We start from the raw sequence: 552,144 nt of genomic DNA on the forward strand, positions 1-552,144 counted from the left end.
GGGGTGTATTATAATATCTTAATTCATAAAATCCATTATTATACCTACATTTTTATGAAATAGGCAGCAAACGAGCAGACGAGCCGCCTGATGGGAAGCAGTCATCGTCGCCCATGGACATAAGCAACATCAGGGGAGCCACTTATGCGTTCCCGACCTTTGAGAACCCTATCTTCTTTAAGAACCCCATGTCGTAAAGCAAGGGGAACACCTCCGAAGGTGGCTCATTTTAAACACTACTTTTAAACATTACTAAAAGCTACATCAACATAAAATAAAGTAGGTTTTAAAAATAAGGTACCTACCTAAGTATTTAAAGATGTAAATATTTTTCTAACATTACATAATAAGCATGTTACTATTGTGTGCTCGACCAATTCCAGTAGGTAAGCAATAGAGAATATAAATTAACAACACTATCTAAGTATTTAAATAAACTTGTAAAAAGAGAACTTCACATATTTACCTACATTTTCATGTGTTGTCAGCGTGAACAGTAGCCTTACCATGACTTTTTTAAGTGAAAAAATACGTTACGTTTTCAGTGAGAGTTACGGAAAATGTATGGAAAAACTGAACAGCGCTCCAAGCGGAAACGCTCACGTACTAAAATTTTCATCGGTACCATAAGTTATTAACGTGTTTACTCCGAGTTTTTAATATGTTCCTAACTTTACAGCTAAGGCGCTCTCTTTCTGATTGTATGAAGTCAATAGAACCAGAACTATTTGACAGTCTCTAGTGAAAACTCAATACTTTACGTGAGTAATCATGACAGTCACTAACGTAAAAGTAAACCACCAATTCACTCTGATGTGTCATTACTGTCAAATTATATAACAATCCCACAACATTTTCACGATTATATTTGCAATTTTAAATGCGATTATGACTACCTATAATATGTATTAATTTATAATATTACGTGAAATTAAAGAACAGCTTAAATGTAGCAGTTAGTCAGTAGTTCGATAAAAAGATAAACCAGTGATGAAACCAGCACGGGAAGCATGGTCGCGCGATAGACGATAAAATAGCAGGCCGTCCCTATCGCACTATTTGTAAGTGCGATAGGGACGGCCTGATATTTTATCGTCTATCGCGCGACCATGCTTCCCGTGCAGGGCTTGATACTTTTACAAAGAGAGAGTTAGGTATATTTATTCATCATTTTGTACTGTTTAGCTACAGTTGAGATGATTATATTGGTTGCTTTCAGAAAAAGAAGATATTATTGAAAACAATATTTTCATGCCAGCCGTATGGTATTCAGCAAACCCAACGTAGAAGATTGTTCAAATTGATAATGAATGAGGAAGTTAAGAATCAACTGATTACCTACAGCAGCAGGCAGTACCAATTCATGGGCATGTTAGTTCCTCAATGCCCAATACTTGTACCTATAGTCACCTGCATAACACCATATCTCGTGGGTATATATTAAAAGTGAACCAAAGGAAAAAACTTCAAAAAAATTATCCTATTACTGAAATAAAGTATCTCATTCTGTGACTTTGTTTATTTTGTAATATTCTTGAGTAACAGGCTAAGTATTTAATAAATTGACGTGAAACGAAAACTAAAAACCTAATATTCAGCGTTTACGATTACGTACATATCAAACATCAATTACAACGACATCGACATAGGGAGGACATAGGTATTAACGACAAAGTCTAATGTAAGGTATAGAACTTTTGAAGGCGATTAGGCCATTGTGGGGTGTATATGAAGATTATAATTTGATACAAAAGTGAGTAGAAAAAGCATTTTGAAACAAGTAAAAATTGTATCTAATTTTTTGGCAGGGCACGTAGCCAAATGCACAAACGATTATGATAACATCGTTATCGTAGCTTAGCTATCTCTATCACTTTTCCGTATTGACATGACAGAGCTAGACTGAATTTCGATCGGCGTTTAGCGCATAGATTTAAATTCCATGGTTTAGCGTCAACGATTGACATTTCAGCTAAGTCCTTGTGTCAAAATTGACAAAGCTAATTTTTTTTTAAATTTATTGGGAGCATTGGCAACTTGGCCATCAGCGCAAACATACAATATTTTAATACAACATACAGCAGAAGAAACAATTACAGGAATAACAATTACTTTGTTAATCATAAAAGTAATATTGCACATATTGAAATGCTAAACTTATGACTATTTAGTAACTATACAATATACAATGTTTTATGAATGAAAAGAAGTATTTTTGAACAATTACAAATTATTTACAAAGCGCCAATAGTGTGCATAATAAATTCATAAATTATAGGGTTTAAAACAGCCTTCAAGTTCATTTCCCGGTTCTTTGCTTGGCTGAAAATCCCGGGAATTCCCGGTACTTTCGGTACCGGTATTTCCCGGGAGCAAACCCTAATAGGGATAGGGATAGGGGTAGGGTTAGGGATAGGGGTAATCGGTCGGCAATCGGTAATTGTAAGCGATAATGCGAGAAAGTACTTTTTACCCACCGACAATAGTGCCGAGATACGGAGCTATGTGAGTTCTGTTGTACAATATGTAGTTTCCTCAGTGTATATAGAATACATACCTACTCGTACCTACTATACTTACGCTGTGGTCGCTGTGTAACATTTGTACAACCACTGCAAGCATTTCTTTTTTAAAAACAATAGTAATATGAGTAATCGAAAAAAACGCAGACAAACGTCTGCATATAAACCTACGGATCCAAATGAAAATTTTATTATTTGTATATGTTTGAATAAGAATTATTTTAGTACGCGAGCGAAACCGCGGGCAAAAGCTAATTCTATATAAGATCCTATGTACCCTTTTTCTCTAAAAAATATTTCTATTTCTTTACTACTCGAGAACATCACAAATAAACAAAGTCAATTAATGAAATACTTTATTTTAGTAACAGGATTATTTTTTGGAGTTGAGGTTTTTTCCTTTATTGGAGCACTTCTATACATATACCTGTGATGATCATGGCCAATAATACCATTAAGTGCATCGCGGAACAAAAACACCTATAAATTGGTACTGCTCCCCTCTGCTGCCCTAAGGTTTTGAGTAGCGTAACTGCCACAGTGCCACAGTATTCATATCAATTGAACCATCTTCCATGTTGACTGAATACCATACGGGTTTGTTCGGAAATATTGATTTCAATCATAGCTTCCGTCATCTTTCTGAAACCAAAAACTGCTTTGAGCAATATAATCATCTCAACTGTAAATAGTACAAAATGATGGCCAAAAATAACTCATTACCTACCACATTTGATTTGTTCACTGGTTTATCTTTTTATTCAATTTTAGCTAATCTTGAATTTCACGTAATATTATAAATTAATGCAATATGTTAGTCATAATTTTATTTAAAACTGCAAATATAATCCTGAAAATTCCGTGTGATTTTTGTATAACTTGACAGAAATGTCACGTTAGAATGACTTGGCCTATGGTTTGAGGCCTACTACCGAATACCGAAGTTATCGAAATGTGGACATGCGTCTCTTTTACTCTTATCAGTATAAAGTGAAAGAGGAAGAATCCCTCAGCACGTATGTTTCGAAATTTGCAGTAGACCCTACATTGACAGATTTCGATAGGTAAATTACATTTACTTATGATTTTAGTTCCATCGCGTAAACACCAGAGGCGTAGCATTCGCCTATAGTTCTTTCTCCGTTTATTGATAAACTTAGAAAGGGATAGAAGCAGCTTCTTTGGCGTGAAGTTAGGCACAATATATTGTAAACAAACGTAAACTCACTTACTTTCTGAGTAAAGTAATACGGCTCTCACTTGGGCAGCCCATGGTAACGGTACAGAGTGCGTCATAGCCAACTATGTATACATATATCCAAAATTAGCACAAGCAGTGCGGAAATGTCACCAAACATTTAATTCATATTAATCAAGAACAATATGCAAATATGACAAAGCCCATACAAAAAACCGGCCAAGAGCGTGTCGGGCCACGCTCAGTGTAGGGTTCCGTAGTTTTCCGTACTTTTCTTAAAAAACTACTGAACCTATCAAGTTCAAAACAATTTTTCTAGAAAGTCTTTATAAAGTTCTACTTTTGTGATTTTTTTAATATTTTTTAAACATATGGTTCAAAAGTTAGAGGGGGGGGGGACGCACTTTTTTTTCCTTTAGGAGCGATTATTTCCGAAAATATTAATATTATCAAAAAGCGATCTTAGTAAACCCTTGTTAATTTTTCAATACCTATCCAACAATATATCACACGTTGGGGTTGGAATGAAAAAAAATATCAGCCCCCACTTTACATGTAGAGGAGGTACCCTAATAAAACAATTTTTTCCATTTTTTATTTTTGCACTTTGTTGGCGTGATTGATATACATATTGGTATTAAATTTCAGCTTACCAGTGCTTACGGTTACTGAGATTATCCGCGGACGGACGGACGGACGGACAGACAGACATGGCGAAACTATAAGGGTTCCTAGTTGACTACGGAACCCTAAAAAGCGTACCCCTGAAATGTATGGGCTGGGGTTTTAGGCTTAAAACTAGATGGCGCTGTTTTGCAGCCTGGAAGAGGCCAAAATCATATTTTCCCTAAGTATTTTTGCGTGTTTTCATTTTTTACAAATAATTGACATAAGCATTTCATTATTTTAATATCGTGATATAACGTCAATACATATTTTGAATAATAGTACATTACGATACAAGTGCGAAAAAAAGGAAGCTTGCAACGAGTGGCGATAAATTAAAACACGACCAAATCGACACGAGTTACGAATTTCCTTTTCGCACGTGTATCGTAGGACGTTTTTCAGTACAGAACTACAGATGGCCATCCGAAGTTTCGACCACGTACTTACAATTAACCACTTCTCGCACTAGTGGAAAAGCACCATACGGAAATAGTACATTACGATACAAGTGCGTAAAAAAGGAAGTTTGAAACTAGTGGCGATAAATTAAAACACGACCGAAGGGAGTGTTTTAAATCAACACACTTCGTGACAACAAAACTACCTTAAGTTCGTATCTGTTCAAATCATTCTTCCCTGTTCCAAGTTCAGATCCCGTTGATGTCTTCTATTCCCGGAAATTCTTCTAGAGCGTCTTAAACTACCGTATTCGAATACTTCTTCTGTGACTACGATCTCGCTGCGATGTGTCGTTCGTATTCAAACAAAAAAGTCTTAGATGGTGGCACATCCGATCCATATCGAATCTAGATATAAAACTGGATGTAAATCAGGGTTTGAATCGGGCTGAGAGATGCCACCGTCCAAAATTGATTCCGTTTGAATTAATTGTCATTTATTTTATGACCAACATTAGTGTAATTATACTCAATGATAAATTGCGAATTATAATTAGTTGTAGATTGCAGATAACAAGGAAATACTCGTAGCATAGATAGTTTATTTGATAAGCTTTGCTTTTATAACAATCCATGTCATGTTATATTATAAAACTTGGAGCTAAATACGGAAAAGATGCAGTTTTAATAAAAACACGATAAATTTATGAATGCGAGCCATTTTCCTTATTTGCACACGATCAGAAAATACCAATAAGTACCTACTATTTATACATCTCATATAACTTAAAATGCAGACATGACTGTATGTATTTGTGAACATTCATCTATACTAATATTATAAATGGGAAAGTGTGTGTGTCTGTTTGTTTGTCCGTCCTTCACGGCAAAACGGAGTGATGAATTGTCGTGATTTTGAAGGGATGGAGCGTGACATAGGCTACTTTTTGTCTCTTTCTAACGCGAGCGAAGCCGCGAGCAGAAGCTAGTAATTCATAATTCTACATAATCTATAGCTATCGCAAATAAAAAATGATGAATTATAACAATACTTATTTTTAATTGTGGACAGAGTAGGTAGGTTCAATTTCTAGTGGTTTTGTATAAGTATGTAAACCTCTTAGTTAATAAGTGTTTTGTCCCTTTCTCACAAATACAAAAGTCAACATGACAGATAATGACAAGCGATTGTTATCTAATTCATCTTTATAAAAGCGTTTATGAATAACGCCATAAGAATAGGCTAGTTTCCTATACTTAAAATGAAATATTTTATGTAGTGCACGAAATAAAGCACCACAAAATTAGAAGAAATATATGGACAGTAGTTATGTTTAAACATAATTTCTATTTAATAAGTCAAAGAGAAAGATATAAAGTAAATGAATTAACCGTGACGTCACTCCTCAGTATTTCATAGTAATTAATTCCATGTTAGCAAATCGTTTTGACAGTTCTTAAAAAGAAGCTGATTTGACTAGTAGGAAACTAGCCTATTGTTGGTAGGTACTTTTTTTTATAGTTTCTGGCGAAATAGAATACAATTTCGAATGATTCTGTATAAGAAGATGAAGGTTTGTGGCTATTGTCACAATTGTGGGCATTGTCGGAACGGCAGGAAAACCGCAAGGACGGTCCGCTGTCATTATCGTGTCCAATCACTATTGTAGTCTATCAGTCAGTCTGTGTGGATTTGGTTTTACAGTTTTTGACAGAAAAATCGAACTCTGAAAACAATATTGTCATTTTCTCTTTAGTCATTCATGAAAATACATTCGTTTTTGAAACTAGTTAGCTTTATAAGACATGCGATGCGATTGCGCTTTATTATTTTTTTTAATTAGAAACAGGTAAAATATTTGACTTTTGACTACATAATACATAACAGGGAAACTTTGTGTATTTATACAACAAATATGTTATCGAGATTTGAGGAAAACGTATCAAAAAATATCCTCTAAATATACCTAGTTAAGTCAGTACCTGCCTATTTATAATGGTTGTATAAAAAAGTTGCAAACGCATAATGGAGCGTATTCAGAAATCTTGATATCATACTGATGATTTGCGTCAGCACTTTAGCATTTATTAAATTGTTATCAAACTTATCAAAGGGTAACAAACATTGCTGATTCGCCCACGATTTTGGTGGATTATTCGTTTTTTAGGGAGGCGATGTCACGGCCTTTACCTGTTCGTGCAGAATCGGCCCCGGCTCGGGTCAAATCGGGTCTCTTGCGCAACAGCGCGCAATCAGTGACCGACGATTATCTACCTGTTTGATTAATTCACGTTATCGCAACATTTCTACATCGTATCGCTTTCACTTTACCCAATATACAGTGAAACACACACATACTTCACAACTGTTATATTTATTCATCCTTCAACAATAAATTGCACTTAAATAAATTACATTAACTACACATTTAGGTAATCAAGTCAATCCAATGCTCCGTGCAAGTGCAACAGGCACGGGAATTATACTAGAGGCTATATACAACCTTATCAAGACCATGGCAATTTGTGGCGAGCTGGCAACGGCGCGCGCTCACAGCTTTTTCACGAGGTCGAATTTGTCCTTTAAGTCCATTGGCACTTTTTTGGGGTCGAACTTTTTTTTGTTGGCGAGATGGGCGCGCATCTCCGCGGCCGTCATATGCAGGTTTAACGGCGCGGGGTTGTTATCAGCGGGGGGTGGAGAGGGGGTTTTCACGGGGGCTGTAGGGGGTGCGTCCAAGTCCGGTAGACTATCCCCCGGGGCGGGGGCAGATACTAGCAGCTCAGCGTCGTCTGGTCGTTCTTTGATGCGTTGGACGACTTGTTTGTGGCTCTCGCCGGCGATGCTATTGCCGTTGACTTCAAGGATTCTGTCGCCGCGCTTGAGGCCGGCGACTTCTGCAGGTGATCCTTCATCGACTTTGCCTATGTACTGTCCTGGTTTTCCTTTTTCTGCGTGTAGATTGAACCCGTAGCCGTCGAAGTCGGGGACCTTCCTCACGTGGCAGAGCCGGGGCGCGGGGGGCGCGGAGCCGTTGGCGGCCATGATGCGTGCTGCTGGCGCGCGCGCTGCGGGCGACTGGCGCGCCCCGCACGGGTGTTGCCATACCGGATGACTAAAAGTACGAGACAGGAAAACGGTAAGAATTTGTTGAAAAAGTAGATATAACTTTTTGGTCCAAAAAATGATTTTTACGACATAGTTTTTTGAAAACTGTAGATCGTAATATAGCAAACAAATACTATAGCTATTTTGCGTATATATTGGAATTGCTATAGGTATTGGCACAAAAATGTCAAAACAAAAAAGGAAAAAATTGACCTAACTCAATATATTTTACAATATTTATACTTCCCATACGAAAAGTACGTAAAATCGTATTCAAATGTATGGTTTTGCCCAGAAATACAGTTTTAGAGCAATTCTGTACGGGGAATATTTTAAGTACCTACTTACCTACAACGTGACAGCAAATTCTTCCCCCGATAAAATTAAAAATGTTGCAACAGTGTATCGTATTTTGCAAATTGTATTATAAAAATTACTAATTTAGAACAACGGAATCAACACTACAATACCTACTAAAAAAGAGCAGAAATAGAAATATTGTTTTTTTTTTTATTGTCGTACTTTTCACATTCAAAAGTGAATCAATAGTTGCCACATACAAAAGTGTTTAAGGGGCGGCCCTATTATTTTCTACTCTTTGCCAGGCTGTACTTACACGGCGTCCAAAATATACTTAAAATTCCGCTAAAATCTGTCTCTGGCAACACCGTCAAAACCTCCTCCGGCGCGGGGGCGCGGGGCGCGGGCGGCGCGGGCGCGCCTCAGTCCAGTCCACTCGCGTCTCATCCCCGCGCCGCCCGCGAGTGTATTACTGTGACTGTGACTCGTGGCATACCCTTCTGGAAACCCCTTTACCACGTAAGTACACCTCCTCATTACTGCTAACACACTGGTACTTGAGCTACGAGTGTTTAATGACGCGCATACCGGTGAGGTCATTGCCCTGGGTCACAGGTATATCAATGGAACGTTATTCGCACGGTACACCTGACCTGTCTAATAAGAGCTTATCAAAGTTAAATACTAACGTGGCAATGGAAACAAGCAGTTACTTACTGTAATCGTCATTCATAATTGTTACGGTTAGTTATCGACAGAAAACATGATATACATCTAGATATCAATCAAAAACTCTCCATTAAAGCTACCTAATAAATACTATCTATTAAAAACCAATAGAATAACGAAACCAACACTTTAGTGGCTACATTCCACAGTACATTGGGAGTCCGGAAGCCTACCCACAGTCTGACAGATAACAGTCCTTATTATCAAACTCGTAAGGTCTACGACCGGTCAGTGGTGACAGCACATCAACATGCGCGGCGCGGCGCAGGCGCACGCCCCTCCCTCCTCTTGTACTCCTCCCCCCTTACACTTCCACATGGGAAAACATTACCTGTGCTGTGAACTGTGCTTGCAACTTTACAGAGATGTATGATCTGCTAGAGTTAGTTGGAAATAGTACATTACGATACAAGTGCGTAAAAAAGGAAGTTCGAAACGAGTGGCGATAAATTAAAACACGACCGAAGGGAGTGTTTTAAATCGACACGAGATACGAATTTCCTTTTCGCACGTGTATCGGATGACGTTTTTCAGTACAGAAACAATCTGTACTGAAAAGAATTTTAGATGTAGATAACGGGCCTCTATTGCTTCGTTTGTCTACATTTTCGTTAGTCATAATTTGGTTTTTCATAAAACAAACAAGATTGTCATAAAACAAACCTAACCTAACCTATCTATAGATGATTTTAATGAAAAAGTTAACCGTTTCAGGATTTACTAATGATAATCTGGCAATCATTTCAGTATGACTTTCAATCATTATGTCAAACAAAGGGATCCCTTTGTTGGACAATAATTGAAAGGGTAGAATAACTGCGAGTCTGCTGCTTTGCCAGACTCATTTGTGGTATCAGGGATCATATTATGGAGACAATTTTGAAGTAACTTTATGAAACATTGGTCTTACACTTAAGACGATACGGTAGGGGTCAATTCTCCATACAAACGCTCTCGACTATTTCCTCCCTGGTTTTTGAAGATAGAGCAATGATTTTTTCAACACAGATTGTTATTATTTTTATCTGTGTCGGACCGTTTTGATTTTTTTGATATTCTGCTTTTTAAAGACTAGAGCCAATCAAAAATTTCCAAAAACGGCCTTTTTCATTGTGGCGCAAAAAAAGGTGTGATACTCAAGATTGGTAACAATTAACCAAAAAAGCTAAACTGTCCGACATAGATTATTTCATTGTTCTTCAGATTCTCAAATTTCGTTCCGATTGATTAAGTTTTGAAGGAGGAAAGAGTCGAGAGCGGAACCTCGATTTTAAAGATTTTTTTGAAATATCTTTTGACTGAATTGTTCTTAATGGTCAATTTTTTTTCGATAAATCTAGTTAATAACACTTGTATATTTAACTAAAATTCCCAAGTTGAAAGGGGGGCTCCTTTCCATTTTAGCATTTTCGCTACCGTATCCTCTTAATTACCGACATCACATAACGTGGGATAAGGGATGGGATAAGGGTAGGAAGGAGAAGACTAACTGGCCCTGATTTTGAAGCACCATCAAGTAGCTTTCCAATTTTTGAGCATGATTTCTGTTAAAGTTTTGAAGTAGAAAGGACCTTATTATTATGTACCTATGTTAAGAGTTTTGAATGATTCACGGTTATTACAAAAATCAAAAAGGTAATCACGGTCTATATCCCGGTCAATATAAGTCTGTACCTATGTTACTTGAATTTAAGCATCAGTTGATACTGATTCAAACAATTAACAACGTTTCAACGCCAAAAGGTACAAAATGGTATTCTTTTTTCCAAGGCTGTATTTCGGAGGAAGAAGAGGAGAGAAAGCTATGCAACTCCAAAATATTAACTCAAATGAATTTAAAGAGAACAGTATTACTGTTACTCCATTAAAAAAGCGATAGCAAAAAAGAAATACATTAAAATGATCTGTCAAACCATCCACATAAACCATAGACAATGTTAATAACGTAACAGTTAAACGTGTCAGGAAGCTTATAGCGGAGGACAGTTAACTTATGGTATGGCTCAGGTATCGATTTACTGTTAATTTAAGTCTAGGAGTGGCTAACTCAAGAGAAAAGGAGTCAAGATTATTTGAAAACTATATTTATTTATTCAAGGAGTATCAAGTACCAACAGCTATCACATAAACAATACGCGTTAAACATAAAAACAAAGATCCAATTCAAGTAAAATATAAAAACAAAAGTCAGACGACCAGTCTAGCAGGCCAGACTGGCTGTATAGGCCTATACGGTTCGGTACTGTCGATGTCGGTCGCTAGTGACACTGCCTCCTAAGCCTATGGTCCTGGGTTCGAATCCCAGTAACTGCATTTATGATAAGTATCCACCCGTTGCCCAATTTTGCTGTTAGCGTACCGATGGACGTTATTACTTGCTATTTGTCCCCCGAACGTTTTTTTTCTATGTCAGAAGAGTATCCTCAATTTCCCCAATATGGCAAGAAATTCGATGGGGATTTCACATAACTAAGCAAAAGAATATCTACTCTAAAAAAAACAGTAAGTCGCTGTCAATATAAATTTGCGAACAAATTTTGTATTCAAAATGCCTAATAAACCTTGTATTCAAAATGCCTTTAATTTCCATTCTGAATAACCAAATACTGGTTTATTCGTAAAAGACAATGTTATTCGAGAGTCAATTATATCACGAAATACTATGATCCTGACTTCCTTGATTTAATGTCCTATGTCCCCTAGGTGGGGCAGAGGGCGTCCACAGTGCGCCGCCACCTCGATCGGTCTTGAGCTTCGTGCTTCAATTCGCTCCAAGTCTTTCCAATAGCCTTAATAACCTCTGCAATAATAGTCCGTCGCCAGGTTTGCTTCGGACGGCAACTTTTTCTTTTTCCTTGGGGGTTACAGTCTAAGGCTTGCCTCGGTATATTATTATTTATTTATTTAAGCGTATGGCGTATATTTGCAGACAATTAGTATTATAAGTCGACATCCAGGTTACGTTCGATTATGTGCTGGGTAGTTTGATCCTCAAGGCCGCAGTCACATAACGGACTCGGTATATGGTACACCAAGATCCTATACCATTAAAACAATATAAAAGAGTGTTGGAATATGGATATTTCAACCATTCAGTTTGTTTAAGTACATTGATCGCAATTTCTATTCACGGCGACTTTTACTACCTACTCTATGTCTATTTTGGGTGCCCTCAGCTGCCCTCCCAAAGTGTTCTTCATTATTAATTTCTGTGATAGAGTTGTGCCTGTTCGTTCACATTATTAATTTCTGAGATTCAGGCGAAAGTTCGGTCGGTCGGATCATCACTCCTCGGCTCTTCGCTCCTTTCGCTCCAATTCTGTTGCGCAGATGTACTAGAGAGCAGAATCAACGATCAGAGAAATGTGAGCCATTAAACAGATACATATCTGAATTTTTTGTCATGAATCATGTATTCAAATGGGATGAAATTCGGTTGCTATTCTGTGCCATTGCCACACTTTTGTTACCTACACACGAACATGCAACATGCATGGCTGCATCAGATGCAATCATAACTATGATAAGAATGCAGCGATGCGTGGTGGGGGGTTGGGGGCTTGCGCAAGAGTCACGTCATGCGCGACATTTCACTACTCTCGTAATAATATAGAATAATAGTCATTACTTATTACTATTATCCTTTTCGGTGAAGGAAAATATCGTGAGCAAACCGGACCAATTCCAATGAGGCCTAGTTACCCTTCGGGTTGGAAGATCAGATGGCAGTCGCTGTTGTAAAACTAAGTGCATATCTGGGATTAGTTGTCAAAACGGACCCCAGGCTCCCATGAGCCGTGATAAATGCCGGGATAACTGAAGGAGATGACTGATGATGACTTAGTTAGTTTTGCAAAGGGTCAAAGTTGTTTAACCGACCAAGCGAAAGATTCCAATGAAATGAAAAAATGAAAATGAAAAATATCTTTATTTAAATAATAACATATGCTTATACAATTTGCTGGGACTTCTCTTTAGGCTTACAGCGCCTGTGTTGAGACGACCCGCTCATCCAACGCCTGATTACGAAAGTAGTACAGCATGTATTTAATATATATCTAAGGTACACGTATATATTTAGAACCCTTACCTACAGAATAGGAGAATACAGAAGATGTCAGATTTCAGATTACAGTTAAAGGTGTAAGATACCATATACAAGTGTGCGTATCTTCTTCGCACGCGGTGTGTGTGTGTGTGTGTGTGTGTGTGTGTGTGTGTGTGTGTGTGTGTGTGTGTGTGTGTGTGTGTGTGTGTGTGTGTGTGTTTGTGTGTGTATGGATCAAAGATTTAAGAGTTGTTCAGTCTCATTATAGGTTTTTTCTTGTAGCCATTTAGGAATTTCTTTTTTGCAGTGATGGTAATTATTTTCGTATATATTTAAGTGCCTGTTAACAACATTATAAAGGTGACTAGACAGTTTAGAGTATTGTTTTCTTGCAAATTGTGTTCCAGGTTTCGAGATTGTTATAACATTATTTCTTTTTCTTTTGTTTTGTATACTAGGATCATATGGCAAAGACTTATGCACTTTCAAAACCGTGTTTTTAATATAAAGTTGTCTAACAGTAAGGAGTTTAGATAAATCATACAATTTTTTTGTGGAGAAAGTACGTTTTTTGAAGTACATAACCTTAATTATTCCTCTTTGAGAGCGCTCTAACTGAAGATATTTCGTTTTAGCCGCCCCTCCCCAAACGGGTATACAATATGTTAGCACTGACTGAACCAAAGATACATATCTCTTTCAAAATATCTCTACGGGTCAGATTAGATTCTGTATCCATTTTTGGTACAACTTCTCTTAAAGTTTTGAAAATATATGTCAGTTTACGTAGTCTTCCAGAAACATGTTCAAGGTGTGGATACCAGGACAAGCGTTGATCTATAAATATACCTAGATATTTCGTTTGTTCTACTTTTTTGATAGCAGGACAGCTACAGTTACCGGTGATATTGTTACAACTGTGAATTTTAATGGTGTAGTCATTAGTTGGTTGAGACTCATTGCTGATGCCAAAGCAAATATAATTGGTTTTTTCAGTATTAAGCGTCAGTACGTTGTTTTTTAGGTATTTTCCTATTTGTTTTAGACCTTTCTCTGCGGTAAACTTCACTTCATCCCACGTATTACCAATAAAAGTAACAGCTGTATCATCGGCATAAGAGTAGGTTTTTGCATTTTCTATTTCCATGTTACACAAATCGTTGATGTATACAAGAAATAGCGTAGGACCGAGTACACTACCTTGAGGAACGCCGCATGTAACTTCTTTTGCTTCACTAATGAAATTTCCTAATTTAGTTTTTTGAGTTCTACTTTTAAGGTAGTCTTTGAAGAGAGACAATGGAGTTCCTCTTACTCCTACTTTTTCCAATTTTTGTATAAGAATGGGAAGAGAGACAGTGTCGAAGGCCTTTTTTAAATCTAAGAAGACCGTTAAGCACTTCTCTCGCTTGTCAAGTTGTTCAACTATTAGAGAGCAGAGTCCAGTGACAGCATCCTCAGTCGAAGTCCCTTGTCTGAAGCCATATTGGGAAGAAGAAATAATGTTAAATTTGTTTAAATAGTTAAGCAGCCTGACATTTATAAGTTTTTCCATAATTTTAGATATCGCCGGGAGCACTGAGATTGGCCTGTAATTATTGATGCTGTCTCTCTCCCCGTCCTTATGGACAGGAGTTATAATTGCCTGTTTCAAAGGGGCTGGAAAGGTCCCTAAGTCAAAACAAGTGTTAACGAGGTGCTTTATGATGGGTACAACCTCAGACCTTGCCATTTTTAAAAAGACAGTCGGTATGTTGTCCCACCCCGTGGCACTTTCCGATTTTAAATTCATCAATATGCTATCTACTTCAGAGTCATCAGTTTGTGAGAGAACGAAGGAATTACTTTGAGTTGGTATGCTTTGTAGGTAGTCATTAAGCTCTTTCGGTGTAGGTTGTATACGCTGAGCTAATTGGTTACCAATATCAACAAAATACTCATTAATAAAATTTGCAGATTCCAACGGAGAAGTCTTAAGATTTGATAATGCAATATTTGTGTTGTTTGTTTTACTAGTGTATGTAATATTTTTAATGTTTTTCCAGAGCATTTTATTGTTTTTAGTAGAGTTAGCCAGTAATTGATTTTCATAATCTCTTTTCAAATTTTTGATTAGCTTGTTACAGTAATTCCTATATCTAATGTAAATTATTTTATTTATTGTATCGAAAGGGTTATCTCGCACTTGCTTTTGCAGCTTGTTACGATTCCTTATACATCGGAGGATCCCCGATGTGATCCAAGGCTTTAAGATACGGTGTTTATTTGGTACATAAGTGACTTTAGTATTGTTTATTAATGTCTCTCCAATACTACCTATGTATACAAATAGTGTGTTGATAGCTTTAGTATTTCACCCGGCCCTTTCCTACCCCTTTTGGGAATACATGCGTATACAAGTGTGTGAAATTTGTATGTTTCTATACCATCGGTCTCAGAGCGTTTTCACATTATCCGATATTGGATTTAGGAAGGATGTCAAAAGTAGATGTTAAAGATGTCGCCTTTATATATATGGTAGTAGCTTAACATACATACATACATACATACAATCACGCCTGTATCCCATAAAGGGGTATAAAGATACATGAAACTCGCCTTAAGCTTCAGTGCCACTCTTGGCAAATAAGGGGTTGAAAGAAAACGAAACTGTGACATAGCTTAAATCTGCTAGTACTAGCTTAAATCGCATTAAATTCGAGAATTGCGGAATGTTCAAACAAACTGCCTCCCCCCCCTCCATTTTAGGGGTGTAGGGGGTTAGAGACAAAAAGTAACCTATGCCACTCTCCATCCCTTCAACTATATCCACTTAAAAAATCACGTCAATTAGTCACTCCGTTTCGCTGTGAAAGACGGACAAACAAACAGACACACACACTTTCCCATTTATAATATTAGTAAGTAATTTTTTTTTCTATATTTTTCAATAAATATTTTCCACTTTCTTTGCCCTGAAAACTAATTCAAACAGAACAAAAGGCTGTTAAACTACCTTGGTAGCGATGATTCACGCACGTGGGTTTCTAAGCATTGTTAGTTATTGTTAATAAGCTACCTCCGTAGTAGATAATATATGAGCAATAAGTCAGCAAACCACCTACTTACAAGTCAAAGTCAATCAAGCGTCGGTTATACGCCAAGGCAGAAGATGTAGAAAATATCGCAAGAAAATCCATGACCTGGTTCCTCCTTCCCCGTTCCATCACCGGACAACCAGGCGCGGGGAGCGGTTTCACCCTTACGTTGTCGAACTACCTTTCATTCGCACGAAGAGGTTTCCTAATGCGAACTGCTAAGGAATGGAACATGCTCCCCTCATCTGTATTCCCGGGCGAATACAATCTGGGTGTATTCAAGTCAAGAGTGAATGGCTATTACTGAACCAGTGAGCTACAACATCGGCCTTGTCACTTTCCATCAGGTGTGACTAAGGTCAATCACTGGCCAGTTTATAATAAAAAAAAATATATATAAAAAATCCCTGACTATCATCTTCTTTTTTACTACGTTAGTGGACAACGGTCTGGCTCAGTCGGTAGTGACCCTGCCTGCTAAGCCGCGGTCCTGGGTTCGAAGCCCGTAAGGGCATTTATTTGTGTGATGAGCACAGATATTTGTTCCTGAGTCATGGATGTTTTCTATGTATATAATACACATATATATTTAAGTAAGTATGTATATCTTCTTTTAGCACCCATAGTACAAGCTTTGCTTAGTTTGGGGCTAAATTGATCTGTGTAAGGTGTCCCCAATATTTATTTATTATTTATTTTATTTTTATATATGTAGAAACTAGAAACACATAGTCAATCCCTGGAACCCAGTCAAAAACCACATTTTCCATTCTCATTTATTTGTATAATAACATGTTTTTTCTACGCATTACCTTTTTTCTTCTTATTGGCTCTGCTGAGGTTTTCGTTTCGAACCGTGTACGTACATGTACCGGACCTACTGATAACATTCCGCAGCTGATAATCGACGCACTGATAACAGCTAGGTCCCATCACTCCTGTATATTATGATTATGACATGTGTATACATTGGCTGTTCAAATACTCTAAAATAGGTCTAATGAGGTATTTTTAGACGAACATTATTTAAATTTAAAAGTGGAAATGTCTGCCTTGGGTGAGACCCAAGGCAGACTTTTCCACTTTTAAATTTATTCTAAGCCTAGTGGCATCGATTGCAGACGTTTCTGCTAATCAGAAGTTAGAACATTATTTAGTCATAATCATAACGACCCGAAAAATCTGTAATAAGTAGCTAAGTATAAAGATGATCGTAATCCATATTAATATTATAAATGGGAAAGTGTGTGTGTCTGTTTGTTTGTCCGTCTTTCACGGCAAAACGGAGTGACGAATTGACGTGATTTTTAAGTGGAGATAATTGAAGGGATGAAGAGTGACATAGGTTACTTTTTGTCTCTTTCTAACGCGAGCGAAGCCGCGGGTAAAAGCTAGTAATTTATAATTCTATGGTCCGTGCTTTATGTAGGCACCTAATTTAAATGATAGGATTCTAAATATACCTACGTGACATATCTGTTTATATTATATTTTTATCTTTGCTATGAAATGTCATATTAGCCTAATAGGTAACATATTATAAGGTACTCATACATATATCCGATAAATACTTATTTGTTTAGGAAACTGTTTATTTTTAAATCACGCTAACTCTATATTTTCTAAATTTTCATTACAAACGAACTAATAATGATTACACAGGGTTTATCGCGTATCTTTAATTATGCTGATTAAAAACCAGTAGCTAAATACTTTAAGCATCACGTCATAGGCTATTTCATTAAATATATGACGATAGAAATAAATAAATGACATTCTTACACAGATTGACTAAGTCCCACGGTAAGCTCAAGAAGGCTTGTGTTGTGGGCTCAGACAACGATAGAAAACATTCATGACTCAGGAACAAATATCTCTGCGTTCATCACACAAATAAATGCCCTTACCGAGATTCGAATCCGGGACCGCGGCGTAGCAGGCTGGGTCACTACTCGCTAGGCCAGACCGGTCGTCAAGTAGATAGATATTGTAGATAAATTATTAAATTGTTTCACAAGTCATGCTCACGTTAAAAAGTCGTGATGAACGAATGATCAGAGGCTGCAGCAAAATTTTTTGTAATTTTAGAACACGTCACATGACATGTTACAGTACGATTAACAGTCAACGTCAAGTCAGTCAACATCAGTTAACGATTGGGGTTTTATATCTATCTTGCTCGCACTTGTACGATCCCGATAAGAGCTGAAGCTAGCCGAATCGTCAACTGATTTTAATCTCACTGTAGTTATTTTTGGTTCTAGGGTCATTTTTTTCAAAGTTGTCCACCCCACTTTTTTTGTAACATGGTTATTTTTTACGCGATTCATACTCAGAATCGCGAGGTCTTTCGATCCTGATAGTAGAAAAAAAATGTCCCAAGATCTATACAATTTTTAGACCTTCCATTCCGTTACCGCCATACAAAATGTATAAAAAATTGGTAACGGAATGGGAAACAAACCTTGGGAGACTTTTTTCTCCTATTAGGATTGAAAGAGCTCGCGATTCTGAGTGGAAACCACATAAAAATTTCCAAATCCAAAAAAAATAGGGTGGACAACTTTGAAAAAAAAATGGCCCAAGTAACTCTTTGATGGGAGGGAGGGGGATTTATGTATTCAGATTATCCCAATAAAAAATAAATAATAATCCAAAGAACGTAACAATATCGGTACTTTATAATAATAGCAAGCTTCGAGCCTCATAATTTATTATATAATAAAATTGTCTCATACCTAACGTTTGCATACATATGTAAGTACTAAACTTTTCCTAAGTGAATCAATTAAATCCTACCATAATCATAATATCATTTTATACAATACATTAAAAATAAAAACAATAGTACATTACGATACAAGTGCGTAAAAAAGGAAGTTCGAAATAAACGAATTTCCTTTTCACACGTGTATCGTACGACGGTTTTCAGTACAAATGAGCCTCCGAAGTTTCGACCTGGCATATAATGAACCACTTCTCGCACTAGTGCGTAAAAAAAACACCATCTATACTGAAAAGTAAGTTTATGCATGAAGAATAACCGGTTCGAAACCAAGGAACTTTGAAAATAGAATTCCCTCAGGAGCACACCTAGTATAGACATCAACGCGTTCAACAGTATTCTAATCAAAACTAACTGCTCAATAAAATGCTAATTAAACACTTATCTGTGTGTGTGTACGTTCATTAGTGTGTGTGAAGGCGGGCCGCATTCCATTACTTCAAAGCCAGTTATCAGAAGTCTTTGGTTATTTGTAATTCTTGTGCGTTTGGAGGGCATGTTATATTGGAAATGATTTGCCAGTCAAAAGTCTCTGATTATTTATAGTATTCCATGGCTAAAAGGTTCTTATACTTCATCTGAGTTAAGGAGGAAACTGAAATAGTTGGAATTTCTGACGAAATAGTTCGTAATTCACTGAGTTATATCCTCCTGAGTCCTTCTGTAAGTATATACAACATTTTGTACATATTCCAAAATTTGTTAACCCCCGACGCAAAAACGACGGGGTGTTATAAGTTTGACGTGTCTGTCTGTCTGTCTGTGTGTGTGTCTGTGTGTGGCATCGTAGCTCCCGAACGGACGAACCGATTTCGATTTAGTTTTTTCGTTTGAAAGCTGAGTTAGTCGGGAATGTTCTTAGCCATGTTTCATAAAAATCGATCCACTATGTCACGGTCGGGGATTTTAAAAAAAAAAAAAAATTGTGGTTATTTTGAACTTTTATTGAGTAACAGAAGATTCCAAATTCAAGAACAAAACAAATGCTTCCAAGACTCAAGAGGTTGCGGTACGGCACTATAGTATTTGTAAGTTATTTTGAGGTTATGTTTTTAAAAACTTTAGTTTATATATATAGTATGCCTATAATAAATACTAGAGATGGGCCGAAAACGGATTTTGCCGAATACGAATATTCGGCCGAACATTCGGTTCAGCTGTTACCGAACCGAACATTCGGCCGAATATTCGGTTCCGCCATATTTTAAATCCTGGCTTAGATTTAAAAACTTTTGAATGATTGGTAATGGGTACATGTTCCTTTAATTTAGTGCATATGGAAATTTTGGTTTTGTTTCTTAGCTATGTTAGTTTTACTTTTTTACAAAATTATTGTATTTATATTTTAACACATCTTTAACTCCCTTTAGTAGTCCCTTAGAATGCTGAAATAAGAGTTTGTAGGAAGTCATTATCCGATGAATTACGAAACAACGTACTCTATTTATTTACTTCATTGTTTATTCGGTAAATGATCGGCAATGTAACCGAACTGTTCGGCCGAATACGAACATTGAAAAACTTGCCTAATATGCTGAATACCGAATATTTACCGAATATTCGGCCCATCTCTAATAAATACCTAATGCAAATATATTATAAGAATACGTAGTATGCTCAATATGTTTATTACTTTGTGCTAATGTTAAGAAATGTAATAATTCATTTGAATTTAGTCAAGTAGACTCTGTAAATATTGTTAAAACATTCAAGTCACTCAATTTAAAGAAAACGGAAGACTTATGGGGAACATCAGTTAAAGTAATTAGTCATGTCATAGATATAATAGCACCTTACTTGGCCGTAATATATAATATTTCAATTTCACAAGGCACCTTTCCAGATCTTATGAAATGTAGCAAAGTCATACCGCTTTTTAAATCGGGTGATTCGAGTGATATAACCAATTTCCGTCCCATATCAATACTTCCTGTACTAAGTAAAGTCTTTGAGAAGCTAATGTTAAATGATCTACTGGGACACTTCAACAGACATAGATTACTTACAAGCAAACAGTTCGGTTTCACAAGGGGCCGTTCCACGACCGATGCTGCTTCGGTACTCATTAAACATATATATAATTTTTGGGAAAATTCTTGTGATGCAATTGGCATATTTTGTGATCTTTCAAAAGCCTTTGATTGTGTGGATCATGGAACGCTCATTTTGAAATTAGAACATTATGGTTTGTCTATAAATGCCCTAAACTTTATGTCTTCTTACCTTAGCAATAGAACACAAACAGTAGTTGTTAACAAAACTCGCTCTAGCGGGACTGTAGTCCAATTAGGAGTGCCACAAGGCTCAATTTTAGGTCCATTCCTGTTTTTGGTTTATATAAATGATTTGCCATGTATAGTGAAAAACTTTTGTGAAATAGTACTTTTTGCTGATGATACATCACTGCTTTTTAATGTTGACCGAAAATCTACGGATTACAATGTAATTAATAGCACGTTAGCTGATGTACTGCAGTGGTTTACTGTCAACAATTTACTTCTTAATTCTAAGAAAACCAAATGTATTCGATTTTCTCTGCCGAATGTTAAACCAATCGATACAAAAATACTTTTGAATGATGAATGCTTAGAGATGGTAGATACAACACTGTTTCTTGGTTTAACATTGGACAAAAATCTACAATGGAGTCCTCATATAAAGAAACTAGCAAGCAAATTAAGTTCAGCCGCATACGCCGTTAGGAGAATCAGGCAACTGACTAATGTTGAGACAGCTCGCCTAGTGTATCATAGTTATTTTCACAGTGTAATGTCATACGGTATTCTGGTTTGGGGCAAAGCAGCTGACATACAGACTATCTTTGTATTACAAAAGAGAGCCATTCGTTCTATTTACAACTTAGGAACACGTGAATCAGTAAGAGAACTCTTCAAAGAAATTAATATCTTAACTGTAGCTTCCCAATACATTTATGATAGTATAATTTATGTTGTTAAGAATTTAGACTGTTTCACTAAGAATTCTGATATCCATAATTATAACACTAGAAACAAAAATAAGCTTGCCATAAAGAAGTTTCGTGTCCGTAAAGTACAGAAGTCATTTGTTGGGCAATGCATTCATTTTTATAATAAGTTACCTGACACTGCTTTGAGATTACCCCTCCCAGCTCTTAAGAACTACTTAAAAAAATCATTGATGTTAAAGGCTTATTACAGAGTCGAGGACTATTTGACAGACAAACATGCATGGCCCGAACCAGAAACTACAAAAAACGAATAGCAATTAAAATAATTGTATTATGTATAGAGGACACAGTTCAGATAAGAAAGCACATCAAATATTTTATATTTTATGTTGTGTAGGTAAATTACATATTTAATGATATTGAGATTCATATTATCTTTTTCTTCTATGACAATTTGATATGTTTTCTCTGAAGAAGAACGACGTATTATTAAGCAATAATATAATTTATTGAAATTGATTTCCATAGAGTACCTAGTCTGTTCATATTCTTTGATGAATACTTTTGCATGTTAAATTGTATGTTGTTATTTAATGCATGTTAATTATAAGATGTAATGTTTTGAAAAGAAGTTGCCCGCCGAGTTTCTTGCCGGTCCCATAGTGGATACCCCCCTCCCAACTGAGGGGGGACTGAAATCTTCTCGAGGCTGAGGCGTAGGGTTAGAGCCGGCGTAGCTTTATTTGACGTTCATATGCGCATTGTAATATGCCTACTTGAAAAATAAATATTTCATTTTCATTTTCATTTCATTTCATTTTCATTTTCATATGCTGAATACCGAATATTTACCGAATATTCGGCCCATCTCTAATAAATACCTAATGCAAATATATTATAAGAATACGTAGTATGCTCAATATGCTGAATACCGAATATTTACCGAATATTCGGCCCATCTCTAATAAATACCTAATGCAAATATATTATAAGAATACGTAGTATGCCTAATATGCTGAATACCGAATATTTACCGAATATTCGGCCCATCTCTAATAAATACCTAATGCAAATATATTATAAGAATACGTAGTATGCCTAATATGCTGAATACCGAATATTCGGCCCATCTCTAATAAATACCTAATGCAAATATATTATAAGAATACGTAGTATGCCTAATATGCTGAATACCGAATATTCGGCCTATCTCTAATAAATACCTAATGCAAATATATTATATGAATACGTAGTATTTGCGTCAGTTAGGTATTTTATTAAAGGCGTTAATAAATGCGTATTTTATGTATTAGTAGTGGAACTGTTGAATGAAGTTTATTTTAGGTATTACTCATACCGTGTAGTATGAAGCTGTGTATCCGCATTAATTACATTTTAGATATTAACGTAAATGAGTCACAATCAAGTTATATGATTCACTGTGATACATAATGACTATATGTATTATAATTATACTCGTAAATATAGTAAATTCTAATCTAAATGATAACGATGATAAAATTATTATCTTTTAATTCGTAATTGTACTTATTTGCAAAATTTCGAAACGTTTTCAAAAATATGGAGAATAATTTAGTTTTTTTTACTGTGTTTAGAAACTCTTATATGAATGAATTAACGAAAAAGCAGTAGAGATACATACTGCACACAAAAAAAGCAACATTTTCAATGTGGACGACAAAATGATAGTTTTTTCATTCCCATCATGGATTGTTCCAAATCTGTAATATTGAGTCTCGTATAAAACTCTTTGTATATGAAGTTTACATTTATTCTCATATCATATGAATTCAACTTTTTCTGCCTGTTATTGCCATGGTTACGGTCCCCTAAGTCACGCTGGTTTTATGCAAAATTATGCTACTGAAATGGCAAATTCAGGAAAGGGCTTGTTAACACCAGAGAAATGCATGTTTGCATAGTTTAAGTAGCATAATTTTGCATAAAACCAGCGTGACTCTGGGGACCGTAACCATGGCAATAACAGGCAAGAAAATGTTCATTTACCCATTTAGACAAAGAAAAAAAATGAAGTTAGTTTATTTTATGATGTCCACAGAAAATAATAAACCTCACCTAACTCATATGACGAAAGTGTTTACCCACATCGCACCGCTAATACTTTAAACGAATACAATATTTTGTAATCTGTAAACGTGACAAAAGTGATAATTGTAAAGTATGAAACCTCCTTGAGTCTAGCAGCACAACTGACTCTATAATAGCTCTTATGGCTTTCAAATGAGGTATATAAACGAATAACAATGTGGACAATGGTATTTGAACAGTTGACAGTGTGTGCGTGAACCACGACATATGTGGAGATAGATATAGCTAGAGACGTGATAACTAGCTGCAATGACCATTATATTATCGTAATCGTTTGTGCATTTGGCTCCGTACCCTGTTGCCTTTTCTGGATCATTTCATTGCCCTCGCTACGAGGCTACGCTAGATTCTTGCCACGCGATTAAAGTGATGACAATACTCCTTATCAGTGGAATGCAGAGTATTCGCGATGTGTCACCATACCAACTCCAAACTATATTCAATCTTATGACTTATCTCAGTCTAATAAGGCCTGATATCGTTCAATGCCAGCTGGTCTAGCCGAAGTCCCATTCATTGACGCTAGGTGACGACCGAAACGCAGTCTGCATCTGTCTCTGTCGCACCACTGCAGACGAGCGAAGAGAGCTAGCTAGGCGTTTTCCAAAATAAATCTCGAAAATCGATTTTATTTTACCATATCTGAACGTGTTTGGGCTCATTCTTCTCAGACTCACGAGCTGATTCGATCCTGACGATAAAAAAATGTGTCCTATTTTTTTCCCTTTTACGTCACGATTTTAGTATGAACTTACCACGTGCGTGACGTATTGGAAACTCGAATTTTGTATGGAAAATTTGGGACACATTTTTTTATCGTCGGGATCGAATCAGCTCGTGATTCAGAATAATCAGCCCAAACACGTCCAGATCTGGTGAAATTCGATATTTGAGATTTAATTTGGAAAACGCCCAGCAACAATAAGCTTACAAAGCGTAAGCTATTGTGACGTTGGCTAGGTTGTACTCACACAGTCTGACCATGCAATTCTGTACCTTTGCGTACATATAATAAGGTAGTATATTCATAATTAAGCTTATCATGTTTAATCTGTGTGTGTCATAGTGTACACTTTGATGAACACATTGTATGTTCGCCTTAAACCTTGGATTTATAGTTTTATTTTTTATTTGATTTGGTTACGAAGTTTAACTGATAGATTAATGATAACAAACATGTATGTAGGATAAGGTACAAGGGGACAATTCCAACTGACAGGTCATATCAACTAATCGAAATATGTACATGTTGCTAATGAGGAAACGAAATAATTTTAACTGCGTATTCCCGATCTCATTTCAAGAGTAAATGTTCCCTAGTGTTTTCATGTATTTCTATTTCCACATTAAAACGTAATCTCAGAACATCACTTTACCTTATGGTACTGGCTGTTAATAATTTCTATATAAAATTGTGTGACAGGGAACAGCGCAATGTCAGAGTCATAGCCCAGTCTCTGTCATAAAATGTTATATAACATTTTTTTTTTTTTTTAATTGTCCAACTTAGGTAATATATAGGTACATAAGTACCGGTCTCATGATACATTTATAACGGTTTTTATACGGCCAGTGTGGGAGCAGACCACCATAAAGCCTCCGCCACACATGCGCGTTTTGACAGCGTGGCGTGAGCGGGGCGCGATGAGAGTGTACCGCCAGCGCGCCCGCGTGCCGCTTATGCCCACGCTCTCTAAACGGTTATGTGTGACGGAGGCTTTATTCCCACGCAGCGCTCTCTAGTCTAGACTCAGGTGCGCGTGCGTCGAATCTGCGAGAAAATGCACATCGGATTGTTTTTTGCCTTAAAAAGTGACACCTAATGGATTCTACGTATGTCACAATGCGTTATTGGAGAAACTATGCTTGCTATGACTTATCGGTTTCTAACACATGATACGGTATTGTGAACTGTTTTTATACACATACATACATAGATGTACATAAACTCACGCTTTTATTCCTAAAAGGGATATGCAACTGCTCTGATGCCGTAGCCGAATAGCATGTCTACGACGCGAAATATAACCTAACCACAAAATTAAAATTTTGAAAAAACCCCCGACCGCGACATAGTGGACCGATTTTCATGAAACATGGCTAAGAACACTCCCGACTAACTCAGCTTTCAGACAAAAAAAACTAAATCTAAATCGGTTCATCCGTTCGGCAGCTACGATGCCACAGACAGACACACACACAGACAGACAAACAGACAGACAGACAGACAGACAGACGGACAGACAGACAGACAGACACGTCAAACTTATAACACCCCTTCGTCTTTGCGTCGGGGGTTAAAAAACGAAACGCCGCGAAAGTTAGTCTGGCTCTGTCACGCCAATACGCAAGAGCGATAGAGACAGATATCTACGAGCGTTTAGTTTCGTGAGCGTTTTTGCCATTCGGCTACGTACCCAGGTCTTACAGGTCTACAATTCATGAACCTCGCATACGATATAAAGCATTAACAGATGATTTCCCTCTTTCCAGACTAAACGAGAAGGTTGACGACGAATCCTGTGATGTCCCTCTCATAAGGCTGAAGATAGAGAGGGATGGCGTCTCGCGCGGGCACGCGCGGGTCGCGGGGAGAGGCGCAGCGCGCGCTTGACGAGTTCGATGAGCTGGCAGGTGGGTGACTACCTTTATTTAAAAAAAACTTTCAAGCTCAATGAGTCAATACTGAGATTTGTGTCTGTGCCATACGGAGGGGTGTGTCTCTTAGGCCCATTTGCACCAACCACTTAACTCAGGGTTAGGGGGCTGTCAACTGTCAAATTCCATATAAAATGGTGGGTTAACCTCGGGTTAAGGTGCTTCTGACCTGGTCTTTTATCAGGATATTCAGGATTTCCCTGACTTTTTCAGAGAAAGTCCTCTGAAATTTTTTACTTTTCTCTCATATACAATCTCTTTGTAAGTCTTCCACTTAAGCTTGCCGAGGTATTCCCGATGAACTACAGTATGGGGTAAAGTAACAAGTGTACAAGTCTAATGGGTCGGCAACGCGCATGTGACACCCCTTGAGTTGCAGGCGTCCATAATTAGGTTGCGGTGGCCGCTTTCAATCAGGTGGGCCGTATACCTGTTTGCCACCGATGTGGTATTAAAAAAAAACATTTCAAGTGTCCAATTTCAAACACACCTTAATACAATATCAACCATTTCCAGGTCTACGAGGCGCTGGGGCAGCCTCCCAAGGGGGTGGGGGGGCGTATACCCTGGAACACCTCGCCACCTTCACCGTCACGAGAGAGACGGGGATAGTCTACCCTGCTGATGGAATGAGACGGCTGCTACAGCTGGAGAAAACCAACGGTTCGTATCATCTGTAGTGTGCTCTGTACACACACATCTTGACGTCTGTATATACACCGTGTTTTTTTTGTTTTCCTTTAAATTCGACACGCAGTTAGGATCATCATCAGGAACCACCCTGTATGTAGCTTTTTGTTAAATTCGAAAAATTGTTTTTTTCTTTTGCATACATAATAAATGGATTAATTAGTGTGAGAGGACCTTAATCATAACATTAAAGTCATTGTCAAGTGTTTGACGGCACATGTCAAAACAAATAACATTAGGAAGTGGTAAGGGATGCCACACACGTGTTCACGTTCAGAAATTTTTTTTTTTTAATAATTCGATAACCGTAAGAGGTAAGAGTTTCTTAGAGAAGTTGATTGTATTTGAACTAAATAATCTTCCCTTAAAATTAACGGAATTCAATAAAATCAGGGTGTATATTCCGTAGCTTAACGGCCTGGCCACGACAATGTTCTAAGCGCGACAGCGGTGAGCGGCAGCCCTACGTGCGAATGAAAAGTCCCATCGCTGTGTCTCGCTCCAATGTATGGCCGCCGCTCACCGCTTAGCCCAATTTCGTGGCTGAGCCGTAAGGATCATATTTTAGTAAAGCCTGACCAGAAATACAGGGTGTAACATTAATGCTGGTGATCCATTTAAGAGCATAACCGGTATCGAATAGCGGTTACGAATACCACTTCCTTTTTTTTAAATAAACACCATGAAAATTAAAGGTACTATAGAAGGTAATGTATAAGCCGTAGGATTTATCTTCGGCAATTATGTTACACAGTGTATACGACTATTATCAAGAGGGCGCTGTCATTCTGATGTATGCGGTGACAGTTCAGTTTAGTATGAAGAAAATAGTTCCAATGATTTTCCGCAAGATGGCGCGTAGTATTAAAAAAAAAATATTTTAAGCGGGTTACTCACGTATTAAGTCGATATAGCGTTCGAACACTCACTCGCGTGCTGGGTATGCGTCGCGCTCTCGACACGTAAAGGCGGGGTCGCTACTCTTGAGAAAGATCCTCGAAAATTGGATCGAAACATGTCGAACGCTATATCGACTTAATACGTGAGTAACCTGCTTAAAATATTTTTTAAATATGTATGAGTCTCACGGGAGTTTTATAGTTAAAAATGGCGCGTAGTCATATATTTCTGGTCAGGCTATAAACCACACGTTCAGCTAACAAGTAGCTTTCTTCAACGCTCCTCCTTACATGGCGACCCTGCCAGTGTGGCCTCGTGCTGTTCCGGCAGCGCGCTGCGCTTGCTAGTCAAGGTTGTGATCCAACTCCTTACACACTATCAACTAAGTGTACCTACCGATATACTGACTTACAAGTACTTAAAAGACAATTAGAGAAATAATTACATTACTCATTAATCTTCATCTAAGTACCTATAATCTAGATATTATATACGAATGCAATTTTCCGTGAATGATTCACTAATTATATTGTAACACTATCGTAAAGTGTACTTCGGTACTTTACCTTGTCTTGAGTAATTCCTTTTGTAATCATGTTTAACTAATGCGTAGATATGCTGATAATGATATGGACAGCACAAATACATTAAAGCCTCCGCCTCACATAAAGCGTTTTGATAGCGTAGCGTCAGCGGAGCGTTAGCTGAGCGCAATGATAGCGGCGCGCCGGCGGAACGCTGGCGTTCCGCTCGCAATCCGCGCGCATTCCGCTCGCAATCCGCGCTCGTTAGTTCCCGCCGGCGTCCGCTGGGCGCACCGCTATCGTTGCGCTCCGCTAACGCTCCGCTACCGCTCCGCCTACGCTATCAAAACGCGCATGTGTGGCCGAGCTACACATGTGTGTACTGTGTACCTATTACACAATTTAATAAAGTAAAGTAAGTACGTTTTCAAATTATCCGATCCGATATCGGATGTAGGACCGATATCCCAAACATTTTAGCCGCCATATTTGATTTTTGACTTTGAAATCCTTCCGATGTCCGATATCGGATCGGATAATGTGAAAACGCACTTAATAGGCACCATCATAGTAAGAAAAAGGTGGATTAACTTCTCCAGTTGGACCTCGCTAAAGCATCATAGTTGCGTTATCCCGGCATTTTCCACGGCTCATGGGAGCCTGAGGTCCGCTGTGACAACTAATCCCAGGATTTGGCGTAGGCACTAGTTTTACGAAAGCGACTGCCATGTGACCTTCCAACCCAAATGGTAACTAGGCCTTATTGGAATTAGTCCGGTTTCCTCACGATGTTTTCCTTCACCGAAAAGCGACTGGCAAATATCAAATGACATTTCGCACATAAGTTTCGAAAAACTCATTGGTACGAGCCGGGGTTCGAACCCGCGACCTCCGGATTGAAAGTCGCACGCTCTTACCGCTATGGTACCTAAATGGTAGCATAACATGCTGTTTTCACATGCCGTTGGATTTTTATGATAAACTTCTCAAACTAACCATAATTTTTGTGTGTGTTACAGGAATATGGAGCCAAAAGATGCAGTTATGTTTAGACGGACAGTGGGTGCTTGTTATGGACTACGAAACAGGGGTAAGAGGCCATGCTATATTTATACGGTAAGAGCGTGTGACTTGTGCGAAAACATCGTGAGGAAACCTGACTAATCCCAATAAGGCCTTATTAGTTACCCTTTGGGTTGGATAGAAGGTCAGATGGTAGTCGCTTTCGTAAAACTAGTGTATACTTACGCTAAACCCCCTATTCGTAAACGTAGTCTAAAGTTATCAAGCCGATAAAGTTCGTTTGTCCCTTCCGACGTATTGGTGTGATAGAAAAGGACAAACGAACTTTATCGGCTTATTAATAACATTAGAGTACGTTTATGAATAAGGGGTAAATATACAGTTTATCAACACTAAAGGGAGGCGTCCACAAACCCGCATTTAGTATTATTTTCTTTGTATAGAAAGTCACACATGTGCGTCCACTGATCCGCGCCGTACGTACCGAAATAACCGGACCACAAAATTGAAATTTTGAAAAAATTCCCAACCGCGACATAGTGGACCGATTTTCATGAAACATGGCTAAGAACACTCCCGACTAATTCAGCTTTCAAACAAAAAAAAACGAAATCTAAATCGGTTCATCGGTTCGGGAGCTACGATGCCACAGACAGACAGACAGAAACGTCAAACTTATAACACCCCGTCGTTTTTGCGTCGGGGGTTAAAAATGCGATGCGATGCGTCCAATACGTATGTGGACTTGGTGGCTTAAACACCCAGTTATAACTTTTTTGGTGTTGTTTCAGTCCGTGATGGAGCGCTTCCCCGCGGCCTGGGTCCACTCCCCTACCGCCTTCACCTCCCCTGAGCCCGCGGAGCTGTACAACAACGTACTCGCCTTCGTTGTGGGCCCCCCCTCCTCCCCCTCACCGGCTAACTCCCCCGCACCTGGAGAAGCGCCGAGGAAGGAGCTACACATCTTCCAGTGTCATGATGTTGGGGCACAGGCGCTAGTTGAAGAGCTAAATGCGCTAAAGTAAGTAATGTGTTGTTTTTTGACTATAACTCTTAGACCGTTATAGATACGACGAAATGATCTAATACAGTTGTGAAGAACGTAAAATAAACTATAATTCCTCTATACATTGTAGAACTGTAGCTCTTACGGTTAAAAAGATATAGGGCAAAGATTGTGTACTTTTTCTAAAATCGCCGCGGAGCTCCGTCTCTCGTCGCCCTCGTGGTCATTTTATTTCATTTAAATACATCATTTAAATCTTTTACACATAATCCATAAGCTGCGTTCATATGTCTAGTCAGTAATGGCAATTACGAACATGTTTATGTCTATATGTCTATGATAATTTCTACTTAGCTTAGTTTTAAGTTATATGTATGTAATATGTATAAGTTTAGTCAGTTGCTCTTCCACAATGTACCTAGTATATATGATGTGTAATATGATGTACCTAGTATAGCCCCTCCCTAGCGCATATTGTTTACTTAAATTAAATACTATCTGTGCACACATGTTTAGAGTTATAGGCCAGCTCAGTACTTTAGTAAAATTGTAATGTATTTTTCTATTAATGTCTGTAACTTGTTTTGTGAGCCAAATAAATAAATTAAAATTAATTAAATTAAATATGAAATCTACATTTCTTCCATACACTGTAAAGCTAAATCTTTTACAGTTAAGGGGCTGACAACACTCATTTGCACAAAAATTGATGTTACTTGCGCAGTTTTTTAAGACGAACTATTCGTTTTAGCAAGGCAAGAAAATTATATGTATTATTTATTCATTATATTTCAACGAACATAGCTTGGTGCGTAGCCGAATGGCACAAACGCTGACGAAACGAAACGCTAGTAGAACTATTCGTTGTATTGGCGCGACAGAGCCAGACTAACAGGCGCGGCGTTTCGTTTTAGATTTAGCGTCGGAGAAATGCCATTCGGCTACGCACGCTGGATACACGATTTAACGAAATCGGCTCGATAGAAAAAAATTTCAAAGATTGGTCTCGAGTTCGTCATTAAACGGTTCTATGTCGTTCAGTTATTTACTTAGTTGTCTTTAATTAAAATTACAACTACAAAAATATACATACCTAAAACACTAACGAAACATATTGCACAAATAATGCATTTTTCTATTTTTATTTTAATATTTTTCCGTACTTTCCGTACCTCGTACGCTTTGCAATTCAAGGTGACAAATATTTGAGTAGGTATGTTTATTTATCCACCGATATCAAAACACAAGTATTTACGGTCACAAAGCCAGTCAGGTATCTAATCCGATAAGATATATCGAGATGAAGTGAAGTGCAGAGCGAGGTCAGTGAGATGTACAACCAACAACCTGTGCGCACGCGCCGCGCGAAATACCGGTACGGGATTTAGTATTCATTTTCCAATATTTCTGTTAATTTTTGGAGTTGTAGTATACAGAGAGAGGGTTACTGTGTTTAAAGAGAAAAAAAAAAAACAAAAATGGGAACGTGCAGTGTGTGAGTTTTCAAAATGACATTCGTATTTTTAACCTCCGACGCAAAAATGACGGGGTGTTATAATTTTGACATGTCTGTCTGTCTGTCCGTCTGTCTGTCTGTCTGTCTATCTGTCTGTATGTTTGTCTGTCTGTGTGTGTGTGTCTGTCTGTGGCATCGTAGCTCCCGAACGGATAAACCGATTTAGATTTAGTTTTTTTGTCTGAAAGCTGAGTTAGTCGGGAGTGTTCTTAGCCATGTTTCATGAAAATCGGTCTACTATGTCGCAGTCGGGGGTTTTTTCAAATTAGCGATACGAGAATAAGAGAAGTCAGTGTCAAACAATGTCGTCCGATGTCACCCGAAACCGAGGGCCTTTATGAAATTTCACGGACTGTATGGCACTGCTCCCAGCGCGAGCTAGTAAGTAAACTATGAGCTATTGGTTATAAAAACGAACAAAAGATAATCCCTCCCGTGTAAAGAATAAAAGAGACACGGCGATGTTTATAGTTACTCGCCCAGCGGTGAACTATCAATATCGCCGTGTCTTTTATTTGCACGGGAGTGCTTATCTTTTGTTCGTTTTTATAGACGATAGCTCATAGTTTAGTAGCTCGCGGTGGGACTAGTGCCTAAATCTACTGCTGCCGTCTTCGATACTTTAGATACGCGGAGCTCGGCCTTTGGTCTTCGCATAATTTAGATACTTGTGATATTGTCAGACAACAAGACAAAAAGAGAGTTTAAGACGCTGACAGCACCCAATGGCCTTGACGCTAGCATACACTGTCTGTCGCGATGCCACTAAAAGAGGGCGGATAGGTACGAAAAGTGCGGAAAATATTAAAATAAAATAGAAAGATGCATTATTTGTGCAAAATGTTTTGTTAGTGTTTTAGATATGTATATATTTGTTATTATAATAATACTAACTATAAAGACAACTAAGTGAATAATTGAACGACATACAACCGTTTAATGACGAACTCGAGACCAATCTCTGCAATTTTTTTCTATCGAGCCGATTTCATTAAATCGTGTATCGAGTACGGCTATGTTCTTTGAAATATAATGAATAATAACATATAATTTACTTGCCTTACTAAGACTAATAGTTTGTCTTAAAAAACTGCGCAAGTAACATCAATTTTACGCAATTGGGTGTTGTCAGCCCCTTAAAAAATTATGATTTTGAATCATACAAGATTGGATATTTTACAGTTAGAATCTATGTATTTTTTCTCGTGGCGGCGTGGTGAAAATTTTTGTGTTTCACTCGGTGGTAAAATTTGTTTAATATTCGGACCGTATAGATACTATAAATTAGAATATTTTCTTGCTTATCACTACCGGCTAAACATCAACTTTGCCCCTTATAATCTTACAAATTTTCATTGTTGTATTGTTGTTACAAATTGAATAAAATTTTGCATAACAATGACGCCAAACTAATAATAAAATCTGTAAACATCAAAACCACCCAAGACGATTTTGACCAGCATTTGCAAAACGCTAAGCAGCCCTCACAACCCGTAACCCCACGCATTAAAGTGCAATTTTGCTCAATTCAACCGCAATAAAACTTGCAGTTCTACATCGCGCTATCGAAATTTTTATTTCTTCTGCATAGATACCATTTTGAATGTAGAATGAACGGGTCAACCGCTTTCGAAGGAAGCCAGTGCTGTCAAGCTGGTATAACTTGACAGACGTTCAGATGCACTCTTGGAGTGACAACAGTCAAATACACATGTCAAATGGAAATGGTCTTCGGACTCTGTGACTTCGAGGCGGTCTCATACCCTCAGTGGTTGGTGCGACCCACTTTTTGAGGTGTTTTATTAACCCGTGGAGCGTCCTATAGGCACACGGTGTCTAAAAAAAAAAACATTCAGTCGAATTGAGAACCTCCTCCTTTTTTGAAGTCGGTTAATAATTCGTATGTAATTTAGGGGAGCGGGCGCTCCAGGGGAATGAACTGGGTAAGGTTGTTTAAAAAATGTTTTTGAACAACGTATATGCACTTTAAAATGCGCGTAATCGTTTTCGTCCTACCTTCATTCTTATTTTGTCAACAATCTAAAAAAAATAATGACGCTGCAACGTACAGTACAGTAACTACACGGTAGGTTTACATCCTCTAGTTCTCATTTTTTTATACCACGTCGGTGGCAAACAGGTATACGGTCCGCCTGATGGAAAGCGGTCACCGCAACCTACGGACGCCTGCAACTCAAGGGATGTCACATGCGCGTTGCCGACCCATTAGAAACTTGTGTACTCGTGTATATATTTTCGTACATATTCCAAAATTTATTCTGAAGTGTTATTGAGTAACACTAACAAACGATTCCTAATTCAATGACCACAAAATTACAATTTTGAAAAAACCCCCGACCGCGACATAGTAGACCGATTTGAAACATGGCTAAGAACACTCCCGACTAACTCAGCTTTCAGACAAAAAAAATTAAATACATATACATCGGTTCATCCGTTCGGGAGCTACGATGCCACAGACAGACACACACACAGACAGACAGACACGTCAAACTTATAACACCCCGTCGTTTTTTGCGTGGGGGGTTCAAAATAAAACAAATGCTTTCTGAATCTTGAAAGTATTTAGGTATATTTTGGAAGGGTAGGTTTGAAAAATGTAATCACTCCACGTGTATTTTTGTTTTGCGCTCTTAATAGAATTATGTAGAATGCCAACTTGCCAATTGACTTGGTTTAGTTTGAAGATTATTTTGTGTCATAAAAGAGTGTTAACAGTGTGTGTTGTTCCAGGGGTGGCGGAGGGGGCGGAACAGACGCGGGGAGGGAGCGAGACTTCGTGATTGAGAGAGAGAGGGAGAGAGATGACATCGAGCGACCTCGGCGGCAGGTGAGATAGACAATATAATACCCCTGACACCCAGAGATTTTCACGTTTAAGAATATAGGTTATAATTGGCAATTATTACGATACGAGTTCACAGTCACATTTAGAATTAGGAAGATTGAAATTATTCATGTTATTATTACTACTCATTAACTTACTTGATGGCTGGCGCGATAACCCAAAATGAGTTTTGGCCTCCAACACAGCACGCCATTTTGCTCGGCGTTGAGCGGTATCGCGCCAGCTTTCGCCGACGCCGAGCTAACGGAGGTCTACCTCCACTCTATCCGCCCAACGATATTTCGGGTTAGGCTTGTGTCGTTCACGAACTATGAACTGTTAGGAATAAAATCCCATCAATGACCGAAATGAACTGAATCTTTCCGTGGTCTGTGAATCGGTCTTTGCTCATTTAGTTCAGTATAGGATCGGCGAGCGCGAGCGGTTTGGATCGAGAGAACGAATGTGACTGCGCCGACCGAGAGCGAGAGCTACTTAGCAGAGCAACAAAAAAAGTCAAGTTTTCATATTAAACTTCGGTTACTTACAACCTTTCGGCCCGGAAAGTTTCTATCTGTAGACTATTCGTATCATTTTGACACTATTCGGTCCCATTCGTTCTGATCTTTCTGACCGCAGTGGTCGCTGGTCTGGCTGAACTAAATGAGCAAAAGACCTAAAAGAGCGAACTAGTTCGTGGGAGCGATTGAACGAGATCGGAGCGCTCCGATCAACGAACGAAACGGTACAAGCCTATTTCGGGTGTCCAGCAGGACGGCGTCCAATCGGTCGCCCCAAGTAGGCCCTTTTGACTGCTCGATCTTCTCCCTTCTCTCAAGGTGACTACCTAGTACATAATCTTAATTTCAAGTAGATTTGCAACTATGCATCGGCTGGGCAATTTTGCAAATTAACACAATACTTTCTGCACTTGGCACGAAATTTTACAGCCCGTATCACGTAATCTTTTGAGCTTATACCGCGAGTTTTTAACGTTTTAGAATACGTTGCTCGATATCATAATATAGCATAGCATAAATATTACGAGTCAATGTCACGGAAAATGTATGTAATTTTATAGCAGTAGGTAAGTGACTGTAAGAGGTAGGGCGCTGACCGCTGCTCACTGTCACCATACAATGAAATGCCATTTTCCGTGATGTCCTACAATTTCAAAAATTCATGATAGATGCACTGAAGGTAAATCATTTCCGTCTTGACACCACTTCAAAAGGCTACCGACGCTACCGTGACCAAAGATCCTATCACAATCATTATTTTATTAATATCAAATATCAAATATGAATATCAAAGCGGTAGCGATCTCGATAATAATGCAAATTGACCGAGATCCGTCGATAATTTCCATTATTTGCACGGCTTCTCGAAACGATCGATAGTATCGCCAGCGATAAGCTATCGATGAATAATCTATCGATAGCAACGCTTAGTCGATGCCGAGAAGAGCGGTGGAAAACACTGTACCTACAATTTAAATTCCACCTTCTTTGTGCAAACAAGTCAATATAAATATTATGTCTTGGTAAATGTGGGGATTTTAGTGTGAATATGGCGCGTATGTACCATACGTTGACGCGTCAGCAATGGGAAGCGGTCTTGGTGGTAAGTGCTTCAGGACTCCATCAGAATGCATAGGAATATAACACATTAAGTTCTTGCGTTTTGTATACATTTTTCGGTCTTACTCGATAAAATAACATTTTTACTCGTAATCATTTTATCCAACGTTTCGGACAGGTTGCACGTTGCACTAGCCGTCCTTCCGCTCTGACGTCATCGTCAGTCTTCCGCGTTCGACTCGTGTGTGTCTTAAAAATGTACTTATAGGAATATGTTGAACACAGCATGTTATCTATCTAATGTCAATATATCATTTTCTGGGCTTAAATAATGCTCTGATACGGTCGTATGTATTTCAGCATATTATTTATGCATCACAAGGCCTCACTATTAGCTTACTCACTTGAAGACAAACCTATAGGTTCCTCAACGACTCCATTATTTTCCAGCAAATGTCCGCGCAGCTGGGCCGCGAGCGTGAACGCGACGACGCCTCCTCAACGGGCTCCGAGCGCCTCTACGAGCAAGACATCGCCATCCTCAACCGCTGCTTCGACGACATCGAGAAGTTCATCGCCCGCCTCCAACACGCCGCCGCCGCCGGCAGAGAACTGGAAAGAAGACGACGCGCGACGAGGCAAAAGACAAGCCGGAGCCGGCGATGGAATGCTGGCTTTAAGAACGCGTCCGCCGCATGAAAGAGATTTCGTCGACGTCCTACAAAAATTCAAACTATCCTTCAACTTGTTGGCGCGTCTCCGCGCACATATACACGATCCTAATGCTCCAGAACTAGTACATTTCCTATTCACGCCACTGGCTTTGATAGTGGATGCGGCGCAAGATGCGGAGGGCGGGGCGGCCGGGCCCCTGCCGGCGAGGGTCGTGCAGCCGCTGCTGACGAGAGATGCGTTAAATCTGCGCAAGATGCGGAGCTGTGGGCTGGGAGATGCTTGGCTTATACCTAGGTGAGTTCCTTACATAAGTTACCAATAGTTTTAATTTGGCAAGTGACCATTGGTTGTTCAGCTACTGCTGACGAAAGAAGCGACGGGACCATTTGCAGTTCTACTGTTGACTGACGAGAGATGCGTTAAATCTGTTGGCGAACTGTGTGACCAGTAAAGAGACGGAGCTGTGGCACTCGCTGGGCGATGCTTGGCTTATACCTAGGTGAGTTCTTTACATACTTAAATTACAATAGTAGATTCGAGATAAAGTGACTAATAGACCGTTGGTAGTTCAGCTATATTCTGGCTAGAGATGGGTTGAATCTGTTGGCGAACTGTGTGACCAGTAAAGAGACGGAATTGTGGCACTCGCTGGGCGATGCTTGGCTTATACCTAGGTGAGTTCTTTCTCTATAAGTTACAGTAGTTAGGAGTTACATTAGTTAGGTCCCCTGAAACATGCTCGTCACATAATGAACTTCCTATAATAAATAATGTCATTTCAGAAGTGACCGTAAACTGATAATGTATGCGTCATCAAGTATTTTTGTGGCGCGATTATTTATATAAATTAATCCGCAGATAATAGGTACACATGTAGCATTAACAAACATATCTGAATGAGATAAACTCGAAGATAAGTGCGGGATATTCCGCGGATTATCTTTGACAACACGGATTCGCTTTTAGACCAGAAATGATTAAATTTATATTGGAAAGTATTTTCTTTTGGCGAAACAATATCGCTGGTGCGAGGAAGCCCAGGCCCGGTAGCCGAATGGCATTAATTTCTGCGATGCGAAATCCCGCAGATACGCAAGAGCGATAGAGATAGATAGCTACGGAAGAGATATATATATATATATTTTTTTTAATACTACGACGGTGGCAAACAAGCATACGGCCCGCCTGATGTAAAGCGGTCACCGTAACCTATGGACGCATGCAACTCAAACAGTGTCACATACGCGTTGCCACCCCATAGAAACTTGTGCATTCTCTCTTGCTGTGTTAAGTACACAAGTTCTAAGGAGGGTTCGGGTTGCCGACGGACGACGGACAATAGACGGAACAAGTTAGTTCCGTAAGTCCTCCCGTCATCAGCACCCGATATTTGTGCATTCGGCTACGCACATTGAAAGAGCTGTCCGTACTCGGTCTACCCAACTGGCGTGAAGTGGCGCAGGATAGGGCAGAGTGGCGATTTCTTGTGTCGGAGGCCAAGATCCTTTTTGGGTCGCTGAGTCCGTGAATTAAGTAAGTAAGCCTTCACCAAAAGCAATTGGATCGGTGTTCCATTGGTCACCGATTCGAGTCCTGTCGGAGGCGTTACTTGTCGTCCCTTTAGAAACCTGTACACTTCTTTTTTGAAGAACCCCCTGCAGCCCTGTAGACCTCTGTTTTTGCGACGTTCCTGGGCGCTTTTCAAAATAAATCTCGAATATTGAATTTCACCATATCTGGACGTGTTTGGGCTCATTCTTCTCAGAATCACGAGCTGATTCGATCCTGACGATAAAAAAATATGTCCTCTACGTCACGATTTTAGTTTTCGAGCGTGACGTATTGGAAACTCGAATTTTGTATGCAAAATTTGGGACACATATTTTTATCGTCGGGATCGAATTAGCTCGTGATTCTTTGAAGAATGAGCCCAAACACGTCCAGATCTGGTGAAATTCGATATTCGAGATTTATTTTGAAAAACACCCTTCTACCAGGCTTGGGTGACTCTTCCTAATGTGGTGAACATGTTGTGTTACAGAGAGCAATGGAAGACCAGCATCCCACCGTACCAGCCAGTCTTCATGGACGGATGGTCGCCAGACTACCAGGTGGACGATCAACCACTACGCAGGTAATTAACTTATTTATTAAACAATAAAATGATATTAAAGTTAGGATCCCCAAATTAGACTAAGATACATACATACAATCACGCCTGTATCCCATAAAGGGGTAGGCAGAGCACATGAAACTACTAAAGCTTCAGTGCCACTCTTGGCAAAAAAGGGGTCGAAAGGAAACGAAACTGTGACATTGCAGTGACAGGTTGCCAGCCTCTCGCCTACGCCACAATTTAACCCATATCCCATAGTCGTCTTCTACAACACCCACGGGAAGAAAAGGGGTGGTGAAATTCTTAACCCGTCACCACACAGGCAACTAACTAGACTAAGATAAGATATAAGATAAGATATAAGTGGAAATCCAAAAAAATGAGACCTGTATACCTCCTCTAGTCTTGACAGAGTTACAAAATCAAATCCAAGTAAGCAAGGGTCCTTTAGCTTTTTATTACTTGTCCAAAATTGTGTATCCTGATTATTTATGTCTGTGTGTTATTGTTGTGATCGCCCCTATAATCTTTGTTGTAAATGTATTCGTATAACATTTGTACCAACTTGTTAATTGTTAGCTTATTTGTGACGTTTTCAAAAGGTACGACATTGTCGCTTAAGCATTAGGACGCTCATGTTCATTCGGATAAACGAGCACTCCTTACGATAAGTGACAATATGGTACAGTGAGCTGTAAAAGTGCAAGGCGAATTTATCAATGAATTCATTCCTAATTTCTCCATGCAATTTTGCAGCTGACTGTACATTCTTGAAACCTGTCGCTTGTATATTCTTGTTCACAATTTAATGTGCCATCATCTCACCTGTCACCAATGTGTGACTGACCATTGTGTCGTCTTACGTGTTTGTGTGTGCTGTGTGTTAGATCATCCCCCCGTCGCGTGTCAGCGGCAGGGGAGCCCCCCGCGGAGCCCTACTACGAACGGGAGGAGCCCTCACTGTACGGAGAACAACAGTACCCCCCATACGACAGGTAAAGCTTATGTGATGTCCAAAATATTTTCACTAATGCTAATGCCAAAGACATTTAACTCCGTATAGCCAGATAAAGTCTAAGAAAAAAACGTACCTCAAAACCATACAGAAAAAAGTACGGTGACCTAGATGGCGATACACTTTTGGGGGATACTCGGCTAGATGGCGCTAATATTAATATTTGACATTTTAACACATATCAAGCTAAGAATATGGGCCAAATTGTCAAAACTGAGGTTCAAAAGTTTTAAGCCCGTGTCGAAAGGTGGCATATCAGTCTATGCACTGTGATTACACAATTACACATTTTACTTTGACAGTAACTCTCTATAATACTCGATCCTCTTTGCTAATACATTACCCTCAATAGGTAAAGTTTCCGTGACGGTCAAAACATATTCTTTAATAAGTCTTATACGACAGTTAAAGCTTCTATGTGATGTCCAAAACATTTTGACTAATAAAGTACCCTCCATGACACAGGTTAAGCTTCTGTGATGTCCAAAACATTTTCAATATAAAGATTAAATTCGGGGAGGAAAATGAAGGACTAAACCGCCACGCACGCCGATCAAAACCTTTGGCACGCTCAATATCCGCATACTTAAAGTATCGGGCAAAGCCTGATGTACCGGTTAGGCCGGGCGCCTTTGTCACCGAAAGTGTCGAGTGAAGCCCGACGTACGCGGTACAAAGCCAGGCGCCTTATGGTACCTGGTTCTTAAAGTGCCTTCGCTTTTTGAAGGGGTTTCGGGTGAAATCGGAAGTGATCGTAAAATAGACGACTTGTTTTAAAGCTCGGCCACACATGCGCGTTTTGAGAGCGTAGGCGGAGCGTTAGCGGAGCGCAATGATAGCGGTGCGCCGGACAACGCTGGCGTTGCGCCCAGCGGACGCCGGCAGGGAACTAACGAGCGCGGATTGCGAGCGGAACGCCAGCGTTCGTTCGACGCACCGCTATCATTGCGCTCCGCTAACGCTCCGCCTACGTTCTCAAAACGCTTTTTGTGTGGCGGAGGCTTTATTCCCGTATTAAGTATCGCCCTACATGTAATTTATGACACTATCAGTCATTTTAATGTGTGTCACAGGTCTCCCGCGCCGCGTGCGCACGATTCCGGCTCAGCAGCATCGTCGCCAGAACGGGAGCCGTACCGGCAAGAGGACGAAGGTCAGTAACACTATGAGATACTCTACAGCATCTCACGCGTCACCCAAGCTACTAGCGTCTAGTAGACTCTGTGCGCGGGCGCAACTGTATAACGACATCATTCTCCGGAGCTGACGCTAGTAGCCACACTTATGACAGTGCGACAAGCGTTTATGAGATAACGCAGCGGTCCACATCATCTAATTAGCGTCACTCAAGCATCGTCTAGTAGACTCCGTGCCTGCTTTGCGTAAAACGCCATTCTCCAGAAAGACTCTGAAAGACGCTATAGTGTTGCCATACTTATGATCGAGCGCCCAGCGTTTATGTCCCAGAGGTTCACATTAGTGTCTCCCGCACCGCTAATGCACCACTCTAATTCAGTGGTGTTGTCGCCAGAACGAAAGCCATATCGAGGCCGAAGCTTAGTAACACTTTCTTTAGTTAACTAAACCAAATCAAACTGCAGAACCTGCTAACGATAGACACCACGAAAAAATTAAAAACGTACTTTTGGATATCAACCCGGCATCGCTGGAACACGTCTATTCCTTTTTATCTTCTGCAATTTTAACTCAAAAATTCAAAAAGCGTGTCGTATGAATTATCAGTTCCTTCTTTTATCATCATGGCACTTCGTTCGCTAAATAACATTGCATTTTTTTTCTCACAGATGACCTTGGCGAAGCGTGGGCTCGTGGCGTGGCGGCCCGCGGCGGTCGTGTCGTGCGCGTCACATACCCGCGCACCGCCAACAACGACAAGGAGCTAAGTGTTGTCAGAGGAGAATACTTAGAGGTGCGTCACATGCTTGTTTTATACAGATGACCTTAGCGAAGCGTGTCGTGTCGTGCGCGTCACGTACCCGCGTACAGCCAACAACGACAAGGATTTTAAGTGTTGTTAGAGGAGGTGCGTCACATGCTTGTTTTATACTGATGACCTTGGCGAACCGTGTCGTGTCGTGCGCGTCACGCACCTGCGCACCGCCAAAAACGACAAGGAGCTAAGTGTTGTTAGAGGAGAATACTTAGAGGTGGTACGTACAGATGACGGGCTTGTTCACGCACCCGCGTACCGATGACAAGGAGCTAAGTGTTGTTGGCGAGGTACGCGTGTTCATAGATGATGACGTGCGCGTCACGTACCCGAGTACAGCCAACAACGACAAGGAGCTCAGAGGAGAATACTTAGAGGTGCGTCACATGCTTGTTTTATACAGATGACCTTGGCGAGGCGTGTCGTGTCGTACGCCTGGGTTATGTATCAACCCAGTCTCAAATTCGATGTCACTGTCATAGTCTATCTATTATTGAGTTTTGTTTTATGACTTTTATGGTATTTCACTTTTAAGCCTCCGCCACACATAAAGCGTTTTGATAGCGTAGCGTCAGCGGAGTGCAATGATAGCGGTGCGCCGGACGAACGCTGGCGTTCCACTCGCAATCCGCGCGCACTCCGGTTGCAATCCGCCTCGTTAGTTCCCGCCGGCGTCCGCTGGGCGCAACGCCAGCATTCGTCCGCTATCATTGCGCTCCGCTAACGCTCTCAAAACGCGCATGTGTGGCCGAGCTTTTAGCCTTTTGGCTACTGTAGGCAACTTTACAATCGGATAGGCTTATTATTTTAAGCTAATTGAAACTTAATTCTTTCTGCGCAGGTGCTAGACGACTCGCGCAAATGGTGGCGCGCGCGCAACCGGCGCGGCGTCACTGCGCACGTCCCGCACACCATCGTGGCGCCGGCCGCGGAGCCCGACCCCAACCTCTACCCCAACCCCATCTACACGCACTACCAGGTAACTGACGATATTGCAGCCTCAACTAGCTTTCGTAGCACGAAAAGATAACTTAGGTACTTACTATAATTTTTGAAGTAAAGACAAAACACCGGTCTACTATTAATTATATATTCATTATATTATTCATTTGCTCTCGTGCCTCTCGTCCTTTTTGACATTTGTATGCCAACCGGCAAAACATAGTTTGTTCAGACCATTCATAGACCTAAGACCTAAATTATGTACCTATGTTTTACAAATAAAGCATTCTGATTCTGATTCTGATTCTGATACTACTTCTTCTTCTGTTATGGCATAGTATAGTTTAGTTCGACGCTAAGGTATGGTATTATATTCTGGGCAAACTCAGTTGACAGAGAAGTCGCATTTACTTAAAGCACAAAAAATATGTATTATGTGGTATCCAGCAACTAGGTTCATGTAAAATTGTAAATCATATTTTAAAAAGTCAGGAATATTAACTCTTCCTTGTCTGTACATTTTCGAAATGGTAGTTTTTGTTAAGAGCAATCCGCAGTTGTTCCATTTTAAAAGTGTACGTCTTAGAAATAAAATTAATTCGTTGCCTTCTACCTCTAATACAGCTTTATTTAGTAAAAGTATATTTGGAATGGCTCCAAGGCTGGGCTGTGAAGTAGCTCCGTGATAGATGGCACTGTAGCGGCTCCCAGTAGTACCTTCATGGCCGCTAGGTGGCTTTTTCAGCGTTTGCTGCCATGGTTGCCAACATATTTTAGGGGACGATTTGAGGTATCAATCTTTCGCCCTCTTTTCAATGTTAATTTGACATAGGGTTATGCGACTCTAACTGCTTCGTTATTTTGTAAGAAATCGTCAAATCTCAGATCACTAGCGATTTAGAGCAGCCTTGAGTTTTTCGTTCTCTTGAAGACTAGGTCCCTCCATCGGCATCTGTTTCTATGGCGACGTGTTAACCGTAGTTCCCTTTTGCAGGAGAGCGGCGGCCGCGGGTCGGGCGGCAGCAGCCCCGTGGCGGCGTCGGGCGCGGGTAGGCGCGGCGCGGGGGGCGCGGGCGGTGCGGGGGGCGCGGCGGACGCCAACGCGGACTGGGTGCGCCGCGAGCGCCTCGGCAAGAAGGGCGAGTTTCGATACTTCTAGCCCACCTTTCTTATCATGATTGCCAAAGTCGGGCCACACGGGGTCAATGACCTGCCAGCGTATTAGGGACCGTCCACACTCAAGAGACGCATGTCCGCCGACGCGGAACGGACGTCAGCGCCACGCCGCCTGAATATAATTTAAAAAACGTCTCCTCGGTACATTTTGTATAGGAAGGACGCGCAAGGGACGTCGCTTGGCGCGCCCCAGGCGACGCGTCGCTTGGCGCGCGCCTAGCGCGCTTGGGGGTGCATCTTACGTCTTTCCTATACAAAATGTATTGAGGAGACGTTTTTTAAATTACATTCAGGCGGCGTGGCGCTGACGTCCGTTCCGCGTCGGCGGACATGCGTCTCTTGAGTGTGGACGGTCCCTTATGCTTCCGATTGTATCACTCATCTATGTGGATAAAGCATCCGTCACACTTTGGCAAGTAGATATGTCAGTGTGAGAGAGACAGGTGTCTTATCCACGTAGAGATGTGATAAAATTGGAAGCACCATAAGCCTGCTGATTGTGTTCTCGCGTTTTCAACTATGGACTCGCGCGCGAGTACGCAAATTGTGCTAAACCGCCTGCAGGGTTAGCACATGATTGGCCGCGTATGTTGCCGCGAGATAAGATAGAGTACCCGTCATTAATACGATTAGAAAAAGACGTGTGATCTATCGCGGCGACATACTCTCGTGACAATCATGCTTACCCTGCTGGTGAGATGTATTTCACCGCAGTGCCATTGACACTTGACAGTGACAATTCTGTGCCTATTTCTGTGTTGATAACATTGTTACTCAGCGTCAATATTTCCTTGTTGGACAGGCAATGAACGGCCAAATGTCACTGTCGGGCGACAGTTGTCACTATTGTGGAATAAGCCACTGGTGACATGGTATGGCACCGACTTTGCTCTATACGAGTACTTACTCGTATCTCAAAGCATTCACCTATGCCTGAATATTTGAAAACGCTGAGAGTTTCAAAAAAATGTACCTCGGAACTATCAAGAGACATATACGCTCGCCTAGATACCACTACACCTTTGTTTGACTCTCGGCTAGATGGCGCTAATATTAATATTTGACAATTCTATAACATATAGGTACATATAATCAGGCCAGTATCCGATAAAGGGGTAGGCAGAGCACATGAATTACTAAATTTCAGTGCCACTCTTGGCAAAAAAGGGTTGAAAGAAAACCAAATTGTGACATTGCAGTGACAGGTTGCCAGCCTCTCGCCTACGCCACAATTTAACCCATATCCCACAGTCGACTTCTACGACACCCACGGGAAGAAAGGGGGTGGTGAAATTCTTAACCCGTCACCACACGGGGGAACATCAAGTTATGATTACTTATGGCCGAAATTGTCAAAAACTGAGGTTCAAAAGTTTTAAGTGTGTGTCGAGAGATGAGAGTTTTTTCACTGTGACTATACATTTTACTTTGACAGTAACTCTCTATGTATACTTACTCAATCCTCTTTGCTATTTATTACTTTGCAACAGGCATAGGTTTTGGCTAAAAAACTTCCGAACCAAAGTGGTCCGCGCTCAGACTTAAGCATAATCATTATAAATAATAAAATAATATAACATATCAGTAGTTTACGTCGGCTAGTATCGGAGCTCGCGTGTGTGCTTCTGTCCGTGTGTGTGCTTGTATGTCCTTACCCTCGGGCCTATGATGCTTGCAATCTTATCTATACATATAGTATATCACTATCCGTCACGTTCTGGCAAATATGTCTGTGTAGAGTGTCAGATGTGTTGACGTTGATAAGTGACAAGATTGGAAGCATAATAACCTGCTGAGGTGCAGGTGAGACCAAGACAAAATTGTGATTTTATGAGAAGTGAACTTTGCACATTATGTAAGCGTGAAGTCGAGAATATCGGATGAAATCACAGTTTTGTCCTTAAGGGTCCATCTGCCTGTCTATTTTAACTCTTCACTGTAAACTTGTGTTGGTTTTAAGGCACTGGATATTTCACAAAATAATCTGCAAGATAGTGTTTTACAAAGATTAAAGATAATTGGATTTCGTAATAAGATACGGATTTCTTATTATTAACATTACCGCAAAACCGTTCATTTTCATATTACCTATTGCATTTACTTGCATCCAGTGCTGAGAATCATATATTGTCCCAATTTTTGCAGAACAACCTTCAAATAGTTAACAGAAAAGAACAGAGAAAGCACTTAAGTAATTAGCATTTGAGTTTTATTGTCTGCAAGACATCAGTCGCGTCGACTCATGACACGATTTACAGTTGATTTCTTAATTTTGTCATGAAATAATCATTCATATACTTATCTTCTAAAATAAAAGAAAAAAATGCATTTTCAGTCAATATTTAGGTATCATATTTTTTTGAACCCGACATAAAATTTCTGACTTTTTTAAATACTTGTATCAATACAAGCCGGTGCGACTTTCATTCCTATCGTAAAGGTGCATATTTCTACAAATTAGTATACGTATCGTTAGACTTTTGTTTTTATATTTCAGTCAGATTCTATAAGCAGCTATATTTATTGTACAGTCAACCAATTGGAACCCTAGGCCACTGTAGAACTATGTCATAGTGACGTTATAAATCAGATTTGTAAGAAATCTCTTACTGCTTGTCATTCTGCCATGGTTGTAGAGTGGCCTAGGGTTCCAATTGGTTGACGATTATAAGGCTATAGATGTTAACTAATATATTGGAGCGGTTCACTCAAGGTTGACTGCTCGGTCCTTGTTTGTATACATTTTTTACATTAAATTTTTATTGAAACTTGTGTGTGTCTATTTGTGCTTCGCTCCCCCTGCCTTCCCTCCCGGAGGAAACTCGCGTAAAGGTATTAAACTTTTTTTTTTCGTATTTGTATGTTGACAAATAAGTTGTACCTTTACGTGAGTGTCCTTAGCTTGATGCTAAATAACAGGCATATACTTACCAAAATTACGGTTTTAAAATATGTAGTTATTATTTACATTTTCGTATCCTCCTAAACTTGAAAAACTGGCATTGATACTTTCGACTCATGATGTTCGTATTATAAAGTTTTAAAATATTCTCAATAACTTAATTTTTGCGTGCTGTTACCCTAAGTGCGTTTTCACATTATCCGATCCGATATTGGATGTCGGACCGATATCCCATACATTACAGGCGCCATCTTGGATTTTTTCTATTGAAATCCTTCCGACATCCGATATCGCGCGGGTCGGATAATGTGAAAACGGCCTAAGCCAAAAGTAACAGTTAAGTTATAGAAGAGCCCCGTAACTCACATAAGAGATAAATTAATACTAACTTTGATTTTAATTGAATAAGTACCTTTTTAAAATGTTTAATAAGTAAGTACAGTTTGCTGCCTTAGGAACAAGTGTTAAAACAAAATAAAAGATAACTTCGCATTGCATTAAATGCATGCAAGATTTTAATTTTTAACAAAAAACCTGTTGTGATTCGTGCAAATCCCAGCTACTCATGTGTGTCGTTGCAAACTCGTGCTGTCGGTGTGCGTAAACGCGGTGAGTGTGTTTGTCTTCGTTGTGTTCAATACTGTTGTTTACCTCGTAGCAATGAGTACAAAAGCATGTGATTGCAGACAAGGCGCCGCCGCCACCGCCGCCGCCTCCGCCACCGCCACCGCCCCCGCCTGTGCCTGTGGCCACGGACACCATCAAATGTGAGTCTTTATACTTACTTTCTGTGACCTCCTAAGAAAATTTCTTATACAAATTCTCTATAAGCTGGCAAAAATGAAATGAACAAACTTTGATTGTATGAGTGACATCGAGCTGTAACGCTATTACTTGTTGAAATAAATGTTTACGATAAGATACAATATAATTATTATGATTAGTTAGGTAATTTGTTGATATCGCTTTAAAGAGATAATATGTGGATAAGTGCCTACGTAATGCTGTTTAAGTTTCTAGAAAACCTGCATGTAACTAAGGATATACCAAACCTTAGCATTGTTTTTACTTTTATGTTTATTGCAACGCCCATGGCGTCTAAACGGTTATGTCGCAATTGATCTTTTTTCTTACCACGTCGACAGCAAACAAGGATACGGGCCACCTGTAGGCCTTGCACATGGTTGCCGCGGGAGTATGTCGCCGCGAGATAGACCACACGTCTTCTTCTAACTGTATTAATGACATCAGGACGGGTAGTCTATCTCGCGGCGTCATACTCTCGCGGCGATCATGTGCTAGGCCAACAGATGGCAGTTGACGTAGCCTAAGCTTGTAACTTCATCAGAGATGTCATTTGCGCTTTGACGACCCTATTTAAGTTCTCTCTGATCACCTTATGCATCTTGATTGCAGCTACGAAATCGGTGGTGAGCACAGCGACCAACGGTGGCGACCTGGCGGATGAACTGCGGGAGGTTCTACCACAGATCCAGCAGCGGAGGAAACTGCTGGAGTTCAAGAAGACTCCTGAAGTGTTCATCCACCAGGTAACACTGTCAACAGTTTACTATTGGTTATAGAAGTCTTCAGTAAGCAGTGAGTATTTATAGCGACCTGCGGACGAACTGAGGTTCTACCACAGATTCAGCGGAGGAAGCTGCTAAAGTTCAAAAAGACACCTGAAGTGTTCATCCACTAGGTACTTAACACTATCTACAATGTAACAAACTGATTAATTGATGCGTCACTGCCAAAGCCGGCACTAAACACGGCCAGCGCTAGAAACTTCATGAATGATCTGCAAGAATAAAATTACTGCCCCAGTGTGCGTAGCCGAATGGCATTTCTGCGATGCGAAACGCCGCAGAAATGTAGTCAGGCTCTGTCGCTGTCGCACCAATACGTAAGAGCGATGGAGATACTTAGATAGCTACGAAAGAGATATTATCGTGAGCGTTTCGTGAACGTTTGTGCATTCGGCAAGCACCCTGATTCGCCATCTACTTTGCTAATGTAGCCGAAGCTGGGCACCTGAGTTCGCTCGGATAAGGGATAAGAACCATGCCACTGGCTCCCAATTCTTTGCGGGATCCTGCCGCCTCATCTACGAAGGAAAGGCTTATTAGGGGTATTCTCTCACAGGACACGATTGCCATTTAAAAAATGAAAGAATGAAGAGTAAAGCTAAAGAGTAAAGAATGAAGCTCATTCAAATCCTTTTATTTCAGAAATCGAACCCCGAAGAAGTCGCCGAATGGTTGGAAGCCAAAGGTTTCTCTGCCACCGCGGTGCGCGCGCTGCGCGTGCCTGGCCACGCTCTCTTCAGCACTCCGCGCTCGCAGCTGGAACAGCTCCTGGGACCTGACGAGGGCAAGCGCCTGTACAGCCAGGTGCTGGTTCAGCGGAACGTGTCCGGGGTACGACTAGCTTTACCTCTGCACTCGCACTGCTGATGTAATCTTTCTTCTATACTCTTCTTCTTTTAGTCCCAGTCAATTTTCTCCCTTCCCAGACTAATCTCCTGAAATGGAATTCCCATATAGCATCAGAGGAGTTGTCATAAAACAGCTCCTAGATCCTGAATTCCTGATCTCTTGTTCTCATATTCTATAGACTTGGAGCTGCAAGTTACTATCGTAGAAGCATTTTGACACTATTCTCAAATCTAGGTTTGGTCTGTTTTCTTGAAATCCCTGCTTAGGCACGGAAACAAGCGGGCTCTTGATCTCTTGTTGTTTCATGCTTTAGTGTTGGAGCTGCGACTTATTATCCAAAAGGCATTCCCACACTATTCCCTTCAAACTTGGTTTCCTGTCTTCCTTCCCTGTGCGTTTTCACATTATCCGATCCGATATCGGATGTGGGAAGGATTTCTATGGCAAAAATCAAAGATGGCGACGTAAATATATGGGATATCGGTCCTCCGTCCGATATCGGATCGGATAATGAGAAACCGTACAGTCTGAATACTACGACGAGTGGGGCTTCCTATTAATACAGCGACGGTGCCACCCTCTAGGTACTCTTTGTTGTCAACTTATCATAGGGTCTCAACTCTGACGTTCCCTCGCTTCACATTGGAATTGGATTATATGATTAACTATCTTTTGTCCGCGGATTCGCTCGCGTTAGAAAGAGACAAAAAGTAGCCTATGTCACTCTCCATCCCTTCAACTATCTCCACTTAAAAAATTACGTCAATTCGTAGCTCTGTTTTGCCGTGAAAGACGGACAAACAAACAGACACAATAATTTTAGAACAAAACGGGACTAAATCGCGTAAACACTTACATTTAATATTTGGTCCGACGTTTCGAACATCACATTATGTTCGCGGTCACGGGTAGACTGGCGAGGAATTGCATCAACATCATCTAGCCGCGCGAGTTTTTCAAACTACCCGCACTTGTTCTTGATGTAAGTGTTTACGCGATTAAGTCCCGTTTTGTTCTAAAATTATGAGACACACACTTTCCCATTTATAATATTAGTATGCTACAACTGCGTTCGTGCTGACAACATTTATGCTGAGGCGGGATAAACCCGACATCCTTTTTTTTTCTTACTTTAAACTTTCACAATACAATACAATACAATACAAATCCACTTTATTGCACAACCTCAGAAATTTACATAGGAACACACACATTACAATAAATTTTATTACAGAGGTAAACAACAGGCGGCCTTTCACGATTATTACCCATAATTATTTTTAAAATCGGGACTTAATCGCGTATGACTACATATTTGACTGACCTCCGACGTTTCAGGGACGGCGTTGTCCCCGTGGCCTCCGAGACCACGCGCGAGATACGCGATTAAGTCCCGATTTTAAAAATAATTATAGATACTGTGGAGACAAGACAAAACAAATGATTATAAATAGAGGCAAACAGGCGGTCTTATCGCTAATACTACCAGACAACCTTTGGGTAACGGAAATAAAAAAACGTAATCAAAAAGAGTAGGTGCTTCGAAATAAAAAATCATAATTAAAAATATTTTAAGTTTTTAATTTTTAATATTTCACCTTACAGTACAAGACGACATCAGCATCAGAATTGCAGAGCATCCTTCGCAAGGTTCGCGAGAAGGTGGAGGTCTCGTGAGACCCCCCCCCCCCTTCCACCAGCCCACTCGGGAAAACTTCGTCATGAGATCCCTTCATCACGGGTCCTGTGAGCTCAGCCAAACCAAGGACGATATATACCGGGACTGGCAAACCCATACACAAAAAATTGTACCTAAATGCTAATAAAACTAGATGGGCTAGATGGCGCTGTTTCACAGCCTGGAAGTGGCAAAAATCATATTTTCACCATATTTTAAGAACAAATGACGTATTTCTTTATTTTATATTACTTCAATACCTACATAATATTTAATAAAAGAAATGTATAGGCCTCATCAGTGTAGTTATGATACTATGTAATAGGTGGCGCTAAAAAAATGGAGGTACGACGCGTAGAAGATTGTCAATCCTTTATATATCACCCTTGGCCAAACTGGCAATAAATTATCGGCAAAATGCTGAAATTGCAATGTGAAGGCTCTAAGAGCTGTACCAAGCTAACAATGATTTTGATAGCCCTACCAACATTTCGCAGGACGTTTATAATAATATTTTCATCACACCCGCACTTTAAATGTGCTATTGCATGTGAGTTATAGAAAAATCGTTCTCCCAAGGGAATAATGAAATTTCTTGTACCGTATTTAACTTTTTTACATCTATTTACATATTTTTTACATTGCGAGTGTGATGAAAAACATTGTGTGTAACTCGGGGAGTATGAATAATTGAATATTACTAACTCGAGTCTTTAAATCGCTCCGGCAAGCTGTCGCGATTTAACTTACTCTCGTTAGTAATATTCAACTTCCTCCCCTTGTTGCACAATGTACAATACTATTGTATCGGTGGAGCTGTCAAAATCGATGCTAACTTAGACTCGAACCCTAGCCTGTTTGTATATAGATATGGTCTTAGAAACCCGCTTATCGCTATTTATAGCAGTTATTGTATATTACTTTCATTACTAAGGCAATAAATTGTGTAATTTTATATTAAAAATGTTGTTTTTTTGTCCCCACGAAACTGATACGAACGACGCTAGATTCTCCGTATTAAGATAAAACTCAAACATAGTTCAGATGGCGCCACTTCGTTGATATCGACATATTATAGAGGATATATGCGGTTTTTGAAGATATACTTCCCCAGATATCCACCAAAGGCAAATATTTTGTGTCTTATTTCACAATTGAAAACCGGCCAAGAGCGTGTCGGGCCACGCGTGTAGCGCTATTTCGAGCGATTATTTCCAAAAATATTAGTATTATCAAAAAACGATTTTAGTAAACCCTTATTCATTTTTAAATACCTACCAAAAAAAATATCACACGTTGATGTTCGAATGAAAAAAAAATCAGTCCCCACTTAGTAGGTACCCAAACAAAACATTTTATTTTACCACTTTGTCGGCGTGATTGATATACATATTGGTACCAAATTTCAGCTTTCTAGTGCTAACGGTCACTGAGATTATCCGCGGACGGACGGACGGACGGACAGACAGACATGGCGAAACTATAGGGTTCCTATGGCGAAACTATAGGGTTCCTAGTTGACTACGGAACCCTAAAAAATAGGCACATAATTGTCAGCGTCAAGTGTCAATGTCACTGTGGTGGAGTAGCCCACTGCTTGACCTCACGTTATTCTCAAACTGCAATGAATTTAAAAACGGGTAGAGAAGTAATAAACAGAAAAAGATTGTATAAAATTGTATATTCATTTAAAATCAAATAAAACAACAATAGTCATCATTTACGCGCATCGCGCAGCTGCACTATTCTAAATATATTAAAACAAATATCTAACAAAATATTCTCTGTAACATAAGTAATATTATATTACATTGAGGTTTAACATACGAACTAAATATAAGTAATAACAATTTTATCAAGAGAGAATTCTCACTTGCATATTAAATTATTTAACAATATATTAGCCCGTCCCTAATTATCCCAAAAGAAGAAATTTTGTCATAGACAAAGGAACAATATGAGACCCGTAAAGTAGTACATTAAATAGTACGTTAAAACAGTTCACAGATGGCGCTAGTACAGTCATTTCTGTACCTTGTTGCTTTTAATCGTTTGACAATTTCGTATAACATTTCAAACACGACGTTGAAGTGACAAGGTACAGAAATCATCACTTATGTATACCTATGACTGAACTGTTTGCCGATAGGGAATATTACTGAAAATAAATATGATTTTCTGCACCGCTTTGTAGGTCTAATTTATTCTTGTCTACATTAATAGCTTGGTGCAAATTGTCATTTATAATGAAATTCTGCGTTTTAGTTACAAATTGTAATGACATCCGTCTAAAGCACCAATATAAAATTAAAAAAAAAACTAACATAGCTTCTTACACTTCAGTATTTTAAGTAGTCAGCACTAAATATTTTTTTAGGGCATTTTCGCGAGAAGAATCACCAAAAAAAATTTTTTTAAGGTAGGTAAATTTTATGTTTTTCCCACTCAGAATCTCGATCTAGGATAAAAAACGAGAGACAAAAAATGGTCCCAATATTTTCTATTATTTTGCATACTTTCCACTTTGTAACCGCTTTTTCCGCCTAGTAGGATAGAAAGGGCTCGTGATTCTGAGTAGGAAAAACATTAAATTTAACTATTTTGGAAAAAAAGTTTTTGTATCTTTTTTCGTGAAAATGCCCTTTAGAATTTTGAAATAAATTGAAAATACAAATAAATATAAAATTTACCCCATTGTAGGTTTTTTGGTGCTAACTATAACAACATTTTATAGCCGTTAACAATTATTTTACATATAATTTAAACTGTTGTATGATTTTGTATCAATATATTAAGTTATATTTGTTTATTTAAAACTATAACTTATAAAGAAATGGAGTAAACCATCATCACTTCTAGCAAGACATGAAATTGCGACGCGTACAACTAAGCTACCGAGGCATAGGTTCCAGAAGTGCGAACAATTCTACAAATCTGTGTTCCAGTCGCAAGTTCAAGTCTTAGTAAAATCAATTTCTCTATTAAGATAAAAATTATATTATCAGCTTCATAAAAACACGCTGTAAATATTTTTGTAGAAAAATCAGCAATTGAGCTATCAGAATGTATCAGATACCTAAAATAAATCTAATGAGTATGGCACAACGCTATAACTATACATAATATGAGTCACACTCTCACTCTATACTAAAAGTCTCCACCGCGGATCAACACTATGGAAACGTATGAAACGTGCCACACACACACTCGACCCGCGAGCGATCACACTATATCACAATCATATTGTTACTAAAATTAAATTTCAGAGTAATTTATAATTGGTAGAAACCTGTATGAAATGCATGAACCCTGTTTTTCTATGAATAACTACCCCGCCATTACAACTGTAGACAAGTGACATTTGATAAATCAAGGAATGAGACACACTGAAAAGTTACGATAGATGTCGCTACCAACCATTGCAGGTATAAATGGTTAAATCTCATCGATCTAAACTACCTAGATGCACCATCATGGCTTAGAATGTGTCCGCAGCAAATTGTGCTTGAAAATGTTCTAAGCACAATTGGGCGGTCGTAGCGCTTCATCCTTGACGTTGGCAACATGCCAAAATGTCCGTAAAAAAGTGCAAAAATAACACCTTATATACGTTAAAAAAGGATGACGTATCGTATTTCCGGTAAGTAATTAATAATTTTATAATGTTATGCATTTGTGGCCAAAATGGCTTCCTAACTTACTAAAAACATTTATTTTCTAGAATAATTAAAAAATTCTTGATTTGGTCTTACGCACTCGGCGCTATACTAGTAATGAGCGGACGGCGACAAAAGATGGATGAAGTGGAACATAGTTAAAAATGGAATGATGGAGTCGCTAATTTATATTTTTTGTAAAAGAAGCCTATTTCATATTATTAGTGTATGTATTTATTTATTATTATGGACCAATAAGTCTGAAATAAATGATTTCAATTCAATAATATTAATACATATCTTATAAATTACTTTAATTATAAAAAGAAACAACCCGGGAATAGCAAATTCGTTTTTAAGTAATAAAAAAGGTTTTTATTCCAGATTCCCAAAACAAGACGTTGAAAGGGAAAAATGGCGCAAGATTATAGCTGAGGAGCGGAGAGAAGATTTACCCACACAAAGCTTTGAAAGAAATTACGTAGAATAATAAATTAATGTCATCATTCAATTCTTCTTTGTTTTAATAGCTACTTAATTCATATTCTCCAAGTGCACCATCCCTCACACACACCACATACAATCCCTCAACTGTTTACCTTCACATAATCGCTACACATACACTCACTACACGCACACACACACATATGTTATATATATTAGACGACCGGTCTGGCTCAGTCGGTAGTGACCCTGCCTGCTAAGCCGCGGTCCTGGGTTCGAATCCCGGTAAGGGCATTTATTTGTGTGATGAGCACAGATATTTGTTCCTGAGTCATGGATGTATCCTATGTATATAAGTATGTATTTATCTATTTAAGTATGTATATCGTCGTTTAGTACCCATAGTACAAGCTTTGCTTAGTTTGGGGCTAAGTTGATCTGTGTAAGGTGTCCCCAATATCTATTTTTTTATTTATAAACATACATACACACACACACACACACACACACACACACACACACACACACACACACACACACACACACACACACACACACACATATATATATATATATATATATATATAAATTTTTTTAAACAGTTTTTCGCAAAAATACCGCAAATTTCCTCATTCTCGCCTTTCATCTCATAACGCGACTCCCATGATGCCTCTGTCCATCCTCGTTCCCAATTTAAAAATGGCGTTTAGATTGCTGCAGCGCGAACGAAATTAAACTTATGTTGGTTGCAATAAGACGTAGATTTGTTTAAAAATATGCACACCTGCGATCTGCGGTCATAAAATTTTATGGCTTTCGCGATGATCACATTCATTAATGTCATAACCGCCAATTGCTTGCATTTGAAATTGAACTCTAAGTACTAAGAAATAACGTTGTTTTTGTAAAAAAATTAAAGTAGTTTTTACTACATTGCGAAGTTTTCGTTTGTCAACTCGACGCACACATTTGCAATAAGCGTTCGGACACTTTTGAGTGTCGAATTTGTAGGCGATAGTGTATCTAGGGAAGTTTAAATCGATGTTAAATCTTGATACTAAAGAAAAGGCGGCAAATCTGAAAAACATAGGGTTCACCGGCCTATTGTCTTTATAAAACACGTTTGACGTTTGGTGGAATCATGGACGAGCCATAACATTTAAAAATCGTTTGAAAATGTATGGACGGAGGTTTAGTTGCCACTGAACATTTGAATTTCGCGCCATTTTTAGTGCCGAGATTAGGATGACCGTCGTTGATATATACGCACGGATGTATTGCGGAAAGATTTGCCTTCGTATTGTTATGGAAACGTACGAACGTGTCATGCTATTTCAGAGGCCTTATTCCTAAAGACGAGCGTTTTTTGCAAAATAGAACCTTTTTCATTCAAAATTATAAAGAAACTATAAATGATTATTAAAAAAATGATAATGTTCCTAAAAGTACATATCTTAAGCTAGAAAGTCAATTGGTACTACTTTAAAATATGTCTTTTTATACTTCCGAAAAATCAGTTTTTTTGGAAGACGTTTTCAATTTTCATAGTGGGATAGCTCGTTTAGAATCGTGATTGTGCTGTTAAAAATGTTATTTGGGGTAATAAATTCACAATCCTATTTGTTATATCCTGTACGAGTTAGCTAATACTTTGACATTTTAAGATTTACTTGAAATGGTGGATAAATAACCTTCCGTATCCTCCCCATTTTTTCGATAAAAAGAGGTTTACATTATGTATTTTTCCTGCGATTCCTGCATTTTTTGTAACTCTTAAATAATATTATCCTAAACTAGAACTTCTTATTGACCTATAAGAAAAAAATCATACATATAAGACATACCTTTCTGTCGATAGATATGTTTTTAAAACACCTAAAATTCGAATAAAAGACACTGTGCTAACGCGAGCCCGCTCAGTCTGCGCCGAGCGCTCGAAGACAACGGACCTGCGTTTGATCGTCCGGCGCACCTAGCTTTCGTAAGCAGCTCGATAGTTCCGAGAAGTGCCGTAAACTGCGACTAAACAAATCTTGATCCTTTTTACACCTTATGCAATTTTAGCATTCGACATGCTTTTCATATGATTTTGGATTTTAAGTTATACGTGAAGTTTGTTGAGAGTTTGAATTATTATTATATTTTGGGACCAGGATGAGGTTCTGGTTCTCATGATGATGGAGTCAGGCAGGAGATGTTCAACAGAACTGCTATTCTACTTATCATAACTCCACCATGTTTGGGCTCATTAGATTTGGGCTGATGAGCACCATCGATCTAGATGAGGTCCAAGGTCTCATGATGGAGTCAGGAGGTGGTCAACAGAACTGCTATTCTCCTCATCATAACCCCATCATGTTTGGGCTCATTAGATTTGGGCTGACGAGCACCATCGAACTAGATGAGGTCCAAGGTCTCATGACGGGGTCAGGAGGTGGCCAACAGAACTGCTATTCTCCTCATCATAACCCCATCATGTTCGGGCTCATTAGATTTGGGCTGACGAGCACCATCGAACTAGATGAGGTCCAAGGTCTCATGATGGAGTCAGGAGGTGGTCAACAGAACTGCTATTCTCCTCATCATAACCCCATCATGTTTGGGCTCATTAGATTTGGGCTGACGAGCACCATCGAACTAGATGAGGTCCAGGGTCTCATGATGGAGTCAGGAGGTGGTCAACGGAAAACGGAACTGCTATTCTCCTCATCATAACCCCATCATGTTTGGGCTCATTAGATTTGGGCTGACGAGTACCACCGAACTAGATGAGGTCCAAGGTCTTTTGACGGGGTCAGGAGGTGGCCAACAGAACTGCTATTCTCCTCATCATAACCCCATCATGTTCGGGCTCATTAGATTTGGGCTGACGAGCACCATCGAACTAGATGAGGTCCAAGGTCTCATGATGGAGTCAGGAGGTGGTCAACAGAACTGCTATTCTCCTCATCATAACCCCATCATGTTTGGGCTCATTAGATTTGGGCTGACGAGCACCATCGAACTAGATTAGGTCCAGGGTCTCATGATGGAGTCAGGAGGTGGCCAACAGAACTGCTATTCTCCTCATCATAATCCCATCATGTTCGGGCTCATTAAATTTGGGCTGACGAGCACCATCGAACTAGACGAGGTCCAAGTTCTCATGATGGAGTCAGGAGGTGGTCAACAGAACTGCTATTCTCCTCATCATAACCCCATCATGTTTGGGCTCATTATAAATATGTGGAAGGTCGTTAATAATAATAAATGTTTTATTAGGGTACCCCTACATGTAAAGAGGGGGCAGATATTTTTTTTCATTTCAACCCCAACGTGTGATATATTGTTAGATAGGTATTTAAAAATGAATTAGGTTTTACTAAGATCGATTTTTGATAATTTTCATATTTTCGGAAATAATCGCTATAACTTTTGAACCATATGTTTAAAAATATGAAAAAAATCACAAAAGTAGAACTTTACAAAGACTTTCTTTGAAAATTTGTTTTGAACTTTATAGGTTAGTTTTTGAGAAAAATACGGAAAACTACGGAACCCTACACTGAGCGTGGCCCGACACGCTTTTGGCCGGTTTTTATTTTATTTTAATACTTTTCTGTGCTATTCATACATAGCCACCCTAGGGGATTCAGTATTGACAGCTTCTTTTTTTCTTTCTGCATATATTTGTTTCCGCTTTTAAGTTTATTGTAAATAAGACTGCTTGCACTTACATTGAGATTATAATTACATAATGCTATTAAATTAAATCTAATGAAGCGTTGTTTTATTTCCTAAATCTCAAAACCCTTTAAATCGAATATGTATAGTAATGAGCAAAAATTTTACCGCAGGCTTTCCAAACCGACGATGCTTGATCAGCTACTTTTAGAACGAACATGTACACCGTGTCCAATAAGTCCGAATACTCACATTTTACCTCAGTTCTAAAGATATAGGGATCACAGGCCATCAAATTCTAATTTAAACTGAAAAGTATATTCCTTTTAATAAAATACAAGCACAAAGTTCATGAAATTTCCGAAGTGTCTAAGAAAAACAAAGAGGTAAAGTGCCAACAAAATACTTGCTCGGCACGCAGGTGACGAGTTATTTTTTATAAGCAGAATCTGTATGTCATAAAACAGACGCCACGTGTCCAAAATAAACTATTATGGGTACCGAGGATAGATAAAGTTCCGGGCAACTAGAAAAATGTGCCTAGGTTCCAGAGCTCACCATCGGCACAGGTGTGGGATGCAGTATGTAAGCGAGGTAAACTACCTTCAGTACTTACAGATAAAAGCGTTAAAATCAACGTTTTTTTCTTTAAAACCAAGGTTTTGGAGAAAAAAATGCCTTAAAGTTAAAAAGGATGCTTGGGAATGAGTATCATGTGTCCCAACAAGACGCACCTCCAGCACATTCGGCAAATGGTATTCTAGCGTAGTTTCAGACTAATTTGGCAGTTTTTTATCCGAAACATGAGTGGCCACCCAGGCCTCCAGGTTTAGGCGTATTAGACTACTTTGTATGGTCATACATGCTTTGAAGACTAAATTTTTATAAAATCATAAACCTAGATCATTTCAAAAAGATTATTGAGAGTATTTGGGATGAAATGTGAAGAAAACGGTGCGTGCCGCGTGTGATCCGTTTGAGAAGCGTTTGAGGCTGGTAAACAAGTTAATGCTGGAGTTATTCCAAAACATTTGTTGTGAATGTAGTAAATAAGAGTGCCATTCATAAAATATAATAATAATGTAGTAACTATTTGTTCATTTTGTTTTATTGGCTATTTGTGCTGTATTCAAACTTATTGGACACGGTGTACATATTTTGATTTTCACCCTTTAAAATGTTTCTAAGACGCAACGTTTTGCAAATTTGGTCACGTCATGCACAGTTAAACTGTGGAATGAATTGTCGCCAGCGGTATTTCCGGACCAATGCGACCATCAAACCTTCAAGAAAAGAGCGTACATCCATCTTAAAGGCCGGCAACGCACCTCCAACACTTCTGGTGCTTCTGGTGTCCATGGGCGGCAGTGATCGCTTACCATCAGGCAGCCTATCTGCTCGTTTGCCTCCTATCCCATAAAAAAACGTTTAATATTTTTTAAGAAAAAAAAAACCGCCGCCTTTCGGGTTGTGGTGAAAGCTACTTGCGAATGTTGGATTATGTAGAAATGTGTAGGTATTTTTTAAAACTGCTTTTAATGCTTTAATTATTTGATGGCAACACAAATCAATATACGTATAACGCTAAGGTTTGAGAGTTTCTCAATTCCTCATGAATCCGATTATAAGAAATCGAAGCTTGACAAACTTTGACTTGAAAACTCAATAATTATGCTTAACAAACATAACTAAATAAATGTCACTGTTCTGAACTTAAATGCATGCTTTTCTTACAAAAATACCAAAGTCACTATGAGTGTGCCGTTCAGATTTGAGGAGTTCGGTTCTGACCATCATCAGCAGTTCCACTGCACCAAATGTCACTGTTCCGGACGTAAGTGCATGCTGTTCTTATAAAAATACCAAAGTCACTATAAGCGTGCCGTTCAGATTTGAAGAGTTTGGTTCTGAGTGTTCTGACCATCATCAGCAGTTCCACTGCACCAAATATCACTGTTCTGGACTGGACGTAAGTGCATGATGTTCTTATAAGAATACCAAAGTCACTATAAGTGTTCCGTTCAGATTTGAGAAGATCGGTTCTGATCTGACCATCATCAGCAGTTCCACTGCACCAAATGTCACTGTTCTGGACGAAAGTGCATGCTGTTCTTATAAAAATACCAAAGTCACTATAAGCGTGCCGTTCAGATTTGAGAAGTTCCGTTCTGGCCATCATCAGCAGTTCCACTGCACCAAATGTCACTGTTCCGTACCTAAATGCATGCTGTTCCTTTAAAAACACAAAAATCACCATACGTATGCCTTTCAGATTCGAGGAGTTCCCTCGATTACTCCAGGATCCCATCATCAGAACTGGGTTCTGAGAAAAATGGGACCAATCTGTATTCATATACATTCAATTTTTTTTTTTAATCGGTCCAGTAACAACGGAGATATCGAGGAACAAACATAAAAAATGAAAAAAAATAAATAAACATACAGACGAATTGAGAACCTCGCCTCAAATCTCTCAGATTTGAGGCGACGGTTAAAAAGTGACACATCATGAGCAGTTCCAATGCACCAAATGTCACTGTTCTGGACGTAAGTGCATGCTGTTCTTATAAAAATATGAAAGTCAGTATAACTGTGATAATTTCCGAAAATATTAATATTATCAAAAAACGATCTTAGTAAACCCTTATTCATTTTTAAATACCTATCCAAAAATATATCACACGTTGGGGTTGGAATGAAAAAAAAATCAGCCCCCACTTTACACTTTACACTAATAAAACATTTTTTTCCATTTTTCATTTTTGCACTTTGTTGACGTGATTGATATACATATTGTTACTAAATTTCAGCTTTCTAGTGCTTACGGTTACTGAGATTATCCGCGGACGGACGGACGGACGGACGGACGGACGGACGGACGGACGGACGGATGGACAGACAGACATGGCGAAACTATAAGAGTTCCTAGTTGACTACGGAACCCTAAAAAACAGAAATCACTATTAAACTATTCTCTAATTTCAAGTTCCTAACTAAAATTTTCCTAATAAAAAAAAACAAATTGATCCCGCTACAAACTTTCACCCCTTTTTCCCTCTACTAGGGGTGTAAATTTTTATAATCGATTCTTATCTCTTCGAAATTTTGTTAATGCAATCTATACAAATTTCGACTTTCTAGCTTTCGTAGTTTCGGCTCAGCGGTGTTGGTTGTTGAATCAATCAATTAGGAAACCTGAATTTATATATGTACATGTAGACTAATACTATACTTTTACTACATTCATATACCTTATTTACTACTACCATACCATGAATATGAAATTAAATAAAGAGTCCCCATATAAAATTGAAAATTATGTTATTAGAAATTTAATTCAAAACTATCAAGATTATTCGTGTCTGCGTTGCAACGCGCGTTGAGTTGCCGGTGCTCGCGTACCGAGCGCCAACGCCATCTATCGATGGCCGTTTCGTGAAATTGATGAGCGCTCTAAGGAGTAAGGGGTCTTCAGTCAGTGTCAGTACAAAATGTACTGAATCAATTCTAATGAACACAAGTTAAATTATAATCTATTGAAAATATTTCAACTTGTGCTGTCTTAAAGTAGTCACACTACTATGTATATAAATTAAAACCGAAATAAATTACACATATGAAAGAAAAAGTCCTTGAAGAAGAGTCCTTGTATAGATTACTCATATGAGAGATAATTTCGACCTCGACAGCTGTGACCTGCATGGGTGGCCGAGCGGATAAAGAGGCATTTCCCGCGTTTGGAAAGTACGCTGATTCGATTCCAGCCTCAGGCACCAGAGGACTTGGTCACTTTTTCTTTCATATGTGTAATTTATTTCGGTTTTAAAATGTACTGACATTGACTGAACTAGCATGACAAATACGAACGTTTCCGGAAAAATACTTAGGAAGCCCTTTTCGCACTACATCTACTACAACGTATGTTACTATAGAAAAATCTGTAAAAATATAAATGATTTGACAATGACAGCAGATCTATTGGCGCCATCTAGCGTAATTAAAAGTCAGTCGGCCTCGTCATTATGCAGATATATACGGTTGTCATGGTAATAGGGTAGTATAGAGTGGCTACAGTACAGTCGACGTTAAAATATGTTTGTACACTTTTGATGCTTTTGTCCTTTGGCATTTGGATAAAAAGTATCTCTAGAACCGGTTATTAGATTCTCTTTCTTGACGAGCAAACAATACAAAATCCTATTATATTTTATAGCACAAAGTCAAACTTTGAAGGTTTCTGAAAAATAATAGTAATAACCCCTAAAATTCAGTCTCGCGTGCATATGATCTCTCCGTCCTCTGTTATAGGTTAAATCCTGACCACAAATATACTATGTAGGTATAACTACATCCGTCCCTTGCGGAATTTCATTAGGACTATTTGTCATACTTTACTGAATTGTCACCCCATATCATCAGAATAACAGCGCCCTCTAGACAATAATCTGTGTGACTGTGTGGTGACGGGTTAAGAATTTCACCACCCCCTTTCTTCCCGTGGGTGTCGTAGAAGGCGACTATGGGATATGGGTTAAATTGTGGCGTAGGCGAGAGGCTGGCAACCTGTCACTGCAATGTCACAGTTTCGTTTTCTTTCAACCCCTTATTTGCCAAGAGTGGCACTGAAGCTTTAGTAGTTTCATGTGTTCTGCCTACCCCTTTATGGGATACAGGCGTGATTGTATGTATGTATGTTATATACATTTCTGGTCAGGATTTACATACAAATTCAAACGAACACTGACATCGGAACGTTATCTACGGGCAAGCAGGAGCAAAACGCACGATAGGTATTAGAATGTCTTTTAGATGTCGAATGACGTCACTGTAGGTTCGATAGCCTGTGTGAGTGAGACAGCGGTATACCGCCATCCCGCTCGCACTGTAGGTTCGATAGCCTGTGTAAATGAGACAGATGTATACCGCCGTCCCGCTAGCACCGTAGCCTAGTTGTCTTGCGCAGAGATGCGTGCAGCAATGGCCGCGGTCAGCGCGGACCCTTTCCCGCTACCGTCCTCGGCGCCCATTAGAGAGAACTGCAACAATTATAGACACCATTTTACCTAAAGAAATTAAATTATATCCTCCTAAAGGGTCTCCCCAAACATATCGACGTTGAATCGGCTTTCGTTGACCAAAAATCGTTCGTATTACGGCCACACCTCGGACACTAATAGCGATGAAATATATGAAAGAGGCCCCTTTCAACAAACACTTATTTACCGTGGGTGTTACAGACAGCCCCCTCTGCAGAGCGTGCCCGGAGGCAGAAGAAACAGCCGCTCACGTCATTCTCGAATGCCCAGGGGTGGCAGACTACCGGGCACAACACCTCGGGTCGCCGGGGTGTCTCCCAGAAGTCGTCGGCAACATAAAGGGTCTGCTAGGCTTTCTGGTGGAGCTGGGTTGGCAGGATTAGTGCGGCAACCCATCACGCAAAATAGGCGCAAATTATAACGTCGAGTTGCGGAAACCGAGCCCGCGTTTACCTATAACCTATACATATGTGAAAGAGGCGCGTTCCTAGCACACATTCTAAGCTCGTGTAGGTGAACGCGTACTATGCTTATATGAGTGAAAGAAATATGACAGGTCAACTATTCGCGTTTTTGACAGATGGTAACTGTGAGGTAACCGAGAGGGGGTGCACGGCACTTTCAGCGGGGAGCGGCAGTGGCCATACTGTACGATAGTACTCTTTATTATACTGTGGTACAACGCCTAGCCATTAAATAACGAGCGATGTTTGTTCGACTACAGCCGATTTTGCGTCGATTTTGCCAAGAGTGGTATGTACTATAATTTCATCAGTTTGATGTGCTCTGCCTACCTCATAAGGCTGCAGCAACGCGATGTATTTCTCCATGAGCCCGCGGATCCGCGGATGTCTCTTGAACACGGACCCGTCTACCGCCACCACCACGTGGGGCCGCGCCATACGCTGCACCAGAACTGCTACACCTGCAAATTATAAATATACATTAAATAAACAAATTAAATCAAGTATAAACTGAAATAAATGTCATATACAAAGAAAAAATGACCAAGGCCTCCAAGTGTCCAAAGCTGGATTCGAACCAGCGTCCTCCGTTATCGCGACGGATGCCTAAACCACTCGGCCATTCGGTCACGGTGGCTTTTACTTCTTTTAATTCGATAATTTTTTCTTTGTATATGACATTTATTTCAGTTTATAGTTAAAATAGTAGTGTGGCTACTAAAAATACAAATTAAATAATTTTCTATGATGATAATTTAATTTGTTCTAAGAATAAATCAAGTATTATTACATTTATTACTGTACTGTTAATTGATTGAAAAAAATCTAACAGTGCGAATAGTAGGCATTCTGTACGTACTGCAAAGTATGACTACGCCGACTTCGACATAAAGCTAACGCCGTATTAGTTCAACTAGTTACAAGTATAAATACTACTCACAGGCAGACTGCGCGGCTGTTAGAACACTCTAGTGATCACAACACGTCGCCACCGTCCTGTGACTAAAGCCGGTTAGGTTCAATAGTTATAGTAACATATCGTAAGTACTCACAGACAGGCAAGCCGTTGCCGTAACGCCGTCGCCGCGTTCAATTAGTTAAACTACTCACAAACAGACACAAGTAGTGCAGCACGGTTAGAGCACATCCTAACGATGTGTTCGACTACAAGGTCCACGCCGACGCTAATTCAGATTTACCGCCGTCGCCGTTCAATTAGTTAAACTACTCACAAACTGAGACCAGTTGTGCAGCCCGGTTAGAGCACATCCTAGCGGCGTGTTGGGCTACAAGAGCGTCGGCATCCGTCCACGCCGCCGCCGTTTCAGATCTAACGCCGTCGCCGTTCAATTAGTTAAACTACTCACAAACTGAGACCAGTTGTGCAGCTCGGTTAGAGCACATCCTAGCGGCGTGTTGGGCTACAAGAGCGTCGGCGTCCGTCCACGCCGCCGCCGTTTCGGGGCACGCCGATCGTAACGCCGCCAGCGTCCGAGTTGTGGAACCGTTCTCGTTTTCCCTGTGGAAATAAAAGTTTCGATGAGTTAGTACAAAAATAAAACTTCAACAGACAAAACGATAGGATGGCGCTTTCTTTTTTTAATATTTTTACAAATACATGGAGGTCGAATTCCGTGTAGGGTTAAATGCCAGTGCTCTAACACAGAATAAAAGTACAAGTGTCTGAATGTGAAAGCAGAAAGTTGAGATCCGTGTAGGGTCGCAGTTCTTCTAAACCTGCACCATGCTGTTCCAGCTAGGAGGGGATAGTGTGAAAACGCTGTTAGTTGGTACTGCAGTATGCTGGTGGTACTCACTCCTCGAACAGGCTGACGTGGAGCGAGGAGATGGAGCCGGGCGGGGGGGCGGCGGGGAGCAGCCCCGCGCCCGCCAGCCGCGCCAGCGCCGCGCGCAGCAGGTCGCCCAGGTATTTACCGCCGATGTACTTCTCGAACCTGGAACGACGACAGATGACTCATTAATACTCTAATACTGCAAATTAACGATATCAATTTTATCATAATTTATAACTTAACGATTACTGGATTGGAATTACTCCAAGACCCATAGGATCCAGTTTTTATTGCAGAAATCACGAAGAGTCTGACATAACTGTTGACCGTTGAAGCGTTCGTTAAATTTTATTGTATGGGAAGTTCCATAGTCGTCTGCTGCGTGACGATGATGTGTCTGTCAAATGTGGTTGATGCAACTAGCCCTATGCAACGCACACAGTTTGTATTTTCTTTTTCTTTTCTCTTTTTTGTTATTGTTGTTTTTTTTTTACTGTCTCAATTGTATTTTACTGTTCTGTCTCTTTTTTATGTTGCGCCTAATTTGTGTGTTTTAAATTGTGTATTGTATTGTGTGTGTTTGCAGTCTGCCAAATAAATGACTTATCTATCTATCTATCTATCTACCCTAATACATATATACTCACGTAAAAGATCGCACCAGCAGCAAACGCGCATCCACTTCTCTGTCTAAGTTTGTTCTTAAGAAATCGAGACAGTCGTTCTCTCTAAACGCGCCCCACTCTATATTTATCCACGCACCATGTAACACCAATTAAAGAATACTCACATAAAAGATCCCACCAGCAGCGAACGCACATCCACCTCTCTGTCCAAGTCTGTCCTGAAGAAATTGAGACACCCGTTGTCTCCAAACGCCCCCCACTCGATATCCACGCAGACGGCGCACCCTAACCCAATACACACCGCCATTCCAAAGATATACTCACGTGAAAGATCCGACCAGCAGCGACCTCGCATCCACTCTCTATCCAAGTCCGTCCTCAAGAAGTCCAAACAGCCGTTGTCTCCAAACGCCCCCCACTCGATATCGACGCAGACGGCGCAGCCGCGCCCGCGCCGCGCCGCCTCCCAGTGCGTCACCGCCGACGCCGACTCCATGTAGCAGCCATTTGACCCCGTGCCCATTATCACGCCGATCTGGACAAAAACACATTTTGACATGATTTCATTTCATAATATGGAGAAGTGTATCATCTTGGGGCGAATGAATGGTAAACGCGCTTGGGGTGGGGCTCGTAAGAGATGGTCAAACTGTGTGAAGAAGTCGACTGGCGGCAGCCTATATCGTGCAGTCCACATGGCTTATGACCGCGTTCAATGGAGACACGCTACTTGTGGTCACGATCCTCAGCATTGAGGGAACGAGGAATAAGAAGATTTCATGCAATTTCGCTGGAGAGGAATTAAAAAACACAATTTAAGATAAATAAAATGAAAGTAGGAATGAAAGGATAATAGGGTCGTCCACTGATAGAACTTGATCAAACCTGGAGCTTAATACAGCAAAAATTCCAAATACGAACTAGTGAAGTAGGTAGCTATGTAAAGTTGTTCAAATAAAAATATTTTGGAACAGAAGTGCTCAAATACCCAAAAAAATGCATTTTTTTTTAACTCCAAAAATATTTGGGAACTATTCTGCATACCTGGGTATCAAAAGACATCTGTTACTATTTCTGACTTCCACTCGCGGCGTGTGACAGTATGCTGTAGTGAGGGTTGAACATTTGAAGCTTGAGCTACTGACCTCCACTCTTCTATCCTGCTGAGCTCCAGCTACCAGTGTCCCAGTGGTATCATTCAGCAGCACCCTCACTGTGACCTTGAGCTTCCTATCATGGAGGCAGCGCTGCAGCAAAGCCGCCACGTCGACGCCCCCATGCCGCCGCACTTGAAGCTCTTCGTCCAGGTGATCAGCTCGCCCGACGAGATGGAGTGCTGCTTCATTGGGAATGAGAAGGTGAAACCTGGAACGGTGTATAAACATGACGCATTATCATTTGTATCAGGGTACCCAAGAAACCCAGTTTTTCTTACGCGAAGAGGTTAAGTTTTAACTGGTTTTAAGGTTTGAACTGTGATCACTGATCACTCAGAGAGTATATCTGAACGTCATCGTCAATTACACCCGCTTTACAGAACTGACTTCCTTCGAAAGCGGTTAACCCAAGGTAGGCATTAAAGTGAGAGCTGTAACATTAAAATGTAGCTTTCCATTTCTAAGGGTAAGTATTTCTGATTCATCAACAGTCGAAAGACAATTTTTTGTTAGATCAGATGAAAACATCCTCATTACATTTGATGGAAAGCCACATGTTAAAAGATAAGTAGCACAGCAAAATCTTTAAAAATGGTCCTTAGAACCGTATTCGTCGAGACCCAACTAGCAGTCTTTTGAAACAGTTTTCGTCTGGTTGAAAGACTGCCAGGGCACAGGCTAACCTGCAGTTACTCCGTACAGCATAAAGTTAATAGTTGCTATAGTTTGTTTAATTTTTCCTATTTTTTCGATAATTTCTTTTTTAAAGGTTAAATCACGAACGGAAATGAGGGTGAAACGCCGGAGTGGGTTTAGTGGGTAGGGCCATTCCCCCTTCTCGCCAGGAGAAGGGAAAGCATACACAGCGAGCGCAACTGCATTCCCACTCCGTAAAAAAAAAAAGGTTAAATATTTATGTAGATGCTCAGGATAGAGTGAACCACGAACCTAGTGACATCTCCTGGTCCTCCATGCCCTCAGACCGCACGAAGTCCTGGACGCAGTCAGCGAGGAAGTTGAACAAGTCTTCGCCGGGGCCCAGCCGGAGCTCGTCACTGGAACACAAATTGTAATAGTTTAGATATAATATTGAATAGATAATATTTTGATTTATTTTTATGTCCAATTATGTATAATCCTTACGTTACGGTAAATAAATACGAGTATACCTACGTGTAATAAGGAAGGTTTCATTTGAAATTTCAACAACAGTTATTTGTTTTACAAGTTGTTGTTTAACCGCACGTGCCAAAATTGATACCCGAGCAAGCGAAAGATGTAAGTGGAATCTTGAGCGTTGCGAGGGTTTCAAGGCACGAAGGTTAAACAAACTTTGCCACCGAGTGAAACACAAAATTTTTCACCACACCAACACGAACAAAATACTAACTGTAAAACATCAAACTAAATCAAATTCAACAATTTATCCAATAATTATGATATATATATAGGTAAATTCTACCAGTCAAATTAAGACATCAAGTTAAAATGTATATGAAATTACTTTGCACTCTTGGGGATAAAATGCAATTTTGCTATCTGTTTTCGAATAGCAAAGTAAGCCTTTAACAGTTGGTGTGGTGAAAACATATTATCGGGTCTGTGTTTATGAATTGCAAATCTCAATTTCTGAGAAACTTTACAAGTCATTAAAGGAATTTTATCTGGATAATTTCTTTCTCCATCCAAACAAATCCACATCCAAAGGTTAACTGGAAGAGATCCATCAAAGGGATAAGTTTGCCTTTGTACTTCACATCTCAATGTATGCTTTTTTTAATGTGTTTTGTACAATAAAGAGTTACTACTACTACTACTACTACAAACATAATTTTATTCTTTTTTGACTAGCTAGTGATGATGAAGTAGGCCAATTTAATGAAGAATAATAATTCAGATGTGACTCGTTCTAATTAGCACAGACCAAATCAGACTTCTCTCATTTAACCTCCAGCAGCGGATTAATTATACCAATTAAAGCAACATTCCACATGCGAGGGCCAATTTACGATACTGTTACTTTGAAAATGGTGTATCATATTGCACATCAGTAAGGCAAAAGTATCAGTCCTCGACAGTAGACCACCATCTAATCATAAAATAAGTAGACTGCCACCTTCCAATCTCAGGGTTACCATGACGTGCTAAAGCCGTTCAGTTTAGGTTGAGAGAGGGACGGAGCTATGTAACTGCTATAGCTGTACCCCTTTCTTAGTAACCCCCCTGGTCATTGTTGAGCATTTCTTTTTTTTTTGCCACTTTTATGAAGTGTGATATTTAAAAAAAAATGCTATTTCTACTCAGAATTACTAGCTTTTTCAATCCTAGTAGTTAAAAAAATTGTCCCATACGATTTTTTCTTATTTTGTTACCATTTTCCGTACACGTTGTATGGGGTAACAAAAGAGGATAGTAACAAAAATGTATGGAAATTCTGGGACACTTTTTGTCTCCCAGTGAGATTGAAAGTACTCGTGATTCTGAGTACAATTGACCTAAAATTCCCTAAAACAATCAAAATTTTATTAAAGGCAAAAAAAAAGAAATGTTCTGTTAATAAATATGACAGAAGGGTGTCTTCTTTTGGGCATTACCGTGTTGAGCACTGGTACAGTAAGCTGCAAAAGTACATGGCGAATTTATCATTGAATTCATTCATAATTTCTCCGTGCAACGTACATTTACCAGCAAAATGTACAAACGCTTTACAAAACTCAAGTCCAATCCTGTATGGAGTATTGCAGCCACCTGTGGGACGGCTCAGCTAAATACCAACCCGCTGTTTTGGATACAGTGGAGCGCAGAGCCAAGGATGATTGGTGACAAGAAACTAACGGCTAAGCCTAGGCTAGTCTTTAGCCCATCGCCGGAAAGTCGCGTCAGTCTTTGGCCCATCGCCGGTCACCAGCCTGTCGGTATTTTCTGTGGCCTATCGACGGTAAGTCACCAGTCTGTCGCTATTTTGTTTGGCCCATCCTCGGTAAGTCGAAAGTCTGTTGGTGTTTTACAAGTTGTACTTCGAGGAGTGTGAAAAAAGCCAAAGGTTTGCTCACCTGATGTGGTATTGTTTAACGTCCTCTCGCACCATCAGACCCTTCCGCAGTTCCACCAGCAGGATCCTGAAGTTAGTGCCGCCGAGGTCCAGCGCAAGGAACACGCCTTCCTCTGAAACACCATACTCAATGGTTAGTATTCATCCTCTTTATTACTCCTTCCTATACAAAATGTACTGAAGGGAAGTTTTTTAAATTAGTTCAGTGTCTAACGACTCAGGTCGCTTCTGTGTGGGTCACGGCTCAGGTGGATGAAATAGAGAAGACTGCGGGTAGTGCAGGTTATGCAACACACATACCTGTGCCATCAGGGAGTTCAGGAACATATGTGTTCTCCATCTGTAGTGAAGAGGGCTGTTGCCTAAGCCCCCTGGTGAGTTCTCGCTCGAACACGTTGGCTACGCGCCGCAAGGTGGCGCCACACAGGTTCAACTCTGACAGGCATGACTCCACCTGCAAATAAACAAACACACATTAATTCTTGTTCATATTTACACACCTACATACATACAATCACGCCTGTATCCCATAAAGGAGTAGGCAGAGGACGTGAAACTAGGTACTCAAGTTTCAGTGCCACTCTTGGCAAATAAGGGGTTGAAAGTAAACGAAACTGTGACATTGCAGTGTCAGGTTGCCAGCCTCTCGCCTATGCCATAATTTATACCATTTCCTGTTTATCATCAAAGTTACGAAATGAAATAATCCAAAATAAAAACTGGGGCGCCGCTTACGGGAAAGTGGCCTTGACCCGCGCTCAGAATCATTCTTTTTGCAAAGGCTGTCCATTGCTATTCAACGCGGCTAACGCGGCGAGTGTAATGGGCACCTTTGCACCAGAAGTTGCGCAGGGAGGCCTCTTCCAGTAGGTTTTTATTTATTTATTTATTTATACAAGGAATTCCAACAGCTATGAATGATACAATATACATTTAGAATAGCAATACAGAGCCAATTATAGGAACTCACAAATAGATAAATAGATTTTTTTAATACTAGATGTAATTTTTTTAGTTTAAGAATTATTTAGGTTTTTAATTTAGTTTTATTTGTATGCTAAGTTGTACCCATTTTATACGTAAAATTAAATAAATAAGTTTTACCTATAAATAAATATCAAACACAGACGTCCGGAACACTTATTAACTCAGTCTTTCTCCACACTGGTATCGTATTCGTATTTAATAAACGCACAATGAAACAACTCAGTAGTATGTACATACTGAAAAAAATTGTTTGAATCATTAATTTTGATAACTATCTCTTACAATTGGGTCACCGTTGGAACCTACTAATGTAATGAATTAACACCTGTGTAACACGGTTGAACAATAAAGAATAGAATAGAATAGAATAGAATAAACATTTATTCGTGTACACAGACAAGACAAAGAACACATAATAACAACAAGACAGAAAGTAATGAAGTGCCACGAAATGGCCTCATCTCAGCGTGTTGCTGGTGACTTCCAGCGCTGATCTTCCGATGAGACCATCAAGTGAGAAAGATTCACGGAGGGTAACAGACAGAAGAAATGCAAAACATATGTGATACAAGAAAAATGGACTACAGTTAAAAAGAATAAAATTGAAAACATTACAAGAAAAATAACAACAGGCTGTGATATAAGAAAGATCTAAGTATACAAAAGAATAATAACAAACAGAACAGGACAGAACACATTAAATTAATAAAAAGAAAAAAGGAAAGATCTATCTATCTATCTATCTATCTATTGTTTTATTATATAATATGTTTTTGGCGCCGAAAATACGCGTGCTAGTAGTACTTGATATACTCATTAAATATGGTAAGTATGGATGATCATCGATCACAGATAATCAAACGCGCAATAGGGTGGGAATTCTGTACAGACCTCTTTTTTATCGATTGATAAGTTTACTCGATTAAAAGATAAATGTTATCCACGAGGCGGTGATGGATGATCATCGATCACAGATAATCGAGTTGGTCTTACAAACTAATTATGAACAATTAAAGGCTATTGCCAACTGCGGGTATCGATAACTTTAAAGGAAGTTTAGAACGAGACAGTGACATTATTTTTACCACATCTACTGATAAAAGGCCTTAAGAACTTAAAAATGCTGATGCTTTAAAAACGGATGAAAAAAGGGTGCATAGTTTTAATAATTTCATACTTTTAACTTGATGTTCTAAGCTGGCATAAATCATAGATGTTTTGAAAATGTTTGTGATTCACTTGGTGGCAAAGTTTATTTAACCTAACATGCCTTGACACACTCGCAACGCTCAAGATTCCATTTCTAGTCATCACTAATCACTTCGCTCGTGGTTCACTATTGGAATCTCTCGCTTGCTCTTGTATCAATATTGTCAAAATTATAAGTTAAACAGCGACTTTTTGGAACAAATAACTATTATAAATAAATACTTCATAAGCAAGATGAAGCATTTTTTAATAGTGTAAATGAACAAGTTTTATCCGTGAAGGAAAATCTATTTCTATTCGAAAACAGATAGCAGAATTGCATTTTATCCACAAGAGCGCAAAGTAATTTCATACAAAATTAACTTGATATCTTGAGCTGGCTGGTACAATTTACCTATAAATGATGATTTTTGAATCATTATATTGAGTAAATTGATAGATTTGATTTCGTTTGATGTTTTATGGTCAGTATTTTGTTCGTGTTGGTGGGGTAAAAAAATTGTGTTTCACTCGGCGGCAAAATTTGTTTAACATTCGTAAGTCCGTTTTCACATTATCCGATCCGATATCGGATGTCGGAAGGACTTCAATGGAAAAAATCCAAGATGGCGCCTGTAATGTACGGGATATCGGTCCTAAATCCGATATCGGATCGGATAATGTGAAAACGCACTAACGCTCGAGATCTTTTTGAACCACTCGCTACAGTCGCTACGCTCGCGGTTTAATAATGGAATCATTCGCTTGCTCGGATATCAACCCCCTTGTAAAACAAAAACTATTCTTACCTATCCGGGAAACATAAAATAATGTCACCCGTATGCCTACAAGTGTTTGTCAAAATAGTTATTTGTTATACAAGGGGGCAAAGTTGTATTTTAACGCCGAGTGTGGAATTGAAAAACGAGCAAGTGAAAGGATTCTATAGTTGAACCACGAGCGAAGCGAGTGGTTCGAGAATAGAATCCTGAACTTGCGAGTTTTTTAACACACGAGAAGTAAAATACATTTGTACCCGAGTGTAACACAAAACTTTTCCCCTCACTATAGCGAGGAAACTAAAACGCAAATAAAACCGGCCAAGAGCGTGTCGGGCCACGCTCAGTGTAGGGTTCCGTAGTTTTTCGTATTTTTCTCAAAAACTACTGAACCTATCAAGTTCAAAACAATTTTCCTAGAAAGTATTTATAAAGTTCTACTTTTGTGATTTTTTTCATATTTTTTAAACATATGGTTCAAAAGTTAGAGGGGGGGGGACGCACTTTTTTTTCCTTTAGGAGCGATTATTTCCGAAAATATTAATATTATCAAAAAACGGTCTTAGTAAACCCTTATTCATTTTTAAATAACTATCCAACAATATATCACACGTTGGGGTTGGAATGAAACAAAATATCAGCCCCCACTTTACATGTAGGGGGGGTACCCTAATAAAACATTTTTTTTCCATTTTTTATTTTTGCACTTTGTTGGCGTGATTGATATACGTATTGGTACCAAATTTCAGCTTTCTAGTGCTTACGGTTACTGAGATTATCCGCGGACGGACGGACGGACGGACGGACGGACGGACGGACAGACAGACATGGCGAAACTATAAGGGTTCCTAGTTGACTACGGAACCCTAAAAATGCGTTTATCACTGCTTCCACTAGTTCCACAGGTGGTAAATCATCTTCATTACTAGATTCACCTACTTCTATCAATTTTAAACCAGTTAATTTGACTTTATTCAAGGTCAAATTACTTTACCTACTAGTGGATAAAATGCGTTTTTACCCGCTGGTATTAAAGGACAAAACACGTATTTCCGAGCTAGTGAGGGGAAAACAATCATATTTATTCGTTATATTTTAACCACCTCCACGTTCACGGTTCAAGGGTAACACCATATATTAGAGGTACAGCTGTGTTTACTATGTGTGCGCGTGTGTCTGCGTACTCATGTGTACGCAACACGCGTGTATGTTTGTATGTGTGCGTGCGATAGCATCTGCGAAAGCCTCCAACTGCTAACAAGCGAACAGACGTAATGAGGAACACACGCCAATTCCAACTCGCACTGACCTCAGAATAGTCTGAATTATTTCGTCTCCAGTGCCTATGCATTCTATGGTAGAAAAATCAAAACAGCAAGATGAGACTTAGCCTCCGATAGATGTCGCTATACGCCGCCCTAGGGCGTTTAGGAATTGACGGAAGGCATGGAAAAATTCACACGCATCCATCAGGCCTCCGTGGTTAAGTAGGCCATTCTCATTTTGTCAATAAGCAAACATTATTCAAATATCATTCTGACTTCCACATGCGTTCGAATCGACCTGCTTGTCTGCTCCAATTTGCTTCCAATCAAGTCTGAATTTGATCGAACACTAATATATTCGTATAATAACTAACGTACAGCGGATTTGCGTTCATTGACGGTCGGTAGCCAATGTTTAGGGATGTTTACATTTTGGGACACTTAATACACTTATACATGTAATATTTTACAATCGTAGATATTTATATCTTGTAATTGTCGAGTTTACAATCGCGACTGCCTGCAATTAATAATCGTTCTCATTGATTTCAAACGATAAACAAGAGTTTCAACAAACGATTACTTTTTCTATTGTATTCATTTCTCTGTTTTGGAACCCAACGGTAGCTGTAGATAAGACGTCTTTGCTTTTAGAGTGTGTATGCCGAAAATTGGCATACGTCTGACGAATTTTCTCTTTAACTAATAAACCTGATAAATGAGGATTTTCTGAATCGTTTTTCCGCAAAGCGGCGATACTGAGGCGCCCAGCCTTTCTGACAGCAAACTTCAAAATCCACCAATCAAATGTCGATTTAATATGATTGGTGGATTTTGATGTTTCCTGTCAGAAAGACCTGGCGCCAAAGTATCGCCAAAAAAAGCTTTTCAGAAAAACGTCATTGTTTTGTTTTGTATTCTACTATCGTATTCATACGTTCTACTAGGTTCTACTGAGGTATATTCTCTCGCGCCTATTCTTCAACTTTTCCTCCTTTCTCCACTGAAATGTGTTGTCATATAATTTTTAATTGCCTTTGAACTCTGAGGCCCCCTCTATCTTTACTAGCAAGGCCCCGATAACCCGAGACTGCGAGTGTTTTGATACAAACTGCCACTTATTAGCGACGTGGAGATAAAATACTAATTTATCACTTGTACACTTTCCTCATCACGCATTTTTGTGACCTCTCGTCTCGAAAGTCGAGATTATGCCAGCTTATACTCCATTACAAATACGAAAGGCCCGATAGTACTTGAAACATAACAAAAGGGCTTATACACCGTGTTTTTTTTGTTTTCCGTTAAATGCGACATGTCGTTAGGTTCGTTATCAGGAAGCAGCCTGTATATCACTTTTAGTTATGTTTGCAAAAATAGTTTTTTCATCGTTTTCATATGTACATAATAAATGAATAGTGTGAGAGACCCTTAAGAATAATATTCAAGTTAGTGTCAAGTGATTGACGGCACATGTCAAAACAAATAACATTGGGATTGGAAAGTGGTAAAGGCTGTCACACACGTGTTCAGTAATTATTTTTATTTTTTAATAACTCGATAACCGTAAGAGTTAAGACGCTAGTTTCTTAGAGAAATTAATTGTATTTGATCTAAAGAATCATCCCTTAAAGTTAACGAAATTCAATACCAACAGGGTGTATTTTTTTCTTTTGTTACCTAATTTGGAGTACTTCAAATTAGCAGGCGTCGTTGCAAACTGCATACCATTAAAGTGACAGTGCGTGTGCAAGTTTCTAATGGGGTGGCAACGCGCATGTGACACTCTTTGAGTTGCAGGCATTCATAGGTTACGGTGACCGCTTTCCATCAGGCGGACCGTACGCTTGTTTGCCACCGACGTAGTTTAAAAAAATCCGGAAAAGTAGCCGAATGGCATTTCTGCAACGCGAAACGAAAACGAAACGCCGCGAAAGGTAGCCTGGCTCTGTCACACCAATAAGCAAGAGCGATAGAGATAGATATCTACGAGTTTCGTTTCGTGAGCGTTTGTGTATTCGGTTACGTACGAGGTATCTTTTGTTTTCATTGTTATTAATCCTATTGTTACCGCCTAATGACTGTCTCAAATGCTATGCCATGATTTTGCTTCAAAAAAAAAACGTCAAAAGAATGTAAAATTGATAGTTTTAGTCGGTGAAATACTACACTTTCCGTTATCCAATAGATTTATTTAATTCAAGTTCCAGTTAGAGCATCTTATTATCTTGATTTTTATAAGACTGGATTTTTGAAAACTAACTCACTAAATTAATTATGAATTTTTCTCTAATGCACGTTTAGAAAAACGCACGTATAGAGCTGAATCAGTCGATCTTATTTGTAAAATTTGGACAATTTTGAATATTAAAACGGGTAAATTTATAATTCGTATATCCTGTTCCACAATCATTTCAGACTAGATTTTTATTTTAAGTTTTTGAAAAAGAGTAAACTAGCCTAAGGCGAATTCAATTTTTTTCAGAAATTACCTAAAATTAAGTGACAATTTCTTTGAAAATCTACATCACATCGAAGTAAGTTTTGTACTAAATTAATCTGCAACGTTTACTTAAATTGCTGTTATGCCTTAGTGATTATAAATTGCTATTATTGATTTTTGCCAATTTTTTGAAAACGAGCCTTCACCGGTACAATTATTACCACTTTTGGACATTTTCTCATATTTTGTTAGATCAAGTAGAAAAAGTCCTATAATGTGATATATTTTTATAAACTACTCGCAAAGCCCTTTAATTTGATACCACACATGGTATGATCAAGCGCTCGGTTGCGATTTCACTATTTTTAACACGAAAGCCCTCTTAAGTAATCGATACTTTTTGTTGAAACTAAGGAATTCTGATATTAAATAATCCACGCATTCGCAGGAGATAATTTATGCTCCAGAGTCCAGACACGCGATAATATATCGATAGATAGTTAATCGGTTTGTTTGTGGGCTTGATACAACGATAAAGCAAGAACGTAACATACCTAAAGTTGTGACCATACTAAGTTAACAGCGATTTGGATGCCCCCGCCTGTACAAGGGTTAAGTACAGTCGACGTCATCTAATATTGTACCTTGTCCGCTCTGACGAATCTGATGATGGCGACTGTACCTAAATGTGTACTGTACCAAGGTGCTAGACGTGGGTTTCGTCATTACCAAACTAAAATGGAGTTGGGCGGGACATGTTGCTAGGCAGAGTGATGGCAGATGAACTAAAATGTAAACGGAATGGTGGCCGCTCACAGATATAAGAAGCGCTTGGCATCCGTTAGCTCGTTGGGTGGACGAACATCCAGAAAATTGCGGGTCACAACTGGATGAGACTAGCTCAGGACCGGGACAAGTGGCGTACTAGAAGAGAGGCCTTAAAGGGCTGATATGATGATGATGATGATGATGATGATATACCTAAATGTCATAATTGCATACATGTTTGAAGTTTTAAATAACATTTAAAACGGCGGGCTCTCAAAATCGCAACGAATTTAGTTTGGAATGACTATAGTCTACTTTCGATATCCGATTGACGTTATTACATTTTAAATCGGTCCGAACGTCAATGAAGCCTATTCTGCCGGCGTAGCAGAAATGACAATCATGTCATGCGCGGATCCAGGGTCATGGGGGCCATACCAATAGACCACGTGACCCCCCCCCCCCCCATGGCCTTTACCACCTGGATCCGCGATTGAATCATTGACGCTAGACGACGAAACGCAGTCTGTCTCTGTCTCGCCAATATGGAAGAGCGATAAAGGTAGCTTAGCTACGACAACGATATTATCGTGTGCGTGCATTTGGCTACGTAGCCAGAACAGTTTTACGCTATATATCGATTACTTTCATGATTTTCACACGTTTGTGCGTAAGTTCTGGGGTCGGAAAACGGTTTATACTACAGTATATAGGTACCATAAAGAAATAGTACATTACGATACAAGTGCGTTTAAGGAAGTTCGAAACGAGTGGCGATAAATTAAAACACGACCGGAGGAGTGGGTGTTACGGAGGGAGTGTTATAAATCGACACGAGTTACGAATTTCCTTTTCGCACGTGTATCGTACGACGTTTTTCAGTACAGATGGCCCTCCGAAGTTGCGACCTGACAAATAATGAACCACTTCTCGCACTAGTGCGTAAAAAAAACACCATCTGTACTGAAAATTATGTTATGATACAAACACATATTTTAAAAAACAAGCTTTAAGCATAAAGTTAAAATTTGCATGATTGCACTTATACATTTTTGAATGAACAAAAGAGCCATTACCAGTTGGTGTGGTAAAAAATAAGTAGTTAATTATCTATAGAGTCTTATCGTCTATCGCCCGTCTAGTTTAATAATTAAAAGATAAAGAGACCAATTTAAATACTTTCCAGAACTTGCTAGCAATGTCCAAGCAAGCACAATTATCATAAATCATTTTAATTAGTGATGGGTCATTACCGGTAATATTACTAAAACGAGTATTTTACCAGTAATGTTACTAGTAATATTACCACTTAGCGGTAATTTAGAGAAATATAGACATAAAAATAGATAAAAAATATTTCTTTTGTGTTTATTTATACAAAGGAGACATGTTGCACTGTATTATAACAAAAAATAATACCTACCTAACGTCATTTAGTAAACTACCAATATTACCAGTAATATTCCCAATACTACCGAGTATTTTACCAATCTTACTGGTAATATTTCTATAGTAGTATGATATGAAAGTTGCAATTAATCATAATTTTAAGGAATAATATGGCGAAAATATAACAAAAAATTGTTAAATCAGTTTTAATTTGTTGTATTAGGGTTCCGTACCTCAAAATGGAAAAACAGAACCCTTATAGGATCACCGTCCGTCTGTCACAGACACAGCCAATTTTCTCCGAAACTACGGATTCGAATAACTTGAAATTTGATAGACGTATGTAACCTTATGACCCAAAAACGGACATGTAAATTACATTAATACATTTCTATCATAAGGGGTCACTTTAGGTAATGTAAAAATTAAATGACACATATGTCACAGTTACTTTGATCAAACATATAAATTACCATCTTCGAAAAATCAACTTTATGTAAGATTATCTCAATATTTATCACAAAAAGAGATCAAATTATCAGCCTCAATAAGTACCTTGACATAATACACAATATTCAACTTTGTGTAAGCATGGTCAATATTACCCCATGCAGGCAAAGACACCCCACAAATTAAATAATTAGTAATAAAATGCCCAGTTTGAATTTTAACACGAAACTCAATACAATGATATACCTAAAATATTTCTAGCAAGCTAATATTCACTGTGAACCTTTTACATTAATACACACTAAGTTAGTTTAGAACTTATTTGAACATGATAAATAGCGATAAACTATACTTATATTTTGACACGTGATTTGCACTGCCCACGTCTATACATTTTCGCTGCGTTATCTAGAGCAACTAATGGAAGTAACTATCGATAGTGCCAACGCCGTTAAAAAAATGGACAGATGCGTTGGGACATGTAGAATTTTGCATTAAAAAACGAAGTTTTTATCAATGTAACCCCAAGTATCATAGTAACCCCAGTTTACGGTAATTAGCTAATTACGTTTATATCGTCGAGTAAGTACATAACCAATTTCCGTCCCATATCAATACTTCCTGTACTAAGTAAAGTCTTTGAGAAGCTAATGTTAAATGATCTACTGGGACACTTCAACAGACATAGATTACTTACAAGCAAACAGTTCGGTTTCACAAGGGGCCGTTCCACGACCGATGCTGCTTCGGTACTCATTAAACATATATATAATTTTTGGGAAAATTCTTGTGATGCAATTGGCATATTTTGTGATCTTTCAAAAGCCTTTGATTGTGTGGATCATGGAACGCTCATTTTGAAATTAGAACACTATGGTTTGTCTATAAATGCCCTAAACTTTATGTCTTCTTACCTTAGCAATAGAACACAAACAGTAGTTGTTAACAAAACTCGCTCTAGCGGGACTGTAGTCCAATTAGGAGTGCCACAAGGCTCAATTTTAGGTCCATTCCTGTTTTTGGTTTATATAAATGATTTGCCATGTATAGTGAAAAACTTTTGTGAAATAGTACTTTTTGCTGATGATACATCACTGCTTTTTAATGTTGACCGAAAATCTACGGATTACAATGTAATTAATAGCACGTTAGCTGATGTACTGCAGTGGTTTACTGTCAACAATTTACTTCTTAATTCTAAGAAAACCAAATGTATTCGATTTTCTCTGCCGAATGTTAAACCAATCGATACAAAAATACTTTTGAATGATGAATGCTTAGAGATGGTAGATACAACACTGTTTCTTGGTTTAACATTGGACAAAAATCTACAATGGAGTCCTCATATAAAGAAACTAGCAAGCAAATTAAGTTCAGCCGCATACGCCGTTAGGAGAATCAGGCAACTGACTAATGTTGAGACAGCTCGCCTAGTGTATCATAGTTATTTTCACAGTGTAATGTCATACGGTATTCTGGTTTGGGGCAAAGCAGCTGACATACAGACTATCTTTGTATTACAAAAGAGAGCCATTCGTTCTATTTACAACTTAGGAACACGTGAATCAGTAAGAGAACTCTTCAAAGAAATTAATATCTTAACTGTAACTTCCCAATACATTTATGATAGTATAATTTATGTTGTTAAGAATTTAGACTGTTTCACTAAGAATTCTGATATCCATAATTATAACACTAGAAACAAAAATAAGCTTGCCATAAAGAAGTTTCGTGTCCGTAAAGTACAGAAGTCATTTGTTGGGCAATGCATTCATTTTTATAATAAGTTACCTGACACTGCTTTGAGATTACCCCTCCCAGCTCTTAAGAACTACTTAAAAAAATCATTGATGTTAAAGGCTTATTACAGAGTCGAGGACTATTTGACAGACAAACATGCATGGCCCGAACCAGAAACTACAAAAAACGAATAGCAATTAAAATAATTGTATTATGTATAGAGGACACAGTTCAGATAAGAAAGCACATCAAATATTTTATATTTTATGTTGTGTAGGTAAATTACATATTTAATGATATTGAGATTCATATTATCTTTTTCTTCTATGACAATTTGATATGTTTTCTCTGAAGAAGAACGACGTATTATTAAGCAATAATATAATTTATTGAAATTGATTTCCATAGAGTACCTAGTCTGTTCATATTCTTTGATGAATACTTTTGCATGTTAAATTGTATGTTGTTATTTAATGCATGTTAATTATAAGATGTAATGTTTTGAAAAGAAGTTGCCCGCCGAGTTTCTTGCCGGTCCCATAGTGGATACCCCCCTCCCAACTGAGGGGGGACTGAAATCTTCTCGAGGCTGAGGCGTAGGGTTAGAGCCGGCGTAGCTTTATTTGACGTTCATATGCGCATTGTAATATGCCTACTTGAAAAATAAATATTTCATTTTCATTCATTTTCATTTTCATTTTCATTTTCATTTTCATTTCATTTTCATTTCATTTCATTCATTTTCATTTTCATTACAATTTTTGTCAAAATAAAAAAATTTGGGTAGGTTCCACTCTAACCAAAGCTGTCAATTTCCTACTATTTAGCCTGATGTGTGCAAAGTTAAAAGTTTAATAAAATAGTTTTTATATTTTATGGAACAGGGACAAAATATTCAAATATTAGATATATCTGCTACATGATACCACAAAATTATACGAAGTATATTTGCAGTTGGTGACAATGTAGGAAAGGAATGTTTCCAGTAAGACTGGTAATTTACTCTGTATTTTTGGGAATATTACTAGTAAGATTGGTAATTTACTCCCCGAGGCACTCTACGGGTTTTTTTAAGTTTTATGGTGGCGACTTAGTAATACATAATTAAAAAAATAACCATCGCGTCTCATAAAAATCGCAAATTTTGTATATTACCGGGTTTTGGTAATATTACCGGTAAGATTGGTATTTTACTGGTAATATTCCCAAATGGAAAAATACTGATAACGAGTATTTTACCGACGACTCATCACTAATTTTAATATTGTGACTATTAAAATAAAATCCTTCCCCTTTCCCTTTTTTCTCAACAAAATTTCTAGTTATTTTCTTTGATAATAGGGATTTGATTTCCGGGCATTTTTAATTAATGCATTTTTGGCAATATCTAAAAATAATCCCGACTGAATTTGTTACTTTAAATCTTACGTTATTAGAGAACAACATAAACACATTACAGTAATACATTAAAAAAACATGTCGTATTATGTCAATTTATACCATTACCACTACCTACTTAGGTACTTAAAATGTTAGTTACATGGGCCTGAACAAGGACACCCTATGTTTCAGAATGCGAGAGTGAGCGCCTTGTGTACGCGCCTGGGGTCACAGGTCAGTTGTGGGTCAGTGTCGCCACTATCGTGGGTCACTTGCGCACGCGGCGCACCACGAGTTGAAGCTATTAAAGCTACCATGAGTGCAGAATACGTTACTCGATAGCGTGGCAAATGTCATTTTAGCCGTAGGGTGCTGTTTACTTTCTCCGTACTTAAAGCCTAACCAGAAATATATGACTACTAGCTTTTGCCCGCGGCTTCGCTCGCGTTAGAAAGAGACAAAAAGTACCCTATGTCACTCTCCATCCTTTCAACTATCTCCACCTAAAAAGTCACGTCAATTCGTCGCTCCGTTTTGCCGTGAAAGACGGACAAACAAACAGACAAACACACTTTTCCATTTATAATATTAGTATGGATTGTCAAGAGGGCGAGGGCGAGTAGAGTTCATAAATATGAATACATTTCTTTGCCTTAACTGAGCATTTCTTTTTTTTGCCAATATTTTTTTTTTATTGTTTTAGGGAATTTTAGGTCAATTGTAGAATCACGAGTACTTTCAATCTCACTGGGAGACAAAAAGTGTCCCAGAATTTCCATACTTTTTGTTACTTTCCTCTTTTGTTACCCCATACAACATGAACAGAAAATGGTAACAAAATAAGAAAAAATCGTAAGGGACAATTTTTTTAACTACTAGGATTGAAAAGGCTAGTAATTCTGAGTAGAAATAGTATATTTTTTTTCAAAAATATCACACTTCATAAAAATGGCAAAAAAAAAAGAAATGCTCAACTCTATGCAATAAGGTGAAAAAATGTACACATATTTATGAACTCGACTGTATGAAGAAAATAGTTGTAATGAAATTCCGCAAAATGACGCGTAGTCATATATTTCTAGTTAGGCTTTAGGCCGTTTTCACATTATCCGATCCGATATCGGATCGGGTAATGTGAAAACGGCCTACAGTTAATGGCGACATTGTCGACCTATCGTCTTAGCTATCGAAAGATTCGAAAGTGAAACGAAAGGGAATCAATGTTATCTCATCAGCTCATCACATACAATTGATACAACATACTTATACATTTTCCGTGACGCTACGAGTAACGTACCTACTAAAACGTATGCAAATAAAGACCTATGTTTCTTTTAATTTGATTTCCGCAATGGGTTCATGCGGTGTATCATTCAAATTGCACTCAATCACTCAATCCTGTATCATTAGGAATCGCAACATTCGCGACACGGCCATCCCAACAGGTAACTTGTCCTCGCGCCCGCATTTTTCAACTTTTCCTTTTTAAACTTGCAAATACATTCAATTACCAGCTTGTTTGTGTACACTATCACCGCCATAAAATCGACAAGAGTCACGGAAACTGCCACCACGACTATTTCACCATTTCAAATCGTAAAAGGACGTAAGTGCCTATAAACGCTTGTATAAATCCCGACGTTTTAGTTTAAATCTATGGAGTCCCATATCTTTATAGTTGAGATTAGCAACACTTGTTTAGCGTCATATCTCCGGATTATTAATATTAAACGGTTGTTAAACGATACGATTGCTGCATGTGAGGGCTTTATTTAATTGCAGTTTCTTGTGTAAATAGTGCATTATATGGAACCATAAAAGGTTATCTGAAGATGAATAGAAATGCATAAGGATGTGCAGCAAATCGTTTTATGAGTATAAACTATTATTCCAATCTCTTCTAATCTAATCTTCATACATTACCCATTTTATAGTCAAAGATTTTTTTTATTAAATTGAGAATGATTGAAATCTAATGTGGTGTAATGGCTCAGGCACCTGCCGCGAGAGCAGAGCATTCCAAACTTAAGTTTTCACATTATCCGATCCGATATCGGAAGGATTTAAGAGGCAAAAATCAAAGTAGACGGCTTAGATGTACGGGTTATCGGTCCTACATCAGATATCGGATCGGATAATGTGAATACGCAGGCAACAGGAGATCATGGCATGGTTACTTACCTGCTTCTAATCTTGAAAAAATCTGGCCAATTGTTTGATATCGTATCGATGTTGGTTGATTTTTAAGAATGCGACGAGTTTGCGGCGGGCTGTCCATAACACTACCACATACTCGTATAGATCTCAATCGCAGATGACAGCTGACCGCAATCGCTCATCAGAGTAATTAAACCAATCTCCAACGGCCAAATATGTACAGTCTATGCCGGTAGAAAATTTATAAGTAATCGGATGCATCTTAGTGCGTTTTTACATTATCCGATCCGATATCGGATGTAGGACCGATATCCCATAAATTTAAGCCGCCATCTTTGATTTTTACTATTGAAATCCTTCCGACATCCGATATCGGATCGGATAATGTGAAAACGCACTAGGGTCACCCCTTAATAGAGTGGTACTATTCAGATCGACTCCTTTTTCGAACTGTCAAAACGATTTGTTGCTATGGAATTAAGAAATACAATGCAATAGCGTCTCTGCAGTAACTGTCGAGTTACTCTTTACAGCTCTTCACAATTTATAAAATAGAAATTGTACCTGTCCAAAACGAAGCTGTCCACATTTTTCTATTAATCTTCTGTAGCTTTATTTCATGCTTTCCGTGAAATAGTTTATTTTAAATGCAGACAAAAACATGCTCATGTTTTACTTCCCCTCATGAAAAGACGCGGAAGGTTCGGGGTCAGACTTTGATAGCCACACGACCTCGCGACTTGTCATTACAACATCTACACATCTATACATCCATGAATTTACGATATATCAAGTAAAGTAATTCCAAAATTGATAAAATATTACGTTTACTTATGTCGGATATCTTGGGACCATTTTTTTCAAAGTTGTCCACCCCACATTTTTTGGATTGGTAATTTTTAATTACTTTCCACTCAGAATTACGAGTTCTTTCAATCCTAATAGGAGAAAAAAAGTGTCCTAAGGTTTTGTATCCATTCCGTTACCATTCTTCATACATTTTGTATTGCGGTAACGGAATGGAAGGTTTGAAAAATGTATGGAAATTTTGGCACTTTTTTTTCTCCTATCAGGATCGAAACACCTCGCGATTCTGAGTATGAATCGCGTAAAAAATACCCATGTTACAAAAAAAGTAGGGTGGACAACTTAAAAATTACCCCTTTACAGTGTAACAAAAAATCACAAATTTTACCTACCTACGTAGATTACGTTCATGTTGTTTAAAGTTAATACATATTGCAAAAAAAATGCATGAAGTCAACGGCGCCACTGATAACTCTCCCCATTAATTAAGAGTTTCGCTCAGGTATCGTGATAGTCACTAGATAGCGCCACTTGTGTAGCCACACTGTTGCCTGACCTCTGGCCGTTACGCATTCGTTAAATAAAATAGTTGTTTGTTAGAGTTTTGAATGATTCACGGTTATTTTCATTAGACTTATATTTCAACAAAAATCAAAAAGGTAATCACGGTCTATATCCCGGTCAATATAAGTCTAGTTGTTTGTTGCCTAATTACGTCGGATGATAACAAATTGGAGACATTCAGTCTAGTATTTCAATAAATTTGTATTTCAATAAGTCTAGTATTCGCTAGGCGCACGACGGTGCATCCCTAATTTTGATAACTATGTAAGTAACTATTTTGGCTCAGTGATCCAAAGTGAATCTAGGCCTCGGAAACGAGAGATCGCCACCTGTCCCGATCCTGCGCCTCTTGCCAGTCAGTGACTTGAAGCCGACGCAGATCCGCCACCACACTGTCCTCCCAGTGATACCTGGGTCGACCCGCCGGTCGAGTAATTTTAATTTTGTTAGCTTTTCTATTATAAGTAGAAGCCTTATAGAATCAATTTAAAAGTGGAAATGTCCGCCTTGGGTGAGACTTGAACTCACGTTCTCTGGACCGATAGGTACTCCAGCGTTCTGCCAACTGATCAACCAAGCCACCGAAATTTTCCACCACTTAGGTCCAATGGGACCCATAGTGACATCTACCGTAAGAGTATTCTTAAACGGCAACCGGAGATCCAAGTCACATTGTAAATTCACCGGTTACTCCAGCGTTCTACCAACTAAGCCACCAAGACTTCAGCCAAGCCTTTAACGTGAACCACTTTACAATAAGAATCGATACACGTGTTTTTTTGACAAAAAAGGCAGAAAAAAACAGTAAAACACCATTTTGACAGCCAAAACAAAATAAAACACCTACTTTTAAAGCCCTCGCCCCATCACCCAGCCTCAGTGGTGGCGGCAGGAACTGTCTGGCCCACTCAGCATCTTCAGCGTGACCGTTGGTCCCATTTGTCCCGTTGGTCCCGTTGGTCCTGTGGTCCCCGTTCATCTTGGCGTGTCCGTTGACGCGCCCGTTCAACGCCGTTGACATACCGGGATCAACTCTGGAAATTAAATAAGAAAAGGTTATAAACATATGTAGTTGCGAGAAATGGGCTACCAAAGCGACATTATTATTATAGTGGATACCCCCCTCCCAACTGAGAGGGGGACTGAAATCTTCTCGAGGCTGAGGCGTAGGGTTAGAGCCGGCGTAGCTTTCGTCAAATAAAGCTACGCCGGCTCTAACCCTACGCCTCAGCCTCGAATATCGAATATCGATATGAATGCGCATTGTAATATGCCTACTTGGAAAATAAATATTTCATTTTCATTTTTTTTTTCATTTTCATTTTCTTTAAATATCAACGTGCCATCGTATCTACATAGATAAGTATCACAATTTCGTTTACTTTCAACTCCTTAACCATGCAATCAATTACTGATTGGGTGGCACTGATACCCTGAACAGTTTCATGTGCTTTGCCTATCCCTTTTAGGAATCAAATCCCATATGGTGCAAAGTTAGATAAGACTGACTCCGTTTTTTTTCTCAATATTTTTCTTTATTAAGTGCGTTTTCACATTATCCGATCCGATATCGGCTTTCGGAAGGATTTGAAAGGAAAAAATCAAAGATGGCGGCTTCAATGTATGGGATATCGGTCCTACATCCGATATCAGATCGGATAATGCGACCCGTCACCGACGACCGTCACGAGAACGACCAACGCAAACATTAACGTTTTAACCGCTCAGATTTGTTCATAAACTTGCTCGTATTGGAAATCTTTCGAAAAGGAGAATGGGCACTTTTGCATGCGCACTTGCGCAGTGTCCCATGGGTGTATACTGATGAGACATAACCTATCTTGTTTTAATCTTCTCTTAATTGTAGCATTAATTCGTTGTAGATCAACCTTAGATAACTTGATATAAAAAATAAAGTAGGGTGCATTGGGGTAATTTCGAAGTAGAGAAATGCTCGGGTAATTTCAAAAGGGGAATCTTGTTGATATTAATAGATTTTGATATGGTGATTTTTTGTAACTTTCGAAATTACCCCAACCCAATGATCCCCTAGATCACTTTTAAGTAGTTAAGTCTTATAAATTGAAATAGATATCATACACGAAAGAAAAAACGACAAGGCCCACTAGTTAAGTCTTATTTAATCGGACTTCGGTGAAAATCGCTAAATATTTGTATAATTTTATTATATTGGAAATTGGAACACGTTAGTTAAATTAAAGGGTAAATTATTATTTCTCCCAACTTAAAAAGATTAAAAGTCGGTTATGTGTTTACTGACCTCCGTTAATTAAACTCTGCCCTTGACCTTTTATCACTGTCCCGAAATAATTCCGAATACATTAACTTCCTTATCAAATACAGTAATAATGGAATTCTTCGCGGGTTGTTTTTATAATTACAATTCATCGGTTGGATATAGTTGTATAGGCATTTTTATCCAAGGTGCGATATTATAATGGCCAAGTCATGAACTCATGACGCAGAGGCGTCAAGAACCGATTTTTGAATTTTGAAAATCGCCCTTCGAAAGTCTGTGGATAACGACGAAATGCTATTTTTTGGAAAAGGAGGGCTAGTAATTTTAAATCTAGTGGCAATGACCAGTCGCTTTCGATTTGGTTAGTAGAATTTTATTTAAATCGCAAGAAATTCACGAAATCAAATGGTCGACATTCAAAGCTCGGCCCCCTGGTGTCATGTCATACAAGTGCTGAATTAATGATACAAGTGCGAAAAAGAGGAAATTTGAAACGACTGGCGATAAATCAATCGATAAATTTTGAATCGACACGAGTTATGAATTCCCTGAATTTTTCAGTACATTTCGACCTTTGAAGTTTTGACCTGGCAAGAAATGAACCGTTTTATCCACTAGTGCGGGCAAAAAGCACCATATATGTACAGAGTGTAACAAAGATCCGTTTAAGGGCGTACTCAGTATCGTATTCTTATCAGGAAAAAGTAGAAAATTTTTTTTTCGCTAAAAAAATTTTCACTTTTGTATGAGCCGGGCCGCGCGAATCGGTCGAATCTCCATACAAAGATAAAAAAATTTTTTGCGAAAAAAAATTTTTATCCTACTTTTTCCTGATGAGAATACGATACTGAATACGCCCTTAAACGGATCACCACCATTTTTGTTACAGCCTGTATATTGAAACAATATTTTTGGATTAATAATGATAAATAGTTTGAAAGTTTATTAACCGATAAGGATGTCTCATTGCCGAATAGCGAGATACCTAAAGCCTCGTGGACGAACTGATATCACTGATAGCGATTTTTATAATTTTTGCACTTGGTCAATGACAGCAAAACTGGCTGTTATCCATAAATGGGAATGTGTGCGTGTCTGTTTGTTTGTCCGTCTTTCGCGGCAAAACGGAGAGATGAATTGAAGTGATTTTTTTAAGTGGAGATAGTTGAAGGGATGGAGAGTGACATAGGCTACTTTTTGTCTCTTTCTGACCCCCCACTTCCCTAAAATGGGAGGTGGAAGTTTATATGGAGCATTCCGCAATTTTCGAATGTAACGCGAGCGAAGCCGCGGTAGTTTAGTAGTTTACTTCTACAATATTTTTAACATTTGTAATATGTATTAGAATTAACATTTTGCATGTAAACGACTTGGTGATCATGCGCGGATCGAGGGGGGGGTGGACATGGGGGTCATTTTTGGGTTTGTTTTTACAGAATAAAAAATGGTTTTCCGAGGGTGTGCTTATTTACATAAATCTCAAACTAAGGATGGAATTCCATAATCAAATCCTGAGCGTATCAAAAAAAAATTCTAAATTTTAAAAATTCGTTTATTTATCAAACAAGGTTTCTTAGGGTGTCGAATCCTCCTTTTAAGTTTGACACTTGTGTTAGGAGGAATTCGCTCCTTCATACAAGGTGTTATATAAACATTTAGGTAACAAAGTTGTTTACAAAATCAAATCTTAAGTTATAAAAGCATTATTGCTAAGTACATTAAGGTTGAAGTTTCAGATGAACAGTAGGTAAAAAAATAAATAAATGTGTTTTACAAAAAGAAATAATTTTAACTCTTAGATTATAGTTCAGCATTATTGCCGAGTACATAAAAAGTGGTAGAAGAGATGGGCAATATACCCAGTTGCCGTGGTTGACATATTAAGTAAGATGTTTAATAAAAAGAAATTGTGACTTGTTATACGCTATTACCAAGAAAATATGACAATATATATATATATATATATATATATATAACTGGCAATAAAATATATTTAATTAATGAATATTAAAGGTATAAATTAATAATTATTCTAAATACAAAAATTCCTATACATAGAAAGAATAAAAAACTAAACCTAAACTAAATCTAAAAAAGGTCCCCGTGGCAAGGTGCCGCAGATGCTGGCTGCGTTACCTCGCTGGTCCGTCGCCAAACTGATTCGTTGAGCGAGGTAACTGCCAGCTCTGCGGTCGCCAGTTGTATCCCTGAGTCTCTTTGAAAGTTCTCCAAAGAGACTCAGGGCGCCCGAACCCCAAGGACCCAGGGTCTCGACGCCGAATGGAACGAAACTGTATTCGGCGCCGAGGCCGCGGTATTTGCCGATTTTTACATTTTCGGCCGCCTCTGCAGCAGCTGCCGCCTTCGCAGAAGTTCCGTGGAGATGTGAAGGGGCTAGCGTGTCAACGCAGGTTGCGTCCCACACCAGCACCCGACCCATACTCCACGGAACCAAAGACATCCCGTCGGGTCTCTTGCCGTCACTTCGTGAAATGCCGGATGGCTCTAAAATAGCGGGCACATTGACCGATGCAAGAGTCCGACGGATGATGTCGTTAAGGGCGGCATGCCTGGAGAAGCGGCCCGCGCTTTTCTGGCAAGAGAGACCGTGGTGCCCTAACTGGTCTACTTGCGCACCGCAGGGGCAGCGATGGGGAACACAAACTGGCATACCCAAACGAAGGCAAATCGACAACCGAAGCGTGTTGGGCTCTAAGAAGGTTCCGAGTTTAGAGGAAGGATGTGCGTGAAGCCAGTGCCCAGCCTCTCTGGTTGCGACAGCAAGGAGTCTAGCTTTTTCGGCGGCGTTGTTATGGTTTAGAAGAGAGATCAGAGTCAGTTTGCACTTTGGGTCGTCCCAATTCATCTGTGACTCCGGATGTTCAGGGATGCTTTGTCCGGGGCAAGCTTGCAGCCATTCATTTTTCGCGTCTTCCAAGCCCGAGATCTCATAGTTTGTGCGAAGTATTTTACCTACGAGACCCAAGGAACTATGTGCAGACGATAAAAAAGCAGGCAGAGCTACCCCGGACATGCTACGGATGCCCAAACCTCCGTGTCTAATGGGAAGCGCCCCTTGACACCATGAGCGGTCACTGAACTGAACGTTAAGAATTTTCTCCAAATTGTATTTAATTAAATTATCTACTCGTGTTAACAGATCATGATGTTCCACAAAGGGCAGCAACGAAGTACGTACGTTAATTTTGGAATGAAAAGACAAAACTTAATAATGGTTAGTGCATAATGCGGACTTAATTCAAATAAACGGTGAGAGTGATCCTGGAATTTTGATATCGAATTTTGAATATACTTGGGAAAACTTTCCTCAAATATTGGGGATCCTAAAAGGCTAAGTATTTGTCTATTTAGAGTTTTAATATTTGGTGCCAAGTGGTTGAACTTTTGCAACAGACTGTTAACATCAACACAGGAATTTGGAATGTAAAGTTCGCATTTGTCGAAATTCAAAGTAAGCCCGATAGATTTGAATTTGTCAATTATAAGCGAGAGGTCGGCTAGTACTGAATCCACGTCACCACCGAGAGTCCCGTCGTCCAAATACCACACGTTGAATTTTGATGATAAATTTTTAATTATCTGATTTATACCTAAACTAAAAATAGCCGGCCCCAAAGGGTCTCCCTGCTGGCACCCAACTTCAGATGATAGTTCGTTTGAATGATACACCAGCTTCGATGGATCCCCATAGCAATGGAGTAAGTAATTATATATTTCAGGGATGTGAGATTTCACCTCAGACAGGAAAACGTCCCTGTTTAAAGAGTTAAAGGCATTTTTCACATCAATTTTCAGCAAAACCTCACATTGCTCGGTATCCAAGTAAGACCTTAGAGCATGCACAGCGGCTTCACACCCTCCTCTAACCCCGAAACCTAATTGAACAGGTTCAAAAGTTTTTTGTAATTTTGCCAAAATGTACCGAACTGCAATTTTAGACGCCAAACGGCGAAAAGTAGAGCCCACGGCGATTGGACGCACGCCTCCGTCTTTTTTAGTGAGCGCAATTAAATTGGCTCCGTATATAATAGGTACAATGTCTGGGTGGACGCCGCCTGTGTACATAAAATTTATCAATTTAGTAATACATGCAGTGAGTTTTACGCCTGCGTCTCCGACACATGGGGCCGTCAGATCTTTTAGGTGCTGTGGAGCCAGGCCATCCAAGCCAGCCGCCGAACCATTTTTAAAGGAAATGATAGCGTTGTAGACATCGACGTCTTCGATGTGCAGACATGCTTCGGTCGGTAAAGGAGGATCAAAGAAAAAGGGGTTGTGGGAGCAGAAGGGTGCTTTGCTTGTAGCGCCAGTAGGGTGTCATGGTTGTTGGGAGACAACTCATCACTGGAGAAAAGTAGGCGAGCGGCACCTTTAAGATCTCCATCAATGATCTTGTTTTCAATTATTTTAATTTTATTTATGGTTTTCGGACGCTCTTCTTGTACAACCGGCGGGACAGAATGGGGTAAACAATTATTTTTAATTTTCTGTGTCAGTGATGTATGTTTATCATCGTCTTTGGCATGTAATATCGCAAATGGGAAAACAAGCAGGTTGTGCCAGTCTTGAGATAAGTTTGACTCATAACAGTTTTGTACCAGTTGTGTGAGGTGAGTTGCCACGGCGATTCTGGCCCCGCGGGGAATTCGCTTAACGACTTTAACGTTGTTCTTGAGTTGACTTAGCTCTAGATGTAAAGAATGAGGAGTAGGATGAGCTGATTGCGAGTGATTCAAGTTAAGTGGGGCATCATCTTGGCTAACACAGGTGCGATGGCACTTCGTTTTGTGAATGTTTAAACCCTTAGGGGTTTGAAACGACTTCGGGCATAAATGACATGAATATGTCGTGGTTGGTTGAGATGCGGCTTGCATACTAACAAAATGTACAAATATGTATACAAGATTACACCACTTGATTTCACTTTAAAAGTAAACACCAGTAGGAATTCTGCATGCAAACAGAAACGTACGAAACACCAAAATAGGGCACAGCAATGAAAACAACATAAATAAATTCCAAAAAGCAACAAAAAATTAATTTGCACTATGTAGATAAATTGCACCAAATTCACAGCAAAACTTTCTTCCATAGTGGCTTATGATTTGCTTTCATTTCATTTCGTATACTATTAAGCATCACTGAGTTGATTTATCATTATATTTTAATAATATTTGCGAAGTAAACAAATATACGTTTTTTCACTTGACATTGACATTGACATTGATGGACAATATATATATATATATATATATATATATATATATATATATATATATATATATATATATATATATATATATATATATATATTGTCCTCCTATATATATATATATATAATTATATTTATATGTGTATTAAGAATCGAGGGTATCTAACGTTAAAATATGCCCATTCCTTGTTTACCAACGGGCATTTTCAGAATTTGGGACCCCCCAATTAGCGTAAGTCGTTAACAAAAATTAACTCACGGCCAGTTTAACACCTTACGCTAATTGGGGGGACCCAAATTCTGAAAACGCCCCAACATGCTTGGACGTGTTTACCAAAAGGCATATAGAATTAACGATAATATTCAATAAGTAAGTAAGTACATATTGTAGACTTGTTTACTTGACAATGACATGTCGACGTCACAGCGGTGGCTTATCTCAAACATATGTCAGTCACGCTCGGCAAACTAACGAATCAATATATTTGTACGTAAATTATTCCAATGTCGCCAGCGGTTCACTTTTCTACACGTTCCATGGAATTTGACTTTTGAGAATAGGTAAACTCTATTTCAAATACGAAGGCCCGATAGTACTTTCATTAATTAAAGGGCTTATAATGTTTGCCTTTTTGCTATTTATTAGGACGGCAATTTTTTTCAAAGTTGTCTACCCCACGTTTTTTGTAACATGGGATTATATTCATACTCAGAATCGCAAGGTCTCTCGATCCTGATAGGAGAAAAAAATGTCCCAAGATTTCCATACATTTTTCAGAACTTCCATTCCGTTACCGCCATACAAAATGTATGAAAAAATGGTTACGGAATGGGAAAAAACCTTGGACACTTTTTTTCTCCTATCAGGATTGAAAGAGCTCGCGATTCTGAGTAGAAAGCACATAAAAATTTCCAAATCCAAAAAAAAGTGGGGTGGACAAGGTATGCTTGGTTTTAATAAATAAGTACCCTTTGAGGGCGCTATTCACTTTCAAAAATATGTGTCCAAAATGTCCAAAATCTTTTCTCAAATTGGTACAGATAGAAAGCTTCTAATTTCCCTACAAAGTATTCTGTAAATATATTAATTATTAATTTATAATCATATCATTTAAAGCGGGTGTTCGGTAGCGCCGCAGATTATGATAAGATAGGAGTATTAATAGTATCAATATTCTTACATCACTGTTCACTAACTCTACAATGAAAATGCAAATTTAATGAAGAAGTTTCAATAGGCATTTTATTGCACAGATATACATTACGAGGTGGCATTCCTACCGGTCTGTCCAAAGTGACAATCTCTACGGGCCCATCGAAACGCAGCCTGGCTCTGTCACGCCAATACAAGAGCAATAAGGAGAGCTAGCTGAGCATTTTTTTTTTGCCACTTTTATGAAGTGTGATATTTTTGAAAAAAAAATGCTATTTCTACTCAGAATTACTAGCCTTTTCAATCCTAGTAGGACAATTAATTTATATACTTAAAAAAAATTCCGTACATGTTGTATGGGGTAACACAAGAGGAAAGTAACAAAAATGTAGGTATGGAAATTCTGGGACACTTTTTGTCTCCCAGTGAGATTGAAAGTACTCGTGATTCTGAGTACAATTGACCTAAAAAACAATTAAAAAAAAATATTGGCAAAAAAAAAGAAATGCTCAGCTACGATAAGCTTACGAAAAGCGGTTGACTAAGTAGGTACCAGTGGCGGCTGGTGAAAATCCTCAGCTAGGTAACACTGAGCAAAAAGAAACAATTTTAGGCAAGCCGGTGAGAATCGGCTTGTATGGACCAGCCGCTGCTGGTAGGTACAGTCAACCAATTGGAACCCTAGGCCACTGTAGAACCATGTCATAGTGACGTTATAAATCAGATTGTAAAAATCTCTTACTGCTTATCATTTTGACATGGTTTTAGAATGGCCTAGGGTTCCAATTGGTTGACTGTACCCTAGCAGGGATAAACAGTAAGACTGAGTTATGTTGCTATGGAATGCGGGGAAACTGCACCACAAGCGCATACACAACACGGTACAGTAAAACCGGACCCAGAAGCCAAGACGGGCGATAGATACACCGTCCCGGCCAAACGGCTTGATTCCGACTTAAAATACTTCAAACAGTAGCTCTAGTTATACGACGTGGATGGATTACATTGACAAGATTACGGGCCAATTAAGGCAGCGTTCCCACTTAAGCGTCGCGTGTCTCGGGGCGCGCAACGGACGTCTCCGCCACGCCGCCTGAATGTAATTCAAAAAACGTCTCCTCAGTACATTTTGTATAGGAAAGACGTAAGACGCGCCCCAGGCGGCGGCGTGGCGCGCCGCGCCGCCTGGTGGCGCGTCTTACGTCCTTCCTATACAAAATGTACTGAGGAGACATTTTTTGAATTACATTCAGGCGGCGTGGCGCGGACGTCCATTCCGCACCTCAGGACATGCGTCTCTTAGATGTGGCCGGTCCCTAAAGGTGGTAATCCCTAGTTCAAGACTGGGACATAATGATGTTGAAAGATGCCTGAGTTTTGGGGAACTTATGTGCAAAATGCATTGTAGTCGCTCTCGTAAAACTAGTGCCTACGAATCTTTTAAGTAGTTGTCAAAAGCGGACCGCAGGCTCCCAACTCATGCCAGGATAAGATAACGCAAGGAGGATTATAATGGTTATAAAAGATGTCTGTGAACAGAAGCGTGCCAATGCGCGTGAGTTCCATATACTCCATATAGTTATGAGCTGTATTTATTTGCGCGTGTACTGTGATTGCGAACGCTGCGCAGGCGCGGTTCTGACGCGCAGGCGCGCCCCCCGCCTCTCATGCTAGTGCATTTATTAGTTAGTACTGACCATTGTATATTGGTATCTTGTTCTTCATACTTACTCCCGAGTTATGGTCTAATTTATACTGGGTATTAAACTAATGATATAGGTACACGAGTATCCTGTTCTACTATGATTTTTTTTTTTTTTCAAAATCTAAATTTTATGTGACGTAATATGTGGACGGCCCCTAAGCGACTAGGGTAGTGCCAATTCCGCGTCGATATGTTTTGGAAAACCCTTAAACGATAAAAAATGTTGCTCTAATCCATACTTTAATATTATAAATGGGAAAGTGTGTGTATCTGTTTGTTTGTGCGTCTTTCACGGCAAAACGGAGCGACGAATTGACGTGATTTTTTAGGTGGAGATAGTTGAAGGGATGGAGAGTGGCATAGGCTACTTTTTGTCTCTTTCTACGGGCGAAGCCGCAGGCAAAAGCTAGTCACTCGTGTTTACTACCGAGCTAAGGCACAATTTATGCTAGCTGCTCAACTTATTGATTAATTTATTTATTGATAAAAATTTTTTATGCCAATGATATAGTACAACTACACGCGTAACTTGATACAACATTAGTAGCTATACATAGCTATACAAGTATAATATATACATATTATGATAGAGTGATCAATTTACATAATGAGTAGGTATCATTCAGTCAAGAATAGATATGCAAATTAAATTTAATACCTAATGTAAGTACACTAGACAAGCGTCGCAATGTTTTTAGGATTTTTTCGGGATTTGACATCAATTGTGGTGAAATTGGACAAAAAATTGTGTTACTAAAAGTTAAATAATTATACCTATCTAATCAATTGGTGCAATGTGCAAATTTTTTTGAAATTTTAAGATTTGATAAAATCATTAAGTAAGTGTTAAGAGTTAGATCCATACTATACTAATATTATAAATGGGAAAAAAGTGTGTGTGTCTGTTTGTTTGTCCGTCTTTCACGGAAAAATGGACCGACGAATTGGCATGATTTTTTAAGTGAAGATAGTTGAAGGATTGGAGAGTGACATCTTAGGCTACTTTTAGTCTCTTCCTAACCAGCCACTTCCCTGAAATGAGTGGTGGAAGTTTGTACGGAGCGTTCCGCAATTTTCTAATGTAACGCGAGCGATGCCGCGGGCAAACGCTAGTACTTAATACTTTTTAATCCGGAGATAAAAAATAACTAGAACAATGCAGTATTTTCTCTTCAGTTCAAACTGGGTCCAAAAAATGTTGCAAATTCAGACGATTTATGTATAAAAGAAACCGCGGGCCGTTTTGTGAGTTTCACGCGTTCGAATTCAGAAAATTGTCACTGAAAATAATAGACAAGTCACCGTTTTCAACCGGTATTTTAGTGACAAAATCCCGTATGCGAGATTCAAAAATCGCCCTCCTGTTGTGTACACAAGTGAAATTAATAAAGAAGTGCACAGTTCCTCCTATATACATTTCTGTAGTCATGTAAATAACGATTTCGCCTTGCAAACGCAGGTGTGATCATCTGAAAGAGTTTTTAATAAAATGTTTGATTAATCAGAAAGTTTTTATCTTAGTTCACCAGTAAAATTGGATAATTTATATAATGTTCTAATTTAATTTATTATGTAATTTTAAATGCATTTTGTTATATTTTGTTTTTAACTAGTTATAAGTATGTTGTGTGCCCTAGCAGGGCGTCATGGACTGACATTTATAATATTATAACATCTTGATTTAATGTACATGACCTTTACAACGAAATAAATGAAAAAAAAAAACTTAATCTTCTTTTACATGTGTTTTTTTAACTTCGGCGTTGCCGACCTTTGAGAACTCTAAATACCTACTTTTTGAGAACCCCATGATAGGGCAAGGGAACCATAAACACCTCAGAAGGCAGCTCATTGCACAAGTTACACGTTCTGGTTGAATTATTGTATAATCTGTGGTTCTAGGTAAATAGTTTACGCTATAGAGTAACGTATAAACTCATGGTAGCCACCCAGAGTAGTAAAATCGCGTTTTACGGCGCTGCGATGCGCGGGAGTGGATTCTGTAAAAATAACCGCGCGGCGGGCTCGGCCGCCGTGGCCATGGGTTACTGGGGGAAATGCTTGACATGAACGTGACGTGACCTAAATTGATAGTATTTGACGCAAATATTAACAAGTAAATAAATAGACGATAAACGTGATGACATTGTCTGCAGACAATCACATTTTTAATTGAACTCTCAGCCGAACCCTATACCTAGGTATTTATTTCGGCATACATAATAAATAGGTTATTATAACGGTTTTATAGAAAGTAAATTAATGTTTTATAGAACTACTGACTATACTTCTTGACTCGTGAGTAAGTAGCTAGTTTATTAACGACTTCCAATGTGTTTCATGACTTTCATTGATCTTTATTTAATTGCTAGAGATCACTTTACGCGGCGTCTAGTCAACTCTCCGTTGTTATTCAACGCAGACCAAAGAGGATCAAGTATTATAGAGAGTTATAGAGAGTGCATAGACTGCCATCTCTTGACACAGGCTTAAAACTAGATAGGTATTGTGTTAAAATGTCAAATATTAATATTAGCGCCATCCAACTGAGCGTACCCCAACGTACGTTTTTTTCTTAGACTTTATATGTCTATACGGAGTTATATATGTCTTTGGTACGACACAAACGCTTATTTTTCGCCACGGAGCTTGAACAATACGGGTTAACAAAAGACTAAGGTCTCTTTAGTCTCCGACGAAATGACGTTAGGAAGTATAACGCAGTTAGCCCGGCGCCACTGTCATTCGCGTTTTTGACAGGCGGTAACTGTGAGGTAACCGAGAGGGGGCGGGCGGCACTTTCAGCGGGGAGCGGGAGTGGCCATACTGTACGATAGTACTCTTTATTATACTGTGCCACTGTCAACATACACATATTATATTTATCGTTATATCAACGTGGACGTGACACTGCCGGCAGATAACAAGCCTGAGTGACCCGCGATAAAAACTGCCGATATCGGGTCGAGCTTTATTGTTTGTCCCAAATGACCGATGGTCGTCTGCAATGTTAGGCAGCGTCCACACTCATGAGACGCATGTCTTGCGGCGCGGAACGAACGTCTCCGCTACGCCGGCTGAATGTAATTAAAAAAACGTCTCCTCAGTACATTTTGTATAAGAAGGACGTAAGACGCGCCTCCAGGCGTCGCATCGTCCGTTCCGCGCCGCAAGACATGCGTCTCAAGAGTGTGGACGCTGCCTTAATAGCTTCGTTAAAAGTTCAAAAACATTAAAGTCCATCGAGGAACGAGTAAATGAACCAAACTTCAGATTCAGATTCAGATTCAGATTCAATAGTTTTATTCATGGTAACCACAATTATTTACATAAGTAATTTCATCATTACAAAAGAGAAGAAAAAAAAAAAAAAAGTATTTCTGGTTTACCACGAAACTTGTATTAAATTTACAGAAATCACTATACTCAAATAGTACCACATATTTTTTTTTAAAAACCCCCGCGACATAGTGGACCGATTTTTATGAAACAAGGCTAAGAACACTCCCGACTAACTCAGCTTTCAAACAAAAAAAAAACTAAATCGAAATCGGTTCATCCGTTCGGGAGCTACGATGCCACAGACAGACACACCCACACAGACAGACAGACAGACAGACAGACAGACAGACAGGCAGACAGATACGTGAAACTTATAACACCCCGTCGTTTTTGCGTCGGGGGTTAAAAACAGAGTCCCCTGCCGCGTCTGTCTGTGTGTTCGCGATAAACCCAAAAACTATTGAACGGATTTTCACCTATGAATAGAGTGCCTTGAGGAAGGTTCAGGCATATAATTTGTTTAGGTTTTATTTTAATTTTTTTAATACTATATCGGTGGCAAACAAGCGTACGGCCCGCCTGATGGAAACCGGTCACCGTAACCTATGGACGCCTGCAACTCAAAAAGTGTCACACGCGCGTTGCCACCCCATTAGAAACTTGTACATTCCCAAAAGGAGTGCACAAGTTCCAAGGAGGGTTCGGGTTGATGACGACTCAAAGGACAATAGTCGGAAATTGATTGTAATAATATGACGATACTTGCTAATCAAGTCTGTAAAAATAACGCTTTCTAGCTTTAATCGAAAACGCTTTAACAAAACAATGCATGGTAGAATTGTACAAATAAAATGTCGATTATATGATTAATATGATTGGTGGATTTTGAAGTTTGCTCCAACTCAGGGAAAAGACCATCAGCGCATCAGTACATCTACAGTATCGCCGCCTGGCGGAAAAACAAAAACGATTCAGAAGACCTCATTAAAATCATTTGAAGACGGGTCATCTAAAATAAAATTTTCCTGTATCCTCTACTCTCTTTTTTAGTCAGTCAGAATTCGTAAATGTAAACAAACAAGCTGGCCATATAAAAGTTTGAGTGACTTTAATGGTCCAATTCAGCTCGTGATCTGCAATTTGAGTCAGTGGGTCAAAAACGTCCCGGAAAACAGTCTTTCCTGTTGACAATACAATACTATTTGGGAAAACGAAGGATAGTTTTTAAAAAAAACAGAACAGAGAACAGCAGAGAGTAAGAAAGGACAGAGGTACCTACTGGACCGCAAAATGGTTGAAGCGAGTGTGTGAGTGAGCAATGAAAAGATGTGGACAATAAATGCTATAGGATGGCTATGCCTACTAAGTATATTAGGTAAACATACATATAAGAATGCTCGTATTTTTTTTTATTTTAAATGGCAAAACTGGTCTTGTAGATGTGGGTGTTAAGTCTGCAAGGCTCAAGTGGGATTGGTTAGACATGCATACGTAACTGTCAAATTTCGCATTATTTAAAAATAAACAGATGAGATTAACACGATAATATGTTGTTAAATACGTCAGTTTTCGTATGTCGATTAAGGCCCAGGCTGTACAATGTACTTTTGCGTTCAAAAATACCTGGACAGATTAATATTATGAGCGTAAAAGCCTGTTCAGATACTTTCGATCGCGTAAATGTGTACATATAAACGGCGACTATAGGCACAGCTGACACCGAGTCTTTGTTTATTTTGGTACAATTTAGCAGTGCATTGATCGCGTGTATCATGTTTGATTGGTCCTGATTGCCAATTGAGGACCGTCCTCGATTGCAGTGCCGATGGTTGCGCTTTATAGTTTGTCGTTCCTCACTTCTGTCGTAGAATAAATAATACATAACATAACCGAAGTTTGACAGCGTTTAAAGGTCGAATCGTTGTAAATTGAAGAATTGTCAACAATCAAATAAGCCTACAGTACCTACACGTAACTGGTAAAGGTGACTTTATACTTTTAAAACGGAAAGAAAGCATCATTTTATCCACGCGTGAGCAAAGTAATTTAATAAGTACAACTCTGTAATGTAAAGCGAAAGATTTTCGCTTGTTCAAATATCAATGACTCAAATTTTAGCACGAATGATATGATAAAACAACGTTTTTCCCTTAAGAATAAATAAATACCTAACTATTTGTTCTGTTCTGTGGAAGCGCAGGCCAAGGGTTGTCAAAGTTGTATCAAGTCCAAACAAATAATAAAATTGCTTTATTTAATTTACTATCAACTGTTTTTCTCAAGTCAATTAGTAGTTATCATTTCAAACTATGGAATAAAACTATAAACTTAAAGTATGTGCGGAAGTCGCAAATTATATTGTCCATCGTCACATTATTATTGTTATTTAAGTGAGCTGGCGTTCCATTGGATGCTCCAAATAAGTGTCGGCTACATTACTGAATAGCATGTTATTCTATTCAGCATTTTCTACATCAACTTGTGCCTACTCTGCGCCGGACACCCATGCGCCCAGCAGACGCCGCCGGGGGGAACTAACGAGCGCGGATTGCGAGCGGAACGCCAGCGTTCGTCCGGCGTACCGCTATCATTGCGCTCCGCTAGCGCTCTGCTAACGCTACGCTATCAAAACGCTTTATGTGTGGCGGAGGCTTTAAGGATCTATATAAACTGAAATAGATACCATACACTAAAGAAAAAGCGATCAAGCCCACTGGTGGCGAAGTCGGGAATCGAACCCGCATCTCCAGTTATCGCGGCTGACGTGCTAAACTCTACACCACCTCGACCGCCAGGAGAATAATCAAGTAGGTAGAAGCACCCAAATATTGCTCTGGTTTCTTTCTTAAGTTCTAAAGTTCTTAGTTTGCAGTCCTTCGAGGAAAACAAACGAAATTCGAGAATATTATCTCCATATCTAAGTACTTATTCTGTGATTTATTGTAGCACAATCAGAGTACCTAATAAAGAAATGAACCCTCAGGGCAGTAGGGCGATCCTGCAGACATGTTTACTTTGAGATATCGTTGAAGGTCCAAGTAAGATAATAAATTTATCATTTTATAACTTAATAAGGACCTGCCCCCAACCACAGTACATTTATAACCAGTGTGCTGACTCTTGGCGTCAATTTATACCTAATGACACAAACGGCCATCCTATTGCTATCCCAACGCGCCATATTTAAGCCATCCGACGCCACTATTGGCTATTACTACTACCGCTATTACTACACGCTACCCAATTTGATGTTCCCAACGCTGGGCCATCGTGTAGAAGAGTCACAAAAAGGTTTTGAAATGTCATGACTGAACTAGTTCGCGCGTTGGAATGTCAAACAGTGAATTTTCAGCTGTTCTCTCCACGGATAATCTCAAGATTTTTCAACCTGAAGGGTGTAAGTATGCACCCGTGTACTTTAGGGACCATCCCCACTCAGGCGACGCATGTCCTGAGACGCGGAACGGACGTCAGCGCCACGCCGCCCGAATGTAATTTAAAAAACGTCTCCTCAGTACAGTACAGTAGTAGTTGTATAGGAAGGACGCGCAAGGGACATCGCTTAGCGCGCCCCAGGCGGCGCGGTGCGCGCCAAGCGACGCGTCGCCTGGGGGCGCGTCTTACGTCCTTCCTAAGATACAAAATGTACTAAGACGTTTTTTTAAATTACATTCGGGCGGCGTGGTGCTGACGTCCGTTCCGCGTCTCAGGACATGCGTCGCCTGAGTGGGGATGGTCCCTTAGGGCAAACACTTCAGGACCTTAGTCAAGGGTGCAATTATTGATGCTCTCTTTAGCGTACGACGCCAAATTTTATTTTATTTTATTTTATTTTATAATTTTCAAGGGATAACAAACAACTATACAAATACATTTTATAAATGGAATTACATAATAAGTATTGTTTTATGCACAGTCAACAACGTTATCCACAAATTAATACATTTTAACATACAGTTGATGAGGGTAGGACAGGTATACGATTTTGCTATTCTATGAATAGTTTAAATGTATCTCTGGCTTAACACAATAATTTACAAAATTAAGTTGGAACACAATAATTTACAAAATTAAGTTGGAAACACAATAATTTACAAAATTAAGTTGGAAACACAATAATTTACAAAATTAAGTTGGAAACACAATAATTTACAAAATTAAGTTGGAATGCGCAAACATTTACGATAATATCGTATTTTTAAACCCCGACGCAAAAACGACGGAATATTATAAGTTTGACGTGTCTGTCTGTCTGTTTCTCTCTCTGTCTGTCTGTCTGTTTTTGTGTATGTCTGTCTGTGACATCGTAGCTCTCGAACGGATGGAACTATTTTGATTTGTTTTTTGTTTGAAAGCTGTGTTAGTCGGGAGTGTTCTTAGCCATGTTTCATGAAAATTGGTCCACTATGTCGGGTTTTTTTTTTCAAAATTTTAATTTTGTGGTTATTTAGCTTCTATCTCTATCATTTTCGGTTAGGCCGACAGAGCTATCTCTCTCTATCGCTCTTCCGTATACTCATACTCATACTCATAATTTATTGATAATATATAATTACATGTCATCTTACGTATCTACTATACAAGTAATTGTTATTACAATTGGCTTATATATAATTAATTTTTAATTTATTTATTAAATTCAGACAGCAAATGGTCCAAGAAATGTGTTATTAGTTAAGTCGCTTATTATCTATGTTAGTAACAAAATTAAACAAGTAATATTTAATAATTAATAATTAAAAGTGACTTCGTCCCCTGACTCATTGCCCATAACAGCGGACAATCTAGCTTATTTGCTATCATGTTTAGAATGCTGTTGCTACTGCCGCGCACTCTGTCAAGCAGTGAGGCAGTTTTCTTGCGCCACACAGCATCGAAGCCATGTGTGCGCGCCTCTGCAAACATGGTCGACGCGCTGCAGAAACGCGGCAGTCTCAACAACATCCTAATCGCATTATTGTATTGGATGCGCAGGGCATTGTAAGCCCGCTGAGTATATCTAACCCACAGACTTGACGTGTACAGTGATGTACAGTAAGCCTTGAAGAGAGTAATTTTGACCTCATCTGTACACCGAGCAAATCTGCGGACCAGCATGTTCGCTCTGACTGACAACGCACTGCGCTCCCTCTCCATGTCTACGTCATCCTTTAGGTCGTCGGTTAGCAAATGTCCCAGATATTTAAACTGTGTCACTCTTTCGAGTGGAACACCTTTGAGGGCTATAGGTGGAATAAAGAAAGGGCATTTACTTCCCGCCTTAAATACCATAATTTTGGTTTTACTTACATTGTAAGCCAAACCATGTGCCGTCGCGTATACGTCACATACATCAATTAGCTGACGCAATGCGCTAACTGAGGGGGCCAGCAGTACCATATCATCTGCGTAACTGAGGTTATTGACGCAGACACCGTCAACGTAACACCCTGTATGAGTACTACTGAGCCCCTCAATCAGTGCATTCATATATAAACTAAAGAGCAACGGCGAGCTCAAACCCCCCTGCCTCACTCCGCAGTTCAGCCCACATGGGTCCGAGAGCTCTCCTGCCCACCTTACTCGATTTTCCTGGTGTAGATACCAGTATTTAAAAATTGATATTAACTCCGGTGGTAACCCTACTTCTTTCAGTTTACGCCAAAGTATATCATATGAAATCGTGTCGAAAGCTTTCGAGAGGTCCATAAAACAGGCATAAATTGGCGTATCCCGGTCTGTATAATACCGGACAGTATGCTTTAAACTAAGAATGGCAGCTTCCGTAGATAGCCCAGGTACAAAACCAAACTGAGCATCATGGGGTTTCACATACTTTTTTAAATGCAAGTTAAGCACACTGTCTAGTATTTTTGCTATTATCGTGGCCAAGGAGATTGGTCTGTAATTAGACTTATCGGATATATCTCCCGTCTTGCTCTTGATAATTGGTACCACCAGAGTTTTAATCATGTCGGGAGGCAGGTAAGAATGACCGATACAACAAAAGTTGTACAACATGGCAAGTACGCGTGTTAAATGACAACCGGCATTACGCATTAATATTTAATATTTACTAGTCAGGAATTCATCAAGGCTATAGAACGACTGCTCGACAAGCCAAATTTTGAGTTTGTTTGTATAGTTGAGACACTTGAGACAGAGTAAGTTGCGTATCAGTCGCTACTATGTCACCACGGAGCGTTGACTTGACTCTTGGGCCTCTTGGCTAAAGGCCTGTGTTGACAGATAGCCACGCCCGCTGTGGCGTCACACAACATAAACAGTACATATACACACTGCGTACGCTTATCTTATTTACTGTTCTGGAACAGCGCACAATTAAGAACGTTTGTCTCAATTGACTGATTATATAATCAGTCTACAGTGAGTTACAATTACAGCACGACAGGAACAGCAACCGGAAAAAAAAACAAGAAAAAACGTACCTCAACGCCCTAGAGAAAAAGGTGCGGTGGCCTAGATGGCGTTACACCTTTGGGAACGCTCGACTAGATGGCGCTAATATTAATATTTGACATTTGAACACATATCAAGCATATGGGCCAAATTGTCAAAACTGAGGTTCAAAAGTTTTAAGCTTATGTCGAGAGATGGCAGTCTATGCACTGTGATTACACATTTTACTTTGACAGTAACTCTCTATAATACTCGATCCTCTTTGACGGTACTAATATTGTCGCTGCGGTCAATTAAGATTCACCTCTAAAAAGTTTACGCAAATTTAAGTTTACTCATCTTAAAATAGAACCTTTCTCTATAATTATTTCAGTTCAGAAATAATCTTAACAGAACCTTAATAATTGATATTTTTGCTAGTCAATGACGTATCGAAACCGGTTGAAAACCATAACAAACTGTTAGAATAGAATCGATTTTCCGTCGTAATTTCTGCAATTCAAAATAAAATATTGCAAATGAAATACTTGTTTACATTTTCTGTAAGGTAGACGTCCGACTGCCCGACAGTCGACACATCTCTTACAAATTATAAACATAAATAGTACAGAAACGCAGACAAAACAAAAACGTTGCATCCAAACAAGTTGCTAGTGAATGAAATAACAGGTCATAACCATAAATCTGTGCCGCGCCCACCATCTGCCTCTCATGTATAAATGTATACAATGTAGGTAAGTATATAGCTCTGCCTCTCATGTATACAATGTAGGTAAGTATATAGCTCGAGAGCGGTACGATACTCGTATTTCTGCAAATATATTTATAGTGATTTCTTGATGTCGGAAACATACCGGGTGCCCGGTAATTAATGGACAATCTTTTAACCACCAAGAGGGCACCTTATACTGGTCCAGAAAATCGATTTTAAGGTTTAGTAAAAGCCGCCTGGTTTTCGAGATTTTCATTTTTTAAAATTTTAGGTAGTATTAAAATTTTAAAAAGTGTGAAAATCTCGAAAACCAGGCGACAAAGGTCCTAGACCCAGAGGGAAGCCCTAGCATTGTCTGGACGCTGTGAGAGAACGATACACCAGAAGATGGTGAAGACCAGGCAAAGTGGAAAACATGGGGTCGGAAAGCGGACCCTGGCACTAGGCTGACGCTACGTCAAGGAAGAATACTATCAAATTTTGTTAAGGCTGCTTTCAAAAAAAACGTCAAAAGAATGTAAAATTGATAGTTTTAGTCGGTGAAATACTACACTTTCCGTTATCCAATAGATTTATTTAATTCAAGTTCCAGTTAGAGCATCTTATTATCTTGATTTTTATAAGACTGGATTTTTGAAAACTAACTCACTAAATTAATTATGAATTTTTCTCTAATGCATGTTTAGAAAAACGCACGTATAGAGCTGAATCAGTCGATCTTATTTGTAAAATTTGGACAATTTTGAATATTAAAACGGGTAAATTTATAATTCGTATATCCTGTACCACAATCATTTCAGACTAGATTTTTATTTTAAGTTTTTGAAAAAGAGTAAACTAGCCTAAGGCGAATTCAATTTTTTTCAGAAATTACCTAAAATTAAGTGACAATTTCTTTGAAAATCTACATCACATCGAAGTAAGTTTTGTACTAAATTAATCTGCAACGTTTACTTAAATTGCTGTTATGCCTTAGTGATTATAAATTGCTATTATTGATTATTGCCAATTTTTTGAAAACGAGCCTTCACCGGTACAATTATTACCACTTTTGGACATTTTCTCATATTTTGTTAGACCAAGTAGAAAAAGTCCTATAATGTGATATATATTTATAAACTACTCGCAAAGCCCTTTAATTTGATACCACACACGGTATGATCGAGCGCTCGGCAGCGATTTCACTATTTTTAACACGAAAGCCCTCTTAACCTGGCGCGATAACAGGTTTACGAAAATAGGGTTACCTACCTACCTTTTATTTTTATTTTCTACTTTTTTGCCAGACTGTACACAGATTGACAGATTCCCGCGGTGATCTCAAGAAGACTTGTGCTGTGAGTACCTACTCGTACGACGATAGATATAAAATACATAAACACATAGAAAACATCTAATACTCAGGAACAAATATCTGAGCTCATCACACAAATAAACAAAAGTCCTAGGTTATTAGAACCCAGTAACGTCCTGTTCTCGTGTTAGCAGGCGTGTTTGTGAAAATCAGTATTTTGACTTAAAAGTTTGTTTTATACCTACATAAAGTATAGATAATTATATCTATACCTGTATTTAAAAGTAACGATCGCAATTTGTAAACACTGCGAGTAGCCGAGTAGAAACCACGTGTTGAGTGAAGGTCTCTATGATTCATGGCTATTTATCGTTTCAAACACAAGTAAACATAGTCATATGACAAGATTGCTTACATATAATTACATCTATCACAATATTAAAAATAACTGGATTTGGAAAGTACAAATTCCTGGATCCAGAGGCCGTGAGTTCAAGTCTCACCCAAGGCAGACATTTTCCACTTTTAAATTTATTCTAAGCCTAGTGGCATCGATTGCAGACGTTTCTGCTAATCAGAAGTTAAAATTTGGAAAGTACAATCAAATTTGGCCTACGTCACTCTATAATTAACCCCGGGCCCAGTTTGACTCGAGGAAATGTCAAATGTGACATGGCTGGTATATCGGGACAGTTTAATTTAAGTACCTAATGTTTATGTACAACGAAAAATTTATATGTTTTCCAAAAGGACAACCCGGATACAGCGAGAGATTTTAACATTGACCAGTGAGCGAGGGCTTCAATGCACAAATATTAAACTTTAACACCGAGTGAAACTCAACGTTTTTAGGGTTCCGTATTTGCCTCACCAACCGACCCAACGGAATCTGGCCAAATTATCAAATCCAAAAATGTAATTATTTAAATGATATTATTACATTTACATTTTAAATTGTGATTCAAAATCATAATTAAAAAGTTTGATAGAATCGATAGTTTAATTCTAGCGTAGCCGTAAGTATTTACGCATGTTTGGGTTTATTGTTATTTTATTTTGCATGATTTGCACTTTATACATTAATTATACTTAATCATTATTATAATGGCATTTTAAGCTGTTGCGATGTTGGTTTTTGTAGATAAATGATGACTATTTAAAGACCGGACTTGCAAATTATTTGCTGATTGATGACCAAATATTTTAATTTACAGTTCAATTTGGAAACAATGAGGCAATTCATATAATTTCGACTGAAAATTCTCATTTGATGGGCCGTGACGGAATGCTACAATGTGATTGGCTGAGGAGTTCTCGTCACGCGCGCGATTGGTCGCATAGATTTGACAGCGGTGTTTTTGACAGCGCCATGCTAACACCATTTTTCGTACTTATCGTCACGTCCTTACGAAGTAGTGTAAGTCAATGACGATATTCAAAAATGTGGCCTGTCTTGTACATTATTTAGACATTTGCAATAAACCATCCTGAGTTGTTGTCAAGAGATAGCTTATCGCTTTTTTTACGCAAAAACGCAAATTGTTTACGTAACTCTGAGATAACACAATGAATAAACATTTGCCTGAGTTGACAAGTGTGTAACTGTGTAGTGTACAGTAGTACGCATATGTTAAGAGGCAGACAGCTCCCGATGACCTTGATTTGATATTGGTTAAATGGTTTTTGGGTATTTTTTAGTCAGTATAAACGAACTCCATTTAAAATTTGATGAAATATGCTTGATAAAAAATATTCGCAAGGTCTACCACATGTCTAAAATTAAAATCCTAGTCTCAAAATATTAGTACCTGCAGAGAGCTGCGAAATCGCATGGAAAAATAATAAATGAATTCATTGATAAATTCGTCTGGCACTTATGGAACTCATCGTGGCTAAAATGTCAACGAGTTATATTTCACAAATAATCCTATTTTTTTGTTTCCGTAGTTTTCTTACTATTTTCTTGCTCAGTCCCAGTGAATAGTGATAATTGTAATAGAGAAAATCTTATTTAAGAAAAACAATTAGAAACATTAGCGAAAATCTTATTAGAATACTGTAAAGTTTTCGAAACGTCGGGATGAATTGTAAATTCATTATACGCGATATAATCCGTTTCCATAGTTGTATTTCACGAGTAACTATTGCGGTAACCGAAGACAATATTATTTAAGTACCTACTTCGATACTAATAGATATTCTGCACGATTGATTTTTATTATTGTGCGCGATTTATATAAATAGTCAGCCTCTTAACTATGGAACCGGTTTAGCTCAGACGAAGCCTACAACATATTTATACATAATTACATATACAGACTAGCGGAAACCGTGCTTACAAGGAAAACTTGCTTGTGAAAGCCACAAAATCAGGGTTACTGGTGCACTGTTTTTTTATTATTTTGTAATTTTTGAATGAATGGGCAAGCTATCGTTGTATTTCAGAGTCAAAATTGTAAGTAATATTTGTGATAAAATTAAATAGATAGAAAAATTCACAGATAGCAGGTTCCTGTGGAAAAATTATACATTGTTTTAGGGGCATTTTCAAAAACTGGGACTCAAAATTAGCGTAAAGTTAATTGTTAACAAAAAGTTGACTCGCTGTCAGTTTTGTAACGACAATTATTTATTTATTTAAAACTTTATTGCTCAAAAGACAAACTTGTAGAAAAGACGAACTTAATGCCATGAGGCATTTTCTACCAGTCAACCTTAAAAGAAAATCAAAACATTTCAACACAACCAACTAATAATATCTAGAATGTCACGGACTGAAAATCCATACTAATATTATTAAATGAGAAAGTGTGTGTGTCTGTTTGTTTGTCCGTCCTTCACGGCAAAACGGAGCGACGAATTGTCGTGATTTTTTAAGTGGAGATAGTTGAAGGGATGGAGAGTGACATAGGCTACTTTTTGTCTCTTTCTAACGCGAGCGAAGCCGCGGGCAAAAGCTAGTAGACAATAATGAAAAACTTTGTAAATAAATACCTACTGCGCGCGGAGGATGCAAGTATCAAGATTGTTGATAATAAATAGCAATGCTTGAGTCCTCATACGACATGGTCGTTATTTATAGAACGATTCTTTAATTCCTCTGCATCGGACCGCATCCGCGGTCTAACGAATATTTATGGGTGTAGCCATTTACTTGTAAATCACTTCGTAAGGACAGGTCATAGGGAATTTCTAGGAGGCAGGGCATAGCGAATGACATTCGCTTTGCGTGGTAGGGAACTGTATATCGGATATCATCTCGCTCGAATCTAGAGCAGAGCCCAACTGGGGAAATACCGCCGCCTTACAAAATACCGCAGCCAAATAGCACTAGCCTCGTAGCGCCCAGGCGCCCACCATACAACATTTTTGCTAGGGAATTTTGATTTGAAATTTTGGATTCTTATTGTACTGTAGGGGGTAGGGCATAGCGAATGATATTCCGCTTTGTGTGGTAGGGCACAGCACAGCGGATATCGTCTCGCTCGAATCTAGAGCAGAGCCCAACTGGGGTAGTACCTCCGCCTTACTGAAGACCGCAGCCAAATAGCACTAGACCCTACTCATAGTCACTTGTGTACCTGAATAAGGCTGCCAGAGCTCAACGAGGGTGCGGTGTGCTGGTGACGTAATGGTAAGCGATCACTGCTTCCCATGGATACCAGAAACACCAGATGGGTTGGAGGTGCGTTGCCGGTGTTTAAGATGGGTGTACGCTCTGTTCTTCAAGAAAGGATAATGACCCCAGTTCCTCTAAAAAGCCAAGTAGTATTTTCAGGTTGCTAAAAGCGTGCAAACTTGTCCAATCGCATCGTAGTATGTTTAGGCGAAATTATACTCTGTCAAGTTATTGGGTGCTGTCAAACCTTTTCCATCGCTAAAAGGCTTTTAGCCCCAAAGCGTTAAAAATTAAATTCGCGAATATTTATATTGTTTATCGTCCCATACAACATTTTATATTTCCCCGTGTGGTGACGGGTTAAGAATTTCACGACCCCCTTTCTTCCCGTGGGTGTTGTAGAAGTCAACTGTGGGATATGGGTTAAATTGTGGCGTAGGCGAGAGGCTGGCAACCTGTCACTGCAATGGCACAATTTCGATTTCTATCAACCCCTTTTTGCCAAGAGTGGCACTGAAACTTTAGTAGTTCATGTGCTCTGCCTATCTATGGGACACAGGCGTGATTGTATGTATGTATGTACAACATTTTAATTTTCTGCTGAAAAACTTGTAAGACCGGCTATAAATGTACCCTTAGTTTCAAAATCATTGAACATAGTATGACGTTGGTAAGAGAGACCGGCCCCCTAGTAAATTAAGGTCGCGGTATAAAAACAAGGTTTTCCTAGCCGATTAGACATTACACGCGATTTATAAACTAACTAGATTTTCCTGACAATGCAATAATTAAAAACAAGCAAAAAGCATTACTTTTACTGTGTTATTTTTAAATCTACTGAAACTTACAGATAGTCGGTCAACCAAATTTTGGCACTAAAAGAAGGCGGCAACTTTGAAAAATCGTATCTAGGACTCACCGGAAAAATGGCTTCATAAAACGCGTAAGGTGCATTGGGGTAATTCCGAAAGTTGGCTAATTTCGAAAGCCCATCATAATTATCATATCATATTTCCATCATATCAAGATTCCCGTTTCGAAATTACCCGAGCATTTCTGTCACTCGGAATTACCCTAATGCACCTTATCTTCCTTGACCACATCTCGGACACTGGCGATCAAATATATGAAAGAGGCGCGTTCCTAGCACACATTCTAAGCTCGTGTAGGTGAACGCGTACCATGCTTGTATGAGTGAGATATGACAGGTCGACTGTTTTCATTCATTTTTTCGTGCCAAGATTTGTTTACCGTCTATAATAAATTAGCCAGCTTTTAGCTGACAGTGCAAAAATTAAAAACAAAAAAAAAGCATAATCCTTATTTTACAAACTGCCCAGCAAGACCGGAGTAAATGGAGAAATATGATTCGAGCCCTACACCCCAGCAGAGGGTAACAGGGTGCAAAGAAAGAAGATCCTTATTTTACTGTATTATTTTTAAGTCTATTCAAACGTATCTATGATTTATTTGAGAAAAACTGAGGCTGGTCGTCGGCGCGCGCGCACAAATAGATTCTATTTTCTGTTTACGCCACACACCCATCCCATGAATTAAATGATAAAGATATCTCGCGTATCTGCGTATGAAAGCGGTTATCAGAATTGGAGCTTAGCTATTTTGACGGGCGAATTTACCAAAATTTCCGGAATGATAGCGGTTATACTTGAATAAAATTATATTTCTTGAGTGTTTTTACACGTACAAACATCTCCGAACAATGCTAGCTTATAATAAATGTAAAAACTTTAGATAGTTGTGACTTGGATTCAAAGGCCGTGAGTTCTGTCTCACACAAAACAGTATTTTTTCCGTTTTAATTTATTTTAACGTTACGATTAAAAATCACTGCTCACCTAACTCTGATTAATAAGCAAGATCATAATAAATACGTAATTTTTTACACAATTGTTTTTGCAATCAACATTACAATTTGCTATTTGCCAGCATTCTAAATTCCCGTATTTTCATTAAACCTCATCAATATTTAATACCAATCAACGGACCGGATTACCATCAATGACATCATTAAAAAAATAATCGACACCAGTTGAACGTAAAACATAAACAAAAATTTCGCGTAACATTCGACATTTTTGCAAACTTAAATCTACATTCATCTTTTGCGCACTGTTTTGTCATCCAAATCACTTCTCGAATCTATAGTCTATATTTTCATAGTACTCACATGTGTTGTTATTATTGTGAAGTGTCACACCGGATTGGACGCTACCGTGCGTACGGTTTGATGTCGCGGCGCGCACTGACGCCTCCGGCGTTTGACACTGACCTCAAGTCTTCGCGAATCGCGTCTTATCAGATAGCTTGTCAAACTTGACCTGAGATAGTTGAGGAGTGTAAGGGTTCTGGGGGTCAAGTAATAATGGTTTAGTAAGTAGGTGAGGTTATGAATAACATACCATAGCATTCGCGGAGATACGTAGTATCTCTATGGAGTTTGTGTGGGAAAGTCTGTAAGGTGAGGTGCATTAGGGTAATGAATGACAGAAATGCTCGGGTAATTTCGAAAGGGGAATCTTGATATGATGGAAATAATGGTGATTTTAATGCGACTTTCGAAATTAGACGACTTTCGGAACTACCCTAATGCACCAATACCAATGCACCTTAATTAATTAAATCAAAAGGATGTCTTGAAGAAAGCCTTTTAGCGATAAGAACGCCTGCTTTTCTTAGTATTGGTTTATTTTAAGTTTCATTGAAAATTCGCATAGAAAACACTTATGCAGGAAAACTCAGAAGAAACCATTATTATTATGAAAATACGTTATAACCATAACCAGTGAAAGTGAAACAAACTTTTGAAGATACATAATAAACAGTAGGTATGCTGTGTGTGGTGGTAAAAAATAGTGGGTCCAAACTACTCCAAACCTTGGTTATGGTAGCCCTGAGCATTGAGGTAGAAAAATATAGCCCTGAGAGATGAAAAATATAGGAGAAAAAATCCAGATTAAAAATATATACTGGGCCACCTAGGTGTAAAATAGCAGAATATTGCCTGTTAATCCTTTAATTTTTTTAACGGAGAAAAGTACCTACCTATTCTTTTAATCTTAATTCTAGGCGAGTACCTACATAATTTTTTATTTGCGTTGCAGTCGTTAAGACGATACAGGAGGGGTCAATTCTCCATACAAACGCTCTCGACTATTTCCTCCCTGGTTTTTGAAGATAGAGCACTGATTTTTTCAACACAGATTATTTTTATTTTTATCTGTTACGGACCGTTTATGATTTGTTTGATATCCTTATTTTTAAAGACGCTTAGAGCCAATCAAAAATTTCCAAAAACGGCCTTAATCACGGAAGTTCAGCGTTGTAGCATTATATGCTGAAGCATATGCTGAGTGGAGTCCTTTTGTGGCCTCTATCTGCAGCATCAGCATCTATGAAAACAAAGATTACAGTTATACAGTTTCTAGTTTTTTCGCAAACTTACGTTTAACGGCGAAATGCACTCATTTTCAAAGTTAGTACCTTAAATTATATTAAAAGACTTATTCTAGTGTTAATAGATAATAATATCTTATGAATTACTAATGGCGCTTTTCATTAACGCTTTAAAAAACCTGAATTAGCCAAAAAATCGCTGTCCCTATCTGTCATGTTGACTTATGTATATGTGAGAAAGGGACCAAGCACCCCTTTAATTAATCAGTTCAGTAACTATTTTAAAAATGCGAGGGTAATTTTTCATTCAGGCTTTGTACCTAATAGCAACTTCTTAATATTTGATTTAAAGATGTTTTTACTTCGACATTCGTCTTCTAATGTACCTAATGTGTTAAATAATCGCGGTGTGATGTAGCGGCGGGTCCGTTTGCCATAATAGTTGCTGGCGGTAGGTTCCACATATCGACGACGCTTTGTCCCTCTAGGCGCTCGGGTATATATTCGCGGGGTTTTAAAATCGGGATTGTTAAATTGTTCCGTTGCTATCAAGTACTTAACTTTATCATGCACTGGCAGGATGTTTAAATTCTTAAATAGGATCGTGTAATCGTTTCTACAATTTGTTTTGGTTTTTTTATCTATTATGTTTTTTAATAGACGCAATTGTAAGTTTAATATGTTATCCAAAATAAGCAATATAGTTTTAAGTATTTAGTTCATAAGATCTCTCTTTTCCCTCTTTTTTTTAAATGTATGTGATGCTGTATGATGGTTTCTGCAATAAACGTTTTTCTATTCTATTCTATTCTAATGATTATGGTGCAAATAAAGGTCTGGTATTCAAAATTGGTAACAATTAGCCAAAAAAATCAAACGGTCCGACATAGATAATTTCATTGTTATTCAGATTCTCAAATTTCGTTACGATTGATTAAGTTTTGAAGGAGGAAACAATCGAGAGCGGAACCTCGAGTTTAAAGATTTTTTCGCAATATCTTTTAGCCGAGTTTTTGTGAATGGACAATTTTTTTTTTTCGATAAATCTGGTTAATAACACTAGTATATTAAACTATTAAAATTCCCAAATTGAAAGGGCTCCTTTCCATTTTAGCATTTTCGCTCCTGTAGCGTCTTAAATACTTAAGAATATTTCGCCAGTTTCATTACATAAATGTAAATTGTTATTAATAATTACCAATTATCTGTATTTGCTTAATTACTTACATCGTAATATAACATAATCGCCTACAAAATCTATACTAGCAGTTTCGCAGCAGAAATAAGTGTTGACCTCTGACTAGATATCTCTTGTTTTGTACATAACAGAGCAATAATGTTGATAATGTTGGCGCTGAGACGCTCCGAGTTCTGATATGTAGTTTATAATTAACAGATTAACGAAAGTATACATATATAAACTCGCGCCTGTATTCCTAAAAGGGGTAGGCAGGGCCCATAGTCATGGACTTCCTGTCTTGCTGCTTTTATTATTTCATAAAATAATCTATCGCTAGGATGCAGTTTCCGAGGTATACGTGAAAAACCTGAAACTGGGAAAAGTACCTACCACAATTTCATTTTCACCACCCCAACGGGTAGAGGCTCTCGCTACGCTCGCCGTTTAATTTTAGAATTTTTCAATTCGGGTATCAATATTGGCACGTATAGTTAAACAACAACTTTGCCCCCTTGTGAAACAAATAACTATTTCTTTTCAGAATCAGAATAGTTTATTTGTTAGAATACTTAATATTAACATATGGTACATGATGTTGAGTTACATTAGGTGACAGTATTCAGTCGGTGAACGACATGCAAAAATTATAAAAACATGAAAACATTATCAACACGATAGCATTTCCATAGCATACCTTAGTACAATTGCGCTGGCGGCCTAGCGGAAGCGCTGGTGGCCTAGCGGTAAGAGCGTGCGACTTTCGATCAGGAGGTCGCGGGTTCGAACCCCGGCTCGTATAAAAGTGACACGGAAACTTGAGTAGTTTCATGAGCTCTGCGTAACCTTTTTGGGAATACAGGCGTAACTTTATGTATGCGTATGTATCATGTATGTATACGTTATAAAGTAGTTTTAATTAGTACCTTGTTTTGGTAATTACAATTAGATCACAGTATAATAATAGTTATTTGTTATACAAGGGGGCAAAGTTGTATTTTAACGCCGAGTGTGGAATTGAAAAACGAGCAAGTGAAAGGATTCTATAGTTGAACCACGAGCGAAGCGAGTGGTTCGAGAATAGAATCCTGAACTTGCGAGTTTTTTAACACACGAGAAGTAAAATACATTTGCACCCGAGTGTAATACAAAACTTTTCCCCTCACTATAGCGAGGAAACTACAACGCAAAAAATGCGTTTATCACTGCTTCCAGTAGTTCCACAGGTGGTAAATCATCTTTATTACTAGATTCACCTACTTTTATCAATTTTAAAGCAGTTAATTTGAATTTATTCAAGGTCAAATTACTTTACCCACTAGTGGATAAAGTGCGTTTTTACCCGCTGGTATTAAATGACAAAACACGTGTTTCCGAGCTAGTGAGGGGAAAAGAGTATTATCATACAGTATGGTATCATACAGGTGCTAAAAAGCCTGTATGACGCCGCAACTATGTCCGTCCAAGTACAGAACAGTCAAACAAGATCGATTCCATTACATCGAGGAGTAAGGCAAGGGGATGTTATATCCCCGAAACTGTTTACGAATGTATTGGAAGACATCTTTAAGACTTTAAACTGGAACAGACGGGGCATAAATATAAATGGTGAATACATCTCGCACTTGAGGTTTGCAGATGATATCGTGATCATGGCAGAATCGCTGCAGGAAGTCCAAGAAATGCTGCACAGCCTAAATGTAGCCTCCCAACGAATTGGTCTCCGGATGAACCTGGACAAGACGAAGGTCATGTTTAATGATCTCGTCATTCCGGAGCCAGTAATCATCGACGGCACGCCTCTCGAAGTTGTTAAGGAATATGTATACCTTGGGCAGTTAATGCAGTTGGGTAGATACAACTTCGAAAAGGAAGCCGATAGGAGGGTCCAGTTGGGTTGGGCAGCGTTTCGGAAGTTACACCACATATTTTCGTCAGATATACCACAGAGCCTAAAGACGAAAGTTTTCGACCAGTGCGTCCTTCCTGTTATGACGTACGGATGCGAGACGTGGACTCTGACTGTGGGGCTAATCCACAAGCTTAAAGTCGCTCAACGTGCTATGGAAAGAGCTATGCTTGGAGTGTCTCTGAGGGACAAAATTCGGAACGAAGTGATCCGCCAGAGAACCAAGGTGACCGACATAGCTCTGAAAGTTAGTAGGTTGAAGTGGCAATGGGCTGGCCACATATGTCGCAGAACCGATAACCGCTGGAGCAAGCGTGTTCTGGAGTGGAGACCGCGTCTTGGTAAACGTAGTGTGGGACACCCTCTGGCTAGATGGCGGGATGATTTGCATAGGGGGGCCGGCGGAAACTGGATGCATAAAGCAGCAGACCGGGCTCTGTGGCGTACCTTGGGGGAGGCCTATGTCCAGCAGTGGACTGCAGCGGGCTGATGATGATACAGTATGGCCACTCCCGCTCCCCGCTGAAAGTGCCTCCCACCCCCTCTCGGTTACCTTACAGTTACCGCCTGTCAAAAACGCGAACAGTCGACCTGTCATATGTCACTCATACAAGCATAGTACGCGTTCACCTACACGAGCTTACACTGTGTGCTAGGAACGCGCCTCTTTCATATATTTAATCGCCAGTGTCCGAGGTGTGATTAGATTCTCTTAAATTTATTTTTCAATTTTCATGAAGATACACAAAGTTTTCTACCGAGAATTAAATAAAACACACATGTGTCAGTGAAAGTTATATTTAAGTGATAAGACATATCACAACATGAGGCACTTCACGGTATTCACACAATACAATATTTACAAAATAAGATCAATTGGGATAATTGCGTGTCGCGGGATAAATGCGTTTATTAAAAACATCGTCTAAACGGAAATTTCAGGACTATTGCAACCCTTTATGCACTGGTCTACCAAAAGCGATTAAGTAAGTTAGTTACTCGCATAGATTTACAAATCGCGTGTGGATTCCATACGGGCGAATAATTTATCCAGTTATAGTACCTATCTGATCAAACGAATCGTATAGGATAATTATTTTCTTAAAAAGTGTTATTAATTAAGAGTAATTATTTTTTTAAATCTGACCAAGCGGCAATGTACGCCGTCCAACTTAATTTCACGTGACATAAACGACATGTCGTAATGACAATTAGGTAGGTACGCTAATTAATGTGGACGTAATACATTGCGTGCTGCATTATTATGTATGAAAAAAATAAATCTCGTCTGTTCAAAAAGAAAACATGTAGTTAGGCTCCTTGGGTCCGATAGTAATCGTTATTAAGATATTCGCCCGTATGGAATACACACGCTGTATATTAAGCTAGATTGAGTTGTTAGGCCAAAAAGTGTGTCCACATGAGAGGGTAAAGTTGGGGCTGGTGTCCCTTTAACACTTATTGCCACTATCAAAATCATTTGGATGACGTCATCACTGTCACAATTTGGGGATACCGGTCAATATTCAAAGTTACTACCAAATCTACTAATACCCAGTTAAAGGTTTTTTTAATTGCGCAAATCTTTGGTTTTATGGCTTCATAATAATGACTTACCAATTCGTTACAAGGTATTAATACCCTTGCCTCGATATAATACAAAAATAATTTAAGAAGTTTGTAAACTTAGTTATCATACAGGTAAAAATACTACCACTATAGTAATCTCTTTAACACTGGTCACACGTGCGAGAGGGACACCAGCCCCAACTTTGACCCTCTCATGTGGACACACTTTTGCTAGTCTGACAAGAACGCCTTTCTGCACCAGTGATAAAGTTCAATTTAGTATGGCAAAAAAAGTGTGAGCTCAGTCCCTATTGAAAGTCGCTGGTTACTCGTAGGCCTCCAATTTTTTTTGTGCATGTATATGTTGTATAGCCATATCCGATACGTTCAGTTTAGAAAATATCTTGAAAGACGTATATATCCCGGTTGACCTTAAACCACAAGACAGTTTTTAAGTCTCTAATTCTTAAATAAATAAGACATATAAGAACTTACAATTGACTTCAAATAAATGAAAATGAGCAATGTTTTCGTGATGTTGACATAGTCCACGATAATAACTAATAACATATCAAAATGCATTTTATTACCAATAAAATAATAGTTTGAACCTAAGGTTTTTTTGAATAAAACTACTGAAGATCTAATGAATATCGAACCAGCTAAAAACACGAAAATATGTTAAGAATTAGTAAAAATAGAAACTTTGAGAGGATATTTATAATTGTTCAATTGACAACATTTCATATTTGTGTCGCTTTACTTCAAACTTGGGTTAATCCATTTTGCTTTAAGGTTGAATACATTAAAAATGTAATATGATCTGAATGATAATCAACCTTATAGCAGAATGGATTTAAGCTTCTTCTTCTTCGTGTAAAGGGATCAAGTAAAACTAAATTTTTGTTTGCCAATTCTTAGCCACTTCAAGCCCTAAAAAAAATGCCACAAATGCTATCGAAAAAAAGGCCCTTCTCAGGGCCAAGCATGACAATAATATCCATCAACATTGAAGGAATATCAGCCCAGAAAGAATTTATCATTTCCAAAATGTTAAGCGACACATTTTTGAGTACTACTAACTATTTTTATTGTTTGGTTACATTTACATTTTTTTTTATAGGATAAGAGGCAAACGAGCAGTCAGGTCGCCTGATGGTAAGCGATCACTGCCGTCCACGGACACCCGAAACACCAGAAGTATCGGAGGTGCGTTGCCGGCCTTTAAGATGGGTGTACGCTCTTTTCTACATATGTATTTTTATAGAGACACGTTAATATCGCTTCCATTCTTTCTAATTCTAAAATAGTACATTACGATACAAGTGCGTAAAAAAGGAAGTTCGAAGCGAGTGGCGATAAATTAAAACACGACCACAGAACTTTATTTATATAGAAGAAACAAGTTCATCTATTTGTATAGGGGCCGAGCGTGTCAAATTTTGCACTGAAGTTGTTTCTTGCCTGTAATTTTAAATATGTCTCAGGCTCTTGATTGTTCATAATTTTTGTGTTATTGCAATTGAATATCACGTAACGAGGCATTTTTTATGTTTTGATTGAATTCAACTTACAAAAATTGACGCCCGAAAGCTGCAAGCTGCGAGTAAAGACGGACAACTCAGTGGATTTCACTGAGTTCATTTGACACGCTAAGTAGATACGTTTGCTTGATCTATGGTATATATGACATCTGTGAACACGACCGAAGGGAGTGTTTTAAATCGACACGAGTTACGAATTTCCTTTTCGCACGTGTATCGTACGACGTTTTTCAGTACAGATGAGCCTTCAAAGTTTCGACCTGGCATATAATGAACCACTTCTCGCACTAGTGCGTAAAAAAAACACCATCTGTACTGAAAACGAAGTATAGTTGTAATTATAGCCCTTATCCCGGCTCAGTAGAATATTCACACATATATTATATCTGTATTTACACTGCGTTGATTATTATATGATAACGACACACACGCTATTGTAGGCATTGTATGTTTGTGATACGGCCGTGTTCTCAGTGGCGTGCGGTAAAACGGTTTACGCATATAATGTTATTATATACTCGTGTATGTCACGCGATAACTTACATAACTTGAAGTTAGTGCGTTTCTGTCTATAAAACGAACATAATAGCATTTACAGTACAGCGGGCCGATTTTGAGGCTCACGCGTTCGAATTCAGAAAATTGTCACTGAAAATAATAAGCAAGTCACCGTTTTCAACCGGTATATTAGTGACAAAATCCAGTATGCGAAATTCGAAAATCGCCCTCCAGATGGTGTTTTTTTAGTGCGAGAAGGGGTTCATTATATGCCAGGTAGAAACTTCGGAGGGCCACCTGTGCTGAAAAACGTCGTACGATACACGTGCGAAAAGGAAATTCGTAATTCGTGTCGATTTAAAACACTCCCTTTGGTCGTGTTTTAATTTATCTCCATTCGTTTCGGACTTCCTTTTTTACGCACTTGTATTGTAATGTACTATTTAATTAAAGGAAAATTGGAAAACTTACATTGACAGGACTCGAATCTGCGGTCTTTTGGAACACCGGTCCAACCGCTCTGACCAACTGAGCTACGGAGGTGCAACAGATGTGTGCGAATAGACACTTAGGATACTCGAAAATTATGGCATTTTCGTATAGGAGCTAAATCTCACTCATCAAAGTTCAAAGAAAGTAAGTTAATAATAGGCTAGTTTCCTATACTTAAAATATTTTATGCAGTGCACGAAATAAAGCACCACATAATTAGAAGAAATATATGGACAGTAGTTATGTTTAATAGTTATTTGTTATACAAGGGAGCAAAGTTGTATTTTAACGCCGAGTGTGGAATTGAAAAACGAGCAAGTGAAAGGGTTCTACAGTTGAACCACGAGCGAAGCGAGTGGTTCGAGAATAGAATCCTGAACTTGCGAGTTTTTTAACACACGAGAAGTAAAATACATTTGCACCCGAGTGTAACACAAAACTTTTCCCCTCACTATAGCGAGGAAACTACAACGCAAAAAATGCGTTTATCACTGCTTCCCAGTAGTTCCACAGGTGGTAAATCATCTTTATTAATAGATTCACCTACTTTTATCAATTTTAAAGCAGTTAATTTGACTTTATTCAAGGTCAAATTACTTTACCCACTAGTGGATAAAATGCGTTTTTACCCGTTGGTATTAAAGGACAAAACACGTGTTTCCGAGTTAGTGAGGGGAAAACATAATTCCTATTCAATAAGTCAAAGAGTAAGATATAAAATGAATTGACCGTGACGTCACTCCTCAGTATTTCATAGTAATTCCATATTAGCAATTCGTTTTGACAGTTCTTAAAAAGAACCTGATTTGACTAGTAGGAAACCAGCCTATTAAAGTATTCATGAAGTCAAGTTGACATGAAAACCAAATCATATATTCTTACAATGGATCAGATTTCTAAATAAAATTCATCTGCGTGGAACAATAATACAATCACATTACATTTAAAATGGTAGTATATCGTAAAATCATAATTCATAAAATAAACAGTTACATGTTACAATAAAATGGTGACATAACGTAAAATCATATGGGTGAATCAACTTTTTCTTGCCTGTTATGGCCATGGGTACGGTCCCCTGAGTCACGCTGGTTTTATGCAAAATTATGCTACTTAAACTATGCAAACGCATTTTTTCTCGTGTTAACAAGCGCTTTCCTTGATTTGGCACCTACAAACTTGGACTACATGCATGCTTGCATAATTTCAGTAGCATAATTTTGCATAAAACCAGCGTGACTCAGGGGACCGTAACCATGGCAATAACAGGCAAGAAAAAGTTGAATCACCCATATTCATAATTCATTGATCAAAAATAAAATTGCTGATTGAAATATAAACATTACCTCTAATATTAAACAAATTAATTCGACATTTCCTGTCTTTATTTTCTTATCGTCAAGTCAAGATATATTTTAACCCTGCGACTGCACAAGTCGGGTGTAGCGTACAAAGGGTTAAATCTACCCACTTAAATATAAAATTCTTAAGCCTCCGCCACACATAAAGCGTTTTGATAGCGTAGCGTTAGCGGAGCGTCAGCGGAGCGCAATGATAGCGGTGCGCCGGACGAACGCTGGTGTTCCGCTCGCAATCCGCGCTCGTTAGTTCCCGCCTTCGTCCGCTGGGCGCAACGCCAGCGTTCGTCCGGCGCATCGCTACCATTGCGCTCCGCTAACGCTCCGCCTACGCTCTCAAAACGCGCATGTGTGGCCGAGCTTTTAAAGTAACTTAAATGAAATTATATTTGTAGTTAGCTGCTCTTCAAATGAGCTATGTGTGGTATCACACATAAATCGTATCACATTTTTTTACAATATATACAAAATCATATTTCAATTTAGCTTCAATCAAGCAATCGCAAATGAAATGCGACATTTTCAAGTAAAAGGTATCATTGTTGCATATGATTAAGCACCAATGTACCTTTTGCTGAGAACGACACAGACATGTGATCACACATAGACATGTGATACATTTGGACCTTTATTTTACCACTTATCTAAAAATACAGTGTGCAACGAAGGGGTACGTAAGATATTACAATTTATTCTTACCTCCAGAGTTTCACACAACACAATTTGAAACAAAATAATTCAAAACACATTGATATGTCAGACATTCGTCCGCCATATTGTAATATTCGACAGGTCAGGCATCAAAGACCCAACCGGCATTCAGCCACGATCTAAAATTGTGTAAAAATAAACGGCTTAACGGCCACACATGCGCGTTTTGAGAGCGTACGGCAATGATAGCGGTGCGCCGGTCCAACGCTGGCGTGGCGTTGCGCCCAGCGGACGCCAGCGGGAACTAACGAGCGCGGATTGCGAGCGAAATGCGCGCGCGTTCAGCTCCGCTAACGCTACGCTTTCAAAACGCTGTATGTGTGGCGGAGGCTTTATTGTAAAAGCAAAACTCATATAAAAAAAATGTGATGTTAACATACTTATATTTAAAGGAAAAGTAATAGTACTATATTGTGTCAAACAAGTCTATCAGTAAATAAGAACTAAGAAAACTATAGGTATCCTTTTCTCTAGCACCCTAAAGAAAAGGATGCATATAGTTTTCTTTGTTCTTATTTACTGACAGACTTGTTTGACAGAGTTTACTAAGTACGGACAGGAACATTCAATATAGTGCCAACACATATCCGAACACTTATTTTCTTAAAACTGTGTTTACACATGTATTGAAAATAAGGTATAAGAAGTAAGGACTCTGTTAAGCTGGAAAGCTACATTTGACTTCACTTTGTCAAAATAATAGTACATTACGATACAAGTGCGAAAAAAAGAAAGTTCGAAACGAGTGACTTGTACGACGTTTTTCAGTACAGATGGCCCTCCGAAGTTTCGACCTGGCAAGAAATGGACCACTTGTCGCACTAATGAGTAAAAAAAAACACCATCTGTACTGAAAAATACAGTTTTCAGTACATGGTGGTTTTTGCCCGCATTACTGATTTATTGCGAAAAGTGATTAATCTATGTCAAGTCGAAACTTCGGAGGGCCATCTGTACTGAAAAACGATGTACAAATTACAACACACGTACGAAAAGAAATTCTTAACTCGTGTCTATTTAAAACAATCCCTTCAGTCATGATTTAATTTATCACCACTCGTTGCGAACTTTCTCTTTCCGCACTTGTATCGTAGTGTATTATTTTCGTCATTTTAATACAAGATTGATGTGTTGACACGCTTACACACTAAATTACTGTATGATTGGCTAGATACAAGTAGTCTTGAGATGCATGGAGAGGAGTCCTTTGGCTACAAAACCGCGTCCACACAGCGCGCACACGTAAGGCCGCGCGCCGCTGGAAATAAATAAATAAAGTTTAGAACCAATGAGGAGGCACACAGACATTTATTTATTTATATAAGGTGCTAACAAATTAGTCACTGATATTTTTACGGCTGATAGTACTCCGCTCCTGGAGTATATTTATGTATGAAACATCATAGGTTTTGTTATGTTTTTTTAGAGAAAACTAGGAAACAAATATGCTATGTTAAAACACCCCGTTTATAAAATTATTAAATGAGACCTCTCTAGACACTGTTAACGTGACATGAGAGACACTGTTAAACATCCTGACAGGCAATTACATTACAGAGGATGGTTATTTAGAAAATAAATTAAAATATTTTTTTTTGTTAAGGGTATGAAAACAGTGAAAGTTCATTGTTTTGATGTTAATTAACGTCCCTTAAAATATCCGTGACTAATTTGTTAGCACCTTATATACATATAATTATATATTTTTGTTTAACGATTATTTTTATATGAAACTGATAATCTGATAATTAGGCTAGATTAAGATCATAATATATATGTAATGAACTATTCATAAGAGCTTGTAATTAGACCTACATGAATAAAGATATTTTTGAGTTTGAGTTTTTATCCCGCCAGGCGGCGCCTGTGCAAGTGCGTAGGTTTGTCACTGTCATTCACAACCTGTCACTAGGTGTAACCAAAGATAATATAATTTCTATGATATGTCCATGGGTGTAACATATTACCGGTAATAGTTATTTGTTATGCAAGGGGGCAAAGTTGTATTTTAACGCCGAGTGTGGAATTGAAAAACGAGCAAGTGAAAGGATTCTATAGTTGAACAACGAGCGAAGCGAGTGGTTCGAGAATAGAATCCTGAACTTGCGAGTTTTTTAACACACGAGAAGTAAAATACATTTGCACCCGAGTGTAACACAAAACTTTTCCCCTCACTATAGCGAGGAAACTACAACGCAAAAAAATGCGTTTATCACTGCTTCCAGTAGTTCCACAGGTGGTAAATATTTATTACTAAACTAAAATCTATAATCCTACGGACCAAATTGACAAGTAAGTGTGAACAAATGTTGCCACAGTTTGGCTAGTGTCGTTCTTATCGATATTAAAATTATTATTACACCGCAAATTTAAGGTGCACCCAGACGGTACAATCAAATTGGCAATTTGATCTTTTAATCAATATACCAACTTTTTCTGTGATTTCGACAGATCAAAAGGTCTGTAGACCCCTAATTAGATATAAAATGTTAATTTCAAACCAGCAATAATGTAAATGAAATTTATATATTTATTATGATAGATATTGCGAGAGGCTGGCAACCTGTCACTGCAATGTCACACTTTCGTTTTCTATCGACCCCTTATTTGCCAAGAGTGGCACTGAAACTTGAGTAGTTTCATGTGCTCTGTCTACCCCTTCATGGGATACAGGCGTGATTGTATGTATGTATGTTTATGATAGTTTATTGAATCTTTACAAATGAATTATTACAATTATTGTGTTACAGCCGAAAGATGGAAAGATTGTGTAAATCACATAATAAAAACCGAGGACAAAATGTTACAACTCGACCATTTAATTTAGTGGACAATGTCTCGGATCGTTTTATTATAAATGCAACTGATGATGATGATGATGATGATGAAGATGACGAAATAACGGAGCCTGGGAATGAATAATATTTTATAATAAAGACTAGTTCTGTTATCGTCGGACAACATATTTTTTTTTACCTACTGGTTCGGATACCTTTTTATGCTATAAAAACGCATTTTATCCATCCACTACCTCGAAAACCGAACAAACCAAAATGTTTACCTTTTATTTAAAAATAACATACGTATTTTTGATTTAAACTAGTCTGTTATTTGTACTTTACAACTTGTCGATATATTGTTATCGACATATACCCTTCACTATTTTTATTTCACTGTTCCTGGTAACATTTCATCTGTCAGTCGTTTGTCAATTTAGTCCGCAGGATTGTGAATTTTAGTTTAGATTCACCTACTTTTATCAATTTTAAAGCAGTTAATTTGACTTTATTCAAGGTCAAATTACTTTATCCGCTAGTGGATAAAATGCGTTTTTACCCGCTGGTATTAAAGGACAAAACACGTGTTTCCGAGCTAGTGAGGGGAAAACGTTATTTCATAAATTCTCCCTCTCGGAAGAAAAAATATCTTCTCGCTCTCACGTATGAATTGACATTAGCATGTCCCGGAAATGTGTTACGGCTATTAAACAAAAACCTACAGATAAAGTAAAAAGCAGTCTTATTCTTTATCTGTGCAAATGTCGTCTTAAGGTGGCGCCATCTGTCATAACCTATCTGTGTGCCTCCTCAATGCAACTACCACAATAGGACGTTTAGGGAAAAGGATCCAAATCACAAAAAGATGTCAATATAATTTAATCTTTTTTTTTATGGGATAGGAGGCAAACGAGCAGACAGGTCGCCTGATGGTAAGCTATCACTGCCACCCATGGACACCCGAAACACCAGAGGTGTTGGAGGTGCGTTGCCGGCCTTTAAGATGGGTGTACGCTCTTTTCTTGAAGATTTGAAGGTTGGATCGGTCCGGAAATACCGCAGGCGACAATTCATTCCACAGTTTAGCTGTGCGGGGCAGGAAGTTTCTGTAGTTTCTGTCAAGGAAACATTCATTTCAATGGCAACTGTTAAAAAATGGAGGCAAACATAATTTTTTGACCAAAATTTTGGTTTTCCTAGGTTTTATTCAAACTAATTTTTATTTTCTACACCGATTAATATGATAAGAGCTTTATGAATAAATGTGAAGCTCAGCCACACTTTCCCTTATGACACAACTAGCTTTTGCCCGCGGCTTCGCTCGCGTTAGAAAGAGATAAAAAGTAGCCTATGTCACTCTCCATCCCTTCAACTATCTCCACTTACAAAATCACGACAATTCGTCGCTCCGTTTTGCCGTGAAGGACGGACAAACAAACAGACACACACACTTTCCCATTTATAATATTAGTATGTAAGTATGTATTATCCGTGTTGACTTTACCTGTGGTAGCGTTCGTGTATAAGGAGTGTAAAGGTAGAGCGCTGGCTGTAGGCTTGCCGCAGCGGCAGCTGACGTCCACGATGTATAATGTATAGTGTTACCTGTGGTATCTCTCATGTATGACGAGTGTAGACCGCTGGCTGAAGGCTTTCCCGCAGTGGCTGCACACGTGAGGCTTCTCCCCGGAGTGAACGCGCTCGTGTAACGTCAGGTTACATTTCTTCACGAAGCCCTGGAACGAGATATTGGACATTGTACAAGTACTAGGGTAACATTTTGTTTTATTTGATGGAATTGTATGTTCTACGTTCGGTGTTTGCCACAAACACTACACTCAGTTCAGCCATACTTGTCCAATCATGTAAACAAACACTGCTGGAAAACATTATGTCAATTTTCTCTGGAATTACACATTAACCATCACTTAAAATATTATTATACACTAAAATAAACTCACAAAGCATTGAAATCAATAAAAAAAACACTGAATAATATCATTTCTAAAACGATTTTCATCAATAATTGTAATTACGAACGGATGACCTCAAAAACTCCTGACATTACGAAGTCAAGATTGTCTATGAGTCGTAATGTTGGGATGGGACCCTAAAAAATTCCGTTCCCCACTATGCGCTCTCAAGTGTCTTCTAACAGATTTGAGGTGCGCGAACTCTTTATCACAAATAACGTAATTAATATTTATTTTATAATATTACTTACTTTTCCACACGTTCCACACACATTAGGCTTATACCCTGCATGTATCCTCAGATGAAACTTCAGATGCTCTCTCGAAGACAACGCCTTTCCACACACAGAACATAAGAAATTCCGTTCCCCACTATGCGCTCTCAAGTGTCTTCTAAGTGAGTTGAGGTGCGCGAACTCTCTGGCGCAGGTGGCGCAGCGCAGCGCGAGCGCGCGCGCGGCTGCTTCGGGGTGCGCGCGCGTGCGGTGCGCTAGCAGGTACCTGGAGGGAATATGGTTACATTCAATCAAACTCTAAAAATTGATTTCTATTACGGAATTTTAGGTCAATTCGACGACGACGATTTAGGACGACCCGTCTGGCTCAGTCGGTAGTGACCCTGCCTGCTGAGCCGCGGTCCTGAGTTCGAATCCCGGTAAGGGCATTTATTTGTGTGTTGAGCACAGATATTTGTTCCTGAGTCATGGATGTTTTCTATATATATAAGTATGTATTTATCTATTTAAGTATGTATATCGTCGCTTAGCACCCATAGTACAAGCCTTACTTAGTTCGGGGCTAAGTTGATCTGTGTAAGGTGTCCCCCAATATAAATATTTTAAAAAAAACTCAAAATCACGAGCACTTTTTATCTTAATAGGAGACCTTTTTGTTACTTTCCTCATTTGTACACTAAGTCCGTTTTCACATTAACCGATCCGATATCGGATGTTGGAAGGATTTCAATAGAAACAATCCAAGATGGCGGCTGTAATGTATGGGATATCGGTCCGACATCCGATATCGGATCGGATATCCCTGTAATGTAAAACGCGACATCCGATACTATGAAAACGCACTGATACTATGTTTTTTTTTTTGAAATAAAATTATTGTATTGTTTTTGTTACCCCATACAAAATGTATGGAAAATAGTAACAAAATAAAAAAAATCGTATGTAATCACTGTTTTTGCCTATTGGAATTGAAAAAGCTAGTGATTATGAGTAGAAATAACATAAAATTTATGAAAAACATAACATTTAAAAAAGTGTAAAAAAAAAGAAATGCTCAACTTACACAAGAAAAATTTCAACAGGTAAAACGGGTCAAAACGCACTAAGAGCCAGTTGCATCAACCACATTTGACAGACACATCATCGTCACGCAGCAGACGTTTATGGAACTTCCCATGCAATAAAATTTAACCAAGGCTTTAACGGTGACAAATGGTTTGATGCAACCGGCCCTAAATAAACTCATTGTATGTAAGCAAGCCATAAAATGTTAATTAACCAAAATAAATGATTTGCCTGTGTGGTGACGGGTTAATAATTTCACCACCCCCTTTTTTCCCGTGGATGTCGTAGAAGACGACTGTGGGATATGGGTTAATTTGTGTCGTAGGCGAGAGGCTGGCAACCTGTCGCTGCGATGTCAGTTTTGTTTTCTTTCAACCCCTTATTTGCCAAGAGTGGCACTGAAACTTGATTAACACGTTTCATGGCGTCAGACGCATAATGCCCCAAAGTCGCAAAATGTCGTAAACGCATAATACCCATACTCAAAATACCATAAAAGTTTTATGACCTAAACGCGTAACACCCCAAACGCAAAATGCCATAAACGTTTTATGACCGAAACGCATTTTAACCCAAACGCAGAATGCCACAAATGTCATCAATTGAACCTACCAATCCATGGGATACAGGCGTGATTGTATGTATGTATGTATGTAAATTATATATTTTTTTTCCATTTATAAAACCACTAACAAGCACTATATTCATAGTAAACGATATATGCGAAGTTACCTCATATAGACGAAGCCCTCGGACACAGATCACACACGAAGCGCTTGCCGGGCGTTGTGCTCTCAGTCTCATTCTTATGTGTCAGTCCTGAAATCACACAAATAGACGAATTATTTATACACATAACAATATTATTTTATACCTAACACTTTATTAACAAACTATGCTAAAACTTACACTTTAAATTCTTGCGTTTTGTACACATTTTTAAAGTCACATACTCTTTGAAATGCACTATTTTAATTTCCTCCATCAAGTCAGTAAATTTTTATACTGAAATTCAGTGGTGACTAAGAAATATGGGGTAGTTTTGTGTTGTTTACATATCCGGTGACACTTTGCTGGAACGTCAGTCTTCCGCGACCACGGCCAGTGCAACCTGGCCGAAACGTTGGGAAAAAGGTAAAATAATGTTAATTATTCGCGTTCGACCTGTGCGTGACTTTAAATATGTGCACAAAGCGCAAGAATTCCAAGTCATTAGACTTATATTGACCGGGATATAGACCGTGATTACCTTAAGAGTTTTGAATGATTCACGGTTATTTTCATTAGACTTATATTGACCGGGATATAGACCGTGATTACCTTTTTGATTTTTGTCGAGCTCCCGATATTTTGACGCAGTTGCATGCATCATGATCACGGAAAACTGACGAAGGCGGGTGGATGTTACAGTTGCATAATAAAAAAAAAAAAAAAAAAAAAATGACGCTGTCAACTTCAAACGTGTTTTGCTAATCTCTCTAAAAAATTTTTGTATATTTTGTATTTACATGTTGATTTTTGAGTTACTTTTTGTGGAAACCAGAACCCAAGTCAGTTCTACATGTGACCAAACTTATATTGGGTATATTTCACCATAAAAATGATCGACATGTACGACAAGACTAATATCACGGAATGATTACGAGAAGTAAAGCACGCGGACAATCAGCGGTTCTACAAAGCGCACGCCCACCACCCTCGCCCGCCTCGTCCGTCTCCTCGCAACCGCCGTCGAGCGACGAGTTCGCCACCGCCGCGGCCGACACCAGCGAGTCGAGCGACGAGAGCGGGCCGCCGCCGCCGCCGCCACGACCACCTGCGCGACGAGGGCGGCCACCGCTGCCGGCACGCTTGGGGCCTGCGGGACATCCTGCCCCGCCCACGGCTCCCGCTGCCGGTGGTGTAGTGCGCCGCATGAGATGGTCTCAGTTGATGAACGAGAACGTCATGCGAGCGTACTATGGGGCTACAGAGGGGGGAACTAGGCTGTCAGCGTATCGTCCAAGAATGCTGCTTCTGTTTCAGACGCTTGAACCCACCACCACCGTATCGGAGCAGCGACTATCGGATCAGGTGCGCGTCATTCAGCGGTCAAGGCGGTTGGATGACGCCACACTTGATCGGCTTCGCCAGGAGGCTCTCGCTGCTCGCGCGGACCCCGCCTCGGGGCGGAATTTGCCCATGTCGCCGGACCCGGTGCCCGAATTTATACGGACTAGTAAAGATCTAGATGATACACACTCGATCATGTACTGCGGAGCCATCGCGGCGTGCCGTGTTGCTCGAGTCAAGTTTCCGGACGCTGACCGTGCAACTAGGACCGCCGGAGGTGTCCCTGCATGGCAAGTACGGATCGAGCGTCGTATCAACTCGTTTAGGACTCTCATTGCAAAGCTGATCTGCTTCAGAGGGGGTAATAATCGCCCTCGAGTAATGCGTTTTGTGAACCAGGCATTCGCGGGGACGGACATCAGGCCCCGCGACTATTTGGCCAATGTCACAGAGCGCATCGACTTCCTGAAGCAGAAAGTCTATGCATGGGCAAGCCGTATTCGCCGCTACAGAAAGCGTGTGGACCGATTCCAGCAGAATCGTCTTTTTCAAAGCGACCAAAGGAAAGTATACCGAAGGTGGGAGGAAACCGACCCTCGTGTGTCTGACGTGCGGCTGCCGGATGCTACTGCCATGTCTGATTTCTGGCGTAGCATCTGGTCGGTGCCCGTCGAACACACGGAGAGTGAGTGGATGACCGTTGTCGAACGCGAGTGCGAGAACATCGAACCTATGGGGGCTATCACCATCAGCCCCGACGACGTAAGTTGTGCTGCCCGTACGGCCCAGAACTGGAAAAGTCCTGGACCGGACGGATTGCACAACTTCTGGCTAAAATGGTTTCGATGCTCGCACTCGCGTTTGGCAACGCAATTTCAACAAGCCCTCGATCTTGGTTCTCTCCCACCTTCCCTAACAACTGGTGTTACTTTCCTGCTCTATAAGTCCGGTAGTACCACGGAAGCAAAAAACTACAGACCCATTACGTGCTTGCCTACACTTTACAAGCTCCTTACATCCATTTTGAGAGCAAAAATTAACGCGCATATTGTCGCTAACAACATTCTGGCTCCCGCTCAAAATGGATGTAGGGTTGGGTCCCGTGGTACTAAAGAGCTCCTCCTCATAGACATGACCATCTGCCAACAAGTTCGGCGGAACAAGGGGAGCCATCTCGGCCGCTTGGATTGACTATAAGAAGGCCTATGATTCGGTGCCTCATTCATGGCTGAGAAGGGTATTGGAGCTGTATAAACTTGATGCAGCTTTAATATCCTTCCTGGCTGCATGTATGAGACAGTGGACCACAGTCCTTCGTCAACCAGGAGGCAGGGATGGCCCCCTGGCCCGCAGGACTTCATAAGGATTGAGCGAGGAATATTCCAGGGTGACAGTTTGAGTCCATTATGGTTCTGCCTAGCTCTGAATCCCCTCAGCACGCTGCTGAAGGATTCTGGGCTAGGTTGCCGGCTTCGGAGAGAGGGTGAAGTCATCTCTCACCTTCTGTACATGGACGATCTCAAACTATTTGCACCGAACACCCAAGACCTGATGGTGCTATTGAAAACCACTGAAGTTTTCAGTACCGCCATCAGAATGGAGTTTGGTGTCGATAAGTGTGCGGTCATGCATGTACAGCGGGGGAGGTTGTAAATTCAGAAAATTTACAACTTTCTGAGACGATGTCGTTCAGATCTATCTCTGAATCAGAAACCTATAAGTACCTTGGTATGTCACAGTCGTTGGGTATTGAGGATGTTGGCATTAGACGGTCGGTGAAGGAGCGCTTTTTCAGTCGGCTCACAAAAGTCCTTAACAGTCTTTTGTCAGGAGGCAACAAAGTGCGCGCCTTTAACGCCTGGGTAATGCCTCTACTCACATACTCCTTTGGCATACTACGGTGGACCCAGACTGAGCTGGACGCCCTGGATCGGAGGGTCCGTTCACTGCTTACCACACATCGTATGTTACACCCGCGCTCGTCTGTTATGAGATTGTACATCCCACGGAAGTGCGGAGGTCGAGGCTTCCTAAACGCCAAAGATCTCCACAACCGTGAGGTGTACAATCTCAGGAATTACTTCCTTAACAACGAGTGTGGGATGCATCGTGATGTGGTGGCAGTTGACGGAAACCTCACGCCGCTCTCCTTGGCGAAAGAGAACTGGCGCAAACCTGTGGTACTAAGTACTGCGGACCGCAAGGCGGTATGGGAGAGCAAGCAGCTACACGGGCGGTTCTACAAGGCCCTCACGGGACCCGATGTAGACCTGCTCGCATCGGTGAACTGGTTACGATTCGGGGACCTCTTCGGAGAAACCGAGGGTTTTGCCTGTGCAATTGCGGACGAAGTTATGATGACGAACAACTACCGGAAATATATCCTGAAGGACGGTACGGTCGACATTTGTCGGGCATGCCGCCGTCCCGGAGAGTCACTCAGGCATATCATTTCCGGTTGTTCTCATCTTGCTAACGGCGAGTACTTGCACAGACATAATCTCGTAGCCAGGATTATTCACCAGCAACTTGCTCTTCAATACGGCCTTGTGGACCGCGAAGTACCGTACTACAAGTACTTACCTGCGCCAGTTCTTGAAAATGGTCGTGCCACGCTCTATTGGGATCGATCTATTATCACTGACAGGACTATTGTAGCCAATAAGCCTGACATTGTGATAATAGATCGACTGCAACGCCGGGCAGTGCTCGTTGACATCACCATCCCCCATGATGAGAATCTCGTGAAAGCCGAGAAGGACAAGTCCAGTAAGTACCTAGACTTGGCTCACGAGATAACCGCCATGTGGGATGTTGATTCAACGATCATTGTTCCGATAGTCGTTTCAGCGAACGGTCTCATAGCGAAGAGTCTCGACCAACATCTTAGAGACTCTCGCTAGGTGGCTGGATCAAGGGCCAGATGCGAAGGCGGTGATCTTGGACACGGCGCGGATAGTCCGACGGTTCCTCTCTCTGCAGCCCTAACCACCGGCAGCTTGGGCCCTGCCCCGCTGCTGGCGGCACCCTAGGTTAGGTTTTTTATAATGTGTTTATATGTTTTTTTATATTGTTTTGTATGTGTTTTTGTATTTTACTTTTATATCCATATTATAAAAAGCTTAACCTAAGAAGCAAAATAAATAAAGGAAATAATAATATGGTCCATTTTTTCCATGTTTTACAATGTTTGCATTATTAAATAGTGTCCACCGGTTATATATGATAGGTTTGTTCAGTGGATACATGTAGAACTCAACATCATAGTGTAATAATGGAAAAAATGGATTAGTTACAATTGCCCCCAGTCGAGATTTGCCTGCTGTACCTTACATAATAAGTTCTCTATAACAAGGTTCATATCACAGAACTAAATCAATACACTGGTCAAAAAGAGAAATAAAAAAACAAAGTGTGATGTAAAGCTGCATTTTTGGTATGTTATTTGGGGTCCTTGGGGGAATGTAGGACTATATTTTGCAAGCAAAAAAATGATGTGCTAACTTCGTAATTTAAAAAAAAAGTAAAAAAAATCAGACTTTTTTTGGTTTTTGCCGTTTTATTAAAAAACTATGCATTTTTGGTCAAAAGTTGCTTTGTAATGTTTAATGCGCATTAAATTCCAAACAGTTTGACATCTTTTTTATCAATGTCCGTCAAATATTTTTGAGATATGAAGCGTCAAAAAAGAGCATTTTTCCCCTTTCTATGAAAATATTCGTTTTGCTAATATTTTGAGACAGATATCAGCAAAACAACTCAGGCTATTACATAAATTGTAAAAGGAAAATGTAGAAAATTTCAATAAGACCAAAAGAGTGCCAGTTATTTAAAAAATAGGATTATAATTGGTAATGGCCAAATGGGATAGTTTACATATATTTACAGGACGCGTAGCGGAGAACGAATTATTATTATTTGGGGGCTGTTCAAGTATTACTCAGACACATATTTGCGTATATCAAATCAACATTTATTTAGTAAGTTAAGTTTACGGTCAGAAAAACCTCAGGATCGCCGCTTGGCGGAAAAAAATATTTACGAGTAGAAAACCCTCATTAATTAAATCAGATTGTTCCGAAATTGTTCTTGTACGGACTGGTTTTTAAAGCATATCACTGAGGGTCAATAACATCGATGCAATCTCACGAGCGTTGTCGTGGACGTGCCCGAATCATAGTATTCTCCGTTTAACGAAATATCAGTACATAGTACTATATGTGTTGTATTGCACGCGCAGGTCTCTCACCGCCGCGCAGGTGTAGTCGGACCATAACTCGACAGTATACACGCTTGTACAAAAACTGAGGAACAGCTGTCTTTTTACGCTGTCACTACATTTGGCGAATCTTCTAGCCAACATGTTTGCCCTTACTGCGGTGGCTCGCCTCTGCCTTTCTATGTCCTCCTGGTCTTTTAAACTGGACTACAAGATGTGGCCAAGATATTTGACTTCGTGTACTCTCCGCAATTGAACTCCATCAAGCAAAAGAGGTGGTACATGTGTGGGCATATGTGCTGCCTCCATGAGCATAAATTCAGACTTGTCCGGATTGTATCTCATGTTATGCTGGCTGGCGTATCTCTCGCATTCTGCAAGTAACTTACGCATAGCTCCCACAGATGGTGCTAGTAGGACCATATCGTCTGCATATGCGATGTGATTTATCATTTGCCCATTGATGGAGCAGCCAACCTCGGTACTGGTCAAAGCCTGCGACAGCCCATCCATGTACACGCTGAAGAGAGCCGGAAACATACTGCCTCCTTGTCTCACGCCACAATTTAGCCCGCTGGCTGTGGACAGAGTTGACTTCCATCTTACTACGTTCTTCTGCTGGGAATACCACTTCTCCAGTATCTTAATAATTGGCGTGGGCGCTTTCCGTTCCCGTAGTTTATTCCACAGCAATTGGTGGTCAAATACAACTCAAGTGGACTTTCTATCACTAAAGGAGTTGTGCCATCAAGATGCAGAACCAGGACCCTCAAAAAGGAAAAAGTAAAATGTAACTAATTCTGTTTTATTTTTCTAATTTACTAAACTTCAAAATTTTACTGTATTTTATTTCTTCATTAGTAATAGTCAAATCGATGCAAAGTTATCTTAGACAATTTTTTCAGATAAACGGATATCAAAGAAAGTAAGATCGAATATATAGCACTTTCAACCTAAAACTTTTAGCGTAAACTATTTTACCTTAACCAATCTACCAGACTCTTGGCTTCTCTATTTATAGATTTTTTTTTGTTTACCAAAGTAACTATTTGTCTTACTGACCTTTATTTACACTAAAACTAAAGCAAAATAAATTTTATACAATGTTATATTGCAATATATATCATATCATGAAGTATTTTGCAGATATTTGTCTAAAAATATTGGCAAAACGCTACATTTTATAAATGCGTCAAAAATTAACCTTTTTGACGCTTCATATCTCGAAAACTATTTGACGGACATTGATAAAAAAGATGTCAAACTGTTTGAAATTTAATGCGCTTTCAACATTACACAGCAACTTTTGACCAAAAACGCATAGTTTTTTAATAAAAAAATAAAAACCAAAAAAAAGTCCGATTTTTTTACTTTTTTTTTAAATTACGAAGTTAGCACACTTTTTTTTTGCTTGCAAAATATAGTCTTACATTCCCCCAAGGACTCCAAATAACATACCAAAAATCCAGCTTTACATCACACTTTGTTTTTTTAGCCGATTTTCATGTAAGATTTGACCGGTGTACAAGATAGAAGGAAAATGCTCGGCGATTAACAGCGAAACCGAGCGTGTAACGTTTTGTGTCGAGCCTATGACGTCACGAGTGTACTTTAGTGATGGGAACGTTGTCGCCGCGTAACCTATTCGATCGATTGTGGAGGTTGCTTGCGGGATGCCCGCCGAATTTAAAAATATCGGATGTTCATCTTCGTTGTGAAATGAAGTAAGTATATACCTGTATTCGTGTGATGACAAACAATTCACTAGTAGGTATATAATTTGCATAAGGCCAGGAACAAAGATTTTAGTAGGTAGATATTTTTTTTTTTAATAGCCTATAGTGTGTCCCACTGCTGAGCAAAGGCCTCCCCTGTTTTCTGCCACTCGTCACGGCTCTGTGCATGCTCTCGCCAGCCAGCCAGGTAGATATTAATACTAGTTAATATTTCGTAATATTTTTAAGAAAATCGACCATGTACTCACAGCATTATCCTCATGTTATTTGTTACAACTTTTAGTAATTTATAAATATAATTAACCATTAACACATTTTTAGAGTTATTTTTATTCATAATAAATATAGAGCGTATTATGTTTGTATTTGTTTTTCTGCCGACCACAAATTCAACGTTAATACCGTAACTGTAACCTATTTTAAAGTTAAATTTACTTTTCACTCTTACTTTATATGTATAGTTTCATAACAATATAAAAACATAATTATAATTTCCACTGCTTCGCAAAATCGATTTAAATCATGACGATATAGTTCCGTGGTGCACCACTATTCTTAAGTTCGACGTGAGTTCGACGGACAAAATAACAAATCTACCTTCACTTTGTCTCGACAGTTTGAATAGCCTATTTTTATATCGCTTGTTTTAAACGCACGCCAAGTCGGACTCGTCAAATTAAAGCCGCAATGGAAAACTAGTTTGACGGCCGTACGTCAGCTAATGTTTTGATGATAAAAATAGGAAAATCGTGTTTTTTATTTAATAAAAAATATTTTAGGACAAATGGTACTTACCGATGATAGGAAACACTTTGTTTAACACTCTTGCTTTTATTGGTGGTGTTTGAACAGTTAATTATCGAATACTGACCCATTTTGTATTTTTCACTGTATGTCACTCGCGGGCAGCGGTCGGGAGCAAACTGACTTGCGCGGCGAACAATGTTGCTCGCAATTTAACTTTTCCGCACGCGAAGTAGATACACTTTTTCCTTCTATCTTGATTTAGTTCTGTGGTTCATATAATAATAGTTGTAGATCTGTTTACGTTTTCAATCTAAATTTCTATTATTTCTATCAATATTTTGTTAGTATAATCTTCTATTATTCCTAACAAATAAAATAAAATAAAATAAACGTCACAATTTATATGACATCGTTTGTGGATTTGGCTAAGTGCAAGGAATCAAAAGTTTGTACGGGACGGGACCGTAAAATTCTGACTATACTTACCTCAAAGACTATACTCTGTATTTTTAGGTGACCACTTAAAAAATGTAAATAAATAATTTGTACAAGTTCGGGTAGCGACATCTGTCGGTTAATCGATCAACAAGACCGAGCGGATGCGTCATCGAGCGGGTCGTCTTTATAATCCTCAAGTGTCTCGTGGAGTCTTTCGAGGGTCGATTCTGTTCACATTTATTGAAATACCTAAAGATATAGACTGAAATGAGAAAACCTTGTTTTAGTAGTAGTACCTTGGAGCACCTCGGGCAGCGCAGCGGCCGCGCGGCCGGCAGCGGCGGCGGCGCGGGCGCGGGCGCCGGGCGACTCGCCCACCGCCGCCGTAGCCCGACACATTTTCCAATTTTTTATTCTAAACAATCCGACTACACAAACAATCCAGCACATAATAGAGGATTGCCCCGTGACGCGCCTGCCAATGGGGAAACAAACCGTGAGTTCCGATAGCCCGACACATTTTCCAATTTTTTATTCTAAACAATAAAAACTCCGCGTGGTGACGGATTAAAAATTTCACCACCCCATTTCTTCGCGTGGGTGTCGTAGAAAACGACTGTAGGATATGGGTTACCAAACGGTACTAAACTGTGTAAGACGATGGCGGAAAAGAGCGGCAGAAATATTTAGCTATGGATAACAATAATAATATGGATTTGTAAAGTCTGAAATAAATGTTTATTTATTTTATTCTCATTTATTTATTATTGTTCGGAGAACCGACAGCTATTAATACAGAAAGGTTAACTTAATTAGGTTACAAAAAGCCAATTACAGGTTCCCACCAATAGTAACATACTGGGAGTTATTAGGTGGTTTACACTATCACATTGCAATACTAAGCAACCTACTTAATCTAACTAGATTTTAAACAATGTTCTTATTATTTATTAGAAGCGCTGGTGGCCTAGCGGTAAGAGCGTGCGACTTTCGATCTGGAGGTCACGCGTTCGAACCCGGCTCGTACCAATGAGTTTTTCTGAATACGAAATGTCATTTGATATTTGCCAGTCGCTTCTCGGTGAAGGAAAACATCGTGAGGAAACCGGACTAATTCCAATAAGGTCTAGTTACCCTTCTGGTTGGAAGGTCAGATGGCAGTCGCTTTCGTAAAAACTAGTGCCTACGCCAAATCTTGGGATTAGTTGTCAAAGCGGACCCCAGGCTCCCATGAGCCGTGGCAAATGCCGGGATAACGCAAGGAGGATGATGATTATTTATTACCTGTAGTGCTGTAACATCTCCCCGCGACTGCAGCACTGCGCGAAGCAGATGCAGCAGTCAAACTTATCTTCATCCGGCTCACGCTTGACCACCACGTCTTCCGGTTCCTGTTTCACCACCACTGGATCTAGGGATAACTCTGGTGGTAGCTGACCCATTAGGAGGTCCCATTCCTGAAAAGAAAATTGTATTTTTAACCGACTTCAAAAAAGGCGGATAATGTTTTTAGTCTATTTTTCAAAGGTACACCAGTATTTACGTCTGATGGTAATAATTTTATGTGGCTGAGCTGATGATGGAAGGTCAACTCCTCAATGGTTAGGAGTTAAAGGATAATTCTTTCACTACTGTACATGTATTCGGACTGATACATATAATATCACTAGGAACCACTAAAAATCAACAAATAAATAAACTTTTTAACAAAAAATAAAACCGCCTTCAAAAATAAGCGCGTTATAAAACACGGAGAAACTAAAAAGCCAAAAATAATAAACCTTTCAATTCAGATTTCTTATCGTATTGCAATAAGCTAAACATCCAAATTATAAACAAATCAATTATTTTTGGAGTCGGTACCAGCCTGTGTATGGTTGGGTGGGGCAAACAGGCAATAGCAAGGCGACGAACAAGTCTGGTACCGACTACAAAAATAATTGATTTGTTTATAATTTGGATGTTTAGCTTATTGCAATACGATAAGAAATCTGAATTGAAAGGTTTATTATTTTTGGCTTTTTAGTTTCTCCGTGTTTTGTAACGCGCTTATTTTTGAAGGCGGTTTTATTTTTACTAACACAATTCAACACTAAGGTACTGGTCCCACCAAAAGCACAGTATAATATCTTGAGTACTGTCGTACAGTATGGCCACACCCGCTCCCCGTTGAAAGTGCCGCCCAACTGCGCTCGGTTACCTCACAGTTACCGCCTATCAAAAAAGCATGGTACGAGTTCACCTACACGAGCCTAGAATGTGTGCTAGGAACACGCCCCTTTCAAATATTTGATCGCCAGTGTCCGAGATGTGCCAAAAGAGACAACTCAAACAAAATAATTATAGTCGATTTCATGTAAATAAAATAGAGAGGGAGCGATTTATAGTTAACTCGCTCGCGCAATCATCGCGTATCTTCTTCTACCTTCACTTGGGTTACTACGTTTCGCGTTAGTTTTCATCCGTGCCATTGTTCTCTTAGTTTCCTACATGGCGGACCGTGACAGGACATGTTGTGTAGTACGCTACAAGCCTTGAGTTTCCCCAATATTTATTTATTTATTTTCTGTCGTTTACTTAGTTTCCTACATGGCGACCGTGACAGAACATACCTATTGTGTAGTACGCTACAGACCTTGAGTTGTTTCTTCCTCTTCCTGCCTCTCTTCTCGAGCTCCTGCTTGACCTTCTTCTTCTTCTTCAGGCTGCCAAGCGACAGCTCCTCGCTGTTGTCGGACGCCACATGCGCGTCGTCGTACACTGAGTCGTCTACCTCTACCTTCACTTGGGTTACTAGTTCTGGCTCCTGTAAGAAAATAAAATCATTATAGAATAGAATGATGGTTTATTCGTACGCACACAGACAATAAACAATTTTCGAGACATACAGATAGAATATGAAGAGCCACGAAATGGCCTCACCTCAGCATATTGCTGGCGACTTCCAGCGCTGGTCTTCCGGTGAGACGATTAAGTGAGAAAAATCACTAATTATATGCAACCTTCAAATCTAGGGTGAACAGGCATCTTCTGGGCGAGCTCACTCCTTCGTAAGCCACGTTTTTGCCTTTGGCTAGTCTGTGGCCAAGAGAAAGACTAATTATAATTAAAAAAAAAACTTTCTTTATACCACGTCGGGAGGAGACAGGGTTTACGTAGATGCTTCACATCATTAGCTATCTCACTAACATCAGGTTAATATCGAAGGCATACTTATGGCGGGTCTCTAACCTGTTATAACGGAGGTCTCTTACCTGTTTGACAGGGGGGTCGGGAGCGATAGGGGGGATCCTGTGTCGGTGGGGGGAGGATCTGTCTGCGTGGCTGCCTCGCTCCACTGTCCTTGACTGGCGTCAGGTCAATATCGAAGGCATACTTATAGCGGGTCTCTAACCTGTTATAACGGAGGTCTCTTACCTGTTTGACAGGGGGGTTGGAAGCGGTAGGGGGGATCCTGTGTCGGTGGGGGGAGGGTCTGTCTGCGTGGCTGCCTCGCTCCACTGTCTTTGACCAGTCAGGTCAATATTGAAGGCACACTATGGCTAAAGGCGCTCTCTTACCTGTTTGACAGGGGGGTCGGGAGCGGTGGGGGGCTCCTGTGTCGGTGGGGGGAGGGTCTCAGTCTGCGTGGCTGCCTCGCAGCGGGAACTGTCCTTGACGAGCGTAAGGTCGATATCATCTACTGGGAGACCAGAGGACTGAAGGATGGCGCGTAATCTGCAACATTTAATAACTTAATATCAGGTGGGCAAGCTTGGTGGAGTGATAGAGCCTATTACGTCAGGCGATCCTTTTCGCACTATTAATAAGTGCGATAGGGACGCACCCACGCTATAAGGTTTATCACACTAGTGTGCTACGCCCGCTGAAGGCATTCCCTACCATGGGCTAAAGCAAACATGAAGTTTTCAAACTTTTTCTATCCGATATGGCAAGGCGAAAGGAGGGTCATTTGTCGTATTACGTTATATAAACATGTATTGCATAAAAGTAATGTACCTACACTACCTACTTATTAAGTATACCTTTTTTTTAGAAGATTGCTCCTTAACAATAAGACCGCCTGTTGTTTACCAGACTTTAAGTTAGTTTTTTATGATATAAGAGGCAACCAAGCAATAAAATATCAAAACACCAGATGAGTTGGATTGGAGGTGCCTTGCCTATAAAAAAAAATCAGAGACAAGGGGCCTATTGCATAATGATTTACAATTCATATTACAAGCGGTAGTCCCCATCAAATTCCTTTTATAAGAAAGAGGATTTGTCACTTGTAATACATACATACATACAACATACATACACTCATGCCTGTATCCCATAAAGGGGTAGGCAGAGCACACGAAATTACCAAAACTTCAGTGCCACTCCTTCAGTTGTAATAAATGCTTGTGTTTTTAAATAGTTATGTTGCCTGCTCTCTACTACTGCATATTAAATCTTTTAAAGAAATATAATAATAAAAGTGTTCAAGTTTAAGTATAGTTTTGAAATGTTGCAATAGTAGATACTACTTAAATATATGTGGTATATACCTTTGTATACAACTTTTAAATATATGTGGACTATTATAATTGTATTTATTGCGACCTCGTCCACCATATGTTAATTTTAAAAATATTGAAATCCCATCCTGTTTTCTTGGTTGCCCTGAAAACCAGCGCCGTGGCTAATACCAATTAGCCATTGGCATATGCTGAGTGGCATCCTTTTTGGTGACTTTAGTTTAAGATGTATATAGATTTAGGCTATTGTTGTTTTACTTGTATATTTTCACCAAATAAACGTTTTCTAATAAATTTAAAAGTGGGAAATGTCTGCCTTGGGTGAGACTTGAACTCACGGCCTCTGGATCGATACTCCAGCGCTCTGCCAACTGAGCCACCAAGACTTCAACCAAGCCAGCGAAATTTTCCACTACTAAGGTCAATGGGACCCGTAGCATTATTGCGTTGGGGCATTGATTGCAGACGTTTCTGCTAATCAGAAGTTAAAATTTAAACGTTTTCTATTCTATTCTATTCTAATACAAGTTGTAAATTGTTATGCAATAGGCCGAAGTTTTTATGCTCATAATATTAGTTGTGTTTAGATGTTTTGTTCCCTCAAGTGTGTAGATGTAACTGAACATGACTGTACACACAAACAAGACAGGAGAAATAAACGTGTTGATGTCATTTCAAGCCAGTCTTCTTCGAGACCACGGGGACAACGCCGTCCCTGAAATGTTGGTGGTCAGTTTAATATGTAGTGATACGCGATTAAGTCCCGATTTCAAAAGAATTAAATGGTAAGTACTACATAAATCGAACTCCGTCGCTATTGAATATTGACTTTCAGTTAATTAGGTTAAATAAATACGTATAATTTACATACCAGACACCTACAGGTACTGGCTAATTCTTTTAAATTACACAATTATTCATACAGATAGAATGTAAAAGAGTTGTAATCTAGCAAAAAATGTGATTTGAATTTGAAACTTATGTAAATACTAGCTTTTGCCCGCAGCTTTGCTCGCGTTAGAAAGAGACAAAAAGTAGCCTATATCACTCTCCATCCCTTCAACTATCTCCAATTAAGAAAGAAGGACAAACAAACAGACACACACACTTTCCCATTTATAATTTTAGTATGGATATTGACTTGTACATGGGCTAGGTTGATCTGTGTAAGGTGTCCCCACAATATTTATTTAAATTACTTCTATGAAATATCTTGTAAATGTGTCTTGTGACTAGTCTGGCTCAGTTGGCTGCCTGCTACGCCGCGGTCCTGGGTTCGAAGGACATTTATTTGTGTGATGAGCACAGATATTTGTTCCTGAGTCATGGATGTTTTCTATGTATATAAGTACGTATTTATCTATTTAAGTATGTATATCGTCGCTTAGCACCCATAGTACAAGCTTTGCTTAGTTTGGGGCTAAGTTGATCTGTGTAAGGTGTCCCCAATATTTGTTTATTTATTTATTATTTATACTTTCCCATCTTTGGTTAATTATTACGTTTCTTAGGACAATTTGATGAGTCATTGATATGTAAATAAATCATTCAGTCCTATACAAGGGATTTCAAACAATACCAGTTTATAATCCTGTTTTCAGAGATCTTAGCGTGCCTAGAGGACATCTACACAATTCAAATCATAAATATGTTAACTGCAGTACAGTGTCCACAGACATCTTACAAAGTATGGTTAATTTTAAGCAAAGAGGATTGAGTATTATAAAGTATGTGTAATCACCATAGACTGCCAACCCTGACACAGGCTTAAAACTTTTGAACCTCAGTTTTGGCAATTTGGCCCATATTGTTAGCTTGATATGTGTTAAAATGACAAATATTAATATAAGTGCCATCTAGCCGAGCGTTCCCCAAAGGTGTAACACCATCTAGGCCACCATACCTCTTTCTCTAGGGCTTTGAGGTACGTTTTTTCTTAGACTTTGTCCGTCTATACGGAGTTACATATGTCTTTGTTTTAAGCTACAATAATTTCTGCAGAAAAGTGTTATAATATGTCATATTGCATGCTTCACCAAATTTGTTATGAGAATGCCATGGACAAGGAGAGCTGTATTAATAACAGCATAATGAATAACTATAAATAAACCATTGTTGTGAATAAAACATTGACTCTAAGCCTAAGTTATACTGAGACTGGTAGTTTTTTCTGTCTAACAGTCTCATCAATTTCAAATATGACAAATATCCATTGAAGCAATAAATTATTTTTAAATAAAAAAAAGGCAAAGAAACAGCTTAAATAGTCGCAGAAAGTCATTGAGTTCTATTAATAAAATGAAGATAATGGCCAACTCTAATAGTTTAATAACTGACCTACCATTAATTTACTACTTCCCGAGTCCCGAGAGGAAACGCTAAGTGAAGAACGTCAGAAATGAAATATGAGCATTCTGTACTGCACTTACCTATGCTGTACTTCTATAGTTTCATTGCAGAATTGGTACAGGTCGTTGACTCTACAGCTGCAGCGGTCGCAGACCCGCTGCGGCAGCCGATCACTCCGCACCACCTGCTCATCACAAATCCCAGGTTAAACATTAAACATCCACATAAAAATAACACTAACCAACCCCAACTATTTACCTTTATCGGCAAGAAAAGAGACATTTTTAAGTACAGAGCGTTCTCTTCGTCAAATAAATGGTTATTGACAAATTTTGTGGAGCAGCATAATCTACATATTTCATCCATGGTTTAATAAAAAAAATATAAACGGCTCGCAATGTTTATTCCTTCGAAAAGAAAGTGACAGATCGCCTTGCACGGCCATTTGTCAAATATTGACCTTCAAAGGCCGATGTTGCCAGCGTACGTAGCAGTATTAATCGAGACCCGCACGACTATTCCGTACAGACTATGATATGATGCTGTGCTGTAGTTAGATATATAAAGTAGGAGGAGATGGCGGCGCGACGATGGGACGCTGCGCCAAACTTTTGATTAATGAACAGAATGTTTGTGAAGTTCAACTTAGGTAACAAAATATTCAACACAATGTTTCTGTTTTCGCTCATAAATCTAATACGAATAATTTTAGACATCTTTCAAAATTTGTTCCCATAGTTTTGAATGCTGGTTATTACATATATGATATGACAGAACAAGTGTCAGTCAATCTGTGTAAAAAATGTCCTACAATATTATATTATATGATTTAATTATATATGTAAAATAGAGTGACAGAAATTTGACATTGTAGCATTTTTTTCACGGTGTCGCAATTATTATGCATTTATTTAAAAAAAATAGACCACAGGGTGTCATATGGGAATGAGTAGCAAATTGTGTAGGTAATTGAGAATTGTATTAGTATTTATGGCGTTATACTTTATGCTTTTTTTTAAATATGTTCTATTTAGTCTGAAACTAATATATCGCATTAAAGATAATATACCATATTTTTTCTTATCGTCTTCTTATTACAATATGATATTGATTATTTCAAAGCATATAATATAAGTTAACCTACCAAACAGTCAGTATATTTTTTGTATCATATAAGGAGATATATGTTAAGTGTCTGTCTAAAACTTGCCGTATCATTTATTTGTTACAGTAGGTACCTATACCTATATTGTAAGTCTAAAGTAAGTAAACCAGTAAAACCTAAAATAAACAATGCTGTAAGTAATATAGATGAATATAGTTAACAGTTACGACTTGATGTTGGTTGAATTATCATTTTGGTATATTGGTATATATAATGGTATATATTAAGTTATCATCATCATTTTGGTATTAATTAAGCTATCATATTATGGACCAGTTCAATCTTTATTAGAACAAAATAGGTATGGTGTAAGTTCTTGAAGCAAGCATTTTGCACGATAGTCAGCGATAAAGGCGTCGACTGCCACTTATCTTTATCTTTATCGTGCGCCTTCAACAAATAAAGTGTAAAACGAGATAAGGGCAAGGTACCTCTGTGACTGATGTGATACCAACGCTCGACTCTCATAATTCTAGCCACCAACATATTCAAAATAAGTTCCACACATTTCGGTTAAAGATAATTAATCTAGAGGAACAATTTTTTTGTTAAGTAATGACGAATATATATTATTACTCGTCATAAATACTATTCATTCCATATTGAGTCGGTTATGATTTTTATTACTTATAACTCTCTAAAGTGACTTGTGACACAGCAACTGACTATAGCAACATAGTACGTTACCCTCAACATGTGCAAATATACATTTACAATGTGGGACATAACGAGATTATACATCCAAGTATTGTCTACAACCTTTCCTATTTACTTTTGTGGAACTGCTTATCTTATATGATAGCATTGATAGCACAGGTAGTAAATAATTTTAAAACATAAGCATGTATGGGTATATGCGTAAATATCATATCATATATGTATAAATATATATAGAGAACGTAACAAAGAGTTACTTATCATGTTACTTATGAACTTACCATGCTACTTATCACGATGAAAGTTTTTTTAGTAAAGTGGTAAACGAACGAACGATTCACTTGATGGCAAGCAAATGATGTTTCTCATGGACACCCACGCCGCAACTCCAGAAGGATTAGAAATGCGCTACACACCTTCGTCAACTTTAAAATTACGAATGTATGTAGGTACAATCTTCTCTTGGAGGATTTAAAGTCGTATACAGAGACATCTGTATAAGCTCCGAAATAAACGCATGCGACAGTTTTTTCCGTCCCAATCATATTGAACATGTTTTTCATCTAATTAATTACCTAAATAAGTTTAAATTCCATAAATTATTATTAGATTGATAGAGTGACCATAACTAACTTAAGTTAGCAGCGATTTTTATAGCCCAGAGGGTGCAAGTGTTATTTGAGTGTCATAATCTCATAGCATTTTGATTTATAACATAATTTTCAAGGTCTGCGCTAGCAAAATTCGGCCAACTTACCTAGGTTAATAGAGTTTACTTTGAGTAGGCCCTCAATTTCCGAAAATGTAGATCAGTTTTTCCTAACTTAGAATGTCAGTATGTTCAACGTTTCGAAGTTATTGAGTGCTTCATGTCATAATAGTCATAATTTAAATTATTTAAATAAAGGTCCTGAATTATTAAAAAAAAACATAATTATGCTAACTACTATGTATGAAGAAACATTTTTTTCACTTAAATATGATATGTATCTGATTAAGTATGACGCTCCAAAACATTCTTGCTGTTTTTGATGTGGAAAATTATCAAGACCTGTCCATGTGATAAGAATTCTGAAATATAGGTTCAGGTGTGACGGGTATCGCTGATAGGGTCATCGATATTTTAAGCCGCACCTAGTCTCGATATTTCGTGGGTTAGTGGTGATTCATTTAAAAATACTAATTTATTATTATTTTAGCAATCAGATTTCAATTTTCAACAGTAACATCTGACACTTAGTTATTATCCATTTTGGTCTCGATGCTCGAACGGCTCCTGAAGCGGGTCAATGCAGGAAACCTTGAAACATTTGATGAACACAAGATGGAAATCGATTTTCCGAACTTGGGAGTCAACTTTGCAATTGAGCAAAACGAGCGGCACATACGCTCACTTCACGCCGGTGAACTCTGGCTTAACTTTAACCCACATAACAAAGTTGAATGTAAACACAATACGGCAGAAGTTTCCGAAGTTCCAGTTCACGGCCGCGAGGCGCCGCGGCCCCCGGCGGCCCATGCCCCGGCTCCATCCTTGCCCCCCGCGCCCCAGTTGGCCACCCCCGCGACTCGCGCAACACCCCCGCGCTGAACTTGCAAAGTCGTTACTGCCACCCTTTCTCCAGCTCAGATTAAAGCTTCATTGAACAATGTTTTTAATTGATAAAGATAAACCAATTCAATTTTGGTTACGAATGTTACGATCGAGCATATACGAGTAGTACTAGTATCTAGATCTCACCCGACTGTCTTCGGATAATATACTATGACGTAACTTTCTGGTAGAGAATGCCTTATAGCATTAAGTCCACCTTTTCTACATTAAGGTTTTCTTTTGCACAGTAAAACTTCAACAAATAAACTAATATAGGGTGAGAGTTTTGAATGATTCACGGTTATTTTCATTAGACTTATATTGACCGGGATATAGACCGTGATTACATTTTTGATTTGATTTGACTTGACCTTTTTGATTTGACCAGGGAGCTCGACAAAAATCAAAAAGGTAATCACGGTCTATATCCCGGTCAATGTAAGTCTAATATAGGGTGAATAAAAAGGACTAGCCATACTTTGCATAGTGACTATTCAGGTCATAATCTCATAATGAACAACTTTTATTACAGGATCAATGCTGAAATCGCGAAAAAAATTGACTGTTATATACATTCCAACCAAAACCGCTCATCCATATGCTGTCAACTCCAAAGTTTAATAAAAAATACTTAACCGTTGACTGAAATAAGGAGGTACACCTGTCTAACGCGTCCCAGAAAGCGCGTAGGTACCTCGTGTCTTATCAAATGACACCGTTTGATACGCGTCTTGCTACCTTATCTATATGTCGAAATTCTTCCACGTACAACACATCCTAGTAACAAGGTGAAATTTCGGTTACACTAACGACAATTTTAGAAGCTAGAAGCTCCTGCACTAATACTGAATATACTGATAAACGCCACATAAAAAACATGACTCATTGCAGCCAAATTTATTGATAGTTTTCATTTTAGATAAGACTTTTAATGATATGAGACTACTTTGCTAAGGATTATTTTTGGAAGTTCGAGCTGTTATTTTGTGACTAGAAAAGTAAGCAAATTATCTGTTGACTGTTAGATATAACGTAATAAACGTGTATCTCCACAGTAAACATGGCACTAGTCATTGCGATGAAGCCGTCGTGAGCAGATAGCGAGCTCTCGGCGTTATACTAGTCTCAGACGCTGCTTGCTGAAGCCACCTGTTCGGCCACGGCCAGCGACACCGCTGGCGCTGCTCACGACCCCGGCCATAACACGCAGCCATCGTCGTCGATAGATAACGTGTATACATTACAACCAAGCTTATCATCGATACCTTACTTATTGGTGGACTGAAGTGTTTGCGCGACTGATATGGCCGGCGAGGACCAATCGATTCCCTCGATTTATCGAATCTTATCATGATCATGGTGAACATTCGTACCTCGTGTCAATTCCCCGATATCGTATCAAAGATATCGTAAAAGTATAAATATGGGCCCATTGATCGATCCGGTCTCTGTACAAGTACAAGCTGTGTGTCGTCTGCCTGTCAGGAATAGCAAAGTGTAGTGTCCCGGTCTGGAGCCCTGCGTGTCTCCTGGTAACAGTGCTTCCGTAATAAGTGTCGTTACATTTTACTAATCATATTTTTCACGTGGACAAAATAATTTATTTCGTTGTTAAATAGTTCCGCCCTCGTGGCCGTCCATGGTTCATATTTATAGAGGATTTGGTCGTTCCTAGTAATTCTTTGTAGCCATTATAGTACTTACTTAAAAAATAGTCGTTCAAATGATAGTAAAGTAATTAAGTTCTGAGTTAGTGTAATTGTAAAACAAAACGATTACGTAACAACATATGGTGGTCCAATGGCACATGTGTTTGCTCATTCCGCACGTCCTGTCGTGCTGGAAATGGTGTATGTATGTGTTATTAATAACATTTTATAATTTAAATGCTTCAATTATCAAAATGCGATTACATTTACTATGGAGCTACGTAGGACCGCTGACGCGACAGGAAAAAAATAGGTGTTCTTATCAGAGAACGTTAGCCGCACCTTTTCAAGCGGTGATAGCGGGCGCGCGCTTCGAATCGAGCGCTCACTCCGATTGTCACATCTGTGTAACACGCTGGAAAATACCAAGGTCTAATAATTTCTTATGTTTGCAGTCTCAAGCAGAACCGCCGGCTTCACGTCTGAGTTGGACAGGGGATCTAGGCAGTTTGAAGTGGAATGCTGCCAGATCTATCTTTCCAGCTCACGCGTGGAGCCGCGACAGGTCTACAGCGTCTTGCCAGCTTACCACACGATGCACCAAGAAAACGCACAAGAAGATGAGCAGTTAAGGGTTAAGTGGAGGTGTGATCTCTTCACTTTTTTTGGTTAAAGTGAGATTCAACTCCTCCAACTTAATCCTTACTTGCACAATCGACACAGACGAGGCGAACCAAGATACGAAGACCAATTTTATTTTGATGATGATTTTATTTTTCGTCACAATTCTTGATTGTAATGTTTATCACATATAGCTATTATATTTTCATTCATTTATGATTAACACATAAAAAAATATTTAACAATAAATATGTTTTTTTTTGTAACATACAACTAACATTATGAAACGAAGTGTGTTAAAATTAGGGTCATATTAAAATTCATGTTATTTTTTTAAGTAACTGTACAAATATATTCTCTATTATGTTTAAACATGAACAAGATATTAAAATAATATGTACACTTGTTTTATTTTACCATCACTCAAAAATATTCCATTTTACTGGCAGTGGCATACTTGCGAAACTGTAGCGCCACTGTGCGCGCGCATGAGTATTATTCGAGACCCAACGCCCTGTAGACTAGCCTGAAGTGCACCACAAATCACTAGAAAAAAATCACAACACCCAAAACAAAAAATGGGCAAAAAAACGTTGGTAACACCGGTGCGCTAAAAAAGCTTGCAAACTTCACGCACCTAACCTGCGCTGGACATCGACTCGTCCGTATTCTCTAAACTCTGGGAAAATGTATATTGATTTTTCAAAGAAAAGTCAACCGATGTAACAAAACACCGTTCGCGGAGTGTTTATACGCGTTTAGAAGTGTCGCGGTCGATGTGCTGTGTCGTCGAGATGGTGCGACGGTGTATCTCGGCGCGTTCCCAGTGAGATCGGAGAGTGTTGCGTCGCGCGGCCGACGGCCCGGAGCCCGGCCGCGGCCAGGGCCTGGGCGCGCCATGGACGCCGGCGCCGCGGACCCGCTGCGAGCGGCCAGGCCGTGAGTATCAGAGCCGTGTGCCCAATGCTGAGGCGCTTGTGTCGATGTTGCGAACCACACCGCCGCGCGGATTATTTCGGTCGCCGCGCTCCCATCCGAGGTTGCGAAACGTCCCGTGCGCTTTCCGCGATCCGCGCTCGCCTCTCGACTCTCGTCGCAGCGAGCGGCGGAGTCGCGGGGCTACATTCTCTCGCCCGGAGTGCGTCGTCACGGCCTCCGTGGCGTTGCGCCATTTCGAAACGCTCGCGTCTGTCCTCCGTCCTCCGCCGCGGCCGAGTTCCGAGGAGCGAGGACACGGAGCCGCAGGGCTGATAGCGATCGGGCGGCGCGGCATCCGAGCGTGACCGCGCGCGCTCATGCCCGGCGCCCGACATGAATGAGCGGCCCAGCGGCTCGCCACCGCTGGGTAAACATCGTAAATCAGAGTCGTGTTTACAGTTTTTGCTCGCCCCGTCTTTGTCCGTCGCGGGCGGCGCCGCGCGGCGAGCTAGTGCGCGCTAGCCCGCCGAGCGCCCGTGTCGCCCGCGGCACGTCCGAGTGAATTATGGCTAGGTGCATATACGCCGTGCACTACACTACACACATACCTACACCGCACGCATAGCTATAGCTGTGTGCAGCGAAGGCTGTACCTACCTACTCAAACAAAGCATTTCGCCCTCAAATCCATAGTGCGGGGCTGGAGCGCCGGACCCGCAAGCCGCACGACCGCGCGCCGCTCCCGACCACGGTCCCGGTGATGTCACGCGATATTACTGAGTTTTCCAAACATCTGTGACTGTCAATTGTTAATTTTAGTCTGCATTTTGAGGTTAGGTTGTGATTTGTGCCTTTAATGCGAGTCTCGCTCGTGTCGGGGCCGTGATCCGGGGCCAGGGCCGCGCGTGGAGCCCGACGGCTCGGGGCGCACTCGCGGCGCGCGGGCGTGGAGTGTGCAGTGTTGGTGCATTGTTTCATGTGCAGTGATGGCAGTGAGAACATAGTGCAGTGACAAGTGCTTTTAGTGTCGGATACCACATCAGTGTGGAGACTTTGCGGCCCATGTAATACAGGCCGTCCTAATGCTCAGGTGAAGTTGTAGCTTGTGTGCCGGTTGTCCCCGGCCGAGTCAGACCACTCCCTGCTAACTCAGCTAAATTGCGACACTAACCAAACAAAAAAGCTCATAAACATGGTTGCAAAGTGATTACATCAGCTAGTTGCTACAATCCATTCTTTCTCTCTTAGGAAAATGTAAATTAACCATACAAAAACATAACTTCAAGATACACCTCAAATAAGAAAGACAAAAACATGAATCTTTTCCCTTCCTGTCCTCACTTGTTACTGGGTGTACACAATATCCACAAGGAAAACATTATCTACCATGGCGGGGCATGATGGTTATGTGTAATTATTATTTTATTTATTTACTTCCTTTACAAGGTTATGACATAATCTGAAGCATGTAAGAAACTGACAGGATTTTTATTAGGGAACAAACAGGATTTGTATCAATAGATACATGGCTTTATTATTCTTTATTATCAATTAAACAATCAGCATTTACACTATTTACTATAATTACACACTGTTCAACAATTTACCAGTGATTTTAGTCAAATTCATATAATGAAACTTAGCAAAGTTGAGTATCCACTCAGTTGCCTTGAGTAATTGTGGGAACACTGTCATTTTCATTTGGCAGCATAGCCATGAGAAAGTGATGGGTGTGCATTGTTATGTCACACAAAATTTATGTTTTTATTGACTCAGTGATTCCAGACTGTTATGATTTATGATCAAACAATGGATTTACAAATAAATGCTTTTTTTCATGTAAATTAAAGTGAACAGTGATCTAGAAATTCAATTGCAGCCTAATTACATAATTTTGTTATTGTTGATGATTACATTAATATTTTCTGCTGATAATGATGCGATTTTTGTACAATGATTATATTTTGAGAGTATCAGATTTTAATATATAGGTTATTTTTTAGTAATTTTCTAGGCTTATAGAAGCTTTTGCCCCAATTCTATAACTGATCATTTAATAGGATAATTGAACATATTCTGTCCAATCCCATTGCTATTTTTACTATAAAACGGTATGGTATGTCATTTTTAACATTAAAACATCAAATCTGCCACTGTAATAAGCTTCAGAAGCACAAATTACATTTTAATTTCACAACTAAACATAAATAAACATGTATACACACACATGTCTACATTATTAAAAATAAAGCAGGTAGCATGTCATTTGACACAATAAAAGTTTTAATTTGTGTAACCAAACACTATTGAAAACAGTCATGAATGTAACAGCACTTAAGCCAATTACTTGGACATAAAATTGTTGTTTACAAACATTGATTAAACCACTTTGGACTGTCTGGCGAGTGTCTGTGGACCAGGGATGTAACGGATGTGGTTTTAACGGAACCGGAAGCGGAAGCAGAAGTTTTGAATTTAGTTTAACGGAAGCAGAAGCGGAACCGGAACCAGAAGCGGAAGTTATACATGTTAAAAACGAAATGAAAAAATACCACATAGGTATAACATACATAAACCAAAACTACTTAAATTACCTAGAACTTTTAGGTGTTTACTGTTCAGCCTGTAATCAGCAGTTTGTAATCAGCCTTTAGGCCCACTTAGGTTTTAAAAACGAAAAGTTACCTGATATTTTATCTTAAGTATATCATTCATTACAATCCCAAAATTTAAATCACCTTGAACTTTAAGATGTTTAGTTGTTTAGGTAATCACTAAAAATCACATAAGAATCCTTTTAAACCTTTATTATACGAAAATAAAACTTACTCGTAGGTAGTATAATACAATCCAAAACTAACCAGTAAACATTATATGTGTAATTGTTAGCACACAATTAAATTTTTAAATTAAATGGAGTGATTATAAAAGAAGTAAACTGTATTTAATAAATAATAAACAAAAGCTTAGCAGCTTTATCTTCCGGCAGTTTGCTTCTAAGGGGATCGTAGATAAGCCCTGCACCACTGAATAGTTGTTCACTCGCTACTAACTAGGTGGACAGGACAAATATTGGCGCGCAATGGAATGAAGCGATTGATGTTTAGTATCGCAGCACGTGGCAAGCGGAGAGATGAGCGAGTGACAGGTATAGACCTGTTGGTCTTTGATGTACGCCGCTCATGTCCCACCGTCGCGCTAGGTTCCGACATCCGCTATAACTTCCGTTTGAAAAATAACAGAACCGGAACAGAAGCGGATGTGTAAAACAAAACGGAAGTTCCGCAGAAACGGAAGCAGAAGCAGAGCTCCGTTACATCCCTGCTGTGGACTATTATCTTTTTTTATCAATGTTGCCATATGCCTGTAGGTTTGTTATGGTTATAGACTTTAGTTTTTGTTGTGCATTAGGTACTTAGTGCTTATTTATGATATTAAAGTGATCTAGCAAAATAACACTAAAGTACAGTATGGAATGAATATGTATTAGTTTTTTCATCTTATTGCAATAGATGAAGGTGAAGAAATGTACCTATCAAAATTTTTACTTGAATTTTTATCTCAGAGGTCTTTTAGCAAAAGGAAGGCAGCATAATATGTGACTTAGAGCCCCTACTACCCTTACTAGACTACTACTACTAGAATTTTAGGTAATTTCTGAAAAAAATTGAATTTGTCTAGACTACTTAACTGATTTACTAATTAGGGTTCCGTACCTCAAAAAGGAAGAATGGATCCCTTATAGGATCACTCGTGCATCTGTCTGTCCGTCTGTCACAGCCAATTTTCTCCAAATCTACTGAACCGATTAACTTGAAATTTTGCACACATATGTTAACCTGTGACCCAAAGATGGACATATTGTTTTTTTATGGAGATAGTTTGAGGAAGGATTTTATAAATATGTATAAACATCCAGTTAATTGCAGCCCTTTCCCATTCTAGTTTCATCTAAATAAGCAATACAAAACAATATGACAAAGACTTGAGCAATCAAAAATGAACATCATTAAAATACTGGGTTAATCAGAATTGGTTTATTAGAAAAAACTTAGTCCATGCAGTCATGGCTTTTATATATTTGACTATTACTTATAATACTAAGAATTTCACCGCTCCCTATCCTCCCAAGTGTTGTGTGTTGTTGTGTGTTGTGTGGGCAGCAACCTGGCACTGAAACTGGAGCTTTATGTGCTCAGCCTACCTCTTTTCGGAGTACAGGTGTTTATGCATATGTACTGTATGTATAACTATGATTACAGAGATGTGGTTCATTAGACTTATTTGTTTATCTTCAACAGTTAAATAAAAGAAAAGTAAGCAATTCTAAAGCTCTCATTGCTACATCAAGCTCATTACTCATAAGCATAACAATAAAAATAAACAATGAGGCCATACAATCACACTTATCTGCCACAGATAAGGGTGTTGATAATACTTGGTGTTCCATGTCAAAAAGTTCCATATGTCTCATGTGTAGGGACCATTTTAATCTTCTCTTTGGGTATTTTAGACAGCTTAGCAGAAAATAATAGAAGTTAAAAGTGGCAACGTTGTAGTGTCATCATTGTCATCAATTTCCAAATGTGCTTTGCCTATAAGCCCGTAACTCGTAGGCGGAGCACATGATACTACTCAAGTTTCAGTGCCTGTCTTGGCAATTAAGGGGCTGAAAGAAAACGAAATTGTGACATTAATATATGGGATGCATAAAAACTACAAACTGAGTGGTACTTTAGTGTCAAATTGGCAACTCAAATAAGACTCATATGGCTGGAGGTGCTTAAACTTATTGACTCAAAGATGATATCAGATCTTAATAAGTCTGTAGTGTGTTTATGTCCGGGTGTTTTTTATGTATTTAAGTATTTATTACTATCTTTTGCATGTGACTTTTTAGAAAGATTTTAAGGCTCAATTTTAATAATACAGTGAAACCTGGATAAGTGAGACTTCAAGGGACGACAAAATTTATCTCACTTAAAGAGGTATTCCACTTATTCAGGGTCTCAGTTAGATAGGTATAATACAATGTTTGTCTCACTTACAGAGGGTATCACTAATAGAGGCCAGAATAGGGGGATGTGTCAGTTATAGAGGTGATAAGGTGTTTTTCATATAGTTATTATTAGTTGCATACTGCATACTAAAAGAAAAGGTAAATAAGCCTTGTCTTTAAATAAAATATAAGACTTTTAAGTGTCATTGTGTCATAGAAATTTTATATTATGAAAGTTATATTTTTTTATAATTTTTATGTTACAAATCGAAATTTTAGTTTTAATTACTTAAAATAACCAAGAAACCCTTAACTCACCGAAACACAAAGAATCAATCGCGTAATTTACAGATGGGCTAAGAATTATTAAAAATATGGAAAAAGATTTTTAAATTGATGAGATGATTCATGTCCAAGTTACAGAGGTCATAGATTGACTGTATCTCAGATACAGAGGTAAATTTCAATAAAATTCTTAACAAACAATTAAGTAAATATACATTTCAAATATAGTCTCAGTAATAGAGGTAAAATACATACTCTGTCTCACTAATAGAGGGAAATGTGACTAAAAAATCGAAAAGGCTAATCTCAGTTATAGAGGTCTGTTTTGTCTCACTAACAGAGGTAAATCGGTGCGAAAGTGTCGGGACCGCACCTTGGGTCCCAGCTAAAGAGGTTTCTCACTTATCCAGGTCCCACTTAACCAGGTTTCACTGTACATACATACATACATAAAATAAAATAAAATATAATCACGCCTGTGTCCCATGAAGGGGTAGGCAGAGCACATGAAACTACTCGTTTCAGTGCCACTCTTGGCAAATAAGGGGTTGAAAGAAACCAAAACTGTGACATAATTATAGTTGTGCCATATATTAATTTTAATAAAAATTTTAGTTTATCTCAATTTGGGGCTAGTGCTGTTATGTTAGTGGTGTTTATTTGGTTTATTACATTTAGGTATTTATGGCAAGGAAAGAAGTGAGACTTATTCTTGGAGACAAGGACAACACATGTATATCTTACTTATAGCAGTTATAGTTAATCCATACTAATATTATAAATGGGAAAGTGTGTGTGTCTGTTTGTTTGTCCGTCTTTCACGGCAAAACGGAGCGACGAATTGACGTGATTTTTTAAGTGGAGATAGTTGAAGGGATGGAGAGTGACATAGGCTACTTTTTGTCTCTTTCTAACGCGAGCGAAGCCGCGGGCAAAAGCTAGTAGACAATAAATGCCTTCTGCAAGCACTTTGAGCACTAGGTTCAACACATTGCAAAATGCTAACCTACCTAAACACCACCATTGATATTCATATATTCAACTTGCAACATGCATAACATGGCGGCTGAATAACAATAATACAAATTATTTAGGTACAATAAGTTTGTTTTCACAATATTATAATTACAAATACATGCAATCAAAAGGTGGTTCTACATGAGATTTTACAAATGTTTAACATGATGTATGCATTATTCATGTCCCAGTTTTAGTGGATTTTCACAGTTTTAGTGACAACAGCTAATGATTTTTTTTTCTATCCCATAAAAAGACAAAACAGAGTGAGGCAAACAAGCAGACATCTCAGAGGTCTGATGCCTGATGGTAAGCGATCACCACCGCCCATGGACATTGGACACCCGAAACACCAGAAGTGTTGGAGGTGCGTTGCGTTTAAGATGGGTGTACAGTCTTTTCTTAAGGGTTATATTTTGTGCAGGAAGTACAGACAATTATTTATTTGAGGAGAACTCAAATGGAACTTGGGCCATAAGTAACCATAGAATATTGATACAGACTTGATGCAGTTCTATGACTTCTATGCATGGTAGGGCTAGTGGTTTATTTTATTTAGTTCTAGTGAGTGACCGAAGATTCAGTATAATAGTTTAAGAATGAATGAGAAAGGTTTATTTAAGGTACAGTGGGGCAATTTCGACTAGGGGAAAAAATGCAACTGATCCATTTTTTAGGGTTCCGTAGTCAACTAGGAACCCTTATAGTTTCGCCATGTCTGTCTGTCCGTCCGTCCGTCCGTCCGTCCGTCCGCGGATAATCTCAGTAACCGTTAGCACTAGAAAGCTGAAATTTGGTACCAATATGTATATCAATCACGCAAACAAAGTGCAAAAATAAAAATTGGAAAAAAATGTTTTATTAGGGTACCCCCCCTACATGTAAAGTGGGGGCTGATATTTTTTTTCATTCCAACCCCAACGTGTGATATATTGTTGGATAGGTATTTAAAAATGAATAAGGGCTTACTAAGATCGTTTTTTGATAATATTTATATTTTCGGAAATAATCGCTCCTAAAGGAAAAAAAAGTGCGTCCCCCCCCCTCTAACTTTTGAACCATATGTTTAAAAAATATGAAAAAAATCACAAAAGTAGAACTTTATAAAGACTTTCTAGGAAAATTGTTTTGAACTTGATAGGTTCAGTAGTTTTTGAGAAAAATACGGAAAACTACGGAACCCTACACTGAGCGTGGCCCGACACGCTCTTGGCCGGTCTTTTTTCCATGTTTTACAATGTTTGAATTATATTTAGTGTCCACTGGTTGTACTCGTATATGGCACGCGTGTTCAGTGGATACATGTGGAACTCAATAGTGTAATAATGGAAAAAATGGATCAGTTTTAATTTTCCCCCAGTCGGGATGTGCCCCGCTGTACCTCAGTTTATTTCAGGCTTCAATTTTAATCACGTTTTTCTCTAATTACAATTTGTTTGTATTTAATATATATTATGTCGCCCACTATACGAAACCGACCAATAGGCAACAACAATACTTAGGACTTTTTAGAAGTAAGCAGAAATTAAATGTGAGACTATGGGGCTGTCCATAAATTACGTCATCGATTTTTTCAGATTTTAGACCCCCCCCCTATAATCATCCTATCGTCATATCTTAATGACCCCCCCCCCTTCTCCCAAAATTGACGTCATTACCAGTTTGACTAAATAAAACATTGCAGATTTGAGAAAAATAGGGTATTATATGATTAAAACACTTGGTTATAGAATCATCTTTGATTATTTTTACTTTGGCAATAATCATTGATATAATATAACTACTTATAATATAATATAAATACATAGTATAAAACAAAGTCGCTTTCGCTGTCTGTCCCTATGTATGCTTAGATCTTTAAAACTACGCAACGGATTTTGATGCGGTTTTTTAAATAGATAGACTGATTCTTAAAGAAGGTTTATATGTATAATACATTTAAGTACCACGGGCGAAGCCGGGGCGGGCAGCTAGTATTATATGTAATATTATTGTTAGAGTATTTTATCTGTAGTTATTACTGTATTTGTGTACATCTATGTTGCATTACTTATGTATGTTTATTATGAGTTATTTTAGTATTGTATGCGCCTTAGCCGCCTCTCACATTTGCAGTCTCACTTACTAGGTGTGCTGGAAGAAATTTCTTTTTAGAAATAATCTTTTTGTACGTGAAAAATAAACTATAAATAAGAATGACGTCAATTTCGAAACACCCCCCCCCCCCCCATCAATCATTTACCGTCATCCGCAGACCAACCCCCCCCCCTAATTTAGAATGACGTAATTTATGGACGGCCCCTATGACTACCGTCTCCGACTGAGTTTTTGACGTAGGTTGCATTGGAGTAGTTTCGAAAGTCACATAAAAATCACCACTATTTCCATCGTATCAAGATTCCCCTTTCTAAATTACCCGAGCATTTCTGTGCTTCGAGGTTACCCCAATGCACCGGTGAACGGACGTCATGAGCGGATCCAGGGGGGGGGGGGTCATTGGGGTCATGACCCCCCCGGAGCCTAGGTTGGCCATACAAATAGACCACGTGACCCCCCCCCTCCGGGGCCTGGGTCTTTACCACGTGACCCCCCCCCTCTGGGCACGAAGCTGGATCCGCGCTTGACGGACGTTTTGATGGAAGTTTTTAGTAAGTGAACTAATCATGACTTTATACAGCAGAGGCTATAGACGGCGTTTAGTTCGCTTTCGATATGGAGCTAGCGATGTCATCTTGGCTAAGCCCCACTAGCAGCCGTCGTAGCCGAAGTGACGATCGTTGACGTTATCAGTGGCGATCAAAGCTCAGGCCCCGTAGCCGAATGGCATTTCTCCGACGCCAAACGAAAGCGATACGCCGCTGGCTCTGTCGCGCCAATACGCAAGCGCGATAGAGATAGATATCTACTAGCGCTTCGTTTCGTGAGCGTTTCGTGAGCGATTGTGCCATTCGGCTAGCCACCCAGTCTGGCTCTATCGCGCCTCTACAACGGTTGATTGTGACACAAGCTATAATTGATTATTAATACTGTAACATCTGTAAACTGATATGCACAATCTGACAATAAATGATTAATTGATTACTTACTTACAGAAGAAAAAAAAAACTGTTTATTTCAGTCATTTTTTATAGAATTTTACAAACAAAACTCTTAATCTATTATTATTTAGATTCTAATTGAGTTAGGTCAGAGCTATAGGGGGAGCTACGATACACTTAAGCCTCCGCCGCACATGAGCGTTTTGAGAGCTGGACGTGAGCGGTAGGTACGCAGGCGCTGGCGGCTCGTTCTCATCGCGCCCAGCTCATGCCACGCTCTCAAAACGCTCATGTGTGGCGTGTAAAGCCTCCGCCACACATAAAGCGTTTTGATAGCGTAGCGTTAGCGGTGCGCCGGCGGAACGCTGCCGTTCCGCTCGCAATCCCCGCGCATTCCGCTCGCAATCCGCGCTTGTTAGTTCCCGCCGCCGTTCGCTGGGCCCAACGCCACCGCTATCGTTGCGCTCCGCTACCGCTCCGCCTATGCTATTAAAACGCGCATGTGTGGCCGAGCTTTAAGACTCGAGTGGACGCTCGGAGCAGAGCGTTCGACGGGGCGGGCGGGCGTGCGTCGACTCAGGGCACTTGTATGAGGTTCAATTGTATGCAGCCACTCGGGCAATACACTAACAAAGCGTAAGCCATTGTGATGCCTCTGTAATGCAGCTGAACCCCACATTGGCTCCCTTGCGCCGTGACCCCGACCCCGCGTTTCGCTTCAATGTTATACGAGTACCTATTCCATGCCGGATTTACATATGACATTTGTTTAACAAAATACTCAAAACACAATGCGATTATCATGTAAATTAAAAAGTCATGCTGGTTTTGTAGGTAGAACGTTTCAGGAGTACTAAAAGTTTTTCATATCACGCGTTCGGAAAGACAACTCTTCCTCCCCGCTAAAGGGTGCACACTGCATTTTTCTGTACAATTTTATAAACATTTTATAAACATCACACAATTTAAATTAAACATTATTATGAACATACTTATTTCCTTAAAGCAGTATGTGTGATATGGTGTAGCAAAATATTTTTATCTGCGGCGTTTACAGCTCTCACTACGCTCTGGATTCCATTTTAGAATGCTTCGCTAGAGTCGCTAGGCTCAAGATTTATTTATATAGAATCCTGTTGCTTCGTTCTAACGTTCAGTGTAATCCCTCCCTGTAAGCCTTCACGATAAATTATGTCAGTTTGCTTCCTTGTGACTTGTGTTTGTAAACACAACCGGCTATTTTTAACCCCCGACGCAAAAACGACGGGGTGTTATAAGTTTGACGTGTCTGTCTGTCTGTCAGTGTGTGTGTCTGTCTGTGGCATCATAACTCCCGAACCGATTCAGATTTAGTTTTTTTTTGTTAGAAAGGTGGATATCAGACGCATCCCTATAGCAACGTAGCACAGCACATCTCTGGTGAAAAGGCACCCTTATATTCAATAGTTCATCACGTTGACTATACTCATAAAATATAACAGTATATCTAACCCAATATCGTGGAATGTCGATAAACGTAACTTTCATAATAGCGATCGCGCAACCGCTCGTTTGGCGAATCTAGCCGACAGCGAACATCTGCCCTTGACATTTCTACGTGACATGTGACGTGCCACGGGTGAAGGCACAGATTCTATACCCCTATAGTATTTTGTACCTGCGATGAGTTCTGCAACACTTGAAAATAAACCGAATTACCCATAGTCACATCTCGGACACTGGTTGTACTAATATGTATTCTGTGACACTGGCGATCAAATATTATGAAAGAAGCGCGTTCCTAGCACACATTCTAAGCTCGTGTAGGTGAACGCGTACTATGCTTGTATGAGTGAGATATGACAGGTCGGCTGTTCGCGTTTAAAGGAAAAGGAAAGTGACTTGATGGTTACCTTTTTGGAAAACATAGCAAACCTCTTTTAAATTGAAAATCTTTTAATAAATGTAAAAATTACAAGCGATTTCATTGATTATGGTTGGATATAGCTCAAAATTAGTTTTAAGGTTTAGTATTTCTTTCTTCTTTCCTCCGAGTTTTCTAAAGCCCCCCAATCACGTTACGATTCATCGTTTAGATCGATCGGATAGATATCGTGGCGATCGATCGCATTCGCAAGCGTCCACACACATTCGATCCATCGTTGCGATGTTCATGCTTGCACGGGATTTTGTTGTGATGTCCGGTATCGTATGCGATCAGGTAAATAGTTAACGATATTGACATACACTGTCGATCGACGGGTTGTATAGATATATCGCACCGTGGGGGCTTAATGTGAATCGCTGATCGAGTATTATAGAGAGTTACTGTCGAAGTAAAATGTGTAATCACAGTGCATAGACTTAAAACATCTCTCTTGACACAGGCTTAAAACTTTTGAACCTCAGTTTTGACAATTTGGCCCATATTCTTAGCTTGATATGTGTTAAAATGTCAAATATTAATATTAGCGCCATCAAGCCGAGCGTTCCCCAAAGGTGTAACGCCATCTAGGCCACCGTACCTCTAGGGCTCTCTTTGAGGTACGTTTTTTTCTTAGACTATCTGTCTATTCTGTCTATACGGAGTTATATATGTCTTTGCCCACACTTCATGTTCCTGTCATAAAAACTTCACTGTTTACATACCCTCAACACTGCACACCAAATGAAACCTTCTCCCGTAGTAGTAAAAAGTAAAATACATTCTGTGGAAGGTAGTCAAAGTTTGCAAACATGTAACAATGTTACTCCCGTGTCTAAGGAGTTTGACCTAGTTGTATTAGCACTTGCACTGGTAATGGCTGAATCTTTAAGAATCTAAAGAACTAAAAAACTTTTGCAAAATTATCCTTAAGCTGTTCTTCAAGGACATTTTGATCAGAAGGGCATTTTCAGAATTTGGGACGACAATTAAGCATAAAATCTGTCTAAAAATTAACTTTTTTCACGTTCTGAATGTAGATTAAGCCTCCGCCAGACATAAAGCGTTTTGATAGCGGAGCGCAATGATAGCGGTGCACCGGCGTTCCGCTTGCAATCCGCGCTCGTTAGTTCCCGCCGGCGTCCTCTGGGCGCAACGCCAGCGTTCGTCCGGTGCACCGCTATCGTTGCGCTCCGCTGACGCTCCGCTACCGCTCCGCCTACGCTATCAAAACGCGCATGTGTGGCCGAGCTTTTATCGTTTAAAGTTTATGTAATTAGCACAAAAATAATATTTTTATTCAAATTTAATTCTTAATTGTCGTCACAAAACTGTCAGCGAGTTAATTTTTGTTAACGACTTACGCTAATTTTGGGTCGCAAATTCTGAAATTTCCCAGAATTCCTGTTGGATAATATGGTCGAAAGAACCTTATAGTAGTTATAGGTACTATACCTGAAGCATTATTTTCTTTCATTCTCGTAAAGCATCTTTTTTATTTATTCACCAGTACAAATTTTGACAAAGAATTTTCGAACGATTAAAATGTATTTTTTGCGGTTCGCGTCACCGTACTTTCTTATATTAATAATATTAGCGCCATCTAGCGAGAAGCAACTAAAGGTAGCGGCATCTATCGACCATGTATTTTCTTCATGGTTCCGAGGTACATTTTTTTTTCTTACACTTTTACTGTCTATACGAAGTTATACGTCATATACATACATCTATGCTAAGTATGAGTTAGCATAGGCCCATCGCTCCCACGCCAGCACAAGCTATAAGCATACCTAGTTAGTACCTACAGCCAGCGTTCGCGTTGCAACACCAGCGACCTACTTGCTCAGATAACGCCACAGATACACTGATAACCTGCGCGTGCGACTGCCCTAGGATTATCCGTGTAAACATCTCAAGGTGGACTTTAACGAAGTTTCGAGGATGCATTGTCTCGTCTCGAAAACAATGACGTCCTTCGAGAATATTCCATTTTCGTAAATATGGGGTTGTGCAAAAGGCTTGTTCATGGTATAGTATCCATGATGGGCGACAGTAATTGTTCACAATTAGGAAATCACTCTGTTCGTTTGGCGCTTATGTGTATTTATATAAAAAAAAATGGGGTTTTGGGTTAAATTGTGGTGTAGGCGAGAGGCTGGCAACCTGTCACTGCAATGCCACAGTTTCGTTTTCTTTTAACCCCTTATTTGCCAAGAGTGGCCCTGAAGCTTTAGTAGTTTCATGTGCTCTGCCTACCCCTTTATGGGATACAGGCGTGATTGTATGTATGTATGTGTATTTATATCATCAGAAAATTACACTACAGTTATACAAATGTTCTTGATGAAGTTGATGACCCACCTAAGTACAGAAAAACAATACAGTATCTGATAAACAACAAGCGATATTTGGGCCATTTTTTTCAAAGTTGTTCACCCCACTTTTTTGTAACATGGGTATTTTTTACACGATTCATACTCAGAATCGAGAGCTCTTTCGATCCTGATAGGAGAAAAAAAAATGTCCCAAGATTTCCATACATTTTTTCGAACCTTCCATTCCGTTACCGCCATACAAAATGTATGAAAAAGTGATAATGGAATGTGAAAGAGCTCGCGATTCTGAGTAGAAAACACGTAAAAAAATCAAAATCTAAAAAAAAAGTGGGGTGGAACTTCTTTGAAAAAAAAAAATGGCCATTTTTGTTAAAAAGTGATCTCTTTCAGAAAATAAGAGTGCTTGTTTAAAAAGCTGGTACAGGTGAACCGTATGTCTTTGGAATAAAGCTTACGAATCCTTCATCCTGGCGCACTGATTTTTAACCCCCGACGCAAAAACGACGGGGTGTTAAGTTTGACGTGTCTGTCTGTCTGTGTGTGTGTGTGTGTCTGTGGCATCGTAGCTCCCGAATGGATGAACCGATTTAGATTTAGTTTTTTTTTGTTTGACTCAGCTAGTCGGGAGTGTTCTTAGCCATGTTTCATGAAAATCGGTCCACTATTATGTCGGGGGTTTAATCTAAATTTTCATTTTGTGGTTAGGTTATAGTTGTATGTACGAGTATGTTACTATGTTACTATAGCCTGTGAGTACTTAACACTATGCTATAGCTATACTATAGGGCAACGAGTCCAACTAAGGGTTTGCCTCGTTGTAGCCTCGAGGTCCGAGCCTGTGCGAAGGGTGACCACACTATCCTAATAAAATATGTTTTTAATTCATTATTCTATCTGGTCTGCTGATTCAAGTATGTGTCTAGTTTGATTACATATCTTATACTTTTAAACGAGCAATTCTTGTATATTTATTTATTTATTTATTTATTTATTTATATATATATTTATTTACACTGACGATCTCGGAAACCGCTCTAACGATTTCGCAGAAATTTGTTATGTGGGGGTTTTTGGGGGTGAAAAATCGGTCTAACTTATCCTTAGGTCCCGGAAAACGCGAATTTTCGAGTTTTCATGCGTTTTTCTTCGCGCGCCATCTCGTGTGCAGTAGTTGTACTGTTAAGACAGAATTCTTTCGGTCGATGTAAGTACTATTTATTGCAAACACTAGATGGCGACACAGGTCAAGGCTAAAACGAATAGAAAATACACTATTTGAGTTTTTGTGGCGAAATGCGCGCCATCTCGTGTGGAGTAGTTGTGTTGTTAAGGCTGAGAATTCTTTCGCTCGATGTAGGTACTATTCATTTTTGAACTAGATGGCGACACATGTTAAGGATACGAAACAGAACCGAGCGAAGCTCGGTTGCCCAGATATTATACATAAATACACGTTTATATTCCGAAAAGGCTTAAGCAGAGCACATGGAACTGCCCAAGTTTCAGTGCCATTCTTAGTAATTAAGGGGTTGAAAGAAAACTAAATTGTGGTATGGCAGTGACAGATTGTTAGCCCAACAATTTAAACCATAATCCCAAAGTCGACTTCTTTATTTCGATCGTTTAGTTTTAAAAGAAGATACAAATGATTTACGTAAGTTTTTTTAGTGGTGTTCTAATATTACAAAATTTCCCCCAGTATATTCTAAATCTTGTTCTGTAATTATTGGACATGCTGTGATAGCTCTGAAATATTTAGCATGAATGATCGACGAAAAGTCCTAAAATCCTGACGTGTTGAATTTAGTTATATACACCCTACTGGGCGACCGATATACGCTACCTAAATACCTAGCCGTCTCTTTATATTTGTTCTTATACCTACTTTTCTAAAGCATATAGCGTAGTAACACTACTAACTTCTTTATATCCTTGTCCTGCCCAATGTGATTAATGAAGGACATATTCAATTTTTTGGAAATTATGAATTAAAAGCCTGGATGGGCAAAAAATATCTATTTTTTTTAATGTTTTACCTAAATCGTGGTACAAAGGAACTTTTAACTATAAATGGGTTTACTCATGGCCACAGACTAGCCGAACCGGAGGTTATATGAGCTAGGAAAGGGATCATCCACATATTACGTCACACCAAATTTCAGGTTTTTGGACCCCTCCCCCCCCCTATGTCACGCTTTTTTGTATCCCTTTAACAGGGCTTGTCACATTTAGTATGACCCCCCCCTCCCCCTTACACTGTGACGTAATATATGGATGAATATAGAACTAGCTTTTGTCCGCGGCTTTGCTCGCGTTAGAAAGAGACTAAATGTAGCCTTTGTTACTTTCCATCTTTATCTTTTCAACTATCTCCACTTAAAAAATCACGTCAATTCGTCGCTCCGTTTTGCCGTGAAAGACGGTCAAACAAACAGACACACACTCTCCCATTTATAATATTATTTACTAATAAATCTAATAATCCTAACTACATATACACAATATGGACACCCTAGCGGACGATCGATCCACGCTAGGTTTCCCCCGGCTAGCCGTCACTTTGTTTGTTCTTATACTTGCTTTCAGTTGCATATTGTGTAACTTAGTTATATGCAACCTGTAAAGAACTGTAGCTTTTTTCTCTGCATTTATTTTGGTGCATTTTCTTTCGAGCATTCGTGGTCGGACACTGTGCGGTGCTTCTTGGGCGAATCCGGGACATCCGGTACTTAGCCGAATGGCACAAACGCTCACGAAACGGAACGCTCGTAGATAGACGGGGTATATAGACGGGGCCAGGTGCCGTAGCCGAATGGCATTTCTGCGACGCGAATCGAAAACGAAACGCCGCGAAAGGTAGTCTGGCTCGTCGCGCCAATACGCAAGAGCGAGAGAGATAGACATATCTACTTAGTATTTTTTACGCTTTTTACAATTTGCGTGTACCTTTGTAAAAGACTTGTACCTTTGTACCTTTCGAGAAACGGGCACCTGATGGTCACTGTTATACATATACACGGAAAAAAAATATTTTAACAATACTACCAGAACGTTTAGTAAAATAGATTTATCGTAACTGATACTACAATCTCGTAATAAAAACAACTGTATTGTTACGTTTACTATATCTTGAATTCAATAGAACTAAGCAAACATTAATATGCACTAAACAGTTCTGTTTGAATTACATATACGAGAACTCTAGTTTTATTTACAACTAATAGAATAAAGGTTACGATAATTCTATTAACAAGAAGCTTCTTGTAATGCCAAAAAAATAAAAATTATCTTTACAATCTTAATCTTAGCGGTTACTATCACAGTATACTTCCTGTAACTTTTTTATACGTTGCCATTACTTTGTAGTTCTCGTAAAGAAATAAAAAGAATATTCTTGTAATGTAAACTCAACGAAGAGTTATATTTAAAAATATTATGTTTGTATAAATATGAACGCATCACTGTCAACTCTATTATTTGTATCGTAGCGAATGCCATCGCAGTATAGTTGATATGACTGTTTTATAAGTTGGTATTACTTTGCAGCTCTTGTAAATAATGACAATAATATTCTCGTAATGTATACTGGTGAACAAATAGTTCTGTTGAAAAAGTATTTAGTTAGTATAAATATGTGTTTCGTTTTTGTAACGAAACGCCATGTTTAAGTACCATTGTATATCTTAGTGAATGCTATAGCAGTATAGTTGATTTTACTTTGCGCCTCTTGTAAAAAATAACAATGATATTCTCGTAATATACACCGAAAAATAATTGTTATAACAAAAATATTGTCCGCATAAATAAATGTTTTGCTTGTGTAACGAAACGCAATGTCAAAGCGCTTGCGGCGTGGTCGGCGGCCATTTACGTGTCATGAGAGATCACGCGTGGACGCGGATCGCAATAGGTTATATTATTTATCGTTAAACGTACTCACTACGTATTATCCATTCGTTTGGTAGTTTCCATTTTAGGAGATGGATGAAGAGGTGCAAAAAATCTTGCAAGGATGGGAGATGGCAGAGTTGGCAAAAGCAGGTGAGTCATGTACCGTACATGTAAAACTTAGTAGATAATTAGAATGGTGAGTAAAAAGGCATTTAATGTTGTATTCATTTTACATTGCATACAAATTCATACGACATTATGTGGGCAAAATCTAAATACTAAACTAATAAGGACTGTCCACGATAAAAAGTGGTCATACATAACATGATAAATCTTTCTTCCTGAATGCACATTTTGAAGCAATATTATATTTTGATAAATCTGTATACATAAAACTATATAATAATTAAAGCTATTCCTTATAATGCTTTAGTGTGTCTGAGGTTTCGCCGAATGTATACCATCAAGCATTTCATTTCTTGTACAGTGTTTTTTAACAAACTTCACACGCTTCCTGGCACAATTTTATAAATACTTATATTTTTATAAGCTGTTTTACACACATTAGAATGACATCTTAGCAGACAAAAAAATACTTTTTGAAACTCATTTCGACTTTTGGGAGTCAGGAAGACTTTCTACTCCAAGCACTGACAGTTGTTTTTGTATGGAGAGCCAAAAAGTGTCAAAAAGTCGAATTCAGCAAAGTTAGAAAATCTCAGTACTTTCTTAATCTGATTACAATCAGAAAAATGATTACTATCGTAAAATCAGTATGTAATAGGGTATATTTTGGCTATTATAATTAAACATTAAAAAAATATTTTTGTCATTAAAACTGTTGTACTTAAAGACTGCAAGAAGACACTTTACAAAAAAATATTGTTATCATGAGATACATACTGCTAAAATTCATAGGCCACCTAAAGTTTATAATTTGTTTGTATTTTTATAATGTAGTTTGATATCTACAAATGATTTGACAAACATGCTGCTTATAAATTCTCATTGTATCAAAAGATTTACCATGTTATATATGAAAACTTTTTATCGTGGACAGTCTTTATATATATCTGAAGTGGACGTAGAATATTACTTATTGTAAAATTTATTCATAGAAATTTTAATGTCTTTTTCAGATGATTTACAATGGTTGCAAGTTTCCTGTGACCCATGCCATACTGTGGAACAAAAGTGGAAAAATTCTGCAAATTATAAATTTTGGACGAAATGAAGGACGGTTCTATTAACACTGACGAATATATGAACAAAGTCTTGCACTAAGGATCGTTGAAATATATTTTTTAACAAATTATATAATTATTTTATTTACTTTCAGATTCACCAATTTTCACCGCTCATAGCATCCATTCCATATGCTGGGTGACCCAGGTTTCCGGATCCCAGTTTCAACTCTAGGCTTCTGTCTCTTGGAACTGGTCCTAGCAACCTGCATTTTATCGGTAGGTACCTATGAATTTGTCTGTGCACTGTATAGACAACTAACATTTCTTGTAAATGTAAGAAAAGGTTTGTTGTCTATACAAGGTGGTACAGTAGGATTAAAGGCTGAGCCACGCCAGATACGTGTACGTAGACGTGCGCGTAGCGTACGCGGTGTAAATGACGAATCCTCATTAGAGATTACACCGCTTGTGTGACGTGTTTCCCGTGTGTGTCTAGCGGTGTATCATCTCTTTTGAAGATTCGTACTTTACAGCGCGCACGCCACGCACACGTCTACGTACACGTATCTGGCGTGGCTCGGTCTTTAATCCTACTGAACCACCTTGTATAGACAACAAACCTTTTTTTACATTTACAAGAAATGTTAGTTGTCTATACAGTGCACAGACAAATTCATAGGTACCGATAAAAATATAACACGTTAACGCAATTGTATATTTATTAGAGAGTACCAGAAATGCAGTTGCTGTAACTAACTTTCTTGTTCTATCAACCATTTAATGAAGTTTACATAAATGAAGAGAATGTAATATATATCAGATGACTTGTATTCTTAACGATACCTATTATTGGCCTAACTAAAGTTTTATAACCTTTACAAGAATTTCTTGTGGAGTTTACATTATTTTGTTTATTTAGACACTCCATTTGTTATAAATACTGAATAATCTAGTAATACACACAATTTGACTGTGTGACCCTTACAATATTTTTATTGTATGATACGTAATGTATATATTACCTTTACAAGAATATATTGTCAAGGTCACATTTCATTTATTAAGCTCTGCAAGAAAATATTATTTATTTGTACGGTCCACGTGTTATGATTACTAAATATTCTAGTAATACACGCTATTTTAATGTGTAGCAATTACAAGATAACTAGTTCACTAAGCTCAACGCATTTAAACAGACTAGTTTAGTTATTTATACTATGTGAACAATTGTCCCAGAATTTACTAGATTTTCTCGTTCAGATTACACTATTCAGGTATCATGGACGAGACTTTTTTCTCCGTGTACCTTGGGTAGTTAAAGCTTTTTGAAGATAGCCAAATGATACATAACCTAACCACAAAATTAAAATTTTGAAAAAAACCCCGATCGCGACATAGTGGACCGATTTTCATGAAACACTCCCGACTAACTCAGCTTTCAAACAAAAAAAAAGTAAATCTAAATCGGTTCAACTGTTCGGGAGCTACGATTCCACAGACAGACACACACACACAGACAGACAGGAATTGAAAAAAAAACCTTCGGACACTTTTTTTCTCCTATTAGGATTGAAAGAGCTCGCGAGTCTGAGTGGAAACCACATAAAAAAATCCAAATAAAAAAAAAAAGTGGGGTGGCAAGTGGCAACTTTTAAAAGAATTACCATGTTGTCTTGTCGAACATTGAAATGCATGTTTCTTCGCTAAACATATGCAGGTCTTGTCACTAATGTCACTATGCATGTCTTTGGTACCGACAATGTTCATTTTACAAATGTCATATTTGTAATACATTATCATTACTAGACTATTGTTATCTTCGGATTTGCTTATTTACATATTGTTTATAAAAAAAACGACTCGCTATGTAGATACCTATCACAATTGAATTATTTCGAATATAATGTCTCGACTAGAAATTGCATTCTCGAGAATGACGTAAATGGGCATTTTTTTTTCATATTCCCGTTTTCACGTTCACACAAAACCGACGATTTCTCCCAAATAAAATCTAGTAATTTTTTTTTAATGCAATTTTTTTTTATGGGATAGGAGGCAAACGAGCAGACAGGTCGCCTGATGGTAAGCGATCACTGCTGCCCGTGGACACCCGAAACACCAGAGGTGTTGGAGGTGCGTTGCCGGCCTTTAATCAATGTATATTGAATACACACAAAAAATTCATTTTGGGAAAGAGATTTCTCGACCCCAATACAAAATATAAGCTTCTGAAATTATTTCCTGTGGATTTTTCTCACACTTTTACTCAATACATATAGCAACATGGAGATAATAAAAGCGTGTCTTTTCTAAAAGACTACTCTACGAAACCCATACAAATATAACTCGAAAAACTTACTTCCAGAACAATATTTCAATTTAAAAAAAAACTTGTTCAGAGGTCCGATTGTCCTTGAAATCCGACAAAGGCCTGACCAAACCCCTGTCATGTTAATTTCTTGAAGGCACCCTCAACCACAGACAGGCTTTTAGACCTCTATCAGTTGAAAACTATAATTATCTAGTCTGTTATAGTGATGAGTTGATGACTTGGTCTTGAGTTATGTCAGATTTTTTATTTGTTTTAGATAGAGTTGACAGATGTAACGAGGTGAAGATCTTTAAAAATATTTTAAGCGGGTTACTCACGTATTAAGTCGATATAGCGTTCGACATGTTTCGGTTCAAATATTAAAATATTTTTAAATATGTATGAGTCTCACGGGAGTTTTATAGAGGTGAAGATCCTTCAGATACAGGACTAAAATAAACCTAGTCACTGTATAGCCTAGACAACATACACCGTGATTTTATTGAAGTCCGTTAACTTTAAAGGAAGGTTCTTCAGGTCAAATATTACAAATTACAATTATTTTCTTTGGGTTCATCGGGTGGTTCCTGATAATGAACCTAACTGCGTTTCGAATTTAACGAAAATCAAAACAACCCGAGGTATAAATTATACAAATAAACTTTAACAATATAGGATAAAACCTGTGAGATCGTGAAAAAAAAATTAAACTAATTTATTAATTTTGGTTAATTTATGTCATTTGCCGTGCTGCTGACAGAGTGCTTAATAGAATCTCGAAATACTATAGAATAAGTCGAATATCCATACTAATATTATAAATGGGAAAGTGTGTGTGTCTGTTTGTTTGTCCGTCTTTCACGGCAAAACGGAGCGACGAATTGACGTGATTTTTTAAGTGGAGATACTTGAAGGGACGGAGAGTGACATAGGCCACTTTTTCTCTCTTTAACGCGAGCAAAGCCACGGGCAAAAGCTAGTTCTCTATAAATCGAAAATATAGTTCTTTTCCTTCCCATCACACTCTGATTTTTAGTCGAAATCCTTTAAAACTCGAATTTAATCTGCCAAAGCGTTCTTAAGGGATAAACTAGGACTTTTTGTTTGAAGTTTTATATATATATTTTTGGCAAGGTATTACTGCAGATGTGCAGGTGACTGTACTTTCTGACTGTATGTAAATTTCGACCTACTAAGGGTATAAATTGAGTTATTACTTAATTTAATGATTCAATCACTTTCGCCCGGTACTGATAATCTTGACTATCGATAATTATAAGGTAAAACCTTAAGCGTTTAAAATAAGGTTCAATTTGAGTTAATAACGGACCATGGTTACTTAATTCCAAAGTTACGTGATTTACTAGTTTATCTCGCCATCCTTTCCATAGACAAGATTCTCCCGGTGAAGTATTCGTTCTGTTTGGTAATCTAGATTTCTAGAAGATTCTAAATTCTAATTGGGGACTAGTCCCACCCAGTCACCGAATATCATAATCATATAATATGAAATACTGAAAAACGTCGTACGATACACGTGCGAAAAGGAAATTTGAAACTAGTGTTGATTTAAATCTTCGTGTTATAATATATCGCCACTCCGACTCGTTTCGTTCTCCGTCTTTTCTGCACTTGTATCGTAATTCGTAATATTCGTGAAGTAATACTAAAGAGATTTCATATCGTATATGAGACCTTACAGTACACCCATATTTTACACTGGACTGTATCAAAGATAAACTTTCAGACTTTTTTTTATTCTGTTTTCACTTAAACTATGAATATCCTGGCATTCCTACCGTCGCGCTCTCACTGCAGTGCATTGCCAAATGTTTATTAGCACACGCGAGGAGAGAGCGGCGGGGAGGGGGGCGAGGGGGGGTTTCAGCAATCGACTTTCCCCGTACCGTACCCCTACACCAGCTATGCTATTCTGAACTTCACCACTCTCGAATAAGGTCCTTCAAACTATTGGGGGCTTTTTATGAGTACGTAGATTTGGGTAAGAGTGTGAATTCTATTGCGTTGTACAGTCAAGGTCATAAATATAGATGCGGAGAATGTGTCAAAACTGTATACACGACTTTCTTGCTTATGCGTTAAAGTTGTAGATATATAATTTTGGCACTTTGGCCGCATCTATATTTAATACCTAATTACTAAAGGTAGCATTCGGATCCCAGCAGTCGCGACCCGGCAGCCGCTGCCCAGCAGTCGCGACCGGGTCGCGCCGCACCGCTTTGTAGGGATTTAATATGCGATAGTTTCCGACGCAAGCGACCGAGCAGCGCTGCCTTTTGTTAGTAGAACACGTTCGAACGTTGAAAGTTTGGACTTTATTGTGTCGAAATAAGTATTATTTGGGGGTTTTTAGGGTTCCGTACCTCAAAAGGAAAAAACGGAACCCTTATAGGATCACTTTGTTGTCCGTCTGTCCGTCCGTCCGTCCGTCTGTCAAGACCCTTTTTCTCAGGAACGCGTGGAGGTATGAAGCTGAAATTTATATCAATTACTCAGGTCTACTGTCCCTTGAAGCTGTGAAAAAATCAAACTTCTAAGCCAACGCAATCAAAAGATACAGCCGTTTATGCCGCAAATTTTCGACACTTGCAAGGGAATCAAAACCTACAGGGTGCTTCCCGTGAACTCAGAATCTTGAAATTTGGTACGAAGCAACGTCTTATAGCATAGATAAAGGAAAAATTACGAAAACCATAAATTTTTAGTTACATCACATAATATATTTTTTTTAATAATTTTAACCTTACTACCCATTTCCTCATAAACGCGTAGAGGTATTAAATTGAAATTCATACCAAATACTCAGGTCTATAATACCTTTAAGCTGTAACAAAATCAAACTTCTATGTCAACGCAATCAAAAGAAACAGCAATTTAAGCTGCATATTTTGAAACTCGCAAGTACTCGCAAGGGAATCAAAACCTAAAGGGTACTTCCAGTCGACCTAGAATCTTGAAATTTGGCATGAAGCAACGTTTTATAGCACACATAAAGGAAAAATTCCGAAAACCTTAGGTTTGTACGGAACCCTCGGTGCGCGAGTCCGACTCGCACTTGGCCGGTTTTTAGAGTTTAAAGGGGGTGGGGTAGTGTTGTGGTTATGACAATAATGTGATGCAGGACCCTGGAGCATTTTGGACCGTGGCGAAATATGGAACTATATTTTTCGTTTTTTCATTTATTTAAGTGAAATAATAGGGTGAAATAATAAGGACCAGCCATACTTTGCATCTTTAGTGACAGGTCAGAATGAACAATTAACGAAAATAACCTAACCACAAAATTAAAATTTTGAAAAAACCCCGACCGCGACATAGTAGACCGATTTTCATGTAACATGGCTAAGAACACTCCCGACTAACTCAGCTTTCGGACAAAAAAAAAACTAAATCTAAATCGGTTCATCCGTTCGGGAGCTACGATGCCACAGACAGACACACAGACAGACACGTCAAACTTATAATATAACACCCCTTCGTTTTTGTGTCGGGGGTTAAAAGAAGTAACTAATTAACGGCTCTACCAATCAAATCTTGTCAGATATCTTTGCGGCCTTTGATGTGTAACATGTTTTTGCTGGTGACCGTACTTAGTATCATTTATAATTGACTATTAAAAATAAATTTATGAATAGAATTACAATCGGCTATTAGGCTAGCTGGAGATTGCTTCACCGACAAGAGCCCAGCTCTTAAATTTATGATGATGATTATGAGGCCTTCAGGTACTTTTTTACTGAGAATCCAGGTCAAGTGATGACACATTATTCCAAAGAAACGCTATTTTTATATAAATTTGTCACCAATTAAGAGTCCGAGTGTTATGTCAGTGCCAATATTATTACTAATGTATTGGCTCTAGATTATCATAGCATTATTCGAGAAAAAATACATTTAATCATATAGTTTGTAAAGTCACATTTTTTTAACTGACAGGCCGATTTTGTGCGATAAAGTGATAGTCAGTGGTCATGGTCACAGACGAAACTATATGCTACTAGCTTATGCCCGCGGCTTCGCTCGCGTTAGAGAGAGACAAAAGGTAGCCTATGTCACTCTCCATCCCTTCAACTATCTCCACTTAAAAAATCACGTCAATTCGTCGCTCCGTTATGCCGTGAAAGACGGACAAACAAACAGACACACACACTTTCCCATTTATAATATTAGTATGGATAATACTGCCCTCATAAGGCAATCAGCGGTATCCCAAATAAAATTTTAATGCAAACATATATAACTGACAGTTCCATTTTCAAATGTTTTTGATATTGAGATGCCGCTAATTGCTTTACCGGGGCAGAATACATATACCATTTTACATATCGCCAGGTAACAACCAAAAACCAATACTCAATTACTTGCTAAATTAATTATTATAAATACATAGATTTTTACAAAAAATCTATATACTTTACGCTGTATTTGACAAAATCCACGCAAAGGTATTCACTATTCATTCCTTTGACTAGCTTTTGCGGCTCGCCTTAAACGACACGCCCCCCCCCCACCCATTTTCGGAAAGTGGGCGGTTAGAAAGAGACAAAAAGTAGCCTATGTCACTCTTCCCTTTAACTATCTCCATTTAAAAAATCACTTCAATTCGTCGCTCCGTTTAGCCTTAAAAGACGGACAAACAAACAGACACACCATCCCATTTATAATATACATACAGTCACGCCTGTATCCTATAAAGGGGTAGGCAGAGCACATGAACTACTCAAGTTTCAGTGCCACTCTTGGCAAAAAGGGGTTGAAAGTTGAAAGAAAACGAAAATTGTGACATTGCAGTGACAGGTTGCCGGCCTCTCGCCTACGCCACAATTTAACCCGTATCCCACAGTCGCCTTCTACGACACCCACGGGAAGAAAGGGGGTGGTGAAATTCTTAACCCGTCACCACACGGGCTATTTATAATAATAGTATGGATACACTTAAAAAGTTTTTTTTTTTATTATAAATGGGTTTACAGTTGATAAGTACACGCTTAAGAGAAAAATAATGGAATCCAATCCATCCAACAATGTAAAAAAGTAAAAGTCAGTCGTCTAAGGCGCGTCTCGCCGCCATATTAGAATTAATTGAAGCGATGAATGGGGTCATTCAGACAGTAAAGTTATTACTACAGCATTACGTTACGTAGTATAGTAATATCAGCTGTTACTGGCATGACTTTTATTATGTATTGCATGTAGCTATTGATAGCTATCGATGCATACTATATAGTCTCATTTAAGATGAAAGCCATCAGCTGATTTAATATTAATTCCATATTAGGGTAATTCCATGTAACAAAGTAATATATAAGTAATATAAGTGACCTATAATTTGTATGTTTGTTTATTTGTGGTGCAAATTTAAATATTAATATGTCTAAGCCAGCGTTCCCACTTAAGCGTCGCTGAATCATACCTCAGGCAGCGCCCACGGACGTCCGCGCCACGCCACCTGAGTGTAATTCAAAAAACGTCTCCTCAGTACATTTTGTATAGGAAGGACGTAAGACGCGCCCCAGGTGGCGTGGCGGCGGCGTGCCGCCGCCGCGCCACCTGGGGCGCGTCTTACGTCCTTCCTATACAAAATGTACTGAGGAGACGTTTTTTGAATTACACTCAGGTGGCGTGGCGCGGTCGTCCGTTGCGCGCCCCGAGACACGCGACGCTCTGATGTGGCCGGTCCCTAAGGATTAAAAAAAATCTTATCTAGAAATAAATTAAGACTTCAATCAAAGTGGTCAACTCACAGATGTCATATATACCATAGATCAAGCAAACGTATCTACTTAGCGTGTCAAATGAACTCAGTGAAATCCACTGAGTTGTCCGTCTTTACTCGCAGCTTGCAGCTTTCGGGCGTCAATTTTTGTAATGCCTCGTTACATGATATTCAATTGCAACAACACAAAAATTATGAACAATCAAGAGCCTGAGACATATTTAAAATTACAGGCAAGAATCAACTTCAGTACAAAATTTGACACGCTCGGCCCCAATACAAATATATATGAATTTGTTTCTTCTATCTAAATTAAGTTCTGTGGGTCAACTGGTCACTAACATTACAGTTGGGCAGTGCCAATTGACAACTGCCAGTTTTGACAGTTCTTAAAAAGAAGCTAATTTGATTAGAAGGAAAAAGCGTATTTAAGAAAGTAATGACAATTTCGAATAAGTGCCCCAAAAAGGAATCAAATCATTTGTAAAAATAACTTATTTCAAAACCGACCCCAAGCGACGCGGCGCGTCTTACGTCTTTCCTATACAAAATGCACTGAGAAGACGTCTTTTAAACTACACTCGGGCAGGTGCTGGCGTACGTTCCGCGTCTTACCACGTTCGTCCCCTGAGTGTATAGTCTCTAAGCATACGTATTAGGCCCAGTGGCCTATTTAACAATAGTGACAATTGTCGCCCGACAGCGACTTTTTGCCGTTCATTGCCTGTTCAATAAGAAAATATGGACATTCACTGAGAAACAATCAACTTAGAAATAGGCACAGAATTGCCAGTGTCAAGTATTACGGTGACAGAACTCTAAAAAAGCGTTTACCATACACTCTCAATAGTAGTCGGGTAGCGATAACTTTTGAGGTTTCGATAATATTCATGTTGCTTACTTTTTGCATATGGTTTTCAGACTATTGATCAAATATAAAAATAATATTTTGGGTCGTCCTAGGTACTTGCTTAGCTCGAAATTTAGGTATTTCTATTTTTAAGCAGTGTTCAGTCAAGCTCAGTTAGCTCGAAATTTAGGTATTTCTATTTTTAAGCAGGGGTCAGTACGGGTCAGCAGATTGGGACGGATTGCGAGAGTTTTACGCTTCGTACCCATGGAGGCAGCTTTGTTTCGCATCAGATGATCCAGACTCCTGTGCGACAAATGTCGCTGAGACAATACAGCTGGGAATGGATTGTTTCATTCCCAACTCGTTAGTCGCTGCAGGAGCAAAGAAGCGACCTTGGTTTAACCGGCCCTGTAAGGAAGCTACAACACGTAAGCAAGCCGCTTACAGGGCTTGGACCAAGGCCGTAGCTGATAAGGATCCGAACGTTACTGATGTGAAACGTAAGCTGAACGCTGCCTCGAGGTCTAGTAAAAAAGCTATTGCCAGAGCAAAGTTCGATTTTGTCGGCAGATTTGGTGAGAAACTCGCAGGCTACCCATCCGGGAGTCGCGCTTTCTGGTCTCTTGCCAAAGCTGCCGAGGGGAACTTTTGTCGGTCGTCTTTACCACCACTGCGAAATGCTGACGGTAATCTGGTCCATAGTGCAAAAGAGAAAGCCGATCTTCTAGGTACTCTTTTTGCCTCGAACTCGACTGTGAGCGATGACGGTAGCACCGTGCCACCTACCATACCGCGGTGCGCACACTCCATGCCGGAAATCCGCATCTCCCAGAAGGATGTTCGGCGGGAGCTACTGTCCTTAAACGTTCACAAGTCGAGCGGGCCAGACGGCATACCTGCAGTTGTGCTCAAACGCTGTGCTCCAGAGTTGTGTCCCGTGCTAACGCATCTCTTCACGCTTTCTATTAGCAAACGGGAAGTTCCATCTTCGTGGAAAACGGCCCTTGTGCACCCTGTCCCAAAAAAGGGCGACAGATCGGATCCATCAAACTATAGGCCTATCGCTATTACCTCCCTTCTCTCTAAGGTCATGGAGCGTGTAATTAACTCGAAGCTCCTTGGATACCTAGAAGAACACGATCTAATAAGCGACCGCCAGTATGGCTTTCGCCACGGTCGCTCTACTGGTGATCTTCTAGTGTATCTAACTCACCGCTGGGCTTCGGCCATTGAGAGTCAAGGTGAGGCATTGGCAGTTAGCCTAGATATAGCGAAGGCATTTGATCGGGTCTGGCATAGGGGCCTTTTGTCGAAGTTACCATCTTATGGACTGCCCGAGGGATTATGCAAATGGATTGCCAGCTTTTTGTCCGGCAGACGCATACGAGCCGTAGTAGACGGTAGCTGCTCCGATAGCATGGACATAAACGCTGGCGTCCCGCAAGGTTCTGTGCTATCCCCAACGCTGTTCTTGCTGCATATCAATGACATGTTGTCTATCGGCGACATCCATTGCTATGCGGATGACAGTACTGGGGATACATTTTACACGGGCCGTGCTAATATCCCTCGTTCAGTGGTGCTAGAAAGTCGTGAAAAGCTTGTGTCGGACATCGAGAGGATTCTGTCCGGAGTCTCGGTGTGGGGTCGGGACAACCTAGTCTGTTTCAATCCCACTAAGACACAGGTGTGTGCGTTCACCGCTAAGAAAACCCCATTTACTGTGGTTCCACAGTTTCAAGGCACAGCCCTTACCTTGTCAGGAAGTATTGGGATCCTCGGAGTCGATATTTCGAGTAGCGTCCAATTCCGTTGTCACTTGGAAGGGAAAGCTGCGTTGGCATCCAAAAAGCTCGGTGTGCTCAACAGAGCGAGGGGATACTTTACTCCGGGGCAAAGACTGCTCTTGTACAAGTCGCAAGTTAGACCCCACATGGAGTACTGCTGTCACCTTTGGGCAGGAGCACCTGGATACCAGCTTGGACCCTTTGACTCGATCCAGAGACGCGCTGTACGAATTGTCGACGATCCCAAACTCACAGGCGGTATTGAACCCTTAAGTCTAAGGAGGGACTTCGCCTCCTTATGTGTGTTCTATCGCCTGTACAATGGGTTGTGTTCTGAAGAACTGTTTGACATGATGCCAACGGCCACTTTTCATCATCGCACCGCTCGCCATCGACAGGGCGCTCATCCACACACCTTGCAACCTAAATGGTCGCGCACCGTGCGGTTTCAGAGGAATTTCCTCCCACGAACGCTCCGGCTGTGGAATGAGCTCCCTGTCGAGGTATTCCCGATGAACTACAGTATGGGGTTCTTCAAAAAAGGAGTGTACAAGTTTCTAATGGGTCGGCAACGCGCACGTGGCACCCCTTGAGTTGCGGGCGTCCATAGGTTACGGTGACCGCTTTCCATCAGGCGGGCCGTATACCTGTTTGCCACCGACGTGGTATAAAAAAAAAAAAAAAGTCAAAAAAATATTCGAGAAGAAATTATTTGTATCTATGTAAAAACAACGTGGTTGCCGATGTACATATGCATTTTGGGTCATTTTCATAGATGGGTTTAATTATATTTTAAAAATGTCTAATATTGGCCCTTAAACACCTAATAAAATATTAGAGTTGGTAAGTGAAGTCTTATACTATTCAGGACATTGTTATATCAATGCTTAGGTTAAAAAAAAATTTTTTTTAATAAAAACCCTGTCAAAGCCTCAAAAAAATTTTCATGTTAAAAAGTTGACGTCTACATAATTATAATATGATATCAAGTCATCATTTTTAATTTGGGTCACTTTCATCCATGGGTTTTCAATATTTGGCAGAATAAAACGCAACGCAATAGTATTTTAAATTTTCGCGCTGTGTGGCGCGCAACCGATAGCCAATCAGGTTGGCGCATGCCGCTGGCGCGACGCCGCGCTGTGACACGAGGCGTAGGTACCTACTTCTCGTGCGCAGTCATACATAATTTAAGATTGCCAGAACTGCCAGAAGTTCGGGCTTTGGCGGGATTCTCCTGATTTTTTTTTTGCATGTCTTCCCAATTAAAACTTATACATTACTAACCTTAAGAACTGTATTACATTAGTAATGTAAACAGACCAATTATAAATCTCGAAAACACGTAAAAGTATCTAAAATAAACGAATTAAACTAGCTAAACTATAGTTAAGTTTTATTGTGGTGCATTAGGGTAATACCGAATGACAAAAATGCTGTGGTAATTCCGAAAAGGGAATCTTGATATGATGGAAATAATAGTGATTTTTATGTGACTTTCGTAATTAGACGACTTTCGGAATTACCCTAATGCACTATTATTTTATTTTACATTTCCCTCGAATTTCCGGAACCCTTTGTTCCGATATTGAAGTGCCTAATTCGATCCGGCACTCCTATTCATATACCGTGATTAATATTATTGTAACTATTGATTTCAGTTTTTAGTTACACAATACAGGGTGTAATTTTTATGACGGTAAATATTTATGGATGCAAATAAATACAAAACCCAAAAACAGTAAAATAAATTGTAACTTGAATATTATTTCCCATATTTTCCTTAATTTTCATTTATAATGGACACGAAGCGCACGGCGGTATAATATATCTCTACACCTTATAAAACAAAAGTCGCGTGTGTCTGTGTGCGCGCGCGTGTGTGCAAACACGGGTGGTGAGACTGCGGTAGCCATTATTGTTATTATTCTCATTATATGGCATAAGAATCCTTTTCACAGACTTTCGACATTATCCCAATTGGTTAAGAATTTAACCCTACCTTAAAAAAAAATGGTAATCAAAATAGGTATGTAATTTTTTTACTCACATTTATCTATCCATAAGTACTAATATTATAAATGTGAAAGTATTTCTGTTTGTTTGTCCGTCTTTCACGGCAAAACGGAGCGACGAATTGACGTGATTTTTTAAAGTGGAGATAGTTGAAGGAATGGAGAGTGACATAGGCTACTTTTTGTCTCTTTTTAACGCGAGCGAAGCCGCGTGCAAAAGCTATTATAATATAAAGCTGCAACACGACTGACATTTTTCCAAAAATAGCCAGAAGGAGGTTCCGCCGGTGGCAGTGTTTAGTGTGGCCGTATAGAGGTTTGTCCTGCGACCCTATAGAAATCCGACCGTCGGTCTACCTATTCCGGGTAAAAAAATATTGGACGGCCTGGCCAAACGGCGGGAGATAGCCGGGGGGTGTTCAACCAAATGTCATAGAGGATCTTGGGCTGTTTTTGACGCCGCCATTTTTTTTCTAAGTGGCCGACTATTTTTGACGATTTTTCAAGTTTGTCGTAGAGCACTCAAATTTTGGTAGTAGAATCTCCAAGCTGCCTTGATTGGAATGAAATAATTTTTTTTTGGAAAAATCGGCCAAGAGCGTGTCGAGCCACGCTCAGTGTAGAGTTCCGTAGTTTTCCGTATTTTTCTCAAAAACTACTGACCCTATCAAATTCAAAATAATTTTCATAGAAAGTCTTTATACAGTTCTACTTTTGTGATTTTTTAAATATTTTTTAAACATATTATGATTCATAAGTTAGAGGGGGGGGGACACACTTTTTTTTCCTTTAGGATCGATTATTTCCGAAAATATTAATATTTCCAAAAAACTATTTTATTAAACCGTTATTCAAATACCTATCCAACAATATATCACACGTTGGGGTTGGAATAAAAAGAAAACCAGTCCCCGCTTTACGTTTTATTTTACCACTTTGTCGGCGTGATTGATATACATATTGGTACCAAATTTCATTCTAGTGCTAACGGTTACTGAGATTATCCGCGGACGGACGGACGGACAGACAGACATGGCAAAACTATAAGCGTTCCTAGTTGACTACGGAATCCTAAAACTGCTGCAAATGTGAGAAAACTGGCCACTTTTGTTTTATATGGCAACTTTTAAATCGTAAGAGTTAGCCGGGGGTGCTCGACCAAATTAATGTCATACAAGTCTCGGAGTAGAAAAAAGTTGTACTTAAAAATAATTCAAAATGGCTACTAATAATACTACTAATACTTTTTTTTTATTTCAAAATGGTCCTAGCGCGCTGAGATTTGGCATACGAGTGGATGGCCACCTCAAAATTAGTATTCAAAAAGAATATTTTTGAAAAATTCAAAATGGCGGCCTTTGAGGGCCAATTGAAATTTGTGTGGAGGTTTTTTTTTAGTCGCCATGGTTCCATAATAATACAAATAAGTTAAAAGTGCTTGAACAAATGTTGTACAGTCATCTGAGATCCATCGAATGACATTTAAAAATAAAACAAAATAGCCGACTTTTTTTTTATATTTCAAAATGGTCCGAGCGCGCTGAAATTCGGCACACGGGTGGACAGCCGCCTCAAGATACAAAGTGGCGGTCTTTGAAGGCAAATTGAAATGTGTATGGAAGTTTTTTTTAATAACCATATCTCCGTAACGGTTGGAAAAAGTTCAAAAAAGCTTGAACTACACTATTTCAAAATGGCCGACTTTGATTTTTTTTATCTTCGGTCCGAGCGCGGTAAAATTTGGCACGAGGTAAAACCGGAGGCCAAAAATAGGAATGAGAATTTTTTTTGGGAAAGTCAAAAACGGTGGCGTAACGGTGTAACGTTAATCGATCATTCATTGGGGTTGTTTCTTTTTTAAATATAAGAAATACATGATTAAAAATTGTCTTATTTAAAAGTCCTTTTGTAATCTATGTATTATTTCTCAATGTTCAGATTTGAGGAGTTTGGTTCTGACCATCATCAGCAGCTCCACTGCACCAAATGTCACTGTTCTGGACGAGAGTGCACGCTGTTCTTATAAAAATACCAAAGTCACTATAAGCGTGCCGTTCAGATTTGAGGAGTTTGGTTCTGGCCATCATCAGCAGTTCCACTGCACCAAATGTCACTGTTCTGGACGAAAGTGCATGCTGTTCTTGTAAAAATACCAAAGTCACTATAAGCGTGCCGTTCAGATTTGAGGAGTTTGGTTCTGGCCATCATCAGCAGTTCCACTGCACCAAATGTCACTGTTCTGGACGAAAGTGCACGCTGTTCTTGTAAAAATACCAAAGTCACTATAAACGTGCCGTTCAGATTTGAGGAGTCCGGTTCTGACCATCATCAGCAGTTCCACTGCACCAAATGTCACTGTTCTGGATGTAAGTGCATGCTGTTCTTAGAAAAATACCAAAGTCACTATAAGCGTGCCGTTCAGATTTGAAGAGTTCCGTTCTGGCCATCATCAGCAGTTCCACTGCACCAAATGTCACTGTTCCGTACGTAAATGCATGCTGTTCCTTTAAAAACACAAAAATCACCATATGTACACCTTTCAGATTTGAGGAGTTCCCTCGATTTCTCCAGGATCGCATCATCAGAACTGGGTTCTGAGAAAAGTGGGACCAATCTGTATGTATATTCATTCAATAAAAAAATTTTTTTTTCAAAATCGGTCCAGTAACGACGGAGATATCGAGGAACAAACATAAAATAAAAAACATACAGACGACTTGAGAACCGTCCTTCTTGAAAGATTTGAGGCGACGGTTAAAAACACTACGTGACGTCACGCGAGGCAAGTCCAATGGGCGTTTTTTTTTTACTATGATGCAGTTTTACTTAGTGTTTTGTATTCGGTAACAGTTATATGACTTCACCTCCTTAAATATTGCCGGTTATAAAAAGTACATCCTGTATTTTGCTTTATAATCCTGTATTTTATACAGATAAATTCCTCACCGTTTTATGATATAATATTTTGAAGTACATGTGGGCATAGACGTACCTACGTCGATGCCCACATGTACTTCAATATAAAATATAAATAATCGGCGGTGCGTGTGTTAGCTCATTGAATTATATATTATTTTATATTGGGTTGGCACAAAAGTAATGACACACTCTACAAAACTCTATACATTTCCTTTCTTAAGTTAATTGTTTTCGATAATATTCTAGTATGTTGTAGAACATTCTAGGTACTTCTAATGTGAGGGTATATAAAGCCGCCCTCGTGATTGGTTTAGTTAGATTGAAATAAAATGGACGAGCGACAAGTTCAAACACTTTACTTATACGAGTACTTGTTAGGCCACAGTGCGCGGGCTGCGGCTGACAATATCAACACTGCATTGGGCGCTGGAAGTACAAGCCATGCCACGGTGTCCAGATGGTTTGACCGTTTTAAATCAGGAGACAGGAGCCTTGAAAGTCAGTCACGCTCAGGGCGACCACATCTGCATTCAATGATGACGATTTACGCCGCGAACTACAGTCGAATCCTGATGCTACTACTCGTGAATTAGCGGAAGCACTTAACTGCAGTCACCACGCTGTGGAATACCATCTGCATGAGCTTGGGTATCGAAAAGTTTTGGCTCGATGGGTACCACACATCCTTACCGACGCCAGTCGTGCAGTCCGTGTCGCCATCTGTCAATCACTTTTGCTGCGACCCCGACGTAAAGAGTTTTTGACTGATCTGGTTACGGGAGATGAATTATGGATTTATTATGAGAACGATACACGTCGTGCTTTTTGGCTGCCTCAAGAAGAAACGCCACCAACTCAACCGGTGCTGAGTCAAAAGAACCGCTTAAAAGTTTTGCTTTGTTGTTTCTGGGACTCGCAAGGCATGCTGTTTCATGAACTATTACACAATGAAACTGTAAACGCTAACAAATATTCAACACAGCTAACCGAACTATCTTCTGCTATCAAGAAAAAACGACGAAGACGAGCCACTGTAATTTTACTACATGATAACGCTCGACCTCATGTCGCATCTACCGTTCGCCAACAGCTGCAGAACTTGGGCTGGGAGACGATACCCCACCCACCTTATTCTCCAGACCTCGCACCATCAGACTTTCATTTGTTTAGAGCCCTGAAACGACATTTGCGGGGTAAACAATTCAATGATTTCCATGATGTACAGGTGGAGTTGAACAACTTTTTCGAGGCACAGCCATCAGAGTTCTGGGCGAAAGGCATCCAAACTTTGCCGGATCGTTGGCAAGAAGTCATAGATGCTAATGGTGATTACATCATCGACTAAGTTTTTTGTATTGTAATAATAATAAAAAATATAAAACGTAAACCAAGTGTCTCATTACTTTTGTGCCAACCCAATATATGTGGATTCATATTGAAAGATAAGCGCTCTTCAATCTGCATAGTGAGTGACACGCTTAATATAAGTATAATTTTAAAGTACTTAGAAGATAAGTCGACTAATTATTTGACAGTAGTAGTAGTAGATTCCACGTTGCATACTAAATTTATTATTTAGAAATGAAATTATTTTATTGATGCATGTGGAAAATAGGTATATTTAATTAAAATTGCTACTCTAGTGGTCTTATCAAATACAACCTTTTCAGGCTTAGCATTAAATAGCGTGATTCGGGTGCACAGTTGAAATAAATTTGCGTTTTGTACGCAACGTGCGGTTTGTCGAATATCGAGAGAGGTCATTGCCCTTCCCTGCTCCCGCGCCACGACCGCGCGGACGCGCCCGCTTGACTTGATCGAACGCAAATATTAATACCGTATTATTTTTCGAAGCATTCTATTAAACTGACCCAAATTCATGTATCTTATTTACCCTGTCTTTTTAGTTATTAAGATGTGAACTCTAGTAACTTTAATATTTTTTTGTAATGGTAAGAACCTATTTTAGCTAAATTATCGCAAATTTTATAAAGCATTGGAGTAGAAAAACACAATTTCAGTTTATTGATATATTTAAAGGAGCTAATGCGGCTTTACTAATTTTTTTTAACATGAATATTTTTTTGCGTCTGTTTCGCTAGGTATGACAAATTGTCATATAGCATTCGAGGAAATTAACACAAACTACGTATACACGCTAAAAATGTCATACTAAATGCATTACAGTTACATTTTTTCTCTCGAATATTTTTTTGACCACATTAGGTGAAATTAAAAATTATAACCATAAATTACCAAATTACTGAAAAAGCACCCTAGGAATGTGACCCAAAACGAAATATTAAATTTTATATGTTAGCAAAGTATTTATAAACGAAAACAAAATAAACTTTAATATTTTTTTAACTTAGGACCCAAAATATAGCCAGCGCCGCAGGACTATAGTCTACCTGTGGACATCCGTCTCGAACCAAACGAGCATAAATTTAAGAGAAAATTAAAAATGTATTTATTAAATAGCCTGCCATAGTAACCTTTACTACTTACTTACGTACTTTCTGTAATTACTTCTAATAAGCTACTCTTATCCTGCAGTCAAACTGTTAAACAGCTTTGCAGGGCCTGTGATAAATTCGTCCCCTTACTGCAAATACCGACTATGTGCAAAAAAGTGATTTTGAGATATTGCGATTTTAATATTTGAAGGTACGATTTCATATGATAACATGAAAAAAAATACTATTTGTATACAGCATTCTACAGCCCGTATTGTCTTGTTTAATACTTAATCGTAAAAAATATCCAGGCTGTATTTGATTGCCGATAAAACAACGATTTAAAAAAAATAGTAGCAAACTTAGTTGGTTTTTCCTGTAGAAATAAAAATGTGTATATTTATCTTATTTATACATATAAAGCAGTGTTTCCCTTTGATTAAGCTTTGCTTTTCATACATTTTACTTATGATTTGTAAAAAAATAAAAAATATACATAAGTTTTGAACTTATTTCAAAATATATTAAATATTCTCACAAACATAGGCGGTTTTAGCTGCAGGAAATATAGCTGCTCTAATTTTATGTTACAAAACTTCACTTATCATTGTTAATTAAAGTGGTACATTTGTAATAAAAAGTTTTTTAACATTACTAACCATTAATAATACTTTATTTGAGGTTTTGAAGGGTTATTCTCAAAAAAATTTTTTGAAAAAAATCCTCTTCAACCGGTTTTAGGAGATTTTTCACAAAATACTTTAACCGATTTCAATAAAATTTAACAAAAAGTAACGCAATACCATTCGCTTGAAATCACAAAAAGAATTTTACAAATCGGTTAATGCGTTTTTGGGTAATAGCATAATATGCATAGGTACTTACTACATACTAGTTCACTGTCTCAGCAATCCGAAGTCCGCCATAATTTATGTTCAAAATTTCAGTATCTACACTGTTACATTTAATATAGGTAAATAGTTTTTGTACGCTCAATAACCTGAAGTAATAGTTTATTTAAAGTTTTGTAGTAATCATTTACGCCAAAGTCACTAAAATGTAGGCGTAGATGAGGTAATAAGTTAGAAAAAGTAATGTGTAACGGTAATTACATAGGTTTCTGGGGCGATTTAAAGCAATCAAGTTTGCAATATTCTTACGCCCCCAGTTACACGCAGTGTTTTTCATCACACTAGCAATAAAAAGAATAAAAAGTATTCACGGTAGTCCAAAATACAAATTTGAACACTCCTTTGGGAAAAATACGCCTCCTGATACGCCTGCGTGCGATTGCACACTTACTGCGCAAGAGTGATAAAGAGTTATTAAACGACATGTTCATCGCTGGTGGAATTAGATACAAACACATCTGTAACACGGCTGACAATGCTAGACAAACTATAACTGAACTTAAGCCTGGTGCCCACTAAGCTCGCCGAGTCGAATCTCATTAATTCGCCTTTTGCATTTCTTATGAAACTACGTCCATTAGCGACGCGTCGAATCGGTTTGATCGTTCATTGTAAATGTATGCAGGGCTAGATTCGACGCGGCTCGACTCCACCTAAGTGTCCTCAAGGCTTTATGCAGCCTTAGTGACAGAGATTTCATACCTAAAGAGTACCATGGGTGGTTTCAATCACTTAATACTGCAGTTGGTGAAGTGGTACACAGTTGTGACATCTGAAGTCTACTCGTACCGTAGGTATGCTAGTAAGTAAAGTAAAGTTTATTCTATGTTAACTGTGTACATAAGATGGTATGATATACAGAAAATACAGTATCAACAGTTGCCCATTTCATATCATCTACAATATCAATATCATCTAATTACGTCTACAATACAGTTACTTTGGCGCAGTGAATTTAGTTTCGTAGGCCAAAATATTCCACTTCGAGTTGTTAAAACAATGATACATGTTATGCGATTAATCACAGACGTCTGAACCGATTTGTATTATTTATCGTAATTCAAAGATTAATTTAAGGTTATTTGCCAACCAGCTTAGGTTACCAAATTAAAATTAGTATAAATTAACTTTGCACTAATGCAATCCACAAGATTTTGTGGATAAAATGCAACTCTCTCGTCCGTTTTTGAAGAACTAAGAGAGCCTTTACCAGTCGGTGAAGTGGCAAAAAAAGATTTGATTTAAATGTAACACTGTAATTAGTAACGGTCATCGAAGTTATGAAACATAAATTTAAACTAAATTCGATTCCTGTAGCTTAAACCGTTTGTGTTATTGTAATTTTAACCGACTTCAAAAAAAGGAAGAGGTTCTCAACGCACGCTAATCACGAGAACATCATACGAAAAACGAAGCTTAATTTAACAGACAAACAATGGGTTATATGTATAAAGAAGAGAAATATACAAACATTTATTTCTACAGGAAAAACCAACTAAGTAGGTATTCGACTGTTTCATTAAATCGTATTTGATTGTCAACTAAATACATTCTGAATATATATATGACAAAGTAGTAAACAAAAAAATACAGGTTCTAAAATGCCATACACATAACGTACATTTCTTCATGTTTTCATATAAAACTTGCCTTCAAACTTTAATACCGCATTATCTCAAAATCGCCTATTTATACATAGTCGGTATTTGCAGTAATAGACCGTTATCCTTTCCTTCGTCACATTACATGCAAAACCAATTATAGTCCCTATAGAACTTTTTGGTAGAATGACATTGCTGATGTTTGTAAACAAACATCTTCTGGAAAAACATCTTAAAGACATTTGGTGTGTTTAGCCTGGCTTAAAATAAAGAATTTTGTTGATAGTTTTATTTGCAAAAATCAAATATGTACATATTAAACTTTTTTGTAGAACATAAGATGGCTACTTTAACAAAATGTTTAAATGCAAAAAAACACTATACACCATTAAAAGGTTCTACTTGGCGGATAAAGCATAAAAGTTTATATTAAATATTCATATTACATTCTGGCAGTTTATAATGCAACAAATTGACCATTAAGTAACTTTATGCGACAGCTATCTTTTGAATGCAGCGTCGTATCAATACATGGGTTTTAACATATTGTAGCCCTTGAAAACCTTATTCTATAGGTGCTAAAAACTCGATTTCGTCAAAAAGTCACTTAGTCGGTATTTGCATTAATGGGACGAATTGTAATATTTGTCGACTGTATAATAAATAATTTTATAAATAAATAAATAAATGAGAAACAATCAACTTAGAAATAGGCACAGAATTGCCAGTGTCAAGTATCAATGTCACTGTCGACAGGAAGCGACTTTGTTATATACTATATAAACTAATCTACCAAAAGATCCAGAAATACAAGAGAGAAATAATGGATTATCTCTAAAGTGAATAAAATTGAACTTGCAACAAGTGATCCTATAAATACTCCGCCAACAAAGTTTTGTGCGGAGCTCGCGGTGCCTTCAGCGGGCACATTACAGTTAATTGACGCGCTTCAATGGAACCATTCACAGCCGTTATTACTACAATTACATTAGCAACATAATACGATCAGCTGTTACTCTTACTGGCTGTTTATTTATGTGTATACTAACTTTTGGCCGCGGCTTCGCTCGCGTTAGAAAGAGACAAAAAGAAGCCTATGTCACTCTCCATTCCTTCAACTATCTCCACTTAAAAAATCACGTCAATTCGTCGCTCCGTTTTCTGGTCCATTCCTTCAACTATCTGAGCTATTGACTATTTTATAGTTCATCGCTCAGCTAAAAATCACGTCAATTCGTCGCTCCGTTTTGCCGTGAAAGACGGACAAACAAACAGACACACACACTTTCCCATTTATAATATTAGTATGGATTGTGTTTCATGACAACTTCAAACCTTATAAAAGAACGTACTCCGTATCTTAAAGGCGGGCCACGCACCTCCAACCCTTTTGGTGTTTCGAGTGTCCATGGGCGGATGTGATAACTTGCTAATTTGCAGAGGGCGAAATTGCTCATGGCAAAAATCAAACGTCAATGGAGTTGGAATTGGAACGTTAAATTTTATCGACATTTTCAGCTATCGATAAATTCAGCCTTTTACATTTCTGACTTTAACATTAATCTCTTTGGTTAGCTATTCGACCATTTGATTTTGACCTCTTTGATTAGATTAAAAGTAAATTGCATGACATTTCTGCCACGACTCTTTTTTTTGAAACTAATTCACGTTTGAAAAAAATGGTTAATCCAAAACGAACAACAGTCAACAAATGGATAAAGAAGTATCCTTGTCTCAGTTACGACGAAAACAACTCAACAATATACTGATAGTTTCAGTTTATTCGATAGTCGATAAAATTTAACGTTCGAACTCAATTGACGTTTGATTTTTGCCATGAGCATCGATTCCGCCCTCTGCTCCTATCTCATGAAAAAGGTCATGAACCGTAGCATACCTTTTTTTAACCGACTTCAAAAAAGGAGGAGGTTCTCAATTCGACTGAATGTTTTTTTTTTTTTTTTTTTTGTATGTATGTTACTCGATATCTCCGAGAATCGTGGACCGATTTTCAAAATTTTTTTTTTGATCGAACGGGTATAACCCCGAGATGGTCCCATTGGCACCAAGTCGGGGTCTGATGATGGGATCTTGGAGAAATCGAGGGAACTCTTCAAATGTTATAGGCACATGTAATGTTCTTAGTGTATTTTTCAAAGGTACACCCGTATTTACGCCTGATGGTAATAATTTTATGTGGCTGAGCTGATGATGGAAGGTCAACTCCTCAACGGTTAGGAGTTAAAGGATAATTCTTTCACTACTGTACATATATTTGGACTGATACATATAATATCACTAGGAACCACTAAAAATCAACAAATAAATTAACTTTTTAACAAAAAATAAAACCGCCTTCAAAAAAAGCGTGTTACAAAACACGGAGAAACTAAAAAGCCAAAAATAATAAACCTTCGAATTCAGATTTCTTATCGGATTGCAATAATCTAAACATCCAAATTATAAACAAATCAATTATTTTTGGAGTCGGGGCCAGCCTGCGTATGGTTGGGTGGGGCAAACAGGAAATAGCAAGGCGACGAACAGGTCTGGTACCGACTACAAAAATAATTGATTTGTTTATAATTTGGATGTTTAGATTATTGCAATCCGATAAGAAATCTGAATTCGAAGGTTTATTATTTTTGGCTTTTTAGTTTCTCCGTGTTTTGTAACACGCTTTTTTTTAGCTAGCCTGGTGTCACCCACTTCACTCCCAATGCTGGGTAAAGGCCTCTCCCCATAACCTCCATGACTCCTGGTTTAGTGCCTCTTCCGGCCAGTTAGGAAGGTGTCTAGATCGTCCCTCCATCTCCTTCTGTGTCTTCTGCGTCCGCGCTCTATTTGTGGCATCCAATGGGTGAAGGGAAGCCTTTACCCAGCAGTGGGACACTAAAATAGACCAATTAAACATACATTCTACATAATTGAATGTGAAAAGTAACACCTTATCCATTGAAGCGAATAAATGGAATTATTAATGGCGGTTAATAGTTATTACGCATGGTAACATTACACGAGACTTACTCTTGCATTGCATGACTGGTTATTTTATACTGCAACTGTTTTGTAAACAGAGTGTCGGTTACAAATGTTTTCACGGAAGGCTGCTGATGAGCGAGTTTTTGAACAATTTAAAAATAATATATGTATAATTCATACACTATTGAAAAAACGTTGGCCCGTTGGATGGATGACATCCGGAAAATTGCGGATCACAACCGGATGAGACTAGCTCAGAACCGGGACACAGTATAATAGAGTACTATCGTACAGTATGGCCACACTCGCTCCCCGCTGAAAGTGCCGCCCACCCCTCTCGGTTACCTCACAGTTACCGCCTGTCCAAAATGCGAACAGTCGACCTGTCATATTTCACTCTTACAAGCATAGTACGCGTTCACCTACACGAGCTTAGACTGTGTGCTAGAAACGCGCTTCTTTCATATATTTGATCGTCAGTATCCGAGGTGTGACCGGGCCAAGTGGCGTATACTAGAAGGAGGCTTATGCTCAGCAGTGACCGATAAAGGGCTGAATTTGATGATGATGATGAATGAAAAAGCGACCGTGTCTGTTGGCAAAGCGGGGCTCAAACCCGATTCTTCAACTTAACCGGCTAAGTTATCAATTTAAAAAAAAAATATTACCTTGTCAACCGCAAGGAAAAACAGCTAAATTAGTTAAATTACTAAACACGGCACACAAGGTTCGAACCCAGAACGGGGCACTATATTATTAACGACACAGCGCTTCGCTCCCACGCCAGGGGCAGAGATAGGGGGAGAAAAACGACTATCCCACTTCTGACGTCGGCGTTCAAAAACTGCAGCGCTTTGAAATTTGAGACGGTCTTTCACCCAGTGTAGAAAATGAAGTGAAAAATGGTAATTAAAATGCCGAAACTGTTTTTAATGGTGCTTGTCAGTGTCACTGTATGCTCTGAAATTATTATACCTACTATGAGAAAATTTTATAGTATTTTTTTTTAGGAAGCACCAAGAATATGTTCAATACTCACTGACTGATAAGTCGAAAAATTTGCTGAAGATGGATCTGGGTACGTAGCCGAATGGCACAAACGCTCACGAAACGAAACGCTCGTAGATATCTATCTCTATCGGTCTTGCGTATTGGCGCGACAGAGCCAGACTACCTTTCGCGGCGTTTCGTTTTCGTTTCGCGTCGTAGAAATGCCATTCGGCTACGGGGCCTGACTGAAGTGCCTGGTCGAAAGTGTCATGTTTTCTTGCTTGTCTTGCTCTCTGTCAAAAATCGGAAATTGGAATACGCTTATTTTTGCACGTTCGTATTTTGAGAGATTTGTCAGACTGAAAGAAATCCAAATTGTGACATTGCAGTGACAGGTTGCCGGCCTCTCGCCTACGCCACATTTTAACCCATATCCCACAGTCGACTTCTACGACACCCACGGGAAGAAAAGGGGTAGTGAAATTCTTAACCCGTCAGCCCGTCACCGCTCTCTAGTATTATATGATCTGTGGGCCGATTTTTGTCATTTTTGAGTCTCACGCGTTCGAATTCAGGAAATTGTCACTGAAAATAATAAGCAAGTCACCGTTTTCAACCGGTATTTTAGTGACAAAGTCTCGTATGTGAGATTCAAAAATCGCCCCCCTGAGGGCAGCACGATATAATAACGACTACAAAATGAAGACATTAATCATAAATATCATAATGTCAATAAACGAATTATGGTTTTAAACGACCATTAAAACAGTCGGAGAATTGCCCCTTTATTAAAATTACGCTACGATTCAATAAACGAAAGTGATCATGTTACATCTTCATTATTGTTCATCAATATTCCATTCATACAATATGTACTAGCGTGTTAACATAACTTGTTCTGTCTACCTTATTTGAAAAGCATACGGTCGATATTGAACTAAATGTCAGCAAAATTACCCATATCGCTTTAAAACATGTAAATATTGTAAACTAGTTTTTGCCTGCGGCTTCGCTTGCTTTAAATTCGAAAATTGCGGAATGCTCCGTACAAACTTCCATACCGCATTTTAATGAAGTAGGGGGTTAGAAAGAGACAAAAAGTAGCATATGTCACTCTCCACGCCTTCAACTATCTCCACTCCACTTAAAAAAAATCACGTCAATTCGTCGCCCCGTTTTGCCGTGAAAGACGGACGAACAAACGGACACACATTTTCCCATTTATAATATTGTAAATAATAGTCTTTAATAAGATCATAATATATACTTATCAATATGTACGAGATTGACGTTTATGTTTGTTTACATTATAGGCTGTTCAACTCTGCGTTTTATTTTAATCTTATTGATATTCCATAGGTGTAGCGCTATATTTAGAGTGTCTGACTTCGGGTTTCTGGGACAGCCGTAATCGAAAGTGTGTCATCAATAGCTTCGTTGGCTATACCTGGGTATGGCTAGGGGTTATGACGTAAGAGTAGTGTCATTTATGAAGTCGTATGCCTTCACTCGTATTTGACAAATTTGCACGTCATTGTGGATGATACAACTATTGACGACCGATCTGGCGCAGTCGGTAATGACCCTGCCTGCTGCGCCGCGGTCCCGGGTTCGAATCCCGGTAAGGGCATTTATTTGTGTGATGAGCACAGATATTTGTTCCTGAGTCATGGATGTTTTCTATGCATATAAGTATTTATCTTATACTTTTAAACGAGCAATTCTTGTATATTTATTTATTTATATATATATTTATTTACACTGACGATCTCGGAAACCGCTCTAACGATTTCGCAGAAATTTGTTATGTGGGGGTTTTTGGGGGTGAAAAATCGGTCTAACTTATCCTTAGGTCCCGGAAAACGCGAATTTTCGAGTTTTCATGCGTTTTTCTTCGCGCGCCATCTCGTGTGCAGTAGTTGTACTGTTAAGACAGAATTCTTTCGGTCGATGTAAGTACTATTTATTGCAAACACTAGATGGCGACACAGGTCAAGGCTAAAACGAATAGAAAATACACTATTTGAGTTTTTGTGGCGAAATGCGCGCCATCTCGTGTGGAGTAGTTGTGTTGTTAAGGCTGAGAATTCTTTCGCTCGATGTAGGTACTATTCATTTTTGAACTAGATGGCGACACATGTCAAGGATACGAAACAGAACCGAGCGAAGCTCGGTTGCCCAGATATTATATATATATGTATATCGTTGTCTGAGTACCCACAACACAAGCCTTCTTGAGCTTACCGTGGGCCTCAGTCAATCTGTGTAAGAATGTCCTATAATATTTTTTATTTTTATTTATTTATTACGCAGCTACCTAATCTGACTATGCCTAGGGGATACGTATATGATTGTTATGAAATGACGTAGGGCGCGAATTTTGAAGACTTGGTCGATTCATACCGGTCGATTTATACAACGAGCCAATCGTCTAAGCGTATCGTAGTATTTGTAGTCAATAGTCATCTCTGTCTATCTCTCTTTCATTTTAGTGCGACAGAGAGGCATCGATGTATTATCGGTCGCTATGAAGCGTAAATTATTTATTGGCAAGTTGGCTACGCAACAGACCGAAATGGTAGTTAATAAGCGAGCGTTGCGTTAAAAATTAAACTGGACAAGCTCTTATTATTTTAACTTACTAAAAAGCTAGTAGATCAAGAGCCCAGGCCCGCCAGACCTTCCTCAAATTCTCAAGAATGAAACTTTGGGACAATGTAGAGTTCACATCGGCGTTTAATGTGTGCATATTTTCTAGTTCGGCCCATCGGCCAATTTTTTGCTATCAAGTGATGAAGGTGAAAAAAAAAAGTGCTTACTTTTCTTAAATTCTCAAGGCTGATTTTTATATATGTGTTAGAGCACGTTGTTAGAAATTGGTTATCATCAATTCCAGACCGTTTCCATCGGCCATAACTTTTACCAGACGCGACAAAGTTGGCAAAAAACGACTCTAACTTACCTCATTTTCTCAAGCCTGATTTTGATATATGATACGCAGGGACCTATAACTAGACCGTTTGTAAGCAGCCAGACCAATCGGATGGACCCAACCATCCGCCAGACCGACTTAAAGTTTCGATATGAGCATTAGTAGAATTGAAATATTCCGGGTCTATAAAAGCTAAAAACTTGAATTTTCTATATTAAGCTACGTGTATCTGTATATTGTATACTTGACGTAATAAGCGACTTTCAAAAATTTTACTTCTAAGGAAATAAAAAAATGAAAGTTTATATGTGGTGCAAGATTAATTTTAAGCTATGAATTTTATTTACACTGCGTAAGTACATGTGTATTTTATTATAAATATAACTTTTACCAGACGCGACAAAGTTGGCAAAAAACGACTCTAACTTACCTCATTTTCTCAAGCCTGATTTTGATATATGATACGCAGGGACCTGTAACTAGACCGTCTGTAAGCAGCCAGACCAATGGGATGGACCCAACCATCCGCCAGACCGACTTAAAGTTTCGATATGAGCATTAGTAGAAATGAAATATTCCGGGTCTATAAAAGCTAAAAACTTGAATTTTCTACATTAAGCTACGTGTATATTGTTTACTTGACGTAATAAGCGACTTTCAAAAATTTTACTTCTAAGGAAATAAAAAAATGAAAGTTTATATGTGGTGCAAGATTAATTTTAAGCTATGAATTTTATTTATACTGCGTAAGTACATGTGTATTTTATTATAAATATAACTTTTACCAGACGCGACAAAGTTGGCAAAAACCGACTCTAACTTACCTCATTTTCTCAAGCCTGATTTTGGTATATGATACGCAGGGACCTGTAACCAGACCGTTTGTGCTTACAAATCTGGCGGATGGTTGGGTCCATCCGATTGGTCTGGCTGCTTACAAATGGTCTAGTTATAGGTCCCTGCGTATCATATATCAAAATCTGGCTTGAGAAAATGAGGTAAGTTAGAGTCGTTTTTTGCCAACTTTGTCGCGTCTGGTAAAAGTTATATTTATAATAAAATACACATGTACTTACGCAGTGTAAATAAAATTCATAGCTTAAAATTAATCTTGCACCACATATAAACTTTCATTTTTTTATGTCCTTAGAAGTAAAATTTTTGAAAGTCGCTTATTACGTCAAGTATACAATATTATATACACGTAGCTTCAGATGTAGAAAATTCAAGTTTTTAGCTTTTATAGACCCAGAATATTTCAATTCTACTAATGCTCATATCGAAACTTTAAGTCGGTCTGGCGGATGGTTGGGTCCATCCGATTGGTCTGGCTGCTTACAAACGGTCTGGGTACAGGTCCCTGCGTATCATATACCAAAATCAGGCTTGAGAAAATGAGGTAAGTTAGAGTCGTTTTTTGCCAACTTTGTCGCGTCTGGTAAAAGTTATATTTATAATAAAATACACATGTACTTACGCAGTGTAAATAAAATTCAAAGCTTAAAATTAATCTTGCACCACATATAAACTTTCATTTTTTTATTTCCTTAGAAGTAAAATTTTTGAAAGTCGCTTATTACGTCAAGTATACAATATACACGTAGCTTAATGTAGAAAATTCAAGTTTTTAGCTTTTATAGACCCAGAATATTTCAATTCTACTAATGCTCATATCGAAACTTTAAGTCGGTCTGGCGGATGGTTGGGTCCATCCGATTGGTTTGGCTGCTTACAAACGGTCTGGTTACAGGTCCCTGCGTATCATATACCAAAATCAGGCTTGAGAAAATGAGGTAAGTTAGAGTCGTTTTTTGCCAACTTTGTCGCGTCTGGTAAAAGTTATATTTATAATAAAATACACATGTACTTACGCAGTGTAAATAAAATTCATAGCTTAAAATTAATCTTGCACCACATATAAACTTTCATTTTTTTATTTCCTTAGAAGTAAAATTTTTGAAAGTCGCTTATTACGTCAAGTATACAATATACACGTAGCTTAATGTAGAAAATTCAAGTTTTTAGCTTTTATAGACCCGGAATATTTCAATTCTACTAATGCTCATATCGAAACTTTAAGTCGGTCTGGCGGATGGTTGGGTCCATCCGATTGGTCTGGCTGCTTACAAACGGTCTAGTTACAGGTCCCTGCGTATCATATATCAAAATCAGGCTTGAGAAAATGAGGTAAGTTAGAGTCGTTTTTTGCCAACTTTGTCGCGTCTGGTAAAAGTTATGGCCGGCGGAAACGGTCTGGCATTGATGATAACCAATTTCTAACAACGTGCTCTAACACATATATAAAAATCAGCCTTGAGAATTTAAGGAAAGTAAGCACTTTTTTTTTTCACCTTCATCACTTGATAGCAAAAAATTGGCCGATGGGCCGAACTAAAAAATATGCACACATTAACCGCCGATATGAACTCTACATTGTCCCAAAGTTTCATCCTTGAGAATTTGAGGAAGGTCTGGCGGGCCTGGGCTCTGGGTCTATAGTATTGTAGTGCCAAGACTAAAGCTGAAATGTTGTGTTTACAGGGAGGAGGGCTCAGAGAAGAAGGGCTCGGAGGGGCAGGACGATGGCTACGAGACGAGCAACAGCGGCGAGGCGCGCCGCAAGCCCTCCAGCGCCGAGGGCTCCCCCGCGCCCGCGCCCCCCGCGCCGCCCGCGCCGCTCGACCCCTCCCCCGCGCCGCCCACCCCCCACAACCCCTCCCCCGAGCACGAGCTCGAGCCCGAGCACGAGCCCGAGCCCTACGAGCTGATGCAGCGCCACTACCCGGCCTACAGACACTTCGAGCAGCCCCAGCCGCAGCCCGACTACCCCTTCTTCCCGAAATACTCCGACCCGTACGGGTTCAAGCGCGAACCCGACGCCCCCTACGACATGTCGCACCACTACCAGCCGCACCCCCACCAGCATCCACACCAACAACACCACAAGAGAGACGAGGACATGTATAACGGGGTTAAACGGGAGTGCGACGACCCGTACTCGTTCGTCGAAGAGGACGCGATGTGCGCGATGCTGGGCGCGCCTCAGCACCACCCGTTGGAGCAACATCAGCACCACCAGCAGATGCATCAGCATCCGCACGCGATGCATCCGCAGCATCCGCAGCACCATATGCAAATGCATCCGCAGATGATGCTCAACCAGCCGAAGAAGAGAGGGCGGAAGAAGAAGATTAAGGATGAGAATGGGTGAGTTTGTAGATTAAGAACCTACTGGAACCCGACCTCAGACGGCGTGACTTGATAAGTAGTACTTCGAAGTTAGTTCAATTGGTTTGCGAATGAACGACGAATAGATGACGAATGGACTATCCGCCCCAAAAAGCAACGCAACTGTCAATGTTGCTAAATAATAAAGGCTCATACGAGTTATACGACGTTTGTGGTCGGGTTTCAACACTTGTACCTACCTTAAATAGTGCCAGTGGTGGACTGGCCATGTGTTTTCACCTGATTTTTAGGTAACTATATTCGCTAGGTGCATGACTGCTGAGTCCCTCACTTTGTGCTCTATTCTATTAAATCTTATGGAGTCAAATTAGTTTAAACGGCCACTGGCATTCTTTGACATGCCTATAAGATTATTTATGACAATCAGCGCCACTGCGCGTTGCCAATAGATTTAAAAAAAAAACGAAAGCCAATGAAGAGCTAGCGAATGCGAGCGCGCACGCAACGCATGTTTGCTGTAGATCTTACGATTATAGGACCTCGCGGCTCGCGCTAATTAGGCGATATCCGAAGCGAATGTGCGTACCTAGGCCACTCTACAACTATGTCAAAATGACAAGCAGCAAGAGATTTCTTACAATCTGATTTATAACGTCACTTTATGACATATTTATGACATAGTTCTACACTGGCCTAGGGTTCCAATTGGTTGAATGTACACACTCGCTTTTGCTGACTTTACTTAGGTACCCGATAGCATAAGCATACGGGCAGCATACCCTATACCTATAGGTATACGTCAGACGCCTCAGAGGTCACCAATGGGGACTATCGTTTTTTTGCTCACCAGTTGGTACCACTGTTGACTAAGGTCCAGAGATATAGCTGTCAAAGTTTAAGGCGACGAAAGATCGGGGCCAAAACAAAGTTTTAAATCTCATATTAATTATAAATAACATCAGACAACAGCGCCTCTAGTGGCAAATTCATACGCGATAACCTCCACTGGCGAATCGCCTCCGACCTGTCCAATGCGGACCGCGTTCGTTTGTGCTATGTACCTAATTGTACCTATCAGAGAACGAACCGCGATAATATAAAAAAATCCGGGTTCCTTGAGGAACTAATTAATTGGTGACCCCTACTCTGCCTAATATTTTAGGGCCGTCCACATATTACGTCACGCAAAATAAACATAGATTATGGCCCTTACGCTGTGACGTAATATATGGAACACCCTTTATCAAATTTTAAATTAAAATACCTATTCATTATTCATTTGCACTGCGTTAAAAAATGTTTCTTTTCAAAGGTCGACTTTAAACACTTCTGATAAATTCATATTCCTTTGTTCGTTATTTAACAAAAAGCGATATACATACATACAATCACGCCTGTATCCCATAAAGGGGTAGGCAGAGCACATGAAACTACTAAAGCTTCAGTGCCACTCTTGGCAAATAAGGGGTTGAAAGAAAACGAAACTGTGACATTGCAGTGACAGGTTGCCAGCCTCTCGCCTACGCCACAATTTTAACCCATATCCCTCAGTCGCCTTCTACGACACCCACGGGAAGAAAGGGGGTGGTGAAATTCTTAACCCGTCACCACACAGGCAAAAGCGAGATATAGCGCTATAGCGCTTTTTGTTAAATTCGAAAAAAAAAAAAGATTTTTTTTTAGTGTGAGAGGACCTTAATCATAAATAACATTAAAGTCATTGTCAAGTGTTTGACGGCACATGTCAAAACAAATAACATTAGGAAGTGGTAAAGGATGTCACACACGTGTTCAGTATTTTTTTTTTAATAATTCGATAACCGTAAGAGTTGAGAGGCTAGTTTCTTAGAGAAATTAATTGTATTTGATCTAAAGAACCTTCCCTTAGAGTTAACGGAATTCAATAACGAAGGGACGGCAAATTACTTTGGTTTTGTGACACATTTGATTTTAAAAACAAGGTGTATATTTTGGTGTCAGTTTCGTCAACTATTATAACTTGTAAAGTAATTTTTTTTTTATACTACGTCGGTGGCAAACAAGCGTACGGCCCGCCTGATGGAAAGCGGTCACCGTAACCTATGGACGCCTGCAACTCAAAGAGTGTCACATGCGCGTTGCCACCCCATTAGAAACTTGTACACTACCTTTTGCTGTGTTAAATACGCAGAAAAAGGAGTGTACAAGTTCTAAGGAGGGTTCGGGTTGCCGACGACTCAAAGGACAATAGACGGAACAAGTTGGTTCCGTAAGTCCTCCCGTCATCAGCACACCGCACCCTCGTTGAGCTCTGGCAGCCTTACTCACCGGCAGGAACACAACACGTATAAGTTATAATTATAATTACATAAATATCGTCCGTGCCGCGTTAGGTTCAGAAAGCGGAAGGATTATAGCCGCTCGTTATCTGTCGGCCTCGCTCCACGTTCGCACTTGACGTGTCCTCTATACTCACACTAATTTACACTTTAAAACTGTAGCCACAAGGGTTAAAGTCGGGTAGGTTTCTGGGTGGCTTTAGGGCGTTTATCGCGGAGTCGAGCGTTTTCCTCGTCGCATCCTCGGTATCTGGGCCTGCTATTCACAATGCGGGAAGAGTATACGAAATATTTATTTTCCAAGTAGGCATATTACAATGCGCTTATGAACGTCAAATAAAACTACGCCGGCTCTAACCCTACGCCTCAGCCTCGAGAAGATTTCAGTCCCCCCTCAGTTGGAGCGGGGTATCCACTATGGGACCGGCAAGAAACTCGGCGGGCCACTTCTTTTCAAAACATTACATCTTATAATTAACATGCATTAAAAAACAAGATACAATTTAATAAGCAAACATATTCATAAAAAAAAAATTAACACTATGGAAATTAATTTCAAGAAATTATATAAAGTACAAAGCTACTGGTCTCTCTGGATCTCTCTTTGCTGTGGATTGAGTGGGGTGGAATGATCTAAGGGACCATCCCCACTCAGGCGACGCATGTCCTGAGACGCGGAACGGACGTCAGCGCCACGCCGCCCGAATGTAATTTAAAAAACGTCTCAGTACATTTTGTATATCTGATATTTGCTTTGGTAAAAATAGTCTACTGGCACTGAAACTTAGTAGTTTATGTGCTCTGCCTACCCCTTTATGGGATACAGGCGTGATTATATGTATGTATGTATGTAAAAATAGTCTAAAAAAATTGATGAGCTATTTACTCTTGAAGCGGTAAGAATATGGCGTCTGTTGTTGCGCTATATAAGTACAACCTGTACCTCACAGCGACTATACATACACATATACCTATACCTAGTATATCATCTATTGTATTAGCAAAAAGGACTGGAGCAGGATCGATAAACGTGCTCTAGTCTCCTGTGACGTATTCCCTGTTCCAGAACGAAGTTTCTGGCATTCTAAAGTATATCAATCAGATTTCCATACAGTGTTACCTGCAAACTTTATAACAAAAAAATATTGCCAGCAATGTACTACGCAGGCACTTGTAGTAGTAGTAGTAATTACTTTATTGCAATTATTGCACAGAACAACTTACAAGTAATACAGTGTCAAGTAAGAGCAATGACAGACTATTAAAGCTCGGCCACACATCCGCGTTTTGATAGCGTAGGCGGAGCGGTAGCGGAGCGTCAGCGGAGCGCAACGATAGCGGTGCCCCGGACGAACGCTGGCGTTGCGCCCAGCGGACGCCGGCAGGAACTAATTAGCGCGGATTGCGAGCGCAATGCGCGCGGATTGCGAGCCGGCGCACCGCTAACGCTACGCTATCAAAACGCTTTATGTGTGGCGGAGGCTTTAGGCCCACTCGCACCACCCGCTTAACTCAAGGTTAGTGACACACAGTTGACATGTCAAATTCCATATAAAATTGTGGGTTAGCCTCGGGTTAACCCGGTTAACCCTCCATTTTCGGTGGTGTAAGTGACCCTTAGCGATGTGAGTAATGACAATTACGAGAGAGTTCGAATCCCGGATGAGGCCAGCAAACTTTAGAAATGCAGTTTTGTTTCTTTTTAAAAATAAAGGAATTTCTCTTTTAAGTAAAATGAGCTTGCTTAAGGATCCTACCGGGGCCCGACTAATCTTGCCACACTGTATACATTATTTCGTTTTTTTTCTGAATAGTAGGTGTAAGTATCTCGCACTACGTTGCAACTAAAACAAAGTTCAAACGGCGATCTTCCCAGATTCCGCATACCAAAGACAATACTATTTATAGACAAAGAAAGTTGCCAGCGTTTCCCGAAATCCAGCTATTACCATTACGCCGTGTCTTGCGTGGGCGACGGTCGCGCGACCGTCGCGCGATCGTCGCCGTCGCGTCTCATACTTCCATATCGATAAGGTTTGATTTCGTATGCGTCGCATCGCCGTCGTGCGACCATCGCGCGACCGTCGCCCACGCAAGCCACGGCGTTAGTCCTTTAGTACTCGCAGTTACTAGGCGATTCGAACGTGCAACTGTAGGGTATATAGGAAGAATAAAAAAACCGACCAAGTGCGAATCGGAATCGCTGACCGAGGGTTTTGTACAACTACATACATACATACATACATACAATCACGCCTGTGTCCCATGAAGGGGTAGGCAGAGCACATGAAACTAACTCAGGTTTCAGTGCCACTCTTGGCAAATAAGGGGTTGAAAGAAAACGAAACTGTGACATTGCAGTGACAGGTTGCCAGCCTCTCGCCTACGCCACAGTTTAGCCCATATCCCACAGTCGCCTTCTACGACACCCACAAGAAGAAAGAGGGTGGTGAAATTCTTAACCCGTCACCACACGGGCACTACAAATGTACTAAATTTATTAAATAAAAAATTAAAGAAGAAAAGCGTATTTTTTTCTGTCAGATTTTTTGTGGTGGCGGCGTGAACAGATCTCGGATCGAAAGGGCTCGTGATTCTGAGTAGGAAAAACATTAAATTTACCTATTTTGGGAAAAAAAGTTTTTGAATCTTTTTTCGCGAATATGACCTAGTATAATAGTACATTACTACAGAGGCCGGGACAAAGGGGGTTGCCGGCCGAAGACATATAGACGGCCGAGCTAAGCGAGGCCGGATAGGTCTGAGGCGGGCAACCCCATTTCCCGCCGAGGTATATATACTATGTATAGTGCTTTTCTCAAACATGGTATGAAATAAATAAAGTCTACTGAAAATAGCAACTTTGGATGGCTGTATCTCCTAAACGGTGCGTCGTAGCGCAAAAATAATCGAATTTTCGTTCCCCTTTGATACCCCGTATACGCTTATAAAAAAACAAAAAGTTAAAAAAAAATTCAAAAAAAAACGAAATTTTTTTTTTGTATGAAAACGCACCCAAAATCAAATATTGTCTAGGGCCCGTACCAGTTGCAGTCGGCACGTCTATAAAGCCCCTTATAGTTTTTTTTTAATTGGCTAAATACCTGGATGTTATGTCACAATTATCTGTGTTTGGAAATTAAAAAAGAGGACTTTGCCGGCATTGGCCTGCAAGGTTTGTATGAAATTCCATTATCTATCAATCGTCCTAGCCGCACCTGCAACGTCATACTTCGCTGCCAATTATAAGGCACATAAGGTCAGTGCGGGCAAGACCGGCATAGTTTATTTGAAATAAAGTTTGAGTGGATAAAACTCTATAATCTTTGCATGTAACTTGGAACTGATAGATTTAAAATTTTACCTTTAGTATGTATTAGTAATAATTCTGAGCAACAGAGATACATGTGTTATACATTAGTGGAAACTGTGTGGCTTTTGTATGTGTATTGTGATTTGACTATATGTGTTGTATTTGCCTGTTTGTTTCCCAAAGGTTTAAATAAATAAATAAATAAATAATTAATGCAGTCTGGCGTAATGCGCATGGTCCTATGGGATAGCAAATATTATATTTTACAAAGCTTTTACAGTATTTTGGTGAAGTAAGGTACTTTTAAGTGATAAAAATCACTTTTTTTAAGGCTCGGCGGGTTGACCGTCCTCCCGCGATGAGCACAGAAAGACCGTCTAGTGCTTGTTGTCGCGTAATTTCATATGAGACTAGGTTCCAAAATCATGATCATTGTTATTTTACGTAATAACGGGGCAGAATGTGCTAGATAACTATTAAAATAACGTTGAAATTTTGAACATATAAGCATTTTTCTATTTATAAGGCAAGGCCGGCATATGTTCCGTAGATGGGGTTCATAACCTTTTCTTTTCAGGTCCAGATATTGCATAATACTGTTTTTCCAACGAACACCTGCGAATACAATTTAGTCACGATATTACAGGCTCATATAAATCCAACTACTTATCTGTTTTTGAAACTATGTTAATTAAGAAAACGTAATAGGATATTAAGATACGTGAATTAGTTTGGTAACATTTCTTAGCAATGCTTGGTTTTGCTATAGTTACTACCTTACTACAGTATGAATGAATGCGAAATTTTTTACATCACACACTCGCACACTAAATGTGATTTTACAAGCAGGTGGAGCGTGAGTTATAGAAAAATCGTTCTCCCAAGGGAGTTATGAAATTTCTAGTACCGTATTCAATTTTTTTATCTTTTTACATATTTTTATGTTGCAAGTGTGATGAAAAACATTGTGTGTAACTCGGGGAGTATGAATATTACAAACTCGAGTCTTGGAGGAGCTGAGTGGCTCTTTTCTGTTCAAGGATTTTATGTTGCCAGTATAACATATTAATTCAATGAAAAGAGTTTTGACATTATATTTCATGATCGTTTATAAATTGTTGTAGATTAAGTTCGTACTACTGATTTGCAGTAGGTATATTCATTATTAATATTTTGGTAATTTCCTCATAGGTGACGTGAAAAATTGTATATGTCACATGGTAGCAAAATTATTTCCACCTTGAGCGTTAATACTTGAATCCCTCACTACGCTCAGGATTCTAATTTTGAATCCCGAGCGTAGCGAGATTCCTTTACTTCGTTCAGGATTCAATAAACACCCTTTGCCCCATTTTGCTCGATTACGACTTCAAAAACTCATAGTAGAGATTCAGATGTCATTAATACATAAATATTTACATAAATATTTGTATACTTAATACATAAATATTTGTTTCAGTTATTAAAAATAGCAAACAATATACAAGTCATGTCTATACATCTTCCGAAGAATGTATCGATAGAATCTTTTTTTGATGCACTTCCTAACGCCAGCGTATATATCGACGAGGAAGACGAAATGATTTTGCTTGAGAAGTGCACAGTTTGTGCCACTAGTCATAGTTTCGAGTGGTTTCGATATGACCCTCTGTGCCTCCAGGGTTCAGTTTCTGCCGTCTGACGAACAACCTTTATCAAATTTATGTTTTGTCAAGGGTGCGCAAATATTATGTTTTCTCTTTAAATAAATAATTGGATTCAAAATGCTTACTTTTATTTCTAAAATACATAACTCTCTTTTGAAATATTTGTCGCCGCATGTTGCACAATCTATAAAAACACTACCAACTTAAATATGATGATGAGTAATGCAGTGTAAGTAGGCTTAGTTCTGTTCACCACTTATAATTCTTCACAACTTTGTCATTTTCATTTAATACTTTCGAATGATATTAGTAACACCATACGAATCATTACCAAAACTGTATTTCAAAGTTAAAATCAAAAACGGTACAACTATCATAAGCCAAAAACGTACTTATATATTGATATTGTTTACACTCGACTTATTTCCAATAAAGCCTAAAAAAGGTTGGCAACTCCTTGTTTATCGTATGCCGGTCTTGCCTTTCTCTTTTATGCCGGACTTTCTGAGTATGCACAATTTCTAAGTTACATATTTCAGAACATAAAACAAGAAATTGAACGCGTTTTGAGTAGATTAATAGTACTAGTCAGAAAGAACGGTTATTAAATGACTACGTTACACACATGATATACAAATATTCCGACTGCTTCTATTTTATTTTAATTTTTTGCGGAACCATGTTGAACTCGATGCTCGAGTTCGAAACACGAATCAAGTTTATTGTTAACTAGTGTTCGTCCTAGGGATATGAATTCAAGACCAATGGCTTAAGGATGAAAAACTGGTATACCTTCGGAGGTGTGAGAGGCGTAGATATATTAACACAAAAGTTATTGTCAATAGATGGTCTTTCCGGGTAGACGGTCTTCCCCACACTGACCTTAACATCAATATTTCATACCATGTTTGAGAAAAATATTTTAACTACAGTCAAGTTCCCTATTGTGTTCACGCACACTGTACAAGTGTACAGGCAATATATATTATTTGCCCAATTTCTTACTTGTAGGTGAACAGGAAAGTACCTATTAATCCTGATTCCCCTGAGAGTGTAGAAAATTAGAAATGTATGTTTATTGCGGCATAAATGGCTCTAACTTATTTTATTGTTGACATACAATTTTGTTTTCCAAGAATAAAGCTCGAGTTTCCTTACTGGCCGTCTCCATACAAAATGTGTGATAAACTTGCCAAAAATTGTTTTATGAGGCGTATAGTAACTATATGCATAAGTTTCTCTATATAAGCAGTTAGTATGTGTGAATGGTGTCATAGAGCACCTGGTTTTGTACCCTTGTGTACCCTTCAACGGCCAATTCACACAACTTTAACTCTAATAATAAAGAAATCACATGCAGTAAGGCAGCTTAGACTTGGCACGACTTTGTCTAGATTTCATTACATTTTAGAGATAAACAAGCAGCTTCATCGAGACTTGGCTAGTTTTTTACAGAAATGTTTTTGGTGGGATCCATACTTATACTTATACCTGTACTTATTTACTTATATAATACTAGCTTTTGCCCGTGGCTTTGCTCGCGTTAAAAAGAGACAAAAAGTAGCCTATGTCACTCTCCGTCCCTTCAACTATCTCCACTTAAAAAATTACGTTCTCTATAGTTTAGTATGTGGGATAGTGCTTCAATCTGGCGGCAAAACGCCGTTATATTCCCTACTCCCAGGTGCAAGTTCGCCGCCCAGTTAGTACCAAAGTTGGTCTGCGAATGTTCGCGAATTAGCTCAGCTGATCGCCGTCAATTCGCGAATTGTAACTAAAGTTGGTAACTCGTGCTCCGGATCGCACAGGACCGGAATGTCTTATGAAAGTTCGCGGCGGGGTTACCAGACGAGAGGAAGTGAATTATTGTGTAAATGTTATAGTGCTATTGTCAAAATATCTTCATTATTTTCAAAGTAAGATGCCAATGGTCTAATAAATAAAAAATAAAGTGCAATTTTTATCGGTTTGCGCAAAAATTACTATCTTAATTATTTTTTCGCCCCCCTTTTGTAAACATTGGAAAACGTGACGTACCTAATCGTTTTTGTAATGACATTTTTAATGGTATTTTCAACAGTGCGCAGTCAAGCAGGACTCCTAAGAATCGCAGCATTCGCAGCTTATCGACCAAAATGTTCGAATGTTGTTCATTAGGAGCTCAGTTTCTTTCTGCCCACTGCCCTGTCGTACGTTAAAAGCTCGACCACACTAGCGCTTTTTGAGAGAGCAGCGTTAGGGACCGACCCCACTTAGGCGTCGCGTGTCTCGCGGCGCGGAACGGACGTCTCCGCCACGCCGCCTTAATGTAATTCAAAAAACGTCTCCTCAGTACATTTTGTATAGGAAGGACGTAAGACGCGCCCCCAGGCGGCGAGACACGCGACGCCTAAGTGGGGTCGGTCCCTTAGCGGAGCGCAATGAGATGGCGGTGCGCCGGACGGAGCAGATCGCGGGCGTTCTCAAAGCGGATCGCCGCCGATCCGCGAGCGTTCTGCGCATGGTAACTTGTATGCCTATATTATTTTGCAACTGTAAACTTCTAATAAGAGTAATAAGTATTGAATGACACATAAGAAATCAAAACAACATTTTGGAATAAAACAATTAGCTAAATAGTTAACATTTAATCCATGTTCAGACAAGTCCGCTCACGATGCGCGCTGTGTTATATGTGACCGCGCGAGCGTATTCAGCTTTGAAAACGCTCGCGATCTGCTCCGCTAACGCTACGCTAGCAAAAGGCCCTAGTGTGGCCGAACCTTAATTAATACCTAATAAATACTCATTGGAGACCGAAACACTATATGTCTGATTCTTTATATGTTCGCTATAAACATACAAACGATATCGTACGGAAGGCCAAATTGTTGAACTTGTGCGATAATTATCCCATGCTTGCAACACTGGTTCGTGAAACGTCTATGCTTCGAGTTTGGAAAGTCTGGCACGTGGATACTGGAGGAGTCTAGAGGTTTTGCAGGTTATCAGTTTATCTTTAGCGCGCCATAATGTTCTTTGGAATATAGGATTTTATGGGCACCCGCTCGGTTTCTTTAGCGTATTTTTGGGGTTTCGTATTGGGTCGTTGACCTTTGTCATATTTAACCCCCGACGCAAAAACGACGGGGTGTTATAAATTTGACGTGTCTGCCTGTCTGTCTGTGGCATGGTAGCTCCCGAACGGATGAACCGATTTCGATTTATTTTTTTTTGTTTGAAAGCTGAGTTAGTCGGGAGTGTTCTTAGCCATGTTTCATAAAAATCGGTCCACTATGTCGCGTATCTTTGTCGGACCGTTTAGTTTTTTTGGCTAAATGTTATCAATCTTGAGTCTCACACCTTTTTTTGCGCCTTAATGAAAACAGGCAGTTTTGGGAAATTTTTGATTGGTTCTAGCGTCTTTAAAAATAAAAATATCAAAAAAATCAAAACTGTCCGACACAGATAAAAATAATAGTAATCTGTGTTGAAAAAATCATTGCCCTATCTTCAAAAATCATGGAGGAAATAGTCGAGAGCGTTTGTATGGAGAATGGACCCCTCCTAATTATGAGACCATCCAAGATGATATGACTATGCTACATCTACATGCTGATAGTTAAGTCATGAATTAGTTAGTAGAATCGAGGTAGAATGTAATGTAAAAACAACGTTAATATAATAATCCAGTCCATTCATCCACCTGTGGCCCAGCTATAAATATTCAGACGCGGAAATCCGCGATCCGAACGGGGTGGGGGTGACATCTTTGTTTTATAATATGCTTTTGCCCACGGCTGCGCTCTCGTTAAATTCGAAACATGCCGAATTCTCCATACAAACTTTCACCCCCCATGTTAGGGAAGTGGGGGTTAGAAAGGGACAAAAAGTAGCCTATGTCACTCTCCATCCCTTCAACTATCTCCACTTCAAAAATCACGACAATTCGTCGCTCCGTTTGGCCGTGAAAGACGGGCAAAGAAACAGACACACTTTCCCATTTATAATATTAGTATGGATAGAGACTAGAGATATGGTGTATTTGTATTAGGCTAATAAATATACAGCATCAAATATATCGGAGCTGTCGAGATGCTGATCTGTTTGTATTTGTAAGCACTTTTGCGGTTCCGGTTCAGACCGTACATTTCTAAACCTAACTTACATTATAATAAACTATTAGCTTTTGCCCGCGGCTTCGTCATGTGTTAAATAGGGAAGTGTGTGTGGGGGGGGGGGGGTTAGAAAGAGACAAAAGGTAGCCTATGTCATTTTCCATCCCTTCAACTATCTACACTTAAAAATCACGTCAATTCGTCGCTCACAGTTTCACGAAAGACGGACAAACAAATAGAAGACACATACTTTCCCGTTTATAATATTAAAAATAAAGGATAGATGACATTTCAGCTCAACCGAATAAAGGGAAGTGAATCTAAAAAGACTATTTATCAGAGGATATAATTCATATAATAATAAAGGGAACTAAACCTAGACTTATGATAGAAAGAGGCATATGTTCAGCAGTGGACGCAAATATGCTGAGAAGAAGAAACCTAGACTTTTCTCACGAGATAACCGCCATGTCTTCGCTATGAGACCGTTCGCTGAAACGACTATCGGAACAATGATCGTCGAATCAACATCCCACATGGCCCATGTGGGATGTGGATTCGACGATTGTTCCGATAGTCGTTTCAGCGAACGGTCTCATAGCGAAGAGTCTCGATCGACATCTTAAAAGACTCGCTAGGTGGCCGTATCAAGGGTCAGATGCAGAAGGCGGTGATCTTGGACACGGCGCGGATAGTCCGACGGTTCCTCTCTGCAGCCTTAACCACCGGCAGCTTGGGCCCTGCCCCGCTGCTGGCGGCACCCTAGGTTAGGTTTTTTATAATGTGTTTATATATTTTGTATTGTTTTGTAAGTGGTTTTGTATTTTACTTTTATAATCATATTATAAAGTAGCCTAACTTAAAAAGGAAAATAAATAAAGGAACTAATATTCTATCTAATAGTCTAATTACTCATAATTTCCACTTAAAATTCTCCTGTTCATCTATTTCCCGTATTTAGAGCACTCTCCAAATGCTCATTAAAACAAAAAGTGTTGCAACTATCGATCCCTGCACGGTCCCCAGAGTGCGGAGTGTTTAGGGTTGCCAGAGCGAATTACCCTAATATCGGGGAAGGAGAGAATTTTTGGGATTTTGGAATTTAGGAAAAACAAAATTGAAAGAAAATTCACTAAGAACAAGAATATAATGTGCATTGTTGATATTGTTGTCTCCAGGTGCGCTCGCGTAACGGTGCTGTTTCACGGGCAATACAATTGCCAGCAATTCACATACCATTGCCGCATTTGCTCCGTAGTTAGTTGGAGCGTATTGAACAAACGCGGTAATAGGCTACTAGACTCATATCTAATTTGGCACAATAAATGATTGTCTTCTGTAATATTTGACATAAGGAACCAATATTTAATGATTTTGGGTATTAAAGGTGTACGATGACTACGTATTTTTAATCCAAAAATGTGAGTATTTTTTTTTATTTTGGCCACCGAAAACGCTGTCGGCCGTGTTGCCGTGTAGTGACGTCATAGAATTCATGTCAAATCAATCACTGATATAATGACCTTCGTACATAAAGTGTCAGAAAGTGTTGTTTTCGCACTGAATGACTTCATTCACAGAAAATCTATAGATGACGTGGTTGATGTTGTTTATGCCATGATTACGTTAAAGTATTCTTTAAAAAAAATTTGCGGTTTGTAAGTCATAATAAAGTATAGTGATATTTTTTTTCAGTTAATTGGACAGTAAATAATAATATAAGACAAACTTTAAAAAAACCGGCCAAGAGCATGTCGGGCCACGCTCAGTGTAGGGTTCCGTAGTTTTCCGTATTTTTCTCAAAAACTACTGAACCTATCAAGTTCAAAATAATTTTCCTAGAAAGTCTTTAGAAAGTTCTACTTTTGTGATTTTTTTCATATTTTTTAAACATATGGTTCAAAAGTTAGAGGGGGGGGACGCACTTTTTTTTCCTTTAGGAGCGATTATTTCCGAAAATATTAATATTATCAAAAAACAATCTTAGCAAACCCTTATTCATTTTTCAATACCTATCCAACAATATATCACACGTTGGGGTTGGAATGAAAAAAAATATCAGCCCCCACTTTACATGTAGGGGAGGTACCCTAATAAAACTATTTTTTTCCATTTTTTATTTTTGCACTTTGTTGGCGTGATTGATATACATATTGGTACCAAATTTCAGCTTTCTAGTGCTAACGGTTACTGAGATTATCCGCGGACGGACGGACGGACGGACGGACGGACGGACAGACGGACAGACGGACAGACAGACATGGCGAAACTATAAGGGTTCCTAGTTGACTACGGAACCCTAAAAAGGGTCAAGTAGCCTATTGTATGTGACTTGCTGGCAATTGTGTTGCCCGTGTAACAGCACCGTTCGAGCTTACTCCATGTGGTTATGTTTTACCCGGCTTGTGTAGAATTGAATAAAATGTAAATCGAATCTTTTTGTCTTAGCGCTCACTTAGTAAATATTTCGTTTAAGTAAATGTTTCTCACACAAGTGACTTGTAATTCTTCTAGGAAATAAAGACACTCGTCTATGTCTACGCAAATACGCTAAATAATACTTAACAAAAACTGGACAGAAGCGACCTCTCTTGCCCACCGAGGGTTTCTAAAATAAAAATATTTTCGCAGCTTTCTTAACATTTGAGTAAAAATAATAAAGATTTACATACAGATTTGACAGGACAGTCATGCAAAAACTCGGGAGAATCTCGTCAATTTCCGACCATCGGCACTGGCAAGTGGCAACCCTGATGAGTTCCGTGTAGGGCTCTCGGCACCGGGGTCGCCGCCCGGACTAATTGTGTCACCCGGACCCGCAAGGTCGGCCCGGCGTTCCATTTTTGAAATTTTGAAAAAAAGGGGCGAAAAAAAAATTGTTGACATAGTTTTCAAAATGGCGTCTAAAGCTGAATTTACATCTGCAAGATATTGCTGCAAGTTTTGAAACAAAGGTATATGCAAGAAAAAGATGCAAATATTTGCCACTCACTCTTACTCATAGTTTCTCAATGTAACTTTAAGCTTTCTGTTTCTTTCTTTACGTGTGAATCTTTATAGGTTTACAACTAATTAAAAGACGAATTGAAATAGTGCCCGTGTGGTGAAGGGTTAAGAATTTCACCACCCTCTTTCTTCTCGCGGGTGGCGTAGAAGTCGACTGTTTGATATGGGTTAAATTGTAGCGTTAGAAGGAGGGTAGCTTGCAACCTATCATTGAAATGTCACAATTCGTTTTCAACCCCTTTATTTGCCAAGAGTGGCACTGAAACTTGAGTAGTTTCGTGTGTTCTGCCTACCCCTTTATGGGATAGGTACAAGCGTGGTATGTATGTCTGTATGTTGAAATAGTAGGTGCTTGAAGCGAACTTCGATTTTTGCGGTCATAACCCTGACCTCTAAGCTACCCATTCCCGATTATCCCAAACTCTGTAGTTTGGTCTTAGTCGAAGTAAAAGGCGAGAGTAAAGACGAATCAACTTTGCAGTTTTGCGTTACTCAGATCAGAATATTTATACCAAGAAATCGGGCTTTCTAATAGTTAGAAACTCGCGATAAAGTCATATAGCGAATAATAAATTATACATACCGAAGTTTCGGGCTCTCCCCAGCGTATATGACGTAGTAAAGCATAAAAAGTAATTCGTGATATTATTTATTAGTTTTATTTCGCGAAGTTCTGAGTGACCACAGACCAACGTGTCGCTCAAAAGGTTAAATCGCCCTTATAGGAGTTTACTAATCTCTGACGTAGAAAGATAAAAAATTAGCTGTTTTATTTTTTCGATATACCTACGGACTTACAAAAACGGACTTATTGATTATCAAAGAGAATGGAGTAGTAAAGAAAGTAAGTCTACTTGATGTCTCGCACTAGGTACATTTATTTATTTATGTATATGTGTATTTTATTCATATATATGTATTATACTAATGCCTACCATCTCCAATTCTCCCTCAATTGCTCAAAGTACTATATATGTAGGTTTACTTATTGTATTTGTGTATGTTTATTTTATAATAGTAGGTATCGACTTGTATTTAATCATTACAATCTCATACTGGCTTTATAATCTTGTGCACCAAACTATATCTGTTTTGCCCAATGGTTGACTGGTTAACCTTAAGGCGTTAAGTCCGCCATTTGTACTTTTTATTGATAATTTGTGCAATAAAGTTTAAATAAATAAATAAAGAACATCAAAAGGTAACTGTAGTAAAACTTACACTCGTCCATCCTGACCACGTGTATGTCCCCATACACGAAGCCAGGCTGCCTGTATTAAAGAGAACTAAATTAACCTTACACTCGGCAAGTAAGAACATAGCGGGTTAACAGTACAAACAGCTCAAATAAAAGTATTTTAAACATTTTTTTTTCAATATTGATACTAATCTAAACATTAATTTATCTAATCAAAATGATCTAGCCAGTAGAAAAAAACAAACACAAACAAGTATTAAGACAATCTCCCTTTCATATTGTAAAAGTGTATTCCATTTTTCTCTCTTTCTCTCTTTTCTTTTTCGCTTATCAACTTTTCCATTTTCCATTTTTCTCTCTTTTAGCGAAAACTTGTGAACCCATACATTCTCACAAGGTACCATAATTTTAAGAAATATCATTTTACTAACCCATCAATTCTAGTAAAATGTATTTCGTTGCAAACACAATCAAGGTAGATCTCGTGAACCCATCGATTGTCACGAGTCTATCATCAGTCCTTAAATTTCTAATCAGTCCATATTAGCTATTTAGGTATCATAACAACTATTTAACATACCATTAGCCACATTATTCATAAATCATCCATATCGTTATCCATATTATCATCAGATCATAATTAACACATAAACACTTTTTCCATTTAAATGTTTAACCAGATTAGGTACTTAACATAACCAATTAAACATAAGAACAGCAATATTGCCACAATCAATTACTATTTTCTGAAAACTTAAACACTATACATCAATGTTATCAACATCTGACATTGAACAACTTATGTCATCCTGCGAGTCACTATCCTGAACCTCAAGGGCAGCCACGTGCACCCAAGGCATCATACGGTCTGAAGCAACAACTGTAGATCGCTTATGCTTACTACCAGTTAACCCCGGAATAGCAGCCAATTTATAACGATCATGGCCAATAACTGTAACAACTCTGTAAGGACCAATATATGATGGCATGAGTTTCGTACTTTTGCCATCATTATTGAAAGACACCTTGGTTATTTTTACCAAGTCTCCTATCTTGTAAGTCCTAGCAGGTTTCCTATTTTTATCATAATTATCTTTTTGTTTTATCTGGCTATCCTTGATTTTATCTTTAACTTCTTCTCTTATTTCCGTCACGTCGCTATCTTTTTGCACACTTTGCCTAATCTCATTAAGCCTCGGATCAACCTCAGTATTCATTGAAACTCCGAACATGATTTCCGAAGGAGCCCTACCAGTGGTCTTTTGCTTAGTGTTGTTAAGTCCCCACTGCACGATACCAACTCTTTCGTCCCATTCCCTCTCGTCATGATTTAAGTTTTGTGCCGTAAGCGAGTCCAAGATGGAACGATTGTATCGTTCCACTTGACCGTTCGATCTCGGACTTGCCACGGCATTCAAAATATGCTTTACTCCTTTATCAAGACAGAATCTACGAAAAGCGTGGGATGTGAAACAAGAACCCCGATCACTTATTAATCTGTCTGGAAATCTAAATGTATAAAATACATCTTGTAACGCTCGTATTGCATTCGCGGTGTTCGTATTCCTGACGGGACGAATAAAGACAAATTTTGTAAAGGCATCTACCAAGACTAATAAATGAGTGTTTCCCCGTTTTGACCGCACAAAGGGCCCGAGATGGTCGATGTGCACGGTGTGGAAAATAATGTCAACCTTCTCAATGACATGCAAGTGTCCTTCTTTTGAATGAGATGATTTCTTGGCATAAGCACACTGCACACAGGCGTTAACATACTTTTTGACGAACCTTGCCATCTTCGGGAACCAATAAGTACTTTTTATTCGATCAAGTGTCTTTTCGACACCGAAGTGACCTATCTCATCATGGTTAAGACGGCACAACTGCCATCTCGCACCCTTTGGCACCACCCAGCGCAATTGACTTTTGTCGCCATCTATGCATTTGTACAACTTATTGTCCTGAATTACGTAACTGTCTTTAATATGTTTCAACTCATCAACATCTATATCTGAAGAAATTATATCTTTAATCCTATTTAGCTCAGTGTCCCCTAGCTGAAGTGTTTGCAGCCAATCGTCACTAGTTATAGACATTACCGACGGGTACGACTCTAAGGTATCAAGTGTCTCTCTATCTGGAATAGGATTTCGAGACAAAGCATCCACGTGTGTCATTTTGGAACCAGAGCGGTATTCGATGGAGCATTGAAACTCTTGCAAGAGCAGCCACCACCTAGCCACACGTGGTATGATGTCTCGCTTAGAAAACGTACTCCTTAAAGCACTACAATCCGTTACGACTTTAAAATCCTGACCTATCAAATAGACGCGGAATTTTTTTAGGGAGCATATTACTGCTAACGTTTCCAGCTCGTAAGCATGGAAATGTTTTTCTTCCGGGCTAGTCTGTCTGCTATAAAAGGCCACCGGACGGAAAGTGTCGTTACTACCTCGCGGACGTTGAAAAAGTATACCGCCTACTCCTACCTTGCTCGCGTCCGTGTGTAACTCTGTCTCGGCATTGGGGTCAAAAATAGCTAGTATAGGTCTTTCTACCAGTCTATCTTTCAGAAGTTTGAACGCGGTTTCTTGTTCATCTGTCCACGTCCAGACAGCTTCTTTCTTTAATAATTTACATAATGGGTGCGCTACTTGGGCAAAATATCTGATGAATTTGCGGAAGTATCCGACCAAACCCAAGAACTGTCGAACAGAGTGTTGATTTGTGGGTCGAGGGAAATCTAGGACACACTGTATCTTCTTATCACCCGGCCTAACCCCGGCAGCGCTTATTTCATACCCAAGATAATCTATTGACTCTTGTAAGAATCTACACTTCCCCAAATTCAATGTCAGATTGGCTTCATCAAGCAACCCCAGGATTTTGTCTAACCTATCCAGACATTCATCTTTAGTTTTACCATAGATCAACACATCGTCTATATAAGCAGTAGCCTCATTATAGCGGGCTGACCCCAATACTCTATTCATCATCCGCTGAAATACAGCGGGCGCGTTTGCAAGACCGAAGGGCATACGATTAAATTCGTATTGCCCGTCCGGTGTTACAAACGACGTCAGAGCTTTGGATGATTCCGATATTGGGACCTGATAGTAGCCCGATGCCAGGTCAAGCGTGATGAAGAAAGCCTGTCCTGAAAGCCTTGCAATCTCATCTTCAATTACTGGCATCGGGTAACGTTCTTTAACCGTAGCTGAATTTAGTAATCTATAATCGACACACATGCGCAGTTTACCATCCTTTTTACGTACTAATATTATTGGACTCGCAAATTCAGAAGTGCTCTCCCGTATAATATCTGCTTCTAACATATCATTTACCATACTACGAACTTGCTCGCGTTCCTTGTGCGATAGGCGATAAGGCCGATAAACTACAGGGCGCTTGTTATTTAATTCAATAGACATTTCAGCCGCATTAGTGCAACCTAGCTCTTTTAATTCAAATGCAAAGCAATGCCTGTATTTATGCAAAATGTCATAAAGTCTTTGCTTATCCCTATTGCTAGCATATTCTCCTACGTGAATTAAGTCCTTGTCTAACTGTTCCGGCAATGTGGTCGAAGAGCTATCAGGAATAATACGATTGACAATCTGAACCTTTTCTGCGCGACAAAGAGTCATTCCGGTCAGCAGCTGGACTCTGCTTGAAGTGGGTAAAATATTTAGATAAGCTTGACCATTTTTAACTTGACAAATTCCCTCGCAAATATAATACTGCTGACTCGGCTTTCCAAGAACCTTGCCACTCACGAGAATTTCACCATCAATACTCGGCTCAGTAATGACTTTAACAGTAGCAGGTCCACTGATGTTAACACATGACGTAACTTTAACCTTCACGGTCCTATCATCATCCATCACGTTATGTGGCGCTGGAATTTCTTTCCCAATATCGTAAAACAATAGATTTCGGTGGTCTTTAATGACAAGTAAGTGGGGTAGTTCCGTGTATGACTGCCCTACTAGTATCGGGGAATCAAGAAGATCATCGTCAACTATGTGTACTTTGATTTGTGCTGATACACCATCAACAGATAAATCAGCAATTAGGCTTCCGTATGACTGTACAACTTTGTTGCCAAATCCTCTAAAGGGGACAGGAGCATTATCAGACAACAGTCCTAACGAATTTGCCGCGGATTTTGTTATAAGGGTTGCCTCACTACCAAAATCTATAAAAGCCGGATATTGAACGTTATTAAACAAAACCTCTTTATAATACTTTGTGTTTGATCGAGTCGAATTAATGCACATTTGCTTGCGAGCTATTTCGTCTTTACTTTCGGTATTGCCTAGCTTAGTTCGACAGGTGTCAGTCGTATGTCCAAACCTATTGCAATTTGTACATTTTGATAAGGGTTTGGGGCATCTCGAGTAAGGGTGACCTTTCTCCTTACAATTGTAACAGGTAATTTGGTTATTAATTTTAAATTTGTCACCATTTTTATTATCTGTATTATTACTAGACTTGGCATCTGCAGCCAATCTATTTTTAAATTGTGGACGCTCAAAACCCTGAGGAGCATCTTTATTTGTTAACAAAAATTGTAGCAATTGATCGGGTTGTGAGCATCGAATAGCGTTGGCTGCAGATCTCATAGTTCTATCATTTAATCCGTGTATTATGCAATCTACCGCATGTTTACCTTCGATACCACATCGGTTCAGGAGAGCAATTTTCTCATAGTAGTAGACTTCGATAGGTTCATTGAACTTACTCTTACGCCTGAGCATATCTTCGAGGGATTGGCCATAATTCTGTTCATACGGGAATGCTTCTCTAAGCTTCTCCTGCCACTCTGTCCAAGTGAACAGAATGGTTTGTAAACTGTCGTACCAGGTTTTGGCCAATCCCTGAAGCTTCTGCACTGCAAAATGTACTATCGTTTTATCATCCCAGCCGTAGACTGTGGCACATTCATTAACCTTTTTAAGCCAGGTGTCTATAGTCTGCGTCTTCACAGAGGGGTCAAATTCTGGTAGAATATTTTTATGATTTAATTTACCGCTGTTATAATCGAATGAGACAGACTGCGGCTGAGACGAATGTGGTTTAATTTTCTTAAATGAATTTAAAATGCTCGCTACATCCTTAGCTGAAAAACCAGGGCTAGCTGACCTTTTTCCCCGCGTTCGGCTCCGATCCTCTTCACGTACACGCGTACTGCGCATCTCTGCTGGTCGTGGTTGCGAAGACTGACCCCGATGCCCTGCGTGGTCCGGCCTTGTCACACCGGAGTTGTGGCTGGTAGTACCACGCAACCTCTGCTGCTCTGAACGAATCTCTGCCATTAGATGTTCCAGCTTTTCACATTTTCGTTGCAGGTCCTCTGGTCCTGGACGACTTCCGCTGTGTCTATCAGGGCTACGACTCCTATGGCGAGTGTGACTTACATCTGATACGCTGCGTCTGGTATAACTTCGACTGCGACGGTCACCTCTTTCGTCTTCCCGAATTGGGCTGCGGCTTCGATTACGCATGCGCCGTCCGTGAGAGTCATCTCGTCTTTCAGGAGTTCGGCTTGTCCGGGTCGTGCGATTGTCGTCCCTCATTCTGCTTTCGCGCCGAGCGCAAGGCGTTCGCAAGCGCCTGCTGCGCTCTCGCTCCTCGTCACTCATAATCTGGAACTCGGAAACAATAACATGTCTTAATTTCAATTCATCAGTTATCATCGCGTTTCACTGCTAATGTGCTTATATACAGTGATGTCAACTATTATTATTATAGTATCAGAAATGTTAAATGTCAGGTAAATATCTATATGGGGCCGTATCTCCTAAACCGTGCGTCGTAGCACAAAAATAACCAAATTTTCACCCCCTTTTAATAACCCCACACTCCTAGAAACCTACCACATGGGGTCATGAAAAATAATCATCATCATATTACTAAGTTTCTGAGTGTCATCATTTGAGTAATTAAGATGAGAAGGATACAGCTATATTTGACCTATCACATGGAAATCATATCTAGTAAATCATCATCATATAATATACCACCATAATAATAATGTACCACCTGATGTATACCATGTTTATCGCAATAAAGTAGTTCATTCATTCATTCATTCATTCATTCATTCATTCTTCGTTGATATCACCAAGTATACGTATGTTAGTTTTAATTATTATATAATTTATTTTAAATGTATAGTGCCAACTATAAATATTGTGATTATTATCAAAGTGGCCACCAGACTCTCATGAGCCGTATCGCATTGGCGGGATAAAACAAGTACAATGATAATTAATTTTATTAACGATATAAAATTCATTTATTATGGCCATACTTAGCTGTAAAAGTGAATCATTTACATAAAACAAGTGAAAGTAGCTTTAATCTAGCTGTATCGACCGTTGACTTCTCGACTATATATAACGGAGATTAAATTCAAATAAAAACCCGTTACTTGAAAATAAATTTAATAAAATTGAGTTTACAGTTCCAAATTGAGTTAAAATTCCAACTCATATAATGTAAATATTATCAAAACGTCGTTATTTTGAACTATAAACATATTAATGGCCATAGCACACATTTAGACACGTGTCACACACTTGAATTACGTCATAAATAAAAACACAGATATGTGGGCATGTACTTACCACGTCTGAACTGTAGTAAAACACCGGAATACAAATGAATATACAATTTATTATTCTTAAACACAACACATTGGGTCGTACAATTGTTCACTCCAATTTAACTCAGGTCGCTAGTCGTCCTCAAGCGTCCGACCAGACCGACCGTTAACACCAGAATGCCCGCCATGTTTTTACTTGCCACCTACCCAACCAGTTCCAACTGTCAGATGACTTTTCAACCGATTTTATATTTACCCGCAAATTAAAACAACCTTACATAACTTATAGACATAAGGTCTAAGAAAAAACGTAGGTACAGTCGACTACAATGAGTTGTATCCACTTTTTCACCTTATTGCATTGTAATGGTAAGGTGAAAAATGTAAGTGAATGTATGGTGTAAGGTGAAAGGTGAAGTAGTGGATACATCTCTTTGTAGTCGACTGTACCTTAGAACCATCAAGAAAAAAGTCCGACAGTCTAGCTAGATGGCGCTACACCTATTATTTATTCTCGGCTTAGTAGATGGCGTTAGACTAATATTTGAACACATATCAAGTTATGAATATGGGACAAATTATCAAAACTGAGGTTCAAAAGTTTTAATCCTATCCTATTTAACCCTGCTACTCCCCGCTATCTTAAAAATCGCTTTAGTTATCTCTGTTCTACTAGGTGTGCCCAGAATTTAATTCTTTCTGTCCCCTCCTCTACTTCAAAATTCTATAATCATTCTTTTACTTTTCAAGCTGTGCGACTTTGGAATTCCCTACCTCATGACATAAGACGTGCTCAGTCTCCTAACTCTTTCAAGAGACTACTTAAACTCCATTTTTTATCTCTTCCGTAATATTTTTGTCTGACTACTCCTTCTAAATAACCTGGTACTGTTATATGTGTATTTATTTATATATATTTTATTTATATATTTATGCATTTAGTTATTTATCTTTATATATGTATGTTTATGTATGTTAATTTTTTTTGCCTATATTGTGCGATAAGTTTATTTCTTCCAATTTGCTGACACCTACTGACATTATGTAAATTTATCAATTTCCGCTACCTTAAGGTTGTCTGGAAGAAATCGCTCTTTAGCGATAAGACCGCCTGTTGTTTACCTTTGTTCGTGTTTCTTCCTTGTTTTGTATTGTTGTATTTTATCAAGGTGTGCAATAAAGAGAGTATTGTATTGTATTGTATCCTGTGTCAAGAGATTTTTGACAGTAATTTTCTATAATACTCGATCCTCAGTCAGCAAGCTCTTCCCTCCGTGCGTACGGAACCACTTGACGTACCAAGGGAACCCTACTACTCCCTCCCTGGCGATCGATACTAGAACCCGCTAGACAAGGTTTCTACCGACCAAAAACAACACGAAGCGCACGCTCACAATACACGTTTTTAGAAAAAACTGAGGAGATTATTCGGAAAAATGGTAAATCATTAGAGCTTTTAGGTCATATTTTCTACCTCAGCCACTCCAGGCACTGGTTCCATCAAAAGCGTGTAAACTATGAGCTATTGAAACGAACAAAAGATAGTCGCTCCCACAGAACTTAATTTAGATAGAAGAAACAAATTCATATATTTGTATATAGTTGGGGAGTTTATTGAAAAACCTTAAATTTTTTGACCAAAGCATGAAACTTGGCACAGTTGTTCCTTATATCAAAATAAGCCGATTAAGATCGGGAGCCTTCGGGAGCCTCACCCCTGGGGCCCGGGAGGGGGGGTCAAAGTACCGCTTCACCCGGCTTGGTTTGAAAAATTCTAACTTACCCCGTTTAGTTAATAGGTCATGTTTGGTATCGTTTTAGAGTAAATCAATAACGTAGAATTCGTTTTTAGTACTAAAATTATCATTTAATGGTAAATAAAATAAAAAAAATTAAAAAAATTGAAATTTTCATCCATGATTTACAAATTCAAATTATTATAAATGACAAACTGTTTGCTTTTTCTATGAATAAAAAATATGACATGATAGCCTATTTAATATAGATTATAAAAAATATAACTTTTATCCACCTTTACTTACGTTAAGTTCCACAAAAAAATTACTTTAAGACGCGCGGCGTCGGTACGCCGCGAGCGTAATTTTAAAATGCCTTTATTTTAGAAACTCTATTAGACCCCGTTTAGCTATTAGGTCATGTTTGATATCGTTTTCGAGTAAATCAATAACGTAGAATTCATTTTTGGTACTAAAGTTATAATTTAATGGTAAGTAAAATTAAAAAAAATTAAAAATTTGAAATGTTCATCCATGATTTACAAATTCAAGTCATTATAAATGACAAACTGTTTGCTTTTTCTATAAATAAAAAATATGATATGAAAGCCTATTTAATATAGATTATAAAAAATATAACTTTTATCCACCTTCACACACTTTAAGTTCCACAAAAAAATTACTTTAAGACGCGCGGCGTCGGGACGCCGCGAGCGTAATTTTAAAATACCTCTATTTTAAAAACTCTATTAGACCCGGTTTAGCTATTAGGTCATGTGTGATATAGTTTTCGAGTAAATTAATAACAAAGAATTTATTTTTGGTACTACCATTATAATTTAATGGTAAATAAATAAAAAAAAAAATCATCTATAATTTGCACATTCAAGTCAACAAAAATGTCAACTGTTTGCTTTTTCTTTAAATAAAAATATGATGTAAAAGCCTATGCGTATGTCACCAAACACCCAGACAAGTTTGGTGGAAGCTTCCTTCACGAACTGCTTGGTGTCTGATGACCATGGTCCAAATATTTCAAATGCAATTGCCGCAAATATGTGTAGTTGTTTTTTAAAAATGCATATTTGCGCGTTTAAACTGGGCGTTTTGCAGCAGCAGTCCCTGGTTTCTGGGCCGAGCGTTAGACGTTGGACGGAGCCAAGGTATCCACACAGGTCACGCCCCACGCTAAGGGTCGTCCCAGAAACCAAGGCAAAAGCGAGCAACCATCAGGCCGCTTTCCGTCTGCTGCTGACAAGCCGACAGTTTCGAGGGTTGTCGGTATGTTCGCTGTGCCGAGAGCCTTGCGGATTAAATCGTTAAGTGCAGCGTGTCACAAAATTCGGCCAGCAATAGACTGGCAGTGGAGTCCGTGGTGTCCTAATGCGTCGGCAGCAACGGTGTGGTTGGCATGTCTTTAGCCCCAGTCTTAGACAAATGGCAGTATATGATGAAGTAAGGCAGCCTCCGAAGGAGGTATGTTCTCCAAGTGTCGATCTTTTCTAGTAAAGAGGTTCTTCCGGCACTCATTCACTGTTGCGTAAGGACCCTTGATCTGAAACAATATGTGCATTGTCATTTTATTTAAACAGATTCTGCAACTATCAAATTACAACATTTTGGTGGATCACCTTCACTATTACACACTTACCTATCATACAAAATAATTACAAACTTTAGTAGAATCTGATTAGCCTATCTATGATATTGCTCCATCTCGTAATAGTTTGAAGCCTTGGGTGGCTATGTTTCTCCCTTGTTGATCGTTTCAAGCCGCGTTTATCGTACCTAACCCATACTATGTCTAATCTAGAAACGTTTTCTTTTGGCTTTGAAGCTTAGCCAGGCCACTCAAGGTGTCAAACTATTACAAGATGGAGCAATATCAGAGGCAAATCAGATTCTACTAAAGTTTATAATAATTTTGTATGATACGTAACGTAAGTGGGTAATAGTGAAGGTTACGTGATCCACCAAAAAGTTGTAATTTGATAGTTGTAGACTCTAAAATGATAATGCACATATTGTTTCAGCCAAGTCGTTGCGCAACGGTGAATGAGTGGTCGAAGTACCTACCTCTTTAGGTACCAGAAAAGATCGACAATTGGAGAACATACCTCCTTCAGAGGCTGGCTTGCATCAGCATATACTGCGCACAGTGTACCAGGGGCCCATTTCTCGAAGCTACAAGTTACAATTTTCAACTGGTTGTCAATGTCTAATATGACAAGTTGGAAACAGACTTCCGCTTGTAACTTTCAGTTTTGAGAAATGGGACTCAGGGCGTTCTTGTTTGGAGTCAGGCGTTGGTGCCACACCAAAATTTGCCAAGTCCGTCTTCTTGGGGATGGAAGGAAGAAGGAGACGAATGGGTACCACACTGGTCAGACAACACTGAAGTGGCCAGTATATGCTTGGAAGTTACAAGATGTAAATGTAAATCAGGTTGCAAAAACCGATGCAACTGCATAAAGAGGGTAGAGCCTTCTTTATGCAGTTCCATATGTACCCAGCTATGTTTCTGTGAAGGGAATGTATAGTATGAGTATGAGTAATCTGCCAATTAGGACACCACAGACTAAACTATAAGTGCTAACTTTTCAGTGTTGGATACTCTATGGCAGTTCCGATTCAATTTAATAAGCTCATTATAATTGACTTTAGTTAACTATAATAATTTCAAAAATAGAACTTCATACAATTTCTATACTAATTTGCGATACCTGGCAAATTTTCCTGCATCTGAAACACATTTTTTTTATCTGTCGCGTTATCGGCCAATCAGAGACGGTTATTACAAACAATTGGTTGCTAGGTAATTCGGTGTTGATACAATGGTGAACGACTCTATTGACATTAATTTTAACTTGTATGAATGGTGATATTTCCGTCCATTGATGATGAAGATGATGACTCGTAGAAAAGTATTGTATACAATATGTATATGTTTGTTGTATTATATGTTATGATATTGTATATATTTGTATTTATATATATATATATATATATATATATATATATATATATATATATATATATATATATATATATATATATATATATATATATATATATATATATATATATATATATATATATATAATATATATATATATATATATTTGTTTAAATATAAGGTATATATGTATATTTATGTATTTGTATATATTGGTATAATAGGCTGCATGTTCTAATTATTACTGGGGTAATAATTGAATTGAACTATTTTTTCTTTCTGTACAGTGCTCGTTTGTCTATCATGTTTTTATTACTTTTTTCCTCTCAATTCGCTCAAAGGTTGACTGGAAGAGATCCCTTATAGGGATAAGTTCGCCTTTGTACACCATAACTATACTGTATTTCTATGTCCTAACTTGTCTTATGTACAATAAAGTGTTTACATACATACATACATACAATAGTGATATAATTAAGCTTTTCACTCTCGTACCGTACTACACATGGTACTCGACTGAAAAGTTTTGTATTATATCACGATTGTATAAAATACTATTATATAAATTTCTTTCAGGATTCACTACAATGAATAAATAACAGGTACAGTCGGTCTTTAGATCGTGTGGTCCGACCCGAGTGTTGCCGTTGTCGACACCGGAGTCAATAATAATGAATCTTTTTCTATTTATGCATTAACACACCTCTGACACTGGCGATCAAATATATGAAAGAGACGCGTTCCCCGCACACAGTCTAAGCTCGCGTAGGTTAACGCGTACTATCCTTTGTGAATAGGCTTTAATATCATATTTTTATATTTATAGAAAAAGCAAACCGTTTGACATTTATGGTGACTTGAATTTGCAACTCACAGATTTTTTTTTTTTTTTAAATTTCATTTAACATTAAATGGTAATTTTAGTACCAAAACTAAATTCTACGTTATTAATTTACTCGAAAACGATACTAAACATGACCTAATAGCTAAACGGGTACTAATAGAGTTTTTTTAAAATAAAGGCATTTTAAAATTACGCTCGCGGCGTCCCGACGCCGCGCGGCTTAAAGTTTTTTTTATGAAACTTAACGTTAGTAAAGGTGGGTAAAAGTTATATTATTCATAATCTATATTAAATAGGCTTTCATATCATATTTTTTATTTGTAGAAAAAGCAAACAGTTTGACCTTTATGATGACTTGAATTTGTAAATCATAGATGAAAATTTCAAACTTTTAATTTTTTTTTATTTTATTTACCATTAAATTATAATTTTAGTACCAAAAATGAATTCTACGTTATTTATTTACTCGAAAACGATACCAAACATGACCTATGAACTAAACGGGCTATGTTAGAATTTTTCAAAGCAAGCCGGGTGAAGCGGTACTTTGACCCCCCCTCCCGAGCCCCAGGGGGGAGGCTCCCAAAGGCTCCCGAGCTTAATCGGCTTATTTTGATATAAGGAACAACTGTGCCAAGTTTCATGCTTTGGTCAAGAAAAAAAAGGTTTGGCCTCTTTTTGTCGATAAACGTCCCCACTAATAGGGGCCGAGCGTGTCAAATTTTGCACTGAAGTTGATTCTTGCCTGTAATTTTAAATATGTCTCAGGCTCTTGATTGTTCATAATTTTTGTGTTGTTGCAATTGAATATCACGTAACGAGGCATTTTTTATGTTTTGGTTGACTTCAACTTACAAAAATTGACGCCCGAAAGCTGCAAGCTGCGAGTAAAGACGGACAACTCAGTGGATTTCACTGAGTTCATTTGACACGCTAAGTAGATACGTTTGCTTGATCTATGGTATATATGACATCTGTGGTCGCTCCCGTCTAAATATTAACCTAACCACAAAATTAAAATTTTGAAAAAACCCCCGACCACGACATAGTACTTAGACCGATTTTTCATGAAACATGGCTAATATCAACACTCCCGACTAACTCAGGTTTCAGACAAAAAAAAACTAAATCTTAATCGGTTCATCCGTTCGGGAGCTATGATGCCACAGACAGACACACACACACAGACAGACAGACAGACACGTCAAACTTATAACACCCCGTCGTTTTTGCGTCGGGGGTTAAAAAGAGACGCGATGACAGCGCGAGCGAGTTAACAGTTCGTTGCCGAAACGCTCGCTGTCTCTTTTATTTACACGGGAGCCGCTATCTTTTGTTCCTTTCTGTCACCGATAGCTTACTCGCTTTTGATAGGACCAGTGCCTAACGGAGTAGTTCGTCACTACTTTTAAAAAAACTTGTATCTTCGTCTGTCAATGAAAAGAAAATTGTAGTAAGTATGTATGGAATGCATATAGACTTACTGCGTTTTAACTTTGAGGAGCAGCGTGAGATAGGTACGAGATTTTTTAAAAGTAGTGACGAGTTACCCCCTCGGGGGGTAAAGCTGAGATTTTAGATTGAAAATTTCTGCGTAATTTTTGTTTAGATACAAAAACAATTCATATTCTGTTGATTCCACATTCATTGTACGGGGAAAGAGAACAGCGCACACAAACTATATTACTATTTTTTTCGTAGCCTATTCCTTATAGGTCCCAATGCTGAGCAAAGGCCTCCCTTTGATCTTTCCGCAAACTACGAGTATTACTGACGAAGACCAATAAAATACTGACATTTTCCTTGACCTTTACGCTATCGAGTAACATAAGGTACAGCGGGGCAAATCTCGACCGGAGGGCCGTTGTAACTAATCCATTTTTTCCATTGTTACACTATGATGTTGAGTTCTACATGTATCCACTGAACACGCCATATATAACCGGTGGGCACTCTATTTAATAATGCAAACATTGTAAAACATGGAAAAAATGGACCAGTTACCTTTGCCCCCCAGTCGAGATATGTCCAGCTGTACCTTATAGTAAAAGCTCGTGGTTGCAACACAGGTATTTTTTTTAAGGCGAACTATACAAGATTCATGTACGGTCATCTACATAAACAGATCGCAAAAATCTCTCTAATAAGGTACAACGGGAAAAAATTGACCAGTTACATTTGCCCCCCAGTCGAGATTTGCACCGCTGTACAATGTGACAGCTAACCAACAAACCTAAACATCACAACCATTATTTGTTTCTTTAAAGATTCTTTATTACCAATAAATTATAATAATCACGTTAAAATAGCAGTCATAAATCAAAGGCATCAAAATAAAACCTTCCACAACTTTAAATCTCCCCTTTTCGATCGTAATTCAAAACGTATGTCCCCTTCGTCTCGCGTCTCGCTCGCACGCGTGCCTCTACCAAGAGTGTGAGGGAGACAACTGCAAGTGTGTTTACGAGATATTTCTGTCTCGGCCACGTGGATACTGCTATAAACAGATACGCTGGATGCTGATTAAAATATTGACTGGAGCTCGAACGGATTTTCGCTAAGTCATTTTTAACTTACAACCCTTTTTTTGTCGGAGTGGGGAATGCGTTACGTTATGGGGGGTGTGTAGTTTTTTAGGGGTTTGTAAAAGAGTATATCTTACGATTAATGTGTAACCAGTAATATATGTTTTAAATACGTTATTGGAATTGATAGCTTATACGATATACGATACGCTTCGAAAAGCGCCCCCAAACTTTTCGCTCATTCACATAAAATCGCCGTCAATAGAAATTGTCAACAGTGTAAACAAACCGTTCTATAAAATTTCAATATTCTAGCACAATTTTATTATTTTAAAGGTTGATGATCATAATGTGATATGAATTGATTAAATAACACATGGATTTAGCCAGTATCTGATGAGTAAGAATTAAAATTAAAAACATTTTGACTAAAAGGTTTGTTTACATTGTTCACAAGTTCTTTAATTAAGACTTTATTCGTTTTTGTCAAATTCTTAAATTCGTCCCATTTCGCTTTCGTCATTCGCAAGACTACCAAGACACAGGCGCAGCCTAGTTTGGAGTCTGATAGACATGTATCGCAAATCTAGTAATAAGTGTTTGTTAAATAAACTATTTTTTTTTTTATTCATTCGTCACATTCTACTCAGAAGGCACATTCGGCAATCGTCATCATTTTATTTGGATATGTCTCTGTCTTATTTATGTGTCATAGTCGTTCTTTCATACGAACTTAGTATGATACGATAGAATGAATAACAAATGAAAAGTAAAAAAAAGACTAAAAGACAACGAATGTGATCAAAAATAATAAAAATCGCCGACGCAAGTGACGAAAGCAAAAAGGGGTCATTTTAAGAACTAAATGCTGTGGTGGGCAAACGTTTTTCATTGAGCGCCAACATTTTAAGAACCCAAAAATGCATTTTCTAAGTACATATCACACATTATTTTGATGGACCGATGGAAGGCCAGATAAAATCCTTTCGAGAGCCATATTTTGCCCACCTCTGAACAAGACAACAGCGAATTGAACGGCCCAATACAATATCTACAGGGAGTCCAGATCTGGAACATCTCTTGACAATTCCGCTCGATTGACCCACTAGTTCTCCCGTGACGTCAGCCATAATCGTTCTATTTCGGCATGCGGCACAGAAAACACAATTATACCTACTACGTATCCACAGGAGTCTCATGAGCTTCACATGCTAACCCACAAACTATTTCTGATTGAATTGAAGCTAATAATTCACTAAGGAAAAGTTGGAAACTTTTAGTGTCCCATTGGTTCCTAACCTATTCACTAGTCACCAGCAGCGGCTGATCCATACAAGCCGATTCTCACAGGCGTGCCTAAAATTGATTACTAGTAAAGTACCTAATGTAAAGGTAGGTTTCTTTTTGTTCAGTGTTACCTAGCAGAAATTTTCACCAGCCGCTACTGCGTAGTCACAACAAAAGCGAAGATCTTATTTACTCGGTACGGGAGCGACTATGTTTTGTTTTCTCTCCAATAGCTCATAGCTTAAGAGGATACGGTAGCGAAAATGCTAAAATGGAAAGGAATCCCCCTTTCAACTTGGGAATTTCAGTTAAATATACAAGTGTTATTAACTAGATTTATCGAAAAAAAAATGGCCATTAAGAACAACTCAGTCAAAAGATATTTCAAAAAAATATTTAAAATCGAGGTTCCGCTCTCGACTCTTTCCTCCTTCAAAACTTAATCAATCGGAACGAAATTTGAGAATCTGAAGAACAATGAAATAATCTATGTCGGACCGTTTAGCTATTTTGGTTAACTGTTACCAATCTTGAGTATCACACCTTTTTTTGCGCCACAATGAAAAAGGCCGTTTTTGGAAATTTTTGATTGGCTCTAAAGTCTTTAAAAAACAGAATATCAAAAAAATCAAAACGGTCCGACACAGATAAAAATAATAACAATCTGTGTTGAAAAAATCATTGCTCTATCTTCAAAAACCAGGGAGGAAATAGTCGAGAGCGTTTGTATGGAGAATTGACCCCTACCGTATCGTCTTAATCTCTTTTGGTGGGACCAGTGCCTTACCATGCCAGTCCTTTGTAACTAATGTAATGAAGAAACGTTATAGTACCCCTCTTACCAATAGTCATCCATACTTCCCTCCCGAGCTCCCTGCCGAGGTATTTCCGATGAAGTATAGGGTTCATCAAAAAAGGAGTGTACAAGTTTCTAATAGGTCGGCAACGCGCTTGTCCTTGAATTGCAGGCGTACATAGGTTACGGTGACCGCTTTTGATTAGGCGGACCGTATACCTGTTTGCCACCGACATGGTAAAAAAAAAAATACTATTCCTTATCGGCAAGGTGCATGAAGGCATGGCCTATATTGTCACAAAATACGAGTAATCATATTGTTATTTTTTTTTTTTAACTATAAATGGGCTTACTCTTGGCCACAGACTATGTCAAACTCGTTATGTCAAACTTTGAATGTCGCTGCGGCCCGCGGCTGTTGGAAATATTTTGACACCATAAAATGTAACATAATTACATTACGAGTACATAGAATAGCATGCAAAGTGCGGAGACCGCTAGTCATACGAATAGCTTAGAATGTTTGTTATTTTTAACTGAACAGTTTTCACTAACCTGTGTGCGTTAGCCGAATGGCACAAACGCTCACGAAACGCTCGTAGAAATCTATCTCTATCGCCCTTGCGAATTGGCGCGACAAAGCCAGACTACCTTTCGCGGCGTTTCGTTTTTGTTTCGCGTCGGAGAAATGCCATTCGGTTACGGGGCCTGGTGAATTTACACCCAGGTTACGAACCATTGCTCTACACGCTCTAAAATTGGTAACTAATGTCAGTATTTCACAACATATGCCTTTGTTTCCAGGATGGAGATAAAAATAGAGGGCCAAGAGGTCCGACCTGTGAAAGAGCGGAAGAAACACGACCGCTTCAACGGCATGAGCGAAGAGGAGGTGGCACGGCGGACGCTGCCCGACCACCTGGCGGAGAACCTGGACATCATCATTGTGAGTACGATCGCCAACACACACGCACACACACACACACACACACACAGCGGCTCGAGTGAGGGGGTGGCACGGCGGACGCTGCCCGACCACCTGGCGGAGAACCTGGACATCATCATTGTGAGTACGATCGCCAACACACACGCACACACACACACACACACACACACACAGCGGCTCGAGTGAGGGGGTGGCACGGCGGACGCTGCCCGACCACCTGGCGGAGAACCTGGACATCATCATTGTGAGTACGATCGCCAACACACACGCACACACACACACACACACACAGCGGCTCGAGTGAGGGGGTGGCACGGCGGACGCTGCCCGACCACCTGGCGGAGAACCTGGACATCATCATTGTGAGTACGATCGCCAACACACACACACACACACACACGCACGCACGCACGCACGCACGCACGCACGCACGCACGCACGCACGCACGCACGCACGCACGCACGCACGCACGCACACACACACACACACACACACACACACACACACACACACATACACGCCTAATACAACCAGTGGCCTATTTCTCGAAGCTACAAGTTACAATTTACAAGTGGTAGTCACTGTCTAATACTTGTAACTTGTAATTTTCAGTTTTGAGAAATCGGCCCCAGCAATAGTATCGTCCAGCAATAGCGACTGGTACTCTGGTATATGAAGAAAGAAAGCAAGAAATAAATGAATATGGCACATACTCCATAAGACACAAATCGGTTTAGAGTAGTCTTGTCACAGATGAGCCTTAGGTATATTCAGTTTCTGCCGAAAGTACTTCACTAAAACCACGAATCAGATTTCATCCACTTGCTCCAATTGTCGCGACAAGTCCTTACACTTCCGTACTAGAAAGCAGAAACGCATGAAGATTTTAACAAACTAATCGTGAACTTAACTTGGCCTATGAACACTATAAAAGAACCCATCTTGAGCTAACCCTTTGATGTTCAAGTTTCATTAACTCGTATTACATGCCGTATGCACTCGAAATCTTAATCAAATAGTTCAGTAACACGACGCCTATTAGGGGTGGCGCTTTAAACTTAACAATGTATGATATATCGTTGTCTGAGTAGGTACCCACAACACAAGCTTTCTTGGGCTTACCGTGGGACCTATAATATTTATTTATTATTAATTATTTATAACCCCGGGAGATGTTACTCATAGAGATACTCTGTATAGCGGGTGTGTGTAGCACACTAGTGTGATAAACCTTATCGCGTCTGTGCGTCCCTATAGCACTTACAAATAGTGTGAAAAGGGCGGTCTGACATGCTAGCCTATCACGCCATCGTGCTTGCCCGCCAGGTAAGGCATATTATTATGTAGGTATATATACCTAAGGACTGATTCGTAATAAATTTGACAATTCGAAACTGTGTTAAAGGTACCGAAGCCGGCCGAATCAAAGTTTGTTTTTCTATAATGTGTTTAAAATGTATTCAAAAGTTATTATTTATTAGTAAATTCATCACTCTCCGTTTCTCCTTGCTCATGTTGGAAGTTTTGTTGTATGCCCTCCATCATACATCCGACAGTGTTTTTTGACACATTTTTAGTTTTAGTCCTAATAAGGACTACCTTTTTTTAAATATTTTGGTTGCTCATCGTGGGTATCATTTCAAGGCACGAATTTCTAGGACACTACATCCTATACCGGTTAATGGGTCAATACTGTGGGACTTCGTTAAATCAAGTTTTTCGTCCCGATTTCGAGAGCACTGGCTTTAGCAAGCTGCTGGCTTCATAAATATCGTGGATGATATCCAGCTATTGTCAGAACAAAGTTGAAAGATCGTATTATTAAATAAAATCTGCTAACAGATTCTTTCAGCAATTTTTGCTGTAGATTTCTCTATCGAAAAGTAACCAATGCCAGGTAACTAATACCGCATCAACTTAATTCCTGGTAAAGTAGATATTTGGAGACACGTTTAAATTTTCATTGTTTCACAGGAATCGTAAAGAAATTGCCTTTCAGATATAGTATAATCTTGGTTGCCAGGTAGTGTTAAAAATTATTTTAATGCAAGTTTCGTCAACAGAAATCAAGATTTTGACAGCAGTTTGTCGCCGAATTATTTTCAGCGTTCACTTTAATTATATTTATCTAGTTAGTTGTGATTTGCTTTTAAAAATGATTTTAAATATAATAATTTTGTGATTCTGGCAATTTTAATGGTGAAAAGTATAATCAAAGTAAGCTAGAAATTATCCAAGAAAAAGCACTCTGAATTTGTCAAATTTGTTACGAATCAGTCCTTATTTATAAACGTAAAAGCTCAAAACTTACCTAACCTAACCATATCTCTTGCATCTGTATGCAGAGAAGTCTTTAGTGTAGTGTATAAGAACTTTAATGTTTATTATGTTGCTGTAGCTGATGATATCTATAACAAAAGACATATATAACTCCGTATAGACAGATAAAGTCTAGGAAAAAAACGTACTTCAGTACCAAACAGAAAAAGGTACGGTGGCCTAGATGGCATTACACCTTTGGGGTACGCTCAGCTAGATGGCGCTAATATTAATATTTGACATTTTAAAACATATCAAGCTAAGAATATGGACCAAATTGTCAAAACTAAGGTTCAAAAGTTTTAAGCCTGTGTCAAGAGATGGTAGTCTATGCACTGTGATTACACATTATACTTCGACAGTAACTCTATAATACTCGATCCTCTTTGCTATAACTAACCTAACCACAAAATTATAAATTTTGAAAAAAACCCCCGACCGCGACATAGTGGACCGATTTTCATAAAACATGGCTAAGAACACTCCCGACTAACTCAGCTTTCAAACAAAAAAAAAACTAAATCCGAATCGGTTCATCCGTTCGGGAGCTACGATGCCACAGACAGACACACACAGTTACAGACAGACAGACAGACAAACAGACCCACAGACAGACAGACACGTAAAGTCAAACTTATAACACCCTGTCGTTTTTGCGTCGGGGTTAGAAACTAGGTATAACATTCGTCAGTGACACAGCTTGTGATTTAAGTTGCAATATGGCCTGTGTACAATGTTTAGGGCCTTGTGTATTGTGTATAAACATACCCGTTTCGAATACGCGCCTCTGTACGAAAGTTCACGGAAAATTTAAATAATTTGTAAACATGCGCTACAGTGTTACCGAAACGCGGAGTAAACACGCATGGCCAGAGTAACAGTTTTGAACAGTCGCGTCAAATCGAAAGGGCTATTAAGATAGTTTAAACTTGTTTTTCATACAAATGTAGTCCGTCAATTACCTTTCTGGACCTATGTAGCAGCTAGGTAACTCACGTCTGTAAGTCATAAGGGATAGACAGAGCACATGAAACACCTCAGGTTTCAGCGCCACTAGAAAACGACATCCCACCAAACACATTTAAAAGTTGGTCGTTGTTTTTTTGAAGGTAAAAATAAGTTTATTGTAAATACGTAGACTAAATATATATTTAGCTGACTGTACGATAAACTGTAGACAAAGGGGCGTGACGGCTAGGCGTCGTTCAGTCTAAGACGCCTACACATGACATGTCGTCTTTATCACTCAGACGAAAAACAAACCAAGGTTTTCTATTACTGACCATACTGGATTTAGCCAGCGCTCTCAATATAAAAAACCTAATTTATTCACATTATTTGTAAAAGAATAGAATTTAGAGAAGAGCCTGACTAGGGAAGTACAGTCAAAAATATCGTATCTGACACTCTAATAAATATCAGAACACGACTCTATACTTTTGTGAGAGCTTTGACAGCTGAGGTATAACCTGATGGCGACTTTACGTCCATCTTACAGAAAATCGCAGCTAAATAAAATAACACTAGACCCTATTCATAGTCTGAAATAAATTGAAATAAATGTAATATACAAAGAAAAAATTACCAAGGCCTCCAAGTGTACAAAGCTGGATACGAATCAGCGTCCTCCATTTTAGCCACGGATGCCTGAACCACTCGTCCATTCGGTCACCGTGGCAAGGGTCGAAATTTTCACACAATTACCGAAGGATTGTTGCGTCCCCTGCCCGGTAGAAACTATGGTCGACCACATATTTCTATTCATAGTATTGTGTTCCTGCCGGCAAGTAAGATTGCCAGAGCTCAACGAAGACGGCAGTGTTAGTTTCGACTGTAAAACCTCTACAGCTGCTGACGTCCACAGGCCACGGAGACTGCTTATCATCAGGCGGGCCATCAAGCGCGGATCCAGCTTCGTGCCCCGGTCACGTGGTAAAGGCCCAGGCCCCAGGGGGGGGTCACGTGGTCTATTTGTATGGCCAACCTAGGCTCCAGGGGGGGGTCATGACCCCCATGACCCCCCCCCCCCCTGGATCCGCGCATGCGGGCCATATACTTGTTTGCCACTGTCGTAGCATATTTTTTGTGTTACTCTGGCTCGCTTGTTATTTGTCGTTGGAGTCATCCATATTCAATCGTCACCTGACCCTCAAGGTCACAGCGATTGTTATAAGGTCGCGTGAACCATGTTCTGTGGACTGGCAACTAAGGCTGAATGCTGCGTATCGGATGCGTAGATTCTAGCGGCCTAACCAAAGGCTCTGTCGGACCAGTGGGCCATTTTTTTTCAAAGTTGTCCAGGATTTGGATTTTTTTTGTGGTTTCCACTCAGAATCGCGAGCTCTTTCAATCCTAATAGGAGAAAAAAAGTGTCCCAAGGCTTTTTCCCGTTCCGTTACCATTTTTTAGGGTTCCGTAGTCAACTAGTTTGTAGGGAGCATTCCGCAATTTTCGAATTTAACGCGAGCGAAGCCGCGGGCAAAAGCTTGTTGTGTATATACTCGATCCTCTTTGCTAGGTACCGAACGAAACGTAGTGTATAGATATAGTAGGGTACCGTGCGGCGCGGACGTGACAGCTAAGGGCGTCTGGGCGAGAGGTCGCGGGAGGCAACGCTCGAGACCCTATTCTATACAGGTGACGCGTCTTGTAGGTCTGGTGTAATATGACCCCCACAATAACACCCAAGATATAATACTCCATAAATGAATAACACGTCTTGGAAACATCAAGAAAAAAATACTTTCATTTTTTTGTTAATCTATTATTGGCCGGAGCGACAACGTTATTACATGTGCCTATAACATTTGAAGAATTCCCTCGATTTCTCCAAGATCCCATCATCGGACCCCGACTTGGTGCCAATGGGACCATCTCGGGGTTATACCCGTTCGATTCGTTGGAAAATTTTTGAAAATCGGTTGACGATTCTGGGAGATATCGAGTAATATACATACAAAAACATTCAGTCGAATTGAGAACCTCCTCCTTTTTTGAAGTCGGTTAAAAAGGAGCTGATTTGTCTAGTAGGAAACTAGCCTATTGTGTTGCCCGTGTAACAGCAGCACAGCACCTTTAGAGTTGTCAAAAGTAATATGAAACGTCAACAGCTAAAGAATCAATTTCCTCGACGGTACTTACACTACTACTTTAGATGATTTGTTAGCTGTTCGTCCAATAGCATTTCGTCCAAATGGTATTTCAATTAGCATTTCGTCCAACACGCTTTTGGTCAAACATGCATGTCGTCCAATAGCATTTCGGCCAAAGCGTATTACGTCAACAGGTATTTCGCCTAACATCAATCTCCACTTAAATAACCTAACCACAAAATTAAAATTTAAAAAAAAACCCCCGACCGCGACATAGTGGACCGATTTTCATGAAATATGGCTAAGAACACTCCCGACTAACTAGTAACACAGCTTTCAAACAAAAAAAAAACTATATCTAAATCAGTTCATCCGTTCGGGAGCTACGATGCCACAGACAGACACACGCACAGACAGACACGTCAAACTTATAACACCCCGTTATTTTTGCGTCGAGGGTTAAAAATCACGTCAATTCGTCGCTCCGTTTTGCCGTGAAAGATGGACAAACAAACAGACACACACACTTTCCCATTTACAATATTAGTATGGAAGTATGGATAACCCCTATAATACAACCTAATAATAATTACGACACCAGTAGGGTTGATCACGTGTCGCCTCCGACGTGTTCTCACGCTCGCTTCATCAATATTCGACCTTACTGCATCGGTAATAAGGGCTAGAGGTCGAACCGTGTGTCCTATGGTTATGTACAAATGTAAACCGTATTGGAAAGTGTTAAGATCCATTTGTGAAACGTAACCCGTTAGTAGGTATAGCGACATGTGTAAATGTTCACATCTGAGGAATTGTTAATAATAATAACTAAATTAGTTTCTGTTACCTTTTTCTTGGTGTAAAATTCATTACAGGTTAAATTAATCTTATTTCAGAAAAAAAATTTCGGCAGTAGGAATGTCTCGCTTCGTGCAAACTTGTCTCCGTTCGGTTCGCATTGCTGCGTTGCCACTTTTAGTGCGTTTTCGCATTATCCGACCCGATATCGGATGTAGGACCGATATCCCATACATTACATTCGCCATCTTGGATTTTTTCCATTGAAATGCTTCCGACATCCGATATCGGATCGGATAATGTGAAAACGTCCTTAGGGTTAACACAACTTGACGGGTCGAAAGGGATTCGAACCCAGGACTCTCGGCTTCATAGGGTCACTGTCACCAGTGGCGAGGCGTGAACATTTTCATTGGTAAAGCCGGTTTTGGGTTCTACAGATACTGCAGAATTTTAGGGAATCCGTTGGGAAACGAGTTGTGTCGACGGTACGCCACTGCTACCCACTGGGCTAGACTAGTCGTCATAGTAATCTAATCTAATATCTTTAAACTTGCAATTATTGTATTTTGGATTTAGTATTAGGTCCCGGGAATCGCGAAATTTCGAACTCCGAGCCTCAGGTTACTAATCGTTATTATAACGTACCTAATACCCAGCCATGTTTCAAATTCCCAATCATGATAACCTCCACGCTCTCACGAAAGGGCAAGTTCCTATCGCCCTCATTTCGGCACAGATCCGTAGCCGCGGTATCAAAGGTGTGACAGATCGGCCATGCACGTAATGTATTGGCTACGCAGCGGTGACGCAACACTGACGCAGGTAACGTTATCCAATGTACCTACCTACCTAGCTACGGAGAAATTGAGGACGAGACGAATGGAAGAAATTGTGTGTACAATTGGGAAACCTTGAAGTCTTGATTCAAAAACCACTTGGTAGTTTGTGTAGGAGAGTAGTTTTCGCGATTTCGGGGTTGATCCCATTGTGAATGTAGCGCAGTATGACTTATGTTCCTGCTTACCCTGAAAATTATTTCAAACTAGCTTTTACCCGCGGCTTCGCCCGCGTAATAAAAGTATTCATTAACATTTTCATTTGGATCCGTAGGTTTCTCTGTAGGTATATTTATCTGCGATTATTTCGATTGCACATAATACTTTTGCTTGCAATGATTGTAGAAATATTACACATCGACCACAGCGTAGGTAATTCTATATATGCTGGGGAAACCTTTATAAACATCCCACATAGCCCGTATTTCGACACTATGATCGGTGGGTAAAAAGTACTTTTTTCTATTATCCCTTACAATTTTTTACATTTTGCTTATACTTATCGCAAACGTAATCTTCAAGCAAGCAAACAACGATCGTCTTAGAGCACATTGATTGTAAGAGACCGCCGACCGATTATCCGTATCCCTCTAACGATACCCATATTATCCGTATCCGTATCCCTATCTCTATCCCTATCGCTATCGCTATCGCTATCGCTATCGCTATCGCTATCGCTATCCCTATCGCTATCCCTATCCCTATCCCTATCCCTATCCCTATCCCTATCCCTATCCCTATCCCTATCCCTATCCCTATCCCTTATCAAGATAACACTTTAAGTTCTCGCGCTTTGTACACATATTTAAAGTCACATACAGGTCGAACGCGATTAATTAACATTATTTTTACCTTTTTTCCCAACGTTTCGGCCAGGTTGCACTGGCCGTGGTCGCGGAAGACTGACGTCCCAGCAAAATGTCACCGGAGATGTAAACAACACAAAACTACCCGATATTAATTTATATAAATGTTCGGGGTAGACAAATAAATATAATCTACCCGCTTTTAGTTAATGTTTACTTCCCACCGCACGACACACAAAAAAAAAAGGTAAAAATAATGTTAATTAATCGCGTTCGACCTTATCAAGATGTTTAATGATTTCTTATCAAGTGCTAAAATATAAAGTTTCATGGTTTTATCTTTTAAAATTAAGAAATCCCATACAAACTTTCAACCTCTTTTTCAACCCCTTCATCCCTTTTTTCGAAATAAAAAGTAGCCTATGTTCTGTCTCAGGGTCTAAAGATTGTCTGTTCCAAATTTTATCAACATCGGTTGCGTGGTTTAAGCGGGAAAGCGTAACAGACAGACAGACAGAGTTACTTTCGCATTTATAATATTATATAGTAAAGTAATATAGTATATATAGTATATATAGTATATATAGTATATAGTATATATAGTATATAGTATAATAGTATATAGTATGGATGGATGGATAGTATGGACTAGTATGGATTATCAAATAACCATACCACAGTATAATAAAGAGTACTATCGTACAGTATGGCCACTCCCGCTCACCGCTGAAAGTGCCACCCACCCTTCTCGGTTACCTTACAGTTACCGCCTGTCAAAAACGCGAACAGTCGACCTGTCATATCTCACTTATACAAACATAGTACGCGTTCACCTACACGAGCTTCACAGAGAACCTCCTATAGAGTAGAAATCTTGTATATTTTGTGCGCGATACGAGTCGCCAGTGTTTGGGGTGCGAGGAGCGGGCGGGGAATGTGTTAAGCGCGCTGTGATTGGCCGTTTCAAGGACGGCGGGCAGTCGCGCCAGATGAAAAGGGACAGAAGTATGACTGTCCCTCTACTGACGCGTAAGTGGCCAATGTAAGTTGACCTATGCCGGCTCTGAATAAATTATAAATATGACTTATTTGTGGAATGTAATGCCGTCTGTTTTTAAATTTGAGCTTCTTGTTACCTTTCCACACCATTTCACACTACAGGTGGACATCTTTAAGGCATCAAAATACCCTTTTCCAATTTTTTTGTGCGAAAAACACGCGCTGCTTTCGGGTCTGTTACTTGGTCGATACTGATCGGGCACGGCGAGCGCCCGCGCTTATATCAGTGCAAATACTAGGAAGGCTGGCCACTGCGAGTCGTCTTGTAATAGATGTCTATAGGGGTTGGTCTGTGACGAGCTTAGACTTTGTGCTAGGAACGCACCTCTTTCATATATTTGATCGCCTGTGTCCGAGGTGTGACCATACAGTACAGGTTGTTTATTACGTGCCACGTCATACAAATATTCATACTATTTCACATAATTTTGCAGTGAATGAACGCGTTAAGCTTCCACGATTTTTATTTATGACAATTTTTTAAAAAGCTAGTGACATTATTCAAAACTTTGAGACTGACTAGTGACTACTAGGTACTAGCAAAGGATTTGACAAAAGTACAATGATACCGATTATACGATACATACAACACATTGTATTCAAAATTACGACATGTCTACTCATACTCATACTCATACGGAGGGACGAATTGACGTGATTTTTTAAGTGGAGATAGTTGAAGTCATGGATAGTGATATAGGCTACTTTTTGTCTCTTTCTAATGCGAGCGCAGCCGCGGGAAAAAGCTAGTACCAAATACATACACACGTACATTATGTTTATATATAATGAAACTCGAAACCATCTTCACTACTTTCCAGCTCTCAGTCTTTAAACATTGACAAGTAAAAATAATAAATTAAGAAACCTTATAATAAGTGAATAACAATATCTATTTTTTTCCAGATCGGCATCAACCCCGGGTTGTTCGCGGCGTACAAGGGTCACCACTACGCCGGCCCCGGCAACCACTTCTGGAAGTGTCTGTACCTGTCCGGTCTGACCCGGGAGCAGATGAGCGCTGACGAAGATTACAAGGTATTTTACAAACTAGTTACTTGCACACTTTGGCAGCTTATCGTCCCTAAGCGTTAGTGTAGCTTAGGCTAGTGTCCTAAGTCCTAATCTAATGGCCGCTGTACACATATGGCCAACGGTTCCACCAACCCTTTGTGAAACCCCTTGGCCAAGATAAGAGCCGCTGTTTACACATTGGCGAACCAATCACTTGGCATTGGCTCTTCATGAAAGATGGACGTGGAATGGAAAAGTCTAGGAAATTCTAGGTCATAGACGTTGTCAGAAAAATTTTATTAAAAAATAATAACCCCGTAGTAAAATTAAATTATTTGAAATATTAACAATTTTTAATATTCTGATAAGAACATTTATCTTTTTTAGGAAATACATTAAACATTTGCAAGGTTATTTTATTTCCTCAAATCTACACTATTATTGGCATAGATAAACTTATTATTTTCGTAAATATTTCACTACTGTCCTCTCTGACGGCTGATGACCAACTGAATGAAGCGCCAACGTGTAAACGCAGTTTACCATTGGCGCCAAGATCCTTTGATGTGTGGACAAAAAACCGACACCAATCGGTTGGCCGGCAAGCGCAAGCGCCAACTGCCAACTTACGGCCAAGTAGCCCTCTACACGCTTGGCCAAGGGGGTTGGTGGAACCGTTGGCCATATGTGTACAGCGGCCATTATGCTTCACGGGAAGTCTGACTGTAGCATCAAATAGCACGAAGTCCAGAGTTCAGACGACGACATGCGGAGTACCACAGCAGTACTTTTCTATTTGTATGTTTTGTGTAATTTCCTCCCAGTTTTCAGAGCGAGTAGGTTAGGTAGGATAGGTTTCTATCAACCTGATCTTACAATCTGCTCCGATTTAAGAGGGCTTTCATGTGAAAAATAGTGAAATCGCAACCAAGCGCTTAATCATAATCATACCGTGTGTAGTATCAAATTAAAGGACTTTGCGAGTAGTTTACAAATATATAACACTAGCGACCCGCCTCGGCTTCGCACGGGTATTATACCTATACATGTAAACCTTCCTCTAGAATCACTCTATCTATTAAAAAAAACCGCATCAAAATCCGTTGCGTAGTTTTAAAGATTTAAGCATACATAGGGACATAGGGACAGAGAAAGCGACTTTGTTTTATACTATGTAGTGATGATGATAGTGAAGTGATATTATAGGACTTTTCTACTTGGTCTAACAAAATATGAGAAAATGTCCAGAAGTGGTAATAATTGTGACGGTGAAGGCTCGTTTTCAAAAAATTGCCAAAAATATATAATAGAAATTTATAATAACTAAGGCATAAGAGCAATGTTAGTAAACGTTGCGATTAATTTAGTACGAAAATAACTTCGATGTGGTGTAGATTTTCAAAGAAATTGTCACTCAATTTTAGGTAATTTCTGAAAAAAATTATTCGTCTTAGCCTCGTTTACTCTTTTTTTTTTTTTTTTTAATTATAAATGGGCTTACTCTTGACTACAGACTAGCCAAAGGCAAAGACGTGGCCTACGATGGAGTGAGCTCGCCCAGAAGGTTTCAAAATCTTATAATAAAAATATAGCCTGAGAATATTGTAGTACAGGATATACGTATTATAAATTTACCAGTTTCAGTATTCAAAATTGTCCAAATTTTACAAATAAGATCGACTAATTCAGCGCTATATGAGGGTTATCCTAAACGTGCATCATCAAATTCATAATTAATAAGTTAGTTTTCAAAAATCCAGTCTGATAAGAATGAAGATAACATGGTCTAATTGAAACTTGAATTAAATATATCTACTATATAACGGAAATTGTAGTATTTCACCGACTAAAACTATACATTTTACATTATTTTGACGTTTTTCTTGAAAGCGCCCTTAATATTTGCTCCCTCAGGCCTTGTTATCAAAATCGCAGTAAATCTGCCTTGGTCTGACAGTTTTCCTAATCCATTAAGTACATAAACAATTTTATACAAGCTCAATTAAAAAGTATAATGTACATTTTATTTTCCAGTTGCTGAACTTCGGCATCGGTTTCACGAACATGGTGGGGCGCGCGACCAAGGGGTCCGCGGACCTCACGCGGCGGGAGATCAAAGAAGGCTCCGCGGCCTTGCTGGACAAGCTGCGAGCCTTCCGCCCTAAGGTATACCGATACATACCCACATCATCATCATAAGGCCTCTTGAGTCATTTTTTTTTTAAAGTTGTCCACCCCATTTTTTTTTGGATTCTTTTTTTTTTAAATTATAAATGGGCTTACTCTGGGCCACAGACTAGCCAAAGGCAAAGACGTGGCCTACGATGGAGTGAGCTCGCCCAGAAGATGCCTGTTCACTCTTGATTTGGAAATTTTTATGAGGTTTCCACCCAAAATCGCGAGCTTTTTCAATTTTAATAGGAGAAAAAAACTGTCTCAAGGTTTTTTCCCATTCCGTTACCATGTTTTCATACATTTTGTATGGCGGTAACGAAATGGAAGGTTCGAAAAAATGTATGGAAATCTTGGGATATTTTTTTATTCCTATCAGGATCGAAAGACCTCGCGATTCTGAGTATTAATCGCGTAAAAAATAGCCATGTTACAAAAAAAGTAGGGTGGACAACTTTGAAAAAAATGGCCCTCTTACATCTTGACCGATGATTTAAGCAGCGTCTGAATGCGAGAGACAACGCATCTCGTGAAACGTAACGTAGGTCGACCCATACTACGATTTAAGGACTGCGTAAAGCGTGACTTCCTTGCGTTCGGCATCGACTGTAACACGTGGGAGGAACTTGCATCGAACCGCAATGAGTGGAGAAGTATCGTCGCAAAAGGTAGAGAAACCCACGACAACACCAGGGGGGTTACCATGACGTGCTAAAGCCGTTCAGTTTAGGTTGAGAGAGAGGGACGGAGCTATGTAACTGCTACGCAGCTATAGCTGTGTCCCTTTCTCTCAACCTAAACTGAACGTCTTTAGTACGTCATGGTAACCCCCCTGGTTTCAAGACTTAGCCGTAAAGCGTTCAAAAAGACACAGTCGCGATACTCTCTCCTCGGCGGTGGGGCCTCAATTTACGTGTAGGAAATGCGGACGTGCATGTCACTCCCGGATAGGTCTATATAGTCACATACCCACAATATCTAAGAATATAAGATAACTTCTCTTAAATTTGCGGGGCCCTTACGGATACACTTCGACCCAATAGGATCTTTTGTGCTATCACCCTCTGCGATCCTAAGATCCTTCAGCTATTTAAAAGTTTCTCGACCAAGAATATGAGATAACTTCGGTGTATGGTTGCTCAGGCAACCGAAGGCCCGGGCTCACATAACGTGATTTCTGGGACTCTACGAGTTTAACTGCATGCCATTCGGCTTACCGAACGCCGCAGCATACTCACGAGCCAATACAATAACTTCAAGGTCGGTTTCACGGACAGGGTGGGGCGTACGACCAATGTGCGGCTTAGTAATACAAGGATGCACGCTACAAATTAATTTCGCTATAAGGTTGTCGAGGCAACCGAAGGCCCGACCTCACATGACGTGATTTCAAAGTGAGTGTTGACATGAGTTAAACTGTATGCCTTTCGGCTTACCGAAAGCCGCAGCATACTCATGAGGCTATAAAATTATCGGCATCGGCGCGCGATCAAGGAGTCGGCAGATCAAAGAGGACTCCGCGGCCTGATGGCCAAACTGCGCGCCTTCCGCCTTAAGAAAAACACAACAAGTTCTAAATATCTTGAAAATGACTGGTGGCATATATAACACCGTCTTTAAAGGCGGGAGAACCGACCAATATTAGGTTTGACAGTCGCAGAACTGCCATGCGATGGGCCCTTTTATGTTTTTATTTGACTAAAACTGTCAGTTCACTATGTGCCTAGATTGTGTAAATGTACTAATGTGTGTTTGTATCGTTGCAGGTAGCGGTATTCAATGGAAAATTGATCTACGAAGTTTTCTCGGGCAAGAAAGACTTCTGTTTCGGCAAACAGCCTGACACCATCGCCGGCACAAACACGGTATGTGTTTACCACCAACCATTTACCCCCTTATTCATAAAAAACCAGCCAAGAGCGTGTCGGTCCACGCTCAGTGTAGGGTTCCGTAGTTTTCCGTATTTTTCTCAAAAACTACTGAACCTATCAAGTTCAAAACAATTTTCCTAGAAAGTCTTTATAAAGTTCTACTTTTGTGATTTTTTTCATATTTTTTAAACATATGGTTCAAAAGTTAGAGGGGGGGGGGACGCACTTTTTTTTCCTTTAGGAGCGATTATTTCCGAAAATATTAGTATTATCGAAAAACGATCTTAGTAAACCCTTATTCATTTTCAAATACCTATCCAACAATATATCACACGGGGTTGGAATGAAAAAAAATATCAGCCCCCACTTTACATGTAGGGGGGGTACCCTAATAAAACATTTTTTTCTATTTTTTTTGCACTTTGTTGGCATGATTGACATACATATTGGTACCAAATTTCAGCTTTCTAGTGCTAATGGTTACTGAGATTATCCGCGGACGGACGGACGGACGGACGGACGGACGGACGGACGGACGGACGGACGGACAGACAGACATGGCGAAACTATAAGGGTTCCTAGTTGACTACGGAACCCTAAAAAGTTACTGAACTGTTTAGTTAAAAAGTGTTTGTCCCTTTCTGTCCCGTTGGCCTGACGGTTGACTTATAGATTTGTGAGAAAAAGGACAAAACATTTTCATGATTAAGGGGATTAGCATTTATGTATGTAACTCAAACTTCACGGCGTGTCTTTTACACTCATATCCGTCAAAGTGAAAATATGTATAGAAATTGATTCCTAGCTCAGAACACACGGTCGTGATTTACGAAATTGTTATGGCCAAATTAATCTGGCTGTCAGAATCGATGCCAATTTAGCTTGGTCTGTCTCTCATCATCATATCAGCCCTTTCTCGCCCACTGCTGGGCATAGGCTTCTCTTTCCAGTAAGGTACAGCGGGGCAAATCTCGACTGGGGGGCAGATGTAACTGGTCCATTTTTTCCATGTTTTATAATGTTTGCATTATTAAATAGAGTGCCCACCGATTATATAATGGTAGGCGTGTACAGTGGATACATGTAAAACTCAACATCATAGTGTACTAATGGAAAAAATGGATTAGTTACAATTGCCCCCCAGTCGAGATTTGTCCCGCTGTACCTTAGCCATTTGTCCCAGTCCTGAGCTTGTCTCATCCAGTTTTGATTTATGACCCGAAATATTCCGCCAACGGATGACTCTGTGTGTGTGTACTTTTCTATTCTGCTTTTCGATTTCATGGAAATAACGAATATTGGCTATTATGTAATAGTACCTATTTGAGCATCAATACTGTCTGTGTCAAATACATATCTATTATCTACCGCGAATACTTGTTAATGAGGTTCAGAAAAGGGGACGGACTGAAAATCAGCGCTGCGTGGTCAATTTGTAATAAAATGGCTGACGCAGCATAATTGCTGAGCCTGTTTCTTTTGGCATGCGTGCAAATTGTTTTATTTATATATTTGTGTGTCAATACATGTTTTTTTTAATTATTATAAATGGGCTTACTCTTGACCATAGACTAGCCAAAGGCAAAGACGTGGCCAACGATGGATTGAGCTCGCCTAGAAGATGCTATTGTTTTTTTTTTTTTTTTTTAATTATTATAAATGGGCTTACTCTTGGCCACAGACTAGCCAAAGGCAAAGGGCCTGCGATGGAGTGAGCTCGCCTAGAAGATGCCTGTTCACTCATTGTTATGGCCGCTGTACACATGTGGCCAACGGTTCCACCAACCCTTGGTGGAACCCCTTGGCCAAGATAAGAGCCGCTGTTTACACATTGGCGAAACAATCACTTGGCATTGGCTCTTCATGAAAGATGGACGTGGAATGGAAAAGGCTAGGAAATTCTAGGTCATTTACGTTGTCAGCAAAATTTGATTAAAAATAATAACTCCATAGTAAAAATAAATTATTTGAAATATTAACAATTTTTTGAATATTCTGATAAGCACATTTATATTTTTTGGGCAATACATTAAACATTTGCAAGGTTATTTTATTTCCTAAAATCAACACCATTATTGGCATAGATAAACTTATTATTTTCGTAAATATTTCACTACTGTCCTCTCTGACGGCTGACGACAAACTGAATGAAGCGCCAACGTGTAAACGCAGTTGGCCATTCGCGACCAGATCCTTTGATGTGTGGACAAAAAACCGACACCAATCGGTTGGCCGGCCAGCGCTAGCGCCAACTGCCAACATACGGCCAAGTAGCCCTCTACACGCTTGGCCACGGGGTTCCACCAAAGGTTGGTGGAACCGTTGGCCACATGTGTACAGCGGCCATTATACTAATCTGTCCTTTCGTCAGTACATGTGGGTGATGCCGTCCTCGTCGGCGCGCTGCGCGCAGCTGCCGCGCGCGGCCGACAAGGTGCCGTTCTACGCGGCGCTCAAGAAGTTCCGCGACTACCTCAACGGCCTCGTGCCGCACATCGACGAGGCCGAGCTCGTCTTCCCCGACAACACCTCGCGCCGCCCGCAGGAGGAGATGGAGATACGCAGGTATCCCACTAGTGGCCTCGCACTCATCCAGTAAATCGACGAGGCCTAAACCAGTCTAGCGCGTAGGCCTCATGCCTCGCATTGACGAGGCTGAACTGATTGTTAAATAATTATCATTTTACATGTATGTGAATAGTGTTGTATTTTGATTGAGTTAAAACACTGATACATGTTATTTAAAAAATGTATTTTATAGTCTACCGATGGTCTCAAAAGGAGGTAAACAAAAGTTACAAGCGTAACATAATAGTATTTTTGCAAGTTTTTTTACAGAAAACAAACGTTTTTTATTCAGGTACCTATTTAATTTTTTTACTTGACGCTAACAATTATCAGAGTTTTATCTCTTAGTAACGTAGCACAAACCACCCAATAATGCACCGAATTTGGCAGAAAAAAAAACTATACACAAAGAAACGCTTCCAGACTCACCATGGAGCCCGAGCCAGGCGACACGATCATCCTAGAAGACGGCACAGAAGTCCCACTGAAGAAGAAAAGGGGGCGGCCTAAGAAGATAAAGTTGGAGAACGGAGAAGTGGCGCCGCCGACGCCGCGGGCGCCGAGGCAGCCGCGAGCGCCGCAGGTTTTGGACCCGAACGGGGAACAGCCGCCTAAGAAGAAAAGGGGGAGGCCTAAGAAGATCAGGTATGTCGTAAAGTGTGATGTAGCTTATAGTCTTTTTAAGGAATAATGGAGGCAAAATGTTTGAATAATGGAGTGATCGTGCGCCTTAGCCTTTGGACCCTACCGGGGGAAACCCGCCTGAGAAGAGAAGGGGAGAGGCCTAAGAAGATCAGGTATATTGTAAAACGCTTGTTGGTCGTATTTAAAGAAAGAAATGCGTGTTTTAAGCATTAGAATGAATAGAAGCGATCGCCACGTGTCCTTTTTATTAGAAATACTTTAAAATAAGTCACCTCAGCCTTGGGATCCGTATGGATAGTAACCTCCTAAGAAAAGAGGGAGGCCTAAAATAAAACAGTTCTAGGCCCTACCCGCACCTAAAGTTTTAGGCCCTTCTTTTTATTAACCCTCGACGCAAAAAAGTCGGGGTGTTATAAATTTCACGTGTGTGTCTGTCTGGCTGTCTGTCCGTCTGTTTGTCTGTCTATGTGTATGTCTGTCTGTGGTATCGTAGCTCCCGAACGGATGAACCGTGTGTACTGTGTTTACTGTGTCTACTTAGCCATGTTTCATGAAAAGCGGTCCACTATTTCAAATTTTATGGTTATGTTATACATGAATATAAATAATGTTGTCTGTCCCCAGGCCTGAGGAGCAACAGTTCCTGTTGCAACAACAGCAACAACAACAACAGCAGCAACAGCAACAACAGCAGCAACAGCAGGTGTGTGGTGTTGTGTTGTAGAAAAGGGCATGCCATGACTAGTTTAAACTGTAAAGATTTTACACATTGTAAATTATACATTTGTAACACGGGATTTAGGGTCCCCCCATATCTAACGTCTCGCGAGCGTAGCGTCGGGCCAACTGTATGGAACAAGACGCCGCGTCGACGTCGCGCTGACTCGGCGCAGGCTTTGCCATGATGTGGGGGGGCGGGGGGCCGTAAAGTTACATTTAGAAACATTTACCGACGTTTCGGCGTTGTCTTTAGAGGAGACTATTGGTTGATGTGATACACAAAGATACTACAATTCTTAGCGGATAAGTGGCGCGAGCGAGTAAATGGGTTTTCAAATCATCCTATCCGATATCGGATGTAGGAGGGATTTCAAAGGCAAAAATCAAAGATGTCAGTTTAAATATGGAACATCGGTCCTACATCTGATCTCGGATTGGATAATGCGAAAACGCACTTATATATAGTTCGTCGCCGAGCGTTGAACTATAAATAGCTCGCTCTCTTTTTTATCTCGCTTCTGGTGGGACCAGAACCTTAATATTATTTTAGACAAGCAACCGCCATTTTGTATAACAAAATGTGTTTGTTTGTAGGTGCATGATATGTTAAACGAATGTTTGCCGCAGCAGATGCTGCCGATGGCCGGCGGCATGCACGAGCAGTTCCCGGCCCAGCCAGCACAGAACCAGGACATGGATATGATGTACTCCGAACCACCCTACTTTCAGCACGGTACGTTTATTTGCTGTAGAATTCTAGCGCAGCTGGCGGCATGCGCGAGCATTCCCGCGCAGACACTGGATATGGATATGATCTACTCGAAGCCAGCATACTCCCAGCACATCAGGTGAAAGTTTGCCGTAGGATGCCGACGCAGCTGGCGGCATGCGCGAGCAAGACATGGATATAGTGTACTCGGAGCCACCACTGATAGATATTGCTAAGGTTTTTAACATCGGGAATACTGGAGAAGGGGGGTCGTTACAATTTGGTGCCGTGACCAGGATGGTTTCAAGGCACCACTCAAATTGCTATACTCCCATCGTAGTCTTTATATTTAGTAATGCAGTATCGTACAACCAAATACCAATTGAGTAACATGACACTTAATGACGGTACAGTCAGCGGCATAAATATGTGATGATTTCTATACATTGTCAAACTATTAAAAGCGACAAGGTACAGAAATCATCACTTATTTATGCCGGTGACAGTATTTAAGAACCGATTTTTTTATACCCGAGCGAGTCGTGGTTATAATACAGTCCTTTTGTTTATTATTATTATTTTTATTTATTTATTCAAAATAGAAAACTTATGACTAACAGTTTACAGGAATTCTCGCCAAACTGTAACGTTTGATGGCGAGAGGCGCTCATGTGATGCTCGTGTGTAATGTAAGATGATTGTCGTATGCAGGTGGCAACATGGAGTCCCAGATGGAAGTCGCCGCGCCGCTGGGGCTGGCGCGCTACTCGTCGCCCGGGCCGGGCTCGGGACCCGGATCCGGCACGGCGCCGGGCGGCGCGGGGACGGCGGGCGGGTTCCCGCTGGCCGGCGCCTCCCGCGCGCCGTGTACGCGTCGCCGCGCTCCGCCGGCTACTCGCCCGGCCCGCAGCGCCCGCAGGGCACGCCGCAGCCGCAGGTGAGACTCACCGTCACCAGCACCACTCATCACCGCGCGCCGTGTACGCTCCGCCGGCTACTCGCCCGGCCCGCAGCGCCCGCAGGGCACGCCGCAGCCGCAGGTGAGACTCACCGTCACCAGCACCACTCATCACCGCGCGCCGTGTACGCTCCGCCGGCTACTCGCCCGGCCCGCAGCGCCCGCAGGGCACGCCGCAGCCGCAGGTGAGACTCACCGTCACCAGCACCACTCATCACCGCGCGCCGTGTACGCTCCGCCGGCTACTCGCCCGGCCCGCAGCGCCCGCAGGGCACGCCGCAGCCGCAGGTGAGACTCACCGTCACCAGCACCACTCATCACCGCGCGCCGTGTACGCTCCGCCGGCTACTCGCCCGGCCCGCAGCGCCCGCAGGGCACGCCGCAGCCGCAGGTGAGACTCACCGTCACCAGCACCACTCATCACCGCGCGCCGTGTACGCTCCGCCGGCTACTCGCCCGGCCCGCAGCGCCCGCAGGGCACGCCGCAGCCGCAGGTGAGACTCACCGTCACCAGCACCACTCATCACCGCGCGCCGTGTACGCTCCGCCGGCTACTCGCCCGGCCCGCAGCGCCCGCAGGGCACGCCGCAGCCGCAGGTGAGACTCACCGTCACCAGCACCACTCATCACCGCGCGCCGTGTACGCTCCGCCGGCTACTCGCCCGGCCCGCAGCGCCCGCAGGGCACGCCGCAGCCGCAGGTGAGACTCACCGTCACCAGCACCACTCATCACCGCGCGCCGTGTACGCTCCGCCGGCTACTCGCCCGGCCCGCAGCGCCCGCAGGGCACGCCGCAGCCGCAGGTGAGACTCACCGTCACCAGCACCACTCATCACCGCGCGCCGTGTACGCTCCGCCGGCTACTCGCCCGGCCCGCAGCGCCCGCAGGGCACGCCGCAGCCGCAGGTGAGACTCACCGTCACCAGCACCACTCATCACCGCGCGCCGTGTACGCTCCGCCGGCTACTCGCCCGGCCCGCAGCGCCCGCAGGGCACGCCGCAGCCGCAGGTGAGACTCACCGTCACCAGCACCACTCATCACCGCGCGCCGTGTACGCTCCGCCGGCTACTCGCCCGGCCCGCAGCGCCCGCAGGGCACGCCGCAGCCGCAGGTGAGACTCACCGTCACCAGCACCACTCATCACCGCGCGCCGTGTACGCTCCGCCGGCTACTCGCCCGGCCCGCAGCGCCCGCAGGGCACGCCGCAGCCGCAGGTGAGACTCACCGTCACCAGCACCACTCATCACCGCGCGCCGTGTACGCTCCGCCGGCTACTCGCCCGGCCCGCAGCGCCCGCAGGGCACGCCGCAGCCGCAGGTGAGACTCACCGTCACCAGCACCACTCATCACCGCGCGCCGTGTACGCTCCGCCGGCTACTCGCCCGGCCCGCAGCGCCCGCAGGGCACGCCGCAGCCGCAGGTGAGACTCACCGTCACCGGCACCACTCGTCCCCGTTATCACTGTTTCTTTGCCTTCATTTCTTATTACGATCGGTCTCGACCATAGAGCATCTTGATTATAGCGCCACCATTTTAATAGTCCGTTTTTGTAATAAACCGTCCGAGACAACTTTAACGGATCAGTCACGTATTTTTAAACAAAAATCGCTCGATATGCTCCGTAGTAGGTAAACTGCCGAGCACCTCTGAAATAGATTAGCCCAGGATCGGGGTATGTGGCGTACACGAAGGTAGTGCCTATGCTAGAGAGCGCGATTAACGGCTGAAATGATGATGCTATGTCCCATGTCCCATCGTACTCTCATAATAAATTAAACTTTTTTCTTGACGACCGATGTCGGTTTGACTGTGTGTAGTGAATTAGGTTTAAAATTTGACTGTCAACTGGGTTCCTAAATTGCACATTGTAAGAAACCCTTTTGGATCCTTTAAGTCCTAAGTACAAGTTCTGAAGAAAGAAAACGAAAGCCTTTTTCACAGGATTATTGCAAATGTGACGAAGAAAAATAAAATTTTGGTTTTGAAAATCCTCTGATGACGTCAGCAGCGAAATTATCGTTCATACATAATTTTATCGACACTTCCAATCACTAGTAATTATCTTTGACCATATTTGATGTTTCGTTTGTTTACTATATTGGACAAGTAATGTTAAACTGACTGTATAACAAAGTCGAACTTACTTTGGGACATAATTAGCTTGTATAAAAATGTGTACAAATTTATATTATTCCCCGCAGTACCCATCATCACCGGCCGCGTTCTCGGCTCCTTCGCCCCCGCGCAGCAACCCGTACGGGTCGCCGGCGCGGGGCGGCGTGGGCGTGGGCGTGGGCGTGGGCGTGTACCCGGGCCGCAGCCCGCTGTACGCCGCCTCGCCCGCGCCCTACAGCCACGCGGCCGGCTCGCCGCACGTGCGCCTCGAGGACAGCTACGACCACCGCCAGGAGGCGCAGGGACAGGTATTGTAAACCTTCTTACTAAACTTTACGATATTGATGTATATCAAACAACAAAAACAAATCTGACTCTACAACTTGTCTGAGATCTGTCAAGAAAATCCCAAACAGCATTGATCCAAGCACTGAACCTTGCGGAACCCTACGGTGAACTCTATTAAAAACAGACTCGACAAATATTTATTGAATGGACAAAACACAAGTGCATCAGGACATTGACGTGCACGTATCAGCTTTAAGCTGCCTGTGCATTAGCAAATAATAAATAATAATAATAACATGCCTGTAGCTTGCACTGTGAGGAGTTATATTTGTGCTGAATAGTGTATTAAGTATATGTACTTAAATAGGTATGAACTGTGAAATAAAGTCAGTCTTTACGCAATACTCAAGGTGTTTAATTGTCGTCATACTTCCCGCCCCACATGGCGACCCTGCCAGAATTGGCATGTATATTATAGGCCTAATAACACTCACCTGAAATTATAGGGGTTGTCTATCGTTTTCTGCTTTCGGCTTGGTTGTTGATGATGATTATTCGGTGGTTTATGATTAAGGCGAGCTTATTTCTTTTTTGAATTATTTATCGTTGAAAAATATACTTTATTATTTTAAGCAGAAATGTTTCAGTTACCAAGATCACATAGTTAGCGAAATTTTCCACTGTATGTGGCAAAGCTCTGAGCATTAGATTCCGTTATTTAGAGAGAGAGAGAAGTTATATTGGAAATTCACTAGTTACGGAAATTCAAGTCTCACTCGAGCAGTAATGTTCAATTTTTAAAGAACTTCAGGTCTGAAATTATACTCTGTCAAACAAGTCTATCAGTAAATAAGAACAAAGAAAACTATAGGTATCCTTTTCTCTGGCACCCTAAAGAAAAGGATGCATATAGTTTTCTTTGTTCTTATTTACCGACAGAGTTGTTTGACAGAGTATAATAATTCCTTTTTGTTTCCAGACTCCCCGGCCGTACTCGCGCTCGCCGGCGCCGCTCGGCGCGGGCGCAGGCGCGGGCGCGGGCGCGGCGTTCCCCGCCGCGTCGCCGGCGGCGCACTCGTACACGCCGTCGCCCGCGCACACGCCCTACTCGCAGCACTCCTCCCCCGCGCCGCGCACGCCCTCCGCCTACCCCAACCACGTCTCCCCCGCGCCGCTACCGCCGCTCCCGCACCGCTCCACCGGCAGCGCGGGCTCCTTCGCCGGGGAACTCTCCAGCGACATCGGCGCCGCCATATCCTCGCCCAACGCTAGCCCGGGGCTGACGCTAGACTTCGAGCCCCCTCATGCGGGGGAGAGTCGGGAGCGCGAGAGATCGCCGCTCGGATCTACGGACATGCATCCGGGAAGTGGGAGCGACGAGTCGCTACAAGATTATAACAAGGTTAGTTTGCTAAAACACGCATTTTCTTATTTACCATGTCACTGAATGTTTTATCGGCAAAAAACCTGTTTTGACCAAATTTTAAAACATATTTCTTAATCAAACTCATCGTTCATAATTTAATAATCATCTGAGAAAAGTAGCAAAATCAGAATTTGATTTAAATACCAACTTATTTAATTTATGCGTATGGCGTATATTTGCAGACAATATTATAAGTCGACATCCAGGTTACGCAAGTAACCGATCGCGTCAGCCCTCTAGCACAACTTGCCTTGTCGCGCGCGAGTGTCTAATCGCGCTTGATGTATTAGCGCGCGACAACATTGTGCTAAAGGGTCAGGTGTCAAATTGGTATAGAATCCACCGGGCTGCTTGTAAACGTCTCTTAGGGAATCGTTCGACTATGTGCTGGGTAGTTTGATCTCTGAACGTTTTATAACGGACTTGTTCCATACCAACTGAACATCCTGGTCACAGCGCCAAATTGTAACGAGCCCCTAACATTATCGATGTCTAATCTTCACATTGTCTCTCAACAGGCCAACACCGGCGTAAACGGAATGTCACTTATGTCACTGAACGTTTCATTCACTTGTAAATCTAAAAAACGTAAACAGACGCATAATTATTTTTTAATCAGATACCGTACACGATTGCGGCATCTACATTCAATTATACTACATATCCTGGTCACGGCACCAAATTGTAACAATCCCCTAACATTTAATATTTGAACACTCAGCAGGCGAACTCGGGCGTGAGCGAGATGTCGCCCGGCGGCGTCGCGAGCAACGTCGGTGTGCCGTCCTCCTTCGGCGCGGGGTTGTACGACGGCGCAGAGCGGCTCGCCTACCCGCACCATCCGCTGCACGACGCTGCGCATAAAGATCACTACTACCGCGACCAAGGTACGTCTTCGCTAGGTTCACGACTGTTTTTTAACCCCCGACGCAAAAACGACGGGGTGTTATAAGTTTGTCGTGTCTGTTTGTCTGTCTGTCATCTGTTTGTCTGTCTCTGGTAAGCTCCCGAACCGATGAACCGATTTCGATTTAGTTTTTTTTTGTTTGAAAGCTGATTTAGTCGGGAGTGTTCTTAGCCATGTTTCATAAAAATCGGTCACGGTCGGGCGTTTTTTCAAAATTTTAATTTTTTATCATCTAGAAACTAGCGATACTGTTAAATAAAAAATAAAGGAAAAATTCACAATTTAACAGGACTCTAACCTGCAACCTGTGACCTTGAAAATATACGATGATGTCTCTAAACGTAGAACCGTGATAAATATCAAGGAAATATGGTTACATTATGAAATCGATCTGAACAAAAAAACTACCACTCATTTACAATTAGAAATGGGGTCATTCCATTGTGACGGGTGGGATATTTATACTCTTTTTTGCCTACATTTTGCTTTATTTCTGCCAAACGGCAACAATTAGCGTATTAAATATGACATTATCAATTACTTGAATAATCAATGCGTACTGTACCATCAAAAAAAATATGAAAATGTCATTATTATTATGAGAAATTGATGGTATAAGAAGTGTGACGGGTGGGACTTTAAAGTGCCTCTCCTCTCCGACTTGACTTACACAATTCGCAATTGGTAAGAAACTACGAAACTTTTGTTAAACAACCATTTTTTATTTAATTCCTGATATTATATAGATTAGGTATTAGTATAATTTACGCAAATAACTCGTAAAACAAAAATAATTTTGCTTCTCAATGCTTGTGACGGGTGGGACAGCGCTTTGTGACGGGTGGGACGAGTAACATTTGAGTATACAAATATATGAAAAATATAAAGACAGTTCGTTTGTATTTACTTTAAATCAGCTCTTTTATTAATTATTTAATGTTACAAGTAATAATTTCAGTAGTTTTCTTAGAGCATTAAATCAAAAAAAATATTTTTTCAACTAATGTAAATTAAGCATCGATTTAAACTTCTCTAGATACACTATCACCTACAAATTCGGCACTCAAAAGTGTCCGATCGCTTAGTTGCAAATGTGTGCGTCCAGTTGACAAACGAAAACTTCGCAATGTAGTAAAAACTACTTTCATTTTTTTACAAAAACAACGTTATTTCTTAGTACTTAAAGTTCAATTTCAAATGCAAGCAATTGGCGGTTATGACATTAATGAATGTGATCATCGCGAAAGCCATAAAATTTTATTACCGCAGATCGCAGGTGTGCATATTTTTAAAAAAATCTACGTCTTATTGCAACCAACTTAAGTTTAATTTCGTTTGCGCTGCAACAATCTAAACGCCATTTTTACATTGGGAACGAGGATGGACAGAGGCATCATGGGAGTCGCGCTATGAGATGAAAGGCGAGAATGAGGAAATTTGCGGTATTTTTGCGAAAAACTGTTTTAAAAAATCCTATTAGATAGAAAATTTCTTAAGGAACAAAACGTTTGGTATAACATTTTTCGAGATGTTGCGTATTTTAAGCGAAAAAAAATGAGTTTTTACTGTACGATATTTTTATTGATATTATCTCAAACAAAAAAATATATAAGGTACGGCGGGACAATTTGGACTGGGGGACAATTGCAACTGAACTGATTAATATCTCCACGTTTTGCAATGTTTGCATTATTAAATAGAGTCAACTGAGGTATATACACGGTGTTTCCGGTATCACTCAAAACCTCAGACACCCCAACTGATTTTTATTTTTTTAAACTCATCTAGAGTATTCATCTTTTAATCTGATCGTTACTTTTTTTTAAATTGAATTTTTAATTTTCTGTACAGCTCTACTTGACTTTTAGCTCTACACTCAATAAAATAATTGCTAACTACCATCATAAACCATAAGACTATTTATTTGTGTACGTTACTGCAACGACATAAGGTTTACCAATAGACAGCTAAGATGTCACTGTAAAACACTTTAAATCTTTGTCACAGTAAACTTCAAATTGGACAGGTAATCGCAGTAAGCAAATAAACTCAATATTCAAAATGACAAGTTGTAATTAGGTACGAGTTCAATTTGTTATGACTTATGATAAACATTAAGATTAAACTGACAAACAACGTCAAACTAGTAGCGGAAAAAATAATCGTCCAAGTAACCGGCCAGTATTAATACCCCTAAATACTGAAAAAAGGTAAACAACCTCTAGCAATGCGATATACACAATGTTGTATTACGAGTACAATAGAATGGGCACGTAAAAAATAATTAATAATACTAATTTAAATAAAAATATTACCCCCATCAAGATATAGCTCAATCGATTCTACTCTCGATTCTGAACAAACTGTTTTCAGGTTTTTAGTGTTAAGTGAAACACGGTGTATATATATATATATATATATATGTGTGTGTGTGTAGGTATGTATATATATAACATATGTGTGTGTGTGTGTGTGTGCGTGTAGTGAGTGTATGTGTAGCGATTATGTGAAGGTAAACAGTTGAGGGATTGTATGTGGTGTGTGTGAGGGTGCACTTGGAGAATATGAATTAAGTAGCTATTAAAACAAAGAAGAATTGAACGATGACATTAATTTATTATTCTACGTATAATTTCTTTCAAAGCTTTGTTTGGGTAAATCTTCTCTCCGCTCCTCAGCTATAATCTTGCGCCATTTTTCCCTTTCAACGTCTTGTTTTGGGAATCTGGAATAAAAAGCTTTTTTATTACTTAAAAACGAATTTGCTATTCCCGGGTTGTTTCTTTTTATAATTAAAGTAATTTATAAGATATGTATTAATATTATTGAATTGAAATCATTTATTTCAGACTTATTGGTCCATAATAATAAATAAATACATACATTATTAATATGAAATAGGCTTCTTTTACAAAAAATATAAATTAGCGACTCCATCATTCCATTTTTAACTATGTTCCACTTCATCCATCTTTTGTCGCCGTCCGCTCATTACTAGTATAGCGCGAGAGAAAGAGACAAACTGCGTAAGACCAAATCAAGGAATTTACTTTAATTATTCTAGAAAATAAATGTTTTTTGTAAGTTAGGAAGCCATTTTGACCACAAATGCATAACATTATAAAATTATTAACAATTACTTACCGGAAATACGATACGTCATCCTTTTTCAACGTATATAAGGTGTTATTTTTGCACTTTTTTACGGAGCACTTAGGCATGTTGCCGACACGGCGGATGAAGCGCTACTGACCGCCCAATTGTGCTTAGAACATTTTCAAGCACAATTTGCTGCGGACACATTCTAAGCCGTGATGGTGCATCTAGGTAGTTTAGATCGATGTTAGTATAGTAGTCTACACATTTTTTTTAATTTAGATATAATATGTTTAATAATTTCCTATTCATTTTTACACATAATTTGAGGACCGAGTCATTGGCGTAGATCTAAAAATTATATGTAGTGTCTCAGAATAAGTAGCGTTATTAGTATGACCAGGACACATTTCTCTCAGTCCCAATAATATAATAAAAAGTGTAAATATGTGAAGTTTCATCAGTAACAGTATTCATGCTTCATTTGCGATAAGGACGAACTTCTGTCGGAATTTCAAATGTAAACGACTATATTGGACTTAAAGCATAGCCTATTTATTACAGTAATACTCATTAGATTTATATTGACCGGGATATAGACCGTGATTACCTTTTTGATTTTTGTCGAGCTTCTGATATTTCGACGCAGTTGCATGCATTAGGATCACGGAAAACTGTCGAAGGCGGATGGATGTCAAAGTTGCATAGACAGCGCGCGATCTAGCCTCCTTTGCTCGCGTCGGCTGCGTTCGCTTTCAGCGTTACCACTGGTCGCATTCACACTCGATGGTCTGTCCAAACACACTACACTCAGTGTCACTACGTTATATCCTAGTCAATATAAGTCTAATGAAAATAACCGTGAATCATTCAAAACTCTTATAGTAATCCACATGTAAAGTGGGCACAATATTTGACACCATCTTGTTTCCCTTAGATCGACGCCCGAGGGCGGGGGCGAGGGCCCGTTCTCGCCGCACGCGCCCGCCTTCCGCCCGCCCGAGCACAGCGCGCACTCCAGGCCACCCGGTAACTGTCCACTGCTGTCTATTCTACAATAGCTTCTATAGCCTGTCAACCAAATTTTGGCAGTAGCAATGTACATCAAACTAAAGTATGGTATCCCTATGAAACGAACAAAAACCAGCAATGTACGTCGAACAGCCACAGATATTTTTTTTTTCAAGGGGCTCGTTCCTTCCTTACGAATTAGATAATGTATTAAAAAGGGACGGATATGTGCTAGTTATTTTTCATTTTGGTAGGGTGGAGATTTCCACAGATAAAATACAAATGACACGCGAATTTCCACCGATTTTCAAAACTAGTGTTGCTAGCCCGCGATTTTTCAAATTTGCCGCCTTTTTCTAGTGACAAGATTTGGTTGACGGTCTAAAGTTTACAGTCTAAGGGCCAGTTGCATCAACCCCATTTGACAGACATATCATCGTCACGCAGCAGACGTCTATGGAACTTGCCATAAAATAAAATTTAACGAACGCTTTAACGGTGACAGACGGTTTGATGCGACCGGCCCTAAGTCACCTAGCCGGCTAGCTAGGTAGGTTGTTACCTAGTTATACTCTCATTGAACGTTCTGTATATTTGTAAATAGGTACGAGTTTGCTTACGGAAGCGACTCACAGCTTAATAAATTGATAAGTTTTGGACTTACGAATAAGTAACCGGGGCGGTAGTTTTCAACTTTGCTCGCTTGGGACGATGTAAACTTTCAGTAAATTGAAAATCACAAAACTTCCGTAAGTAAAACTTAATTAGGTAATTGTCGGACGGCATAAGGCATAGAAATAAATTGACTCCGTAGCGGAGTTCTTGGCGTGCGGCGTCGTTTATTTTGTCGAATGCGCGTTCGGACTCCACGGGGGAGTCTTATAGATATGTTTCAGCGATGGACTTGGATTTCGGCCTGGCAATGAAAGTGTCAATACTAAATTATTAATTAGAGTTTAAATCGTCCGACAGACCGATCTGGAATGAGGCGTTTGAGGGGTTAAAGATAACAAAGTCGTACGCTCTCGAATAACACGAACGTTTCCACAGGGTCGCCGGGCGAGTTCTCCAGCGGGGGCGCGAAGCCCAAGTCCCAAGACGTGGCGTCCAAGTCCCTCTCGGGGCTGGAGTCGCTCGTCGACCAGATCCCCTCCATCGCGGACGGGGGCCCCGCGCCCGCAGCCTCCAGCGCGGGGCCTACTCCACAGCCCGAGCCCGCGGCGCCCGTGGCGTCTCTCCCCGAGTACGCGCCCGCGCTCTACCCGCCCTACGGGTACGGCTCCCCCGCCTACGCCAACAACGGGTCAGTATCGCAGCACCAGCTCATAGGATCCTACAACAATGGGTTAGTCGACATAATTATACGGTGGATTGGTGTGAGGGTTTTCAGCTTGTTCTAATCTCGAGAGTGGTGGTGGTTCTACTGATATCCGAGGGTTTACTAGTGACACCCGATAAGTTGAGTATACTGGTTTTTGAAATTCGAACTATGTGCGATTACCACAAAGTTGATATTTCAAGAACAAGTTGTCTCGATTTATCGGCTTTCACCAGTAAACCCCCGATTACCGTACTCGTAGATATGACTGGCCTACGTTTCGTTCGGTACGTCAGTATTGCGACATCGATAATATGTTAATAGTAATCGGTCGCATTATGGCATGAAATGTGTCGGTTTGACCTTTAACTTTAATTGCATGATACGGAATATGGTGTGGTCGCTGTAATAATACACCAACGTTATATCCCATCGCTTCATTCTCTATTAACCTTAGTGAAATATACCCTAAATATACTATGTTTTACTGACGAAAATGAGTTGCACTAACTTTAATGTAATGAATTTCACCCCATATCATCATTCTCTTTGCGTTACCCCGGCATTTGCCACGGCTCATGGGAGCCTGGGGTCCGCTTTGACAAAATAATATAATGAATTTCACCCCATATAACTTCATGTAAAACCTGACCAGAAATGCGCATGTGTTATATTTGTATTTGAACTGTGTGTAATAGTGAAAACCTAAAAAAAACTATTCAAAATCCTGGTCACGGCACCAAATTGAATCACATCAGTTCTATCTCTAAATTGAATTTAATTACAATTGGAATAAGAAAATCTCATAAATACTCTTATCATTAAAAAAACGTGGTTAAAACTAAATTAAATGTATTTATTAGTAATTCAATAGTTAGATGTCTGGTAATATTATTAAGAGTTTGGTTGAAGTAAACTTTTACATAATCAAGTTTTTATTGCACATCTACCAAGTAGGTATGTAACATAATGACGATATTGCTGACCGGTCCCTTTCTTTCTTTTTCTAACACCGCTCGATACTAATCCGAGTTCTCTGTTTATATGTTTAATTCAAGTAACTTGTAGTATCAATTCTGAGTGATCTGTTTATATGTTTAATTCAAGTAACTTGTAGTATCAATTCTGAGTGATCTGTTTATATGTTTAATTCAAGTAACTTGTAGTATTAATTTTTAATTTAATTTGGATTTTAATGTAATAATTTTTAATGTATATCAACCATTTTCTTGTTTGTTGTTTGTGTTTTTTTATGTTTGCATGTTAATATAAAAATTTAATGTAATCGGTATGTGTATACCCAATTTCAAAATTGTACTTTGTATGACATCGGTGAAGCATAGCGCTCTGACAGAATTTTGTACCAACATTGTTACCTATGTTTACAAACAAATAAATCGTTTTCATCACACCCGCACTTTAAATGTGCTATTTCACGTAGGCGGAGCGTGAGTTATAGAAAAATTGTTCTCCCAAGGGAATAATGAAATTTCTTGTACCGTACTTAGTTTAACTTTTTTACATCTATTTACATATTTTTTACATTGCGAGTGTGATGAAAAACATTGTGTGTAACGACAAGCCGTCGCGATTTAACTTACTCTCGTTAGTAATATTCAAGTTCCTCCCCTTGTTGCACAATGTAATATTAAATCGTCGACCGCAGGTACGGCGCGCCGTTCGTGGGGTACGGCGGCGGCTGGGGCGGGCAGCTCATGCGGCCGACGCCGGGCTACCTGTCCGAGTGGCAGTACGGCTACTCCGGCGTGCCCGGCGTGCCCGGCGTGCCCGGCGTGCCGTCCGTGGCGTCCGTGGCGTCCGTGGCGGGCAGCTACGCGCCCTACAACGCGCCCTACTACAACGGCTACGCGCCGCCGCCCGCGCACCACCAGCAGGTGACCACGCGGAGCTTAACCCTGCGGCCCGAGTGGACGCTCGGTGCGGCGTCGACTCGAGGACACTTGTATGACCTACAATAGGCTAGTTTCCTATACTTTAAATAAAATATTGTATGTAGTGCACGAAATAAAGCACCACATATGTAATTAGAAGAAAAATATAGACAGTAGTTATGTTTAAACATAATTTCTATTTAATAAGTCAAAGAGAAAGATATAAAGTAAATGAATTGACCGTGACGTCACTCCTCAGTATTTCATAGTAATTCCATATTAGCAAATCGTTTTGACAGTTCTTAAAAAGAAGCTGATTTGACTAGTAGGAAACTAGCCTATTGTTTGACATGCACGCCACACGCCCCGCCCTGAGCATGCACTCGGGCCTACACTGAGATGCTCTTAGATATTGTTTTAATTTGAGATAAGAATAACATTGAACAATTTTACACATACATTTAAGTCACATAAACTTCAAAATTAGTTTCCTCACAACTTTGTTTCCCTTTACACAGTATTTCGTCACTACTTTTAAAAAAACTTGTATCTTCGTCTGTCAATGAAAAGAAAATTGTAGTAAGTATGTATGGAATGCATATAGACTTACTGCGTTTTAACTTTGAGGAGCAGCGTGAGATACGAGATTTTTTAAAAGTAGTGACGATTTGTGAAATATGATTGACAAAATTCTTTAACTCAGATAAAAAATGTAAGCTGAAAGTAATTTTGCCAAAGTCCCACGTGGACTAATCATTTGCTTGTGACCTTTTTACAGGTCGATTAGGTATCGTATTGGGTGGCTTCATTTGTTTTTTGTTATTGGCTAAATTCCGATCATCACCCATTTTTCTTTCGTCACTTTTGTTGGTGATATATGCCAACATTGGCTATGTTTGGTGTTTGTATTGTTCTTATAAATGCCTCGGATTATTTTTCGCATGGTAAGATGAAAGAAAACTATGGAGTCGATATTAAAACTAAACTTTAATTCATACTCATACTCACTAATTTTCTTAGTCCCGTAATACTTTTGTCCCTTGTGCAGGTTGACAGATCGAAAATGTTAATCGAAAATGAATCTTACTGAATGTAATTAAAATTATTTATGTGGTGTGATTTGGGAAGCCTTTTGCTTGGTAAAGGGTTACATTTACCCTGTAACTATATCAAATTAGTTACTATTTTATTTGGTTCAGACTACTTTGTTGCGGTAAACGTAATGCTAAGTACTAGTAACACATTTCTCATGATCGTATTTTAGATCTTTGTAAGGTTCTATCCAGTATAAAATTTCAGAAACTTGCGGATCAGACATAATTGTTTACGTAATTATTGCACGCACCAATTGCAATAAATAATTAAGTGACACATCGCGTCGTGAATGATTGACATGACATTGACATGCAAATGATTTTTGATAAATCAGCTAGTACTTAGCATTACGTTTACCGCAACAAAGTAGTCTGAACCAAACAAAATAGTAACTAATTTGATATAGTTACAGGGTAAATGTAACCCTTTACCAAGCAAAAGGCTTCCCAAATCACACCACATAAATAATTTTAATTACATTCATTAGATTAATTTTCGATTAACATTTTCGATCTGTCAACCTGCACAAGGGACAAAAGTATTACGGGACTAAGAAAATTAGTGAGTATGAGTATGAATATGAATTAAAGTTTAGTTTTAATATCGACTCCATAGTTTTCTTTCATCTTACCATGCGAAAAATAATCCGAGGCCTATAAATAATAATAAGTAATAAATATTATGGGACATTCTTACACAGATCGACTGAGTCCCACGGTAAGCTCAAGAAGGCTTGTGTTGCAGGTACTCAGATTTTGATTGATTGATTGATAAATGTCCTTACCGGGGTTCGAACCCGGAACCGCGGCTTAGCAGGCAGGGTCACTACGCGCTAGGCCAGACCGGTCGTCCGGTCGTTCTTATTTTGACACATTCGGTATCCATCATTTTATTTAGTAATGTTTGCAATCTAGTCTGTTTTTATAACGGGTCTAGTTGCAGTCCTATACAAACATAAAAGGAAACTAGAACGGAGAGGACAAAAAAAAAACGAATGAGTCCAAATATGAAACATCTCAATCAACAAATATGATCAAAGTTGACACCATTGACGAAAGCAGAATTGGTACGACTTATGAACTTGACATAAAAGGAATGGGATGACCCAATACCATACCTTGTAAACCAGTAGCCCATTTCTGGAAGCTACAAGTTACAATTTACAAGTGGTAGTCAATGTCTAATATGACAAGTTGGAAAGAGACTTCCGCTTGTAACTTGTAACATTCCGTTTTGAGAAATGGGCCACAGGGTCTTTAGAATTACTTGTATTTAGCAAATAAAGGTGGTGGGCCACATTAGCAATGAAACATCCCCCAATGTGACGTTTAAACATTCCAGTCGCTCGCGGCGCACTTCCCCGGAACTCAGTAACCGCTCGTTTCTGCTCAAGTTTTATTTGCAATCCAGGAGGTATGTATAGTACAGGTATACGGGTCGTGTACGGATAGAACACGGTTGGGACACGGATACGAATCGGCACACATCAAGTATATTATTTATTTATAAATCACTGAAACTTTTTCACATTTCTTGTGAAATCTTTTAATGTTATGTGTGGATCCCAAATCAGTTTGATGTCAGCAAGACTGTTGGGGAAGAGCCTCAGAATAGTCAGAATATGGATGTCAAGCTAATCACTTAGTCGACAGTAAGCCACCTGCTTGCACATTGGTGTGGCGTGCGGATTCGTATTCAGTGTGTTGACCGCCTAACTCATTTGTCTTTTTTATACCTGAAAGTTAATATTAGTGATATAGTAACTCTGATGACAGAATCTGGGACTTCTGGGAGGTATTGTAAAGTTAGTTTTGATATTACATTAATTTATAATCACTTCATTTGGCAGATTTATAAAGTATTTTCTTTTTTTCTATTAAAAATGCGAGTAGATCCTTTATATCCTCAACTTTAATAACTATTGGGTATAAAAAAAGATACTTTTTGTTCATACATCGGTATATGACCCATAAAACAGTATACTAACACATGGCTGGGGGTTATTCTTATGGCATCGTTCGTTATATTGAAAGATAGGCACTTTTCTTCGCTAGGCTAAACAACAGATTTATTTTATACCTACCGTTTTTGTACATACGTAATAATGAGTCAGTCTGACGGATTTTTGTTTAGTCTAGTCGTATAAATTCTTTCATTTTGAATAACTGAAAAACAGAAATAAATAAAAATATTTGTCCTGCAGGGGAAGCACACTAGTGGGTTAAACTTTAGAGCATCGGTGCGTCCCTACCGCACTTACAGATAGTGCGAAAATGACGGCCTGACGTGATAGCCACGCTGTGACGTCGTCGCCCAAATCAATTGTTTAATTTTATTTTTAAATTTGTTCTGTTTATTTTCTCTCTTTTTTGTTAAAATCTAAGTTTCGTGACGCAATAAATAAATAAATAGCCTTTATCGCGCTAGCGTGCTTCCCCGCCTGTTCTCAAGCAAAAGGTATTGGTAAAGCAAATTGTCGTTTATGTACATATATAAAAGACGCTCGATCAGGTAATTCGGATAAAAATTCCCAGGTTTCGTCCGTTGTTAGAATATTTTGTTCACAGGAGACTGTTTTTTAGAATTTGGAATTCAATAATATTGTAGCGCAATGTGGTATTTTTTACTTGACAATGAAATGAAATAAAAGGTACTTTGTTGTTTACATACATTCAAAGTATTACACATAATATGTGATTTAACTGATTACATCTTGGCGTAAAAGAGTAAAACATAATAGGGGCGCCACTGTCTATGTAAACCGCTTTGCATGTGGAAACAATTTTGACTCTTCTGTATGAGAAAAGTGTTATTATGGTAAAATTAGTTCCATTTGTACTCTTTTTGCCAAGCTGTAATTCCTATATAAAATGACGTTTTAACGTCACTTAACGTAAATGTTATTAGGAAACCTTTGCATATATGTTGTCTGGTTGTTGCAGGCGCACTACCTGTCGCCGCCGGCGCTGATGGAGCTGCACAAGAGCAGCGACGCGCCCGCCGCCGTGTCCGCCGTGCCCTCCGTGCCCTCCGTCGGCTTCGGCGGCTTCTGCTAGCCAGCGCACCCCCCAGCACGGACGGCGCACGGATCCGGCCCTCACAGAGCTTCACTGCGTCCCCCGTCGTGCCCTCCCTCCACGGAGCCGGCTTCTGCTAGCCGCTACACCCGGACAGCACGGAGGGAACACGGAGCCGGCACGGACGTGACTCGGAACCGGCACGGAGAGCTTCGATGCGAGCGGAGCGGATGAGTTGCCGTAATTAAATGTCATTTGGGATTTTATCGACTTTTTTCGACTGTAATTATTGACTAGGAGTAAAAAAAAACGGACGATAACGTTTCGTTGCGTGTCATTCGTTATTTCCAATGTGTTTAGATATCGTATTACGATCATTAGAATTTTTTAAAATAAGTGACACGGCGGAAAAGTCAATATCAAAGAATGAATTCTATAAAGAGGATTAAAGTTTAAAATTGGTCGAGATAAAGTAAGCTCTTATGAGGTTTAATTGTTGCAAGTTCAGCGCTTCGCTCATAGCCCTTATTTGTAAATATTGTATCTTTTGTCCATCACATTTTGTATTAGGTAGATTGTTTTCGGTCGCCGGTCGCGGGGGCGGCGGGTGGATGGGAGTCTTGCCAGTGAAGTCGAAGTTTCGCGTTCTAGTCACTTACTAATTCGTGTGGGCTAGTCAAAAATATGTCGCCGCCTCCCCGCGGGTAGCCGAGCTCGGCCTATGATGCGTATACTTTTTTATTTAGTTTAGTTTCGTATTTATAAAGCGATTTTAGCATTTTTATATACAACGGAATATATTTTTACTGTCGCTTGTCGGCCATTTTGAAGTCGCGGTCGGTGACCTCTCGTGGACGCTTTTAACTAGTGTTCTTTTCGCAATCAAGTATTTTTGAATCATCACGTGGTCGTGAGCGAGTACTGCCTTTTTAAAATTAAGTACTTATCATAAATTATATTTCTATTTATTTATTTTGGTTACTCGTGACAGTTGCTCGATTATAAGGCTAGAGGTGACCGACCGGGCAGGGAAGTTACCGTCCGCCGCCGCGCCGGCCCGGGCCCGGCCCGGACGGCCCGGATCCGGCCCGGATCGCGTCCGGCGGCGGACTCGGGGCGTCACAACTCTTGTACAAAATTCTTAACTTAGTGAAGTCTTTTCTTTGCACAAACGATTAAGTCTTTAAGTATAAGGTAAAAACGAAATAACATACGTAAGAAAGACATATACGTTAATGATAGGTTACCGGGAGGAATAAGATGGCGCCGAGCGGCGCCGAGCGAATGTTCGCGCCCGAACATGTTCGCGGCCGTTCGCGAGCCGCTCGCTCCGAGCCACGGTCGGAACCGTGCTTGACATGACAGTTTTTGTATGAAATTAGGGTAAATATTTACCGATAGGAACGCTATTCTGTACACCCTGCGTTGATCGACACATGTCTAGTGATATCTGCCGATGAACGTAATGTTGTCAAATCTTAGAATACCGAGTTAGTATTAAGGAGGAGCGAGCGAACGAACGTTCGCGGCGCACACGTCAAAAGGGAAACATTGTTTTTTTAAATGAAATCAACAGGGTATTTAAGATTGCTTAAGGTTTAATTTTATATTTATTATTTTGGTGCGCGCGTTGTTATCTGCCATGTTGTTTGTTCTCGTGATGTATCTATGGATACCATTATTTCATTTATATCATAGAGGATTAACTAAGGGAAAAGTGGTAACTCCATACATCAGTAAATGCAAGTTATTTGTAGTGACATCTAGCGTCATTCACGCGTCAATCAGCGTAAATTATCAGTACTGCTACTTGTCAATAGATGTCGCGACGAACAAAAAGTCTAATGCTCAACAATTTTTAGCTAATATTGTATTACAATAGTATTATCAGTACACTGGTTTCAATTCCTGCTTATTTTTAATATTACATTTTTGTCAGACGCAATACTGTTGGCACCTAGTGTCGAGTAGTGGTACCTACTGATAATTTACGCAATTTGACGCGTGATTGACGCTAGATGTCACTACAAATAACTTTCATTTCCTGATGTATGGAATTACAACTCTTCTTACATAATCCATGATTTATATTAATATTTACGCCATAAACATTTGAGTACATTTACCAAGGCTTCGCCGCTAGAGTTAAGTACACTTCTCAATATTTGAGGTCACATAGTTAGGAACTAGTCTGTAGGAGCAGTTGACGGACGAGCGGCGAGGCCTCTGTACATAACGAGTGCTTTATTACGCTTTTTTGATATTATAATATTAATTTTGTATTTGTATACGTTTGCTTTTGTACGATAACAATTTTAGTTGTATTTAAGTGTATGCGGTCGCGAGGCCATTGCTCCCAAAAAAACTTGGCTTGCGTTTTCGTTATAAATCTTTCATTAAAAAAAAGGATTGCCTGAATCTCGAAATCGACGTATGTACTTGAACAAGATAGGCGAATCTGCGTTTTAGGCACTGGTCTCATCGCTAGTAAGCTATGAGCTATCGGCTATAAAAACGAACAAAGATAATCACTCCCGTGTAAATAAAAGAGACACGGCGATGTTTATAGCTACTCGCCCAGCGGTGAACTATCAATATCGCCGTGTGTTTTTTATTTGCACGGGAGTGATTATCTTTTGTTTGTTTTATAGCCGATAGCTCATAGCTTACTAGCTCGCGGTGGGACCAGTGCCTTAACTGCAAAGTTTAACATACAATGTATGCTGGCTATACAATTTCTAAAATTTTGTTGTTCTCTAAAGATAGTTGGATAAAAAAGTTTGTAATGAAAACGCGATCTAGTTTAACCATAAAATGAGGCCAGTCGCACACGGACAGTATTAGCGCGGGCGGCGCCGCGTCGCCAGTGTGTTTACACCTTTATAATTGTCACGTATGTCAGCCACAAAGGCGTTTCGACGTTACTGTCATATTGCATATTTACTTAAAAATATACTTTTCTTTTACATTACTGATTTATATAACAATACCTTTTTTTTAAATCAATGATTTTCTGTTTTGCAGTAGGTACCTTCTGTAGATGTTACGAGTAACTATAACTAGTTCATATTGTAGGATTTTGTTTTGAGTAATCCATTAATACATATATGCAATTTGACAGTAACACATAGAGCGGGTCTCTCAAATTTCAAAACCTCGAATAGTTTGCGATTTTTGCTTTACTATAATAATAAGTTTGATATCACAGCATATAATAATTCTATTTTACAAGTTCCCTATAAGGGTTTATCACTGTAAACTTATTGCAAATTGTGTATGCGGCTTTATTGAAAAAATCTGTGAAAAGATATTGTTTTGAAGAAGTTAAATTATGTATTACGTTTGTAAATCACAAATCACCGTTTATTTTAGACGGTTGGTAAAGAAGTTGTGATAAAAGGATCAACTTTGGGATTAAAACTATCACAACACTACTTGTAAAGTGATTTTTTACTTAAAGCAAGAATTATTTTAGTCGAAAAGGTTCGTTCCTTCGCCCTGCGCGCGCGGCGCAGAAAGTTACGTCATAATATACATAATACCATCCCGAGCTTCGGCGTGTGAGTCGGGTAGCGTAAGTATGTCAACGAGTTAGCGATATCGCTTCTAATGTACAGTGTGTATATTTTTGTAAAATTCAATCTTAAACTTGTGGCAATATACTTAATCTTTAATATTAAATTAGTACAATTGTTATCCGTGGCGCGGGCGGTTGTGAGTATTGCACCCGCGCCGGCCAAAACGAGCAATATAGGTGGCGACGCTGAGCAATAACTGCGTTTCAAAATTACCTTCATAATCTCTTTGGTACTAGTCGAATTTCAGTGATCATTGTAGCCATAACGCATTTGCTTCGCTGTAACACGGGCGGTCGCGGCGGATTTATTTTATCGCCGATATATATTAGATATAATCAAAGACATATATAACTCCGTACAGACAGATAAAAAGAAAAATCGGAATCATCAAGAAAAATGTATGGTGGCCTAGATGGCGTAACACCTTTGCGTGATTCTCGGCTAGATGGCGCTAATATTTAACAATTTAACGCATTTCGACTCACCCCATTTATAATATAAAAAATCCATTTAAAATTTATTTTACAAGATGTTTTAATATCCAATATTTACGGCGATAAAATCAAAGATGGCCGCGGCCGCGGCTTGTAGGTATAAGTTACCGCCCCGGACGGGAGCGGGGTTCTATTCTAGCTCAATTTTATTGATACTTAATTATTAACGTTTATTGTATTTGCTTGTTATACACCGTTTATTATTACCTGTGAAGGCCGACTGAACGTTTCGAGTGTTTCTAGTGGTTTTACGCCATTATACTAAAATAAAATAAAACGTATGGTTTTCCGATTATCACTGAACACAAATAGTGCGATAGGGAGCTATTTTATCACTTATCGCGCGGCGCTGATTGTGATTATCACTGAACACTATATCGGCGCGGTTTATAATGACGCGTATGACAGTTCTTTCGATTCGCTTTGTAAAGACTTATTTTGAAGAATATCGGATGGAATATGATTTTGCATTGTTTTTATTGCTTACTTGTTACATTTTTAATGTAAAATTTAATGTGTTATAGTACCAAATAAGTCCATAACCATTCGACATTGACAGTTGCTCGTTTTTGTAAGGAATAACTGTCTATGTCAAATTTTTTTGGCTTATTTTGGTACTGTATCTAATATTTAGAAATGTAACAATTAAATAGGAACACAATGTTAACCTATCTCATAAGAACATTTAAATTTATCAAGAATCAAATGATTTGTATTATGAAACCGTATAAGTTTAAGTAAAAATAATTTTAAGCGAAATAAAAATAATTAGTAATAAGACAAGTTAATATACGTGCACTTATATAGAACAAATACTAAATAAATTAATACGTTTGGACACAAATAAATATTAGTTAATTGTAAACTACTCACGGTTGCGATCGTATGTTCGTGAGTTATCTCCAGCTGCGAAGTGTTCGGAAGACATACACGCTCGCCGCGTTGCCAAGAATAATTTAAATAGTTGCAACATAATGCTTATCCAGTTTCTCACAAGTCTTGTGGGTGCTCTTTTTTAAATTAAGTTCATCTAAAACAGAATACGAGTAATTCTGAATGAATGACTTGTCAACGCGCTGTTGATCGTCCATTTCAGGAGGACTAAAGAAGCTGTTTACGACGTGTCTTAAAATTAAGTCGCTTAAAATTAAGTTAAAATTTGTTAATTCTGACAACTTAATACGTGTGAACCGGCCTTGAAACGTTCAGTGGTCCTGTAGTTCGCGACGCAGACTTTTATTTACCCCCCCCCCCCTTTTTAACAAACTGCCGAGTTGTATGTTTGTAGTTCTGTTATGTCGACGACGACAGTTTACTCGTTTACTCGCATTTCTGACGGTGCTTGTGTTTCGAGGGGGTCCCGGGGGCTTAGTCAACGTGACATCTCTGGACTACTGGGCCTAGCGGGTTCGAATACGGATTGTTCCTGAGTCATGGTTTTCTATGTATATGAGTATTGATATGTTATTTATATCGTTGTTTGAGTACCCACAACACAAGCCTCCTTAATCTTACCGTGGGACTCAAGGAATCTGTGTAAGATTGTCCTATAATATTTATTTATTTACAGAAAGCACAACATTATTGTTTGAAAACACTCTTTAATATTAGTACGAGAGTCGAGTTTTTATTGTCTTTTGGTGACTAGGCCCCCTGGTTATGCCAGTTTGACCCCCGCACGGAACGCGCGGCGCGATTATAAGGCGCCATTTTGTCATTTTTAACTATAAGATGCCGAATTAGTCTAAGCAGGTTACTAAAATGCTGCTCTTGTGAACGCAACAGGTTGATTTAATTCTAACTATTATAAGATTCCTGACTAATTTAGTACTTAATTTTCCTTATTATTTTTAACTTACACTGGAGATTGAAAACGGGTCTCTTTTGTAAACGACACAAAGTGACCAGCTTTGATTCTTTTAAGTGTATTAAGATGGTGCTACACCCTCCAACTTAAACCTTTTTACACGTTCTCAGCGATATCTCGTTTTTCTAGAATCGCTATAACAATGTGTGAAGCCCCTATAGTCGGCTCATATCCGCATTTTCCTAATTTGCGATACTTTGTCAATTATCATGACAATCTCGGTGTCAAAAAAAAGCTACTGCACAAAAAAACGAAATTATTATGTGTCTCTATCTCTCAAATATACACGAGCGATAGAGACGTAGATGGCTAATTTCGTTTCGCATTTTTGCGGTAAACCAGTGCCCTCTAGTGTACATTTTCGAAAACGTGACGAGTTTTGGTAAGCCTAATTTTGTATGGGATTTTGAACAGCGCCCCTAGCGGAAAGTTAGTAAATTAAAATCAAATAAATTTTAAACGAATCGTTACGGTTTTGATCAAAATGTACAATAGAGACTGAGTAATAGTAGAGCCTCTAATCATGAGTTTTTTGACGTTTAAGACGTTACTCGATAGCGTAAACTTCACAGTTAGTTAATTGGTTACCAGCACAGATATAGAAAGGAAGGAGAGCGGACATGCTGGGAGATATGTATTGAATACGCCTCTCGCATGATCTTGAACACACACTTGTAGGTGGACGCTCCTATTGGGCTATTGCGAGCGCAATACACGCGCATCATTTCCATGTCTGTGTCATCCATCACGCAATTCACGCACGCACACACAGACACACACTAGATGTAGATAGAACAAACAAGTAATTTTGTAAGTGTTGGCGTAACGAGGCATTTTTAATGTTTCTGTTGACTTCAACTTACAAAAATTGACGCTCGAAAGCTGCAAGCTGCGATTAAAGACAGACAACTTGTCGTTTGTTTGATCGAACAACGTTTGTTTGATCTATGCTATGATATATGATTTCTGTGATTTCTTAGGTTACCAGTATATCCGTTTGGGGGCGCTGTTCATTTTCTCCATACATTATTCTCTGTGATGTTTATGCTATAGAGTTACAAAAACTCACGATGAAACGTAAATGTCGCGTCGCGCGTTCCCTTCGCCGCATTCGCTAGGTAACATAAAATACGTTTGTACAGTTTTAACGATACTTCTCGTAGTGAATTAAGCAAGAAATATTTTTAGTATAATAAGATCTAATCGAATTACATTTTAGTGTATCATATGAAGTACTCGAGGTTTTTCAAAATTACTTTTAACTTTGTATGGTCCTTCGTGAGTTTACTTTAAATAAATATAAATGTCTCATCTGAAACTGACTCCGTGGAATTTAAAATTAGAAATTAAACTGAAAGAATTTTAAATAATGTAATACAATATTAATAATGGTTAAGTAATGTATTATAAATAGTGATAAGGTAAAAAGTTATTAACATTGTATGGAAAAATTGTGACAAAATTATAGTCATTTGTAATATTTATTGTTGTTTCATTCCTTATAGTATAATTAATGTAAATAGCTCCCTTCCTTTCCCTAAGTGTAAACTTATAATGTCTCCATCATTAATGATGATGATTTAGGAAATAACCTCGATGTTCATCTGAAGCAAAGACATATATAACTTGATCCTCTTTGTCTGAAGTCAAAATCTGCTCTAAAATTATAGCAGAAAGAATCAAAATTAAGACAGACAAGAATTACTTTCGCATTTATAACAATGAAGTTGGTTTAGTGCTAATAGTGCTAAAATAAAATGAAGCTTTGGAGTAACTGAAAAAGTCTGAATGGAGTATTTGGATGACAAAAAAGGCCTGTGATCTAACAGACATTTGTATTCTAGATTCTAGTGAGATATTTGGATGACATTAAACGTACAAAGCTAAACGAAGATGGCGCTAGTAATCTTTTTAAAACATAGCCTCCTACAGCTGCGTTTTCACTTGTACTGCGCAACTTGTACTGTGTTTCTCTGTACACGAACTTGAAGCACTTGGCAAAAATATTGAAATTATTGCTTGTTAGTTGTTAGGTATACGGTTTTTGCTGTGGTTTATAAAGTCACTATAAGCGCCCTCTGTAGTGAGGATATGGTAGTTATGGAACAAAGATGTTTGGATGTTTCTAAGTTAATTCAGAAGATATAGCAAAACTATTACCTGTTATTGAGGTCAGTGTATGCACTAATTATAATTAAGTACATTAAATTCAATAAATGTATTTTTTGAGTGAACTATAAAATCTAATATTCTCTTCTATGCACTTAAAAAAATTAATTCTCTATGGTTTCTTTGTCTTAAAATTAAATTGTATTTTATAGTTTTTGGCCTCAGAAATATGAAATTTCGTTCATTTAGTGAATAAAAATTACTTTTGGAAGGAATTTATAATACGAAACATTAAAAGAAAACTTTTTAACAAGCAATGACAAAGGATGTCACAACCGCAAAATGTAAATTCAGCTTTTGAATGCATCGTCTAGGTTCTTTATAGGAGCGCAACCACAATATGAGGATCAATTCCTTTATTTTTCTTTGATGATGAAAATTAAACGTATATAAGAATAAAAATAGTAGTTTTAAGTTTAAAATTATCACTACAGGGCATATTTTGTGGTAATATTATTAGGATTTTACTTATTTCGTTCAAACACAATAAGCGTAACTTTTTGACGTAATGTTGCTACTATAAAGAACCTCAGTTTGATGGCTTCAAAAGCATAGACAATTCCAGTTGACCGAGAGCGATCCGAAAAGATCGCGGATCGCCTGTAGAATTCGGTGTGGATTGAGATGTCGGATATCGGCAGCGGCGACGAGGGGCTTTCTAGTCAGAGTACGTATATATTTACAGCGGCGCGGCGTTCGAGACGCGCCCCGTTTCGCGCGGTTTCCGTAATTCGTCCGGGAAGAATTCTTCCCCGTCCCGTCGTTCGAAAGTAAATATTTCATTGTTCCCGTTTCAAAATGGCGAATTCGGGTCCGCGAGCGGTCTAGCGCCTCGGGTCTCGGACACCGAGCGGGCGGCGGGGCCGCGGAGCCCGCGGGAGGCGCGGGCTCGGCCGGGGACCGGCTGGGCCGCCACCGTCAGAGGTTGACGACCTATCGATTTTTTTGTCTGCGACCTCTCGCCGCCGGGCGGCTGGCTGACGGCTGGCGGCCGGCCCTGCTCGCGCCGCCGGAGGCTGCGGGGCTCGGGCTCCCGCGGCGCCGAGCGGTCAGCTGACGCTAGGTCAGTGCCCGCCGAGCCCCCGTCTCCCGTCTGGAGCTCCATCTGACAGTCGTCAACATTGCATCGGACCCATTTTTTCCAATTGGAATCTGATTGGCCCGATGAGAAATACACAGGTGTTGTGAGGTGAAGTGATAATGGTGTGAATACCGGCGAGTGACGAGTGAAGTGACAATGGTGGTGAGGTGTGCCAGTTCTTTGTTCATAGTGAGGTTACTGCCCTACCTGCTGTGACATTGATGTATTGAGGACACGGTCCATTGTGCAATAGTGAAAGTGTGTTGCTAGGCAGCGGCTCCACGGTCCATCAACTGGTGCGGAGGGAGTGGTCTGACGGCTGCGAACTGACTGTCCTGTTTCCCCACGAGTTCCACACGGGGAGTACCGGATCCTGGGTGTACTTACATTAACCTAGACGTGTCTGTTTGGTGACTATAACCTAAATTTTTAAAGTGGTTTTTTTAACCTTGACTGATCTAAATTTTTATTGCAAAATCTGTGGTTGACTAGTGGCAATGACAGTTCCAATGATCATTAAAGGCAAGTAAAAAATGTGCTTTAAGACTTATTGCACAACTCACAGTAACTAATATGTAAGAGCACAATTTATTTAAATAGTCAGAGAAGAAGTTAAATAAATCTTAAATCTAACCTGTGAACTCAGTGAAAACTTAGACAAAAGGAGGTTTCATGTCCCCGATACAAAAGCTACAAATATGTATGATCTATTCATTCTTAGTTGAGCAACTAGAAGTTGAAATAATGAATGCTCAGCTGTTGGTAATGTAACACATTATTACTAAAGATTGTTCAAATCACACAAATTCTTGTGTTGGAAAACTCAATTAATCCTATGGTTACGGTACATACTTGATTATTAAATAAACACAAAGACTTGTGGTATTAAACACTTTATTGTACAAAAACAGCAATTAAATACATGGGATAAGAATATTCATTATTGGAACAAGGGCAAACCTATCTCCTACTGCTTAGGCTTTGAATGCAACATAGTTTCAGTCACCTTTTCATCTGACTTTAATTTAATTCTTAATCCTTGTACCAAGCCTCTAATAATGTTTCATGAGCAATTGACATGTCAATCGATGATCTATTGATATAATTAAAATATAGGTATTTAAATAGGGTCATTGTGCGACTTTCTACATACTAGTTTTCATAAACTTTATAATTTTATTTTATTATGGAATGACTTGTCGTTCTTATGGCATGTGACATAAAATAAAATAAAAAATAAAATAAAATGCCTTTTTATTCCATAAACACTTTACAAAATTTTCCTTGACCCCTTCGCCTCCTCCAACCTCTTCCACCGTTCTCGGTCTTGTGCCTCTGTGAGCCAGTTGCTCGACACTGCCTCAATGTCGTCTAGGGGCCGCCCTGATCCTCGTTTGCCAAACGGGCCTTTCCAGATGGTAAGTCGTTTTGCCCATTTGTCATCTGGCATCCTCGCGACGTGACCTGCCCATTGCCATTTGAGTTTTAATGAGTGCTCGAGGGCATCGATTATTTTTGTTTTTTCCCGTATATTCTTATGTCTTATTTTGTCGATAAGTCTAATATTTAGAACTTTTCTTTCGATCGCCCTTTGACATGCTCTAATCTTGTGTTTAATATAGTTTGTGTATTTCCACGTTTGACAGCCATAGTTTAGTGTGGGGAGAAGACATGAATCCAGTACTTTTCTTTTCAAGTGCAGTGGTAGGGCGCTCAGAAGCACATTAGCCAGACTCCAAAACTTGTTCCATGTCTTTTTTACCCGTCTCTCTACTTCTTCCGTGTTATTATCTGGTCTAAAGGATATTTGCTTACCTAAATAAATATATTCTTTTACGTAGTCTAGCTTAGTGTTTTCTATGAATATGTCTCTTTCTACATGATTTGTCATTACTTTTGTTTTTTGAAGATTCATTTCAAGACCGATTTTTTTACTAGCTGTATGTAGAGTATTTATCATATATTGTAGTTCTTTCCAGTTTCTCGCCAGTAGTACTAAGTCGTCTGCAAAGGCCAAGTAAGATAGATATTTTCCATTTATGTTGATTCCTTTATATTCCCAATTCAAGCTTTTCATAACCAGGTGTAAGACACTTATAAATAGAGTCGGAGAGAGCGGATCTCCTTGTCTGGCACCTCTTTCGATATTTATGTATCTACCTGTGTTTTCTAATTTTACTCGACTTTTGCAGTTCGAATATATGTTCTTAAGTATGTTTATGTAAGTATTATTTATCTCTGCTTCTTCCAGCGCTTCCCATATAAATTTATGCTCTATCGAGTCGAACGCTTTCTGATAATCAACGAAGGCGGTGTAGAGTGGTATTTGGAACTCTCTATGTTTATCAATGAGTTGCTCTACCGTTTGCAAATGATCCACAGTACCGAAACCTTTTCGAAAACCAGCTTGTTCCACTGTGAGAAAGCGCTCGATCTTTGGAGATATTCTGCTCTGTAATCCTACTGCAAACAGCTTGTAGAGGCTGGACATAAGACTGATTGGGCGATAGTTTGCAATATCCCTTGGGTCGCCTTTTTTGTAGAGGATTACGATGTCGGACTCTACCCATTGTTTAGGGACTTTTTCTTGTAATAGAATCTTATTAAAAAGCTGCGCTATAGGAGTCAGTAGAACCTCTTTAGAAGCAACCAACATATCATTTGTTACGCCATCACAACCTGGGCTTTTCCCTGTTTTCATCTTCTTTAGCAGTTTCAGTATTTCATTTTCATCGAAAGACTCTGGAATTTCGTCTCTATCCATGGATCTAGTTTCAATTTCATAGTGTGATTTGCTGTTTGAGGATTTGTACAGGCTTTCATAGAATGTGGTAGCTGTTTCTAGGATGTGTGGTCTCTGTACGTCGTTGTTTAGTTGTGAGATCCATTTTTTGCCGGAGTTTAGCTCTTTATTGGCTCTTTTTAGACTTCCTGTGGTAATAAGGTGTTTTTCTATGATTCGTGATCTGTGTTGTTCATATTCCTTTTTTATTTGTTTATTCACTTGTTTGTATAGTCTGCTTAACTCAATTTTTTCATCTTTGGAGAGCGGTTTTTTTTTCTGGAGTTCAGATCTTCTTTTAAGTGCAAGTGACATAGTGCGAGTTTTTTCTTGAAAATTAAAACAGTTTTTGCCCATAGCTTTGCTTAACTGTTAAATTGGAAAATTGTGAAATGCCCCATACAAACTTCCATCTATTTTAGGGCCCCACTTCCTTTAGTTAGGTTAGAAATAATCAAAAAGTACCTTAAGATGTAAAATCCGTCGCTCTGTTTTGCTGTGAAGACGGACAAAAAAACAGACACACACACTTTCCTATTTATAATATTAAGAATGGATATTCAGAGTCATTGTGTAACACAGCAGTTTGTCCAACTTTCATCTTCATCCACTTGTCTAAATTTGAGTATAAACCTAAGTAGGTACATTCACCATCAGGTACATTAGAGCTGCCAAAGCACTCAAAAATATCAGAACAGATTCTGCCTTTACAACAGAAGCGTGTTCCGATATTTAGTTGAACAGACATGACCTTATTCCAATTTGTGTCAATATTTGGCAAGTAGCTAATTAAATATTAAAAATATTATAATTCGACTTTTCTATGCACGAGCAGTATACATTTTGTGATTTCGCCACATTTCAACTCGCAAACTGGGTGTACCAAAATCGGGGGTCCATGAGCGGCAATGATCGCTTACCATCATGCGACCTGTGTGCTTGTTTGCCTCCTATCTCATAAAAAAATAACTTTACAATCCTGGGTGAATAAAGTTTACAATGTTTAGTTTCTTAAAACATTATATTTGTATTTTGTCCTGGATATAATAACATTGTAGTTATCCCGCGCCAGCGCTACAAACCTCGCGAATCGTTTATAGATGCCAAAAAGAAAAGAATTGACACGAACTGTCACCCTGACGTTTCATATTTTCGCGCGCGCTCCACGCGGATGGATGCAAACCGATAGCTTTCGAGTTTTTATTAAGTTTTTCGTAGTTTTAATAAATACAATTATGTTTAAAACGGTATTATTCAGTGCAAAATACGGTGCAGCATGTGTGTGGTGTACGGTGTTTACATGGCAACCGAAATGTAATAAATATTGGGATGAGAGTGATGAACGTAAGTTACAACTTTTGTCAATTGGATTTTTAACAAGGACATTCCTTAGTTATGAATTATGAACTTATCAAATTCACTAAAAGTGTTCCCGTGGGGAAACATAGAGGTATAATATATTAATTAGTACCTATATTTAACCTCACATTCTAACCTCTACGGAGATTTGGTAAGGTTTTTTATACATGCATCGTCAATTGTCGTTGGACAAATATAATAAAGGAGTTCTGTATACGCATCTGACATCACAATTCGCGTGCGGATTGTGCTTCATTCGTGGAATGAAGATATTTGGATCCCAATAAAATTCTTATTGTAACTTTAGCCCGTGGGGCAAACAGATATGCTAAATATTCTATAATAAATTATCATCCGTGGGATGAATGTGTTAAGACATGCTAATGCCTGTGAGGCTAATGCCTGTGAGGCTACTGAATGTGTTAGACATGCTACTGCTGTGCCTACCAAATATTCAACAATGCTGCAAGAGTACTATTGGCGACTGTTAACTGATCATTTGTAATCCTTATTACAAGGGCATAAAGTCTACCGATGAGTAGTTAAGAATGTTCCTGTTAGCCCGTGGGGCTAGCAAATGTAAACTCTCATTCACGGGATAAATATTTTAGCAATGTAGCCTTTCCCGTTCGGCAACCAAGTGTGCCAACTTTTCAATAATGAAATCTAATAATAAGGAACAAGAAATGCTCCTCATCCGTGGGATGACTGACAGTTATGGTATAGTTATACCTAAGGAATTTCTTATAGCCAGTGATGTTTCATTGCAAAAATTTTTTACATATACAGGTAGAACATGTACTAGATCTATAGATGTCTAGACTAGAGCACAATCTGATCAAGATTTTGTCCTCAGGCAAGCATGCTACATTAAACATTATTGTATTCTAATTAAGTACATACTCATATACTTACTGTTTACATATAAAACAGTATTCTAGTTGCAATTAAAATGGTCTCTGCAGTAAGGTCTATGTTGAACATCTATAATCTATGTATAGATTGGGCTCAGTTAAGTCAGAAAAATATTTACTATAAGTATAGGTAATTTTTATAACTCCTCTACAACCAAAATTTCGTTCTGATTAATACAATAAAATGAATAAAATACTACCGTAAAAAGGTAATTTCTGGAAAATTCTGTTCTAGTTCATATCATATTACAATGATGAATATTCATATTTATCCCTTTGTACAATTTGACAAATTGATATACCTATATTTATATGAGGACATACACTGTTAGTGTTATGTCATAAGGTAAAATAAATTCTCTAAGTGCTGCAAAATCATTTTTTGGCACCCTCATAAAGAGTATAAATGTCACAATCATAACTTAACCTCATAATATGCTTAGGAGCTGCTCGCTCCATATATTTTAACTTTAACATAAGTATATGTATCATGATTCATATTTAAACGTCAATTTTTGATAAAAATTGTTAGAATGGATGGCTCAGTTGACCATTGGAATTTTATGATCTTATAGCTCAACTGGCTTTGGTGAAGTTAATGTAATGTTACTGATTTATTTATTTTTACTTCAAAAAAAAAAAAAAAAAAAAAAAAGATTAAATCTTTATTATTGTTTTCAAATTTTGAATTATTATTCAATATGTTGTTTTAAATATAAAAGGATAGGTAAAGAAGGTACACTGGAATTGGGATCAACCACAATCAGTCATTGCAATAAGCATACAAAAATTGATTAAGTGAGATGTTCATATTAATACAAAATTATATTTAATTATTATAAATACCTAGCAATCCCAAGGCTTCAAACTCTCATTTAAATGTTAGACTTGTATGTCTTCATATGGCAAGGGTACAATCTACCCCACAATGGTTTAGAGCCCTATCACAATGTTTTTAGCTATCATAGGGTGCGATTCAGCACAAGCTCATGCCAATAGTGACTATTTTGTATTCAGCTGTCATATAAAGTTAGAAATGGGTCAATGGATCAAGTAAAGTATGTAGGTTGATAATTAGAAAGATTTACCTAAGTCAACTCTATTGAGTTGGTATGAAATAGGTATATATATTGAGATCTTGGTTCAAACACAGACTTGTTTTCCAAATATAGCAGAAATCATTAGATTTTAATTATTAGAGTCTTAACTATCCTGAGGTCTTTGAATAAATAGCACTGTAACTGGTATGTACTTCAAAATTTATTTTAGAAACTACTCCATACCATACCGACTTTAAACGGTTGGGGGATAAAGTTGATATGATGATAAGATAACTCCCACTGCACGTGGATTATCACAGTTCTCGTTCAATCACCAAAATAGCATTGTCGGGCGAGATCAATTCTTGGGTGGGTGACCAGTGACCACCCAATTATCTATAGTAGACCAGGAAAGAGGATTTGATTTTGTTAATACCTATAAATGTTTTTGTCATAATGAGAAATATATTATTATATACTACTTTCATTTATTGATTACTTCAATCAATTTAATTATCTTATTATTATATCTCAATAATAATTGAATTTTAGACCTAATAGGATCCATAAGGGATCTTTTTGTTTATCTACTTAAGATACTTTTCTATTAGTCATCGATTAAAGGTCCAACCTAAGCTTATTAGTCTGTTCAAGTAGAACATATTTACAGACATGACAATATATTGGAAACAGAAGGGATCGTATACAGTTGTAATTATTAAATTTAATGAGAATTGTCATTTACTGTTTTCCACAATATCTGTATAGGATTTGCTAATCTCAAGGAGCTTATGCACATTTCGTTGTCTAATTATGATCTTTATTAATCTTACTGCAGACATAAGCATAAAACATCAACATAAGAGTGTGGTTAAAGTTATCACAGCCCCTAAATAATTACATTATATGGTCTATATATAATGCTGTCCTGCTAGTGATTACCATCTCGTTTAGTATTGTGTTATAAATTTCTTTTTTGTGAGAAATACTAGAACAAATAAGTAAAATAGTGATTAATACCTAAAACGTCATATTTTTTAATATACCTATATATATAAACATTACATAAATTATTAAAATACAACACAATGGAATTAGGTTTAGCTAGGGTAGCAAGCTAGCAAGTTAATGGATTAATTGGGAAGTAACGGACTAACTACTTGGTATAGTTTGTAAGTAAGGGACTATTTTGCTTGGTTAAGTGATTAATTAACGACTTTTAAATAATGCTTTTTAAAACCAAACAGAGGCTATCTGGTCTAAATACTCAAGTCACCGTATAGCGACAAAGGTTTTAAATAGAGGTTTAGGTAATGGACTTTCAGCTCCAAACATGCCTCAGGATGCACCAGGACTGGGAAAATATTTTTGTTCCCATCTTAGAATATTAATATTATATACAATCGACGATTAGTACCTGCATACAGCAGATACAAGGTCAGTCTACTTATTGACAATTTAATCAAGACTTTGAAACTTATAGTCTCGAATTATTATTATATGTCCTATAATATTTATTTATTAATTCATATATATGGCTAGTAGGTATAGGTAGGTAGGTAGGGTAAAATAAGTTTATCGAGGACAGTGATATCCTCTGAAGATTATATATATATATAAAGAGTAATAATTAAACCTTTCATATTCTTAGGTCAATGGTTGATACCCAGAGGCTATGTTTGTATGGAATATAAATTCACAAGGTATAACTATGACTTCATATATATCATTTATGTCGAACATATTAAATAATTGACAAGGGTAACAAGCACACAATGCCCGTGTTTTCTTTTTATGTATGTTTTATAGACTACTTAATACTAAATGATTAGGTATTAATTTATCTCTATTATGTATTTTCATATTACAAATTACAATTATCATGTCTCACATTAAACACCTAAGGTAAAAGTCATGAAGACACTGCTTAACAGTGAATAAAAGGTTTGGTAACGCATGGGATGCTTCAGATAACTGGAATTTACCAATCTATTATATTAGATATCAATATTTGTTATACAGGTTAAGATATTTAACTCAGTAGATGGGTTGCACACACAGGTTGCTCCTAGTAAGGACCTATTACAATAGCAGGATAGACCCTGCAGACTCTGTTTTCCTCGAGTCAATTCTACCTGAAATATTTCACATAGCAAGTAATGCTATTGCTTTTTAGTTTACTTTCGATACAATTTGATCCATGATATATGTATATATATTATATACAACCATGATTTCTGAGATAATTTGTTTTGTAAATTATTTCATTACCTCTAAACATCTACAATGTTATTATATCCAGGACAAAATACAAATATAATGACAAGATTAAACGAACTTACCTGAAGTGAAGTTCAATCTTGATTATATGAAGTATTTTGTCCTGGATAGGGGATAGTCCCACCCTCCTCGAGTAACCATGAGTCCATGGTCACTTCCCATTTAGTGCGTGATTACTCTAAACTATATGAAACGTCAGGGTGACAGTTCGTGTCAATTCTTTTCTTTTTGGCATCTATAAACGATTCGCGAGGTTTGTAGCGCTGGCGCGGGATAACTACAATGTTATTATATCCAGGACAAAATACTTCATATAATCAAGATTGAACTTCACTTCAGGTAAGTTCGTTTAATCTTGTCATTTTACAGGTCAAGGCAGGGTAATCACAGAAAGTAGGTACTACATGTTAAAGGTACACAATAAAATGCTAAATTACATTATCCATTAATTAATTGTAAGAAAAATACTAAGGTCTTTACTTTTGTTCAATTCATAATTGTGCAAGCTATAATTACGATTACAATACATTATTTAATTAATAATTCCACTTATGCAATCTACCAATGCATTACATATTCATTCAGCATTTATGTAGTGTTATGTAAATGTTAATAACTAGCTTTCCTCAGATATCTGTCATCATCATAGCACCAACATTTTTATCCATGCCAACTTTCTTACCAACAATTTTAGCGTTTCAGCATTATAGCTACATTTGTCAAAGATAAAATCAACAGGTTCATTTAACATTTTATTTAAGTAACTATTGTGATCAATGATGATGATGACCATGCGTTTTTGTAAAACAAAATATCAAGGGATTTATTTAAAATTTGAAAGCAATTTATGACTTACTTTTCTTCTATCAGACAACTAAATGATCCTCAAAACAAATCTAACTACAGTAACAAATACAATAAGGTTGCATTGTTTTATTATAGCGTTCTTTTGGCCACCTCCTGCTTCCGTCATGAGATCAACTCAATGTTAGTTACTATATTACCAAAGACATATTTAAACCTACATATAAGATAAAATAGTCTAAAAAAATGTTCCTCGGAAACATACAGAAAAAATTATACTTGTGTAAATGATGTCACAATTTTTGTTGATACTCCGTTAGATTGCAACTCTGATTGAATGTAACATTTTAGGCTCAATTTCTCAAAGTGAAATTCTAAAAGTTTTTATTCCTGTGTCCAGAGATGGCAGTACTGCACTCTGACTGCAAATTTTTACCACAATATGCTTCCTTACTCCATTTTCTTTGTCTTTACCTATTTGTGTCACCATCCAACGTACAAATATATAAAATTTCAGCTCAATTGAATAATAGGAAGTAGGTCTAATTGATCTTGCAAGGTTTGACTCAAACATACACGGTGTTTGTGAGCATTGTTTTAAAAGCATATTTCTGGATTTCGCCTAGTTTCAGAGTCATTAACAATTGAAAAAAAAAATTATTACTTAGTACAAAAGACTTTTTTAACAGTGTTGATGCCATTATGGAGAATAGTCTCATTATCCTCATTGATAGAGTTCAAAAAATGAGAAGTAAAATTACCTTTAAAACATGAGGTTTTCAGAAAAAAAAACGTTAAAACTCATTTGAAGTGACAGTTTTATGAATAACATTTACTTTTTTTGGAAAAATACATTCATAAATAGTAAAAAAAATAAAATCTTTTGGCCTCAGAAATGCGTGGTTAAATCTCTCACAATCCTCACGAGCACCGTGTATAATACCAACATTGCAAGTTAATTATAAACGTACAAAAACTTTTAATAACCAATTAAACAATTCTCAATGATTCAAAATTGTCTAGCAGTTGGCCAACATGTGTTTCAGTCTAGCTAAAGTGAGCAAAAAACCGGTTTGTGGTTTTTTTGGCGTCTGGCGGCGGTCTGATGGGATTGTCTGTGTCAACGACCCACCTTGAACCACTTACATAACCAAGTTACTGGCTAGCGAGCTAAACCGTTTTCTAGTTTTATGTATTCTACAGTACTTGGGAATTTTAGAAAGTTTTATTGACAAAGTTTTTTTGAAGTGCTGTCCCTATTTGACGCCTATTTCAGTTTACAGTGTTACTAGCTTTTGCCCGCGGCTTCGTACGCGGTAAATTCGTAAATTACGGAATGCACACAAACTTCTACCCCCCCCCCCCCATTTTAGGGAAAAGGGCGGTTAGAAAGAGACAAAAAGTAGTCAATGTCACTCTCCATCCCTTCAACTATATCCACTTAAAAAATCACGTCAATTCGTCGGTCCGTTTTGTGGTGAAAGATGGACAAACAGACACACACACTTTCCCATTTATAATATTGTATATTAGTATGGATTGTCTTAGTTTTTGATTTGAGAATTAATTTCTTCAGTCAGCCTGTCATATGTCACTCATACAAGCATAGTACGCGTTCACCTACATGAGCTTAGACTGTGTGCTAGGAACGCGCCTCTTTCATATATTTGATCACCAGTGTCCGAGGTGTGCTTGTATGTACCACGTGGAAGCGGCCAGTGGAGAAAGAGGCTGGCGCAAGTGGGCTAGGCTGGAAGGATTTGGAAGCAGTCGCCCAGAATGTCTTCATAGTTCTAAAAAATTATATGTTTGTTTTTCTTTATGACGTGATACATAACAGGTTATGTTGGTTTTATGTGAGCCAAGTTTTAGAAAATGTTTGAATTTTTCCTTGTTAAAGTAATTTTTTGTTTTTGTTGTTTGGTCAGTTGTCTACAGTGTAGTCATCACTTTAAAATAATTTCCATAAGGTACAGCAGGGCAAATCTCGACTGGGGGCAAATGTAACTGGTCCATTTTTTCCATGTTTTACAATGTTTGCATTATTAAATAGAGTGTCCACCGGTTATATATGGTAGGCGTGTTCAGTGGATACATGTAGAACTCAACATCATAGTGTAATAATGGAATAAATGGATCAGCTACAATTGCCCTCCAGTCGAGATTTGCCCCGCTGTACCTTACCGTCTTTTGAAGAAGTTATGTTTGCTATTCACATTTTTTAAATAAAAGGAAAATGTTGTTGAATGTTGTTGAAATTGATAGATATGAATAATACAAATTTAGTGTAATTTTCATTGGATATTATCAGATGTTGATTTATTGCAGTGTTTCAAAAATGGACCCATTAACAACTGTCTAAAAATTACCCTTTATAGCTGCCTTTATTTAAATCATTTATTTAAAAAATCTAAATATATAAAAGAAGGAACTGACTGACAGACATATCAACGCACAGCCGAAACCGCTGGTCCTAGTGATCCCAAATATGGCACATATGGTGTAGAGGAGCACTAAGAAAGGATTTTTCAAAATTCCCACCAACACTCAGGCGACGCATGTCTTAAGACGCGGAAAGGACGTCAGCGCCACGCCGCCCGAATGTAATTTAAAACGTCCTTTCTGCGTCTAAAGACATGCGTCGCCTGTGTGTGGATAGTCCTAAGGGGGTGAAATGGGGGTCAAAGTTTGTATGGAAAAACAAGATTACGTACGCGGGCGAAGCCGTGGGGGAAAGTTAGTAACTCATCATTATTTTTAAAATCGGGACTTAATCGCGTATAACTATATATTAAACTGACCTCTAACGTTTCAAGGACGGCGTTGTCCCCGTGGTCTCGGAGAACAAACGGGGTCTTCTCCGAGACCACGGGGACAACGCCGTCCTTGAAACGTTGGAGGTCAGTTTAATATGTAGTTATACGCGATTAAGTCCCGATTTTAAAAATAATGATGTGTAATAATCGTGAAAGTTTAAATCAAGTTAGTAACTAATAAAATTACAAATAATATCCACAAATAATAGTTATTTGTTATACAAGGGGGCAAAGTTGTATGGAATTGCCGAGTGTGGAATTGAAAAACGAGCAAGTGAAAGGATTCTATAGTTGAACCACGAGCGAAGCGAGTTGTTCGAGAATAGAATCCTGAACTTGCGAGTTTTTTAACACACGAGAAGTAAAATACATTTGCACCCGAGTGTAACACAAAACTTTTCCCCTCACTATAGCGAGGAAACTACAACGCAAAAAATGCGTTTATCACTGCTCCCAGTAGTTTCACAGGTGGTAAATCGTCTTTATTACTGGATTTACCTATTTTTATCAATTTTAAAGCAGTTAATTTGACTTTATTCAAGGTCAAATTACTTTACCCACTACTGGATAAAATGCGTTTTTACCCGCTGGTATTAAAGGACAAAACACGTGTTTCCAAGCTAGTGAGGGGAAAAATACAAAACCGAGAGAGCGCTATGGCAACAGTTTTGCCAGATTAGATAGATAAACACACTCGTTCGCAGTTTTTGGGGTCACCTACATCCACATTACTATCTTGATCATAAATTCCTGAAGTGATCTAAAGTTAGCACTTTTCTAGGTCGCATTACACATCAATGGAACGTGTCACATCCTACTTGTACCAATTTAACATGCTTTCCTGCTATAAATGGGTTGGACTCAATTTTTTTTATTAGTCATATTGGTTATTGAATTTTTTAACCCCCGACGCAAGAACGACGGGGTGTTATAAGTTTGACGTGTCTGTCTGTTTGTCTGTCTGGGTATGTGTGTCTGTCTGTGGCATCGTAGCTCCCGAACGGATGAACCGATTTCGATTTAGTTTTTTTTTGTTTCAAAGCTGAGTTAGTCGTGAGTATGTTTCATAAAATTCGATCCACTATGTCGCGGTCGGGGGTTTTTCATAATTTAAAGCCTCCGCCACACATAAAGCGTATTGATAGCGTAGCGTTAGCGGAAGCAATGATAGCGGTGCGCCGAGCGTTCCGCTCGCAATCCGCGCTCGTTAGTTCCCGCTAGCGTCCGCTGGGCGCAAGGCGCAACGCTATCAAGTATCAATGCGCTCCGCTGACGCTCCGCTAACGCTCCGCCTACGCTTTCAAAACGCGCATGTGTGGCCGAGCTTTTAATCAATGGAAGTTGTTTGGTGGACTACTATGTTTTCAAAATTATATGTCGGATCGTGGGCGTATCATACCAGAACCGTTGTCAGGACCTTCCGTAGTTGTTTATGAGAGCTTTTAATGAAATACCATGTCCATATCATAGAATTTAAAGCTCGGCCTCACATGCGCGTTTGAGAGCGTAGGCGGAGCGGAGGAGCGTTAGCGGAGCGCAATGATAGCGGTGCGCCGGACAAAAGCTGGCGTTGCGCCCAGCGGACGCCGGTGGGAACTAACGAGCGTGGATTGCGAGCCTAACGCCAGCGTTCGTCCGGCGCACCGCTATCATTGCGCTCCGCTAACGCTCTGCTAACGCTACGCTATCAAAACGCTTTATGTGTGGCGGAGGCTTTACTGCATAAAACCGATTACACACCAAATCATATCATAGAATACATTCCGCCTGTTATTTCGATTTTCGAGCAAACCGCCGGATTAAACCGATTAATCTCCAACAACGCCAGGACTCAATCATTTGTCCTCCAGATCGATTGACAGCCTCCAATCATCTGTTTCTCAATTATGTTCTTTTAGACAGCAGCGTCCTCTCTGACGTTTTGGCAGAACTCAGTCGAATACCAGCTAGGTTGTACAAAGTTGTAAAACCCTTGTTTGCTCTATTTGTCAAATATAGCGTGATAAAAAGTATCTTAAACTACATTTTGGTCGTTCTCCGACATATATTTGTGAGCACAACTTTCATAAAGAAAACTAACGAGGCTTGACAGAATTTTCTCACCCGCTATTTGCCGACTGTACCTTTAGTATTGTTACTCACAAACTCACTTTAAGTTAAAAGATGTTTAATGCTAAAGCGAAATTGAACTTTATAAGAATATTTGTTATGAATGTTAACCAAAATTTTTTTAACCTACGTCTACAGTGGCGCCATCTGGCGAGCACAAAAATAGTGGACCTCTAAAGTCAGTACTATAAGAAAGTGATGCAGGGGTCAAATCTTGCAAGTCAAAGACCCAACTTCCAAGCTGAAAATTTGCATACGTCTCTGTGATAAAACAACTTTTGACGTTTTTGAAATTGCTTTGATGAGTTTTATCTGCCTGGAGACTGTACAGTGTACAGTCAGCAATAAATGCTTGTACGGTCAGCCAAGAAAGTGATTTACCACTTTTCGACTCTATTTTTGAACACAAGGTTGAAAAGTGGTAAACCACTTGTTTGGCTGACTGTACCAAAAATTTTATTTAGGGCAAACAATCCATACTTTCATAGTAATACATAGTGTAAATGGCAAAGTGTGTGTGTCTGTTTGTTTGTCCGTCTTTCACGGCAAAACGGAGCGATGAATTGACGTGATTTTTGAAGTGGAAATAGTTGAAGGGATGGAGAGTGACATAGGCTACTTTTCGTCTCTTTTTAACCCCCGACGTAAAAACGAAGGGGTGTTATAAGTTTGACGTGTCTGTCTGTCTGTCTGTCTGTTTGGCTGTGTGTGTGTCTGTCTGTGGCATCGTAGCTCCCGAACGGATGAACCGATTTCGATTTAGTTTTTTTTATTTGAAAGCTGTGTTAGTCGGGAGTGTTCTTAGCCATGTTTCATGAAAATCGGTCCACTAGGTCGCGGTCGGGGGTTTTTTCAAAATTTTAATTTTGTGGTTATTAGCTAGTAATTCATACATAGTATTTAATTAGTGATTGAACTAGTTCTGGCAACGATGCACCGTCCTATTGCGAAGCGCCTAGTTAGGTGCATTGCGTGCACGCTACCTGCATAAGCGGCTGCATTTTTAGGCGCGGGCTGAATGCAGTTACGATAGCTTTGCTTTGCTTATTTTGATGACATGGTAGGGGGTCTAGGTGATTAATTAAGTCTTTTGTAGTTATTACCACTTTTAACAGTTTTCCTTACTTTTGCTGAGAAGGGGAAAAGAAAGGATAAGGATGTAAGGGTAAATAACTAATTAATAATTCTGATTACGTAATAATTTCACGGCGTCTAACACACTGTAGGAACTTATTACAGCCGATATAGAAAGGTGTGTAGATACTTAATTTTGACGTCAACATTGTTATTTTATTACACGCCACAAATGCTATATGTAGAACGTGTCATTGAACTTGTTAAATTCGGTTCCCGAGGCCGTTCCCGGCCAGTCACTCTGATTAATCCGCTGTGAACTGGTAATACAGTCGTTCAGTTATATCTACACAGTTACGTCACAGTATAATAAAGAGTACTATCGTACAGTATGGTCAATCCGGCTCCCCGTTGATAGTGCCGCCCACCCCCTCTCGGTTACCTCACAGTTACCGCCTGTCAAAACGCGAACAGTTCGACCTGTCATATCTCACTCCTACAAGCATAGTACGCGTTCACCTACACGAGCTTTAGACTATGTGCTAGGAACGCGCCTCTTTCATATATTTGAACGCCAGTGTCCGAGATGTGGTTACGTGAACAAAAATATCTGCACGTGCTCTCCTCGGTCATCTACAGATAGTTTTATTTTAGCTATTGATTCTGCCATAACATTTTTTTTAAGCCATAATTAATGGCCAAGTCACCAGACAGACGCAGATAGGTGAAAATAAGGTCAGTGATTCATATGAAGGATAGAGATAGGAACAGGTGGGTCAATGTACGAAATTCTTCGTGGTTCACTTTAGTCGTCGAAAAACATGCAAGACCACCAGCTTGGTTATTTAGAATATTTTGTTGTGTTTATATTAAGTAAACTAGCGACCCGCCCCGGCTTCGCACGGGTAGACGGGTACTATACCTACATGTAAACCTTCCTCTACAATCACTATCTATTAAAAAAAACCGCATCAAAATCCGTTGCGTAGTTTTAAAGATTTAAGCATACATAGGGACATAGGGACAGAGAAAGCGACTTTGGTTTATACTATGTAGTGATGATGTATTGTTAATGGTAGTTTATTAAACTTTTGCCCTTACATTAAAGCGTTTTATTTCTTTTCTCATATTTTTGTCCTATTCAATACATATAAAGATACTTAGAATAGATATAATACAGACAGGCCGACGTGAAATTGTGGAAATTAAATATAATGGAACTAAAATAATCCAATTTGACTAGAAAATGTAGTAGTAACTAGAAAATGGTGTGTAATTTTTCTGTTCGACGGACCCGGGAAACGGCACCTTCGTTTAGCGCAGCGGCCTAATTTTGCCAGCCGGAGGGCAGAAAAAGTATTTACAAAAGATTTTTTACTTAGACACAATTTTTTTAACATGAAAGCATGTATAGATCATTTTGAACACATTTTCTGCTTAGATACTGCCTGTGACTGTAACGTCGGTTAACGTGTTACATTACATGGCCCGTAAATAGCAATTTTAACATCAAAGACGTTGATACGAAGTATAAAAGCGCGCCTGACGTTATATAACGTCATCTTCGTTTAGGTAAGGGTCGTTGACCTCGTAATTGATTACCAATTGGGACGACTATTCATGTGACCTGAATGGACAACACTATTCTATGACTAAGGGCTGCTACACACAGACAGACATAGTCATACCGATCTAAATTTTAATTTCACGTAGCCGAATCATCCTGCACTATTTAAAGTTACTGTTTGATCCAATGGTTGACTGGTAGAGAATGCCTTAAGGCATTAAGTCCGCCATTTGTACAATTTTGTGTCGTGCAATAAAGTTAAAATAAATAAATCATCGTTTATTCATTTTCTTTCTCTAGTTTAGGCATTTGCGTACAAAATGAATGTAAAAGAAAATAAAAACACTTAAAAAACAAATATAATACCTGGGCCATTTTTTTTGTAACCCCACCCCACTTTTTTTGTAAGGTGGGTATTTTTTTACGATTCATACTCAGAATCGCGAGGTCTTTCGATCCTGATAGCAGAAAAAAATTGTCCCAAGATTTCCATACATTTTCCAAACCTTTAATTCCGTTACCGCCATACAAAATGTATGAAAAAATGGTAACGGAATTGGAAAAAACCTTGGGACCCTTTTTTCTCCTATTAGGATTAAAAAAACTCCCGATTCTGAGTGGAAACCACATAAAAATTCCAAATCCAAAAAAAAACTGAAAAAAATGGCCCACTTAACTCAGAGGGCCAAAGCTGCCGGTGGTCAGGGCTGTAGAAAGAGGAACCATCGGTCTATTCGCGCCGTGTCCAAGATCACCGCCTTCTGCATCTGACCATTGACACAGAATATATAATAGTACTAGCTTTTACCCGCGGCTTCGCCCGCGTAATAAAAGTATTCATTAAGATTTTCATTTGGATCCTTAGGTTTCTCTGGTATATTTATCTGCGATTATTTCGATTGCACATAATACTTTTGCTTGCAATGATTGTAGAAATATTACACATCGACCACAGCGTAGGTAATTCTATATACGCTGGGGAAACCTTTATAAACATCCCACATAGCCCGTATTTCGACACTATATGATCGGTGGGTAAAAAGTACTTTTTTCTATTATCCCTTACAATTTTTTACATTTTGCTTATACTTATCGCAAACGTAATCTTCAAGCAAGCAAACAACGATCGTCTTAGAGCACTTTGATTGTAAGAGACCGCCGACCGATTATCCGTATCCCTCTAACGATACCCATATTATCCGTATCCGTATCCGTTTCCGTATCCGTATCCGTATCCCTATCCGTATCCCTATCTCTATCCCTATCGCTATCGCTATCGCTAACGCTATGGCTATCGCTATCCCTATCGCTATCCCTATCGCTATCCCTATCCCTTATCAAGATAACACTAAGTTCTCGCGCTTTGTACACATATTTAAAGTCACATACAGGTCGAAAGCGATTATTTACATTATTTTTACCTTTTTTCCCAACGTTTCGGCCAGGTTGCACTGGCCGTGGTCGCGGAAGACTGACGTCCCAGCAAAATGTCACCGGAGATGTAAACAACACAAAACTAACCGATATTAATTTATATAAATGTTCGGGGTAGACAAATAAATATAATTTACCCGCATGTAATTATTTACGACATCACATTAGAAACCTCAAAAATAACAGTACTTCTCCACTATTTAATGGATGTTATTATACATATAAACCTTCCTCTTGAATCACTCTATCTATTAAAAAAAACCGCATCAAAATCCGTTGCGTAGTTTCAAAGATTGAAGCATACAAAGGGACATAGGGACAGAGAAAGCGACTTTGTTTTATACTATGTAGTGACATCGCTATCCCTATCGCTATCCCTATCATTCATTCATTCATTCATTCATTTATTCCTTTATCAAACATAGTTTTACATGTCAACAAAATTACATATAAATACATTCTTCTTTGTTATTTTTTGTTATTAAGTGTCTACAGTCGGCACTTATAACTTACATAGTTAATGCAAACATGCTGTCGAAGATACATTTCAATTTTATAATTCAAAATGGTTGGTATAGTGAACCAGTTCAAGAGTGCACGTCGTTGAAAAATTCGTCAACAGTGTAATACGCTTCAAGCATAAGTTTATTTTTAAGTTTATTTACGAATTTACGATTATCGCTATCCCTATCGCTATCCCTATCCCTTATCAAGATAACACTAAGTTCTCGCGCTTTGTACACATATTTAAAGTCACATACAGACAGGTCGAATGCGATTAATTAACATTATTTTTACCTTTTTTCCCAACGTTTCGGCCAGGTTGCACTGGCCGTGGTCGCGGAAGACTGACGTCCCAGCAAAATGTCACCCCATGTAAACAACACAAAACTACCCGATATTAATTTATATAAATGTTCGGGGTAGACAAATATATATAATCTACCCGCATGTAATTATTTACGACATCACATTAGAAACCTCAAAAATAACAGTACTTCTCCACTATTTAATGGATGTTATTATACATATAAACCTTCCTCTTGAATCACTCTATCTATTAAAAAAAACCGCATCAAAATCCGTTGCGTAGTTTCAAAGATTTAAGCATACAAAGGGACATAGGGACATAGGGACAGAAAAAGTGACTTTGTTTTATACTATGTAGTGATGATGATAAGTACAGAAGGCTCACTCCTTTGATCTTTACAAAACTTTATTTTATTTTTTAATAAATTAAATTGAAAAAAAAAATGCCGCCATTCTAAATTCTTACCTACTTTGACAAAGGGACCGCACGCGAGCAGCTGACATTGAATTCTATTGCGCCGCGCGAAGCTCGTCTCGTCACCAGTGAATGGGCCGCGAACTCGCGGCCACCGGCATGTAGCGCGGCGATAGAATCGCGGAGTGAGCCGCCCCTGCCCTTGATCACCTAGCGAGAGTCTCTCAAGATGTTATTCGACTCTCTTCGCTATAACCGTTCGCTGTATTATTACATACTAGCTTTTACCCGCGGCTTCGCCCGCGTAATAAAAGTATTCATTAAGATTTTCATTTGGATCCTTAGGTTTCTCTGGTATATTTATCTGCGATTATTTCGATTGCACATAATACTTTTGCTTGAAATGATTGTAGAAATATTACACATCGACCACAGCGTAGGTAATTCTATATACGCTGGGGAAACCTTTATAAACATCCCACATAGCCCGTATTTCGACACTATATGATCGGTGGGTAAAAAGTACTTTTTTCTATTATCCCTTACAATTTTTTACATTTTGCTTATACTTATCGCAAACGTAATCTTCAAGCAAGCAAACAACGATCGTCTTAGAGCACTTTGATTGTAAGAGACCGCCGACCGGTTATCCGTATCCCTCTAACGATACCCATATTATCCGTATCCGTATCCGTTTCCGTATCCGTATCCGTATCCCTATCTCTATCCCTATCGCTATCGCTATCGCTAACGCTATGGCTATCGCTATCCCTATCGCTATCCCTATCGCTATCCCTATCCCTTATCAAGATAACACTAAGTTCTCGCGCTTTGTACACATATTTAAAGTCACATACAGGTCGAAAGCGATGAATTAACATTATTTTTACCTTTTTAGGGTTCCGTAGCCAAAATGGCAAAAACGGAACCCTTATAGTTTCGTCATGTCCGTCTGTCCGTCTGTCCGTCTGTCCGTCTGTCCGTCTGTCACAGCCGATTTACTCGGAAACTATAAGTACTACAGTGATGAAATTTGATGGGAATATGTGTTGTATGAACCGCTACAAAATTATGACACTAAATAGTAAAAAAAGAATTGGGGTGGGGCCCCCATACATGTAACTGAGGGATGAAAATTTTTTTTTCGATGTACATACCCGTGTGGGGTATCAATGGAAAGGTCTTTTAAAATGATATAAAGTTTTCTAAAAAACATTTTTCTTAAAGTGAACGGTTTTTGAGATATCAGCTCTCAAAGTCGTAAAAAGTATGTCCCCCCCCCTCTATTTTTATAACTACGGGGTATAAAATTCTAAAAAAAATAGAGGTGATGCATGCTAATTAACTCTTTCAACGATTTTTGGTTTGATCAAAGTATCTCTTATAGTTTTTGAGATAGGTTGATTTAACTGTAATTTTGGTTAAGTTATTGGTTTATTATATTTGCTGCTACGGAACCCTTTGTGCGCGAGCCCGACTCGCACTTGGCCGGTTTTTCCCAACGTTTCGGCCAGGTTGCACTGGCCGTGGTCGCGGAAGACTGACGTCCCAGCAAAATGTCACCGGAGATGTAAACAACACAAAACTACCCGATATTAATTTATATAAATGTTCGGGGTAGACAAATAAATATAATCTACCCGCATGTAATTATTTACGACATCACATTAGAAACCTCAAAAATAACAGTACTTCTCCACTATTTAATGGATGTTATTATACATATAAACCTTCCTCTTGAATAACTCTATCTATTAAAAAAAAAAACCGCATCAAAATCCGTTGCGTAGTTTCAAAGATTTAAGCATACAAAGGGACATAGGGACAGAGAAAGCGACTTTGTTTTATACTATGTAGTGATATCGCTATCCCTATCGCTATCCCTATCCCTTATCAAGATAACACTAAGTTCTCGCGCTTTGTACACATATTTAAAGTCACATACAGGTCGAATGCGATTAATTAACATTATTTTTACCTTTTTTCCCAACGTTTCGGCCAGGTTGCACTGGCCGTGGTCGCGGAAGACTGACGTCCCAGCAAAATGTCACCGGAGATGTAAACAACACAAAACTACCCGATATTAATTTATATAAATGTTCGGGGTAGACAAATAAATATAATCTACCCGCATGTAATTATTTACGACATCACATTAGAAACCTCAAAAATAACAGTACTTCTCCACTATTTAATGGATGTTATTATACATATAAACCTTCCTCTTGAATCACTCTATCTATTAAAAAAAACCGCATCAAAATCCGTTGCGTAGTTTCAAAGATTTAAGCATACAAAGGGACATAGGGACATAGGGACAGAAAAAGTGACTTTGTTTTATACTATGTAGTGATTAAAGTCAGAATATCTGTATGTGTATCCCACAGTGGGGCAATGGCTTAAAATTAACGAAAGTAATTAACTAATTGGATTAGTAGACAAGACTAATACCAATAGTCGAAATGTATTGACATGTGCTTGTCATGTTAGGACTTTACGAGGTAAATAGATTGGATTCATTACGGTAACAGCCGTGGTAACACTGCGTTTCCACCAGTGTGGCTATCATGAGACTTTCCATTGGTTCTTAATAAACATATTCACTTCGCACTCTAAGAATAAATTATTTTCATAGAAAATATTTTAATTTGTATTTTAAAAGCTTGGTCACACATGCGCGTTTTGAGAGCGTAAGCAGAGCGTTAGCGGAGCGCAATGATAGCGGTGCGCGTAGCGGACGCCGGCGGGAATTAACGAGCGCGGATTGCGAGCGGCGCCAGCGTTCGTCCCGCGCACCGCTATCATTGGCTCTCCGCTAATGCTACGCTATCAAAACGCTTCATGTGTGGCGGAGGCTTAAGTAGTCACACTTATTATACTTCATATATGTACATGAAATAAAGGTCATAAGTATCCAAAGAAAACCGGCCAAGAGCGTGTCGGGCCACGCTCAGTGTAGGGTTCCGTAGTTTTCCGTATTTTTCTCAAAAACTACTAAACCTATCAAGTTCAAAACAATTTTCCTAGAAAGTCTTTATAAAGTTCTACTTTTGTGATTTTTTTCATATTTTTTAAACACATGGTTCAAAAGTTAGAGGGGGGGACGCACTTTTTTTTCCTTTGGGAGCGATTATTTACGAAAATATTAATATTATCAAAAAACGGTCTTAGTAAACCCTTATTCATTTTTTAATACCTATCCAACAATATATCACACGTTGGGGTTGGAATGAAAAAAAATATCAGCCCCCACTTTACATGTAGGGGGGGTACCCTAATAAAACATTTTTTTCCATGTTTTATTTTTGCACTTTGTTGGCGTGATTGATATACATATTGGTACCAAATTTCAGCTTTCTAGTGCTAACGGTTACTGAGATTATCCGCGGACGGGCGGACGGACGGACGGACGGACGGACGGACGGACGGACGGACGGACGGACGGACGGACGGACGGACGGACAGACAGACATGGCGAAACTATAAGGATTCCTAGTTGACTACGGAACCCTAAAAACGTGACCAAGGCCTCCAAGTGTCCCGGTAAATGGAGAACGCTGGTTCGATTCCAGCTCGGGACACTTTGAGGCCTTGCCTTGATCACTTTCTTTGTATATGACATTTATTTTATGTATATTCACTTTGCTCAACTTTGGTGGAAACGTAACTTTAGTTCAGACTAAAACTACTTAGTTATTTGTAAATGAACTTGTATTTTGAAGAGACTAAGAAAAATGTGGTAAAGATGAGAGTTAAAAATACAAACAATTAAACTAGGCTCTCTACAAATTTGGCGTGAGTTTTTATGATTATTTTCTCATTTCAGAATATCATGGTCAAGGCATGGACGCGGGAGGGAACAATTTTGACTCCGGTAAGTGATTACCTTATTTCTTATCGAAAACTAACAGTTTAAGTATGGTCAACCAAGAAAGTGGTTTACCACTTTTAGACTCTATTTGAAACACAAGGTTGAAAAGTGGTAAACCACTTTTTTGGCTGACTGTACATGTTAATTTCCACGGAACATTCTTGTTTGAAAGCTATAACGCGATTGATTGACGATCTTGCATCTCGCACGCGATTGGTCGCATTGAATGCACGCTTGGCTCGCTGTAGTGTACAGTTTTACTGGATTTTAAAAGCTCGGCCACACATGCGCGTTTTGAGAGCGTAGGCGGAGCGTTAGCGGAGCGCATTGATTGCGGTGCGCCGGACGAACGCTGGCGTTGCGCCTAGCGGAACTAACGAGCGCGGATTGCGAGCGGAACGCCAGCGTTCATCCGGCGCACCGCTATCATTGCGCTCCGCTGACGCTACGCTATCAAAACGCTTTATGTGTGGCGGAGGCTTTACAGAAAAATCTTAAACTTGAAAAATTCACGAAACTTTAACGAAAAATAAAGGGAATTTTAATTTATGAAATGGGAAGTTTCAGCTATTCAATTGTCCATACAAAGTATGGAAAGTTTCCGAAGTTTTCCTATGTGAAAATTTCAGGATTTTGGAAACTTTCCGTCGGCACATCAGTATATCGTTGTCTGTGTTGAGTACACTCAATATAACCCTACTTGGCGTACCGTGGGGCCTAGCGAATCTGTGTAAGAATGCCCTATAACTTATAAACCTTTAAGTGACCGGCCACACCAGAGCGTCGCGTGTCTCGGGGCGCGCAACGGGCGTCCGCGCCACGCCGCTTCAGTGTAATTCAAAAAACGCCTCCTCAGTACATTTTGTATAGGAAAGACGTAAGACGCGTCCCAGGTGGCGTGGCGGCGGCGGGGCGCGCGCCGCGCCGCTTGGCGGCGCGCCTTACGTCCTTCCTATACAAAATGTACTGAGGAGACGCTTTTTGAATTACACTGAAGCGGCGTGGCGCGGACGCCCGTTGCGCGCCCCGAGACACGCGACGCATAAGTGGGAACGCTGCCTAAAATATAGTGCATTAGGGTAATTCCAAAAGTCTTCTAATTACGAAAGTCGCATAAAAATCGCCATTATTTCAATCATATCAAGATTCCCCTTTCGGAATTACCAGAGCACTTCTGTCATTCGGAATTACCCTAATGCACCTTACTGCAAAGTTTTCAAACTCCTGACGGGTTACGTTTGACAAGCATTTATGATGTATATAAATACCCATTTTAAATAAATAAGGAAGTAAGGATGTACTTTTTCCCTTACTCGTGGAAGGCAAAGTAATCAATAACATCTGGTCGGTCCCTTTGGAGGTACATAGATTACCACCTACAGACCACGCTTGTGAGGAACCATAGAAAACTCGGCAGCTCACGTAGTGAGCTAAAACAAAGAAAAATAGGCCCAAGATCCAGTCTCTATTTCACTTTTGGGCAAGGTGGTTTGGTCGTAACTTGCAACTCTTGCAAGGTTATGACAATTTTCTGAAGATACGTAGCCTGGTCAACCCTAAGGACACTAGATGTAAATGTAAACGTGAAAATAAGTGATATAATACGTAGCAGAAGGAGCACGAACGCTAATGTTTGGTAACCGAGGCATATAAGACACTCCCTCTATTAGAAGTAATCTGTGGGTGGGAAAACTCGAGCTGTATTATATTAAGTTCGAAAAAACCTTACACGTTCTTGACTTCTCATATTCATGCATAATGGTTAATTATCTTTCAAGCGTAAAGTCATTCAGAAAAAAAAAACGGTTTGCGTTTGGATTCATTCTTGGGTATGATATGATTTCATTTCACCTTCAAATCAAGAGTGAACAGGCATCTTCTGGGCGAGCTCACTCCATCGTAGGCCACGTCTTTGCCTTTGGCTAGTCTGTGGCTAAGAGTAAGCCCATTTATAATTAAAAAAAAATGGGAAATGGCACATGGACATGGCTTAGCAAATGATTGAAAATATTGCAATCCATCTAGGAGAGTATAATGCTTAGCAAAACTCAATTGAAGTTAGTGCATTTTAGTTTCAGTTGTAATTTTTATTCTTAATTTAAAAACTCTGAAAGTGAACGTCCTATAGTGTCCTGTGTGCGTAGTCGAATGCACAAACGCTTACGATAATATTTTCGCGACAGAGCCAGACTACCTTTCGCGGCGTTTCGTTTTCGTTTCGCGTCGCAGAAATGCCATTCGGCTACGGGGTCAGGTGCCGTAGCCGAATGGCATTTCTGCGACGCGGATCGAAAACGAAACGCCGCGAAAGGTAGTCTGGCTCTGTCGCGCCAATACGCACGAGCGATAGAGATACATATCTACGAGCGTTTCGTTTCGTGAGCGTTTGTGCCATTCGGTTACGTACCCTGGGAGTTAGTGTTTCCATGCGACAATGACGTCGCGGTAAGCGCGTTGAAATTCCTGACATTTCCTCGGCTGCATTCTTGACAAACGGCCAAAATTCCTGAAGTCTGGTGACCCTAAAGACTAGGCTACCAAAATTTCTGTGTTGATTTGTTTCAGTTCTTTTGAAAAATTAAAATGAAATATTGATTTTTCAAGTAAGCATATACAATGCGCATATGAAGGTCAAATAAAGCTACGCCGGCTCTAACCCTACGCCTCAGCCTCGAGAAGATTTCAGTCCACCCTCAGTTGGTGGGGGGTATCCATTATGGCACCGGCAAGAAAGAAAAGAACCATCGCAACCGATTGTTTATTAGGCTCCTTTTTGCTGTGTACTTATACTTAACACAGCAAAAGGGAATGTACAAGTTTCTAATGGGGTGGCAACGCGCATGTGACACTCTTTGAGTTGCAGGCGTCTATAGGTTACGGTGACCGCTTTCCATCAGGCGGACCGTATACTTATTTGCATCTGACGTAGTATAAAAAAAATAGCGAGAACTGTGGAACCTGCAGCTGGAACCCTTGACGAAGCCATTGCTGAATTTCCTCCATAGCAAAATGTTGATAGGTAATACAGGGCATTTCCTGTAGGGGAGATAGGGGAGCATTGGGCAGTCGGGAGGTTCGGGCACGACCTTGTAAGTCGGGTCGTATGAATGGTACTTAATTTTGTATACTGTGGTAGTTTAGCTTACTAACTGGCAACACCGCTCAGGCTAATGTCATCTGCCATTTTGATTAGTTGTCAGTGTCACATGGTGTCGATCGTTTCGTGCGTGCAAAAGTAAATATTTTGATGTGATTTCGAAGGAAATAACAACGTGATCTGCGTAAAGCCGTAAGTTTCTGTATTGTCATCTAGTTATGTGTTTACGAAAGCTAATATTAACGTATAAATTAAGGTAAAACATTAGACTACAAAAAACATATTTGAATTTATTTGTGAAATGAAGGAGTGGGGAGCATTGAGCACTAATTTTAAAGGGAGGTTTGGGCATGCCCAATGCTCCCGCCACTATTGTTTGTTTCGGCAATCGCTGTAAAAAGTAAGTTCTGTGACGGGTTTAAATTGCATGTAAATATTCAATTTGAATACTAAATACTTTTGATGTTTTATTATTGTTTGTGTTACTAATTATTATATTATTTTTTCTAGAAAAATGCCGTTTGAATTTAAAAAGAAAAATAAGCGACGCGAAATCCCAAAAGAAATAATATTACGTGCCATAGAAGAAATTACAAAGGGAACAAAAATTAAAGCGACTGCAAATAAATACGACATACCTAGATCAAATCTCCAAAGATATTTAAAACAAGGCACTGTAAAGGATGTTTCTTCTAAATTCATATCTTGCCAAATATTCGCTGAAGATGAAGAAGCAAAACTGTCAGAGTATACCTCATATCTTCTAAATTGAATTATGGACTTTCAAAAGTGCAAACGCGTCAGTTGGCTTATGACTATGCATGTGCAATAAATAAAAAAATACCAGTAAGAATACTGAGTAGGTATTGAGTACTAAATCTGTAGTATTTTTTTGTTTTGAGTACTTATAGTTTAAAACAGTTGATTGTTTGTTGATTTTATTGCAAATTTTATGATTATATTATTTAATATTCAAGTAATTTACCATTAAGTGGCCTATTTAATACAGTGCCCAAACCTCCCATTGAGGTGTCCAAACCTCCCGACCATTGGGAGGTTTGGGCACTTTTGACAGTATTCAGAAAATCTCTTGCAATTTTGAGACTGATTATAATTGTATAAGTGTTCTTCGTTATAATTGAAGCCAAATATATGTGCTACTAATATAAGGAGTAAAAAGTTGATTTTGTTAAAAAATTGCATTTTTATTAAGGCTTAAGTAAAAAAGTGCCCAATGCTCCCCTATCTCCCCTACCATAAACAATTTTATACCTTTAAATGAGCAATTCTTGTATATTTATTTATATATACCGACGATCTCGGAAACCGCTCCGGCGCCTCCGCTTAGCTCGGTCGTACGAGGTCGGTCTAATGTTCGCAGACAGATAGGGTTTCGCATCCCGGCATGCTCTTATCGCTAGGCCACCAGCCCTTCATAATTTTCAAAGCAAATTCTTAATTTTCTTTGTAACAGTATATTTGGCAAATGCACTTATGAAACTTGCACTGAAATTCAATGAGCAGTGATGCAAGCTGCATGTAATCGATTTCTAATTAATAGCCGTTATGCATTCCTTGTTATATACGATACGGCTTACGATACGAGTGTGGAAAAAACCTTGATTTTTCCGCTTCGGCGGACCTCAATATGTAAACTTGTAAAAACTTTAGCACCTGTATAAACTTTTACAAGAAAAACTGGTATTTAGGTTTATACACACAAAATTTAGGTTTCAAAAAAAAAATTTAAAAAAAAACTCACAAGACATTTTTTTGATTCTGATCTGACTTATTAAATGTTATGTAAAATATTCGAAAATAAAAATTACCAAAATTTTTTTTTCTCTAAAAATTATAAAAGTTATGTAACATTTTTTGCTCGTTTTTACATCAAAAATGCGTGGCTAAAATATTTCGGGTTATTCAGGCACACTGTGTATACAAAACTCCAAAAGTTTATTTTTTGGTAATGACTTATTAGATGCTATGTGAAAGTATACAGAATTGTAAAAAAAGTATTAACACCAAAGAAAATTATTTTTTTCTAAAAATTACAAAAGTCATGCCACATTTTTTGCTTGTTTTTATATATAAAAAAAAACGGGTTATTCAGGCTAATCTGGCCCAACGTGTATGTACAGCGGGGCAAATCTCGACTGGGGGACAATTGTAACTGATCCATTTTTTCCATTATTACATGTTGAGTTCTACATGTATCCACTAAACACGCCTACCATATATAACCGGTGGACACTATTTAATAATGCAAACATTGTAAAACATGGAAAAAATGGACCAGTTACATTTGCCCCCCAGTCGAGATTTGCCCCGCTGCTCCTCACATAATGAGATTAGTATTAGTAATATGTAATATCAAAGACATATCGTCACTACTTTGAAAAAAACTTGTATCTTCGTCTGTCAATGAAAAGAAAATTGTAGTAAGTATGTATGGAATGCATATAGACTTACTGCGTTTTAACTTTGAGGAGAAGCATGAGATACGAGATTTTTTTCAAAGTAGGGACGATATGTAACTCCGTATAGACCATAGAGGAATAAGTAAGGGAAGAGTTGTAACTCCATACATCAGTAAATGCGAGTTATTTGTAGTGACATCTATCGTCATTCACTCGTCAATCACGCGCCAACTAGCTTAAATTATCAGTACTGCTACTCGACGCTAGGTGCCGACAGTGTTGCGTCTGCCAAAAATGTAATATTAAAACAGTTTATACCTTATATTATAAGGTGAAGTAATTGAAAGCAAAGTACTGATTAATACTATTGTAATATTAGCTAAAAATTGTTGAGCAATAGACTTTTTGTTCGTCGTGACATCTATTGACAAGTAGCAGTACTGATAATTTACGCTAGTTGGCGCGTGATTGACGAGTGAATGACGATAGATGTCACTACAAATAACTCGCATTTACTGATGTATGGAGTTACAACTCTTCCCTTACTTATTCCTCTATGGTATAGACGGATAAGTCTAAGAAAAAAACGTACCTCAAAACCCTAGAAAAAAAGGTACGGTGGCCTAGATGGTGTTTACACCATTGGGGAACGCTCGGCTAGATGGCGCTAATAAAAATATTTGACATTTTAACACATATCAAGCTAAGAATATGGGCCAAATTGTCAAAACTGAGGTTCAAAAGTTTTAAGCTTGTGTCGAGAGATGGCAGTCTATGCACTGTGATTACACATTTTGTCATTACTTTGAAAAAATCTCGTATCTCACACTGCTCTTCAAAGTGAAAACGCAGTAAGTCTATACGCATTCCGTACATACTTACTACAATTTTCTTTTCATTGATAGACGAAGATACAAGTTTTTTTTAAATTATTGACGATTTTACTTCGACAGTAACTCTCTATAATACTCGATCCTCTTCGGTTTTAGTTATTCATTGAGACGTCTCGCAGAAAACCTCCTGAAGCGGGGTTCATTGACCTTGCCCCATGACCGCTCCCATCGGTCGCGCCGTACCCAGACGGCACTTACATTTTATTACCCGTCTACGCGTTCACCGTTTTATACCTTATTACTAACACGTAAGGCTCAACAGTGGTCACTTTGATGACAGACGCAATAACAGCCTCTAGAAAAGTTTTTGACGTTTTAGAATGAGGAGGCAAACTGACATTTTATCCCGCAAGGTGACGCCTGTGCAAGTGCCTAGGCATGTCACTGTCATTCATATGTGAGAAAGAGAGAAAAAACATATCATTTTCTCGCTCTCACGTATGAAATTCTTTATCTGTGCAATGGACTAATATGGTTGCGCCATCTGTCATAACCTTTGAGTATGCCTCTTCATTTTGACACTTTTCGATATCGAAATTTTTTGAAATTTGCCATGACAACATACTAATATTATTAGAGTAATAACTATCGAGAAATGGGCTCCTGATGAATTGATGAGTGCACAATATACGGAATCTTAGCCGCCGTGAGAATCCACGTTTGATGATGGCTCTCTATGTATGACTCGAAACTAGTCGTCAAAACCGATATATCGTCACTACTTTTAAAAAATCTCGTATCTCACGCTGCTCCTCAAAGTTAAAACGCAGTAAGTCTATATGCATTCCATACATACTTACTACAATTTTCTTTTCATTGACAGACGAAGATACAAGTTTTTTGAAAAGTAGTGACGAAATATGTACTTATTTAAATATATGATTGAAAACCTTCGCAAGCTTATGTTTCTTTCCACATATGTGAGCGTGTTTAGTAAAACGTCCCACTTTGTCGGTTACCATTAAGGCGAGATTTACTTGTATCTTTATATGAATAAACTGACAAAGCGGCTTTATAGCAATCGACAAAGTGGGACGTTTTCCCGTGCACACTCACATATGGTTCAAGTGAAACCTGAAATTCCGATATTAATTCGACCCTATTGCCGATGAGCGTCCCTTTTTTTTAATGGGATACGAGGCAAACGAGCAGACAGGTCGCCTGATGGTAAGCGATCACCGCCGGACCCATGGGCACCCGAAACACTAGAGGTGTTGGAAGTGCGTTGCCGGCCTTTAAGATGGGTGTACGCTCTCCTGATGAAGGACTCTTTTCTATGGAAACTCACATATATAATTTCCCCTTTAAGATAATAAAGGCAGGCATAGCGGCCGCTGACGAAATTTCACGTATTGAATAATCTCGCGGAGGGCGTTGAACTCTTCTAATTTTAGACGGGTACACTACACGTCAAGTCGTCGACCTTATGTTAGTGACGCAAGGTTCAATTTAGCTCTGAGAATGTAAGGTGTCACCCGTACAAGCGTAATGGAATCACCTGATACTGTTTTGTACATAATACAGAATACAGATCTTTATTGGTAAAAAAAAATGTTTTACAGGTCATATTTATACGCAATGTTTAAAAAAATATTGATCATCGGTACTGACTTTGGTCGGCGGTATGACTTTCAGGGACTATCCATATCCACACACAGGCGACGCATGTCCTAAGACGCGACGCGCTTGGCGCGTCTTACGTCTTTCCTATACAAAATGTACCGAGGAGACGTTTTTAAATTACCTAATACACTTGGGCGGCGCGGCGCTGGCGTCCGTTCCGCGTCTTACGACGTGCGTCGCCTGAGTGTAGATAGTCCCTTTATACATGGTAACAACAACTTTTTACTTTTAAGAGTTTTGAATGATTCACGGTTATTTTCATTAGACCACAGAATATATAATAGTACGTATATAAGTATTTGTATATTATATATATCGTTGTCTGAGTACCCATAACACAAGCCTTCTTGAGCTTACCGTGGGACTCAGTCAATCTGTGTAATAATGTCCTATAATATTTATTTATTTATTTTATATAATAGTACAAGTACAGAAGGCTCACTCCTTTGATGTGCACAAAATGCCGCCATTCCAAATTTTACCTACAGTAACAAACGGCTCGCACGAGAGCAGCCGACATTGAATTTTATTGCGCCGCGCGAAGGTCGTCACCACTGAATGGGCCGCGAACTCGAGGCCGCCGGCATGTACTTGTAGCGCGACGATAGAATCGCGGAGTGAGCCGCCCCTGATTAGACTTATATTGACCGGGATATAGACCGTAATTACCTTTTTGATTTTTGTCGAGCTCCCGATATTTCGACGCAGTTGCATGCATCATGATCACGGAAAACTATCTATCGGGAGCTCGACAAAAATCAAAAAGGTAATCACGGTCTATAAGCTACCATCCACACTCATAAGACGCATGTCTTGCGGCGCGCAACGGACGTCTCCGCCACGCCGCCTGAATATAATTCAAAAAACGTCTCTTCAGTACATTTTCTATAGAAAGGACGTAAGACGCGCCACCAGGCGGCGCGGCGCGCGCCATGCCGCCGCCATCTGGGGCGCGCCTTACGTCCTTCCTATACAAAATGTACTGAGGAGACGTTTTTTGAATTACATTCAGGCGGCGTGGCGCGGACGTCCGTTCCGCACCTCAGGACATGCGTCTCTTAGATGTGGCCGGTCCCTAATGTCTATATCCCGGTCAAAATAAGTATTTTTACTTTTGTTGACATCGGTATCGGTTCGGCCTGATAACCTAAAAAAAAACATTTATTTCAAGCTTCTTGGCTCATATACCTCTGCCACACTATGCCCCTCGCGCTGCCGCGATGTGCCCTCTCCGGCCACACACTGCCCTCGCGTGATTATCGCACTAGGTTGTTGACGGCCCTTTGACTCGCTCCAAAAAAACCGACAAAATAGGGAGCGGTGGGCATGACGAGGAGCATGACGAGCGGCGTGACGAGTAGCGCGGCCACACTATGTCTCTGCCTACTTCCCACGCCGCTCGTCGAGTTGGCAGAGGTATAGTGTGAATTTTCTGAGATGAACTTTTCGCTTTAGCCGTAATCTGTTAAACAAAGGCCTTTGTTTCTATTATTCACGGCGGCTAGCTCCCGTTTGAACGGCACGTGCTATAGTCACAGTGTAGTTAAAAAGCAACTATCATGATAGTAATAAGGTTCAAATCCATAAAAAGACCTTTCGGAGATAACACGTTTTGTTACCAAAAGTTACTTGCATACTGCAGACTGTTTAATAAATTTGAACTTTATTGCTATCATGATAGTTGCTTTTTAACTACACTGAGACTTTAGCACGTGCTGTGGAAACGGGAGCTAGCCGCCGGGAATAATAGAAACAAAGGCCGTTGTTTAACAGATTACGGAATACGGCTAAAGCGAAAAGTTCATCTCAGAAAATTCATACTATAATAATATTGTCACATCCAAACTTAACTTACCCATTATTTAAATAGTATTGTGGCCAGACAGATCATCAATAGAAATTTTATGCGATGCGACCTCTTCCAGATTGCTTAATTACAATTTTATATTAGGTACAGTCAGCAACACATCTATGAATACAGCCAAAGTGCCAAAGATAAGTTTTTTTTTTTCCTAATAACACTACAAACATGCTTACTGCTACAATTTCGCCAAACCAAAGTTTATGTGCATGTATACACGCCAATAGCAATAGTCCTGTATACCACAGCTATATTTTTGACACTTTGGCTGTATTTATAGGTGTGTTGCTGGCTGTACCTACTAGATAACGCCGTGTCTTGCGTGGGCGACGGTCGCGCGATGGTCGCGCGACGGCGATGCGACGCATACGAAATCAAACCTTATCGATATGGAAGTATGAGACGCGACGGCGACGGTCGCGCGGTCGCCCACGCAAGACACGGCGTAAGCCAACGGCTATATAGGGATGACGACTACATAAAAAATGGCATTCTGTTTAGTCCGTCAGTTAGATCGTCCAATAATACTGAACACATATTTTTCGCTTTTTCTAATTAATTAAAAAATACAAAGATTCAGCATCAAAGTTCCGGGCTTGTGACGTCATTTCTAAGTAAAAAATTGTACCTAGGCGTGACGTCACGCGAAACTTCAACGCACTGTACCATCGTCATTTTTCGTTTACGAGAAAAAGGAAAAATACGTGTCTAAAATTCTTTCATAATGTAACTGATGGACTAATTAGTTTTTTTTAGTCGTCTCGCCTATTATGTATACACGATTACAACATACATATAAAACTGTCTGGGACCAGTTGACTGGACTATTCATCAGAATTAATTAGAATACTAATGATTAAAAAAAATAAAAGTACTTAGCACTTAGTATTAGTAAAAATTACGACTTATTTTACGAAAACTGAAATATATGTCTACAATACTACTAGCAACGCGCCCCGGCTTCGGATATAAAAACATATGCTCAAAAATTTAAAATTTTGAAAAAACTCCCGACCGCGACATAGTGGACCGATTTTCATGAAACATGGCTAAGAACACTCCCGACTAACTCAGCTTTGAAATAATACGAAATTAAATCCAAATCGGTTCATCCGTTCGGGAGCTACGATGCCACAGACAGACACACACAGACAGACAGACACGTCAAACTAAGGGACCGGCCACACTTAAGAGACACATGTCCTGAGGTGCGGAACGGACGTCCGCGCCACCTGGGGCGCGTCTTACGTCCTTCCTATACAAAATGTACTGAGGAGACGTTTTTTGAATAACATTCAGGCGGCGTGGCGAAGACGTCCGTTGCGCGCCCCGAGACACGCGACGCCTAGATAAGTGGGGACGCTATACCTTATAACACCCCGTCGTTTTTGCGTCGGGGGTTAAAAATTGATATAGGTAGCAGTGGCGGGGCGTGAAAATTTTCATTGATAAAGCCGGAGGGGTTTTTGGAATCTGTTTTGTATGGAATTTTAGGGAACCCGTTGGGAATCGAGTTGTATTGACGCTCCGCCACTGATAGGTAGTAAGTTTTTGTTATAAGAAAAATATTATTTATTAAAAGAAGATTGACATATGCCATCGCGCGTCTTTTGTCGACCTATGCAAGAGAGATAATCATACATTGTGTTGTTATAGTATTTAATATCTCAAACGACATTTCATTAAGTCAATGAACCAGTGGTGTCCTAGCGGTAAAAGTGTGCGTTTTTCTATCCGGAGGTCATGGGTTCAAATTCCGGCCCGTAGCAATGAGTTTTTCGGAACTCTCCAGTGTTACTAACTAACCATAAGTTTCAATAAACCGTTTGAAGTAACGAGAATAAATTAGCGTAAGAGCTGCCGCTAGGGCTCATCATAATCAATCACGTCAACGGGGCTAGGCTGATAACAGTTTTGGGACTATCTAGGTCCTAAGTGATCGATAATGCCTGGGCGGTGAGATTATCTATAGGTAGTGTAGGTACCGAAGACATATATCACTCCGTATAGACAGATACATTCTAAAAAAAAACGTACCTCAGTACCATACAGAAAAAGGTACGGTGGCCTAGATGGCACCTTTGGGGTACGCTCAGCTAGATGGCGCTAATTTTAATATTTGACATTTTATACTGACATGTTGTGACCTAATCTATAAAAACACCTATGTAAACACATGTGTATGCAATAAATGCTAAGAATATGGGCCAAATTGTCAAAACTGAGGTTCAAAAGTTTTAAGCCTGTGGCAAGAGATGGCAGTCTATGCACTGTGATTACACATTTTACTTCGACAGCAACTCTCTATAATTCTAGATCCTCTTTGGTAGGTACGAATGTATAGTCGAGTTCATTAAAATGTGTTCATTTCTTCATCTTAATAAGGTGAATAAATTTATAAGGTACAGCGGGGCAAATCTGGACTGGGGACCAAATGTAACTGGTCCATTTTTTCCATGTTTTACAATGCTTGCATTACTAAATAGAGTGTCCACCGGTTATATATGGTAATAGGCGTGTTCAGTGGATATATGTAGAACTCAACATCATAGTGTAATAATGGAAAAAATGGATTAGTTACAACTGTCCCCCAGTCGAGATTTGCCCCGCTGTACCTTATAAATTTATTCACCTTATTAAGATGAAGAAATGAACACATTTTAATGATATTTATGAACTCATACAACCCGGCAACCTTAAAATCAAGGATGATATGGGCGAGGTATAATTTTAAATTTTGTCTACATTTATTTTACTGGGTAGATTTTGACAACAAACGACTACCATATGCTCAAAAAGGCGTAAGTTATAAAACAGCTCCAGGTATTGTCATCATCGTCCTGGCGTTATCCCGGCATTTGCCACGGCTCATGGGAGCCTGGGGTCCGCTTTGACAACTAATCCCAAGATTTGGCGTAGGCACTACTTTTTACGAAAGCGACTGCCATCTGACCTTCCAACCCAAAGGGTAACTAGGCCTTATTGGAATTAGTCCGGTTTCCTCATGATGTTTTCCTTCACCGAAAAGCGACTGGCAAATATCAAATGATATTTCGCACATAAAACTCATTGGTACGAGCCGGGTTCGAACCTGCGACCTCCGGATCGAAAGTCGCACGCTCTTACCGCTAGGCCACCACCAGCTCCAGGTATTGTTTAATGGACAAAGAACCACAAAATTAAAATTTTGAAAAAACCCCCGACATTGTGTCAGACCGATTTTCATGAAACATGGCTAAGAACACTCCCGACTAACTCAGCTTTCAAACAAAAAAAACTAAATCGGTTCATCCGCTCGGGAGCTACGATGCCACAGACAGACACACACAGACAGACACGTCAAGCTTCTAACAGCCCGTCGTTCTTGCGTCGGCGGTTAAAAAGCGCTTATGCTCTTTAAGTCCTGAGCTATGGTTGTCCTTTATGACCTGAGCTGAAGATCGATATGAATGTTCGCAGTTACAAAGCCTCAGACTGTTCAAGAACTTGAAAGCAATATTCTACACAGATGTACTTATACTTACTAAGTAGTTTTTCATTGTATGAAAAAAAAGTGCGTCCCCCCCCCTCTAACTTTTGAACCATATGTTTAAAAAATATGAAAAAAATCACAAAAATAGAACTTTATAAAGACTTTCTAGGAAAATTGTTTTGAACTTGATAGGTTCAGTAGTTTTTGAGAAAAATATGGAAAACTACGGAACCCTACACTGAGCGTGGCCCGACACGCTCTTGACCGGTTTTTCATTGTATTTTCAACCCCCGACACAAAAACGACGGGGTGTTATAAGTTTGACGTGTCTGTCTGTCTGTCTGTTTGTCTGTCTGTCTGTGTGTGTGTCTGTCTGTGGCATCGTAGCTCCCGAACGGATGAACCGATTTAGATTTAGTTTTCTTTGTCTGAAAGCTGAGTTAGTCGGGAGTGTTCTTAGCCATGTTTCATGAAAATCGGTCCACTACGTCGCGGTCGGGAATTAAAAAAAAAAAATTCTCGTAAAAGTTCTAATTTGAGGAGTGTCTTTTCAAAAGGGCTTATTTCCATTTTATCTTTTTTTTAAACTATGAATGCAGTTTTTCTTAGTATAGAAAATTACGTGTTGTTTTGAGATTATAGCTCAAAAAGTCTCGCCTTGATCTTTAATAAAAAAAAAGAGTAACATCAAAGTTTAGAACAAATTTTGAAGAATGTGTAATGATTATTTATGTGGATAAACCAATGTATGTAGTACAACAACATTGATATCAACTAACTTAATACAAAATCCAAAAATAAAATAAAACTATTTTAAAATAATAACATTTACGCTACAAGGCCACAACAAAAGGGCTAAATTCCCAAAAGTTCGCATCAAAAGTGCTCAATTCTCAAAAACATATGGTAATTAAATATTGATTTAGGTACACATGTTACGTTTGATGTAATCATAGCATTAACGTCAACTTACAATATTACAATTTTGCAAATTAATTATTAATTTCAAAATCAATACCGTGGAATTATGTTTTTCTCGATTTCCCAAAAAAAGTTCAAAGTGGAAATAAGCCCTTTTGAAAAGACACTCCTCATTTGTTGTGCTAGTTCGGTCATAGATAGTACTTAGGTACTTCTTCTTAAATAAGAGTTTTGAATGATTCACCGTTATTTTCATTAGACACATTGACCGGGATATAGATAATTCTTAAATTCTTAATTCTGAAAAAAAAAAAACATTTGCTATTTTTCTATTTGCACTCCTATACCGACCCCACATAATATGGGATAGGGGTAGGAAGAAGAAGTACTTGATTGTGTTTTGGCCAGTTTGTATTGATAGAAACAGGGCATTGACTGGGTGTTTCTCCTTTCAGGTCAACAGCCGCAGGAGCAGGAGTTGGCCACGAAGATGCTCCAGATCCAGTCGAAGCGGTTCTACCTCGACGTGAAGCAGAACAGGAGAGGCAGGTTCATCAAGGTCGCCGAGGTAAGTACCTACAGAAGAGTGTATCATATCATTCTTTATTGCAACCATGTTCATTTTACATAGGATGGTATTTAAATATTATAAGGTAGGTAGATTATACCCTGTTAGGGCATGGCAATAATCTTAAGGACTACTTAGTGAACTAAAACTAAAGTAAAATTAGTCTTTTGTGTAGATGTACGTGTGATTTTCACCAGATTAAGCCATGTCAAGTACCGAATAGACACCACACCAAACATAGAGATGGCGACTTGGCGACACACAGATTTCATAAATACCATACCTACCCATATAGATCGAACGAATTATCAAAGTTGTACCGTATAGAACCATGTCTTATTGACACCGTGCTTTATTTAGCTTAGATGTTGCTTGGGCGCTTACTGTGAAAAGGTTCGATAGTGGCCAACTCAAATTGATTGCCTGTCATGTACATACTTAACCGCGGTAGGTATCTTTAGTGACCGGCGACATCAGAGCGTCCCGTGTCTCGGGGCGCGCAACGGACGTCCGCGCCACGCCACCTGAGTGTAATTCAAAAAACGTCTCCTCAGTACATTTTGTATAGGAAGGACGTAAGACGCGCCCCAGGTGGCGTGGCGGCGGCGTGGCGCGCGACGCTCTGATGTGGCCGGTACCTAAGTAACGGAACGGGTATTATATTTAACATAGCAATTATTATTACTGCTATCAATATGTTCCAGCCATATCAATGAGTCGGCCGGTATTATGTAAGCTGATATCGTTTGCGATAGTGATCAGTAGGGATCGGAAATTCGGGAGCTTCTATACCTAAACTTCGACCTCAGTCTTTTGTTTTGCGTGATGTTGACTAGTATGGAGGCGGACTCAATTTGGTTTTACTAATAAATTTCCCGGGACTTCTCGTAATTTGAATAACAGCCATAGAAATGTATTTAAAGCAATAAAAGGGTGTAATGAAATAAAACTGGAAATTTTAAATGAAAGAATCGGGTTAAAATGGTTTGGTAGCTGTGCTTTCTGACATACATTAATGAGGAGGTCTTTAATTAGCTTATTTTTACATTTTCTCGTTGCCACTGTAGTTCTGGTATTCACTGTACTTACAGCTTCTTCCGAACCCCTTCCAAATAATATTTACAAACGTTTTTTTTTCCTTCGGGTGTCAATTTCACGTACCTTCAACGGTTATGCAACGGCTTTTCAACAACGGTTTATGATTTGCTTTATGGATTGGATTCTGTAATTAGTGGTATTACATCGAATAACGTCAGTTTATGCTGTGAATTCCTGGACTTTTGATTGATTGATTGTTATCGCACGAGATTTATACTGGAATACTTTTTTATGTGAGGTAAGATGTAGCCGTGTTATTTTATGTTAATTCGAATGAATACAGAAATTCAAAATTTACGATGGTAGCAGTAATGTCCCAGTTAAATTTCAGTACTTGTCAATGTCATGATATATTATTATATAAGTTGTTATATTATGTTACCAATATTATCATCTAAACACAATACCTAAATTAAGGCCTTAAATGGACTAACACGTGTCCTTTTTGTACATGCTGCCGACATATCGTTAAAACGGCTTGTGCTAAAAAAGGCATAACCCAACGACAATTGATACACATTAACAATTTTCTGATGTTGCATACAATCCCGGGATCCCGGGATTTAAATCATAAATAATATTATTTTTAAGATGCTGACTCCATACTTGCTTAGCTTAGCTCCCGAATTTCCGAACCCTGGTGATCAGACATAATACCAGTTTGATAATGAAGTGTATTGTTACATAAGTTATATTATGATTATGACTGAGCCATGTTCGGAGAAATCCGCAAGATAAAGACGTTTCTACGAAATTCTGACTAAATTCTACGAACACTAGCTCTTTTAAATGGTTTACAATGTACAGTTCTTAGTCTTTAAGAAACCATTGTACACTTATGTTATTCATAATAAATTATTTGTATTTGTATTTATTTGTAGTTATCTAAGTTATCTTCTAAATATAAATCGTTGCATCAAGGTTGTTATTGGGCTGTAGTAGCACTCAAAGAATTGAAGATGGACTGGACAGTGAATATTTCCTCACATTTTGAGATGTTTTAGTTTTTTTTTGTATGTATAGTTTAATTGACTAAGGAAATACTACACAAGCTATGTGTTGCCCAACAAGCGGTATTAGAAAGAAAACTGGTTGGAGTCATATTGAGAGACCGTTAAACGAAGTGGCTGAGACAGCAGAGCAAAGTCACTGATGTGATAAGACGCGTAGCAACATTGAAGTGGGAATGGGCTGGCCATATACGCACGAATAAAATAACTTGAAAACATGGGGAGAAGAGCGTCGTCTAGACCGCAGAATCAACTTTGTACAATGCCACGTCATGATCCTATTTTGAATGGCGACAGGATAATGGGGAGAACCTTAAGACGAAATAAAACTTAATAAAATCTCAATTCATTAACAAAATCGTCGTCAAATTTAAAATAGACCGCAGATGCGTTGCGCGGACGATATCAAAATGACTGCTGGGAGGAAGTGGCTCCAGATCGCACAGAACCGTGATGAGTGGCGCATGTTCAAGGAGGCCTAGCCTACACCCGAAGGGTAGAAGAGAGAGAGAGAGAGAGAGAGAGATAGTTTAATTAGGTTTATGATATATGGGCAGCATAATCAGCTCCACACGCTTGACATGCAGCCAGCAATAAACACGAACGTAGATACAAACAACAAACACGAACGTGTGGACAGGTTACTGTTTTGTTTGGGGTTTGCCAATGATCATATCAGTTTTTTTTTGTACAAATCGAACGGGTGGTTGACAAACTGGCCTTGGGATGCCGTGTTTGTGTTCCATGGTGTTTGGTTGTTTCGTTGTTTGTAACAAACACCAACCGTGTGGAACATCCATAATCTGTCACTCCAAACATTCTCTACAAAAATAAATGGAATACTATCAACGTACACAGACTTAAGTGACTCGCAGATAGACATTTCTGTTCCGCGCCAATCGCCGCGATATTTGATACTGTCACCGATACGCGAATATCATTTTATAAATACGATTTCTTGAAACATATTAATATATGCGAGTTGCTTCCAAGTAAAATGGACGATTATACTGTCTGATTTTGTTTAGGAATTTCATGGACTTTTTCGGGCAGGTGTTAGTATAATTATCATATGTGACGTAGAGTATTGTATATCCAAGGAACGTTGCTAACTAAAACCATTGTTGTGTCTAAGTATTCGGTCGGTTAGATAGGTCATGGACGTCATAGTTTAAATAAAACATACGGTATACGTGCGAAAAATAGGAAATATTGTACAATAGTAATTCACTCCTGTCGATTAAAAAAATCCATACTTTATGCAGTTGTATCATTATGTAACATATTGGTATAGCATGTCTGTTTTTCTAAGATTATGTACACCAACCGGTAAGTTTATGACGAACTTGCAGCAAAGTTGTAGAAGGAAATCTGTTTATAAAAAATTCTTATGTACGCCCAGTACGCCATAGGGGGGATACCCCCATTTGCCAGAATTTCATTTGCCATAATTTTATTTGCCATCCTATTCAACAATCATAATATTGTTTCTCATAACATCTTATGCCATAATCATTGTTTACTATATTAATCTAGTGCCAGAAACTTTGTTTCCCATAAAGTCAGTTTCCATAATGTCATTTGTCAGAATCATCGAAATCCGTAATTACCACATTCCATACCATCATTTGTCATACAAATTAGCGTCCAGAAAAGTCAATTTCCATAATGTGCTTTGGCAGAATCGAAAACTACTATAATAGGTACTAGAAGGACTAGAGAATGAAACTGCTATCAGAAAGTAGGTTAGGTTAGGTTAGAACTGTGACCCCCTGGAAAATGAAACTGCTATCAGAAAGTAGGTTAGGTTAGGTTAGAACTGTGAACCTCTGGAAAAGGAAACTGCTTGAAAAGTAGGTTAGGTTAGGTTAGAACTGTGACCCCCGGAAAATGAAAATACTATCAGACAGTAGGTTAGGTTAGGTTAGAACTGCGCGACCCCCTGGAAAATGAAACTGCTGGAAAAGTAGGTTAGGTTAGGTTAGAACTGTGACCCCTGGAAAATGAAACTGCTATCAGAAAGTAGGTTAGGTTAGGTAATAATATGGGCAACAATTAATATGGCAATAATTGCTTATGGCGTTTGAATATTCTATGAAACCATATTATTGCACTTAATAATATGGCTAACAAATAGTATGGCATTGTATGATTATGGAAGGTAATATTCGGATAAACAACGAGTATGTCATATGATTTTTATGGTAAACAAATCATTCGGGCAAATGAAATTCAGGCAAGTTAGATTCGGGCAAATGAATATTATGTTAAATGACTGTCGGGCAAACAATAGACAACCGCCATAGGGTCCACCCCAAGTTCCTTTCAAAGATTCTTCCAGCATATTGTCATCTTTTTGACTATGATTAGACGTCGAAGGTAAACCCAGGAGCCACGTTTGTATATTCTGTAAAACTCTATTTAACTCATATTTGTTTGATTTGATACAGCGTCACGATAAAAAAAATATATTTTGGGTTCATCATGACTGTTATGACATTCTAACATTTTTCCTAAAACACTCGTATGTTATGGTCCATAACTTATATAGTCTTGCTTTGGCAGACTTATTAGAAATACCAATCACAGCGTTATTAATCAATTGTATTTGTCACCAGATCGGCGCAGACGGGCGGCGCAGCCAGATCTTCCTGGCGATGTCGACGGCGGCGGAGTTCCGCGACCACCTGTCCGGCTTCAGCGACTACTACTCGTCGCTCGGGCCCCCCAACCCGGACAACGTGCCCGACGACGGCAAGCTCAAGTCCGAGATGATGCTCAAGGTGAGCCCCACACTTGTCAGTCGTCGTTCGGCCGACGCAGCCAGATCTCCCTGCCATGTCGACGACGGCTACTGTTCGCTCGGGCCCCCCAACCCGGACAACGAGTAGGCAAGCTCGATCCGAGATGATGCTCAAGGTGAGCCCCGCACTCGTCGCTCGGCCGACGCAGCCAGATCTCCCTGCCATGTCGACGGCGGCTACTGTTCGCTCGGGCCCCCCAACCCGGACAACGAGTGGACAAGCTCGAGTCCGAGATGATGCTCAAGGTGAGCCCCGCACTCGTCGCTCGGCCGACGCAGCCAGATCTCCCTGCCATGTGCCATGTCGACGGCGGCTCAAGAGCCCCGCACTCGTCGCTCGGCCGACGCAGCCAGATCTCCCTGCCGTGTCGCCAGCGACTACTGCTCGCTCGGGCCCTCCAACCCGGACAACGAGTAGGCAAGCTCGATCCGAGATGATGCTCAAGAACCCGGACAACGAGTGGACAAGCTCGAGTCCGAGATGATGCTCAAGGTGAGCCCCGCACTCGTCGCTCGGCCGACGCAGCCAGATCTCCCTGCCATGTCGACGGCGGCTACTGCTCGCCTCGGGCCCCAAACCCGGACAACGAGTAGGCAAGCTCGATCCGAGATGATGCTCAAGGTGAGTCCCACACTCGTCGCTCGGCCGACGCAGCCAGATCCTCCTGCCACTACGACACTGCCACGACTATGTCCATATTTTTCTTCTAATTACATACATACATACATATAATCACGCCTGTATCTCATAAAGGGGTAGGCAGAGCACACGAACTACTAAGTTTCAGTGCCACTCTTTGCAAAAAGGGGTTGAAAGAAATCCAAATTATGGCATTGCAGTGACAGGTTGCCAGCCTCTCGCCTACGCCATAATTTAACCCATATCCCACAGTCGACTTCTACGACACCCACGGGAAGAAAGGGGGTGGTGAAATTCTTAACCCGTCGTCACCACACGGGCGAATTCTTCTCATTATTTCTTCTTCTAATTATTTTGTGCTTTATTTCGTGCACTGCTTAAAAAAATTAAGTATAGGAAAGCACCCTATTTATTGTTTTACCAGTTATTAATTAATATTACTGTATTTCCGCAGGACAACAGGCGTTACTACCTCGACCTAAAAGAGAACTCGCGCGGGCGCTTCCTGCGCGTCTCGCAAACGATCACGCGCGGCGGGCCGCGCTCGCAGGTGGCTCTACCTGCGCAGGGCATGATCGAGTTCAGAGACGCCCTCACAGACCTGCTGGACGATTTCGGCACTGAATACACTACCGTCAAAAAGTTTAAGACCAAACACAATGTTCAGTGTCATTGTTATAAACCCTTCTAAAAATCATCAAACTAAATTTGTAATCAATAGAAAACAACGTAATCTTATTATATTGATCGGCAACCCATTTGTTCTGCAAGAAGACAACGATCCCAAACACTCAGCAAAGATCTGTAGAAGCTACACAGTCAATAAAGAACGCCAAGGTGTGTTAAAAAATATGATTTGGCCACCGCAATCCCCAGACCTTAACCCGATCGAACTTTTATGGGATGAACTCGACCGTAGAGTCCGAAGACAATGTCCGACATCTGCAACAGCTCTATGGGAGATACTGCAATACGAGTGGAAATCCATTAGCCAAGAAACGCTACACAAACTTATAGCAAGAATGCCAAGAATCTGCTCGGAAGTGAAAAAGCGTCGAGGAGGATTTTTCGATGAGAAAAACGTTTAGCTTTTATTTCTTATTATGATCCCTTTTTAAAAATTGTTATACGCTTTATTTTGTCGGTTGTAGGTACTGAAAAGTAATATTCTCATAGGAACTTCATGAAATGTTGATTATTTGCATATATCGTGTTTGGTCTTAAACTTTTTGACGGTAGTGTATGTACACTGCATTTTCCTTGACAGAAAAGCAGAGTGAGGACATCGATACTGTTTTGAAAAAGTTCGATGAACACTTCGGAACGAAGCCGAATATCACAGTGGCTCGCTACAAGTTTTTTGTACGAAACCAAGAGGAGGGTGAATCCATCGACGAATGGGTTACAGCGCTGCGAGTGTTAAGTCAGACCTGCGAATTCGATAAGTTAACGGACACTTTCATTCGGGATAGAATCGTGTGCGGTATCAATAATAATGTCGTTAGGGATAGATTATTTCGTACGGACGATTTGACGTTAACAAAGGCGGTGCAAATTTGTCAGGCGGCGGAGATGTCGCGCGAGGAAAGTCGTTGCGTCGACGGAGATACAAAGGACGTTCGAGTCGACGCCGTGTGGGGATCGAGTACGCGCGACGGAGCGCGCGCGGGTACCGGCGGACGGCGGCGCGCCGCCAGCCGGCGCGGGGCGCGGCGCGGCGGGCGCCAGGCGGCGGCGGCGCGCCGGCCCTGTGCGACGTGCGGTGGCGGCTGGTGTGCTCAGGGCGAGCACTGCCCGGCATACAGTGCAATGTGTTATGTGTGTGATAAAAGAGGGCATTTCGCTAAAGTGTGTCGTCAACGCAAAGTGACGCGGGACCAGGTGTGTGATCTGGAGGAGGACGATTCGGACGACGAGGACGGTATGTTTTATGTTGATGTAGTTAACCAGAACTCTGAGTCTAAACCGGCTAAGGAATGGCTAGAATTGATGACGTGTAATAACAAACGCATAGTGTTTAAGCTAGATACGGGGGCTATGTTGAATGTGATATCGAAAGCCCAGTACTTAAAATTAGGATTAAAGTTAAATGAATTGAAACCGGTGCGTAAACGAGCGTATTCATATACAAAACACGATATACCTGTCGTAGGTAAGTGTAGATTGCTGTTAACTTGTAGAAATAAGCAATATGATTTAAAGTGTATTGTTGCGGATTTGGATTGTCGAAATGTACTGGGACTGAGAGGCTGTGTGACGCTGGGTTTGGTTCGTAGGGTTGATGGAATTCAATTAGAGAGCTACGGGGAACTTTTTGAGGGTTTAGGAAAATTACCTGGTAAATATAAAATAGTAGTTGACGTCAATGTTCCACCAGTAGTATGCCCGACGAGAAAAATACCATTAGGTATGCGTGACAAGTTACATGCTGAATTACAGCGTATGGAGAAAATTGGCGTCGTAAGAAAAGTCTCGCACCCTACCGAATGGGTTAACGCTATTGTTTTGGTAGCAAAGAAAAACGGCGACCTTAGGGTTTGCTTAGATCCTCGACCGTTGAACCGCGCGGTGCGGCGCGCGCAGTACTCGCTGCCCACGGTGAGCGAGCTGGCAGTGCGCCTGCGCGGCGCGCGCTACTTCAGCGTGCTGGACGCGCGCTCGGGCTTCTGGATGGTGCAGCTGGACGACGCCAGCGCTGACCTCTGCACATTCGCGACTCCATTCGGTAGGTACCAGTTTCTACGTTTGCCCTATGGGGTAAATTGTGCTCCTGAGGTATTTCACGCCAAGTTAAGACAATATCTAGAGGATTTGGATGGTGTTGAAAGTTTCATCGATGACGTCATTGTATGGGGCAGTACACAACAGGAACATGACGCTCGACTGGAAAGTTTCCTACGGAGGTCAAAGGAAATAGGAATCAGGTTCAACAAAGAAAAATGTAAGTTTTCTGTTAAAGAAATTATCTATTTAGGTCATAAATTTGATGAACAAGGGATGCGCCCAGATGATTCGAAGGTTCGTGCCATCATGGAAATGCCTTATCCTGAGGATCGGAAGGGTTTAGAGAGATTTCTCGGGGTAGTAAACTATTTATCAAAGTTTATTCAGAACTACTCGGATTCGGTGGCTATACTGCGAGGATTGCTGAAAAAAGACTCTGAATGGAATTGGGATAGTAATCATTCGAATGCTGTTGACATATTAAAGGCTAAAATAGCATCAGCTCCAGTGTTAGCGCTGTACTCGACAGAGCTCCCGGTGGTGATATCCGTAGACGCGAGCAGCGTGGCGGTGGGCGCGGTGCTGCTGCAGGGCGGGCGGCCCGTGGAGTTCGCCTCGCTCACGCTCACCGACACTCAGACACGGTATGCTCAGATAGAAAAGGAGATGTTGGCCATTTGTTTTGCGGTGGAGAGGTTCAAGCAGTACATTTATGGGCGTCGCGAGGTGACAGTTCAGACTGATCACAAACCCTTAGAACCTCTGTTCACGAAACCTCTATCTGCGGTGCCGGCGCGGCTCCAGCGCATGATGATGCGAGTCCAGGGGTTCGAGTTCAAGGTTGAATATACGCCCGGTAAGTACATGTATATAGCTGACACACTGTCGCGCGCGCCGCTTCCAGAACTGATGCATGACCGCGTCACCGACGAGGTCGAGTTGCAAACGTGTTTCTTAATTGAAAGTGTGCAGGTTAGTGATAAAAAACTAAACGTAATTAAACAACATACAGCAAAAGACGAGGAATGTAAAACGATAATTCAGTATATTCGCAACGGGTGGCCAAGATACAGGTGGGATGTTAGCAAATGCGTTAGTATGTTTTGGCCATATCGCGAGTCGTTGCAAGTCATAGATGGGTTAATATTTAAAAATGATTGTGTTTACATTCCCCGCAGTTTACGCGATGAAATGTTATGTAAAATACACGAAGGGCACCTAGGTATAGATCAGGGATGTAACAGAGCTCTGCTTCTGCTTCCGTTTCTACGGAACTTCCGTTTCGTTTTACACATCCGCTTCTGTTCTGGTTCTGTTATTTTTCAAACGGAAGTTATAGCGGATGTCGGAACCTAGCGCGACGGTGGGACATGAGCGGCGTACATCAAAGACCAACAGCACGGGAAGCATGGTCGCGCGATAGACGATAAAATATCAGGCCGTCCCTATCGCACTTACAAATAGTGCGATAGGGACGGCCTGCTATTTTATCACTTATCGCGCGACCATAATTGCCTGCCAGGTCTATACCTGTCATTCGCTCATCTCTCCGCTTGCCACGTGCTGCGATACTAAACATCAATCGCTTCATTCCATTGCGCGCCAATATTTGTCCTGTCCACCTAGTTCTGTAGCGAGTGAACAACTATTCAGTGGTGCAGGGCTTATCTACGATCCCCTTAGAAGCAAACTGCCGGGAGATAAATCTGCTAAGCTTTTGTTTATTAAATACAGTTTACTTCTTTTAGAATCACTCCATTTAATTTTGGATTGTATTACCTAACGAGTAAGTTTTCGTTTCGTTTCTAAAACCTTTTACGGCATAATAAAGGTTTAAAAGGATTCTTATATGATTTTTAGTGAGTAAATAACTAAACATCTTAAAGTTCAAAGTGATTAAAATTTTTGGATTGTAATGAATGTAATGATATACTTAAGATAGAATATCAGGTAACTTTTCTTTTCGTTTTTAAAACCTAAGTGGGCCTAAAGGCTGATTACAAACTGCTGATTACAGGCTGAACAGTAAACACCTAAAAGTTCTAGGTAATTCAATTAATTTTGATTTATGTTATACCTATGTGGTATTTTTTCTTTCCGTTTTTAACATCTATAACTTCCGCTTCTGGTTCCGGTTCCGCTTCTGCTTCCGTTAAACTGAATTCAAAACTTCTGCTTCCGCTTCCGGTTCCGTTAAAAACACATCCGTTACATCCCTGGTATAGATAGATGCAAGCGTCGTGCGCGAGAGGTAATGTTTTGGCCGGGCATGTCCGCCGATGTTGAGCGCCGCGTACGCGCTTGTGACTCATGCGCCCTGCATGCACCGACGCCGCGTCGCGAACCCCTTCTGCAGCACACGTTGCCGGATTTGCCATGGTCTAAATTGGCTTCTGACATATTTGAGTACAGAAAAAAATACTACATAGTCTTAGTAGATTATTTTTCAAACTATGTCGAGGTGGGAATGCTAAGTAATATAACTAGCAAGGTAGTCATAAATTTTATGAAGGAACAGTTTTCGCGGCACGGTATACCTTCGGAATTGGTGACTGATAACGGCCCCGCTTACAGCTCTTGCGAATTTAAAAAGTTTTTGCGCGATTGGGAAATAGAACACGTGACGTCATCCCCGCGATATTGCCAATCTAACGGGAAAAGCGAACGTACGGTACAGACAATTAAAACTATGATAAAAAAGTGCCAAGACACGGGAGAAGAGTTTTATTTGAGCTTACTGAATTATAGGTCAACTCCTAGGTATAACTTAGATTCGCCCGCGCAAATTTTAATGGGAAGGCGTTTACAAACAAAACTACCGATTAAAACTGAATTGTTACATGAACGCGTTGATAATAAATTAAATTATGAAAAATTATTACAACAGAGGGAAAACATAAAGAGAAATTATGATCGATCTGCTAAGCTATTGTCACCGCTATGCCCGGGGCAAAGGGCTACACTGGTCGACGGGAGTGTTAAAAAACCGGTTACAGTGATAGGCAGCGCACCGGAACCGCGGTCATTCGTGGTAGCGGACAGCCAGGGGCGGCGATACCGGCGCAACCGGCGGCAGCTGGTGGCGCGCCAGGCGGCGCGGGCGGCGCCGGCGGCCCCGGTGCCCGCGCCGGGCCCCAGTACGGAGCCGGTGCTCGTTAAGGCGGAAGTAGGTCAGTCTCACTCAGATCCCAGTCCCAGTGCTGAGACGGTCCAAAAGGAGGCTAAAAATGATCGAGTAGCTCGCATTGCTCCGCCTCTCACGCGTTCGAAAGCTAAGGCATTATATAATATTGCAAAGATCGACGACCTCTTTTAATGTAATATAGCAAAAAGTCAAAGATTTAATTAAATGCTCAAAATAAAATATTAGCTTATTAAGGTATTCTTTAGGTACCTATCCTAAGAAACGTGTTTCATTTACGGATATTTGCTGTGTCTGAGATGAACCTATCACCACCTACAGTATTAAATCATTTAATAATGAGCCTTATTTGCTAAAATGTAGGACTCTGATTACAATGGTGATCTTGGTGATTAATTCATTTCAGACATTAGAATAGCTATAGATAAAAATATGTATAAGGTTTTGTGGCATTACGGTATAATTTCTGTTATTATTGTATTAAGATGGCGATGTACATTTTAAAATGTGTTATTGCTTATTAAGTATAGATTTATATTTGTAGTCTAGGTACTTGGAAACTTAACTAGCGATTTGTTTTTAAAATGTGTTATTGTTTATTAAGTATGGATTTATTTTGTAGTCTAAGTACTTAGAAACTTAACTAGCGATTTATTTTTACTTTTGTGCTAATAGGTATTAAAACTCATTGCGAACTAATCTTTAGACGCCAGGTTGGTACAAATTATGTAAGTACCTAATAAGGATTTTGGTATTTTTTTTCTTGTTTTATTTTGTTTTTCCGAAAGGGGTAAGATGTAGTATATTAGTTAAGGGTATTTGTAAAATACTGTACCTACCTACATTCCGATAATAAAATCAGTGTTGAACTAGCTTGCGTGTTTTACTACATGTATGTTTATACATTTTGCCCGCATTTTATCGTCTATTGACGTTCGTCCCTTTCACACTTACTAACTTGTTAAAACGTGACAGGCGATAAAGATGCGTCCATGGTAACACCGTTGTCGACTTCACCTGTTTAGATTTTCTAGACTCAACCCCTTCATTTCTGAGTAGCACTACAACTTGTGCAGTCATTGTGCTCAGCTTACCCCTTTGGGGAATGCAGGCGCGATTTTACGTAAACATAGTTCCTTTTGAAGTGTTTAACATGTGTAAGGATATGCATAGTACATATTAGTATGCATGTATGGCCCCGTTACGTGAGAGTAACACAACGTAACGTTGACGTAGATTAGTTCCAGCTTCAAGAGCGAGCCCGAGGGGCGCCACCTGCGCGTCGATAACAAGAACTACTTATAATACTACGTATGGCCCATTTCTCGAAGCTACAAGTTTAGAAAAAAATAGTTAATTAGTTACTTTTAAAAATAACTGTCTAATATGACAAGTCGGGAAAAACCTCCTCTTGTAACTAGTAAGTTTTAGCTTTGAAAAAATGGGCCATTAGTCGTGGCAATATCACATTTTACTTTTCATTTAACTCCTTATATCTGAGTAGCATTAAAGTTTGAGCAGTTACATGTGCTCTGCCTACCCCTTCTGACAATACAGCTGTGATTTTACATAAATATATAGATTTTACATATATAAGGCATAGTATGCATGTATGGCCCCGTTACGTGAGAGTAACACAACGTAACGTTGACGTAGATCCGTGTCGGGTTCCAGCTTCAAGGGCGAGCTGCCCGAGGGGCGCCACCTGCGCGTCGACAACAAGAACTTCTACTTCGACATCGGACAGAACAACCGCGGGGTCTACATGAAAGTTAGCGAGGTATGTCCAACATTTATTATTAGCTTGTCTAAGTTCAGTAATAATAATATAAATCATTCGTCCGGTTTTTTTATCCCATAGCCTAGTATTTAATCCATCACTTTCATCCAATAGCCCAGTTCATTTTAGAATTTCATCAACTCTCAAATAGTTCTTACACCCTGGCGGGTGTTGCCTCTGGGTGTGTCCGATGATACGGGTAAGGGCAACATCCGCTCGGTGTACCCCTTACATTTCATTAATGTCAAAAGGGCCTCTACGCGTTGGCTTCGGCCCCGCGCACGCCTTCCAAGGTCGCGAACCCCATTGTTCCGTGATAGGAAAGACATAATATAAATAATTTATTTCAAGCAAGTTACAAGCTCACTATATTTGTTAGGAAAAAGCTAAGTTATGTGTTAGTACTTAAACCTAAGAATACCTATAGTTTCCCCTTGGCTGAGTACGGCTCATGTAGCTGACTGCAGTGTAGCAAAAGGGGGTAGTCCAATCTGTCCCCTATCATCTTCATGATTAGCGCCTGATAAAATATAATGGCAAAAAATTATTTGCACTGGGACAATCTCGACTGGGGGCCAAGTTAACTAATTTACTTTTATACTAATAACTAATTTGACACGTTTTACACTATCAACTAGTGTGTCTACTGCTCACAGATGAGACATTGATAATGTAAAACGTGTAAAAAAATCTATTAGATGAAATTGTTCCCCGGTTGAAATTGCCACGGTGCATCTTACTTGATTATTTAATCATTATTGACTTAATTTTTGTGGCAAAAAATGTCGAAAATATTCTCCTTGCACGACTGGTGATATCCTCATTTTGTAGTTCCAACGGCGCTGTCATTAATGTTGGACAAGGACATGCCCTCAAAAGCTGACATGTATTTGACATTCAGCGCCCCTCTGTCACGCACGCTAGTAAAATTTGTCAAAATGGCGGGCATAAACTAATTGTGTGTTGCAGGTTAAGAGCAACTTCCGCACAGCCATCACGGTGCCCGAAAAGTGCTGGGCGCGCTTCCGGGACATCTTAGCTGACTATACTGACAAGATGGGCCGAGCCCACCCCGACTCCATGCAGGTGTGTTACTGTTCCTAGCTTCTTTTTAGATCAATTTCAAATCCTCAAGAGTCACCGTATCTGTTCAATAAGTTCAAGAGTCACCGTATTTGTTCGATAAATTCAAATGGCGGGCAAGCTCGATCGATTCGTAACGAGTTAATGAGCAGTTCCCAAAAACGTTGTACATAGCCACGTCAGCAAATTTTAATTGCTCCTATTTTGTTACCAACACAAATAGTAATATAAGTCGATTTTCATAAGATATATACAGGATAATTGTTATAATTAAGAAAATATAGATACTAGAGAACCTTAATGACGAAATAAAACTTGTTGACGAAAAAAAATCAATTCATCAAATAAATCTTGGTAACAAAATAGAAATAAGAACAAATTATTTAACTTTTTCCTTAATTTTTGTACAAACTTTCTGAGAACTGCTGTAATATTACCACGTTTCCATACTGTGTTTCGAAGTAGCTTCATTCCTCCACCCCTGAAAAAAAAAACTTATATCTAATTCCTAGTAGTAGCATTTCCACTTGTATACGTTCCTGACCTACCTTTATATTGATTAAAGTTTTGTTATTTGAAATATCAAGAGCTCGACAAAAAATAAAAAGGTAATCACGTTTTATAATATTAGTGAAACTAATCATGAATCGTTCCTGAGCCAGTTTTGTGTAGTCTCGTAAGGCCCACTATAGTTAGTTTTCCCATTTTGAATTTGAACCTATAAATAAATTGGTAAGATTTTCGTTTGTTTCAAAAGCCAATGTAACAATTGAAATTCTACTTTATTCAGTTCATGGAAGGTTCAAATTAGATTGCAATACTATGTACATTGTAATGTACATTGGGCCTTACGAGGATAGAAGTGGGGAGTAATATGTGGACGTTGTTGCAGGGCGGCGGCAGCGCACGCGCCGGCGGCAGCTCCGCGCCTCACCCCGACACAGTGAGTACTCACTTCTAAATTATTAAACAAACTTTCGCGTTAACAGGGTTCGGTAAGCGACAATAGGAAACTTGACTGTAGTTAAAATAAAATATTTTATATCATGCACGAAATAAAGCATCAGATAAGTATTAGGAAATCATGTGCAGAAGTTATTTTTAAATCAAATTTTTATTTAATAAGTGGGGTATTTTTATTTAATATGTATATGCAGTAATTGAATTGACCGTGACGTCATTCAATTCGATTTCATATAAATTCCACATTAGAAAGTCGTTCAAATTCGTTTTGATAGCTCCACAGATTAAATATAACAAGATCATACCATTCCATACATTAAAACTGGAACAATATCCCGCCCCCGATTCGTCAAATTAAAACTAAATTTACTTTTAAACGTCATTTTAAAAAATATCTTTTAGAAAAACAAAGTTTGGGTATCCCTTATGGTTACCTGGTTGCAGATTACCGGATTTAGCTTCAGGTTTAGCTCTAGCTGTAGCAATTATTTTACTATCTATCGATCTAACAGATCAAACACACATTTCTTTTCATCATAGCATTCATCTCACTCGTTTCATAGGCAATTATTTATAGATATTTTAGGTATATAATTTCATCTCTTTACAATATTTCTTATTCAATCAATTATGTGTTATCGTGATCTGATCCGGTTCCGGCAGAATATCAGTGCTGCTGCCTCAGGGCGTAGCGTAATACTGAGCCGTAACCCTTTTGTCTTGTTGCGACGCGCACAGTATCATAGTACGCTATGGTAAAAATCTGTGTAATTTCCTGTTTTCCAATTTGCTTATTATTGTATTCTAATTCTTTTTTGTAACTTATTTCTTTTGTGTATTCTGTGTGTATTGTGACAAACAAATAAACGTATATCTATCTATCTATCTAAAATGCGACCGCCTAAGACCGCGCTTACACTCCACCACACATAGATGGTGTCACAAAAAAATGTCTTGTAGCTTTCGATCATACTTGTAGATGGCGTTAACATAGATTTACGGCTCGGATTTGACACTTAATGCCAATCTACAAATAATTGGTGGCAACAAGGCATTTTTTGTGGCGCCATCTATGTATGGTGGAGTGTAAGCGCGCTCGTAGGCGGTCGCATTTTAATTTTTTTTTTAATTAATGTATGGGATGGTATGATCTTGTTATATTTAATTTATGATAGTTCTTAAAAAGAAGCTGATTTGACTAACAGGCAAGTAGCCTATTTATGTGAGAACGTCACTTACGATCTCTTTTCTTCCTCGGTCCCTCATCGCCGAGGATCGTGATCATTTTAATCACCGTCATCCCGGCGTGTGGTCTCGGGGTAAGGCCTGAGTGCACGGTCATACCGGGCTGGCGGGGCGCGTGTACATTTACGCCGTGTGTGTTGCGCTGTATGCCATCTCGCTTATGAGTTAAGATGAGTACGTCGGTTGCAGGAGTCGTTCGGCGCCCGGACCTGATGCGGCGGGGGTGGCCCCGCCCCGGCCCCGGCGCCGCGCGAGTAGGGGCGCCGCGGACATTCCGACCTCTCCTCCGTCAGCACGCCCGAGCCCACTGGGGCGCAAGCGTCGGCGGCAGCGTAACGGACGAGCGGCGAGCGTAAGCGGAATAAAAATGTTATTCAATGAAATTTCAATCGTAAATTAGGCTCACGTGACACCTGGCGCCCGGAGCTTTATTATTCATTTTTGACGTTTTAGAAAATAACCTAAAACAGACGGAGGACCGCCTGTTCCGTTTATTTTAATGTACGTCTGTTAATTTTCGTGTCATAAAAATATGTTAGTGCGCACGGAAAACGTCCCACTTTGTCGATTGCTATAAAGCGGCTTTGTTAGTTTATTCGTATAAAGATACGAGTAAATCTCGCCTTAATGGTAACCGACAAAGTGGGACGTTTTACTAAACGCATATCCAGTAACGCCTTTTAAAACGTTAAAAACTCATGATAACGTGTCTTGTCATAATTAAGGAAGCGTAATATTATGCTTACGCTTCCTTAATTATGACAAGCGTTAATGAATGAGATTTCATTCATAAAACGATTACGCTTACCGCTCGGTTCCCAGATCTCTGCGCTTTGACGCTACGCTTACGCGTCTTTGAAACTACGCTGGTATCTCTTACGCTTACGCCCCATTTGCTGAGTGCCTTAGTTGTAAGGTATTAATGTGATAAACATGTTTTTGAGCTTTATTGTTTTATCTTTTTTTGTATAATAATTTCAAGTATTAGGGCGGGGCGCCCGTTTCGTGGCCTCTCTGTACGCGGCTTCCCAACTCTTTACTTGAATGAAATGGCGAGCGGGGCGCGTTGGAAGCATTTGGAAACTTTGCGCCGGTCGCGGAGTAAGTATCTGAAAGTTATGAAATATAATATGCTCTTAATAAAAATTACGCTCAACGCTGTCATACATACAACGTGTTTTCCTTTGGGGTTTTAAATTTAGAGTGAGACTCTATTCTATTCTTAAAAGACTAATCTTTGGAATCGCTATATATATTTACGGTTTTACACATTGTTTTGTTATCAATCATGTTTGTTTATAAATGCCATCTTTTCGTGTTTTCGAGATAGCTACTTGTGTGTCTGTTTTCTAATAAAAACATCCACTGAATTGAAAACTCCATAGTGGACAGTACGCTGTAGTATATTTGACGCTTGATGCTCTTAGCGTCAGCGTCAAGCGTAACGCTCAGAGCGGTATTTCTCCAAGTCAAAGTAATTATGTGATCCAATTCGCCCCGCTTCGCCTCGGGCGCCCCGCAAGCGTAACATAGGATAAAAAATTGGTAAATCGAAAAAGAGATTTTGAAAAATGTAAAAAAAAATCAAATTTAACAATCGTGCACGCCTGGCCGAATCCTAACGACATAATAAGGAGTTACGTTAAAATGCCACTTATCTAGTTTGTAGGGGTATGATTTTTTTATATGGATTATTTAATGATAGTGCTTTGACTGATAACGAGGGGAACCTGCGGTCTAAAAATGCAACATAAGAAAATATCAATGAAATCGTGTCCTACGTTTTACAAATGTAGATGGTCAACCAAATGTTGGCACTAAAAAAAATGATCTATGGGAATCAAACCTTTGCTCCTACATTTTATTTATTTATTTTCAATAAATTTTAAGTGTTATAGCTCGTTAATGATTCCGCCAACGTCAAGGTTTAGGAAAGCATGCGTTTTATGAAGACAATTGGCCGGTGAGCCCTACGTTTTTCAGATTTGCCGCCTTTTTTTGGGGCCAAGATTTGGATGACCGTCAGTTTTCACTGCAATATTATTATATTGCAATCGTGCTGATTTTAGTGATGAAATGCAATGAATTCTATTTTATTTTAAACCATGATTAAGTACTATATTTTCAACTTTTATTTCGAACTATGATTCAGTACTATCAATTCAACTTTTATTTCAACGGTAGTGCACGCGTACCGCGGGTTCCCTTTTCGTGCACCGGGTGTTTACAGGTGGCAGGGCCGAGCCGCGGCACTCGTGACATGGCGGTCAATGTCATGAGTTACGTTGAATGGGCCTTCGGCGGTTAAACCGTCGGGGTTGTGTGAAATTAAAGATTAAATCTTTGGCTTTATATGTTGACATAGGAAGCAAGTATACTGTAGTACAGACAGCATAATAATAATTTAGTTTGAATAGATTAAACCTCTGTTTGAGCTGATAACACATTATTGTCTTCGGTAAGCGGGATGGTTACTCATGAAACAAAAGTACAAGTATGGACTTTGATTATATCGCGTTTAAAGTGTGACAATTACATTAACCAAATAATTCATAATGAATCGAAATAAATGTTATTTACAAAGCAAAAATTACCAATCCGAAGATGTTTAGAGCTTTCGTCACATCTAAGATTGTGTGACGTCAGATTACATACATTTGTAATTTAATCTGTAACCAAATAAGCGTGTTGAAAAAACTCCCAAGTATCTGGGAATAAATACTTCACAAAAATCTTGTGTTTGTCCTATCTATGGTATACTTGCTTTTATAAAGTGTTTTGACCGCCATTGAGTGTCGCTAGCTCGGTCAACTCAAATCATTAGATAAACTACGCTAGCTGTGATATGTCGGCCCAGCCGAAGTTACAACTTGTACGGAGATGGCGCCCAGTCGCACTACGTGCCATTCGCGGAGACGCGTACTGTAGTTGACAATGTCATACAAGGTTATTCCGCGCCATCGTGAATGACACGATTATCTTTGGGGGTTTCTAAATTGTGGGGTGTGACGCTTTGGCCACGACATGCTTTGTTAATAAAAAAGGAGTTAAACTACCTACTTTGCTTCCTTTTAAGGGGTTTTAACTGTAAAAGTCGCTAGAATCGTTTGAAATTTAATAAATGTATTGATTTTGAGACTTTTATACAGCTTTTTCCCATTTTTTTTAATTATAAATGGGCTTACTCTTGGCCACAGACTAGCCAAAGGCAAAGAGGCCTTCGATGGAGTGAGCTCGCCCAGAAGATACATGTTCACCCTAGATTTGTTACGAAAACAACTCATACAAATAATATGATTATAATATCATTTCAGTAAGTACATTTAGTGCTACTTGATCGCACTAGTGCGGTAATTGGTAATTTATGTTCCTATGTCGAAACTTCAAAGGGTAATATGGATTGAAAAACGTCGTACAATACACGTACTAAGAGAAAATTTGTAACTCGTATCTATTTAAAACACGAAGGAATTTATTGTATCATAAATATCATAATCATTAATGTCCTATTCCTTAATTATAAATTTTGATTTTCCAATATTTTTAAGCGTCATAATAAAAAGGTTTATAGCGTCAAGCGTAATCGCTCGGAGCGTGTTTCGTGGCCCTCGCGTTAGAGCTTTAAGCGGGAGTTTGGTATTTGTTTTTCCGCCTAAGCGGTGCGGCTGGGCTGGTTAGATTAAGAGCCTTTCAGGATCTCCAGTTAAAGCTCTCTTTCTTCTTGCAGGTGAAAGAAAGAGAAAGTGTTATTTTTTATCTGCCAGATAGCTTTAACTGGAGATTGTGAGGCCGTAAGGATGGCGTAAGCACCCCGTGTTTAAGACTAATTTTATTGTGAGTTCATGTGTTCTAAGATTTTCTTAAAAAAAGACGCTCCCAATTCATTTTTATGCCTTTCGTATTGTATTATGGACCCTAATGATGGTTCTTAAAAATTTCATGTTTAAAGCTTAATTTAATAATTGAAGAAATATATCAATTTTTTGTTAATTTCTGTATAAATTTATGTGGTAATTTTTGAAAACAATCAACAAAATATATTTGTAAAGGAACCATCATTCGGCTCGATATCTATATTCTTTACGATTTTCCATTGAGTGACATCAATAAAACTGTGAACTTTTCGTGTATTGAATAAAATAGTGATATATACCTAAAATTCTTAAGAACATGAACTTTACAATAAAAATAGTCTGTTGATATCGCTCGACGGGTCCGTTTTTGGTGAAACCTTAACCGAGATCTAACGAGTGTGTCGTGTGCGTGTGTATATATATGAGTGCGCGGGACGCACGCGGGCGGCGCGGACGTGTTACGGATACGGCACGGTGACGATTCGTTACTCGGTAATGGTCCGTGACGGGACGATTCCGTTCCGTGGCGCCGGGTTCGCTCCGTGACGGGACGATTCCGTTCCGTGGCGCCGGTTTCGCTCCGTGACGGGACGTTTCCGTTCTGTGGCGCCAGGTTTGCTCCGTGGCGGGACGGCCTTTCCGTGATGCTACAGTGTCATTCCGTGGCGCGTCAGTGTTATTCCGTGACGCTACAGTGCAGTCACGCCGTTCCCCCTCCGTGACGCGCCACCGCGCCGCCCCGCTGTAGTTTAAGTTCAGCACTACACCGGGCGTCGGACGTGCCTTTATTTACTAATTGTCTTTTTTGCATTTTTTTGTTTTTCCTTTATTCTAAGTGCATCACCCGTTTTCACCCTATAATGGTAGCTCCGCGCCGGCGACGGTCCGCGCGTGAAGCGGTCATCATATATGCGGATCCGCATGCCGCTACGGTGTGCGAACGAGACAGCGCTATATAAGTATATAACCCTCTCGCTCACCGCAGCGCCGTGCAGTTCCCCATCTGTGAAGACCGCATTATCTCGTTATAAATGTAATATTATGTATATCTACGAATTCGAGTCAGGTTAGTAGTAACTCGTTTTTAAAATTTTATTGTGTTACTAAATGATAGGGTAATGTTTTTTTATTAGTGGTACGTTGCCGACAGTTGTGAGGTCTCCGATCCTTATCGTCATCGCGTCGCTCGTCGCTTCCGGACCCACCATAGTATCTATACGAAATTGTGTCGTTCGTAACAACTAGACTATTGTTACTCAATCTATGGCGTCTGGTCGCGAACCGGTCGCGGCGACCGAGCGAGCGACGAGTCCTAGAGTACTCGACCTTACGGAGCTAGAGTAGCTTATAAGCTATGCATTCATCTCCCGGAGACCATATACTAATAGTGTGGGATAAGTTCGTGACGTCCGATAAAATGTTACATATAGAAAAAAAAAGATAAAATATATAAAAAATAAATCACTTCTCTATAATAAAATAGAAATATATTCGCCGGCGGGGGCGGCGCGGGCTCGTGCGGGCCGCGGGGAGGCGCGCCCGCCTCGCAGGGCGCTCGCCGAGCGGGACCACTCGCTCAGCCGGACCGCTCGCTCAGCGGGACCGCTCGCCCAGCGGGACCGCTCGCTCGGCGGGACCACCCTCGCGGGACCTCCGGTGTGCCTCCTCGCGACTAGTGGCTTAATTTTAACAACAATTTATGGTACAAAATGTAATTTTAGTTCCATAGAAGTTTAAGATCTAACAGAGTTTATATTTAGAGAAAAGATTAAAACCGACTTAGCATCGTCGATAAATATAATTAATGTTACATATATGTGTATCCGAGTGAGGAGTGACATAAATTTAATGTTAACATAGATCTATATGTTGTGAGCTAGTTATCGCGTGGTGATTACGTCGGCTGCAGGCCTCGACGCGCTCGGCCCTTCCGATAGGTCCCTCAGAGGCCTCTATTGTCCCATAAGTTCACTCTGCCCTCCTTCCCACATATGGCCTAAAAAACTTACTCGGGTTAACGAGTCATGTTATTTCATACTCCATTTATCACATTTGCAACCATTATTACTTTTAATTTCAATGTCTACATTCGATTGTCACTTAGTTTGGTCCCAGTCGAATACAACAGCACATCTGTGTCCAAAGTTGTACTCCCATTTGTTCCTTGACCTCAGTTGTAACTTATAGAAATGCATCTATTCGTATCAATGTAGCTGAGACAAATGAGAATACGTAGAACGGTTGTGGCCGGGCGCCGGCCTGTAGCGAGTGCAGCGCTGCCCTGTGATACCGCCCCCACACCTCCCACGCAAGCTTTCACCTCTTCTGTAAGCGCTAAGTGAACGCCTGCCGGGCGAACATTCGAAAAATAACCTAATTCACGGCAACAAATTTAAGCACGGCTCGTCTGCAAGTCTTGAACGCGCCGCATCCGTGCCCCGTCAGTGGCCCGGATCCGTGTCGGCGCCGGCAGGCGCGCGCTCGGCGTCGGATAGTCAATTATTGTAGCGGCCCCGCTCCCCCGCCCGCACCACCTCTAGCTACGGGACGACAACACCGCGAAACTATAAAATAAAACTAAAAAATCCTAAAAAAAACAGAGTTATAAATAGTACGTTAGTTTTAATTATATTTCTGACAAGAATCGATGTTTTACTAAAGTTTATTTACGCGTTCGTCCGCGGCGGCCCGGGCCGCCCTGACCGAGCGGCATCGAACTCACGCAATACACGATTTTAACTACACGTAAGCAATACCACAGTACCTGAAATTAAGGAAAAAAAGAGTATAAAATGTAATAGTACGGAAATAGTGGTCGGAGCACGCCGCCCTGCGGTGTCCTGCGGGTTCGATGGACGTTCAGTTTAGTTTCGGGTGGTCGATCGTACTAAGGCTTCTGTAATTGTTAAATATTGTCAAATAAAGTAAATAAAGTAACGGATCTTGCAACGTTCGTAATTGTATAGCTGGAGCGCTCACCGTATTGTTCAGCCAGTGCAGTAATCTGGGAGCTGTCTGAATCAGTCGCGAGACAAGTCGGTCGACGAATCGGCAGGTTAGCGGTTAGGGTAAACGGTTGTAGGGAACACGAGCGGCGGCGCGCGCCGTGTCGGCTGCGCTCGGCTCCGCTCGGCGCGCTCCGCCTCGACGAGGGTGACACAGCTTGACTCTTTCATACTGAAGAGAGATTAGGGAACACGACACCAGTCCCCTAGTATCGTAGTTTGTCCGGAGACAGACGTGTATGTGAGTGGGAGGCCGCGCGGGCCGGGCCCCGCGTGGCATATCAGACGTGGGGAGTGAAGTTGAACAAATACTGCCAATCGATTGTAGGTTTATAATAATAATGGATAATGATTTGTAGAATTAAACGATTTCGAGATATTGTGTCCTGAATATTTCATATTTTATGTATAGTATCGATAACGGTGGCCGAGGGTCGTTCAAATGTTCCGCTTCGGAAAACGTTCAGTTTCGTTCGTGCCTTCAGACTTCACAGAGTAACTGACAATAGCATTGCGACGGCTAGCGACTCACCGGGTGTTTGGACGGACAGGCCACCATGTAAATGTTTCCTTAGAGCGAGGATGGATACAAACTGTGTTCTGTAGAGTACCGAGCGACAGGGCGTTGACTAGATAGGACGCGCCGCGCCGCCGCGCCGGACCCGGCCCGGATCCGGCGCGGGTCCGGCGCGGGGGCTCGGCGCCGTAAGTAATTGGTGCGAGGAGTTCGCAGAAGGAGCTAAGTTGTAAAAATACTAGATTGCTATATACATAAATTGTTAGGTTTAATAGTGTTGGCATATTGGGTGTTGTGTATGGGGAGGTAGAGACAGACGACTGCTCTTGAATTCTCGATAGCGCCCCGTGTGAATGAGGTAGTTAGCTCTTACTAATTAAAGCTTTTACGAACTATTCGATTTGGCACCCAATATGCACAGGAAAAGTAGTTGGTAATTTTTGATATCGAGAATTCGGAATTGTGGGACTGATGGGGCTCATAAGATGAGGATAAATTTTTTTTTCGGATTATTCTAAAATTTTTCAATTCGTGTGTGACACGGCTCGCTTCTCTCTGAGACTGGTTCGGTGTGTGCCGGGCGGGGCGGCGGCGCGATTAGCGCGCGACTGCCGGCCGACAGTCGCACGACAGCCGCGTGACTCGCGCCCGGCGCGGTCGCCGCGTCGCGCCGCCGCCTCCGACCCGGATGAGATTTTGTATCCAAAGATTGTATAGTGTGATGTATAACTTCCTATAGGTTTATTATTATTATACTAGTATTTTATACTTGTTATTTTTCTATTGTTTGACACTAGTTCGTAAATGTTTGGAACATTGTCAGATCTCCAGGTCGATTTTAAAATTTAGCTGTTATTGTATAAGTTGTGGCCGAAATTGTCGAGGCCGCCGCGATGCGATGCGATCGGATCGCGGCGTGTCATATTATATCAGTATGTATTATTTGGGATGACGGAAGTTATGTGAGCGCGTGATGTGGCATATAATGTTACCGCGCTGTCGTCTGTTCGTTGTTCAAGTTGTTAAGGAAATTCGATAACTGATAAAAAAAGTACATAGTTAAGGCCTTAGATTTCCAATGAAGTCGTTTATTCCTTTGAATTGTTAACTAGCTAACTTCAAGCACGTCGATATAGAAAGTCTAAGGGGAGTCTAAGGGGAGTTTCCAAAGTAAGCAACTTTGATAGACATCCGACATCCAGGATTTGAGGATTTCATACATAGAGAAAAGATGAGTAAATTTTTTCTCAAAGTCGCTTGGGGGTTTGATGATTCAGTCAAGTCTATTAAAACCGTAATATATACTTACATCCATGGCTAATTTCACAGTGGAATAATTTTTACCTTAATTATGTACATTTTTCATTGCCTTATCGAACTGTGACAAAATATCAAAATAGGAGCGAGCCTCCTCACAACGGTAAAGACATATACAAGTAAGGACAGACAACAGCGCCGCGCTCGAGGTTGCGGCAGTATAACTGCATGGTGCTCGTGTACTTACGATGGATATAATAATATTATCTTTCTTATACTAAAGTGTGACGCCTATTTATTTTGTATACGAATCGACACGCTAATTTTAGTATTTGTTTATTTGTGACTTCATGCCCTTTGAGTGTCTCGCCTCAGACTTGACGCAGGATGGACGGCCGCGACGACACGTGTCGCATGCGACAAAATAAATTGACCATGTTGCTTAACTTTTAAATTTTATGATAAACCCGAACTTGCTTTGACACATAATGTGACTGGTTATACATACAAGTTATTAGTGTGTTTTTAGTATCGCAGAATATGTAAAATTCTGAAAAACATATTTGACTACAGATATAGTGCGAAAAGAATTGCCTTCGTATTGTTACGGAAACGTACGAACGTGTCATGCTATTCAGTCAGTCTCAGTACAAGATGTACTGACATTGATTGAACTAGCGTGACAAATACGAACGTTTCCGGAGAAATACGAAGAAAACACTTTTCGCACCACATCTGTACTCTAAACATGTCTACACCTTACTTATATCACACATCCTAAATGGCACAGTACATGTATCTTTGGCAAGTTTTCAATGACTTCCACAATTGAGGAGTGTCTTTTCAAAAAGGTTTATTTATTTCGCGACTCTACTTCTGATGTAGATCCTTGGTGTATCTCATAAGACACACTGTCAAACCAGTGCTGAAATAAAAATAAGTCCTTTTGAAAAGACACTCCTCAATTGTTTGTGAAGGGCAAAGGCCGCAAAGGTTTAAAATGCGAAAATTGCTTTACTGTCTAGTTAGTAATTAAACTAAACGTATCGTTAACACCTAATAATTTATATATATGAATATACGGGTTAGTTAAGTAACACTAAGTCGCATGCGTCATATGCCGCATCATGCCGCACGTGCGTCAGGCGCGGCCGAGTCTCGACATACACGATGTAGCGCGGCTGCGACGCGCGGTGTGCCGTAGGAAAGTTTACGATAAATGGTGGAAAATAAATAAATTACAAAAAAAACTGTGTCGTTATTTACTGCCCTAAATGTTGGTGATGGTTGAAGAAAGAAGTGTATCAAAGTCACGAATATATTGTCTGCTCGAATACAATCAGCTGCAGGTGCCCTATTTTCAATAGAAAATGAACATTACTAGAACCTTCGCCGTGATATCCCCCAAATCCAAGCATATCAGAAATAATAAATACTTCAGAAAATAAATATCGCAGTCACAAAAGATTTTGCTGTTAGTGCTACCCTCTGTCGGCAAAACATTGCAGTAATACTCCCTATTGCACCCCCATTTAGTCAGGGCACTGCTGCCAGCGTTATTAGTTTGATATGTACGATAGATGGCGCTATCAGTCAGTCTTGATTCTTTTCACAAACCTTCGCTCGTGACACAGTATAAGGATAAATCAGTAGTTAATCTCCGGCAGCGGCGACGCGGTCGTTACTACTGCGCAAGGTCACGCAGGGTTGTACCTGTGCTACTGTCCTACTCGTAGTAACTGTGTATGGCGCTATGCTAGTACCAACGCTCTTTCTACCTTTTTATCTAATAAAGATTCAAGTACGTGTTTCTTTCTTAAATACTGACGAAATCGTATTTACATAAAATGTTTGAATAGATGTTTGCACAATATTTAAGTAGGTACCAAACTTTCGAGCTAGATAGATCGCAGCATCTACCTAAATGTCGTTACAGATAAATCCTTATTGATTTTAATGTGTCATTCTAGCTTTAAATCTCACTTTTACGCCATTTACGTAAGCAATAATGTACCTAACACTGCAAAAATATAACAACCACTTACTTTTCTGGGTGTCTAGGAATTCTAAAGAACATTCTGACATTTCCGCATTTTGAGAACTGTTCTCCATACACCCATAAGCACTACAGTAACGAAAATATGTCTTCGGTGCTGACGTCATTTTCTCCCGAACTCAACACGTCAACACAGCGCGCGAACGCGGCCCCGACTGTCCAGCCCAATACTTACCAGTTTCGCATGTATTCGGTGCATATGGAGAGTAGTTTTCGACACACCGCGCGGAGTGAAGTTTGTTAGAAGAGTTATTACTGCTTTATACTGTGCTCGTGATTTCGTTGGAGTGATGAAAAAACCGCGTGTACCTAAAATGAAATAATAATCTACACATAAATACATATATATTATTTTCGCGTGTAGGTATGCAAGAATTCACAAGGAGGCCGATTTTCATGCACAAGTTTTGATTACTCATGTTTTCCGTCTCTGTCTGCCGTCTGTCTGTTTGTGTGTCTGTCTGTGGCACCGTAGCTCCCGAACGGGTGAACCGATTTTGATTTAGTTTTTTTTGTTTGAAAGCTGAGTTAGTCGGGAGTGTTCTTAGCCATGTTTCATGAAAATCGGTCCACTATGTCGCGTTCGGGGGTTTTTTCAAAATTTTAATTTTGTGGTTAGGTTAGCTGTTTTGACACGACACTTAATAGCGATCGACGATCATCAAGGTAAGACGACGAGTCACGATAGACCACTTCAACGAGCAAGACGCTCGTCAAGTAATATCAAAACCAGCTCAAAACCTTAACAATGAGGCTTGCGTTATTAAAAATAAATTCAGCAGTTCCTAAAAAGTTTGTGCAAAAATTAAGGAAAAAGTTGTATTTGTTTTTTTATTCCTATTTTGTTACCAAGTTTTTTTTTGATGAATTGAGTTTTTAGTAAGTTTAATTTCGTCATTAAGGTTCCCCAGTAGGTATCTATATTTTCTTAATTATAACGACTATCCTGTACATATATCTTACGAAAGTCGACTTATATTACTAAATGTTGGTAACAAAATAGGATCAATTAAAATTTGCTGACGTGGCTATGTACAAACTTTTTGAGAACTGCTGAATTACCAATTAAGTCCTTGTTTTTGCCTGAAACACAGGAACTATCCTAGCTCAGGCATTTGTATTAAAATTCTTTAAAAGTAACCACTGTACATTAATGTTTTATTTAATAAACTACATATTTGGATTTGTATAAATTATCTATCTACTCTATACTGTGCACATGGAATTGAACAGCGCTTCCAAAGAGTTAAGTATTTTGTAAGAGTTTAGTAATTGAGATTCAGAGGAAACAACTGGTATTATGGACAAGTTGTTTCCTATTTATACATACATACATACAATCACGCGTGTATCCCATAAAGGGGTAGGCAGAGCACATGAAACTACTAAAGCTTCAGGGCCAGTTTCCTATTTATTTGGTGGATTAATTTAAAAAAAAAAACAATATCAATAGACCAAACCAATTTTTTGGTGAAATAAAAAGTAAGTAGTGTTATAGAATTCAGTTATTTTCTCAGGAGTAGCGAGAGTGGGCAGCTTTTGGGGTAATTTGTAATATAATCAGATATAATGTAAAAGCGAATTAAGCCATATCGTTACCATATCAGGGTGGCTAGCCGAATGGCACAATCGCTCACGAAACGAAGCGCTAGTAGATATCTATCTCTATCGCGCTTGCGTATTGGCGCGACAGAGCCAGCGGCGTATCGCTTTCGTTTGGCGTCGGAGAAATGGCATTTCTGCGACGCCAAACGAAAACGAAACGCCGCGAAAGGCAGTCTGGCTCTGTCGCGCCAATACGCAAGAACGATAGAAATAGATAACTACGAGCGTTCCGTTTCGTGAACGTTTGTGCCATTCGGCTACGCACCCTGGGGCTATTGAGACTCGCTGATAATAGACGATATAAAGAGCCCTCTTCACAGGTTCACTGATCACTGAAATACCCCGCCTACCGTGTCCATTAGGTACCTACTTATTCATCCGACAGAAGGGCAGAACCAAAATTTTCAATTTCAAGGCACTGGTCCCATCACCGCGAGCTAGTACCTAAACTATAAGCTTTCGGCTATAAAAACGAACAAAAGATAATCACTCCCGTGTAAATAAAAGAGACACGGCGATGTTTATAGTTACTCGCCCAGTATCTTTTGTTCGTTTTTATAGCCCTCATAGCTTACTAGCTCGCGGTGGGACCAGTGCCCAAAGGATACGGTAAAAAAAATGTTTGCGAATTTAACTGAAATTGTTATACAGGATGGTGCCTGATAACGAACCTAACGACTTGTCGAATTTAACGGAAAACAAAAAAACACGGTGTATAGGTATTAAGTACTATACACAGTCTTCTCCGAGACCACGGGGACAACGCCGTCCTTGAAACGTTGGAGGTCAGTTTAATATGTAGTGATACGCGATTAAGTCCCGATTTAAAAATATGTAATTATGTATACCTACTTAGTTCGCCCCGACCGCACCCGATGTGAAGACCGCCTTACATTTAAAATTAAAAATATCACCACAGATATAAAGTGTCCTTAACTACGTACAGTCGAGGTCAAAAATACCTTTACAGTTGAGTGTTACAAAAATACCTTTACATTTAAATAGTTTTACACACTGCATGACAAAAACATGCTTCCAACACACATGACAGATTCATCTTTTCACTTATCGCACCAAAGTTCAGTTTACAATCTGTCTTCTATAGAAACATTGTCACAAATTGTGACATAATAGGTTTACATTGCATGTTACAGAATAAGATTTCCTGTGAATGTGCCGTAAAATGTTTACATTTGCAGTAGCATTATAAACTTTACGTTCTAGCTTACTTTTCGTTTACTTACACCTATTGCTACATAAACATCTTTACAGATTTGATTGGTCTGTTTATAATTTGAATAATGACGTCATAAATATCAATATCGGCTTTATAATCGACTCCAAAAAAGGTCTTATTCTTATAGGTTTAACGTGTTTATGGTATTTGCCCCTTCGGCCGCTTTCTAATCAAGAAAAAATATTTTGTTTTGTAAACTGGTTTCCAATGCAGAATAGTGTTTATTTTGAACTAATTCATATGGATATAAAAGATATGAATTAAAATATTTGTTACTAGCTGTCACCCGCGGCTTTGCTCGCGTGGTAATTATCATTTTCCCCGCGGTAAAAAGTAGCCTATATGTTATTCTAGGTCATATTATTTATGTATACCAAGTTTCATCAAAATCGGTCAAGCCGTTTAAGCGTGAAAGAGCAACAAACAAACAAATTTACATCCTCACAAACTTTCACGTTTATAATATTAGTGTGCGTGGTATTATTAAATCTATTATATCTTACTTTTACTATTGGATCTTAGAAATTTCCCCGACCTTACAGTGCGATTAAAATCAGTTAACTATTCGGCTTTCCCCCTTTCTCGCACGCTCTTATCGAGATCGCATAAGTGCGAGCAAGATAGATGTACAATCCAAATCGTTAACTGATATTAATCGTACTGTACTACCTTACTTAACTATTGTAGATAACCAATAGGTATGGAAAACGTAAATCCATTGAAGAGAGCAATACCTAGTAGAACAAAATAAATGTCCCTTTAACGGGTGCTATGAAGTGAATCTCTATCGGCCGTCAGATTTCCATAAGGCGATGTTGCTGTGCAAATTTAATTTGTATTTACCCCCTCACACGAAATTGTGCCTCCGTCACATGGACACTGAAGAATGGAGTGATATGGGAGTGATGATATTACAACCGCTGCAATTCCTACAGAATGTATGTAATGTGAAATACCTTCTCACTCCATCACACCATCCGCATCCCTACCCAACCGATTCATGACTATGTTTTCCTCGCAATCCCTACTCACTCCATTTCACGGTACTTATTAGTTATTAATCATTGTAAGATGTGTTGTAATCTGTAAGTAATAAAAAAATGGTACAGTCAGCGTCATAACCTGGGTAGCATTCAAAGTAGTCAACAAGTTCGTTACTCCATAGAATTTATCCATATAACGAACGTATTTACTACTAGCTTTTACCCGCGGCTTCGCCCGCGTAATAAAAGTATTCATTGAGATTTTCATTTGGATCCGTAGGGACCGTAGGTTTCTCTGTAGGTATATTTATCTGCGATTATTTCGATTGCACATAATACTTTTGCTTGCAATGATTGTAGAAATATTACACATCGACCACAGCGTAGGTAATTCTATATACGCTGGGGAAACCTTTATAAACATCCCACATAGCCCGTATTTCGACACTATGATCGGTGGGTAAAAAGTACTTTTGTCTATTATCCCTTACAATTTTTTACATTTTGCTTATACTTATCGCAAACGTAATCTTCAAGCAAGCAAACAACGATCGTCTTAGAGCACATTGATTGTAAGAGACCGCCGACCGATTATCCGTATCCCGCTAACGATACCCATACTATCCGTATCCGTATCCGTATCCGTATCCGTATCCGTATCCGTATCCGTATCCGTATCGCTATCGCTATCCCTATCCCTTATCAAGATGTTTAATGATATAACACTTTAAGTTCTCGCGCTTTGTACACATATTTAAAGTCACATACAGGTCGAACGCGATTAATTAACATTATTTTTACCTTTTTTCCCAACGTTTCGGCCAGGTTGCACTGGCCGTGGTCGCGGAAGACTGACGTCCCAGCAAAATGTCACCGGAGATGTAAACAACACAAAACTACCCGATATTAATTTATATAAATGTTCGGGGTAGACAAATAAATATAATCTACCCGCTTTTAGTTAATGTTTATTGCCCACCATGTTTATTTTAAAGGTAAAAATAATGTTAATTAATCGCGTTCGACCTGTATGTGACTTTAAATATATGTTTAATGATTTCTTATCAGGTGCTAAAATATAAAGTTTCATGGTTTTATCATTTAAAATTAAGAAATCCCATACAAACTTTCAACCTCTTTTTCAACCCCTTCATCCCTTTTTTTCGAAATAAAAAGTAGCCTATGTTCTGTCTCAGGGTCTAAAGATTGTCTGTTCCAAATTTCGTCAAAATCGGTTGCGTGGTTTAAGCGGGAAAGCGTAACAGACAGACAGACAGACAGACAGACAGACAGACAGACAGACAGACAGACAGAGTTACTTTCGCATTTATAATATTAAGTATGGATTAGTATGGATATGGATTTCCAATGCTACCAAGGTTATGACGCTGACTGTACATTTTTTTATTGCAAACTGTACTTTTTTGCACAATTATCAATAACTCATCGAGAGGATAATAATTAGGCCAAACACGACGAATGAAAGAGATAGGTTATTTGACAGTATGGTACTGTTTTCGGTGATTGTCATTATTCAAATTAAGAATCAAATCCCAATGAAATCTGTAAAGATGTTTATGTAGCAATAGGTGTAAGTAAACGAAAAGTAAGCTAGAACGTAAAGTTTATAATGCTACTGCAAATGTAAACATTTTACGGCACATTCACAGGAAATCTTATTCTGTAACATGCAATGTAAACCTATTATGTCACAATTTGTGACAATGTTTCTATGGAAGACAGATTGTAAACTAAACTTTGGTGCGATAAGTGAAAAGATGAATCTGTCATGTGTGTTGGAAGCATGTTTTTGTCATGCAGTGTGTAAAACTATTTAAATGTAAAGGTATTTTTGTAACACTCAACTGTAAAGGTATTTTTGACCTCGACTGTACAAACATAGTGTTAAGTGTTTGTTTTTAATTGAACTCAAAACCAAACATCAAAAGTCAGTTCAAGTAGTCACAAGTGGTCACAAATCAAAGATTCGCCGCTATCGGTACGAGTAGACACGTACTTATTACTGATCATTGGACCTAGCCAACGTCACAATCAGTTACAACTCGTAAGCGTATCGTAGCTAGATCTCCCTATCGCTCTACTGGAGAGGCGCGACAGAAACAGACTGCGCTGCGTTTCGTTCGCTGCGTAGCACCGATTGTCTCTTCAGGCCGGCAGGAAATATTCATACAGCTTTAAGACTTTGATTTAAGGTTTTACTTTGCGTGGCTTGTGTAATTTTTCCCCTAGAGCTATTGAGACATCAATATGCTAAAAGGAAGTCCCGGGATTGGGGTTGCCAGGCGCAACAAGTTTCCAAGATTTTGGAAGAAACTTGAAGAGTGCGTGAAAAGGTTCTTTTTGACAAACCTTTTTTATGCTAATCGATCCCATTCATGAAAAGTTTAGACGTGACCGAAAAAAAATCGACTAGAAAAGAAACTAATCGACAATACTAGGTACTATCAGCTTCAAAAGTGCATGGCGAATTTATCAATGAATTCATTCATAATTTCTCCATTCACTTTTCCAGCTGATAGTACAACACACATTACGATACAAGTGCGGAAAAGGGGATATTCGAAACGAGTGACGGTATATTAAAACCTGACCGAAGGGAGTGTATTAAATCAACACGAATCAGTACAGATGGCCCTCCGAAGTTTTGACCTGACAAAAAATTAACCACTTCTCGCGCTAGTGTGTAAAAAAAACCGGCCAAGAGCGTGTCGGGCCACGGTCAGTGTAGGGTTCCGTAGTTTTCCGTATTTTTCTCAAAAACTACTGAACCTATTACGTTCCAAACAATTTTCCTAGAAAGTCTTTATAAAGTTCTACTTTTGTGATTTTTTTCATATTTTTTAAACATATGGTTCAAAAGTTAGAGGGAGGGGGGGGACGCACTTTTTTTTTCCTTTAGGAGCGATTATTTCCGAAAATATTAATACTATCAAAAAATGATCTTAGTAAACCCTTATTCATTTTTAAATACCTATCTAACAATATATCACACGTTGGGGTTGGAATGAAAAAAATATCAGCCTCCACTTTACATGTAGGGGGGGTACCCTAGTAAAACCTTTTTTTCCATTTTTTATTTTTGCACTTTGTTGGCGTGATTGATATACATATTGGTACCAAATTTCAGCTTTCTTGTGCTTACGGTTACTGAGATTATCCGCGGACGGACGGACGGACAGACAGACAGACATGGCGAAACTATAAGGGTTCCTAGTTGACTACGGAACCCTAAAAAGCAACACTAAAACAACATATACAATCTGTTACCGCAAATTTCTTGCACATTTGTCTTGGTAAATATGATACTACAAACATAATTAAATCTAAATATATAAAAGAAGAAACTGACTGACTGACTGACTGACATATCAACACACAGCTGAAATCGCTGGTCCTAGAGACTCCAAATTTGGCACGCAGGTTCATTATAAGGTGTAGAGGAGCACTAAGAATAGTACATTACGATACAAGTGCGTAAAAAAGGAAGTTCGAAACGAGTGGCGATAAATTAAAACACGACCGAAGGGAGTGTTTTAAATCGACACGAGTTACGAATTTCCTTTTCGCACGTGTATCGTACGACGTTTTTCAGTACAGATGAGCCTCCGAAGTTTCGACCTGGCATATAATGAACCACTTCTCGAACTAGTGCGTAAAAAAACGACCATATGAACTGAAAAAGATTTTTTCACCACACCAACTGATAAAGATCAATTGTTTAACCTACGTGCCTTGAAACCCTCGCAACGCTCAAGATTCCACTTTTTGAACCACTCGCTACGCTCGCGGTTCAATATTGGAATCTTTCGCTTGCTCGGGTATCAATATTGGCACATGCGGTTAAACAATAACTTTGCCCCCTTGTAAAACAAATAACTATTCAAAATTCACATGGGTCCAAAGTTCAACGTTTTAATAAGATTACTTTTAGTACGCGGGCGAAGCCCCGGGAAAAAGCTAGTATGTGATAAAAACGAGGCATTTCTCCAAATGCTCCAGCAACCCCGTCACTCACCAGAGGGCGCGGCCGTCTTTGATCCCGCTCTCGCGTCTGCGTATTTGCCTATTAAAGGATTTACTTAATTGAATTGACTCTCGAGCTCCACTCTCGTCCCCTGTGCTGCCATGAGATGTGTCTTCAAGAGACTTATTTTGATAAGTAATGACATTGAAGTTTATGATGATATACAATTATACATATACCTACGTTATTTATCTTAAAGTTGGATTTCAACAGTTCCTAAAAAGTTTGTACAAAAATTAAGGAAAAAATTTTTTTTTAATTCTTATTTTGTTACCAAGTTTTTTTTGATGAGTTGAGATTTTAGTAAGTTTTATTTTGTCATTAAGGTTCTCTAGTATCTATATTTTCTTAATTATAACAATTATCCTGTATATATCTTACTAAAGTTATATTACTAAATGTTGGTAACAAAAAAGGATCAATTAAAATTGGCTGACTATGACTATGTACATATGTACAAATTTTTGAGAATCTGCTGATTTCATGTCTAATATCATATCGGCCGGAATGAGGCGCTCTTAAAAACCTATTAATTATTATCACATTATGGCAAAAAAAATTACAAGGAATGGCCAACAAATCGTCTTTTACTTAATTAGTAATTTTCTTATTTTGTTGTATATTAGACGACCGGGGCGACTAAAGACAAAATTTAATAATGTGACAATGTCATTAATAATAATGATGGAATCATGGACGAACGCTGTACCCACATTTAAATATTTATGATTAGTTACAAGGTACAAATTCTATATTTAGAAAAGTTATTTTATTCAGGATGTCTCTAGACACTTTTGGTGCGTTGTTTCGTGCCCTACTATTATGCGGACTGTACTACCGAGTACTATTATTCAGTGCTGTGGGTGTCAGAGCCAAGTCGATCCTTTGACGGAGATTTGATTGCGGGCCTATCGGGGTTGGAGCGCCTCTTTCATTAATGACGGCACATTCACTGTCTATAGCTTCTATACCGCCCTATAGGTGTACAAATGCGGTATGTACCTACCATTCATTGCGTCTATTCAATAGGACCTATTCCATCGAGGTAGTATTTTAGTAAGGTTTCGCGTTTTTAATCCGTACTAATATTATAAATGGGAAAGTGTGTGTGTGTCTGTTTGTTTGTCCGTCTTTTCCGGCAAAACGGAGCTTTTTGTGAAAAGCCGTGGGCAAAGGCTAGTACAAACCTAACCTATATAAACCCATATATAGGTTAGGTTATAGGTAGGCTAAGTATATACCATACCCAATGGAACAAACTGGTACGTATTTTAGGACCTACAGTCCTATTACAAAGTCGTTTAACACTTTTCATCACACTGCCACAGTAAATGTGCAATTGCACGCAGGCGGAGCGGGAGTTATAAAAAAATCGTTCTCCCTGGGGAGTTCTGGATTGTGGAATCTCTAGAAGGTAGGTATAGGTAGGTACTTAATTAAGTTTTTTTTGAAAAAATATTGAAAATGTGATGGAAAACATAACTCGGGGCGTAAGAATCTTGCCAACAAACCGTTGCGATATAACTTACTTTCGTCGTTCAATTCAACTTCCGCCCTGCGTAGGTACTATTAGTTAGGTAGGTGGTGGTGGTATAATATGTTAAAAAGTGGTTTTTAATTTTTACAATTCCTTCCTTGACTACGAGTAATAAGTAGTATAAACTACTTATGTAGGATTCAAAACAGAATAAAGTAATTACGCATTACCATAATGTCCCTTTTGCTCAAGTGTCCGCGTTCAGAACTTCAGAAGCACCCACGCAAGTCCCAGACAAGGGCTTTATAGGACAAAGTGAATTAAAATGCGGAGAGCATTATGCGGAGGGGCGTTGTACTAACGCGCGATTATTATAATCAAAGTAGAGGCTATTCATAAAGGTAAACATCGTAACTTCAGTAACTTGGGATATTATGTACTTATTTTAAAATTTCTGATAGAGTCCAACTGGAAAAGTAAGTAGTTAGATAATTTAAAAAAATCTACTTATAGAAATAAAATTCACGTACCTTATAGAAAATTGCAATCAAATATCACTAAACTCATATGCTAGTGCTAATACTATGTCATAGTGTTGTGATCCTGATAGTTGCCAGTACTCAACTAGGGTACGGAATGTTAGGCCGACCCTAACGCTTATGTAACACCTCTGAAGTTGCGGGTATCCATAGGTTACGAAGTATGTCATTCGGCACCGGCGAAGGTAGTAGAAAAAATATTGAACAAGGTGATAGGTTAGGTACTGATAGCAGTCGAAAATATCAAAATCTACATTTTACCTATTTTGGCGGTGCCGAAACGTCGAATTTTTTTAGCCAAAATCAAATCGGCGAACAAAAAACATATTTTTTTACACTGACTCGTGTTATAAGCGAAAGTATTTTAAACAAAGGTCAAATTACTTTAGAAAATGCAATAAGCTCACGAACAGCGGCGCAGTAATGACTGACATTTGCATCGTAAAGGAACTCGCATCGGCTGTTTTACTCTGCTTTGACTTTTGATAGAAGAATAAATTAATCTCAAAATATGGATTGTGATTCTTTATAGTCAGTAATATATATACAGTTATAATGTGCCTTAATGTTATGATTTAAATTTTGGGGAAACATTGAACATCGATTTTATTTTATTTATATTAAATAATTACTTAAGGCAACACAAAAGTGATAGGTTTATTAAAGGTAGCAAACAATACAAATATGCATAGGTACATATTCAGAAAAAATAAATATCATTTGGCAAAGCCGATTTTATACAAAAACTTAAGACCTGAAATAGTAATACATTTCGATACAAGTGCGAAAAAAAGGAAGTTCGAAACGAGTGGCAATAAATTAAAACACGACCGAAGGGAGTGTTTTAAATCGACACGAGTTACGAATTTCCTCTACGCACGTGTATCGAACGACGTTTTTCAGTACAGATGGACCTCCGAAGTTTCGACCTGACATATAATGAACCACTTCTCGCACTAGTGCGTAAAAAAAACACCATCATCATCATCCTCCTTGCGTTATCCCGGCATTTGCCACGGCTCATGGGAGCCGTAAAAAAAACACCATCTGTACTAAAAAAACTATTTAAATGCGTATTCGAATTAACACTCACCTTTCCAGATCTTATGAAATGTAGCAAAGTCATACCGCTTTTTAAATCGGGTGATTCGAGTGATATAACCAATTTCCGTCCCATATCAATACTTCCTGTACTAAGTAAAGTCTTTGAGAAGCTAATGTTAAATGATCTACTGGGACACTTCAACAGACATAGATTACTTACAAGCAAACAGTTCGGTTTCACAAGGGGCCGTTCCACGACCGATGCTGCTTCGGTACTCATTAAACATATATATAATTTTTGGGAAAATTCTTGTGATGCAATTGGCATATTTTGTGATCTTTCAAAAGCCTTTGATTGTGTGGATCATGGAACGCTCATTTTGAAATTAGAACACTATGGTTTGTCTATAAATGCCCTAAACTTTATGTCTTCTTACCTTAGCAATAGAACACAAACAGTAGTTGTTAACAAAACTCGCTCTAGCGGGACTGTAGTCCAATTAGGAGTGCCACAAGGCTCAATTTTAGGTCCATTCCTGTTTTTGGTTTATATAAATGATTTGCCATGTATAGTGAAAAACTTTTGTGAAATAGTACTTTTTGCTGATGATACATCACTGCTTTTTAATGTTGACCGAAAATCTACGGATTACAATGTAATTAATAGCACGTTAGCTGATGTACTGCAGTGGTTTACTGTCAACAATTTACTTCTTAATTCTAAGAAAACCAAATGTATTCGATTTTCTCTGCCGAATGTTAAACCAATCGATACAAAAATACTTTTGAATGATGAATGCTTAGAGATGGTAGATACAACACTGTTTCTTGGTTTAACATTGGACAAAAATCTACAATGGAGTCCTCATATAAAGAAACTAGCAAGCAAATTAAGTTCAGCCGCATACGCCGTTAGGAGAATCAGGCAACTGACTAATGTTGAGACAGCTCGCCTAGTGTATCATAGTTATTTTCACAGTGTAATGTCATACGGTATTCTGGTTTGGGGCAAAGCAGCTGACATACAGACTATCTTTGTATTACAAAAGAGAGCCATTCGTTCTATTTACAACTTAGGAACACGTGAATCAGTAAGAGAACTCTTCAAAGAAATTAATATCTTAACTGTAGCTTCCCAATACATTTATGATAGTATAATTTATGTTGTTAAGAATTTAGGCTGTTTCACTAAGAATTCTGATATCCATAATTATAACACTAGAAACAAAAATAAGCTTGCCATAAAGAAGTTTCGTGTCCGTAAAGTACAGAAGTCATTTGTTGGGCAATGCATTCATTTTTATAATAAGTTACCTGACACTGCTTTGAGATTACCCTCCCAGCTCTTAAGAACTACTTAAAAAAATCATTGATGTTAAAGGCTTATTACAGAGTCGAGGACTATTTGACAGACAAACATGCATGGCCCGAACCAGAAACTACAAAAAACGAATAGCAATTAAAATAATTGTATTATGTATAGAGGACACAGTTCAGATAAGAAAGCACATCAAATATTTTATATTTTATGTTGTGTAGGTAAATTACATATTTAATGATATTGAGATTCATATTATCTTTTTCTTCTATGACAATTTGATATGTTTTCTCTGAAGAAGAACGACGTATTATTAAGCAATAATATAATTTATTGAAATTGATTTCCATAGAGTACCTAGTCTGTTCATATTCTTTGATGAATACTTTTGCATGTTAAATTGTATGTTGTTATTTAATGCATGTTAATTATAAGATGTAATGTTTTGAAAAGAAGTTGCCCGCCGAGTTTCTTGCCGGTCCCATAGTGGATACCCCCCTCCCAACTGAGGGGGGACTGAAATCTTCTCGAGGCTGAGGCGTAGGGTTAGAGCCGGCGTAGCTTTATTTGACGTTCATATGCGCATTGTAATATGCCTACTTGAAAAATAAATATTTCATTTTCATTTTCATTTTCATTTTCACTTGAATTCAAAATGATATCATTAAAGACGCCATCTTTAACACTGGCTTTCGACATCCGATATCGGATCGGATGATGTGAAATTGCAATTGGAATAGGTAATACCTACGTTCGTCGTTAGCGTAAACATCATGGAAAATCAATTTTGTAACAAGCAGAAACGTCTGCTAACGATACTTCAAGTTTTTATATTTAAAGGAAAAAATTATGCTTCCGGCTTGAGGCGGCTAAAAATCATGCAAAAAAAAATTCAGTTCTAGCTGGTAATCGGTTGTGGGCACTGTTCACTTTCTTCATAATACAATGAATAATATTTCCGTGATGTTTAAAAAAACGAAAAATCCATGTAACTTTTGGTAATAACTAGGAACCGATTGAAGGCGCTGTTTTTCTCCGTCAAAAACTCATCGTCTAAGGTCTAAGGCAGTCTCTGCCCGCCCCTACTCTGCGCAAACCTCATAAAGGCCGCGCAAACACGCTGCATAATGCACCTCCAGACACGCCTAATGAGAGCGAGCGGGACGCCCCTCACCGCCAGACAGAGACGACACACCTGCGCGGACAAATGCGCAACGGGGTAGAACGAGACAATCATAGTTTACTCGTGAACCTGAAAGGGAGGAGCGAACTGATCCATTATTAAGGCGGCAGTATGTGGGCAGTACTGGCGGGGGGGGGGGGGGATGTTTGCCACAGGCCACTTTGGTTGGCACACCAATTCCGGTGGCCATCTTTGGTGGGTTGCGCATTTCGTGGTGGACCGTGGACCATAGACCTTAGTGATAGTGATGTGTGAAGTGTTGTGAAAAAGGTGGGTGGTTTTTTTTTAAATTAAGTCACAATTTATGTGTCATATAAAATATGGTTTGTACCTATATACCGCCTAGGTACTTATATACTTACCTAGGTAGGTATTTCAAAACTAATACTTTTAGAAGCTGAAAAATGAAAAGAGACCGCATTTAAAAGAAAGCAATTTTTAAAAACTTTGGTAACCGGAAACAAAGCACATAACAGATGAGGCATGAGACCCTTCGCATCCGGGATATATTTCTTTAGATAATTTTCTAATGTTAAATCCGATTTGCTTAAATAAATACGAAAATGTATCTCGGAATTGCCGTACATTATCACCTACGGATTAAATAGTTTAGGTATAAAATAATACCCGATAAAATGTATACCCGATGACATCCGATAAGAACTAAGTCCATTTTTACATGAACTCTATTCAAATATACGTTTCGGTACTATTTTTATGTTTAGGAACTTAATAACTACTTATTTAGGATTAGTAATCGTTGCATTTGATATTTGACTACGAACGCGTAGTCAATTGCTACGCCGTAGCAAACACTATACATTATAAATACATTATCCACATACGCAAGCGTTCGAATAGGCAGAAATCTTAAAAATACCTGATTAGGTAACACCAAAACACTTTTTTTTTTAAATCTAGTTTCGAACTTTTGAGTGTAATTGCTAGTAAAAATTGGTGTTTAGCTATGTTCATTACAAATACTATAGTATAGTTAAGTCGTGTTTTGATTAAGGATCAGCACAAATAATAATTTACCCATGATGATTTTTCTGTACCTTGTCATAGAATAACGTCTTGTTTGAAATGTAAATGGACGAAATTGTCAGACTAAAAATTAAAATTCGATAAAGTAAATATATAGAAATTGATTAAAAATAAATATAATAAAAACTATTTAAAATTTAAAAATATACCCAATAATAAAGGTAACGAACGAGGAAATTTACGATTGAGGTTTTTTTTATTGCTTACTTTTTTGTCACCATATTCATCAGTGGTTTGTCAAAAATGCAATTATTTTTGTGAAGTTAATAAAATAATTAAAAATTGCGCTATGACCGACGCCTGATTCGGGTCTCACATTTTAATAACCTTGAAATACAACAGTAATGTAATATTTTTTTCTTATATGTCTTATTACGGCAGTTGAAAAAAGTGATCTATAGAAAAAATTCTCGGCTACTTATACGGTGTGCATAATTTTACGAGCATTGAGCTTTGTGAATTTAATCAAACATAATCTTCAAGTACCTAAACTGTACTTGTAAGAAATGGCACATGTCATGATATTTTAGGGAATAGTAGATTTCAGTTTAGTTGCCTTCTGAACGAAATAATAATTAAGATAATTATTAATGTATTTTTGGCCACACTTTACAGATTAAACCGTTTTTATCCGATCAAACACCTCCGCACTTCCTTCACCAAACACATACAAAGCAGAAGGCTTACCGCTACACTTCATAGCCTGTCTCTATCACTCTTGTGTAATAGCGATAGAGATGAAAATAGATTTAAAAACAGGAGTAAGTAGCATAAGTTCCGAGTTCCGACGAAGATTAAGGTAATGCCGCGATAATGATCGATAATCCTTCCGCAAACACCTTTGTGACAGACAGACGGACATACCGACAAACTAGCGTAACTACTTACCACTCCATTATTCATTCTTTTATAATACCTGTGAAAAAATCTACAGGGTGAATTTTTCGACGTGATTTAGACTTCATTTTCTAACACTGCAAAACATGAGAAATTGTAAAATATTAATAATAATTCCTGCCGATACTAATTATTACTTAATATGCTGAGAACACTTTCCTTATGATTGTATTTTAGGTATATTTTATAATAACATATTGATTGGTATTTCCAGCTTTTAAAGAGATAAAATAGAAGATAAAAGGTATCAATAGTAGATTGTACAACAAGGACATAAAGTGACTCATTTTTACCCGAGGCAATTTTAAAATAGCAGACGAGGGTAAAAATGGACATTTGAAGGCCCTTGTGGTACACTCTGCTTTTCACATCAATTGCTAAAAAAAACTTATTTTTCACGGAAATTTACACCACAAAATTGTCGTAAAGCGAAAGAACATAATACATAACCAATAATAATAAGTGATGTGATATGGCATTACGTTTTGAAGCACAGGGTGCGTAGCCGAATGGCACTAACGCTCACGAAACGCTCACGAAACGAAACGCTAGTAGATATCTCTATCGCTCGTGCGTATTGGCGCGACAGGCGGCCGATTTTTGAGTCTCACTGTCACTAAAATACCGGTTGTAAACGGTGAATTGCCTATTATTTTCAGTGACAATTTTCTGAATTCGAACGCCGTGAGACTCAAAAATCGGAGCCGGACTAACTGGCGCGGCGTTTCGTTTTCGTTTGGCGTCGGAGAAATGCCATTCGGCTACGCACGCTGTTTCGCTTTTACCCTCATAATAACGTAACTTTAGCACAACGTTGATTCTTAAATATATAAACGTGCAGTCTCAAATTTCACCCTGTATCAGTCAGGTATTTAACGCAAAGGTAGCTAGCGGCAGTAGTGGCCATTTCTAAAGATGTTTTAAAAAGGAGATTATCGTCCGGATATTCACACCAGCCTTAAAGGGTTGTTTGTATGTTTGTATTGTTACTGATATGTTTGCATAGAGATTACAGAAATGTGTGAGTAGTTAGTATAATAAGTATGATGAATTTTTGAGAAGTTACATAGATTATTAGTCGCAAAGTTGCCAAGTTTCAAGCAAATCGGTATTTAAGGTGCGGAATGATTTCGTGTATGTCCAAAATTACCTTAGATATGCAAGTTAAAGTATTTGAAAATGAAATGAAAATGAAAATCGTTGATTGAGGCAAAAACGTCACAACACGGGTTAAAACAGAAAACAGTGGTTCCCAAACCGAGCCTGTATCTTAGGAGCCAAAGAGAGGTCATGACTAGCTATATAAATTTTAAGTTACACTGTTAGTAGTTTCTCCAAAGAAGTTATAGAGGTAGGTAATACTAAGAACGGACATAATTAAAAAGCCGACGGTTAATGGTGCTACCACACTGGCTGTTATATAACATTTATAACAGCCCAGTGTGGGAGCACCATAAGGCCGTTTTCACATTATCCGATCCGATATCGGGTGTCGGACCGACATCCTACACCCGATAAACGCTTCCGATAGTGTCGGATGTCGGTCCGATAAAACGCATTGTTCCAAATCAATGAAGTATGATTTTGATACAAAAAATATTTTTAATTTTTTTTATATTTAATAATTATACGCACTACATTTCAAATATTTTATTGTTAAATTTAAATAACGATCATAAAAATACTCAAGAGTGGCAGCTAAAATAAATAATTTTACATTTAACTATATCTACTAAAAGATGAAAAAAATAGTATCCGCAATTAGGACCGATGAATTACAATCTTTTTTTTTCAACAGAAATTCATCATTAACAGCTGTTTAATAGACGCCATTTTTGTCACGCACACTACTATAAACGTATACCTACATTATATACGCACTTACGCACACATACAAATATTATCGGCCGACAGCTGGCGGGGGGTCCGGCATGCCAAAAATGTCGGAAGCGTCCTGCCGATATCGGCAGTTCGATGGTGCCTCGGACAAAAACTGTCGTAGGATAGTGCCATCTGGATTAAATCCGCAATTTTTGCGTTTTATATCGTTTTTTAGTAATAATGATTTATCAAATACATAAATAAAGACCTGGAAGCGCATAAATCTTACATTTTACATCCTTCCTACATCCGATATCGGATCGGATAATGTGAAAACGGCCTAAGAGAGGCGCCATATTGTTAGACTGATGAAATTTGCTACTGGTAAGGGGGGTTTAAGAGGCAAAAATCGATTCAGCTAGTAGAATTGTGCCTGCTACGTTCACTGAAAATATCGCTCCCAACTAGTACGATCTCCGAAGTGTACTAGTTCGTTGTACTAGTTCGACAAATTTCATATATTGTGTTTACGGACATTTAGTACAGTAGTACATTTATTTGTGTGATGAGAGATTTGCGAGTCATGGACTATGTATATAAGTATTTATATATTAAATATGTGTCTGAGTACCCACAACACAAGCCTTCTTGAGCTTACCGTGGCGTATCAGTCTAAGAACGTCCTACCTATATGGCTTGTACTTAATAGCCGAGCGCTGATCGGCCGTTTTCGCGCGCTCTCGGTCCGAGTCAGTCGGTTCCAGTTCTGTTGCGGTCGGATCGGTCGGATCACACGGATCGCTTTGCTGTCATTGTCACTTCTCGGCTCTTCGCTCCTTTCGCTCCCATTCTGTTTCGCGTGTGTGAGTGTACCTACTAAATGTACTAGAGCAGAATCATTTGGGAGTAGTTCGGTCTAGTACAGTGCAGGGAATCGTGTCTTTTGTACTATTCGTACATGTACTACACAAGCCTATCAGCTAGGTCTCAGAAGAAACGCGTGTGTGGGTGTTAACGTGTTTTTAGAGCAAAGTTCAGTCTTCTAGAAAAGTATTATCCGTAAACTCTTGCGCGTGAGTTTTCCAAAGAAAACTTCCAGAAAATTTCAAAATATTCATAAGTTCTGTTACTTATAAACCGTGTTTTTTTTTGTTTTCCGTTCAATTAGACACGTAGCTAGGTTCATTATCAAGGACTACACTGTATAATATCACTTTTAGCTAAATTCGGAAAAAACAATTTTTCATCATTTTCATACATAATAAATGAATTTATTAGTGTGAGAGACCCTTAGAATAACATTCAAGTTAGTGTCAAGTGATTGACGGCACATGTCAAAACAAATAACATTAGGAATTGGTAAAGGTTGTCACACACGTGTTCAGTAATTATCTTTATGTTTTTAATAACTCGATAACCGTAAGAGTTAAGACGCTAGTTTCTTAGAGAAATTAATTGTAATTGATCTAAAGAACCTTCCTTTAAAGTTAACGGAATTCAATAAAAACAGGTTGTATATTGCTATTTCTATACCGTTGAATCTTCCCCATCTTATTTTATTTTTTAACAGCCACATTCAAAATTAGCTACCCTAAAGGCTTAGCCCACGACCCGAACCCATTACCCATCGACAAAGCCCACACAGGTGATTACCTCCGCTCTGTCACCTCCCACCTGGGGTGACATGTCACGTCACGCATCACCCACGTCACGTGCGAGGGCGGATGAAGGGTTACCCAATCTCCTGGGTGCGTAGCCAGATGTACAAATGCTTACGATAAACTTTTGAAAAACCCCCGATCTGGTGGATCAATTTCCATCGACCATGGCTAAAGAACACTCCTGACTACTTCAGCTTTCAAACAAAAACAAACTAAATCTAAATAGGTCTATCCATTCGGGAGCTACGATGCCACAGAGAGACACACACACAGACACAGACTTGTCAAACTTATAACATCTTAAGTAGGTAGTCTCTATCATCGCTCTTCCGTATTAACGTGACAGAGCCAGCCTGCGTTTCGATCGTCGTCTACCGTCAACGATTGTCATTATGTCTAGGCCGACTGGGTCCCATGTCATAAAAAATTATATTACAAATAATTTGGGATCTATGCAAAGACTACTAAAGATAAAATTTGAATAAAAAAGCCAGCGTATTCATTCATTGAGGTCATAATTCGTATTCTCATGATATTAAAGGTTAATTTGACAAATTCATCTATATATAAAGGAGAAAATGTAGGGGTGTGCAAATTAGCAAGTTGTCTTGGATAGGTGTTACATTTTATTGGCGTGAAGGGATTTTCGCACCCTCGTGTGGGAGTTGCTTTAAATTTTGGATTTTATTTCTTGCTTAGTTAGTCGTTCGAATATTAAATTATGTAGGTATTATAACATCAACATATGATGTCGGTTTGTGCTCCACGTTGGGCGCCAAAAATATAAAGTATAATATTTTTGGCGCCCAACGTGGTGCTGTTTTTGTCGTCATCGTATTAATTAATAATAAATGAATATCAAATACGATTAACACAAATAGTTTATTATGAAATGGACCACACGTGCACTTTTACACACTATCCAAATACGCTATTTTAATACATTACTCGATATCAAGAATGCCACTAAAATTACATTCTTTGTATGGAGAAATAGAACAGCGCCCGCCCTGTTATTGGTAGATGTTTATGCTACTGAGTACAGTATTCTAATGCTAAAACTCCGTACAGGGGCTCCGTAGTGTCTTAAGGCTCTTAATCGTAATTAAATTAATGAAGTCATTCGCTCGTCCTCCTTATCATGACGGCAATATTAGACGGCAAAATATTAGATCGAGTGCCACGTGACGTCATCGGCGCGCGCGCCGGCGGCCATTGTTCCGGAAAATGCAGTTATTGACAAAAGAGGGCGGCTACCGTGGACATTGATGTTCGAATTATATATCTCTCCCTGTCTTTCAGAACTATGACTATCCTGGGTTTTTATTAAATTATTATATTTTTTTATTTTTAAATTATTTATTCAATAAAAGTGAAACAGTTTTTACATAAGACTTTCCGCCAAATTGTAGAACAGTTTGTTGGCAGGAATAGGCTCCCTTTCATCACATTTACTGTTGTTTCTTAACCTTAGGTGCTAAAGTGTTAGTACAAGTTACAAACATAGTTAGTTACTATTTAGGTACTAAATTATTTTATTTTATTTTAATTACGTATTTAACTAAAGTTACTATCAGTTTCAAATTGTTTCAACATAAACTTTTTTAATTTTGATTTTAATACATTTTTGCTGGTGCTTTTTCTAATGCTTTATGGTATAAATATTGTTAATGTAAAATACCCTATAATGGACGGTGATGCCATTATGGACAAAAAAACACAAATCCTCAAAAATAAGTATCTAAAATGAGTTTCTAAAAACTGACGGCAATGTACCATAAACTAGAGTTGTAGAGCTGTTTAATTTTGAAGTTTCAATTAATTCGGTTATTTCTGAAGGATTTGGCGGCAAGGTAAAATTCACCAGTTTACTGAAAAAAATATGAAGACGAATTCTTAGTAATGTTGCTAAGAGAGTTGAGTTCATGTATAAAATCATAAAAAAATAATACTCGATGTAAACTTGAATGAGTTTTACTTACTGCATTAAGCATGAGATAAGGTATAAAACATACTAGTTTGTTGCTCCAAAGATATAAAGAAATAGCGTTATTTTGCGAGTGTCCATTACTGGAACCGAAAAACTGAGTACCTCCTATTATGGACAAGGAACAATTTACAAAACCAAAATTTACAAGAAACAATCCTATGTTAAAATAAACCAAACAAATTTTATTTATGGCATTTAAAATTGACTCATTGAGTATCAGTTGGCTTTAAAAGTAAAATTTTAAACTTATTTCACTGTCCATAATGGGGGATCCATTACTGGAGAACTGCCGTCCATGATTGGAGAAAAAACACCTAGTTTTAATTTGTTGACTATGAAGAAACCAATGGGAGTATCTATTCTGCAATACTCTTGAAATGTAAAAGAAGGATAGGACATTTAAGATTTAACACGCTTAGCGGTAGAATTTTTACATTTATCAGTTAAATATCAAAAACAGGCGAATTTTTTTCTTAAACTGTCCATGATTGGGTTCGTTACTAAATCTTAGAGGTACAGGATGAGATCTGGATCGTTTTCCATAATAATTAACTTTCCTGGGTACAATCAATGCTTCCTTAGCCAATTTTCTACGCAATAGTGGTTTAGTAACAGGGACTTTAAACTCACAGGGTTCATATTGTTCCACTGCGATCTGAAAAGACACTCTCTCAAGGACCGGCAACATATTACATTTAATAAATATTTTATTGTAATCTCCTCTACAAAGTAGTTTTGTTTTCTTATCCACTAAAGCTTTCATAAACCTAATCTGCAGTTGTTTGATTTTATCAAGGTATGTTTTAAATATTACGTTACTTGGTCTCCTAAACCTGCCCTTGGTAGCCTGTAGGTACTGCTGTGTTATTTTTTTGATTAAATAAATAAGTAAACGTCATGAAAAGTGTATGTAATTTATGGTTCTAGTTAGTAACCCTTTGGGGGCGCTGTTTTCGGAATTGTCTTTTTCATTTAAAAGGTAATGCAAAACGACAAATCTTTAAAATATCTATAATATTTTATCTTTGTATCAATAAGTAGTGGAATTGTAATAATAATAAGTCCGTATTAAATAGTACATTACATCAGAGGCCGGGAAAATGAGGATTTCCGGCCAAGTGGGTATATACGGCCGAGCGAGCGTGCGAGCGAGGCCGGATAGGGATACGAGGCCGGGAATCCGTTTTCACGCCGAGGCATGTATAGTGCTTTTCTCAAACATACAATGAAATAAAAAAAAATGATCTGAAGGACAATATTTTATTTATTAAGTGACAAAATACATATACACTCAAACGTCAAGTGTGACAAGTATCCAGGTCACACAAAAATTTAAAAAAAAAGTGACATGACAGTACTGACAGCTTACTTAAAAAAGTTACTTTGCAGGCCTAGGCCTAAAAAATAATATGAAATCCCTTTACAGTCCTCTCGAGTTGTTGCGCCCAAAAAGCGATACTTCCCAGCCCATTTTAAGGAACGTAAAGATAATATTTCATTGCATGTTTGAGAAAAATATATTATCTTAAAATTCACGTACAACTTCTATATTAACATAGATATAAAATTCACATCCTTTTATATTGCACAAAAGCGAAATTCCAAAAAGAAAGTAAAATAGCAAAAAAAACACGCCACACTTCCACACCGCAAGCGAAAGTGTCGTAAGTCCTCTTTTATTCCATTCCAAGTTTGCAAAAAACGCTTCCGTCGGAAGTGTCAAATGGAATAAACTTAGCGGTGCGTTCATGATCCATAGATACCAAAGACTAATTGTGGTATCTTATGCTTAAAGAGTTCTTATACTTATCGTGAAATAAAGTTCATTTTAATAGATTTTCTTAAGGGATTCCGCATAGGAAGGACGTTACAATTGAAGCCTAGAAACTCGTAGTTGTACGCAAGCAACGGAGCGGCAAGTCTTTGTCAACTGGAGTACAATATTGACTGGACTATAATGCGGTTTGCGCGCAATCGTAACGGAAGCACTTATAAAGGGTTTATTATTTGCAAATAACGCTAATGTGAGCAGGAATTCTTATAAATCGTGAGTTCGAATCCCGGCAAAAGTATTTATTTGATGATGAATATATTTTTTGTGAGGTTTTGGGCGTTATTATGAATTTATCTGTCAAATTTCAACATTAGAACCGACAATGCAGTCCCATTGCGCTAACTGCAGAACTAGATTAGCCTCTCAGATTTTTTTTGTCAGATATAAGTCTGTGGATTTTTGTTTGCGGTTATCGATTATGAGTTTCAATGATGTTATTACCATATGTATCATATATACTTAATTAAACAACGTTACTTAGCGTATTTTTTCTCTCTAACTTTGAAATTCGTTTTAATTGTTTTAAGATAAAATAATTTGCGTCGTTTTCGGAATAAGTTACTAATATCGAAAGCCAAAATAAAACAAAAATGTATACCAGTACAGTTTTTACTTAAAATAGGGGAACAAAATATTATCAATGTTTATTTTTATTACATGAGTTTCTTATAGTAAATAAGTTTATTTTTCCAGTCTAGGAAACAATAATTCAATTGAATATAAAAACCGTTAAATGAAAGGCCACACTTTTCAGATATAAAATCTATAAATCACACAGCATAAGTACCTACCAAATTACATTTTTTTACAAACCCACCGATCCTTTCAAAACGCCAATCAAAAGCCAATCATAATTTTTGTCAATCAATAAAATCATAGCCCTGAACGAATTCAAACGATTTGTCAACATCGGATAATTCCTCTCCACGTCACAATAATCACGTCAGCTGACAAACACAGTGCAATAAACAATTTTGGATCCCAATAATAGCTGTCGAATTACTAGCGCCCCCGATCTTACACCAAACAATTGAATCAACCAACGAAAAAAGACCGTCATTCGTTTTGGAAACGCACCCTCGCTTGCGTCTCCTTAAACTGGTCTTTTATAATGACCTGCGGATTATCGGATTGAGAGCGAGACAGCAGACCCTTGGCGTACAAAAGAATGAGAGGGACGGAGTGCTTCGGTTCTAATGAGAGTCGTCTTGGCTTGACAGATGTCACGCCGTTGTTATTCAAATTTTTGGGTTGCGAGCGTTTTGCTTTTGGCGGCGCTGCGGAAAGCGAACAATTATTTTATTTGGCAAGGAATGGTGGTGACGTGTAAGTAATTTAGGGATTTGTGGTGGTATAATATTATTTGAGCTGTCTAAAAGGCAATATTATGATTTTGTCGTAGTATCTTTCTCAATTAGGTCTGTGATTTCTTGTTACGATACCTATTAAGTAGTTGTCATTGGACGTCATAGTCATAGCCATATTGAATAGTTCAGTACAGATGTAGCGCGGAAAGGGTTTCCCTCGTATTTTTCCGGAAACGTTCGTATTTGTCATGCCTGAAATAGCATGACACGTTCGTACGTTTCCTTAACAATACGAAGGCAAATCTTTTGGCAGTGCATCTGTAGTATTTGCGACCTTGAATTGTATGTTCGGCTTTAAAGAGAATCATCATTTTAATTTTCTTCATTTTAACTTTTATTTATACCTAAAACAAAACTAAAAGCTTAAAAAGTGATAAACGTAGTTGTATGAGTTGTATCGTAGCTCGTGACGCTACGACGACGTAACCCGTAGCAAGCACAGATATGTAGAGATTGTAGAGAATCATCTTCGTAGCGCTTGAAACATTTATTTATTGCATTTCTATACAACTTGAGAAACTAAAAATGTAAGCGAAACATTAACCCTGATTTATGATAGTAGCAAATTTTATTATTCTTTATTCGTTTTAGCTCTATATTTTATTATATTATTATTTATGTATGTGTATTTGAATGAGTGTTTTGTGTTGTTTGGTTGTATTTAAATTCTACTTCTCATATTTCTTAGAGCCACCTACCATATATTCTGATTATATTAACTCCAGACAAAGGTTGTCTGGAAGAGATCGCTCCTGATGTTACCTCTGTTTAATGTGTTTTTGTTTCTTGTGCATAACTATTAAACTATGTAAGGTGTGCAAAAAAGAGTATTGTATTGTATTATTAAGCATTTACTTTTACATAAAATAAGGCGTAGAAGGTAGACATCATTATTAGATTTGGGCAGGACTATGGTTGCAAAACAACCGGTTTTTTTTTCTGGCTTGAAAAAAAAACATGAAAAAAAACCGTGAAAAAAAAACAGTTTTTTTCTGGAGTATGTTTTTTTTCTAAAGGACGAAATCTCAAAATTTGCAAAACAGTTAATACTTTTATACGGTTTTTTAGACTTTATGTTAACTATTAAACGAATTTAATTTAATAACTTTAATTTCTGGTTTTATAAAACTAACATTTACACAATCTGTAGTTAGAAGTCGTCGCTATTTACTGTTGGCATGACCACCGCCTCTTCACGCTCCACGCCGCATCGGGGATTCCCCAATAAACGTTTGCATACTGAATTGTTTATCGAATTAAAATAAACTTTATTGTTATTGAAACGTTACAAACCACGAAAAACCGTTATTGTCGTATTATTTGATCACCTGAAAAAAAACCATATTTAGAAAAAAAACCATGGTGCTTGGTTTTTTTTCATAATTTTGAAAAAAAAAACATTTGGTTTTTTTTCTATTTGCAACCCTAGTCAGGACTAGGCAGAGTTATGGCAGGTCGACTAAAGGAAAATTTTATATCGTATAAATGACTAAACCCCACGGTAAGCTCAAAGAGGTTTGTATTGTGGATATTCAATTAATAAGTATCTAATGTGTATATAATGTGTGTACAATGCAACAATAAATCATTTCATTTCATTTCATTTCATTACAAAACATCCATGAGACTATGACCACATCTCGGACACTGGCGATTAAATTTATGTATATGAAAGAGGCGCGTTCCTAGCACACATTCTAACTCAATTCTAAGCTCGTATAGGTGAACGCGTACCATGCTTGTATGAGTGCGATATGACAGGTCGACTGTTCGCGTTTTTGACAGGCGGTAACTGTGAGGTAAATCTACTTAGGAGGCACTAACCACTGCTCAGTTGTGGGCGATTGGAAGCTTCAAGCTTTAGCTGGCTAACCAGAAATATATGACTACAGCATATTGCGAAACTTCATTTAAAACTATTTTCTTATAATTAATGAATCTACCAATGAGTTTTTCTAAATTTATGTGCGAAATGTCATTTGATGTTTGCCAGTGGCTTTTCGGTGAAGGAAAACATCGTGAGGAAACCGGACTAATTCCAGTAAGGCCTAGTTACCCTTCGGGTTGGAAGGTCAGATGGCAGTCGCTTTCGTAAAACTAGTGCCTACGCCAAATCTTGGGATTAGTTGTCAAAGCGGTCCCCGGGCATGAGCCGTGGCAAATGCCGGGATAAAGGAGGATGATGCTGATGACGGTTGTACTCACGTTATTATATCGCTATTGCTGCGACATGTTTCGGGCCAATTTGGAGGTCCCTCTTCTGGCATATAGGAGTTCACGCGGCGGCTAAACTCCGTGCACTGAACGTTAGTTGTCGTGTAGATTCTTGTAGCGCGGCTGTGTCGACCGACGAAGAGAAGCACACTGCACTTGACTGCACTCACTGTGTCCACGTGATTATCAAAGCACACTCTGCTTCACATCATAATATGTCTCACGAAAAGTTTAACGTGTGTAACTATTTTCTTCATACTAAAGTGTCACCCTATACATCAGAATAACAGTGCCCTCCTGACAATACTCATATACGATATTTCTGATCAGCGGGCCGATTAATGAGTCTCACGCGTTCGAATTCAGAAAATTGTCACTGAAAATAATGGGCAAGTCACCGTTTTCAACCGGTATTTTAGTGACAGTGAGACTCAAAAATCGGCCCCCAGGCTTTAAAAGGATGAGTCGATAGAATCTCAATATATATTGTAGATAGATGCAGGTATCAAAGCTGCAGCTATCTCTAATCTTATTCATGGCCCTATCGACGCATCTACAAGCGCCTTCCTCGTGTCAATTAGTTAAGTGATACTCTACAAACTCAATCGAAAATATACCTTATGGGCGGCCTAGCCAAATGACAAACGTTGACGCTATACGCCGATCGAAACGCACTAGCTCTGTCGCGCCACGAACACCGATAGAGATAATTAGCTATGATCATCATTGTCCTTGCGTTATCCGGTAAATCAAGGAACCATACCTGTTGGAAGGTTTAAACTTTACAGTACCGAAAACTAGCACGAGGTCTTGTTGTCGTCGCACTATTTTTCGTCCCAGTTTTACCAGGACTAAACTAGGCAGGTCACTTCCGGTCCATAGAATGCAAGTAACTTGGAATAATGTGTCTCTACAAGAAAACTTCGAAATAGATATATTTAGTGATTCTATACAAAGTTTAAAATGCCGAATACTCGAGAAACGGCTATAATTCTTGAAGTAAATTAATAGTTTTCTTTTTTAACTGCATGTAACTCACTTGCTAAATTGTAATCATTAGGTATACTTAATTATAGTTTGTAATATATTTTAGCTAGGTAGTAGTGTAAAAGCCTGAACTGTTTGAATGTTGCTGCACGCCTGTTATTGGTGCATAAATATTATGGGTGTCCTCTATTGTCATTATATTCATCTGTTGGTTGTCGTTATCCCGGCATTTGTCACGGCTCATGAGAGCCTCTGGTCCGCTATGACAACTAATCCAGGCACTAGTTTTACGAAAGTAACTGCCATCTGACCTTCCAACCCGAAGGGTAACTAGGCCTTATTGGAATTAGTCCGGTTTCCTCACGATGTTTTCCTTCACCGAAAAGCGACTGGCAAATAGCGATTCGATTGCCAACAGCATCAAATAGTATGAAAAGTATGTATAGTAAAGTGTGTGTGTCTGTTTTTTGTCCGACTTTCACGGCAAAACGAAGCGAAATTGACGTGAGTTTTTAAATGGAGATAGGTAGTTGAAAGGATAGTGACATAGATTACTTTTTATCTCCTTCTAACCCCCTACTTCCCTACTCCCCTACTTCTGCAATTTTCGAATTTACCGCGAGCGAAGCCGCGGGCAAAAGCTAGTAAAAGACAAAAGATAAAAGATAAAAATTCATTTATTCAAGTAGGATCAAATAGACCGCTTTTGCATCGTCAATATCTACATTATATCTCAAACATGCACAATTACAATACAGTAGAAAATAAACGTCGAAATACTTTGACAACGAGACGTGATTGTTCGCAAGTTGTGTTTAAATAAAACCATCTTAAATTAACTAGATACAGTTGGTTTTGGTTTGAAAGATTGAAGAGTCACGTCAAAGAATAATGATATCAGAGTTGATGATCTAATTTGATCCTTTGTATGCTTATCTTAAGGTGCAGATTGTGAGGGTGTGAAGTGGCGGGGCCTGCCTAATCTGGGAGTTAGATGGAGTGGATTAGCGCCCTTATCTCGAGTAAAACTGCTTAGAGGACAAAACAACTTTGCCCTAGATATTCGTAGACTTTAAGACGCTACAGGAGCGAAAATGCTAAAATGAAGCCCCTCCTTCAATTTGGGAATTTTAGTTAAATATACTAGTGTTATTAACGAAAAGAACGAAAAGATTATATATGACCAGATTTTTCCATCTTTAAGAGGCAATTTAGCACAGGAGCAGCATGGTTTTGTAAATAAAAAATGCACTGAATCAAATTTATGCGAATTTATAGATAGTTTTATGTGGCATGGACGAGGGTTATCAGGTGGACGTCGTGTACACAGATTATTCCAAGGCGTTTGATAAAATATCCCACTCTCTACTATTACAAAAATTGGAGTCCGTTGGATTGCATGGAGACCTCCTGCGCTGGGTTACTTCTTACCTCCGCGACCGAAGTCAAGCAGTGGCGATTAAAGACTTTTGTTCCAGTTTTATCCCTGTATCTTTTGGCGTCCCTCAAGTCTCGCATTTGGAAGGTCCCAACGTTTTTCAACATTTTTATAAACGACGTTACTTCAGTCTTTAAATCATCTACCTGCCTACTTTATGCTGACGATAAAAAAATTATGAAATTAGTGAGGAATATCGATGACTGTCATGCATTGCAGGAAGATTTGACAAGGTTGTACACCTATTGCCAAAAAAATTATTTACATTTAAACACAAAAAAATGTCACATTATAACTTTTACCAGAAAAAGACAGGTCATATACTTCAACTACCATTTAAATAATGAAGAAATACGTAGAGTCTCTGATGTTAAAGATTTAGGCATACACTTAGACAGCAAATTATCTTTTAGTAACCACATAGAGAACATAACAAGTAGGGCATACAGGCTACTTGGCTTTGTTTTGAGAACCACTAAAGAATTCAAGGAAGCTGATACTTTACAAATGCTGTTTAACTCTTTAGTCAGGCCAATTCTTGAATATGGGTCATCCGTTTGGAACCCTAGTTATAAATGCTACATCAAAAGCATAGAAGCTATACAAAATAAACTTACGAAACATTTAAATTATAAAGCCTCTTTCTAAATCCAGCCAGCCGCATAACGTCCGAAAATTGGTTTCGCTCGAAGGTCGACGCACGCTAATGGATCAAACTTTTCTATATAAAATCGTAAACAATTGTATTGACTCCCCTTATTTAATAAGTAAAATTTGTTTTAGAACTCCTCGTTTGAACACACGACATCACAAACTCTTTCACATTCCCTTTACACGAAAAAGGTATAAATCCAATTCCTTCATTAATAAAGCGTGTAAGTTCAATAATAATCTTTTCTCACACATAGACATGTTTAACATTCCGTTAGGTAAATGTAAGTATATGGTACTTAGTGTTTTGAATGAATAGCTTGTAATTCTTGTAATGTAATGTTAGTTTGTTTCTTTCTATCCGTAAGCAATTTTCTTGTATGTTTGAATTTATTCATATTGCCGACAAATGTTTGTTATCTAGATGTAGTTGTTATTTCGTTCCGATTTTGTACACGTAAATGCATTAGCAACTTGTGGCATCTTCATTGGTTCTTGTATTAACTGATTACATTATTTTATAAGATAAATTGTACCGTTTGTGCCCTAATAAACATTAAACATTAAACATAGATTAATCGAAAAAAATATGTCCATTAAGAACAACTCAGTTAAAAGATATTGCGAAATAATCTTTTCAATCATGGTTCCGCTCTCGAATGTTTCCTCCTTCAAAACTTAATCAATCGGAACGAGAATCTGAATAACAATGAAATAGTTTATTTAGTTTAGTTTTTTTGGCTAATTGTTACCAATATTGAGTATTCACACCTTTTTTTACGTCATAATAAAAATACCGTTTTTGGAAAATTTTGATTCGCTCTAGCGTCTTTAATAATATCAAAAAAATCAAAACGGTCCGACACAGATAAAAATAATAAGAACCTGTGCTTGAAAAAAATCATTGATCTATCTTCAAAAACCCGGGAGGAAATAGTCGAGAGCGTTTGTATAGAGAATTTACCCCTCCTGTATCGTCTTACGTCGATTTCATGTATCGATTTAAATATTAATATGGATATGATTAGTGCAATTTTTTAATTACATGTCATGTGGATTGTAATAAGGTCTTACAATCTGTTATTATTACATCGCACACCGCAAACTTCGCTGACTATTAGATTAAATTAATGTTATTTTACAAAAGTATTAAAGTTGGATTTCTTTCAACCCCTTTTTGCCAAGAGTGGCACTGAAACTTAGTAGTTCATGTGCTCTGCCTACCCCTTTATGGGATACAGGCATGATTATATGTATGTATGTATTTTACAAAAATGACCACCTACATTTAAAGATAAGTATTTTATTCTAAAGAGAGGAGTTTGTATACAGCAGCGATTATTTTCTTTTTCTATTCTTTGAGTCGTAATATATGTTTTAACAAGAACTCAAATAAATAAACTATAAAAAATTAACAAACATTTTTTTATTTATTAATTATATTTTCATTATTATTTTTGGCCAATATTCACAGACGCATCCAAAAACGGCTTTACTTTTATACATTTTTGGTGTGTACAAAGAATAATAAATTATGCGAGTCATATCAATATTAATATTTAAATCGCTACATGAAATCCGCTCTCTACTTATAAGGAACCTACGTGCCAAATTTGGCATCTCTAGAACCAGCGGTTTCGGTTCTGCGTTAATATGTCAGTCAATCAGTCAGTCAGTTTCTTCTTTTATATATTTAGATGTCAGATACTTTTGGTGCGATGTTAATTTTTCCATTTTTCCTTTAATTTAAAAATACATTAAAAAGTCGCTAGTTCTACGAGCGATTGTAATACCTACTATGTCGAGTACCTTAAGGGGAGCTTGGAACGTGTACAACGCTTTGACTCACATAATGGGTAGATGGATGAATAAGATACTGACGCCTCTGAGTGTCATTACGGTATTAACTGATAACAGTGATACTCTGATTAGAGATTAAAGGAAGCGAGATATTGAAGACCTTTTTATTTTTTAAAAACCCTTTTGTTACATCAGCATTTCGAAAGGGGTCTTTTTTTTGCCACAGACAGACACACACACACACACAGACAAACAGACAGACAGACAAACACACAGACAGACACGTCAAACTTATAACACCCCTTCACACACAGTTTGACGTGTCTGTCTGTGTGTATGTCTGTCTGTCTGTCTGTCTGTTTGTCTGTCTGTCTGTGTGTGTGTGTCTGTCTGTGGCATCGTAGCTCTCGAACGGATGAACCGATTTTGATTTAGTTTTTTTTTGTCTGAAAATTGAGTTAGTCGGGAGTGTTCTTAGCCACGTTTCATGAAAATCGGTCCACTATGTCGCGGTCGGGGGTTTTTTTTCAAAATTTTAATTATGTGGTTAGGTTAACGAATAAAGAGACCTTTTACGCACTATACAACTGTCTTTGAAAATACATAATGCGTGGTGGGCGGCAACTCAATCACATTAATTACACCACAAATATTGACAGCCCACTCCATTCATTTAGCATTTGATTGACAATACAGAACAACCCATTGCAATCTGACTCTTCCCTTAAAATGTTTTGTTTTTACCAAGGATGATTTATATAGGATTTACAATCTTCATTCTAAGAATCGTACCTCATTTTTTAGCGCCACCTATTAAATACTATCATAACTACGTTGAGGGTGCCTACAATTTTTTTTTAATAATATGTATTGACATGATGTCATGACATTAAAATAAAGAAATATGTAATTTGTTCTTTTTTTCGCGGAAAGTCACACAAAACTCTCATAACATTCAGTTAAAAATTTACATTTTCCCCTTATTATTTAGGTTTGTTTTTAAACGTATTTTGCTCCAAAGTCGTACAATAGTAGTAAGTATTCCTTCAGTGCACAATGGTAGGTATTGTTGGTGCAACAGCGACACCTGGCTGGGGGGTGTGGAAACAATGAAAGCCGGCAATATTTATTATAATCGTATGATGAAAAGTATTATATTGTAGTAAACATAACGGAAGTTTTTATGCGAAGGTCAATGCTTTCGTCCGTTTTTTCACCTCTACATTTAGTGATTTGCATCATTTCCTATGAATTCATTTTTCATAAATAAATACGTCTGCTAAGTGTAAGATATGCTATTAGTTATTACTATTAAGCTTCGAATTAAAAGTCGAAAAGAGTAAAGAGAGATTCATATATTCGAAAATGTCGAAATATTCGTTGGCTCTCGGTGAGAACTTGGTAGCTCAATTGGCAGAGAGCTAGAATAGTGACCCAGAGACCGCAAGATCAAGAATATTGCAGGCAGTCATTTTCTACTTCTTGTATATTAATTTAGCGACTTCGGTGATAAATATATTTTTCCCCTCACTAGCTCGGAAACACGTGTTTTGTCCTTTAATACCAGCGGGTAAAAACGCATTTTATCCACTAGTAGGTAAAGTAATTTGACCTTGAATAAAGTCAAATTAACTGCTTTAAAATTGATAAAAGTAGGTGAATCTAGTAATAAAGATGATTTACCACCTGTGGAACTACTGGAAGCAGTGATAAACGCATTTTTTGCGTTGTAGTTTCCTCGCTATAGTGAGGGGAAAAGTTTTGTGTTACACTCGGGTACAAATGTATTTTACTTCTCGTGTGTTAAAAAACTCGCAAGTTCAGGATTCTATTCTCGAACCTACTATAGTCACTATAGAATCCTTTCACTTGCTCGTTTTTCAATTCCACACTCGGCGTTAAAATACAACTTTGCCCTTGTATAACAAATAACTTTTTAATGGTTGATTCCGTTTTCGTAAGTGACTAAAAATGTAATGTTTAAAGTCTCTTAAAATTGAAGAAACACGGTATTTACTCGTACCATACGTTTGCAATTATTGCATATAATACTCTAGTCCCAATTTAACATCAAATAACCATTCAATTAAATAAAACAATAGCCGCCGTTCAAATAAAACCACACGTCTGTAATAACCCGTCGCATACGTTCGCTTAACCCCCCCGATGCCCAATCTCGAGCATATTCCAACCCTCCGCGGCTTTGTTTCGAGTGCGACTCGAATTGAGATGTGACTGCAAATTAAAATTATTTGCATTGTTTTCAAGTGTATGGTTTTTTTATAAGAACTGTTTTGATGTTCGTGCTTTCGTATGGGATAAAAGCTGTTTTGTAGAACGGAAATTACGCGTTCGAGAAAAGTTGAAATCAAAACTGAAATACAACTACATTCTTAGGCCGTTTTCACATTATCCGATCCGATATCGGATGTAGGAAGGATGTAAAATAAACAAACAAACAAACAAACAAAGCATTTATTGCAAAAATGTAAGATTTATGCGCTTCCAGGTCTTCATTTATGTATTTAATAGATCATTATTACTAAAAATCGATATGAAACGCAAAAATTGCGGATTAAATGCCGATGGCACTCTCCTACAACGGCTACAACAGTTTTTGTCCGAGGCACCATCGAACTGCCGCGATATCGGCAGGACGCTTCCAACATTTTTTGGCATGCCGGACCCCCCGCCAGTTGTCGGCCGATAATATTTGTTTGTGTGCGTATATAATGTATATATACGTTTGTAGTAGTGTGTGTGACAAAAATGGCGTCTATTAAACAACTGCTAATGATCGAAATTCAAATAAGTTGAAAATTCCCATTGAAAAAAAAAAAGGTTGTAATGCATCGGTCCGAATTGCGGATACTATGTAGTTTTTTCATCTTTTAGTAGATATAGTTGAATGTAAAATTATTTATTTTGCCTGACACTCTTGAGTATTTTTTATGCTCGTTATCTTAATTTTACAATATAATATTTAGGATATAGTGCTTATAATTATTAAACATAAACCATTTTTTAAATATTTTTTGATACAAAATCATACTTCATTGATTTGGAACAATGCGTTTTATCGGACCGACATCCGACACTATCGGAAGCGTTTATCGGATATAGGATGTCGGTCCGACATCCGATATCGGATCGGATAATGTGAAAACGGCCTTAGGCATTGTAACTTTCAAAAATCTAAAAAATACCGAATTGCTTTTAATAACCTACTAACCACAAAATTTACATTTTAAAAAAAACGCCCCGACATAGTGGACCGGTTTTAATGAAACATGATGGCTAAGAACAGTAAGAACACTCCCGACTAATTCAGCTTTACAACAAAAATATCTAAATCGATTCATCCGTTCGGGAGCTACGATGCCACAGATAGACACACACATACAGACAGACACGTCAAACTTATAACACTCCGTCGTTTTTGCGTACGGGTTAAAAATGCTTAATTTTTAATTTTTCATCGGACTAATAAAGAAGTTGCGACCTAGTGCCGCCCCAAGTCACTATTGTCATATAATAGACGTGGTTTACACGATCTGAAAGATAAATCCTGAGGGGCGTTCCAATTTACTTTTTAAAATTTAAAATGTATTAAGTTCATGCAGGAAAGCATTAGGAAAAGGCTGTAAAAAGGTGGAAAAAATCAAGAACGTTTGTAATTTTTATCCACTGAAGCTGAAAAATGGCAGAGATTGTCAAGGACTTCGATTTTATTTAAAATCGAAGAAAGAAATTGCAGTCCAGACCCGCCCTACGTCACAATTGTTATACAATAGACGTTGTTTACACGATCCGGCTGGTCCCTGAGGCACGTTCCAATTTATTTAATAAATAAAATAGTAACTTCAGCCAGGAAAGTATTATGGAAAAATGCTACAAAAATGTAAATATGACGTTCGCGTGTTAGAAATAATTTGGATAGTATTTTTTTCACTTTAGCTAATTAGTTTTTTAAAATGTGGATTTTTTTATTTAAGAGGGCATTCAACGAAAACGTCGTAATAATGTAAAATTGATAGTTTTAGTCGGCAAAATGCTACACTTTCCGTCATCTAAAAGACTTATGAAGTTCAGGATTCGATTAGGACATCTTCTTAACTTACATGTTGTGAGACTGGATTTTTAAAAACTAACTCACTTAATAAATTATGATTTTTTTTCTGGTGCATGTTTAGGAAAACCCGCGAAAAGTGCTGACTTAGTCCGTCTAATTTGTAAAATTTGGATAGTTTTGAATGCTTCAAGTGGTAAATTTGTATTATGTATATCCTGTACTACAATCATCTGAGACTACTTCTTTGTTATAAGGCTTTAGAATAGAGTAAATGAGGATATGATGAATCCAATTTGTTTCAGAAATCACCTCGGAATAAGTGTCAATTTCTTCGAAAACTTACGTGTTTTTGAAGTAGTTTTAATATAAAAATAATCTGCAACGCTTACTCAAACAGATTTTATGCAAAAGTTTTCTATTAATTGCAATTTAATATTTTTGACGATTTTTTAAAAATGCCTCCTTATTACCGGTTACGCGCGCTTGCGATGTCAGTACCGCGGCAGAGCTTGTAGAGGCAGGACGTAGGTATGTTAGTCCGCTCCGCACGCGGCTCGACGATCGCGAAGTTATTTTGTCATTGTGTGCGGCACCCGCCGTGTCCAAAACCGCACTTGTGTGCGTGTTTGGCTGTACTGTTGCATGTATACTGCGACCGAAAACTTTGATCCTTGGGTTGACGACTTTGGTAACTAACTAATTAACTTGACTAATATTTTTAGTAAGTATTATTTATTATTGAATATCATTTGAGGTTACTGACTCGTCTCAACAAAATCTTTGACAATAGATGGTACTCAGGATCTGATGATGAAGTCAGATGGTAGTCATGAGTTCTCATCAACCAGGTCTTGAAACCATTTCGTGTTTGGGCTCGTTTAATTCGCCTCAACAAGATCTTTGACAAGAGGTGATGGTACCCAGGATCTGATGATGAAGCCGGAAGGTAGTCATGAGTTCTCATCAACCAGGTCTTGAAACCATTTCGTGTTTGAGCTCGTTTGATTTGCCTCAACAAGATCTTTGACAAGAGGTGATGGTACCCAGGATCTGACGATGAAGCCGGAAGGTAGTCATGAGTTCTCATCAACCAGGTCTTGAAACCATTTCGTGTTTGGGCTCGTTTGGTTCGTCTTAACAAGATCTTTGACAAGAGATGGTACCCAGGATCTGATGATGAAGCTGGAAGGTAGTCAAGAGAATTCATCAACCAGGTCTTGAAACCACTCCGTGTTTGGGCTCGTTTGGTTCGTCTCAACAAGATCTTTGACAAGAGATGGTACCCAGGATCTGATGGTGAAGCCGGAAGGTAGTCAAGAGTATTCAACAACCAGGTCTTGAAACTATTCTGTGTTTGGGCTCGTTTGATTCGTCTCAACAAGATCTTTGACAAGAGATGGTACCCAGGATCTGATGATGAAGCTGGAAGGTAGTCAAGAGTATTCCACGACCAGGTCTTGAAACCACTTCGTGTTTGGGTTCGTTTGATTCGTCTCAACAAGATCTTTGACAAGAGATGGTAATCACTCTTTTATACTCTGGCGCATCCACTGTCTCAGTGTGTCAACAGTCAACTAAAGCAGGTAGGCGTAGCGTAGAGTTGTATTTCCTTACAAAAAACCAATACATAGATGTGGACCTTCCTGTGCTCCATGCAATTAAAACAACATAATATTTAAAAACCGGCCGAGAGCGAGAGCGTGCCTACACTGAGCGTGGCCCGACACGCTCTCGGCCGGTTTTTAAAGCCGCGTTGGTAAATAGCCGCTCGGCTCTTCCGTAGTTTTCCATATTTTTCAAAAACTATAGAACCTATCAAGTTCAAAACAGTTTTCCTAGAAAGTTTATAAAGTTCTACTTTTGTGATTTTTAAATATTTTTTTAATATATGGTTAAAAAGTTAGAGGGGGGGGGGACACTTTTTTTCTTTAGGAGCGATTATTCGCGAAAATATTAATATTATCAAAAAACGATTTCAGTAATTCATTTTTAAATACCTATCCAACAATAAATCATACGTTAGGGTTGAATTGAAAAAAAAAAATCACTCCCTACTTTACGTGTAGGGGGGTACCCTAATAAAACATTTTTTCCGCTTTTTATTTTTGCACTTTGTCGGCGTGACTGATATACATATTGGTACCAAATTTCAGCTCTCTAGTTCTAACGGTCACTGAGATTATCCGCGGACGGACGGACGGACGGAGGGACAGACAGACAGACATGGCGAAACTATAAGGGTTCCTAGTTGACTACAAAACCCTAAAAACACATTTTAAATATCAAACTTATATTGACCGGGATATAGACCGTGAATATAAGTCTAATGAAAATAACCGTGAATCATTCAAAACTCTTACATTTTAAATATAAAAAAAAACTACTTAAAATTAAAGAAAACCGATCTTAGTTCCATTATATACAGAGTGGGGCCTGTAACAAAGGCGAAGAATTGAACTGTAGGCTATTCTCCTTATACTGATCAACATTTATTCAGTGACTTTTAAAAATTATGAAGTCTTTAAATTTTTAATTTTTCATACAAAATAAATATTAGCTTCAATGTACGCCATTATTGTTGTCATTGACGTTGTCTGTCACACTTTAGACTTAACAGAATTCGCAATACATTACCTCTTAGAAAAAACTTTCAAGGGTGATAAAAATCAAAATAAAAGTTATTTTTAAAAGTCGCCGAACAAATGTTGATCAGTATAAGTGCGTTTTCATATTATCCGATCCGATATCGGATGTCGGACCGATATCCCATACATTACAGGCGCCATCTTGGATTTTTTCTATTGAAATGCTTCCGACATCCGATATCGGATCGGATAGTGTGAAAACGGCTTAAGGAGAATAGCCTAGAGTTCAATTCTTCGCCTTTGTTACAGGCCCCACTCTGTATATGTACCTAGAAAACATCATCATCTTCCTTGCGTTATCCCGGCATTTGCCACGGCTCATGGGAGCCTGCGGTCCACTTTGACAACTAATCCCAAGATTTGGCGTAGGCACTAGTTTTTACGAAAGCGACTGCCATCTGACCTTTCAACCCAAAGGGTAAACTAGACCTTATTGGAATAAGTCCGGTTTCCTCACGATGTTTTCCTTCACCGAAAAGAACCTAGAAAACATATCATATACAAAATAAAATAAAACTAAGAAAACGGATTATATTCATTATACGCGATATAATCTGATTCCATAGATTTATTTCATGAGTAACTATCGCGGTGACAGAAGACAATATTATATACACAATTTATTATATTATAAAAGTTTTTTAATTTATTTTCTTCCAAGGCTACACACGTTTTAATAAAAAAAACTGTGATAAGTTTAATAATTAAACTAAAAGGTCAAGTATTTATGCACGAAATCATGTATGCAAATATGTAATATATATGGTGGTGTTTTTACGCAAGTATCAATAATGGTTAGTCCGCAACGCCACTGACGGCGTGGCGGTACCGACCATGAATGCTATCCCTTTCGCTCTAGCCGCACGTAAGGTTGGTTCGAAGAGGATCGCACGCTATGTCTGTACCGCAGGCTACAATCGTTATGCTTCTGGTTATAGTGTGCGTCTGCACACAGGCGCACGCTTAAGATTGATCTCATTGGCCAACATCACGATTGTCATAATAGATGTGAATGAAAATTGAAAGTGAAAATCGAAAATAAGTAGTTCTAAAATTGCACGTTTTATTTTTGATTGATTTTACTGACAAAAAAAGAAATCGCAGGCAAAACCGCCCTACACTTCATCATGATTGTCCCACAATAGGCGTTGTTTACACGATCCGGCTGGTCCCTGAGGCGCGTTCCAATTTACTAAAAACAAGCACAATACCGAGCACTTTACACGGCGGGGGAGGAAGTAAAGGGTTTGACGCAAGGGATAGTTGGTATGTCAGGCTTAATTATATTGATATGGATATGTTTCTAGTAATGTACCTACAAGTTCTTAAGTTTTCCTTAACTTTATAGAAATTCTCATTCGAAAATGTTCATGCAAGATGCAAGTTGCCGTTGAGAACATCTTCATTAATATTACTAAGATACGCAATGTTCTTAACAGTTGAACAGTTTGAATTAGGTACCTACACTGTGGCTTTTATCAACTCACCAAATGCCATAGAAATAGACCGTTAAACTTGTCAATATGTGTGCGTAACGTCAATCAATATCGAGAACTTTCCATGAAAAATTAACAATTTAGAAAATTCTCTCCGGTGCAGGTGCATTCCACGAGAAAGTCGCTTACGATATTACATCGCTAGTTACTCAACCAACAAGTGTTCCAAGTTCCAACATACACGTCTTTATCAGCTATTTCAAATTCTACTGAGGGGCTACTATTAGAACACTTTTGCACCTAATTGTAGGTACAAGGGTGCGTAGCCGAATGGCACAAACGCTCACGAAACGCTCACGAAACGAAACGCTAGTAGATATCTATCTCTATCGCGCTTGCGTATTGGCGCGACAGAGCCAGACTACGTTTCGTTTTCGTTTCGCGTCGGAGAAATGCCATTCGGCTACGGGGCCAGGATACCCGCAATCTCCAAGGTCTTTGAAACAGGTCTCTGCGACAGAATAGTTAGATTCTTTAGCATGAATGGGGCCCTCAGCAAGGAGCAGTATGCCTACCGAGAAGGCCGATCTACAGTGGGTGCAGCGCGCGAATTGCTTGCAACTATTCTAGATCATTTGGAGTCAAGAAGGTACGTTGCCGCTATTTTCTTTGACCTCTCTCGCGCATTTGATCTGGTCGATCATACACTTATAGCTGCAAAATTGGAACATTACGGCATACGTGGAACGGCCCTAGATATTGTGCGGTCCTTTTTAGCAAACCGGAACCAAATAACGGAAGTGGATGGTGTCAGGTCTGATCCAGGATCTATCGGTGACAGGTCGGTTCCCCAGGGCTCCAATGTAGGGAACACCGTATTCACATTACTTATGAATGACCTCCCATTCCAAAGTCCAATCGTAAAGTTTATTATGTATGCAGATGACATATGTGCAATAGTTCACGGATGCGACCACGAGGAGCTACAGAGTAACATTAGAGACATTACACTTAAATTACAATTTTGGTTTGACGTCAACGGCATGCAACTGAATATAAGTAAAACAAACCTAATACACTTTTCACTCAGCTGTGTAGCGCAGTCGACACTCGATATCAATGTCGATGGCGATCGAATTGAACCTGTGCACCATGCTCGTTATGTAGGTTTCACGTTCGATAAAGGTTTGCAATGGGGGGAGCACATCGACGCCGTATGTTTGAAACTCAACTCTGCCTATTATGCTATATCTCGCCTAAAGCGGACGTTAACACGGCAAAATTTAATGACTGCGTACTGTGCCTACTTCCATACACACCTGACCAGTGGAATAGATTTATGGGGCTTAGCGGCTGACAGAGACAGGCCGTTTTTGATTCAAAAAAAAGTTATTCGCCTTATATGCGGAGTTCCTCCAGATGAGACGGCCAGGCCACTCTTCATTCACCTCAGAGTGTTGACAGTGCCTTCTCTCTATATCGTCGAGGTGGCTAAGTATGTGAGAAGGAACCCGAATGAATTCCCCTTAGCACGAAGTAACTTTGCAAGGAGGAAACTGGGGCTGGCAGTCCCCGCACATAGACTGCAGAAAACGGGCAAGTCTCTCAAGGTAATGGGCGCTAAAGTGTACAATAAGATTCCTGAAGCTATCAAAAATGTTGACAATGAGCGCCAATTTATACATAAGTTGAAAATGTATTGCCTAATGAAGGCCTATTACACAATAAATGAGTTCTTTGATGAATGAAAATTTAGCTAAAAATTAAACATGACCTAAAATGCCATAATAAAATTGTATTTACGAATTCTTATTTATTATTATTATTTTTAATTGTAATTTCATTGATTTTCGAATTGTGTTGTAATTATTGTATTGATATCACTTTTCTGATCATTACTATTATTATTTATTTTTTAATGTACAAAATGGCATCAAGTTCCTTAGATCAAATTAGACATCATTTTATTGGAATTTTATTTGAAAGATTGTATTTTAATTTTTTTATTTTTTACATAATTGTAACAGTGTTTGACGGTGTATGATTAGTACCAATAAATGTATCTATCTATCTATCTATCTATCTATCATGCCACAGATTAACAAAGATCGCATTTGTCCGCAGATACCCACGCGTCACCATGCAGCCGTTCCAGACGTCAACGCGCGAGCCGCGCGAGCCCTCCCCCGACCGCGCCTCCTCCCCCGACACCCCGCACACCCCCGCCCCCGCGCCCGTCCTCAACTTCTCCATCGCGCGCCTCATGGAGCCCGACCGCAAGAAATCCGTCTCCCCTGACCCCCCGCCATTCCTCTCCTACGGCGCACAGCTGTTAGACTCAGCGTTCAAACAGTACATCCCAGCTGCCAGGCGACAACTAGTCTCACACTACCCGCTACTCTACTACGGTCCAGACTTAGTTTCTCTAAGCTACGCCCATCAGCTCCAACTTCCCCGACCACCACCAGCCTCACCCCCGCGACCGCCCAGCCCAAGACCAGCTACCGACGTCGTCTCCTCAACTACCGGCCCTACACCATCCCCGGCTAAAAACAAAAGCTTCGCTTGCGGAGATTGCGGCAAAGTCTTCAATGCACATTACAATTTGACTCGACATATGCCTGTCCACACAGGAGCTAGACCATTCGTCTGTAAAATCTGTGGGAAGGGCTTCAGACAAGCATCAACTTTGTGTAGACACAAAATCATTCACACGTCGGAAAAGCCTCACAAATGTCTCACTTGCGGCAAAGCGTTTAACCGCTCTTCTACTCTGAACACACACGCGCGCATCCATGCCGGCTACAAACCCTTCGTCTGCGAATTCTGCGGAAAAGGGTTCCACCAGAAAGGGAACTACAAGAACCACAGGCTAACCCACAGCGGAGAGAAAGCTTACAAATGTAGTATTTGTAACAAGGCGTTTCATCAGATCTATAATCTAACCTTTCATATGCATACTCATAATGAACGGAAGCCGTTTACTTGTAGTATTTGCGCTAAAGGTTTCTGCAGGAATTTCGATTTGAAGAAGCATACGAGGAAGTTACATTTGGGGACAAGTTCGTCTAATAACGACTCGTCGTTGGACACGCAGGATGAGTCGACGCAAGAGGCAAGTCCGGAAGAAGCACGCGCGGCTTTCCGACCTTTCCTCGGGTCTCCATACCCTAGACTGTTGGACGCGCGGCTGCCTGCACCGAACACGTTTTTCTCGAAGCTGTTGTGACCCGCGGCCTATTTCAATAACTTCGGAGAGAATAACGATTGTGAGTGAAGTGATGAGACTATGTAAATATTGTTAGTGAAATGTCCTTACAGTGATTCTCGTGTTTTAGGTGTTGAGTAAATTTATGAACGTTGAAATCCAAAATCCAGACGAGATTAAGAGCGATTGGAAAACATTCAATCAGGTAGGGAATTCAGTCGTAAAACAATCAAATTTTGAACTAGTTTTACGCCTTTTGACCTAGACCTAGAGTTTTGACGTTTATGACGTTATAATACCTACAGTGTGTACAGTACCTAAAGCTAATACTGGCGAATCTCTGAACGGTGGGTATAGGAAATAAGAAATGATTTTTTTAAATACCACGTCGGTGGCAAACAGGTATCGGCCCGCCTGATGGAAAGCGGCCACCGTAACCTACGGACGCCTGCAACTCAAGGGGTGTCACATGCGCGTTGCCGACCCAAATTAGATGACTTTTACTTAAAATTGAATTAAGACTGTCATCGTAACCATGTTTACAGTACAATGCTTCTAAAAAAAATGAATAATGGGGTGGGGTGAAAATTAAGAGTAGGTAACTCAAAAACACCTCTTAATTAATGATAACACTACTGAATTACACGTATAGTTTACTTTATCGGCCGTATAAGGCGTACACACTGTATATAAATCTCTATTGACGTATTCTAAATCGTCACAAACTCATAGGGTCTGAAATGAAGTGAGTGCAAATAGTTACAGTTAAAATTAAAGTAAATATTTAATTAATAGCACCTACCTACATACTAATTAATATTAGAATGTTGTCGGTCCTCTGAGTCAGATTACCACTAGATAAAAATAATCTTTAAATGTCACACCTCAATTTATTCTTCTCAATGGGACCGATTTTTGAGTCTCACGCGTTCGAATTCAGAAAATTGCCACTGAAAATAATAAGCAAGTCACCGTTTTCAACCGGTCTTTTAGTGACAAAATCTCGTATGCGAGATTCAAAAATCGCCCTCCTGATTAGATCCCGACGATAAAAAAATGTGTCCCAAATTTTCCATACAAAACTCGAGTTTCCAATACGTCACGCACGTAGTAAGTTCATACTAAAATCGTGACGTAAGAGGAAAAAAATAGGACACATCTTTTTATCGTCGGAATCGAATTCAGCTCGTGATTCTGAGAAGAATGAGCCCAAACACGTCCAGATCTGGTGAAATTCGATATTCGAGATTTATTTTGGAAAACGCTCTTTGTCGTTTTGAATTACATTTTTCATTTTTTTTAATTGCTATCTATGTACAGGGGAAAGAAACATTTCACAGGGGAACGAAAATTTTATTATTTTTTGCGCTAAGACGCACGGTTAGGAGATACAGCCATTCAACATTTTCTTTTCAGTAAAATTGTATTTATTTTATTTCATGCAATGTTTGAGAATAGCACTATACATGCTTCGCCGTGAAAACGTTATATAATAATTAGCCAGCAATCCCTTATTTCCCGGCGTCTGCAGTAATGTACTATTAAATCGAGGCAAGGTTTTCTAAGACCGTTTTTTGGAATTTGGCAGCATGGAATTTGGTCCCTTACTGACTCGCTATCAAAATACACCCTGTATAAAACCATAACCCATCGCTATTATATTAGGTAATTACTAGTATATAAGGTGAGATGTATATATTATGTACCTATTCATATAAAATAATTAATAGGTTCTACGAGATTTTAAATTAAGTCAGTATATTAAATAGTTTAGTTTTATGTTAGATATAGTATGATTGTGATGTAGTTGTATATATAACTAGATATAGTCGAGCTGCAATATTGAATGTAATTAAAGATATTATACGTACCTTTTGGCTTTCATTTCATTTGGTAGGTACCTAAGTATAAATAAATAAATAAATATTACAGGATTTGAACACAGATTGACTGAGGCCCACGGTAAGCTCAAGGCTTGTGTTGTGGGTACTCAGACAACCATATATATAATATATAAATAATTATATACATAGAAAATATCTATGACTCAGGAACAAATATCTGTGCTCATCACACAAATAAATGCCTTTACCGGGATTCGAACCACGCTAGGCCAGACCGGACGTCAGTATACTCGTACTTAGCTACAGTCATTTACCACTTTTTAAACACTGCAAATATATACTTATGACGTGCACAGATATTTTTGCGGCTGATTTCGTTGTTTGACTGTTTTAATAAAGCAACGAATTTTTTTGTACGCAAAATAAGCACAAAATCATATATCAAATCCATCAAAATCTCTCGATAAATTTCGACAAGTAACAAAGCTTGCCCCAAATTATTTTATTCGGCCACATAAATGCACAACAGACCTTGCCAGACTATAATTATCGCCTCAGTAAACCACGGTGGCAATGTAGGAACTGCACATTAACTTTTGCAAATGGCTCTCGACGGTAAAATACTATAATTTACTAACTGCCGTGTAAGATGAAACCGGTTTGTAATCAAAATGACTTATGTACAGTGAGCTGGCGAATTTATCAACGAATTCATAATTTATCCATGCAATTTCGCAACTCACTGTACACAGGAGTCCACAGTTATAATAGTTATTTGTTATACAAGGGAGCAAAGTTGTATTTTAACGCCGAGTGTGGAATTAAAAAACGAGCAAGTGTAGGGATTCTATAGTTGAACCACGAGCGAAGCGAGTGGTTCGAGAATAGAATCCTGAATTTGCGAGTTTTTTAAAACACGAGAAGTAAAATACATTTGCACCCGAGTGTAACACAAAACTTTTCCCCTCACTATAGCGAGGAAACTAATACAACGCAAAAAATGCGTTTATCACTGCTTCCAGTAGTTCCACAGGTGGTAAATCATCTTTATTACTAGATTCACCAACTTTTATCAATTTTAAAGAAGTTAATTTGACTTTATTCAAGGTCAAATTACTTTACCCACTAGTGGATAAAATGCGTTTTTACCCACTGGTATTAAAGGACAAAACACGTGTTTCCGAGCTAGTGAGGGGAAAAGTAATTAATAATAATATGCCTTTTTCTGGCACCCTGTATGTTTTTTCCAAAATCTATAAACGACAATATTCATCAATTTGTCATTCGTCAAAATAATGTAAAATTGATAGTTTTAGTCGGTGAAATACTACACTTTCCGTTATCCAATAGATTTATTTAATTCAAATTTCAGTTAGAGCATCTTATTATCTTGATTTTTATAAGACTGGATTTTTGAAAACCAAGTCACTAAATTAATTATGTTTTTTTCTCTAATGCACGTTTAGAAAAACTCACGTATAGAGCTGAATTAGTCGATCTTATTTGTAAAATTTGGACGATTTTGATTACTAAAACAGGTAAATTTATAATTCGTATACCCTGTACTACAAACTTCTCAGACTACATTTTGATTATAAGGTTTTAAAAAAGAGTAAACGAGGCTAAGACGAATTCAATTTTTTTCAGAAATTACCTAAAATTAAGTGACAATTTCTTTGAAAATCTAAATCACATTGAAATGATTTTTATACTTAATTAATCTGCAACGTTTACTTAAATTGCTGGTATGCCTTAGTGATTATAAATTGCTATTATTTATTTTTGGCAATTTTTTGAAAACGAGCCTTCACCGGTACAATTATTACCACTTTTGGACATTTTCTCATATTTTGTTAGACCAAGTAGAAAAAGTTCTATAATGTGATATATATTTGTAATCTACTCGCAAAGCCATTTAATTTGATACCACACACGGTATGATCAAGCGCTCGGTTACGATTTCACTGTTTTTTACACGAAAGCCCTCTTAAGACCGTTTTCGCGTAGCAGAACGGGATCTGGTAGCTGCCCTCACTGACCCGCTATCAAAATACACCCTGCATAGTACAGGGTCCGTACGTCCGTAGCCAAACGTACGATCGTTTACGCTCCGTAGCTCATCGTAGTTATTCCTCTCTTTCTATTGCTATTATATAGTCTTGGCACAGACTTATAACAAAATGGTTAGATTAGAACCAAAACTTAAGCTGAATTTAGACGCGCAAGTTATTGCTGCAAGTATTGAGACCGAAGTATATGCAAGAAAGACTTGCAGACATTTGCCACTCACTTTTACTTATTAGTTGCGTCTCAAAACTTGCAGCAATATCTTGCTCGTCTAAACCTGGCTTTAAAGACAATTTCGGTTTCGCTACCGAATAACACATTAAAAAGTCGTGATAGCCATAGCCACACTAGCCACATATAGGTCCTGTTTTACAAATTGCCCGTTGATCCACAGTGAGAAGTGACGTTTCGCAGTAATTGCCGCGCGTCCGCTGCGCCGCGCATTGTCCCGATTGTGCGCGTGCGCCGCCTCCGCTGCGATTCCACTGGCATTCAAACTTTCAAACATAACATTAGGTCCACCTGTAAGTATTTACACGGATATGGGTAATTGATTTTCGTGTTATACGCTGAAGTTCGTAGTAATCTTAAGAAAGTAGAACTTAAAAAGTGGAAACATTGTAGCGTCCACGGCCTTTGGATAAATACTCCAGCGCTCTGCCAACTAAGCAACCAAGTCAACCAAGCCAGCGAAATCTTCCACCACATAGGTCAACGGGACCCGTAGTGACATCTACCGTAAGAGTGTTAAACTTCTTAAACGGCAACCGGAGTTCCAAGTCATATTGGAAATCCACCAGTTACGATGCGCTAACCATGCTAATTTTTTAACTTCTGATTAGCAGAAACGTCTGCAATCGATGCTACAAGACTTATAATAAATTTAAAAGTGGAAAATGAGAGGCCGTGACTCTGGATTCACGGACAACTCTCACTCAAGGCAGACAGAAGTCATTGGGAGCATTCTTATAGAAAAAACCGTTAATCCAACAGTTTGAGAACCACACTTGTAACTCGAGACTCCCGCAATCACAATTATCGGCGCTATTTAGTGAAAATAATAGAAATATCGCTCCCCATACAAAACAGTAATAATCCCTATACTTTTGTAGAGACATAAGACTTTATTTGATTGAGTGTATGGAAAAGAATGGTGAAGTTATTACCCTCGACTGAGAAATGTCGAAATTGTGTACAGGATGGGTAAGTAAAATTAATAGAAGTACAAAAAATACAAATAGTTTATTTCATTAGGTACTTTTTTTTAACCCCTGACGCTGTTATAATATGGCGTGTCGTTGTCTGTCCGTCCGTCCGTCCGTCCGTCCGTCCGTCCGTCCGTCCGTCTGTCTGTCTGTGTGTGTCTGCCTGTGGCATCGTATCGTAGCTCCCGAAGGGATGAACCGATTTCGATTTAAGTAGTTGTTTTTTGTTTGAAAGCTGAGTCGGGAGTGTTCTTAGCCATGTTTCATCAAAATCGGTCCACTTATGTCGCGGTCGGGGGTTTTTTTTAATTGCAACGGCAATTGGATTAAGTCAAGTACAAAGGCGAACTTATCCCTGATAGGGATCTCTTCCAGTTAACCTAATGAAGAAAAGTATGTAGGTGGTATCGCTCCGATCGCTCGCAGAAGTTTTTGCATAAAAAAGTTTATTTTTTGGTTATCGTTTTCAAGCCACCCTGTATGTATACTTGTCTCGCGCTGCGCTTTTGAGCCGGAAGCAAGCTGCGCGCGCGCCGACTCTGTGAAAAGACTCTCATTACTCCCGTTAACGTTTAACGCATTGTTGGCGTTGGCTTTTTGATTCGCGGGACTATTGTTTTGCGAGCATACGGTTTTGTTTGGTCCACGCTCTTTTGACTTGTACGATTAAATACTTTCCAGCGAAGAAGGGTCGTTAATGTGTGTACAACAAGGAACTTTTCTTCTGAATGTATAATATCTTTATTTACATGAACATATTTACATAATTAAATAAGAAACTACCTGCCTAACTAGATGCCTGTGTGGTGACGGGTTAAGAATTTCACCACCCCCTTTCTTCCCGTGGGTGTCGTAGAAGGCGACTATGAGATATGGGTTAAATTGTGGCGTAGGCGAGAGGCTGGCAACCTGTCACTGCAATGCCACAGTTTCGTTTTCTTTCAACCCCTTATTTGCCAAGAGTGGCACTGAAGCTTTAGTAGTTTCACGTGTTCTGCCTACCCCTTTATGGGATATAGGCGATAGGCGTGATTGTATGTATGTAAATAAGAAACTAAGATTAAACTTAAAAGCTAGCTAATGTCTAAAATAGGCCCTTGAGGCATTGTACCAAGGATACTGGCGACATTTCCTCGCCGTATCGCAATGCTGATACGTTGTGCGAGGAAGTCGCCAGCTCTTCGGTCACCACTTACCTCAACCAGACGCTTCGCGATTTCTATGAACAACTTGTTCGCGCTGGGACCCCCTAGAGTTTCTACGCCAACGGTACGGAAAGGTATTCTTTGACAATTTTTTTTATATTTAATGCGTTTCAAAATTTCGGCACTTTCTGCCGCTGCGCCCGCTTTTATCTTGGTCCGTTGGAGGGATTGCAATAAAACGAAAATTTTGACATTGCAGTGTTAGGTTGCCAGCCTCTCAGCTAGGCCGCAATTTACCGCGAATCCCATAGACGACTTCTACGACACCCACGGGAAGAAAGGGGGTGGTGAAATTCTTAACCCGTCACCACACGGGGGAAAGAAATAAATATAAGTAAATAAAATAAAAGTCATCTCATCTATCTTCACATGAAAGCCACAAACGTCAGGCCAGATCGGGCGAATTGCTGTGGAATTTTAAAAGATAATTTTAGAAGATAAGTATTTTAGTACATATTTTTATAGCGGCTGTACCGGCAAAGCAGAAGATTGCAGGTTCGAGTCCTGCCGGAAGTGAGATTTTTTCCATTTTTCCTTTAATTTGAAAATATGTATTTTTTTTGGCTAAAGAGTTTGGGTACCTAATTATTTTCCCAACATGCCACAGAAAAACGGCAACTTCAATGTGCAAAATTCAACGCTCTCTAAAACCGGTGAAGTTTTTTTTTTTTTTTTTTTAGCGAAATATAAGAAAAAACAAGCCACTTGCTTCTTAAATTTCTTGATGACCATTAATAACAATACACAGAGTGGATAAAAATGCCTTACGGCGTTTTTCCGATTTCCGAGAACCCTTGAGGGTACAATGATATCATTATCATTTGATTCAAGAAAAGTGACATGAAAAATAATATTAGATCTCAATATAAATATGATGTTTGCACGGTAAGACCTTCCAGTTTTATCCTAAGCATCAAGAGCTCGTATGTCTTCGGAATAAAAGTGTATAACAATTTACTTGAAGGGAATAGGTTTAAAAATGAGCTTAAACAATGGCTAATAATTAAATGTTTTTATAATTTAAATGAATATTTTATGTATATAGATGGTTAAAATTATTTTGTTGCTGTTTGATGTTTTCTAGTTTTAAGTTATTATAATATTGTACGCCCGAAATGGGCAAACTGTTGGAATTATTTATGTATGCATGCGATCTCACTGTACACAGTTATAACAATAAATGAAATGAAATGATTCCGAGTGTTTGACGTTTAATGCGAAGGTCTGAGTGGACGCTTGGAGCGGGGCGAGCGGCCGTGCGTACTTACAGCGTACAGAGTCAACTCAGGACACCCGTATGAGCTTCAGTTGTTTGATATGGACCACGTTGTTTTCAGTCAAAGGAAATAGTAAATACGATGTACTTAGGATGAAAAACGAAAAATTATTTATTCACTTTAAGAAATACATACACAGTTTAAGTGTCGGTGCCACTTTTTAAGTTACAAATACCTGTATTAAGGGGCGTCGCTCTTCGTTAAGTGGTAATTAAACAGAAAAGTTTTATTGTTACAATTGAAATAAGAAATGAAAACAAATTAAAATTTAAAGCGAATAAGGTAATGGCGCCTATTAACGTGGTACTTAAGGAAAATTTCAAAAGATTCCAAAAAATTAAGGGTATCAAAGTCGAACCCGTTCCCACTAGCGCTATGCTTGCGGAACAGTGAACATGATTGGTCAATATCAAACACATCCCCGTAGCGTATCTCTGGTGGGAAAGGCATCCTAACATAATCGTTGCTAACTTGGCTTGGTCTAGCTCTATCCGTATTTTTGGAAGGCGTGTCTAGTTGTCCGACAGATAGTGTTGACAGTTGACACTTGTCATTGACGGCCATCCCCAAATTGGCTTGCTATCGCTACGAAACTACGGGATACGACATAGATTACATTTATTACCAACAGATATATTATAGGTACCTACTATGATTTTAAATGACTTTTGGATCAGTGTTTATTATGTAACAAATAATACTTATATACTTACCTAAGGTGACGGACCCAATCATGGACAGTTTAAGAAAAAAATTCGCCTGTTTTTGATATTTCACTGATAAATGTAAAAATTCTGCGGCTAAGCGTGTTAAATCTTGAATGTCCTATCCTTCTTTTACATTTCAAGCTTATTGCAAAATAGATACTCCTATTGGTTTCTTCATAGTTAACAAATTAAAACTAGGTGTTTTTTCTCCAATTATGGACGGCAGTTCTCCAGTAATGGATCCCCCATTATGGACAGTGAAATAAGTTTAAAATTTTACTTTTAAAGCCAACTGATACGCAATGAGTCAATTTTATACACCATAAATACAATTAGTTTGGGTTATTTTAACATAGGATTGTTTCTTGTAAATTTTGGTTTTGTAAATTGTTCCTTGTCCATCATAGGAGGTTAAGGAGGTACGCAGTTTTTCGGGTCCAGTAATGGACACTCGCAAAATAACGTCAATTCTTACTATCTTTGGAGCAACAAACTAGTATGTTTTATACCTTATCTCATGCTTAATGCAATAAGTAAAACGCATTCAAGATTACACCGTGCGTTATTTTTTTATTATTTTATACATGAACTCAACTCTCTTAGCAACATTACTAAGAATTCGTCTTGATATTTTTTTCAGTAAACTGGTGAATTTTATCTTGCCGCCAAATCCTTCAGAAATAACCGAATTAATTGAAACTTCAAAATGAAACAGCTCTATAAATCTAGTTTATGGTACATAGCCGTCAGTTTTTAGAAACTTATTTTAGATACTTATTTTTAAGGATTTGTGTTTTTTTGTCCATAATGGCATCACCGTCCATTATGAGGTATTTTACCTTACATGGAAAACACCCATGACTCAGCAACGTGTGCATCACACAAATACATACCGAGATTCGAACCAAGATTGTAGAGTCACTACCCGCTAGGTCAGACAGAAATGGCAATGGTTTTTAATGGAGGTTACATAGAGAGTTATCAAAAATTCTATATTATGTATGTACCTATGTATCTTTTTGTGTTATGAGTAAATAATTTCTGTTGTCACTTGTCACGAATAAATGATTTCTATTTCTATATGAATGTATATCTGATGTAGGATACATACATACAATCACGCCTGTATCCCATGAAGGGGTAGGCAGAGCACATGAAACTACTCAAGTTTCAGTGCCACTCTTGGCAAATAAGGGATTGAAAGAAAACGAAACTGTGACATTGCAGTAACACGTTGCTAGCCTCTCGCCTACGCCACAATTTAACCCATATCCCACAGTCGCCTACGACGCCCACGGGAAAAAAGGGGGTGGTGAAATTCTTAACCCGTCACCACACGGGCACGGGGAGGTATAGTATAAATAGCAGAATAAGCAACCAAATATCACTTATCACATAAGACGCTAATGTATGTAGGTACCTACTTCATCATCATCATCCTTGCGTTATCCCGGCATTTGCCACGGCTCATGGAGCCTGGGGTCCGCCTTGACAACTGATCCCAAGATTTGGCGTAGGCACTAGTTTTTACGAAAGCGACTGCCATCTGACCTAGGTACCTGCTTATTCTTTGCATATAAATAACTTAGGTTCCTGGTGCGTCTAGGGCTTTGGTCTCTAAATTCGAGCAAGCTATCGCCCACATTTCCTACGTTGTGACGTCGTCGTAACGTTATTTTGTTTTGAGTGGTATATCTGCTAGATACCTATTTAATCGTCGGTCACGTGACGTGGCAACATGTCAACAAGACTACGCCACGCGCCGCTGTATTGTATTGTATTGTAGACAAGTGTGACGGAAGAAACCAATTTGGATCAAATGCGGGTGACATGGTTGCCGATAGGTTTCCATCTGAGGTAGAACTAGAGTTGCAAAAAAACGGTTTTTTTTTCTGGCTTGAAAAAAAAACTTGAAAAAAAACCGTGAAAAAAAAACAGTTTTTTTCCGAAGTATGTTTTATCTAAAGGTCGGAATCTCAAAATTTGCAAAACAGTTAATTTTTTTCAGTTAATACTTTTATAAGGTTTTTTAGACTTTATGTTAACTATTAAACGAATATAATTTAACAACTTTAATTTCTGGTTTTATAAAACTGACATTTACACAATCTGTAGTTAGTAGTTGTCGCTATTTACTGTTGGCAACCCCACCGCCTCTCCACGCTCCACGCTGCATCGGGGATTCCCCAATAAACGTTTGCATACTGAATGTTTATCGAATTAAAATGTACATTATTGTTATCGAAACTTTACAAATCACGAAAAACCGTTACTGTCGTATTATTTGTTCATCTTAAAAAAAAACATATTTAGAAAAAAAAAACCATGCTGCTTGGGTTTTTTCATGTTTTTTTTTATAATTATTATTTTGACGACCGGTCTGGCGCAGTCGGTAGTGACCCTGCCTGCTACGCCGCGGTCCCGGGTTCGAATCCCGGTAAGGGCATTTATTTGTGTGATGAGCACAGATATTTGTTCCTGAGTCATGGATGTTTTCTATGTATATAAGTATTCATATATTATATATATCGTTGTCTGAGTACCTGCAACACAAGCCTTCTTGAGCTTACCGTGGGACTCAGTCAATCTGTGTAAGAATGTCCTATAATATTTATTTATTTATAATAATATTTAATTCGGAAAAAAAAATTGTTTTTTTTCTTTTTGCAACCCTAGGTATAACATCCGGAAATTACATTTGAAAACTTTTCTGACGTTATTCTAGCATTTTGCCAAGGCTTAAGAGAGCCTGCGTTGGAAAGTAATCTCAGGATTTGACGTAGGTACCTCGTCGTACCTACTATACACCGTGTTTCACTTAACACTAAAAACCTGAAAACCGTTTGTTCAGAATCGAGAGTAGAATCGATTGAGCTATATCTTCATGGGGGTAATATTTTTATTTAAATTAGTATGATTAGTTATTTTTTACGTGCCTATTCTATTGTATTCGTAATACAACATTGTGTATTGCTAGAGGTTGTTTACCTTTTTCAGTATTTAGGGGTATTAATACTGGCTGGTTACTTGGGCGATTATTTTTTCTGCTACTAGTTTGACGTTGTTTGTCAGTTTAGTCTTAATGTTTATCATAAGTCATAACAAATTTAACTCCTACCTAATTACAAACTTTATTTTATATTGTATTACACAAAGTACACTAAAACATAATAAATATTAAACTAAAACTAACTTAAAACTATAAATATATCAAAAAAAACTTATACAATAAAAAAAAAAACAACAACTCAATCATAAAAAAAACACCCCCTCCAGCTGTTCCGCCTGCGGCATGGTGCCAATTACACTGGCAGCGTTTCCTCGCTGTATTGCTAGGGCAATGCGTTGCGAGAAATACGCGCCAGCCCTCGGGTCCCTTGTGGTGTCCACCAGCCGAGTCGACAGAGCTCTTACAAAGGCCTTCATGTTGGCCGACCAAGGGCCCAGCGTCTCCACCGCGAGCGCCGCAAACTCGTAGTCCTTATGCAAGGACGAGTATTTGCGGCGCTTAAGGACCTGAGCCTGGTCAGCCGCACCACCGGCCTGGATACGGGTTGCCCCAATGTGGGACCCTGCAAGGGTGTCAACGCATGTAGCGTCCCACACCAGGGCTCTCCCTAACTTCCACGGCACCAATGTAACTCCATCGGGACGCTTGCCGTCATCTCTCGCCATACCCACTGGTTCCAAAATTGAAGGCACAGAGACGGTAGCAAGCGCGCGACGAACTAAATCGTTGATGGTGCCGTGGCGGTATATACGGCCGGCGCTTTTGACGCAAGAGAGGCCATGGCGACCCAGCTGATCCACACCTTTGCCGCAGGCACACGTGTGTGGAACACATATTGTGCACCCAAGCCTCAAACCAATGGCTATTCTTAGGCTGCTCGAGTCCAAAACAGTGCCTATTGTTTTGGAAGGGAGAGCCTGTAACCAATGGCCCGACTCGGGGGCCGAAACCGCCAGGATGCGGGCGCGCTCGAAATCGTCCAGACTATTTTCAAGGAGCGAGGAATGAACAGCTTCCAAACGAGGGACGTCCCAAGCACGCTGAACGTGCCTAGCGTCTGGGATGTCCGCACTCGGGCACGACTGGCACCATGTTTCTCTGGCCTCCGTAAGGCCCGCTACCTCATCATCGAGTATCTGTGGAAGGTTTAGAATGACACCGATGAGAGACAGGGAGCCGTATACGGAAGACAGAAACGCAGGTAAAGCGGTACTAGCCGAAGTGCGAATTCCAAGACCACCAAATTTAATCGGGAGAACCGCCTGGGTCCATTGACCATCCTCAAACGATATATTTAAAACTTTGGATAGTGTATCCTGAAGGGAAATGTCAATGGACTCAGTAATTGAAGGATATTTCCAAATTGCGCAGCTACGGAGCAAGTACATAAATTTCGGGGTAAATAGGCAGAAGCGGATGATAAACAGCGCCATATGAGGGTTAATTTTGAAAAGAAATTCTGACGTACTGTTAAATAAATTTAGATGGTGGTTAATGACCGGTGCAATAGATTCATTAAAAATTGGTGAGCCTAAAAGGGTGAGAGTTGAGATTGAACAGCTTGAAATATTCGGCAAAACTGCACTAAAATTGCACAAAATTTCGTTTTTCCTGTCATTCGGAAGATTGTCAGGTATAAAGATTTCGCATTTTGCAGGATTAAGTGACAATCCGATTTCTGAAAACTTCTCTATAATGAATTTTAAATCCTCTAAAACTGTTAAAGCCTCTCCTCCCAGTGACCCATCGTCTAAATACCATAAATTAAATATTGATTTTAAATTTGATATGATTGGATGAATGACAAGGCTAAAGATGGCTGGCCCAAGCGGGTCCCCTTGTTGGCAGCCCATGCTAGAAGAAATGATGTACTCTCCGAATAGCAATTTAGACGGCGCTCCGTAGCATTGCCACATATATTTGTAGATATCCGGCAAATCGTTTTTCACAGCCGCCAGCAGAGCACCACGATCGATCGAATTAAAAGCGTTTTTCACGTCTATTTTCACAAAAACTTCGAAATCCGGGCGACTTAAAAACGTACGTGCAGCATGTACAGCCGCCTCACATCCGTTTTTTATACCGAATCCTAACTGCCGAGGCTTGAATATATGTCTCAGCTTCTCGCTGAACTTCCTGCAACACAACTTTGAGGCCAGTCGTCTGTACGTGCAGCCCACGGCAATTGGGCGAATACCACCACCTTTTTTTTCGAGAGCAACTAAGTTGGCTCCGTACAGCAGCGGGGCTATCTCGGCGTGCACGAGTCCTGATAGCATTAAGTTCATAAGACCCGTTATTTGTTTAACTAGGGCAGAACTCGTGTCACCCAATGACGTGGCGGTTAGGTCCTTCAGGTGTTGGGGTGATAGTCCATCCATTCCTCCGGCGGATCCGTTGGGAAAAGACCATATTGCAGATGTTACAGCATCTTCCGACACCACAACTGAGGGATCATCAGTGCCGGGGGGATCCGGAAGTATGGAACTAGCGTCAGGGACTGGATGTTTTTCCTTCAGAGCTTCATAGATCTCGGGTGAACGTGCAGCTAAGTCGTCGTGCGAAAAAAGAAGCCTAGCAGCTCCGCTCACATTTCCTTCTGAAAGTTTATTTTCTACAGATTTCACTTTGGAAGCTACTGAACTAGCAGGAAGATGTGTGTAAATATTACGAACGCGCGGCATAAGAGACGAGTCGGGAATAAATGTATTGTTTTTTATTTGAGAGGTGAGTGATAATTTACAGGATTTATCCGCATGTAAAACTTTGTAAGGAAAAGTGAGTAGACTTTCCCATGCCTTGTAAGAATTTTCAGCAACAACCCTAGCTATACACTCGGTGAGGCTGCGTGCAACAGTAATGCGTGCAGCACGGGGTATTCTTTTTATGATTGGGTTATTTGTTTTCAAAAGCCCCAACTTTTTGACGAGAGGTATCTCATTAGTGGGTGATATGGCTACAGCTGCTGTAGCGCCCCTCATACAGTTTGATAGTAAAGGTTGAGAAGAGCTAGGTAGCGAAGGATCGACAATCATACGGGTGCTATGCTTGCGACCCATATGAACGGCGAGCCCCCGTTGACCTTTGTACTGTTTATTATCACAACAAATAGAGCAATATAGCCAATCCGAAACATTGCATGGTTGTGAAGCCATCATCGAATTTTAACTATTAGATATATGTACCTATGGATCATGCAAACATTGTCTTAAAAGGTATAATAAACTACTTACAATTAAATTATCTAAAGTCTTAAAAGGATATATAAAAACAAAACGTGGCGATTCCCTGTCGCGGGCCCAGCAGGCTCAGCGCGCGAGGAAGAGGGCCTGGGCCCCCACTGTGTGCTGCGCTGCTGCTGCAGGGGCTCTTTGAGACAAGAGAACCGCTTGTGAAGTTTGGTGGATCCCGTGGAACGTTATGCAACTTCAGGACACTTGCAAAATATTATGTCAGCACACTGCTTGAATACTAAATAATGCACTTTACACACAAGAGATATAAAATATTTAAAACTTCATTTTGAAATTGGGTTTAAATTTGCTTACTGCGATTACCTGTCCAATTTGAAGTTTACTGTGACAAAGCTTTAAAGTCTTTTACAATGACATCTTAGCTGTCTATTGGTAAACCTTATGTCGTTGCAGTAACGTACACAAATAAATAGTTTTATGGTTTATGATGGTAGTTAGCAATTGTTTTATTGAGTGTAGAGCTAAAAGTCAAGTAGAGCTGTACAGAAATCTAAAAATTCAATTTAAAAAAAAGTAACCATCAGATTAAAAGATGAATACTCTAGATGCGTTTAAAAAAATAAAAATCTGTTGGGGTGTCTGAGGTTTTGAGTGATACCGGAAACACGTTGTATAGTATTACCAAAGCGACCTTCATCAGGTTTTAAGTTTTTTATAGATACGTGTACCTAGGCGTAAGCTAGGTAGGACGTCCATTTTTTATCGGAATTGCAAAAGTAAGTAAGTACAAGCAAATGCAGATGTAGTGCGTAATGATTTTCCTTCGTAGTTTCACGGAAACTCAAGGAAACTCACTCAGTCTCAGTCAGTCTCATTACAAAAGTTAGTGTGAGTTTCCGGGAAAACACGAAGAAAAAAGGAGTGTAAGGTACAGCGGAGCAAATCTCGACTGGGGGACAAACGTAACTGGTCCATTTTTTCCATGTTTTACAATGTTTGCATTATTATATAGAGTATCCACCGGTTATATATGGTAGGCGTGTTCAGTGGATACACGTAGAACTCAACAGCATAGTGTAATAATAGAAAAAAATTACTAGTTACAATTGTCCCCCAGTCGAGATTTGCCCCGCTGTACCTTACATGTTTATAATGGGTTGACAACGCGCATGTGACACTCCTTGAGTTGCAAGCGTCCATTCCGCCGCTTTCTATCAGGCGGACCGTATGCGTGTTTGCCACCGGCGTAGTATAAAAAAAAACTCACTAAATCTGTACATAACATATGGCAGTAATACACTGAGGGAAATTTGCATTGTGAATTTAACAAGTTCGACTTGTTGCGGTTTATCCGTTTGAATCAGCCAAACGTATGTTTAAAACAATATGTGTCAGGTTGTTTTTATAAAATCGACTTGTTGATTCAAATATATTGCCGATTCAAATGACAAGTAGCTTGTTGTTTGAACCAAAGAGCACGTAGGCGCTATTTTAACCAAAAAACTTGTTGAACGAACATGAAAACTGGTTGTATTTTCTCTCAGTGTAGGCACAGTATAATAAAGAGTACTATCGTACAGTATGGCCACTCCTGCTTCCCGCTGAAAGTGCCCCCCACCCCCTCTCGGTTACCTCACAGTTACCGCCTGTCAAAATCGCGATCAGTCGACCTGTCATGTCTCACTCATACAAGCATAGTACGCGTTCACCTACACGAGCTTAGAATGTGTGCTAGGAACGCGCCTCTTTGATATATTTGATCACCAGTGTCCGAGGTGCGGTGTAGGTACTTATTAAAAGTGTGAACGAAAAATGGTCCTATCTACTCATGACAATAATATATACTCCTACAAATTTCTTGCCCGAACCTTTACTGAGAGTCATACCGCGTTCATCAAAATCAAAATCACATTCGAAAAGCATGAACGACTCCTTGACGCGATTACCCGACAGGTGAGGCGCGAGGGAGCATATTGCCGGGCAACCCCCAACCCCTCCCCGCAACCCGCACCCCCCGCAACACGGGGGGCGCACAATAAAACAAATCTGCGAACTCTTGACGCGAAGGGAAGAGTTGAGAGGTGGAGGGTGATAATGTAATATGGGTGGTTTAATGCCTAACAGCAGTTTGCATCGGTGAGTGCATCGTTTTTTACGAGGCAAACGAGAAAGCGGATCACCTGATGCTTATTAATTATAATAATCCACCCATTGCCAACTGTAACAGAGAAAATGCGTTCGGGCTTTAACTCTTCTTTTGAAGGTCATCAGGAGACAGTTTATTCGGCAGTTTACATAAATAAGTGTATGAAACCGGAGCCGCAAACACTGTACGTACATTACGTACGCACTACGCACTATGCGGCCTGCCGCAACCGCCTACATAGCCTATGTGCGTAAATTCACCTGGCCCCGTAGCCGAATGGCATTTCTGCAACGCGAAACGAAAACGAAACGCCGCGAAAGGTAGTCTAGCTCTGTCGCGCCAATACGCAAGAGCGATAGAGATAGATATCTACGAGCGTTTCGTTTCGTGAGCGTTTGTGCCATTTGGCATGGCCTAAGGCCGTTTTCACATTATCCGATCCGATATCGGATGTAGGAAGGATGTAAAATGTAAGATTTATGCGCTTCCAGGTCTTCATTTATGTATTTAATAGATCATTATTACTAAAAAACGATATACAACGCAAATATTGCGGATTTAATGCCGATGGCACTCTCCTACAACAGTTTTTGTCCGAGGTACGATGGAACTGCCGATATCGGCAGGACGCTTCCGACATTTTTTGACATGCCGGACCCCCCGTCAGTTGTCGGCCGATAATATTTGTTTGTGTGCGTATATAATGTATGTACACGTTTGTAGTAGTGTGCGTGACAAAAATGGCGTCTATTAAACAGCTGCTAATGATCGAAATTCAAATTAGTGGACAATTTCAATTGAAAAAAAAAAAAGGTTGTAAATGCATCGGTCCGAATTGCGGATACTAGTTTTTCTTCTTTTTGTAGATATAATATTTAGAATATAGTGCTTATAATTATTAAATATAAAACATTTTTTAAATATTTTTTGACACAAAATCATACTTCATTGATTTGGAACAATGCGTTTTATCCGCCCGACATCCGACACTATCGGAAGCGTTTATCGGATGTAGGATGTCGGTCCGACATCCGATATCGGATCGGATAATGTGAAAACGGCCTAACGCTGTACTTATAGGCATAACTAGTGTCGGGTCTATTCTTTATTCTTTGCCCCTTTTACGATCCGCGCGCTGGAGTGTGGTTAACATAATGTTTATTGCGTCCCTCCTGTTTTCCATGTTAATTGTTTGTTATTAACTGTTTATTTATTAACTCCGGTGCCCGCACGGCGCGGCCGACACGTCGAGGGCCCTTCAACTATATTAAACTGTTTTGATTGATTCGATTTTATATTATTTTTGTAGTGGCTTGTTTTATTAAAGTAGTTCGTTAAATGTAGATATTATATTTAAAGTTATTTCCTTTGTTTTGAGTGGATTTGAGACCAAAATATTTGGGAAATAGTCTTTTTGTGGACATATACGTAAAATAGGATAAGAAAGCGAGTTACACCAATGTTTTCAGAATCAGAATCAGAATGCTTTATTTGTAAAACATAGGTACATATTAGGTCTTTAGGTCTATGAATGGTCTGAACAAACTATGTTTTGCCGGTTGGCATACAAATGTCAAAAAGGACGAGAGACACGAGAGCAAATGAATAATATAAAATTAATAAATTACAATTAGTCAGAATTAAAATTACAATTCAAATAAATAGGTCAGACACAATTAAAATTAAATAAAGATTTACAATTAAATACAAAAAATAGTCATTATACATTACTTTCTAATTGATATTTTGTATGTCACAATCATCTAGATATTCTTTTATGGAATAATAAGCCTTATTAACAAGAAAATTAAAAAGATCTTTTTTGAATATATTCACGTCCTGTAGTCTTCGTATGTTATCTGGTAATTTATTATAAATTCGAGGTTCCATTCCAAATATACTTTCAGTCAATTACTTTCGTTTGTCCAGGAGCGCTAGTAGCCAAGCGGTAAGAGCGTGCGACTTTCAAATATTTCAATCCGAAGGTCGCGGGTTCGTACCGGGGTTCGACCGCTCGTATCGTACCAATGAGTTTTTCGGAACGTCTTATGTGCGAAACTTAATGTGTTTTTTTTTTCATAATTTATTACGTCGCTATGAGTGAAAACCTGTAATTGGCTTTGTATTTTTATTGTAATTTTTAAATACAAGCGATGTTGGTTTTTCATGTAATAAAATAAAATAAATGTCATTTGATATTTGCCATTTCAGTGAAGGATAACATCGTGAGGAAACCGGACTAATTAATTCCCTATAAGGCCTAGTTGCCCTTCGGGTTAGAAGGTCAGATGGCAGTCGCCTTCGTAAAAACTAGTGTCTACGCCAAATCTTGGGATTAGATGTCAAAGCGGACCCCAGGCTCCCATGAGCCGTGGCAAATGCCGGGATAACGCAAGGATGACTTTGATTTGTGGGAGCACTAAGTTTAATATACCCTTTGAAAAACTAGCATTGTCTTTCCAGGCCCCCCTACGACGCGAAACGAAAACGAAACGCCGCGAAAGGTAGTCTGGCTCTGCCACGCCAATATGCAAGAGCGATAGAGATAGATATCTACGAGCGTTCCGTTTCGGGAGCGTTTGTGCCATTTGGCTACGCACCCTGTGCAGAACGTAAAGTATTACTTTGAACAAAAGTAGAATTGTACGATTGCCCACAGCTGGGCGTGGGAGCGGCCATGTGGCGATCCCGCGAGGTGTCGGTCCCACTTAAGTAAAGCCATGTCATGGATTTGAAAACTTGGGGTCAGAAAAATGATTTAATTTGGCATCATGTAGACAGCATGAGTTAAAGAAAAAAACCGGCCAAGAGCGTGTCGGGCCACGCTCAGTGTAGGGTACCGTAGTTTTCCGTATTTTTCTCAAAAACTTACCCTACTAAACTTTTTTATTCACTTTTTATTTTACCACTTTGTCAGCGTGATTGATATACATATTGGTACCAAATTTCAGCTTTCTAGTGCTAACGGTCACTGAGGTTATCGCGGCGGACGGACGGACAGACATGGCGAAACTATAACGCCGTGCCTTGCGTGGGCGACGGTCGCGCGACGGCGATGCGACGCATACGAAATCAAACCTTATCGATATGGAAGTATGAGACGCGACGGCGACGGTCGCCGCAAGACACGGCGTAAGGGTTCCTAGTTGACTACGGAACCCTAAAAAACTGGAACTGGTTAGGGAAAGGAAAATTGAAAAGGATTGGGATAAGAGATTGATGAAGAGATCTTTGTGTGCAAGCTTTACAGGTCAACGCGTTGACCGTTGTCTTCAGAAGTAGGTAACGACCTCGCTGTGGGTAGATTGAATTGAATGACTTATTTCAGGACTTTCAGGTATCATTATCCATATTTGTATTTGTACCAGAGGCCGAGGTAGACCAAAGATGAGATGGCGGAAAGACCTGGAGACTCATTTTGTGGCGGCTGGCGAGAGCACAGAGCCGTGACGAGTGGCGGAAAACAGGGGAGGCCTTTGACACATTATATAGGCTATAAAAAAATGTATTAGTAACAACTATTTCACACAATTTTGTATACATGAAAGTAATGATACTAAATTGGGCATAAAATCACTACATAAAGGATCGAGCTTACGTAGGTATATACATATGTAACATCTGTCTGCCTGAGAAATCCCAGTAACAAACTATAAACAATAGTCCCACTGAGCATGAAACTTACAATAACTTGCAGTAAGTTTACATACCTCACATTTGTAAGTTTAGAATGTAAGGTCGGAGAAATATGACAACAACATTCAACTTATTGGTAATTTGAAACTTTCAGAAAATTAGTAGTGCTATATTATTGTAACATGACAAATGAAAACTAATATTATAATATTGCAAGGATGTTTTGATTACAAGTTATTTAAATGTTCATTTATTACATTGCTGCAACAAGGTATTAGCTATATTACATATGCAACGTTACAGCAACATTAACTTTTAAACATCAAGTTTTCAATGTTACTTCAATGTCTAAACTTAAAGTTTCCCAAATGTTCAAAATCAATATTACTGCAACTGACCACTTGAAATATTGGTTTTATGCAGTTGCTGCAATATCACAAATTAAGATTTACTTCAATAAAACCTTTTGATATAACCGGTATATTTTTTTTGTAACATTACAGATAATTATAAATACAATGTCACAGCAATTGCTTTTTTTAAAGAATTCATTTCTCAATGTTGCACCAATTTGTAATATTTACGTTTATTGAACATTTCACATCAACATTACAGTCATTGACCGTTTTAAATATACGTTTGATAATTTTGCTGCGATATCACAAAATTAGCACTCTTTCAATGAGTCTATTTATAAGGGCATAACATTACGGTAAATTATAAACAGTGTAAATGTTTAAGCTAGATTTTTTTACATTGTTTTTCTACTCTTCTTTTGGAGATTTCACATTCGGTTATTCTCGAGAAAATTCAAAATTGTTATTTCTTGATTAAACTATAGTCTGTCAAACAAGTCTGTCAATAAATAAGAACAAAGTAAACTATATGCATCCTATTCTTTAGGTGCGGTCGCTAGACGGCGGACGCAGATCTGGACAATGAATATACACTTAACCGTGCAAATTATCGGTCGACGGTCGCAGACGTGGCCTTGAGCGCATGGACGTCCGATCGAAATCTGGCTCGCTGGATGTTTTGGTCAGCCGAAGCCACGTCCCGAAGACCGTGCACACTGATCGGTCGCGGTCGCGGTCGCTCGACGGCGGACGTCCGCGTAGTATGTTCCTAGCTGTAATAGTTTTCTGTTCTGAGATTAAAGCTAGGAACATACTACGCGGACGTCCGTCGTCGCGCGACCGTGGACGCGGATCTGGATAATGAATATACACTTAACCGTGCAAACTATCGGTCGAAGGTCGTGGACGTGGCCTTGAGCGCATGGACGTTCGATCGAAATCGGGCTCGCTGGATGTTTTCATCAGCCGAAGCCACGGCGTGATACTCTGCAGCCGTACCACCTCGCTTTATTGTGCTCAGATTACCATGGTGGAATGTACCTCTGACGTACCTCTTGTACCTCGTCGGAAATTAAATGTACTGTACATGTAGTTTACCAGAAATATGGGTTTAAAAGGGGTCCGACTGGGGAGTACTACTCCCCAACTTGAAGTTAGGTTCTGTAGACCCTGATGAATAGGTCAGATGGAAAAGGCGGTATTCCTAGGCATGGCACACATGTACCCTTGTTTCGCCGATAAACTTTTCATCGACAACAAATCATCGAAAATTTAGTTCGAGTAATTTTGTTTCAACTACTATTTATTTGAAATTTTCTTAGGTATTATTAGGTACCTACGAGTATAACGTGCGCATCCCGTACGTAGCGGCGTGTGCATCAGTGGGGTTCGAGCCAAACCACAGACCACATTAATATTATATATATTGTGGAACTGGTAAAGGGTGTGATGGTGTTCCCTTTACTGAGCGCAGACTATTTAGCTTGAGGTTCCCAATAAGTTGGCACTCTTAAAAGACGGTGAAGGGTTCAGGCCTGGCTAATTAGAACAACAGCAATAGGATTCATTAGTAGGTACTATCTAACACTAATACCGTAAGTGGTATATCTGTACACTGTCTTTGCTTACACTGAACTGCACTTTGACTATGGCCGCGACGGCAGCGGGTGGACTGAAAAGGGTCCGATATCGGAGGCAAGACCGATATCGCATACATTACAGGCGCCATCTTGGATTGTTTTCATCGAAATCCTTCCGACATCCGATATCGGATCGGATAATGAGAAAACGGACTTACTAGGAAAGATACAACGTGTGATCGGAATTGCGACCTTACGCCATAGGTATTACGCTATTAACTAACTGGATCTTATCTTGGGTAGTTAAGAAGCCTTTCCAAGCAAGCGTAACACACGTTTTTGTATGGGATACAATTCATGTAAAGATGGCAAACAGACAATAAAATTTATCAACGTAGCTACTCATAAACTCATTCAACATTAAGTGACTCATAAACTAAAAGAAAATACTTACCTCATAAACTATTTCAGAAGACGTCGCGTCGCGTCGTTCATAAATGTTGGAGATAAGGTAATATAATAGGTGGAAACTTGAATTCGATCTTTTACTTAGAATACATACGATTATATTTAATTTTACACAATAGGATCTACCGAACTACAGATTATTATAAAAATGCACTGCTTTAAAATGATCACAAAATAAATAATCTAAAATCGGTGCTGCTGCTTTTTTTCCGAATCAGTCTTTACACTGGCTCTAAGACCCCTAACCCTCCATAACTGACTCGAGAAAATTTAAATTTCTTAAACTGTTTTACAGTATTCAACTATGGGACTGACAAGAAACTCGCCATACGTATTTCTTTTACATCTTAACACGTTCGCCCCGGTACTGTTTTACTGAATTGCCTATACTATGCCAGTAAACATTATCTTAATCACACATTACAATACATGCTACTGGTATTCTACGAAATTCATAGTCCTATGCCACTAGCATTAAGGCTGGTTTTAGTGTCACGCGGACGGTCCGCGCGACTAATTTGTATGAAGTTGATGTTGTCGTCCGCGCCACTTTATAATGCTCCCTGAACTTCATACATACCTATTACATACATACGTACGAGAACTCGCATACGAGTTTTATTACATTGCTGTATTTGATGGCTGTGCATAATTGTATGTAACATCAACAGCCCGCAATGTGATTAAAATCGCATGCGAGTTCGCACGCCGTCTAAATCAGGCCTAACGATAAACTATTTGTTGCTTATTTGGTTTCTATCACTTTCATCATTCGATATCCGTTATCTTATAATATCCATATTACATATAGATTCTAGGATTATTGTCATAAATAAGTAATGTAGTAACCGAAGACAGTATTATAGAGATTATTTGTTGAATTCATTTAGACACAATAAAACTATGGAAACGGATTATATCGCGTATAATGAATTTACTATTCATCCCGACGTTTCGAACACTTTACAGCATTTGTGGTCAACTGAGGAAAAATTACAATGTGCAAAAGCTACCCACATACAAGAAATATTAATGAAGACACAGTTAATAAAGCTAGTTATACAATATTTAACAAATTTTACATTACTAGGTATGTAAAAACAATTAATTAGTTAATCTACACAAAATTTGCAAAACCAAATGGCGAATGTCCAACACCATACATTCTGGGTAGATACCGCTTCTCCTTAGCAAGAAACAGCTTATCAAACTTTATAGCGTGATTGACTTTATCCATGACATGTTCAGAGACTGCAGACCTTTGCCAACGGTGCTTGACATCCGCTATGTGTTCCTTCACCCATGTGGAAATACTTCGTTTCGTCTGCCCTACATATGACAGGCCGCACTCACAGTCTAACCTGTACCCTCCTGCATTTTGTAGAGGAGTTTGACACTTCATAGACCTCAGGAATTGTGACATCTTCTTCATGGGCTTCAAATAAGTTTTAATGAAAGTCCGTTTCAAGATGTGACTGATCCTATATGTGACCCCTCTAAGAAAAGGCAAAATAGCAAGCTGGCGCTCGACTGTAGGGATCTTCAAACAGGCCTTCTGCTTGACATGCAGTATCTTGAGCTTTTTCGTCAACAGCGCCTGCCTGGCATGTCGAAGCTCCGCGGCCAAATTCTGGTTGTCACATATCCTCTGAGCTCCCTGAAACAAAGATTTGCCCATAGTAGCTAGTTGACAGGGATGGTGGTGAGATTGGCCATTTATGTACCTATCAGTATGAGTAGGTTTTCTATACACAGTGCAACCTAAGCTATTATCAGGATTCCTCAAAATGAGAACATTCATGAAGGGACGAGAACAGTCTTTATCCATAGTAAATTGTATCGTATGACCATTTAAATTCTATCCATAGTGAACTATGAAGAAAGTTGAAACACTACTTTTAGGAAGCATAGTAAAAGTGCCATCTACATATCTTTTGAATATCTTCGGCTGGACGGCAGCCAATGAGAGTGCTGTCTCCTCGAAGTCCTCCATAAAGATGTCGGCAACTACTGAAGACACAGGAGACCCCATTGTCATGCCATCCACTTGAAGGTAGAATTCATCATTCCATAGCAAGTAGCACATATGTTCTGCTCTCGCACCCTCTTCTTGACAATTTCATTGCAGTCTTTTATATTCTTGGGGCCTTTGGTTTACTTATTTAGTCTTCACTTCTTCAATGTCATAATTTGGATTTCTTTCCACCCCTTTTTGCCAAGAGTGGCACAGAAACTTAGTAGTTCATGTGCTCTGCCTACCTCTTTATGGGATAGAGGCGTGATATCTTTTTCTAAGGCCCATATTTCCCTCTTGTGCCGTCTTCTCTTCTTCAATGGCCCATTGTAGTTATTCAGTACAATATTTTTCTTCTAAAATTTGCTTCTGGACTTTTCCAACCTGCCTTGGTTTATCTATAACAAAGTAATGTTTCAGAATAGAATTGCATAAAAACAATGGGAAAAAAATTGATAGTATATAAAATAAATATTACTAGCTTTTGCCCGAGGCTTCGCATAAGTCACTCTCTGTCTCTTCCACTATTTCCACTTAAAAAATCACATCAATTTGTCACTCCATTTTGCTGTGAAGGACGGACAAACAAACAGATACACACACTTTCCCATTAGTATGGATGGGCCGGACAATGTCTGTCTCATGCACACACAGAGTTGAGCAAAAATTGCCACAATGCGACGAGTCAGAGATTGCTCAAGACCGTGACAAATGGAGATCCATGGGTGAGGCCTTTTCCCAGCAGTGGGACACTATGTAGTCTATTAATATAGCCCGAAGCTTTAAGCAGGGTCACTACACTGGCCAGACATGTCATATTAACATATAATAACTTACATAAAGCGGGATTTCGTCTTGTTCACAATGAGGCCGACTTCCTTTGAGACCATATATTATTTTCATCATCTCAGAACTAACTTCCCTCAATTATCCTGTGGACTGCAAAATACTTAGATGTAGTTTATATTATTAGACCTGAAGTTTAGAATTTTTAGCAGTATGTTTATGATTCATAAGTTAAACTAAAATTATTTTCTTTCTTTGACATTTGCATTACGTTTCATCTTTATCCACATAAAATTTCTTAAAAAAGTTGTATCATTGAACAATGTTGTAGGAAGAATATACATTTAAAGTAATCAATATTAAATACATAATCATGTATAAAATCAATAAAATGTGCAAAATTTCAAAAGGCGTTATAATATGGACCACGTATTCCGTAAATCGAAACGTGAGAAACGTCAATATACAATGTTGCCAGCTGTAACTTACAATTAACGTAGTATCTTCTTAGTAGTTTGTGCAATTAAAAAATTGACAATTTTTATTTGGTAAAATAATTTATTGATTAGCTATACTTTAGTAAGACATTGTTAAACAGACCCTAAATATTTTTAACATCGTCAAAAGATTTTAACAGTGTATTCCTGACCACTTTTAGAGACTATAATGTTATGTACTTATACTTTTCTGGATATTGCCTAGCTTCAGAGTTATTACCAATTGAAAAAAGATGTTATTGTTAGTCAGTAAAAAGATCCTTTACGGGAGTTGATGCCACTATGGAGATTATGGTCTCATCGCATCGTCTACTTCCATATCGATAAGATTTGATTTCGTATGCGTCGCATCGCCGTCGCGCGACCATCGCCCACGCAAGCCACGGCGTCACTATCCTCATTGATAAATGTCAAAAAGTAAAAAGTAAAATCTTTCAAGAATGAAGTTTTTAGAAAAAAAAGTCAAAACTCGTTTCAAGTGCTAGTTTTATGAAAAACATTTACTTTTTACGTGAAAATACATTCAGAAACAAAATTCATGTAATATCTTTTTTTTGATTTACACAAAAAATGGGTGGTTAAATAGTATATTTCGGCTTATTCACTCCCACGGTGTATAAAGGGAATTAAGATATACAAGAAGCAAGGCCTTTGACACTGTCTCAGTTACCTTACCATCCTACTCAAAAAGCTAGAACATTGGGGGATTCGGGGGGTCGCATTGGATTGGCTTGCTAGCTTACAGGGTGCACACAAATTGGATCACCGATCCTAAAAACCGGCCAAGAGCGTGTCGGGTCACGCTCAGTATAGGGTTCCGTAGTTTCCCGTATATTTTTTTCAAAACCTGTTTAACCTATCAAGTTGAAAATAATTATACTAGAAAGACTTTTTCAAGTTGTTGTTCAAAAGTTAGAGGGGGCACACTTATTTTTTTCTTTTTAGAGCCATTATTTATGAAAATATTAAAAATATTTTTATATTAAAGGAAAAAATGGAAAAATTTACGCTTCCGGCGGGACTTGAACCCGCACCAAAAAAAAAAAAAAAAAATGTTTAGAATCGTTAGCAGACGTTTCTGCTTAATAAAAATTAATTTAATATTAAAAATGTCAAAAAAAATATTTTTGTAAACCCCTATTCATTTTTAAATACTTATCGAACAATATATCACACGTTAGGATTGAAATGAAAAAAAAAATTCACTCCCCACTTTACATGTACGGGAGGGTATTCTAATATAATTATATTTTTTTTCACTTTTAATTTTACTACATTGTCGGCGTGATTGATATACATATTGGTACCACATTTCAGGTCTCTACTGATAACTTCTCTCGTCTTTAATTTTTTGAGGCCCAAAAAAGGTGTTTGAGGCAACGTGAAAGTAGAGTTCCTCAGAAGTCGCATAGTATTTATTCTAGATCATTTGGCCGGGTCCTTCACCGTGCCAGAACAGTGCAAAGTGGTAAAAAAATAATCCAAAAAAGGTTCTTGAGGCAATTTGTCATTTTTACCAGTAAAAGATGAGGGTCTAAATAGCCATGGAAAAATAATGCCATGACATGAGGTGGGGTCCATACCCAGCCATTCGATCTTGAAAGTCAATTTTTTAGTTTTCCGTAAATAACTCGTAAACGGTGGCCCACAGCAAAAAAATATGGTAAACAGAAAATATCTACATTAAATTGTCTACAAGAAAGGTTATGTACGTTTTTTCGATAGGAACAATATATAAGTGGATAATTTAGTAAGAAAGTTTTTTTTAATCGATTACATGCTCCGTTTTTCGTCAATACCTCGTAAACGGTGGCACACAGCAAAAAACTTTGTTAAACAGAAAATATCTACATAAAATTTCCTATAAGAAAGGTTATTATAAGGGGTTACCCTCATCTGGCAGAATAATTTTAGTCCGAAACACACTTCGCATAACATGTTTCGCAGTAACACTTTCAGTCGAATTGTTTGTTTGTTACAATACAGTAAAACGGAGCTATTTTGCTCCCCCATGGGTAACTTTGCACCACCTTTAAATATGGTTTGATTGCCTCAAGGATCAAAATGTATGGTTGATTAGATGAATTATTCAAATCCACCCTCATACACATATCATAAAAGGGTTACCCTCATCTGGCAGAATAATTTTGGCCAAAAACACACTTAGCATAACATGTTTCGCAGAAAAAACATTCGGTCGAATGGTAATTTCGCAGAAAACTTAGTTGGCATTATTACTACCACGCATAAGATACATTTGGCAGAATATTGTTTTACAGAACATTACTTTGGTCAAATTTGATTTAGCGTGATTGTATGTACCATAATAATCTTATAGCATAATATTACAATAGCAGAATTATTACACGCTATCAAAAAAGAAAAACTGCCCCAGAGTCACTATTAGGTACGACGACGAGCGAAGCGAGGAGGAGTGTTAGGTATCTTGCATCCCAAACACATCCAACTCGCTATCAAATAGCGAATTGCAACTTTATGCCTCCTACATATTATGCACAAATGTTATCTATTTCATGTAATCTATTTCAAAAAACTTACCTACTAAAACATTGATCCTAGCGAAAAATCTTATAGAACCTTTCTTGTAGGAAATATTATGTAGATTAATTCTGTGTAACATCATTTTTGGCTGTGTGCCACCGTTTTTGAGTTATCAACAAAAAACTGCCCATGTAGTCTATTTAAAAATACTTTCCAACTAAAAAATTGATCCTAGCGAAAAAACTTATATAGGTTCACTATTCTCTGGCAGAAACTTTTTACTCATTTGATTCGTATAATAGTTCTTGGCAGAAGTCACGTTTGGCAGAAACACCTTACGCAGAATATGCTTTGGCATAAATCATTTCGCAGATTTTTGTAATACCGAATTGTTTCTTGTCATAATGTTGATGAGCATAATAGTCTTCTAGTCAAACAATACTTTTGCAGATAACATTTTTTTTTTAATGTTTTTATCTCTTTATTTACATGAACATATTTACATAATTATATAAGAAACTAAGACTAAACTTAAAAGCAAGCTAATGTCTAAAATAGGCCCTTGAGGCATTGTACCAAGGATACTGGCGACATTAAATGGGCCGCTTTTTGTTGATCGATTTTGAGATTTGAGTTGAAACTCCTAAATTTGCACTTCAGAAAGAATTATAAGACAAACTTTCCTACTAAAATATTGATCCCAGCGAAAATTCTTATATATCCTTTCTAGTAGGCAATATTATATAGATTATTTCCGGTTATGAGCCACCGTTTTCGAATTATTTACAAAAAGCGGCCCATGTAATCTATTTAAAAATACTTTCCAACTAAAAAATTGATCCTAGCGAAAAAACGTATAGAACCTTTCTTATAGAAAATTTTATTTAAATTTTTTCTCGTGAACATTTTATTTAGCTGTGGGCCACCGTTTACGAGGTATTTACAAAAACGGCCAATGAAATCTATTTAAAAATAATTTCCAACTAATATTGATCCTAGCGAAAACTCTTATAAAACCTTTCTTGTAGGAAATATTATGTAGATTATTTCTGTATACCATTATTTTGGGCTGTGAGCCACCGTTTTTGAGTTATCAACAAAAAACTTCCCATGCAATCTATTTAAAAATACTTTCAACTAAAATATGTGAGTGTGGACGTGAAAACGTCCCACTTTGTCGATTGCTATAAAGCCACTTTGTCAGTTTAAATGCATAAAAGATACAAGTAAATCTCGCCTTAATGGTAACCGACAAACACACTCACACATTGATCCTAGCGAAAAAATGTATAGGACCTTTCTTGTAGGAAATTTTATGAAGATATTTTCTTGTGAACATTTTATTTAGCTGTGAGCCACCGTTTACGAGGTATTTACAAAAAACGGCCCATGAAATCTATTTAAAAATACTTTCTAACTAAAATATTGATCCTAGCGAAAAATCTTATAGAAACTTTCTTGTAGGAAATATTATGAAGATTAATTATGTATAACATTATTTTTGGCTGTGAGCCTCCGATTTCGAGTTATTAACAAAAAACGTCCTACGTAAGCTATTTAAAAATACTTTCCAACTAAAATTAATCTATTTAAAAAAACTTACCTACTAAAATATTGATCCTAGCGAAAAATCTTATAGAACCTTTCTTGTAGGAAATATTATGTAGATTAATTCCGTGTAACATTATTTTTTTTTAGCTGTGAGCCACCGTTTTTAAGTTATCAACAAAAAACGGCCCATGTAATCTATTTAAAAATACATTCCAACTAAAAAAATGATCCTAGCGAAAAATCTTATATAACCTTTTTTATAGGAAATTTTATGTAGATATTTTCTGTTTAACATAGTTATTTGCTGTGGGCCACCGTTTACGAGGTATGGACGAAAAACGGAGCATTTAATCGATTAAAAAAACTTTCTTACTAAATTATCCTTTTCTATATTGATCCTATCGAAAAAATGTATATAACCTTTCTTGTAGAAAATTTTATGTACATATTTTCTGTTTGACATATTTTTTTGCTGTGGGCTACCGTTTACGAGTTATTTACGAAAAACTAAAAAAAAATACTTTCAAGATCGAATGGCAGGGTACAGACCCCACCTCATGTCATGGCATTATTTTTCGATGGCTATTTAGACCCTCATATTTTACTGGTAAAAATGACAGATTGCCGCAAGAACCTTTTTTGGAATTCTTTTTTTACCACTTTGCACTGTTCTGGCTCGGTGAAGGACCCGGCCAAATGATCTGGCATAAATACTATGCGACATCTGAGGAACTCTACTTTCACTTTTTAATAATTCCAGGTTGCCTCAAACACCTTTTATGGGCCCCAAAAAATTAAATCTTTAATAATCATAGCTCGATAAAGCCCCACTCCCCAGCTGCCAGACTTGCAGACCTGATGTTGGTTATGATCAGAGAAGCATCTGAGCACCTTTACAGGTTGCCTCAAGTACCTACTCCAAAATCCTGCCAGCTCTTGGAAGTCTTGGACCATTAATTGATCATTTCACGTAAATTAATATTTTCTTCTTTAAATACTTATAAATTATATGCCAGAGACTAATTACTAAGAGGGGCCGTTTCTTATCAAATACAACTTATTATACTGTTCGCCCGTATTAGGTTTACACCCTGTATATACCCGTCCTAGCGAAATCACGATATGCATTTTCGCCACTGACGATAACGGAACTAAATAATATTAAATATAATTTTCCCTCGGTTTCTGAACACGGTTTTAGAGTTGGCAACCCCGGACCGCGACGCGACGCCATCTTTTATTTATTCTATCGTGGTGCGCGTCCTTCTGTGAGTTAGCTGACGGAAATATGGTGAGATTTGCTATTTAATTACCAATTTACAGCCTATGTGGCAGTTAACTGTTAGATAGTTTATTGTGGGACTAGGTTGGTTTGTGTAATATATCATATTACAGAAAAACGGCTCGTCACGTCGCGGGTAGCGCTTACGCCGCCTTCGCGCCCCACTTGAATCGACGACCTACATGTCGCATCCGCGAATTATTTTTAACATTATAAATCAATATATTTTTATACTGTGTTCAGGTTCAGGGGTTGTTTTTGCCCATGCCCCATCATCTGCCGCGATCCTGGACAAGTTGGCGATCAACAACAGGATCCGGCCTGCGTGCAATGGCCAGTGAAGTCTATCCCAGTGCCTGTATTATTATCAAGTCATCACGCTGTCGTCGTCGGACTCGTCGGTTACAAATGACGCGGCAGATCTCTCTTAAGCTTAGAAAGGTATGTAGTTGCGCGTTCCATTTATACGTCTACTTTGATTTCCTTTTTGACTTATGAATATTGTCGTGAGTTCGTGGCATAATAATTAGTGTTACTTAGTATTATCAAAGCATGTAAAATCGTAAGTGACATACAGTTAATCTAGTACAGTTGTCGGTACGTAATTGCAAAGGTTGTATTTGGTTCTAATTTATCAACACAGAGTTGTTTTCAAGTTTCCAAGTAACTTGTTATTTACATGCATATAAATTTAAAGATAAACTGAATGTTTATGAAAAAAAAATAGTGTTTCTTTGTTCAGTGTCTGCTACTTTATAAAGTTGTAGTTATCCACCTACGTAAATACGTACAGATACAGAATCAGATTTATCGAATCTTTAGTGCCTCCGTCAGACATTTAGGGCCCAGTTAAGCATAAATTCATTTAGGGCCACTTGTACCAACTGCTTAACTCAAGGTTAGTGGGCTATCAACTGTCAAATTCCATATGAAATGGTGGGTTAGCCTCGGGTCAACCCTCCATTTTCGGTGGTGCAAGTGACCCTTAGGTATGTAGTCAGTTGTGATTGCCTGATATTACAACTTGACAATATAAAGCCGTCGAGGGTACAATATTTGTATCTTGTCTACAACATTTATTTTGTGTTTCATTGTGTACCAAGTATAAAAACGTCACGTCACGTAAATAGTCCCACATGACCCTTTGATAGTCCAAGCTCAGTTTAATTAACCCAAGAGATTTGTGTAAATTAAGCATTTGGGTTCATTTAATTGCTAATTATTTGTGTGTGTTCATAAATATTCCTGGGTTTTCTTATTAACTGTTTCTGCACCTCATTAACTAACACTGCATATTTGCTTCTCCCTGTTATTTTCACTTGCTTAGCTCACGCACCGGACATTTCAGATGGTTGTGGCGCAGTGCTCTGCTACTTCGTGCCACAGGCCATTCTCCAACTGCAGATCTACGTGTCAGCGCGACAGTGCACTCACTCACCTTGTTTGGCCCGGTGGAATTTGGTTAGCTTGCACATTTTACCCTTCTCTTCATTAATTTATTTCTGTATTTTCATTCAGTAAATACAAAATGTCAACAATGACAGTAGTGATAACAAGAGCGAGGATATTGACGAAGCAAAACTTAAATAGAAATTTCCTTTAAAAATAATCTGCCATATTTTTAAACCCAATTTCTATTTAAATCTCATTGAAATTTATAATGATCATAGGAGTTGACCGTGACGTCAGTCGACACGTTTTCGTTTAATTTCCATATCAGCAAATCATTCAAATTCGTTTTGAGAGTTCTTAAAAAGAAACTGATTTTACTAGAAGGAAAGTAGCCTATAATAAAAATGTATTGATAAATAATCATCTCAATCTCACATCATTTTTAGAATTCTATAGTCAACTAGCAACCCTTATAGTTTCGCCATGTCTGTCTGTCTGTCTGTCTGTCTGTCCGTCCGTCCGTCCGTCCGTCCGTCCGTCCGTCCGCGGATAATCTCAGTAACCGTTAGCACTAGAAAGCTGAAATTTGGTGCCAATATGTAATTATGTATATCAATTACGCCGACAAAGTGGTAAAATAAGAAGCGGAAAAAAATGTTTTGTTAGGGTAAAGTGGGGACTGATTTTTTTCATTCCAATCCCAACATGTGATATATTGTTGGATAGGTATTTAAAAATCAATACGGGTTTACTAAAATCGTTTTCTGATAATATCAATATTTTCGGAAATAATCGCTCCTAAAGGAAAAAAGTGTGTCCCCTCTCTAACTTTTGAACCATATGTTTAAAAAAAAAAATACAAATGTAGAACTTCACTCTAAGACCAAATTAAATTATTTCATAGGAAATATAGAATGCCTTGGTCATTTTTTCTTTGTATATGACATTTATTTCAGTTTATAATGTAGAACTTTATAAAGACTTTCTAGGAAAATTGTTTTGAAGTTGATAGGTTCAGTTGTTTTTAATAAAAAATACGGAAAACTACGGAACCCTACACTGAGCGTGGCCCGACACGCTCTAGGCCGGTTATTTTTACACTTTACTATGAATAACAAATCTCATAAGTCGATTAAATTTATTGTAGACTAGGGTGGTCCAAAAAAAAATGTTTTTTATTGTTTGAGCTCCACATGGTTATTTCTACACGAAAACTTATTAAAATCATGTCAACCAATTTTGAGAACAATCAGACTTTATTTAGAGGTCGCTCAAAATAAAGCAATAATGCCATACTGAAATGTATGAAATGAACTTGACTAAAGAAAAAATCTTACATGGAGGTATTTTAATGGTTTAATTATATTTTTCCCTATTTCATTAGAGCTAAATAAAACATGAACCGGGCAGTTTGCAATGTTTTAATTATTTCGGTTTTTATTTTATTATAGGAGATATCCAATTTTAAATGTATCTTGAGCGACCTGTAAATAATGAGCAAATGGGTTAAAATTTGGTACATAAACTACTAATTCATAATAGAACAAAGGGAACCATGTGGAGAAAGGATTAGTCATATTTATTTTTCTTCCATACAAATGTGGACCACCCTATTGTAGACCATGTTTCAACAAATTTGAGAGCCTTGAATTCGCTTAGGGAACACACTGACCTGTGGGTCACTCTTATAATATATATAGTTGTCCAAAAACTGGACAGTGTAACTAACGCCGTGTCTTGCGTGGGCGATGCGACGTATACGAAATCAAACCTTATCGATATGGAAGTGTGAGACGCGACGGCGACCGTCGCCCTCGCAAGACACGGCGTCACTAGCAATACTAGCATTAAGTGGAAAGAATAGTCTACTTTCCTTTTAGTCAATTCAGCGTGTGCTACTCTGCGGCGCGGCGGCGGCGGCGGCGCCTTCATAATGAACTTCAACTAACTATATGGTAAAATGATGTACGTAATTACGTATAACGTACAATATGTACGTATGATGTTTATGACTGCACCTATAGGGAGAAACGAAATAATGGGCTTTGATTGTATCAGTACTCATAGATAGAATCTACATTATTTACTTTTTTCTTATGGAAATTGATGTACAAATGTCGTTTATTATGTACGTATTGAAAAAATCATTACTTTCAGTAATTCCGCATTACACCTGAACCTTATGAGCTATTATGCCAGGTGTACAGGTAAGTGAGACGGAGATTTGTTCCTTCCACGCTCAAAGCCCATTATTTCGTTTCCCCCTATACTTAGGAGGCCTAAGCCGAAAAGCGCTATCTCAAACGAAAATCCATAATTAACTTATAAAGTATCTATAGGTATCTGTGGAATAGGTATCGAGACAAACCTTATTGGTTTAACGATACTATGTAAATTAATTAGAGATTTATGTTTGTGATTACCTAAATAAATAATAATATTACTGACGTTTACGTTTCCAAAATCATTTGGTTTTGAGACAGCGCCACTCGGCTTAGCAGGGCAGTATAGGTATAGTCATAAACATCATACGTACATATGCCGCCGCCGCAGAGTAGCACACAATTCAGCTTTAAGTTTGCTAATTATGGAAATAGTACGACTTTCGTGTTTAGTGACGTCAACTCATTTAGGGTGCGTTGGGGCAATTTCGAACCACAGAAATGCTCTGGTAATTTCGAAAGGGGAACATTGATATGATGGAAATAATGGTGATTTTTCTGTGACTTTCGAAATTACCCCAATGTACGCTATCAGACATATTCAATAGAAATTTGATTTAAAAATAACTTTTGCCAATGTGTTTCTTATAATTATCTAATGCTTCATTTGTAATTTTGTATGGTATAAAATATTTTAAGTACAGGAAAATTCCATGTACAAAACCACACTGCAAAGTCTCCTCTTGAAGACTTATCAGTTTCTAAGAAATCGTGCAGACGTATTGGAGACTGTGCAGGATGAGAGCAGGCAAATAATAATAATTGGCTAGTCACCGTCTGCCTATTTTTTCATGTTTTTATAACATAATATGATCAAGGCAGGTGCCATAGTCACCCATAGTACCGGTTACAAGTCCACCAGCAATTCAACCTAATAGCCCGGTTTCTTTTATTTACCTTTTTCTATCAATAGTTCTACACTAACCGGCGCTTGTCCTTGGGTGCATTACTATAGTGCGGACAGGGATAATCGCCGGGTAGTGTCACATTACATTTAGAGTAAATTGTCTAGAAAGCACAGCCGAAGCCAACAGCACAGAGGCCGTGCTGTTGGCTTCGGCCCCACACATGCCTCCCAAATGTCCGGGACCCCATGGTCCCGAGTACTGGAAAGGACAAACAAATAATCAATAAGTTAAATCATACAAAATAATTATCATAAATCCTTCATCTCATCAGCGGCAAACTCATGTTTCATGTGTACAATCAGAATTATAGATTGAATGAATTTATTTTTTTGCAGGTATGTCACTTGAGGCGAGGAGGACTTGAGAAGGTGCGTCTGTGAACGGCCTTAGTGACGCCTCTTCAGCGCGACGGGTGGTCTCCTCAAATATGAGAAGGAGCTCGGGTCCTGCGGGCTCTTAACCGTCGTAGTATTCACGCAGTGTTTTAAAATAGTGTTTGTGTGTATTATGATAACATTTATGTTCAATTCAAATGTCTAACTCTACATAAGTATTCATATCATTTTTCATTAGTATGGTGCTGTTTTTGCGGTCTGAAGAAAAAACTTTAAATAAAATAATTATGTTGTCTGTATATCCATGTTTTTGTTTTACAATCAATGATTTTTGTGTGAGGTATTTTTTAAGTTTGACTTTTTCGTTTATAGTTATTTTGATCATACATAATCATTAAAATTATGCTGGGTAGTATCTGTAAGCTGCGCACGGATCCGAACCTGTCGAGCGTACTCGCGCGCTAGCCTTTGGCTGTCGGCTTTTGGAGAGAATCTAGCTTGTTTCAATAGAATCGCGATCGAATCAAGCGAGTTCTCTTTGAACCGGCAGCTGGCAGCCGCACGAGGCTCGCTCAGGCTCACGCAGCTTGCAGAGCACCTTGCGGGCAGTTATATTTGTGACGTCCTACCAACCACAAAAATCACGTTCCCTGAAATATCCCTATGAAATATTGTGTGAACGGTTCACAAGTAACTTTCACAAAAGTTACCAGTGATTTGTTGACACAACATACCAAATATAATCATTTCCAGAAGTTTCAAATGAAACATTATGAGAGCTACTTTTAGGTACATTACATGCGTAACTTGCAAGGAACTTCATTAGAGTTATTAAAGCAATGTTATATTTGTAACGCATTGAAAGGTATCGGTGAAAAGTCAATACAATATACAACATCAAACTTTTTGGTGTATTATGAATGTAACATTGCCGCAATGAATAGCATGTATGTTACGGACAAGTTGCATAATGTGCTATTGATTCAATGTACAAAAATGAACTTCTTAAAAGTTTTCGTCATAACTTTCTAGTAAGTTTATATTTCAATGTATCAGCAACATTGCTATTCAAAGTTATAGAAAGTTGTAAAAATCCGATCTGGGAAACTTACAGGGTTTATCTACAGCGCGGCCGAAAGCGTTTAACATCAATATGGCTCAAACGTTGCTCAAACGTTTCAAGCTTGCAATTGTAAGTTTCAAGCTCCCAGATGTAGCATTGAGCAATGTTACCGCAAGTTCTGCTTGCTTAACGGGGTTATTTGTTATACAAGGGTGCAAAGTTGTATTTTAGCTCCGAGTGTGAAATTGAAAAACGAGCAAGTGAAAGGATTCTATAGTTGAACCACGAGCGAAGCGAGTGGTTCGAGAATAGAATCCTGAACTTGCGAGTTTATTAAAACACGAGAAGTAAAATACATTTGCAGCCGAGTGTAACACAAAACTTTTCCCCTTACTATAGCGAGGAAAGTACCTACAACGCAAAAAACGCGTTTATCACTGCTTCCAGTAGCTCCACAGGTGGTAAATCATCGTTATCACTAGATTCACCCACTTTTATATCAATTTTAAAGCAGAAAATTTGACTATACTCAAGGTCAAATTACTTTATCCACTAGTGGATAAAATGCGTTTTTACCCGCTGGTGTTGAAGGATAAAACACGTATTTCCGAGCTAGCGAGGGGAAAATCAAATAGTACAAAATAATACAATATCAACAATAAATTCTAACATTTGTCTCCTCAAACCACCCCGCGAAGTACGTAAAACTCATGATTTCGCCCAAATGTAAGGCCGGCTTAGGGCACAAATACCCCCGGACAATGTTCCGTGCCCTCTTAAGCCTATTAGGGCATACGCGGTGTCACACGACTGCTTATGATTTGTGAACGGTTTTGCGACAATTTGTTCGATTCGGGAGGATTTTTCGTGTTCGAAGTACATTTAGATCACAGCACAGTGATAACAAAGCAGTAGGTCCTACCTACGGCTTTGTATTTTCTTTTGGAGAAAAGACGTTAACGCAAATGTTTCGGTAAGCCTCATACCTACATACAATCACGCCCGTGACCCACAAAGGGGTAGGCAGAGCAAGTGATCTATTCCTTGCCTTGAAACCTAGGTAGGTGATCGAGCCGACCGCGGTCAATAAAACATTAAAAACTTCAGCTGTAGATAGGTAGAGTTTATACAGATACACCTGCAACTTAAACACACAAACGGAAAAAGCACATTATATTTTCAAAACAAAAGTACATATTTACAAAAGATGTGCAAAATAACACATTTGTCGCTTGACGGAACACTATGAACAAAAAACAAAAGACGCGCGCTGGTAGCGGCATCCATACCGGCCAGGCTGCCAGCACGCGCGCAGTACGGAGGTTGGTCGTTCCGTGGTCAGACACTGATGTGATAGTACTCTTTATTATACTGTGCCGATGTTGTGATTGGAAGTGGAAGCGTGCTGGGCCTGATAGAAGGAAACGATGACTTGGTTATGAAGATGGTTTATTACTTGAACGGAGAACGGAAGACACTGATACAATTTAGGATGTTAATAGTAGTAGGATCGAAACAAGAATGAATTCCCAACGCACCAGAACATTCATTTGCCTTTTTATTCAAACATTTAAATTATGTTCTACGTGCGTTTATCCTACCTAACATTTTCTTTGGTTTACAAAGCATGCTGATTTTTCCAACAGTTATCAGGCTGAAAGCTATCGTGGAGCGGCATTCGTGCAGTTGCGGTCGGCGGTTAGAAACGGATGGGCATCTTTAATTTTTGTTATGTAGGTAATGATGTGTGTTGCCTGAATGAACATTATTCTATTCATTTTCTATTCTTTAGAGAAACGTCATGGCCGTAGAACTAATTGTATGGTAATTTGACGTACCTACCAGGCCCCGTAGCCGAATGCCACCGAAACGCCGCAGAAATGTAGTCTGGCTCTGTCGCGCCAATACGCAAGAGCGATAGAGATAGATAGCTACGAAAGAGAAATTATGGTGAGCGTTTGTGCATTCGGCTACGCACACAGTTCCGAAGAATGACGGAAAGAAATCGGATGACGGGAGCTCGGATGTAGTGCGTAAGGTACGGCTATGACGGATCTCATTTTAACGGACTCTGGGTGGCTAGCCGAATGGCACAATCGCTCACGAAACGCTCACGAAACGAAGCGCTAGTAGATATCTATCTCTATCGCGCTTGCATATTGGCGCGACAGAGCCAGCGGCGTATCGCTTTCGTTTGGCGTCGGAGAAATGCCATTCGGCTACGGGGCCTGGGTGGCTAGCCGAATGGCACAATCGCTCACGAAACGCTCACGAAACGAAGCGCTAGTAGATATCTATCTCTATCGCGCTTGCGTATTGGCGCGACAGAGCCAGCGGCGTATCGCTTTCGTTTGGCGTCGGAGAAATGCCATTCGGCTACGGGGCCTGATCCGCGAAACCGGTCTTAGCTCTTGTTCAGACGTAGCGGAAACCGCGCGGATGCAAACCGCGCGGATCAACCGCGTGGATCTTATGCATATGCTTCATAGCATGAATCATATGCTTCTAATAGCATAGTACTAGACCGTTTACACTACACCGCGCGGTTGAAGTGTGAACGTTCCGATCCGCGCGGTTTGCATTCGCGCGGTTTCCGCTGTGTCTGAACTGAACTAGTACTTATCCTCGCAAGTTCTTTCACTATTAAACATCTTTCCATTTCCATCTGTTCCGGTCTTTCTACAGTAATAAGTAACTATCACATGTTTTGCAGTACCAGCCCTAGTAAATAATCCTCAATAGAAAAATCGACTAAATCTCGATTGAATTTCCAAGCTTTTGTCACTTGAACGATTGTCCGCCCACATGCGTAAGATAATAAGTATTAAAACGTATTATCAAGTATTATCTCAATGTGTAGTAAGGTAGTAAGTATAAAAACGTATTATTTCATTAGGTTTGGGTTTTTGCGGTCGTTATTACACAATTGAATGTTACACGATTGTTTAATGGCGGGACAGCCTCCGAATTACATCGGATCACAATATTGTACCCATTTTTTGGGGTTCCGTACATATGTATTTGGTTAAAGTTTTTTTTTGTAGAAATTGCGGAGCGTCTGGTTGATATGACATGTCCGTTTTCATGTTATCCGATCCGACATCGGATGTCGGAAGGATTTCAATGGAAAAAATCTAAGATGGCGCAAGATGGATGTAATGTATGGGGTGTCGGTCCGACATCCGATATCGGATAATGTGAAAACGCACTAAAGGCTCAGCCACGACATTGGTCTAAGCACACTGGCCGTGTGCGCGGCGGCCGCTTATCGCTATTCTTTTGTTTTGTAAAAAAGTTGTTGTTGTCAAATTCTCCTCTAGCGATATACTGCTACGCAGTGCTTTGTGTTGGTTTTATTTAGTTTTCGTCTTGTAAATATTTATTCCATATTGTAAATCTGTGTAAATATATATTGTGAAAATATAGATGTGCCTAACCTGTGACTTGTAAATAAACTGTATATAGAACCTTTCGTGTACATAATTTTCATCACCCGCGGCCCGAATTGTTTACATCGCGCTTAGACCAATGTCGTGGCTGAGCCGTAATGGTGACCGAAGAACTAACGACTGCATCGCATAAAGCAGGACGGAGCATTGCGATTAGCGACGTAGCGAGTTAATGCCGCCAGTGCCAGTATAAATGGGCCAAAGGTCTAAAGAACGAGCACCAATAAGTACTTAAGTGCAACAGAGAGAGGTAGGTACTTAAATATAAAATAACCTAACCACAAAATAGAAAAAAAACCCCGACCGCGACATAGTGGACCGATTTTCATAAAACAAAACTAAGCTAAGAACACTCCCGACTAACTCAGCTTTCAGACAAAAAACACTAAATCAAAATCGGTTCATCCGTTCGGGAGCTACGATGCCACAGACAAACACACACACAGACAGACGCACGTCAATCTTATAACACCCCGTCGTTTTTGCGTCGGGGGTTAATATAACCTAACCACAAAATTAAAATTTTGAAAAAACCCCCGTCTGCGACCTAGTAGACCGATTTTCATGAAACATGGCTAAGAACACTCCCGACTAACTCAGCTTTCAAACAAAAAAAAACTAAATCTAAATCGGTTCATCCGTTCGGGAGCTACGATGCCACAGACAGACACACACACAGACACACAGACAGACAGACAGACAGACAGACGGACAAACAGACAGACAGACAGACACGTCAAACTTATAACACCCCGTCGTTTTTGCGTCGGTGGTTAAAAACACACTACGGAGCGTGAAAATCTGTATTCTTGGTTACAGGCACGTGAATTTATTATTTCATTCAATAAGAAATTATATGAAGCGCTGGTAACCTAGCGGTAAGTGCGTGCGACTTTCGTTCGGAGGTCGCGGGTTCGAACCCCGGCTCGCACCAATAAGTTTTTCGGAATTTATGTGCGAAATGTCATTTGAGTCGCTTTTCGGTGAAGGAAAACATCGTGAGGAAACCGGACTAATTCCAATAAAGTCTAGTTACCCTTCGAGCTGGAAGGTCAGATGGCAGTCGCTTTCGTAAAACTGGTGCCTACGCCAAATCTTGGGATTAGTTGTCAAAAGCGGACCCCTGGCTCCCATGAGCTGGGTAGCAAGGAGGATGATGATAAAGAAATTATATTAATTTCAAACGTATACAGAACCTTTCCCCGCAGTCAAAGATCACTCCCGGCTAATCCCCCAAGGTTCCGGCGGAACATTGTGTCCGGCCGCGATCCGGAGCGTAATGCGTTGTCTGTTGTGCGTAATCCGGTACGGAGAACTTATAGAGTGCGGCGTCTTTGGAGGTGTTACTATAGAAGGTTTTTGGAAGTTTAAGGCGAAGTTTTTTTTTTTTTTTTTTTCATAAGGTAAATATAAAACCGTTAGTGATCCAAATGAAGCAAAAAAATTAGAAATTATTAGTAAACACACAACAAAATTATATGTACCTACTACACGACATATCTATTTTCTATCTCCGTATAAAATAATAAATAAAGGCAAACAAAAAAAAACGTATTTTAGTAGATAGGTACGTTAAGAGTGGCACTAGTTTCTTAGATAAATTAATTGTGCTTATGTTACAGTACCTTCCCGTAAACACGTACCTACTTTAAATTAACTGTTGTTTTAAAGATGAATGGCCCTCGTTAGGAATACCCGCGAACTATACTTACTTAGATAAACTCACGCCCATATACTCCCAAAAGGGGTAGGCAGGCCACATGAAACAGCTCAAGTTTCAGTAGGTACCACAGTTACCACACAACAATCAAGAGCTAAGTGAACGAAATTGCGCATTGCAGTGACTACACACACCCACACCCATATCCCACAATAGACACTCAGAGACCCTGAAATTTATATAAAAACAGCTTCAAGCTTGTAGAAAATACTTAAGAACTATGAATTTAAAATTTTAACTCGCAGGGAAAAATAAACGTTGAATTTTATAATAAAGCCTGAGCCTGTGTGGTGACGGGTAAAGAATTTCACCACCCCCTTTCTTCCTGTGGGTGTCGTAGAAGGCGACTGTGGGATATGGGTTAAATTGTGGCGTAGGCGAGAGGCTGGCAACCTGTCACTGCAATGTCACAGTTTCGTTTTCTTTCAACCCTTTATTTGCCAAGAGTGGCACTGAAGCTTCAGTAGTTTCATGTGTTCTGTCTACCCCTTTATGGGATACAGGCGTGATTGTATGTATGATTGTATTTATAATAAAATGTATCATCTAGTCTCTAGTCTACTTCCCCTTAACACATGCACCGGAACAGCCTTTGTGCAACCAGGATTACGGCGCTAATCTGCGTCGCACGGCGGCTTGCGACAACTATTACTATTACACTCTGTTCCTGTCTTTTTTCATCCTTGCCGCAAAAAAAAACTATGCTCCTGCCTTTTTCCATCATTGCCGTAAAAAATGTGTTCCTTTCCGTGTCTCTTCCTATTCTTATACTTACCTTAGCGACTACTTATGCCAGTTTTTCGAATTGAAGTGAATTGGCGTGAGACATAGTGATTTGATTAGTAAACATGATGTATTTTAGGTACAGTCACCGATAAGGCCACGGTCGTTTTCACCCGCCGCCATCATCAGCAGTTTCATTGCACCAAATGTCACTGTTCCGTACGTTATAATCTGTCAAACAAGTCTGTCAGTAAATAAGAACAAAGAAAACTATATGCATCCTTTTCTTTAGGGTGCTAGAGAAAAGGATACCTATAGTTTTCTTAGTTCTTATAATTTACTGACAGACTTCTTTGACAGAATATAAATGCATGTTGTTCCTTAAAAAACACAAAAATTACCATATTTTGCCTTTCAGATTTGAGGAGTTCCCTCGATTTCTCCAGGATCCCATCATCAGAACTGGGTTCTGAGAAAAATGGGACTAATCTGTATGCATATACATTCAATAAAAAAAAACAAAATCGGTACAGTATTGTACAGACGAATTGAAAACCACCTTTCTTGAGAGATTTGAGGTGGCCTTTGAGAATTCTACAGTTACGTCCAGTATTCTATGCTTACAAATAAAAAGTACTATGACCCACACCCTGACAAATTAAGAATCATCCTGTTAAAAATCAGTTAAAAAGCCCCTGATACACCCCCTCAACTCATAATATAAAACATAGATTACAATAGGTGATCCGCGTAACAAACTGCGAGCATCTGTTGAGGGTTTTACTCGTAGCTACAAGTCCAATTACGGAGTGTCAACAACTGGGACCGCCGCGGGCCGTGTGGGGGCGCCTTTATCGTGTGATGGAGTTTTATGGATTGATACAGTTGACTAGACAAGTATCGGGAATGCCTTTATAGGCAACTAGCTTTTGCCCGCGGCTTCGCTCGCGTTAGAAAGAGACAAAAAGTAGCCTTTGTCACTTTCCATCCCTTCAACTATCTCAACTCCAATCATGTCAATTCAACGCTCCGTTTTGCCGTGAAAGACGGACAAAGTAAACAAACAGACGCACACACTTTCCCATTTGAGTATGGATGATGATGATGTCTAGTTCATCCTCTTTACGCTATCCCGGCATTCGCTACAGCTCATGGGAGCCTGGGGTCTGCTGTGACAACTAATCCCAAGATTTGGCGATGGCGCTAGTTCTACGGAAGTGACTGCCATCTGACTTTCCAACCCGAAGGGTAACTAGGCCTTATTGGGATTTAATCCGGTGTCTTTACGATGTTTTCCTTCACCGAAAAGCGACTGGCAAATATCAAGGGACATTTTGCACATAAGTTCCGAAAAACTCGAGTAACGTATAGGTATTCTAAAACATCAAAAACACAGTAAAATCTAAGTTCTCACTCCCACCGTTAAAAGCTTTCGCGCTCTCCGTGCCAGCTTTCGCGCGTGTCTCATTACCAACCACAACTTACTAACCCTCCTATCTCATAACCACTACCAACCAAAACCCATCTTTATCCCATCCACACATGAACGGGTTTCGAGTAGTATTCACAATAGGGTTAAACCCTATGGATAGAGCGTGTGGATATTACTTCCGCGCGTTGATTGGCATTGTTTTGGACACGTTTTGACGTGGGAGCGAGGCAGTTAAGGTTGATTGCGATCTGAAACAATGGGAAATGTCTTCTGAATTAAATTCTAAAAATGTCTGATAGTTTTTTCAAAGAAATTTTATAACAGATAGGAGAAAATAAGCACGTAAATTGCCTGACGGTAAGCAGTGGCACTCAACGTAGTCTATGGACGCCTGCAACTGCACAGGTTATATGCGCATTGCCAACCCTTACAGACCAGTACCTATACAGATATTTTAAAGAATGACAGTCGGAGTATTCGCGAAGGCGTAATTACGTAAGTAGTCTATGGACGCCTGCAACTGCACAGGTTATATGCGCATTGCCAACCCTTACAGACCAGTACCTATACAGATATTTTAAAGAATGACAGTCGGAGTATTCGCGAAGGCGTAATTACGTAAGTACCTGCTACTCTGTCGACGGCGAGCGGTGCAGTGATAGAAACTAGAAAAGAAAACATATATTTTATTAATTTACTTGCGTTATCCCGGCATTTGCCACGGCTCATGGGAGCCTGGGGTCCGCTTTGACAACTAATCCCAAGATTTGGTGTAGACACTACTTTTACGAAAGCATCTGACCTTCCAACCCGAAGGGTAACTACTTAGGCCTTATTAGAATTAGTCCGGTTTTCTCACGGTGTTTTCCTTCGCCGAAAAGCGACTGGCAAATATCAAATGACATTTTCATTTTGCACATAAGTTTCGAAAAACTCATTGTTACGAGCCAGGGTTCGAACCCGCGACGCTTTTTAATTTACGTAAACGTGTTTTATTATTTAATTCTACTTATTTAACTGGCTATTTGAAGGTAAACTTAGTTAACGGCTCCTATACCTACCTACTGTAGGTACTACCTGTCTAAATCTACTAACTACATCAACGAATAACTTCCGTAAACAAATAAACTGTATGAACCTGAATTCCTCATTTAATAAAGTAATTAATTAGGGGCATTCGTGAAGTGCAGCGATTAGCGTGGCGGCGCGTGCCGCGATATTGCGAGTGCACTCACCCGGAAACGCATCGCTCATAGCACGGAGTGGGTAATTGACTGATGACCGGTCTGGCTTATATGCTCACCGATGGTCCTGGGTTTGATTCCTGGTATGAGCTTTCATTTATTGGTATATGTAAGAGTAGAATAATTTGAACTTAGGTCGACTGGATATAGGACAAACGTCGTTCTACGCAATTAATCAATTTTAAACTTAGGTCAACTAACCGTGGGAAAAATGTAGTTACCTACTTAGTAATCTCGTACAATAAATATTAATAAATATTGGGGACACCTTACACACATCAACTTAGCCCCAAACTAATCAAAGCTTTTACTATGGGTGCTAAGCGACGATACACATACTTAAATAGATAAATACATACTTATATATGTAGGAAACACCCATGACTCAGGAAAAAATATCTGTGCTTATCACACAAATAAGTGCCCTTAACGGGATTCGAACCCAGGACCGCGGCTTAGCAGGTAGGGTCACTACCGACTGAGCCAGACCGGTCGTGAAGTACTTCGTTTGCGTAGAATTTTTCAAAAAATGTAACAACTTCTTTTGATATTGTGTAATAGGGTATTTTATTATACCCTACCAGAGATCCGACAGTTGGGCGTCATTTGTATGACGTTTTAGGAATAATGAATATTATGTTGGTAGAATTACGATCTCTGTTTATTACTAATAAAATTAGTTTATTTTCCCATATTCTATACCTATGATTAAAATATCAAGCTAAACAAGCCTGGGTCTGAGCCTGAACTTGAGCATCGAACAAAAGTCGTTAGAAAATGATGTAGGTAGCATATCGTAAGCTCCGACCGCACTTATTTTTTTATTTATTTTATTTATTAAGGTCTGCCAACAGCGGTTACAATAATACATGGTTAGGTATACATGCATTAGCATTTTAAGCTTATTGCACAACTAATTATAGGCAAACACCACTTGTGTAATCTTAAATTAAATTAACATTGAGTAGTTTAAAAAAGGAAACTGAAACATGCTGTAGTTTTACAATTTGGAAACATAAACTGCACTGAAGTACTTATTACATGCATTGAGACAAGAAAAGAAGATACAATTAGCATAACTACCTATATATCTATAGTGATTTAGTGATTTAGTCCTGGGTGCCAGTCCGAAATCTACTTAAGGAGTCGAAGTATACATCAGAACGGTCTTAAGAAACGAACGAACTTAAGAAAATCAACGCTCAAAACAGAAGGGGTTACATTTTTGAAGAATTCTACGCAAACGAAGTACTTTAATGGCCCCTCCCATACCTAAATGTTTACTGGGAAGTGATTGTTACCTATCTATAGTAAACTGTGCCTCAGGGTCGCTATGAGGACTCTCAATTGAAAGCTAATCGCATCCGGTCTGAGTATCGGGACGATGCAATGTACTTCAGCTCAAAGTTACATTCAAGGATAGATCGGCTAAGTTGAAAAATATAACTACGATTTTCGTAGCCTTGCAAAAAGTGTTATACATGCAGGGTGGTTACTGATAACGAACCTAACGACATGTCGAATTTAACGGAAAACAAAAAAAAAACACGGTGTGTAGGTAGTAAAAAATTAGCGTGATAACCGCTGACAGTTTACTTACTCAAGAAATGTCGAACTAGCGGAAATGGCAATCGTTCCCGCTCCGTGCTGAACATAACTCAACTGTCTCTGTCACGCTAAGGAATAAAATATGGAAGTGCGATAGAGAGAGATAAATACAACTTTTACTAAAATAGGAAAATAAAGTGTTCCCGAAGAACATAGAGGAATAAGTAAGGGGTTGTAAACTTGTAACTCCATACATAAGTAAATGCGAGTTATTTGTATAGGCATAGTTATAGTGACATCTAGCGACAAGAATAAGAAATCCAAATTGTGACATAGCAGTGACAGGTTGGCAGCCTCTCGCCTACGCCACAATTTAACCCATATCTCACAGTCGACTTCTACGACACCCACGGGAAGAAAGGGGGTGGTGAAATTCTTAACCCGTCACCACACGAACACACACAACTAAACCACAATTTTTATTTTTTCCTATTAGCTGCTGTTGAGTAAATCGTACAGGCTTCAGTTCAATCAAATTACGCAATCACAGACAACGGTTATGCGGGCGGGACTCCACACCCGCTAACGCAATAAACGGGTTATTAAAACTAAACGCCCCGTTATTGCTTTTTAACCGACTGCGGAGGGCTTTTGTTCGGACCCCAATTGTTTTGTTTCTGAGGAGGAAACGTTATAGGGAGACAAATTAGGTGTTAGTGTAAGATTATTAGTCGATATGAGATATTTATTTTCAGCGTGATTATCAAATGCTTTTGCCGCCCTACAGTCATATCACAGATGTCATATATGTATACCGTAGATCAAGCAAATGTATCTACTTAGCGTGTCAAATGAACTCAGTAAAATCCACTGAGTTGTCCATCTTTAATCGCAGCTTGCAGTTTTCGGGCGTAAATTTTTGTAAGTTGAAGTCAAAAAACACATTAAAAATGCCTCGTGACGTGATATTTAATTGCAACAACACAAAAATTATGAACACTCAAGGGCCTGAGACATATTTAAAATCACAGGCAAGTAACAACTTAGTACAAAATCTGACACGCTCGGCCCCTATACAAATAGATGAACTTGTTTCTTCTATCTAAATCTAATTCTGTTAGTCAAATAGTCTAAATAAGTATACGAGTTAAGGACACATATTGAATTATATTGGCAACGTGCATGAAGGAATGGCGCTAATTGTTACAAATACACGCAATCTTATGACATGGCCAACATTAATGCTAGCGGCGGCCGTTGCAACTATTTTGACTCCGAAGATTTAAAGGAAAGGAAGGAAAGGAAAGGAAAGGAAAAGGAAAGCAGGAAAGCCAACAAAATAAGGTAATAAACCAGTAATGCATCAAGCGATATCGATCGTAGCTGTCTAGGCAATATATTGTCAATAAGGTTGGCATCAGAGGCCTTTATTAAGATTTAGATTATGAAATTCCTAGCACTGCGTCGCTCTTATTTCTAGATACATAGTTTTCCGTTGGCGAATCTGAAGAAACTCAACAAAATTAACTTTGTTATGTTTTGAAACACTTTGGGACACTTTTTTTCTTCTTCTAAAATTGAAAGAGCTCACGAGTCTGACTGGAAACCACATAAAAATTTCCAAATCCAAAAAACACCGGCCAAGAGCGTGTCGGGCCACGCTCAGTGTAGGGTTCCGTAGTTTTCCGTATTTTTCTCAAAAGCTATAATGAACCTATCAAGTTCAAAATAATTTTCCTAGAAAGTATTTATAAAGTTCTACTTTTGTGATTTTTTTCGTATTTTTTAAACATATGGTTCAAAAGTTAGAGGGGGGGGACACACTTTATTTTCCTTTAGGAGTGATTATTTCCGAAAATATGAATATTATCAAAAAACGATTGTGGTAAACCCTTATTCATTTTTAAGTACCTATCCAACAATATATCACACATTGGGGTTGGAGAGAAAAAAAAATCAGTCCCCACTTTACATGTAGGGGGGGTATCCTAACAAAACATTTTTTTCCACTTTTTATTTTACCACTTTGTCGGCGTGATTGATATACATATTGATACCAAATTTCAGCTTTCTAGTGCTAACGGTTACTGAGATTATCCGCGGACGGACGGACGGACGGACAGACAGACATAGCGAAACTATAAGGGTTCCTAGTTGACTACGGAACCCTAAAAAGTGGGGTGGTCAACTTTGAAAAAAAATGGCCCAGGTACTCAAAAACTATGTTTAAAATTATATTGACCCAAAATATGTAGTATTTTAAACTTTTAAATGCCGATTTAAACTACAAGCTCTTAAATATCTACATTATCTACTCATAATCAACGAAAGAAACGGAATATAAGCAATACAAGTAGGTGTGTACTTTATAGAGCTCTATTAGTACTATGTACTCGTAGGTACTAGACCATATCCATATTTCATAGAAAAATCAATCAACAATCACAACATCTAATCCTGTCATTATTCATAGCATCGCAAACGGATTTATTACGGCAAGCGATGGAAAATTAATGGGGTATTTACCGATGTGGCAACACAGAGCGAGGGCAGATACACTACCTTTCAAACGATGGCTAACCCTATTGAAAGGGTTTTGAAACCCTACCGTTATAGCTAACTTTTAGGGTTGGTTTTTGAAAGTGTTGAGTGATGAAGTTAAGAGATTGTGTAAGTAAGTCGGGAGTACAGTCGTCGGCAAATATTTGTGGGGTGTAATCGTGTGGGGAATAGGGATCGAACATGTGCGGATTATTAAAGGATGTTTGAGAGTAGATAATTGGTTAATAAGCTGGTGGGTTGTGTCTTGGTTTCACGACGTTTTTAACCCCCGACGCAAAACCGAAGGGGTGTTATAAGTTTGACGTGTCTGTCTATCTGTCTGTCTGTCTGTCTGTCTCTCTGTTTTACGTGTTTGTCTGTGGCATCGCAGCTCCCGAACGGATGAACCGATTTAGTTGTTTCTTTGTCTGAAAGCTGAGTTAGTCGGGAGTGTTCTTAGCCATGTTTCATGAAAATCGGTCTACTATGTCGCGGTCGGGGGTTTTTTTAGGGTTCCGTAGTCAACTAGGAACCCTTATAGTTTCGCCATGTCTGTCTGTCCGTCCGTCCGTCCGTCCGTCCGTCCGTCCGTCCGTCCGTCCGTCCGTCCGTCCGTCCGTCCGTCCGTCCGTCCGTCCGTCCGTCCGTCCGTCCGTCCGTCCGTCCGCGGATAATCTCAGTAACCGTTAGCACTAGAAAGCTGAAATTTGGTACCAATATGTATATCAATCACGCCAACAAAGTGCAAAAATAAAAAGTGGAAAAAAATGTTTCGTTAGGGCACCCCCCCTACATGTAAAGTGGGGGCTGATATTTTTTTTCATTCCAACCCCAACGTGTGATATATCGTTGGATAGGTATTAAAAAATGAATAAGGGTTTACTGATATCGTTTTTTGATAATATTAATAGTTTCGGAAATAATCGCTCCTAAAGGAAAAAAAGTGCGCCCCCCCCTCTAACTTTTGAACCATATGTTTCAAAAATATGAAAAAATCACTAAAGTAGAACTTTATGAATACTTTCTAGGAAAATTGTTTTGAACTTGATAGGTTCAGTAGTTTTTGAGAAAAATACGGAAAACTACGGAACCCTACACTGAGCGTGGCCCGACACGCTCTTGGCCGGTTTTTTAATTTTAATTTTGTGATTAGGTTATTAGCAGAAAAGGTTGACGTCAGGATATATCTTAGAGCGGTTTTGCACTCACTCCGATCCGAACCCATGAAAATAAGATCCGTGGTAACCGTAGAAGTATTAATATGATAATTTACGCACTAGATCCGAATAATGACGGAAATAAATCTGATTTAGAGATATCCTCGTGTAAATCGTTGCAAAGTTATCTTGGATTATTTATTTATTTATTCAATATGGCAGCCTCATGGGCCTTTGCCAATAAGAAGTGTATTACATAGATATAAAAAACACCGATGTGTGCATGCATGCAACGTTGCACTGGAGGATAGCTGAGCATGACGGCGGCCGGGACCACGAACTGCCGAGTGATGTTCGTAGAATTGGATATCCGCATCTCCAAACGAATTCTTCATCAACTGCACCCTTTGCGTAGGCTATTTACTGCATAATATCCTATCAAACTTATATATTAAACAGCAGAATGAAAAATAAAAAATACATATTTGGAGAACGATCCGCCATGTTCCATGGATTACCTATAGTACTTAAGTACCCGTTTGATGGCGCTGTTATGGCGCTGTTAATTTTCTCCATGAAGTGAATGTCAATTTCCTTGACATTCTCGCTATAGAATAGGTACCCTTTAGGCACATCTCGGACACTGGCGATCAAATATTATGAAAGAAGCGCGTTCCTAGCACACAATCTAAGCTCGTGTAGGTGAACGCGTACCATGCTTGTATGAGTGAGATATGACAGGTCGGCTGTACGCGTTTTTGACAGGCGGTAACTGTGAGGTAACCGAGAGGGGGTGGGCGGCACTTTCAGCGGGGAGCGGGAGTGGCCAAACTGTACGATAGTATTTATTATACTGTGCTTTAGGTACCTATATTCGAACTCATGCCATTATAGTTGCCATTGTTGCCAATGTTGTCATTGCCAACCCCATTCCTCAAGCAATTTCAGTGTGTTTGGAGCGCGCATATCGATCTCAACTGAAACGGGACCGTCCGTTTAGTAGGTATTTACCTATTTACCTGACAAGAATGGTATTTTGCGTTCGAGTTCTTATTCGCGTCGCATCTCGCTCGCAACAATAGCAATATGTTGCTAAAAATATACAATGTGTTATAAAGTTAAACGTAGCTATTAGAAATGCGTAAGGGCGTCACGTGGGTATTCTTCCACACAACCTTACGCTGAGTTCAGACGTACAGGTTACTGCAAGTTTTGAGACAGTATATGCAAGAAAGAGATGCAGATATTTGCCACGCACTCTTAAAGCTCGGCCACACATGCGCGTTTTGAGAGCGTAGGCGGAGCGTATTGATAACGGTGCGCCGGACGAACGCTGGCGTTGCGCCTGGCGGACGCCGGCGAGAACTGACGAGCGCGGATTGCGAGCGGAATGAGCGTGGATTGCGAGCGGAACGCCAGCGCACCGCTATCATTGTGCTCCGCTAACGCTACGCTACCAAAACGCTTTATGTGTGGCGGAGGCTTTACCTATGGTTGCGTCTCAAGACTTGCAGCAATAACTTGCTGGTCTAAACTCAGCTGTCGCAGGTAGTTATCTTGGAGATTTTTGTGACATGAAATAGTAGAGATTAAATAAAACGCAGTAGGTATGAAAGTAACACTTTTTTCCTACAACTAGGGAACAAATCAAATTATTTTATTGAATATTTTCTGATTTGTTTTTTTTTTAAGTAGTCACACTACTATATATAAATTATAAATTGAAATAGATATCATACACGAAAGAAAAAACGGCAAGGCCCACTGGTGGCCGAGCCGGGAATCGAACCCGGGTCTTCAGCTTACGCGGCTAACGTCTTTACCACTAGACAGCGGGCGTGTGGTCTAGTGGTAAAGACGTTAGCCGCGTAAGCTGAAGACCCGGTTCGATTCCCGGCTCGGCCACCAGTGGGCCTTGCCGTTTTTTCTTTCGTGTATGATATCTATTTCAATTTATTACTTTTTTCCTAGCTAGGATAAAAGAAAAGTGCACTTTTCCATTCTAGACCACGACTTTTTATTTTTAGCTTAAGAAGTACTTCTTACACTACAATTTTATGCGATAATAATAAATACTATAATTTCCTCGCATGATAATTTCCTTCCCCGTGTGGTGACGGGTTAAGAATTTCACCACCCCCTTTCTTCCCGTAAGTCGACTGTGGGATACCTGTGGGTTAAATTGTGGCGTAGAAGAGGCTGGCAACCTGTTACTGCAATGTCACAATTTCGTTACCTTTCAAGTTTCAACCCCTTAATTGCCAAGAGTGGCACTGAAACTTGAGTAGTTTCACGTGCTCTGCCTACCCTTTTATAGGATACAGGCGTGATTGTATGTATGTATGTGTAATTTCACCATAGGTGATGTGAAAATCAGTATTTACCTAACTACGTAGGTAAGGTACCTATCTCTCGATAACAATGTAAATTCCACCTCTATAGGTTTATATTTGAATCCCTCACTATACTACACTCACAATTTATATCTCTCGCTACGCTCAGAATTTAATTATAGAATCCTGTCAGGATTCAATGTTGTGTACTTCCTCGCTGTAAAATCATTTTGCTCTCTTGTGATACAAAGTACTATTCCATGTTATATTGCAAAGTTACGTTCAATAATTACCTTCCTACATAAACTAAAAAAAACATCTACTACCAACATCACAAAGCTACCAAAAGGGCACGCCTAAATTATTCACAAGCACAAACCTATACCTATCTCTTTCCAACCTACCACACACTCTATATATCTATCTCACGTCTGATGTGCTTATACCGCCGTATGGTTGTCTCGCTCTGTCCTAAGGGGAGTGTGTAAGTGCGTCCCGCTCTGTTTCATTAGGTTAGTCGTGATAGGTGTTTGCTTGACGTTTGCCAGTTGCGTTTAGTATGCATACAGAGTAGGGGAAAGTCTAGAGGCGATTTATTTTAGGGGTTTTTGTGGGTACACAGGGTAAACAGAGATGGCGCTGTAATCGTTTGTTGATTAGGTAGATAGACAGTCTTCAAGCAAATTTTGTCACTAAAAATCTTTCTATGGACGATAAACCTTACCCCTACATTTTCAATATTTTTTAAAGGGGCTCATCGATACTCTGAGAAATTTGCCGCCTTCTTTTACTTTATTAATAAGGGGGTTAGTATTTAGTTTATATTTATATTTATACTAGTTACCTAGCTACTCGTGTAATTGTTCCGCAACTTAACGTATAGAAATCAAAAATGTAGACGGTCAACCAAATCTTAGCACTAAAAATAGCGGCCAATTTGAAAAGCCGTACGGTACGGCTCTCCGGCCAAATGTCTTAATTAAACACGTGCCTTCGCACATCATAGTACATTTTGAAAATGTAGGGCAAAGCCTTATTCCCACATAGTATTTGAATTTCGCGCCATTCTTTAGTGCCATGATTTGGTTTACCATCTTTAGTAAAATTTACAGAGTCACCGTATTGACATTGCCTTCTTAATCGACCGAGCGTTACAAAAGTTTCCTTTTCAGTTTGGAAGTTATTTGACGACAATATTTCTGTACTCGAACTTAACGATAAAATGCCCAACATTCTATATTTTTACCCTTTTTTCATATTTCGCAAATTAACACGAATCCGCGAAGTTTTAGATTCCTACAGTGCCATCTTGTAGTTAGAGTTGTAACTAACATAACAATTATCATAGCAAGTTGATCTCCAGAAGAGGCAATAGATGGCACTTGTTTTGAAGAGTTCCATGAATCCGGTTGCATTTTACTATTTCACTGCACGTCCGTCTATCCGTAGGTATGTCTTGTTCTATCCATATGTGTTCATTTTGAGGCACGAAACTCTTTGTATTTACAGAAGTGCAGCGGAACTTGAAGCGAAATCCTAATTTTTAAATCGAATTTGTCTATGGTGTCACCAACCAGTGTCATCTGTCACTTGTCAAACTATGACACTAGTCTACTTTGTCCTTTGACAGTGTTAGAAAAAAAAAATGTGCGGTAATTGCGGCAAATCATTTCGTTTTATATATTAAATTACTCAGTTTTGCATATGTGCTAGCTTTATAATGGAGGAGGACAACGATAGATTGTGTATAATATGTGGTTCCTATCTAAATGACATCAAAGACATGGTCTCTGTAGGAAAGAAGGGAAGGCAAACACTGTTAGCAAGTAGCATTGCAAGGGCTGATGGTAAACAGGACTATTTTACAAACCATCCCGAAGTAAAAGTACACATAAGTTGCCGCAGCAGATACATTAATTCAAGGTGCATTGATGCTGCTGTAAAAAGGCAGAAAAAGGCGTTGGAAAATTTATCTGCTCTAAGCGGTGGATTCGATTTTCAAAATGAGTGTTTGTTTTGCGACAAAGATGCTTCGGTATTATTTGAGCAACAGCAAGCAAGGTACCCAGTGTCTAATAGAGTAACCATAGGTCAAGTTGAGATGATTGAGACTAGAGATGCAATACTGAAGGCATGTACCAGAGAAGATGATTATTGGAGTCAACTGGTAAGTATTGTTTTAATATTAAAATACCCTAGTGTGTGTGTATGCGTGTGTAGTTAGATTTGGTGTTGATGAACTAGTAAAATAATATAAATAATGAAGTAAAAATGAGAGGGAAGGTCCTTACTCACTTAAGATTCGCAGACAATCTAGTCCAATTGGCTGAAACTAGTGAAAAACCTTCAATGCATGATGAAAACACTCCAAACAGCTAGCAATAAAGTTAGCCTGGAAGTCAACCCGTTTAAAAAAAATGACAGACATCATTAAGGACACACATAACATTAGGAATGTATTTCCGGTAATAAATAATTTCATTTCATTTCATTACTCTTGGAAATAACAATCTGGCGTGGAACAAATTCTGGAGCTTCAAGGAAATACTAAAGACTACTAAAGAGCAACATGTCTACACCCTGTTTTTATTGGATTCCGTTAACTTTAGGGGAAGGTTCTTTAAATCAAATACAATTAATTTCTCTAAGAAACAAGCATCTTAACTCTTACAGTTATCAAGTTATTAAAAAAATAAAGATAATTACTGAACATGTGTGTGACAGCAGCCTTTACCCATTCCTAATGTTATTTGTTTTGACATGGGCCGTCAATCACTTGACACTAACTTGAATGTTATTCTTAAGGGTCTCTCACACTAATAAATTCATTTATTATGTATGAAAATGATGAAAAAAAATTTTTTGTGAATTTAACTAAAAGTGATATACAGGGTGGTTCCTGATAATGAACCTAGCAATGTGTCGAATTTAACGGAAAACAAAAAAAACACCGTGTATAGCCACATGCATGCATGCATGCTATAGACACATGCATGCATGCATGCTATAGACACATGCATGTATGCATGCTATAGACACATGCATGCATGCATGCTATAGACACATGCATGCATGCATGCTATAGACACATGCATGCATGCATGCTATAGACACATGCATACTGCCATGCCTAACATACTCGTACCATGATCAGGCTTGGAAATTCACAAATTTTATAAAGTTTCAAACAAAATAATTACTCGCCGAAGGGCCATGGAACTCAGTACATATTGTAAAATTATTATTTTTTTAATTTTTAGAATACTGTGTTTAGGCAGCGAATAGGTTTTAAAATTAAATACATCTATTATTTGACCCATGATTGCTACTCTCCGATGATTAGACACCCTCATGAGGCTATAAATATCGACATTAAAATTTTGAAAAAACCCCGGTGACATAGTGTACCGATTTTCATGAACAATGGCTAAGAACACTCCCAACTAACTCAGCTTTCAAACAAAAAAAACTAAGTCGAAATCGGTTCATCCGTTCGGGAGCTACGATGCCACAGATAGATAGACACGTCAAACTTATAACACCCCTTCGTTTTTGCGTCGGGGGTTAAAAATAAATATTGGTAAAATTATTAGGTTTGGTAACAATAACATGCTATGGAGCATAGGAAGAAAGTACAAGTTTTAATTAATTATTGACCGGAGCAGTATAGTGTAAAATGAAAATAAAAATTTATTGATAACATTAGGTTACATGTCAATTGTTAAGAGGCCTTATTCCTAAAGACGAGCGTTTTTTGCAAAATAGAACCTTTTTCATTCAAAATTATAAAGAAACTATAAACGATTATTAAAAAAATGATAATGTTCCTAAAAGTACATATCTTAAGCTAGAAAGTCAATTGGTACTACTTTAAAATATGTCTTTTTATACTTCCGAAAAATCAGTTTTTTCGGAAGACGTTTTCAATTTTCATAGTGGGATAGCTCGTTTAGAATCGTGATTGTGCTGTTAAAAATGTTATTTGGGGTAATAAATGATCACAATCCTATTTGTTATATCCTGTACTAGTTAGCTAATACTTTGACATTTTAAGATTTACTTGAAATGGTGGATAAATAACCTTCCGTATCCTCCCCATTTTTTCGATAAAAAGAGGTTTACATTATGTATTTTTCCTGCGATTCCTGCATTTTTTGTAACTCTTAAATAATATTATCCTAAACTAGAACTTCTTATTGACCTATAAGAAAAAAATCATACATATAAGACATACCTTTCTGTCGATAGATATGTTTTTAAAACACCTAAAATTCGAATAAAAGACACTGTGCTAACGCGAGCCCGCTCAGTCTGCGCCGAGCGCTCGAAGACAACGGACCTGCGTTTGATCGTCCGGCGCACCTAGCTTTCGTAAGCAGCTCGATAGTTCCGAGAAGTGCCGTAAACTGCGACTAAACAAATCTTGATCCTTTTTACACCTTATGCAATTTTAGCATTCGACATGCTTTTCATATGATTTTGGATTTTAAGTTATACGTGAAGTTTGTTGAGAGTTTGAATTATTATTATATTTTGGGACCAGGATGAGGTTCTGGTTCTCATGATGATGGAGTCAGGCAGGAGATGTTCAACAGAACTGCTATTCTACTTATCATAACTCCACCATGTTTGGGCTCATTAGATTTGGGCTGATGAGCACCATCGATCTAGATGAGGTCCAAGGTCTCATGATGGAGTCAGGAGGTGGTCAACAGAACTGCTATTCTCCTCATCATAACCCCATCATGTTTGGGCTCATTAGATTTGGGCTGACGAGCACCATCGAACTAGATGAGGTCCAAGGTCTCATGACGGGGTCAGGAGGTGGCCAACAGAACTGCTATTCTCCTCATCATAACCCCATCATGTTCGGGCTCATTAGATTTGGGCTGACGAGCACCATCGAACTAGATGAGGTCCAAGGTCTCATGATGGAGTCAGGAGGTGGTCAACAGAACTGCTATTCTCCTCATCATAACCCCATCATGTTTGGGCTCATTAGATTTGGGCTGACGAGCACCATCGAACTAGATGAGGTCCTGGGTCTCATGATGGAGTCAGGAGGTGGTCAACAGAACTGCTATTCTCCTCATCATAACCCCATCATGTTTGGGCTCATTAGATTTGGGCTGACGAGCACCACCGAACTAGATGAGGTCCAAGGTCTTATGACGGGGTCAGGAGGTGGCCAACAGAACTGCTATTCTCCTCATCATAACCCCATCATGTTCGGGCTCATTAGATTTGGGCTGACGAGCACCATCGAACTAGATGAGGTCCAGGGTCTCATGATGGAGTCAGGAGGTGGTCAACAGAACTGCTATTCTCCTCATCATAACCCCATCATGTTTGGGCTCATTAGATTTGGGCTGACGAGCACCACCGAACTAGATGAGGTCCAAGGTCTTATGACGGGGTCAGGAGGTGGCCAACAGAACTGCTATTCTCCTCATCATAACCCCATCATGTTCGGGCTCATTAGATTTGGGCTGACGAGCACCATCGAACTAGATGAGGTCCAAGGTCTCATGATGGAGTCAGGAGGTGGTCAACAGAACTGCTATTCTCCTCATCATAACCCCATCATGTTTGGGCTCATTAGATTTGGGCTGACGAGCACCATCGAACTAGATTAGGTCCAGGGTCTCATGATGGAGTCAGGAGGTGGCCAACAGAACTGCTATTCTCCTCATCATAATCCCATCATGTTCGGGCTCATTAGATTTGGGATGACGAGCACCATCGAACTAGACGAGGTCCAAGTTCTCATGATGGAGTCAGGAGGTGGTCAACAGAACTGCTATTCTCCTCATCATAACCCCATCATGTTTGGGCTCATTATAAATATGTGGAAGGTCGTTAATAATAATAAATGTTTTATTAGGGTACCTCTACATGTAAAGAGGTGGCAGATATTTTTTTTTCATTTCAACCCCAACGTGTGATATATTGTTAGATAGGTATTTAAAAATGAATTAGATTTTACTAAGATCGATTTTTGATAATTTTCATATTTTCGGAAATAATCGCTATAACTTTTGAACCATATGTTTAAAAATATGAAAAAAATCACAAAAGTAGAACTTTACAAAGACTTTCTTTGAAAATTTGTTTTGAACTTTATAGGTTAGTTTTTGAGAAAAATACGGAAAACTACGGAACTCTACACTGAGCGTGGCCCGACACGCTTTTGGCCGGTTTTTATTTTATTTTAATACTTTTCTGTGCTATTCATACATAGCCACCCTAGGAGATTCAGTATTGACAGCTTCTTTTTTTTCTTTCTGCATATATTTGTTTCCGCTTTTAAGTTTATTGTAAATAAGACTGCTTGCACTTACATTGAGATTATAATTACATAATGCTATTAAATTAAATCTAATGAAGCGTTGTTTTATTTCCTAAATCTCAAAACCCTTTAAATCGAATATGTATAGTAATGAGCAAAAATTTTACCGCAGGCTTTCCAAACCGACGATGCTTGATCAGCTACTTTTAGAACGAACATGTACACCGTGTCCAATAAGTCCGAATACTCACATTTTACCTCAGTTCTAAAGATATAGGGATCACAGGCCATCAAATTCTTATTTAAACTGAAGAGTATATTCCTTTTAATAAAATACAAGCACAAAGTTCATGAAATTTCCGAAGTGTCTAAGAAAAACAAAGAGGTAAAGTGCCAACAAAATACTTGCTCGGCACGCAGGTGACGAGTTATTTTTTATAAGCAGAATCTGTATGTGATAAAACAGACGCCACGTGTCCAAAATAAACTATTATGGGTACCGAGGATAGATAACGTTCCGGGCAACTAGAAAAATGTGTCTAGGTTCCAGAGCTCACCATCGGCCCAGGTGTGGGATGCAGTATGTAAGCGAGGTAAACTACCTTCAGTACTTACAGATAAAAGCGTTAAAATCAACGTTTTTTTCTTTAAAACCAAGGTTTTGGAGAAAAAATGCCTTAAAGTTAAAAAGGATGCTTGGGAATGAGTATCATGTGTCCCAACAAGACGCACCTCCAGCACATTCGGCAAATGGTATTCTAGCGTAGTTTCAGACTAATTTGGCAGTTTTTTATCCGAAACATGAGTGGCCACCCAGGCCTCCAGGTTTAGGCGTATTAGACTACTTTGTATGGTCATACATGCTTTGAAGACTAAATTTTTATAAAATCATAAACCTAGATCATTTCAAAAAGATTATTGAGAGTATTTGGGATGAAATGTGAAGAAAACGGTGCGTGCCGCGTGTGATCCGTTTGAGAAGCGTTTGAGGCTGGTAAACAAGTTAATGCTGGAGTTATTCCAAAACATTTGTTGTGAATGTAGTAAATACGAGTGCCATTCATAAAATATAATAATAATGTAGTAACTATTTGTTCATTTTGTTTTATTGGCTATTTGTGCTGTATTCAAACTTATTGGACACGGTGTACATATTTTGATTTTCACCCTTTAAAATGTTTCTAAGATGCAACGTTTTGCAAATTTGGTCACGTCATGCACAGTTAAACTGTGGAATGAATTGTCGCCAGCGGTATTTCCGGACCAATGCGACCATCAAACCTTCAAGAAAAGAGCGTACATCCATCTTAAAGGCCGGCAACGCACCTGGTGCTTCTGGTGTCCATGGGCGGCAGTGATCGCTTACCATCAGGCAGCCTATCTGCTCGTTTGCCTCATATCCCATAAAAAAACGTTTAATGTTTTTTAAGAAAAAAAAAACCGCCGCCTTTCGGGTTGTGGTGAAAGCTACTTGCGAATGTTAGATTATGTAGAAATGTGTAGGTATTTTTTAAAACTGCTTTTAATGCTTTAATTATTTGATGGCAACACAAATCAATATACGTATAACGCTAAGGTTTGAGGAGTTTCTCAATTCCTCATGAATCCGATTATAAGAAATCGAAGCTTGAAAAACTTTGACTTGAAAACTCAATAATTATGCTTAACAAACATAACTAAATAATGAAATTTGACGAAACGTTTTTCGGCGAAACGGCAGGACACCACTAAATGTCACTGTTCTGGACGTAAGTGCATGCTGTTCTTATAAAAATATGAAAGTCACTATAACTGTGATAATTTCCGAAAATATTAATATTATCAAAAAAAACCGGCCAAGTGCGAGTCGGACTCGCGCACCGAGGGTTCCGTACAATTTAATACCTCTACGCGTTTATGAGGAAATGGGTAGTAAGGTTAAAATTATTAAAAAAATATATATTATGTGATGTAACTAAAAATTTATGGTTTTCGTAATTTTTCCTTTATCTATGCTATAAGACGTTGCTTCGTACCAAATTTCAAGATTCTGAGTTCACGGGAAGCACCCTGTAGGTTTTGATTCCCTTGCAAGTGTCGAAAATTTGCGGCATAAACGGCTGTATCTTTTGATTGTGTTGGCTTAGAAGTTTGATTTTTTCACAGCTTCAAGGGACAGTAGACCTGAGTAATTGATATAAATTTCAGCTTCATACCTCCACGCGTTCCTGAGAAAAAGGGTCTTGACAGACGGACGGACGGACAGACGGACAACAAAGTGATCCTATAAGGGTTCCGTTTTTTCCTTTTGAGGTACGGAACCCTAAAAACGATCTTTGTAAACCCTTATTCATTTTTAAATACCTATCTAAAAATATATCACACGTTGGGGTTGGAATGAAAAAAAAAATCAGCCCCCACTTTACACTTTACACTAATAAAACATTTTTTTCCATTTTTCATTTTTGCACTTTGTTGACGTGATTGATATACATATTGTTACTAAATTTCAGCTTTCTAGTGCTTACGGTTACTGAGATTATCCGCGGACGGACGGACGGACGGACGGACGGACGGACGGACGGATGGACAGACAGACATGGCGAAACTATAAGAGTTCCTAGTTGACTACGGAACCCTAAAAAACAGAAATCACTATTAAACTATTCTCTAATTTCAAGTTCCTAACTAAAATTTTCCTAATAAAAAAAAAAACAAATTGATCCCGCTACAAACTTTCACCCCCTTTTTCCCTCTACTAGGGGTGTAAATTTTCATAATCGATTCTTATCTCTTCGAAATTTTGTTAATGCAATCTATACAAATTTCGACTTTCTAGCTTTCGTAGTTTCGGCTCAGCGGTGTTGGTTGTTGAATCAATCAATTAGGAAACCTGAATTTATATATGTACATGTAGACTAATACTATACTTTTACTACATTCATATACCTTATTTACTACTACCATACCATGAATATGAAATTAAATAAAGAGTCCCCATATAAAATTGAAAATTATGTTATTAGCAATTTAATTCAAAACTATCAAGATTATTCGTGTCTGCGTTGAAACGCGCGTTGAGTTGCCGGTGCTTGCGTACCGAGCGCCAACGCCATCTATCGATGGCCGTTTCGTGAAATTGATGAGCGCTCTAAGGAGTAAGGGGTCTTAAGTAAAATTTAACTTATTTAAAACACTCAAGGTGTAGGTTCGTAGTTTAACTAGACCCCACATTTTTATGTTATGCCATTTAATTTAGTTAATTAATATCTAGCAGACGCAACAAAGTAGGAAACAGTAAAACGGATTTGGAGGATCACTATGTTGTCTGTCCACTTTTCATATATTATGTGTTTTGAAGTAGCGGCGGCTCACTCCGCGATTCCATCGCTGTGCAACAATTACATGTCGGCGGCCGGGAGTTCGCGGCCCATTCAGTGGTGACGACCTTCGCGCGGCGCATTAGAATTCAATGTTGGGTGCACGCGTGCGGTCCGTTTGTTAATGCAGGTAGAATTTAGAATGGCGGCATTTTGTGAACATCAAAGGAGTGAGCCTTCTGTACTTGTACTATCTATATAATATAAAGCTACAACCCGACTGACATTTTTCAAAAAATAGCCAGAAGGAGATTTTTTCGGTGGCAGTGTTTGGTGTTGTCGTATAGAGTTTGGTCCTGCGACCCCGGATAGATCAGACGGTCGGTCTACCGGTTCCGGGTAAAAAAATGTTGGACGGCCTGGCCAAACGGCTGGAGTTGGCCGGGGAGTGTTCGACCAAATGTCATAGAGGACCCTGGGCAGTTTTTGACGCCGCCATTTTTTTTTCAAAATGGCCGACTTTTTTTTTTGACGATTTTTCAAGTTTGTCGTAGAGAGCTCAAATATTGGTCATAGAATCTCCAAGTGGCTTTGATTCGAATGAAATAAAAAAAAATTGAAAAATGCTACAAATGTGGGAAAACTGGCCACTTTTATTTTGTATGGCAACTTTTAAACCGTAAGAGATAGCCGGGGGGTGCTCGACCAAATGTCATACAGGTATCCGAGTAGAAAAAAGTTGCATTAAAAAAAAATCAAAATGGCCGACTTTTTTTTTTGAAAATTTTCAAAATGGTCCTAGCGCGCTGAGATTTGGCACACGGGTGGACGGTCGCGCTAAGATTAGTATTCAAAGAGAAAATTTTGAAAAATTCAAAATGGCAGCCTTTGAGGGCCAATTGAAATTTGAATGGAGGTTTTTCTTTTAATTACCATAGCTCCGTAACGGTACAAAGAAGTGAAAAGTGCTCAAACAAATGTTATACAGTCACCCGAGGTCCATCGAATGGCATTAAAAAAAAATCAAAATGGCCGACGTTTTTTTTTGAAAAATTTCAAAATGGTCCGAGCGCGCTGAAATTTTGCACACGGGTAGACAGCCACCCCAAGATTAGTATACAAAAAAAAATTTTTGAAAAATTCAAAATGGCGCCCTTTGAAGGCCAATTGAAATTTGTATGGAGGTCCTTTTTTTAAATCCCCATAGCTCCGTAACGGTAGGGAAAAGGTTAATAGTGCTTGAACTAATGTTGTACAGTTATCTGAGGTCCATCGAATGGCGTTTACAAAATTTCAAAATGGCCGACTTTGAATTTTTTTTTTTTTATTTTCGGTCCGAGCGCGTTCAAATTTGGCACGGGGTAAGAACGGGGGCCAAAAATAGAAATGAGAAAAAAAAATTTTGGAAAAGTCAAAAACGGTGGCGAGAGGGGACAAAGTCAAATTTCCCTACCAGTTTGTATGGAGGTTTTTTTTTAAATCCCCATAGCTCCGTAACGGTAGGAAAAAGGTTAAAAGTGCTTGAACTAATGTTGTACAGTTATCTGAGGTCCATCGAATGGCATTTACAAAATTTCAAAATGGCCGACTTTGAAATTTTTTTTTTTTATTTTCGGTCCGAGCGCGTTCAAATTTGGCACGTGGTAAGAGCGGGGGCCAAAAATAGAAATGAGAAAAAAAAATTTTTGGAAAAGTCAAAAACGGCGGCGAGAGGGGACAAAGTCAAATTTCCCTACCAGCCTGAGGGAGCGTTCTACAGCCCGACGGTCACTGCTCCGGTCCAAGTTCCGAGCTGCGTACAGACAGTGCTCCCAAGCAAGTAAATATAAGTAAAAGTGTCTAAAAAGCGACGCGGCGGGCCGGAGGCCGCAGGCCGGAGGTCCAACTTCCCTACAAATCCTACAATCCCCACAGTAACTACGCGGAGGGCCGAAGGCCCGGAGCGTGTCTGACAGGCTCCCAAGTACGCGAAGGCCGCAGGCCGAGCTGCGGGCAGAGTGCTTCCAAGCACGCGAAGGCCGCAGGCCGAGCTGCGTGCAGACTGTGCTCCCAAGAAAACAATAACAAAAAGTATCTAAATAAGCGAAGCGGCGGGCCAAAGGCCCGACGCGGAGCTTCGAAACCCAGCAAAGGCCGAAGGCCGAGCTCCGCGTAGGGCCGAAGGCCCGGAGCGTCCCTGATCGGCTCGCCGGCGGACCGGGAAGTTGGAGTTTAAACACGACCCAATAGTAAAAGTGTCTTAGAGAAGCGAAACGACGGGCCGGAGGCTGCAGGCCGTAGGCCCGTCGTGAGCTTCTCAAGACACTTTTAATATTGGGTCGTGTTTAAGCTCCAACTTACCTACAACTCTCACAGTAACTACGCGGAGGGCCGAAGGCCCGGAGCGTGCCTGAGAGGCTTCCAAGCACGCGAAGGCCGCAGGCCGAGCTGCGGGCAGAGTGCTCCCAAGCACGCGAAGGCCGCAGGCCGAGCTGCGTACAGACTGTGCTCCCAAGCAGAACGATAATCAAAGTGTCTAAAAAGCGACGCGACGGGCCGAAGGCCCGACGCGGAGCTTCGAGACGAAACCCAGCGAAGGCCGAAGGCCGAGCTCCGCGTAGGGCCGAAGGCCCGGAGCGTCCCTGATCGGCTCTCTGGCGGACCGGGAAGTTGGAGCTTAAACACGACCCAATAGTAAAAGTGTCTTAGAGAAGCGAAACGACGGGTCGGAGGCCGCAGGCCGCAGGCCCGTCGTGAGCTTCTCAAGACACTTTTACTATTGGGTCGTGTTTAAGCTCCAACTTCCCTACAACGCCCACAGTAACTACGCGGAGGGCCGAAGGCCCGGAGCGTGTCTGACAGGCTCCCAAGCACGCGAGGCCGTAGGCCGAGCTGCGGGCAGAGAGTGCTCCCAAGCACGCAAAGGCTAAAGCAAAAAAGCAAACAAGCAAAGCAATAAATCAAACAAGCAAAGCAAAAAAACATAAAGCAAAGCACAAAAGCAAAGCACAAAAGAACACCGCGGGGCCCTCGGGCCCCGCGCACCTTTAAAAAACTAGTTATATTATATATGATCAAACGAGCTTCGCAAGCGAAGTTCGATCGATATTATATGACTCGCTTCATTGGAAGATATAATTATTAAGTTTACATTATTGTAGTTTATTTAATCTACTGGCAACATATTGCACGCTTATTTTAGAGATTTATAAAAAATAAGTATTTCAATTGGCTCTAAACCTTCCCCCCCCACCCTCAGGTCGGTGTCAACCGGCGGTGGGATCCTCATTATTTTCAGAGATTATTCTAAGCAAAACTTTGGAATCTGGGTGTATCGGGAGGGAGGGTAATTATATCTTCCAATGAAGCGAGTCATATAATATCGATCGAACTTCGCTTGCGAAGCTCGTTTGATCATATATTATATTTCCTCGCTTCATTGTTCGATATAATTATTAAGTTTACATTATTGTAGTTGTTTAGAGACAAAGTTTTGCGGATGCCAATTGTGAAAACAAAATTAAATATTTATCATTAAATTTTGTTACATAATTATTACTAAACAACTAGCAATTACATAATTATGTAATTTATACACAAGATCATGCAGTCTTATTCAGTAACACAGTTCATAATTAATTATAGCAAACTGATCTTGCAAATAGGTCTTCGTCAACTATTTGACGATGGCAGAATTTAGGAAATATTTGCGAGGTTGAGGTCCAACCCGCAGTTTTTCTGATAATGTCAAACATTGACCCCTGCCGAAACGGCAGTAGACGTGGTAGCATGGCGAGTGCCTGTGTGCACTAAATGTTGCCACGTCCATCCCGATCTCCGCTAGTACTTGTTTTATCCACCTGCTTATTGACTGTGCCATCGCGTCCCTGTGAGGGCGCTTCGCAGTTAATAAGAGGTGTTCTGAGTTCGGAGGCCTTTTATCGCTTGTTAGAGTGAGATACTCGCGAAGGACCGAAGTCGCGCGACACGTTTCTTTAAGGTACGAAAGGAACAGTATAAGTATGTCGGGGCAGATGGTTATATCTGACAGGATAATTTTTACCCCATTTGGGTAGTGTATATTCACTCATTTAATCAATAAGAATGTTGGCACGCGATGGGCAGTGCATAATGCCAATAATACGACAAGCTTTTTAGTACCTAGGTAATCTGCTCTAAAGATATAGTCGTATTTGGATACCATTCATCAATGTAATCCAATACTATTTTTGAATCCCAAGAGTGAGTAAGTATATTTTGGAAAATTAGGTCTCATTTTAAATATGCGTTTTAACAAACGTTTAACATGTTCTGTTTTTTTTTTTTTTTTTTTTTTTTTTTTTTTTTTTTTTTGTCCTGAGAAACAGGGATAATGCTGACCTTATGATTGTTTATGGATCCATAATATGACGATCCTGCTGTGATCAAAATGTCCACCATAGTTTAAATCACGTTTAAACGAAACGTTATATTGCTGAATGGTATTTTTAGAAATAGATGCGATCACATGAAGTTTCCTCAGATAACCTTTACCGGAGAGCACCGCTGCACCCAGGAAAAGGCGCTCGTGGAACGGATTCCTGGTGCTGTGATCAGAACAGGCCTTATGTTCTTCGGGGCTCATGTAAATAATATCGGATTTTACTAGTGACATTAACAAAGGAAACTACGCTTGGGATTGCCAGACGGGGAAGCTAAACTTCCTGTTACTTTGTCATAGATTATCTTTTTTAAAGATTTTGAAATGATCGGCAATGGAGGGAAACTATAAAAGTCTAGTGTAAAAGCATCTACAGCTGATGCATCTGGGTATTTCCACCATGATAAGTAAGTGTACATTTGACATTGGAGCGAGAAGAGAAAAGATCAACATCAGGCTCACCAGCCGTATACATTATGCGTAGCAGTATAAACGCTTCATGAGATAGTTCCCATTCAGTATCGAGATTCACATTAAAAGATAAAAAAGATAAAAGATATTTTATTGAGTCAATAGAGGTGCTTAATTCTACTTACAATTTTAACATTTTACTATCATGGTACAAAACCAAAAGATAAGTGTCATCTGATCCCCGTACTAGTGTGAACTGTATTACGGTGGGTCAGGATTCACCGTCCTTACGTATGTATTTATATAATTATAAACCATGTACCAGTCACTTGTAGGATTATCTAAACTAACCCTTAATGACATAACACTTAGATCCAAACTAGTGTGCATACAAAATCGTTACTTTATAAGTTTGCCGAATTTGTTAATTAGTCACTACATTAAAGTACGTAACTACCTACTTAATAAGAACTTCATTATAACATGACAACAAAGGTAAACCAAATATAAAATAACAGTTAAGAATTTCACAAACGAATAGTGAACAACACCCGTTGCTGGGCCGTCTTTGGAGTAAACACGTAGTATATGCAAAAACATAAGATTAAATATTTATAAGATTTTAGTTATGTATACAATTATATATATAGGTACATATATTAATTGTGTGTTTGTGTACGTGCGCGTGCGCGCGCGCTTGTGTGTGTGTGTGTGTGTGTGTGTGTGTGTGTGTGTGTGTGTGTGTGTGTTACACTAAGTTTTTTAGCAATTTTTCTGTGTTTTCGTAATCATGTTTCCGTAGATAATTTTCCAGCTGCTTTTTAAAAGAGTACAAATTTAGTGATCTCAGTTTTATATCTTTACTTATTTTATTGTATATAGTGGGGCCTAGGACGTTGTAAAATTTTTTTGGAAATTTCGTTTTATGTGGTGGGATTAAGTAAACTTTGTCATCTCTCCTTCTAGAAGCAGAGAGGTCTGGGCTGTGTTTGTGCTGTTTTATTAGCAACATTTTAACAAAGAGTTGTCTTACCGATAGTACTGAGGTGTCTTGATATAAAGTGGTGGTTGGATATCGGAAATTTTTGAAAGTTATAACTTTTAGTACTGTACGCTGAGCTCTTTCCAGTGTAAGCATGGAAGTTTTTGATGCTCCTCCCCAAGCAGTAATACAATAAGTAGTCACTGATTGACAGAGGGCATAATAGATAGATATTAAAAGTTTCTTATCACATACATGTCTAAGATTTTTAAATATAAATATCAACTTTCTAATTTTACTCGCCAGATTAGAGATATGTTCACGCCAACTGAGGTTTTTATCAACTAAAACTCCTAGATATCTTAAAGATGATGTTTCTGAAATAGATTGGCATGAGCTTGAGCAAACAGCTTGACCTTGGCAAGAATGTACCTTAATTGCCACGTCTTTGCATAACGCTTGCTTATTGTTTTTAATGCTAAAAGTTAGGTATTTCGTTTTAGCATAATTTAACGTAAGAAGGTTTAGGGAGAGCCACTCATGTACCTGGTTAAAACCATTTTGAGCTAGTTTATTAACCTCCTCCCAAGATTCACCATGAAATAAGATAGCAGTATCATCTGCAAATGAAATTATTTCGGCGTTTTCAACATTGAGTCTGCATAGCTCATCAATATAGATAAGGAACAAGGTTGGGCCAAGAACACTGCCTTGCGGCACTCCGTATTCTATGTTCTCCTCATTACTGTGTAAATTTCCAACTTTTACCGACTGCTTTCTATCTTGGAGATAATTGCTGAAAAGTTGTAGCGGCGTGCCCCTTATACCGATGTTCTCCATCTTCTTAATAAGTAAGGAGGCAGAAACTGTATCGAAGGCCTTTTTTATATCTAAGAAGATTCCAATAGTTTTTTTATTATGATCTAGTTTATCTACAATATAATTAGTTAATTGAAGTACCGCATCTTCCGTAGATTTGCATTCTCTAAATCCATGTTGATTTTTACTTAATAGATTGTTGGTTTCAAGGAATTTTTTTAGTCTTTTGTTAATTATCTACATTTCATGATACAGACCGGGTATCACTTCTATAATATATAATGTTTTTCGTATATTTAATATTTATATACGATGCAAAAAAACCAAAGGTTTCGCTTCTTCGCACCACTGCCAAATCCGTCTGAAAGGGTCGTTCAAATTTCGAAATTGAACGCTGCCCAATGCGATTTTCATCGCTTATATCAGTTATAGCTTTCGTATTGTCTATACGAATTAATATAAAACAGTCACAACGACGGTCATTAGAGAAATATTAAGAGGTAAACATACTGCTAACATTTCCAAATGGTTTATGTGGAAAGCTTTTTCCTCGGATCTCGACGCTCCGTGTGCAAGAGAATATAATATTCATCCCCCAGTTCGGATCATTTAATATTAGTTTCGGTAATTTAATTTTCTTACTATAGTTTGGGTCGCGTTGCAAGGCTAGAAATTTTTGGCGTTCTAGAATTTTAGTATATAGCCACCCAAATTTAGCTGCAGGGCATGCGTCAATAAGTACTCCGATCAGTTGAGATAATTCTCTAACGGAACAAGAGTGTAGTGACAGAGATTTTCTAACCATCACGTTGATTTTCTTTCGTTTTTCCCGTAGGTAAAAAAATCGACTGAGTTTGAACATAAAACCTAAGTCTCGACAAACCTGTCGCGGTTTTAATGTCCTATTAGTATAGTTTATGACAAAGCACAAGCATTCTAGTAGGTTAACGCACAGGGTTAACGTTTACGTTTCGTAAACACTCTACATAAGAGTACCCGACACATAAAATACCGCGCTAAAAAAGACCATAAGACAAAGCCGTAAATTCATTTAAGTTAATAAACTAGGGTTTTCATCTTCAAAATGGACGCTCAGATATTTGCGGCAATGTCTCGCAATAAGAATCAGTGGGTAAGCTTCCTTCAAATCAACTGTAGCCATGAAGCTACCTGTTGGTAAGTATAAGCTTAACAGTTGGTCTGTGGTTTTCCATTTTGAAATGTTCTCTAGGAATAAATTTGTTCAGCTTTTCGAGATTTGGAATAAAACGTTTGGTGTCATAGATTTTTGTGACAAAAACGTTCTCGAAATAAACTGGTCATGCTGTGAGATGCAAGGGACAACTGCATCCAGCTGAATTAAATTTTGGACGTACCTCCATAACGGCTTTTCCACTACTCCAATTTATTTTTGGGGTACAACGGCTTGAAAAACCGGACGTTCAAAAGTTACAGAGCAACCGTTTTTAAGCGAATCTAAAATAACTTCATTTGATGTTATTTTTGACCAGCAATCATAAAAAATATTTTATTTTACCAGCGTGGGGTAACTGACTCATTGTTGAGGAGTGGCACGGGGCTTGCCCTGGCCCGCTGGTCTAGCTGAAGGGTTCGGGGTTGGTTGACTGCTGCCCTTTCTCTGGAGGGCCTGACCCGTTTCCCTGAAACTGGTATTGGTTGCGCGCCGACGTTGTTGTCGAAGTTGATGGAGCCGTGTTGCTCTTTCCCGAATATACAGACTTTTTTATCTGTAGCCATTGTTTCTCAATTACTTTTGAGGCTTTTATGTTTTCCGGGAGTTTACTTCCATAGAGTAAATCGCCCGCATCTTGAATTATGGTCAAGAAGGGTTTTTATAACCTGGGTGTGACAAGCCTTGTACGTGCTTGGGTTTTGCAATAATGCAAGTCTGATAAGATGCGACAACTGTCGCTTAACAGCTTGATAGCAGTGATCTTATATATCATCAGACGTCAATAGAACAGTAATAGCTCGGTTTATGGCTGTAATGCCTACACCCAACTGGCAGCTGCCACAAACAGCATGGCTGTAATGGCCGCAGAAATTTCTGCATGAAGCATCTAAATGCGTACAATTTTCGGAGATAAGGTATTCTTTTAATATCTTATCCTTCAAATATTTGGTAAACCCTTGCGGACTAATGATAGCCAAGGGGAGGCTAAGTTACCGTGAATTTTTCCCCAAGTATGGGTGTATGTTCGGTATATAGCCTCACCTAAACACGGTAACCAGGTCTGGGTCCAAATCAGGTACTTTTGGAGCTGAATTTTCAGGAGTTGAGCCTGGCGCCGTACCCGCAGGGTGTTGCGTCTTCAGGTAAGATCTCCGGAACATTCTCGATGTATGGAGAATTCGAGTCCTGGTAATCGAGTTGGTTGTCCGGAATGTACCATTTCGGTCTCCGTGACTTCTTGTTCGAGAAAGCAACGATGCTTTCTGAACAGAACAAAACCAAGCCATAATTTAGTTTTATAAAAACTAAAACAAAAATAGTACCAAAATTGTGGGTACACTGAGAGAAAATACAACCAGTTTCATGTTCGTTCAACAAATTTTTTGGTTAAAATAGCACCTACGTGCTTTTTGGTTCAAACAACAAGCTACTTGTCATTTGAATCAACAAGTCGATTTTATAAAAACAACCTGACACATATTGTTTTAAACATACGTTTGGCTGATTCAAACGGATAAACCGCAACAAGTCGAACTTGTTAAATTCACAATGCAAATTTCTCTCAGTGTAGATTTCACCCATATGCGCGAATGCGCGTCTTACTTAGTGTTATCTCGCGGATAACATTCAGTAACTAATGTTCATATCAACATGTGTTCGTAATAGAATCACCATGTCTTACATGAGTTATGCCTTCGTGTTGACTCACGGTCAACCCCCGGCTGCCTTCGTGTTGACTCACGGTCAACCCCCAGGCTCGCGTCTTGTTAAAAGTACGCGTTGTGTGATCATCCGTAGATGATGATAAAAATACTAGTCCACTGTTTTTCTTGGTCAGTGCGTTTTACGCTTTGGCATTGCCAACGACCAAGATAAACTTAGTATCAAAAGATAGTGCAGTGGACGCGTGCGTCTGTTGCCGTGCACGAAATAAATTAATAGTTTAAAAAACACTATAAAACACGCTTTTATAAATGCACGTAAAAGCCAAAAATAAATTATGGATCGTTCAAGTTGTCTCTATTTGTGAGCTGAAGTTTAAAAACTATGTGCTTTTAATTATAATATTTGATTGTAAAAGCGTGGGGCGCTGGAACAGGAAAGACTTTTTGTATAACTTGCTGATAAATCAAATTATGCTATGTTACGGGAAGGAGGTTACACAGATTGACGCGCTAACTGGGTTCTACATTAAACAGTCAAATCAATTAAAAGTCAGTGTTCAAAGTAGGTACCAGTTTGTCGAACTCAGACAAAATATGCGCTAGTAGCGAGGAGAGTCGACAGTCACCGACACTTAGAACGCCGCTTTTTTCCGGTAATCAAAGTACAAAAGGGGAAAGTGTCTACAGTGACAGGATGCAGAGTTCTTGTTCGTGGACGAGATATCTTTGGTTCTCTTTGGTAACCCTTAGGCGGCATATGTAAACGTTATGTTCTTATGCAACTTCATTCGCCAGGAAGTTCGGATTAGTATTTGTTTACAAGAAAGTCTTTCCTGTTCCAGCGCCCCACGCTTTTACAATCAAATATTATAATTAAAAGCACATAGTTTTTAAACTTCAGCTCACAAATAGAGACAACTTGAACGATCCATAATTTATTTTTGGCTTTTACGTGCATTTATAAAAGCGTGTTTTATAGTGTTTTTTAAACTATTAATTTATTTTATACTTTTTAGTCATTAATAATGAAATACTTTTAACATTTATACATAAATTTATTTCAAGTAGGCGGATTTTACATGCCATTTGTGGCTTAACGTGTACTTATTGCTAATTGATACTTAATAATAGCGGCTACCTTCTTATTACAGTATTATCATAAAAATGTTTATACCTAGTAAGTTATCCGTAAAAGATAGACAATATAGACATGTGCTATCGCCATCGCGGACTTATTGAAGACATTAGAGAGACATACTTTCGCCATACATTGTTTTGAAGCTCTCAGCTAGTGGAATTTTGTTTGACTCGATTAGAAAATATTGTCACATTTCAACTAATTCAAACAAAATTTAAGTATTTCTTTTTTGCCGAGCCCCCCTTTATTTGCTCTTAAGGGTCACAGGAAAACCATTACCCAACTTTTTAAATACAGCGTTGATCTTTCTTTTATGCGGGGGCTTCGCCCCCGAGCCCCCCTTTTCGTTACTCTTAAGGGTAACAAGAAAACCCTAACCCAACTTATTTTAAATACAACGTTTATCTTTCTTTTATGCGGGGGCTTCGCCCCCCGAGCCCCCCTTTGTTTGCTCTTAAAGGTCACAAGAAAACGCTAACCCAACTTATCCTAAATACTTTTGTTTGCTCTTAAAGGTCAGAAGAAAACGCTAACCCAACTTATCTTAAATACTACGTTGATCTTTCTTTCATGCGGGGGGCTTCGCCCCGCGAGCCGCTCTTTGTTTGCTCTTAAAGGTCACAAGAAAACGCTATCCCAACTTATTTTAAATACTACGTTGATCTTTCTTTTATGCGGGAGGCTTCGCCCCCCGAGCCCCCCTTTGTTTGCTCTTAAAGGTCAGAAGAAAACGCTAACCCAACTTATCTTAAATACTACGTTGATCTTTCTTTCATGCGGGGGGCTTCGCCCCCCCAGCCCCCCTTTGTTTGCTCTTAAAGGTCACAAGAAAACGCTAACCCAACTTATCTTAACTACTACGTTGATCTTTCTTTCATGCGGGGGGCTTCGCCCCCCGAGCCCCCCTTTGTTTGCTCTTAAAGGTCACAAGAAAACGCTAAACCAATTTATTCTAAATACTACGTTGATCTTTCTTTCATGCGGGGGGCTTCGCCCCCCGAGCCCCCCTTTGTTTGCTCTTAAAGGTCACAAGAAAACCTTAACCCAACTTATTTTAAATACAACGTTGATCTTTCTTTTATGCGGGGGGCTTCGCCCCCGAGCCCCCCTTTGTTTGCTCTGAAATGTCACAAGAAAACGCTAACCCAACTTATTTTAAATACTACGTTAATCTTTCTTTTTTGCGGGGGGCTTCGCCCCCCGAGCTCCCCTTTTCTTTGCTCTTAAGGATCACAAGAAAACGCTAACCCAACTTATCTTAAATACTACGTTGATCTTTCTTTCATGCGGGGGGCTTGGCCCCCCGAGCCCCCCTTTGTTTGCTCTTAAAGGTCACAAGAAAACGCTAACCCAACTTATCTTAAATACTACGTTGATCTTTCTTTCATGCGGGGGCTTCGCCCCCGAGCCCCCTTTGTTTGCTCTGAAAGGTCACAAGAAAACGCTATCCCAACTTATTTTAAATACTACGTTAATCTTTCTTTTATGCGGGGGGCTTCGCCCCTCGAGCCCCCCTTTATTTGCTCTTAAAGGTCAGAAGAAAACGCTAACCCAACTTATCTTAAATACTACGTTGATCTTTCTTTCATGCGGGGGCTTCGCCCCCCGAGCCCCCCTTTGTTTGCTCTTAAAGGTCACAAGAAAACGCTATCCCAACTTATTTTAAATACTACGTTGATCTTTCTTTTATGCGGGGGGCTTCGCCCCCCGAGCCCCCCTTTGTTTGCTCTTAAAGGTCAGAAGAAAACGCTAACCCAACTTATCTTAAATACTACGTTGATCTTTCTTTCATGCGGGGGGCTTCGCCCCCCGAGCCCCCCTTTGTTTGCTCTTAAAGGTCACAAGAAAACGCTAACCCAACTTATCTTAAATACTACGTTGATCTTTCTTTCATGCGGGGGGCTTCGCCCCCGAACCCCCTTTGTTTGCTCTTAAAGGTCACAAGAAAACGCTAAACCAATTTATTCTAAATACTACGTTGATCTTTCTTTCATGCGGGGGCTTCGCCCCCGAGCCCCCTTTGTTTGCTCTTAAAGGTCACAAGAAAACCTTAACCCAACTTATTTTAAATACAACGTTGATCTTTCTTTTATGCGGGGGGCTTCGCCCGAGCCCCCCTTGTTTGCTCTGAAATGTCACAAGAAAACGCTAACCCAACTTATTTTAAATACTACGTTAATCTTTCTTTTATGCGGGGGCTTCGCCCCCCGAGACCCCTTTGTTTGCTCTTAAAGGTCACAAGAAAACGCTAACCCAACTTATCTTAAATACTACGTTAATGTTTCTTTTTTGCGGGGGCTTCGCCCCCCGAGCCCCCTTTTCTTTGCTCTTAAGGATCACAAGAAAACGCTAACCCAACTTATCTTAAATACTACGTTGATCTTTCTTTCATGCGGGGGCTTCGCCCCCCGAGCCCCCCTTTGTTTGCTCTTAAAGGTCACAAGAAAACGCTAACCCAACTTATCTTAAATACTACGTTAATCTTTCTTTTTTGCGGGGGGCTTCGCCCCCCGAGCCCCCCTTTTCTTTGCTCTTAAGGATCACAAGAAAACGCTAACCCAACTTATCTTAAATACTACGTTGATCTTTCTTTCATGAAAACCTTCCCCTTTGTTTGCTCTTAAAGGTCACAAGAAAACGCTAACCCAACTTATCTTAAATACTACGTTGATCTTTCTTTCATGCGGGGGCTTCGCCCCCCGAGCCCCCCTTTGTTTGCTCTGAAAGGTCACAAGAAAACGCTATCCCAACTTATTTTAAATACTACGTTAATCGTTCTTTTATGCGGGGGGCTTCGCCCCCCGAGCCCCCGTTTGTTTGCTCTTAAAGGTCAGAAGAAAACGCTAACCCAACTTATCTTAAATACTACGTTGATCTTTCTTTCATGCGGGGGCTTCGCCCCCCGAGCCCCCCTTTGTTTGCTCTTAAAGGTCACAAGAAAACGCTATCCCAACTTATTTTAAATACTACGTTGATCTTTCTTTTATGCGGGGGGCTTCGCCCACAGAGCCCCCCTTTGTTTGCTCTTAAAGGTCAGAAGAAAACGCTAACCCAACTTATCTTAAATACTACGTTGATCTTTCTTTCATGCGGGGGGCTTCGCCCCCCGAGCCCCCCTTTGTTTGCTCTTAAAGGTCACAAGAAAACGCTAAATTAATTTATTCTAAATACTACGTTGATCTTTCTTTCATGCGGGGGGCTTCGCCCCCCGAGCCCCCCTTTGTTTGCTCTTAAAGGTCACAAGAAAACCTTAACCCAACTTATTTTAAATACAACGTTGATCTTTATTTTATGCGGGGGGCTTCGCCCGAGCCCCCCTTTGTTTGCTCTGAAATGTCACAAGAAAACGCTAACCCAACTTATTTTAAATACTACGTTAATCTTTCTTTTATGCGGGGGCTTCGCCCCCCGAGCCCCCCTTTGTTTGCTCTTAAAGGTCACAAGAAAACGCTAACCCAACTTATCTTAAATACTACGTTAATGTTTATTTTTTGCGGGGGACTTCGCCCCCCGAGCCCCCCTTTTCTTTGCTCTTAAGGATCACAAGAAAACGCTAACCCAACTTATCTTAAATACTACGTTGATCTTTCTTTCATGCGGGGGGCTTCGCCCCCGAGCCCCCCTTTGTTTGCTCTTAAAGGTCACAATAAAACGCTAACCCAACTTATCTTAAATACTACGTTGATCTTTCTTTTATGCGGGGGCTTCGCCCCCCGAGCCCCCCTTTTCTTTGCTCTTAAGGATCACAAGAAAACCTTAACCCAACTTATTTAAAATACAACGTTTATCTTTCTTTCATGCTTCCCCCCTCGAGCCCCCCCCCCCTCCTTTTTCTGTTCTTATCTTCCGGCACCATCATCAGGCCTTGAAACCTAATCGTAGATCGTAGTCATAGTTCATTACAAGACTTTTCTAAGAAGCCCAAAAACAGCTATGATACGATGTTCCATCATGTAGTTCCAGTTCATATCTTCCGGCTCCATCATCAGACCTTGAAACCTAATCGTAGTCAAAGTTCATTACAAGACTTTTCTAAGAAGCCCAAAAACAGCTATGATACGATGTTCCATCATGTAGTTCCAGTTCATATCTTCCGGCTCCATCATCAGACCTTGAAACCTAATCGTAGTCAAAGTTCATTACAAGACTTTTCTAAGAAGCCCAAAAACAGCTATGACACGATGTTCCATCATGTAGTTCCAGCTCATATCTTCCGGCTCCATCATCAGACCTTGAAACCTAATTGTAGTCAAAGTTCATTACAAGACTTTCCTAAGAAGCCCAAAAACAGCTATGATACGATGTTCCATCGTGTAGTTCCAGTTCATATCTTCCGGCTCCATCATCAGACCTTGAAACCTAATCGTAGTCAAAGTTCATTACAAGACTTTTCTAAGAAGCCCAAAAACAGCTATGATACGATGTTCCATCATGTAGTTCCAGTTCATATCTTCCGGCTTCATCATCAGACCTTGAAACCTAATTGTAGTCAAAGTTCATTACAAGACTTTTCTAAGAAACCCAAAAACGGCTATGATACGATGTTCCATCATGTAGTTCCAGTTCATATCTTCCGACTCCATCATCAGATCAGCTCAACAGTACCATAGACATAGACATAGACATAGACATTTTATTAATAATATTATAAATATTACACGTTCATCAATAAAATTATTTAACAGCAATTAAATTAAGATTATTACAATTTCAGTCTAGTTATAATTTCGAATATTTAATTGAAAGATGCATTCATTGATTATATTACATAATGATATGTCATTTAGATTTGTTAATTTGATTTTATACATAATTATTATTTTATTCTAATATAAGTTATTTGGTAGGTCAAAGAAATCTTTTATGTCATAGAAGGAGTATTCTAAGAGCCACCTTCTTAACTTTTTTAGAAATTGGTGGGTACTGCCTGCATTTTTTATTTCTGCTGGTAGTTTGTTGAAGACTCTAGGTCCTATGTGAGACATGATTTTAGACGACTTAGTCAGTTTGGTAGTATGAGTTTGGAGTTGATTTTTCGAGCCCTGTCTGGTGCGAGTGATTTTTATTGTATTGTCATCGGAACTACATATAGCTGCCAATTTTCATTACGCTACGATCCTTGGAAGATGGTTAAATTAGCCTCCGCAGATTCCATTACATAGTTAGTTACATACACGACGACCTAATAAAAGCGTGTTAAAAATAATGAGGATCCCACCGCCGGTTGACACCGACCTGAGGGTGGGGGGGGAAGGTTTAGAGCCAATTGAAATACTTATTTTTTATAAATCTCTAAAATAAGCGTGCAATATGTTGCCAGTAGATTAAATAAACTACAATAATGTAAACTTAATAATTATATCGAACAATGAAGCGAGGAAATATAATATTCTGTGGAGGTACGAAACTCTTAAAAATTTCTATGGGACACTTGATTTTTCGCTTTTTTCTAGTGACGGAAATGGCTTGACTAACTTTTTTTTTGTTTTGTCTATGGTGGTGTCGCTAAGCTCCAATTTCATCTGTCAGCTGTCACGGAAAAATAACCTAAAAACCGAAGCAAAGCAAAAAACATACAAAACTTCATGTTTTGTGCGGCAATTACATTCGTTTTATAAATTAAATAATATTAAATTACTCAGTGTTTGGTGAGGCCCAGTGCACATGTGCTAGTACTTCTAGTGTTAAAATGGATGACGAAAACAATAGATGTATAATATGTGGCAACTACCTAAACGATAACATAACCGTTGTAAAAGAGAGGGGACTGCAAAGATTGTTCGCATGTAGCGTTACTAGAGCTGACGGCAAACAAAACTTTTTCAAAAACCGAACCGAAGTAAGAGTACACAGTAAATGTCGCAACTCGTACTGTAACCCCAAATGCATGCAAGCCGTTTTGAAAAGGCAGAGAAAAGCTTGGCAGAGTATGTCGGCGTTGGCCGGCGGATTCGATTTTCAAAATAAGTGTTTGATTTGCGACAAAGATGCTTCAGTATTGTTTGAGCAGCGGCACGCGCTGTATCCGGAGTCTAACAGAGCTGCAGTAGGCCGAGTTGAGACGGTGGAAACGCAAAATATAATACTGAAAGCATGTGCAAGAGAAGACGATTGTTGGAGTCAGCTAGTATGTATTGTTTTATTATTTATTTAATGAAAAAGTAACTCTCTCTCTCTCTCTCTCTTTAGCCTGATTCTACCCTTCGGGTGTAGGCCTCCTTCAACATGCGCCACTCGTCACGGTTTTGTGCGATCTGGAGCCACTTTTTCCCAGCTGTCCTTTTGATATCGTCCGCCCAGCGCATCTGCGGTCTTTTTTGACGGCGTTCTTCTCCCCATGGTCGCCATTCAAGTAGTCTTTTATTCCAGGAGTCGTTTTTACGTGCTATATGGCCAGCCCATTCCCACTTCAATGTTGCTACGCGTTTTATCACATCAGTGACTTTGCTCTGTTGTCTCAGCCACCTGTTCGTTTTACGGTCTCTCAAATGTGACTCCAACCAATTTTCTTTCTATCGCCCGCTGGGCAACACTTAACTTGTGTAGTATTTCCTTAGTGAAGACCCATGTTTCGGCTCCGTAAGTGAGAACAGACAGAATGCATTGGTCAAATATTCATGCTTTTTGTTCGCCATTTAGGTTCATTTTGAAGGCGAACTCTAGATTGGAGTAGGCTGCCCAGGCTAGTCGTACACGTCTGTTAATCTCGTTGGTTTGATTTTGACTTCCAGTTACTATCTCTATCGAAAAAGTAACACAGTATAATAAAGAGTACTATGATACTGTGCCGCCCACCTACTCTCGGTTACCTCACACTTACCACCTGTCAAAAACCGCGACCAGTGGACCTGTCATAGATCATTCATACCAGCATGGTAACATGTTCACCTACACGAGCTTAGATTGTATGTGTAGGAACACGCCTCTTTCATATATTTGATTGCCATTGTCTGAGGTGTGGCATTACAGACATTACAGTTAATAGTAAGGTACTGTGAAACTATAAAATAAAAAACAAGACACAAACAGAACACATGTAGATATAAAAATGTATATATAAAAGAGAAATTAAACTTCAGTAAGGTCAGTGTCGGAAAGATCTACCCAGAAAGACCTCTACTGAATATAATTTACCACAGTTTGCTAGCTACTTAATAGATGTAACTTTACAATTTTTTTTTACAGGTTCTCTTACGAATTGGCCAACACAATATTTTGGAAAAACATGCTCGCTTTCACTATGATTGCTACAATATATTTTGTGAAGTCTCGAATCCATTGGAACAAGACCCTCAGTCGGGAACCACTGAAAATGCCATGACATTCATCCATGATCAGGGCATGGATCAAGGTAAACAATTAGACTAGAGATGGGCCGAATATGGACTTTGCCAAATACGAATATTCGGCTGAACATTCGGTTCAGCTCTTACCGAACCGAACATTCGGCCGAATATTCGGTTACGCCATGTTTTAAAAGGGGATGTTCATTAAAACTATTAAATGATTGATAATGGTTACATATGTTACTACAACTATGTTTTTATGATTTAGTGGATAACTAAAACTTAGTTAAAACAACTCTGAACTCTTCTCAACTCTTACGGTTTTGTAACTTTTTTACAAAACAATTGTATTTATATTTTGACGCATAGTTTTCTTTCTTTTTAGCAGTTCCTTAAAAAGCTACTAAAAAAATAGGAGCTTATTATCCAATGGAATACGTAAGATAGAGTTATTTATTTACTTTGTTTATTCGGTAAATATACGGCAGTGCAACCGAATTATTCGTCCGAATACGAATATTGAAAAACTTGCCAAATATGCCGAATACCGAATATTTACCGAATATTCGGCCCATCTCTATAAGATAGAGTTATTTATTTACTTTGTTTATTCGGTAAATATTCGGCAGTGCAACCGAATTATTCGGCCGAATACGAACATTGAAAAACTTGCCAAATATGCCGAATACCGAATATTTACCGAATATTCAGCCCATCTCTATAAGATAGAGTTATTTATTTACTTTGTTTATTCGGTAAATATTCGGCAGTGCAACCGAATTATTCGGCCGAATACGAACATTGAAAAACATGCCAAATATGCCGAATACCGAATATTTACCGAATATTCGGCCCATCTCTAAATTAGACTTGTCTATTTTTAACCCCCGACGCAAAAACGACGGGGTGTTATAAGTTTGACGTGTCTGTCTGTCTGTCCGTCTGTCTGTCTGTCTGTCTGTCTGTCTGTTTGTCTGTCTGTCTGTGTGTGTGTCTGTCTGTGGCATCGTAGCTCCCGAACGGATGAACCAATTTCGATTTAGTTTTTTTTGTTTGAAAGCTGAGTTAGTCGGGAGAGTTCTTAGACATGTTTCATGAAAATCGGTCCACTATGTCGCGGTCGGGGGTTTTTTCAAAATTTTAATTTTATTTGTGAAGTTTTTTGTGTGACGAGGCTCCACGCGGTTTTCATCATAGAGGAATAAGTAAGGGAAGGGTTGTAAGGTTGTAACTCCATACATCAGTAGATGCGGGTTATTTGTATAGGCATAGTTTAGTGACATCTAGCGACAATCACGCGTCAATCACGCGTCGAATAGCGTGAATTATCAATACCGCTACTCGATACTAGGTGGCGACTTTGTCTTGTCTGCCAAAAATTTAATATTAGAAGGGTTTACAACTTATATTACAAGTAGAAATGAAATGAAATGAAATATATTTATTTGCTTTAAGTGTGGTACATTTAGGGTCTTTTAGCATAATATAAATTTGAATCGCACACTTAGCTACTAAAAAGCATGCAAAAATTGTTCTTATGCTATATAACTATAGTACATATTTACAATAATTACAACATAATATAATTTAAAAAATTAAAATTATAGCAACCGAAATAACATAATATTACAAAATGCAAATACATTGTATACATGTCAAAATCTAAATACTTAACTAAGGAACTACATTATTCATCGTCACAAGGTTCAAAAATTCATTAATTGTATAAAAACATTTTTCTTTCAACCATCTAAACAGATGCCGCTTAAAGTGGGCTATCGACGGTTGTTGCCTTATTACGAGAGGTAAACTGTTAAATATTTTTATTGACATTGCCTGACAATTTTTCTTCTGTAATGCGCTTTTACATTTTGGAATAACTAATTTTGTAAGATCTCTGGGTCGGAGCTTAGGGTGTGTACTAATTGTCGTATATAAATGAGGATTACCATAAACAAATATAGATACTTCAAAAATGTATAGCCCTGTGAGAGTCAAAAGGTTTAGCTTTTTAAACAATGGCCGGCACGGTTCTTGATATCCTAGAAGGAATTGAAAACAGAATACTGATTAATACTATTGTAATATTAGCTAAAAATTGGTGAGCATTAGACTTTTCGTTTGTTGCGACATCTATTGACAAGTAGCAGTACTGATAATTTACGCTAGTTGACGCGTGATTGTCGCTAGATGTCACTAAACTATGCCTATACAAATAACCTGTATTTACTGATGTATGGAGTTACAAGTGTTCCAACTCTTCCCGTACTTATTCTTCTATGGTTTTCATTTAAATTATACTTACGTGTATATAAAATGACGTGTAAAATATCATATTTTATCAATAAAAAATCTGAATCTGAATCTGAATCATTGATTTTTGAGAAGTTGTGAGAGTGAAGAGTCTCCTATATTTGCACTACAGATAGAATTATAAGACAAACGGCTATCGGTTCCTTCAATCTTTTATCTCTATTCATAAGAGACTATATTAGACGACCGGTCTGGCGCAGTCGGTAGTGACCCTGCCTGCTGCGCCGCGGTCCTGGGTTCGAATCCCGGTAAGGGCATTTATTTGTGTGATGAGAACAGATATTTGTTCCTGAGTCATGGATGTTTTCTATGTATATTATAAGTATTTATATATTATATATATCGTTGTCTGACAACGATGATGATGTTGTGGGCAACACAAGCCTTCTTGAGCTTACCGTGGGCCTCAGTCAATCTGTGTAATAATGTCCTATAGTATTTATTTTATTTATTTATTTATATTTCAATACCTATTACCTACAAAATTTTTGTGAATTTTTTAAATACCTATGGTCTAATAAACACATTTTTCGAAATTTTATTTAAATTAATTAATAAATTGACTTAAAATGTTAATTTTTCCTTGTAATGAAATGAAATGAAAAATGACCTTAAAATGTGAGTGTGAGTAAGTAGGTAAGTAAGTAAGTAGTGAATAAACTGACAAAACGGCTTAAGTGGGACGTTTTCCCTTGCACACTCACAAATATTGCCATGATATGAAATTGACTTTAAAATGATTATGTTGCTATACAATACACCTCAGTCAAAATGTTCAATTACCACTGTTTCTCGTTATTTATTATCTTCACCATTCCTTCAGACTTCAATATGACAGAGTCATCAGACTTTGATGTAACGGAGCCATCAAATTTAAATATGTCGGAATCAGACTTCAATATGCCGGAGTCATCAGACTTCTCCGTCAAGATGGAGCCGGAAGATACTGAAGAGAACCTGGAGATGGAGCCTGTCAAGCAAGAACCGGGTATGGAGTGTCAAGATACTTTAAACGGTATGTTGGACAGTTTTTATTTAAAACTAAGTTAAATTATCTAAGTATATTTTAAATTTAAATTAAAGGAAAAATGGAAGAATTCACTTTTTCAATTTTTCCTTTAATTTAAAAATATGTAATATCATCATCATTTTTTTTATCATGCAGACGTTTCTGCATGATAAAAAACAAATTTATCTAAGTATAGTTTTTTTTATCTTGTATAAGGTACAGTGGGGCAAATCTCAAACGGGGGGCAATTGTAACTAATGCATTTTTCCATTATTACACTATGATAGATAGATAGATAGATATACGTTTATTTGTTTGTCACAATACACACAGAATACACAAAAGAAATAAGTTACAAAAAAGAATTAGAATACATAATAAGCAAATTGGAAAACAGGAAATTACACAGATTTTTACCATAGCGTACTATGATACTAACAAGACAAAAGGGTTACGGCTCAGTATTACGCTACGCCCTGAGGCAGCAGCACTGATATTCTGCCGGAATCGGATCAGATCACGATAACACATAATTGATTGAATAAGAAATATTGTAAAGAGATGAAATTATATACCTAAAATATCTATAAATAATTGTCTATGAAACGAGTGAGATGAATGCTATGATGAAAAGAAATGTGTGTTTGATCTGTTAGATCGATAGATAGTAAAATAATTGCTACAGCTAGAGCTAAAGCTGAAGCTAAATCCGGTATGATGTTGAGCTCTGCATGTATCCACTGAACACGCCTACCATATATAACCGGTGGACACTGTTTAATAATGGAAACATTGTAAAACATGGAAAAAATGGACTAATTACATTTGCCTCCCAAGTTGAGATTTTCCCCGCTGCACCCTATAATATATTTAACAATAAGTTTTTTAACATTAAATTAGCACTTTTCTATAACAGTGAAATTAATTTTAAATAAATCAATTACCACCACAGATGTCATAGAGATTACCACAAATGTCCAAAATCATTGTCAAATATTTAAAAAACTCAGTTGAAGTTTGTGTTAATAAAATATTTAGATAGATAGATAGATTAGATAGATAGATGATTTATTACACGAAAAAAATTACAATATAAGTTTGCGTTTCTGTACAAAAATATAAGAATTCCCATCATGATCGTCATAAAATTAAAAACTTAGAGATAACAGGAATAATATTAATAATAAATCATCATATTGTGTCCCCCAATAAGGAACGTCATTTTCCAAAATTTAACAATAAAAACAAATTAATAAAAATAAAAATTAATTAACATAAGTATGTAAATACTTACAAAACAAAATACAAATCGATTATTAAAGGAATGTCACACACAAAGATAAAAGATGAAAATATAATGTCATTATTAAATTTCAATGTAAAAATAATATCTCCCAATAAGATTTTTGGTAATGAATGTAAACAGAATAATCTCAATGTACATTTTTACAGTTTCAGACCCTTTGAGAAGTCCTGATTGTTCAAAACCAGTGCTACCAGTAACACCGGTGACAAAACCAACAATAAGGAAACAGGTAAGAACTTTGTATATCAGTCGGTATTACAGACGCAACGAGCCCCGCTCCAAACCTCATTGGTAGGTAGCAAAGACGTCGACGGTAACTCCGTATAGACGGATAAAGTCTTAAGAAAAAAAACGTACCTCAAAGCCATAGAGAAAGAGGTACGGTGGCCTAGATGGCGTTACACCTTTGGGGAACGCTCGGCTTGGTAATATTTGACATTTAAACACATATCAACCTAATACTATGGGCCAAATTGTCAAAACTGAGGTTCAAAAGTTCCTGCTTCGAGCCTGTGTCGAGAGATGGCAGTCTATGCACTGTGATTATGAATTTTATTTTTATAGTAACTCTCTATAATACCCTGCCTGCTACGCCGCGGTACTGGGTTCGAATCCCGGTAAGGGCATTTATATGTGTGATGAGCACAGAGATATTTCTTCCCGTCATTGATGTTTTCTATGTATATAACTATCTGTATATTATATATATCGTTGTCTGAGTACCCACAACACAAGCCTTCTTGAGCTTATCGTGGGCCTCAGTCAATCTGTGTAAGAATTTCCTATAATATTTATTTATTTTTTCTACTCCCGTACTGTTAAAGTAGTAGTAGTAGTAGTAGTAATCACTTTATTGTGTACAACAGATTCATATACAGTTTACAGGAACAGAGGTACAAAGGCGAACTTATCCCTATAAGGGATCTCTTCCAGCTAACCTTAGATTAGATGAGAGGAACATTAAAGTAGGCAAGATAGACAAACTTCAGTTCAAGTTCAGTAAATACATTGCTACCAACTTAACAAACCAATCACTTCATCGTCGAAAATTAAAATATTGTATGAAATACATTGTTGCCAACCTTAGAATGTCAGATAAAGCCTGGCATTCGCAGAGTCGAGTCTCGTTCGTTTTCTGCTGCGTTCATTGGCGACGCGTCGAATCGCATTCAAATGTATGAGAACTCGATTCAACTCGGCTCGATTCGTCTTAGTGGCCAGGCTTTAGAGAACCATACATAGACAGTTATTTTCATGTTTGCACTCAAATTGCATAATTCAAAATGGTAGGTCCACTAGATAACTAAGATGACTGGAATTAGGTATTTGTTGAATTTATAATTTTCTTTCTAAGTAAGTGCTTGGTCGTAGAAAAAGTATTGTATGCAACGGAGTTTAACTGAGTCAAAAAATGCTCGTGGCGTCTTTATTAACAATTTTCGGCTTCGCCTCAAATTGTTACCCACGCCACTCACCTTTTTTGATCTCTTTTAACCACCAGTTGCATAAAATACTATATTATACCTACTTTTTTTTAATTTCAGCTCCTACCAACCCACTGCCAGATATGTGACCTCCCACTGCCAATCACACAGGTGAACATTACAGCGAAGGGTCTCCACACACTGAAGAGCTTCAGCGAGAGACGCATGGACTGCAGGTTCCCTCCTGACTTCCAAGGCCCTGTCCATGTAAGTGAACCTTTATAAATAACTATTGATATAAAAGCAAAAAGGGCTGGTGTAGTAGGGGGAAATTAGCTAAAATTACGGCATAATTAATGGAAGGTTTTTTTTAATTGAAATATGTACGTTATAGACCGAAGTTATTTTTCATCAACCCTCCCCACTCCTCCCTCCTCTGCGTCACCCCTCTACCCTCCCTTAAAGTGCCGAAAATGCGGTTTTTCTCGATTTCTGACAAAACTGTTGAATATACAGAAAAAGCGCGTAGGAACGAAGTAATCCTTAATAAATTTACTACAAATCATTCATTAACACTTTGGTTCTAGCACTTATAGTTTACGCGTGATCCGTCACGAAAGTTGGTCCTTTGCTGCAATTTTCTTTAGTGAATGTTAAGTTTTCGCCCAAAATGCATACGAAATCGTCGAAATTTGTTTGATATAATATAACTAAAATATTGTAACTCATGACTAAAATAAAATTAAGGGGGAAAAATCACTACCATGGGTGGAATTTCCAATATGTCTTGGAATTCCAGTAACTATTTAAGACGTAATATTTTCACGGTAGTAGTCGCTAGGAGTACCATTGATCTATATAGTGTATCTATGACTGGGGATGAGCTTTTGGTAGCTGTTGGTAGAGCCCTGGAGTATCAATCCAGTAGCCGTGAGTTCAAGTCCCACCCATGGTAGTGATTTTTCCCCCTGAAATTCATTTTCAGTTTATAATATTTTAGTAATATCAAACAGATTTCGTAAGCAATTTGGGAGAAAACTTAACATTCACTAAAGAAAATTGCAGCAAAGGACCAACTTTCGTGATGGATCACGCAAAACCTATAAGTGTAAGAACCAAACTGTCAATGAACGATTTGTAGTAAATTTATTAAGGATTACTTTCTTCCTACACGCTTTTTCTGTATCTACAACGGTTTTGTCAGAAATCGCGAAAAACCGCATTTTCGGCTATTTAAGGGGGTGAAGAGGGGTAAAGCAGAGGGGGGAGGGATGAGGAGGGTTGATGAAAAATAACTTCGGCCTGTAATGTACATATCCCAATAAAAAAAAAACTTCCATTAATTATGCCAACATTTTCATACATAACTTTCCAGAAGCAACGGACTAGTGGCTTAGTGCTAAGAGCGTGCGACTTTCAATCTAGAGGCCGGCGGTTAGAACCCCGGCTCGTACCAATGAGTTGTTTCCGAACTTATGTGCGGAATGTCGTTTGTATTTGCAGTTTGTTTTTTGACAATTTTGTTTAGATTCATTGATTAATTGTTTTTAAAAATAGTTATGGTATTTTTTTGAATATTGTATAACTAGCTTTTTTAATAGTGTGCGAACCTGCCTGAAAAATCTATATTATTTGTGGTCATGGTTCGTTAATATTTCTTGTATGTGGGTAGCTTTTGCACATTGTAATTTTTCCTCAGTCACCCGTTGACCACGAACGCTGTAAAGAGTTCGAAACGTCGGGATGAATTTTAAATTCATTATACGCGATTTAATCCGTTTCCATAGATTTATTTCATGAGTAACTATCGCGGTAACCGAAGACAATATTATAAACAGAATGTAATTTTTTTTATGTAGTCGTCATCCTTATTTAATAATGATTTACTCTGAAATTTTCAGATCCACAAAAAATGTAGAAAGTTATACACAAACATACGCGTACTCAATAAGGAAGCTCGGGAGGCCGCCACTAGCTTCTCCACTGCCGGGACTGAGTCTGGCGATAATGATGATGATGATGAGACTGAGGACTATGTGGACATGGAACCGGATACATCTGCAGGTGAGTCTTGCAATTTAGGAGAATGTGGAAAATGATGATGAAAGCGAAGTCTTAAGGCACCGCTGTAACACCTTGTTTCTTTATACTATGCTTCAACTTCTAACTCCAAGAAATATATTGGCTGCTTGCTAGAACAGCTTCCGCTATGCGGCCTCCAAATGCTGGAACAACATTCCTCCTCCTATCAGGAATCTGCAAAGCATTCACAGGTTTTAAATCAACTTTTGCAAATCGAAGTAAGATGTCATATATTAAAGAAAAAACGACTAACACCACCAGTGGCGAAGGCCGGATTCGAACCGGCCGGCGTCTTTAGCAATCCGGGCTAACGGCATCAACCCCTAGGCCACTCGGCCACAGCGGAAGCCGTCGAAATTTCTCTTCTATATGACATCTTTGTAAGACTAGGCGTCTTTGAATTAACTTTTTAAATTAAAATTATAAATACACAAATCAAATCAAAGTATTTGGCAAAATAATTTAATTTGATCCCTAAGTTGCAACTTTTAAAAGTTAAGCCCTAGTTCACACGAGCGCTTTTTTTAGCGCGCGTTAAAAAAAAACGTCTCCGTGTACGTTTTTTTAATCTGCATGCTTAATTCGATTTAACGTCCAACGCTCAACGTCAAAAATCAAACAGTGCTCGATAAAAAAGCGCCGCGGTTTAAAACCGCCTTTGTGTGAATGAATACACGGTTTTAAATTTGTTTCATTGAAACGTTTTTTTAACGCGCGCTAAAAAAACGCTCGTGTGAACTAGGTTAGCCCTAGGTGGCTCGAAAATTTATTAAAATTTGATTATGATTAAAATTAGTTAAACGAAAGATGTTCAAAATTGTAGACAAGCTACATGATATATTTAAGCGCTCTAAACGTGTAGTAAGTACTTTATTAGCCTCTTTAATGATCTTAATGATATATAAATTTGGCTGTGTTTCAGACCTGGAGGCCTCAGAGACGTTGTCAGAATCATTTGAACCGGAGGAAATGACAGTGCCTACAAAATCGGAATTGCTGACGCAGAAACTTTTCGGTACACCTGAGGTGAGAATGTTTTAAACTGCAAGCATATAGTGAACTTGTACTGATATTGGACCGTACCTATCACACAAATAAAATAAATAAATATACATGATTATTGATATGATTTTTGTCGAGCTCCCGATATTTCGACGCAGTTGCATGCATCATGAATATCATGATCACGGAAAACTGACGAAAGCGGGTGGATGTTAAAGTTGCATAGACAGCGCGCGATCTACCCTCCTTCGCGCGCGTCGGCTGCGTTCACTTTCAGCGTTACCACTGGTCGCATTCACACTCGATGGTCTGGTCTGATGGTCGAAGGAGGGTAGATCGCTGTCTATGCAACTTTAACATCCACCCGCCTTCGTCAGTTTTCCGTGATCATGATGCATGCAACTGCGTCGAAATATCGGGAGCTCGACAAAAATCAAAAAGGTAATCACGGTCTATATCCCGGTCAATATAAGTCTAAAGCATTTACTTACTTACTTCATTATTCCAGGTTTGCGGAATATGCCACAACGCCCTAACCAAAGACAAAGTGATAGTAACTTACAAGGGTTACCTAAGCCTGCAACGCTCCAGCGACCTTCGCCAAGACGGCAAATTCCCTATGGGTACAGAACACGAGTCTATACAACTCCCAGTGCATAGATATTGCAGGAAACTGTACACTAGGGAGCGTGTCATACGACAGAGCATTTGTAAGCGGGTACAGAGGCAAATGAACCCTAATATACCGCCGCCTGATGGGACTAGGGTGAGTAAAAATTGACAATTTTTCTCGAAGGTATACTGTTTTGGAATGACTATTTTCCAAATTTACTACAAAATCAACCAAAATACTTTTATAAAACGACTATTTCCTAAAATAATTTTTAAAAAGACAAAATTTACTAAATTAATATTTTTTTCAAGTGCCTCTCTATATACTGGATCTTTGGTTATAATTGGTTATAAAAAAAATCTAAATCGGTTCATCCGTTGGGGAGCTGCGATGCCACGGAACACACACAGATAGACAGACACGTCAAACTTATAACAAAAAATAGGGAGTTTTTAACCCCCGACGCAAAAACGACGGGGAGTTATAAGTTTGGCGTGTCTGTAGCTCCCCAACGGATAAACCGATTAAGATCCGTTTTTTTTAGTCGGGAGTGTTCTTAGCCAGTCATGTTTGATGAAAATCTGTCCCCCATGTCGGGGTTACAAAATATAAATGTTGTTTCAGTTCGACTACTTAACGCAATGCCTCTTCTGCTGCGGCGACGCGTCCGAAGCGTTCGTGCGGGCGTGCATGCGCGCCAAGAAGAAGCAGCACCACGTGAGCCTGGTGAAGAAACCGGACATGGCGGGCAAGCTGTACCGGACCTCGCTCGATTATCCCGACTCGGACTTCGGAGAGGTAATCCCTACTTCTAAATCTATATGTCGCAGGGAAATGGCCAAAACAGAGATTTGATCAAATCTCTAATTGACTTGATCAAATCACGCAGGATGTCAAAATGGCGAATCCATTTCATCATTTCTCTAGGAAATTTCAGTCATTTGACTAAATCCCTGACTCTGTTTAGTGGCACAAAATGGGCCAATAGACACACCACGTTTTGTCATTTCACTAGATTTGTTTAGGGATTTGATGAAATCCCTGAACCACGACAGTGAGTTGACGAAACGAACTCTAAAAGTCAACTAGTTTTAACATTCTCTCTCTCATTTTGGCAAATGAGAGAGAGAATGTTATCAATATATATATGTGTGTGATGTATATATAAATATATATCCTGTCCTATACAAAGTCCTGAGTGACTGACTGACTGACTTAAATCAACGCACAGCCCAAACCGCTGGAGCTACAGATTCCAAATTTGGCACGTATGTTACTTTTAAGGTCTAAAGGCGCACTACGAAACGATTTAAAAAAAATCATCCTCTGAGGGGGTGAAGTTTCAGGCGCCAGTTTATGTATGTATGTGTAGCTATAGGTACAAAAAGACGCATAAATTTAATAAAAATAACAAAGTACTTTTCTGCCCGTGCGAAGCCACGGGCAAAATATAGTGTATGTATAAAACACTGGTTTCAAAGATCAAGCAAACGTAACTACTTAGCCTGTCAAATGAACTCGATAAAATCCACTGAGTTGTCCGTCTTTAATCGCAGCTTGCAGCTTTTGGGCGTTAATTTTTGTAATTTGAAGTCAACGAAAACATTTAATTTAAAAATACCTCGTTACCTGATATTTTATTGCAACAACACAAAAATTATGAGCACTCAAGGGCCTGAGATATATTTAAAATCACAGGCAAGTAACAACTTCAGTACAATATCTGACACGCTCGGCTGCCATACAAATATATGTATGTACTTGTTTCTTCTATCTAAATATTGTTCTATGGATTGCAACTTACACGAAGAAGAAACTGACTGACTGACATATCAACGCACAGCCGAAACCGCTGGTCCTAGAAATTCCAAATTTGGCACGTAGGTTCCTTATAAGGTGTAGAGGAGCACTAAGAAAGGATTTTTCAATTTTCACCTCCATAGGGGGTGAAATGGGGGTTTAAAGTTTGAATAATTTTAGTACGCAGATGAAGCCACGGGAAAAAGCTAGTAATGTTATAAATGGGAAAGTGTACGTGTCTGCTTGTTTGTCCTTTCACGGCAAATCGTAGCGACGAATTGACGTGTTTTTTTTTTAAGTGGAGATAGTTGAAGGGGTAGAGAGTGCCATAGGCTACTTTTTGTCTCTTTCTAATCCCCCGTTTCTGTAAAATGGGGTTGGAATTTTTTATAGAGCTTTCCGCAATTTTTGATTTTAACGCGTGAAGCTATAATATTTGACCTTCTTTGGTTATAGACAAGCCCTTTATAGTAATTCTTTTATTTTTTTTCAGTTCCGAAAGCGAGTAAAAGACAAGGATTTGCCAGCACTCCGCGCTCGCTACCACAAACTTTGCTTCATCAAATTCCTCAAGCCGAGGAAACCCGTACATCCCGGCGCTCCCGGCCGACGCCCCACCTACAACACTGCCGACCTTGAACACCTCACCAACCATATCGAAAACAACTTCCAAGACTCCCAGTTCAAATTCTCTGATATCAACTCAGCTATGAGCAGACACACTTTTTGCCGTAAAATTGAAGAACTGTACGGTAGCATGGTGCACTGCAGAAATGATTTCTTAATCGTACAACCCGCTCAAGAGATCCTTAAAGGAAAATGGCACGAGGAGAGACTTCAAGATGAGAAAAGTGAGCGATTAAGAATTGTCAGAACGGCGGCAAATATTATATTAGAAGATTGCAGATCGACGCTGTTTGATACACAAACCTATCCGTCACCATCAGAGTTCTTGGACGAAGTTAACTCCGTGATACCAGAAAGTCTGAAGACTTTTGTTGAAACTGTAGTCACGAAGTACCAAAAGGACCCAGAACCATTGCAAAGTACTGTGACGGCTTTAAGTCATTCTATTATGACAGCTGCAAGACCTCGGTCTTTTAAAAGCCCCCTACTTTTAGGCATCGGCAGTTTGATTCATCAGAAATATGCTTCTAAAAGTTTAATAGACTTGCTGTCTTCTATAGGCTTTTGTGCTTCGTATAAGGATGTGCGTCAATTGGAAATGGCAATGGCTTCCAAAGGTGTCTCTCGTTCCCGGTCAGAGTTTACTCAGTTCGTGTTTGATTGTGTTGAAAGTGATAAAGGACCTATGCTTGTCGGCGTTGAGTGTACTACACCAACAACGGATGACACACCAGTCAAAATACTAGACAAAATTCAAGATCTTGGTAAAGGAGAATATAAAGCAACATTGAAGAAACAGCATCCCAGGTCTAACCTTGTGAATGTGTTAATAGAAGACCATAGAGACGACACAGCGATTCTCCCGACTAGAGGTGATGCTCTATGGTTGTTTGGAAAGAGTGAACCGTCTATCGACATGCCTGGATGGGAGTATTTCATAAGCAAAATGCCACCAGTAAAAGAACACCAAGTATCAGAAGTTCGTGCTTTACCCGTGATAGAATCCCCGCCCACAAAAGACGCGATTTACACAGCGCTTAAAGAAGCTCAGAAGAAAAGTAAAGGAACATCTTTAGTTACGTTCGATCAACCGATGTATCAAACAGCCCAGAAAATAGTTACAAATCCGAGTAATTTAATGCTCGATGTTGTTTTGAAATTGGGAGGATTCGATTTGATAAAATCGTTTCTTGGTGCCATTGGGTTTATCATGTCTGGGAGCGGGTTGAAAGAGCTGTGGTGCAATCTTTACGCCGCAGAACATATTGAGAAAATGATGACAGGACACGCTTTCGCTCGCGCTATAAGAGCACATTTTCTGACGCGGTCGGCTCTCTTCAATATTATAACAAAAGATTTTGACTTGACACCTGATGAGAAATTAGAAATTGAAGGGATTTTGGAAGGATGCTACATTCCGGATGATAACCAGAAAAGTTATGAGGAACCATTGGCTTTAACTCTGGAACTGCTTGAAAAGCGAGGCCCGACTGCCCAGCTGTGGGTCCAGTATTTCCGTATGACTACCCTCGCGGCTCAGTTCATTGAGGCAGAACGATCTGCCAATTGGGATCTTCACCTATCAAGTATTAAAAAGATGTTGCCATATTTCCACGCTGCTGGTTATTTCGAGTATGCAAAATCTTGCAGCCTGTATTTACAAGACATGAAAGCTCTTGAAACCAAGATGAACGAGAGGGAATTGGAGAAATTTACTAAAAAAGGATATTTTGCTGTTAGATGGACGGAGAATTTTGAATGGGCTGACAGAGTGGTTGAAAAAACTATGGGACTGTTGAAGAGACCTGGAGGTATCACAAATGGGACAAAAGTTACTGATGACTTTTTAGCAAATTGGCTTCATGCATCTCCAGGATTGTGCATAGTATCCGAACTTGTCCAGGACTTCTGCAAACCTCCTGAAATGGAACCAAATAGAAAGGATAATGAGGACTCAGCCAAAATACAGAGTTGGTTTGAAGAACACAACCCTTTTGCGGAAACTGGGAATCTTGTTGCTCTCGGCACAGAGACAATAGGGCAAGATCTTAATTGCCACGAGGCAGAAATGGTTGGGAAGCGAATAATGGAAATAACAATCGGCCAAAATTATGAAGAAGTCCATTACGATAGAAGTGACTGTGTGCGTCATCTATCCGTTGATAAATCTATAGAAATTGAGGACGTTAATGTACCTTTAGAGCCTGATACTATTTTGAAACGTATTGACAAAACATCCAAAGAAAGGAATGAATCTTTCTTTGAATACGAATTGGCGCCGTATCCAATGTCGCTCTTTGATGACCGAGGGATGTCTGAAGCGAATAAGTCTTCCTTATTCGATCAGTTTCTTCCAGTAGAAATAACAGATGGAGATAACCGGTTCCATGTATTAGATGGCGAATTCCTCTTGCGCAAAGTTACTTGGAAAGAGGGCGCTACTGTTTCAAATATATCCTACGCGTATGTAGAATATGTAAAGAAACATTACAAAAACGCTATTGTAATGTTTGGCACCAACAAAGCATCAGACACAGCGAGACGTAGCAAAGTTAAGAAAACTCCGATTGTGGAGTTCCAGAAAGATACAGTGTTAACTGTTGATAAAGATAACTTTTTGGCCAATGAAAAGAACAAAGACAGATTTATACAGTATCTGGTTATAGATTTCACACGCTCCGGGATAAAAATCAAATTGAATTCCAACGATTTACATACGAATATCGTTCAAGCAGCCATTGACAATGCTTCGACATACGATAAAACATTTATAGTCAGCGACAATGCAGATTTGCTGCTGCAAATGTGTATTATTTCAAACAAAGATAACGTGTACTTCATGAAACCTTCGAAAACCCCAACCTACTTCCATGTAGATAGCTTCAGCAGCAACAAAATTAAACTTAGCATGCTCTTTTTACACGCTGTTTCCGGATCCGATTCTACCTCTTCAATTTTCCAAAAAGGAAAAACTCAGATATGCTCAACACTGTCCAAAATGAATATGAAAGACATTAAAAACCTTATGACCATTTTCGCGAATCCCACTTCTGATAAAAACGAAATAGCCGAAGTGGGGATAGATTTCATTCGACGTCTGTACGACGTTCAGAATAAATACTACGATTTAAATCCTCTCAGATATGACATATTTTCTAAAAGTGTCACTAGAAGCAGATATGATTTGGCATGTGTACCGCCCTCAAATGAAGCTATAAGACAGCATATGTATAGGACTTATCATCAGATACAGAAATGGCTTGGGCATGAGCTGCCTCCAACAGACTGGGGATGGAGATTGGTCGAAAATCGCTTAGAACCGATAACATTTGTAGCTGAAGTCGCTCCCAAGGAGTTATTAAACTTAATTAGTTGTAGATGTTATGGTGTGTGCTCTGTCAACTGTGTGTGCAAACAAGTTAGTTTAGATTGTTGTGTGCTCTGTATTAATTGCAACGGGAAATCTTGCCACGGCTTAGATTTAAGTTTAGACAGTGAAACAGGTTATAATGCCCTCTTAAAGAGTGATGCTTATGGGAATCCCATTGACCCCTTTGCTGTTAGTAAAGAGGAGAGTGACGATGATGAAGAGGAAATGGTGGAGGAACCTGAACCAGTAGCTCCGAGACCGAAACGGGCGAAGAGAGAGACAAACGTTGATGATATGAGTCAACAGGAGCTTGAGCAAGTGTATATTGTTGAGTAAGATTCAGATGATGTTGCAAATGCTGGCGATGGAGCGGATGAATGAATGAAGCAAAAAAATGGTGGCTGTTGACAATTATGACAGACAGTATTAAGATTTTTTTTATATCCCACCTTTTCATACAAATGTGTGATTGCAAAGTTATTCATGTGACGATTTTCAAAAGTTTTGTAATATTCCGGCTGTGGGCGAATTGTGTTCAGAAGGTAGTTACAAAGCTACATATATAATTATTATTTTGATTTGGTTTATCACATTGCAATTATACAATGTGTCAGGTACAATCATTTATTTTATAACTTTAAGCCATATAAATGAGCATAAGATTTTTTTAGGTATCATGCCATACATTTATAATGTAATTTAGTTTGACATAGATATCTGTGTGCATTTTTGTTATTATCTCATAAGTTTTACGTATGTAAGATTAAAGTAATAGAAACAAATTACTACTTATATTTTTGTTTCCATTTCCACCATTGGTTTTTTTTAAATATTATAAATGGGTTTACTCTTGACCATAGACTAGCCAAAGGCAAAGACGTGGCCAACGATGGAGTGAGCTCGCCCAGAAGATGCCTGTTCACTCTTGATTTGAATGTTACCGGGTTGTCCATCTCCCACAAAAATACGTGTGTCCAATGCGATTCTACAGTGCCTTAAAACCGACGCCAAAACGAAAAGGCGAATTTGACCTTAATAAAAATGTCATGGAAAAGTAAAAAGTGGCAATATCTCGAAAACCATGACATCACCCCTTACCTCTATATTAACCCCTCGTATGCTTAGTTAGACACGGATCCGTGCGTGGGAATTTTAATCTATTGTCTTATATGTCAAGGTCACTATTTCAATGATCAAAATTGACAGGCCGCATACGAGGTGTTATTATGATCATCGATACTTTTCAACTTATCTATAAATAAAAATGCAGAGTTGATACATGATTGCAACATTCGCAACCTACTCTTAAATAACTGCTACAACAATTGCTCAATAGGTTGCCGAAGGGTCACATCACATCACGTGCCGACCGCAAGGACGTCGATGGTAAGACCACTAGTATTAGTATGAGTCCACTAATTTAAACAAAACCTAAAGGTTATAAGGATGGGCGAGAATAGGACATGGTTAAAGCCAAGGATACACTAGGGGACAAATGTCCCACGACACGTGTCGCCAGCGACGTCGGGTGAAGTAGCGCGACGTTGTCAGACTTCGCTCGACATGTCTGGCGACATCGCGCGACACGTGTCGCCAGTGACATCGGGTGATGTAACGCGACGTTGCCGGACTTCGCTCGATATGTCTGGCAACATCGCGCGACACGTGTGGGCAAAGACATCGGGTGTCGCGCGATGTCGCCAGATATGTCAGGCGAAGTCTCGCGAAGTCGTACGACTTCGTTAGACATCGCTGAGGATATAAGTCGCGCGATGTCGCCAGATATGTCAGGCGAAATCGGTCGGCTTCGCTTGACATGTCGCCGACACATGTCGTGGGACATTTGTCCCCTAGTGTATCCTTGGCTTAAATCAATTCAATCTGTCAAATGGATCCACTCATCTTATCCTATCCTACACTTATAAAACTTCTGTGTGTCTGTGCGTATGTTGTGTGTTCGAAACTACTGAACGGATTTTCATGCCCATTGCGATGCCGGAGGGGCGTGTTGTTAGTGTACTGTATGTTAAAGGCCGATCGTGATATACAAAGTTTTTCATTACACTCGCGAAGTAATAACCATAAAATGTATTGAAATATCTACGCTGACATTTCGAACATTCGTCCGCCATCTTGTAGTTTTTGACAGCTCGTGGAAGGCCCCACCCAGGTATTCACATACCGCCCTAGGGCGGTAAAATAGCTCATTACATATCAGTATGCAGGTATGTAATAACACCGTTTACGAGCGAGTGTGATGAAAAAATATATGACAGTTTTTATACGGAAGAGGGAATAGCTGTCACGTCAAATAGGTATTTGTAAACATTTTCTGAAAGTTTAACATATGTTAATAGATGCATGACTCTTAATCTGTTAGAAGGATGTCACACATTCATAGGTGTTCTTCTATGTATAAGATCTATTGAGGCAATCGGTTTGCATAACTAACGCCTCTAAGGAGGGGGGTAGTCATGTGACTTCCCCCCTCCCACAGTTACATGACTCCCCTCTTTACCCTCCTAGTCACATGACTGCACTTTCAAAAGCTCTGCCTACATTGCCCAACCATAGCCGCAGTAGATTGGGTACAAATGACATAATGATGGTTATAACGAGTTTCAGTGTGAAGTTTATTATTTGCGATGATTATTTCTGTGATTACGGACCTATGGTTCCCGTCCCGTTGATGTTCGGGTACCTATTTAACATTAAAACTGAAATCAATTTTTCTAGGTATACTAGCTTTTGCCCGTGGCTTCGCTCGCATTAGAAAGAGACAAAAAGTAGCCTATGTCACACTCCATCCCTTCAACTATCTCCACTTAAGAAATCACGACAATTCGTCGCTCCGTTTTGCCGTGAAGGACGGACAAACAAACAGACACACACACTTTCCCATTTATAATATTAGTATGGATATATACATAAGGTACAGCGGGGCAAATATCGACTGGGAGCAATTGTACTAATCCATTTTTTCCATTACGTGCACGTGTACCTATCCACTAAACTAGCGTGCCATATATATTACCGGTGGACACTCTAGTAAAAAGTAGTAGTAATGCAAAAATTGTAAAATATGGAAAACATGCTAGTTCAGAGAGTCTCAGTACAAGATGTACTGACTGAAATAGCTTGGACACGTTCATACGTTTCCGTAACAATTACGAAGGCAAATCTTTTCGCACTAATCTGTACCTATTGTAAGTGCAAAAGAGATGGATGAGATGATAAGTGACAATAACACGACCATGATACGGCTGCTGGTACCATCATTAATAGTTAATACCCACTCTGAAGGTCGCCATTCATTTCGTAACTAGTTCCGTGAGCAAATACTACCATACTTCCATACTAATATTATAAATGGGAAAGTGTGTGTCTGTTTGTCCGTCTTTTTAAGGCAAAACGGAGCGACGAATTGACGTGATTTTTTAAGTGGAGATAGTTGAAGGGATGGAGAGTGACATAGGCTACTTTTTGTCTCTTTCTAAAGCGAGTGAAGCCGCGGGCAAAATAGTAATATTATAAATGGGAAAGTGTGTGTGTCTGTTTGTTTGTCCGTCTTTCACGGCAAAACAGAGCGCCTGAGCGACGAATTGACGTGATTGTTCAGGTGGAGATAGTTGAAGGGATAGAGAGTGACATGGGCTAGTTTTTGTCTCTTTCTAACCCCCCACTTTCCTGAAATGGGGGGGGGGTGTATGGAGCATTACGCAATTTAACGTGAGCGAAGCCGAGGTCAAAAGCTAGTTAGATATAATTTTCATCTGTAACTTTTTATAAATCGTATCTGTTTTGAGGTGTTATGGAAAATGGATTTTATGGTGTGAAGTTTATGTTGGTTTTATAGTTGGAATAGTCTTATCAGAATTGTAAGAACGACGTCACAATTTTAATGTTTGTAATTAAGGAAAAGGTAATAGAGGTACCTTTGTGATGTCCAGAGAGGTATTAGTACCTAAATTATTAAAATTTTGGCCATATTACCTACAAGTGCATTAGCGTAATTGCGAATGACAGAAATGCTCGGGTAATTTCGAAAGGGGAATCTTGATATGATGGAAATAATGGTGATTTTAAAGCGACTTATGAAATTAGACTACTTTTGGTATAACCCTAATGCACCTATTACTTTAAGTTATGCCCTGGTTATTGTTTAAAATGATAAATTAATTTTCGTTTTTAATACACTACTAACTGCTGCAAATCTTTTAATATCTTAATGGTAAATTTATATGCTGGTAGGATCACACTGTAAATGATAATAATATAAGATCAAATAAGGTTGAGGATCTACCTTTTTGACGTTCATTAAATTGCATCGATTGTAAGCGAGACATGTATCTCAGGTGAATGGTTTGGTCGTGTAGGCATGTAAATCATAGACTTACATATCATATATGTAGATAATATAGAAACATTTCCGAATAATCTAGATCCTTACTTTAATATGGAACCTGATCATTGCTTCATTATAATTCTAATACAAACTTCTATAAATTCAACTTAATACAGTTTACCTCTACTTCCTCTTATACCTAGATCCCTGAGACCTGTTTTTATTAAATTCCGTTAACTTTAAGGGAAGGTTCTTTAGATCAAATACAATTAATTTCTCTAAGAAACAAGCGTCTTAACTTAATTATACTTAATAATTTAACGGAAAACAAAAAAAAAACACGGTGTATTTATAATTATAACATGTTTAAAATGAGTATAGGTAATAATAAGTGTCACTACCGGTACGGTCGACATTTGTCGGGCAATCACTCAGGCATATCATTTCCGGTTGTTCTCATCTTGCTAACGGTGAGTACTTGCACAGACATAATCTCGTAGCCCGGATCATTCACCAACAGCTTGCTCTTCAATACGGCCTTGTGGACCGCGAAGTACCGTACTACAAGTACTTACCTGCGCCAGTTCTTGAAAATGGTCGTGCCACGCTCTCTATTGGGATCGATCTATTATCACTGACAGGACTATTGTAGCCAATAAGCCTGACATTGTGATAATAGATCGACTGCAACGTCGGGCCGTGCTCATTGACATCACCATCCCCCATGATGAGAATCTCGTGAAAGCCGAGAAGGACAAGTCCAGTAAGTACCTAGACTTGGCTCACGAGATAACCGCCATGTGGGATGTTGATTCAACGATCATTGTCCCTATTTTCGTTTCAGTGAACGGTCTCATAGCGAAGAGTCTCGACCATCTTAAGAGACTCTCGCTAGGTGGCTGGATCAAGGGCCAGATGCGTGCGGCGGTGATTTTGGACACGGCGCGTATAGTCCGACGGTTCCTCTCTCTGCGGCCCTAACCACCGGCAGCTTGGGCCCTGCCCCGCTGCTGGCGGCACCCTAGGTTAGGTGTTTATATATTTTGTATTGTTTTCTATGTGGTTTTGTATTTTACTTTTATAATCATCTTATAAAATAGCCTAATCTAAGAGAAAAGATAAATAAAGGAAGTGTCACTACCATGCGTTAACCGTTAGGTAAGTACCTACCTACTAAAGTAACACGTGAAGCATCTTTTGTCAAATAACTACCATAGAAATACCAAAACCTTCGTGTAAAGCGTAAAAAACGTACCAAGCAAGTACCAAGTAATATTACATTACTCCGGCTGAATAAACAAGTTGCAAATCTCGCAAATAAATCACACTCCCTCGGTGTCGTAGTTTTCTCTCTTTATCACTTCCGTCTTGGTGCGACAAAGCCACTCGCGTTTCGTTCCCCTGGACCGTTAACAGTTGTATCGTTGGCTAGGCCGTCAGACGATCTTATCTCTTTAGACGAGCACTCTGATTTAGCACGTATGACGCAGAAAATACCACATATTATTAACACGCTTTTATTAGGTCGTCGTGTATGTAACTAACTATGTAATGGAATCTGCGGAGGCTAATTTAACCATCTTCCAAGGATCGTAGCGTAATGAAAATTGGCAGCTATATGTAGTTCCGATGACAATACAATAATATGGTACTGTTGAGCTGATCTGATGATGGAGTCGGAAGATATGAACTGGAACTACATGATGGAACATCGTATCATAGCCGTTTTTGGGTTTCTTAGAAAAGTCTTGTAATGAACTTTGACTACAATTAGGTTTCAAGGTCTGATGATGGAGCCGGAAGATATGAACTGGAACTACATGATGGAACATCGTATCATAGCTGTTTTTGGGCTTCTTAGAAAAGTCTTGTAATGAACTTTGACTACGATTAGGTTTCAAGGTCTGATGATGGAGCCGGAAGATATGAACTGGAACTACATGATGGAACATCGTATCATAGCTGTTTTTGGGCTTCTTAGGAAAGTCTTGTAATGAACTTTGACTACAATTAGGTTTCAAGGTCTGATGATGGAGCCGGAAGATATGAGCTGGAACTACATGATGGAACATCGTGTCATAGCTGTTTTTGGGCTTCTTAGAAAAGTCTTGTAATGAACTTTGACTACGATTAGGTTTCAAGGTCTGATGATGGAGCCGGAAGATATGAACTGGAACTACATGATGGAACATCGTATCATAGCTGTTTTTGGGCTTCTTAGAAAAGTCTTGTAATGAACTTTGACTACGATTAGGTTTCAAGGTCTGATGATGGAGCCGGAAGATATGAACTGGAACTACATGATGGAACATCGTATCATAGCTGTTTTTGGGCTTCTTAGAAAAGTCTTGTAATGAACTATGACTACGATTAGGTTTCAAGGCCTGATGATGGTGCCGGAAGATAAGAACAGAAAAAGGAGGGGGGCTCGAGGGGGGAAGCATGAAAGAAAGATAAACGTTGTATTTTAAATAAGTTGGGTTAAGGTTTTCTTGTGATCCTTAAGAGCAAAGAAAAGGGGGCTCGGGGGCGAAGCCCCGCATAAAAGAAAGATCAACGTAGTATTTAAGATAAGTTGGGTTAGCGTTTTATTGTGACCTTTAAGAGCAAACAAAGGGGGGCTCGGGGGCGAAGCCCCCGCATGAAAGAAAGATCAACGTAGTATTTAAGATAAGTTGGGTTAGCGTTTTCTTGTGATCCTTAAGAGCAAAGAAAAGGGGGCTCGGGGGCGAAGCCCCCGCAAAGAATAAACATTAACGTAGTATTTAAGATAAGTTGGGTTAGCGTTTTCTTGTGACCTTTAAGAGCAAACAAAGGGGGGCTCGGGGGGCGAAGCCCCCGCATAAAAGAAAGATTAACGTAGTATTTAAAATAAGTTGGGTTAGCGTTTTCTTGTGACATTTCAGAGCAAACAAAGGGGGCTCGGGCGAAGCCCCCACATAAAATAAAGATCAACGTTGTATTTAAAATAAGTTGGGTTAAGGTTTTCTTGTGACCTTTAAGAGCAAACAAAGGGGGGGCTCGGGGGCGAAGCCCCCCGCATGAAAGAAAGATCAACGTAGTATTTAGAATAAATTAATTTAGCGTTTTCTTGTGACCTTTAAGAGCAAACAAAGGGGGGCTCGGGGGGCGAAGCCCCCCGCATGAAAGAAAGATCAACGTAGTATTTAAGATAAGTTGGGTTAGCGTTTTCTTCTGACCTTTAAGAGCAAACAAAGGGGGGCTCTGTGGGCGAAGCCCCCCGCATAAAAGAAAGATCAACGTAGTATTTAAGATAAGTTGGGTTAGCGTTTTCTTCTGACCTTTAAGAGCAAACAAAGGGGGCTCTGTGGGCGAAGCCCCCCGCATAAAAGAAAGATCAACGTAGTATTTAAAATAAGTTGTGATAGCGTTTTCTTGTGACCTTTAAGAGCAAACAAAGGGGGCTCGGGGGCGAAGCCCCCGCATAAAAGAAAGATCAACGTAGTATTTAAAATAAGTTGGGATAGCGTTTTCTTGTGACCTTTAAGAGCAAACAAAGGGGGCTCGGGGGCGAAGCCCCCGCATGAAAGAAAGATCAACGTAGTATTTAAGATAAGTTGGCTTAGCGTTTTCTTCTGACCTTTAAGAGCAAATAAAGGGGGCTCGGGGGCGAAGCCCCCGCATAAAAGAAAGATTAACGTAGTATTTAAAATAAGTTGGGATAGCGTTTTCTTGTGACCTTTCAGAGCAAACAAAGGGGGGCTCGGGGGCGAAGCCCCCGCATGAAAGAAAGATCAACGTAGTATTTAAGATAAGTTGGGTTAGCGTTTTCTTATGACCTTTAAGAGCAAACAAAGGGGGCTCGGGGCGAAGCCCCCGCATGAAAGAAAGATCAACGTAGTATTTAAGATAAGTTGGGTTAGCGTTTTCTTGTGATCTTTAAGAGCAAAGAAAAGGGGGCTCGGGGGCGAAGCCCCCGCAAAAAAGAAAGATTAACGTAGTATTTAAAATAAGTTGGGTTAGCGTTTTCTTGTGACATTTCAGAGCAAACAAAGGGGCTCGGGGGCGAAGCCCCCGCATAAAAGAAAGATCAACGTTGTATTTAAAATAAGTTGGGTTAAGGTTTTGTTGTGACCTTTAAGAGCAAACAAAGGGGGCTCGGGGGCGAAGCCCCCGCATGAAAGAAAGATCAACGTAGTATTTAGAATAAATTCGTTTAGCGTTTTCTTGTGACCTTTAAGAGCAAACAAAGGGGGCTCGGGGGCGAAGCCCCCCGCATGAAAGAAAGATCAACGTAGTAGTTAAGATAAGTTGGGTTAGCGTTTTCTTGTGACCTTTAAGAGCAAACAAAGGGGTCTGGGGGCGAAGCCCCCCGCATGAAAGAAAGATCAACGTAGTATTTAAGATAAGTTGGGTTAGCGTTTTCTTCTGACCTTTAAGAGCAAACAAAGGGGGCTCGGGGGGCGAAGCCTCCCGCATAAAAGAAAGATCAACGTAGTATTTAAAATAAGTTGGGATAGCGTTTTCTTGTGACCTTTAAGAGCAAACAAAGAGCGGCTCGCGGGGCTAAGCCCCCCGCATGAAAGAAAGATCAACGTAGTATTTAAGATAAGTTGGGTTAGCGTTTTCTTCTGACCTTTAAGAGCAAATAAAAGTATTTAGGATAAGTTGGGTTAGCGTTTTCTTGTGACCTTTAAGAGCAAACAAAGGGGGCTCGGGGGCGAAGCCCCCACATAAAAGAAAGATAAACGTTGTATTTAAAATAAGTTGGGTTAGGGTTTTCTTGTTACCCTTAAGAGTAACGAAAAGGGGGGCTCGGGGGGCGAAGCCCCCCGCATGAAAGAAAGATCAACGTAGTATTTAAGATAAGTTGGGTTAGCGTTTTCTTGTGAACTTTAAGAGCAAACAAAGGGGGGCTCGGGGGGCGAAGCCCTTCGCATGAAAGAAAGATCAACGTAGTATTTAAGATAAGTTGGGTTAGCGTTTTCTTCTGACCTTTAAGAGCAAACAAAGGGGGGCTCGGGGGGCGAAGCCCCCCGCATAAAAGAAAGATCAACGTAGTATTTAAAATAAGTTGGGATAGCGTTTTCTTGTGACCTTTAAGAGCAAACAAAGGGGGGCTCGGGGGGCGAAGCCCCCCGCATGAAAGAAAGATCAACGTAGTATTTAAGATAAGTTGGCTTAGCGTTTTCTTCTGACCTTTAAGAGCAAATAAAGGGGCTCGGGGGGCGAAGCCCCCGCATAAAAGAAAGATTAACGTAGTATTTAAAATAAGTTGGGATAGCGTTTTCTTGTGACCTTTCAGAGCAAACAAAGGGGGCTCGGGGGCGAAGCCCCCGCATGAAAGAAAGATCAACGTAGTATTTAAGATAAGTTGGGTTAGCGTTTTCTTGTGACCTTTAAGAGCAAACAAAGGGGGCTCGGGGGCGAAGCCCCCGCATGAAAGAAAGATCAACGTAGTATTTAAGATAAGTTGGGTTAGCGTTTTCGTGTGATCTTTAAGAGCAAAGAAAAGGGGGGCTCGGGGGGCGAAGCCCCCCGCAAAAAAGAAAGATTAACGTAGTATTTAAAATAAGTTGGGTTAGCGTTTTCTTGTGACATTTCAGAGCAAACAAAGGGGGGCTCGGGGGCGAAGCCCCCCGCATAAAAGAAAGATCAACGCTGTATTTAAAATAAGTTGGGTAATGGTTTTCCTGTGACCCTTAAGAGCAAATAAAGGGGGGCTCGGCAAAAAAGAAATACTTAAATTTTGTTTGAATTAGTTGAAATGTGACAATATTTTCTAATCGAGTCAAACAAAATTCCACTAGCTGAGAGCTTCAAAACAATGTATGGCGAAAGTATGTCTCTCTAATGTCTTCAAAAAGTCCGCGATGGCGATAGCACATGTCTATATTGTCTATCTTTTACGGATAACTTACTAGGTATAAACATTTTTATGATAATACCGTAATAAGAAGGTAGCCGCTATTATTAAGTATCAATTAGCAATAAGTACACGTTAAGCCACAAATGGCATATAAAATCCGCCTACTTGAAATAAATTTATGTATAAATGTTAAAAGTATTTCATTATTAATGACTAAAAAGTATAAAATAAATTAATAGTTTAAAAAACACTATAAAACACGCTTTTATAAATGCACGTAAAAGCCAAAAATAAATTATGGATCGTTCAAGTTGTCTCTATTTGTGAGCTGAAGTTTAAAAACTATGTGCTTTTAATTATAATATTTGATTGTAAAAGCGTGGGGCGCTGGAACAGGAAAGACTTTCTTGTAAACAAATACTAATCCGAACTTCCTGGCGTTGAAGTTGCATAAGAACATAACGTTTACATATGCCGCCTAAGGGTTACCAAAAAGAACCAAAGATATCTCGTCCACGAACAAGAACTCTGCATCCTGTCACTGTAGACACTTTCCCCTTTTGTACTTTGATTACCGGAAAAAAGCGGCGTTCTAAGTGTCGGTGACTGTCGACTCTCCTCGCTACTAGCGCATATTTTGTCTGAGTTCGACAAACTGGTACCTACTTTGAACACTGACTTTTAATTGATTTGACTGTTTAATGTAGAACCCAGTTAGCGCGTCAATCTGTGTAACCTCCTTCCCGTAACATAGCATAATTTGATTTATCAGCAAGTTATACAAAAAGTCTTTCCTGTTCCAGCGCCCCACGCTTTTACAATCAAATATTATAATTAAAAGCACATAGTTTTTAAACTTCAGCTCACAAATAGAGACAACTTGAACGATCCATAATTTATTTTTGGCTTTTACGTGCATTTATAAAAGCGTGTTTTATAGTGTTTTTTAAACTATTAATTTATTATTAAGTAATAATGTTTGCTGTCTATAGTTTTTTGCCCCTGTAGATTTTTTGTGTCACCGCTAAGCAGCGATTTAGGTTATTTGCGAATTTTCAACCTTTGACGTCACACACGGACGATTGATACATAATCCATACTAATATTATAAATGGGAAAGTGTGTGTGTCTGTCTGTTTGTCCGTCTTTCACGGCAAAACTGAGCGACGGATTGACGTGATTTTTCAGGTGGAGATAGTTGAAGGGATGGAGAGTGACATAGGCTACATTTTGTCTCTTTCTAACGCGAGCGAAGCCGCGGGCAAAAGCTAGTGATATCTATAATTTTGTTCGAATTGATGCCACGGCACCCCGAACCCTCCTAAGAAATAAGTAAACAGCAAAAAGGAGTGTACAAGATTCTAATGGGTCGGCAAAGCGCTTGTCACACCCCTTGAGTTGCAGGCGTCCATAAGTTACGGTGACCGCTTTCCATCAGGCGGATCGTATGCTTGTTTGCCACCGACGTATTGCCTATAAAAATGTATTCTGACGTAACTACCATGTAAAATGAGATTTTATTTCCTTTTACTTATCTAAAGCAGGAAAATATCGTTCACCGTTCTGTAATAAACGCGAAATCAAATACCTATGTGTTGCTGTGCAAACACGTAGATAGTGTAAATACCTAATTTTTTTTAATAACACTTCGGTGGCAAACAGGCATACGGTCCGACTGATGGAACGACAATATCATGACTAATTGTAATTATAAACTTTTGTTTAACATACAATGATCGTAGATGTATATCTTAGGGTCATTGGCCTAGTTGTCGTCCACGTGCGCTCGTTTTCATCCACGCGGTGTGCCAAAATTATTAAATTACTTATAACTTATAACATCCTACTTGCGTTGAGGAATATCATTAACACGCTTTTATTAGGTCGTCGTGTATGTAACTAACTATGTAATGGAATCTGCGGAGGCTAATTTAACCATCTTCCAAGGATCGTAGCGTAATGAAAATTGGCAGCTATATGTAGTTCCGATGACAATACAATAATATGGTACTGTTGAGCTGATCTGATGATGGAGTCGGAAGATATGAACTGGAACTACATGATGGAACATCGTATCATAGCCGTTTTTGGGTTTCTTAGAAAAGTCTTGTAATGAACTTTGACTACAATTAGGTTTCAAGGTCTGATGATGGAGCCGGAAGATATGAACTGGAACTACATGATGGAACATCGTATCATAGCTGTTTTTGGGCTTCTTAGAAAAGTCTTGTAATGAACTTTGACTACGATTAGGTTTCAAGGTCTGATGATGGAGCCGGAAGATATGAACTGGAACTACATGATGGAACATCGTATTATAGCTGTTTTTGGGCTTCTTAGGAAAGTCTTGTAATGAACTTTGACTACAATTAGGTTTCAAGGTCTGATGATGGAGCCGGAAGATATGAGCTGGAACTACATGATGGAACATCGTGTCATAGCTGTTTTTGGGCTTCTTAGAAAAGTCTTGTAATGAACTTTGACTACGATTAGGTTTCAAGGTCTGATGATGGAGCCGGAAGATATGAACTGGAACTACATGATGGAACATCGTATCATAGCTGTTTTTGGGCTTCTTAGAAAAGTCTTGTAATGAACTTTGACTACGATTAGGTTTCAAGGTCTGATGATGGAGCCGGAAGATATGAACTGGAACTACATGATGGAACATCGTATCATAGCTGTTTTTGGGCTTCTTAGAAAAGTCTTGTAATGAACTATGACTACGATTAGGTTTCAAGGCCTGATGATGGTGCCGGAAGATAAGAACAGAAAAAGGAGGGGGGGCTCGAGGGGGAAGCATGAAAGAAAGATAAACGTTGTATTTTAAATAAGTTGGGTTAAGGTTTTCTTGTGATCCTTAAGAGCAAAGAAAAGGGGGGCTCGGGGGGCGAAGCCCCCGCATAAAAGAAAGATCAACGTAGTATTTAAGATAAGTTGGGTTAGCGTTTTATTGTGACCTTTAAGAGCAAACAAAGGGGGGCTCGGGGGCGAAGCCCCCCGCATGAAAGAAAGATTAACGTAGTATTTAAGATAAGTTGGGTTAGCGTTTTCTTGTGATCCTTAAGAGCAAAGAAAAGGGGGGCTCGGGGGGCGAAGCCCCCCGCAAAGAATAAACATTAACGTAGTATTTAAGATAAGTTGGGTTAGCGTTTTCTTGTGACCTTTAAGAGCAAACAAAGGGGGGCTCGGGGGGCGAAGCCCCCCGCATAAAAGAAAGATTAACGTAGTATTTAAAATAAGTTGGGTTAGCGTTTTCTTGTGACATTTCAGAGCAAACAAAGGGGGGCTCGGGCGAAGCCCCCCACATAAAATAAAGATCAACGTTGTATTTAAAATAAGTTGGGTTAAGGTTTTCTTGTGACCTTTAAGAGCAACAAAGGGGGCTCGGGGGCGAAGCCCCCGCATGAAAGAAAGATCAACGTAGTATTTAGAATAAATTAATTTAGCGTTTTCTTGTGACCTTTAAGAGCAAACAAAGGGGGCTCGGGGGCGAAGCCCCGCATGAAAGAAAGATCAACGTAGTATTTAAGATAAGTTGGGTTAGCGTTTTCTTCTGACCTTTAAGAGCAAACAAAGGGGGGCTCTGTGGGCGAAGCCCCCCGCATAAAAGAAAGATCAACGTAGTATTTAAGATAAGTTGGGTTAGCGTTTTCTTCTGACCTTTAAGAGCAAACAAAGGGGGGCTCTGTGGGCGAAGCCCCCCGCATAAAAGAAAGATCAACGTAGTATTTAAAATAAGTTGTGATAGCGTTTTCTTGTGACCTTTAAGAGCAAACAAAGGGGGCTCGGGGCGAAGCCCCCCGCATAAAAGAAAGATCAACGTAGTATTTAAAATAAGTTGGGATAGCGTTTTCTTGTGACCTTTAAGAGCAAACAAAGGGGGGCTCGGGGGGCGAAGCCCCCGCATGAAAGAAAGATCAACGTAGTATTTAAGATAAGTTGGCTTAGCGTTTTCTTCTGACCTTTAAGAGCAAATAAAGGGGGGCTCGGGGGGCGAAGCCCCCGCATAAAAGAAAGATTAACGTAGTATTTAAAATAAGTTGGGATAGCGTTTTCTTGTGACCTTTCAGAGCAAACAAAGGGGGGCTCGGGGGGCGAAGCCCCCGCATGAAAGAAAGATCAACGTAGTATTTAAGATAAGTTGGGTTAGCGTTTTCTTATGACCTTTAAGAGCAAACAAAGGGGGCTCGGGGGCGAAGCCCCCCGCATGAAAGAAAGATCAACGTAGTATTTAAGATAAGTTGGGTTAGCGTTTTCTTGTGATCTTTAAGAGCAAAGAAAAGGGGGGCTCGGGGGGCGAAGCCCCCCGCAAAAAAGAAAGATTAACGTAGTATTTAAAATAAGTTGGGTTAGCGTTTTCTTGTGACATTTCAGAGCAAACAAAGGGGGGCTCGGGGGCGAAGCCCCCCGCATAAAAGAAAGATCAACGTTGTATTTAAAATAAGTTGGGTTAAGGTTTTGTTGTGACCTTTAAGAGCAAACAAAGGGGGGCTCGGGGGCGAAGCCCCCGCATGAAAGAAAGATCAACGTAGTATTTAGAATAAATTGGTTTAGCGTTTTCTTGTGACCTTTAAGAGCAAACAAAGGGGGGCTCGGGGGGCGAAGCCCCCCGCATGAAAGAAAGATCAACGTAGTAGTTAAGATAAGTTGGGTTAGCGTTTTCTTGTGACCTTTAAGAGCAAACAAAGGGGTCTGGGGGGGCGAAGCCCCCCGCATGAAAGAAAGATCAACGTAGTATTTAAGATAAGTTGGGTTAGCGTTTTCTTCTGACCTTTAAGAGCAAACAAAGGGGGGCTCGGGGGGCGAAGCCTCCCGCATAAAAGAAAGATCAACGTAGTATTTAAAATAAGTTGGGATAGCGTTTTCTTGTGACCTTTAAGAGCAAACAAAGAGCGGCTCGCGGGGCTAAGCCCCCTGCATGAAAGAAAGATCAACGTAGTATTTAAGATAAGTTGGGTTAGCGTTTTCTTCTGACCTTTAAGAGCAAATAAAAGTATTTAGGATAAGTTGGGTTAGCGTTTTCTTGTGACCTTTAAGAGCAAACAAAGGGGGGCTCGGGGGGCGAAGCCCCCCACATAAAAGAAAGATAAACGTTGTATTTAAAATAAGTTGGGTTAGGGTTTTCTTGTTACCCTTAAGAGTAACGAAAAGGGGGGCTCGGGGGCGAAGCCCCCGCATGAAAGAAAGATCAACGTAGTATTTAAGATAAGTTGGGTTAGCGTTTTCTTGTGAACTTTAAGAGCAAACAAAGGGGGGCTCGGGGGGCGAAGCCCTTCGCATGAAAGAAAGATCAACGTAGTATTTAAGATAAGTTGGGTTAGCGTTTTCTTCTGACCTTTAAGAGCAAACAAAGGGGGCTCGGGGGCGAAGCCCCCGCATAAAAGAAAGATCAACGTAGTATTTAAAATAAGTTGGGATAGCGTTTTCTTGTGACCTTTAAGAGCAAACAAAGGGGGCTCGGGGGCGAAGCCCCCGCATGAAAGAAAGATCAACGTAGTATTTAAGATAAGTTGGCTTAGCGTTTTCTTCTGACCTTTAAGAGCAAATAAAGGGGGCTCGGGGGCGAAGCCCCCGCATAAAAGAAAGATTAACGTAGTATTTAAAATAAGTTGGGATAGCGTTTTCTTGTGACCTTTCAGAGCAAACAAAGGGGGGCTCGGGGGGCGAAGCCCCCCGCATGAAAGAAAGATCAACGTAGTATTTAAGATAAGTTGGGTTAGCGTTTTCTTGTGACCTTTAAGAGCAAACAAAGGGGGGCTCGGGGGGCGAAGCCCCCCGCATGAAAGAAAGATCAACGTAGTATTTAAGATAAGTTGGGTTAGCGTTTTCTTGTGATCTTTAAGAGCAAAGAAAAGGGGGGCTCGGGGGGCGAAGCCCCCCGCAAAAAAGAAAGATTAACGTAGTATTTAAAATAAGTTGGGTTAGCGTTTTCTTGTGACATTTCAGAGCAAACAAAGGGGGGCTCGGGGGCGAAGCCCCCCGCATAAAAGAAAGATCAACGCTGTATTTAAAATAAGTTGGGTAATGGTTTTCCTGTGACCCTTAAGAGCAAATAAAGGGGGCTCGGCAAAAAAGAAATACTTAAATTTTGTTTGAATTAGTTGAAATGTGACAATATTTTCTAATCGAGTCAAACAAAATTCCACTAGCTGAGAGCTTCAAAACAATGTATGGCGAAAGTATGTCTCTCTAATGTCTTCAAAAAGTCCGCGATGGCGATAGCACATGTCTATATTGTCTATCTTTTACGGATAACTTACTAGGTATAAACATTTTTATGATAATACCGTAATAAGAAGGTAGCCGCTATTATTAAGTATCAATTAGCAATAAGTACACGTTAAGCCACAAATGGCATATAAAATCCGCCTACTTGAAATAAATTTATGTATAAATGTTAAAAGTATTTCATTATTAATGACTAAAAAGTATAAAATAAATTAATAGTTTAAAAAACACTATAAAACACGCTTTTATAAATGCACGTAAAAGCCAAAAATAAATTATGGATCGTTCAAGTTGTCTCTATTTGTGAGCTGAAGTTTAAAAACTATGTGCTTTTAATTATAATATTTGATTGTAAAAGCGTGGGGCGCTGGAACAGGAAAGACTTTCTTGTAAACAAATACTAATCCGAACTTCCTGGCGTTGAAGTTGCATAAGAACATAACGTTTACATATGCCGCCTAAGGGTTACCAAAAAGAACCAAAGATATCTCGTCCACGAACAAGAACTCTGCATCCTGTCACTGTAGACACTTTCCCCTTTTGTACTTTGATTACCGGAAAAAAGCGGCGTTCTAAGTGTCGGTGACTGTCGACTCTCCTCGCTACTAGCGCATATTTTGTCTGAGTTCGACAAACTGGTACCTACTTTGAACACTGACTTTTAATTGATTTGACTGTTTAATGTAGAACCCAGTTAGCGCGTCAATCTGTGTAACCTCCTTCCCGTAACATAGCATAATTTGATTTATCAGCAAGTTATACAAAAAGTCTTTCCTGTTCCAGCGCCCCACGCTTTTACAATCAAATATTATAATTAAAAGCACATAGTTTTTAAACTTCAGCTCACAAATAGAGACAACTTGAACGATCCATAATTTATTTTTGGCTTTTACGTGCATTTATAAAAGCGTGTTTTATAGTGTTTTTTAAACTATTAATTTATTTTATAACCCCCGACGTAAAAGAGCATTTCTTTTTTTTTTGCCAATAAAAAAATTTTGATTGTTTTAGGGAATTGTAGGTCAATTGTACCCAGAATCACGAGTACTCTCAATCTCACTGGGAGACAAAAAGTGTCCCAGAATTTCCATACATTTTTGTTACTTTCCTCTTTTGTTACCCCATACAACATGTACGGAAAATGGTAACAAAATAAGAAAAAATCGTATGGGACAATTTTTTTAACTACTAGGTTTGAAAAAGCTGGTAATTCTGAGTAGAAATAGCATTTTTTTTTTTCAAAAATATCACACTTCATAAAAGTGGCAAAAAAAAAAGGATTGCTCAAAAACGACGGGATGTTGTAAGTTTGACGTGTCTGTCTGTCTGTCTGTGCGTGTCTTTCTGTGACATCGTAGCTCCCGAACGTATGAACCGATTTCGATTTAGTTTTTTTTTGTTTGAAAACTGAGTTAGTCGGGAGTGTTCTTAGCCATGTTTCATGTAAATCGGTCTACTATGTCGCGGTCGGGGGTTTTTCCAAAATTTTAATTTTGTGGTTATATGCAGATATAAGTATAAAGACAACGCCAAACTTCGGTAAAATTATGATTTTTACCCCCCTTAGTGCGTTTTCACATTGTCCGATCCTATATCGGATGTAGGACCGATCGGTCTACTATGTCGCGGTCGGGGGTTTTTCCAAAATTTTAATTTTGTGGTTATATGCAGATATAAGTATAAAGACAACGCCAAACTTCGGTAAAATTATGATTTTGACCCCCCTTAGTGCGTTTTCACATTGTCCGATCCTATATCGGATGTAGGACCGATATTTCATACGTTTAATAAGCCACCATCTTTGACTTTTGCCTTTGAAATCCAGCATAAGATATCGGATCTGATAATATATATTTTTTTTAATTTATTTATCTAAAAACACTTATATACTATTTTATTACATTTGAACAGCGAGCGAAAACCGCTAACGGTTTATCTGCCGCCGTTGTCGCTCGTTTACATTGTAGGTATTTTTTTTTAATATGAAAACGCACTTTGACAATAAGGATTGCAATAAGGCCGATGTCCACTATCATATGTTTATCATAGAAATATGATCATAGGTCTGTATGCCTCCCTTTTTCTCCAACTTGAAGAAAAAGGACGGCATGTTGCCTATGATCCTTTATTTCTATGATAAACATATTGATAGTGTCCTATCGGCCTAAGTGTGGCCACTGGTGATCAAATATATGAAAGAGGCGCGTTCCTAGCACACAGTCTAAGCTCGTGTAGGTGAACACGTACTATGCTTGTATGAGTGAGATATGACAGGTCGACAGTTCGCGTTTTTCACAGGCGGTAACTGTGAGGTAACCGAGAGGAGGTGGCCGGCACTTTCAGCGGGGAGCGGCAGTGGCCATACTGTACCATAGTAATCTTTGTTATACTGTGGTGTGGCAAAGAAAATTAATATGAAAAGCCTATTTACAACAAAGAAAGAAGCTGCGTTGACAATTCTGAATAAAATTCTTTTCGCAAATGGGACTTTCTTCGAAAACCTGATTTTCAAGTTTCCGATGACTCGTGACGTATGTGGGCAATTCACAAAGGTTTTACACATCTTCCCATTTACTTAGAAATAACTTAAACATTATATATTATACAACACATGTGTCTATGGTATCAAGTGAACTCAAAGGACTGGAAATGACAAAAATATGACAATAATATTGTGTTGGCTTCGGCCCCGCGCACGCCTCCCAAAGGTCCGGAAATAAAAATATTAATTCACTAGCTTTTGCCTGCGGCTTCGCTCGCATTAGATTCAACAATTGCGGAATGCTCCATACAAATTTCCATTCCCCATCCTAAGGAAGTGGGGGTTAGAAAGAGACGAAAAGTATCCTATGTCACTCTCCATCCCTTCAACTATCTCCACTTAAAAAATCACGTCAATACATCGCTCCGTTTTGCTGTGAAAGACGGACAAACAAACAGACACACGAACTTTCCTATTTATAATATTTATTATAGTATAATTAGTATAGTATGGATTCATTCATTTATTACATATTATAGGACTGGCGACTGGCCCCCGGTTCGCACGGATTAGGTATACAAACTTTAATAATACACTTAATCCTTTCTCAAGAATCACTTTTTTAATAGGTAACATAAGGCAATCCGTTCAGTAATTTTTGAACTTTTTGAGTTCATCAAGTTTTTGAGACAGACGCGGAAAATATAAAGGAGTTTTGAAAAATAATTTTGACAATTTCATGTGAATTTGTTTGGTACCTATATTTCCGTGTTTTTCAAAATCACTTAGCCCATTTGTTTTTTTTCAAATTTAAAAATAGTAGCCATCAATGTTTAGGGTAAACTGGGTGCGTAGCCGAATGGTACAAACGCTCACGAAACTCTCACGAAACGAAACGCTAGTAGATATCTATCTCTATAATCGCTCTTGCGTATTGGCGCGACAGAGCCAGACTAACTTTCGCGGCGTTTCGTTTTCGTTTCGCGTCGGAGAAATACCATTCGGCTACGGGGCCAGGCCTCATTCGGTGATACGCCAAATTCGATTATGATTGAAAGACGATTTTTGGTTGTTTCACCGAATTAGGCGTGTCACCGAATTAGGCGAGTTTACCCTAACAGCTCATAAAAAAATTCTACTGATTTTTTATTTATTTTATTTATTTAGGTAATTATAAACAAAAATCTCTAATTAATTTCAAAGTATTTAAACCAATGAGGATAAACTTGTTTGACCGGCTATAGTTATGAATATTTCAAATATCCGGTCTTCAGTTTAGGTACCATTCATTCGTTCGTCACTACAGCTCAAGTTACACAAGTCATTCACTCCAAGCTGATGTGATCATTCGTGAACATATAACATAATATACTACCAACTACCGCCGTGGCTAACCCAGTGTGCGCTGAACTCTTCAAGAGTATGTGTTGTGTAGTGAAGTGTGTTTTGTGAAGTAAGTTCATATTGTATTTAAATACGTATTATTTTTGTTGGTTTTGTTTTTATAACATAGAAAAGGTAAGTTTATTGATGAAGATGTGCTTTTGGAGGAAGATGAGGATATTAATTGAAGATTTTTAGTTTTTAAGTTCTTCTAATGGAGCCAAAACAAAACAAACATTGAGGAAAAGCAATCAGGTTTTCAAATACTTATCTAATGTTTCCTGTATTTTTGTCGTCATTGTTATTTTTAAATCTGAAATGTATTTATCCACGTCCCACGTGCAACCCTTTTCCTTCCGTGGGTGTCGTAGAAGTCGACTGTGGGATATGGGTTCAATTGTGGTGTATTAAGAAATATATTGTCAATGGTAAGTATATGTGTTCGGTACAAATAGGTACTTACCCTAAAGGTAATGTGAAATGTCGCTATAGTGATAAACTCTCATTTAGGGGAGACCTAGGAGGGTTGACACAAATTTTACATATCCACGCATAACTTCTTTGTTATACAAGCTAAGAGTATGTAATCTTCACTATAAGAAAGTAAATTTCCTAATCTAAATATTGATGTCAATTTGAATAGTAATAAGTCATTAGAACATTGCAAAAACATCCTTCCAGCCTCAGGCACCAGAGGACTTGGTCACTTTTTCTTTCATATGTGTAATTTATTTCGGTTTTAATAAAAACATCCTTCTTCTAGAACAAGTCGGGTTGTTTCAACCCTCCTAATACCGAGGTAAGTTGAAACAGGTACCTGGGTAAGTTGACACATAAATAGAAATTAAGGTTTTAAGATACATATAAAGACAATTTTGAGCATAACCATATTATACCTACGCAACAAACTTAACTAAAATAACTACGAGATTAAATATTAAAAATAAACTAGCAAAAATATGTTTTGTCTTATAACAATAAAAAGGCATATTAATTGTACAACTGGGTACACATTTTGATTTTTCTTACCAATATTATAATCAGTGAGGTCCAAAATACTTGAATAAGTTTGAGACTTTAAGCACATTTAAGTTCTCCATAATCAAATCAACGATAAGACAATAAAAGAGATCCATTAAAAATTAAAATTGCAAGTGTTCTCCTTTTAGGAATAAAAAAATAATAATTCCAACAAAAATAATCCAACTTAACTTCTTATGGTAATTGGTAGGTAGTTTTACCACCACAAAACAGAGAACATTAATATATCTAACTAGAGATAACAAAATGCGACATAATAAGAAATATTCAACAAATAGATTTAATTCATCAGACCAACAGTTTTGGCACATGTAGTCCAGTTCACCATTTGTGCATTCTGCAATAATTCTGCATATGCCCAGCCCTTGCAACCTAATCACTGAACCCATTCTTCGTCGCCTCTATTTGTCTTGCGTATGTAGGTAATTATTAGGCATTCTGAAAAAGCAAATTTATTTAGACTGTAAATTTATATCGAGAAGAGTTGCAACAAACGAGGTCAGTTGACACAAGCTGTTTCAACTTACCTTCCCTTTAAAATTAACGGCTTTTTTCATATCTCGGCGGTTATTACCTACAAGCGGTTTTTGTTAAAAAATTGATACTAAATATATAAAAATGTACTTAAACATACATCACAAATGATGTATGCAAGGGACATAATTCTTAATATAACATGTAAATAAACGGTGTTGAAAAAATGGTAAAAAACTTAGTTTTCGCACAATTTTGGAACAACACGCTATAACTCCGCAACCGTTTGCCTGGCGGCCGCGGCATGTACTAATAAGTTGGTGGGATGGAGCAAACGGATAGAACTGCGCTGTTGCCAGATTTTGAAAACCTATAGTTGTTGAGATTTTGACGTTGTGTCAACTTACCTTTGTGTCAACCCTCCTAGGTCTCCCTACTCTAGTTGTTTATTGTATTTTTTTAAATTGTCTCAAACGCTAGCCATTATTTTATAGATATTTGTATATTAAAATCAGGCATTATACATATATTTAGAAAAAATATTTTTTAAAATGCATGCTTCATCGTTTTTGCACACTTATTAATGTAGAACCACACTTTTACGTAAGCTATTGTTTTGATCAAAAATCATACCTAACTCTGAAAAGATGATGTTTCTGACCTTCCAACCCGAAGGGTAACTGGCCTTATTGGGCTTAGATTGAAATTACCTAACATTGCAATCGATTACCTAAATCATAATTATTTTAAAAGTATCAAAATCAACAAACCAAATCCGTTTTCTCAAAATCTTCAAGGTTAACTAAACTATAGTTAAGTTAATATTAAAATTATATGTGTTTGTTATCGCTGTAGGTTAACTTGGTTACGCAAGATATCGCTGTAGGTACATATTGGCATATATTTCATTCGTTGGCGATTTTAATTAGTTTTAGATTGACAAATGTTAATAGGCGCGTTCTGATGCAACGATTTAATATTTACGTAATATGACAGATCTAGAAATATGTTTTACGATATGATCGTTTCAGGTTTGTATTCTATGAGAGCGTATGCGCATATAATTCGGTGTAGGTGTATATTTATGAAATGTGTATTTTTGTTAAATGTAACTCTCATTTGTTCTTATGCTTTATAAGCACACGACTACAGGGAAAAATATTGCATTCAGCTGTACCCAAGACAATGCTATTTCAAAAAAATGTAGTCGGAATGGCCCCAAGAATATTCAACAAAATACCACTAAAATATTCAATTATTTATTGCATATTAACAAGTTTAAAAATGCCTTAAAATTAGCTCAACAGAGTTACTACTCTATAAAAGAATTCGTAGATGATAAAAAAATGTGAATATTTAGAACATAATTATGTAGGTATAATTATTAATTTATATTTTGACATGCATGCTCTCTTTGTATGCCGTAAGGCGCCACAGAGTGAAACTGAACTGAAATGTAATGTAACAACTAAATAAATGATTCTGTAGGTAAACAAGATTAAAATGTCACATATTTTTTTCTGGATTTTATATAGTTTCAGGCTTTAGGCGAACTTAATGCCATAAGGTATTCTCTACCAGTCAACCCTAGGGCAAAGCAGAAAAGTTCTAGGTGGTTTCACTATGAATTACCCCTTATTTATGTAATATCAAAAAAAGTTGCAACATGCTTTAAATAAATGTGAATAATCGGTTTCAATCATGATTTTATTCTAATCGAGACATATATGGTTTTAAATTGCATATAAATAACTAGGAAACATGCCTATTATGTTCAGATTGTCAAGGCAATCGAGTCTTTTGTCTATTACCTGTATTACCTATATTAAACTTGTATTTTTTCTACTCGTACCTTTATTTGACATTTGCAGGGTCGTGCATAGATTATTAAAGCCCTATCCTATCTCAAAGATGTCAAAAGCGACACGTATTATGTTTTTGGCACCTAAAACGCACTGCGTGTAAAGACCACTTTACAGCGCATGACATAGCTACCAACTTAGCAAACGACTAGTTATACTTATTATACCCACCATCAAGATTGAATTTTTTTAAGTTCATGGTTTACAGTACCACGCTCATACAGTAGCGTGTCAAGTTGAAGGCCGATGCTCACAATCTTTATTAAGATAAATATGCTATAACTAACTTCTTCGCACGGCTTCGCCCGCGTACTAATGTAATCTTGTTTTCGCGCGCTCTAAGTCTCTTCAAGGACCTGTCGAAGAGACTAAAAGACGCCACCGGAGACCGAAGAGCTAGCAGCTTCCTCGCTCAGCGTATTAGCTTGACAATCCAGCGAGGAAATGCTGCCAGCGTCTTCGGTACTATGCCACAGGGGCCGTTTTTAGATTTATTTTAGTTTAATTTTAGATTTATTTAGTTTAATTTTTATTTTAAGTTTAATTTTAGAATAATTTTAGATTTATTTAGTTTAATTTACCTGTAATATTATTTTAAAATTGTGTGAATCAAATAAAGATCTTGTTTACTCGTACAAACTTTGGACCCCCATTTTACTCCCTTAGGAGGTCAATTTTGAAAAATCCTTTCTTAGTGCTCCTCTACACCTTATAAGGAACCTACGTGCTAAATTTGGAATCTCTAGGACCACCTATTTCGGCTGTGCGTTGATATGTCAGTCAGTTATTCAGTCAGTTTCTTCTTTTATATATTTAAATATAGTTGTTATATGACTGAGATGGATCAAGTGAATTCAAAGGATTGGAAATGACAAAAATGTGACAATATTAATATTTTAAAAGCTTACACACAACTAGGGGAACATGCAACTAGGGGTTTCTAGTGTTTCTACAATCTATGAACACTAGAAACCCCTAGTTGCATGTTGCTAGGTTTAGATACCATTACAACGTACCTATGTTCTCAACTTCTCATGCAGTGGGATATGTTTAAGACGATACAGGAGGGGTAAATTCTCCATACAAACAACGCTCTCGACTATTTTTTCCCTACTTTTTGAAGATAGAACAATGATTTTTTCAACACAAATTATTATTATTTTTCTCTGTGTCGGACCGTTTTGATTTTTTTACTTTTAAAGACGCTTTTCCAAAAACCGGCCTTATTGATTATGGCGCCAAAAAAGTTATGGTATTCAAAATTGTCTACGAAATACTTGACAATCGTTTTAGTTCCAAATGTTTCAATACCTAGTTATGTAGGTGTTATGGTGTGTTCACATTGTTCGAGCCAGTATCGGATGTAGTGTTTTTCGTTTTTCTTCAAATAAAAGTGCTACGAAATGCCTTACGGCATCGAGTAGGTACTTACTAGTTTTTATTTTTTCATAGACGCTTTCTTCCTGGCAATAAGCAATAATTAAGTGATCATTATATTTTTATTAGGTCTTGTTTTTAGGATTCAATTTCCAAGCGCAATAACAGAACCTTTCATAGGATATAAAATACAGGGGATAAAATAGAAAAGTACGAAACTATAAAAAATAGTACCTACACACAGAACCCTTTGGGCAAGTTCCACTCGCACTTGTACAGTTTTTGCTGTCATATTCACCCATTTTTTTTCTCAACGGTAGTTTACAGCTGTCACTTACATAATAGTAGTTTATTAAAAATTATTACAATCGTGAATAGATTCAGTGGATATCTCACATTATAAATCGGAAACGAAATGTGAAAACGTTCTCAATGCTTCGCGGTCAGCAATCGACATAGTCATTTGCATATAATAGAAAGGTCATTTCAAACTGTCTAGATTCTTACTGTCCGATGCAAACAATCCTTATATCATAGCGATACGATAGTGATCTATTAGAGCTCGCACTAAGTCCAATTCGAACCCATGAAAATAAGATCGCGTCACATTTGATACTGACTGACAAATCAGTAATGTTTTGCTGTGATATTGTATAAGCATTGTTCGAATCGGGTTAAAATAATTAATTTGTATCTCACAGCAAATATGCAAACTTTGTGAGTTATGTTATATTAACGAATTGAATCGGCTGTTCATTGTTATAAATTATTTAAATAATTGACGTATCTGATGAGTGATGACGTTAGTTAGTACGCATACATATTATGCAATGTAGATATTTTTAGCTGGTAGGCTTGTGTAGGACATGTACTAATAGTACAAAAGACACGATTCCCTGCACTGTACTAGACCGAACTACTCCCAAATGATTCTGTTCTCTAGTACATTTAGTACACTCACACACGCGCAAAAAAATGGGAGCGAAAAGAGCGAAGAGCCGAGGAGTGACAATGACAGCAAAGCGATCCGTGTGATCCGACCGAAACCGACCGAGAGCGCGCGAAAACGGCCGATCAGGGTGGCTAGCCGAATGGCACAATCACTCACGAAACGCTCACGAAACGAAGCGCTAGTAGATATCTATCTCTATCGCGCTTGCGTATTGGCGCGACAGAGCCAGCGGCGTATCGCTTTCGTTTGGCGTCGGAGAAATGCCATTCGGCTACGGGGCCAGGTCTCGCTCGGCACAGAATATATAATAGTACAAGTACAGTAGGCCCACTGCTTTGATGTTTACGAAATGCCGCCTTTTTAAATACCTACAAAATTCTTACAAAGAAACGAGCCGCACGTGCGCGGCGTCCGGTGATAGGGTTACCTATGGATTTAATACTCACATAAAATGTTATACTATTATATTCAAGTCTTGGGTAATTTCTAGGTATTATATATTTTTGTTCAAGTTCCAACATTACAAGTGTTATTGAACTTTTTCGTGGGACTTAATTAGTAGTAGATCTGTGAAAGAATGTCCTATGGTATTTATTTTATTCATGATGTCCATTTAACTAAGTATTATTAGCCATTTGACACGCGGACATCGCATAATTATGAACCTTAAAAAAACTCGCGACGTAAAGTAACAATAGAAAGTGCGAACGTGCATTCCGTGAGAACGCGCGCCACCCCTGAGTAGGCCGCGAACTCGCGGCCGCCAGGATGTACTTGAAGCGCGGCGATAGAATCGCGGAGTGAGCCGCCCCTGCTCTCGGCTAGTACGAGCGAACGTTACAGTATGCCATATGCTCTCTCGGTGTACTACTGTCCTAAATGTCCTAAAAGAACGAACTAGTACACTTCGGAGATCGTACTAGTTGGGAGCGATCTTTTCAGTGAACGAGCAGGCACAACTCTATTAGCTGGTTTAAAATCACTGAATTCAAATCAAATTTATAATCAAAAATATGGTATTATTTGTATAAATGATTATTAATAACAATTTTCTTAGGGCTCATCCATAAATTACGTCACACGTTAAGGGGGAGGGAGGGAGTCGACGAAATGTGACAATGTGTGACAAGGGGATGGGAGGGGTTCTAAATTTCGTGACGTCACATTTCAAAATCTATCTTAATCTAAGGGTGAACCCTAACACGAACTTTAAAAAAAAAAATGAAAATGAAATATTTATTTTTCAAGTAGGCATATTACATGCGCATATGAACGTCAAATAAAGCTAACTAACAACTAAACTGTTACTTTATGAAAACCTCATAAATATATACAAATACAGGTTATTTGGTAAGATAAGATACCAATTGTTTTGTAGACCGATTTAAAAAATGTGGAACTAGGTACTGGAATCTTGAGCGATCGGGGGTTTCAAGGCACGTAGGTTAAATACATTTGTCACACACACCAACACGTGGAAAATATTAACTGCGAAACATCAAACAATTTAGTTTGATTTATATTTTTGTAACATTAAGGAGTCAAAATCATCATTTAAACGTTTATTCTACCAGCCTAGCAAGCTGTGTACATGAAGTTAAAATTTCTATGAAATTAGAGTGCAAACACTCTTGTGGATAAAATGAAACTTTGTCGTTCGTTTTTGAAGTATCAAGAGAGCCTTTACTAATAATTTCTAGGTACCTACATGTAAATTTGTTAAATATGTGACGTCACACTAGGGAGGGGGGAGTTTAACAAATGTGACCAGCTGTGACAAGGAGGGGGGAGGGGTCAAAAATCATGATTTTTCAATTAATGGATGATCCCTTAATTGGTAGAGATTTTTTTTAAACTTCGATGTTTTATTTAGAACTTTGACTATATGCACAGAATTCACATACCTATTTGACGAACAAAAAAAAATAACTAGTTTATAAAGCGTTTTTAATATACTTACTGATATCCTCAAAATTGTACTAAAAGAAATTTTTTACTCTATTTAGAATGGCTTAAATATAATTAAAAAATAATAAATATTATATAGGACGTTCTTACACAGATTGATGGGTCCCACGGTAAACTCAAGAAGGCTTGTATTGTGGGCACTGAGATAACGATGTATAGGTATTTTACCGGGATTCGAACCCAGGATTGCGGCTTATTAGGTCGTGTCACTACGCGCTAGGCCATAACCATATCCTGTATGCAGGCCTGTTTGTGTTTTTGTCGTTACTTAATCCTAGTTACGTCAGTAAAGTCTGTCTGTCAAATTTCAGAATCCCCACCCTGTTGTCTATGTCGAGACAACTAATGTAATAAAGACTGTTCCATTGAACATTTAAAAATACATCATTTCCTTATTCAACACTTACGCCGTGGCTTGCGTGGGCGACGGTCGCGCGATGGTCGCGCGACGGCGATGCGACGCATACGAAATCAAACCTTATCGATATGGAAGTATGAGACGCGACGGCGATAGTCGCGCGACGGTCGCGCGACCGTCGCCCACGCAAGACACGGCGTTAGACCGCGAGCAGTCCTCAAGTCCTGCGTCCTTCTAAAGACTTAAATTTTTCATTCTCCCGTCGCTGAAAAGTCGGCTAAAAGTGATAAAAGTAAGTCCTCCTTGCGTTACCCCGGCATTTGCCACGACTCATAGAGGAGTCTGGGGTCCGTTTGACAACGAATCCTAAGATTTGGCGTAGGCACTAGTTTTACGAAAGCGACTGCCATCTGACCTTCCACCCAGAGGGTGAAAAGTGATAAAAGTAGCTCCTACTAGCTCCTCATAAATCTTAGCGTTGATCTTTCGATAAAGCAAGCAGAAAAGTGGGAAGTAACATCACGACAGGTAACCGGCAATAAGAATGACAGTCTACAGTTACCTCGTCTCTGTATACATCAAAGCCTGTGCTTAGCACCTAGCGGGGGAAAGTGGAGAGATGTCATGATTTAGTAGAACACTAGACTGCCTACTGTGCGCGCGCCTTTACGGCTGTGAAAGTGACGTAAGCGACCAGGATTTGGAAGGGACTTAAGCTTTTTATGTGAGTTATAATAATACCCGTGTGGTGACGGGTTAAGAATTTCACCACCACCTTTCTTCCTGTGGGTGTCGTAGAAGTCGACTGTGGGATATGGGTTAAATTGTGGCGTAGGCGAGAGGCTGGCAACCTGTCACTGCAATGTCACAATTTGGATTTCTTTCAACCCCTTTTTGCCAAGAGTGGCACTGAAACTTAGTAGTTCATGTGCTCTGCCTACCTCTTTATGGGATACAGGCGTGATTATATGTATGAATGTATGTATGTTATAATAATAATAAATATTGGAGGACGCCTTACACAGCTCAACATTTATATTTTATTTATATGGGTGCTAGGTGACGATATACATTTTACTTATAATATACATACTTATATTATTGGTAAACATAGAAAGAAACCTAGTAAACACTTGGGATTGGTTGGGTTCGGCTAGCAGGTAGGGTTTTTGTGTGCTTTCTATAGGTACGTTAGGTACGGTATTTTATTAATTTTATTTAGCTTGGCATGTGTATTTTCTTTCTTTGTAAATGACGATCCTCATTTGGGAGACACAATTATTTTTATTTGGAATTTATTATGTAATTTTTGACGATCATGATGAGAAGATAAACATAATTTTGACATGTAGCAAATTTATAGTGTAATTTTTATCATGAAATAAAGAAATCTAATCTAATCTAATCTATTAGGATGCAGTTTAATAAATATTATTTAATTTTATTCTGTCTTGAAACTACCGACTAACTTTTTGGGGCAATGCCATCATCATCATCATCGTCGTGAGAAAACCGGCCTAATCTCACGGATTTTTGTTGTTTCTTTAGTTTGCTATTTTGTTACTAATTAAACTTCATTAAAGAAACAAACATAACCACAAGACGAAAACGTGCAAATTAATTAATAGTGTAGCACCACTACCGCCACACAACACCATCTGTCGCTAATAGTATCGAACTACGTACACAGCGTTGGGTGCAGCGCAGCCGACGCGCCGACGCATCTGCGCCTTGCCTGTTTCCTTAGTGTTTCCGCGGTGCACCAATAGATGGCGCCAGTGGAAAAAATAGAACACGCTAACGTTTGGTCAACGTAGAAACATGACCCTCCGGCCTCGGCCGGGAATCGTTGAACTTTCGCGGCAGGGATTAGCCTGATGCACACCTAGTGACCTAACCTAGTTTAAGCGCTCTGGTGTCTGAAAGCTAAACTACTGACCTGTTCCCATGTGCACCTACCCCAGCTAGGTCACATAGGCTCAGGGAAGTACTCATAAAATAGTATCTGTGTAAGATTAGTCGTAATAAATTGATTATTAGTACCACTGGGTTTTCACTCGACGTCGCCCCTCGCCACCCCGCACTTCAGTGGCGCCTGCACGTGAGGCCAGTCTGCGTCGTGACGTCATCACTGTACTACGTCACCGCCGTGCTACGCGTCTCGTGACGTCATCGGCTACGAGCTACGGTGCGCTACGAGCTACGCTACGACGTTCCCAGACGACCTTCGTTATCTAAATGAGCCGGGGAGGCTGCGGCAATTCGAAGCCTAAGATACCAACTTTTGTCACGCGCTCTGGGCGCATTACTACATACAAGAGAAAGCCATCTTCCCACCCAGCAATGCTTTCACCGGAACAGTTCGCTCAACTTCTGGAGAAGATGCCCTCTGCGTCACAACCTAGGGGCTCTTTCATTAACTGCCAATATAGTTACGATGGCACCAAGGATCCTGAGGTTGTGGAGGCTTTCCTGTCCGCTGTGAATATTTTTAAGCGGTCAGCTGACATCGGGGACCAGACAGCGCTCAGCGAGTTACCCATTTTGCTGAAAGGTGAAGCTGGAGTTTGGTGGCTAGGCGTGAAAAGCAACGTGACATCATGGTCAGACTTCGAAGTACGTCTTCGAGAAAACTTCGCTCCTGTACGCGAGCCCTACATGTTATACCTTGACATAATGCAGAAGCAGCTGCCAAATCAGACAACTGAGGAGTTTATAAGGAACAAGCGACTACTGTTTTCGCAACTTCCGAGCCCTGGACATTCTGAAACTGTGCAGCTAGACATATTGTGTATGGCCTACTACGTCTGGACATCAGAGATAAAGTTCCACGATCCGATGTGAGGGACTTCAAGCAACTCGCTAAAGCTGCACAAGCCGCCGAACATGTTTTGAATGAAAAGATCGCCGGAACCTCTACCGCACCTTGCCACTCTGTCCAAGGTGCCCGTCCAGTAGTCACGAAGAAAAGCAGATGCAGATACTGTAAGAACTTTGGACATGCTGCTGAGAATTGCAGGAAGCTGGCAACACATAAGGACAGTGTGTCTAAAGAAGCTACGAAGACTGGAACATTAGATGCAGTTGCGCAGTACCCTTCTCCAACTGCGCCTAAATTTAAATGCTATGGCTGTGGTACTCCTGGAGTAGTTCGTAGCAACTGCCCAACCTGTCATTCGAAGAAAGTACCCCCAGCCACACTGGAAATAGGATTCTGTTCAGTCGCATCTGCCATCGACGCTAGAGATCGGCCAGTTATTTATGTTGAAATAGAAGGAGTGGCTAATGCTGTGTACCTCGACACATGTGCTAAGTCGAGTATTGCCTCATACTCTTTGTACTGTCAATTGAGTAGGCAAGGATATAAATTCAAGGAATTGAGAGTCGGTATGACATTAGCTGATGGTATTCAGAGGCACCGGTACGTGCTAGTTACACAGGCACCTATAAAGGTGAATGGCCGCACGGTACTCACAACCTTATTGGTTTTGCCAGAATCACGGCGCACTCGCACACTCCTCGGAGTAGGATTTATTCAAGATGCGCATATCGAGATCAGCTTGCCTCAGTGCACGTGGCATTTCACCGATGACCCATCTGAGATATTCGAACTTTATGAAGAGAGCTTCGTGTTTGGAGAACAAGTGGACTTAGCGGCCATAACTCCTGATGAGGATCCTTCATTGTCACCTTCATTACCAGAGGGGAGTAACACTGAGGGCTCCTATGGGCCTCTCATACGAATTGATGCTCCAACGCCTCCACCAAGGAAGAGATCCCACCACGAATTACCTCAGACTTATTCGCCGATATTGGAAGCTTTGTACAAGGATGCTGAAATCAGCCTTCAGAATTATGACGAAGAGTGTGATATAGATGGCCTGGATTACACGCTCTTCCCATCAACTTCCATATCATCTGTGGATATCACCGTATTGGCAGAGTTCTTGGACAAGAACCAGGATGCGTTTAAACCTAATGGTGAGCCTGTTATAGGTTTTGAACATGCAATAGAGACAGGTGATCACAAGCCAATCTCCGTACCGCCATACCGTCTATCACCAGTGAAGACCGAGATCCTGAAGAAGGAAGTAGGAAAGATGCTTGCAGAGAAGATTATTGAGCCCTGCTCATCGCCGTGGGCTGCACCCGTAGTCATGGTCCCAAAGAAAGATGGAGGCACAAGGGTGTGCGTGGACTATCGCAAACTTAATGCAATTACTACGCCTGACGCATACCCACTGCCACGAATTGACGACCTACTCCATAATGCCAAGCCGACGCCGTACATGAGTACTATAGACCTTCGTGCTGGCTACTGGCAGATACTCGTCAAAGAGGAGCATCAATGCAAAACTGGTTTCGTCACGCCCTTCGGGATGTATAAATTTTGTAGAATGCCGTTCGGGTTACGTAATGCCCCGGCCACATTCCAGAGGATGATGGACCGTTTTAGAATATCTCTCAGTCACATCAAACTGATGGTCTACTTGGACGATTTGATTGTCATGTCACCAACCTTCGCAGATCACATTAAGGACTTACAAGAAGTCTTCGATCAACTCAATGAGTATAATCTTACAGCAAACCGTGACAAGTGTAACTTTTGCTGTCAAAAGGTAAAATATTTAGGGCACTACATAACTGCTGAAGGAATACAGCCAGATCCCGAGAAAGTTAGTGCCATATTGGGAATGCTACCTCCACGAAATCTGAAACACTTGTTATCGTTCGTCCAGATGTGTTCCTGGTATAGAAGGTTCATTCCCGGGTTCGCGAAAGTCGCCGAACCACTAACACGTCTCACCAAGAAGAACGTCGTGTGGAAATGGGAAGAAGAACAGGAGAATGCCTTCTCCGAACTTCGTAAACTCCTGACGTCTACTCCTGTACTTGCCCAAGCTGATGAGACAAAGCCTTATACTATTAAGACAGACGCAAGCAGCTATGCTATCGGGGCAGTCTTGGTCCAGGGGGAGGGTGAAACAGAACACCCCGTGGAGTATGCCAGTAGACTCCTGACCAAGCCCGAACGTAATTATTCCACTACGGAACGAGAAGCGCTGGCTCTCGTCTGGGCTGTCAACAAATTTCGAGGGTATATCGAAGGTGGCAAGATAACAGTTATGACGGATCATCAGGCCCTCAAGTGGCTTATGTCATTAAAATCACCGACTGGACGTTTAGCCCGATGGGCTCTACTACTGCAGCCCTACGACATCACAATCAAGTATATTCCTGGAAGGACAAATGTCGTCGCGGACTCACTGTCACGCCCCAGCTGCGATCCGGCAACAGAAGTTGATTGTGGACTCTGTACGGTGGTAGTAGATATGCCGGCTAAGAGTAAAGAAGTGATAAGGACAGAACAAAGCAAAGATGATGATATAGTAAAGATAGTCAACAGTTTGGAAGGTAACAATGAAGAAAATGCTAGATACTGGAGTGGAAAGGGATACTTCATGAATAATGGTTTACTGTATCGATACGGTCCAGATTCTGATATAGAATCCAGCCAGTTAGTTATCCCCAAACAAGAGCAAGCAAGCATTATAAGAGCATATCACGATGCAGCGACCGCTGGTCATTATGGGATGGAGAAGACCTTTGAACGAATAGCAAAGCGCTATTTCTGGAAAGGCATGAGGAAACAAGTAGAAGCCTACGTTCGTAACTGCCTCCAATGCCAACGTTACAAATGCTCTAACCAAAAACCTGCTGGTCTGCTCCAGACTACGGCGCATAATCAGCGGTTCGAGGTAATTGCGTTCGATTTATTTGGACCCTTACCTAAGACAGCTGGAAACCATAGCTGGATATTTATCGTCGAAGATGTTGCCTCCCGATGGGTGGAGTTGTTCGCGTTAGAACGAGCCACCGCCGAAGAATGTGCCAAGCTTCTGCTAGACGAGATAATACTAAGATATGGCACCCCTCGTCGTTTTATAAGTGACAATGGTACGCAATTCGTCAGCAGTGTGATGCAGCAATTGACGTACTGTCTCAACATCGAGCATGGTCTCACACCGGTGTATCATCCGGAAAGTAACCCGGTCGAACGAAGAAATCGGGATTTAAAGACCCAGTTAGCTATCCTTGTTGAAGATGACCATACGTCATGGGCAGAGAAACTGCCTAGCATTCGTTTTGCGATGAATACTGCTATGATGAGCTCTACTGGCTATACGCCCGCCTACTTAACTTTCGGACGTGAGTTAAGAACGCCAGATGACGTGGAACGTGATCTTCGAGCAGTTGTTAGCAACGAGAACTTCATCCAAGAAGTGACTCCTCGATTGCTCATGATAGCTGACACATTAGTGAGAGCACGAGAAGTGCAAGAAGGAAAAGAAGAGAAGAGGAAGGAATACGTAGATAAGAAAAGACAAGCGTGTCCCGACTACCAGCCTGGAGATTTAGTCCTAGCTACCACGCATGTGCTAAGCAAAGCTAGTCAGGGATTCAGCTCGAAATTTGCTCCACGACGCGACGGGCCGTATATTATTTTACGTCGACATGGCCCTAGCTCCTTTGAGATTGCTGCTACAGACTCTCGTACTCCTGTCGGAATATATCACGCGTCAGCTTTAACCCCATTCCGATCTGAAGATTCTGCGCTACCGGCACCTACCCTGCCTATTAGAAAGAGGGGTAGACCCAAGAAGCAATCAACTGCTGTCAAAGGGGTGGGCAAACCCCGTGGTAGACCACGTAAGATGAAGTAACCAAGCAAATAATTCCTGTCCTACTCGTCGGGGCGACTTCGTAGACAGAGGGGGAGTAATTGTAGCACCACTACCGCCACACAACACCATCTGTCGCTAATAGTATCGAACTACGTACACAGCGTTGGGTGCAGCGCAGCCGACGCGCCGACGCATCTGCGCCTTGCCTGTTTCCTTAGTGTTTCCGCGGTGCACCAATAGATGGCGCCAGTGGAAAAAATAGAACACGCTAACGTTTGGTCAACGTAGAAACATGACCCTCCGGCCTCGGCCGGGAATCGTTGAACTTTCGCGGCAGGGATTAGCCTGATGCACACCTAGTGACCTAACCTAGTTTAAGCGCTCTGGTGTCTGAAAGCTAAACTACTGACCTGTTCCCATGTGCACCTACCCCAGCTAGGTCACATAGGCTCAGGGAAGTACTCATAAAATAGTATCTGTGTAAGATTAGTCGTAATAAATTGATTATTAGTACCACTGGGTTTTCACTCGACGTCGCCCCTCGCCACCCCGCACTTCAATAGTTATATTAAAATAATAAATAAATAAAATCACCATCACGTAATGCCTAATGATTATAAATATTATAAAATATATGTAACACTGCAATGTCACAGTTTCGTTTTCTGTCAACCCCTTATTTGCCAAGAGTGGCACTGAAACTTGAGTAGTTTCATGTGCTCTGCCTGCCCCTCAATGGGATACAGGCGTGATTGTATGTTATATGTAATCCATACTAATATTATAAATGCGAAAGTGTGTGTGTCTGTTTGTTTGTCCGTTTTTCACGGCAAAACGGAGCGACGAACTGACCAGATTTTTTAAGTGGAGATACTTGAAGGGATGGAAAGTGACATAGGCTAATTTTTGTCTCTTTCTAAACCCTCACTTACCTAAAACGGGGGGGGGGGGGGTGAAAGTTTTCGAATCTAGTATAGGATATAGCTTTTATTTTATTTTACTATTATGCCATTATAGGTTTCCTGTACGCCTTAAAAACTAGGAAGTATTTGCCTAGTAAGCTTATTTATGTACATATATTTAGAATGAACATGTTTATACCTATTGAATAAATAGATAGGTCATAGACAGATTATAAATACCTGCTATACCTTGAATTACTGTTACTCGTTACCAGTTATTATTTATGATAATTGTAATAATTATGTAGTAATATAATTATTGTGTGGTAATCATTTCACCACATCAATTAGTAAAGGCAATTGTTGATACTTCAAAACAAATGAAAAAGTTTTTATACACAAGAGTGGAAAGTAATTTTATACTTTTAACTTGATGCCCAAAGCTGTCTGGTAGTGACGTCATGTGCATGAAATATCTAATGAATAAGCTTTTTTTTTTAATAGCCTATAGTGTGTGCCTGCTGGGCAAAGGCCTCCCCTGTTTTCCGCCACTCGTCACGGCTCTGTGCATGCTCTCGCCAGCTGCCACAAAATGAGTCCAGGTCTTTTCGCCATCTCATCTTTGGTCTACCTCGGCCTCTGGTAATTTGTGGCTCCCATTCGGTCGCTACCTTGGCCCATCTCTCCGGATGCATCCGACAGACGTGTCCCGCCCAATCCCACTTGAGCTTGGCTTGGTTGGAATGAATAAGCTAATAAATAAATATTTTAAACTGGCTTATTCAAAATTATAATAATTTTCTATAGGTAACAAATGCAATTTTGATACTATGTTTACTATGTTGACCGAATGGTGGCCGCTATTGGATGTAAGAAGCGCCTGGCAATCGTTGGCTCGCTGGGTGGACGACATTCGAAAAACTGCGGGGCACTTCTGGATGAGACTAGCCCAGGACCGGGATAAGTGGCGTACACGAAGGGAGGCCTAATGCTTAGCAGTGGGCGATTAATGGCTGAAATGACGATGATGATGATGATTACTCAGTGTTTAAAAAACATATAATGACGCCTATATTTCCAAAAGGCAGCTCTGTCTGCAAGTTAGTTCCCATCCTCGACAATAATCCCTAAAAGACATAAATGCTGAATAAGTTCGCCTTTCTATAACTACAAATTATGTTTGTTTTTTGTCCTGTTTTAATTGTGTGTTATTTTTTGTACAATAAAGTGTTCTACTAAGATCTACTACTATTCTTTACACTTACAGGATGCAGTTTGGAAAGTGAGAACGAGCTGCGCTCACGCACACACACACAAACATGGCGGAAGACGCGTACGGGAAGCAGCGAGTCTCGCCTTTCTTGAGACAGGTACCTAACATATAAGTAGGAATTATTCCTGACTCATTAACAAATATCTGTGCTTCATCCTCATCATCCATTGCGTTATCTCGTCATTTTGCCACACTAGTTTTTCGAAAGCGACTGCCATCTGACCTTCCAACCCGAAGGGTATTAACTAGGCCCTATTGGAATAAGTCCGGTTTCCTCACGATGGTTTCCTTCGCCGAAAAGCGACTGGCAAATATCAAACGACATTTCGCACATAAGTTCCGAAAAACCCATTGGTACGAGCCGGGGTTCTACCCGCGACCCTAATAATGTTGCATGGTGCCGTGTGGTGCCAGCATCAGAAAAGAAGTTGCACGTGGCCGAATTTTTTAACTCCAATTAGACATTAGCTAGCTAGCTTTTAAGTTTAGTCTTAGTTTCTTATATAAATTTGTAAATATGTTCATGTGAATAAATATTATGTAACTCCAAAAAGTTCCCAATTCCCATGAAAACTTAATCCAGAAATCTTTTGTTTCTAGTCGCTGGCAGTCAGTGGAGTGGTTCTGTACATGATCGGAACTGGCGCGAACATCGCGTTCCCAGGCGTGTTGTTGCAACAGTTACGCGAACCGGACTCCGTGCTGCAACTGACAGATGAACATGAGTCGTGGATAGGTAAGACTATGCGTTATTGATAAAGGAGAATGGGCATTTTGTCCCAAGACTGTATACTGATGGGACATGGATCGTTTGAAAGGGCTTATTAATAGCATTATTTTGTTGTATGGCACCAACTTTGGATCACTTGCAGGGACTGAGTTATTTAAAAAAAAATGTTGTTTTACAAAATACTTGTTATGTAGCTGGTTCTGATATTATTTATATGGAATTATACGAGATTGTGGTGTGGGCGAGAGGCTGGCAACCTATCACTGCAATGCCACAGTTTCGTTTTCTTTTAACCCCTTATTTGCTAAGAGTGGCCCTGAAGCTATAGTAGTTTCATGTGCTCTGCCTACCCCTTTATGGGATACAGGCGTGATTGTATGTATGTATGTATGTATTATACGAGAATTGGCGACTCCTCTATCAATGCCAAAGTCGTGTCTCTCTACGGGCTTCGGCCCCAGAGACTACTCTCTATTGCTATTCACCGCACCTTTACCCAAAAATACTCCTGTATTCCCAAACGGGGTAGCCAGAATAGACTTAAAAACACAGATACTATCGCAAATATAGGCAATTATTAAATAGATAATAGTTTACTGCACTCATGACCTGTGATAACATTGCTTCGTTGATTATTTTGTATATATTTCGGGTTAACTTGAAAATACGTAGCAACAGTTCGTTAGACAACAATTTCACAGCATTATGGCTCAAACACTATCATTAAGTACTAGATTGACGTAAAGATGTCGTCGGGCCGCTATTCGACTTTATTTAATGATATTCCAACGTAGTTACAAGATTTTTTTTATGTTTAACATACATTATGTGAGTGTGCACGGGAAAACGTCCCACTTTTGTCGCTATAAAGCCGCTTTGTCATTTATTTCATTTAAAAATAAAAAAAAGTAAATAAGTAAATCTTGCCTTAATGGTAACCGACAAAGTGGGACGTTTTACTAAACACACTCACATATACCTACTTGGTAACACTAAATAGAATTCTATACCTGACCACTCTTTTTTGGTTGTCGTTAAGCGTTAGTTATTGATATCTTAACCTGCTATTAAAATCGAAATTGGGTACAGAATGCTACCCCCTTTAAGATTGTTCCCTTTTTCTGAAGAACTGTTTGACATGATGCCAACGGCCACTTTTCATTATCGCACCGCTCGCCATCGACAGGGCGCTCATCCACACACCTTGCAACCTAAATGGTCGCGTAAATAAAGATTATGTAACTCCAAATTTTCAAAGGTTTCAGAGGAATTTCCTCCCACGAACGCTCCGGCTGTGGAATGAGCTCCCTGTCGAGCAGTGTTGTCACATACAATTTGAACAAAATGGTAGACCAGGGTGAAAAAATAGGTAGAAACTGGTAGAATTAGAAACAAAAAATAGGTAGATCTACCTGTTTTAATACCATCTAAGGTAAGTCCAGTTTTAATGATTAAAAATGCTTCTATTTAAACTATTAAAAATATATTTATTGGTTTACTTGGTGAGTTCTTTATGGTGTTTATACATGTTTTTGTTAAAATATTTTAAACACAAGCTAGCGTCTCCGAGAGCTGCCACTGTCAGGCTGTTAGAAGTGTCAGTGTCATGTCATTGTCAAATGACACTGTCACTGTCACTACCAGGCTGTCAGTGTCAAAACTGTCAAACATCAAGACTTTCAAGCTGACTCACCCACAGATTATTCACTAAACACGTTCCGATTTAAGTAAAATGCTGTAATTATAAGACAGGTAAAACTTAATTTCGTAACACGCATGGAGAATTTTCTACAATAGTAATATTTTAGAAAATAGGTAGATTTAGGACCGAAATAGGTAGACAGGTAGACGGGAGGCAAAATAGGTAGATCTACCTATAAATAGGTAGATGTGACAACACTGCTGTCGAGGTATTCCCGATGAACTACAGTATGGGGTTTTTCAAAAAAGGAGTGTACAAGTTTCTAATGGGTCGGCAACGCGCACGTAACACCCCTTGAGTTGCGGGCGTCCATAGGTAACGGTGACCGCTTTCCATCAGGCGGGCCGTATACCCGTTTGCCACCGACGTGGTATTAAAAAAAAAAGATCTAGTTATTTTGGGAGAAGGGTAGTAGACGATGAACTTGTAACTGTAAGCGGTGTAAGTAAACTAATGGTGTAGGACAGTGACTAAACTTGATCTGAGTATGTATAATTGCCGTAATGAAAATAGCAGGGGCGAGCTGTAACTGAAGTAGTAGGTAAAGTAGTAAGTAGCTAGGTAATTAACTTACATTTTTACAAGCTTTTATTCTACTTGCCTTGTTAGTATGTTAGTTTGGGTCAAAACGTAGAAGCTAAAGACCCACTTCCCGATTTTCGATTGAGCTGAAATTTTGCACGCATATGTAAATCACGTGACAATGACAATGCAATGTTATGGTATCATGGAGCTGATCTGATGATGGAGCACAAAGGTGGTCATAGGAACTCTGTTATGAAACGTTTCCCCATCGAGTAAGGGGTTTTTTAGAAACGTCTCGGAGACCAGTAAATGACTGTTGAAAGAAAGTTACAGTCGGCGATAAAAGCTTGTGCCAAAAATGAAATTTTTGCAAAAAAACTTAGGTATTTAAAATACTCATGTTTATTTAATCTTTATAGCACATAGGATATCGCATCGTCCTAAAGGGATATTTTAACATTTCAAATGAGTACTCGTAGTAAATATCTATCAAAAGCCATTATTTTCACTTTTATCTACTACTACTACTTTAACTTTAACTTAACTTTTTAACTACTATATTTATTTACTATTTGGAGGCTCGTCTGCCAACAAATCATACTCTGGTTTGACGGAAGAAGAAATGATTTAGTCCTAAGTTTTGTGTTTGAATAACCATTTATTTCATTTCATTTCATAACTTCTCACATCTAATCATTGATTACAGCATCCATCCTTGGGCTAGCCCTCGTGTCTGGAATCGCGATCGCCCCCATCTGCCTGCAGCGGCTAGGAAGACGGCTTACCAACCAGCTGAGCACCCTGCCAGCGTTGGGAGGTTGGGCGCTGATGGTGGCAGCTACTGGGCCAACAGCCTTACTGATCAGCAGGACTCTTCAGGTAGGAGATTGTAAATACCCTCCAGCCCTCTTAGACAAATGTCTAATTTCTCAGCTTGGTACTCGATAGTGACCAGTCCTGGTCGGTTGGTCGCTCAAAGTGGCAGCAACAGGTCACAAAGAGCTACTGATCAGCAGGACTCGTCATAACCTGCTGCTATGTGCTTGGAAAGATCAGCTGAGCACTCAGAGCACTCCACCAGCGTTGGGAGGTTGGGCGCTGATGGTGGCAGCTACTGGGCTAACAGCCTTACTGATCAGCAGGACTCTTCAGGTAGGAGATTGTAAACACCCCTCCCCCCTCCCGCAGATGCAGCATCCCTCCCCTCTAGGCAGATGGCTATTAACCAAACTGCTTAGCAGCTGGAATTGGTCAGTTTTGAGAGGATGAACTCTTATGGCGGCAATTACTAGCCCTGTGGCCCTACAGGTTACAGAGTTACTAATCAGCAGCCAGCACTCTTCAAGTACCAGACGGCTTACCAACCAGCTTAGCATTAGCACCCTAGCAGTATTGGAAGGATGGGATCTCATGGTGGCAGCTACTGGCCCTACAGCCTTACTTATCAGCAGGACTCTTCAGGTAGGAGATTTGTAAACACCACCTCTGCCCTGTTAGAGAGGCGGTTAATCCATCAGCTCGATAGTGACTAGCACTGGTGGGTTGGTTGCTCAAGGTGGCAGCAACAGGTCACAAAGAGCTACTGATCAGGAACCGTCAGGTATAACCTGCTGCTATATGGTTGTTCAGACCAGCTGGCCTAGCAGCGTTGGAGGATTGGCACTTATGGTGGCAGATGCAGGACCTACTTCGCTACTGAAAAGCAGAACTAAGGAATAAATGAATAAATACAGTGCTCTCAATATCATTCGAAAACTCAGCAGTGTTCACATACTATTTCATATTATCATCATTGATATGACTTATATAAGGTATATTACTTATTACCGTTTGTAAGAAAATAGTCGGCGGGCAGTATAATTTATAGCTTTACAATCTTTGGATATTTTCATCATCACATAACTCTTATCAACAAATATTTCGACTATTCGCATCAAGAATCAAAAGCCATAAAATCAAAGTTTATTAAAAACCGATATCAAACGAGTCACGGGGTTTCCCGTTCCCATATCGATAGGGTCGATATGATTGGACTCTTAAATCGACTACAATTGAGAGGCGTCTTGTGATGTTTGGTCACTTGTCAGTAAATTACGTACTATCATTGTTGTCAATTTACCTTCAATCTTGATCAGGACGAAGTTCCAATTAGGGATTTCCCAATGTAAGGTGCATTGGCGTAATTTCGAAGGTCGTCGAATTTCGAAAGTCACATAAAAAGCACCATTATTTCCATCATATCAAGATTCCCCTTTCGAAATTACCCGAGCATTTTTGTGCTTCGAAATTACCCCAATGCACACTATATCATTGAGTCATGTTGTTAACTTGTAAGCTGTTCATGAAAATACAATAAAATCGGGTATAAACGTAACCGAAATATTCGAATATAACCGATTATTTTGGCAAATTTTCATAACCGATTATCGAAAACTCGGACAGCCGGTTAAGATTACCTACTTTAATACGGTTATTTATTTATGAGTGAAATTTTATAAATTTCTCTGCTAATGATCTAAAATCCTTCATTAATCTTGAACCTGTGTTTTTAAATTTTATGATTACCTACTTTTGATTGTAAAATCATGCCTATTTAGTCATCATAACGGAAACCATAACTGGTTATGAAATTATTTCGATTATTGCATTCCTATCATTACTTTTCTAGCAAAACTTTTAGGGTCCCCCCACATCTAGCGTCTGGCGAGCGTAGCGCCGGGCCAGCTGTATGGATTAACAAAAAATAAAACCGCCTTCAATAATAAGCGCGTTACAAAACACGGAGAAACTAAAAAGCAAAAAATAATAAACCTTTGAATTCAAATTTCTTATCGGATTGCAATAATCTAAACATCCAAACAAATCAATTATTTTTGTAGTCGGTACCAGACCTGTTCGTCGCCTTGCTATTTCCTGTTTGCCCCACCCAACCATACGCAGGCTGGGGACTACAGGGCAGGGTCTTTCTTTGCCCAAAAACTAAGTCTAGCGGTGCAAAGGGGCAACGCCGCCAGCATCCTGGGTTCACTTCCAGAGATCGGTTCTCTAGGTGAGATTTTTTTATATTTAGTTTTAGCGTAAATTTTTTTTGTTGTGTATATTTACATGTATTGTTTAATTTGATTGTAAAATAAATAAAGACTAACCATCCGATAAGAAATCTGAATTCAAAGGTTTATTATTTTTTGCTTTTTAGTTTCTCCGTGTTTTGTAACGCGCTTATTTTTGAAGGCGGTTTTATTTTTTGTTAAAAAGTTTATTTATTTGTTGATTTTTAGTGGTTCCTATTGATATTGTATGTATCAGTCCGAATATATGTACACTAGTGAAAGAATTATGATTTAACTCCTAACCATTGAGGAGTTGACCTTCCATCATCAGCTCAGCCACATACAATTATTACCATCAGGCGTAAATACAGGCGTACCTTTGAAAAATACACTAAACACATTACATGTGCCTATAACATTTGAAGAGTTCCCTCGATTTCTCCAAGATCCCATCATCAGATCCCGACTTGGTGCCAATGGGACCATCTCGGGGTTATACCTGATCGATTGAAAAAAAAAATTTTGAAAATCGGTCCACGATTCTCGGAGATATCGAAATACATACATACAAAAAAAAAACATTCAGTCGAATTGAGAACCTCCTCCTTTTTTTGAAGTCGGTTAAAAAAGACGCCGCGTCGACGTCGCGCCGAAGCGGCGTCAGGCTTTGCCATACAGTACGCTCGCGAGACGCTAGATGTGGGGGGACCCTTATTTATAGAGTGAATATTAAATAATTGAGTTTAAAATAGCTCTATTCAAATATTTTCTTAAAATTCCAGGGCTTCGGAATGGGACTCCAAGCTGCAGCAGCGCCAGTCTCCATCGCCGAATACTCATCACCAAAACTCCGCGGCGCCTTCCTTGCCACCATCGCCTTCTCATTCGCCACCGGAATGCTGTTCGCCCACGTCTTCGGCACCATGCTCTACTGGAGATCAGCTGCCATCGCCTGCGGAAGCGTCTATGCCATATCACTTATCCTGATCTCACTATCACCTGAAACCCCACCATATCTCGCCTCTAAAGGCAAGTTTAGTCAATGTAGAACGAGCTTCCGCTGGCTCCGAGGACATTACCACGACTCCGAAAAAGAACTAGAGGTTCTACTCAACAGTCAAAGAATGGGAACTGCGGAAACTACAGCTGGGAAGACCAAACTGCAAGTTTATTTGGAGATAGTAAAAAAACCTGAGTTTTATAAACCAACAGTTATAATGATGTTCATGTTTGTGCTATTCCAGATATCGGGTATGACTGTTGTACCGTCGTATACTGTGCCTATGATGAATGAGGTTACTGATGGAGCGATAGAAGCGAACACAAGTATGTTGATGGTAGATGTTGTGCGATTCGTCACTTCAATCATGGCCTGTGTCGTTGTCAACAAACTTAACAGACGAACTGTATTATTTATAGGCATAATAATTAGCGTTGTATCTCTCTTCATCACAGCGCTTTTACTTTATCTTAGAGACTTTGGCTATATTACAGAAGAGTACAAATGGATACCAGTTATACCAACTCTTTTCTACATATTTGGGAAAACTTTAGGGATTCTACCCATCCCTTGGGCAATAGCTGGCGAAATCTTCCCGCTAGCCTATAGGAGCTTAGGAAGTGGGATATCTGGTATGTTTCTCTCTATAATGTTCTTTGTTGTAGTCAAAACTGCCCCGACGTCTTTCAAAGAGATCGGAGTCAACGGTACTTTCCTGGTTTACGGTATGTGCATCGCATTTTGCGGTGCTTTTTTGTATTTCCTACTCCCAGAGACGAAAGGGAAAACGCTTTATGAGATAGAATGCCATTTCAAGGGAATTGACTCCAGGCTTATCGATTCCAGTGAAAAGGATAAAATGCTGGAACTGGAGACCCTGGAAGAGGGTTGATGGGGTGAACAAGAGATTAAGGAAATGCTCTGCCGATTATTCCGGCTCCGTAGATAGGTGAGGATCTGAAATTAATGCTAGTTTGAATACTTATTACTGTAGATTTGGGGTGGATGTTTACATTTTGGTGTCTTGTGAAGGCAGGATACGTAAGATCTGTGGACAATTGGCTACTTATAGATAAGATCGTTTGATTTTTTTGACTGTAACGTCAGTGGTTCCTACAGATACCTATCATGGGTTGCAGAATTTATATAATCATGCTCTTTTACAGGTATAAGCATATAGTATATGCTTTGAGGTCATTACGTCATTTGAATTGTAAACGAAAGTGCCTTTACTTCACCCTTAAATCTATTAAAATATAGTATGAATCTTTTACTTGTATTTATTATTTCCGTATTATTGAGCCATAAGGTCAATAAGAGCTGAATTTGGGCCATATTAGCCTATTATCATGGTTGGTTCGACGCCCAGAGTCGAAAACTTAACATGGAGAGTATAACTTATAAGAGGTGGCATTGAAACATATTCGCACTAAAAGTACATAATTTATTATTATTTTCCTATCTAACTTTAAATTACAATACTAATAAAATATTTAACATGGTAAATATACCTACATATTTCATAAATACTTCTATTAAAACTTCTAACCTATTTCCTGACTGTGCTGCTAAGTAACATAAATAAGGGTTGGATTGATGTCTTTATCTGTTAACAAAATTCAGTCATTGTTCAAAGTGTCAGACATTTTGCTAAAGAGACCTTCTAGATCAGTCAAGTCTTAATGAATGATGATTTGTGAGCTGTACCGTCGCATCAGCATCTTGCCGTTCAAAGGTTCCGACTCTCTTCTCTCATCCCGCACGGTCTTTCCTCTCAACTCATCCTCGATCTCCTGAAGAGTCCTGCCCTTGGTCTCAGGAAGAATAAACCATAAAATAATCAAACAGTACAAAACTACACCACCGTACACGTAATACGCGTATGGAAGACCTATAGCTCCAGTCAGAACTGGGAAACACTTCACAGCCACAAAGAAATTTAGAGACAAAGGCAGGGTCCCTATACCACCTCCCAAACCTCTGTATTCTAAGGGAAATATCTCCCCAGAAATCGCAAATGGAACTGATGATATGCCAACGGTAAGAGAAAACATGTACACAGCTATTAATAATATAGGAACATATTGATTTTGTAAATAACTGGGTAGCCAATCATTTTGCTTCGCTAGCACGTATGTGCCCTTACTTAAATACGCAGTAACGCATATGAATCCCGTGGTAAAGAGAACAGTTCTTCGGTTGCATTTCTGCATTACAAACACAGCTAAGATGTTGCATAAGAGTCTTTGACAATCTAGGAGGACCATGAGGAGAGGCGCATTCGCTTCAGGGCCTACTAGTTGTCCAATAATATCCATGGCGTATGAACTGATGACGTTGATACCAGCGAATTGGAATAACGTGTATAAGTGGAACATGATAGCCACAGGCTTATAAAATTCTGGTTTTCTGAAAGAGTTTCCAAGGTATCTGAACATTCTTCCAGTTTTCGTACAAAATGACAGTTTCTGACCAACAACGCTGGATTTCCGAACCATTTTCTGAGCTGAGATCATATGTTCTAGCTCATCTTCTTGATCAGGCCCTTCACCGCGCAGATAAAAGAATACTTCCCTGCTTTCTTTATATTTTCCTTTAGCTATCAGCCATGATGGTGTTTCTGTAGTGAATATGATCATGTTCAGACTAATAAACGTTAAGAAAGAGCAGAGTAAGGCTGTCTGTTGCCAGCTCAAGATAGTCCCAATGGTATGCGTAAACATGACTCCGCAGGTCAACGATAATGAAACGCAAGTCAAAAACGCTCCTCTATTCTTTGGGTCCGTCATTTCACTTATTATAATTGACCCTAAAGGTCCAAGTAATCCCATGGACACGCCTTGTAGGAACCTAGCCAGGATTATGGCTTGGACGCTATCAGCGAGGAGTAACAGGAACCATCCTGCTAAGACAGGTATGCAGGAGATGATGTGGCATTTCTTTCTTCCAATCAAATCCATGAGCGGGGTAACGATGACGTTGCCCATAATTAGAGCAAAGCCGATGATGGACGCTGAAAAAAAAAAGCAAATATTTAAACGTCGTAATCTATAAAGTGACTTTGAGTATTTAATCTAAAGCCGATAGCAATTGCGAAGATTCAGATAATAATCCCTAGGCAAGCAGAGAACGTTTATAGTCCCAATTGAATAAACAAAATTATTGTGGATTGTTAATATCTAGCTCAATATTGATAGTCTCAATTAGACCTGGATTAATGCCTCGATCATATTCTTACAACATAGATAGCAAGGACAAACGGCACGTCCTTGAGAAAAATACCTATACCTAAAATCTGAAATACAATTTTACTTGGTACTATTTAAAGAAGCAACGTCTGGTCATAATGAACTAAAACAGCTTTACAGGTGCCATGTGGCGTCGGGTTACGAATTTCACCACCCCCTTTCCTCCTCTAGGTGAAGTAGAAGTCGTTCTTTCTTTTTGTGATATGGGACTTTATGGGATACAATTGTACCTGTCAGAACAATATCACAATTTATTTTTCACCACCTTAACTGGTAGTGGTTCTTATTATTCTTTATACTTATTTTTTTTATACTACGTCGATGGCAAACAAGCATACGGCCCGCCTGATGTAAAGCGGTCACCGTAACCTATGGACGCCTGCAACTCAAACAGTGTCACATGCGCGTTGCCACCCCATTAGAAACTTGTACATTCCCTTTTGCTGTGTTAAAACAGCAAAAAGGAGTGTATAAGTTCTAAGGAGGGTTCGGGTTGCTGACGACTTAAAGGACAATAGACGGAACAAGTTAGTTCTATAAGTCCTCCCGTCATCAGCACACCGCACCCTCGTTGAGCTCTGGCAGCCTTACTCACCGGCAGGAACACAACACTATGAGTAGGGTCTAGTGCTATTTACTTAGACTAATTTCATACACTTCAGAATTGACCTATAAATTTTAATGATGACTTTGAATCATGTGTGGATTTACAAGAGATTCCTCCCAATGAGGTTTTTTTTAATAATAAAGATTAGAAGATAACTTACCTATCCATGACTCCTGACTCGGTGTAGCCTTGATATGTGACTCTGAGCTTCTAAGACTGGGGATGAGAATAGCCGAGTACCCGATAACACAGCCGTGACCAGTGATGTTGACTGCCACGCTCGCCGTGAGGAAGCACTGGAATTTATACAAATACTGATCAATAGGTGGTACATAAATGCATACATACATACGTACATACAATCACGCCTGTATCCCATAAAGGGGTAGTCAGAGTCATTAAATCAAGAGTGAACAGGCATCTTCTAGGCGAGCTCACTCCATCGTAGACCACGTCTTTGCCTTCGGCTAGTCTGTGGCGAAGAGTAAGCCCATTTATTAAAAAAAACAGGAAGCTATTCAGGTATTAGTGCCACTCTTGGCAAACTACATTGCAGTGACTGGTTGCCAGCCTCTCACCTACGTCACAATTTAACTCCCACACTCCCACTGTCCCACAGCCGACTTCTACGGCACCCACGGGCAGAATGGGGGTGGTGAAATTCTTAACCCGTCACCACACTGGCATAACTGTAATGATTGAAACGAATACCTATTTAGTTTAGCTTTATTTGACGTTCATATGCGCATTGTAATATGCCTACTTGAAAAATAAATATTTCATTTCATTTTCATTTCATTTTTCATTTTCATTATTTTTTTTGTTCTTTATTTAGTCTATTTTATTTAGTTAATACAATGCCTTTTTTGAATTTAATTTTTAAAATTCAATGACACTTCACAGGATGGCCGATCGGTCGAAGAATATGGTATCGCCTGAAAGAGCGGCGTGTAAAAAATGAAACTGAACAATGTCCAAGTAATTGTTTAGGAATGTCTATAGGATTTTGACGTTGGAAGTTTATAAGAAGAAACGTTTATAGGGTTATTGATATAGCACTTAACATAGATAATTGAAATGATAATTATATAATAAAAATCTTTGCACATGCCAATCAAAATGGCGATTAAAACGAGTGGCTCATCATTAGACTTGGTATCCAATATAAAATGATAAACAAGCACTCGTTCTGATGAGTCATATATCATTCATGTTTCGTGAAGGTTTCAAGGGGGTAACAGAAGGCTACAGAGACTGCTTACCACCAGGCGGGACTTTATACTTGTTTGTCACCCTGTGGTAAATAAAAACTAAGAATTTTCACCACATCAACGAGAGGGAGATACTAAATTAATTGAGTATCAGAGGGCAGATAATTTAACGATTTAAATTATTCTTAAAAATTCAGCATTTAAAAGTTAAACCAATATGAGATGATGTGACCTGAGCATTTCAAAAAAATAGAACCAGGAGCGGAAAAGTGGAATCTTCAGCATTGCGAGGGTTTGAAGCGAATATATACCACCGAGGCCACCGAGTGAAATACACAACATAATCAATTAATTTGACCACCGAGTGAAACATAATCAATTAATCACATATTATCAATTTTTTCATTATCAGGTAGGTTAGGTTCCTTAGGTAAATATTAAAGGCCAATCTGCATAGAATATAAGAGCCCCGCTCCCGCGGGACTCCGTCGATATCACTTCAAAGCTAAGATGAAACGGTAAAAATATTGTAGGCATTTTGTGTTCTAGACCGTTTGCGATGTAGACTACTTAATAGCCATAAAGGTATATACATAGTATAGTAACTTTGTCACCTGAACGTATCCATAGCTGGGCACCGTTAATCAAAATTTGATTAACGGTGCCCAGCTATGGATACGTTCAGGTTCAACAATAGTTAACTTCGATAATCGTTAATCCGTTACTTAAAAAGTTAACTTCGTTAATCGTTAAAGCGATACATTTCGGTAGATTTAACGGAAGTTAAAGTTAATCGATAATCCGTTAACACGTCATAAAAATAGGACTTCACTGTAGGTATTATGTATTTGTATTTACTAAGTATCCATCAAAAACCATTAAAACCTGTGACGCCAATCGGTAAAAAACCGAAATGTAATAATTACGGTCTCTTCGGGCTTATACCGCCGTTGGTTGGCTAAATCCTAGGTTTTACTTCGGATTGGTAATTATTGGGTCATTCATGCGGTCGCGATCGTGGTGCGTCGGCTCTTCAGATTGAGATTTGAGACGACAACAGAACTCGATGCTGTCGGCCACGATAACTTGGTAGAGTAATCTAAGGCCCGCCGGACTCTAACTCGATGCGTCGGTTGCGCGATTTGTCTGTCATGCCTGATGATTGCACTCTATTCCCAGGTTAGTGATCGATCTATCACGTCTAATAAGATTTAGAAGACCTCGAATAAGTGATCCAAAGTCGCCAATTGGTCTTTAGACTGTTTATAACCGACGGATCTGCTTTTACCGATAAATCCTAGGTTTTGCCGTACTACGGGCTTTTACAGTAGCAGTCAGGACGTGGTAATATTCGCGGCGCAGCGAGCCGCTTGGGGTACTGGATTAACGATTAACGGACTAGATGAAATTTAACGGAAGTTAACGAATCCGTTAACATTTTTTAAGTTAACTTAAAAGTTAATCCGTTAACCGAAATGTTAACTTCGTTAATTAACGATTAACGGATTAACGAGTTAATGCCCAGCTATGAACGTATCTAGTAGGGCCGTATGCGTCAAAATCGGTAGTGTTTTTCAACATACTTGTTAATGATGTTGGTTTAATGAATAATCCAAGTTTGTGACCTCAAGCCCCGAACTCATTAGTATCATATTGTAGCAAATTTAGTCTACCTACTTTAAAAACGTTCTAAGAAAGCTTTTTCAAAAACTAGTCCTTTAGGTACTAGGGAACAAATCAAATTATTTTGTTGAATATTTTTTGATTTGTTCTTTTTTCAAGTAGTCACACTACTATATATAAATTATAAATTGAAATAGATATCATACACGAAAGAAAAAACGGCAAGGGCCACTGGTGGCCGAGCCGGGAATCGAACCCGGGTCTTCAGCTTACGCGGCTAACCTCTTTACCACTAGACCACACGCCCGCCGGGCGGCTCCCGATTCCCGGCTCGGCCACCAGTGGCCCTTGCCGTTTTTTCTTTCGTGTATGATATCTATTTCAATTTATAGTCCTTTATTAGGGTTATTATCGCCAACATTTGAAAAAGAAACGATTTTTTCGCAGTTTTTTAGATTTTTGACAAAGTTGCGTTCGGCGCTCGAGGTCACAAACTTGGATTATTTATTGGGCCAACATCATAAACAAGTCTGAAAAAAATGAGAACTACCGGATTTGACGCATACTACAGATGTATAAAGTTACTGGATTAATAGTAGGTATTACACTAGTCATTTTGCGTTCTAGACCGTTCTAGGTCGATCTTTCTTGCGAACAATATCAGTTAAGTAAGTCAGTTACTATCATTTAATGTTCATGCTTTGCATGCAAACAATATATCATAATCATTCATGTAGATATGTAAAGTCGAAATCAAAATCGCATTATGCCATGGCCCTGGTTACAATCGGTGATAAGGGTTCGATTGTTATCTTTGATTGCGATATTAAGTATCTATGTTAGCCTAGTAAATAGATATCAGACCAGCTGAGTTTCTAACACGAGTGTTTGATTATTATCGGGTCATTCATTGTATGGAGAAAGGGGCACCGCGCCCTCACCATAACAATTATCGCTCCATCGAGATAATTACAAGTTAAGAGAGAAATAGTTATTTGTTATACAAGGGGGCAAAGTTGTATTTTAACGCCGAGTGTGGAATTGAAAAACGAGCAAGTGAAAGGATTCTATAGTTGAACCACGAGCGAAGCGAGTGGTTCGAAAATTAGAATCCTGAACTTGCGAGTTTTTAACACACGAGAAGTAAAATAACATTTGCACCCGAGTGTAACACAAAACTTTTCACCTCACTGTAGCGAGGAAATTACAACGCAAAAAATGCGTTTATCACTGCTTCCAGTAGTTCCACAGGTAGTAAATCATCTTTATTACTAGATTCACCTACTTTTATCAATTTTAAAGCAGTTAATTTGACTATATTCAAGGTCAAATTACTTTACCCACTAGTGAATAAAATGCGTTTTTACCCGCTGGTATTAAAGGACAAAACACGTGTTTCCGAGCTAGTGAGGGGAAAAGAAAGTTATCTTAACTCACTAACAGCAGCGGCTGGTCCATACAAGCCGTTTCGAACCCGCTTTCCTAAAATTGATTACTAGTAAAGTACCTAATGTTAAGGTAGGTTTCATTTTGCTCAGTGTTGCTTAGCAGAAATTTTCACCAGCCGCCACTGCTCACTAATAAAACTTTTACATAGGTACCATTATAACATTATAGAGATATTAGTTCATGACCTAAACACATATAAACCTCTGTATTCACAAAAGGGATAGGCAGAACACATTAGACTGCAAATTTTCAGTGCCACTCTTATCAACTAAGAAGGTGAATGAATTTGAAGTTGTTGCAGTACGGACAGACAAATTAACTCTAAAATAAGCCTTTTCATAAATGAACAAATTATAGTTACCAGCGAGGTGGAAATTGTTTTACTAATCATGCTATGGAATGTAAAAAAATCTGAAATACATGTTTGATTAATTGAATAAAACGAAAAATGTAATGTGAATGTAAAAATGTCCCAAGACTTCCATTCCGTTACCGCCATACAAATGTATGAAATAATGGTAACGGAATGGACAAACAACCTTAGGACACTTTTTTTTCTCCTATTAGGATTGAAAGAGCTCGTGATTCTGAGTGAAACCACAAAAAAATCCAAATCCAAAAAAAATGTGGGGGGCGGGGACAACTTTGAAAAAAATGGCCCAGTTGTCAGACACTGTTGAGTATTTGGTTTTACTTTACCTATTTTCTTTGCTTTTGTGGTAGTGAAAAACGATATATGTTACATAGTTACATGCTTAACACCCGTTAGAAAAAAATCTCTGTGTAAAACTAGCATGCAGAGTTATTTAAAAAAAAAATTACTGATGAGAAAATTGCATTTTAGTCGCAAATTCGGAGTCCCTTTCCTCAAGCAGACTAGTAAAATGTGAAATTGATTTTGAAAATTTTTGAATATCGTCAATTGAAATATTGCAAAAAGGCCAGGTCAGAAGTACTCGAAACCCACGAGCGTGTATTGAGAAACGTTATGAAAGTGTGTGAAGCGGAAGTGATTTGTCAGGATCAGGATCGTCGTAAATGGAAATCCGTGATTTCTGCCTCCCCTCTGGGAAACAGGCATGATTATATGTATTTTATTTTGAATGACATTATGCAAATAAATATACATACATGTAAGTACTTATTCGTTTTACTTCTACATATGTTTTAGCCACTTTTCGATACCTTACTCTGTTAATAAACACAGCTATTACCTGTCTCAAAAACGGCACATAACTTTTTTTAGGTGCACTCATATTTCCACTATTATTTAACAAGTCTATAATGAAACCACGAAAACAATGTTCGTCACCGATATGTGCTTGTCAGGAACATGATTCACATGCACTTGTGTCCGAGGTGTTGAGGCTACTGGAAGATTAGAGATAATCTTTCAGGTGTTGAAGATAAGGGGTAAAATAGTCAATGGTTAGCTATTTTCGTAGATATAGGGGACGTAGGGATCCTAGGTTTTTTTTTTCATTATGTTCTGAACGACTGTGTCTACCATGAAATACGAAAATCGGATTTTCTGCAATTTTGTCGCTCAAAGCCAGAGCCAAATAGATAGATAATGAATTTGGTAAATTATATTTAGAATGTAGGCCTTTTGGGCGGCCATCACCGTCACAAGAAGACATCATAGATTTTTCATCACACCCGCTTTTTAAATGTGCTATTGCACGCAGGCGGAGCGTGAGTTATAGAAAAATCGTTCTCCCAAGGGAATAATGAAATTTCTTGTACCGTACTTAACTTTTTTACATCTATCATCATCATAAAAGATTCTATTACTTCCTTGGACGCTTTTTGTATAATAAGGTGAATAGGGAAATAGCTATTGCAGGAAAGAGCAAGTATCAATGTAAGAAAGATGTAAACACCTGGTTGTTAAGCCTAAACTATGATCGCACAGAAGATCTTCTGCATCCTATAACAATTATTGCATAAATGAATAAAACAAATAAAAAACATAATAAATCTACTTAAAACTAAATACCTAACCTACTTATAAATAAAAAATTTGACCTAAATCGCCGTCAATGGGCAAGGTACCCAGAAGGCTGGCAGCATTTCCACGCTGTATAGCGATACTTATACGTTGCGCGAAATACTGGCCAGCCCTCTGGTCGCCTGAGGTCTCTATCAGGCGAGACGACAAATCCTTGTACAAATGACGGGCACTGGGCCCCCATGGCCCCAAGGTCTCAACGCCAAACGCCACAAATATGTAGCTAGTTCCTAGGGTGGCATATTTGCGGCGTTTGATGCTTTCGGCTGCGGATGCCGCAGCGCCAGCAGCAACGCTGGTGACCGGAACATGGGACGGCGCCAGTGTATCAACACAAGTAGCGTCCCAAACTAACGTCCGACCCATGCTCCAAGGCACCAGTGTCATACCGTCAGGCCTCTTGCCGTCGTCCCTAGCCAGGCCGGTGGGCTCCAGGACTGCTGGCAGTTTCGCGCTGACAAGGGCCCGACGGATAACATCATTGATACTGGCGTGGCGCGGGATCCTTCCAGCGCTTCGGGCGCATGAGAGGCCATGGTGACCCAATGTGTCCACCATGGTACCGCATTGACAGCGATGAGGCTGGTTTGTTGATGCCCCCAAACGCAAGCTAGCTGCTAGGCAAAAGGTGGTGTTATCCAGCAGAGTCCCAATGTTTGGTGATGGTAAGGCCTGTAGCCACAGACCCGACTCCCACTCCGCAGTCGCAAGGAGACGAGCTCGGTCTGTCGAACTAGTTGACGTATTTAAAAGGTTTTCCCGTACTAGTCGACAGAGCGGCTCGTCCCATTGCCTCTGCGAACAGAGATTGGCAGGCGGGTCCGTGTTTGGACAGGTTATGGACCAAACGTTCTTGGCCTCGGAGCAGTGTGCGGCTTCTAAAGAACCAATTGAAGGCTCTAATATTTTACCTATAAGGCTTTGAGCACCATGCACCGAGGACAAGAACGCAGGTAGAGCAACACAAGAAATTTTGCGGATACCCAGGCCGCCAAACCTAATAGGCAGGCTAGCCTGGGTCCAAGTTCTGTCGTCAAAATGGATATTGAAGATGGAGGTGATTGTTTCAATGACTAACATATCTAATTTTGATACCAAAGTTGGGTATTTCCAAAGATGAGTTCCGCGGAGTATGTACGTAAATTTTGGGACGAAAAGGCAGTGCTTAATAATTGAATAGGCTGAATGAATATTAATTTTGGCCAAACGGTGTGATGTTGTTTTAAAATTTTGAATTTTAGAGTCAATAAAGGTTTCAAAGGATTGGTCCAAAATGGGGCAACCAAGGAGGTGAAGCGACTCTTTGTTTATAATTTTGATACCCGGAGCTAGTTGTGTAAAAAGGTCGATAGTGTTATTCTTGTCCGGGCAGGAGTCTGTGATAAAAAGTTCGCACTTCGAAAAATTTAGTGAAAGGCCAATAGTATTCATGTCAATGATTAATTTTTTTAAATCTTCCAGGACGCAGTTCGCTTCACCACCGAGAGTCCCGTCGTCTAAATACCACACGTTTAATTTTGAATTTAGTTCTTTGATGATGGGATGTATGGCGAGGCTGAAAATTGCTGGACCGAGCGGGTCGCCTTGTTGGCATCCTACGGATGAAGCCAGAACGTTACTTTTATATAATAATTTGGAGGGAGAACTATAACACTGCCAAAGAAATTTGTATATCAAAGGGGTTTTATTTTTTAATTGAGCCAACAAGGCGCCCCTATCTACGGAATTGAACGCGTTGCAAACATCCACCTTCAGCAGAACTTCGCCTGCATTTTGCTCAAGGAATGTTCTTACGGAGTGAACCGCGGCTTCACATCCGCTTTTGGAGCCGAACCCCAGTTGGATAGGTTGAAGTTCTGGGGTAAGCTCCAAAAGGATGGAGCGGCAAGCGATCTTGGCGGCTAGGCGTCGGAGTGTGGTACCAACCGCTATGGGGCGGATACCACCATCTTTTTTTTTTAAAGCACATAGGTTGGCTCCGTACAGGATATCCCTAATGCCGTCCGGGACCTGACCGGCCAGCATGACATTAACCAGGGCCGTCAGATCCTTTAACAACGTGTCCCCGTTTCCCCACAGCCGCTGCATAGGAGGTCTTTCAGGTGCTGAGGTGTCAGACCATCCAGACCTCCAGCAGAGCCATTGGGGAAAGACATTACGGCTCCAAGGACATCCTGTGGGGTGGCAACGAGATTCAGATCAGCAGGTAATGGGGGATCGGGCAGGCGAAGGTCTGTAGCTGGAGGTGGGTGCTTACTATGTAAAGCTGTGAGTGTTTCAGAGTTATAGGGAGCTATTGCATCGTCGGAAAAAAGCAAGCGGGCTGCGCCTTTTATGTCGCCATCAGAAATTTTGGTCTCGACTGTTTTAAACAAATTGTTGTTGTTGTTCCTAAAATTTCCGGAAGAGGGTTGAAGTGAAATATCGCTGAAACAGTTGTCTTTAATTTTTTTTGTCAGAGATTTTGAATTTTTGTCTGAATTTATGTGGAGGACCTTAAAAGAAAATGAAAGAAAATTTTCCCAATTGGCGACGGAGTTATTTGACAGGATTGCTTTAATTATCAGGGTCAATGATTTGCACACTGATACTCTGGCACCGCGTGGTATCCGCTTTAATACTGGGCGTGAACTTTTGAGATCACTCCGATACGGTGTGGTCTGATATAGATGGAGGTGTCCGTACGCAGGGCTGGGGCGGTGTAGTACTTGTTGACGGCTGAGTATCTCATCTTCGGTGTATTTTGGTAATATGTATGTTAAGACCCCTAGTGCCTTTAAAATAATTTGGTTTCGAACATTCCGGGCAACGAAGAAGATTCTCTGACGATGCAATAGTTCCTGTAGGGCAGGAAAGGCTTGCGAGGGGCATCTACAATACAGAACTTAAATTAAAAGACAAGTAATAAACTAAAAACTTAAAAAGTAAATAAGTAGGTAAAAGAAAATAAAACTATTATATATTATGATTTTGTTCAGCCTGAAGAGGATCATTCATGCATTTCAAAGGCGTTGCGCAGCGTAGTGAGGTCGAAATTCCAGTTCGTGGGAGCGAATGGAAGCTGCCTTATGCCGGCTTCCCAGGGCATTTTTTTGAGGCCTAATCCGTTGGGCTGCAAATTCGTGAGGTTTGCGTAGGTATATCACTGGTCACAAGTCACAACCAGTCGGGCTAATTCACGTAAACTAGACGTGGTTCAACGGATGCGTCACTTTTATCTCATCATCAAAATTTTCCTCGAGACGCCCGCTAAATTTTCGTCCACAATATTGGCTCTGTAAATTCCACTTTTCAAACGTTTTGAGGTAACAAAGTTATATTTGCATCAATAATTTGGATTAAAATATAAATATTTTCAGGAAGATAAACAAACTTACCTATTAGGCAGATATATATATGTATTATATTCACAATACATAATGTACCTACATGGGTACAAACAACAAGAATGGGTACACTTTAACACACACACACACACGCACACGCACACGCACATGCACACGCACACGCACACGCACACACACACACACACACACACACACACACACACACACACACACACACACACACACACACACACGCACGCACGCACGCACGCACGCACGCACGCACGCAAACACGCACTCGCTTGTATATTACTGTTACTTTTACTTTGGCTTATTTTTCTTTAATTTCTAACTTTTGTATTGGCAACTAATAATGTATCTTATTACATAATGTTTTAGACATTTGGAAGAAATTGATACTTGTAGCACAGGTTCTCCTATTGCAAGTATCAAAGTCTCATGATTTTGTGTATCGTTTAACTATTCTATTGTAAAATAGTTGTTAAGTGATTTAAGACCAATAAATACTTATTATTATATTATTATTATTATAGCTATTACCTGTCTCAAAAACGGCACATAACTTTTTTTAGGTGCACTCATATTTCCACTATTATTTAACAAGTCTATAATGAAACCACGAAAACAATGTTCGTCACCGATATGTGCTTGTCAGGAACATGATTCACATGCACTTGTGTCCGAGGTGTTGAGGCTACTGGAAGATTAGAGATAATCTTTCAGGTGTTGAAGATAAGGGGTAAAATAGTCAATGGTTAGCTATTTTCGTAGATATAGGGGACGTAGGGATCCTAGGTTTTTTTTTCATTATGTTCTGAACGACTGTGTCTACCATGAAATACGAAAATCGGATTTTCTGCAATTTTGTCGCTCAAAGCCAGAGCCAAATAGATAGATAATGAATTTGGTAAATTATATTTAGAATGTAGGCCTTTTGGGCGGCCATCACCGTCACAAGAAGACATCATAGATTTTTCATCACACCCGCTTTTTAAATGTGCTATTGCACGCAGGCGGAGCGTGAGTTATAGAAAAATCGTTCTCCCAAGGGAATAATGAAATTTCTTGTACCGTACTTAACTTTTTTACATCTGTTTACATATTTTTTACATTGCGAGTGTGATGAAAAACATTGTGTGTAACTCGGGGAGTATGAATATTACTAACTCGAGTCTTTAAATCGCTCCGGCAAGCCGTCGCGATTTAACTTACTTACGTTAGTAATATTCAACTTCCTCCCCTTGCACAATGTACTATTGTATTTTATGAAAAACTAGTGATCCTTTAAGGGTTCTGTTTTCCCTTTTTGAGGTACGGAATCATAAAAAAGAATCTATTAGGTATGTAGGTTATCTTATTAGCCTGTCTGCTGACTGAAAATGCATACCTAAGCACTCTAATCAGGCAGGTCACTCGTCCACTAGGTGTGACCGGCCGTCAAAATCGTTAGGTGTTCTGGCGAACGCAAGAATAACAATGAAAAGCCAACGAACTTGATTTTCTCAGCGGTAAAGGGCTCCAGGTAACGACACCTACTTGAGATAGTGCGACCTTAGCTGTTCGATCTAATCAGGCTTCGGTGCAAGGTCGCGATATGAGCTGATTCTATTACGACTTTAATAGAAGTTGTTTCACAAATTATTTGAGCCATTTGAGGACCACATTGTTACCTACAGTACTTACTCGTATAACTCCCTAACTAATAGTCCAATACTGCAATTGTGTATTTATTACTAAAATCAGTACATGTGTTGTATCCATATTAATATTATAAATGGGAAAGTATGTGCGTCTGTTTGTTTGTCCGTCTTTCACGGCAAAACGAAGCGACGAATTGACGTGATTTTTGAAGTGGAGATAGTTGAATGACGTAGGCTACTTTTTGTCTCTTTCTGACGCGAGCGAAGCCGCGGGCAAAAGCTAGTTATAACATGAACAGAATTTAAACTACTAAACTTAATCTATCACGGAATAAATACGGGCTTGATTGCTTTTTTCTTTAGTGTATGGTATCTATTTCAGTTTATAAAATATTTATAAATAAAAAACAGGAGCAAGCTTCCGATATACAGCAACGAAGTGTTGGAATAATGTACCACCAACAAAAAGATATTATATATACGCGTATTTTAAATAAATATTTGTTAAAAAATTACTTTTGAAAACTAACTACTATGAGAAAAAAAAACTCTTATTAGTTCATACCTTATTTCAACATATAACAAGAACATAGTAACAGTATCTGAGTTGTTTACAGCGATACTACGTTTCGACTTTGAACAGCTATGATAATATTAGCATGTTTTGCTATCATTGATCATAATCAAGCACTAATCTATGACATTTTATTTAAAAATTTTGTCAGTTTACTGCGATAACGGTCTAGATATTTTGGCATAAGAAAAAAAAATGGATAAACACTTTTCCACTTAAATGTTTTTTTTTCTTCTTTAGATTAACGTTAAGTACCTATACGTTTCTTTTTTGTATAATTACAACAAAGAAAAACAGGCCAAGTGCGATGGTGTGAGGGCGCTTCCTTTTTTGAAGACACGAAGGGGGGTAATGGTATTTTTTTCCTATTTTATTTTATTTACTTGAATAAAAGTTAATGATTTTTTTTGAAATACTTATAAAAAGCTCTTTAATTCATATCTATAAATGTAACACAATATAGTAAAAAAAAATTTGATTTTTAATTGTCACTTTTACCCCCCAAAAGTTACCCTATAACTAAATTTTCTTAATTTAAAGTACATGTTCGTCTTTGGCTCAACATTATGTGTGCCAAATTTCAAGTTAATCTGTTCAGTAGCTTTGGAGAAATTTGGCTGTGACAGACGGACAGACAGACGCACGAATGATCCTTTCCGTTCCGTTTTACTTTTTTTAGGTACGGAACCCTAAAACACTAACATAGCTTTTTTAATATTATATACATACATATAGCCTGTTTATATTTTATATGTATACCGAAAACAAATACACCCAAAATTATATAGTTTAAACCTGTTGTTTTTTCTATTCAGGTGCCGTAGCCGAATGGCATTTCTGCGACGCGAAACGAAAACGAAACGCCGCGAAAGGTAGTCTGGCTCTGTCGCGTCAATACACTGAGAGAAAATACAACCAGTTTTCATGTTCGTTCAACAAGTTTTTTGGTTAAAATAGCGCCTACGTGCTCTTTGGTTCAAACAACAAGCTACTTGTCATTTGAATCGGCAATATATTTGAATCAACAAGTCGAACTTGTTAAATTCACAATGAAAATTTCTCTCAGTGTACGCAAGAGCTATAGAGATAGATATCTACGAGCGTTTCGTTTCGTGAGCGTTTGTGCCATTCGACTACGTACCCAGTTATTTATGTAACGAGCTCATAGCGCCTGATGAAATTGTAACATTGCTCATTGTGGTTTGCTACTTTGCTCAATACCTTAACCAATGATGATTTATATAAGACATTTTTTTTGTGGCGCCATCTATGTGTGGTGTAGTGTATGCGCGTTCTTAGGCGGTCGCATTTTAATGTATGGGATGGTATGATCTTCATATTTAATCTACGCTATAACAGAAAGCTGTTAGGTATTCAGTGTTTTGTTTAAAAAGTACAACGAGGAACCCAAAATTACTAAATTGCTGAGTAAACTTTTTAGGAATTCGCCTACTTTTTGGGTTATTTTTGTCCTAAAAAATGCGTGGTTTAAATCGTCTGGAGCTCTCATGGCATATTATACTTGTCTTATAGGGTAAAATATCAAATAAAACGACAGCCATTCCTTATAAATTTCCTATTTATTTGTCAAAATTCATGCTATTCCTTAAATACAGAGCCTTGGCTTATCTGTCTGCGCTCTATAGTAAAACATAGTAACCCACAAATACGAAAAAATAACAACTGAGAATAAAATCATCTAAAACGAACTAGGAACAAAATGGCTAAAATAAACCATATCATAGATATAATTAAACAAAAATATCACATGTGAGATGTTAAGGGTTACAGAGATGTCTTAAAAACCATTATAAATGACTATTTCATTATAAGGACTAAAGTCCAGTCAAAACTGTGTGTAAAAATATATTTGGGCCATTTTTTTCAAAGTTGTCCACCCCGCTTTTTTTTTGGATTTGGAAATTTTTATGTGGTTTCCACTCGCGAGCTCTTTCAATCCTAATGGGAGAAAAAAAGTGTCCCAAGGTTTTTTTCTCATTCCGTTACCATTTTTTCATACATTTTGTATGGCGGTAACGGAATGGAAGTTTCGAAAAAATGTATGGAAATCTTGGAGCATTTTTATTCTATAACACTTTAAGTTCTCGCGCTTTGTACACATATTTAAACTCACACACAGGTCGAACGCGATTAATTAACATTATTTTTACCTTTTTTCCCAACGTTTCGGCCACGTTGCACTGGCCGTGGTCGCGGAAGACTGACGTCCCAGCAAAGTGTCACCGGAGATGTAAACAACACAAAACTACCCGATATTAATTTATATAAATGTTCGGGGTAGACAAATAAATATGAAAATAAATAAATAAATATATTTTTATTCTCCTATCAGGATCGATAGACCTTGAGATTCTGAGTATTAATCGCGTAAAAAATACCCATGTTACAAAAAACTTTGAAAAAAATGTCCCATTTTCGTCACAGAGTTACCATTTGGGATGTCACACGGTATATTCTTAACAAAATAAAATTTCTATTTTATATTTAAAATAAATAGTTTTATCTACCTGTTAGACAATCCATTAAGGTAGTCAATGGCAAGTTGGGTGAAATTCAGATCCTGAGCCATAGAATTTTTTTACTGGAGACCAGTATCATAGGTACATATTGATATCAAAATTTCCGTTTATCTTTCGCCTGAGTGGCGTAATCAAAATATAACTGACAGAAAATGAGAATGAAATGACTTAATTTTGATATCAAAATGTACTTATAACTTATATGTTTGACTTGGTCTTTCGGTATTTTGCGATTTTAATATTACATTCGATCAAAATATGTCTTTAGTTTAACAATCAATCGATCGCGTGGCGATGGTTTACCTTTTTATAAACAGAGTTATTTGTTAAAGTAATCTACCTAGGAGTAAGGTTACATGTCATGAATATACTTTTATCCAAATAGACGTAACAGATCGAAAAAATACATTTTAAACTTATACTACTTCGGTGCCAGCACCGCAGTTTAGATAATTTAAGCTCATTTCTACACATTTAATGGTTTTATGCAGTAACGACCCAATAATTGTAGGATACAGGTCATATCCGAGTTGCATAATACCATCCAAATAAGGTGCTGACCCATGTAAGGCCCGGTGCCTAACAAAACCCATTTTTTTTAAATACCTAGATTTTTTTTTTACTAAAATCGTGACAATTATGTATACATTGTTTTGTAAGCCAAAGCTGGTATAAGTTTATATACTGACGATGGTTTAAACAATTTTGTTGTCATTTTATTCAAATTCATAGCTTTATTTTTATGTTTTAAATAAATAAAGTGGGCCTTATATGGGTCAGGTACCTTATAAGATAACCTAATATAAGGAAGATATAGAAGCGTTTACATTATGAAACATAAAGACATGAAATTTTGAAATCACATATTCTATAAATGCAAAATAACGTCAATACTATTTACAGCAAACTGAAAACAAAATTGTCTACTTAAAGCTACATAACAACTAGTACACCTAATAATACTCATGATTAATACCTAAATATATAAGTGTCTATTTCGACTAAGGAATTTGTTCTAGATTTAGGAAACAAATAGTTAAATACATAATTGTATATAGGTACATATAAGTGGTTTAGTGACACTTTAGATTGTTTTTAAAAAGTCAGTCAAATGAAAACTGTTAAAAAAATCAACAGTACAGTTATAATAAATACATTGAATAAGGAATTTCCCCATAGTTCTGCCTGAATATTTTGCCCAGCCCTTTTAGATTTTTTTCCTTTTTTTATCACCTATTTGAAAAGTTAGGGTATTTTAAAAACATATAAAAAATGTTTTTTTTTTTGCTCTTAACTTAATAAAAACTTGCAATTAATCAGACGCGGGCGTGGCTATTTCGAAAAAAAGTAAAGTGTGAAAATTTAATATTTTTCGAGAATATTTACAAATGATAAAGTATAAGGTTCTTACTTTAACCAAAAAAGTGTCAACCAATAGATTTTACTGACAGACAACAATTTATAAAACAAATAGTAGACCCATCATAAATAGATCTAGTACAAATCCAGTCCAAGCTAAAATGAATTAAATCTCTTATAAATTAAATTAGTAAACCATGGTTTAAAGCGTTTTACTTTCAAATGAGCATTTGAATCAGTATTTTAGTTTTTGGACAATATTAACAAGCATAACAAATTTTCAGCGCTGTATAGTTATATAAGGTCCTAATTTATTAGTTGCAGATATTTTAACACATGATACTTTACATTAAAAATTAACTTTAAATATAAATTAAGAAATCTTTTCATGTAACTTTTTTGATTTCATTTTCCTAACAAAAAAATTAATTATAATTTCGTCTAAAAAAATCATCATGTGCATTATCACATGTCACAATAACACTGTCTGTCATGTCAACAATTGTTTGTTGTAAATGTCGTAAAGGTTCGGCGGGAAAACTGCACATGTCATTGAAGTGGCCAGTTACAGTTAAGTGGTACGTAAAAGAGGTACTAGAATCTGTTCAATGAGTTTTCATTTAATAATCACATAAACAGGGTGTTTTTACGTAGCAAATTTGTTTTTCCGTTTTCTCCAAAAAAACATCGTAAAAGCTATAATGTTTCACGGTTTAATATACTCCAGAGACCGAGTACTATCAGCTGTAAAAATATCTGCATCTAATAAATTAGGACCTTATATACAGCGCTGAAAATTTTATTTGAATTTTCCAGCTAACATGATCATTTAAATTATAAATAGGTAGGTAGGTACTAGAGTCTGTGCGGAAAAAAAAGAGCTTTGAAATGTATGGAATAATATTCTACGACTTTTCTTTTTTCGAAAAGACTGTAGAAGAAGGTATTTGACATGTTTGCATGCATGTATGTTTGTACTGTACAAGTTGTTAAGTCCTAATTTAAAATTTAATTAGATATTACTTCCTGCAATTTTTTAAAATAATATACTCTTATCCTGCAGTCAACCTGTTAAACAGTTTTGCAGGGCCTCTGATAAATTGTAATATTTGTCGACTGTATAATAATTCAAAACAAAATAAATAAATAATATATTTGTTACTAAACGTTTCTGATATTTCAGCACTTTTGACATCAAATATGTAAGTTCGCATAGTATATTCTTGGAGTAAATAGGAGGTACATTTTATCCTAGAAAATTGTATATAAACTTGTAAAAATATACTCAGTAAATACACAAATTTATAGTATTCATAATATAAAAGCGAGTACATAATTATGTTCTTGTTTAAACTGCCCAAAAAAGAAAACACAAACACTACTTGAATAAAAACGTGATTTCAAAACTTCATTGACATAAAGTATACACAATATTGCTTTAAACAAGATTGAGCTTCCATTAATATAAGACCAGAAAAATATTAAATAATTAAACATAATAAAACTGAGACGGTCACTGTACATGTCGAATATTAGAACTTATTAAAACTATATATACAAGGTTAATCATTCACAGCGCTTGAAGAACTGGTATTTTACACTCCATTATCTAAAATTTCCAACTCTTTTGTAGACAAAACAAAAACAAAAAGCTAAAAGCATAATTTTAGAAAATTATTAATTTGTTAACAATTTCGACTTTTGTACGATTAGCTTTTTGTCTTATGACACTCTAAAAATTTAATTTTTGAGATAAATGTCATTTTGCTCACTGAGTTTGTTTTCCACTGGAGACAATTATTCATTAAATTGAAATTTGATTCGATTGTTCAATTTAAACATTCACCTAATAACTTTTTAGTTATAATCCAAAAAGTTATTGATATTTTGGACAGTTAGAGATAAGAGAAGTTGGCAAAGATTTTGGACAGCCTCGTCAATGCAATCCAAAATGACGTTTACGGCATAAAAACTTTATCTATCTTTGACAGGTTTCAAAATTGACTAAATTTTGACATTCTCATGCCCAATTAAGGGTTAAACTCTCGCAGAGGCTGTTAAAATCGTTTGGCTCTAAATCCCGCTCCAGACTATGCCATGTTTGCCACGCGACGCCGCGAACGGGAGTGTGGAACTTTCTGCGTATCGAATCCCCACTCGCGTTCGCGGCACCGCGCCGTAATTCGCGTGCATAGTCTAGAGCGGGCTTAATGTCTCGTATCT

The 552,144-nt window shown here is 39.1% G+C and overlaps 11 protein-coding genes and 2 long non-coding RNA genes across 16 annotated transcripts; 7 read left to right on the top strand and 6 right to left on the bottom strand.

The window, feature by feature from the left end:
* Positions 1-7,143: 7,143 nt before the first annotated feature.
* LOC125237384 (Na(+)/H(+) exchange regulatory cofactor NHE-RF1-like) lies at positions 7,144-16,106 on the bottom strand. The gene is made up of 2 exons (XM_048144402.1): positions 16,082-16,106; positions 7,144-7,903 (listed from the first exon to the last, which is right to left on the bottom strand). Exon 2 carries the CDS (start codon positions 7,831-7,833, stop codon positions 7,339-7,341), a length of 495 nt encoding a protein of 164 aa, XP_048000359.1. The 5' UTR covers positions 7,834-7,903; positions 16,082-16,106; the 3' UTR covers positions 7,144-7,338.
* On the top strand, positions 8,593-52,156 carry LOC125237383 (epidermal growth factor receptor kinase substrate 8-like protein 2). Its single transcript, XM_048144401.1, is given in 19 exon segments — positions 8,593-8,715; positions 26,388-26,528; positions 27,069-27,215; positions 29,686-29,756; positions 30,481-30,710; positions 34,966-35,062; positions 37,090-37,268; positions 37,270-37,562; positions 37,744-37,813; positions 39,356-39,448; positions 40,318-40,425; positions 41,519-41,598; positions 42,251-42,375; positions 43,238-43,375; positions 44,333-44,477; positions 48,103-48,183; positions 48,833-48,966; positions 49,648-49,836; positions 51,460-52,156. Coding segments are annotated over 18 exon segments (2,328 nt in total). The 5' UTR covers positions 8,593-8,715; positions 26,388-26,452; the 3' UTR covers positions 51,532-52,156.
* An 11,727-nt stretch (positions 52,157-63,883) lies between these two features.
* Positions 63,884-115,333, bottom strand: LOC125237520 (hexokinase-2-like). Its single transcript, XM_048144641.1, is given in 13 exon segments — positions 63,884-64,331; positions 65,126-65,256; positions 66,163-66,314; positions 66,613-66,750; positions 67,236-67,274; positions 67,574-67,749; positions 68,360-68,490; positions 68,493-68,579; positions 69,320-69,426; positions 71,425-71,536; positions 71,724-71,877; positions 88,188-88,374; positions 115,186-115,333. Coding segments are annotated over 12 exon segments (1,491 nt in total). The 5' UTR covers positions 88,362-88,374; positions 115,186-115,333; the 3' UTR covers positions 63,884-64,241.
* An 11,149-nt stretch (positions 115,334-126,482) lies between these two features.
* On the bottom strand, positions 126,483-132,643 carry LOC125237562 (zinc finger protein 614-like). The gene is made up of 4 exons (XM_048144690.1): positions 132,453-132,643; positions 130,671-130,920; positions 130,052-130,182; positions 126,483-126,927 (listed from the first exon to the last, which is right to left on the bottom strand). Exons 1-4 carry the CDS (start codon positions 132,455-132,457, stop codon positions 126,837-126,839), a joined length of 477 nt encoding a protein of 158 aa, XP_048000647.1. The 5' UTR covers positions 132,458-132,643; the 3' UTR covers positions 126,483-126,836.
* Positions 132,644-142,192: 9,549 nt separating this feature from the next.
* On the bottom strand, positions 142,193-148,162 carry LOC125237288. Its single transcript, XM_048144277.1, has 5 exons — positions 148,025-148,162; positions 147,847-147,950; positions 144,473-144,629; positions 143,548-143,718; positions 142,193-142,369 (listed from the first exon to the last, which is right to left on the bottom strand). Exons 1-5 carry the CDS (start codon positions 148,130-148,132, stop codon positions 142,193-142,195), a joined length of 717 nt encoding a protein of 238 aa, XP_048000234.1. The 5' UTR covers positions 148,133-148,162.
* Positions 148,163-152,653: 4,491 nt separating this feature from the next.
* LOC125237289 (nascent polypeptide-associated complex subunit alpha, muscle-specific form-like) lies at positions 152,654-273,804 on the top strand. The gene is given in 26 exon segments (XM_048144278.1): positions 152,654-152,714; positions 153,287-154,391; positions 203,062-203,727; positions 236,846-236,987; positions 246,808-246,939; positions 248,950-249,081; positions 250,854-250,952; positions 253,330-253,523; positions 253,950-254,171; positions 254,796-254,874; positions 255,486-255,624; positions 256,312-256,436; positions 256,439-256,580; positions 256,661-256,846; positions 256,970-257,155; positions 257,279-257,464; positions 257,588-257,773; positions 257,897-257,979; positions 258,761-258,982; positions 259,942-260,364; positions 261,110-261,275; positions 265,277-265,286; positions 265,329-265,420; positions 266,453-266,705; positions 268,387-268,615; positions 272,650-273,804. Coding segments are annotated over 25 exon segments (4,449 nt in total). The 5' UTR covers positions 152,654-152,714; positions 153,287-154,350; the 3' UTR covers positions 272,764-273,804.
* Positions 273,805-281,407: 7,603 nt separating this feature from the next.
* Positions 281,408-390,661, top strand: LOC125237555 (fez family zinc finger protein erm-like). 2 transcript variants are annotated; one of them, XM_048144686.1, is made up of 10 exons: positions 281,408-281,499; positions 305,144-305,191; positions 319,931-320,043; positions 324,770-324,934; positions 326,049-326,218; positions 327,247-327,254; positions 333,134-333,240; positions 334,210-334,326; positions 335,216-335,266; positions 336,721-346,159. In XM_048144686.1, the coding sequence occupies exons 1-10, from the start codon at positions 281,457-281,459 to the stop codon at positions 336,742-336,744; spliced, it is 846 nt and encodes a 281-aa protein (XP_048000643.1). In that variant the 5' UTR covers positions 281,408-281,456; the 3' UTR covers positions 336,745-346,159. The 2 variants fall into 2 exon arrangements, with proteins under 2 accessions (XP_048000643.1, XP_048000642.1); XM_048144685.1 differs by lacking the exons at positions 281,408-281,499; positions 305,144-305,191; positions 319,931-320,043; ... (3 more) ...; positions 333,134-333,240; positions 336,721-346,159 and adding an exon at positions 388,636-390,661 and having other exon boundaries at positions 334,273-334,326.
* Positions 390,662-414,503: 23,842 nt separating this feature from the next.
* LOC125237487 lies at positions 414,504-415,715 on the bottom strand. Its single transcript, XR_007178336.1, has 2 exons — positions 415,266-415,715; positions 414,504-414,826 (listed from the first exon to the last, which is right to left on the bottom strand). It is a non-coding gene; the product is annotated as an uncharacterized LOC125237487 (long non-coding RNA).
* A 5,586-nt stretch (positions 415,716-421,301) lies between these two features.
* LOC125237559 lies at positions 421,302-426,202 on the top strand. The gene is made up of 3 exons (XR_007178347.1): positions 421,302-421,487; positions 422,395-422,507; positions 425,904-426,202. It is a non-coding gene; the product is annotated as an uncharacterized LOC125237559 (long non-coding RNA).
* Positions 426,203-444,773: 18,571 nt separating this feature from the next.
* Positions 444,774-486,933, top strand: LOC125237427. Of its 2 annotated transcripts, none has more exons than XM_048144489.1 (10): positions 444,774-445,280; positions 470,495-470,660; positions 473,732-473,923; positions 475,370-475,452; positions 476,768-476,914; positions 478,549-478,711; positions 479,652-479,755; positions 480,240-480,497; positions 480,969-481,142; positions 482,638-486,933. In XM_048144489.1, the coding sequence occupies exons 1-10, from the start codon at positions 444,834-444,836 to the stop codon at positions 486,475-486,477; spliced, it is 5,574 nt and encodes a 1,857-aa protein (XP_048000446.1). In that variant the 5' UTR covers positions 444,774-444,833; the 3' UTR covers positions 486,478-486,933. The 2 variants fall into 2 exon arrangements, with proteins under 2 accessions (XP_048000446.1, XP_048000447.1); XM_048144490.1 differs by lacking the exon at positions 444,774-445,280 and adding an exon at positions 468,915-469,436.
* A 19,438-nt stretch (positions 486,934-506,371) lies between these two features.
* LOC125237469 (facilitated trehalose transporter Tret1-like) lies at positions 506,372-531,585 on the top strand. Of its 2 annotated transcripts, none has more exons than XM_048144574.1 (5): positions 506,372-506,482; positions 523,300-523,402; positions 523,906-524,041; positions 526,969-527,141; positions 530,095-531,585. In XM_048144574.1, the coding sequence occupies exons 2-5, from the start codon at positions 523,352-523,354 to the stop codon at positions 531,202-531,204; spliced, it is 1,470 nt and encodes a 489-aa protein (XP_048000531.1). In that variant the 5' UTR covers positions 506,372-506,482; positions 523,300-523,351; the 3' UTR covers positions 531,205-531,585. The 2 variants fall into 2 exon arrangements, with proteins under 2 accessions (XP_048000531.1, XP_048000532.1); XM_048144575.1 differs by lacking the exon at positions 506,372-506,482 and adding an exon at positions 515,088-515,168.
* LOC125237290 (activity-regulated cytoskeleton associated protein 2-like) lies at positions 516,788-517,288 on the top strand. Its single transcript, XM_048144280.1, has one exon. It carries the CDS (start codon positions 516,788-516,790, stop codon positions 517,286-517,288), a length of 501 nt encoding a protein of 166 aa, XP_048000237.1.
* Positions 531,586-531,952: 367 nt separating the features above from the next.
* On the bottom strand, positions 531,953-539,804 carry LOC125237447 (facilitated trehalose transporter Tret1-like). The gene is made up of 3 exons (XM_048144523.1): positions 539,665-539,804; positions 534,328-534,463; positions 531,953-533,325 (listed from the first exon to the last, which is right to left on the bottom strand). The coding sequence occupies exons 1-3, from the start codon at positions 539,704-539,706 to the stop codon at positions 531,992-531,994; spliced, it is 1,512 nt and encodes a 503-aa protein (XP_048000480.1). The 5' UTR covers positions 539,707-539,804; the 3' UTR covers positions 531,953-531,991.
* Positions 539,805-552,144: the final 12,340 nt, after the last annotated feature.

The sequence above is a fragment of the Leguminivora glycinivorella genome, chromosome 21, assembly GCF_023078275.1.
Source record: "Leguminivora glycinivorella isolate SPB_JAAS2020 chromosome 21, LegGlyc_1.1, whole genome shotgun sequence".
NCBI classification, from domain to species: domain Eukaryota; kingdom Metazoa; phylum Arthropoda; class Insecta; order Lepidoptera; family Tortricidae; genus Leguminivora; species Leguminivora glycinivorella.

Excerpts from the sequence above, each read along its gene's own strand:
- LOC125237555 (XM_048144685.1), top strand. The coding sequence starts at position 388,652 with ATGCAGCCGTTCCAGACGTCAACGCGCGAGCCGCGCGAGCCCTCCCCC.
- LOC125237562 (XM_048144690.1), bottom strand. Across the intron at positions 130,183-130,670 it reads TGTGTGGAACGTGTGGAAAA|GGCTTCGTGAAGAAATGTAA; the intron begins GTAAGTAATATT and ends ATCTCGTTCCAG. Across the intron at positions 126,928-130,051 it reads ATACATGAGAGATACCACAG|CGGCGCGCGGCCTTACGTGT; the intron begins GTAACACTATAC and ends ATTTATTTCCAG.
- LOC125237469 (XM_048144574.1), top strand. The coding sequence starts at position 523,352 with ATGGCGGAAGACGCGTACGGGAAGCAGCGAGTCTCGCCTTTCTTGAGA. Across the intron at positions 523,403-523,905 it reads TCTCGCCTTTCTTGAGACAG|TCGCTGGCAGTCAGTGGAGT; the intron begins GTACCTAACATA and ends TTTTGTTTCTAG. Across the intron at positions 527,142-530,094 it reads TGATCAGCAGGACTCTTCAG|GGCTTCGGAATGGGACTCCA; the intron begins GTAGGAGATTGT and ends TTAAAATTCCAG.
- LOC125237290 (XM_048144280.1), top strand. The coding sequence starts at position 516,788 with ATGCTTTCACCGGAACAGTTCGCTCAACTTCTGGAGAAGATGCCCTCT.
- LOC125237288 (XM_048144277.1), bottom strand. The coding sequence starts at position 148,132 with ATGGATGAAATATGTAGATTATGCTGCTCCACAAAATTTGTCAATAAC. Across the intron at positions 144,630-147,846 it reads ACTATAGAAGTACAGCATAG|ATTACGCGCCATCCTTCAGT; the intron begins GTAAGTGCAGTA and ends TAAATGTTGCAG. Across the intron at positions 143,719-144,472 it reads CCGACCCCCCTGTCAAACAG|GAGCCAGAACTAGTAACCCA; the intron begins GTAAGAGAGCGC and ends ATTTTCTTACAG.
- LOC125237427 (XM_048144489.1), top strand. The coding sequence starts at position 444,834 with ATGGAGGAGGACAACGATAGATTGTGTATAATATGTGGTTCCTATCTA. Across the intron at positions 445,281-470,494 it reads ATGATTATTGGAGTCAACTG|GTTCTCTTACGAATTGGCCA; the intron begins GTAAGTATTGTT and ends TTTTTTTTACAG. Across the intron at positions 473,924-475,369 it reads GTGTCAAGATACTTTAAACG|TTTCAGACCCTTTGAGAAGT; the intron begins GTATGTTGGACA and ends ACATTTTTACAG.
- LOC125237384 (XM_048144402.1), bottom strand. The coding sequence starts at position 7,833 with ATGGCCGCCAACGGCTCCGCGCCCCCCGCGCCCCGGCTCTGCCACGTG.
- LOC125237447 (XM_048144523.1), bottom strand. The coding sequence starts at position 539,706 with ATGAGTGCACCTAAAAAAAGTTATGTGCCGTTTTTGAGACAG. Across the intron at positions 534,464-539,664 it reads ATGTGCCGTTTTTGAGACAG|TGCTTCCTCACGGCGAGCGT; the intron begins GTAATAGCTGTG and ends TATAAATTCCAG. Across the intron at positions 533,326-534,327 it reads GAGTCAGGAGTCATGGATAG|CGTCCATCATCGGCTTTGCT; the intron begins GTAAGTTATCTT and ends TTTTTTTTTCAG.